At 43.4% G+C, this 576,716-nt stretch overlaps 1 protein-coding gene across 3 annotated transcripts; it reads left to right on the top strand.

Annotated features, from left to right (window-relative positions):
* The first annotated feature begins 173,121 nt into the window (after positions 1–173,121).
* PTPRZ1 (protein tyrosine phosphatase receptor type Z1) lies at positions 173,122–525,873 on the top strand. 3 transcript variants are annotated; one of them, XM_029615442.1, is made up of 31 exons: positions 173,122–173,361; positions 277,993–278,058; positions 348,103–348,282; positions 352,329–352,480; positions 360,742–360,837; positions 361,678–361,744; positions 365,844–366,001; positions 367,029–367,179; positions 372,311–372,495; positions 374,148–374,274; positions 391,376–391,422; positions 392,703–393,702; positions 395,611–396,282; positions 401,895–402,039; positions 438,133–438,224; positions 456,581–456,666; positions 466,827–466,847; positions 467,050–467,146; positions 467,542–467,624; positions 467,789–467,923; positions 471,272–471,406; positions 477,355–477,518; positions 494,072–494,207; positions 496,717–496,863; positions 497,733–497,826; positions 502,977–503,050; positions 506,460–506,588; positions 514,481–514,627; positions 521,021–521,163; positions 521,656–521,791; positions 524,670–525,873. In XM_029615442.1, the coding sequence occupies exons 1-31, from the start codon at positions 173,304–173,306 to the stop codon at positions 524,808–524,810; spliced, it is 5,064 nt and encodes a 1,687-aa protein (XP_029471302.1). In that variant the 5' UTR covers positions 173,122–173,303; the 3' UTR covers positions 524,811–525,873. The 3 variants fall into 3 exon arrangements, with proteins under 3 accessions (XP_029471302.1, XP_029471303.1, XP_029471304.1); XM_029615443.1 differs by lacking the exon at positions 395,611–396,282; XM_029615444.1 differs by lacking the exons at positions 391,376–391,422; positions 392,703–393,702; positions 395,611–396,282 and having other exon boundaries at positions 524,670–525,870.
* The last annotated feature ends 50,843 nt before the right edge of the window (positions 525,874–576,716 follow it).

The raw sequence follows: 576,716 nt of genomic DNA, 5'->3' as shown, positions 1-576,716 counted from the left end.
ACAGCGAAGATGCTGAATATATGTGTACTGTATATATACACACTTAGCCAGATAAGTCTACCCAGCTAAGTTTAGACCTGATCTATGGTGTATACTTATATGGCTAACTCACTCTGCCCCTGATCTGCCCTGCACATGCCTACTTTTTGTGTGTGTAACTTTTAGCCATATAAGGAACTTATATGACTAAGTGGTGGCCGCTGAACATAGGCGCATATTCATCAGCCACTATTTAGCCGAATAATTCCTCTTATCCAGCTAAATAGTGCTGAATATTGCTTTGAATATCTGCAGTTCCTCACAGTCTGCTCGTGTTTAAAAAAACTCATTTTTTTTGTCATCTGAAATTCTGATTACTTCCCTCACAGCTCCCATTTCCAGATCATTTATATAGATATCCAATAACACCAGGGCCCGTGCTTCCACTAGGCAAACCAGGCAGACACCTAGCGAGCCACAAGTTTGGGGGGGGGGCGGCAAAATCCTGCCAGCACGAGGCCCAGAGGGGCGCTGTGCCGGAGAAAAGACCACCAAAAAAAGGGAGCGCTGTTCTGGAGCCACTGCCGTCAGGAGGAGGGCGTGCTCTGCTGGAGCTGCCACCAGTAGCTAAGTTAGGGTTCGCCTAGAGCACCAAATACTCTTGCACTGGCTCTAAGTGGCATTGGTCAAGTATAGGTCCTTGAGGCATTTTTTAGAGTAAAGGTTTCAGTTAGTATGGGGAGACAGTTGTGTTCAGATCCAAGTGTATAACCCTCAATATTCAGCCACTATCAGGCTGAGCAAGTTAGCCAGATAAACATATTCAGCTAACATGGTGGGGCTATTCAGTGGTGCTGCCATGCCGCTGACTATACCCAGCTTTCATATAATGGTTGTCTAGATAAGTTGATCCGGCTATCTTTAGACCTGCTGCATAGCAAGTTCACTCATCTGGATACTGTAGCCAGATAAGGCTGAATAGTGGTGCTCTGCCCTGGAACATTATCTGGCTAATAAGTGCAGCTGAATATTGAAGTGGTGCCACATAGCCAGATATGTTTGGACTTGAATCTCAGCCTCTAATCTAAAGGCTAGAAGACAATTTTCCCCGCTCCTCACTTGCAACAAACCTATACCCAGAGCCCCCCTTCACAGTAAGGACATGGGAGAAGGGTACATACATGTAATGTCTATTCCCAAATATCTATTATTTTAACCACATACAGTTGGAATTCCTATTAATACAATATCAGGCCACAGTCATCGAAAGCAGTGGTTCTCAACCCAGTTGGATAACACCTAGGCAGTTGGGTTTTCAGGATATCCACAATGAATATGCATGAGATAGATTTGCATGCACAGCCTCCACTGTGTGCAAATCTATCTCATGCATATTCATTGTGGATATCCTGAAAACCCAACTGCCTAGGTGTGTCCGGAGGACTGGGTTGAGAGCCACTGATCTAAAATGCTGATCTACAAGGAAAAAAATCATTAAAGACATTAAAAAAAACATTGCCATTTACAAAGGGCTGTTTCAAGAGCACGTCTTTAGTAATTTCCTGCAATTGTGCACTTAACCTTCACCTTCTTCTGTCAGCTCCTGAAGTTAATGGTTATTATGGTGTTCTCTTCCACTGCTTCCTGTTTCTTTTGCTTTAAGCTGTGGTTAATCACAGCTTGTCTCCTCTGCTTGTGTCCCCAGGCATTTCACTTCAGCTCTGTTGTAACTCTGAGGGCAGGCTGACAGCAGGCCTGAACTTTCTAGGTCTTTCCTCACCACACAGGTATGAAGTAAATCGAGCAAGGACCGCACCCGGCCTATGTGTGCCTGCACGATGGAGTAGAGCAGGGCTTCCCAAACTGAGGGTCAGGACCCCAAATGGGGCCACAAAACCTACAGCAGGGGCCACAAGGCAGCACTCGACAGGTGATCAAAAAATACAAAATCCTTCCTTAGATAATGTGCAGAAGAAAAGGATATAAAAATACTCAATAATCCTCCTAATCCTCCAATGCTTTTAAGCCTGTTCCAATGTGGCCATCATATTAGGCATCATCGATAAAATGCTTTCACAGATGTTTGCTCTCTGCCTTACATATAATGATGGGTCACTCAGAGTCCCAGCATAATGTACATTTTTTTAATAATAATTTTTCTTGCAATTAAAATAATTACTTTTCTTTGCTAAATCCTCACGAAAATGTTCGCCCCCATAACCCAACACAGGTCCGTGTTTCGGACATTGATGTCCTTTGTCAGGGTATGATCCCTTCACATTTCTGAAAAAGTTTAAGAAAGAACACATATAAAATCATACGCCATACCTGCTGCTGAAAGAAACTGAAAAACTGTTTTAATTGCAATAAAAATGATAAAAAAAATATGTTGTGCTGGGATTCTAAGTGACTCATGATTATATGTAAGGCAGAGAGCGAACATCTGTGAAAACATTTTATCGATGATGCCTAATATGATGGTCACATTTCAACAGGCTTAGGAATGTTACTGAGCACTCTTTAGGTGCCAGCATCAGCAGCATTAGCAGCGGAAGTCAGCTTAGGGCCTGTGAGCCAGCAAGCACTTACAGGCCCTGCAATGCTCCTGCCCTTTCATGAGTTTCTATGGTAACTGGAAGCCCTGCGTGAGAAAGATCAGGGCTGCTGCAAGGCTATGAGCTTGCCCTGGCTCACGGTCCCTGTGCTGACTTTCATCACTAATGATGCCGCTGCTTGCGGATCATCGTGAAGCTTGGGACGAGCCATGAGGGGAGGGGAGAGCTGAGGGTACATGGGCTAGCAGAGTTTGCCACTGCGCCTCTCTTCTCACCCACCACTAACTCTGCCTAAGAGAAAAATATGGCCCCTCATCATCCTGCCTTCTCTTCCCAACAGTTGTCATCCACTTCCAGCCAGGGGGCCCAAAGGAAAATTATGGGATGTTTGGAGAAGGGGATGCTTGAAGGGAGGGATCAGATGCAGGAGGGGTTTGAGGACTGGTTCAGCTGGGGAAGGATTGACTGTGGTGGGAGAGAGAGGGAGAATGATAGAATATCAATTAGAGGGATGTAAAAGAAGAGCTGAAGGATCAACCAGGTGGGTGTGAGAGAAGGACTGGTGGTGAGACCTGAGTCTGAAGGGTGAGACTGAGAAGGGAATGGGGGAGGAGTAAGAGGCAGGGGATGACAGAAGTTTATTTGGGGGTTATTAGAAGAGCTTGAGGATGAGAGAGGATCAGCTGAAGGAATTGCAAACGACTCGAAGAGATGAGAGAGAGGGGATAGACTGGCAGATGTAAGAGAGGATCAGCTAGAAGTGCAGAGACTGAGACTGGGTCTGCTGGAAGGAAGGTCCTCTGGAGGAGATCTTAGTTGAGAGAAAGGATCTATTGTATAACCCCCCCCCCCTGTTTTTTTTCGGAGGTCACCGTCATATGCTGCAGAGGTGGTGAGTGATCCCTCCATGGATTGCCAGTGGGAACCAGAAAGCTTCTGGAAGGCCTAAGAGAGACTTTCCAAAAAAATCCAATGTCCACACAAGTTGCTTGTTTCTAAAAGAGTAGAAAATCCCCAAACAGTTCCAAATCTTCAAAAATAATTAACTCGAATAATAACTGGATACAGTCCAAGTATTCAAAGAAAGAAAACAGTCATCAAAATTCTTCTTTGGTAGAGACATAAAAATTCAACTTCACCCCAAGGCCTTTGGGGGGCAGCATTTCAGTAGAAAAAAACCCCCCAATCCTCAATGATCTTCACCTTGGGCTACTCCCTGGATTGTAGGGCAAAATATCCTTCTGGTTGGCTTTCAGTGATCTTAAATCTTGCACTAATACACTTAAACTCCTTCTTCTGTCTCTCTCCTCTGATCTCTTTCGAGTGCCTGTACAAGCACCATTTATAACTTCTCCTCAACCCAGGGGTGGATTGCGGGAAAATATCAGCCCAGGGGATTTTTTTCAAAGTCGGCCCACAAGGTATCTGTTTGACTCCCTTGTGCTCTTTCCCTGCAGCATGTGTTTCAATAGTTCCCAAAAGCACCCCAAACTGACTCTTCATGGGTATATCATGTGACCTGGAGCCTGGCAGAACTGAGCCAAATAATCTCCAACATAAATGTCACATTTTTCCTAAATAACTAAGCAGTAGAACACCCCCTAGACCAGAGGTGAGCAAACGGAGCTGTGTGCCCTCTTTCATCCATGCAATCGGTTGCCATCGGCCTGCAAGTCTGGTTACATCTCTCATAATTATATCTTACATTCCTGGTCTGGTATTAAAGTCTCTTGCCAACCAATCAGCTCCTGAAACAGTTGCCAAGTTATGTGACAATCACACTGCCGCCAGTGTTAGACACACACATAATCTCTCAGACACAAAAATGCTCACACACACACTCTTCTTCACAGTGTATGGTAAGTCAGAGAGAAAGTGTAGATATGGGTGTCAGAGAGAAAAACACTTGTTAGGAATTTGGGCAGTAGCAATGTGAGGTGAACACCACCTTCAGGAGTGGCACGAGACAGAAAGACTGGAGCAAGTGGTCTGGTGAGGCTGGGCTGAGTCTTGGGAATAAGGAACAGGCTGGGCTGAATCTTTGGAGTGAGGTGTAGGCTGGGCTGAGACTCTGGAGCGAACTGCAGGCTGGGCTGAGTCTGGAGCAAGGTGCAGGCTGGGCTGAGACTCTGGAACGCATTGAGGTGCATGGAGGTAAGGGTGAACTTCAGGAACACTGGAACAGAGTGTGGGTAAGTGTGGAGCTAGAGCACTGGAACTGGGTGCAGGTATGGGTGTAACCAGAACATAGGAACAGAAAGTCGATAAGCGTGGTACTGGAGAAGGCACAAGAACAAGGAAGACAGACTATGGCAAGATAGGACAAACCAGGACAAGCACTACACTGAACAGGAAGCACAGAATGACTGAGGGCAGCAAGGGAAGAGGGGAACCAGAAGGCCCGCAGGCCACAGAGCAAGGCAAGCTGGAAACCAGAAGGTCCGTAGGCCACAGAGCAAGGCAAGAAACGGGTAGCTAGAGCAGGGAGCCCAAAGGAACTCGATGCCGAAACACCGACACATGGGCTAGGGTTAAATACTGGAGCTGGCGTAAGTAGGCAAGCAAGGAAGGCTGTGCCAGCCAGAGGAGAGTGCTTATGGAGGACCTCTGGTGGTAAGGAGGCTGCACATCAGCCAGAATTGTAACAACACCCACGCACTCACTCTCTGAAACACACATTCTGTCATTGTGCTACTACTGCTCATATGCTCACACAGTGAGTACCCCCACTCCAGTACTGCCACATGACTATCTAAAAAGATTTTGCTTGCTGCCAGCCCTTCCACAGCCTGCAGATGCACTCACCCTCTCCCTTGCCCATTCCCATTCCCACCCTCACTCCAGGAGACTTACTGTTTCCACAGCTAGCTGACCCTTTCAGGAGGAAAGCTCAGCCTTCAGAAGCCTCCCCAACACTGCATAGGGACTTCCGCTTGACTCACCCCATCCCTTTTTGTGACTGTTGCTTGCCTCCACTTCTCCATACCCCCCATCACCATTCCAGTACATTTCCATTGACTAAGTGCTACAGAGTCTGCTGCTTTTATAGTTCCCCAGGCTCTGCACTGCCTACCTATTCTATTACAGCAGGCCCTAAAACATCAATACACCTGATATTAGGATACCAGAACAAGCCAAGCTGTTATAGATCCCTACATGCTAGCAGAATACCTCATCTCAGTCTCACATGCAGAACACCAGACCCTCACCAAATACAGAATAAAGAGAAAATAAAGTTGAACTAGAAACATGCAAACAAAAACTGAATTGGAAACCATAACAAGACAGACTCCGTATGCAGTGCAACGATGGAAAACAGAAACATCACCATTCCTCATTAAACATCAAACAATAAAATCAAGATATATAAACCATCAATCATAATAGTAAAACCATACTCATAAAAAGAATAAATATTTCAAAGTAGCTGATGAATAGAACATCGAAAAATTAAAAATATATAACATTGTTTTTTTGTTTTAATTTTCCAATCAATAAAATATTTCAAAACAGCAGACATATCAAATAACATCCAATAATTAAAACTAAGGCTAAAAAAAATCCCTTGCTCTCCATACCTGGGAACTTTAAATTCCAGTCACCCTCAGATTGTAATGGATTAGTCAGGGATAGGTTGTGTGCACAAACTTTCTCCTCTCTTATATACACACTTTCCAACATATATACTCATTCTCACACAAACTCCCTTATATTTTTTCTCACATACATGCTGATTGGCTCACAAACTCTGGCTTACACTCATGCTTATTGGCGGGCTCGTTCTCTCTCACTCACATACATGTTCACTGGCTCACTCACTCTTGCTCACACATATGCTCTGGAAAGCACAGTAAGCCTGACTATTATGCATTGTAACAATAGAAAAACAGAAACATCATTTCTCATAAAACATTAAGCAAAAAAGTCAAGAGATATAAAACATTCATCATATTAAAACTTGTTACAGGTGGAAGGGAGTGGACAGTGGAGTGCCTCAGGGATCTGTATTGGGACCCTTGCTTTTCAATATATTTATAAATGATCTGGAAAGAAATATGATGAGTGAGATAATCAAATTTACAGATGACACAAAATTGTTCAGAGTAGTTAAATCACAAGCAGATTGTGATAAATTGCAGGAAGACCTCATGAGACTGGAAAATTGGGCATCCAAATGGCAGATGAAATTTAATGTGGATAAGTGCAAGGTGATGCATATAGGGAAAAATAGCCCATGCTATAATTACACAATGTTGGGTTCCATAGTAGGTGCTACAACCCAAGAAAGAGATCTAGGCGTCATAGTGGATAACACATTGAAATCGTCGGTTCAGTGTGCTGCGGCAGTCAAAAAAGCAAACAGAATGTTGGGAATTATTAGAAAGGGAATGGGGAATAAAACGGAAAATATCATAATGCCTCTGTATCGCTCCATGGTGAGACCGCACCTTGAATACTGTGTACAATTCTGGTCGCTGCATCTCAAAAAAGATATAATTGCAATGGAGAAGGTACAGAAAAGGGCTACCAAAATGATAAGGGGAATGGAACAGCTCCCCTATGAGGAAAGACTAAAGAGGTTAGGACTTTTCAGCTTGGAGAAGAGACGGCTGAGGGGGGATATGATAGAGATGTTTAAAATCATGAGAGGTCTAGATCGGGTAGATGTGAATCGGTTATTTACTCTTTCGGATAATAGAAAGACTAGGGGGCACTCCATGAAGTTAGCATGGGGCACATTTAAAACTAATCAGAGAAAGTTTTTTTTTACTCAACGCACAATTAAACTCTGGAATTTGTTGCCAGAGGATGTGGTTAGTGCAGTTAGTATAGCTGTGTTTAAAAAAGGATTGGATAAGTTCTTGGAGGAGAAGTCCATTACCTGCTATTAAGTTCACTTAGAGAATAGCCACTGCCATTAGCAATGGTTACATGGAATAGACTTAGTTTTTGGGTACTTGCCAGGTTCTTATGGCCTGGATTGGGCACTGTTGGAAACAGGATGCTGGGCTTGATGGACCCTTGGTCTAACCCAGTATGGCATTTTCTTATGTTCTTACGCTTTCATACATATGCAAACTCTCTTGCGCACACACACACACACACACACACACACACACACACACACATGTAGGCTGTCTCATACATACATGCAGGCTCTCTCTTATACACACACATGCAGTCTCTCTTTCTCTTACACACAAGAATATACACATATAGCTTTCAGGCCTCCCCCTTTCTTCTGGCCTTCCCTATGTCCGCTCTGGGATGGCAGCGCTGCTCCTTAATGCTGGAAGGGAGGTGGAAGAAGGCCACTTCCACCTGTGACTCCTGCAAGATGGAATGGGGGGCCTCGGCTGCGGCCATTGAGGTCTCTCCTGGGGCCGCAGAATGATGGGCACGCAGGCCTCTCTTCGGACCGTGGCAGGATGGGCTCTGCCGCAACTGTGAAGGCCTCTCTGGTGCATGAAAGGATGGGCTCTGCTACAACCCTACAGTTTTCTCTTTGGGATGCAACAGGATGGGCTCTGCCATGGCTGTGCAGGCCTCTCTTCGGGCCGTGACAGGTTGGCCTCTGCCGCGGCTCCCAGGTTTATCTTCGGGGCAGGAAGCTGTAAAAAACATGTGATCGGCACGACCAGCCCACCGAGGGATGCCCGATCCCCGGATAGGCCAATCTGCCCCTGCCTCAACCCCATCCCCTTTGGGGGAATGTCACCTCCTACTATAACCCGACTTTGCATGTGCACTCTATAATCCTTCCCAACCCCTTCCTCACAAGAAGGGTCTTGCACTCTGCAAAGCCCTGCAATAGCAGAACTCTCTGTCCTCTAGCTGAACTCCGAGAGCAGGAACCATCCAAAAAGCTTCTTGGTGACCCTAGCCAGGTTACAATTGCAAAGAGTGGAGACTGAGAGAAGGGCTCAGCTGGAGTGCAGCGAGGGTGATACTGGAGTGATAGTTGGAAAGGGGCCACACTCTTGGTAATTTGTTTTGGTCATCCTCTGGGGTCAAGTAAATTTTCTCGTGCTAAAATGGGGGTCATATTGGCCAAACGTTTGGGAAGCCGTAGAGTGTAGAGAGACCTCTTCCTCATACGTTGGAGCAGGAAGGAAAATGTTAAGATACTTTTTCTGATTGGTTGCAGAGAAAGGGAGCAGCAATTGGTGGTAGCCCAGGTGAGGCAAGGAAACCAGGGGCAAGCAAGCAGCCTGTGAGAGTTTGTAGACAGACCAGGTTAGATCTCCCTAAGGGTGTAAAAAGGCAGAGAGGTGGTGGGGGAGAGAGAAAGAGAGTTCCTAAGGAAAAAGGATATTTCCTTTTTTTTTTTTCCTGAATTTTCCAGGCTTCAGGTTTGCAGGCTAAGTACAGTAGGGTGTGTCTGCTAAGTTTTGTTAATTCCCTTCCTGATGTCTCAGGAGAGGTGTAGCGTGCTGGGTCTGAGAGAGACGAAGCGCTGCAGTGAAACAAAAGCCTTTGTTTTTTTCAAACTGCTGTCCTGAATTAATAATGTCTTGGCCTACCATGGCCGTGATGCTGGACAAATTGTAAGCCCTGACTCGTCGTAGTCTGCTTGCGAGGAGGACCATGTACTTCGTGCATCAACCTATTTGTGGTTTTTCATGGTGCCGCCACTGGGAGGCAGTGCTGCACAACAGAGCTTTGTGTGCAGGCTAACACTTGCAGATGCATTAGTAGCTCATTAAAAAGAACAGCTGTAAACCTTAAACACATTAATGCTAGCAGAACAGTTAAACTGTTATTTTTTTTTTCAGCTTTAGAGATGTAAATTACACAGCAGATGAGCAACATTTTTTGTTAAGCAAGATGCATTTAGTTAACAATGCTGTGCCCTGTTTTCGTAGGATTACACATACCCAAGGGCAGAAGATTAAAAAAAAAAAACCCAACCCTTTGAAAACTAGAGCTTTTCACCTTTTATATTTGAGAGTCAAATGTTTTAAAGAAAACTCTGTGCTTTCTATTTTGTGCTGTATTTCACCTCATACTTCTGAGAAATGCTAATAGTGCCGCATCTTGTAAGAATATACAGCATTGTACTGTAAAGTCATATTTGTGTCGGATCTGTTCATATCTTTTGACTGAAGTTACATGAATCTTTTAGGGAGAAGTCAAGTAGCCTAGTGGTTAAAGCCATACACTAGGAGACCAGGGATCACCTCCTACTTCTCACGCTGATACACCTTGGGCAAGTCATTTTACCTCTTATTGACTCAAGTGCCCGCTAAGATTGTAAGCTCTTGGGGGCAGGGACTTGTCATACATAAATATCTATCATCATTGTACACCCAGCTGTGTTATAAGAATGCTAAGTATTATTATGATGATGATGATGATTGCAATTTCCATTTAGTGACCATATCATTAACTTATCTGGGAGGATGTTACTACAGTAGAGGGCAATTTTAAAACTGCCCATGATGCTTGCAGGCCCACAGGTACAGCAAGCAAATTTTCAAAGGGAAGCCCCCCCGACACACACACACACACACACACACACACACACACAGGGCCTCTTTTGAAAGTGCGAGCTGGCAGGGCAATGCTGGTGAGTTTTGTACCTGCATACTTGCAGGGGGATGGGAGATTGCAAAATTAAATCCCCATGCATATTCTCCCTCCCCTACCTCACCCAGTCCACTTTCTCCTGCGGGGATCACAGCTCGTGTGTTTTTACTCGCACTGGGGAAGGGGGGAGGGGAGGATTTTTCAAACCACAGTTTGACACTGGCGAGCACACACTTACCCATGTAAACGCTTGAAAACTGCCCCCATGTGGGGCAATATATTTTATCCAGTGACCCAACAGAACAGGTCCCAGTTACATCTACCTGCGATGCATAATGATCTACAGCAGTGGTTCCTGGATGCCCGCCATCCAGTTGGCTTTTCAAGCTATCCACCATGAATATGTATGAGATAAAATTTGCATGCACTGCCTCCATAGCGTGCAAATTTTATTTCATGCATATTCATGGTGGCTGGTCTGAGAGCCCGACTGGCTGGGGGTCCCTCGGGACAGGGTTGGGAACCTCTGATCTACAGGTTTCCAGGTCTCCTGAAATGTTACGTCTTCTATGTTTTTAACTGCAGCTTCTTCAAATTTGTTTGTCAACATACTAAGTATGCATTTCTACATAGGAACTATCCTTCCAGTTATTAAGGATGAGTTTTAAGGTCAAGCCTAGCAAAACATCTATAAATGTCTCATTATAGGCAGAAATGTCTTCCATGATTGCAATCGATTTTCAACTAAATAATTTGAAATGAAAGCTACCATTTCAGCATATTCTTAATCCTTTCCCATCCAAAGTTTTCTTAGATTGTTCTAGAAATATAACAGATGTGAGCATGTCCCTATTTCTGCATGGCAAAACCAACAATTATTATCTTCCTGAGCACTGAGTTTGGAGATTTTACCAGTGCCCAGACTACTCTATAATAAAATACAATGTTTGAGTGAGAGATGTGGACATTGGAACTTGCAAAGACTTGCTCCATTGCAAAGCCTATTGCATAGGTTCCATATTGACCTCTAATTCACATCCTCTCGACCACTGTGGTCACTATCTCAGGCCCACGTAATGGTACCAGCCCCAAAGGAAATGTGATTCGCAGGCACACCAGAGAGAGAACTTTCTCAGGAATATTCCTTGCCCTCCGAACCTCTCCACCACTGGAGGTCTGACTTTCATCTGACCTTGTCACCTTTGGAAAAAAACTGAAGACCTGGCTATTTGTAGCTATCTTTGTCCATAGCCAGAACTGTAAACCCCAGCTGGGACCCCTATATCACAGTCTAGGTCTCCTATGTCCTTGTGAGCCAAATACAGACACTCTCAGTAATCACCATCCTCTTAAATTTGCAAAATTCCATTCACTAATATACACTACACTTACTGCTTAGTCTAAATGTGTTATGATATCTGCATTTTTAATAATTGTAAACTGCAAATTATGCTTATATGTATCCTTAAACTGTACCCTATATGTGTTGAATCTCATTACTCACTGTACCCTATACTCATTGTAATAACCAGTTCTGGCATAATAAGCTTTGATCTCTGTTGTTGGAAAAGCATGATATAAATAAAGATGTTAATGAAACCCCGAAGCCATGTTAGAGGATGCTAGCACTTTACCACAAGTTTTAAACATTTTTTTGGTACATCTTGCAATGAATGGATGTCATTGGTGGATGCGAGCAGAGCTTAATTTGTGTGGGGGGGACAGAGGTGGAATGCTGTTCTGGCACTTATTTCCAGCTTCTGCTCCAGCCTCTCCCCTCCAGGCAGCCTGCATGGGAGAGAAGAGGAGGGAATGAGCCCGAAGCACAAGGAGAAGAGAACTGCCGCTGCGCTCTCTAATCCAGCCCCTCCTCTCTTGTTCCACCTCCCTCCCGCTTCTCCTCCTATATTGCAGACACTGCAGAGTGCAGAACAAACCCCAAAAAAGGTTTGAATTAGCACAAGTTTGAAAGTTGTGAGCACTAATGGCAATTGTTAAAGCTTCAACCCTGGTCTTGATGCAAGGCACCACTGCTCACAACTTTGAAACTTCTGCTAATTCAACCCCTTTTTTGCGTCCATTTCAGAGGTTTGAATTTTTGGCGGAACAACCCAGAACGATGTTCTACCACTTTTTTTCTGGGACCCGAGAAAATGGAGCAGAGTCGGCGTTTTGTATGAGTTCTGGCTCCCCTGAGGAAACAGAACAGACTCAGTATTTGCACAGATCACCTATGCCCCCCCTTGGAGGAAGCAGAGCTGCTTACTCTGAGATAAGGGCAGCCACATGGCGTTGATTCAGGTACGTTTAGTGTGTATAATATGTATGTGAGAGAGAGAAAGAGGTCAAACCTGGCCCCAGCCCTGCACATCTCACCCCTTCCACAGTCCCACTTTGAAGTGCTGAAAAAAGTACGAAAAGCAGAATATAAATCTAAATCCCACTTCCTGGATGTGAGGAATAACTCTTGGAGCAGGCGGTGGAGGTTAAAACAGTAGAGGCCTTTAAGAGGTTGTGGGATAAGCAACGCGGTGAATCCTTATTTGCAAGGACAGTGAAGATATGACAGAAGCCTGACCTAATGATACCCAGAAATGCAGAAAGGAAAGCACTAGTATTTCACAGACGTTCTGAGAATGCCTGTGCCCTCTTTTTGCAAGAGCGCCTGTGCAGAGTTTTACGAGTAATGATCTTATACTTGCCCTGCGTCGCTAGTCATGTTTAGTCTCTGGGTAGGCCAAGTAAGAAAAAGAAAAAAAAAAAAAAAAGCAGACAGGGAGATGGATCGTGTCAACAGGTTTGATCCAGGCCCACTAAAATCTAATTACTATGGGCTTGGCCCATGGTTCAGTTTCAGCCAGTGGCAGTCCAATGGAAAGCCAAGCTGGACGTTTAACTCCTGTGATGACACCCTACTCCTCACTGTTGCATTGGCACTGCCCACTGACTTTTCATGCGATCTTTAAAGTAGAGCTAACCAACAACTACTGCATCACACTCATGCTGTGTGGCCAGTATCCTTAGGAAAGATCCGTCAGATCCCGCTCTGCAGGTTTCCACCCTACGGCTGGCGAAAGTGCAGCAGATGAGTGGGTAAAGTTGAGAGCTGCGTCGTACAGACTCGGCCACAGCAAAGTGCAGCGTGTGTGGTATTTCTCCAAGAAACAGGATTAAAGGTGGGAGAAAGAAAAAGGCCTCTCCTGCTGTGAAGGACAGCTTGCAGGCTGCTTCTCGAGTTTCCACTCCCTCTGCCTAGTGCCTACAGCTAAGAGACTCCATAATATCCAACTGCCTGCTCAGAGAACTGCCTCCTGACTGCTTGCCGGTTGCTCCCTCAAGTTGCAAAGCGTATATTACTTATAATTGCATTGCTTCCTCCTTGGCCCTCCTAGCCGCGGCGAATGTTTGACATCAGATTGCTACAGTAGTTGACATGCTGTACTGCCTCATTAAGAGCATCACTTGCTAATCCTGGGCGCCTTTCAAGTCTGCAGCTTTTAGATATATGATCTCCTTTTAAAGATTTAATGTGGTAAAGGTTTGCCTGATGCATGTAGTCACACCCTAGATGATTGCTCCCTAGCACAGTTAAAGGAATCCCACACCATTAGTACCAGCAGTCACCAGTTAATGAGGACTAGGTCTGAGGGTGTAGGCTGAGTGCTTTAATGGCTGTTGTCCATAACCTGGTCTGGTTTATCCTGAACTAGGAAAAATCTGGACACCTTGAACTAACACAATTGCCTTTAAGTAGGCTGATTTTGTCCTGATAAAGTAGTTATCTTAATACCAGGGAGCCACAAAGCCTGGCATGGAACGGAAGATGGAAAACAAACTAAACACGGTGGAATGAGAGCACAACATCTTCAGAAGAATTATTATTTATTAATGTTATCATGACTTATAAAATGCATACCAGATATGCGCAGGGCTGTACAGAGACATAGAAGAGACGGTCCGTGCTCCCTGGAGTGTGCAATGTTTTGAGGTTAAATTTTAAAGGTATCTTTTTTTCTCCTTTGGGGATGTGAATCCTTTCAAACAAGTTTACTGTGCATATCTGCTGTACAATGAACATTTAACTGTGTTTGTAATATATTAGGTTTACCACATCATCTGCTATCCCTGTTGCTAAAGTCCAAAAAATACAGTCATAGGCTACAGTCTTTTTTTTTTTTTAAAAAAAAGACTTTTGTGCACAGATGTTTCAATCCGCATTCCTTCTTAGATGCACAGGATGATGGCCCCTTTTCACTCGCCAAGGCACACTCCCAGCAGTCCTGCAGGTGCTGCTTGCCGAATGCGGTATAAACCATGGGACGGCTGGAGAGCACCTTGCAGGGGATAAGGTGTTGATGGTCTCCTGCTCGCTTTAGAAGGAAAGTTGCTTTTAATCCTCCTGGTATGGTCAGGGACCCAAAACATTTTCATCATGTCCCCCAGTGAGGTCACCGTATCCCCACATTATACGGTCTCTCATTCTCAGTTCATGATTCAGACCTTGCATTTGATCTTAGCCAAAAAGGCTGAAAATAATTGATCATAACAAATCAGCTGGTTCAGCTATAACAGACCTCTGTGTGCAGTAGGTACACTGGGGTCCAAAGCAAGTCAAGAAGCTGTTTCAACAAAAGCAAGATATTTCTCACTGATTCCCAGCAGAGAGGTAAACAGGTAAGAAGAACTTACAGGAAACCTTTAAGAAAAGATGGATCACACTTTATTCCATGAAAAAAAAGAAGAAGCAGCAAATTTTATAGTTTTATTATTAAGGGACCAATTTCCGTACCACCCCATGGTCTTGGCACTACTCTTCCTAATGAAAGAACCTGCCCTGCGTTCACTGCAAAGATAGCCCAAGAAAAAGGCAGAGATTGGCACCTATTTTTTTCTGCAGGTATTTGCTCCGGCTGAAACAGTGCACATGCTTTTGAAAATCCCAAACGGTGTGCGTTGTCTTCCTCCCCGACCTAACCCTCATGCAAGGTGAGAAATGTTCAAAGGGCCCATTTTCACTGGTAAAACAGAGTGTCGTCTTTGAAAATTGCTTTCTAAAGCTACAATTTTTGAAGTCTGTTTATTTTCTGGAGCATTATCTTTGTATGAATTACTTATGCTAATTAGCAAATGACAATTGTTTTTTCACTCTGTAGCAGCTATGCTTCATATAATTGCTTCCTCCACCCTGCCCTTCCCAAAGATATGACGTGTACATCTTTTCAGTTGCATAAAACAGTATTAAATTATCCATTCTATTTAAAGAAAGCTAACACCTACTCGTTGCTGAAGATTTTAAGCAAGAAGTTGGCCTGCTGGTTGCCTTAACGCACAGTTTATCTCCTTCAAGGCAGCATTAATGTTATAGTGGTAAAGATATGTAGCAAATAAGGGCCAGCACTGCCATGTGGAAGATCCCCAGTTCAATCCTTGAGTTGAATTTCTTCTATCCAAGTGGGCTGGGAATGTTGTAGATGTTGCGTGTGCAGGCCCACGGCCAGGCCCCCTTACCCTCTTCTGCCTGCTCCCCCATCTGGCTCCGCTTCCCTCGAGGCTGTGGGCAGCCATCTCCGTCCTCGGGCCGTCCCCGGTGCTCCTGTCTCCACGGCTGACTCCTGTGCTCTGCGGCGGGCCTCTCCGCGTGATCCGTGGAGAGACGCCGCCATCCCGCACAACGCCCCTCCCTAGGCATGCGCGTCTCTGTTCTTTATAAAGAGACCGCGACGGGATTCCAACCCGCAGCCCTGGATGATGATGTCACTGAGCTCCGGTACTGAAGACCAGGCTCAGCTCCTGTTAGTCGCCTTTGCAACAGGTCTTCATGCTGGACGTGTACTTCGTTGCCTCCTTGGTTATTTCCTTGTGTTCCTGTTCCTGGTTTTGCCTTCTCCTATTCCTGTGCTTCGTCTTACTCATCTACCCTTACGGACTGATCTCCTGGACCCAATCACTGCTTTGCCTGACTACGCCATTAATCTTCTCCTGGACCCGACTACTGCTTTGCCTGACTATGCCATTGATCTTCTCCTGGACCCGACCACTGCTTTGCCCGACTACGCCATTGATCTCCTGGACCTGACAACTGCTTTGCCTGACTACGCCATTGAGCTTCTCCTGGACCTGACCACCGCTTCACCTGACTATGTTACTGATCTTCTCCTAGTCCAGACCACTGCTTCACCTGACCACGCTACTGTTCATTTCCTGGGCTGGACTTCTGCCTTGCCACTGCTCCTGACTTTTTCCAGTTTGTCCTAGGCCCAGTCCATGTCTGTGAGTAGCCGGAGGGTGGGAGCCTGACAGTTTGCTGTAAACCTCATTCTATCCCCTGTGCTCCCTAGCTACGCAGTATGGAAGGACCCACCCTCGGGTAGATGATTACATTTGTACAGGGGTTGCTGTGCTGGCTGTGGAAAATCAAGCGCCCGCAAGTAACGCAGCTGTAAGCAGATTTGACAGCAACCTCCAGTCCAGCCATAACCGATACTTTAGAGTGCACTGCCTTTGCCGGAGTGCTTTGATAGCAAGCCAAGACATTTCTGAGGTTCGTTAATCAGTGCCATCTGTAGTTTCCTGATATACCTTCTGGAGTTCCCCCAATGACAGCATTAAGGCAGAATGGATGATTAGCCTACTTATTGGCGAAGCATTGAACTGGGCCTCTCCTTTGCTGGAATATATAATAGCCCCTTATTGGAGAACTAGGAAGCTTCCCACCAGTCTCTGGCCCAAACGTTTGAGGCCCCCCCCCCCCCCCCCCCACTGTGCCCACACCTCTGAATTAGAGCTCCAGCCCTTGATCTGTGATCAGCTATGTCTCCTGTTTTCGCCAATTGATAGCAGATACAGCATGGAACGAACCTGCTCAGGGGTACCAGTTCCAGGAGAGATTGGGCGAGGAGATTAAGGGTGAGTTGGCCTGACTGGATCCTCCTTAAGAATTGAATGCATTCTTTGATCTCTCTATTAAAATAGACCCTTGTTTAAATGAGTGGCGCAGAGAACAAAGGGAGCAGCAAGGCTATTTGAACCCAAGCCCTGTGATGTAAGCACTCCCCGAAACGCCAACCTCCGCACCTATGCAGATGGCTACAGGTTGACCATGACTGTCCTCTGAGGAAAAGGAGAGTCGGCAACGCCTGAACTTGTGCTTGTACTATGGAGAATTGGGGAATTAGGCTCCAACCTGTCCCCAGAAGCAACCTGCAGGGAGTGACTAAGCCATGGTTCCCAGGGGAAGGGATGTTCAGGTGAATCAAGCTGCAAAGGATTCATGTTCTCCCTTGCTTCTGGGGGTGGATCTACATTTTCACCTCCCCACAGAAGATTTAATCCCCCTAATGAAGGAACCTTTCTGTAACAGAAATCCTTGTCATGATTGTCTTGTGAAGTTTATTTGGAATGTGGGGATCCAATATATTTAACATTGATTATTGTTTTAGAGAAGTATTGTTTTAGTTGCAAATTCATAAAAAAAATGTAAAAAGTTACAACTTTTGTAGACAGAGGATCTATGATTAAGCTATTATGTTTTTGGGCCATACAGAGGGATCTGTTTTACAGATCAAAACATTTTTGATAGGGACCACCCAGTATGATGGTCCTTATTATGTCTTTATAGAAGTAATACACACTAATTTACTTCATTTTTTGACTGGTATAATCCAGTGGATTTTGTTTTCTAATTGGTGGCACCTTTTTTCATTCATTGATTTCAGTATTGAGGTGGATCTCGTTGCATATTGGATTTGCCTTTATTTAATCTTCTTATTTTGGGACTTTGGTTGGATCTGATTTTTCACTTCATTGCCTGTCCAAGCCTTCCTGCTGGAGCCCTTTTTTTAGTGCGTCTTTCCACTCCATGCACTCACCAATTGCATTGAGCCTGCTTCTGGAGGAACTTGACACCTAGATTGAGCTGGGGGAACAAAGGAGCAGGAGGAAACTACTGGATCTTTTTTTTTTTTTTTTTTAAAGGATATTTAGCAATGAAGATGTATTTAAAAAAATGTTGCATTATGCATTTGGGTGCAGAAATCCAGGAGAATGGTACATAATGAAGGGTGACATTGATATACACCAACCGGGGTGACATTGATATACAACAACCGGGGTGAATCCAGAAATCTCGGGGTGAATCCAAGCTAGCAAAATAGTGCAACAAGACAGAGGTAGGAGTTAGAAAAATGCTTTTGTGTATAGGGAGAGGAATTACCAGTAGAAGAAATGGAGGTTGTAACGCTTCTATACGGGCCATTGTTGAGGCTTCATTTGGAGTATCTCCAAAGGAATATGGACAAGAGTAAAGACAGCCCAGAGAAGGGCTCCAAAATGATGCAGATTCTACACTAAAAAATCTTATGAAATGACCTTCGAACCTATATATGAGTATTCTAGAAGAAAGTGTGTGTGTGTGTGGTGGGGGGGTTGATTGTGGGTTAGTTTACATTGGCAAAAAAAATGCGCCTAGTGGGTTCACATCATGGGACAAGAGCATTTAGAACAATAATGCACAAGAAGAAAGCATCTTCCAGTGCAAAGGAAATTCTAGAGCAAGATGTCATGATAGGAGGGTCAAAAAGGGCAGCTTCATAAGTAATATAAGTAATTATATCTTCACAAAAAGGATGGTAAATATATGGAACGGTCTCCCAGTGAGGCCAAGACAATAAGAGAATTCAAGAAGGTGTAGGATAAGCACAGAGGATCCTGATCAGGCAGGCTTTGCAGTATTGCATCAGGAATTAGCAATATAGATGGGCCTTAAACTGGCTTGACCTGCCATCCTATTCTATGTTTCTATTTTTAATATTGGGCCTCCTCAGTGGTTGCCTCCTGTTTCCAATATTGCCAATAATTAAATGCCTGTAAAAAGCAGACCATACTTCCATGAGTGGGCCTTCCTGTCGTGCATGATTAAGCCCACGGAGTGGATGGGAATATTGATTCAGTCAAAAGTTCTCTTAGCCTATCTCCCATGGCTCTTTGCCCTCTTTCTTGTCCCATGGTAGCTCATCATGGACTAAAAGTCTGATTTCAAAGGTCAGGCCATGGCCATTCTCACCTGTAAGAGGGCAATTTTCAAAGCCATTCCCAGGGGTAAAAAGAGCCTTTTATCTCTTGGAAATGAGTCTCTTTGAAAACTGTACAATCCGCATGCTGCTAAAGGTTCATGCAAGGTCGGATGTGGCCCATGGACAGTAGTTTTCTCACGTCTGCATTAAACATGTACAAAAATGCTGTGTATTGCAGCTTTAAAAAAACATGTTTAATGCTATTCTTTGCCCTTATGGTTCAGTTTACATTGGTAAAAGAAAATGCACCTGATAGGACAGTCGCTCAAGGCAAGGGTTGCTTTTGGCACTCCTCTTCCTTTCTGGGCTGGCGTGCTAGCACACTCTCAGACTAATTCAAAAGGGCACCATGGCATGCCATATACACCCCTCCCCCATCCCCACCCTGGTTTGGCATCCAGGGCAGTTGCCTTGTTTGCCTACTCCATATGACGGCCCTGCTGCGGGGGGGGGGGGGGGTACACATCGTGAACACAACTATCAAGACTATTATAGCAGAATAGGTTTGATTTCAGAATATCTCTTTGGAGAACTATTTCATCACATCAAAGAGGAGATACAAATGTGTAGCTCTGGAGCTACGATTTTGGATTTTTTTAACTTGCTTCTGCCCCGCCACCAGGACTTAATGTTGAAATAAATTTTTTAGGGTTTTTTTTTTTTTTTTTTGCATTTTAGAATAAATCAACAAAATAATACCTCTTCACAACAAATAATGCAAGTCCACCATAATGGGAGAGAAAGCAATTCCCAGAAATAACTCTTCAATCCCTGTCATTTATAAATCCAACAAGCCATCCAACACAAAATATTAAAACCTTCAAGGACACAAAATAATATTATACTTTAGCCCGCCTCTTCTGAATAGGAGAAAGCTGATCTGGATCCCAAAAGGTATTTGAAGCATCAGAAAATTTAGCTTTGCAGTTCCAGGGATCGTTTAAAGTAAATTGTGCACCCAGCAATGCAACTTCTTGCTTTAGCTCCAAAAATTCTTTAGGGTGCAAATGAGTACATGTAGAGAAACGAGGGCGGAAGCGAACCTTAAAGTCAAAAAAACGGAGTTCCCAGTTTCTATTTCACAAAAATCCCAAGTAACCCATCTCTGTCTGAATTACTAATAATGTCCATTTGGACAAAACTGGAAATTCAGAAGACGCCAGCTCTTGAGAAAGCTCTAACTCTGACCCTTCCTGTTCTTCACCCAGGCTCTGAGGTTCAGAGATGAAAGAAAGCATCCTTTCTAAATGGTCTCTGGAATACACGAGCATTCACAGGGTTCTGTGCAGGCACAGATGAAAAATGACACAGGTTGGGCACATAAGGGGTTCCACGATATATAGATATATATATATATGGTAAAAAAAAAAATCCTAAATATCAAGCCTCTGCTTGGCTTTCCCGTCCCTTACTCCTTGATAGAGGGAGAGAGCTCACAAGAGCCCTTCTTTTAGGTCTGCAGCTGCCCCCTGCACACAAAAGCTCCTTGGGCTCCCCATGGCTCCTTGGTTACACTCGCTCCTATCCTCCTCTTGCTCTTGCGGTCTCTTTAGGTCCTCACAAGCCCATTCCATTAGGGCAGAGCTCTGAAAGGGGTGCTCTTACAACTGGAACCTACCACCTACTCTTCGGGGAATCTAAAAGGGGGTCACACACCTTCTTCACTCTTCAACGTTCCCACTAAAGAAATCATCAAGCCCTTTCCTTAAACCAGAGCGTTACAGAGTTGCCCATACAGGTTTCAATTTAGTTTCATTTAATATTTCTCTTCTGCTTTTCGCTGCTGGCCAGTCGCTTCAGGGTGGATTGCAGTGCGGTAGATTAGGTCAAGAGTGAGGGAGGGTATTACATGAAGGTGAAGGATTCATTTAATATCCCAGATAGACCACGGTCTGTGGGAACACAGCTGCGTTTTCTGCAGCAGCAGCACCGGACTCACCCCTGGCTTCACTGATGTATCGAACTCTGCTTCACGAACTGGCTGAATGGCAATTACATTAAATTAACTTAAATGAATCACAGGCGCATGGCATTGAAATGCTTCTTCCGTGGATGAAATTAGGGCAAAATGTCCGATCTCTTTTACCTTGTGGCACAGCAATTTTTCATGCTTTTATTCCTGATTATAGTTTTGTAATCTGGGAATGCATTTAGATTGCTTAAGTTGCAAATGTTTTTACTGAATTGAAATCTAGGCGGTTGAAGGCAAAGTTCAGTTCGCCTCTGGCTTTGTTCACAAGTTTCTGGTTACGATTTCACCACGATCCATGGTGGAACAAGCCAGGTATACTCCCTCTGCACTTGCTGACGCTTCCTGGAGGTCGGACACTTGAGTGGCATGTCAACCAATCAAGCAATTTGATTGGCTTTATAATCTTGCCAATAACACCCTTTAGGACCAAATCCTAGGTCTGCAATTTGGGATGGAAAAGGATGTCTCCTCTTAGTTAACCCTTCACTGCCCCCTTCATACCAGTGATAACTGCACATGCAAAGCAGAGCATATCAACCTTTTGTAACATCCAGGCATGCTGGCTTTTCAGTGTCTAAAAGAGAGAATAGAGGGGAACGTTTGATTTGTGGGGGCTGGGAGGAGGAGAGAGCCGTATAGAAATGGATTCCGTTCATTTAGGACAGGGCTCAAGATTTGAACAAGAAACGTTCCCTGGCCTGCGCTGCACTGCAGGCTGATTGGCTTCTGCAGAACAGCAAAGTGCCACAAGCAATGTACTTTCTTCAGCTTATGAAAAATCTTTACGGTGGAAAGGAAAGCGGTATGCAGAGAAAGCGCAGACCGGAAGAGTGAAATGCCTTTCATGCTTGTCAGAGGCAAAACTATTAACACACCTGTAGTTATTCACGCCCAGTTTCTTTACGTTCCACCAGGATCTGCCCTTAAAATCTGACAGGGTTCAAAATAACAGGGTGGAGAGGCCCAGCATAACTTATTTTTAAATCACTATGTTTCAGGTCTCAAACAGAGCAGTGTTAAGTTCATCCCTGTTCTTGAAGAGTTCAATTACTAACTCTAAGAATAGAAAATGAAACCGACAAACAAAAACTTCATCCTGCAGAAAGAACTTGGTCAAATGAGGTGAACGTGGAGGGCCCTGTGTGCTAAGCATTTTCTCCGTAGACACAAAATAGGAGGAATACTTAGAAACATGATGGCAGAGAAAGACCATACTGCCTATCTGGGCCACCCGTCCACACCAACTACTCAGCTCTACAATCCCTACACCACTCCCTCAGAGATCCCCTATGCTTGTCCCAGGCTTTCTTCAATTCAGATACTGTCCTTGTCTCCACCACCTCCACGGGGAGGCTGTTCCATGCATCCACTGCCCTCTCGGCTAGGAAATATTTCCTTAGATTACTCCTGAGTCTACCCCCTTTCACCCTCACCCCATGACCCCTTTTTCCAGAGCCCCCTTTCCTTTGATAAGAGGCCCACCTCCTGTGCATGGAAAGGTTAGAGGAATTTAAATGTCTCTAGCATATCGCTCCCCTAGTGCAGTGGTTCCCAAACTTGTCCCAGAGGACCCCCAGCCTGCCATGTTGTCAGGATATCTGTAACGAATATGCATGAGATAGATTTGCATGCAGTGGAGGCAGCACATGCAAATCTATCTCATGCATATTTATTGCAGGCATCTTGAAAAGGTCTGGGAACCACTGCTTTAGTGCATAGGCCCCGTCTATTCAAAATTCATGTTTGTTCATGTATCTCTGTATTGCAGAGATAGCGTCACTATCAAAGATAAAATAACAAAATATTCTTTATAATAAGATGAATACCGACTGGAAGTGAGTAATGTTAATTATATATCATGTCTATAAACTGATATGAGAGAAAAATAGTTTACATATAATCGGGCGGATTTTAAAAGCCCTGCTTGCGTAAATCCGCCCGGATTTATGCGAGCAGGGCCTTGAGCGCCGGCGCGCCTATTTTCCATAGGCCGCCGGCACGCGCAGAGCCCCGGGATGCGCGTAGGTCCCGGGGTTTTTGGAAGGGGGTGTGTCGGGGGCGGGACCCGATGATGCGGCGTTTCGGGGGCAGGGCGCGGTGTTTCGGGGGCGGGACCGGGGGCGTGGCGCCAGCCCGGGGGCGTGGTCCAGGCCTTCGGACCAGCCCCCGGGTCGGAGCACGGCGCGCCAGCAGTCTGCTGGCGCTCGTAGACTTACGTCTGCTTCTCGCAGGCGTAAATCTACGGACAAAGGTAAGGGGGGGGTTAGATAGGGCCGGGGGGGTGGGTTAGGTAGAGGAAGGGAGGGGAAGGTGAGGGGAGGGCGAAAGAGAGTTCCCTCCGAGGCCGCTCCGATTTCGGAGCGGCCTCGGAGGGAACGGTGACAGGCTGCGCGGCTCAGCGCACAGCCTGTCACCCAAAATCGGCAGCCTTGCGCACGCCGATCCAGCGTACTTTTATTTGCGCCTGGTGCGCAAACAAAAGTACGCGAACGCGCTTTTTTAAAAAATCTACCCCATACAGTACATGCAGACGAGGGCATGAGCTGCAGAAAGCAGGCTCCATCAGTTCTGAGTGGAACTTCTTGCCGATGCAAGCAATATAGCTAATGAATGGTATATGTGTGAGTGCATACAGAAGATAGATATTACTTGGCAGCTCTAATTCCTTATTTATGAATTTAAAACATCCTCAAAACGATGCATGCTCATCTGGGATGCATGCTAGTCATTTCTTTACTAGGACTAATTGTATGTCAGTTCCCTCTACAGAGGAACTACAGCAAACCAGATTATATAGCCAGTGTTGGAATGTAGCCATATTGCTGTAATTAGAATCTCTCCCCTTGGGAAGAGAGCCATGGAACTTTTCATGCCCCTATTGTAAACAGAAACTTTGTGTCATCGACCCTTCAGTTAAGAACGTAAGATAAGCCTTACTGGGTCAGACCAAGGCTCAATCAAGCCCAATATCCTGTCTCCAACAGTGGCTAGTCCAAGTCACAAGTACCTGGCAAGTACCAAAACATTAAAACATTGCTTGTTGCTGGCTAATAATGCCAGCAACAAGCAATGGCTATTCCCTATTGATTAATAGTAGTTTATGGATTTCTTTTCTAGGAACTTATCCAAACCTTTTTTTAAACCCAGCTACACTAACTGCCTTAACCACATCCTCTGGAAATGAATTCCAGAGCTTAATTGTGCATTGAGTGAAAAATATTTTTTTTCAGATTTGTTTTAAATGTGCTACTTGCTAAATTCTTGGTGTGCCCCCTAGTCCTTGTATTATCTGAAAGTGTAAATAACTAATTTGCGTTTACCCGTTCAAGTCCTTTCATGATTTTGTAGACCTCTATCATACCCTCTCTCAGCTGTCTCTTCTCTAAGCTGAACAGTTCTAACCTCTTTAGCCTTTGCTCAAAGGAGAGCCATTCCATCCACTTTCTCATTTTGTTCACCCTTCTCTGTACCTTCTCCAGTGCAACTATATCTTTTTTGAGATGTGGTGAGTGACCACAGTTGCACACAGTATTCAGGGTGTGTTCTATTGAGCGATACAGAGGCATTATGACATTATATTTGCCATTCCCTTCCTAATAATGGCCCACTGGATGGCCCTAGGTCCCTTTCCATCAGGACTAGTAACAGTATAATGGGATTTCCTATTTTTTGTTCAGTCTCTCCAATGAGCTGACTGTATAGGCTATCCCAAGGGCATAAGCTAGAGTTAAAGATAAAGCAGGGTCAGTTTGAGTTGACACTTGACAAGTAAGGATCTATTTTACTTTCACCCCTGCTGAATGTGAGCCTACTAAACCCACTTGCTATATTTTCTTGCGATTGGGGAGATTCCTCATCAGTGCACTCGCTGTATGCTCCACTTTTGAAGAGATAGACTTTGTACATGATTTTTATACATTTTCCTTCTTGTTCTGGGCAACACCCTGTATCTTGTGGCGAGAGAGACAAATCCCCAACCCTGGCTGGAAACCTGCGAGCTAATCCTTCTACTGGATGCACGACCAGTGACAGCACTACCCAGTGTGGGATATTTTTGGACTTAGCAATTTGGATTTTTCTCCTTTTTGGTTAGTGTGGAGGTTTCTTTTTCTCACCCCTCCTCACAACTTGGAGTCAGGAGATAGAGAACTTTGGTCAATACTGGAAACATCAGTCTTTTCTCCCAGAGAAGTCACATAGGGTGGAAAGAGAGTAGAGGAGCAAAGCATCAAGATGTGGAGACCCCCTGACCAGATCTCCACCCCAAAGGGATCAGAACACAGGATGAGGGCAAAAGACAGAACTTTGGACTCAGGTAGGATCTTTTCGTGATTTGGGATTTCCTCCCTAGGATTCCCTGTCTGACCAGGCTGTTTACATCAGTATGAGGAGCCTGTGGCAAGCTCCTTCCCAGGAGCTGGAGAGATGGACACAAGCACCCCAGCAGAGAGACTGTGAAAATAGCTCAGATGTACAGTTTCATTTGTGGAAAGTATGTGGGACAGTGACTGACATTTTGAAAATAATAAGTAAACTTTATTTCAACACCCGATCTGTGTCCAGCATGTCTGTCCCTGAGGAGAAAACTGCGGTTATGAGCCACGCACAGATCAGGAGAGACGCTCCATCACCTGGGCCACAAAGGATTTCCTTCCCCCCAACAGAAAGAGCTCACTCCCCGGGAAGCGCAGAGAGAAGGGGAAGGATGGCGAGAGTAGGCCCGACAAAAAAAATAGGTTTATGGTCCTAGGGGCAACAAAAAAAACCCCTGGCAAAGGGATACATTGGGTTTATCATTCAGAATGAGAGATGTCGTCCTTAGTAGCACGGTGCACCCTAACCACCTGCTGCGGCATTGGTTCAGAGGGAAAGGGTTATAGGCAGTGCTTTTGCTGAGGTCCTGCCATCTACTGCTCTTTCTCTTTCCAAGGTCAAGATTAGGAGGGAGATTAATGCTTTCGTGCAAGATGTCAACAGTCTCCCCAAGCAAATGTCTAGTGTTATCCTCACCATCACATCTGGATTCCCTGCTATCCTTGTACTGGATGGTGGATAGGGACAAAGAAGGAGGCAAAGGGAAGAGAAAGAGATTCTAATATTCAGCGAGTCTGCAGAAGTGATTGGGTGATCCATGCCATTACTCTAAGCTGTTTCTGGTGAATGGATGATGTTTCTCAAAGAGGCATGGCCATCCATCATTTCTTAGATAATCAACTATTTTGGGCTGGATTCATAATTTTGCATTATTTATTTATTTAATGTGTTTTGGATACCGTCATTCGGTTTCGCCATCAGAACGGTTTACAGAAACATACAACAGATTGTAACATACAACAGACTGTAACATCATCATCACATAATCTTATCATGTAGTGTAGGTTAGTTACATCTACTAGTTATTACTTGTGCATCAAGTTATTACATATTGCAAAGTGTTACATACTGCAAGTTATTTCCTACTGCAAAGATATTTCTTACACACTGTTGTTACTTAGCTGGGGATGTATCCTTTTTATGTTGTTGGGTTGCGTGTTTGATTTGTATGCTGGATGATTGAGTGAATTTGAGTAGGCTCTCGTGAACAGCCAGGTTTTTAAGTCTTTTTTGAACATTTTTATGCTTGGTTGAGTTCTTATTCCACTTGGTATAGAGTTCCATAGTTTGGAGCTAGCGATAGATATGGCTCTCTCACGTGTTGTGTTTAGTCGAGTGATTCTTGTGTGAGGGAGTTTGAGGAGGCCTTTATTCCTAGATCGTAAGTTCTGTTTTGGATTGTGTGTTACGATGGATTTGCTTAGCCAGCTGCTTTGTTGTCCTATGTTTATTTTATGTAGGATTGTCAGTACTTTGTATTCTATTCAGTATTTTATTGGGAGCCAGTGTAACGAGATTAGTATTGATGTGATGTGTTCATGTTTTTTTGATCCAGTCAGAATTCTGGCAGCTGTGTTCTGTAGGATTTGGAGAGGACGCATGGTAGTGAGAGGTAGTCCAAGGAGTAGGGCGTTGCAGTAGTCTAGGTTAGAGAAGATCAGTAGTTGAAGAACTGTTCTGAAATCATCTTGCGTGAGGAATGTTTTAAGACGTCTGAGTGTCAGTAATTTGTGGTATCCTTCTTTAATCTTGTTAGTTATGTGGGATTTGAATGAAAGTTCCTTGTCAATGGTGATTCCTAGATTTCGTGTATGGGTGACAGGTGAGATTACAGTTTTTGGGTTATCTGTTATAAGTGGCTTTTTGTCTAGAATGATTAATTCAGTTTTATCAATGTTTAATATTATTTTCAGGTCATTTAATTGCTATTTTATTTCCGAAAGGTAGATAGCAGTTCTGTTATATGTATCTTCCAGAGTATTCTGTATAGGGACCAGTATTTGTATATCGTCAGTGTATAGGAAGTGGGTCAGTCCAAGGCGTTCTAGTGTATGACAGATTGGGAGAAGGTATATGTTGAAGAGTGTAGCTGATAGGGCGGATCCTTGTGGTACTCCTGTGTTGAGGTTTACTTTATTCGAGGAGTTGTTGTTGTACATTACTTTGAAGCTTCTATGTGATAGGTAGGAAGAGAACCATTTTAATGTGTTACCCATGATTCCTATTTCAGATAATCTGTTGATTAGGATGGAATGGTTGACTGTGTCAAATGCAGCTGATAGATCCAGGAGGATTAATAAGTAATTTTGTCCTTTGTCAAATTTAGTGAGAGCAGGAGAGATTCCGTGCTTAAGTTTTTCCTGAACCCGAATTGAGAGGGGTGAAGAATGTTGTTTTTGTCAAGGTAATCGGAGAGTTGTGATTGGACAATTTTTTCTAAGATTTTTGCAATAAATGGTAAGTTTGATATAGGTTGGTAGTTTTGAATGTTCTCGGGATCTAGGTTGTTCTTTTTTATTAATGGTTTAATGATTGCTGATTTTAAGCATTCTGGGTATTTCTCTTCGGTGAGGGAAAGGTTGACTATGTCTGTTATTGTTTTGTTTAATGAGTTAACAATCAGTTTAATTGTCTGAATCGGGATACTGTCGATGGGATGATTTGCTGGATTCCTTTTTTTGATTATGTTTTGGATTTCTAGAGAGGATGCAGAGTCGAAGCTAGTCCATGTTGATGTAGGTTTCTGATGCAATTTTGGAGTTTGGGTGGGTGTGTTGTTGTTTGTGATGGAGTTGTTTATTAGATTTTTTATTTTATCAGTGAAATATTCCGCAAAGTCATTGCTGGTGTTAGTGCTGGAGAGTACTCTTAGATCGTTTGTAGGTTTGGTGATTGTTTGTACTATGTTGAACAGCATTCTTGGGTTATGGTCGTATTTGTTTATTTTGTTCGAATAGAAGTCTTTTTTTGCATTATGTATCAGTTTTTTATAGTTTGCTAGGTTATATTGATCCATGAGTTTGTGGCTGTTTCTGCATTTGTAAAGTCAATGTTCTTGAGTTCATCTTGTTGATTTTGTTGGAGTGTTTCACTGTCAAAGGGGGGTGGTCTGTGAAAGTTCCCATGTTGTTGTTTTCGTTTTTGGTGGTTTTTGTGTTGTAAGTAAGGGAGGTTTGAATGAGGGAGTGGTCTGACCAAGGTATTTCAGTTGTTTTGGTTTGGTGTGCATCCCAGGTGTCCGTGTTGATAAAAATTAGATCAAGGGTGTGCCCTCCTTGTGAGTTGGTCCCTCGATGATTTGTTCTAGACCCATTGTTGCTAGTGCATTCATGATTGTTTAATGTGGCTGTGAGGGGGTGAGTGTCCATATGCAAGTTGAAATCTCCCATGATGATGATTGGCTTATTGAGCGTTAGGTTGGCTATAAAGAATTCTATTACTGGAGAGTAGTTTCGTTCTAATGAGCTAGGAGGACAGTATACTAGACAGATTTGTAAATTAGGTGAGTTAAAAAGTACAATTTCAAAAGTTGTAGATATCTTGGAGGTGATTAGTTTCATCTGCAAGCCTTTTTTGCTGATTAACATGAGACCTCCGCCTTTCTTTTTCGGTCTGGTGATCGAGATGGTTTTGTAGGTTGGGTCTTCTATTTGATTAATTAGTTGCCAGCTGTATCCCACTGAATGGTAAAAGGGAGGCTTCCATATTTTTCAGTACTTTTAAAAACTGAAAGTGCGATGCTGGTCCTATGCCCCATCTTCCATTTTATTTAATACATTAATTAAAGCAATAGATTAATTAAAGCCCTGTATATCTGGTAAGGGATTTCCTCCATCCATTAGACTGGAAAGGTGCTAATGTGATACAGTACTAATCTCTTATGAAGAAAGTCCTAATGAAGCCTATTAAAGAAAGAAGGCCTTATAGTGTTAATTATCAACATGAACCAAATGGCAACACTTTTTCACAGGCATTTAATTTCTTCTAATGCTAGTGAAAAGTCATTTTCTCAAGCCGTCTTCATTACAAGTCTAGTTGATACTCAGACATACTGTGACTCTGAAGGGGAGACCTGCACCTTTCTAAGTACACATTAACTGTGAGCACAATGCATGATGATTATTGAGATTTCTTTTTTTCTGTTCCACAGCAACAAGTGTTTCAGATAAAAAGCACATGCTGTGCTGGAGTAACCAGGGAAATAGGACATCCACTCAGGTCTGTTCACTGGCCAAGTGTTAACTGTTTAACTCCCTCCCACCCTGCCCCTCTACCCACCCTCCCCCGGGGTTCTCTTTCTGATATAGTCTGCCTGAATATATAATTGGTAATTAGATAATTTGAAAATGTGGTCATTCCTCAGTTATCCATCAAATAATATCTACCAAAATGAGGTCTATCCAGTGTAACTATTGTGGAGCCTTTATTTTGAGGGAAATCATATGGAAACTTAGGACTTGTCTCATTTGTTTAGAACTCTCTTCCCTCAAAAAGGAGCTGGCTAAAGCAGAATTAGCTGCAATAAAGAAAGTTTCACCCACTTCAAAGTATTCCAAAATTAATTCCTCATTATCGCAATAAAAACAAAACTCAAGGAAAAAGAGGTTTACTATGGGCACAGGTAGGATAAGACCTGTGACCCACAGATACCCATTCTACACAATTGTGCAGCCACATGTCTTTTCCCCCCCCCCCCCCACACACTTACACAGGGCAACAAGGAACCCAAAAATCAACAAGATTACAGTGAGCTCTGGTAGAGTAAGACCGGTGATGTGGAAATACACACTCTCTCAAGTGACACAAGTACAAAACGCCTTATCTGTATCACATAAGTATAAAGCTCTAGTGAAAGAGATTGACGTGGTATCTGAAAAGAATGAAGAAACCCAATGCATACAGAAATTCCACAATACAATCAATAACCAAAGAGGAAAGCTCACTGTGCTGGGTGACTCTGTCACCAGAGGCACTAATTTGGGAACTCTTCTAGAGGGAAACACTACAGTTAAATGCCTCCCAGGATCATTGGCCGGCAGAAATGCCTTTCAGATAGTCAAAACGATCCAAGAAGAAAGCAAAGACTCTAAAGCTGATATTATCATCCATCTGAGAACCAACGACCTTGCTAGTAACAGCATCCAAGTGGTACAGAGAGATTTCCAGTCTCTAGCGAAGCAGATTAGTCACATGATGACAACCATCACCTTTTCAGAAGTGTTACCTGTTCAGGGAAAGGGGAAGGAGAGACTAAGCCATATTGATAACTTCAATGTATGGCTCAAATCCTGGTGTAAGGAACAAAGTTTTGGATTTATTGGGGGCTGGGGCCATGTATGGAACAACAAAAAGCTTTATGTCAAAAATGGCTTACATCTCTCTGTCCAAGAAAACAAAGAGGTAGGCGATCTATGGTAGCCGTCAGGTAAACAAAAAAGAATAGATGCCTTGATCGTTTTCAATACTTTATTGATGCAACAACCAACAAGGTAGCACTACCTTGGGTTACTACACCAAACCGATTAAGCCTGATACTTCACTTTCAAAGCATATCCAGCATAAATGACTGCTTCAATGGCAGGGGGGAATGAAGATAAGAGGATTTACATTCAGACAACAACCAACAAGGATTGAATTGCACAGTCTGGGTAAACAAATAAGTGTGGGAGTAGCTTGCTTGTTGCGGTGGTTACTACCCCGAACCAATTTAAGCCTGTTACTTCACTTGGAAAGCATATCCAGCGCATCTCACTGCTTCAACGGCAGGGGAATGAAGAACAGAGGATTTATATTCAGACAACAACCAACAAGGATTGAATTGCACAGTCTGGGTAAACAAATAAGCGTGGGAGTAGCTTGCTTGTTGCGGTGGTATCCTAAGAGATAAATTCAAATCCTATGTCATAAGGCATTTAAACTAGAAGCTGGAGGTGGCAGAAAGAAATTAGAATATCACCCCCCAAATACAAATACAAATTCAATGGAAAAGGGTGAAGTGGATAACAAAAACTCAACTAAATAAGTCACAAAAGGAGTCCAAGAAAAGTAGTAACCTGAACGAGAACAGCTGGAAAGCTATGAGCACAAATGCTCGTAGTTTGGGCAATAAAATCCCAGAACTGCAAGCCCTAATGGTGGAGACGGACTTGGATGTTGTTGCTGTCATGGAGACGTGGCTCTCGGAATCTCATGATTGGGATATGGCAATACCGGACTATAATTTATTAAGGAAGGACAAAGAGGACAGGAAAGAGGGAGGAGTGGCTCTTTATGTCAGAAACAATATCCAAGCATCTGAGCTGCAAGGAAGATGGGGCAAAGAAGAAGCTCTATGGGCTGACCTAAAAAAATATGATGGGGCATCCGTTTTTATTGGAGTGGTTTACAGGCCTCCAAAACAAATGGAAGAGCTTGACAAAGATCTGGTTGAAGACATCCAAAAGATGGGAAAGAAGGGAGAAGTTCTGATTGTTGGAGATTTTAATCTGCTGGATGTAGACTGGAGAATCTCTTCTGCAGAATCTAACAGTAGTAGAGAGATAGTGGATGCCCTGCAAGGGGCTCTGTTCAAATAAATGGTAATGGAACCCACGAGGGAGGGAGCTATACTCGATTTAGTTCTCACTAATGGAGATAATGTCTCTAATGTCCAGGTAGGTGCCCACCTCAGCACCAGTGATCATCATAGGGTATGGTTTCATATCACAAATAGGATACAGAGGGAGAAAAGCAAGATGGCCACTGCATGAAAAGGTCGGCAAGACACTCTCTCTTCTCGTTTCTTAGAATTTGTTTCCTTACTGACGAAGAATGCCTCATTCTAAACGAAAAGCTAAGCTAAGAGAAGCTGCTACCTCGTCTCCAGTATTTGATGGGCAACAGACGAGAATTGAGACTTTTTTTGTCGCCGCAACAGGGAATCAGCCAGAGGAAGCAGCCGCTACAACTTCCGAGGCAGAGCGGGCAGTAGTGTAGATGGCTGACGAAATCACCCTGAGCCCCAGCGCACCGGCTACCCCCCTATCTCCTATCCCACCCAACGCAGCATCATTAGAGGTGAATCCCCAAAGATTTGGAATAGTGACTTTACCTGTTACCCAACTTGGATTTGAATTATCGAGGGGTGACTCACCCAGACGCAGTGAGGAGAGGGAAATGGAAGCCATCGAGGAGATAGTGCAGGGGAGCACCTCAGGAAGGGAAGTTATGGCAAAGAAAACTTTCACTGATATACTGACTCCGATGGAGAAACCAAAGGTCATAAATATGGACACCCTTTGGTATGCCATAAAGAGCCTGGAAACAGCAATGTTAAATTTAACAAAAATAACTCGAGTCTAATATGAAATTCCAGAATGTGGAAAAAGAAATGAATCATCAAGTGAATAAGATTCAGCAACTAGATACGAGAGTTGAAAAAGTGGAAAAGATACAGACTGAGATATTAAGAGTCGGTGATGTGAATTTAAAGAGGCTAGAGAACTTGGAAAACCAGACAAAACTCCTGAATTTAAGAGTTCTTAACTTTCCATATCTGAGAGAAATTTCTGCTTATGAAATGTTTAAGGCCTACCTGGTTAAAATACTAAAGTTTCCAGAAGAAGGATTACCTGTTATTTCAAGAATCTACTATTTACCATCAAAAGAGAGGAAAAAGGAAGAAGATCAAGAACTGAACATTGAATTAAATTTAACTCAAATATTAGAAATGTCTGTAGAAACTGAAATTACAAACAGAACAACTTTGTTTGTTTCTTGTACGTTTAATGCAGACAGAGAGCTGATAATGAAAAGATTTCTGCGTAATCGAACAGAACTCTTTCATGGCAGGAAAATCTGGATTTTCCCAGATATATCCAGACCCACACAGGAAAGGCGGAAGAAATTTCTATCTATGTGACAAGAGGTGATAGCCAGAGGAGCCAGCTTTAATCTAAGATATCCTAGTAGATGTATCATAAAACATCAAAATTCTAAATATATATTTTTTGAGCCTAAGCAATTGCAAAAGTTTTTGGAGCCATTAAACCCTATTAGTCCAGAAGTGTGACCAGTGCAAGTTAGATTATAACCTGTTTATTCATTCAGCGTGCTAGATATAAAAGTTGGAAATTATTTGTAATTTAATAACCGCTCAATTATTTCTCTCCCATGGATTACTTAGAAGTTACAGATATGAAAGTGCTGTTAAAGTGACTTGTCTGAGAAATTGATATGGATTTGATTTATGATTTATCTGTTACTGGCAAAATATCTGTAAGATATAATGTTGAAAATGATAAATTAAAAATTAAAAAAAACCAAAAACAAATTGGATACGGAAAAGTAGCACGAAGACCCGAGTTTTGCAGTTCAAATCACGAACTTTGATGAAATGGGGAAGTACCTGGAGGAAGAACTAGAAGACTGGGAGAACAAGAGAGATGTGGAACAACAGTGGACCAAACTAAAAGGAGCAATTACCAAGGCAACTACTCTATATGTTAGAAAAGTAAAGAAAAGCAAGAGAAATATGAAACCTATCTGGTTCTCAAAGGAGGTGGGAAACAAAATAAAAGCTAAAAGAATAGCGTTCAAGAAATATAAAGGATCCCAAAGGGAGGAGCACAAGGAAGAATATCTGGTGGAACTGAGGGAGATGAAGAAAGCAATCAAGAAAGCAAAAATTCAAGCGGAAGAAAGGATTGCCAAAGAGGTAAAGCAAGGTGACAAAACATTTTTCAGATACATCAGTGAAAGGAGAAAAATCCAAAGTGGTATAGTGAAACTGAAAGGTGAAAAGGGTCAATGTGTGGAGAGAGACGAAGAAATGGCAGGAATATTAAATGAATACTTCAGTTCAATATTCACTAAAGAAGACACCGGAGAAGGACCGACGCTAGTTAACAAAAAACTTGAGGGGAGCGGAAAGGATGAAACTCCATTTACGGAAGAGAATGTATGGGAAGAGCTGGGAAAACTGAAGGTAGACAAAACCATGGGGCCTGATGAGGTTCATCCCAGGATAGTGAGGGAGCTCAGAGATGTGCTGGCAGCTCCGTTGTGTGACTTGTTATATAGTTCCCTGGAAACGGGAGTGGTGCCAAGTGATTGGAGAAGAGCGACGGTGGTCCCACTTCACAAGAGCAGGAGCAGAGAAGAGGCTGGAAACTACAGGCTGGTTAGCCTCACCTCGGTGGTGGGAAAAGTATTGGAGTTGCTGCTGAAGGAAAGAATAGTGAACTATCTACAAGCAGCAGAATTGATGGACCAGAGGCAGCATGGTTTCACCAAAGGAAGGTCCTGTCAGACAAATCTGATCGACATTTTGGATTGGGTGACTAAGGAATTGGATCGAGGAAGAGCGTTCGATGTCATTTACTTGGATTTTAGCAAAGCTTTTGATATGGTCCCGCACAGGAGGCTTGTGAATAAAACAAGAAGCTTGCATGTGAGTGCCAAGGTGGTGGCCTGGATAGCAAACTGGTTGAAGGACAGAAGACAATGTTTTATGGTAAATGGAACTTACTCTAAAGAGAGAGCGGTGATGAGCGGAGTGCCACAAGGGTCGGTGTTGGGACCGGTCCTGTTCAATATATTTGTGAGCAACATCGAGGACGGGATAGAAGGTAAGGTTTGTCTATTTGTGGATTATACTAAGATCTGCAACAGAGTGGACACGCCGGAAGGAATGGAGAGAATGAGATGGGATTTAAGGAAGCTCGAAGACTGGTCGAAGTTATGGCAGCTGAGATTCAATGCCAAGAAGTGCAGAGTCATGCATATGGGCTGTGGAAATCCGAAAGAATTGTATTCAAAGGGGGGTGAAGGGCTGCTATGCACGGAGCAGGAGAGAGACCTGGGGGTGATAGTGTCTAACTATCTGAAGTCAGCGAAACAGTGTGACAAGGCGATAGCTAAGAATGCTGGACTGCATAGAGAGAGGAATTTCAAGTAAGAAAAGGGAAGTAACTATCCCCTTGTCCAGGTCCTTGGTGAGGCCTCACTTGGAGTACTGTGCTCAGTTCTGGAGACCGTATGTCCAAAGGGACAGGAACAGGATGGAGGCGGTCCAGAGAAGGATGACCATAAAGGTGGATGGCTTCATCGAATGACTTATGAGGAGAGACTGAAGAATCTAAATATTTATACCCTGGAGGAAAGGAGGAGCAGGGGTGATATGATACAGACGTTCAGATGCTTGAAAGGTATTACTGATCCAAAGTCAATGACAAAACTTTTCCGTTGGAAAAAAATCAGCAGAACCAGGGGTTACAATTTAAAACTCCAGGGAGGAAGACTCAGAATCAATGTCAGGAAGTATTTCTTCACGGAGAGGTGGTAGATGCCTGGAACACCCTTCCGGAGGAAGTGGTGAAGACCAAAACTGTTAAGGATTTCTAAGGGGCGTGGGATAAACACTGTGGATCCATAAAGTCTGGAGGATGGGAATGAAGAGAAGAGGTATGGGGTGGCTTGTAGGAATAAACATTGTGGATCCATAAAGCCTAGAGGATGGGAATGAATAGAAGAGGTATGGGGGTGGCTTGCGGTAATGTTGGCTACTACCTGATGATTAATACCCTTATTCAATAAACATTTGCATGGTTAATGAGACTCTATCGGTAGTACCCCGCTTGGCGGACCATTACCACCACTACAGAGGACTTCATCGGTGTACCCAGTTCTGCAGACCATTACCATCTGTTCTGAGGTACCCTCCTTAGGCATTCCCCATTCCACTGACCAGTGGTACCTCAGTGTCTGAAAGACTTTCTCTGGCACCACCCGCTCTGCGGGTAGTGCTGCTCTTTCTCTTTAATAAAGACTCTAGACTTGTACTGTGTTTGACATCAGCTGAGACCTCGCCTCCCGATGGTGAGGCTCACGGGGCTCCTCCCCGTAGGTGATACAATCTCTCACCTCGGCCCAGGGCCCACACACCCACTAATCCTAACAACAACAATGTATTGTTGTCACTTCTAAGCTCTGACTGCATAGAACATGTTCTGCTGTACAAAATTAGAGGATGTTTCTTTCTGAAATTGGGAAACTAGGTACAGTATTATCGTGTCATTGTATTCTTTTGCAAAATAACATAAGCTTCATTGAAATGGATGGAAACCGAGTACAGGATAGTCATAAAGTACATCAGACGCTGGGTGACCAAATAATGTTAGCAAACATTGGTGGATAGCATTTTCCTTAGAAAGTTAATTAAATGAAATCTTTTTGGGTTTGGCACAATTTCAGATGTTATATAAGATGAGAACCAGTATACCTTTTATACATAGAAACATAGAAATGACGGCAGAAGAAGACCAAATGGCCCATCCAGTCTGCCCAGCAAGCTTTCGCACTTTTTTTTTTCTCTCACATACTTATCTGTTTCTCTTGGCTCTTAGTAACCTTTTTTATTCTATTTCCCTTCCACCCCCGCCATTAATGTAGAGAGCAGTGTTGGAACTGCATCTGCTGGGAGAGTTATAGCCATCTTGTTATTCTTTTTTCATGGATTTTGGTCCTCTGCAGCAGCGCCTTCCTGGAAAATTATTTCTTTCAGAAAAAGATTCCAGATTCAGGGTCAGAAGCTGCTGTTCTCCTTGGACTCTGTGGTATGCAAGTAATATTGATTGAAGCTCTTATCCTCCCATAATAAATTATGTGGCAATAGATACTTATGAGTCATGGTGATATGTCTATATATTTGGTGCAAATAATAATTTAGCATTTAATTTGATAAATGTTATGAAAACATGCTGTATGAAAGCTTTTTTCTCTTTGTGATTGATGCCAAGGCTATTCACCTAGCTGCCACTGTTAGGTGTCCTGCTGATGGAGTTATGCTTTTCTGTTATTAGGGTGTTGCTTTCTCGGTATTAGAACATGAAACAATGAATCTTGCTTACCCAAGGTCAAGTTTCCTCTCCCTCCCTTTTGTTAAACAACATTGAACAGATAACCATCCCCATGCATTCAGTTGCACCATCACAGTTATTGTTGTGGGAGTCTCAGTTTAATGGACACTTGGGCCGACCTGCAGGAGACTGGGAAAGGTGTTCAAAAGTATCTGGTATACCACAGGCCGGGAGGCAGATGTTCAGGCTGGACATAGAGGTGGCTTCACCCTTGGAAGCCGAAGCCCCCCCCGGGAGGAGCCCATAGGGGCCCGGCCGCTGGGACTTAGGCGGTAGTGGACCAGGACAGAGAACTGGAACCAGACTAGGACAGTAGGTCAGTACTGTAACAGGGTTCGGGTTCTGGAACCAGGCAGAAACTGTAGCAAGACTCGGGTACTGGGACCAGGCAGGAACTGTAGCAAGACTCGGGTACTGGAACCAGGCAGAAACTGTAGCAAGACTCGGGTACTGGGACCAGGCAGGGACTGTAGCAAGACTCGGGTACTGATACCAGGCAGGGACTGTAGCAAGACTCGGGTACTGGGACCAAGCAGGGACTGTAGCAAGACTCGGGTACTGATACCAGGCAGGGACTGTAGCAAGACTCGGGTACTGGGACCAAGCAGGGACTGTAGCAAGACTCGGGTACTGATACCAGGCAGGGACTGTAGCAAGACTCGGGTACTGGGACCAGGCAGGGACTGTAGCAAGACTTGGGTACTGATACCAGGCAGGGACTGTAGCAAGACTCGGGTACTGGGACCAAGCAGGGACTGTAGCAAGACTCGGGTACTGATACCAGGCAGGGACTGTAGCAAGACTCGGGTACTGATACCAGGCAGGGACTGTAGCAAGACTCGGATACTGGAACCAGGCAGGAACTGTAGCAAGACTCGGGTACGGGAACCAGGCAGGAACTGTAGTAGGCTCTGTAGCTGGCGAGCAGGAACCAAGCAGGCTCTGTAGCTGGCAAGCAGGAACCAAGCAGGCGCTGTAGCTGGCGAGCAGGAACCAAGCAGGCTCTGTAGCTGGCGAGCAGGAACCAAGCTAGCGCTGTAGCTGGTGAGCAGGAAACAGGCAGGCTCTGTAGCTGGCGAGCAGGAACCAAGCTAGCGCTGTAGCTGGTGAGCAGGAACCAAGCAGGCTCTGTAGCTGGCGAGCAGGAACCAAGCTAGCGCTGTAGCTGGCGATCAGGAAACAGGCAGGCACTGTAGCAGGTAAACAGGAACCACGCAGGTACTGTAGCAGGCAAGCAGGAACGGAGCGAGTAACAAGACAGGTCGCTCCGGGCCACAGCGCAACAGGGATCCGGTAGGTAAGTCCATTGCAAGGCAAAGACTGGATGTCCACGGCCGGCTTATCAAGGCCGCGGCGTCTGACATCAGGAATTGGGCGGAGTCACCACTGGTGGGAAACAGCCTAGAAAAGCGCCCAAGTGGTGCGCACACGTGCCTAGAAGCAGGGCGTCCATGGAGGACCTCCCGGCAGCACGGGCCTTCACGGGATGCCACCGAACAGGAGAGGAACTAGGCCAGTGAAAGTGGGAACAGGTCCAGAAACTCGGAGCTAAGGGTCTGGTCGCGGCGCTCGCGGCCAGAACCGCAACAGTTATATTAGAACATAAGAACATAAGAAATTGCCGTACTGGATCAGACCAAGGGTCCATCAAGCCCAGCATCCTGCTTCCAACAAAATGAAGGAAAACGAACACAATTTCATTCCTTTTTTCTGTCATTTTGCTTTAAAAATGAAATGAAACAACACTGAAAAATGTGTTAAAATTTCCCATTTCACTTCAGATGAATGTACATTCCAACAAATCATCTGTCCCATGGAAGCTCAATAGCATCTCTGCTATATTGGGTATTCCTCAGTCATGCAGCATGTAACTGAGAAAGTAGGTAACCGTGCCATCTGCAAAATGGCACAGAGCAATGCCATTTGTGTCTCCTCTAGCTCTCTCATAGGAGCAAGTAAGAAAGCATTATTGAGCTATTACAATGCAACATTCTCCAACTTAATGAAAGAGATCAGCAAAAGTGAACATGAAATAGGAGACTTTGTTTTAGTTTAGTTTTTATGTCTTGTTGGTCTCAGGCAGGTGATAATTGCCCTTGTGAACCACGTTGAATGTGCATTGGTTCAAGAAGGCAGAAAGTCAACTCTTTTAAATAAACAGCCAGCTGCTTGTCCACACTCGGGTATTTAACGCAGCTCCCCCTTTCATAGGCCAAGGGAAGGGGAAGTCAGATCAAATTTAGTGCCCTTTTTATCCTGCTCGGCCTTTTTTAGAAATACCTTAAGCCATTGTCTCTGTTAGTGCCTCCCTTCTGGTCTTGCACCAGGTTTTCATACTGCGTCCTTCATGTGATTTCCTTATAGCAGCTGTAGGAGGTGCCCAAGTGAATTGTCAGGGATCACCTTGCTCCCCTGACGCAGGGTCCTGAATGAGATACCCCTGCAAGTCCTCCTGCCAGTTGTAACTAATGTTTTTGCTACCAGTTTTGCTGGAGTTGAGCTAAATATGATGTTGCGTTCAGTGGTCCGCAGGCTCCCCCCCCCCCCCCCCCCCCCCGCGACTGCACTCACCTCTGGGGCCAGGCCGGCCACCAGCACACCACGCGGCAGGACACCGCCGGCCTCAAAGCATTGCGCCCCCACTTGGGTGCATGAGCGCATGACGTCTCCCCACTTAAAGGGACTGCAGCTGACGACGTCAACAGCACTTTCCTATATAAGGGCAGCTCCCCAGATGCAACTCGCCTCAGCAACAAATCCAACCACCATGTGCAGTGCGTGTTGCTTCCCAGCTGTTCCAGCTTTCGTCTCAGCCTGTTCCAGCTTTGCCTGACTGCCACTGCCCTATCCATCCCGCTTCCTCTCCCTCGGACAGATACTTGGTTTGACCCTTGCCTGGACACTATAGGGGGGTTAGCGTTGATGTAGTTAGGTGATGTGAGAGATTGACCCCTGGAGGGGAGAATTCTAAATTAATGGACACTGGATACCCCTGACCACCGCCTGACTTGAGCCTTGCTTGTACTTTGGATACGCCTGATCGCTGTCTGCCCTTGACCCTTGCCTGGACCTTCGTAATGCCCAATCTCTGCCAGCCTACTGCCGAAGCTTGGCCTCGGACCACGTCTCCATTCATCAGCGGAGACCCTCGCCTAAGTCCTGCCGGCCCCGGCACCCAAAGGCTCAACCTGAGGGGAATGTGGGCTGGTAAAGGGCTCCTGTCCAGCCTCTGCTTCACCTGGGCCTGCCTGCTGATGGTGAACCTGCAGGGCTCCTCCCTGCACACAGAGCCAATCTAAAATCAGCTCAAGGGTCCATAAACACAACATATGACCATAACAGGCCAGATATCCGGAGCTGTTTGAGTATTTGGCTGCGTTTAGCAGCTGCCACTTAGCTGGATAAGTATTTACCCCGTTAGAAAGTTATCAGGCTAATGGTGGGTGGGATAGGAGCATTCAGGGGTGTGGCTTTTTACCTGCCTAACAGGGCCTGATTTGTTAAGGCTGAACTTCCATGCTGTGTCTATGGGAAAAATGCTTAGCAAATGAGGCCCTTAGCTGGATAAGTGGCGATACTGAGCAGGTCTAAAGCTAGCCTGGTAAACTATCCAACTATATTCAGCGGCCTGGCCATACCGCTGAATATCCCAAGTTAATCAGATATGTTCAGCTGAATATGGACCTCATTGTGTCCTATCTATCCATACATATATTCATAGTTTGTGGCTGAAAGAAACATTTACAAGACATGTAATCAAGTTTTAGAGGTATGTATTTGTTCGCTGACAGTTTACAAAGAACTAAAGCCCCCTTCCTTATGAAGGGTTATGGGCATGACTCCCCGTCCACAGGATATGTTGCTATACCTCATGTGGATGACTGCGGACCTCTATAACTTGTACCAGAGAGACAGCTCCGTATCCTGCACAGTTGACTAATGAATACATATTTTTCCATTCTTTGGAATATTTTCATGGTTGCACATATCTGTCTCTATTTGCAAGTATAATTATTTAACCATTTCTATTCCGCTTATCTGCAATACTAAGCTAATTTCTTGCCTGAATGTCTGACGGACATATTGTACAATCCCACTGAATGTCCATCATCATGCCATCATTGGTATATGCATGTCATAGCAGGCGTTGATTGGTTATTGCATACTAGTTTATGTTACCATTCAGAAAAGCAAGAACTGTCATACAGCTGCTCAGGGATATGTTCTGTATCATGCAACCTGATGTGCAACTAAGCTTTCCTTTCACTGTCCGCAGCGCAATCAAATATGAGTGGTTACACTATAAAAATTCTGTGAAGGCCTGCTTTCTGCTGTCCTTGTATGATTCTTTACCATGTTACTCTTTCTTTTCTTGGTTATTCCCTTTGTCTGCTTTCTCGCTTTTTGTGGAGATGGTACTAAAGGTAGTATCGGTGAGACATAGTAACATAATAGATAATAACAGATAAAGACCAATTTGTCCACCTAGTTTGCCCAGTCATTCTGGTCTATGCTGCTGAGGATATATTCATAAGAACATAAGAAATGTTATTCTGGGTCATAGCAAAGGTCCGTCATACCCAATATACTGTCTCTGACTGTGGCCAATCCAGGTCACAAGTACCCAGCAGGACCCCAAAGAATAGACCCAATCCTTGATCACAACCCTGGAAAAGCAATGGCTTTCCCCAAGTCTACATGGCTAATAATGGTTTTTAGACATTTCCTCCAGGGACTTGTCTAATCCCTTTTTAAATCCAGCTACGCTAGCTGCTTTCACCAAATCCTCTGGCAACAAATTCCATAGTTTAGTTGCATGCTGAGTGAAAATATACTTTTCCCATTTGTTTTAAATGTGCTACCTTTTAGTTTCATGGAGTGTCCCCTCATCCTAGTACTATTTGAAAGATAAATAGCATTCTCTAATAACAGTTTCACCCCACGCAATATTTTATAGACTTCTATCATATTTTCTCGCAGCCATCTCTTTTCCAGGCTGAAAAACCCTAACCTGTTTATCTTTTCCTCATAGATGAACCATTCCATCCCCGTTATCATTTTGTTAGCTCTTCCATGTACCTTTTCTAGTTCTGCTATATCTTTTTTGAGCTTGGGTGACTAGAACTGCACTCAATACTCAAGGTATGGTCACATCATGGATTGATACAAAAGTATTATGATATATCCTTAGTTTTATTTTCAATTCCTTTCCTAATAATACCTAACATTCTATTTTATTGCAAGAGGACCTCACAAGGTCCTCTTGCGCTGGTGTGACCGCGCTGCTAAATATACCCTGCTAGTTAGCCAGATATGTTTATCTGGCAAGCTAGCTGTGCTGCACAGCAGCTGAAAATGGACCTCTTAGTATTTCTTCTATGTTTATTTTCTTTTGCAGCCATAAAACATGCTACTTCTGGAGCATCAGCAAAAAGAGAAGAGGGAAGAGAAGAGACTCCACCTTTAGCAGATTCAAGAAGAAAGGCTGGGTTACAGTCACACCCCACCATCATCAACATTACCTCAGCACTATGGGTAGAGGCTAAGGGTGTATTTTGTTTATTATTTTTCTTGTAAATAAATATTTTGTCTATGGTGTCAACTAGTCTTATAGAATCTGTACTGTGTATGGAATAAAAGATATTAAGTATTGAAATGTAAATTGAAGTTTATATATATATATGAAATATTTATTTATTTTATTTAAAATCATTTATTTCCTGCACCCTCAAAAGTTCGGAGCAGGTAACATAAAAACATTCATAGTAAAAGCAACAAACTATCACAGTTACAGACACAAATAGTTGGACTGGGTACATCAGGTGCCTGGAGGCCATGAAGAGAGGATCTTAAAAGAAGGTGCTAAGTATTTGTACTTTGTTTTTTTAGGTCCTCAAAGGCATTGTTGAAAACGAATGCTTTAAGAACTTTCTGAAATTCTTCAGGGTCGTTAATACTGAGTAGCTGCAAGGGTAATTAGTTCCCCAGAGTGGAGCCTATTATTGAGAAAGTGGCATCTAGGCTGGCCGACCGGGAGGATGGAATCTCAAAGAGCTGGTTGTTCGATGAGTGCAGGGATCTACATGGAGTGTATAGTTTCAGAGTGGCATCTAGCCAGGGGGAGGAAATGTTATGGATCAAATTGTGAATAATGGAGGCAAGCTTGTATTGAATGCACCAGTGCACGGTGTAATGAGAAGAGAACGGGCGTGATATGTATAATAACTTGTGTGATATGGAGTTGGTTATATGCTGTAATCCTATAATTATTACGCATGAATTCTGCTTGATAATGCTCATATGCTGTACACCTTTACTGTGTGTGTCTTTCGATTAACCTACCAGGGATCAAAAGTACCAGGGATGTAAGCAGTATTTAGAAAATATGTATTTTCATGCTTGTGGACAATGTGAAAGTATAAATGTTAGGGCTTTGAGATGTGACTGAAAGTTTATATGAGAGAAGAGGATAAAGTTAAGATTGACAGAAAAAGATGCTTAGAAGAGGATATGCTTGTTCTATAGGCCTGTGGGAACGAGTGGTGATTCCCACAGGCCTGGAAACAAACTAGTCTGATTCCAGCCTTTGTTAAAATAGTATATCTTTATTTCAGCTTCACACATGCACAAGAGTAGACTGTCTTCCCTTCAGAAATGTTCTGCGTCATCTCAGCTCAGTGTCTGGACAGTGTTACATTGCAGGAGGTGCCTTCCTCCTGGAGACCTGGGTCTGGTCTTGCTATCTCCACCTGAATCCCAGCTCTTTTTCCCCAGTTTCTGGTTATGCCCTCTGAGTTCCACCTGCCCCGCAGGATCCCGCCCGGAAAGCATACTCTCCTTAGTGGATTTAAGGTGGACCAGGCATCTAACCTGGTCCTGCACAGGTAAATAGGGAATACTAGGGGCACTGCCTCACAATGCCAATCTAGGAATTAGTGCATGGTAAAGAGGTTTTTAAGAGGTGAGTACCATAATCACTGGTGGGAAAAGTGGCACCGCCTCTTTAACAGTGACTTTTACATGAAAGCATTTAAACAGTGTTTAAAACTATGGTCAGCTTCTTCAAAATTATTTTTGGTGGTGCTAAGTGATAGAGGAAAAGAGTTTCTTGCTGATAGCTTTCTGACTTCAACAAATGTAAAAAAGTTGAAAATGTTTTCCCCTAGGAAGTAATGAAAGCTGTACAGCTGTAGCAACACTTTGTCACAGTCTTATGTCATTTCAAGCAGGAATAAATATATTTCTATTTGAGGGCTGCCAATTGCAAAGAAAGGCACATGTGTGTTTGGGTGAATGGGTATTTTGTACTCTGGTCTGTGAGCAGTGTAGAGGGAGTAAATGGATTATCTGTGGTAGGTCTTCTTACTTGCTTCAAGTATCTTTTTTTTCTATCTTGATGAATATTTACCACTTTTTCTAAGTATCACCCAAATATCCTCTGTTTTGAGGTTTTTCCCTATTCTTGGTCCACCATAGGTCATAAAGAATGTGTACATTGAGCTCATGGTTAGGAAGGAAGACTAAAAGTTCTATGACATGAGACTTAAGGACCTAAAGGTGTAATCACTAGAGCAGTGGTACCTGAATCTGTCCTGGAGGACTCTGAGCCAGTCAGGTTTCCAGAATATCCACAATGAATATACATGAGATAGATTTGCATGCACTGCTTCCATAGCAGGAAATGTCTTTTGGCAAACGCCATGGCAAACAGATGAGTTTTACATTATTTTCTAAAGCGAAGCAGGTCATTTTCAGCTTTCTACGATTTATTTTGAAACAGCTGGTTGTTAGTGACATGGGATGTGTCCTGGTTTTAATTTATTTCAAAGGGTAAACAATCATCGTTTCTTTACCCATTCTACCCACGCTTGATTTTATAAACTTCTGTAATTTCCCCTCTTAGCCATCTCTTTTCCAAGCTGAAGAGCCCTAACTGTGGAGCCTTTCGTCATAGATGTTCCATCCCCTTTATCATTTTTGTCACCCTCCTCTGCACCTTTTCTAGTTCTCTTAGGCTTTTCCTGAGACTGGGCAACCAGAACTGCACACAGTACTCAAGATGCATTTGCGCCATGGCTTGATACCAAGGCAATATGATATTTTCTGTTTTATTCTGCATTCCTTTTTTTTTGGGGGGGGGGGGGCATTAGTAGTGGTGTGCCTCAGGATTCAGTTTTGGGACTGGTTCTTTTCAATGGTTTTTGAGCAATATTGCGGAAGGATTGTTGGGGAAAGGTATGGCTTTTTGCTGATGATACCAAAATCTGCAAAAGGGTAGACAGCCAAGAAGGCGTGGAAAAGAAGCTTAAGGAATGATCTAGAGACTAGCAGCTAAGATGTAATGCTAAAAAATGCCAAGTAATGCATTTGGGCTGCAAAAACCCAAGGGAGAGATAAGAACACAAGACTTGCCATACTGGGACAGACCAAGGTTCATCAAGCCCAGTATCCTGTTTCCAACAATGGTCAGGCCAGGTCACAAGTACCTGGCAGGATCTTAAGGGGTAGATAGATTCCAAGTTGCTTATCCCAAGAATAAGCAGTGGATTTCTGTAACTCTACCGCAATAATTGTTAATGGACTTTTCCTCCACGAACTTGTCCAAACCTTTTTTAAATGAGGCTACACTAATAGCTATCACCAAATTCTCTGAAGGTGAAATTCTAAGGTAAAAAAAGGAGTGGGATCTGGGGGTGATTGTATATGATGATCTTAAGGTGACCAAACAAGTAGATAAATTGACAGCAAAAGCCAGAAAGATGCTTGGCTGCAAAGGAAGAAGAATAGTTAGCAGAAAAAGGGAGGTGATATTGCCTCTATATAGGTCCATGAAACCTTATTTGGAATACTGTGCACAATTCTGGAGATCGCACCTTCAAAAGTCGGTTGGAGTCGGTCCAGATGGTGGTTATTAAAATAATCAGTGAACTTCGTTCTAAAGCATATGGTGAAAAACTCAAAGGTCTTAGAGGAAATGTGAGATAAGGGAGATCTGATAGAGACTTGTAATATTTCAAAGGGCTCCATACACAGAAGGCGAGCCTTTTCAATGGTAAGGAGGCTCTAGAACAAGCAGTCATGGGATGAGGGTGAAAAGAGGTAGAGTCAGGAGTAATCTTAGGAAATATTTCTTTACAGAGAGGGTAATGGATGCATGGAACAGCCTTCTGGTGGAGGTGGAGGACAAAAACGGTATCTGAATTCAAGAAAACATGAGATAAATACAAGGGATCTCTAAGGGAATGATGGGAATGTAAGGGCTGGATAAATTAGAAAGATGGGCAGACTAGATGGACCATATGATCTTTTTTCTGCCATCATATTTCTATGTTTCTATGTATTTGCTTTATTGACCGCTAGTATGCACTGAGCCAAGGATTTCAATGTATTGTCCACAAGGACTCCAAGATTCTTTTTCTAGGTAGTGACTCTCAATACAGAACCTATTGCCTCCACTCTATCTCGTGTATTTTCATTATGGATATCCTGAAAAGCAGGCCTGTTTGTGGCTCTGGATGACTGGAGTTGGCCACTCCTGAAATATGGTTATGGATTTACCCCTACTCAGATAAATTATCTCGTGAAGTAGCATAGAATGTTATGTCCAAAGTTAATGCAAATTGCACCTCATTGTAAAAGGTTTGCACTCGGTTTCCACATAGCAACTGGCTCCGTATATCTGCTGTTATGCCATTTTTACTTACTGCCCACAAGCGTTTGATTATGTTGCAACATTTAGAACATGTTAGGGAGCTGCTTTGGATGCTGCAGCATGCCAGGAACATTAATTGCAGCATCTTTGATGTGATAGAACAGCCAGATGGCACTTGGCATTTATGAGTCTAACATGATAAACTACCTCAGTAATAGTCACTTGATGCAATCTGATCAATGGTAGCAAGTCATCATAGATCATGTCATATCAAGCAGTAAAATAACACAGCAATTTAACAGAGCATAACCAAACCCAGTTTCCATATGGCACATGCTTGCAAAGGCTATGATTTGCTACACCTTGAGGGGACATTCAGATCACAGCGCGCTCAGATTAACTAGATGAGCCTTGCTTTCACAGCACACACAGGCCAACATCTTTATGCATATTGGGAGATATTAGTATTCTGCCATCCTTTTTCTCTGTGTATCCTTCCCACACATTACAGCCAATTTTCTTTTAAACATAGGATTTTATCTATTTTATTTGCCACCATCAATTAACATCTTTTTTGCCAGAAATTGACTTAATGATGTGATTGTGGGGATCTTAAATAATGGCGGGAATGGATCCGTAGACTTCTTCGTTAGTGTCCTTGTGTGTACTAGCTGCAGGGCTGGTGCTTCCATTAGGCAAACTAGGTGGTCGCCTAGAGCGTCAACATTGTGGGGGTGGCAAAATCCTTCCAGCGCAAGGCCCAAAGGGGTGATGTACCAGAGCCAACACTGCTGAAGAAGGAAGTGCTGTGCTGGAGCTGCTACTGCTGCTGGTAGGAGAAAAGACTGTGCTGGGGGGGGGGGGGGGGAAGGAGTGATCGAAGGTTCATCCTAGGGCACCAAATACTCTTGCACAGGCCCTGCACCTGGCTGTTTTTGGAGCTGTGAAGACTCAGGAAAGTCCTCAGCTGTATGGATGATCAAGCTGAGCATTGGACTTTAGGCTTATCTGACGCAGGCTATAATAAAAAAAATAAAACCACTCTGCTGGAGAGGCCTATGGCCTCCTTGTTCTAGGCTTGGTCCTGAGGCAGATGTGAAAGTTCCTCAATCTTCCCTCCCTTCCAGGAGTGACTTCTGGCTAAGCATTATCCGACTCATCCCACCCCCCATCCCCTGCCCCAAAAGCCTTGAGATTATCAACTGATACCTGGTGATCCCATATCTCACACAGATTACTCCTTTGAGTCCTTCATCACAGAGCATGCCATTCCTCCTTCCACTTTGCTCTTTGACTGAAATCCAGGAAATAAGATTTTTTTCCCCATCTGCTTTCTGCTTTTTCTAGACCTTGGGGGTGTGGCTGGTTTGAGGTGGAATTCCTCCAGATGTTTGGTCCAGGAACACCTTTTACTTCTTTTTCTTGTATTTTTTTTATTTGCCCAAATTTATTTGTGTTTGTTGAAGTTCATCCCTGAGCTGCTGTGACATCTTATCACCCCTGCTTATTTTGTAGCCTATGGGCCTTATTCTGTCACAAATGGCTACATTAAGAACATACGAACATAAGAAAATGCCATACTGGGTCAGACCAAGGGTCCATCAAGCCCAGCATCCTGTTTCCAACAGTGGCCAATCCAGACAATAAGAACCTGGCAAGTACCCAAAAACTAAGTCTATTCCATGTTACCATTGCTAGTGGCAGTGGTTATTCTCTAAGTGAACTTAATAGCAGGTAATGGACTTCTCCTCCAAGAACTTATCCAATCCTTTTTTAAACACAGCTATACTAACTGCACTAACTACATCCTCTGGCAACAAATTCCAGAATTTAATTGTGTGTTGAGTAAAAAAGAACTTTCTCCGATTAGTTTTGAATGTGCCCCATGCTAACTTCATGGAGTGCCCCCTAGTCTTTCTATTATCCGAAAGACTAAATAACCGATTCACATCTACCCATTCTAGACCTCTCATAATTTTAAACATCTCTATCATATCCCCCCTCAGCCGTCTCTTCTCCTAGCTGAAAAGTCCTAACCTCTTTAGTCTTTCCTCATAGGGGAGCTGTTCCATTCCCCTTATCATTTTGGTAGCCCTTCTCTGACCTTCTCCATTGCAATTATATCTTTTTTGAGATGCGGCGACCAGAATTGTACACAGTATTCAAGGTGCGGTCTCACCATGGAGCAATACAGAGGCATTATGACATTTTCCGTTTAATTCACCATTCCCTTTCTAATAATTCCCAACATTCTGTTTGCTTTTTTGACTGCCGCAGCACACTGAACCGACGATTTCAATGTGTTATCCACTATGATGCCTAGATCTCTTTCTTGGGTTGTAGCACCTAATATGGAACCCAACATTGTGTAATTATAGCATGGGTTATTTTTCCCTATATGCATTACCTTGCACTTATCCACATTAAATTTCATCTGCCATTTGGATGCCCAATTTTCCAGTCTCATGAGGTCGTCCTGCAATTTATCACAATCTGCTTGTGATTTAACTACTCTGAACAATTTTGTGTCATCTGCAAATTTGATTATCTCACTCATCGTATTTCTTTCCAGATCATTTATAAATATTTATAAACATTTTAGGAATGTTTGCTTTGGGAGTTTTAGTGTGCATTTTAGTGTGCATTTATTTAATTATTTGCGTTCACATCATTCAGAACAGTATGTCTGTGTATGTAAAACTGAAAGGTCTCCCGGCGTCTACTATAAAACCAAGGTCTCCCGGCTTCTACTATAAAACCCCTCCAGTTGCTCCAAAATGCAACGGCGAGAATTTTGACGAATACCAATCGGAGAGCGCATATCTCTCCTATTCTAAAAGATCTTCACTGGCTCCCAGTGCATTTCAGGATTCTCCATAAATCACTCGCAATCATCCACAAATATATTCACCATCAGACCCCTCTTGATCTGCTACACCCCGCTCGACGGCCAGACCTTTAAGGGATGCCTACAAGGGATCCTTACATGTTCCTTCTATCAAAGTCGTGCACCACTCAAACATCAGAGACCGGACATTCTCTATCACAGGTCCCTCCATCTGGAACGACATACCTTTGGACCTCAGGCAGGAAACTTGTCTACTAACTTTTAAAAAGAAACTAAAGACATGGCTTTCTGCCGAGCCTTCCCCGCTACTAGTCCAACAGCCTGACTTAGAATTGTTCCAGCAATTATATAAATAAATAACGTTCCAGAAATTATGTAAATAAATAAACGCTAAATCATGTTACATGTTATCATGAGGACGGCTTCTTGCCTCCCTCACATACTCTTTTGTATATTGTACTCTATCTTCGTTCCCCCTTTCTTATTTCCTACTCCCAGTTAAGGCATCCTTGTTATAATGTAACTTTATACTCCTTCAAATTGTCTCTTGTTGATTATAGTTGGTTATAGTTGATTATAGTTACTGCCTAGATCGATGTAAACCGAGTTGATTTGATTTGTATCAAGAAAGTCGGTATATAAAAGCCTTTAATAAATAAAATAAATAAATAAAATATATTGAAAAGTAAGGGTCCCAATACAGATCCCTGAGGCATTCCACTGTCCACTCCCTTCCACTGAGAAAATTGTCCATTTAATCCTACTCTCTGTTTCCTGTCTTTTAGTCTTTTAGGAATGTTTGCTTTGGGAGTTTTAGTGTCCATTTTAGTGTGCATTTATTTAATTATTTGCGTTCACATCATTCAGAACAGTATGTCTGCGTATGTAAAACTGAAAAATGTGAAATCATATCTTTTTTACGAAGAGAGTAGAACTCTCAATGAAGAAAGGTAAACAGTGGAGTGCCTCAGGGATCTGTTCCAGGACCGGTGCCTTTTAATATGTTTATAAATAATCTGGAAAAAAGGAGTGATGAGGAGATCAGATTCTCAGATGACACAAAATTATTCAAGATTGTTAGAACAAGAGGCGATTGTGAGGATTTGCAAGAGGACCTTGCGGGACCTGGGGATTGTGTGTCTAAATGTCAGATGCAGTTTATTGAGGACAAGTGCAAACTGATGCACATAGGGAAGAATGATCCAAACTAAAGGTACCAAATGCTGGCTTGTATATTAGGTGTCACCACCCAGGAAAAGAATCTTGGAGTCATTATGGACAATATTTTGAAATCCTCAGCCCAGTGACCCCTCTGACTGCACTCCGACTTCTTTCAAGGACTGACAGATGCCTCTCTCAGACCCACATCCTGGGATAAAGGAAGGGGGGAGGGTCATTGAAAAGGTATCTTCAAAGAAAGAAAACCTTTATCTTCTGGGGTCTCCAGCAGTCAGAGACGAATCGTATAAAAATTCACTGATTAAATCAGGTTCCACCAGTTCACAGCATTGATTTAGCAGCAGCAGCAGCAGCAGCATTGAAACAACAAAACGCTCTTCTTCCAAATCTTTAGTAGGATGACAAACGAATCACATTCCTCTTTAGGAGACAATGCTCAGCACTTACCTCCCCCCCCCCCGCCCCCAGAATTCTTCTCAGTCGTAGTCTCATCAGTACCATTCACGCATTTTCCCCAAGGATTTCCACAAGGCTGTTGTGGCCCTTAAACCTCCCAGGCTGCCAAAAGCCCAGAAATGGTTCATTGCCTTCCATGGCTTGGCCTGGCTGGACCGAGTAGAGCAGCTGCCTTTCCAAGGAGCTCCGAGAGCTGCCCGCTCCAAAAGAAGGCAAAGACAGAGACAGCCAAAGACCCCTTTCCCGCTCTGGAACCCTCCCCTTCTGGCTCCCCTTACCACCATCACTTAAAGAAACATTATCAATCCGCTTGAAACCTCTGCCACGTTGACACCTCACCATAACCTCACAGGCTGAAGTGAAATTATATCCTTTAACATTTCCCTAAGGATACATTCTAGTGACTGAGACCTGAGTTGGGGCCCCATCACAAAGCCAAGCAAAGACAAACAGGCCGGCTCTTCCAAAATCCAAAACAGCTTTAGGTTAAAGTTCTTCCTGGGTACTACCAGCCTTGCAAGTGTAAGCTGTTGGCTTAGGGTGTCTTTCCGCTGGGCCTTCGGGCTTGCTGGAGCTGCTGTTAGGGTGCGGCCTTTCTCTCCAGTCCACTCTCCGTCTGCCCAGAGGCCTTTCGCAGGGCATCATCCGTTCCCTTTCCTGACTCTTCCTGTGGGGATTTTATATTTTGGGTTGTTCTGGCCCTCTCAACAATCCCCCCTCTGCTGCGTTGCTTTTCGTGTCGGTATGTTGTTTTTATTTTTCAGTTCATTACACAATACCCTTTTCCCTGAGATTAGGAACGTAGACCCCTTCACATCCATGCAATTCAAGGAAGAGAATGTAAATGTGTTGGTTGGGCCCAAGTGCCCAGGGATACCAGGAGTCTGAATTTGATTTGAGAGAGAATCGGTTTGGAGCAGCTGTTTCATACAGGATTGTATTTTTACTATAGAGTCTGCCCTGTTCAAGCTTAGTCCTAGATGAAAAAAACCAGAATGAAAAAATCGTTGCTTATATCTGTTTTAACAGTAGGTTTATGTTCTGTGATAAAATCTAAACGTTAAACATGTTCCAGGCAATTTTTATTCTACGTAATGGAAGCCAACTTCAAATGGCAGGGCAGGATCCTTTTCACGGTGTCGTCCACTGCAGCACACCAGTCAGAGCTGAACGAATTATACATATATAACAAGTGAAAGAAAATCTAACACGTCTTCAAAAGATCTGAATATCCCTTAATAACTCCCTTCTCTTTATTTTTTTGCCACATTCTTTACTTGGGAGAAGCATGCAGAATACGCGCTAAATTCCAATCTTCCGTAAACAGGTGACCTTCCAACAACAAGTACCCCAGGGGCATCCTCTTCTCTGCAACTAACCCACCCCCCACCTGAAAGAGGAAGCTGCTCTGCTGCTCCACGTTGACCTCACTATGAGCCGGACTCAAGGACTGGGGAGGACTCCTCTTCCCTATCATATTTTCCCACCCAGAGAAATTGTGTGCATTTAGCACGTGCATCAAAGATCGCAGGGATGGCAACTCCGGTCCTCCAGATCCACAAACAGGCCTGGGTCTCAGTTGATGCATAATGAATATTCATGAGAGAGCTTTGCATACAGCGGAGGCAGTGCATGCATAGTCATTGTGGAGATCCTGACAACCAGGCCTGTTTGTGGCTCTGGAGGACCAGAGTTGGCCACCCCTGCAATGTTATATTTGTTGGCAATTTTCAAATTAACCACAAAGTCTGCGGGTTCAAAACTGCCCACTAACTTTGTAGCACCGCGGGCTGCTGAAAATTGCCCCCTTAGCTCATGTGGGTTTTTCTTGCATTTTGATGCCTTGCATTTCGGAAGAGCCTTTCTACAGATGCAGCATAATTACCGATGAACTGTGCAATCTCTGCACAGTGGTAAAAAAGTTGATGTTGCATTAGTTTGGGCAGGTTTGGGAAGCCAGATTCAGCAGTATTTAACTTGTGGCCAGGGCTGGAGGCGTTCGCATCACCATTTCTAGCAATGCAATCATATTGACACTACTACGGATTCCCAAGGGAACTTATAATTATCCTTCTTTAGCATCCTTTACAAGCAAAAAGGATAGTAGTTCAATTCCCTCGGCTTCTTTATGCAATAAAGTAGTTTCTGCATAGCATCAACATTCGATTTCCATCTGGCATGGCGCATGTTTAAATTTAGAATACTCTGAACTCCTGATTTCACAATATCATTTCCATGACTTCACTTTCTGAAATGCAATAAGACGCATATGACATCCCAGCATTTTCATACTTGATGCAGCTTCCTGTTGCTGGCACAGTGCTCAAAGGCTCTATCTGTTCTGGGTCGTGCACTGTCTTACTGCAAAGCGAGTCATTTCTAGAAACTCATTTTCAAGACAAAATGAATTTCTCAAGTTAGAACAAGATGGCATTCAAAACACACTGTGACCCAATTCAAAATGTCCTCCCTAATATACATTGCCCACACAGAGGGGATTATATGAGCTGGAAATAAAACAAAATAAGTCATTCCAGTTGATGGATTAGATTTTTTTTTTTTTTGGCACATAAATGTAAGCAGGAAACAAGAATATGTGCCTGTGAGGGAAGCATGAATCAGTCAACACTGCTTTTATATCCATAAAGGTGGAGTAGAAGCTAAGTATGTATATCCTAAGAGGGATATGTCAAAGTCATTCAAATACTTCAAAGGGATAAATAATTAGGGCTTTTGTGTTTATGCTTTAACTGATAAAATAACTTTGAGGTAAAAAAAATATTGTATTATATTGAATAAACCCCATTAAAACACCACTGCCACTAATACTCTCTCAGCCCTCCCCTTGCCAGCCTTAAATCCTCTACTCTGCTTTTCAGTCTTTTCAGCACTGAGGACTCTCAGTTGATAAAGGCTTAGCAGCTAATGGGCTTCCTCCTCCTGCTGGTGCCACTGCACAGCTGTCCCCCAAGATGAGCACTGGAACTGGTGGTAAGAGGACAGACCAAACAAGGGTGGGGACTTTGAGAACTGTAGGGACAGAGGTAAGGAGAAAGTAACCGGCTCAGGCTGCCAGAAGGAGGGAGCGATAGGGGCCAGGGCTGCAGCTGTGTGAGGGAAGAGGACTGGGGCTGTGTGGAGGAGAGGAGTAGGTAGAGGGGCATGTGCCGGAGGCTGGGGGAATGCGAGTGCTGCTGCTGATTATGGGAGGGGACGTGAATGCTGTTTTGTTAAGGCAGGACATTTGCGTTATGAAAATGCATGTAGTTGATGCAAATGGCAAAGGTACCCAGCAATAGTACCTGACAAACATCAATTTTTTGTAACCTCAAAGAACCCCTAATTAGATGGAAAATAAACACTCAGATTTACAGTTTATAATATGTATGGGTGGCCCAAAAGTGTTCCTTACTAACGAGGCTTGTTTGCACAGATTCATATCTATGAGGTCAGAAAAGAGGTAAGTGTTAGTGGTCACTCCAGTCGCCACTGGAGGCATAGTGGTGTCTGGGATTGTAGTGATTTAATATATTGAACAAGCTCTGCATTTTGTGTGCCCCTTCTCCTCAGGCAGTCCAGGGCTCCAGGGTAGCGTCTCTGGAGCTGCGGGATACAGAGTGTTGCCCGGAGTGATCGCGAGAGACTCCTGATTGGAATCTTAATTGGATTCCCTTCTTGGAGTGGAAACGTACCTTAGGTTCTGGACCCTGCCAGGAAGTCATCAGAAGTAGTTACAGGCATGGAGATTTTACTGAACAGCATGTCACGCTCCAGAGAGTGAGGCGTCCGCTTCTGAAGAGTGCCTGCATCAAAAGGAGTTGGCAGAAAGGTTTTTCAGCTCAAAGCCGTACTTCAGGGACACGTCTGATGGAGAGACCTGGGAGGGTCAGGATCTCAACCCGCTACAGCGAGTGCCAGCTTGTGATGTTAAGAGGATTTCTGTGAGAAAGCAAAAAATATTACCCACTGGATTAAGGTACAAAATTGGGAGTCTCTGAAATTGGTGAGAACTCACAAAGAAAATCCCTGTCTAATGATCTATGGCTGTTTTGAAATTCTGATTTCTGTGAATGTACTGAACCTCATAATATGCATTAGGTACCACACGTTTTTTGACTTAATTATATAAGGCAGCTTCGGCCTTACTATACAATAAAGTGTGTGCTCTGTTTAATACTAAGAACTTTCCAGCAATGAGAGGTCCAAGGAGGCGTGAGTTAGGGGGTGATGTCCCAAAGGGAATGGGACAAAGGGAGGTGATATAAAGATGCATTAGAGGCCATGGGAGGAGTCTAAGGAGATTTGTGGGAGTTTGGCTGGTGTGTGGTGTGCTGGGAGCCAGGAGGAAAAGCAAGGAGCTGCGGCCTAGCCTCAGTTTGAATTTGTGGAAGAGGAAGAAGGTCTTCTGCCAGGGGAAAAGGTTTTCCTGGGAACTTCCAACCACCTAGGCCAAGTGGGAGGGTTTGTCCTGAGCCCAGCCATTGCAGTCTGAGAGGACTTTGAGGAATTTCAAGGACTCTATGGCTGTTTTGTTGGGCTAAACAGAAGCCTTAAAAAGAAAATTACTGAGCACATAGACTTGTTTTGATGGGGCAGAGTCAACATGGCGTTTGCAAAGGGATGGCTTGCCTTACCAATTTACTCGATTTTTTTTTTGAGGGTGGAAATAAATATGTGGACGACAGTAAGCTGGTTAATTTAATTTAGAGTATTTGGATTTTCAGAAGGCATTTGACAAAGTCCCTCATGAGAGACTCCTCAAGAAATTGGGAGGTCATGAGAATAGGAGGCAATGTCTTATTATGGATGGACTGGTAACTGGATAAAAGACAGGGAACAGAGGGTTGGACTAAGGGGTCACTTTTCCAAATGAAGAAAGGTTGTTATGGAGTGCCCCAGGGGTCTGTACTGGGCCCTGTGCTTTTTAACAAATTCATAAATGATCTGAAAAATGAAACAGCGAGCGAGGTGACCAAACTTGCAGATGACACAAAATTGTTTCAAGTCAAAACAGTAGCAGCAGATTGTGGTCTTCCAGCAATGAAATGCTACTGAGTGGTTGTCCTCAGTCCGTGCTTCTCGGGAACCAGCGGCAAAGTTCTTTTTTTTTTTTTCACTTTTGGAACTCACAGACTATTTTTTTTCTTTTCAGCTTGGTTTGTCTTTCCTCCTAAAAGCAGCAACAGTAGGTGATAAGATGAGGCCAGAACCGAGTGGTACCATTGAAGGAGTTTCTGAACTTTTGCTGTGAAGTTCTCCAAAGTGGTTTCAGCTGCATTGAATGACAAATTTCAAAAGTCACAGTCATCACTGGATGAATTAAATGATAAAACTGAGCATAATAACCAGTTATTAGTGCTATTGATCAGAAGCTCATTTTGCAGGAGGAGCGCTTAGACACTCCCATAATGCATTTGCGCCAGGAAACTCGGGCTCCTGAAGACGGGTTAGATGACTTAGAAAATGGTCGCAATAATGTGAAAATCATGGGTCTTCTGGATTATTTGCAGGGCGAATTTCTTCTTCACTAACATGAAATGGGTTTGCAAGAGGTGCTGGGGGTGGAATGGAAAGGCCGTCTGATTCTAGCGGAACGAGCACATTGGTTATGCCCCAGTGCAGGCAGAGAACAAAGACCCGGGCCACTGCTTGTTAAGTATCTGAACTTTACCGACAAAATGAACATTTTAACAGTTTATTGTAAGAAGGAAGAGCTGTGCTATGAATCTGCCAAGATAGTGCTGTTTCCTGAGATCTCGGCGTGAGTTTTGGCTTCGCGCAGGGAGCTTACCCCTTATTGTTCACCAGAAAGGCATTCGTTTTTCTCTTCAGTTCCCGGCTCATGTGAACATTTTTCATAAGGGGGCAGCAAGGATGTTTATTGATAAGGAGGAAATTACATTTTTCCTTGAGACACTTTGAGTTTTGTTTCTATGTTGAACTCTGCCTTGCTCATTCGTAGTATGGCCAGGGTTCTGAAGCTAACAATGCTTTACTATGGTTCAGGAAGTGCTAACATCTCTTATGGGCTCCTTGTCTCCTATTTTTCTTTTTTTCTTTTTATTAACTCATTTGCTGTTTTGGTTGTTGAGGCCTGCTAGAGTCTTCATTTCATTGTCATTTTTGCTCAGTTCATAAGCTATGGTTCCAGCTATGAGCCACTGGTTCCCGGAGCCTCCCTGATCCCATGCGGGAGGCCGAAGTGCGGCAGAAGAAGACCATCAGAGGTTCTTTGGCTTCTGCTTGTTTTTTGGATGAAGAGACTTTGGTATGGGTTTGCAGGGTGGAGGGGAATGGGGGTGCAAATTAGTGAGATTGGATGTGTGTGGTATGATTGTGTGGTTGAGTGGCGTTTTTTCTTATTTATGGATTTCTTGCTTTTGAGTTTTGTCTTTCTAGATGGTGGTCAATGCAGTGTCCATTCTAGAGGAGGGTATTTTGGCTGAGGAATCTCTTCTTCATTTGATATGTTGAGTTCAATATACATTGTTTTTGATTTTTTGGATACTGGCTAGTAGTAGATTATGCTCTTTAAATATAAATGGTCTTCACCCGCTTATTAAGAGAAAAAAATGTGAAACATTTTTCTCAAACATAATGGTATCATTGTTTCCCTCCAGGAGGTACATCTTGATGATTTGGAGCACCAGAAGCTACGCGAGGAGTGGATGGGGCAGTTACTTTTCTTTTTTTTCTTCCAGACAACGTGATATTGCTATTCTTATTCTTAAAAATGTCTCTTTTGAATCTGAGCATTCAATTTCAGATGTAAATGGTTGTTACGTATTTGTACATGGTTTTTATGTACTTGTACTGGGTACGCTCTGTGAAACAAAGGTTTTGCTCGTTAATATTTATGCACCCAACCATTACTCACATAGAGGCTGATGTAATAAGATCCATGCTGATTTTTCTGCTAATTAGGCACGCGCATAAAATCTGTGCACAGAAAACATACGCGCCATAATGCGTGCAGTAATGCGTGCTCATGGCTCTATGTAGTAAACCATGCAAACATCCGTGCAGAAACCCATGGGGACACCCATTGGTGTGTGAACACCTGTGATTGATTTTCGGGGCAAAAGCCCTTCTTTTTTTAAAATAGAATAAATGAATGGTCCAGAAGTTGATGTGAAGGTGGGTAGAGCAATATTTAACCTCTTCATAATCGGACTCTGACCGCTGACGAGAGCATGAAATGCAGATCGGTAATTCTGCCTCATTGAGAAGCTGCATTCTCGCTACCCATTCTGTCCGCTGCTTGGCTGACCCGCAAAAGCATCAAAAAACCAGTCTCCACACTGGTGCTTTCACTTACCTCCTGCCCTGACCCATGCACTAAAATCCCACATTAAAAATCCCGCACTAACCCGATCTCCCTCCCAGCATGACTCACTGCATTGTCCATGATTAGATAATCGCCTCCTTTGCATGCCATTATTATGCACTCGCGCAGAAAAACCATGGGCCTATAAGCGTGCTTGTATGCACTTTTTTCCCATGCTCAAAACCCTTACTACATACCCATATTTGGCTTTGCGCAGGAAAATGTATGTCCAAACGCGCGTAGAGACGAACACAATCCCACGGCAACTTCAGTGCACATTATTGCATTGGCCTCTTAGTTTTTTCACTAGTATCATAGTCAAGTTGTCCACATGGGAGGGGTATGTTTCAGTGGTTGAGGATTATAGATTGTAAACCCCCTATGATTCCTAAAAAGATCCAACTAGGTATTGGATTTTTATGGAAAGAACTGGCTCTGATTGATGTATGCAGTTCCAAGTATCTAGAGTGGAGGTATAGCCTAGTGGTTAGAGCCAGTGTTCAAAATCTGTTGTCGTTTATGTGATCTTGGGCAAGTCACTTCACTTTCCATTACCTCAGGCACAACCTTAGATTGTGAGCTCTCTGGGGACAGAGAAATACTTATGGTATCTGAATGCAACCCGCTTTGAAGTGCCTGAAAAAACAGAATATAAATCAAAGAAATAATAATAGAGGATTTTGATTATACTTTCTATTCTGCAGTCCATGGAGTGTACTCTCATCTAGATTACATTCTTTCTAAATCTTTTTTTTTGACAGGTTAGTATTGCACGGGGGGTGGACCCTTGGGCAGAGGTGGGGTTGACGCTATCTGTAGGGATCTGTAGGGTCCCCACCATCAGCAGGCAGAGAGGGCTGATGGATGGAGGCCAGCTGGTGCTTCACCAATACCAGTCTCATTCCCTGCAGGTTGAGCCTTTGGGGGCTGGGGCCGGCTGGACTTAGGTAGCCTCAGTCAGTGGTCATCGATGGGTGGATCAAGGTCAGCCCAGCCCAGAGGCAGCAACTAATGTAGGTATCAGTCTGTACTGGAAGAGGCGGAGTCCTGGAGACCCAGGCACCAGTAGGAACACAGTCTGACAGAAGGCACCCGAGCAAGAGCAGGCTGAAGCCTGAACAAACCACGTCCAGGACAAAAGCTGAAGAGGCATCTTGAAGCAGGCTGGGATCAGGACTAGCTGCAGTCTGGAAGCAGTGGCAAGCAAGGCTGAGGTCTAGACAAGAAGAGAGTCAAAAGGATGGTCAGACAAAGCAGAAGTCCAGGGCAGGAGAGAAGCAACAGCGTAGTCAAGTGATGCAGAGGTCCGGGGCTGGAGAGAGGCAACGGAGTAGTCAGGCAATGCAGAGGTCCGGGATTGGAGAGAGGCAACAGAGTAGTCAGGCAATGCAGAGGTCCAGGGCAGGAGAGAGCAATGGAGTAGTCAGGCAATGCAGAGGTCCAGGGCTGGAGAGAGGCAATGGAGTAGTCAGGCAAATGCAGAGGTCAATCCAGGTTAGCAATCCAAAGGAGAGATGAAGGAACAGGAACAAGGAAACAGGAACGAAGGCAATCAGGATCGGGAACCAGGAACTGAAGAGGCAACGAGTACTCGACTAGCGAGGGGACCTGTTGCAAAGGCCATTTGAGAGAGCAGAGCCCGGGCTTATATACCTGTTCTGGATTTGCTAGGGAAGTTAGCAATCTGTTCTATATCTGCTGCTCGAGTTAGCAATCTGTTATGGATCTCCGTGAGGAGATAGCAATCTGTTGTGAATCTGCTATGGAGAAGATGCTTGATGGGAGGAGCAATCAGATAGGAGGAGCAATCTGTAGAGAAAGCTCTGTGTAGCGGGCTCCTGGAGAGGGAGGAGTCAGCAATCTTGTAGTGTCTCAGATATCGTCTTGCTAAGGAGTAGCAATCTGTAATGAATCTGATTTAGTTGTGGGTGGATCCCTGGGCCGATGGTAGATGACCATGCTCCCAGGAGGATACCCCGAGAGGGACCACCGGCTAGGCTGGAGTATGGAGACAGACACACATTAGTTCTTTTATTAAACAGGTTATTAGAAACCACCAGAGGTGGCAGTAGTGAGCTGATATGCCCGGGAGGGCTGTAGTCCCTCAGGTACTGGAACAGCGATCCCAGGATGGCTGAGCAGTTGAGAAACTGTAGAAAGTGAGTAGGCAGAGTAGGCAGAGTTCATGAACAGAACTAGATGTCAAAACTCACGTAAGGTCTCAAGTAAGCTGGAAAGGATTAGGCCCTCGAGGAGCGAGTACCTGGTTCCAGGGAGAGCTCTGAGAGAGCGATGGTAACTCACAATTGTTTGTAGCAGTGATAGCTTCTAGGCAGTAGAGAATCTTCAGAGTGTCCAGAAACATGGGCCCTTGAGGAGCGAGTACTGGTTCCTATCTGTAATCTGAAAATAAAGAAAAGAGCGAGGCCCCCGAGGAGCGGGTACCTCTGGTAAGTCCGAGGAGGCAGAGTAGCTTGGATAGCCGAAGCGAGTACGTATCCATACGCTTATCCTTATCCGTATCCTTGCTAACTCAGTTTGTTAGCGTTTTCAAAGACCTTTAAATATTGGAAGCAGATGATGTCATCTCAGAGGGACGCCCCTGAGGTTCGCGCCCTTGCTGGTACAAAAGTCGGGACGTGCACGTGCGCGTCCTACGCATCAGGACAAGATGGCGGAGTTGCAGCGTTGAGCCGGTCCGGGGACGCCGGAAGGAGTCGGCATGGAGACACTGCGGCAGCCAGCCGTCCATCAGACCCGGAGGGAGTCGCCACAGAGGTAAAGAGGGTGGAGTGAGGGCGTCAAGCAGCGACGGTCGCAACAATACCAGAGCTCTGCCGATGTCATCATCCGGGGCCGCGGCCAAACTTCCCACCGCGGGCCCTATTTAAAGACTAGCTGTGTGCGCGCACGCACCTAGGGAGATTCAATTGTGCATTTAGTCTCATTCAGGATGTTTATCCTGTTGGACTCTATGCCATCCCGGACATAAAGTGCCACACCGCCTCCCGGGTGCTCCTCTCTGTCATTGCGATATAATTTGTACTCCGGTATAGCACTTTCCAATGGTTATCCTCCTTTCACCATGTCTCTGAAATGCCAATTAAGTCTATGTCATCATTCACTGCTATACATTCTAATTCTCCCATCTTACTTCCTAGAGTTCTGGTATTAGCATACAAACACTTCAAAGTGTGTTATTTGTTTGTATTAACATTCTACTTTTCAGTTGACAGGGATAAATTGGAATCTTTTAGCGCAGGTGAATTTTTAATTATAGGCACTTGGATTACTTTTCTTATTGGAACCTCTCTGTTGGGATGCCCTAACTCTAATGCTTCATTAGTATTCTTCGAACTCCCTCCAAACCATGCGTTGCTGAGTGACTGTCAGTTTTCCCCTTTGATTTAGTTTAAAAGCTGCTCTTGGGGTTGGTGGGGTAAGACAGTAAATGAAAGAGACTGGTCATGGGGGGAGTTCATAGTGACTGCTGAGAGAGAGACTGCTTTAGGGGAAGAGGTGACAGTGACTGGAGAGAGACCTGTAAGCAAGTTTAGGGGTGCAGGGACCCTCTGCTACAGGACACTTCCAGTTGCCCCTCCCCCCCCATCTCACTTCACGATCATAAGCTCAGAAAAAAGACAATGTGTTCTCCTCAGAAATAGACGTTTATTTATCAGATTTGGCAGGACTTAGCATTTAGAAAAGAACAACAATCCCTGTCTCTAACATCCTGGCCACTAAGCACCAGTTTTCCCTAAAGAAAGTTCTGTACCATGGGTAGTTACAAACATGCTATAAACCTTAGCCTGCTTAATATGTTAATACTTATGGCTAACTTACTTACCCCTGGTTCCATCTTTGGATGATATCCCTTTGCATCTGAAGCAGACACTGGCTGGAGGTCTGAAGAATGTGTGCAGGGAAGGAGACTTGCTTCCTGGGTTTGGTCCTGGCAGAGCTGGCAGCAGTCCGGGAAGGAAACTTGCTTCTGGATCTGGTACTTGCCGAGCTGTCTGGAGCTTGCTCTTGCCACTCACCATCTTAGACTCCATGTCACTCTCCGAACCTAAGCAGGGTGTCTCCTCTCTCTGGTCTCCTGCCCCGGTCTCCTGGCCACACCTAGTCTTCTCCCTCCTCGATTGCAGGGGTGCTGGTCTGCTTCGGACTCCCCTTTCACTCTTCTAGTTTTTCTTTCAGGGGTCCCTTCTCTGGTTTCAGAGTCACTCTCTAGGTTCGCTTCTGGATTCTTTTTCTTCTCCTCATTTGCCCCCCTGTCTTATACTTTCCAGCCAATAAATATGCATAAGCTCATGCATAACCACATGGTGGGGAGGTGCTTTGCTGCATTGTGGGTCTTTTCCCCTTCCCCATTTCTTTAGTGGGGAGTACTACCATGTTGCAGGTCTTTTTACCCCTCCACATTTCGTTGGGGGGAGTACTGCCACATCTGTATGCCAAGCTATATGCCCAAGTCAGTGTTCTTCTCCATCTCAGAATGCCCCCCTTCTTCCAAGGGTGGGGGTCTTTCCAATCTTTGGACTTCCTTGGCTGGGCCTGACTCCTGCTTAGGAGCTTAAGTTGCTTTATTGTCTCTGCCTTGGTTTTTATTTAAATCGAATCAAAAGCAGAAAAACTGCTCTATCACTGTGTGAAGAGTATTTTTTAAAAATAAATTACTCAAGGAATTTTCTTTGTGTAGCTTCAATTGTTACTTAATATACCTACACCCTGTGGATCTGTTGATTTTCAAATTGTTGAAAAAACCTGAAGAAATTTTTTTTTGGGAAGAGTAGAAGGTTTCATATACAGTGTAGGTGTCCCCGCACCAATGTATTGTTGGTTATAATCATCAACCTCCTACCACCTCTGGAAACAATTTTAAAAAAAAAAATTTTTTGTTGCAATATATTAGCATTAAAATCCCAATGATTTCAATGAAATCCGTGGTATAATAGATGTTAACTTATTTGCAGAAAAGGACAAATATGATCTTCAACGGTAATGTTCAATTTAAAGCTGGTGCCTTGCGACTTCCTAATCTGTTGGTTTCTTTGAATGATAAAATGAAATCCCGACACAAACACGTTTGTGTTTCAGACGTGCATCTTTCTTCAGGGGAGTCTCATGTTGGAAATTACCAACCTTACAGGATTCTTGCCTCGCTAGAGAATTTTACTTCGCATCGGATGGCCGTAGTTACTTCCTTTTCACCGCGTCATACCTGCTGTTCTCCGCTTCATACCAACGGATGGATATCATGAAAATCAAACTGATCCCATTTAAATATCCAACTCGGAAGCACCAGGGTGCCAATCCTAAGCCTCAAAAATTTGAAGAACCTATCAGCACTCTAACCATTAGATAAACTCCTCTAGATTCACCTGTGTTGGTAATGTCGCTTTCTTCACATTGAGGGGCGTATCTTTGATAACATCACAGATTGAGTCGGACCTGACAGGAAACTACTTATAACCTCCTCCATCGGATACGCGGACCCGATAGAAACTATGCAACACTAAACATCCTCCGTTGTTATGTGCGGCCACGAAGCTGACTGTAAATCACTGCAGAGGCTTGAAAAGTTTATAACATGTGCTGTGCAAAATCGGCCACATTACTGGGCTACAGTAAAATGTTTAAATTTAGCTCATCATTCATACCCTTATCATCCAAAGAAACCAACAGATTAGGAAATCACAAGGCACCCGCTTTAAATTGAACATTACCTTTGAAGATCATATTTGTCCTTTTCTGCAAATAAGTTAACATCTATTATACCACGGATGTCATTGAAATCATTGGGACTTTAATGCTAATATATTGCAACAAAAATTTTTTTTTTTTAAATTGTTTCCAGAGGTGGTAGGAGGTTGATGATTATAACCAACAATACATTGGTGCGGGGACACCCACACCGTATATGAAACCTAAACATTTTTTTCTTCAGGTTTTTCAACAATTTGAAAATCAACAGATCCACAGGGTGTAGGTATATTAAGTAACAGTTGAAGCTACACAAAGAAAATTCCTTCAGTAATTTATTTTTAAAAAATACTCTTCACACAGCGATAGAGCAGTTTTTCTGCTTTTGATTCGATTTGTATTTCAGTGGATCGCTGTCCCTAGTGGTGGTCACTTTGAGATTTTGCTTGGTTTTTATTTTCACAGACACTTACAAGCAAGTAGATCTAGATAAAGTATCCTTCATTGTAAATCTCATCTGGGCAAGGTGTCTTCTTTTTCAACTGAGACAGAGTTTTGGTCTGTCAGTATTCTCTGCATATTTCTTGGCTATTATGATTCATATTTGTGCTTTCAGTGGTAAAACATGGGATATCTCCCTACAAGACAGAGATTGCTCTGGAGTGAAGTGACTCATGAGAGAGAGACTGGTCTTGGGGGAGGATGACAGTGACAAAAGACATACTGGTCTGAGGGATGGTTGAAAGTGATGAGAGATACTGTTCTGGGGGAGGGTTGATAATGTTGAGAGATATTGTTCTGGGGGAGGGTTGATAATGATGAGAGATACTGTTCTGGGGGAGGGTTGATAGTGATGAGAGAGACTGGTCCAGGAAGGGGTGATATTGACATGAGATTGGTCTGGGGGGAGGGGTGACAGTTGTGAGACAAAAACTGATCTGAGAAGAGAGGTAACAATGACATTTGAGAGAAAATGAAGAGTGTGAAGGGTAGAACGTGCTGGGTGGTGGGTGGTGGGTGGGCACCACCAGCATCACCTATCCTGTCATGACCCAAAGAGAGGCCTGGTGGGACCACAGCAGACCCCACCCCAATGTGGCCTGAAGAGACAAGGATGCCCTGAGAGTGTGTGTGCGAGAGTGTGAGGGTGTGCGAGAGAGTGTGAGTTTTTGTGTGTGTGTGTGTGTGTGTGTGTGTATGCATGCGAGAGAGTGAGCCTGTGTGCTTGTGTGCTGGAAAATGAGATCCTGTGTACCTGTGTATGAGAAAATGAGAGCCTGTGGGTGAGCATGGATGTGTGTGCACAAGACAATCCATCATAATAGGTTTACTATATTATCATTGTTAATCAGTTTATTCATGGATTTCTGAAGGCCAAGCCCACATCAAATGTACTTTACAATAAGCCTAATACCAAATGTCTTTTTTGGAGGGTTTTCTGGTTGGCACCAATGCAGTACATGTAAAAATAATATACATGTAGCTGTGATATTTTTACCTCTGAAGGCTATGAATATCTTTTTTCATGTACAATCTGTTATTTTAAATGCACAGTTTTTAATTGTGTGTGGTGAGGGTTACTATGTAAAGTTTGCCTAGTGCGCCTGATATCCTTGCATCGAGCTGGAGAGAGTGTGTCACACACTGACGCCCTCCCCCCCCACACACACACACTATTCACCCATTTTCCACTTCTCCAGGGTCAAATGCTGCGGAAACGTCGGAGGCAGGTCATAGTGGTTCTGGGAGTGTAGCAGGGCTGCCAGCTTCCAAGAAATATCATCAGTGATACAATGTTTGCCATTTCTTTGGGAATTCTGACCCTTGCTTTCCTCTTCTGTAGCATTTGAAATCACTGGAAGGGCCAGACTCCAAAGGGACCCCTTTGCTCCCTAAGACTTTCTCGATAATTTGACCTGTGCTTTGCCTTGGGGGGGGGGGGGGGCCATCTCATCCCTCGCCTCAGGCATCAGATTGCCTTGAGCCACCCCCCCCCACACACACACACACATACGTGCTCAAACACAGATATACTTACATCATGTGTTTTATTATATGCTCAACAGAAAGCAATGCAGCAAAGTTATTACATACATTCACAGCAAAGGCAATAATTAAATTGGCGCCATTAAGAGCTAATGCTACTAATGGATCATTGAAGAGATGTGATTATCACAATGATGTCACCCCCGATGCAGAAACTATGGTTTCGAAATGCGGACTGTGTTGGGACGAGTACTCTATAAAAAGATAAGTTTAAATGCCCAAAAGCTTAAATGTACAAAAATTTACAAAATTCCAGACAATAAAGGTCTTAAGCCCCAGTAGTGTCTATTATGATGGCATAAACAGATTAACATATATTTTGTGGGAAGGTGTGTTCTTAGAATATACTTTGAAACCTTTGATTTCATGCCATTGCATAGTGGGTATAATAAATTAATGCCATTCTTGAGAGGGAAGTCACAAGAGTCCATAAGAGAAGCATGGCTTTGTTGCTTCTAGTTGTTCAGCATTGCTAAATTTTCTCTGAGTTATAAACCCCCCTCCCCCCTTCATTTGCCCATTTGAAACTGTGTTTCGAGAAACATAGGCAGTTTCCCAAAACAATTGGCTTTCTTTTGATTCTGCACATCTGGTGTTTACCTCTTGTGTTTTCACAGTTGTTACAGTCATATGATGTGTGTTAGTGTGAGAACTCTGAGTTCATGAAGGCCTAGCTGCTGATTAAATCCTTAGTCAGTATAGTCAGACTCAAGTTAAGTAATTCTATTATACTTGTTCAACTGGATAGCAGTTGAATATGGACCTCTAAGAGGAGATATGATTGAAATTTTATAATGAATGGGGTGGAATGGGTACAGTTATTTACCCTTTTAAACAACACTAAGTCTAGGGGACACTCTATAAAAATAGCAACCAGAAGATTTAATGCACATCATTGGAGGTATTTTTTCACTCAGCACAAAGTCACTTTACCCACCATTGCCTAAAGTACAAACTTAGGCCTGGATTCATCATTCATCGCTGAATGATGAATCCAGTGAAAACGGGGGGCGGGGAGCAAAGGGGGGGTGGGCCTGCGAAAGCCCGCAGCCTTCGCACCACCGCAGTGTCTTCGCTGCTGGCTTTCGCACCGAATAGCACCACTGTGAATGGTGGTGCTATTCGGCGCGCTACTGCCGATGATAACGTTGGTAACGTTATCGCCGGCAGCGAAGACACCGCCGACTCCTCCCTCCCCCCACCCTGACTCCTCCCCTCCCCGCCTCTCCTCCTAATTAGCATTATATCGCATGCGTTAGGGTCCTAACGCACGTATTAAAGCTTTAGTGAATGACCCTATTAGATTGTAAGCCCTAGGGGATAAGGAAATACCTACAGTACCTGAATGTAATCCACTTTGATGTGCCGAAAAGCAGAATATAAAAATAAAAAATAAATAAAAATAAATCAAGCTATGGAATCTGTTGCCAGAAGATGTGGCCAAGAGAGCTAATATAAAGGGGTTTAAAAGAGGATTGGGCAAGTTCCTGGAGGAAAAGTCCTTAAACAGTTATTAGCCAGATAAACTGGTAGACTTAGGATACATTTGTTTTTTGGGATCTGCCAGATACTTGTGATCTTGACTGGCCAGTGTTGGAGATAGGATGCTGATCTCGATGGACCTTGGTCTGACCCAACGTGGCACTTCTTACCTTTTTATGTTCTTATATAAAGAAGTGTAGTGTCTTCAGTAAGAACACTTAAGCTGAATAAGGACTATATCTAACTTAAGGGATTTTTAAAATCTGAAAAGAACTGTAAGCTATTTCTGATTTCTGCTTAGTTTGAAATGAATTTTATGCAACTTTACCTGTAAATTCTGGAACCTGGACTATTTTTTGTTCTTCAGTAAACTATCTTTCTGCTTGGAATATAAACTTTCTGCTGCGGACTGTATATATTGTAGGGATGTGAATCGTTTTAGGACGATTAAAATTATCGTCCGATAATTTTAATATCGTCTTAAACCGTTATGGAACACAATACAATACAGATTCTAACGATTTATCGTTATAAATCGTTAGAATCGTGAGCCGGCACACTAAAACCCCCTAAAACCCACCCCCGACTCTTTAAATTAAATCCCCCACCCTCCCGAACCCCCCCCCAAATAACTTAAATAACCTGCGGGTCCAGCGGCGGTCCGGAACGGCAGCGGTCCGGAACGGGCTCCTGCTCCTGCATCTTGTCGTCTTCGGCCGGCGCCATTTTCCAAAATGGCGCCGAAAAATGGCGGCGGCCATAGACGAAAAAGATTGGACGGCAGGAGGTCCTTCCGGACCCCCGCTGGACTTTTGGCAAGTCTCGTGGGGGTCAGGAGGCCCCCCACAAGCTGGCCAAAAGTTCCTGGAGGTCCAGCGGGGGTCAGGGAGCGATTTCCCGCCGCGAATCGTTTTCGTACGGAAAATGGCGCCGGCAGGAGATCGACTGCAGGAGATCGTTCAGCGAGGGTTCCGGCGCCTCGCTGAACGACCTCCTGCAGTCGATCTCCTGCCGGCGCCATTTTCCGTACGAAAACGATTCGCGGCGGGAAATCGCTCCCTGACCCCCGCTGGACCTCCAGGAACTTTTGGCCAGCTTGTGGGGGGCCTCCTGACCCCCACGAGACTTGCCAAAAGTCCAGCGGGGGTCCGGAAGGACCTCCTGCCGTCCAATCTTTTTCGTCTATGGCCGCCGCCATTTTTCGGCGCCATTTTGGAAAATGGCGCCGGCCGAAGACGACAAGATGCAGGAGCCCGTTCCGGACCGCTGCCGTTCCGGACCGCCGCTGGACCCGCAGGTTATTTAAGTTATTTGTGGGGGGGGTTCGGGAGGGTGGGGGATTTAATTTAAAGGGTCGGGGGTGGGTTTTAGGGGGTTTTAATGTGCCGGTTTTTCGATTTTTCGATTTTTCGATTTTTTAACGATTTTTCACGATTTTTCACGATATTTTACCCCCCCAAACGGCAACAATACGATTCCCTCCCCCTCCCAGCCGAAATCGATCGTTAAGACGATCGAGGACACGATTCACATCCCTAATATATTGTTTGGACTCTGAAACGCTCTTAGTGGCCCTGGCTCCCATTCAACAGAACATGTGTTGATTCCCCACCCTGTGTGAGTGACCACTGCTCTCTAGCATTAGGAATTGTGGTCCTCCTCTCCTGAAGAGGGGTTACGGCTACATCTTGCACATCAGTAAATAGTTAATTTTTTGGAACACAGTTTGGTGTGGACGGTAGATTTTTTTCCTGGGTGATGTCTGTGTCCTAACCCCGTGGGCCCACTGAAGAACCTCGGGAACTGCAGCAAGGTGACAGATGTCTTACAGCACCCAAATGTGCCCCTTTGCCCTTGCCAGGGGTGGAACAGGGATTAAATAAACACCCAAAAATAGAAGCCATATAAATAACGCACCTGAACATGTATTTCTCAGTGGAAAGGAAGATGTAGAACAAGAGGTCATGAGGTTCAAAGGGAGGTAGACTCAAGAATAACATAAGGAAATAGTTCTTGACAGAAAGAGTGGTAAATTCATGAAATGGCCTGCCAGTTTACGTAGTGGCAGACCTCCCCCATTCCACCCTGGGCAGCAAAAAGAGACACATTTGGGTGCTGCAGGGGCTAGCTGTAGCCCCTGAGGTACTTCAATGGGAAGACGCAATCATTTCAGGGCCCTCTCCCAACCCCATACAACACATCACCTATCTTCCACAGCTCCCCCCAAATCATCACTCCCCCTCCCCCACCATTCAATCACACATAGCCCTTTCAACAAACCAGTACCCTCCAAATCCATCCCAGACTGCTTAGGGTCCATATGTTCACTTCCTCTCAAGCAACAATCACCTGTGCTTATCCCATGCCTGAATTATTCTCAAACCAGAAATATTAACAAGCATCCTCAAAATATCAACTTGCCTGTATCATACCGCTGCCATTTCTTTTTTTGGATCCTTATTCCTAGGTTTCCTTTCTTTTTTTCTAATATATTGTTTCCTATTTTTTGTTTTACAGTTTCTTGGGAATAAAAAGTTGTGGACCTTTTATTTGCATTCTGAAAGTTGTCTTCCTGGAAGCTCATTCATCGGTTTCCATGAATGGATGTATACTGGGAAACGTTTACATGCCTCATGCTGCAGCAGAACCCCAGGTTACATGCAGACCTGTAATGGTGGGACCAGCTATATAGAAAGAACTTATAAAAAACTTTAATAACTCCCTTCTTGGTAACTAAATATAAATCAGTACAACCTAAAATGAGACATCTTGATTATCTTGTTTATTTTAATTGCATGATTCTTTCTTTTTTTTCTTTTTTTTATTTCTACCTTAATATATTTGCCGCACAACAGTTTCCACCAGGGTCCAGAAATCACATTCTTCATAGATACACAAATATCAGTTGATGTTAATGAGGCTGAGGGCTTTTAATCGCTCAGGACATTAACAAACAAGAAATGGTTGACCTGAGAATCCTTATTATTCTTCTCAAAGCTCATCAAATCATAAAGAAGACCCGAGATCACAGGATTATTTTTCTTTTCCCTTTTTTTACGTCAAAAAATCAGGTTGCTAGGGGCAACAGGCATTTTCTAGTCATGCAAAGCTTTGTTTTGTGACTCACTTGGTTGAACAGTGTGCAGGGTCCCTGCGCTAGCATTATGGTCACGTATCATTAGGCCTATGTTATAGTATAATAGAACTGAACCAATAACTTGTGTCTGACTGTCCATTTCATCTTATTATTGTACTGTTTTAGTGCGAGGGAGGAAAATGGTTGTGGTAATCTAGCACATCTGAAAAGCCTTCCTAAAGACTGTTCTTCATTAATTCTGAAAGAATCGTTCCTATCTCACTCCCCAGGGCTGCTGCCCTTCCAGCCAACCACCCACCTCCCCTACCAATCAGGTTTTCAGGTTATTCACACTGAATATGCATGAAATATATTTGCATACATCAACCTGGTTTTTTTAACCTAGCGTATGCAAATATATCTCAAGCTTCCTCATTACCGTGGGTACAGTGATTGGACTGGGATGCAACTGACTCAAAACCATATTGATCAGGTAAATTAATTCTCATAACTCAAATCCCATAAGAGTCTGTTTGTTTTTTTTTAATGGTACATATGTTTTTTGAAGAACATGCAAAGAGAGAATTAGCAGTGCACCCGATTTTTCATGCTGTGTTATAGATACATTAAAAGTGGCATATAATGAGCTCAGCACCCATGATGTCTGATAGAAAACGTTCCCATTCTGAGCCTATGGAGAAAACCTTTGACAGATCAGACTTCGAATTCTATAACCGGTGTCATCCCACATCCTGTGTTCTTCATTATTACCAAAATAATCCACCGGAAAATGAGATTCCACCATTTCACACACAGTTTTCAATGTCATCTTAGGGCTGTCTCTGGGACTGTGTTTTCTTTCATGTATCAGTAGCATCAGACATTTCCGTACAGGATCAAGGGGAATGGATGAAACCGTGCATCCCCCTGAAGTGCTTTTTCTGCTAGCTGGCGTTCATACAGATGCAGGGCTCGGGAGCTGGTTCATAAATAATCAATGGGCGCACACAAAAGGGAGGAAGAGAGACGGTGGGAAAAAAAAAATAGTACCATTTAAATATCTATCGCACTAAAGAGGCACTGTCTGAAACCGCTGCGCTCCCCTTTCCAGGGCTCCTTCATGTGTTGAGAAGAACACAAGGCTTCTTGAAATGTCGGGCACTGTTGCTGCTAAGGGAAAAAGATGCAATGATGCATACATAACTGATTGCTACAAAAGCTTCTGAAAGACTCCAGAGAAAATGATTAAATGTAGGGAGATGGTACAGTAGAAGAAAATATTCATTTTCTTGCTGTCATTTTTCTCCCATTCTTTACATTGAGGCTGGTGGAGGGAGAGAGGCAACGGGGAGGGGGACATTTATTACTCATAATGTTATCAGATTTATTTAAAAAAAACAAGAAAAACAATCTAAGTGGACTAGCACGGCAGCAGCACTACAGTCTGCTATGTGCAGTACAGGCAGTAGCTGGCAGTTTGCTGTATAGTCTCATGTCTGATCTTTAGTGGAGCAGCTATCCGCCTCTTGGTTAAGCCAGGAGGATAGGGACTGAGTCACCATCCCAGGAACGTTCCAGTCAGGTCGCCATCGTGCCAGAAGCGGAGCAACTTCAGGGCATTGCTCTAGCACAGCGCGTTCCCAAATTCAGTCCGCCAGAACCCCCCAATTGGACCTGGCCTCCAGGACATCCACAAACAATATTCCTAAATTAGATTTGCATACATTTAATCCAACGAGCAGGTTAATTTGTCCTACATTGGTTGCCCTGAACACCAGACCTTGTGGGGTTTCTTAAAGGCTGGAATCTCTGACAGATATAATTTTTTGAAATGTATTTATTTAATCATATTTAGCACACACCCATTTGCCCAAAGACACTTTGGGTGAGGTACATAGTAACATCAACAATATGAGATAAGAACAAAATAAATGAATAAACACAACAATCAAATACATCATGAAACATTAAAAATCACAGGAAGAAGCAGAAAACAATGGCTCAAACCTACATAAAAGCCTTAGGAAAAAAAAATGTAATATTTTATGTATCCAATATAGAGAAGAAGAACTGTGGGGGGTTTTTTTCCTCCGGTACTGCTATAATTGCAACAATTTCTGAAAAATGCAGGCTAGGTGTGAAGTGAAAAACTGTTGCTAGGACCTTAAGCTCCCAAAGGCTTCCTTCCAATTCTGCTGCAAATGTGACTAGAGGGGTGAGCCATGGTGAAGAGGGAGAATGGAACGAAATCAAATTACAACAAGAAATGATTTGCCTGCCTCTTATGAAACTAGGCCTTGGGGCTGCTTTCTTTATCCAAAATATTCAATAACGAGCAGCCGAGTCGTGATGCTTCCTAAAACTCTTCCTGTTCAGGCAATGGATTCCACATGACTCATGTCTTTTACATGTGGGCTCACTCACAGCTTGGAGACATAATTTCCATCAACTGTTGTAAAAAATAAAGGAGAGTTTAGTACATTTCTACTTTTCCATATTTAACCCTAGACAGTTGAGTTTAGAATAATCTCTCAACCATGATGATTAAGCAGGTCCATATTCACCTCCCAGAGTCAATGGAGGGCGGACAAGGAGAGGACTGATAGGGCCAAAAGAAGAGCCAGGAAAGCACTGAAAGCCCCAGCACTCTCTTCCAAATTTTAAAACAAGGGGAGAGAGGGAGCACAGACACACATGAACCCATCACAGTGGACAGTTCTCTCTATATTGTTTATTGTTTAAGGTTACTCTGTTCAATATTATGTTTATTGTTTAATGTAACGCCCCCCTGCGATAGTTGTGTTATTTGGAAACCGACTTGATTTGATATATATATATCAAGAAAGTCGGTATATAAAAACCCTAAATAAATAAAATAAAATAAATATATACAAGGGCAGGAGATGCAGGCAACCAGCTCACTTAGTTACCATGGCTGGCATATGTGGCTCTTGTAAACATGCACCCCAAAAAACAAAAGAGCTATTGACGCCACAAACCAAAAACTTATACTCAATCTTTTTAGTATTTTCATCTAAGCTTTACATTTATTGAAAAGCAAATCATGGAGTGAAAAACCCAGTCATTCCAAAAATTCATTCTGGCTGCAAGGGTCAAACTCATATTGTAATCATTCTGGGTGAAAAAACACTCCAAAATGACCCCCCCAAAAAAAGGTGATCTTCAAAAACCGTGCACATCGTCTGAATGGCTCATTGCATAAAGTCACCAAATACTTATCAAGTCAAACCGATAAAAAAAATAAACGCCAGAAAACCATTAGCAGACTAATCCAACAAAGGGCCTCTGTTTTGCCAGGTTACTGACTTCTTCAAGGTAACAGGTTCTATTATAGCATTACATTTTGCAAAATATTCTCAAGATTCAATATTGGTGATACAAATCATTGCAATATATGAAGCATTCAACTTGTCTGACTAGTCACCATATCAGCATGTTGCTTATATTCACTGGTAAACAGTTTTGACGACTTCACTAATATTTCAATTTCAACAGGTAATCACATGCTCAAGAAACTCCAACAATCTAGACATGATAAAACCTATACATTATTGGCTTCCAGAAAATGTAATATCTAATATAAACAGAAATGCAGCTGAGGTACTTGTGTATTGGATGTGTGCTCTACCAAAATGTTTTGCACTTCCAGGAACTGATATTTATAACAAATGCAATTAGAGGAAGCTCCTCCCCTTTCTTCAATTCCACCAATCAAAAATTACTATGCTGAATACATCATAAAAAACCTGCCATTCAATATCCTGATTCAGTCCTTGGGGAACTAGTGTCCGCCATTGATAAATAAACTGCTGCTCCCAATGCCAGAATAGTTGGGAGGTATTACCACTCCTCACAGGACAGATGTGTAACCCGCTTCTCCTACGGGTCACCTTCAGTAATGCGGAGGAGGTAAGTGACACCTCTGCAGCCTTGGAATAGTTCCAAACTCAGGGAGTTCAACCAGTGGGGACCAGATAAGGGGAGACTTATCTAAACGAATGCTCCACATCTCTGTTATAGTTCCAAAAAAGAAAATGGTTTATTGTAAAGACCACGATAGGGTCCAGATTCAAAAGGCAAAATGATCAGAATACAGTCTGGAAAAAATACTCTGGAAGTAAAACAGGTAGAGTCAAAAAAAGAAACAGTCATTCCCAGGTGCAGAAGAGTTCAAATACCCCTTCAGGGTCTCCACCTTACCCCAGGGTCTTTGGGGATATCTCTAGCCCCATTCCTCTCAAGGACAGAGTCCTTCTGGAAGGGCTCATCATGATCTTTTCTCCCACATCAATTCTTTTATTCACCTGGGAGGGCTTAAGTGGATATACTTTCTCACTAACAAAAGACACACATGTATTTTTCTATGTTCTTGGATGCCTTGGTGAGGACTCCCCTCTCTCTTCTCTACCCTTCACTTCGAACTCCACTCTCAACCCAGCTCAGCTCGGCTCTAGCTTGTGCCTCACTCAAACCACTATTTTTTCCAATAGGATGATTATAAATATAAGGGTTATTATGTAAACACCCTTGGGCACCAAACTATTTCTGGCACTGTCACGTGGGTAGCCAGATGGCAAGGCTATTGGGGTTTTCGCTTTAAAAGATGTTATGGAAATAGTTTTAACGCCCAGCGAATCTTCACCAAAAAATAACTCAGGGTAGAAAAATGATCTCAGAGGCACTTCTAGAATCAAAGAATTTTATTTTACTGGCAACTGGATTATTTTCCAGGTTTTTCACTTCTAGAAACAAGTGTAATTATTGAACAGAAGAAACCTTTCAATAGTGTCAATAATTTCAATGAGAAACGATTCACTTCTGATGCACAAAAGAATTTTGCGTATGTGGCTCTCACTCTAATTCTTAAACATAGCATCTGAACAGAAACTGGTTCCTGTACAAGGATTACTTCTCACCAAGATACTATCAGATACGTATTTTGCTTATTCAGTATTTCTCAATGAAAACAAATGCTGAATTTCAACTTTAATTCAAGAAAGCCGATTCTTTTGTGTTAACTTATTATTACAGGCTCTTTGGGATATTCTGGAATCCTCCAGGTATTAACAGCTGTTGTCTTTAACCTGGTTTAAGTCAATCACTATGACCTCTTGTCTGACCATGTGTGGGTTTTTTTTTCACTAGTGCAATTTACCAAAATTATATCACAGTTCTTTGGTGCACACTTATCTGATTGATTTCGGCGTAATAAATTTTGAGAGCACTGCTCTTGAACGCTGGGTAGCGAGCGCTGACCCAGGGATGATATGAAGCTTTGGTGGCTTGTGTTTGAAGAATAGCTTGCACTGCTTGATGGCACAGACCGAACCTGGACTACCACTCTTGACCATGAAGTCTCAGTGGTTCACCTATTCTGCTAACTCAAACCAAATCAATAATAAAGCCTGATTTCCTTATACCGCAAATCTTCCGCAGTCTATTATGTTGCTAGCATGTGTGCATCCAAATGAGACTGGAGTTCTTGCTAATAGAAATCAAAAGATAATTATTTCAATCCTGTCTAAGGATGCTGGCTTTGAGAGAACTCACAAAGTGTGAAAAATATTTAATCACTCTCTCACATTCCTCTCTTATTTGCCAATGAAGACAGGAACAAAGTGTAGGATTTCTATGTTACAGATTATTTCAAAGATTTTTTTCCTCTAAGAAAACCATACAGAGATACCTTTATCTACAGGTAGATATCTGCAATTTGAAGTCTGTGGGACTTTATGAAATATTTTTCTTCGAGGTAGTATGAATGTCAGTTAAATCAGCTCAGAATCAGCTTCTAGACAGGGAGCGATTACCCAGAAAGTAATTTCCTTTTATCTGTCCCTATTAGCTTATGGGGAGCAGTCCATTGAAACCACTGAAAAGGTGTGACTCATTATTCAGATACGGAAAACGAAAATGAAATCACCAAGAGTCCAGGGTAAGAATTCCTGATTGACAATGAGCTAAAGTGGTTGTCTCCCATTCTTCATTTGGACTCATGTCAAGAGCCCTGTCTCTTATGACAGGGTTCAACAAGGTGGAAGGCTAAAGGTCCTTGTTCTGTTGAGAATTTATTTTCAAAGGTCAGCAGATCTTAATCTCCTAGAGCTTCACTTTGAAGGAGCTGGTGAGAAAGCGAGGAGAAATGTTACTTTGATCAATAAAAATTCAATTATTGACAATGGGGCCAATATTCAGCCACTGTCGACCTGCACAACTTAGCCGGATAAAGTTATCTCACTCACTTAACCAAGATATTCAGAGGTGCTGCTGTGCCACTGAATATACTCCACTAACGGTAACGGGGGGGGGGGGGGCGCGAAGCAGGGGGTGGGCCTGAGAAAGCCAGCAGCGATCGCACCTCCTCGGTGCGATCGCTGCCGGCTTTCACACCCAATAGCGTCATCGTAAAAGGTGGTGCTATTGGGCGCGCTACTGGCAGTGAAAAGGGTTCTTACCTTTTCGCCGCCAGCAAAGTTTCCACTGCGTCCACCCCGACATCGCCCCAACTCCTCCTCTTCCGGGGCCGACTCCACCCCGATCTAGCTATCGCACGCAAAAAGTCCCTTTTTGCATGTGATACGCTACGAAAATGACCCCCTTAGTCATTCAAGTGTCCTCACTCCAGAATGCCCCTGTCTCATCCCTCACTTAGCCCCCTAACGTTTTAGCAGAATAAAAGGTTTACTGGCTAGGTGGCAGCTACTGACCTTGCCCGGATATTCCAAGCTCCTAAAGCCATCTACGTCCAAACTTAACAGGCTAAGTGGTGCTGAAGATCAGGCCCATTGTTCTTCTTAACACTTGAAGGAACCACTCACCCAGTGTGGCAAGAGAGAAGGGACACCAGAGGTGCACAAGGTAATGCCTAATCCCAAAACTTCTCAACTGATACACCCTAGGAAACTGATTGGGGGGGGGGGAGCCATTCTAGCATATACACAGTTAGAAAATAGCCAGAAGGTTCAAGCATCTCTATTACTGAACAATAAGGATCTAAGAGTTGCCATACTGGGTCAGACCAAGGGTCCATCAAACCCAGTATCCTGAGTCCAAAAATGTAATCAAGAAATGATTGACACAAACCAAAAAATGGAAGTCTGTTTCTGTTTTTAACAACTGGAGAACAGAAGCCTGAGGTCCTCTTGCTGATGCTTTTGGTGATCAGAGGTTGCTAGGACCTTGCAAGGCTGGAAGATTGGGCATCCAAATAGCAGATGAAATTTAATGTGGACAAGTGCAAGGTGTTGTACATAGGGAAAAATAACCTGTGCTGTAGTTACACGATGTTAGGTTCCATATTAGGAGCTACCATCCAGGAAAAAGATCTAGGCATCTTAATGGATAATACTTTGAAATCGTCAGCTCAGTGTGCTGCAGCAGTCAAAAAAGCAAACAGAATTTTAGGAATTATTAGGAAGGGAATGGTTAATAAAACGGAAAATGTCATAATGCCTCTATATCGCTCCATGGTGAGACCACACCTTGAATACTGTGTACAATTCTGGTCGCCGCATCTCAAAAAAGATATAGTTGCGATAGGGATAAAGGGGATGGAACAGCTCCCCTATGAGGAAAGGCTGAAGAGGTTAGGGTTATTCAGTTTGGAGAAGTGACAGCTGAGGGGGGATATGCTAGAGGTCTTTAAGATCATGAGAGGTCTTGAACAAGTAGATGTGAATCGGTTATTTACACTTTCAGATAATAGAAGGACTAGGGGCATTCCATGAAGTTAGCAAGTAGCACATTTAAGACTAATCAGAGAAAATTCTTTTTCACTCAATGCACAATTAAGCTCTGGAATTTGTGCCAGATCATGTGGTTAGTGCAGTTAGTGTAGTTGGGTTCAAAAAAGGTTTGGATAGTTCTTGGAGGAGAAGTCCATTAACTGCTATTAATCAAGTTTACTTAGGAATAGCCACTGCTATTAATTGCATCACATAGAAAGTGTTTGCATCATAGGACGCTCATCATGTTATCCAGAAATATTTTCACATTTCTCACAGTCACCAAATGCACTAATGTGGTTGAAGATAGAAATGAATTATGCAACTGCAAATGTGCAGAATATTCTACTCGTTCTGTACAAAAGTACCTATGTAGATTATTCAGCTGGCAGTTTCGAAAATCCCCAAAAAACAATTTTATAAAGCAAACTTATATAAAAGTCCTTGGGATTGATTTTCACTCTTAAGCACTATATTGGAATTCTCACCTAACAAATGCTGATTAAGAGAACCAATCAGAAATTCTTATATAAATGAAAAAGTGTCTTCATACATCCACCCACCACCTCACAGGGACAATAAAACAAGCACACAGGTGCTGGAATTTTAAACCATGCACACAGTTGCGCATGTATGATTTAAAATACACACACCTTGCGTATGTGTGCTCCTAATTTTAAGCCTTTACTATCTCATAATCATCCAGACCCCTCTGGTTCTTCAGCCTGCTCTCCCCCCCCCCCCCCCCCCAGTTGACCTGAACCCCTCACCCAGCCATGTTAGGCCTAAAAAGCAATTTCTGCAGCCTTCCACCTCATCAGGAGCAGCAGTAAATGTACACGGCTAACAAGCCTCTGTGTTCCATGGCCTCCGGTTTTGAAATATGGATTTATGCGTTCAACTGTTGGCCCCGTCCTGGAACTGAATCGAGCACACGCATATACGCATAATTAGTGGCTTTTAAAATCCATGTCACTCACGCATAGCCCACATACTCACGAATATGAGCCTTTTAGCATGAGCAACGCTTTTAAAATTCGCCCCTAAATGTGTTTGTGGGACAACATTCAATCTTTATAATCATAGGGCACAAAAAAAAACAAACAAACCCACTTAGAGGAATATATTTCTTAGATCTGCTCACACAAACAAGCAAAAACATTTCTTAAATAAAATGAATCGCTTCCCATTAGTCACAAAATGCTAAGATGGTATTTTCCTACCCTACATGGGTTGATTTGATTTAATTCTGCTTTTTGCCATTTCAAAGCAGATTACATTCAGGTACTGGGGGTACCTGATTTACTAAGGGTTATCCCAGAGACACAAAATGGGAGAAAAGCTTAATGAATCTGTCCCTAAATTTGTGCCTGAGGCTTTCCTAAGGTGTAGAGTGGGATTTAAACCCTGCTTTACCCGCTAGTTACTCCTCCCTCATGTTTTGTATGGAGCTTCTTCGGGAGGATCCAGGCAGGCAAGGCTGCCACGGTGCCGATCTGAAAACAACAAGCTGCTTTTCATGTCAGGAAAATATTTCCTAAAAACAAAAAAAGCTTGTTCTCAAACATCAGCACATTAACCTTAAATACCTTACAACATATCTCATAGCAGCTACTCACAACAAACACAGTCGGATCCAGTTCTCACACCGTGGGTTTCCACGAGCAAAGAACAGAGCCTGTGGCGTCTAATTTGTACTTCCACACCAGAAGTACCACTGCCATGTTAATAAGACAACTTGAAAGTTTTTTTTAACAGAGGTTACAGAGAAACATACAGGAAGATATAAAAGTCATAATCATATATACCAAACCAGAAAATCTGCCACACCAAACTTTCTACACCAAATGGAATAAATGATCAGAAAAGAGAAAGAAAGATCCAAATGACTTGCAGGATTTGCTATGGCTGCAATTCTCTTTACAGTTTTGGGATCTTTATTTAGTTCCTCCATGTCTGTCGCAAATGCTGTTTCTGTGAATAAGTTGCAGAATAGAGTTCGAGAGTACAAGTTGATATGAATATGTATATAGGTATATAAAAGCTAATACATAAATAAATAAATAAATAAATAAATATGAAAAGTAGCCTAGATCAGACACAAGGTCAACAGAGCCAGTAAATGCTCATGGCGAGGCTTTGAGAGACACTGTAGCTGTGGGTGACCTACACTCTCAAGCCAATGAACAGCTTGGTCCCTAAAAATCTGTTTAATGAAGAACATGGTTTTTTATACAGCCCATTCAGGTTCTCATGAACTACCTGTTTCACGAGTTAGAAAATAGTATGAATAATTTAATGAATGAATACAAGAAGATAGAAATAATCTCTCTCAATTATACATCAAATAAATGCACAATGAGAGAACAATAATATATCAACAGCAAAATAGCCTAATAAATATAAAAAATATTTTAATACATTTCAAAAGTTTGCAAAAGTGTAACACAAACAATTGTAACTATACATAATTGACTACAACTCTCTCAAATGTTTCTATAACAAACACAATATTAATTTCGAATACATCATTTATGATATAGCAGCGAGACACCTCTGTTCACACATACATTCACTCCATACACGAATAGTCATATGACCCACGCATACCTTCCTACTGCAAAACAGGAACTTTCAGGCACAGGTAAGTATAGAAAAGATTCTGCTATTAGAAACTTCTCACTGATCTCTAGAAAAAACTCTCAGGAGAGTGTCAGCAAGGCTGTCAGTGTGCTCAAGCTTTGATGTGCCACTCGGTCTTATCGATCATTCACCCAGCAACAAGAAATGATTTTTTTGTGAAAACAAATTTTTTTGCCAGAAAAATTGAAATGTAAAACAGAATTAAAGGGAGGCCCCAGGCCAGACAATGGCCGTGTTTCACCAACCAGCGCTTCTTCAGGGGTACAGTTAATTGCAGCAGTGAAAATGAAAGCCAAACCCATATAATCTCACCGTAACGCTAGAAAAATTAAATTGAAAAATTCAATCAGCAATGTAAAAATAACTGTAACATAAAATACTTACCTGAAGCGAAGACCAGCAACCTTTCAAAGATGGATGTGTAGGTCTCAAAGTAGCGTTCAAGAATGGGAGCCAAAGGAAGATAACGATCTATAAACGTCCACTGAAATCAGCGGAATAATCACGTTGATGACGTGTGCTGACTTTGATGTTAACCGGCACAATTGCAGTAGTAGCATTTGGTGACCTCTCACAAACTCTGCTATGCTCTCTCCTACCCCCCCAAACTTTCACTCATCCTAGCTCCCTAGCACATTCCTCACAATCCCTGGCTCCTTCTCTCTCGCCCAAACAAACCCGTCTTTCCCCCTGATTCACCCCTCCCCCTCTCTCTCACCCTGTTCACCCCCTCCCCTATAGCAATCCCCACTTCATTTACTCCCCTTCCTCTCATGGTGATCCATGGTTCATACACTTCCTCTCCCCACTGAAACCATTTTTTCACTCTCTTCCCCCTTTCTTGGCGATTACTCACCCACTTCTTCCAAGAAGGGATGCCCCAAAAGCCGGCACTGGAAAAAGAGCCAGTCAAATGCAGCAGCAGCAGCACAAGCAATGAGAGCTAGGCATGCAGAACAGCAGTTTGTATGCCTCTCTCTCTCGCGCGCGCGCGCGCGTTTTCTGTGACTGCACCAGTGCCTAGAAACCACAGGTGCTTGATTCAAGGCCACAGACATAAGGCATGCACACATGGTAAGCTCCCAAAGACTGGCCACATTTGACCAGCACCACCACCACCAAGCCTCTCTTTGCGGCCATGCTACTGCTGGCTCGCTCCAATGCTGGCAATGCCCAGGGCACCCCTTCAGCTCACAGCACCCCAGGCAAGCACCCAGCTGACCTGCTTTGTGGATAGTTTTAGGACTACTCAAGGGGAAGATGAACCAGCTAAGTCTGCCTGGGAACACAGGGTAGACAGGAGGCCAGTCACTTGGTCAGAGGGTCATAATCCTACTTCCCCCCATATTCATAATGAAGAAAGAGGTAAGGCATTGAGTAGCTAAGGGAATTTCAGAAGGTGATTCTCATTCCAGGAAGATAACCCTAGTAATGGAGGCACTCAACCTTGGAAGGTCAAGCTGAGGGGGGTGGTATGTAAAGGAATGTATATTAAGATCCCTTTAAAAGACCAGAGACAGATATTTAGCCTGGTTCACCTTTCCAGGAACCAAGGAAACCTCAGGCAGCAGGGTGTGGCCATAAGGAGGGGAAATAAAGAGCAGGCCTAGGTAGGAGCAAGGAGGTCTGGGGTGGAGAAGAAGGCAGATACTCTGCCGAGATTTTGAACGTTAGAAGTTTTGCTTTAAGCTATTGAGGTAAACAGGCTGGTTCTGCTATTGTATTGTGAATAAAGGATTTTCTGTGGAGATTTCTCTGCTCTCCAGGCCCTTCTAAAACCAAAGACTGCTTGCTTGGCATCAAACTCTCATACATGTTCTCTCTCACATATGCTCAATCACACACAGACATGACCTTTCCCTCTCAAATGCTCACTCATACATGTTCTCTCTCGCAGTCACGCATGCTCAATCACCTTACCAGGGAACTTTTGATTTACAATCACCCTGAGATTTTCATTGATTAACAGGATAGAGGGTCTGAGAGAGCAGATTGAGTGGTATGCGTACCAGTTTTCTCCTCTTTGATATACACACACACACACACACTAACCACTCACATGTTCACATTCACACACATACATGTTATTTTCACACACATGCTCACATTCCTCTCCCGCCCCCATTCATGCCCACTCTCATACACTCCCTTCTCATCCACACATACATGCCCCCTTACATACATTCCCTCCTCCCTCACACAGACACACCCACTCACATATACTCTCTCCCCCACCCTGAACACATCAGTGGCAGCCACTTCCTCCTTAGGGCCCCCATAGCCAATGGGACTCCTCCTTCTTCCAGTCATTCATCTCCATCTTTTGTTTCTACTGTGGGCAGATAGGACCTCCTTCTTCCTACATACTCAGAGGCCTCCTCCCTTCTTCCTGCCTGCAGGGGCCAATCAGAAGCCTCCTCCTTTCTTGTCTGTGGCAAAGAAAAAGGGAAGAGGTATCTGTTATGATTGGTGTGTGTGTGTGGACCCTTGGCCCGAGGTGCGAGTTGATACAGCCCATGGGGAGGAGCCCCACAGGTCCGCACCATCAGGAGGTGAAGTGTTGGAGTAGTGGGAAGCTCTGGGCACAGTAGTGGGGGAGATCCCCAGACCAGGAGGTGACCCCCGTAGGGTAGCAGACTGTAGACAGAACTTGGAGAGTCTGAAGAGAGAAGGCGCTGGCAGGCCACAGAACGGTGGGCGCAGGATTAGCCGTGCAGGAGATTCTCCGGTAGGACAGCCCTGAGGGGCGGAGCTCAGTGTAGAGGGCATAGACAGGAGAGTGTAGGCTAACCCACAAGGCGGGAAAGCCCGAGCCCGATCCCAGCAATTCACGAAGACAGGTACCCGGAGATCGGAGGAGAGCCTGCTGAGCAGTAGAGAACCAGGCCCGTAGAGAGGGACAGCTGGCAGTGGTAGTCTGTCTTGAAGCAGTCCCCGAGGAGCGGGGGAGCTCAAGGTAGTCTCTGAAATGGTGAGCGCAGCCCGAGGAGCGGGAGAGCGCAGACAGTCTTGAATAGCACAGGCGCAACCCCGAGGAGCGGTGAAGGCCAGCCGAGGACTCACTAGTCGCTGCAGTAGTTCCAAGAGAGACCCGAGTGGTAAACTGGTAGCCGGATGAGACCCAAGAGGCGCGGTGCCAGCCCGAGGAGCGGAGTAGGCCAGGGGAGCGAGTCCCCATAGGAGCGCACACTGACCCCCGAGGAGCGGGTGCCAGACAGGGTCCAAGATGCAGGCAGGAAGTGGCGTCTCAGGACCAGCAGGCAAGTGTAGGACTCATACGAAACTTGTTGCCAAGTCGGCTTGCTGAGGGCGAAGATGGAGCTTAAGTACAGGAGTCCAATGACATCAAACGGGAACGCCCCCGAGGTTCCCGCCGAAGCGGCTTCAAAGGTGGGACTTGTGATGCGCGCACCATGGAGGGCCCGACATCAGAGTAGGAAGTAGCTGTGTCCATGCCTCCGCGAGCAGGCCTGAGGAACGCGGCGGTGCAGGCAGGCCCGCGCAGCGAGCAGACCCGGGGAGGGCAGGAGTGTAGAGCAAGCAGTGAGTATTCATGGTCGCAGCCATCTGCGACCGACAGGCATAACAGTATCTGATTGGCCCATAGGAGCAGGAAAAAGAAAGAAGGCAGCCATTTTATTTATTTTATTAATTTATTTGTAAAATATCCCATAGTTCTAGGTAGTTTACAAAGAAACATACCTAATAAACAAGAGATAAAATACAGCAATCAGAAAACAATTAATTCTCCAAAAGCCTCTTTAAAGAAATGTGCTTTAAGATGTTTCCTGAATGTTCCAGCATGTCTCCTGACATAAAATGACTGGTAAATCGGTTCCATAGAATGGGACCTGCAACCGCCAACAAGTCTGATGTCTTATGACTTGGTATTTCCAATAAACATTGAACAACAGAATGTAAGCTTCGTAATGGACAATACATTTTTAGCAGGGAGCTAATACATGCTGACGCTTCTGAACTGACCACTAAGTGTATCATCCGTAAGATTTTAAACTGAACCCTGCATTCGACAGGAAGCCAATGGAGAGAAAACAGATTCAGGTGATATGATCATATTGTAGTCCCAGTAGGGATCCTAGCAGATGAATTTTGTAACACTTGGAAAGCTTTCAGAGTGGATTTTGGTAATCCTAAAAAGACAGAATTACAATAATCGAGGTTAGATATGGCCAAAGATTGCATGACTGTCCAGAAATCACTCGTGTCAAGGTAAGGTTTCAATTTTCGTGAAACTCAGGGATGGTAACTTTCAAATGGGCGTGTGGGTACACATATACATGAGTGTGACGGCACGTACCCAGAGATGTGTACATACGTGTGCATGTTATAAAATAGCCTAGGCATACGTATCTGTGCTCCTAATTTTAAGCTTGTGCGTGCCTAGCAGCATAAGTTGGCTTTCTGCCTGTATTTTATAACAGATGCGCATCCAGCCAAGGAAAGGTTTCACCAGTTTGCCCAGTGTTCCGCTAGGTTCACCCAACCCTCCTGGTTTTTTAGCGTGCACTCCCCCCCAGTTACCCCAGACCTCTCACGGATGCCTGTAAGTTGTTTTTTTTTTAAACGTTCACCTCCTCCATAGCAGAAGTAAAATTACGCAGCATTGGACCTGGGCCTATGCCCAGGCACTTAGGCACTTGCGCGCACATCTCTTGGCCCCGCCCTAGAATGCCCATGCCCCGCCCCCTTTTTGGTCAATGCAAGTTATTCATGCATCGGCACTAAAATCGGGTGGACACGCACGAGTGCCAGATGCATTCCCATTTCTCAATTTTGGCACATCCAGCTTTTAAAACATATGCAGAATTCAAGTTCAGTCTTCTATTTTTCAGTAAGAAACATTTGCATATCCAGCTATGGGACTGCAGATATATATCGGAAAGTCAAATTAATAACAGTATCCTTGTTTTGGACGACAACTACTAGAACTACTACTTGTACCCTATTAATTTTGGACTTTTTTGGAAGCGAGAATCTCAGAATGGATGTTAATCAAATCCTGGGGTAAATGTCTTGCGCATCAATCACAACCGAGGTGACCTTTTCTCTCCTGTTAATTGTAACATGATGCGCTTCATTAAAAACTGTACCGTGTTCTCTAATTACTTAATAGTTCCCAAGCTGCAAGCCTCAGATGTCATCTGGTTGTGAATAATATATGGCATTTTCAATCTACGGCACTTGCCTCCCATTCTAAACAGAAAAGTGTGAACAGTACCCGGCGCTTGATTTGTGGGGAAATGGCCCCAGAATGAAGTTCTGCTCCAGCCCTGTCCATCTCTGGGCGACATGCAGGGAAGAGGGGGAGAAGGAAAACAGCCACTCTGTTCCCAAATCCAGCCCCCTTCCCCCCCCCCCCCCAACAATGTTGTTGCCCTTCTCCTCCTGCTTTGTAAGGGAGGGGATAAGGCGATCCTGAAGAAGACATCGCAGAGCAAAGGACACAAAAAAAAGGGGTTGAATTAACCCAAGTTTCAAACTTGTGAGCAGCAGGGTCGCCTGTCAAAGCTTCAACTTGTGTTAAATCAGTTCAGCTCTCTTTTGTGTCCCTTCCCTAGGGTTTATTTTCTGGTGGAAGATCTCAACACATTTCTTCCTGGGTTCCCAGTTCACCGGTGGGCTGAATCCGGGGTGCTGCACAGTTCCCGGGGCAATTCTTTCTCTCTGCAGGAAAACTGCACAGCCCCTGGGATGCCAGGGTTCATCCGTCGGGGAGAAGGCTTACACCTCCAGAGCCCCTGGAGCGGAAATGGGGAAAACACACTCCGTCCCGGCTCACACATACTAGTCAGTGGGTACTCACAGTGGCTGATCCGAGAATGGAGACCGACTGAAAAAACAAACAAACCTGTAACTTCAACAGAATGATCCAGGATAGTATTGCAAAAGTCAGGAAGAGGAAAAGAAAACTCACCACAAGGAAAGCAGTGGTTTCCTTATCCATGGTGCATCTTCTAGCCGCTCTCCTTCCTCTAACTGACCCGGTCTCAACTATCCCTTCCCCAGAGAGAGTGGAATGATTGTCCTCATGAACAATCATAAACCAAGGGGATAAACAAAAAAAAATCCATGTTGGTCCAAATTATTTTCAACATCACAGAGCCCCAGGGCTTCTCCTTTGCTGTTAACTGGGCACAGACGGAAGAACCCGAGAGCTCGGTTCTTCTAGAGAAGGGGGAGGGGGTCTGCCTTTTTTCAGGAACTGCTCCACACTGGATACAAATACCCCCCCAAAAAAAACCCTCCTCACTTCTCTAAAGTCCTCATATAGTTCCTCTCTCCTCAGTACTTTTAAACCTCTTCAATTCTCCAAAATTCCTGGGTCAGTCCAACAAGGGAGCAGAAAGACCCTGATCAGTCCTGTAAGGTAGGCACAAAGAGGAAAGACCCTTTGCACATGTTTAGGGGGACATTTATATCCCCGAGACACAGCCCACAGAAAGGTGGGGTGAAGGCAAGGAGAGGAGCCCCCAAAAAATGCAATAAAACCCCCCAAAGCTGGAAAGTAGTAGCGAGGACTAAACATTGAAGCATAGTAGAGCTGGCAGAATAAATCCGTTCTGGCTTCCCCACGGGACGGGAGCAGAGCCAATAAGAGCATGGATCACTCCTGGCCCCCAGCCCCTGGAGGCAGCAGAGAGTGCTGGAGCTGCTTATCCTGAGACAGGTAACACACACAGAGAAACCATGTATTTATAACATGCTTTAAATGTATTAAAAAATTGTTACTGTAAACAACTATCTAAACAATTAAAAACTTACTAGCACACACACACCTATACATCCACATTAAAATACAATATTGCACAATTTTCCTTTTTTACATACAAAATATCTATTACAAAATTTCCATTCAATTTTGTAATTTTGTATGTAAAAAAGGAAAATTGTGCAATATTGTATTTTAATGTGGATGTATAGGTGTGTGTGTGCCCTGCTTCAAATACTTTCTTTGGCGTGAACCTCAGGGGCGTCCCTCTGTGATGATGTCATGCATACCGGATACAAAAAGCCTACACTACTGCTAGCTAATCGAGTTAGCAAGGGTCAGGTATTCGTACTGGTGAACTCCTTACGGATGGGCTTCGCTCTCCGTACTTAGCTACTCTGCCGCTCCATTATTGGACTTACTCTATTTGGGGTACCCGCTCCTCGGGGACCTCTCTCTTCTCTTTCAGGTCGCTGTCTAGAACCGGTATTCGCTCCTCGAGGGCCCATGTTCCTGGACTCGCTGCCTGGACTTCACTTCTGCCAGGAAGATACCGCTGCCTACACCATCAGTGAGTTACCATCTACTTCTCTCAGAGCTGTTCCCTGGAACCAGGTACTCGCTCCTCGAGGGCTGCCTTTACTTCAGCTCCTGTGTTCCCTACCGAGAGAAACCGCAGGGAAAATGAAGAAAAGATGATTTATATTCAGCATCAACCAACAAGGAATGAATTACAAAGTCTGGGTAAACAAAGAAGCATGGGTGTAACTTGCTTGTTACGGCGGTTACTACCCCGAATCAATTAAGCATGATACTTCACTTGGAATACATATCCAGCACAGCTCACTGCTTCAACAACAGGGGGTATGAAGTAAAGAGGATTTATATTCAGACAATCAACAAGGACTGAATTGCTTATTATGGCGGTTACTACCCCAAACCAATTAGCTAGATACTTCACTTAGATGCAGCTCCAGCACTGCTGTCTGCATCGATGGTGGGGGTGGAAGAGAATTGGAACCAAAAAGTTACCATTAAGGGCCCTGACCTCAGCGGTCAGAGTAACAGATAAGTATGAAAACAAATAGGTGTGAAAGCTTGCTGGGCAGACTGGATGGGCCGTTTGGTCTTCTTCTGCCGTCACTTCTATGTTTCTATGTCACTTCTATATGTGAGTACTCAACCAATGAGGCTCTATTCCAGAACCCTGCATATACTTAATTGTACTCACTATCTCAGTTTCTCTTCACTACAGCACAGCCATTGTGGGATCGCTGTCCCAGAGCCCTGAGGGACTACAAGCCCAGCCAGGCTTCATCTCTGCTCACTACTGCCACCTCTGGTGGCTCCTTAATACTGTTAATAAAAGATCTACCGTGTTTCCCCGAAAGTAAGACAGCGTCTTACTTTCTTTTTACCCCAAAAAGTCCCACTATGTCTTACTTTCAGGGTATGTCTTATATTGGAAAAAACCTGTAAGACATCCCCCGAAAGTAAGACGTAGTGTTCAAAAAAAAATAAAAATTTTTAAATACCTGTCGGAGGGCCGCGTGGGTCCAGGCGGCCGGCGGCGGGAGCCGGGTGGTCGCGTGTTAAATCTAGGCCGCGGGCGGGTGGGCGCTTGTTCCCGGGGGGGGGGGGTGGGGCGGGTGGACGCGCGTTAGTTCGAGACGGCCGGCGGGCGGTCGCGTGTTACATCTAGGCCGGGTCGCACAGGCGCGCATTCATTCACTGCCGGGGGGGGCTGCCTCGGCAGCCCCCCCCGGCAGCCCCCACCGGCAGTGAATGAATGCGCGCACAGGCCCACAGCGGCATGTGACTGCCTTGAGCGCCGAAAGCAGCCCCCACCGGCAGCCCCCAGCGCCGAATCGCAGGGGTCGCACAGGCGCTGTGGGCCTGTGCGCGCATTCATTCACTGCCGGGGGGGGCTGCCGAGGCAGCCCCCCCCGGCAGTGAATGAATGCGCGCCTGTGCGACCCAGCCTAGATGTAACACGCGACCACCTGCCGCCCGCCGGCCGTCTCGAACTAACGCGCGTCCACCCGCCCCCCCCCCCCCCCCCGGGAACAAGCGCCCACCCGCCCGCGGCCTAGATTTAACACGCGACCACCCGGCTCCCGCCGCCAGCCGCCTGGACCCACACGGCCCTCCGACAGGTATTTAAAAATAATTTTTTTTTGAACACTACGTCTTACTTTCGGGGGATGTCTTACATTAGCCGACCCCCCTAAAATTCCCACTACGTCTTACTATCAGGGGTGTCTTACTATCGGGGAAACACGGTATCTGTGTTGTGTGCCCTAAGCTGAGCCTGACCTGTGGCCCCTCACGGGACTTCCCCCCCATGGGCGTGGTCAGCAGCCACAGTGTCCAAGGGTCCACCCAAAACCTTATAAACAATAACAATAAGATGGCATCCCAAGTTAGATGTACTAACTCAAAGTCCCATTTTTCATATTTTTAGTCCAGTTATTCAGTCATTCTCCTTACTTCCCATGATGGCACCTGGAGGGTACCTCCACACTCCTCTCTTCAACATCCTGATGATGTAGATGTGAGTTACACTGGATGGGTGCCACAGATCCTCTTCACCGCCTCCTTCTTCCCAGGAACAAACCTAGATCCATTCCTCCAACAGGATTTATGATAGTCCACCCATGGTCTCAGGTTGAGACACACCACTCCTCTTAATTGGCATGCCCTAAGCCCCTCAGACATGTTGGAAAAAATAAAACCTTAATAAGGGGTAACCAAAATCAGAGAAAGAAAGGGTAGAACTACTTCCTCTGCCAAAACATTTCCAAAAAGACATGGCAAAGTTAGGCAAAGGCACCCTTTCCACTTTCACATACCCAAGCCTCATCCCTAGAAGCCCAAGATTCCTTTCCTAAGGAAATAAACAAAACACAAGCAAGTATAGTAACAAGGGATAACTAAAAAATCCACACCCTGAAATGGTGGCACAGGTTTCTATAATCTGGGATGCGCTATTCCAGTCTCTCACATGGGGGAGCTACAACCCACAATAATTCTACTCCTATGCCCCTGTGACAAATGGAACCATCCTCTGTAGTAGAAATCCTTCAGACTCTCTATACAAACATGCATAAGAAAAGCAGTAGGACAAAATGGACAGCAGAAATATAACATCTCATACGTGAGCAATCTGAAATCAGCAAAGAGAATCAAAATACTAAATTACTGTTCTTTAAAATATATTTTCTTGTTATTAGTGTTTTACAAAACCACAAAAGAGCATTTGTTTCTCCTGAATACCCAGAGATACAAAATAAATTTCTTTTTTACTTTTGCAACATAATTAATTCACTTTAAAGTGGGTATTTAATGCAACTGGCAGATGTTAAGGGGCTGGCCACCCACCTTGAGATAATGGTGTAGGGTGATTAGAGCAGAGTAAAAACTCCATCAAATAAAGGAACCAAATTCGTTAATCAACAGTAGAAACCCCAGGATCAGGTACTTTCCTGGTTTAAAAAGGACAAAACTGTTATTAGTTTGGAAGGAAAATACCGATCGGAGGCAGGAGAGTCAATCCTGCTATGGCATGGGGTCGCTATGCGTCCATAAAAAAATTCTGCATTTTTAGGAAACCCGCCGGCTGGGAAAAATGACAGTACTATATGAAACAGTGGATCATTTTTATGACCCTCCCTTGCAGCCCCTAAGTTCAGCAAAAGATGATCTCATAGTCTGCTGTGCATGTGTGCCAGAGAGCTGGCATACAGATAGATGCCTTTGTGCTACTGACCATAGAAACCTGCCTAAAATTGGCCTCCTGTCCTTAATGGAGCTGCACGAACAAAGACGAGTTTTGTTGCCGACAAAGAGCTGAAAGGTTTGGGGTGGGGTTTTTTTTTTTGTAAGACTTTTTTTTTGAATGCACTGCAGTTTACCAAAGGAGAAGATCCCCCTCCCCGATGAGAAAAAAAAAATCAACCCCGTAGAAGAATAGCAAACGGAAGCCAGACAACAAATCAAAGTGCAGACCCTTCTGGTGGATGTTCGTGTCCAAAGTGGGCTGAAACGGTTTTTTTGTGAACGCTGGTCACATTTCACAAGCTGAATAAAATTGAAAGAGAAAGGACCTTTAATTAATGAGATACCTTTTGATTGGTAGAGCAAACCCCTTCCCCCAGAGCAGATGTACCAGCAAAGAGGATTAGGACTGCGCCTTTCCACCAGAGTGGCCAGAAATCGGCCCTTTCCTTTCTGCTTTGCCCTGCAGTAGCCTTCCCTGGAAGAAAGGCTGCCTTTCGGGTCTTTAAGATTCAGCACTGCTGAAGGGCCTCTTGTGCTGGCTACAATAGGCAGCTCTCAGAAGACCAGACTGTATGTGAGGGGACAGCAAAGTATTCCTGTGAATCCGAGAAGGAAGGAGCCGACTTCAGCACTGGGGGGGTGGGTGGGGAGAGGTTTAGAGGAAAGAGAGTTTCTTAAGTCTGCATTCATTTGCAGGTTATTAACTGTGCACAGATGTGAACTGCAGACTTCACCCTGCCTAATGCTCCCACCCTTATACATTGCCCTGCAACTTGCACAGGCCAAATAAAAGCGAGCTGCTGATCATGTTAGTCCGCTCAGAATTGCAACAGTTTGACTATATATATATATTTTTTTTCAGGTACATTTTCAAAGACTTAGGGGCCCTACAGGCAGAATAGCTCACAAGATATCCGTCTACCTGGCAAGGGGGTGGCATATTCAGTAGGGGTGTGCATTCGGATTGACCGCATTAGTAAAACGCAACTCATATTTTTTTTTTACTTAAAAAATTGATTCGACATAAACGATCGGATTTCCCACATATCGAACATAGATATGTTCGATATGTGGGAAATCGCGATTGTTGAGCCAAAATAAAAATATAAACCCCCTCACCCTCCTTAATCCCCCCCCCCCCCCCGACTTACCACAACTCCCTGGTGATGGAGCGAGGAGTGAGGACGCCATTTCTGCAATCCTTGGCGAGAAGCATGTGACGTCGGCGGCACGTCGAGTGACGCCGGCGTCACGTGATTCCCGGCTCGTTCGCGCCGGACGGCTCGTTCGGCCCAAAAAGAACTTTTGGCCAGCTTGGGGGGGTCAGGAGGCCCCCCCAAGCTGGCCAAAAGTTCTTTTTGGGCCGAACGAGCCGTCCGGCGCGAACGAGCCGGGAATCACGTGACGCCGCGTCACTCGACGTGCCACCGACGTCACATGCTTCTCGCCAAGGATTGCAGAAATGACGTCCTCACTCCTCGCTCGATCACCAGGGAGTTGTGGTAAGTCTGGGGGGGGGATTAAGGAGGGTGAGGGGGTTTAATTTTTTTTTTTGCACATATGTACATATACCCAACTCATTGGATTTTTTTTATGTCCATATTGGCCGCAAGTGGGACCCCTTTCGGACATAAAAAATATGAACATAAAATTTTGCTCTGCACATCCCTAATATTCAGCCCCTCATCCGGCTATAATTTAGCCAGATAAAAAAGGGGCATGTTAGGGCTTTTTCAAGGAGGGGCCGAGATATCCAGCTAACCTAGCTGAACATCGGATATATCCTGCTTCTGAGCAGGTCCAAAGTTATACAGTCTTGTGTGGCCGGATAAAGTGTTTCTTAACTGGATGTCTTTAAAAGATATGCGGCTAACTAGGGCTGTCATCAGGAAGCAAAAATCCTAATCCCCCTCCTCCCCCAGCAAAGCTAATACTAAGGCCCTGTCCGTGGGACTCTCCTCACACCTTCCTCCACCCTCCAAACCTTTTTAAAACACTTAACACATGCCCGACACTGACCATCGATCCCCCGGTTCTGATTTTCACATAAACACAGGATCTGACTGTCTCGCCCACTTCAGGAAGAATCGGGGCGCTTGTCTCCCCCATTCCCTGGACCCTCCTCCCCCCCAATACCTGTTTCATCCCAGCTGGGAGCCAGGGAACCTCTGCTCTGGCCATCTCCAGCTCTGCACCCTCACTCCCAGTTGGGGTAAAACAAGAATCGGGGGGGGGGGGGAGGGGGCAGGCACCCCAGTTCTTCCTTGTGTGTGTGTGTGTGTGTGTGTGTGTGTGTGTGGAGGGGGGGGGGGGGGGGGGAGGAGCCAGCCAGATCCCATATTTAAGTGAAAATCAGGACCGGGGATAAATGCCGGGCATATCTTAAGTGTTTAGAAAGGTTTGGGAGGTGGGGGAGGGGGAGGCGTTAAGACAGCATGGCTTATATCAGCTTTGCTAGGGGAGGAAGGGATCGGGTTGCTGAAACTTTATTTTGCTTCCGGATGACAACACTGCTTAGCCAGGTATCTTTCACAGCTATCCAGTTAAATAACGCTTTATGCGGCCATACAAGGCTGGATAACAAAAAACATACCTGGCTATATTCAAACATAGCCAATTAGCTTTTCTGTTATCCATCTAAATATAGCCATGTAACTTTAGGCTGGCGAGCATGGAGAGCTAGGCGAGGCAAAGCTGGAGCAAGGACTAAAGAACAAGGTCTGACCCTCAACCGGACCTGCACACCCACGGCAACCAACAACGCAATGTTGATTGATGAACGGTCCTCCGACTGTTCCAAGCCCTTTCGGACCTGCCGCTGGGTAACGGCATTGGGCAGCAGGCTGGACAGAGGACGAGGGCAGACAGAGTCCTTGGAACACAGAAGACATCACAGACGAAGGCTGCAGCAGAGACATCATAGACGAGGGCTGAAGCGGAGACATCACAGACAAGAACTAGGAAGGAAGGCAATGGCACTGTCCCTCAGGGCGCCCTACTCAGCCCACCGACATGGGCAGACCCAATGGGCTGGTCGCGGACCACCCTGTCCCATTACACGCCCTACACAGCCCAGGAAGGTTGATCGCGGACCATGCTGAGAATGGAAGAAGCGGGTTACTGCACTCCTGGCAGTCTGAGGCAAGTAGGAACATCAGGAACTGAATCAGGAACAAACATCTAGGAACATCTGGAACCAACATCAAGGCAACAGGCAGAGACACAGGACAGGGAGCCGTCAAGACAAGCAAGACCACGGCAGGCCTGGCTCAAGGAAGAGGCACAGACAACTGTGAGACTCAATCCAAAGGCCAACAGGAACTGAAGTGAAAGTCCTGTTATACTGCTGTATGCAGGCAACTCCCTGGGAGGAGTTCACCTGGACCGCCCCTCACCGACCCTATAACTGCGGTGGAGTGCTGCGGGCCGGCCCCTAGGGAGAAGGGCATGGCCGAACCAGGGAGTCCAAGCAGAGCCAAGCAAGCCACAGGCAGGCCTCAAGAACAGCGAGGCCTCCCAGGCCCTGGAGCAAATCCTGGATAGTACGCAGGCGAGGCCCCGGCTTTGGAGCGGCCTCCAGAAGAGAAGATAAGATGCCTCCTGTGGCTGCGCCACAGGAGGGATCGCAACAGGTGAATGGTAAAATGAACACACAGAGAATGCTAACGTTTAGTTTAGGGTGTATGCACTTGCTTATGTCATGTCTACACGCTATTTTGTGCTCAGGTGGATACGTGGTGGAGACACTGTAGTTGATGGGACAGCATGCACACTAACAGCATTCATGGATAATCTCGTGCACCACACATATTAAGTGATGTTTCAGGGCGCATATTAGAATTATTTCGTGGATATTACTCGCCTGCATGGAGTTAATCCACAACAATCATATGCGAGTAAGAGGATTTTCCGCCATCTGAAAGTACATGTGCATTTTCATCACACACACAACTTGGTTGTATAAAAAAAAAAAACAGAGATGTGTTCAGGAGGGAGGGGTAGAGAGCATACTTTGGTCTTCTATCTGATGCCTGCATTTACACCTTGGTTTACTTTGCCTAAATGTACTATGCATGTATACTTACCCACATAAGGACCCGATTTTTAAACTGAACATATTATGTGGGACCCTTGTGCTCGAGAATTGTCACCTTCTGTGCAGAATCTCAAGAATATGTGTGTACCTTCCATAGCCAAAGTCTTGAGCTTTTAAATCGTGGTAGTAAAGTGGAGCGCTATATTGCTCATTTCTAGAACACAAATGCAATAAAAAAACAAAAAAAAACAACCCAAGAGATTGAAACCAGGAAGAAAATAATCCGCTATGTCTTCACTGTGTTACTCTGGATTTTAGATAACAAAGAGAAAAAGGTAAGTGTACTCCTTCCCTTTCAAATTCATTCTCAGTTCTGTAATGAGGAAAAGGCAGAAATACAGTGTGTCCAGTGCAAAGAGGATTTGTGCCTGTACTTGTCCCTTAAATTTAAAGAAACACTTGCGAGGAGGAGAAATATTTTTTAGGTTGAAGTGTCTCACAAATGATGACCGGTGCTCACAGGAAGTGAAAAGAGCTTTTACAGTTTGGGACCTTCGGCCAGGTGCTCTTTAACTTCTCCCCTACCATGGTTGCCACATCTGCTGCAGCTGCACATGGCTCCCCGGCAGGTTCAGTAAAGGATAATGGAGCACCACCAACAGAGGGAACAAGAGTTCACTTGAAATGTAAGAAACCACAAATTATGAACAAAATCACCCTTAAAGGGCAAAAGTTATTTTCTCCTCTTGAAGATAGCTTCAAGGAGTCTCTTCAGTTTTTTGTTGTCTTTTTTTTAATCAGCTACAGTGCTGGATCTCACTAACCGTCCCGGCAATCCACAGCATCCCACGGATTTACCAGAGGTTGCCATGGTAACTGGCAATCTGCGCATGAGGTCAATGGAGCTGCACAGGTTGCCATGGCAACCCTCAGCAAATCCGCAGCAATGCTGAATGCCACAGAAGTTAGGTAGAGCTGGGAGTGTTTGCTGATGATGAGCTCCTTTAAAGAAAGCAATAATAAGTTGTGTGAAGTCGTGTCAGTTTTATTGCATAGGCTTTCTGATCTCTGTAGAGAGTCCGTGTCGGGCATGTATTTATTTATTTATTTGGGCGTTTTGTAAATCGTCGTTCCAAACACAGATCGCAACGGTTTACAAGATCCGCATCCATATTCATGATCATCGATTACATACTGTGCGTTAGCATTCACCTTCTAGTTCTACCACTTTCGCTTATATTGGAAATTCATAGAAGATGGCTTCCAAACCAAGATTAAATTACAGCATGCATCACCATCAACAGGACACTCCTCATTCAGTCTTTCCCTAAAATGGGATTTCAGTATGTTCCGTTTGTTCCAATAAATGTTGCCAGTTTCCTTTCTCTACTACCTAACAGTAGCAAAATTTGCACAAAAGGATTTAAACAAAAGTACAAATACACTTAATCCTGGGCTTAAATTGTTATTACTGCATATATTCCCACATGGGACCAACTCATTGTCATGCAGGTATGCATCATCTATTCTCCTGTCATGTCCTTTTGCAATCTATTCAAATTTTGGCTACATGACAGCTTCCTTTAGCATTACTATTGTTGCGATCTCCCCTGTTGCTGCGCTACAGGTGGTCTCTCACCTTCCTCCGGAGGCCGCTCCTAAGCCAGGGCCTCGCCTGTGTTCCATCCGGGACTTGCTCCAGGGCCTGAGAGGCCTAGCTGTGCCTGTGGCTTGCTTGCCAGCGTTTGGACTTCTTGTCTGGCGACGCCCTTCTCCTAGGGGCCGGCCCGCAGCTCTCCTCCTTAGTTATAGGGCCAGCGGTGGGCGGTCCTGGCAAGCTCCTCCCAGGGAGTTGCCTTCTACCTCCAGTATATAAGGACTTCCTTTACTTTTGCAACTGGCCTTCGGATCGGGTTCTACAGTCGTCTGTAACCTTGCCGATCCAGGTCCACTGTGGTCTGCCTTGTGTTGATGGCTCCTTGTCCTGTCTCTGTCCGGATGTTTGCTTCCTGATGTTCCTGATGTCTGCCTTGATGTGTTCCTGATGTCCTGATCCAGTTCTGCTCGCTTCTGCCCTACGTCCTGTCTGGTTCCTGAGCCTTCTGTCCTGTTGGGCCCTGGAGTGGCCAACAGGAGGGATTTGTCCCACGGGCTCTTGAGCTTCCCTGCCTGCCAGCCGAAAGGGCTTCGGATGTCAGTATCCCAGCATCGGAGTTCCTGTTCGCCTGGATCTTCCACTTTGTCTTCCCTGCACCCTCCTTTCCTCAGCGTGGTCCGCGACCAGCCTTCCTGGGCTGTGTAGGGCGCGTCTGGGACGGGGTGGTCCGCGACTCAGTCCCGTGGGTGGGCTGAGTAGGGCGCCCTGATGGACAGTGCCATGTTTCCTTCCAGCCCTCCTCTTCAACGTCTTGCTTCAGCCTGTCTTAGATGTCTGCTTCAGCCCCCGTCTGACGTCTTCAGTGTAAAGGACTCTGTCTGCCCTCGCCTCTGTCCGGCCTGCTGCCCATTGCCGTTCCCTGTGGCAGGTCCGAAAGGGCTGGGAACAGTCGGAGGACCGTTCATCAGTCAACTTCCCCGTGTTGGCTACTATGGGCGTGCAGGTCCGGCTGAGGGTCGGACTCCCTGCTTCTGTACCCGCCTGGCTCACCATGCCTGCCCAGCTCACCTCCCACGGTGTGGCTGGGGCTCCTCCCTAGCTTTCGCCGTGGCCCAAGGGCTCACCACCAGCTCGAGACGACCACGCGCGCTCGTAACAACTATGATCATGCAACCCCTCTCTCAAATCACTGCATTGGGTCCCTGGCTGCTTCTGCACACCGATAAAGCTTCTCACTCGCCTATAAATGCATTCTCTCTGCAGCTCCTCATTACCTATCTTCTGTCTCCGTAAACCTTTCCTTGTGAAGTCTGTCAGTGATGGATTTGTCCTCCTGCTACCTCTAGACACTATTAATGCTGGGAGGGGTAGGCCCCAACTCACCTCTGGTTTTCTAAGGCCCTTATCCTCCCCCCCTCCCCCCACACACACACACAGATTTCTTACCCCCTTGACCCACCCCTTTCCACTGGCTGGCTCTTCATTCTCCTCACCATCCCCCCTCCCCCGCCAACAAACCTCAGGGCTCCAGTTCTGGCACTGCTATCAAAAGGAAGTAAGCAGGGACTGAATAATCCCAAGGCCCCACACTCGCGGGCCCCACCCCTCCCACAGAAATCTGGATGGGGTGGGAACGCTTCACCTCAGTGCCTGTGAGCGCAGGGCTGCAGAATTACTCAGTCCCTCCTTACTTCATTGTGATAGCAGTGTTAGAGCCTGAGGCTGAGCTCCGAGGTGGTTTGGGGGCGGCAGGAATTTGGGAGCGGCAGCCCACACATGGTATGGATGGAATTGGAGGTCCCGCCAGGTTGGCAGTGGTTGGAGGCAGGAATTTTGCTGCCCTAGATATATTCGCTTAAAGATGAATTTTATAAGCTGGGCATGCACCAAAATCGGGAGATATTCGCGCATGTAGGAAATGCACCTGTCTACTCGATATTAAAAGGGGGCCCACATGCACGCACAAGTCCCGAGGTGCGAATATCTCACATTTGACAGAAGAGGCATGGAATGTGGGTGTGGTGTGGGAGGCGCATGGGCGTGCCGGAGCAGGGCCGAGAGATGTGCACGCCTATACCTACACACCCGGGTGCGTGCCGTGTAACTTTACTGCTGTTATGCAGGAGGTGTAAGCCTTAATAAACCTGTTTCCAGGCACAGCTACCTCCCTCCCTCCCTGGGCTTAACTGTATCACAGCATGCTTGGACCTGACTGAGAGGGGATCTGAACCTGGATCCTGTCCGCCACAGCACTAGAGCCCACCTCCACAAACCTAGCTCTTCCTACTCCCTCACCCTTTCACTTCTATCTTAGCCCAACAAAATTATGTATTTCCAATGTTTCTGCAAACTCTCCTCCTGCTCACATTTACTCTAGTGATATGCTGAACAAGACAGTTCAAAATAGGAAAAAAATGCAACATGTACGTGTGAGGCGCTGTGGTTGCCTTTTCTTTTATCAGAGAAAAAGGTTCGGGGGTTTTTGAAGAAGCACTCGCTCTCAGATTCCTGCACTTCAAGGGGCCGATGCAAAACAATCGCGTTGAAAGCGGGCGCTGAGTATTCAGGCACCTCTCCAGGGGGCGCCGTGCAATATTCAAATTAAGGGTCGCGTTGTCAAGGAGGCACTAGGGGGCGCCCATGAGCGGTCGGCTGTCCGCCGGTTTAGAAAACGGACGCCGAATTTATCAGCATCCGTTTTTCTAATCGGCGCACAGCCAGGGGTTCAGGAAAAGGACGCTTGTTTACTCAGCACCTGTTTCCTGAACCTGACCTGAACAATATTAAGTAGGAGGATGTACAGAAAAGCAGCATTTCCTGCTTTTCAGTACAACTTTTGGGAGTGCTCAGCAATTAACACCTGGCTAGGCAGGCGTTAATTTTTGAGCGTACAAATTTGTGTTTTAGATGCACATATTTTTTTCTTGCATTGCGGATGAATCACTGATTGCCTCATCAACATGCATTTGCATGTCATGAGCGCTATTAGTTTCGCCGCACGTTGGACATGCGTTATGGAGGCGATAATTATTGCGTAAGGGGATTAGGTAGCGCCTACACAATCCGCGTCCAACTGCGGATTAAACAGTGTGCGAGGCTGAACGCACTGTATTGCATTAGCCCCTTAATGCATTATTACAGGATGTGAAAAGTCAGAAAGAAAAAAAAAAAGACCATTGCTTTGCATTGGCCAGGGTTTCAGGAAAGCGACCGGGACACTGCTTTGGCCAGCTCAGCAGGCCGACTTCAGAGTCTTTCCTCTGCTAGTAGCAGCTGACTTAATAAATGGGTTGAGATCAATCAGTGTTATCACCAACTGCACAAGTTAACCCTCAGCCTGCTGCACCTAGGTGCTCTGTGGTAGGCCGCCTGGCAGTTGCTAGGCAATATAAGGGCCCCCTCTTGAGCAGAGGTGGCATTTTGTTAATTATAATCTTATATACTAGACTTTTTAAAATAAGAGATAGGAATTTACTCAGAGAAGTCCATAATATTTGGACAGGTCAACTCTTGTAATGGCCTATACATTGACCTTAAAAAAAAAAACAAAACCTCAAAAAAGTACAAGAACGCTGCAATTACTTACAGCATGCAGCAGCAAGGATTGCAATGGGATGAAATATATGAAACACATAACACCAGTATTGTACAGCCTTCATTGCCTCCCTCTGAAATGGTGTGTACAGTTTTAAATTCTTGCAATTACATTTAAACGGTTACACGGTGACTATCAGTATTCGCTTGCAAATTGTTTAGTCAGGTAGGTTTCTAGGCACACATTGAGATCTGCCGATTTGAATTTGTTAGCTATACCATCTGTTCCTAACTACAGGCTACAATCTAAGTAGGACAGGGCCTTCTCTCATTTAGCCCCACTCCTATGGGACAGTCCGCCAGTCAAGCTGTGTGCAGAGAAGGATGTAAAAGCATTCCAGAAGCAGAGAAAGGCTTTATATTTTAAAGATGCATTTCATTGACTTGCACAGTATGTATAGTCATTTTATGATGCTTTATGAATTTTATATGTTTTATCTGGTTAAATTGGCCTCAGAGATTTGATCCTGGTCTGGTTCCGCTCTTACCCACATCACCGTTCTTTTATGGTTGAATGGAACCATCAGTCTTCTGCTGCTAAATCTGTCTTCCAGTGTCCCTCGGGGTTCTAGATTATCCCCTCTCCTCTTTAATATCTTCCCCCCCCCCCCCCCTCATTGTGCTAATTCATGACCTCCAGACTGCTGCCTTCATTGAGACTAGACTTTTTTCTCTCTCAGCCTTCAATAGCTCTTACCAAATAATAAGGTGGCTGAGTGGCTCTCCACCCACGAACTCAAAGTCAACCCCTCTAGATCGGAAACTCTGTAGGTTCACCATCGGGAATCTGTCCAATCTGTTTCCCCATCTATGCTTGGCATTCCTATCCCTCCAAAGAATAGATACTATTTCCACTCTGGGTGTTCAGCTCGATTCTAGCATTGTTCAAAAGTCCTTTTTTCTTCATTATGTTCGCTGTCTAAGGCCAGTCCTTGAGTCTCATGATTTGAAATTGTTGGTCCACACTTTTGTCATTTCCAAAATAGATTATTTATTTATTTATTTATTTATTTATTTAAGGTTTTTCTATACCGGCATTCATGAAAGCATTCACATCATGCCGGTTTACATGAAACAGGGGTGTGAAGAAACAACCAAGAACATAAATAAACGTGAAGAAGAGATGCAGTTTCAATTAACAGGGGCTGATAACTGGGAGGTGAAAATAGAAAGAGAAAGAGGAGGTTAATTATATACAATAGTACAGTATATATACACAATCCGAAATATACAGTTGCTGAGTGGAGTCTTTAATGGTGGGCGTGTTAAGTGGAGTTCGGGAAGGCTTGCCTAAACAGCCATGTCTTGTCTTTTCCTAAAAGTTAGTAGGCATGGCTCATTTCTGAGATCTGGTGGGATGGTGTTCCATAATTGTGGGCCTGCTGTGGAGAAGGCTCGGTGTCTTAAGGTACTGTGGTTAGTGGTTTTGGTAGGTGGAACAATGAGGCATCCTTTGTAAGCTTCTCTGGTCGGTCTTGTGGATATGTGTGAACGTATAGGAATTTGTAGGTCAATTGTGGTGTGTTGGTGAATGATTTTGTATATTAAGGTGATAGATTTGTAAATTACTCTGAAATGAATTGGTAACCAGTGGAGGTCTTTTAGGACTGGGGAGATATGGTCTCTCTTCCTGGTGTTAGTTAGTAGTCTGGCTGCTGCGTTTTGGACCATTTGTAGCGGTTTGGTGTAGGAAGAGGGGAGGCCAAGTAACGTAGAGTTACAATAGTCTAATTTGGAGAATATGAGAGCTTGGAGGATGGTTCTGAAGTCTTTGGTGTGGAAGAGGGGTCTTATCTTTTTTAAAACATGCAGCTTATAGAAGCAGTCTTTGGTTGTTTTGTTTATGTGGGCTTTGAAGTTAAGTTTATTGTCGATTATAACACCTAGATCTCTTACTTGAGTAGTTTGTAGGTTGGTTGGAAGACAAGTTGAAGGATTGTTGTTCTCAGGAGAAATGAGTAATAGTTCTGTTTTATTGGAGTTAAGTACCAGATTTAGGCTGTTGAGGAGGTTTTTGATTTCTTGATGACAGGACTCCCAGAAATCGAGTGTTTTTGAGTATGATTCTTTGATGGGGATCAGTATTTGCATGTCATCTGCATAAAGAAAGTGATTTAAGTTGAGGTTGGTGAGGAGTTGACAAAGAGGCATGAGGTAAATATTAAAGAGTGTAGGGGATAAAGAGGAGCCTTGAGGTACTCCAATGGTCGAGTCGAAACGTGATGACTCTTTGTTTTGGATTTTAACTTTATAACCTCTGTTAGTGAGAAATGATTTGAACCAGGAGAGCGCCAATCCAGAAATTCCTATTGTAGATAATTGGTTTAAGAGTATAGAATGATTGACGGTATCAAAGGCTGCTGAAAGATCTAGAAGGACCAATATGAAGGATTGGCCTTTGTCTATGCCAAGAATAGTGAGGTCTGTGAGGGAGGTGAGGAGGGATTCTGTACCTAGGTTCTTGCGGAATCCATATTGCGAGGCGGATAGCAGTTTGTTATCTTCAATGTAGTCTGATAGTTGGGAATTCACCAGCCTTTCCATAATCTTGGCAATGAAAGGAAGATTGGCTATAGGTCGGTAATTGTTGGGGTCATTTGGTTCCAAGTTTGGTTTTTTTAAGAGTGGTTTGAGTGAGGCCTGTTTGAGGTCTTCAGGGAAGGAACCTTGAGAGAGTGAACAGTTGATGATGTCCGCCAGTGTTTTGGATATGGTGTCTGGGATTGCAAGAAGAAGTTTGGTAGGAATATGGTCCGCTGGGTGCGAAGAAGGTTTCATTCTTCTAAGGATAGTTTGGATTTCGGCAGCTGTGGTAGGTTCAAAGAATTCGAGGTGATTATTTTTGATGGGAGGCAGTAGAGATGATGGAAGGGGGGCGATTTTGGAAGGAAGTTGGGTAAGAAGATTCGTGATTTTATTTTGAAAAAATAGTGCAAGTTCTTCAGCTTTAGATTGAGCTTGGTTACTAGGGCACTCTGGTGAGGGTATTTGGGTGAGGGTGGATACATAGTTGAATAGGGCTTTGGCGTCAAAGACCAAGTTGTGAATTTTGGAAGCATAAAAGTCTCTTTTTGATTTGTAGGTGGAGGCCTTGTACTGATGAAGCGTGAATTTGTAAGTTGAGAGTGTGTTGGCGTTTGGGATTTTTCTCCAGTTGGATTCCTTTTGTCTTAAATTTTGTTTGAGCCTTCTGAGTTCGTTAGTGAACCATGGTTGTTTTTTGGAGGAGTTTGGGTGGGATTTTTTAGTTGTTAGAGGGCAGAGTTTGTTGGCTATGTTTTCTGTGATTGCATTCCAGGAGCGTAGGGCCGTGTTGGGATCTGAGAGGACTATATCGGTGAGGTGATTGGTTAATTGTTTGGTGAGGTCATCAGAGTGGCAAGATTTCCTGTAGAGAAAGGAAGGTGAGGGGGTATTAGGGGCACTAGAATTTTCCAGCTGAAATGATGTGGAGATCATGGAATGATCTGACCAAGGTACCTTCAAATTTTTTGGCGGGGAGGACGATTTTATGCCTTTGTTGATAAAGATCAGGTCCAGCATATGACCTGCTTTATGTGTAGGACTGTTGACCTTTTGGGTGAAGCCCATCGCTGAGAGGGCTAGGAGCAGTGTTTGGCAGCTTGGTGAAGGAGAAGGGTTGTCCATATGGAGATTGAAATCTCCTAATATTATTGCAGGAGTGTCTAGGTTGATGAGTGTAGTAGTTATTTCGATGAAGGGTGAGACATCAGATTCTAATAGGCCTGGGGGGGCATAGATGAGGAGGATTTGAAGTTGGTGTGATGTGAAGAAGCCGATTTCAAGCTTGGTGTCAGAGTGGACCGGATGGTGTGAGAACCTGAGGTCTTTTTTTGTTGCAAGGAGGATTCCTCCTCCTCTCTTTTTCAGTCTGGGAAGAGAGAATATGTCGTAAGTTTGCGTCGGTAGTTGGTTTATTATTGCGGTGTCTGAGGGTTTCAGCCAGGTTTCAGTTATTGCGCAGATGTCCGGCTTAGTGTCATTGAGGTAGTCGTTGAGGATTAGTGATTTTTTGGTTAAGGATTGCGCATTGAATAGCGATAGGGTAAATAGGGTAAGTCCTAAGAGCTGGGTTATCGGAGTGATTAGGATTGGTGTGAGAGATTTTAGGTTACGATGGTATGTTTGACTGGTTGATGTTCTTTTCTGAGTGAGGCAGTGATGTAGGATTGGGATTGGGAAAGTAGGATGCATATTGGAAGCTTGATTTGTATTGAATGTAGGCATCATTTGCGAGGATGGTGTAGTTGTCTGAGGAGTTAGTTTGTCTGAGTCAGGCGTTGTTGCATGGATGCTGGAGTCCTGAAAGGTTGTCTGCGTGTGGAGTTGTCTGAGAAGCTGTCTGAGTCAGGCCTTGTTGAGTGGAAGGTGGAGTCCTGAAGGTTGTCTGTGTGTGGAGTTGTCTGAGAAGCTGTCTGAGTCAGGCCTTGTTGAGTGGAAGCTGGAGTCCTGAAAGGTTGTCTGCGTGTGGAGTTGTCTGAGAAGCTGTCTGAGTCAGGCCTTGTTGAGTGGAAGGTGGAGTCCTGAAGGTTGTCTGTGTGTGGAGTTGTCTGAGAAGCTGTCTGAGTCAGGCCTTGTTGAGTGGAAGCTGGAGTCCTAAAAGGTTGTCTGCGTGAGGAATTGTCTGAGGGGCTGTCTGAGTCAAGTGTTGTTGAGTGGATGAGTCAGTTGTTGAGTCAGGCGTTGTTGAGTGTATGCTGGAGTCCTGAAAGGTTGTCTGCGTGTGGAGTTGTCTGAGAAGCTGTCTGAGTCAGGCCTTGTTGAGTGGAAGCTGGAGTCCTGAAAGGTTGTCTGCGTGTGGAGTTGTCTGAGAAGCTGTCTGAGTCAGGCGTTGTTTAGTGGATGCTGGGTTTGTGATTGTCTGCGTCATCGGTTGTGGAGTGGGTATTTTTTGCGTTGTAGAAGGGGTGACCCACGTGGCCCGTCGGGGTTTGGGTGAGTGTAAAGAATTCTGGAGAGAGTCTTACCCAGTTTCCTAGGGATGGCTGAGGCTCTTTCTCTCGGCAGGTCGTCCTTCGGTGTTATTGTCGCGTGAGAGGCCGGAGGTCAGTCGGGCATAAAGGTCTTATGTCATGACACATGTGAATGCGTAGGCCCTGGGCCTCGGGGCACTCCAAGGGGCGCGCTAAGGGGCAGGCCCCTTAGGTCGCGCTCCTTCGTGCGTGCGACGCCGCCGTGAGGATTTTTGATTTAAAGGGCTTCTAGCTGCCCTCTGATAGGCCTATTGCCGTTCCGGGGGCGCGGCTGCACTCACCGCGTGGCGTCGGGGTTTCTTTGTTCCTGCCCTCTCCTATTCGTTCTAGGAGCTTTTTAATTTTTAGTTTCTTGTTGCCGCTGGTGCCTCCTCTGCACGGCTCACCGATCGGGGTGAGCGGGCTCTTGCCCCGAGTGGGCCGCGCGAGCCCCAGCAGAGGAGGAGGGAGGGAGAGCGGATCGTTGCCGGGCGCAGGAGGTCTTCCACTGTACCAGCTCAAAACACAACAGCCAAGATTATTTGCAGATTTCAAAAAATCTGGTCTCCCCAGTCCTACTAGATGTACATCTTCTACCCATCACATATCAAATCAGGTTTCAAATTCTCTGTTTATCATTCCGTGCACCCCACTCTGGGTTTCTCTTTATCTTTCCAAACTCTTGGTTCCCTATTCCCCATCATGTACTCTTCGCTCTTACCAGAAGAGTCTTTTATGCCTTCCCCCTCCCTCAGTTATTAGATTAGACCATACCACGGAATTTCTTACTAAACACCTCTTCTCCCGAACGCTCTCCCTCTCAACCTCCGTGCAGAATCAAATTTTTTGAAGTTTCAGTAATCAGTTAAATCATGCTTTTTCAGCCTGGCCTGTTATCTTTAAATACCTTTTCATTGATAAACAAGCTGTCTTACTACTATGAAAGGGTTACAAAGCAGCTCAGACATGATATTTTCTGCCAGGCTTTTTGAACAAGAAATTAGACTGCAGATTCAGCTATTTTAATGCTAGGCTTTGTGTTTTTGTATTCTGTTTTATATTGTTAAGATTGTTTATGTGTTGCATATGGATTGGATTTTATGTTTATTTTACTGTAAACTGCTTGGTTAAACCTCTTTTACGAGCAATATATTAAATCGAATAAATGAAATGAATATTTATCTGTTTTACTGTCTGCATTTTATTAAGAATGTATTTTGTGCTCTGCATTGCACATATGTTGGATAATTGCGGAATATAAGAAAAGCTAAGTAAATAAATAAATAATAAATACATAGAAGTATTTGTAATCTAGTGAATGTAGGCTATCAGAAATGATGCTAGCTACACAAACAGACATCACTTTTTAATGAAAAAGCTGCAGATTCTTAAAATTCAATTGAAGTTTGGGCAAAACTGGGGCCAATAAAAGGGCAAAAAATCTGCACATCAGTTTGATAACACTGTGTGTAAACAGTACATCTTTTACCCACAAATGACATTTTCTGTAGTTTCCAGAAGGAACAATATTCCAATCTGAAAGCTGTGTAAAATAAAATGTGTATTGCATTCAGCAGTCCACAGGCTGCCTCCGTGAACCGCTGCCCTTACTGTCATAGCCAGGCCGACCACTCTATCTCCTGATGCGGCAAAACGCCACTGACTCACCGCCAGCCCCAATGAGCTGTGCCTCTCCATAGGTGCACATGCCCGATGTTAACCTACTTAAAGGGCCCATGACAAGAAAAGCCCTGCAGCGCCTCCTGATGACCTCACATGCTTAGTCCTATAAAGAGTCCTCTCTGCCGCTCCCTTACTGCCTCAGCAACAGGTCCAGCTACTTAGTAATATGTATTGCTACCAGCCTTCATCTAAGTTTGTTCTAGTCTTCGTCTGCCCTGCTTGTTCCAGTCTTCATCTCAGCATGTTCCAGTCTTCATCTGCCCAGCCTGCCTCAGCCTTATCTGTCCCTCTTCCTCCTCCTCCTCAGACAGATTCCTGGTTTTGACCCTTGCCTGGACTTTGGATACGCCTGATCGCTGCCTGCCTATGACCCTAGCCTGATCTTGGATATGCCTGATCGCTGCTTGCCTACGACCCTAGCCTGATCTTGGATATGCCTGATCGGTGCTTGCCAACGACCCTAGCCTGATCTTGGATATGCCTGATCGCTGCCTGCCTACAACCCTAGCCTGATCTTGGATATGCCTGATCGCTGCCTGCCTTCGACCCTAGCCTGAACTTGGATATGCCTGATCCCTGCCTGCCTACGACCCTAGCCTAATCTTGGATATGCCTGATCGCTGCCTGCCTACGACCCTAGCCTGAACTTGGATATGCCTGATCACTGTCTGCCTACGACCCTAGCTTGATCTTGGCTATGCCTGATTGCTGCCTGCCTACGACCCTAGCCTGATCTTGGATATACCTGATCGCTGCCTGCCTACGACCCTAGCTTGATCTTGGATATGCCTGATCGCTGCCTGCCTATGACCCTAGCCTGAACTTGGATATGCCTGATCGCTGCCTGCCTATGACCCTAACCTGATCTTGGATATACCTGATCGCTGCCTGCTTACGACCCTAGCCTGAACTTGGATATGCCTGATCACTGTCTGCCTATGACCCTAGCCTGATCTTGGATATGCCTGATCGCTGCTTGACTACAAGCCTAACCTGGCCTCGGACCCCATCTCCAGTCATCAGCAGAGAACTTCACTTAAGACCTGCCAGCCCTGGCATCCAAAGGCTCATCCCAAGGGGAACGTGGGCTGGTAAAGGGGAAGCTGCCGACCGGTCTCTATTTCACTTGGGTCTGCCTGCTGATGGTGAGTACCTGCAAGGCATCTCCCTGCAGGTAGAGCCAATCCACAGACACAACAATGTGTGCACAATTTGCTATTGGAATTTTTCCAAAAACAACAATTAGAGTGGATAACCACACTCAATGTAATATCACAAAGTCAGGAAGAGTGTGGAGAAAATAAGGGTTCTTCTACACTTTAGACATTTCTCTGTTCAGTTTATTATACAGGCAGCTCCTTATGTACAAAAAAATCCAAGTTTACAATTTCTCGCCAAGATCCTCCGACATGGACCCCGTGTTTTGCCCGAAGGCTGCGTCGGGAGGGATGGCACCATTAACATTTAACACTACAAATAAAAAGAGAGATAATACTTAAAAATAAGAACCACAAACCATGGGGAATTACTACTAAAAGGAACTGGCGGGGGACCTTGGCTAGAAATTGTAAACTTGGATTTTTTTGTACATATTGGAATTTTTCCACATCCTTAAATTTAGCATTTTCAAGGACCTATGTGCTCTTGAAATCTCACATATGATATCATCTTTTTATAGTGGCCCATGACACTGGATTACAACCTCCTAAGATCGCATTTTTCTCCAGGACCAATCTGTTAGACCTCTGTACTGAAGATGTAAGCGAAGATCATTCACAAACTAAAAGGAGCCCTACTTGCAGTGTTTGATAAGAGAGAATCAGCAGACTTAAAATGCACAGAAATTAGCCATGCACTAAAATGTGTTCATCCATGGTTCTAGATTTGATTTGTTAGGTGTCTGTCAATTCTAATGTGCATAGCTCCAGATGGAAAAATGTTCACCTCAAACATTTATTATTACTTTTTTTTTTTTCTGTTTTTTCCCCCTCGTTCCATAATGATAGTATTTTTCTGTTGTCAGGGAGAAGAGTTTTGTATCTAGTTTAAAACATTGTTTTTAGTTCTTGTGAGCATTGGAATATGGCCATACCACTCCAAGGGCTATCACATCTTTAAGTGAAATTGATCAGATACGGTATTTTGGATGAATGGATTCCACCTCTCTCTTGCATTCATTCAACCTTCCACCACAAATCATTATGTCGGATGGGCAGGCAATGGGTCACTTAAGAATGTAGGTACAAAGTAGCACAATTTCAAATAAATAGTAGCATAGCTCAAATAATTGCATCCCCATTTATTTTGGTAAGTAGCCTTCTGTATTGAATAATGCATGCAAAGGGCAGGGAATACATTATAACTTCCAGAATGGCATGAAAGTCAGGAGCATGTTGGTTGACAAGCATGTGGCAGGACTATATAGTCAGCACAGTCAGCTAAAAGTGACCATCCTCATGAATTAACTTAAAAAAAAAATAGTCCACCTAATGGTGCTTCCTCATTCTCAATTTTAGAGTTTCATATCTCATAAAACAAGAAATCAATGCCCATTCCCAGGAGACAGAATTGCATGCACAGAATATTCCTAATCATTAGCAGGCTTGCTGCTGTAATGGAATCACAGACGTGATTCCTGACATACTACATCTTTTTCTCCTTACTTAGCTTGGAATAAGTAAGTACATATATACTATTTAAGACTGTATTATTGGGCTCAGAGAGTGGACACACTAAGGGCAATTTTGATTAGCCTGCATTGTTTGCAATGTTCCCTGGAACTTCTAACCCCCATACACTGCAGTCAATTTTCAAACAGAAATAATATGCATTGTTTTCCCTTTGAAAATTAACAAGTGCACGCACTAAAAGCGCCTATGCACTTTGCACCTGGCATTTGTGTGGGTGGCCAAGAGGGGGTAAAAGTGTATGCACTTTAAAAAAATGTCAAGTATGCCTGCTATTTTACTCCCCCAACCTAAATATGGCTCCTAGGAAGCTTCTTTTTAACTCAACTAAGCCTACACATGCTATGGAAGCCCTCATATATTCTTAGCTGGGCAGAGGAGGGCAATTTTCAGCTAAGCCTTTATCCCAGGGTAAATCACTACTTACCCATGAAACGGTTCTGAAGTGGCTCTCCCCGATCCCCCACCTACTCCAAGAATGCCAATTGCATGCACAGAACATGGAAGGTTTTCTAGAATTACACAGAAGTATTGGGGTCCTGTATAGCACAAGATAATTCTATCAATGTACTGGACTTCATAAAAAAAAAATAATAAAATAAATATATATATATATATATAATATATATGTATATGCGACAGGGGCTTTGCCCATCAATAATATTTTTCCCTAAATTTCCTAAGCTGGGGTAATAGAAGGAGTTAGTACGATTGGAATTCCTCCCATTTCCTTAATTTCACCTTTTTGGGGGGAGAGGCAAAATTAAAGGGGTATATGATCTCAGGGAGCATGCCCGGTTGGTTGTTGGAGGTAGAGTGAGAGATTTGCGAGAAGAGATTCATCCAGAGTCTCAACTGGAGAAGAGTTTGACTCTTTGGAGATTTTTGCATTTTACTAGTCTGATGGGATCCCAGAGGATTGGGGATCAGATTTATTTTTGTCCAAGCACCCAGTCAAGTGAGGGTGAAGAGAATTATAGGGATTTTGGACTAGAAGAATCCAGAGCCTCAGCTTCGGATAACTGGATTACAGTTGGAAGTTTTTGAGCGTTTGAAACCCATTTGGGATTTTCTTGGATTTGGGGACATTTTTTCCACTGTTTGCTTGGTTAATGTTGGAGTTACACACTGGCTATCCCGCCCTCACTGGTGAGGATATCTTCTCTCAGGTTGAAGGTGCAAGAGCAGGAGGAGAGGAGAATAGAAAAAGAATGGACAAAGAAACCATTTGCTTTTTGTTGATCATTGGATATATGTTGATTCTTTATTTTGTGATTCTATCTTGGATACTTTTCTTCAAATGACAGTAAAGACTACCTTTAATTTTGAAGATCAATTTTGGACTCCTGCAGTTTTTACTAGCCACCTTTCCTGGATGTGAAAGGATGTAGAATGGATGGACCCTGGTGTGGTTCATGGTTTCTGCCTGTTATGTTGATTTTGGCTTCTCTGCTCTTATTTTTCATTATCTGCCATCTTCTGGAGATATTTGACCTAGAGTGTGATGTGGTCACAGAGATAGTGATCGACCACACCAGGGAGCCCGGAAGATTACTCTTCCTCCTGTCCAGACTTGAGCTTGGACCTGTAGCACCCCTAGTTATGGATAAAGTACCAAACACAAGGGAGCTGTTACATATATATATATATATATATATATATATATATATATATATATATATATATAAAATTTTTAAAAGAGAACTTAGTTGTCATTTCTCCTTATTTTGCGCATTGGTAATGTTTATTTTTCCATATTCAAAAGTGATCATCCAATGTTACTTTCAGATTTAGGCCCTGATTCACTAAGGCTTATCTCTTATTCTATGTCTATAGGGGAAAAAAAGTTTAGTAAATCTGGCACTTAGGACCCAAAACATGATGTACAAAATTTCAAGTTAGTTTTGCTAATCTGATGTCTATTTTGCTTATGAACAATGTCAGCAAAATCAGTTTTCAAATTAATATATAGAAACATAGAAATGGCGGCAGAAGAAGACCAAATGGCCCATCCAGTCTGCCCAGCAAGCTTTCACACTTTCTTTTCTCTCTCTCTCTCATATGCTTATCTTTTACTCTTGGCATTTAGTAACCTTTTGGTTCTATTTTCCATCCACCCCCACCATTAATGTAACCTTTTGGTTCTATTTCCCTTCCACCTCCACCATTAATGTAGAGAGCAGTGCTGGAACTGCTTCTAAGTGAAGTATCTAGTTTAATTGATTAGGGGTAGTAACTGCCGCAATAAGCAAGCTACTCCCACACTTATTTGTTCACCAAGCCTGTGCAATTTAGTCCTTGTTAGTTGTTATCTGACTATAAATCCCCCTTTCTTCATTCCCCTCTGCCGTTGAAGCAGAGAGCTACCCTGGATATGCATTGAAAGAGAAGTACCAAGCTTGTTTGATTTGAGGTAGTAACCGCCATAACAAGCAAGCTATGCCCCGCTTTTTTGTGAACGCAAATCCTTTTATCCACATCTCCTTTTGCCATTGAAGCATAGAGCACCATTATAGTCGCATTAACCGTGTGTATGTCTATTGAATAAGGGTATTATCTCCAGTTATTAGCTGTCATTCCCGCAAGCCACCCTCTCTTCATTCACATCCTCTAGACTTTATGGATCCACAGTGTTTATCCCATGCCCCTTTGAAGTCCTTCACAGTTTTGGTCTTCACCACTTCCTCCGGAAGGGCGTTCCAGGCATCCACCACCCTCTCCATGAAGAAATACTTCCTGACATTGGTTCTGAGTCTTCCTCCTTGGAGCTTCAAATCGTGACCCCTGGTTCTGCTGATTTTTTTCCAACGGAAAAGGTTTGTCGTTGTCTTTGGATCATTAAAACCTTTCAAGTATCTGAAAGTCTGTATCATATCACCTCTGTTCCTCCTTTCCTCCAGGGGTGTACATATTTAGATTCTTCAATCTCTCCTCATAAGTCATTTGATGAAGACCATCCACTTTTCTGGTCGCCCTTCTCTGGACCGCCTCCATCTTTTCTCTGTCTCTTTGGAGATATGGTCTCCAGAACTAAACACAGTACTCCAGGTGAGGCCTCACCAAGGACTGTACAAGGGGATAATTACTTCCCTTTTCTTACTTGATATTCCTCTCTCTATGCAGCCCAGCATTCTTCTGGCTTTAGCTATCGCCTTGTCACATTGTTTCGCCGACTTCAGATCATTAGACACTATCACCCCAAGGTCTCTTTCCTGTTCCGTGCACATCAGCCTCCCCCCCCCCCCCCCCCCATCGAATACAGTTCATTCAGATTTCCACTCCCCATATGCAAGACTCTGCACTTCTTGGCATTGAATCTCAGCTGCCATATCTTCAACCACTCTTCCACCTTCCTTAAATCCCGTCTCATTCTTTCTACTCCTTCCAGCGTGTCCACTCTGTTGAAGATCTTAGTGTCGTCTGCAAAAAGACAAATCTTACCTTCTATCCCGTCTGCAATGTCGCTCACAAAGATATTGAACAGGACCGGTCCCAACACCGATCCTTGTGGTACACCGCTTAAAACCGCTCTCTCTTCAGAGAGTTCCATTTACCATCACACACTGTCTTCTGTCTGTCAACCAGTTTGCAATCCAGGCAACCACCTCGGCACTCACTCCTAAGCTTCTTATTTTATTCACCAGTCTCCTGTGCGGGACCATATCAAAAGCTTTGCTGAAATCCAAGTAGATGACATCGAGTGCTCTTCCTTGATCCAATTCCTTGGTTACCCAGTCAAAAAAGTCAATCAGATTTGTCTGACAGGAACTTCCCCTGGTGAATCCATGTTGCCTGTGGTCCAGCAATTCTCCCGACTGTAGATATTTCATTATTCTCTCTTTCAACAACGACTCCATTACTTTTCCCACCACCGAAGTGAGGCTAACTGGTCTGTAGTTACCAGCCTCTTCTCTGTTCCCAACCTTGTGAAGCGGGACCACCACCGCTCTTCTCCAATCACTCGGCACCACTCCCGTTTCCAGGGATCTATTGAACAGGTCACACAGTGGACCCGACAGCTCATCTCTGAGCTCTCTCAGTATCCTGAGATGAACCTCAACAAGACCCATGGCTTTGTCCACTTTCAGTTTCTCCAGCACTTCCCATACATTTTCTACTGTAAATGGAGTTACATCCACTCCACTCCCCTCCAGTTTCTTGTTAAGTAGCGATGGTCCTTCACCAGGGTCCTCTTTAGTGAACACAGAACTGAAGTATTCATTTAATATTTCTGTCATTTCTTCGTCTCTCTCCACATATTGATCCTTTCCACCTTTCAATTTCACTATACCACTTTGAACTTTTCTCTTTTCACTGATGTATCTGAAAAATGTTTTGTCACCTCTCTTTATCTCCTTGGCAATCTTCTCTTCCGCTTGACTTTTTGCCGTCTTGATTAATTTCTTCGTCTCCCTCAGTTGTACCAGATATTCTTCTTTGTGCTCCTCCCTTTGGGATCTTTTATATTTCTTGAACGCTGTTCTTTTAGCCTTTATTTTGTCAGCCACCTCCATTGAGAACCAGATAGGTTTCACTTTTCTTTTGCTTTTCTTAACTTTTCTAACATATAGATTAGTTGCCTTGGTAATTTCTCCTTTTAGATTGGTCCACTGTTGATCCACATTGTTCTTGTTCTCCGAGCCTTTTAGTTCTTCCTCCAGGTACTTCCCCATTTCATCAAAGTCCGAGTTTTTGAACTGCAAAACTCGGGTCTTTGTGCTTCTTTTCCGTATCCTTTTTGTAATATTAAACCATACCGTTTGATGATCACTGGTGCTGAGGTGGGTGCCCACCTGGACATTATCTCCATTAGTGAGCACTAAGTCGAGTATAGCTCCTTCTCTCATGGGTTCCATTACCATTTGTTTGAACATTTCTACTTGCAGGGCATCCACTTTTTGTCTATTATTATTATTAGATTCTGCAGATGGGATTCTCCAGTCTACATCTGGCATATTAAAGTCTACAATGATTACCACTTCTCCCTTCTTTCCTATCTTTTGGATGTCTTCAATCAGATCTCTGTCCAGCTCTTCCTTTTGGTTTGGAGGCCTGTAAAGCACTCCAATATAAATGGATGCCCCATCATCTTTTTTAAGGTTGGCCCATAGTGCTTCTTCATTGCCCCATCTTCCTTGCAGCTCAGATGCTTGGATATTGTTTCTGACATAAAGAGCCATACCTCCCCCTTTCCTATCCACTCTGTCCTTCCATAACAAGTTATAGCCTGGTATTGCTGTATCCCAATCATGAGATTCTGTGAACCATGTCTCTGTGATAGCAACAACATCCAAGTCTGCCTCCACCATTAGGGCTTGCAGATCTGGGATTTTATTGGCCAAACTATGAGCATTTGTGGTCATAGCTTTCCAGCTTTTCTCGTTAAGGTTACTGCTTTCCTGGACTCCTTTTGAGACTTTAGTTGAGTATTGGAAGCCAATGTAATAATTCAAGGATGGGGGTAACATTGTTATGAACTGGAGTTCAGATTAGGAATCTAACTGTGGTATTCTGTATAATTTGTAATGAATGAATGGTATATGCTGGGAGACCAATGAGGAGAGAATTACAGCAGTCAGTATCAGAGAATAAAAGGGAATATAAAACAAAATGAAAATCGTTATGTTCAAGATGTGGTTTCAGATGATGAGTTAGTCATAGTTTGTGAAACGAGGATTAAGTCATCATTCTGATATGGTCACGCATGGAAAAAGAAGGATCAATGATGACTCCAAGATTGCGAACAGTCTGCGACTGAGTAATGGTCTGATTTTCAAAAAGTCTATCGAAATGTTTGGGATAGGGAAACATGATAAAATGATAATTTCAGTTTTTGAAATATTGAGTACTAGCTTGTTTTGATGAAGCCATTTTTGAATGGTTGTGAAACAGAAAAAGAGATATGATTCAGTTAATGCCCCATGTTTCTTTAAGGAGAAAAAAGAACTGTACATCGTCAGTATAGAGTTTGTAATGTGCCCCAAGGTTGGCTAAACTGTGGCATAGAGGTGTTAAATAGATATTAAAAAAGCTGCCTATAGTGCAGAACGTTGTGGTACACTGGAAATGAGAGAAGTCCAAGAGGAAATATGGGAATCGATATAAGGCAAACCAGGACAGAACAGACCCAGTTAACCCAAGGGAATACAACTTCTATGTTATTTTAATGTGTATTTTCTATTGGGCTCTCCCAAGAATGCAGGATAGAGAGGATTAAATATTCTTAAAAATAAAATATTTCAACATTATTGGGGCACGTTTTAAGTTTGCAAGAATATCTTCTCCTTAATAGGAGCATCTGTGTTTAACCATTTTAAATCTACGAAAGTTAAGAAGGCACTGAAGAAAGTTTCAGTATCCACATTGGAGTGCTTGTTTCTGGTTATACAAGGCTGTATATGAAAGGGTCACGTTAAAAGCGAGACCCTGCTTGCTGCTGCCACCAAAGAATGCCTCACCTTCCCGGCTACTTGAAGTTTCAGTCTTCGTCAGCTAATTTATTCTTAAAACCAATGCAGTGGTTGCAGTAGACAAAATCATTCAAAATGTCAGACATTTCTTTAGCAACATTAGCATGCTCAGGGGACTCTGTCTAGAGCTGTTCAGCACTCAGCATTATCTCCTGTCCTATTAGTAGGTCTAATGGTCTTCGGGGGGGGGGGGGGGGGAATTATTTTTTGGCAAGGCTCCAAATTTGACTGGGGTTCTGAGCTGTCAGCGGCACGATGGTTTCAGCTCAGACTCTGCTCTGCTGCCACAGCTACCAGCAGCTGATGGTAACCTGGTGCTGCTGGCAGTTCAGAGCTCCTACTCCAGCTCCCTGAACATGATTAATCCAATTACTAAAAAAAAAAAAAATGCTGTAGAGCCTCACCTTTAAAGCAATCTGACGGGCCGATACAGTAAGGAGCGGTAGGAAGAGCTGCGTTAGTGCCGGGCGCACCCGCGAGTTATTTAACTAATTGTGTGTAAATCTGTGTGGCTCATTCAGTTATTACTGTCCCAGGGCAGCTCAAGGCAGTCTGCTGTCTGAGGTGAAGGAGGAGAGGGCACCACCCCCTCCCCCCTCTCCACACACACAAGGCACCGAGTAGGTCAACGCGCTGAAGACGCCAATGTGGAGGGTCCCCACTGGGAGCCTGGCCATTTTGGTAATTTGAAATGCTGGGAAGTGTGTATGTGTGTGGGGGGGGAGGGGAATGTAGAGGTCAGGGGTCCCAGAGAAGTCACAGAGCATCAGTGATACAACCCTGCCAAACTCCTGGGAACCCCCACCACCTGCCTCCCACCCTTCCTCAGCATCTGCCCCCGGGATTGAGGGAGATGGGTGGGGGTCTGTGTGAGCTGCAAGGGTCTCAGGTGCCCAAGGCAAATCTTACGGCCTTGAGACAACTCCCAGGCCCTCCCCATACACAATTAAAAATGATGCATTTACTGTACTATTTCATATTAACCACTTCCCTGACCCAGAAAAGGAGAATTTACCTGGGAAAAAAAGACATTTAAAAGATAATCTTCTGAAATAAAACATCACTTACAACATATATATTATATGTACATGCACAGCTGAAGTGCCAACCAGAAATCCCTGCAACAAAGACACCTGAACCATTTGGTATTAGGCCTGTTGTAATGTATATTGGGTGTGGGCTTGGCTCTGAACAAGTTAATGAAAACTGGTTATTTACTCTCTCATATCAAAAGACTAGGGGGCACTCCCTGAAGTTAGCAAGTAGCTCATTTAAAACAAATCGAAGAAAATTCTTTTTCACTCGGCGCATAGTTAAGCTCTGGAATTCATTGCCAGAGGATGTGGTTACAGCAGTTAGTGTAAATGGGTTTTAAAAAGGTTTGGATACGTTCCTAGAGGAAAAATCCATAAACTCCTATTAATAAGCAATAGTAGCTTGAGATGTATTTATTAATGTTTTGGGTACTTGCCAAGTACTTGTGACTTGGATTGGCCACTGTTGGAAACAGGATAAGTTCTCGGCCACTGACATTTTTCTTAGATCACTTTTCATCCTATCTACTTTCTCAGGGGTGTCCATACTGTTAGAGATCTTAGTGTCATTTGCGAACAGGAAAACTTTAACTTAAAAGCCTTCCACAATTGCTCACAAAGATATTGAACAGAATTGTTCTCAGAACTGCTCCGAGGCTCTCCACTAATCACTTTTCTTTCTTCTGAGGGAAATCCATTTACCATTACCCAGTTTCGCATCTCTCTCAGTTTCTAATCCAGCACATGCCCTTGATCTAATCCCTAGTTACCCAATGAAAGAAATTGATCAGATTTGCGTGGCATGATCGCTCTGGTAAACCCCATGCTGCTTCAGATCCTGCAGGATTCCAGACATTTCACTGCCCTTCCCTTCAGTACAGGCTCTATTAAATATCCTAGGATGTGTTCCATCGGGCCCCATTCATTTTTCAGTTCTTCTAGATCTGCATAAACCTTCTCTTCTGTAAATAGTGCAGTATCTCCCCCACTTTCATATGTACCCCTGCTAATAATTAGTGATCCTTCTCCAATCTCTTTCTCAGGGAATTCTGAACAGAAGTATTTCTTTAGAATGTCTGTTTTGTCCTCTTCACCCTCCATACAATCCTTCTTTTCTCCTCTGTTTTAACTTTCCATTTCTATCCTTCCTCCTTTTGCTGACAAATCTGAAAAAAAAAAAGCCTTGGCACCTCACTCTGCTGCCTTAGCTATTTTTTCTTCCTCTCGCTTTGCCATCCTGACTGCCTTCCCTGCTTTTCAGAGGAAAGGAAGGACAGAATTGCCACAAGCGGAAGAGAAGATAGTTAAATGCTAAAAACAGACCTCAAAGGCACTTCTACAGATCAAAAGAACACACCTAGTTTGAAATAATATAACTGTCCCAGAAATGTGTAATGAATTTTACAGTTAGCAGCAATTAAAAAAGTAATGCACATTTAAGTTATGGGCTTTTCTGCTGAATATATATCTAACAGATGTCATCTCACGTTATCTTTAAATGTTCTCTTGATATAATGAAATGCTATGCTACTGTTTCACATACATGTTCTTCTGATTTTGTAATACAGACCTCAAAGGTTTGGGCTTTGAAGATCCTCAATTTGTATTAATGGAATTATTCATTCATTCATTCATTCATTCATTCATTCATTCACTGATCAAGATGTGCACACAATACAGTTCATTTTTTCTTTTATGAATAAATTTCATGAAAATTTACTTTCTGGAAAAACTATTGTTGTGGGGTTTAATGGCCTAAGTGCTGGCAAAAAGATGAGAAGTGGTAAAACCTTCCAGAACTAATTCAAAACCAATGCTCAAATCTCTGATATGCAAAAAGTAAAACATTTGCTTTGTAAATAAATTCACAATGGCAAAAATTCTCAGTTTTCACATATCTGCATTCACTGACTGATACAGGAAGGGTTTGTAACCTTATTATTTATTCTGAAGATATCCTCAAAACACCATAACATTTAATAAAGTATAAATGATCCATAAAGAGAACCATTCAAATCCCATTCAGAGAGATTTACTGGGATAGATCAACAAATTAACTCCTTACAGGCTGTCAATGCAACAACTATTAAAGAGGCCATGATTACCCAAGGTACACTGAGAGCTTTGGAAAAACCTGGCCAAGAGGATGAGTCTAACATTTCTAAACTTCCCTATGCCTGCACTTAGATCTCCATTTGAGGAGTTTAAAAACTATTGTCTAGAAGTCTTGGAGATGCCTCCTGAGTCAATACCACCTATTACTAGGGTTTCTTTTATTCTAGGAAGAAGTGTAGTGGGTAAGGAAAAGCAGAATTCCTACACCTTGAACGAAGACAAACTGAAATCGTCAAAACACCAATAACGCTAGGAAATAACCAGAAAATAGAACTGGCCGAAAAAGTAAGAAATCTGGGAGTAATAATGGATCCAGAAATCAATTAAAACCACACATATCCTTAAAAGTAAGGGAAGGTTACGCAAAACTCATGATCCTTAAAAGTAAGGGAAGGTTACGCAAAACTCATGATCCTTAAAAGATTGAAACCATTACTCACACCTGTCCACTTCAGAACAATCCTACAAACACTTGTTTTCGCCAGTACTGATTACTGCAATGCACTCTTACTAGGACTCCCCAGCTCATCAATCAGACCACTACAAATACTTCAAAATACTGCAGCCAGAATAATAACAGGAAAAAAAAGAAGGGACCACATAACAGAAACTTTAGCAGAACTACATTGGCTACCAATTGAATACAGGATCAAGTACAAAGCCTTATGCACAATACACAAACTAATATATGATAAAGAAGCAGACTGGCTAAATACAGCTCTAAGAGTCCATGTCCCACAAAGGAACCTTCGTTCAGCTAACAAGGCACTACTAACAATCCCTACAGTAAAATCAGCAAAACTAACCCAAGTAAGAGAAAGGGCTTTATCACTGGCTGGACCCTTTCTATGGAACACAATGCCCACTGAACTCAGATTACAGAGTGACATCAAATCCTTTAAAAAAACCTAAGACATGGCTCTTTAAGCAAGCCTTTCCAAAAGAAACAGTGGGGTAGAGAGGGCGAGAAAGAATGAAAAATACAGAAAAACGCAGCTAAGAATAAATGGCATCACAATATTATAAATACATAATACAGTAGAGAAATAGACTGAAATAAAGTATCTCAATAACTTTCCTAGACTAATCCATCACTACCCAAAATTTAACTTTATTAATGATATTGTAACCATTTTTAGTTGGCATTTGTTAGAATGTACGATACCTACCTATATATATACCTATTTGTGCCTATTTGTAAACCGTTGCGATGGTACATAACTTAGCGACGGTATAGAAAAGTTTTTAAATAAATAAAAAAAATAAGTCAGTTGACTATGGGCCGTCTGAATTTAATCCAGAATCTGGAAGAACGTGTGGAGGAAGAAGTAACCAGGGTTACTCTGTTGGTATCCTATGTTTGGAACCTGATTGCAACTGGACTTTTAGAATGGTTTTCCACATGAAGATGATTTTTTTTGAGTCCAAAAATGTGAGGTTTTCCCAGATGTCTGCCATGCAGTTCAGGCTAGAACACATTTTTTAAAATGCTCCAGATCACTTCTCTTGGCACCAAGGTCTTTTTATGCTATCCCTGATCAAATATGAGAGGCTGAGATATATATTTACAGACCCAGAGCAACTTGGACTTTATTAATTGAAATACTTCCTCCATTCAAGATGTGATGTATGTCTAAATGGAGCAGGAATACCCTATTGCATTAATTCAGTTAGGCTAGGCAATGCCACTTTATTATATGTGGCCATTTCTTTTTCCTTAAATACTATTGCTTATGAGGTCTTTCAATATCCCCTTCCCTTTTGTAGACTAAGAGGAGGAATAGCAGGTTGGATGTAAAATGTATTTCATTGAGTCTCTAGTTTTATTCTTTTTTTTAATTTCATGTTCATTTCCAATCTTGTCTAATTCTTAATTTCCAACTCAAGATGTTCTTGATGAAGTTTTGTTAAAAATTACATTAATAATAATACTAATAATAATAAAATAAAAGCAATTTATACTTGCAAATATTACAAACACTCTAGATTGTGCAATGTAATGTGATATCAGCACTTCAGCTGCACTCATACAGTATTGAGGAACATTGATATTAGGGATGTGCATTCATTGATATTTGTGTGTCCATTCATTTCATTCATTTTGGGGCTCAGCATGTGTATAATGTATGGACGAATGTAAGTACAATAAATGATGTATGCTTATGCGAGCACACAATATACATACATGCATATAATTCGTTTTGTGCACACATTCATTCCATTCATTATATATGTGCTTAGTGAAACTAATGGAATGAATGGATGCACAAATATTGACAAATGTGCATCCCAAATTGATTTACCAAAAAATAAAATGTCTACTGTTGTGCCTTATTGCTTACATAAATCATAAAAGATTTTACATATATATTTATATATACACATATATGTAGATACAAACATACACATAACACTGTCATGCCGTGGGTGCCTTAGGGTGTATGCTGGAATACTGTGAGACTTCACCTGCAGGGTAATCCTTGGGAGAAGGCCGACCCTGTGACAGTATGGACAAGTATTTAAGATAAACCATAATGTTGAACATGGACTGGTTGTGCTCAAGATGACCCTGGAGTCACTTCAAATACTCTCAAGAGACGAAGACTCAGCACCTCTAGTGCCTCTTCTTCCTTCAGCATTAGCCAGCAGAACTGCTCCTTTAGTCTTCAATCATCTTATTATAATATAGTGCAAAATATTCTCTCATTCCAATCTCTCTGGGAACTACAGAGATGCCCCAGTACTATAGACTAGTTGCCCTTGCTCTACAAGCCTCTCTCACTTCACCTTATAACAATGCTGGTAGTCATTTAGCCTTCCTTCCACCTTTTCTGATGGATGGAATGCATCTAGTCTGGATTTCGAAGATGGTATTTTTAAACAACATCCATGCCTGATGTAAACTCAACTTTTGCATCTGCTCCTTTCAGTTTTTTCTAACCATTTTTCTCATTTTATCATAGTTACCTTTTTGAAAGTTAAATGCTGTTGCAGTAATTTGATAAAGTTGTGATCACTGTTGCCAAGTGGCTCCAACACTGTTCCATCTCACACCAATTCCTGTATTCCACTAAGGTCTAGGTCTAAAATAGTTTCCCATCTTGTTGGATCTTGGACCAACTGCTTCATGCTTGGAATCTCTCTACCCCTTGGGATCCTGCCAGGTACTTGTTACCTGGATTGGCCACTGTTGGAAACATGATAGCAGGCTTCATGGACCTTTGGTCTGATCCAGTATAAGTCTTAGGAGTAGATTTTAAAAGAAGCGCGTGCACACATGTACGCCAGATTTTATAACATGTGCACGCAGGCACGCACATGTTATAAAATCGGGGGTCGGCGCACGCAAGGGGATGCACAATTATGCATCTTGTGCGCATCAAGCCGTGCTGCCTTCCCTGTTCCCTCCCAGGGAACAGGGGAAGGAGCGGCCAGGAAGGGAACTTCCCTTCCCCCTAAACTTTCCCCCCCCCAGCCCTACTCTAACCCCCACCCTGTCCTTTGTCTTACCTTTTGCACCTGCCTCTGGACAGGCGTAAGTTGTGCACGCTGTCCGGCTGCTGGCACACGATCCTCCTACACAGCGGCAATGGCCGCTCTGTCAGAGGCCTCTGGCCCCACTCCTGCCCCCGGACCGCCCCTTTTGTAAAGCCCCAGGACTTACACGCGTCCCGGGGCTTTACGCACATCGCTGGGCCTTTTTAAAATATGCCCAGCGCGCGTAACCCTTTTAAAATCTGGCCCTTATGTTCTTATGAAGCAGTCATTTATTTCATCTAAGAACTTTACCTCTCTAGCATGTCCTGATGTGACATTTACCCCGTCAATACTGGGGTAATTGAAATCACACATTATTACTGTGCTGCTGATGTTGTTGGCTTCCTTAATTTCTTCTAGCATTTGATTGTCTGTTTGTTCATTTTGGCCAGGTGGATGGTAATACACCCCCACTGCTATTTTATTCCCCTTTTCTATCCATAAAGATTCAACATTAATTTTGTTTCCTGAAGAACGTTTACCCTGTTTGACTCAATGCTCTTTTTAATTTCTTGTCTCAGGCTGAATGAATACAAAAGCAATTACTCATATATGCTTGTGTGAATGCAATGTCTAGTTTTGCCAACATAAGCAAGGAGGCATGGAAACAAGATGGCATAAAGTTCCCCCTTTGTAGAATAGTCAAAAGAAAAGTGGAGAGGAAAGATTTTTCTCAGTAGTGGGATTAATGAAAAGCAGAGATCAATATTCTTGAAATATTCACCTCCTCTTTTCCTTGACAGCTCATGCCTCTCAGATTTCTTTCCTAGACATCTCTATCTGAAAAACCAATACTTGTTTTTCCATAACCATTTACAGAAAATCTACCAACAAAAATACATTGCTTGCATATACCAGCTGTCACCCATGCTCACGTTGGGGATAACATCCCTATCGGTCAATTTTTTAAATTTAAACTGGCTTTGCTCCAAATGTATTGAATTTTGATGCAAGCTCATAATATGTATGACAATTTTTTTATGAGGTTATCTTTCTAAGGTTATTAAACGGACTTTTAAGCATGCATTATATGTCAACTGCGAACTACTGTTCACCAAAACATCCAGGGACAATGACAATGCTATAATTTTTATTCTCCCGTTTTCTACTGTGAGCCAGTTCATATGCTCCATTATTCAATGCCACTGGCTGAATTTGATTCTTCACTTAGTTTTGCACCAACATCTCCAATCTGCTTTTCGCCATGGCTGCAATGTACATGACTTCCTAGTCTTGTCAGCATTCACCCTGCCCGCACTACCTGTACATCTATTGATGGTCACAAGCCCCATGGACACTGCAAAGCCTTTGATTTCTCTTTAACTCTCTCAGTTTTCACTAATCCCACTGCTGGCAAAGCCTATCCTCTCCACTTTTCTTCTGACTGTTCTACAAAAGGGGTAGTTTATACTATTTTATTTCCCAGCTGCCTTGTTTACTTGGCAAAGCTGGAGGTTTCATTCGTATATGCATACACTATCAGGCCAATTCAAAAAGGATCACGAGAGAATGAGTGCTCCGTGTTGAGCGCCTGCTCTCTCAACGCATGCCCAGCCACTCCTCCTGGGGGCACGATCCTATATTTAAATAAGGAGTCGCACTAAAAGGAGTCACTAGGGAGATTACGTGCCCCTAGCACCTCCTTGGCCCAGAAGAGGTGGCTCTGTCAGCGGGTTCAGGAAACCGACGCTCAAATTTATGACAGTTAAGAAAACAGATGCCAGTAAAATTGAGCGTCCGTTCTCCTAACTGGACCAGCCAGCACGTTTTTTAAACATGTTTTTTAAATTTTTGGTTCCTCCAACTTAATATCACTAGGATATTAAGTTGGAGGGTATACAGACAAGCAGTATTTTCTGCTTTTCTGTACAATTTATGAGCATAAAATGTGCGGATTGGCCACCCATTTTACTTTCAGAATCCTGGGTGGCTAACATGCATTTGCATGTGATGAGCACTATTAGTTTTCAGGGGGTTTGGCCGCGCGTTTTTGAGGCGCTAAACCCTTACAGTATAAGGGGTAATAGACGTGCATCGAAAACACGTGGCCAAACGCGTGTTAAACAGTGTGCATGGCCAAGTGCACTTTACAGAATCGCCCGTATATGAGCACTGCTCTTGTATTCGGTCAGCCCGGGACAATGCACCTCGAGTACAACATTGGCAAGACAAGCACCACTCTCACATAATTACGATTCTGTATACTTTAAATCTGCCTGCACTCCTCATGAGGCGGTGACTGTTCTTGTGTTTAATATAACGTGAACAAAAGTGGATACACACTCTCAACACTGCGGTTCCCAACAGGCTTAATATTAATATTGAATGGTCCATGTTCTTCTAAACTTTTTCCATTTTTCTGCTGATGCTCTTACTTCTCTGCTGACTGTGCTGCATTTACCAAACTAACATTTAACATTTTATGTGGCTAATGTATCTGATATTTTTTTTTTTGCTGCTTTTAATTTTGCACATCTATGTTTAATTCCTTTGCCTAATATGCTATAGTCACTTTATTTCCTTTTTTGATTGACAGAGTGTAACACATGACCTTATTTTTGGTGCGTTTTCCTTATTTACAACCTATTTAACCGTATCTCACCGTAAGTTCCATTTGATGTACCATTCAATTGTGTAATACAGAGAACCCTGGTAAGTGTTTTGCCGAACCTACATGTGATCTTGTTACGCTGGTTGTGTTCTTGTTATGCCCTTTTGTCCAACTATTTTTAAATATTTGCACTTGTGTCCTTGAATTGTAGATTGACGTCCCTCCCAACGCAGACGGTCGAAACACGTTCCATGTCGGGGGACCGTGAAAGTGGATTACAAATGTACTTTTAATTTATACATCTCTGAGGCTTCCTAAACCCTTGATTTAATTGGCAAACGTTTTGGGGTATTCTGCTCTTTCACCACTGCTTTCTGCTGATTGCATAGTACCGCCTGCAAGCCACGAGCTCCTCTCCTCGTTTACGAGAAGAGAGGATAAATGTATTATAAATCTGGGCAGGATCCTACAGCCCCTCCGTATGAGAGCAGCGGTACTTTCCTGGATACCCAGCTGAGAATCTATGCAACACTCTCATATTCATTTTCCCAAACTTATTGGGGTAATTTTTCACCAAGATACTTAGCTGCAAAGATAACATATGAGGTTGAAAGCCCACATAGAAGAAGGGGATTTTCAAACACACGGCGCCTTAAAATTGTGGTCGTTACAAGGATATAGGTAACGCGTGTACGCTTAGGCAAAGGAAAAGTGGAATGTAAAGTTATGTAACCCCACCCTGATGTGCAGGTCCAGCATGGGTGAGAGCATACAGTTATTTATGCTCTTTGGGACAAGGACCCTTACTAGCTCTTCTGTCTCCCTCACTTCCCAAGGTGTGGATTCTTTGACTAGGGGCAGAAAGGGGTCCTCTCAGATCCCAGTGCAGGGTGTCTGATTCCCTATGCTGAATTCCCTGGGTTAGGTGAACTTCCCTCAGTATGCCGGATGCTGTGAGTGGAGTGCCAGAGAATACTCAGGGACCACCGAGTTAGTGTCCAAAATAATACTTTAATGTACACAGCTTTGTTTGGTGGCACCAATAAATATGACTTTTTCCCAGCTACACAGTTCTCTTCTTTTCTCTTTATTTTACAATCCTGTATCCTGTATCTGTGCAAGAGTCTTTGGTAAGGCAGGGAATCCAACCACTGTCCTGGGTTAGGCAAAGCAGCGATCTCCTCTGGTTAGGGCCCCTTTTGTGGGCGGAAACTCCTCCCAGGTGGCAACGGAAATCTGTCTTGGCACAGACAGTTAATATCTCTTATCTCCCCAGGATGTGCGAAGACTCCAAGTTGGTGCCCTCCCTTTTGATCTGATGTTTACTCACAGTTACGTTGTCTCTTCTCTGGATGTGGATCCCGGTTGGGAGGGATCCAGGATGCAACTTCAGGTCCAATGATGTGAAGGAAGGAGGGCAGAAAATCACTTCCTCCCCGGTCTTGTAAAATGTAATTTCTTTACTCCCCCAAAAAAGATAACACCGGATGTCCTCTGCAACAGGTCACCACCACTTCAGGGGCAGATCTTCCCTAAACCTGGACATCGTCAACTCAGGGGTCCCCAGTCCCTGAGTCTTGGAAAGGCCCAGGCCTTCAGCAGGGTTCGTACTATTCAAAAGTCCAAAAACCCAAATCAATCCCCGAGCAACCACTCTGCACCTCGTGCGGAGAGAACAGCAGTGGAGCCATGACCTGCCCTGAAAGGGTCTCAGAGGGTTTCTAAGACTCCAGGTAGCCCAAAACTTAACTCAGGATAAACTTCCAACCCTTTGTGAAAGTCTGGGGGATATCTTGCCGAGGATGTCCATTACAGTCCTTCAATGGGAGGAGCTGCCAGTGAATGGATCCTCCCCCTGATTATCTTTCTCTAACTGCACTAACAGATCTTTTCTCAGGGCTTAATGGTAACCCGGAAAGGTGCCGGGGTTACAGTTAGATATGTTAGCGGCATGCTGTCTACATGCACATGTTTTGAAAATGTAAAGTATGCATGTACATCTAATAAAAACCCCTGAAACGCCCTTTTCCACCTGAAAAAACATCTCTTTTTTTATGCAGACACATTTGTGCGTATTATGAATGTACGAACCTAGTTTTAAGAACATGCCATACTGGGTCAGACCAAGGGTCCGTCAAGCCCAGCATCCTGTTTCCAACAGTGGCCAATCCAGGCCATAAGAACCTGGCAAGTACCCAAAAACTAAGTCTATTCCATGTTACCGTTGCTAATGGCAGTGGCTATTATCTAAGTCAACTTAATAGCAGGTAATGGACTTCTCCTCCAAGAACTTATCCAATCCTTTTTTAAACACAGCTATACTAACTGCACTAACCACATCCTCTGGCAACAAATTTCAGAGTTTAATTATGCGTTGAGTGAAGAAGAACTTTCTCCGATTAGTTTTAAATGTGCCACATGCTAACTTCATGGAGTGCCCCCTAGTTTTTCTATTATCCAAAAGAGTAAATAACCGATTCACATTTACCCGTTCTAGACCTCTCATGATTTTAAACACCTCTATCATATCCCCCCTCAGCTGTCTCTTCTCCAAGCTGAAAAGCCCCAACCTCTTTAGTCTTTCCTCATAGGGGAGCTGTTCCATCCCCTTTATCATTTTGGTTGCCCTTCTCTGTACCTTCTCCATCGTAATTATATCTTTTTTGAGATGCGGCGACCAGAATTGTACACAGTATTCAAGGTGCGGTCTCACCATGGAATGATACAGAGGCATTATGACAGTTTCTGTTTTATTAACCATTCCCTTCCTAATAATTCCCAACATTCTGTTTGCTTTTTTGACTGCCGCAGCACACTGAACCGACGATTTCAATGTGTTATCCACTATGACGCCTAGATCTCTTTCTTGGGTGGTAGCACCTAATATGGAACCTAACATTGTGTAACTATAGCATGGGTTATTTTTCCCTATATGCATCACCTTGCACTTATCCACATTAAATTTCATCTGCCATTTTGATGCCCAATTTTCCAGTCTCACAAGGTCTTCCTGCAATTTATCACAATCTGCTTGTGATTTAACTACTCTGAACAATTTTGTATCATCTGCAAATTTGATTACCTCACTCGTCGTATTTCTTTCCAGATCATTTATAAATATATTGAAAAGTACGGGTCCCAATATAGATCCCTGAGGCACTCCACTGCCCACTCCCTTCCACTGAGAAAATTGACCATTTAATCCTACTCTCTGTTTCCTGTCTTTTAGCCAGTTTGTAATCCACGAAAGGACATACCACTTATGCAGGTGAAACCCTTGGACTGAGGTTCTCACTGAGGAGTCCCAGGGCACTCTTTAATTTCATGGGATTAAGATGTCCTCAGCTCCCATAAACCCCACTTTCTTCCTGGATTCCCTGATGGGGGAGATTATTCTCCAAGGCCATGGGCTGGCAAATTATAAAGACCTTTTTCAACACAGTCCATTGCATAATCCATTCCCAATAAATCTGAGATGCTGTAAAGTTCATGTCTAATGATTCTTTCCTTATCCCTTCCCAATTTCAGGGGCCATTATGGAGCTTCCTCCCAAAATGGTGGATATGATACTTGGGCTATACTAGATGAAACTCCAACCTCCTCAGTTCCCTTGATGGATAAAATTTCCTTCAAAACAACTTTACAAAAAGAAAATCATATTCAAAATAATAAGGAAGAATACCTTTTCTACTCTTTCTAAACCCAGCTCTTAAATTATAAGGCTAAAGGTTTTCTTCCTCAAAACCATCCTACTTTCTGAAAAGTTTAACCTAAAATCCAGTCCCTAAAATAGTGTCTCTGCTTTTTATAAAAACAGGACATTACTACTATAGCAACCAACGAGGGAGAGCTGTAAAACAAGGGACATGCCTGATCTCTACCTACCCTGATGGTATAGTCCTTTTAGCAGCTACCCAGTAGGGCTCTACATGGGTAATTCTGAGACTGATATTGAGATGGCTAAGTTAAGGACTTAGATGGATAAACCAGGGATTTGAAAATCTTGCCAGATAAGGTTTTAGCTAGATAAAACTTACCCAGATAAATCGGAGGAGTTCCAGGGCCATACTGGGGGCAGGCCAGACTTAGCCAGATCAATTATGCAGATAAGTCCAATATTCAAAGATATCCGGGTAAATCTGGTTGTGCCGCATGGCGATCCTGAAATTATCTGAATACATTTCTCTGGATGACTTTGATTTAACCCGCTATATTACTCAGTTGTATGGCCATGCTGCTGAGCATCTGGCTTATGTGGCCAAACTTGTCTGGATAACTTACCTGGGATGTGGCTGATTATTGAACGCTCTTTTTACTCATGTAACAGCCGATCTAAGCCTTTGAAATTTTACCCCCTTATGTTTTACAAATCAGGCCAGGCTAATTTCTGATTTTAGATTGGGTAACTCTTTGCTTGCAGAATTTTCAGCTTCAAGATCCTCACTAAAAGTGACTGAAGGACAGACATCTTCTCTCTTTTTTTTTTTTTATAATTATGAGTTGCATCTGTTGTCATGGTACTGAACCCGGTGATGAGTAGCAGGAGGCTCTGCTTTTGACGCTCAGAAAGGCTGGAGGAAAAGCTGCCTGGGTGTTACTAGGCAAGTGTTTATTCACAGGAATAAAATTACGTGGGCTCAGTTCTCATCAACAGCTGATCCATGTCCGATCTGATCAGATAACGTTACGCTACATGCCTCGAGATGAGTCACATGAACTGTTAATGTAAAGATTTGCCTTACAGCATACATAATTTAGAAAATATAGTATTCCCTAATGAACTAAGAGATATTCTGGAAATCATTTGCAAGGTTAAAAAAAAAATAAATATATATATATATATCAGAAATATATTACCAGTAAAAGCTTAAAACAATATAGTAGCTAAAATGCATGTTATAATTTAGTCAGTTACTGACTTTTATAGCAGGAGTGGACAGCTCTGGTCCTCAAGGGTCCCTAACCAGTCAGGTTTTCAGGATAACGCTAATGCGTATGCATGAAAAAGATTTGCCTACAACTGAAGCAGCGTGCATGCAAATCTCTCTCTTGCATATTCATTGGAGTTATCCTGAAAGTCCAACTAGCTGCTTTATAATTTATAGAGCCTTGGTGGCTTTAAGCCATTCGCATAAATGAAGTTTAAGTGGGATTAAAAGTGTGACATTACTGGGCAACAGCCATCCTCTATTTCAGTGCTGTGTCTGCATCCTGCTACCCATTGAAAGCTGTGGGGAAACAGACGCAGAGGACGTGCAGTGAAGTGCGTGGGAGGAACAAACCCATGGCGGCACAAACATTTCAAGATTCAGTAACAGAAATGTACATTACTGTATAGGTGGTAAATTTAAATAGGTAAACTGCCATACATCATCCATGATTTTCATCTTTGTGACAGCAGGCATACCTTGCAGTCTGGATTAGAGCCCAATACATTGATCCAAGAATGTTGCACGAAATTTGGAAGAAACATGCTGGCATTTTGAATATCTCATACAGGACCTGATTCAAAAATAACTTTTTTACCTACGGAAAAAATAGGCCTACAGGCTTATATCATATATTTTGCATTAAAATACAACAGCCAAGTAGGCACCGAAGAGTAGGTGCAGGTTTTTTGTACCCAGCTCATAGTGCATGACCTCAGACAGGGCCGGTGCTACCATTAGGCAAACCAGGCGGTCGCCCAGAGTGTCAAGATTTTGGGGGTGCAAAATCCTGCCGGTGTGAGGTCCAGAAGGAGTGCTGTACCAGAGGCAATACTGATAAAGAACGGAGTGCAGTCCTGGAGCCACTGCTATAGGTAGGAGGGAGTGCTGGGCTGGAGCTGCCACCAATAGATAAATTGAGGGGGGAGAGGGAGGGCTGAATAACCAAAGTTTCTCATAGGGCACCAAATAGGCTTGCACCAGCCCTGCCTTCAGTGAGTCATTTAAGCTAAATGTTCTATGACTTTAAAAAGTAAGTTCTTTGGGAAAGGAGACCTGGAACAATTTTAGATTGCATCTAGCCATCTCTTGCAAACATGATATTCTCTGCTCTCTCTGGTGCAACTTAAAATGAAAAGGTCATGTCAGCATTTGGTGACCCATGATTCTAAGGCAAGCTGTAACCATGTACAGTAATTTATCTGGTACACAACACTGCACCTTGACAGCACTATATAAGGAATGCTTTATTATTAATATACTATTAAAGATAGGGCTAAAGACTTGAAAGTGGCCAACAGTTCTTGTTTTATTCTAAAAAGCTAATATGTTCACAGACCCAGATGAGGTAATAAAAGACTAAGCTGACAGATAAGGAAGGACCCAAGTATGAGCTGAGCCATAAATACTCCATATTTTAAGGAGCCTGTTAACAGGAAGAAATGGTAGGATTTGCATGATTTTACTTCTTGCTGAAAGATTGCATAATTCCTTTCTAATGTCATTCGATGTTGGAGAAGTGTGCGGGACAGAAACGGGAGGCTAATTATGCCTTTGGTTCCTTGCCAGAGAGTATGTTCAAACATCTTTTCATATCCTTATAGCCATGGCAAAGCTCTTTTTGGGATGGAGCTCTAGCTGCACCCCCAAACCCGGTCTAATCGCAAGATTCTCACTGAAAACATATGCTCCATTTTTCGACTTAAAAAGTAAGGCAAATAAAAACAATAGACGGTGAGTTTGCTGTGCAGATTGGGGAGGGATTCATTGCATTTGTTTTGCAGTTAGCTAACCTGTTGTTTTGTTTCACTTTGGGTCCCTGCTTTGTAAAGATGTCCAAGAGCGATTGCCTTGGTTGACGGAAGAGTCCAGTTAGTGTACCTGACGCTGACACAACGTCACTTCCTGCCAAGGGCCGGCGTGTGGTTGTCTTTTCTGTTTCTTGTCATCTATGGACAACTTCTTCTCTCGCTCTTTTGTGCAGACCCGATCCATCCCCCAGGAAATTGTGCAAAGCATTTTTAAGCACTAGGCTACTTTTAAGGCCGCGACTTGTTTTGTTTTGTTTTTCTTTTTGACTTCGGCAGTTTTCTCCTGCTCTTCCAGGCTTCCAACTCAAAGGGAGCCAGGGCTGGGCAAGGGTTTCCATAGCATCTTCAGAAAAGAAGGGATGGATTTTGCTGATGTTATTCGAGGAAGAAATTACATGTTTTAATGTTTCTTTTTAGATGTATGCGGACACGATTAGAGAGGAGTCAAACCCATGATTTCAATGTCGCAAGCTGAGGGGACTGGGAGGATGATGGTGTTATCCAGTGAGACAGAAATGAGGGTGAGGGGGATAGTGGGTTTTGAATAAGAAATAAGAAGCTGTGTCTTGGCCATGTTAAGTTTAAGGTTGGAGTGGGGGGGGGGGGGGTGGACAGAAAGTTAACTCTGTCAGAGTAGTTGAATAAAGAATGATGGGGAACATTTTCCAGCTGCTCACAGAAATGAAAAGTCAGCGGGTACTTTCTTTCTGTGCACTTTGCACTAAGAAAATGGACCCGCACAGCATTGCATTTGCTTTTGGAGGCTAATTTTCAAAGCCAATTTTGCATGTATAAAACCCGCATGTAAATGGCTTTTTAACAATTTTGCACACTGTTAAGAGGTGTTCTGGGTTTACTTTACGCCCATGCTTTCAGTTTTGGCAGTGCGTGCATAAATACACACGCACAGAGGCACACCCGTTCCCATGTGCACTGGCTCCCTGCACACGGTGAAAGCAGATTTCCAGCCATCAAACAGCTTTGAAAATCTGGGCTAAAGTCTGGGGGAGGGGGAATGCCAGCGGATTTGAGCTCATATGGGCAATTTGAATATGACCCTCTTTGTGAGGATACTTTTCTGGGCAAGTTAAAAATATGTGCGTACTGGCAAGCCCCTCCTGCCCCCGCCTCCGTTCGGTAAAGTTGCATCGCCCCTAATTTTACCCACTTTCCTGGGGAAAGCACTGCTTCACCTGCTGAAAATGTTCCGAAAACTGAGTGGCTGTGGTGGTTCCATAAAATTATCAGTGCCCTGGCCAGGGGTCTTTGGAAATGTCGTCTTTCTTCTTAGTTTGTACTGTAAACCTTCAACCGAAAATCCCAGTCGGTTGCCTACGCAGGTGTGGGCCTGGAGCCTACGTCTATACATTTTCCATAATTATCCTGACAGAGGCCCTACACACGGTTGCATCTCGGCTAACCCTGCTCCTTATTTCTCACTTGTCAAACCTTCACATAATTGGTAGCAGGGACCCCCTCAGAAAGATTTGCAGGCTGAAGCAGTAATTTGGGTGCTAAGAAAACCTGCACTGGTTTTCAGTGCTTGTTTTTAAGACCCTGATGATTTTTTTTTTTTAACTCCTGATGCCGTAAGCTAATGCTATGCTAATGCATGGTGAGTTAAAAAATGCCCTAAACTTTAAAATGTGCATTCGGTACAGACTGAAAGACATTTTAATTCGGGAAGGGAGGAGGCATTCCTAACAGGCTACCACCACTGCCACTTAGCCAGATAAATACTGATTTATCCATCTGTCAGTGGGAAGTTTCTGCCAAGTAGGCATATAAGTCAGTTCTTATCCGGTTATCTGGCACATTTCACCACTACTTAGCCGCTTAAGTACTTTATCCGGCTAAGTAGTAGCAAATCATGCCAGATAGCTGGATAAGTGCTGTCTTACATGGCTATCTGGCGGCTGCTTCCCACTACCAGATAGATGGATAAATCATCAGTGTTTATCTGGCTACGTGGCAGTGGTGGCTGCTGCCTGTTACGTTTGGTGGTCAGCGGGCTGTTCCCATAAACCACCGCACTCACCTCCCCAGCTGGGCCACTTCCATTAATGCCCAACACAGCCCAAGCACCTCGAGCTCTTCATGCGGCAGGACACCCGTGCTCCAACATGGCAGGGCACCCCCTTCCGCATCCAGCCTCGCACCTCCTTAGGCGTTCAACCTCACCCTATTTAAAGGGCCCATGGCGGGAAAGCCCTGATGGCGCCTAGTAATGACCTCACAGGCCAAGCCCTATGCAGAGCTCCCTCTGTCCTTCCCTCACTGCCTCAGCAACAGGTCCAGCTGCTTCCTAGTAGTGCGTTTTGCTTCCTTGTATTCCAACCTGTCTTCAGTCTTCACCCAGCTTGTCTTCATTCCAATCTGTCCCCTCCTCGCTGCCCGCTTGTTCTTGTCCTTGCCTCCTCACCCTGCCTATTCGTCCCTCTTTACCCTGCTTGTGACCTCAGCTTAGACCCTAGATTCATCTGACCACTGCCTGCCTCTGACCATTTCCTGGACCTCAGATACGCCTGACCACTACCTGCCCCTGAGCATTGCCTGGACCTTGGATACACCTGACTGCCGCCTGCCTATGATCCCAGCTACTACAGACCTCCTCTTCTGCCATCAGCAGAGACTCAACCTAAGTCCTGCCAGCCCCGGCATCCAAAGGCTCAACCCGAGAGGAATGTGGGCTGGGATAGGTGTAGGTCCCAACTGGCCTCTGCTTCACCTGGATATGTCTGCTGACGGTGGGATCCTACAGGGCTCCTCCCTGCAGGCAGAGTCAGTCCTGCCTTGGCCTAAGGGTCCACAGATACCACACAGCCACTTACCCGAATAAGTCAGTACTTATTCGGATAAGTGCCAGCAGCCGCCAACACTTACCTAGATAAATTAGTAATTAACTGGTTAAGTAGCGGCGGCTACTGGCACTTACCCAAAGAGTTCCTGACTATTTTTTTTAATAGTGCTGGAAACTTAAATTCATCCCTGACGCAGGGGTTAAGTTTCCAGTGCTAAAAAAAGGCACACTGGCCAGATGCAGTCTCTCTGCATTGAAGAGTACTGCTTAATGCCCTCATTTGCATGGGAATTCCATGCGAAGGCACCTAAACACTGCTCTTGTCTAGGAATGCGCATGTTCTGCATGCAAAAAAATCCTTGTTGCATTGGTAGTAAGTTTTGCATCCAGATAATGCGCGTTCAAATGTAGGCAGAAAAGAGTGTTAGACTGAATATATCTTTCTGCATTGGCCTGTTGGTTAGCCAGTCTGGCCAGTAATATCTTCTCTCTTTTGATCTCTGAGCCTGACAGTCTCCTCCTGCAATGCTGGAGTTGCATCCTGTTAAGCAAAGCCATCTGTTCATCTGTATGCTGGTTTGCTTTCCGAATGCACAGTCTGTACATGATAAAATTATCTTTCTCACTCACTTCCCTCCCTCCCTCCCGAGAAAGACATTTTTATATTGCATACGAGGTATCACGACCTGAGCCATGGTAACAACACCACAGTCTCTTGAAATGGCATGCAGAAGATAAAAATGCTGTTGCAAGATAAGAATGTGTGAACAATTCAAAGCTGAATTTCAGCCAGCTGGAGTTCCCCCAGAAGATCCAGGGAAAAATCAGTCTGGGCTCTACAAAACTGTAAATCAGACCTGCGGATCTGAGGACGTCTGTGGTGGATATTCCTGGTCCTGCCCGCAAAAGGAGCTTTTTCTTTCAAAGAGCTTATCGAACCAAGCTGGTGACCCCCTGGCTATTTCACTGGTTCAGTGAACCTCTTCTGAAGGGATTTGTACATCCCTACTTGAGGCCTGGCATTTGCAAATACTTTTCTCATTTCAGTAACAGATGGAGTCAGTTTACTACCATATCTCAGTAAGCTGCCTGTGGAAACGGGATGGGATGAGGGCGATAAGAAGAAAGATCCTGCATTCAGCCCGGTAGTTCACTGTGCACCTTCATGCAGAGGACTTTGGCCCATTTCCCAGCTCAGATTTTCCGCTCCCCAGGTCGGGTGGGGCTTTCACAGCATCTGGGGGAAAGGGAGTCCTAGCCATCGTGCAATGGCAATGCTTAGTGACCAGATGTAGGGTCCATGATGCAGGATGAGAGCCCTGGTGCATGACTCCTGGGCCAGGACGGTCGCTGCAATGACTGGGCTGAAATAATTTGGATGGGGATATACAGGAGGGGAAAAAAAAATCCCTGGGTAGATGCAAATGAAGGCTCATGGTGCCAGGTCCTGCTCCTGGTTCCCATTGAGCCGAAAGCCTGAAGGTGCAAGAGGAAACTGCAAGGTCCAAAATAGAAAGGAGGAAGATTCAGAGGAAAGGAAAAGCAGTAAGACAATGAACCATAAGTCTTTCTTGCATCTGCTTTGCAATATCATTAATCCAAGAAGTCTTTATTGATAAATTACTTTAAAATAAATTTAACAAACATTTTAACAAGTAACTACTGCATCTCGGAGAATATGAAATAGTAGTAAAATAAAGATTTCCTGTAAATCTTACTATAACACATTTTAGCAACCAGGTACATAATATAAGAAACTCTACAGTAAAATATAATAATTGTGATAATACAAATTTTAGCATAAATAAGAATGCAGTAAATACACCAAATCTATATAACTGAAAACATTTGGCATCCCACAGTAATTAAGGGAGAGCTGAGATCACAAAAGTAGTGTCATTTTTACCTTATGCTGCCTCCATTAGCAAATTCCTATGCAGTTCTGGTCATCCCATCTCAAGAAAGACAATAGTGGAACTAGAAAAATGCAGAGGAGGGTGACAACACTGATAAAGGAGATGGAAAGGCTTTCCCGTGGTGAGAGACTACACAGCTTGGAAAAGGGAAGGCTGAGAGAAGACATGATAGACGTTTCTAAAATCATGAGGGCTGGTGGAATAGGTCATAAGAACATAAGAAAATGCCATACTGGGTCAGACCAAGGGTCCATCAAGCCCAGCATCCTGTTTCCAACAGTGGCCAATCCAGGCCACAAGAACCTGGTTATTTACCCTTTCAAATAATACCAAAACAAAGGGTCCCTCTATGAAACTAACAAGCAGCAGATTTAAAACATATCTTAGAAAGTACATTTTCACACAACACACAATCAAGCTGTGGAATCTGTTCCCAAATTATATTTATTTTATTTAAAACACTTATTACCCACGCTTTCATAGCTTAGGGTGGGGTACAAAATATATATTTGCTTAAAATAAATGTCAAACAGAGCAAAAATATCACAGTAATAACAATAAAATAGCATAAAAATTCAGCATCAGTGAAATAACATAGTCACAGTAAAGAAATAAAAAAGCAAGGGCAGGCATGATTGATTATCCCATTGGATATGGTCAAGGTGACTAACAAAGAGGGGTTTAAATGGTTTGGACAAATTCCTACAGGAAAAGTCCATGGTAGTCTGGAGCAGGGGTTAGCAAATGGGGTGGGAGGGGGGAGGAATTGAAATGATCCTGAAGGGCTGGCTGGATGATCAAGGGGGTAATAAAAATGGCTGCACTGTCCAGTGTAAGTGCAGGAGGGAGGGTGCATGGTGATCATGTTGAACGTATGCCATGGCTTCGTCACGTTTCTCTTTCGGCGGGTTCCGGAAGAAGAGCCATTTCCAGTATCGCAAGCCCCGGAGAAGAGCTGCTTGCACTGTGGCAGGCCCAGGAGAGGAGACTTTTCTGCTGCGGCAGGCACAAACCTGCTGCTGGGATAAGTGAGATACTGTGGGCTCAGGGCAGACACGCTACTGACACTGAGCATGCAACATGGCAGACAGACAGCCGTTATGTCCACATGAGACAGACACGTACTCATGTACAAGCTTAGCTAAGTGCTTAAGCAAGCATTAATTGCACCTGATGGACAGGAATTGTGTAAGGATTTACTAACGGAAACACAAGAACCTGCATGTACCGTTGTGGTCATTTGAACACAAGGGTGCATGCATAAGGACTGCTTAAACAGGGTATTAGAGATTTATAGCTAAGGGGGGGGGGGGGGGGAAGCCTATAAGTAACTTTCCATGACAAGTAAGGTCTGATCACATGATTCATTTGTAACTAATGTATGATCAGGTAAATATATAAGAGAATTCTGACCCACACGAGGGCCAGAAAATGCTTTCCTGTAGCCTCTTCTCATTGCTCTGCATGCAATTAAAATAAAACACGTGTTAGCCTGCACCAAGCGGCTCTGTCTTTTCTCTACCAGGGCCCCGCAGGGCTATGGGTTTTGGTGCTGTGACTCAGATCTGGAGGTTTGCAATACACGCACAGGAAATGCCCGGGTATGCAAAAGAAGGTAAAGGCTTTTCCCTTGCATTCGGGCCGATACAGTAAACCAAAAAACCACGCGGGAGAGCGGGTGAGTGCCTGCTCTCCTGTGCGCGCGATTCAGTAACTTAATTTATTTAAATTAGGGCCCGTGGTAAAAAGAGGCGCTAGGGACACTAGCGCGTCCCTAGCGCCTCTTTTTTGACGGAAGCGGCGGCTGTCAGCGGGTTTGACAGCAGGCGCTCAATTTTGCCGGCGTCGGTTCTCAAACCCGCTGACAGCCACGGGTTCGGAAACCGGACGCTGGCAAAATGGAGCGTCCGGTTTTCGACCCGACAGCCGCGGGCCCATGTAAAATTAAAAATTTTTTTTTTTTAACTTTTGGGGCCTCCGACTTAATATCACCATGATATTAAGTCAGAAGGTGCACAGAAAAGCAGTTTTTACTGCTTTTCTGTGCACTTCCCTGGCGCCGGCAGAAATTAACGCCTACCTTTGGGTAGGCGCTAATTTCTTAAAGTAAAATGTGCGGCTTGGCTGCACATTTTACTTACTGTATCGCGCGGGAACGACTAATAGGGCCATCAACATCATTTGCATGTTGCGGGCGCTATTAGTCTCGGGGGGGTTGGACGCGCATTTTTGACATGCTATCACCCCTTACTGAATAAGGGGTAAAGCTAGCGCGTCGAAAACGCGCGTCCAAATGCCGGTTAACAGTGCGCTCCACCAGAGCTCTACTGTACTGTATCGGCCTGATTGTTTGGTCTGAGCGTTGACCTCCAGTCCCAAGAACAAAAAGGCCTCCCAGACTGGAAAGAACAGAGCAGGAATCCTTTTCCTTTTTCAGTGTCACGGCGTGCTATGACTGTTAGAGATACGCCGTTCACCTGGGAGGAGTTGCTGTGATATTCTACAACCCAGGAAGAGCTGCCACCCTCGGACCCCTGCCTGAGAGGAGGTCCTAGGGCCACCGGGTCCCTAGCCAGGGAAAGGAATCCACAGTTGCTGCCCAGCCAGAAGAAAAGAAATGGTGAGTTAGAGGAGGGGAAATGGGCAGGAAGAAGGGGTGAGGGAGAGGGGTGTTAGGGAGGATGAATAAAGGCAAAAAGTGTAAAAATGTATGTAGGCACAACAAAAAATAATAAAATAAAGATGAGCAAACTTTGAATCCAATTAACAAATAAACTCAGGAACAAATAATGAAAAAGGTAAAAATAAATAAATAAATACATTTTGGGAGGGATGGAAGTTTTTCCCAGTTTCTAAACATTTTGGCTGGCACCTAAGTTTCTTGAAAAATGTTCCACCTCACATGTATGTATGATATGTGGGTGTGGTATCTTTCTCTGGCTCTGGATGTGACTGGTGTGCTGTGGTCTATGTGTCTGTGCCTCTCACTGTATCTGAGTGTGGTGCCTCTGTGTTTGGGTGTCTGTGTCTGTCTATGTCTGTCTCCCTGAATATGAAGTTTCTGTGTATGAGGTGGTTATTTCTGTCTGGGCGTGGGGTGTTTGCCTCTCTCTGTGTGTGTGCTTTGCTCCTTTCAGCAACGCAAAGAGAAACAAAATGGGGCTTTGAGTCACTGGTTAGCAGTATGGCTTCCTGGTGGCTTGGCAACTGGTTCAAGAGATTGGTTGGCAAGAGAATTTGATACCAGGCATGCAGGATATCCTTTGCATGTATGGGTAATATAGACAGTATATGTATATATTTATATCCCAAAGAGAAAAGGCAAACACTTTTGTTAAATTAAATCCTTTACATATATACCAAAATCAGTGAATATGCAGACTTTCATATTATAAATATAGAATTTTTTTTATTATATTACACAAAAGATTGTTAAGAAATTATTAAATGACAATGTATAAATGGAAAAGAAAATGAAAAGGCAATCTTTACACAAAACTTAAACAGCATAACATTTGCCAAATAATCCTAAAAAAAAAAGAGTTTCAAATATCTAGCTTGTTCCCAATGTAACAACATTTCCATCTAGGATTCCATTATGAAACACTGATCTTCAAAGCCTCTACATTACTAAGAATGAACAGAATAAGCCCAAAGACACAGTTGCAATTACATAGCTTGTTCACAAATGTAACAATGTTTCCACATAGGATTCACTATGAAAAACTGTAGAGATCAAAAGTAGGACTCTTCCCAAGAAGCCTTGCTCCGCTGCCTCAAAGGACTGCTAGAACAACGATCTTATGCGTTTCAAACGCTAGTTATTCACACTTTTTGTCTTCACTCCTGACAAAAGATCCTCTGTTTCGCCCTAAAATAGGGCTTCATCAGGAGAAGGAGATCCTGACCAATACCAACAGAAAAGAGCACATCATGCCCATACTTCGTAAACTACATTGGCTACCCATCAAATTCAGAATTCTCTACAAAGTCCTTACAATAATCCATAAAGCCACTCACAACCTAACACCTCTTGATCTTAACTTACCTCTTCATCCCCATGAATCTTCCAGACCTGTCAGATCTGCCTACAAAGGCACTCTTTACGCCCCCCCCAGTAAAGACCACCTTAAGGAAACGTGCCCTATCCACCGCTGGTCCTTCGCAATGGAATGCTCTTCCCCCAGATCGTGGGCAAGAACCATGCCATCTAACTTTAAAAAAAAACCCAACTCAAAACCTGGCTATTCAGATAGGTGTTTCCTTAACCGGATGAACCTTTCTCTAAATCAGGAATGCTCTCCTCTCCTGTCTGGATTGGACTCTCTATCTGGTCTAGATGGGACTGTTCTTAATAGTGTACTATCGCACATAAGCTTCTATTATATATTTACTCGCATTTATTGCATCATGTTAGTTTTTGTTCATTTGACAGTTTCTAATATTTATCTTAGTTCTACCCCTGTGTTCTTTGTTCTATGTAACCCCTGTTCTATGTAATGCTTTTTGCAATGTTCTGTTTCACTGTAAACCAATATGATATGTAATTCTCCACATGAAAGTCGGTATATAAAAGTTCAAAATAAATAAATAAATAAATGATAAAAAGCATCCGGATCATTGGTACATTTGAAGTTATGTCTTAGCCCTCACAGTTGTAAACGGAAAGCATATTTATAAATATTCGAGTCATGCAGAGCCTGAGTCGAGCCTTCCTCCCCTGAACATTTTTTTTTTTTTGCGGCGCCTCCTAGTTTCCCCATTGCCCCTGTATTTCAGTTGCTTTCATATTATTTATTTTACCTAGAAAGCTAGGCCTCCCCCTTTTCTGCCACACTTATCCTTTCCAAACAGATTACAGCCCGGTACAACCAAACCCCCATCATGGGACTTATTGAACCACATCTCCATGATAGCAACAATATCCAGATTTGCCTCTAGCAATGAGGGCTTTGATTGTCAGGAATTTAATTGCTTAGGCTATGAACATTTCTGCTCACAACCCCAGCTAAATTCTTCTCGAAAGGGGATAAATACCTACCATACCTGACCTGAATGTAACTCACCTTGAGCTACCAAAGAAATGGTGAGAGCTAAATCCAACAAAATAAATTATGTTGTACAATCAGCGCACGCAAGTTACAAAATCGGCTTGTCCATCTGTGCGTGGCGGGAAGCGCGCGCTTCTTTAAAAATCTACCCCTTTGTGTTTAACATCCTTTCCAAGAAGATCTTATGTTCTTCATGATCAGTGGACACGTTCTTGTTCATTATTTACTGTTTTCTGTGTTGAGACCCCAAAGGTTCTTTACAAGGAGCATTCGATTTCATGAAAGGGTGGGGGAATCGAGTAGGTAATGAGAGAGGGATAGCTCTGTAAGCAGGTTTAGGGGTGCAGGGATCTGTCTGCTACAAGACACTACCTGCTGCCCTCCCACCTTACTTGCGATCCTAAGCCAGGGAAAAGACATTGTGTATTCTCCTCAGAAATAGGCTTTTATTTATCAGATTTGGCAGGGCATAGCATTTATAAAATAACAACAATTCCTATCTCTAACATCCTGGCCACTGAGCACCAGTTTTCCCTAAATAGGGTCGTTTCACACATGATAAACCTTAGCCTGCTTAAGATATTAATACTTATGGCTAACTTACTTACCCCCGATTCAAACTTCAGGCAATACCTCTGTTCACCTCTGAAGCAGGTTCTGGCTGGAGAGTTGGAGAATGTGGCCAGGAGAAAGGCCTGCGTCCTGGGCTGGGTACTGGCAGAGCGGGTAGGCTGTGCAGGAAGGAGGCGAGCTTCTGGCTCTGGTGCTTGCCAGTTCTCCTGACTGGTTCTCACCCATCCTTGTCTATGACTCCGTGTCACTCTCCGCAACTGAGCCGGGGTGTCCTTTCTCCAATCACCTGGCCATACCTGATCTTCTCCCTCATCGATAGCAGGGAGGGCTGGTTTGCCTCTGGCCCCCCTTTCATTTCCAGGGACACCTCAGCACAGGTTCTCGCTCTCTGGGTTTTTGTCCCCAGCTTTACGTTCAGTGTTTGTGCCTCCTCATCCTCTGGGGCTCCATTGTTTGCCTTTTTTTCCTTTTGGATTCAGGGTCACTCTCCCAGGGGGGTCCGCTCTTCCTTGCCCCTGTCTTATACTTCCCAGCTGATAAATATGCATAAGCTCATGTTTAACCTTGTGGTGGGTGGAGGGACTTTTGCCGCATTGCAGGTCCTTTTCCCCTCTCCCATTCCTTCGGGGGGGGGGGGGAACTGCCACATCTGGATGCCAAGCTATGTGTCAGAGTGTTTTTCTTCATCTCAGGCTGCCCCCCCCTAAGGGTGAGGGTCTTTCTGACCTCTGCTTGCTTGCTGTCCCTGACACTTGCTTAGGATCTTAAGTCGCTGCCTCTCTGCTTTATATTTGCACAGCAACTGACAAACAGGCGCATCTGATAAGGTATCCCAATCCTTCAGTGTATCAGGACAAGGCCTCTTCATTTTCCACACTGACATGGTTTTAAAGTACTTGTGCCAAATTCCTTCTCTTGCTGTGTATGACGGTGCCTGGGGCTGTCAGAATTTGGCCTGTACAGGGCTATTATGATTCATATTTACTTCAGTGGTAAACATGAGATATCTCCCTAGAGCTCCCTCATGGGGGAGCCTGGATGGAAGATTCCTACTCAATAAAAAAAAACATTGCCACCATTTTACTATGTGGATACTCTTGTTTGACCATTTTGGGGGCAGTATATTTTTCCTTTTGTTCCATTTTTTGGTTGTGTTTCTAGGAAAGGATTTGGGTTTCAGTGATGGAAAACCCAGGAAAAAAGAGGAGATGAGGTCCTTTTTCTGGAGAGAGTTGTCCACCCTGCCTACCTCTTTTCTTGGTTTCCTTTCTGTTTTATTGAGATTTTCCTTTTGCATTGGCTGAGCTCTTAAGGATCCAGGGACTCAGCATTTTGTCTCATCAAGGGAAGTGGAGTTTTCAGTTTGAAAAGCTAAAGGAAACATTGATGTCCTAAGAGGGGAATGAATTCCTATTCATTCACAGGGAGGAGGAGGAGGAGAAGAAGGAGTTTGGTGATCCATCCAGGGGATCCTGATCATCTCAAGGAGGTAATAATGAGAGGAAAGGCGTCAGATGGTACCATTTTGGTATCAACAGTATGGAGGAGAAGAGCAACATGGGAGGTCTGAAATTTGGACTTTGATTTAAGATCTATTCCCTATAACCTGGGAAGGAGTTAGTTTCATCACATGGCTGGACATGAGACCTGTGAAGGCTAGCAACTGGCAATAAACTGACATCTGACTCTGTTGAGAATAAACTTAGAATCTCAAACTTATTGCAAGCAAACTAAGGAACTTGTACAGCATGAGCTTGGAGGTAACACCCACAGCAAAGACTTTGCCATCAGTTACAAAATTCCCAGTAAAAGTTATGTTGGAAACTTAACAGCTTCCAGTGTAGTTATTATTGCTGTCAGTGCTGTTTACAAGGATTTGAAAATTGGAATTTGATTTAAAACAAATGCACAGGGCCTAGAAGATTGCCCCCACTCAGGGGAACCTTGGACACTCAGATAAAGTGACAGCATGAGAAGAGTTACATTGTAAGAGGCAGTGTTTGAGGTGTGGTTCCTGGAGCCTTTTTCCAGGACTATCAGCCCAGGGGTTACATCTGTTTCTCTGGTCTATTTTTTGTCTCAGGAGAAAACAGCATAAGCCATTCAAAAGACCTTGCATTTCATATATGCAAAACCAGGAACAGAGCAGCTCTTTATACACACGCCTGACTAATTTGTTTTCAACGGACCTTTCCATTCCCTTTATTCATATGAACACAGCACAAGCCATTGCACATGGCTGTTTCTGGAATATTCTTCTCTTCGTATTAGACATGACCTGAGATTTAAAACAACGTTAAAAAAAAAAAAAAATAAAATCCTCCAACCCTGTCCTGCATTCATATAAACAACAAACGCTGTGGCTGGAGCACGTGGCATCGAAGGTGTCACCGCTTTATTTCTTTCTACTTTGCGTTCATTCAAAATGGAGACGCCCTTCTAACTGTGGCCAGAATGGATTCTCTCGACTCAGCACACAAGACAGAATTGTCAGCGTACCTAACGCCATTCCATCTGCTTCCTTCCTCCCTTCTCATTCTTCCACCAGAACAATTGCCAATGAGCACTGCCGCCTCCGTAGAAAGAATGAACAGATGTAGTGCCATAATGCAGCGTCTCAAACCTGATTGAGCTTTTTTGTTGTCTAAGTGATGCTTTTTGGTCACAATAGACAAGGAGCAGCAAGTAGAATAATGCTGGCTTTGTTCAATTCCTTTTCACAAAGATCCATTTATTTCATGCATAGATTTCCACTAACTAATAACCGCTAGCCAATGGCATAGGGGGTCAAATTCACCCAAATTTGTGACTAGAAGATATGACAAGGCAAATACGTACTATTCCAAGCTAGAGCAAAGGCTGCCCAAGAGACCAGATAGGGCAAAAAAATGCACATTTCATTTACTATGTTAATGAAGCATTTGGAGCCATCCTTTTTGGATATGTACAGTTGCTCGAGTGAAATCAGTCCACTGTAAAAAAAAAAAAAAAAAAAGGAGGGAGGAAGCAGGGAACTGTACTGATTATGCTTGAGCTGTGACATGAGCATAATCTAAAAGCAAAAGGCTAAGAATGTCTGTCCATACTTCAGTGACCACACTGTCTCCTTTACATTTCCCTCAGATCCATAGGAATCAATAGGAAGACCCCCAGCACTCACATACATGGGAAGACCTGTGTACTACAATCAGAAAACAAATACCAATGCCTTAGAAAAGTGAGACACATGAGGAATTGCTGGCATGCAAGGCCTGCAGGTACTTAAATTAAAAAAAAAATACCCACTTCCTCCAGTCTACATACCTGGGAACTTTTGATGTGGAGTCACCCTGACATTGTTGTTCATTAACAGTGGGGAGGGCAGAAGGGGTGTTGAATGCACACAAACTTTCTCCTCTCTCATACACGTACACTCTAACACACTCGCATGTTCACTTTCACACACACATATGTTCTCTCTCATTCACAACTTAAATACTCACTCCTCTCATTCGTACACACACACACACACACACACACACACACACACTCCCTCACAAACACATGGCTGCTTGCATTCCCTCCCACAGACACTCACACTTACATGCTCATTCAAACAGCCACAAACAGAGCCACTAACACTTCCTCACATACACTTAGCCATACACACTCCCTCATATATACACATACTCACATGCCCATTCACACTTTCTTTCATACATTCACTTCTTCTCTTCTTAAACACACACACACACACACACACACACACTCATTCTCTATTTTCCATCCTGAGCTCTCCAATATCAGCAGCTTCATTTTAGCATGCACGGTGGTTAGAATTCCTCCTCCTCTTCCTTTTCTTTGGCTGCATGAGCCAACGCTACCACTGCTCCTTCTTCTGGCTGCATAGGCCAAAGGGATTCTTCTTGTTGCATTCCTAACACACGGCAAGCACTGAAATGTTGAATGTTAAGAGAAACTAGTATTAGTGATGACTTGAGCCTAATTAACTCTGCTGCAGACAACTGAAGGAGTAGTGGAAACTATATCTGCCAGGGCCTTGCTAGGGCTATAAGAATTATGGTTGTGCAGTTCTGTTTCAGTTCTCATGTCAAGCTTAATGTTGACACTGATGCTAAAGTCGACACTGTCAGTGCTGATACTGATATCGATGCTAACACAGACATTAGCACTGACACTGAAATTGACACTGATGTTGACTGTAGAGATGAATGTTGACATTGACACTGATGTCTAAATCAGTACCGATGTTGAGGTGGATGCAAAGTCAACACCAAAATCAAGGTGGACACCTGCATGGTGACACTAAATATGAAGCCTAATACTATTAGCATCAGTGTTGACATCGGAATCAACATCAGCATCAATGTCAGCATCTACATTAGCTTCAATTCCATCAGCATCAATAGTGACATGAACATGAGCATTGACATCATTACTATTGTTGTCTATCTGCTCAGAGACAATATCGGTGCTGATTTTGATGTCAACCCTTTTGCCGATGTTGACACCTGCTGATCCTGACACCATCACCTGATGTGAAGTCAACAATGATTTTAAGGTCAAGTTCCATGCCAATGGCGAGGTTGACACCAAAGTTGAAGTCAAAGTTGATGCCAATGTTGGCATCCACACTGATGTCGACATTAACATTCAGGTCCATGTCAAGGTCGATGTTTGCATTGACATGGACATCAAGATCATCATTGACTTCGAAGATGACATTGAAGCAAAGGCTGATGCCAGCGCAACATCAAGATCGACATCTACCTCAATGCCAACATTAACACTGAGATACGCATTGACACTGAGGCCGATGTCAAGATTGACAATGAATTGAACACTGAGGCTGAAACAAATTTCAAGGCTGATGTTTATACTAATGCTTAAGTCGATGTTGTCAATACTGATAGTGACATTGAGACTGATGTTCACTAATGATGTCAATGCTAATGCAGACATTGATGCTGACATGGAGATGGATGCTGACATCGACATTTATTTATTTACTTATTTATTTAGGGGTTTTATATACCATCATTCCAGAATAAGATCACAATGGTTTACAAAATCAGTGTTCATATTCTTGGTCATCAATTACATTCTGTGCTAGCATTCATAATATAGGTCAACATCACATCAGATATATGTTTCAGCTCATATCTGTACATCGAACTCTAGATGTCAGTATCAAGGTGGATGCTAATTTCAACAGTGACATTGAGATGGACACTTGTGTGATAACACTAAATGTGGAACCCACTAGTGTTGGCATCAATGTTATCAGAATCGGCATCAGTGTCAATGTCAGCATCTATAACAGCTTCGATGCCAGTATCAGCATTGACATTAACATGCATATCTGCATTGATATCAGTGCCAATGTTGAGGTGGAAACTGAGGTAAACACCAATATCGAGGTGGGCACTTGCATGCTTACCATCAATGCTGATATCAGAATCTGATGTCGATGGTGACACATGCTGAGCCTGACATCATCAAGACTATTCAACACTAACTCTGAAGCTGATGCAGAGTCCAATTTAGATGACAATGTCAACATCAACATTGATGTTGATGTCCACACCAATGGCAGCTCCAATACCATTGTCAATACCAACATTGATACTGATGACAACCCTGATTCTGATATTAATGTTGATGAGGGCATCGATACAGATTCCAGTTTTCATATTGACACTAATCCCGAAGCCATTGCTGATACCAATTTTGATGCTGGTTGATGTTGATGTCAATGTGGACTTAGTTACTGATGTCAACATCAATGCAGATTTTGACACCGACATTGATGCTGATGCCAATGCTGAAGCTAAAGCTGATATCAACACTGTTGCAGACATAGATGCTAATCCTGACAATGCTGATCCTGTTGTGAATACCAACATAGATACTCATGCTAAAGTCAATGGTGAGTCTGACATCGACGCTGATTCTGATGTCAACAGTGCTCTTGATGTCAGTGCCAATGTTGATGCTGACCTGATGTTGTCACTGATGCCAGTGTCACTGCAGAAAGTCAACATGGATGCTGATACTGATGCTGATGTAACTTAAGAAATTGCCATGCTGGGTCAGACCAAGGGTCCATCAAGCCCAGCATCCTGTTTCCAACAGAGGCCAAACCAGTCCACAAGAACCTGGCAATTACCCAAACACTAAGAAGATCCCATGCTACTGATGCAATTAATAGCAGTGGCTATTCCCTAAGTAAACTTGATTAATAGCCGTTAATGGACTTATCCTCCAAGAACTTATCCAAACCTTTTTTGAACCCAGCTACACTAACTGCACTAACCACATCCTCTGGCAACAAATTCCAGAGCTTTATTGTGCATTGAGTGAAAAAGAATTTTCTCCGATTTGTCTTAAATGTGCTACTTGCTAACTTCCTGGAATGCCCCCTAGTCCTTCTATTATTCGAAAGTGTAAATAACCGATTCACATCTACTTGTTCAAGACCTCTCATGATCTTAAAGACCTCTATCATATCCCCCCTCAGCCGTCTCTTCTCCAAGCTGAACAGCCCTAACCTCTTCAGCCTTTCCTCATAGGGGAGCTGTTCCATCCCCTTTATCATTTTGGTTGTCCTTCTCTGTACTTTCCATTCATAACTATAACTTTTTTGAGATGCGGCGACCAGAATTGTACACAGTATTCAAGGTGCGGTCTCACCATGGAGCAATATAGAAGCATTATGACATTTTACGTTTTATTAACCATTCCCTTCCTAATAATTCCTAACATTGTTTGCTTTTTTGACTGCTGCAGCACTCTGAGCCTATGATTTTAAAGTATTATCCACTATGATGCCTAGATCTTTTTCCTGGGTGGTAGCTCCTAATATGGAACCTAACATCGTGTAACTACAGCAAGGCTTATTTTTCCCTATATGCAACACCTTGCACTTGTCCACAATAAATTTCATCTGCCATTTGGATGCCCAATCTTCCAGTCTTGCAAGGTCCTCCTGTAATGTATCACAATCCGCTTGTGATTAAACTACTCTGAATAATTTTGTATCATCTGAAAATTTGATAACCTCACTCATCGTATTCCTTTCCAAATCAATATATATTGAAAAGCACTGGTCCAAGTATAGATCCCTGAGGCACTCCACTGTTTACCCTATATGGATGTTGATGCTGAATCTGATGTTAATACTAATGTAGACACCAATATCAACGCTTATCCTGATGGATGCTGATCCTGATGGACACTGATCCTAATATAGACATCTATATTGTTGCTGACATCAACAATACTGATGTGTATGCTGATGCCAATGCTGTTTCTGGCTACGCTGATGCTAATGCCAATGCTTAACTTAATGGCAACACCGATCTTGATGCCAATCTCGTTGATGTTAATCTTGACACTGACAGTAAATAACGATGCTGATGTCAACTGACATTGACACTGATATGATGTCAACATGCATTTTGATGTTGATGCAATGCCAGTACTGACATTGATGCTGATCCAGAAGTCCTCAATGCTGATCCTGACTGATGGTGATACTGATCCTAATGTCAACACTGAGCCTGCTGTTGATGACATTGATCCTGAAATCAATGTCAATGGAGTTTCTGATGCAAACACTGATCCTGATGTTGATGACACTAATCCTAATGTTGATGCTGACGTCTACACTAATAATGTAAATGCCAATGTTGAAGCTTACACTGTTGCCAGCACCTATATGGATGCTGACACCAATGTTGACACTCATGTTGATGTCAGTCCTGATGCAAACATCAACATTGCTGACATCAACGCTGATACCGGCATCAATGCTTTTGATAATGCTGATACAAACATCAACACTGCTGATGTCCATGTCGATGTCAACATCGATGCAGACATGAATGCTGAAACTAACGTCAATGGTGATACTGATGCCAATGTCAATGATGAAATGGATGTCACTGCTGATGCTGATTCCATCAATGCTAATAATGAAATGGGTGCTTATTCTGACATTGACAGTGATCCTGATGAGTATCCATAGATGCTGATCCTGATGTTAATGACATCACTGATCCTGATATTGACACTGCAACCATAGATATTGATGTCGATGCTGCATGGCTGATGCTTGTATAAATTATGACAAATAATAATACAAAATTGAAATGGGTCTTAAGTCTAAATTCTTTTTTAAAACAAGTCCTAAAATCTAAAAGTCAGGAATATGATTGCATTTCAACCTGACATACAAAGAATTAACTCATAGGAATGGGTTAGTAATTTGTTTTCAGTACTAGATTACATAAATAGTATCAAATTTGTTTGATACATAAATTTACAGATATAGGCGTAATCTGGGGAAAAATACATCATTTCTTAAAACACATGCTCTCCAAGGTTATTCGTCCAAATGTTCACTTGTTTTTCCAGAAATTTACCTTTCTCTTCCTTTCTCTTTACTTAATTTTTTAACCAAAATTTACTAAATTATTTACCAGTTGACCGAAATGTTAGCAAATTCCAATAGATTGGCCTGATCAGGGTATTGTCAGAGGACTGACCTTTTCTGAATCATGATCTCTGATCTTTTCTTTATGGTCCAGCAAAAATGGGTTAAACATAATTAAAGCCTGATTTACTAAGTCTTGTTTTCCTATGTCTATGGAGGAAAACTTTAATAAATCAATGCTCACATCCTCTATTACAATTCTTTCCACCCCTCACCCCTCCCCACCAAATCAGACCAGCCTTCTGGATCATGATTCCACAAATCATAAATATATCCCATTTCTGGACTCTGTTGACAAATGGGGATTCATTCATACTCATGCCTGCCATGAATATTGATCACACCTTTTAAATGAATGAATCAATCAAAAGATATTCATGAGCCAGGTTTTGACATTTTTTTTAACGTGTTCACTAATTTGTTTCCAGTGTTTGCCCATTCCTAATTACCAGCCTTATACTGAGCCTCTCCCCAAAATGAGCATATTGTTGCCTGCTCATCCATTCATTTCCTCTCTTACTATCTCTGTGATTGTTTATGAAATAATGTGATTGGGGAACTATTTGCAAGCTGATTAGTTGAACCATGAAGAGAGGACATTCTAATTAGAAATGCATAGACATTCTAATTTAAAATGTAAATGATAAAAACTAGGATCCATCGCAGATTTGCTGAAGTTATTATGAAGTGCTGGTACTCTGCAGTTGTCTGACTGCCTTGCATTAGTGAGTGGAAGCAATTCAGTTTTTACAACCTCTTCTGTTCCTAATAACTCTCCTTCATAAGGGAACATACAGGTTGGATCATTTACATTTGATTGATCTCTTTCTGCAGCCCCAGTACTTATGCAGCAAACCTAGAAAGCCACAACATCAGTAACTCCAGGATGCAAACCCCAACCAAAGCAGCATTGCAAATATTAGAATAGACACTACCACACATACACCTCCTATTGAGAGGTGTAAGGGGGAAAATATAACGAGCTATAGATCCCTTAACAGAACCTATACAGTAGCGGAATACCTCATTTCACTCACACACATACACAAAACACAAACCCTCACCAAATAAAGGATAAAGTATAACAAATTAGAAACACAAATGTGCGATAGGGTAGCCAGCTGCCTGCTTTTGGACCAGACAGCCTGGTTTTTCAGCATGCTGAATAGAGTTCAGTCAGAAACACTGACCAGACACTAAAAGTCCAGTTTGAGTAGCAGGCTGGCTGTGTTGGGCAGTTCCTCCACTCCACAGCAATGCTTCCGGGTTAGCGGGAATGAGGAAGGGCCAGCTCTTCTCAGCAGAGAGCCGTGCTCTGTGCCAACCCCCGTTTCCCCCTGCTGTGATTGGATCCCATGAGCAAAGGAGGCGGGACACAGCACAGCACTCCGAGGCAGCTTCCCATTGCAGATCTCCAGGAACAGTGGCCCTCTAGGTCCTGTCACCTCCCTGACTATCGGGCCAATACAGTAAAGCGCGGCCGCGGTTGCCCATTTTTTAACCCGCTTTGGACGCACGTTTTGAGCGCGTAAGACGGACCCGCGATTCAGTATCGGCTTTTATGCGTCCTTAGCGCTTGCTGAAAAAGACGCGTATCCATTACCGCCCGCCATATGTATATGATATGTTAATGATCGGATTAGCTATTCCCCCCGATACAGTAACGTGCACCCAAATTATCGCCTTTTTAACCAGCTTATTTACCACGTCTTTAACCTCAATATTTACTGCCTACCCTGACCCTGGCATTAGTGTGGTATTCAGCCAGCTTTGTACCGGAAAATCAACCAAACAGAAGAGGAGCACATGGAATACAAAGGGAAAATCAACCAGACAGACAGAAGCACAGATGTCCGTACAGCAGCGGGGCATTTCAGTCATGGACGTCTGCAAAGAGGCAGGAACGTCCATGAACGGAAGCCGCGATATTGGACGTCCGGCCGGGCGCTCAAGGCAGCAGCCATGGACGTTGAAAGGCAGCGGGGCCTCCGATCATGGACGCCCAGATACAGGAGGGAAGGTCCATGAACGGAAGCCCCGACCTTGGACGTCCGGCCAGGCGTCCGGACATGGAAGGTTGGGGGTGGCCTCCGAACAAGAGGACGTCTGGATGCTCAGGGCAGATGCTCATGTGGTGTCCATGCGGGGTCTGTAGAAAAGAACCATCTACTTACCTGGTGGAATGACATTTGAAATGACAGGTACCAGCGCACCCTGGATATTGTATAGGCGCTGAATACTGCTCTATACAGTAAAATGGATTGCAAACGCCTACCGCTTCATTGACTCACTTTGGACGCTCATTTGCTGCGGCTTGGATTTGCATCTAATTTGAATACTGAATCGAGCAGCTTGTGAACCAAAATGTGCGCGCATCAAACGAGCGGACGCCCGGCACTGCCGCACTTTTTCTTATGCGTCCGTACTGTATCGGCCCGTATGTGCTGGAGGAAGAGAGCAGCTGAAGCGAGCCACGGAAGAGACATTGAGGCAGGAGGAGAGAGACACAGACAGAGAGGGATAGGGTACAGGGGAGGCACACAGTGGGGAAAGAGGAGGTACAAAGGAGGAAAGGGAGAAATACATGCATATAGGGGAGACAGAAGTGGGTGAGGAAAGGGGGAGAGAAAAAGAAGGCAGTCTGCCTGGTCGGAAGTCGGTGCTCTGTTTGTGAGGTCATAGAGAGGCTTAAATTGAGGCAGCTTCAGACCATTGTTAGTCTGGGATGTGGTCCTGCCCCCGAGGATCCAGATTAGTTCTTAGGGGTTTAAAAAAGGGTTTGCTGAGAAAGGTCCAGTATTCCAGCAACAATGTCAGCTGTACAGAGAGAGTAGGAGAAAGGAGGAAAGTCGCAGAATGGAAAAGTAAAAAGGAATGAAAAACAGGGAAAGGATTCAAGGAAAGTCAGAAGCTGAAAGTACAGGCGTGAGAACGAGAAAGGTAAAGCTAAAAGTGTCTTATTTTGAAATTGTCTGACTTTGGAAAGTTTGCAATGATTTTATATGTGTTTTTTAAATTCTAGCTGTAATGTTCAATATCTGTCATTGGCAGTGGCCTATTTTTTTTTTTTTTTTTTACTTTATGTTCTGTCATTTGGAGTGAGGGATACTGTGCCCACTGTAACCTTTGCTTCTCGTCCATGTCGCCCCACCCAGTGAAATCTATAATCCAACCTTGGGCTATCTTTGGAGGGGAGGTTGAGGAAGGCAAGGAAGAGGGAAAGAAGAGCCTGCGTTTCTATGTGTGTGAGAGAGAAATATGTGTGTAGGAAAAAGAAGACCATGTGCTTGCAAATGTGAGAAGGGGCTGTCCTGGGGCTTTTTTTTTTTTAAGGGTGGCGTATAAATTGAAAATGTAAATATTTTGGACTGTGCGAGGAGGAGACTATATAAGGGAGTGGGTGCATGTATGTAGTAGAGAGGCTTTAGTTGTGATAAGACTGCAAAACTGTGTGTGAGAGAGACTGGAGATGCCGCTGGTTAGAAGTCTGTCCAGATCTAACCCTTTGATAACAGACACTCTCCAAGTCTGGAGGGATGCATGCTAGTATCTAGGTCTCCCGAGGGCTGTGCTCTCTCCTATATCCTCACTGCGTAATAATATTCAGCTAGCTATACATACATTTGATCCAGGTCTGCAGAATTCGTGGGACATGGGATTAAGAGATATTGTGCAATTGTGGGATGAGACGGGATGGATAATGTTTGAAGACCTCTGCACAGATTTTGATCTGGAGTTGGATATGGATTCACTATATGATAATATTAAAGCAGTAATGAAAAGGCAGGAGAAATCTGGATGGGTACGAAGGGACCCATCATCTTTTGAAAAAATATTGATGGATGAAGGTTTATTTAAGAAGTGCATAGCCTTATATATATATATATATATATATATATATATATAGAGAGAGAGAGAGAGAGAGAGAGAGAGAGAGAGAGAGAGAGAGAGAGAGAGAGAGAGAGAGAGAGGACCATTCTTTCAGTAGGGGATGATCCACTAACTTTGATGGATAAGTGGAATAGGGATTTGGGTTTAGAGCTTGAAAGGAAACAATAGCAATTTATATGGAACAAAGTATGGGCACAAACTCATCTGCCCAAAGTTAAACCTACTCCCTGCAGCATGTGACTTGTATGTGTGAATTTATTAAGTGAGGAAATCCTAATTATGCCTCCTGGAATACCTATTTCTTGTGTACATCAAAGTGCATGCATACGTTTGTGTGCTCAAACCCCAGGCAATTTTATAATAAGCCATTAACACACACAAACTGTTTGAAAATGACCAGAAACCATTTGAAACATCACCAGAACCCTGCAATTATCTCTTCTGTGTTATGTCATTTTCTTTCCTTTTTTTCTTGTTTACCACTTAATGTATTACTTTGGCAACACGTACAAATTAGTATTTCAATAAAGTTACTTAAAATCTGAATCTCAGCTTCTAGCTTCATTTTTAAAGCATGGTTGTGAAACCTTGAGTCCTAGGTCTTTTCGCCACTCCTTGATCACACGATGCGAGTGACTAATTCCTGTAGCCTCATGCCTGCCCTAAGGGTGGCTACTAACCTTCTCCCTCACAGCTCCCTCTCTGTTTCTGTCTCTCTTCCTGGGTAATTAATAGTACTTTGGAATAAAATATGCATTAAAAGCACCATCTAAAGTCAAATTATTTATTCTGCATGGTAAGTAAGTAGCTCTAGCTTGGAAACTGAATAAAGACTAACATCAATCAAGTTCCACAGTTGCCTCTCCTCTAGGAAAATGTAATTGATTTGGGTTCTTTTCAATGAGTTTGTCATTAAAACCGCACTACTTTATTCATCACACCCGTGAAAGAACTGTAAGGATGATTACCAGACAAAGATGGAGAAACCACAGAGTCTTCACAGAGTTATTCAGTGTCAGAACATCAGCTTGCAAAGTCTCTTCCTCCGGTTTTATCAGTACAGTGCCACAAATGCTGCATTCAGCAGTCCCTTAACCACAAGGTAGTAAGGCAGCAAAACCACAGTAAGACTCTCAAAGGTACCTTCTAGTCTGTATTTAAACACAGAAATATTATTTTCTTTTCTATCCTCTTATGACTCCATTAATAATTATATGGTCAAATCACCACCATTCTTTATGGGTTCCAGAGTACAAATGCTTCCTGATATTTGGGTTCTGGTGAACAGCAAAGGTCATAAAATGTGCTATTCTGGAGATAAGAAGCCAATATGTCCAAATTCCGATCTTTTATTGAAGACTTAAAATTAAGCAACGCCCGACTCAGGCCGAGTTTCGCCCTATATCAATGGGGCTGCATCAGGGGCTCTGTTAAAAGCAAATCGTATTCGTATCGGTACAGGTGGAGTATCATAAATTGCATCAATTGCATCAAACTGGTCTTCATATAAAATGTAAATTGAACAATGTATTGGAGTCACTGTAATTCTTTCATAAATACATACAGCTGCATGCCATTCATTTGTTAGCAGCGGGTACACATCTCTGCACGGTGCATTCACAAGTGATTCAGACATCAGGCAACATCAGGAACAGACATCAAGGCAGAGACAGGACAAGGAGCCATCAAAGCAAGTAAGACCACAGAGGACCTGGATCAAGGAAGAGGTACAGATGACTGTAGAACTCAATCTGAAGGCAAACTGGAACTGAAGAGGAAGTCCTCCCTGGGAAGAGTTCACCTGGACCGCCCCTCGCTGGCCCTATAAGTGAGGTGGAGAGCTGCGGGCCAGCCCCTAGGGAGAAGGGCGTGGCCGAACAGGAAGTCCAAACGCAGCCAAGCAAGCCACAGGCAGGCCTCAGGAACAGCTAGGCCTCCCAGGCCCTGGAGCACATCCTGGATGGAACACAGACGAGGCCCTGGCTTCGAAGCGGCCTCCAGTGGAAGGTGAGATACCACCTGTAGTGCAGCAACAGGGGGGATCGTAACAGTCCAATACTGTCCTAAGTGAACCTACACTTCTCAGAAACTAAGGCTTAGGCCTGGCTAGTAATTGCATAGGAGACCACCTGAGAAGACTTTGGGGTACATTTTCAAAGGGTTACGCGCGTAACCCCCGAAAACCTACCCCAAACTCCCCCTGCACGTGCCAAGCCTATCTTGCATAGGCTGCCAGCGCGTGCAAAGCCCTGGGAGGCACATAAGTCCCGGGGCTTTCCTGGGGGGCGTGTCGGGGCATGATACAGCTGGCGCATCATCGCGGGCATTCCGGGGGCGTGGCCGCGGCCTCTGGACCAGCCCCTGGACCGGCCATGGCGCACCGGCGGCTGGCCCGGTGCGCGCAAGTTACGCCTGCCTTGGGAAGGGAAGGTGCGGGGGGGGGGGGGGGGGGGTGGAAGGGAACGGAGGTAGGCTGCACGCCGACCCCAGATTTTAACAGATATGTGCGTATCTATTGAAATCCGGTGTACTTTTGTTTGCACCTGGTGCGCAAACAAAAGTACGCACGCGCGTAGTTTTTTAAAATCTGCCCCTTTGTGTTATGAGCTACAAAAAGCAAAGGTAAAACTGCTGCAGTATCTTGCCAAGAAAATCACCCCCAAGCAGGTGGACCATGATCACTGTAGTCTAGGGGAAACAGATAAGATAGGGAGGCATTGAGAAGACCCTGCCGCTGTCCCGACATTGAATCCGAGTGCGGTGGTGATTGGAGGAAGACCCATGGGGAAGGGAGACTGCCACGGGGGTCAGACCTTTAAATCTCAGTGTGCTGCGGTGTGCAGCCATCGGTGCGCAGTCGAAGCCGCGCACCCCCGAGTTAGGAATTTCCAGGGATCCTGACGATGGGTAAGAAGAGCAAGAGGAAGGCTGCAGGTCCTTCGTGTGTCTCCACAGCGGTAAGAGGTCCCTTGGACTTGATGTTACAGCAACCTAGTGTTTCTGATGTTGGTGATTTCTTTTTTCTTTTTAATCTTATTTTTATCATTTTAAACATTACAGCAAGTTACAACTCACTTACAGAAACTAGAAATGCAATAAAACAAATACACTGAAATATCACATTTTAAATCTTAACATAATTAAGCAATATTGCATTCCCCTTAAAAGAAATTTTATCAAGGGGGGCAGAAAATAAAAGGAGTATAAACCCAGAAAAGTATGCACGAATCAGGCTTAACGCAGAATAAAGGCATTCATTTATAATATGATCCTCTCACTAAGGTTACTTAACAGAGGTAATAACTACCCTCCTAGCATTAAGAAAGGATTTTAATTGCTCAGGGTAGAAAAAAATAAAACACTCCTTTGGAGATTTTAAGACACATTTACAGAGATATTTTAGAACATATGAAAAACCCCAAAGCAACTACTTGAGATCTCAATGCAAGAAATTCTCGTCTCCTGTCCTGCGTGACTGGAGAAAAATCTGGAAAGACACGTATCTGTAAACCCCGAAAGGGGAGTTCTATATTTCTAAAGTATCTTTTCATGATTTCAGCAACATCTCTTTCTGAAATAAAGGAAAGCATTAATGTAGCACATTCGTAGAATTCAGCAGCAGAATCCTCCAGAAATTTGGTCAAATTCCCTGTATTTACACTAGCTTGTAACATATCTCTATTCCTTGCAGACACAGGTAGAGAGTATAGCTTGTTCACTGAGGGAGTCACTGAGGGAGTCTCTCCTGCAATTTCAAAACTTCCATAAGGTATTTCTTAAGTGTAATATAAGGGAGTTCACCAACGATCCTAGGGAAATTTAAAAATCTCAAATTTTAAATGTCTCGAGTGATTCTCCAAATGCTCCAACCTACGTGAAACCACATTAATCCTGTAATTAGACTGTGTAGTCTTACGATCTTGGGATCTCCTCAATCCAGCTTCCACTGTTTCCAGTCTTGGCTTAATCTCTTCTAGCTGAGTGTCATAAGTGCTGGAAGTTTCTCTCAGCTCTGGCTGCAGATTCCCCCCCTCTTCAACCACAGTCTAATTTGCATGGGGTAGGATCCCCCAGCATGGTGGAATCCTCTAACATGATGTGGAAGAGGTTAGGTATATTTCTCCATCGGGTGCAGAAAGGGATGTAGTCATCGGTCCAACTCCAACTAACCCCTTAATTCCCTTGGTACATGCCGTGGAACCTCCCCTGTCTCAATCAGTCAGGTCAGTTGGGAATGGAGGGGTGTGAGCGTGCACAGCTGCTGACAAACATCCAGAACAAAGCCTATTTAGATATAGACAACAGATAGAAGATTCAGAAAAGCACTTCAAGCAAGAAAACTCTGGTTAAAAGTGTCACCTGAATTATTATAATCAGAAGGCAGAAATTCATTTCATTTTCAGTTGTTACCTCTTCTTCACCTGGGGCTATATGGCAGTATCCTGCTAGTGATATTAATAGGATCTTGGTACCTGTCACTGTCAAATCTGGGAAGATTTGAATCTGGCAAAGTGTCTGAGCCAGATAACATCACTCTGAGAGACATATGGAGAGTTGTGACACGTACTGAAACATCTTTAGCTCAAACAATTACCAAGGTGTGCATTTTTTTTTTCTCGGGTGCCTCATCTAAATTATCTGAATTGGAATCCAGATTGGAGGAGGCTGGAACTCAGGTTGCTTCAATATCTAATACCATGACTTCATTACAATTGACTGCTGGGTCTGACATCAAGGATAATTTATATCAGTGTGAATTATTGGAGAATATGATAAGAGCTGGGACAAGCTTGTTTTCTGCTAATGAGTTATTCAAAAAATATGTGACTGAAGTGTTGCAGTTCTCACAGGAAAAGGAATTTAGTTTGGTTAAATGTTATTATGTGCCATCAATGAAAAAGAACGCCTGCTGAAGCAGAGGGGTGCCTTAGATGTTCTTATTCCTTTTGATAGCTCTGATTTATCAGGATTCCTCCAGACTCCTCCTAATGATATCATCAAGACCACAGCTACACTTATTGTGACTTTTGCCTTAAAGTCAGATAAAGATCTGATACTCTTGCAGTATGTTAAATATATGAATGAGCAATTCTGGGGGCAAAGATTTCAAATCTTCCTTGATGTTTCTAGAGAGTGCCAAGCAAGAAGGAAATTGTACCTTCTATATAAACAGTGAAGACTGGCTTTGGGGGCCTTTTTTTTTTTTTAATTCCCATGTAAGCGTGTTATAGTTTATCAGGGGAATATATTTGTGTCTCTTGACCTCCCTCCTTTAGAGATGTTTTTTTCAGGATAAATCACCCACAAATTTATTGGTAATTAGTCCTGGGGGATTTAGGATTATAGATTGATTAGCCAGTCAGGTCTAGAATTATTTTTTTTTGTTTTTTCTTCCTTAAAATGGGGGGAATATTTGAGGATGTGGTAATGTTTCATAATTATATTGTTTTTTTAGTATTTGCTTCTTTGATAAATTCATTGTATTACCTTATTTTATTTCATGTTTAATGGTTTAAAAATGCTAAAAAAAACTATAATTGAAAAAAAAAAAAAAGAATATAGATAAGGTACACGCCACCGGACTTCTTTATAAACATGAATGATAATGCCAAAAGTGTCTCCATGACATTAACCCTGCTAACAAGGAGGCCCCCCTCACTCCAGCTGCAGGTCATCGCCATTTAGCGTACAGTAACTACGAGCTGAGAAATGTAGTTGAGCTTCTTTGATCTCTTGCATGCCTTGTTGTTTGGAAGTAAAGTAACCTTGATTTGAAAAGCTATGTGGTGGGGATAGGTCAGGTGCGAATCTGGAACATTTGCAGAAAAGAGCAGCACTGATTTATGAATCACATTCGGAATGGAGCTGGCTGAATCCCTGGGTCCCAGCACAGTAAAAGCTCGCTACAATACCAATCTTCAGTCTGTATTAGAAGTAGGAAAACCAGAGTGGCTACGGCGGGAACTTACAGCTAAGCAGAGCAGAAGGAAAGCCCAGAACTGAATTGTGTGGGTTTTGTTTTTTTAATCCTTCTCTCCTCACTGGAGCAATCAGAAGAACTGTGGGAAGTTATGGCTAAGCGGGACTGAGGAAAATCCCGTAATTAGATTGTGTAGTCTAAAGCCACGCAAACTATTCTTTCAGGTTCTCATAAAGGAGAACAAGCAGCCGAAGTCAGACCTGTGTTGAGTAAAGTAACAGATATCCAGACATCAGACCATGACACTCTCTATTCCTATTTTATCTCCTCCAATCTTAATTGTATCTATTGCATTTTTAATCTCCCTTATCTAATTTTATCTGTAAAATGTTTGACTATTCCAGTTTTTGTATCGACCCCCAGTCTGATGCTAACCATTTATCCATTTGTGTGTATATCTATTCCTTTCTTATCTACCTATTACAATCTTGCTTAGCTCCTCTGCTGTTACTTTATCCAGCCATCTCTCTTAAACTGTTCTAGCAATCTGTTGTAATCAATCTATCTCTGGCCGAAAAGCAACAGCACCACCAAAAGATACTGGGCAGAGCTTGGTGTCAGCAGTGGTGTCGGTTCTAGGGGCGGTGCTGTTTTGGTCAAGAGCCCTCTCCTGCCTTTCTATGGAACATTTTGCACACCTCTCGAATTGCCAGGTCTCAGCTAAACTTAGAGCCCAAAAGTCACTTCAGAACTATCCAATTTTTAAAAAACAATCACATTTTTTCATCAATATTTTGCTTCCCACTCGGCATTGAAAGCTGTGAGCATGAGCCCCTGCGGTAACAGAAAAACAATGGCAGCTTAAAGAACAAATCTTTGGAGTACACGCCAGTGAAATAATTGTAAAATGGCAGGAGGCTGCATGTGTGGCGTTCCTTAGACGTCCATATTTGTCTGAAACTAAGGGTGCCACGCTGCCTGCCTGGCGTTCGGGTACAGCAGGTGGGGGCTGTGACGTCAAGGGTAGCGGTAAAGCACCGTGGAAGGCAGAGTTTGTGGAGCGTGCAAGGTAGAAGGCAGCTTGCGTCTTTACTTCTGAATCCAATGGGCTGCTTGGGCAACACTGATGCCTCAGAAACCGAGGTGAAGATAAGAGGCCCAGCCAGCTGCAAGGACTGAGGTGGGTTCAGGTTTTCAGTATTTTCATTGCAGAAGGAGGCAAGATCAGTGCAGAGTACAATGGCGCCAGTAGTGGTCTGAGGAGGAGGATTGTTTTAGGATGTAACAAAGCTGGGACTTGAGGAGAGGAAAGCGTCCAAGAAGTTTTGTGAATGCCGAGAAACAACCACGTAGATAATTGTCATTTTTTTTCTCTCTCTACTTATAGAGGACTTCAGCACTGTAATTGCATCTCTTTATTCAGGTCAGGTGTAAGATTTCCTTCTTTGATTTTTACTTGAAGACCTGGCAAGTGAGCAGGGGCCTGCATTCAATTCACCCTGTACACAGGGGACTCAGACTGAAAACATACACAGATGTGACATTTTTAACCGTAGCTCAGATGGCAGTGGTGACAGCCTACAAATCAGCCCTTTTGGATAAATTCACAGATTCACTATGGAGAAGATGGATTTCTATTCAGAGGCCACAGACTGCTCAGCATTTGTTCTTTTCCTGCTCACTTTCTGATTCCCCTGTAAGTTCCAGTCACGCGCACACATGCCTTCATTCCACAATGCACTTCAGAATATGCGTCTAAAAATAAATGAAAGCAGGGTCGGAATAATCCAGTAAGAAAAAAAAAAATAGGTAGCCCAATGGCTAATGCTCTGAAGTGTGATTTAGGAACTCAAAAGAGGAGTCCTGGATAAAACTCCCTGAGTGCCCTCACGGCACCTGTGAAAAGGAGAGCCAGCTATTGCACTAATGGTGATGCTGTTGAGCATGCAAGGAGCTTATCAATGTCCTGCAGCTCTAGGGGGAGCAGTGGGATTGCTCTTCAAGCCAGAGGAAGCTGCATTCATATTCAACATGCATGTGAAAGTTGAGTATTGGAGAAACTCGAAAAATGGTTAGAAGCCATGCATTATAGCCTTTTGATGCTCCCAGCAAAGAAAGCATGAGTTGCTTTTAAAATTATCACAGCTGTTTGCTGACAGAAAAAGCCCCACTGAAAACTGTCCTCCCCTCACCTCAGGTAGTGACCCATGCTGATCACAATGTGGGTGCTTTTACCAATGCCCAAAAGGGGTCAGATCGAGGGTGGGAAAGCCCACATGGACTTTCCATGGGCACATTTTGCACCTGCCTCAAAGTGCACCTGCTCAGAGTGCAGCTCTGTTCCCTGATGGTCCACATTTTCAAAGGGAACCCCCCCCCCCCCCCATACAGGGTTTCCTTTTGAAAATTTGTTTGTGAGTCATTTAAAAAATACCCCATCAATCTTATCATTCCAAATGAAGGTAAATTGCCATTTCTGGAAGACTCAAGAGCAAATATATCTGGGCTACCATGTACTTAAAATATACTTGAAAAGGTAGGGGACAGCTTGAGATTGGAAAGAATCATCAAAAGGCTCAGTACTTACAGCACGGTGTTAGAGACCATAACCTAACACTGTTCTAGTTACTTGTGCAACCAAACGAAAAGGCAGAGGGGTGCCGGGTGGGTACATTATTGTAAATCACTTAGGCCTTCATGTGTTAGGTGATTAATAAATTTTAAATAAATACTAAATATCCAGTGTGTACTGTCCAGTTGATCAAAACGTCAAACATTCACACAGTGCAAGCTCATAAACATGTTGCACTGCTTCAATAATTATGGTGAAATTAAACTTACCAGATGCTGGTTAATTTCCTTTCCTTTAGTCCTGCCAGACCAGTGACAAGTGGGTTTTGTGCCTCCAACCATCAGATGGAAGCAGAAGGCAAGTCCTGACATCCTTTATATAGCCAGGTGCAGCAGGAAAGGCGTCAGGAGCCATATTGCTCAAGTGCCATTGCCTCAAGTACAGATTTAAGCCTAGAGCCATCAAGCTATGATATTTTTTCACAGGAGGGGGTCCTACTATTGCAGAGGGGTGTTGCTGCGATAGTAGTGCTCCTCCCCTTAAAAAAGATCGCAGCTCTATGGCACGTTCTTTTATCTCATGGCCAAACACCATACGACAAAAGAACAAGACGAGTAGCCCTTTAGGTGCGATGGCAGTCCTAAACTCAAGGGACCGCCGTCACCTTAAACGGCTACTGCCTAAAAAAAACAGCAGTGTTGCAGCTAAAGAAAAGATTGAGCCAGGCTCAACCTGGAGCTGCCACTCAAGGTGGACCCGAGTCCTTCATGTAAAAAAAAAAAAATGTGTCAGAATCACATACGGCAACAGCCCACCCACCTCCCCATCCCCACCCCTCCAAAGTGATTCAATAAGGAGGTTCCAAGCTGACCTCTTTCTCTATGTTTGTCCTGACCAACCACCACTGCAGGCTCCTCTTCACCTGCCTTGCGATGGGCAAGAGTTTCTCAAAATCCCCACTTTGGAGGGCGACCACCTGGATAGCAAGCTCCTCTGCCCCCGGGACCACTATGATAGCTGCTGCCATTGAGCCCAGCCCTTGTAGATATTTCCTGTTGGTGCAGAGCTTACTTCCCTTAACCAAAAAGTCTTGATACATAAGAACATAAGAACATGCCATACTGGGTCAGACCAAGGGTCCATCAAGTCCAGCATTCTGTTTCCAACAGTGGCCAATCCAAGTCACAAGTACCTGGCAAAACTCTAAACATTAAATAAATCTCAAGCTACTATTGCTTATTGATTAATAGCAGTTTATGGAATTTTCCTCTAGGAACTTATCCAAACCTTTTTTAAACCCAGTAACTCTAACTGTTCTAACCACATCCTCTGGCAATGAATTCCAGAGCTTAACTATGCGCCGAGTGAAAAAGAATTTTCTTCGATTTGTTTTAAATGAGCTACTGGCCTGCTTCAGCAAGTGCCCCCTAGGCCTTCTATTATCTGACAGAGTAAATAACCAATTTCCAATAACTTTATCAAGTCCTTTCCTGATTTTGTAAACCTCTATCATACCGTGGTTGAACTCCATCATTGTTCTCTGCTTCAACGGCAGGGGGAAAAGGGGAAATGGATTCAGACAGCAACCAACAAAGGCCCTCGCTTTTATGGTCTGGGGAACAAATAAGCATGGGAGTAACTTGCTGATGAAACTGTTACTACCCTTAACTAATAAGCCTGACACTTTTGATGCAACTCCAACATTGTTCTCTGCTTCAAAGGCAAAGATTAAAGGGGAATTGGATTCAGACTTCAACCAAGGACCTTGACTTTTACAGTCTGGGAAACTGATAACCATGGGGGATAACCTGCACGGTGTGGCAGATATTACCATAAGTTTGCTGAACAGACTGGATGGACCATTTGGTCCTTTTCTGCGGTTATTTCTATGTTTCTGTGTTTCAAGGAGCTGATGATGCCAACATCTTTCTGACCTGTTGTCATGGCTTGTCTTCTTTGTACCCAACAGGGCTCCCAGATACACTAGCATTTGTGAATGTATTCCGCCCCTGAGGCGACTGTTCAGTTCCTTGTAAACCGGTGCGATATGTATGCTATACCGGAACATCGGTATATAAAAATTTAAAAATAAATAAATAAATAAATAAATAAGGTTGCAAATGACTTCTGCCATGGTTCACTTGTCTGCTTCCTGGAAAGGATAGGTCAAGTCCCAGCTTCATCAGTCTCTCTGCAGTGCAAACACCTTTCTTTTTCTTTTTATCTTCTTAAAGGAGCAGCACTAATGCTTGTTTAGTTGGGGAAATGCAGAAGCACTCCTGACTGCCCCAGGGGGAGGAAGGTCTGCCAGCTCTGGCTGTTATCCTACTGCTTCCCCTTGACTTGGTCATGGACTCTGGCAGGGGAAATCAACCTGAAATTAGGCTGTTATCCCCAGAGCTGCCTATATCTTCCTTTCCAGCTGTACCAGAGCAGTTAAGTACTACTGATACCTTCTCTGCTGCCCCTGGCTATATAGGGAGGGACATCAGGACAAAGAGATTGCCCCCTGTTGCCATCTACTGGTAGAAGGGACAAAACCCAATTGTCTGGACTGGTCTGGATTGGATGACAAAGAAATATCTTGTTAATTGTTCAATTCTTCAGCAGTTCCTTTGTAATTCTGGAGTTTCCTCAGCACTGCCATGTTCAGAACATAGCTGCTCCCTAATACTGTAGAGAACTGCAAGGCAACTGTTTATAGTCATTTAAACAACAATTAGCTGATACCCTCTTGAATTTTCAATGGGTCTTTCAGCTTGGAGACACTCGGTGTTCTGTGTTCCCAGGCCAACTCCAGCTCTTTCTTCCTCACCTTTCCAACCTGATTGTACCAAATTCCAATCCCCTCCCCAGCCTGATCCCAGCACAGCACAGCTTGATTCCAGCACAGCACAGCATGATTCCAGCTGATCACAGCACAGCATGATTCCAGCTGATCCCAGCATAGTACAGCACAGCATGATTCCAGAACAGCACAGCATGATCCCAGCACAGCACAGCATGATTCCAGGACAGCATAGCATGATTCCAGTTGATCCCAGCACAGCATGATCCCAGCTGATCCCAGCACAGTAGAGCATGATTCCAGCTGATCCCAGCACAACACAGCATGATTACAGCACAGCATGATTACAGCTGACCCTAGCACAGCACAGCACAATTCCAGCTGATCCCAGCACAGCACAGCATGATTCCAGCTGATCCCAGCACAGCACGGCATGATTACAGCACAGTTGATCCTAGCACAGCACAGCACGATTCCAGCACAGCACGATTCCAGCTGATCCCAGCACAGAACAGCATGATTCCAGCTGATCCAGCACAGCACAGCATGATTACAGCACAGCTGATCCTAGCACAGCACAGCACGATTCCAGCTGATCCCAGCACAGCACAGCATGATTCCAGCTGATCCCAGCACAGCACAGCATGATTACAGCACAGCTGATCCTAGCACAGCACAGCACAATTCCAGCTGATCCCAGCACAGCACAGCATGATTCCAGCACAGCACAGCACAGCATGATTCCAGCTGATCCCAGCATAGCACAGTACAGCACAGCATGATTCCAGCTGATCCTAGCACAGCATGATTCCAGCAGTCTTTTTTTCTCTCTCTGCCTCCCCCTCCCAGACCCCAGATTGAACCTGTACTCCCTTCCTCCCCAGTCTGTGTCAATGAGTTGGGAGTAAGTGGCCTGTGGGCTCTCTGTGAATGAGTGGGGTGTGGGGTGCAGCCTCAGATTGTGTGAGCGAAGGGGAAGGGAATGGTCCATGTTCCCTGACTCCCCCTCCCTTGCCTCACCTCTCCCTCATCCAAGCCTTTCCTACCTCTCTTTTCTGCCTCCTCCCTCCCCCATTGGCATTCTCACCTGATACAAATGTAGCAGGTCTTCTGCTATCATGTTACACAGAGAGCTCTCTCACTGCTCAGCCGAGCGCACTGTACAAACCCGCAGTTGGATGCGGGTTGTATAGGCGTTAATTGATCCCCTTATGCAATAAGGGGATTAGTGCCTCTACAACGCATGTCCAACGCGGAGTGAATCGAATAGCGCTAATCATATGCAAATGCAGAAAAAACTGCTTTTCTGTACTGCCTCCTACTTAATATTGTTGCGATATTAAGTAGGAGGAAAAAGTAAACAAATTTTAACCAAAAAGTAGAAATAACGCTGGCAGTCGGGTGCAGGAAACGAACACTCAATTGAGAAGTGTCCGCTTCCTGAACCCCCCCTGCCTGTGCGGTGTTTAGGAAAAAACGATGGCGATAAACTCATGGCATGAGCAGCCACCTCAGCAGCTAACCACTCTAGTCCACCATAAACCTGCCGCTATAGCTGGGTGTCAGGGAGTAGACACGAGTGCATGGGCGCTGGCTTGCACACCCCACCAGCCTCCCACTGCTGTCTCCTGGGAGCTGGGAGCCTTCCCCCATAGCCAGGTCAGTTGGGAATGGAGGGGTGTGACCGTACACAGCTGCTGACAAACATCTGGAGTGAAGTCTATTTAGATATAGACAACAGACAGAAGATTCAGAAAAGCACTTCAAGCAAGAAAACTCTGGTTAAAAGTGTCACCTGAATTATTATAATCAGAAGGCAGAAATTCATTTCATTTTCAGTTGTTACCTCATTTGAACTATAATGTGAAGTCTTGTTGCTGGTATAAGGTTCCATAAAAATGATGTATTATGACACATTTTATGTTATTGTTTGCATAGCACTTGTAACCAACCTACCTAAAAAATGTAAGTAACAGTGCAAAGGAGATCCATTCTGTACATTCTGAGTAGAAATAAGGGTCCGCAAACAAATTGTAGGTGATATCTTTTTTTATCTGTTTATTATAATTTTTACAAATTCAAGCCAAATAGCTTAACCAAGAAAAATCATGCAATATTTACAGAAAATAAAAATACAGATTTAAAAAAGGAGAAAAGGAAAACCATTCAGTATATCAGATGCTGCTTATTAAGTCCAAAAAGATAGGGGAAAGGAGCTAAGGAGGGAGGGGTTTTGAAACCCTAAATAGGAAATCATCCTTATTATCAAAAATTACATCAGGATATGCACCACTTTTAAACAACCCCCAACAAACAAACATGGCTGTATTCCCCTAGCCAACTTAAGATGACTTTTCAAGAACCTTCTTGAGTTGAATTGGATAAAAAAAAAAACAAACAACACAAATACCCTGATATTTGACCGTACATTTAACTGGAAAAAAATGTGCCAAAGTCTGTAAACATCCTAATCTTCACATCAAATACAAAATATACTGGATCTTCACCATAGAAATATCAGTCAAGTATTTATGAAATGCTTCTCTCAGGGCAGTCAACACTTTAGGAAAATTAATAAAATGAAGATATCTTCTTGAATTATTTTCTAAGATTCTGATGTTATAAAGTAGGTTAATATTATCCTTAACCAAAGCCAGCTGTCAAGGCTGCAGAGCAGAAATATTCCCTTCACATTAATGGATAGAAATTCAATTTGAGAAGATTCTCTTATCTTGGTTTTGTAGTTTGTGGTCTCAATCACACGGTTGTTTCACTGTTCTTCAGGGAAGCCTCAGTAGAAGAGCGTACAGTCCAAACACTTTGCAAAGATGCACTGGTTGCAACTTGCACATCAGGAAGGGGAGAAAAATGAACGACATCTGGAACAGGGATTGTAACCAAGTATTCCTATTCCCTCCACCTCCATCTAAGAATGAACACTGGACCTCATCCACAAAGAGGCTAACAGGATCCTCAATCTCATGTCCTTCTACCAACTGCTCCAATCCCCTGCTGTTCTGCAGCTCTACCCAATATGAACCAGCCTCAGCGTGTCAAGTTCATTGTAAACCGGTACGATAAGACTTGGTCTTGAGCATCGGTATATCAAAAGAATTTAAATAAAATAAATAAAATAAATAAATAATGTCTGACATCATCAGTCAGCGACAATGCTCAAGGCTCCACCAGCACATTCTCCGTTGTCAGCTGTTGCAAGGGAATCTTTTCTTGAAGCTGAAGGAAACCTCATCAATGAAATGAGCCAGGAGTGACTTGCTCCATCACCTTATCAGATTAAACCCCTTTGCTCTGGCTAGGTGCTACTGGGCAGACCACAAAAATAGTCTATTAGACCTTTCAGTGATGAGGAAACTGGCTGCATGGTATGGATTTTCCTCTTAGCCTTGTGTTTCACCATTGCAGGCAGGTATTTTACTATTGATTAAGGAATGGTGGAGCTCCTGGAGCAAACACCCATGCGTCTACCATCTTGACCAAGCTCCTCTCCTCTCGTGGCAATATATTTTTATTGGACTAACTTAATACATCTGTAACTACCTTTAAGTTAGTCCATTAAAAAGGTGTCACCTACAACTTTGTATGTTGATCCTTATTTCTACATATTCATGTGGATCAATATAACAATCACAATACAGTTCTGTTTAGGTGAATCCTATGTATTTAAAAACTTAGGAAACCATAATCTAAATGTGAATACATTTTTATCAAACTCCCCTATTGTGCTTTAAGTGCTGGTCCTAACTTTTCTAACACAAAGCACCCTACATGAACAAATAAGCAGTTCACTTTGAATCAGTGATGAAAACCCTTTTCAGCAGATGTCACCTTATGCATGAAGCAATCTCTCCATACGCCTAAAAGTCAAGCTATAACTGTCCTCCAAATGCATGGGCACATCATCAAACCTGGAATCCTTTAGACCTTTTTTAATTCTAAAAAAAAAAAAAAAATTCCCTAAAATATTATTGAATTTCAGCATGTCCCTGTTTATTTTAAGAAGGGTTTATCAATTTAAGCCTGATAGTGCCCAAGCTCTGACAGTCTCAGTGCTACTGGACTCACAGAACCATGCTTGCAACTGTAGCTCTTCAACAGCCCATCAGAGATCGGTTCTGGGCTGGAGCCGTCTGTCCAATATCTTTGTGAGCGATATTACAGAGAGATGGGAAGGCAAAGTTTATCTTTGATCTGCAACAGAAGTAGAGTAAAGTGACCCAAGAAAGCTCAAGGAGTGTTCGAAGGTTTGGCAACTGGGATTTAATGCCAAAAAGTGCAGAGTCGTGCATTTGGGGTACGGCAAGTCAAAGGGGCTATATGTAATTGGGGGAGGGGTGCCCAAAAACGAATGCGCACAGCCTGGGAGAGAGACCTTGGGGTGATGGTGTCTGATGATCTGAAGGCAGCAATGTGACAAGGCAGTGGCTAAGGCCAGAGGGATAACCAAAAGGAAAAAGAAGGTGATAATGCCGCTGTACAGGCTGTTGGTGAGGCCTCACCTGGCGAACTGTGCTCAGTTCTGGAAACCGTATCTCAAAAAAGGACAAAAACAGGATGAAAGCGGTCCAGACAAAGGCAATCAAAATAGTGTGAGGTATGCACCAGAAGACTTGTGAAACTGGACAGAGGGACCAAAATATGTGTACCCTGAAGGAGAGAAGACTCAGAGATGTGGTACCGAATTTCAAATACCTGAAAGGAACTGTTCATGAAAATCAATCCTCTTCAGATAGAAAGGAAGTTGCAAAACTAGGAGTCATGATACGAAGCTCCAAGGGACCAATCTCAGGAAATATTTCTTCACGGAAATGGTGGTGGATGCCTGGAACGCCCTCCTCTCCAAACAGGTAGTGGAATTCATCCTGGGCATGGGGTAAACAAAGGATCCCAAGTGGTCGGTGGATGGAAATGAAGAAATGAGGTAACCACAGTTAACTATAGGTGTAGCATTACTGCATGGGGGAAGGGCCACCTTACACAGAGCAGGGGCAGTTATTACCCTGAGCAACTTGCTGGGGAGGCTAGATGGACTATTTGAGCCTCTTTATGGTGTCATTAACTATGTTACCATGTGTTCATTCCTTCATAGTCAGTGCGAGAATTGGGTACCTGTTCACCCCTCCCCCAAACCAGCTCCCTTACCAAAAGAGCACAATCTCTCAGAACTCAAACTGCAATAAACCTGGATGAAAGGACAACACTCAGGAATAGCCTAGGAGATACAGCAGAAGGCAGCGATCCAGGGAAGCTAGGATGCAGATCCCGCTGACGCTACTTGTGACCTTGGGAAAGTCATTGCCTCAGGTCAGGTGCCTTAAGGAGCCCATTTACTAATGGTTTTCTCCCATTTTGTATCCACCGGAAAAATGCTTAGTAAATAGGGGCCTTAGACTGTAAACCCTCTGGGGACAGGGAAATACCTACTGAATCTGAATGTAACTCGCCTTGAGGTAAATTAAAAAAAAAAAAAAAAATTTCACCTGGCCCTAAAACACCTACATACACCCCCTGAGGTGAGAAAACAGAACAAGCTGGACTGCTACAGAGCCTCCATCACACATACAGAACACAAACCCCCACCCACTACAGAATATATATATATTCAGAGGATCACAAATTAGAAATTTGCAGACGTAAACGGCATTCTTTCTTTGTTCTGCTATCCACTCCAGCTTCACAACTCCCCCCCCCCCCCCGATTCCTGTTCCCTGCCGACAGGAGAGGCGAGGCTGGATTAGGGAGCAGCAGGCAGTTTTTTCTTTGCTTTGCACTGCGCTCTGTCTGCTCCAGGCTCACCTCCCCCACCCAACCTGTTCCTTGCATGCTGCCCGGGGAGGGGAGGAGCCGAGCAGAAAGCAAAGGGCTGTTCTCGGCTGCCTGAGAGTCAGGGCACTGGCCAATAGAGGCATCGGGGCAGACCTTTGTGTGTTTATGCCCATAGGTTTCAGCAGCCTGCTGACCACGCCCCTTTGGGCTTGACACCCGGGGCAGCCGCCCACCTGCTCCCCCTCCCCCCCCCCCTTCTCCCCAGTCCCGGCTCTGGCTGCATGCGTGCCCATGGGCTACCGGACGAGTCTGTGCCCAAAACAGTCAGCCACAGCGAAAAAGGGGACAGATTAAGGAAACAAAACAAACAAACAAAGGACGGCAACATACAAACCCTGTGGAGACCTGCTGCCGGAGAACAAAAAGAAGGGGGATCAAGATTTGGAAATGCTAATTCCACACTGCTTCCTTGCTTGCTTTCAGCTCTTCTTTATCTGTCAAGTGGGTAAGTGAAGTCAATTTTGCATATATTAATCTCCGGACAACAAAGAGCACCGCACTTTGCCCAGGCAGGCTCGTGAGCGCTACATGCATGTCTCATATATGTGCTCTGGGTTCGGGACAGCGCTGTGTACACCTGGCATCAGCTATACAAGTAGCAATAATAATAATAATAATAATCTACTTAGAAACCCATGTCAGCAGGCAGTACTGGTGGCTTACAGCCCTGGAAATCTGGCAGGTTCCCTTCTGCCCTGCGCTCCTGCAGCTTCCGGCAGGGCAGGTTGATCTGGAACGCCTCCGTTCACCTTTCTAAAGTGAGCGAAAAGGCAAAAAAATGCGCGTCGGGTCTGCGCGCTCGCCCTGCGCTCCGAACGGGAGACGATGGCGGCAGCGTTCGATGCGGGGAAACCCCCGCACCTTTTCTTTTACCGAAGGCTCGTCGAGAAGGAGCGCTCCTTCAGAGGGAAAATCCGGATCATTCTGCCACCCAGTTTAGTTTTACGCTTTGAAAAAGCGCAAGTGAACTAATGAAAAGATAACCAATAAATGATAATATCCTGCAGTAGTAACTCGCCAAGCCCTTCTCCATGTATCCTCCCTAGCCGTAAAATCGGAGGGATTATGGAAAATGGTGCAAATGAATGCATGGGTCCTCTTTCAGCCGGAATATACATTCTGGCAGAATTTGTGTTCTTATCTCATATTGCTGTATCTAAAAAAACAAAACAAAAAAACAAAATGAAATTCAATGTATTTCCAGGTAGAGAAAGACGTTCTCCGCGCCTTTGTAAGCCCAGTCCATTTCAACATCCACGTTCTGGCCGGTAATTTGGCGACAAATACAGCAAGAACGGCTTAAGGGTGCGTCGGTAAACTTTCTTTCAATTCCAGACACTTTGGTGAGCCAGATGCAAGAATCTGACTTCAGAATATTAACGTGTGCTGGGCACTGCCCTAAGTCCTGAACCTACTTGTGGGATGCACTTCTTGCTGTGGATACTTTTTTCGCCCAAGCCCCGGAAGGAACCGCTGCACCTTTCATCTTAAATGAGAGATTTTCAGTCCCCCCCGATTTGGTTTCAGATCGCTTGACTAAGAAGCAAGTACTGCTTCCTTTTCTATAAAATCCTTGCAGAAGGAGCGTGAGTTTATTACACCCAGAGATGCAGCTGACATTATCCTTGGTTTATCCGATCTAAACGGGTTCCTGTTTTATCACAGGACGGGTTCCTTAAAGACTTAGAACTGCAAAGGGCTATAATCAGTTCAATACATTGGCATGAAACATGATGGCCCCTTTAGGGAGCCAAAATACGATCCTGCTGGTTTATCCTGATTTAACCCTTTGCTTCCCTCCCCCTTTCCCCTTGGGTCTATGATTTAACCCTTTGTATTCACAAGTAGTTTACCTTAGCACAAGTGAGTAGGTAAGGGGCCTGCACTTACCTAATTGTTTTCTGTTAGTAGAGACCAGCTTTATGCTTTTGAATCCTTTATTTTGTCTGAGACTGTTGTGTCCTCTTTCCTTATAATTCTGGCATTTGTACCCTCCTCTTTTTTTTTTTTTTTTGTGATATTTGAAAAGTTATTATTTGTTTTTGGGGGTTTTTTTCCCCCAATACTTTGTGTACATGTGCAAAGCTCTATTAAATGACGTCTTCACGTACAATTATTATTTTTTCTTATAATTTTAGGGTAAAGGCATATGGTCTGCAGAATTTGAAGTTGTGACTTAAAAATCATAGACAGAAGTAAATCTCTACAGGAGGGAATCAATTATACTCCAAGCTAGTCTCAATATTTTTTTTCAGTACGAAAAAAATTCAGGTGTCAAATATCTTCAATTATTTGGCTGCTTAAGGTTGCTTGGGAATTTTGCAGAGCTGAGGTCTAAGTGTATATCACTTTAGTTATTTATGAGAATGATCATTTCATGGTTTAAAGAATGGAACAATAGAATGCAGTAGAATTTATATTCCAAGGTCCTTGCAAGGGATCTGTTTCTAGAGTTTATTCTATATTTTGCATACTCTTTAGAGGTTAGGTTACTATAACCACACATCAAAATCAAACCTATACCAGTCAAAGAACAGAAACAAATAGAATTACGCTTGCCACTTGTGGCAAAAGTTCATTGATAATGGTTGTGCTCCTTTAATTAACTTTAATGATGGTGATTTTTTTTTTTTTAAATATTGGATTCTTATTGATGGCCCTAGTATTAAAGAACCTTTTCCGTCTAAAGAGAATTGGAGAAAACCCTAATTGACAGGCCGATACAGTAAAATGCGCTCCGGTGGAGTGCACTGTTAGCCCGCGTTTGGCCGCACGTTTTCAACGCGCTATTTTTACTCCTTATACAGTAAGGGGTAATAGCGTGTCAAAAACACGCAGCCAACCCCCCTGAAACTAATAGCACCCGCATCATGCAAATGCATGTTGATGGGCCTATTAGTTATTCCCGCACGATACAGAAAGTAAAATGTGCAGCCAAGCTGCACATTTTATTTTCAGAAATTAATGCCTGCCAAAGGCTGGCGTTATTTTCGGCCGGCACCGTGAAAGTGTACAGAAAAGCAGAAAAAAACTGCTTTTCTGTACACCCTCCGACTTAATATCATAGCGATATTAAGTCGGAGGCCCCAAAATTAAAAAAAAATCAAAAATTTAAAAAAAAATTTAAATCTTCCCGCGGGTTGGAAGATGGACGCTCAATTTAGCCGGCGTCCATTTTCCGAACCCGTGGCTGTCAGCGGGTTCGAGAACCGACGCCGGTAAAATTGAGCGTAGGCTGTCAAACCCGCTGACAGCCGCCGCGTCTGTCAAAAAGGAGGAGCTAGGGACGCGCTCGTGTCCCTAGCGCCTCCTTTTACCGCAGGCCCTAATTTACATATCTGGCCTGTGCGCGCGTCGGGAGAGTGGGCGCTCGCCGGCTCTCCCACGCGTTTTTCTGTATCGGCCTGTGAGTTATTTTGATTTTTCAATGCACACCACTCAGTTATGCACTTTAGCCGATACAGAAAAACGCGTGGGAGAGCCGACGAGCGCCCGCTCTCCCGACGCGCGCACAGGCCAGATATGTAAATTAGGGCCTGCGGTAAAAGGAGGCGCTAGGGACACGAGCGCGTCCCTAGCGCCTCCTTTTTGACAGAAGCGGCGGCTGTCAGCGGGTTTGACAGCCGACGCTCAATTTTACCGGCGTCGGTTCTCGAACCCGCTGACAGCCACGGGTTCGGAAAATGGACGCCGGCTAAATTGAGCGTCCGTTTTCCAACCTGCGGGCCGCGGGAAGATTTTTAATTTTTTTTTTTTAAGTTTTGATTTTATTTTTATTTTGGGGCCTCTGACTTAGTATCTGCTTTTCTGCATACTTTCCCAATGCCGGTCGAAATTAACGCCTGCCTTTGGGCAGGCATTACTTTCTGAATCGCGCGGGAATAACTAGTAGGCCCATCAACATGCATTTGCTTGTTGCGGGTGCTATTAGTTTCAGGGGGGGTTGGTCATGCGTTTTTGACGCGCTATTACCCCTTACCGTATAAGGGGTAAAAAAGCGCGTCAAAAACGCGTGGCCAAACGCGGGCTAACAGTGCGCTCCGCCGGAGCGCACTTTATTGTATCAGTCTGGTGAGAGATATATTATTTTCAGAAAGTTCAACTAAGATGTCAGTAGTAGGCCTGGCAGGAAAACACATCCTTACTATAACTGGTTTTTATTTTGGCTGTCAACTAGCAATAATATAGTGAAGAAGGTACTAAAGTCAACACACGTGCCTGCCAGGGTGAGTAAATACTTTTAGCTTTGCTTCGTGTTTTATCTTTCCTAGAGGTAATTTATTGGTTAACATACTACAACCATCTATTATTACTTAAATATATTGCATCATGGCGACTGTCAATCTTTTTAAGAATATAAGACTAGAATCGCCATTCTTTATTGAAAATTCTGGTATAGTACATTCTGTATTGGGATATTTTGGCAAGCTGCATAAACCTTTTGTTTAGATTTGGTCTAGAGGTTCACTCTTTACAAAGAGGAAAGTCAAGTCAATTTTATTTGTAAATGTCTTTAGATCTTCTTGAGCTTGAATGTCAATCATGTGTATTAATGTAATTCCTAGTCCTGAATAAACTTCATCCTACTTACAAGACCTCTGTTTATTGTCACAGTAGTAGGTCTGTCATGGACTACTCTACCTGACTGCTAAATCAACCCCAGAAGAATACTTTTATTTTTTTTCCTCTGAGTACCTGTTACTTGAAACTTGCTCTTCGTCCTGCCAGATCAGGCCAGACAAGTGATATTTATCTCCCTTACCAGCAGATGGAGGCAGAGTGCAAGCATTTTACCCTGACATTCCTCCCTATCAATTCGATACAGTAAAGTGTGCTCCGTTGGAGCGCACTGTCAGCCTGCTCTGGACGCGTGTTTTCCCTTACCCCTTATTCAGTAAGGGGAGGAAAACACGCGGCCCACCCGCGGCACCTAATAGCGCCCTCAACATGCAAATGCATGTTGATGGCCCTATTAGGTATGCGCGCAGGATCCAGTAAGTAAAATGTGCAGCCAAGCCGCACATTTTACTCTAAGAAATTAGCGCCGACCCAAAGGTCGGCGCTAATTTCTTCCGGTGCCAGGAAAGTGCACAGAAAAGCAGTAAAAACTGCTTTTCTGTGCACCCTCCGACTTAATATCATGGCAATATTAAGTCGGAGGTCCCCAAAAGTAAAAAAAAGTAAAAAAAAAAAAAAATTTGAATTCGGCCCGCGGCTGTCGGGCCGAAAACCGGACGCTCAATTTTGCCGGCGTCCGGTTTCCGAGCTCGTGGCTGTCAGCGGGCTCGAGAACCGACGCCGGCAAAATTGAGCGTCGGCTGTCAAACCCGCTGACAGCCGCCGCTCCTGACAAAAAGGAGGCGCTAGGGACGCGCTAGTGTCCCTAGCGCCTCCTTTTCCTCGTTTGCACCGCGTCACCTCATTTGAATACTGGATCGCTCGCACCGGCGAAGGGCCGGTGCGTGCGCCAGGAGAGCGGGCGTTCGTCCGCTCTCCCGCGGTTTTACAGTATCGATCCGTATATAAGCTGGTTCAGCAGGGAAAGTGTCAGTAGTTGTCTGCCTCTAGCAGGTAGTAGGAGTAAGCTAGTCCAGCAGGATAGATGAGAAAGCCAAGGCTCCTGTGGTGATGGCCTTTCTTAAGGTCAGCTTTCCCCAGTGTTAGGACGGGCAGAGGGACTCTCCACAGGATGATAGTCCTAATTCTGGCTGATCTTCATCCTCCAGAGCAATCAGGCTTGTTATTGCCTACATTTTCTGTTAGAGCAAGATAGCATTGTCCCTTTAAGAAATAAAAAGGGCTGTTGCAAATTAGCGCTGTGGAACCACGAGCAGGAAACATGGAAGGCAGACAAGAAAGAGGCCCTAAATGTAGGCTTGGCTCATATCTTTCCCTGGGGCACTTCCAGGAGAAGCAGGAATGGAGAAGGAGTGAAAATGCACTAAATGTGGAGCCCTATGTGTTTCAAGTGTCGCCAGCTTGTTTTGCTGTAATTGTGATGGTGCTGAGTGGGAAACTGCACTGGAGGAGGTAGGTGGGGTGGGCACCTCAGAATAGACAAGAGACCATATCACCCCAATCCTTCGTAATCTACACTGGCTTCCTATTAAACACAGGATCCTCTATAAAGTACTCACAATCGTTCACAAAGCGACATACAAACTAGCTCCTATCATGTTAAGCACTCAACTTCAACCTCATACATCTTCCAGACCAATTAGAAGCGCATACAAAGGCACACTTCACGCCCCACAGGTAAAATCATCATTGAGTAAACGAGCACTATCTTCAGCAGGCCCCCACCAGTAGAACGCGCTCCCCCCAGATCTAAGACTGGAACCAAGTCATCAGGAGTTCAAAAAAAAGCTAAAAACCTGGCTTTTCCACCAAGCCTTCCCAGACCCTTAATGCTGCCTAGACGGGAGGATAAACCCAATTTATGGGATTCCTTACTGAGTCTTACTATTAGGATTTTTAACTGTACAAAGATTTTGAGTTCAAACGTTCTCTTACTTATATTGTATTTATATTGTATCTATAATATATTTTAATATTACTATGTTAAATTGGCATTCTGTTCTATTGTTCCATGTAAAGCCCCTTTCTCTATTTTGGGCATACCATCGTTTTATGTAAACCGGAGTGATTTGTAGTTCTTACAAGAACTTCGGTATATAAAAATTAAAAATAAATAAATAAATAAATTATGGCGTCGACCACATTTCCTGAACTGTTTTGAGCTGGGGAACTCGGCAGAAAGACATTTGAGACACTTTTTTTTTTTTTAGTGATGTTGGAACAAGGGTCTATGGGCCTGAGAGAGGTGCAGGAGCCAAAATCCCAAGAAAAACCAAGAATTCTCCTCTGCGTTTGTATTGCCTTTCATTTGGCCTGGGCAGGAGGGGCACACCAGCAGGGGCCCTCCAAAGGAAGGGAACCTGCTAGAGATGAGGTGCAGGTTGCTTCCAGACCCAGGAAGTTCCCAAGTGGAAAAGGAACCATCACTCAGAGGAGGAAGGAGGTACCTCCTAGGAGAATCGCAGGAAGAAGAGGACCCAGGGTTCACTGAGATAAATTTGCTGTCAGGCTATTTAGAACAGAGATACTAAGGGCTCTTATCTCAAGAGTTGCCTAATCCCTTAGACTGTTGGAGGACCAACCTAAAGAAGCAGGAACTAAAAGGGACCCCATCTTGACAATGATCAAGAAACCAGCTGAATCTTTCCTGATCCACTTGGCGATACAGCACATGACTGGAGCTGAGTGGGATATACCAGGAATCGAGGGTAAGGAGCAGGATGATGGAGAAGCTGTATGGGGTACAGCCGCAGGTGAGAAAAAGGTTGCTATGCTTGCCAAAGGCAGAATGTAGAAGTTAAAGTGGTGGCAACAAGGACTACAATCCTAATAGAATGAGGAGTGACTTTGAAGGATCCCCAAGAAAGGAAAGTAGAATCTCTACTGAAGAGAGCCTTTGAATTATCTAGACTGGCATTGCAGGCAGCGATCTGGGCGGGGGTTACATAGCAAGAGGGCTAATACACTGGGTGTATGAGATCCCACTAGAAGCAGAAAGGGAAGGCATTCAAGCGAGCAGTGCAGATACAGCTCAGGTAGAGTCTCTGCTAAGCAGGTGGTGACAGAGGTCCTGGCCAGGTGCTTGCTATGGATGAGGAACTGGGGGTGGATTCAGCCTCCAAAGTCAGTTTAAATAAAGTCTCATTTAAAGGGAGGCTATTGTTTGGAGAGGAATTAGAGAAGTATTTTAAGGATGTGGGAGAATCAAAACCCCAGAGATTACCAGAAGTTAGGGTTGGGATGTCCATGTGGGCAGGGGTGGTGAGACAGCTGAGGACAGTAAGTTGTACAAGTACGTTGGGAGCTCACCAGGGTCTAGGCTTCTTGGGCAAGTCCAGATTTTTTTGGGGGATCAGACACAGAACAAGATATGAGGAGTGGGTTTACATTATGGGAGACCAGTGGGTCCTGAACATCATCCAAAGAGGATATGCCCTGGAGTTGAAATCCTTAAATAAAGGAGGACTTTCTGCCATCACCAAAGAAAGCAAATAGGAAGGTAGTTCTGGAGACAATAGACAAACCGCTCCAATTACAGGCAACAGTGCTGGTTCTAAAGGAAGAAAGAGGAAAAGGAACCTACTCTGTTTCCTTCTGTGCTTCTAAAGAAGGAAGGAAAGTTTTGGCTAGTGCTAGATTTGAAAGGGGTGAGCCAGGCATTGAGGGCACTGCATGGAGACCCTGGGGAAGGTAAGAGCAGCAGTAAGAAAAGGAGAATTTCTATCTTGGAAGCGTACCTCCATTTCCAAATCAGGAAGGAGCACCCACGCTTTCTGCACTTTTCAATACTAGGAATACATTATCAGTTCAAAGTACTGCCCTTTGGGTTGTCTATTGTGTCTAGAACATTTACAAAGGTAATGGTGGCAATGGTTGCTTTCCTTCACAAATTGGGGGACCGGGATTTCATTCTTGCCTAAACAATGGGCTGATAAGAGCCAACTCCTTCCAGAAAGGTTGCTAAGCAACAGAGGGTGCTGCAGGTCCTGGAAAAGTTAGGTTGGGTAGTCCCCCTTCTCAGACACTGATATACTTCGGAACCCATTTTGATACAAGGAAGAAAAGACTGTTTTAACAGACGAGAGAATAGACAAACTACAGCAGCAAATAAGGATCTTGCCGAATTACCCAGCCCCCCCCCCCCCCCCCAAGCATGGGCATACTTGCAGGTGCTGGGCTCAATGTCTGTGGCAGTCAAAATGGTGCCCTGATCAAGGGTCTATATTAGACCATTGCAGAGGACCTTACTATTCAGGTGGTCCCAAAAGAGCCAGGATTTTGAAAGAGAATTTCTATGAAAGAACAGCCCAAGAAGGGCCTAGAATGGTGGTCAATCAAGGTCAGCCTAGCAAAGAGAACCAGTCTGGAGCCCCTACAGTGGATCATGGTAATGGCGGATATGAGCAGATCGGGGGGGGGGGGGCACAAAGAGAGGCAGATGGCGCAAGGACATTGCTCACATCTGGAGGGATCATACTCTGTGAACTGCTTGGAGATCAGAGTAATGATTTGCCTTAGTGAAATTCCTACCACAGATAGGAGAGAAAGCAGTCAAAGTATTCCCAGACAGTGCCATGGCAATTGCCTATGTGAACAGGCAAGGGGGCACAAGGAGTCCGCAGATGGCGAGATGTCTTCTGAATATCTCAGCTGCCTGCATGCCAGGGATCAACATGCTCAGGCTAATTTCCTGAGTTGCCAGAAATTAGACTCAGGGGAGTGCAAGCTGGCAGAGGAGGCCTTCAAGCAAATAAGAGACAAATGGGAACAACCTCAATGGGATCCGATGGTGACACTCAAGAATATCAAAGCAAAGCAATTCTTCAGCCAGAGAAGAAAATGGGGAGCCAAAGGGATAGATGCCCATGCACATGATGTTGTACATACTTCCTTCATGGCTAATTGTAGGGAAAGTGTTGAGAAGGATAACGGACTATCAAGGTACGACTGGAACCATTCTGCCCTGATTGACCAATATATATGTGGTCTGTGGACTTGGTCAGACTCAAGTTGGGAGAGCTGTTGAGGTTCAACTTAGTAGCAAGCCTACTGAAATAATGGCCAGTTGTCATGGAGGATCCAGCACAGTTCTGTCTTATGGCTTGGCTACTGATAGGAAGAGACTCAGGAGGAGAAGATATTTAGCCCAAGTAATCACAATGTTTTTGAGGGCAAGAAAGAAGTCTACCTCACTAAAATACATCAGAATCTGTGAAAAATGGTACAAAGCAGAAGTAGCCATGATTCTGCAATTCCTCCAGGATGAGCTGGACAGGGGCCTGGCATTAAAGCCCCCAAGGGTCCAAGTGATATAGAGAACAAGTGGATGGGTCTTCTATAGCAGTGCATTGAGATATAATTCCTTTTGTTGAGGGGGCGAAGCACCTACAATCACCAGTAAAGCCACTAGTCCCACCATGGGACCTAAATTTGGTCCTGAAGACTTTAGCAAGGGCACAGTTTAAGCATCTCAGCAAGATCATGGTAAAGAACTTAACACTGAAGATGGTCTTGTTAATGGCAATCTGCGCTCAGCAAGAATAATTTTGGAATTGCAGTCTTACAGAGATCCATATTTGCCCTTTTCAAGGGAGATGGTAAACATTAGGCTAGTACCATCATTTTTGCCAAAGGAAGTCTCAAAATGTCATTTCAATCAGGCATTTTGATTACCTGGATTCAGGAAAGCAGAATGCTTAGGGAAAAATAAGGAGCTACTATTCCTGGATGTTTGTAGGCCTCTCCCACTTGCCTAGACTGGTCTGGCAGGATGAAGTGGAAGGTATAATTATGTTCTTACTTGCTAATTTTCTTTTCTTAAATCTTGGCATACCAGTTTAGAACCACCCCAAGGTGAATCACATAAAAAAAAAGGTAAAAAAGAGGGGATATAGATAGATAGATAGCATAGGAAGAATTACTTGCTTACCAGGAGAGAAATGCAACCTGGCAAAGGAGGAGCAGAGATTATGCTCACTCTGTTGGGTCACTTTTTTAATTTACTGTGTTTAATATATATTAAAATCTTAGTTTTTGTTTGTACTTACATAAAAAAAGGAAAAAAAGAACCAGTTTGGAATTTGAGAATCAGCTTGGTCAAGAGACTACTAACATCTTCCCTGCTGTACAAGATTATATAGGGAGGGATGTGAGGGAGAAATGTTCGCACTTTGTCTCCATCTGCTGATAGGGGGAATGAATTTCACTTGACTGGACTGGTCTGTTAGGGCTCAAGAAAAGAAAATGAACAGGTACCTTTTCTCTTAAAGATGTTGTGATAGAGTAGACAGAAATTTAAAATTAAACTGAAACTTTCCTCTGCTGGTTCCTTAGGTCCACCAAGTTTTACACTGCCTTTCTCTTTTCACCTAGCCCCTCCTCTTGTTCACTACTTGCTCATGACTGTCCTATTGGCTTCTGGTATCAGTATCTGTTTTGCCTCATAAATTACCCAGTGCTGAGAAGTGCAGATGCTGGCATCATTCTCTTGGAAACAGAGCATGCATTTTGCAGTTTCTCAGTAGGTGACATGCTGAATTTCAGAGGGCGCATTCACACTCAGATCATTGCATTTCACATAAGCGCACGCCAGACACTGCACCACTATCCAAATATAAAGTCAAGAGTGCATTGTTTGAGAAAGTTAATGTCTGCTATACAAATTTAATTTTTGCTACTTCTCATAAGCAATAATTAACTGATATTTTTTTTATTGTTGGCAAGCTTGATGGGGAAAAATAAATTGTGCAGTTCAGTTTTAGGACCAGTTCAATGATTCAATGGCAGTGCTGCTCACTGGGGAGATCTGGTTTTGATTTCCAAGTCTGGCTTCTGCTCCTGGGTCTGGCCAGGGCTGGGAATGCCATGGAAGCAGCATGCATTATTGCATAATGACGACAACCAATGGATAGACGTGCACGTGTACATGCACTGGGTTCCGGATAGAGCTGAGGCTGAGTGTTAAAATTGGTTGCAGGGTTTAACACACAAACTAAAAAAAATGAACTCTCAATTAAGTAAACTTATCGTATGCTAATGCATCAGCAGTTAAAAAAAACCAAACACACTTATCCAAAAATGTGCATAAAATAAAATGCTTAGTGCACATAAAAACATGATTTCTGTGCATTAATCCTGAGCATAGGTCCTGGTACCAGAACACAAGCTTCTGCCTATAGACTAACACTAGCCCTGGAAACTTTACTCCACGTCTGACTAGGTGTTAACTTGTGTTTTCTTAGCACTGGAAACTTAAGACAGCCCACCTCTTTGCATTGGGGATAATAGCTAATGCCATCATTAACATGGGATTTGCATGAGAGGATGATAACCTGTACACACACTGTTGTGTGCAAAACTCTGTGCTGCATCAGGAGAAAAGTTTGGCACAATAGTGGGTTAAACTGTATACTTTATCAAGTGCACCTTAATTCCAGATTGTAAATTCCACATAGCAGAGCATTTTGTTTGAACAGGCTTTCAGGAAATAATACATTTTATTGCACCAGATTAGAATTTTCTTTGATAGTCAAACCCTAAAATGTTTCAGCATGGTTGGCCTGTGTTCTTCTTTATTATTTTTTAGGCTGTTTTGTTTTATTTGTTTGTGTGTGTTTATTGTAACCCACCTAGAAAAAAAATTTAAATATCAGGGATGACCAACTCTGGTCCTCGAGTCACAAACAGGTCTGGTTTTCAGGATATCCATAATGAATTTGCATTTGGGATGCATTTGATGGAAGCTGTGCCTGCAAATCTATCTCATGCATTTTCATTGTGGATTTCCTGAAAATTAGACCTGTTTATGGCTCTTGATGACCGGAGTTGGCTACCCCTGTTTTATCTGTATTTTTATAGTGCTATATATGAGCAATAGCATTACAGAAGTGATAATGACTTCCACCTCCCAACAGTTAGCAAAATGCATAGGTTGATGTGATTAACGTTAAATAACTAATTGGCGGTGGTTCATTTCACGTGTCTGATTTCTATTAAAAGAATGGTTGGGCAATGCTTGATTTTCCATTGCATGCAATGTTGTGGGGTTTTTTGTTTTGTTTTTTTTACGAATTAGGCTACATTAGTCTACACAGCTCTCCATGAAATTAGCCCATGCAGTTCACGATAACCACCATTCAGTTACTCCTTAATCATCAAACACATGCTGGATGGCATGGGAATCCAGGCAGAATCAAAATAAATATAAGAATGGATCGTGAAATATGATGAAACTTCCAGGAGCTGACAGCGCTGCACATTTCCCTTGAAATAGTTGTTATCTTTAGCTGAACTGGCTATCCATTACAGAAGAGTAAATCACTTCTCAATGCCTCTCCGCGACCACTGGAGATGAGAAAAAACAAGCTGCGGCGAAATTGAAAATGGCAAAAATTAGGCTTTATGCCTTTGTGTGTGGGGAAAATCTGTTTGTAAAAAAAAAAAAATAATAATAAAAAGAGAGAGAAGGATCTCCCTCGGTAACTGGGGGTGGGAGGGGTGGATTCAGTGCCCAGTCCAGGTTCTCTGTTCCTTGGGTCAACTGAGGCTGGGGAGGCTGAAGAGACAGCATTTTGGGGGAGAGGGGGGGGAGAAGTGGGCAGGGACCCATTTTCATCATGCCGTGGTGACGCCTAATAGATTGAGGGCACATGATTGTGGGCTTCCGGAAAGAGCTCTGATTTATGGCTCCGGCCTGGGACTGTTGTAGCCATGACTGACTGGACTACAGTAAGTTGGGGGCGGAGGCAGGGAATCCCCAGGTAGCTGTAAATATGGTGTCCGATTCCAGCCCTGCTTCCAGCTGAGCTGGAAATCCCCGCCCCCCCCCCCCCAAAAAAAAAAATAAAAAAAACAGGACATGGGAAGATTTTTAACAGGTGAAATGGTCAAAATGTTCCCTTTCCATTGCAGGCGTAGATCTCCCCCCTGCCCTAACGTCTAGATATATATCATATATGCATATATTTTTTTTAAAAGGCGAATTGTATAGAACTGGTGAATTTCACCATTTTCTCTGAATTGTGCTACAATTTTACCAATAAAGGCTCTGGCCAAATAGTTTCACAAACGTGTGAATTCTGCAAAATGTTCATGGAACCGTGCACCAGTGTGACTTCTCGGATAAAATGAATTACAAGTGCAGTCTGTAACGATGAGGGGAAAATGGCAGGAATATGTGAGAGCGCAGATGAAAAGCAGGAGGCCTTTATCTTTCACAGAAAGAAAGGGATAGTGAGGGGGGGTCCATTTACAGAAAGAGTTTGCATGGAATTAGCAGGGTGAACTTGGTGGAGGCAATGAGGCCAAACATAGAGGTTCAGGGAGCTGAGAGCAGTGCCAGCAACACCTTGGACAAACCTTTCAGTTGTTCTCTGGGGATGGGCGGTTCCAGAGGACTAGAGCAGTGTTTTCTAGCCTTCTCATACCCAAGGCACACCTTACATTAACAGAAATGTTGGGTGGCATGCCCGCCTCCACAGAGCCATCGTAATTGACCAACCTCCCTCCATACACAAGTGCGGGAGAAGGGAGAGGTCGGTGTGGTGTGGGCAGCCGGTTCGGTTATGGCTGCCACACGTGCTTGTCAGAGCTTCTTCGCTGCCGCTGCTGCTCCCAGCGCGCAAACGTGAGTCACATCCAGTGCACAGAGCACACACTCCCCTTCTCACGCAGCCTGGGGACAAGACAGAGGCTGGAAGGGCTCAAAGATGGGGAATAGGAGGAGGTGCTGTGTGAAAGGTGTGTGCTGCATAAAATGGGTCCCATCTATCCATACCCTGTTTGCTGCCCATTATTTACCCCACTCCAAGGCTCATGCTGTGGCTTGGAAGAAGAGACATGTGGGACTACTACACATGTGCTCAGAAATTAGTTCTTATACATTTAAGAACCACTGGTGGTGGTGACTCTTGTTGCTGTGAGGAGCTAAGAACGGAGCCCGGCTGCTGACTTGGGGGCCGATGCAATATTATTCGCGGAAAGCGGGCGCTGACTTTTCAGTGCTCGCTTTCTTAACGCATGCATGGCGCCCGCCTTGCGGGCGCCATGCAATACACAAATTAGGAGGTCGTGCTAGTAAGGAGTGCGACCTTAGTGCCTCCTTGCTAACACGATCCCGCGGTTACCGGCGGTCTGCTGGTTATGAACACCAATGCCGATAAACTCGGCGTCGGTTTTCATTACTGCAGCTGGCCGGTTATGAAAACTGATGCCAAGCATATCGGCGTCGGTCTTCAAAGTGGCAGGCAGAGATTTTTTTTTCTTTTTTTTTTACTTTTAAAAAAAGTACAGAAAAGATTTTTTTTTCTGCTTTTCTGCTCTTTTTTTCAGTGCGCTCAGCTATTAGCGTCTGCTCCAGGCAGGTGTTAATAGCTGAGCGATAAATGTGCCTCTGAGACGCACATTTATTTTTTTGCATTTGGTGTGAATGAGTAATAGCCTCATTCACATGCATTTGCATGTGATGAGCGCTAACTCAGTCACTCCGCGTCGGACGCGCATTAAATAGGCGCTGATCTCCCTATTGCATTAGGGGGTGGATTAGCACCTATTTAACCCGCGTCCGACAGCGGGTTAAACAGTGCGCTCGGCTGAGCGCACTGTATTGCATCTGCCCCTCGGATCTGAGCGTCAGGCAGTGGAGACTTTTCCTTGGCACCCCTGATCAGGACTGAAGCTACGCTGGTTGGGAAAAGCTGGACAGCTGTAAGCTCCTCTCTCGCAAAGGAAGCTGGCAGCTGCATGCCAGTCATCCTGTCCTCCAGCAGTGGGGAAACATGTATAACCGTTAATAATGGAAAAGACAGAAACATGTGGACTATGTCTTTGGCTAAAGACCACAGGTCTATCTGGTCTGCCACATTTCACTACCTACGGTCATACTGCAGACCCTGCTTGATCCTCCAGCTTTATTTCTGCTTCCCCGCTATTAAACATCCTGTGCCTGCCCCATCTCGTCTTAAATTCCATTATGATGTTTGCCTCCAATGCCTTCACTAGGAAGCTGTTTCATGCATTTACCTAGAGGTCTTGAGCTTCATTTGCTAAAAGGTCAATTTTCAAAAGGGTTAGGTATATAATTTTGGGATCCTAAATTGGCTCCTAGTTTTCAGTGGGATCCTAAATTTAGGCTTTTTAAAAGTGGGTAGCAATGGAGCTGGTGTTGGGGACAGGGAAAAAGGATATCTGCTTAGCACTGATTTTCAGCCTAAATCTAGATAAATGGATAACACCCCTAAATTTAGATATCTAGGTTTTAGAATTTAGAAGACTACATTTATGTAAATTTTCAGCTGAAAATTTGTATCCCTAAGTTTGGCTGTAAACAGGTGTCTAATATCTGTCCCCAAATTTACTAACTTGGCTTTTTTTTTTTTATATCGGTTTCTGTTTTTATGTCATTGGAAATAAGAATATAAATATAAAAAATACTAAATGTATTTACATTATATTTAATAATACACTTTTTATAATGCAATGTAATATAGAAGTTCTATACATTTGAATGTTTGATTTCTTCTCATTGTTCTGTGAAATAAAAGCCAGTTTGTAAGTTTGTCATGATTCTGGGAGGATGCTCGCAAAATTCTTATGAAAAATATACCTGTAAAAGATATATCTGAGTGGTGAAGAGGCAGGACAAAGGCAAGTCACAGTATGTTATTTCTCTTATGTATTGTATCACATTTTTTCTTAGTATTGAATATATTATTTGCAAGACAAGCAATATGAGAGAGAAATGTTCTGGAAAAGGAAATGTTGGAATGTACCAAAGGTCAGTGCCTGCATCCCATCTTAGCTGTAGGCTCATCTTACGTACTGACAATAATTGCATATTACACTGATTAGACATGTAAAACTTTCCAAAGCTGCTGAAATGCTTAAAAGTATGTAAAAGGTCAAAACGTATGTTAAGGGTTAGCACTGAATTTTGTTTCTGCTTCTGGACTCAGATTACAAAAAAATCACATGACTTACAAGAATTCTATCTTGTTAACATATATAAAATAAATTAAAAGGTCAACCAATTAGGAAAATGTTATGTTAACTAAGTAGCTACCTCATTGATATATGACAATCTTCAAGTTCATTGTCTGTGATTTCTTGTTTTCTTTGAATAAATATTTTTCTCTTTCAGCTGCTGGTGTTAAGCATTTCCAGCCCACAACAATTTCATAAGAGGAATCTGATGTTAAAGTCTCTTGTTTACCAATCTCTTGGTGAACCGGTTGCAAAGCAACCAGGCAACTACAGTCTTAGCCAGCAGTTTAAAGCCCCAATTCTGTTTCCCTTCAAGTTTCTGAAAGGAGCCTCCCTTACAGAAATGAACTCACAAACATGCAAACAGTGGAATTGATGCTGGCAGGGTGGGCACTATTAAGGCTGGCCATGCATTCTGCTGTGAGAAGTGAATGAGCTGCTGAGGAGGGCAGGGCTGGCTTTTGAGCAGAGTGAGCAAGGCGTCCATGCAGCAAGGGTCACAACCAACACTCTTCCTTGTGGTGTGTGCATGTAGAGAAGGGTTTCTTAAGCAGCTGTGAATACTGCACCTCAGATCTACCTGATCCCAGCAGGAGATTAGGAGGAGCAGTGGGAGCTCTTGCTGCTAGTGCCTCTGTTCTTTCCTATCTGTGCTGACCCTTCAAGCATATTCAAAATTTGCGGGCCAGCACTTCCTGTGTACTAGTCTTGGGCATCATGAGATCAGCATACCAAAAGTGCTAGCTCCTGAATTTTGAACATCCTGATAGGGCCACCAGCATAGATGAGGAGAAATAGTGACACTTGCTCTACAATTAAACAAATATAATTCTCAGGGAGGATGCAGGGGGAACAGGCAGACACGGTGGTAGTAGCAGGGATAGGGATCCGAGAGGGAGCTGCTGGGAGGCAAAAAAGTAAAGGCAAGAGATGGATACTGGGGATGGAGGAAAGGTTTAAGCAGGGGGCTAGGATGCTGGGAATGGGGAAAGTAAGAAGCAGGGGAAAGGATGCTGGGAATAGGAGGGTAAGAGGCAAGAAAGAGGATGCTGGGGGAGGGGTAAGATGCTGATATGGATAAGAAGCAGGACATAGGATGTTGGGTGAGGGGAGTATGGGTGGGGAGGGGGCAGATGCTGAGGGAACCTACATTGCTTATATGTACAGAGAGCTTTTGTACATCCCCCTTCCTCGCTAATCCATGAGAAGGACCAGCATGTGGGCTTCAGTTAGGGGTGGGGAGATATCATTGACTTTCACTCAGGGTGCCATTTGTCCTAGAGCTGGCTCTGAAGAGGGGAGACTGAATCGAGGGGTAGGAATGACTGAGGTCGATGGAAGATAGTGGAGGGCACTGAGGGGGATGATTAAGGCTTGGTATTGGTTGGCACTGAAGAAAGGGTGGATTGATTAAGTGAGGGGAGAAAGAAATGAGGATTGAGATTATGTTGGGGGGGGAGGGGTATGAGAGAGAGAATTGAGGGATTGAGCAGATGCACATACACACATGATGTAAAGGACACCTTTTGGAAATTTCGTGTTCTCCATGGAGTAGACCTTTCTAGCCTTGAGTGAGAATGGACTGTGTGTGTCCTAGACCATGACATTTTCAAACTCCAAATTCTTTCACTAATGATGGACCTTTTTTTTTTTTAAATTCATTTTAATTCTGTGCATTGTTTAGCTGCAGGTCTCATAGGAGTAACAAATCACTAAAACCAGTAGATAAAATAAAAATGATTTTTAATTTGGCGTGAGCTATCTCCATTTGTTATGTCATCTTAAAAATCTTCACTATCATCGTTTGCTCTGTGGTAATGGTGGAAGGTTGTTTTAGCTTCCCAGTGGGCGTGTGCTTCACCTCCTAATGTATTGTGCAAACAACATTACTTATTAAATTCATAAATGCTAAACAAAGCTGAGAAGATTTTTTTTTGAAGACAATTTTAAAATAAGCCAACTCATGCTATATTACATAAAATGTCTATATTTTAAAATAAATTAAGACACTTCCAAATTAAGCACAAAGCTGTTAATACATTAAACATAAATGTTATATTAATTCTCAATCAAAATTTCAAACACAAATCTCCAGGACTGACAAATGAGCCAGTTTTCATATGTGGACGCTCGTCCAACCCGGGTTAAATAGTGCGCTCAGCTGAGCGCACTTCACAGAAACTCCCCCAGCAGGCTGATACAGTAAAAGCAGGGTATTGTAGAACGTGAGATGCAGATGTTATACTGGGTTTTCTGCCACTCCTATACAGAAGAAAATTTGATTGATGCTCTTGAATAATTTTGGTGGTAGTTTTACTAGATGGTTGAATCTGGCCAGACATTTCTTTACTTAGAAGGTTCTTCTGTCTGGAGATGCCACCGAGATGCATGCCCAGCACATTGTAATGATGGTGCAAAAGGTTTGGAGCAGTGCCTCTTGCTTTATTGAGTGGGGGTGTGCTGTCTCTGCGTGTATCAAATTTGATAACAAGTGTGGAGAGAGCCATTGGACCCCTGTCAAGATCAAACGAACAGGGTGGTTTCCCTGTCACAGGTGATCTTCTTTAAAAATAGTAATAATAATTTTCAAAAAATATCATGTTGGGGAGTGGGGGCTGGGAAGGAAATATGTGCCCTAAACCTCTCTCCACATCTCCCTTTTAGTGTTGTGGGCCTGTCGCCAACATTCCTCCTTCACCCTTCCCAATCAGTCTCTCTCTCTCTCTCTCTCTCTGTCTTTGATCCACAGTCCATCCCAAACAGATCCCCTCTCTCCCTCCACCAGTCCATCCTAACCAGTCCCTCCCATCTCTCTCTCTCCCTCCACGTCTTATCTCTCTGTCTGCTCTCTCTTTCCCAGCTTTCCAGTCAATCTCTTCCTATCCTCCTCCAGATCCAACTCTGTGGGTATCTGTAGTTAACTACACAAGTTACTGAATATGAGTACATTCTTCCATATTTACTGCTGGTTTTGAAATTATATGTATTGTGTTTATATCAGTAAGCATTATTCAATAAGTTTTATATATTGTGAATGAGTCTGGTATGCATACAGTTATTTCTTCGTTATTATATTAATAGCTTTTCTATATACGGCACATAACTGCAGGCAAAAATAAGAGAAGCATGTGGAGGTCCACGCTTTCAAAAAGGGGTCCACGCTTTCAAAAAGGTTGGAAGCCCTGGTCTATGTGTCTCTTTCTTATGACTTCTGAAGACATTTCATTTACTGTTTTTTTGTTTTACCTCTGGTTCCCAAATTTGAAGTTCATATAGGACAGGTAAATAGATAAAATTGCTGACTATGCAGCTAGCTAGAAAAATATAGATAGATGTAGGTACAGAGCCAACGATTCTTCCTAGCAGTCGTGTTTGATACCTTTATGATATGGGTCAATTCCTTGACCCATAGTAGTGTTTTGCTTTTATTAACGTGAGGACCCTTTGACCCTACTACAGAGTAAATTGCCTTGATAAAGGATAGATATAATTCTTAATGTAGAGAATGTTCTAGTTTTGCTAGTTTACTGCCTTTGGGAATGCAGTAATCTAGTTCTGCCAGTAGAGGGAGTGGAGCCAGACTTAGCCTGAAGTTTTTAGCTGTGCTAAAAACCTATTCTGGAATAGGTTGGTTGGATTCTGCTGTCTGTGAGAGAGTAAACACCCAGAAAGTTTTGGAGAAATGGCAAAATATCAAATTTGAATGAATACGTAAAAAGAAAAATAGAAGTTCCTCTAAAGCAGTAGAGAGAGAGTGTCAAAGAGGAAAGGGAGCCTCAGTTCATTTCTCCCATGGTTTAGAAGAGAAACTAAAGCTTAAGTTAATACCTAGAGTAGGGGAAGTTGCTCTTCCAGAAAGGAGCTGAAACTTATCCTAGCACAGAGAGGTTTAGCCCTTGCAGTTTCCACGGGTAAAGAAGAAGTGGAGAGCCATCCCCAGTTCTGGGATAAATCCAATTTGTCAAACTTTCACTTAAAACCTGAAGGAGGGAAGAGAAGAGCTGAGCTTGTTATAGATGTAGACCCTTGGACCGGCTAGAGTGATGGAAGGATCCGCTGGAGGAGGACCTGCAGCGGGACTCGTAGCCAGCAGGCGGCACAGGACCAGGAGACCGGGCAGGACCTTCAACTATACCAGCCCTCATTCCCCGCAGGTTGAGCCCTTGGGTACCGGGGCCAGCAGGACTTAGGCGAGGGTCTTCTGTCACAGAGAATCCCAAGTACAGTCCAGATCCGAGGCAGGCAGCAGTATGGGAGTAACAGAGTCAGTCCAGAGATCATGGCAGGCGGCAGCGGTGCAAGACGGAGATCCAGGCCAGAGGTCGGGGCAGGCTGAAGACAGGCGGAGTAGAAGGATGAGCCAAGGGTCGGTACAGGCAGCAGACGAAGAGGAACCAGAAGCCAAGCCAAAGTCAAACCAGAGAAGCAAGCCGAAGAGGGAGCAGGACCAGGAACTCTGGAGCGGAGCAGAACAGGAACTGAAGAAGGCAGGAGCAGAAACAACAATTAGACATTCAGCGAGTCGACCTGTTGCAAATGCAGGGAACTGTGATTCAGGCTGAGTTTAAATACCCCTGGGCATCTGATGTCATCTTAAGGACCAGGCCGTGGTTTCCCGCCACAGCCCCTTTAAATCCCGGCCCATTGTGCTCGGGCATGCCTAAGGGGCGGGGTTTTGAGGAGGAAGTTGGTGGCATCTCCCTTGTGGGGACAGCGCTGCGGGAAGGCCCAGCCGCGGCTCGGAGCCGCGCAGAGAACACCGCGACAGACCGGAGAAGAGCAGCAGGTGAGGAGGGGACCCGGCAGTGGACTCCCGCAGCCAGGGTTCACAAAAGTGCTGCAGGGTTTTTTGTAGCAGTAATATCTGGAGAAGTCCCTGCTGTGAGGACTGTCTTTTGGGTAAACTGCATCAAGTATTAGATTTATCCAACTTTGGCTCAGTAAATATCTTACACCTAGAATACAGATGGCCTGAACAACTTGCCAAACTCCAGAGTATTTCAGAGGCGGTTACCAATAGGTTGGTCAAAAGAAGTCTTGTTGGCGGAATGGAAAGGCTTTCGTTTGGAAATCATTTTCTTCCAAGTTGACATCTGGCCTTTTAAGTTTTAGGAATCAGAAGATGAGTAAAGTCTTTTTTTCTATTGTAGATATTTTTCCTTGCTACTTTCATCAAGGAACTTTGTTTTGACTTGTTTGTTGTTTCCCTGTTGAAGAAGGGGCGTAGAGTCTTCTGAAACCAACTGGCAAGCCCAGGAAGGAGAGATTTAAGCTAGGATTATCAGGGATGGGTGGACAAAGCCCTAAGGTAAGTAAAATTCCTCCACTAAGTAAATCATTAAACACTTATAAAGGAATGAAAAAAAAGGACAAAAACATCTGGAAAGCTCTATGCACTGATGTTCATAATATTGGAAATAAAGTCCCAGATCTAGAGGCAGTCATAGAAGAGGCTGACTTGGATATAGTGGCAGGCACAGAGAACCATGGCTGGCATATAGGTGTACCAATCTATATTCTATTTAGGAAGGATGGGGGAGGAGGAAGTGCCTTGCAGTGCAATAGCACTGCAAGGATTGTGAGCTAACGCGAAGGCACTGTGGGTTGGTCTGGAAAGAGGGAATGGAACAGGCATTTATATCGGTTTGATATCTGGACCTCCTTCGCAGGCAGAAGAAATGGATAGAGATTTAATTGAAGACATTCCCAAAATAGCCTTGAAAGGGAAGGTGCTATTGCTAGGTGATTTCAGTATGCTGGAGGCTGATTTGGACATGCCAGCTACGGTGTTATCTAAAAGCAGGGAGATCCTGGAATGTCTACAGGAACAGCTGTTCCAGCAAAGGATAACAGAACCAACATAAGATGGGGAGATACAAATGGGGAAAGTGTTTCTAGTTGTCGTTGGATGGTATGGTTCAGTATTACAGCAGAGGCAGTGCTGGCTCATTCTAAGGCAAGAGCCTTGGAATTCAGGAAACCTAACTTTAAGATGAGGGAGTACCTCAAGGAGTAATTAACTGGATAGGGTATGCTTGGGAAAACAGAAGAGCAGTAGGCAAATTGGAAAGTAGATATCAATCGTAAGGGCAAGAAAACGTTTTGTTAAGAAACTAAATAAAAGTAAGATTTAAAATTAGGCCACTGTGATTTTCAAAAGAAGTGACTGAAAAGGTAAGGGAAAAAAGATTATCATTCATAAACTATAAGATACCACAGAGAGGAAGATGGGCAACAATATTTGGAAAAGCGAAGACAAACTGGGAAAGTAATCAGGAAAGCAAAGATGCAAATGGAAGAAAACATATCTAATACAATACAACAGGAGGCAAGACTGTTTTTTAAAGATGTGAAGGAAGGATGTGAAGAAGTGAAGGAGGAAGTGCAAATGTAAGATTCAAAGGTGAAGGGAGAGGGTATGAAGAGACTGACCAGGAAAAAGCGGAATTGCGCAATATGTATTTCTGTTCAGTTTTCATTGACGGAGTGCTTGCCATAGGACCACAGAAACCTGCCACAAATAGGAATGGTAGATTGTAAACAAATTTCAGAAGGCCATGTTCAAGAGGAGGTAGCGAAACCAAAAGTAATGAGGCAGGATGGCCTACATCCAAGAGTATTAAGGGAAATTAGGGAGGTTCTGGCAGTTCCACTGTCTGGTCTTTTCAATATTTCTTTAAAGTCAGATGAGCTTCCAAAGGACTGGAGTCAAGCAGATTTGGTTTGCAAAAGTAAGAGGAGGAGGCTGGGAACTATAGGCCGATTAGTCTGACCTTGGTGATGAGTACATTGATAGAACCGGTGCTAAACAGAAGAAATTGCAGTTTTTAGAATCCGTTCTGACGTATGTGATGCTATGGCTAACATTACCAACTTATTTATTGAGGGAATGGTGCCTATATTTCTAATGCACAGGGGGCAGTTCTATAATGAGGCAGGGTGAGGTGGCCACCTCAAGCGACAAAATTTTGGTGCAGCAAAATGTGCCCCCTAAACGCCCAGTAGCCGCCTCACCTTGCTTCCAAGAGGGCGCTAAAATCGATCTGGTGGAAGAAGAGGCCGCAGGGCCACCAGTGGCTGAAGACTGAATGAGGCCCATAGGGTGGCCGGCGGATTCCAATATGCCAGCATCCAAAATGCAGCAACACAGTATGTTACGATAGCTCAGGTGGCCAGACTGGAGCAGAAGGCTGCGTGGCCTGAGCAGCAGTAGGCTGCAATTGCAGGGCCCTGCAGCTATCAAGAGCTGGGGCAAGAGGCCAGCGCACTCACCCGAGAGAGTCCTGTCCGGACTGAAGAAGGAACCTGTTTCTACTACTATTTGTGCTTGGGGGAGGGCTGCAGTGAGTGAGACTGTGAGCAAAGGAGCATGTGAGTCAGAGAGGGAGTGTGCAAGCATTGTGTGAGGGAAGGAGAGTGTGTGTGTGTGTGTGTGTGTGTGTGTGTGTGTGTGTGTGTGTGTGTGTGTGTAATAGATCAGTGGTTCTCAACCTTTTTTTTTGGCCGGGACACACCTGACAGATGGTTCTTACATGCGTGACACACTGAACATGTGACCATCACGGGGCTAAATGTAAACATATACTCTGCACCCTCAACAATGGGTGCAGAGCAGAACTAGGGCATTACCCTGTACAACTCACCATACAAAAAAGATATTCTGGTTCTGATGACATCTCAGTAAAGCAAAACAAATTCCCTTTACTACCAGGCACAATAGCCTTCCCTATGAAAAGACAGTAATTTACTACTAATGCATATCCTATTGAGAAAACACAACAAATAAGATTGATACAAATGCCTACATGCTAGTAAAATACCTCACCTCAGTCACACACAAAGCCGACCTTCACCAAGGACAGAAAGAACACAAATTATAAATATGGCGACAGAAACTGGAATGGAATCCCAAAAAAGCATCTAACATAGTCCCAGGATCTGCAATAATGCACACAAACTAATCTGCACAAAGTTATACCTGCATTATGGAACACACTCAAACAGTAACAACCCTATCTACAAAAAGGCAACACTACAAATATTAAACCAGGCCCTAAACACTAATACACCTCCTATTAAGAAAACAGAATAAGCCAAGCTGCTATACATCCCCACACAGAAATAGTTGTGAAGCTATACTAATACATGTTACAAAACAGCTGATGAACAGAATAACATCCAACAATTAAAAACTCATAAAAATTATTAAAACATGTCCAGATATCAATAAAATATTTCAAAACAGCAGACATCGCATAATACTCAATAATTAAAATGGCAGTCAATCAAGAAAAATAAACTTAAAAAGCCACCTTTACTTACCCTCTCCAGCAGCTCTCCTACTCCTTTCCCTTCCAGGCCAATAGCACTCACCAGAAGCAGCAAGGGCTGCTGAACCCTGTCCTCACAGTCCTCTTCCTTAGAGCTCACAACCAGTCACTCACACACACATCAATTAGACCCCCATGACCAGTCTCTGTCTCTCTTGCAATCACATACACACACCAGTCATCTTCCTGACCAGTCTCTCTCAATCACACCCACAAATTTTCACCCAGGCACACACACCCAGGCTACCATTCTCACATGCATGCTCTGGACCTCACGGCCAAACCTCTTCTTCCGATGGGCTCCAGTTCCGCCGTGGCTTTACTCCGACGGGCCTTCTTTTTCGCCACCACGGGGATGGGTTCCCATGGCGCCATTGCTTGATTGAGGTTGGGTTTCCTCTTCACCACCATGGGGATTAGCTCCCGTGGTAGCTTTGCTTGGTCGGGGTCGGTTTTCCTCTTTGCCGCCACAGGAATGAGCTCCCGTGGTGGCCTTGCTTCGTTGGGGTCGGGATTTTTCCCCATCACGGGGATGAGCTCCCATGGTGGCCTTGCTTCGTCAGGGTTGGGCTTCTTCACCGCCATGGGGATGAGCTCCCGTGGTGGCCTTCCTTTGTCGGAGTCGGGCTTTGACACTGCCATTCCTCCCAGCCTCCCTCAAATCACCCCACCCCCGAGCTATGCGATGTCCCTTCTTCCTGCCTCACCGGCCAATCAGAGGCTTCCTCCTTTCTTCCTACTCCCACTGGCAGGAAGAAGGGATGAGGCTTCCCATTAATTGGGCAGTGAGGGCAGGAAAAAAGGAGGCTTCCCATTGGCCTGCGGGTGTTGGAAAAAGGGAGAAATGAAGCTCAACCGGGGCAGTGGGACCCCAGTAGCCACAACACACCTGCTGGTGCTTGTCGACACAATGGTTGAGAATCGCTGTAATAGATTATATATGAGAGAGGGGAGAATGTTTGTGCATTCCACTGCCTGTAATCCACGACAAACTCAGGGTGACTGGAAATTAAAAAAATTCCCAGGTATGGAGAGAGTGAATTTTTAAAATCCTTATTAGTTTTATTTTTTGGCTGTTTGATGTATCTGCTTTTTTTGAAATATTTTATTGTTTCGGTAAATTTTTAGAAAATTATTTGAGAGATTTTAATTATTGGATCTTCTATTTGTCAGCTGTTTTTTGAATATTCTTTTTATTCATATATTTTACTATTATGATTATGTATTTTTATATTTCTTGATTTTATTGTTTAAGGAATGGTGAAGATTCTGTTTTTCCATTGTTGCACTGCATAGAGAGAGCAAGCCTGTGTGTTTGTGAAAGCCTGCATGTGTATATGAGAGAGCGCCTGCATTTGTATGAGAGAGCATCTGATTGTGAAGGAGAAAGTGGAAGTGTGTGACTTCTTTTTTTTTTACTGTTTTTATGTCTTGATTTTATTGCTTAATTTTTGAGAGGAATGATGTTTCTGTTTTTCCGTTGTTGCACTGCATAATACAGTTGGGCTTGTTGTGGTTTCCATTCATTTTTTGTTGGCACATTTTTCTATTTATATTTTATGGCCTCTCTATTCAGTGTTTGGTATGGAACTGTCTCTGTTATGCATATGTAAGGGTATTCTGCTATCGCAGATGTGGCCAACCAGAATCTTGTGAGCTGCATCTTTGTCTGTGGTGTCAGTGAGTCTCCTGGAGAGTGTGGGTGCCGAGAAGGTATGGGAAAGGGAGGGGGCTGCTGCAGGCTGTAGAAGGACTGATAGGAAAAATTTTACATAGTGCGGCAGTACTGTGGCTGGGGCGGGGGGAGCACTCACTGACTTAGCACATGAGCAGCAGAAGCGCAACAGCAGAATATATGTGTGTGTGTGTGTGCCTGACTTTGTGTATTGAGAGAGAGTGACTCTGTGTATATGTGTGTGTGTGTGTGTGTGTGTGTGTGTAAGAGGAGAAAGCTCCCCTTCCCCTGCACAAATCCACGGAAATCTGACTGGAAAAAAGTTCCCAGGTATGGAAGGCAGGGATTTTTAAAACCTTTATTAGTTTTAATTATTAGCTGTTGTTTGATGTCTGCTATTTTGAAATAATATCGATGTTTGGGAAATGTTATTTTTATGAGTTGTTGATAATTGGCTGCTATTCTATTCATCAGCTGTTTTGAAATATTCTTTTTATTAATGTTTTTACTAACATGATTGATGTTTTATATTCCTTAATTTTATTATTTTGAAGCAAGGCATTTCTATTTTTCCATTATGGTTCTGCATACAATCTGTCTTATTGAAGTTTCCAGTTCATTTCTGTTTATACCTTTGGTCTCTTTATTTAGTGATAGTCTGTGTTCTACATGTGTGACTGAGGTGAGATATTCTGTGGCATGTAGTTTCTGTGTAGGGATCTATAGCAACCTGACTTGCTCTGTTTCCTAATAGGAGGTGTATTGGTGTTTAGGGCCTGGTGTAATATTTGTAGTGTTGCCTTTTCATATTTAGGGTTTTTGATGTTTAAGGGCTCTTTTAGTATGGGGGGTTTACTATATTGTATTTGTAATTCAGTTTATTCTGAGCTTTTTTAGGGCAAAACTGTACCCAACATGCATTACTATAGGCCTTATACCATATGCATTCAGAGTGTTTTCTTGCAGGGTTGTGAAGATTTGTGATATTTTTATCTCAGAAGATTGTACACTCGCTGTCCTTTTTTCATGTAAAATTGATTATTATAAATGCAGAATTTTTAATTGTGAGGGGTGAGTGTAGGGGGGTACAAGACTGTAAATTGTGCCTAATGTCCTTGCCTGGCCCAGAGAGAGTGTGCTACACAAAGACCCCACCATTCAGCCATCTCCCACTCCTCTGGGGGGAAAAGGCTGGGAGGCAGGTCTTGAGGGTTCTTTGAAGTTTGGCAAGATTGCCAGCCTCCTAGAAACATCGCTGGCGCTCTAACTGCCATTCCTCTACGAACTCTGGCTTCTGCTTTCCCCCTTCTGCAGCATTTCATATCAACAAGGGGGCCCCCTTTGCCCCTCTTCATGATTTTATCTGTACCGTGCCTTAAAAGAGAGTAGGAGAGTTGTGGGGGAGGTGCCATCTCATCCCTCGCCTCAGGCAGCAGATTGCCTTGAGCTGCCCCTGCTAAAGCAAGCGATTCTTAGGCCTTCTCTAAAGAAACCTTCACTGGATCCCCTATGCTTTTAATAGTTGTTGACTTATCTCATTATTTCGTTTTTGGTTTTTTTTGTCCAAGATCATTGAAAGTGCAGTGCTTAAGCAGTTGACCAATTTTGTTGAAGAAAACAACATCCTGGACCAACACCAATTTGATTTCCAAAAGTCATTTAATATGGGAGCATTGTTATTATCCAGTTTTGATGTCTTCAGACATGGTTTTGACAGTGGGACAAAATTTATTCTAGTCTTGCTTGATGTTTCAAAAGTTTTAGACACCATCAACCACCAGATAATGCAGACTTATCTGGCTGATATCGGTCTAGCTTATACGGTTCTTAAATGGTAGCATCTTATCTTTCAGATCGGTTCTATCAGGTCCGAACTGGACTTCCTGTATCATCCCGGCATTCCTTGAGGGTCAGCTTTATCGGCATTATTATTTAACATCTATAGGACTCCTATAGTAAATTACTATCTGTTTGGGTGCTGGTTATCAGTTATATACTGATGACAGTTGAGTGTTTTTCACCTACTCGCATCTATAGGGTCACTTTGCTTCTTTGCTGTAACACAATGGCTGTTCTGTAATGGATGTTGAAAAAACTAAAATATTAATTTTAAATTGATTTCCATCAAGTGCTGACCCCCTCAGTTTTTCACTTTGAAATTGTCAATCTGAAAATAATGACTTGAGTTCTAAATCTAGGTGTGATTCTTGACCCTGAGCTTTCTCTGAGTTCAGTGGCAAAAACAGCCTTTTCTAAATGCTGGATGTTACGCAACCATAAGCCTTTGCTCATTCCTCATGATTTTCAGTTTATAATACAAGCTTTAGTCCTTACTAGACTTGATTACTGGAATTTGTTGTTCATGGGTCTCTTCTTCAATGTATTGAGACTCTTGCAGATAGCTCAGAATGCGGCAGCTTGTATTATTTCTGGAGTTAGAATGCTTGATCACAATATAGTGGTGCTATACGCACTTCGTTAGCTTTCCATACAATGGAGGATTAGGTATAAAATAGCCATATTGATGCATTAAGCATCTTGGCAATATTTCCTCCCCATGGATTTCTGCTACTTTACCTATATGCAATCCTCAATGGGCATTGAGACTGGCCCACCGTGCTCTACTGGATGTTCCCTTGTTCTGTCAAGTGGTGCACTTGAGAGAAAGCATCTTCTATTGCAGGCCCTTTGTTGTGGAATTCTCTCCCTGATGAATTAAGGCTTACAACATGCACTAAGACATTTTAAAAAATGTTAAGAACAGTCCTGTTTAGATAGTCTTACTGAGCTGACACATCAAAATCCTATCTACTTTAGTTCACTGCTATATGTGCAGATTGGTTTAGGGGTCTACTATTTGGGTACTGTCAGGTTTATTGCTTTGTTTTGTTTTCACTGTGGTAGTTTATTTCTGTTTTTATGAATGGAATGTTGTACCTTGCTTTGAACTTCAGATTTATATAGGCTATAAAATATTTTAAATAAATCAAATGGATTACAGGATATGAGGGAGCATAATTTCACCAGAGGTAGGTCTTGAAAGACAAAGCTAATCAACTTCATTAACTGTGTGACCAGAACATTAACTTTATAACCTTAAATATGACAAACTGAAGAGTAGTAAATCACCTGACCCGGATGGTATAACCCCAGGGTTCTGAAGGAACTAAAAAATGAAATTTCAGATCTGTTAATAAAAATTTGTAACCTATCATTAAAATCATCCATTGTACCTGAAGACTGGAGGGCAGCTAATGTAACCCCAATATTTAAAAAGGGCTCCAGGGGCGATCCAGGAAACTACAGACCAGTTAGCCTGACTTCAGTGCCAGGAAAAATAGTGGAAAGTGTTCTAAAGATCAAACTCACAGAACATATAGAAAGACATGGTTTAATAGAACCGTGCTCTACTGGATGTTCCCTTGTTCTGTCAAGTGGTGCACTTGAGAAAAAGCATCATGCGAGTCTGAATGCGGACCGCGGGTAGAAAATATTTGCACAAGAACAGCCGATTTGAGATGCTGATGGAATGGTACATTCATTTGGTCTTTCAAGAGATGTCAAGAAGTCATTCCCCTGAAGCAGGACCTTTGGTCCGAAACATGGCCGTGTCGGGACTTTGACGCTTTCTTTGACGATAAGTATCATGTAATATAAGGTTATTGGGATTGTGACCGGAAAGTGTTTTGCTTTATCTCAGCATTACCTAGAATGACAATTTGTTTGGAGGACCTGAAATTCATCAGCATACCCGAGATATTGGTTTTTATGGAAAATATATATAAAAATAGGAACAAAATATAAATGTTATTTAAATAAAAGCAAAGTGACCCGATATCATAAACGAGTCTGTTGTAAATTCTGACTCGGGATTTAAGGGTCCAACAAACTTTCAGGCCGATACAGTAAGGACGCGGTAGTAAGAATGAGGCAGTGCCGGGCGCACCCGCATTTGCCGCACGCACAGTTCGGATGACATACCGCTCGATACAGTATTTAAATGGCATGCAAATGCAAGCCGCGTCCAAGAAGCGTCCATGAAGCGCAATCCATTTTACTGTATAGGCGCTATACAGCGCCTATACAGTATCCTGGGTGCACTGGTACCTGTCATTTCAAATGACATTTGAAATGACAGGTACCAGGAAGTGGATACAGGAGAAGGGCTGCCTGACCCCCTCACTCCCCGAGACAAGACCAAAGTGAATCTGGCAAACTTGCCCCCGCTCACCTGCCCTGGCCGCGTCCATGGATGCCGATCTCCCGCGCTGACAGCTCCGGAGCAGCCCCAGTCCTCTCTCCCCTCCTCCCGGGGACAGCCGGCGGCGAGAGCGGCTTCAGCAGCCTGGGGCAGATCAGGCGCTCCCCATGGCTCCCAGGATTCCTATTCTCTAAAAGGTAATGAGCGCACGCCGTGACCTGAGCGCCCGGCTGGACGTCCGAGGTCACGGCGTGCGCTCATTACCTTTTAGAGAATAGGAATCCTGGGAGCCATGGGGAGCGCTTGATCCGCCCCAGGCTGCTGAAGCCTCTCTTGCCGCCGGCTGTCCCCGGGAGGAGGGGAGAGAGGACAGGTGCTGCTCTGGAGCTATCAGCACGGGAGATCGGCATCCATGGACGTGGCCAAGGCAGGTGAGCGGGGGCTGGGGGAAAGTTTACCCGATTCACTTTGGTCTTGTCCCAGGGAGTGAGGGGGTCAGGCAGTGAAGCGGGGCTGACTGGGGCTGCTCCGGAGCTATCAACGTGGGAGATTGGCACCAATGGACGCGGCCAGGACAGGTGAGCGGGGGCCGGGGGAAAGTTTGCCCGTGAAATCCACACTAATGCACGGGTAAGGGTAGGCGGTAAATTAGCAGGTTAAACATGCGGCAAAACTGCAGGTTAAAAAAGCGATAATCGGGGCGCACATTACTGTATGGGAGGGAATAGCTAATCCGATCGTTTACATATCATATACATGCCGCAGGCGGAAAGGGTTGCCCGTTGATTTAAAGAAGCGGTAAGGATGAGTTAAAAGGGATAGTGAATCGCGGGTTGGACTTACGCGGCCATTGCGGGTACAAAGAGGGTTAGAAATGGGGTAATAGCGGCCGCGCTTTACTGTATCGGCCTGTTTGTTGGCAGTGAGGTGCGTTATAAAGAATACCAGTTTACTGTCGTTTTGATTTTGTTTACAAATTAGTGTACTGGAATAGACAATTGGTGTGTTGGTGGGGTTTTTTGTGATTAATAGAACAAAGTCAGCATGTTACCCAAGCCAGGTCTTGCCTAACAAATCTGCTTCACTTTTTTGAAGGGGTTAATAAACCTGTAGATAAAGATGAACCAATAGATGTAGTGTATTTGGATTTTCAGAAGGCATTTGACAGAGTTCCTCATGAGAGACTTCTAGGAAAAGTAAAAAGTTATGGAATAGGTGGCGATGTCCTTTCATGGATTACAAACTGGTTAAAAGACAGGAAACAGAGAGTAGGATTAACTGGACAATTTTCTCAGTGGAGGGGGGTGGGCAGTGGAGTGCCTCAGGGATCTGTACTGGGACCCATGCTTTTCAATATATTTATAAATGATCTGGAAAGGAATACGATGAGTGAAGTAATCAAATTTGCAGATGATACAAAATTATTCAGAGTAGTTAAATCACAAGCAGATTGTGATAAATTGCAGGAGGGCCTTATGAGACTGGAAAATTGGGCATCCAAATGGCAGATGAAATTTAATGTGGATAAGTGCAAGGTGATGCATATAGGGAAAAATAACCCATGCTATAGTTACACAATGTTGGGTTCCATATTAGGAGCTACCACCCAGGAAAGAGATCTAGGTGTCATAGTGGATAATACATTGAAATTGTGGGCTCGGTGTGCTGCGGCAGTCGAAAAATCAAACAGAATGTTAGGAATTATTAGGAAGGGAATGGTGAATAAAATAGAAAATGCCATAATGCCTCTATATTGTTCCATGGTGAGACTGCACTTTGAATACTGTGTACAATTCTGGCTGTTGCATCTAAAAAAAATATATAGTTGCGATGGAGAAGGTACAGAGAAGGGCGACCAAATTGATAAAGGGAATGGAACAGCTCCCCTATGAGGAAAGACTAAAGAGGTTAGGACTGATCAGCTTGAAAAAGAGACGGCTGAGGGGGGATATGATAAAGGCGTTTAATAAAATCATGAGAGGTCTAGAACGGGTAAATGTGAATCGGTTATTTACTCTTTCGGATAATAGGAGGACTAAGGGGCACTCCATGAAGTTAGCATGTAGTACATTTAAAACTAATCGGAGAAAGTTCTTTTTCACTCGATGCACAATTAAACTCTGGAATTTGTTGCCAGGGGATGTGGTTAATGCAGTGAGTATAGCTGGGTTTAAAAAAGGTTTGGATAAGTTCTTGGAGGAGAAGTCCATTACCTGCTATTAATCAAGTTGACTTAGAAAATAGCCACTGCTATTATTAGCATCAGTAGCATGGGATATACTTAGTTTTTGGGTACTTGCCAGGTAGTTGTAGCCTGGATTGGCCACTGTTGGAAACAGGATGCTGGGCTTGATGGACACTTGGTCTGACCCCCAGTATGGCATGTTCTTTTGATCTTATGATAAGGCAACATCATGTCACTTGACTAGAAGTTCTAATGTTAATGCTGGTATGACTTTTTAAGGTGGTAAGGCAATGCCTCTGACCATAGTTGCTGGTGTTAGTGTTGCTACCATTTAATGACAACTGCTCCAGCTCATACCAGCTGTTGATAGTTGAGGATCTGTGTCTTCAACATCTGCAATGCAATGCTCATGAGTCTCAGCAACTCCTTGGCGTTGTCCTCTGTTCCTTTTGATATGCAGTTTTACCAGTCAAATCTCTGCTTTCACCTCCTATGAATTGAAGGGTCAGCATGCTGCTTAAACAGTGCAATGCAGATGTAAAGTCGTGTATGTGAGTGTGCAATTATATAATTAGTGTTAGTCTTATATCGATTTTTGGTATTCAGTTTTTTGGAAAACTTTTTTTCATTGTTACAGCTCATTGGAAAGCTTTTGAGTTGCAGATGTGTAACTTATGAAATCAGATAAGAAATGTAGTTCACTGGTTAAAAAGGAGAGAATGGCATGGATTATTATGCAGATAGTGTGGGTGTGCCTGGAATTGGGAGGATGCATATCTCCTATGAGTGTGAATAATAATCTAAGCCTCATTATATTGTCAATGAAAACAGAAGCAATCTTAAGCTCATCACTACTTGAATTTGGATTTTAGATGTAATTACTTGCCTTTCCAAATCTGAGGTTGGGGAGCATTAGGTACAGTAGGTACATCCTGCCCTAGAGTACTTACAATTCAAGTTTGTACCAGAAGCCATGAAGGGTCAATGGGAGTCAGCGGGCGAAGTGAATCCACTTTTCCTAGTAAACTCTCTGAAGTGCCCCAAAGTAACCAAAGAAGGTGGAATAATTGACTTCAGTCAAAACATCTTTTATACATTAATGTGTAATTAGGCACTTCTCGCAGTCACTAATGACACTGCAATGCTAAATATTCTGTCTGAGTAGACAGAGGCCTGAGTGCAGGTTAAATAGCATATAGTCACCTCTTGTAATGGCTAGATAGTGTGCTGCCCCTGAGGCTGTCCTGAATGATCATTTTCCAGCATTCCTTGAAATATTTCTCAGCCATGGTAGAAGAAGCAGCATATGCTTCTCTGGCTGAAATATAGTTGTTTCTTTTTAAGGTTTTATAACCCGGTACAGATGTGTTCATCATAGCCAAAATTATAACAAAGCAGTGTTTTGTTTTGTTTTGTTGCTCTAAATCTACAATCAGACTATGTTATTGGGGTATGAGTTAGACTTCTTTGCAGCAAGCAGAGTAGGAAAGGATTTTGGATACCTCGTAGTTGCTATTTCAATGCTTAAGGGGAGGAAGAATGAGGAGCACACACCCATCTTAAACCTGAATTTCACTATTGCTGCCTAGATAAAATATTCTTAGCTTAACAAACTTGAAATCCTTGGCTCCTGGTTTAATGCATTATAGAATCTGTGGCAAGGCACGTATAGCTATAAAGTTCAGATTGAAACCTTTCCTCCTGAGTTTCAGGTTTGCCATTTAGCAGAATTATGAGAGGGATGGTCAGGACGCCTGAGCTGCCTGGGAAGGGGCTATGGGCAGGGAGAAGAGAGGCTGAAGGGCTGGATAGCAGGGAGAAGGGGTAGGAAGAAGATGACTCAGGAAGATGCCAGTGTTTGGGGAACAGAAGGGAGATTGGAGGACTGAGATTGGCAGGGGTAGGAGGGAGAGAAGGTGGGAAGAGGTCAGAGAGGATCTGGGAAGGGGCTCCGGGGAGAGGGAGGAGGAAAGAGAGAACTTGGGAAGGGTGGGAAGGGGGGGGCAGTGGCAGCAGTGGAGAGAGAGGGTGACTGGGAAAAGAGGAAGAGGAATTGGCAGAGAGCAAAGGCCTAGGATTGCAAGTAGTGATAGGATAAGACCCAGGAGATGAGGGAGGAGAGGACACAAGATCAGCGCACACCCCCCCCCCCCCCCCCAAAGTTTCTGCCCTGGGCACCAGCCCTGCAGATAGGACAGGTCAGCCAGTGCTTTTCTTCTTCCAGAAGTCTCTGTAGCGTATATAAGAGAGAATTTTGCCTGGTGACAGCTTTCTGCTTCAGTTGATGCTATGGCATCTGCAGTTTTGGGCAGACTTTAGCAAAATATCTAAAATGCTGACAGATTTTTAAGTACAGCACTTAAAAGTCTATCAGCATTTTAGAGAGTTTGCTATCTGTTAGTTTCATGGAGTGTCCCCTAGTCTTAGCACTATTGGAAAGGTAAAAAACTGCTCTCTATTTCCCTGTTCTACTCCCCTCCTGATGTGTAAAACTCTGATATCCCCTCTCTTCTCTCTTCTCCAATCTGAAGATCCTTAATCAGCTCAACATTTCTTCATAAGGGAGCCATTCCATCTATTCTTGTTTCCCTTCTCTATCCCTTTTCTAGATCCAGATGGGGTGACCAGAACTGCGCAATACACTCGGGGACGGTAATTTTAAAATGAGCGTGCGTGTACACTTTGGGGCGGATTTTAAATGCCCTGCGCGTGTAAATCAGGCCGGATTTACGCGCGCAGGGCCCTTGCGCGCCGGCGCGCCTATTTTGCATAGGCCGCCGGTGCGCGCAGAGCCCCAGGACGTGCGTAACTCCCGGGGCTTTGTAAAAGAAGCGGGGAGGGGGCGTGTCGGGGGCGTTCCCAAAACGACACAGCGTTTTGGGGGCGTGCCGCGACGTTTCAGGGGCGTGGTCGAGGCCTCTGGACCAGCCCCCGGGTCGGGTGATGGCGCGCCAGCAGCATATAATGGTCGCATATGGTCCTGCCTAAGTCCAAGAGGTCCGGGTTCCTACGGGCTCCTCCTAGGGGATCTCGGACTTCCAGTGGTGAAGTCTTCTCAGAAGTCTCTTCAGTGCCACCTCCCGGCTGTGACGCTCCCTGTGGGTTCCCACAGTATAACATCTGCAGTCTCAGCCAGCCCAAGGGTCCACGACCATAACAGTCTGTGCAAACTAGAACTGTATATGATCTGATCTGCATGTATGACTCATGGAATGAATTTGTAGCAATCTGGATAATGTTTGGCTTAAAATTGTTTGCCAGAAATACAACCAATCACAAAGTGAAAAACGCTGGAAACAGATGCCTTAAGCATTTTTTTCACTTTGTGGTTGGTTGTATTTCTATTGTGCCAGTTACTTTACCACAACTGGTTTAATATTAGGAGTGTTATGATGGTTTGATGCACCCCCGATTGAAGGAGGTTGAAACCTTGCATAAATACATTTTCCAAGGGATTCTTATTAAAATAGCATACCTTTCCTGTAGGAAGCCTGGGAATTATGACTGCCCTAATAGCGGTAGACTGATCACTCAAGTCGCTATCAAAAAGAGATGCATGTCCCTTATTTTTCATGTCTATGTCATGCAAGTTGGTGAATCTTCTGAAACATGTGCAAAAAATAGCATATTCACTTGTGAGGAACGGTATTCCAAATGGTGGAGGAAAAGAATGATAAATGATTAAGACTGCTCATCGGAAAAAGCAGGTGTTTATTTTTTTTCTTTTTTATTGCAGTATTCTAGTGTATATCAAATCTCTTTACTTTGCATTGGCCCAGTTCCATTGTGGTTCATAGGTATAAGATGGGGAAAGCTCTTATTACAGTGAACTCTTGTTGAGCAAGGATCTGAATTATCCCTGCTCCATGTAATTGAATTTTACATAAAAGGGTTAACTCATTAAGAATCTGTTGGCAAATCACGTTAACCATGTAACATACCTAATTTTCTTTGAACTTGATACCCAGCATGCATGATAAATCTTGCAAAAACAGACCCTTGAGAAAAATCAGGCAACATGCCACATTATTTCATTATTGCTCATGAAGAGGGCTGCAATGCCTTTGGGTCATCCATGTTAGGTCTTGTAGGATAGATTGTAGAAAGTCCTTACTCAAGGGTAGGGCAGATATTTCAAAAAATGTTATTCCAGCAAATAAAAAGCTGGAATAAGATTGACCTGTTTAAGCTGCCTCTGTTCACTTATAGCAAATAACATGTAGTAGTATTTTTGTTTGTTTCCAGAAGGATCTAAAAATACCTTCTGTTGTTGATGACCCATTGAGTTACTATATTTTATTGACATAAGATTTCTGGTTATATAAAAAGCATTTCATTGAGCCAGTTATTTACCAGACCATAACCTAACTCTTCTGTTTAGATGAATTAATCATGCACATTCATTCACTCTCTCTTTCTCTCTCGCTCTCTCAATGGATCAATCTGTTGCTGTTTATGGACATTCTAAGTTTGAAGTCTTTGTATAATATATATTGGCAGAATACAATTTGTATAGCAACAAAAAGGGATCTTTTTAAAGTGTTTTCTTTTTTTTTTGTTTAGGGTAATTGCTGTATAAATAGACTTCAAGTTTCCTTGAATACATATTTTCCTTAGGGAATTTTTTGCAGCCTTTAATTCATAAGGGGAATAAAAATTGTGATACATTGTTATATCAAACTGTTGTATTATAACAACTCATTGTTTCATTCTCTCTTTAGTCAGATTTTGTCTGAGATGTCAAGAAAATAGGATTTTGCCAAAAAAAATAATAATTAACTGGATAGGTTTTTCTACATTTTAGCAGACATTTATTTATTTAACAGCTTTTTTATACCGACATTAAAATACACATCATATTGGTTTACATATTAACAAAAAGGAGGAAATTGCATTAAACGGGGGGGGGGGAGAGGGGGGGGGGTAACAGGATAACTGATAGAATAATAAGTAGAAAATAGGGAGGAAGCGAACTTAACAGAAAGGAACCAGTAACTAGTGAAAAATTAAATATGGGAGGCAAGATTGCAATTCTCCAGAATTGTTACAATAATTAGGTGATTCAGTGGGTTACTGTGGAGAAAGGGGGAAGACAGAAGATTTGATAATAGGTATAAAAAAAAAAAAAAGGTGGGGGAAAGTTGCAAAGAAGCAACCAGGGATTAATCCGGGAAGGCCTGGTGACACTCTGATCCATGTCAGTAGGCCAAATTTTAGAAAAAGGTACTCCACATGCATGGGCAAAAAATATTTCCATTTAAAGATTTTTTTTCAGGTTTTCTCATTATGTGGTGCAAAAGTGCTTTATAATTGAAAAACTAAATGTTACTGGGGGGGGGGGGGGGGGCAGGGGGGTGACAGCTTCAGAATTCACATTATCCATATAAATGAAGCAAATGATCTCCTTTCTGGAAGCATCAACAGGTCCCAAAGGTGATTTGTGCTCATTCTACGAGGGCTCAGGCTTCCTCTTATACAGAGTCTACAGCACCTACTCCAGGGGACATCTTGTAAGCCAGCCACTTGGTCTTTATATTCTCTCATAGATGGATTAGATATGCAAGCCAAGAGAGAGAGATACTGCCTTTGGATAGGCATTCTTGGAGCAGCACTGTTTTCCATGCTGGAATTGGCTTTGGTATCTTCCACTAGTCTAAACTGCTAAGCCAGTCTAGGGCCCCACTGTAATCCTTGGCAGCAGACCGTGGGTTTGTCAGAAACTTTGTATTTTGTCTTATTTATTTAAAATATTTTGAGGTGTGCCCGAGGTTGCTGCTTCTGTGGCACTGCTTGGCCACGGAAGAGAGATCCCTGCTGAGCAGAGTTTGTTTTCAAAACAGGACAAATAGACAAGAGTTTTCTCTGTCCCTCTTGTTTATAAAGGATCTCTTTATTCTTCCCAAAGTTAATTGTGTTTTAGGGTACGTTGTTGTTTTTCATTGCTTTGACATAAGAATACTAACTATTGCCAGTGCAGCACCGGCCTCTATATCAAGTGATGATGACAGTGAAAAAGGTGTGTCCTCTCTCTGCTAGTAGGCAGAGATAACCTACTAGCCTGGACTGGTGTAGCAGGACTCAAGAAAAGGAAATTAACAGGTAAGGCTACATTTCACCATTTGAGGTGACCTCTGTCAAACATACATAGGTGGGTTCTATTTGTTACTATAGCTATTGGCTTTTTATTTATGAATTGATATGATTAAAATATTTCAGGGGCAAAAGTGGGCTATTCCTGAAAGAGCACTTTAACATAGAGTTGGAAGCTCCATTGTAGAAGGGATAAAAGAAATAGATACAATGTCAAAATCCAACAATATAGAAACACTTGTCTCTGAAAATCCAGCATCTGGCATCTGCAGAGTCCTGAGAATGAATTAAGCTGGATTGTCATCAGAAAGAGGTATTATAGAGTTACCGCTGGTTTATGTTACCTTGGTTGGTCTGCAGGGACAGAATAAGAGTGAGTTCATTCTTCTTGGCTTTTCAGTATTGTTCCCAGCCTTGCATGCTCATAAATTAAAAGTTCAGGTAGATAAACAACAGAGCTCAGATGGAATTACTATGGTACCTTTTTGTAATAAGTTCCATTATAATCCTGGTTTGTTGCAACTATGGCTTCTGTAGTACCTTTTACCTCAACTAACTCATGGGTAGGCACCTAAGCTTGTGTTCAGAGCTGGGCATTGTTCTGGTACTATTTAGCAAGGTTTATTTTTTACTAGTTTACCTGTTATATAAAATTTAAAACTCAGCAATCTACAGTAAGAAGAAAAGTTGCAGTTAATAGTGTCCATTCAAATGATTGCTCTTTTGTACAGCTTAAAAGAACCACAATTTTTAAAAATATAATCAGTAGGGATGTGCATTCATTTTAAATGAAATAGACAATGACAATGAAATTGTCTATTTCGGGAGCACCTCAAAATGAAAGAAAAATGACAAAATTTCGTGTTAGCATGCACTAAGTCCCATTAGTGTACACTAACATCCAGTTATTGCATATTAACTATAGTTAATACACACTAACTGAAAAAGTTACCAATAAGTTAAAAAGTGTAAATTGGGGGAGCAGCTCATTATCATTAGCTAGAAGTATGATTCTGTATTCCTATTGGCTGTCTTCTTAGTTACTTGTTTGTATTGCCAACTTTGCAAGGTGATAATTGTAGGGGGAATGGCTAGTGCTAGTAACAAATTTAAAAAAGCAAGTGATATAATTCCATCAAGATCTTTTCAGCAAAGGCATGTAATGCAAATACATATTTTGAATTTGCCAATCCCTTTGTATTTTAGGAAACGGGCCCTGGCATTTTGGGATATCCATACTTTTAATTCCCTTGGTGGGTGTGGGGGAGACTAGTGAGAGGGTGAGTGCCTGGGGTGATCTTGTGGGGTGACAGGTGGGAGAGAGACTGGGGTGGTGACTGGTGACAGAGGCAGCCTGGTGTGTGTGAGGGTGTGTGACTGGGATGACAGGTGAGAGAGAGAGGCAGCCTGGTAAATATGGAGGGGGTGACTGGGGTAACTGTATGGGGTGACAAGTAGGAGAGAGCCTCAAGTGGTGAGTATGGTGACTGGTAAGAGAGAGGTATCCTCGTATCTGGGGGTGACTGGTGAGAGGGTGAGTGACTGGGGTTACTGTATGGGGTGACAGGTGGGAAAGAGACTGGTTGGGGTGGTGACTAGTGAGAGAGAGAGGCAGCCTGGTGTATGTGTTTGGGGGGTGACAGGTGAGAGGGGAGTGATTGAGGTGACTGTATGGGGTGACAAGCTAGAGAGAGTGTCAGCCTGGTGTGGGGGGGGGGGGGGTGACTGGGGTAATTGTATGCTATGGCAGATCACCCCACACAGACACTAGGTTGCATCTCTCTCACCAGTCACCACTCTAACCAGTCTCTCTCCCACCTGTCACCCCTGTCACTTCCCCTCTTACCAGTCACTTCCCCCCCCCCCCAAACATATAGACACACACCAGGGGAATTAAAAGTATGGATATCACCAAATGCCAGGGCCCCTTTCCTAAAATACAAAGGGATTGGAAAATTCAAAATATGCATTTTCATTACCTGCTTTTGCTGACTAGAATTTGATGCTTTTATTACATCACTTGTTTGTTTTCACTTGTTAATAGGCACTGGCCATCCTCCTACAAACACCACCTTGCAACCTTAGCAACACAAATAAGTAACTAAGGAGACAGACTATAGGAATACAGAACCATACCTCTAGCTAATGAACTGCTCCCCCAATTAACACTTTTTAACATATAACATTTTAGCAGGCCGATTCAATAAAGTGCGCTCAGCTGAGCACACTGTTTAACCCGAGTTGGATGCACGTTTTGGAAGCACGTCCACAACCCCTTATACAATAAGGGGTTTAGTGCCTCCAAAACGCGTGTCCAAACCCTCTGAAACTAATAGCACTCATCATATGCAAATGCATGTTGATGAGGCTATTATCTATTTGCCTGGGATACAGTAAAAAAAAAAAATGCACCCATCCATACAGTTTATGCTCAGACATTAGCGCCTGACCAAGAGCATTTTAAAAATAAAAAATGGATAACGACTCAAAATGAAAACGTCACACAAAAAAAGTAGAGTCCTTTTTCTTCTGTGCTCTGAAATTATCTGTTGCTTTTGGAATACAACAGGCAAAGAAACATTGTCTCATTTGGATACATTGGAGGCTGGGGTCCTGTATGGAGCTGTAAAAGGCTACATAGTAAGGGTGGCCCACATTTGTCTGTAGCAGGAAGGAGGATGCTATGTGAGAAATTCAGAGCATATATTATCAGACATTTAAACTAAAGAATGGGGGTGGCAGGAGATGGCCAATGAAATGGACATGTCATCCCCAAGCAATACAGGACGTGGGAGGAGAAAATAACAAAATCAATCAACACAAAAAAGCAGAAAAGGTGCATACAAAGTACAACAAATCAAGGGAAAAAGTTTGAAAAAGCTATGACTACAAATGCTCGTAGTTTGGGCAATAAAATCCCAAACCTGCAGGCCCTAATAGTGGAGGCAGACTTGGACATTGTTGCTATCACAGACATGATTCATGGATTCTCATGATTGGGATATGACCATACCGGGCTATAACTTGTTAAGGAAGGACAGAGAGGACAAAAAAGGGGGAGGAGTAGCTCTTTATGTCGAACAATATCCAAGCAACTGAACTGCAAGGAAAATGGGGTAGAGAATAAGCATTATGGGTTGTTCTAAATAAAAGATGATGGTTCATCCATTTTTACTGGTGTGGTTTACTGACCTCAGACTCAAATGGAAGAACTGGACAGAGATCTGGATGAAGACAACCAAAAGGTGGGAAAGAAAAGAGAAGTGCTGATTGTTGGAGACTTTAATATGCCAGATGAAGACTGGAGAATCCCTTCTGTGGAATCTACCAGTAGTAGAGAGAGAGTGGATGCACTGCAAGGAGCTCTCTTCAAACAAATGGTGATGGGACTCATGAGAGAGGGTGTTATACACAACCTAGTGTCTAACCTCAGCACCAGTGATCAACAAATGTTCTGGGTTGACATCACAAATAAGACACGGAGAAGTCACACTAAGACCCAAATTTTGCATTTCAAAAATACTGGCTTAGTCGAAATGGGGATGTAACTGGATGTAGAACTAGAAGACTGGGAGAAAATGAGAGAGGTGGAACAACAGTGAGCCAAACTAAAAGGAGCAATTGCAAAAGCAGCAAATTTGTATGTTAGAAAAGTAAACAAAAATAAGAGAAACAAGAAACCAGTCTGGTTCTCAAAGCAGGTGGCTGACATAATAAAAGCAAAAAAAGCAGCATTGAAGAATTATAGAGGATCCCAAAAAGAAGAACACAGGGAAGAATATCTAGTAAAACTTATGGAGACAAAAACAGTAATCAAGAAAGCAAAAAGACTGGCAGAAGAAAGAATTGCCAAAGAGGTAAAGCGAGATGACAAAACATTCTTCAGATACATCAGAGAAAGGTCCAAAGAGGTATAGTGAAATTTGAAAGGTGATCAGGATCAATGTGTGGAAATATTAAACAAATACTTCACTTTGGTGTTCACTAAAGAAGACCCTGGAGAAGGACCATCTCTAGTTAACAAGACTGTGGAAGGGGGTGCAGTAGACGAAACTCCATTTACAGAAAGGAATGTATTGGAAGAGCTAAGAAAGCTGAAAGTGGACAAAGCCATGGGGCCTGATGAGGGTCGACCCAGGATATTGAGAGAGCTCAGAGATGTGCTGGCAGGTCATCTGTGTGACCTGTTCAGTAGATCCTTGGAAACGGGAGTGATGCCGAGTGATTGGAGAAGAGTGATGGTGGTCCCGCTTTACAAGAAAGAGAGCAGAGAGGAGGCTGGAAACTACAGGCCAGTTAGCCTCACCTCAGTGGTGGGAAAATTAATGGAGATAGCTGAAGGAAAGGATCGTGAACTATCTACAATCAAGTGGATTGCTCAATCTGAGACAGCATGGATTCACGAGGGGAAGGTCCTATCAGACAAATCTGATTTGATTTTATTTTTTGTTTGGGTGATTAGAGAATTGGATCAGGGAAGAGCAATTTGACAGGTGATGGATCTTCCATGTTCCAATGTTTCAGAATACCTGCTCCAGTTGGTAACAGAGCAATCTGAATAAATTTCAGGCCTCCTTCAGATAGGCCCTTTGCCTGATTCCTACATCCCTGGAAAGGGGGGGGGGGTTTAAAATTAGCCATTTGTTCAAAAATATTGATCACCTTTTCCTAATCATACAACTTCACACACAATAAAAAAAAAACTGAGTATATCTGCTTGTCATAAAGTAACATTTTGGACAATTCTTAGAGTTTCATACTCCCATATGGAATAATTTAGGAACATGAAAATAACTTCAGTGAAGTATTTTAAATTGCATTTCCTTAATTGTATCTTATATTACAGTCCTCAAATTAGTAAACTATCTTTCCAGTTACAGTACAGAGACATCCATGCCAAATTCATAGGGTCATTTAGATGCCAGCAGTGACAAAGGTATTGAACTAGATTTTTCAAATCTCAGTTTATACCATAAAGCCAATTTGTTGTTCCTAGCACCAGTTATGAATACTAAATTCTCTAGGAATTCAGGGTAAAACAGTATTTTTTTTTTTTTAGAATTCTCTTTTTTATTGTTTTCATTCAAAGAGTTAACAATACATATTAAATGCATCTTAGTAATATAATCAAATGGATAAACATTTAACATAATAAACTAACATACAGGAAAAATTATTTATCCTTTTCATAAGATTATATATAAAAAAGGAAAATAGAAGTGCTTCTTCTTGAATCGAACGGTCAAATGGAAATAAAATAAAAAATATACATATAGTAATTATGCATCATTGATCCCTTTTTATACATTACCGGACATTATAATGCAAGAAGATCCTTCAACCCTTCAGGATCCGTAAAAGAATAGTTTTTACCATTCAGTTTTACTACACATCTACACGGATATTTCAAATTAAAATATCCACCCTTTTCCAAGACTTTCCCCCTATACTGTAAAAAATTCTTCCTACGTATTTGCGTTATTTTCATTAAATCTGGAAATATCCATATTTTATCACCATAAAAGGTGGTTGTCCTATTCTGAAAGAAAGATCTCATTACTAGGTCTTTATCTGTAGAGAAAGCTAATTGGACTAATAATGTCCCCCTAGACTTAACTATTATCTCATCCTGAGATTTTTGCAAGAGTTCTGACAGTTCTATGGAATTACTAATAACTTCTTGTTCATTTTGTTCTTTTTTCTCTTCTACTTTCCTATCCTGATCTACTTTAACCTTTTTTCCTCCTAAGTAGAATGCCTTTACAATAACAGGAAGACTTTTTTCAGACATTTTTAATATTTGCATCAGATAGTAGGGATGTGAATCGTGTCCTCGATCGTCTTAACGATCGATTTCGGCTGGGAGGGGGAGGGAATCGTATTGTTGCCGTTTGGGGGGGTAAAATATCGTGAAAAATCGTTAAAAATCATGAAAAATCGAAAAATCGAAAAATCGAAAAACCGGCACATTAAAACCCCCTAAAACCCACCCCCGACCCTTTAAATTAAATCCCCCACCCTCCCGAACCCCCCCCCAAATAACTTAAATAACCTGCGGGTCCAGCAGCGGTCCGGAACGGCAGCGGTCCGGAACGGGCTCCTGCTCCTGAATCTTGTCGTCTTCAGCCGGCGCCATTTTCCAAAATGGCGCCGAAAAATGGCGGCGGCCATAGACGAAAAAGATTGGACGGCAGGAGGTCCTTCCGGACCCCCGCTGGACTTTTGGCAAGTCTCGTGGGGGTCAGGAGGCCCCCCACAAGCTGGCCAAAAGTTCCTGGAGGTCCAGCGGGGGTCAGGGAGCGATTTCCCGCCGCGAATCGTTTTCGTACGGAAAATGGCGCCGGCAGGAGATCGACTGCAGGAGGTCGTTCAGCGAGGCGCCGGAACCCTCGCTGAACGACCTCCTGCAGTCGATCTCCTGCCGGCGCCATTTTCCGTACGAAAACGATTCGCGGCGGGAAATCGCTCCCTGACCCCCGCTGGACCTCCAGGAACTTTTGGCCAGCTTGTGGGGGGCCTCCTGACCCCCACGAGACTTGCCAAAAGTCCAGCGGGGGTCCGGAAGGACCTCCTGCCGTCCAATCTTTTTCGTCTATGGCCGCCGCCATTTTTCGGCGCCATTTTGGAAAATGGCGCCGGCTGAAGACGACAAGATTCAGGAGCAGGAGCCCGTTCCGGACCGCTGCCGTTCCGGACCGCCGCTGGACCCGCAGGTTATTTAAGTTATTTGGGGGGGGGTTCGGGAGGGTGGGGGATTTAATTTAAAGGGTCGGGGGTGGGTTTTAGGGGGTTTTAGTGTGCCGGCTCACGATTCTAACGATTTATAACGATAAATCGTTAGAATCTGTATTGTATTGTGTTCCATAACGGTTTAAGACGATATTAAAATTATCGGACGATAATTTTAATCGTCCTAAAACGATTCACATCCCTATCAGATAGTTCCTGAATAATTCAATTGGATTAATCTTTCTTATTATAGGAAAATTATTGGCTCTAATGTTCAAAGATCTCACAGTATTTTCTAATATTTCCAATCTTCTACTCACAACTTCTTCTGATGTAACTTGTTGGCTTTGTATCTTTTCTATTTGTAATACTCTTTTCTCTAATATATTCACTTCCTTTTTCTGTTTTTCTAATTCTGCAGTATTTGATACAGATGACGAGGACGTCTGCATTACTACTTCGGTTAACTTATTAATTGATGTATCTAGCTTAACCATGTAATTCCATAGTGTTTCTAAGGTGATACATGCCGGCTTTGAGATATTTTCTACATCACTAACTACCTTAATATTCCCATTCTTTTCTTTATCCATTTTGTTTATTTTTGGTGTACTAAACTCTTTAGGGGAACTCTGTAAAATACTTAATTGGGCTTTCTCGTGATGTTTCTGATTCAGTTCTACTACTTCCTTTTGCTGAATGGAGCTATCTTCTACTTCCGATGGGTTTAATGTATCTTCCTGCCTTTCCCCTGTCTGTATTTGGGATATCTCACCCACTCCACCAGGGGGTGATGGTGGTACCGGTGTCCCCGGGCTTAATGATACCTCTATGACCTGAGGAGGATCACACCGTCCTTGTATCCTACCTTCAGCGGTCAGCCCACTAGGGGGTGATTGGGGTTCAAGCCATTCCAAAACAGTTGTTTGTCCTGCATCTACTGTTGCCTTATCACTAGAAGGCTGCAACTTGGCTTTCCTTTTAGTGTGTGGCATATTTACGGTAATATTCAAACCTTAAACACTCAAAGAAACAAAAAAAAAAAATTTTTTTGGAAGTTGCATACAACAGTCAATTTTCAAGAGAAACACTTCTTGGAGTTAGGAGGTGAACAACAATTCCAATACTTATCAAGTAATAGTAAGAGAGGGTCCCAAATACCAGCAATTCCAGCAATCCCGGCTAAGCCCGGCAAAGCCCTGCTTAACCGCGCGCCCCTTTAGCGCGCGCGGCTTCAGCAGCGCGCCGGCTCTGCGGCACGCCGCAGAGTGTTAAAATTTATAGAAGGTAATCCAAGTCCCGCCTCCTAGCGGAAGCAGGAAGTGCCCCTCGTCCGGCAACAGCAGCGAGATGTTAAACAAAATTCCGTCGGGGCAAGCCACCGCTTACCCCCGGACTTCGCTGCCTTTCTCAGGTAATGCTTGCTTTCGCCTCCCTCCTCGTCTGAATCGGACTGAGCGTTAAAATTTATAGAAGGTAGTCCAAGTCCCGCCTCCTAGCGGAAGCAGGAAGTGCCCCTCGTCCGGCAACAGCAGCGAGATGTTAAACAAAATTCCGTCGGGGCAAGCCACCTCTTACCCCCGGACTTCGCTGCCTTTCTCAGGTAATGCTTGCTTTCGCCTCCCTCCTCCGTAAAACAGTATTTTATTTATTTATTTATTTATTTATTTATTTATTTATTTAGTTAGTTAGTATTCCGATATTCTGTAATCAATCATGTTGGTTCACAATTTCAATAAACTACATCAGAAAACATACAATATAAAATAATAAAGCAAATAAAATCAATAAGTAAAATCATATACAATGTACAATAAAATCTAATATTAAATCAAAACATACAATAAAATTAAAAGAAATGACAGTAAAAAATATTGGCCACTCCCTATGTTAATAGCACAGCCTTAGATTAAAATTTAAAACACTCACTTAAGTACTACGATATTGATGATATAGATCCATAATATAGTGTCATGCTTGCAAGAAAGCAAAAAATGTTGGTTGGGTAGATTAAATTCATACTTTAGTTGATTGAAAGAGTATAATGTTTTTAAGGCCATACAGAATAAGTGAGAAATCCTAGTAAATCCTTGCCTTTGCCAGAAATGAAATGTTATTTTGAATTCCCAGAGGGAAGCCAGGATTACCCACCAGAGGTAGAGGCACCAAAACGTGCCACGGAACTTTCCAGGAGAAAGTCACTTCCATGCATGTCACACTGATGTTTTCAATACAATAGGTAATTGATGATCAGGCACAAGTAATGTCTCCCATGGAGACAAAGGCTGAACTGTTAACTGTTCCCATGCAAATCGAATCTCATCTACCACATTATAAAATCTAAAATCGATATGCCACCTATAGAATAATCTCCCATCAAAGAAACATAACTAATACGACGTGATTTAGTTTGCTAAATAAAGCCAGATACTAACGATTTTAGAAGTACAATACCTTTGTGAGTCAACCAACATGAAAGCATCTGAAAGCAATATATAGTACTGTAGTTTAGGAAGTAAAACCATCTTAAACAACGCACTACAGAGAGAGAAAAAAGTTGCATCCAGAGCTGCAATTGCTTTTGAAATTAATCCAAGAGGAGAGTTATAGTTAAAACATACAGCTCTTTCTATCTGAGAAGAAAACAAGAGTCCTAAATATTTAAGATAAGTCAATTTAAAAGGAAACTCACTCTGCCAGGCCTTTTGAATAGCTGAATCTAGGGGAAGTGCTTCTGATTTAGTAAAATTGATAGTCAATCCCACGAAGCTCCCAAAGAATTCAAAAGGAAGAAGCTGAATTGGCTACATATAAACAGCATATCATTAGCAAACAAGCAGATTTTTTATTCCAAAGCATCCAATTGGAAACCTTGCAAAGTCTGGTTGCAAACACAATTTCATGGCTAAAGGCTCAACAGTCAAAACATATAAGAGTGGAGAGAGAGAGCAGCCTTGCTTAGTACCTGCTGCTAATTCAGATGGGGATGAGACCTGTCCATGAATGATAAGTCTCACTTGTGGATCTCTATATAAGTGAAGAATAAAAGAAAAATCCATCTCACGGGGATGTAACACTTTCCATATATCCATCAACTATAATTCTTTCAGTGAAAATGGTAAGCCCATACCAGACTGAGTGCTCTTTAACGTCCTAGGTTGTTTTGCATCCAAATTAGGGTCATGAACCAAATTAGTCACCTTCCAAAATTATAATGTGATCTAGAAACTGACTAACAAGAGCAATCAGCAGGTAAGATCAAAGAATGTATGGGGGAACGAAGCATGGGGTAACCTGCATGGAGCAGCAATTATCACCCTTAACAGAAGGCATGGGATTACTACTCTTAACCAGTAAGCCTTGATGCTTTTGACAAATCTACATCACTCTCCGCTTTGATAGGGGTTGTGGGTGGTGATGAATTGGATTCAAATGACAACCAATATGGGCCCTGACTTTCACGGTCTGGGGTACTGATATGTAGACCTACGTTAAAAAGCACAGGACGGCTTCTAAGGCCAAGTCCATAAGCAAAACATGTCAGCACTGTCTGAATGTTCAAGAAGGCTCATCACCCAGTGAAAGTGTTGCTAGCAGTGTAATTTTTATGGGTTATCATAAGGCTAGGGGATAACTGCCCAGAGCAGCAGTTGCTACCCTTTAGAGAAACATGGGGGTAACCTGCATGGCGTGGCAGATACTACCATAAGAAGCTTGCTGTGCAGACTGGATGGACCATTTGGTCCTTTTCTGCTGATGTTACTATGGTATCCAAGTTAAGGGCAAATTTAGAGTAAATTAAGAGTAAATTTTGGACATAAATATTTAAGCAGAGCAGACTGAAATGATTTAAGCAGATTGGTGACTGCAGTCACTTTCCTTTAAGCAGATTTGAATTGCCTAATATTAGCCGATATTTTTATTTAGTGTTATAAGTATGTTGTATACTAGTGAGAAAAATGCTCCAATTAGAGTAAACAAGGTGAAAATATTTGGTCCTCGCCTATTTAACTAAGCACTTAAAAGGTTCAACGTCTCCCAAATATGTTCCGTAGCCTCAGAGCAATTCCATATGAAGTGCGATATCATCAAGTGAATGCATGGTCACGTACCACAACATTTTGCAGATATGAATGCCTATCTATGTAACTTATTTGAGTGAAATGTTATTGACATTGTGCTGTTTGGCACACGTATAAATGTAGGCATTCTCCATTAGTCTATTAATGTCTTAAACATTAGAAGCAAGACAATAAATAATTTTCTGTTTGTTGCAGCAAGATTCTACACATTAAATGCTCATTAATATACAAATGTTTAAAAAAAAAAAAAGTTACTCATGCATGAAAATTTTAATAAAAAAATATAAAAGATGTATGCAAATTTGGTAACTCTTGTAGTGCCTCTGGTGCACTCTCCCTCCTCCCTGCCAGGCCCCGAGCGTCATGGAGAGCTTTAAATGACGACACTCAGGCCCCAGCAGGGGAGGAGGAAGGACCCGCTGGAAGCGCTACAAGGCCGCTTTCCCTCTCCTCCTGTTTCACTGTCATCAGAGTCGATGAGTGAGGGAATAAGGATGGGGGGCAGGGAGGGAATTAATTTGGGATCGTGGGAGGGGGGAGGGGAAGGTAGCTTGTGTCATCGACTGCCACCAATGCTCAGTCTTCTGTGGCAATACTGTCTGATGGAAAACCCTTTGGTCAGTTACTACATACACAATAAAAAGATAAATTCACTTAGACATCTGTAGAAAATATCTATTGTAACAGAGATATTATATGATCGTAATATGTAGACGTTAAGTCTACTCATTTATGGAGTCCAAACAGGTCTGTTTCAGAGCACATCTGTGTTATAATCATTGGTCAAATTTGTTTGAAACTTGTTTTTTCTAGAATTATTTTCTGCAAGTAAAGACTTAACTTGTATGATGGAAAGGACCGTAGTAGTTCAGTCTCTTCTTCAAATCGCCGTCCGACACTGCCAACAGCACTGTATTCACTGTATTCACATGTGAGTCGTTTTTACGTGTCCCGTTTGTGTCACGGTGACTATGACTGCATTTTGAATTTATCTTGTTGTGAATTTATTTTTATTTATAGCCTTCTGTGTTGGTCAGTCGGGGGTCCCAGACTTATATATCTAAAAATGTATTTAATTGTTTATTGCCACATGCATGACCCGATGAAAAATAGTTCATAAAACCTGTCAGACGCAACGTTTCAGAAAACGGAAAAAAAAACGAACCCTCTAGAGAATCGCTCCGTCTAATATTCACTAAAATGTTATCGCCGTGTGCGCATTCTCCATTTAGCAATTCTTCTGGACAGGTTCAATAACAACTTTCTCATTGTTTATTTCATATTTTGATAATTATTCAACGAGAAATAGGAGTCTTGGTAGCATAACAAAAATACCCCAGCTTTAGCATTACAGTTGACAAAAAAAACCTCCATCGTTCTACATTGCCTGGTTATTGCTACGGGCCAGAAAACCAAGCCCCAAATATATTACAGGCAGTGCTCCCGGCATGGACTATGATTGGCATTTTTTAAATTGACTTCTGCAAGGTCGATAAGATTAGGGTGCATCATATAATTATGAAGGTCTGTGCTATCACTTTCTGTGGGAAGAAGCGGTGCAAAAGTTAACTTCCACGAGCAAACAAACTCATTAGTGAAAATCAAAGGTTAATGATCTATTTAATGAATCTGATGGTTATTGTTGAAGCAATTTAAAGTAAAATAGAAAGACCTAAGCGCTTTGTATACAAATGTACTGGAAAGTTTTTTTCTGAAAATTAGCCGAAACTTGCCCAGCTATGATTTAACAGGCTTAAGTTTTTACACTGGCTCTCTCTTCTCCCTCCCCAAACCCTGATCATCGATCTAAAGATTCTTTTCCCCATACCCAGCGTCAGGTTGGGGACCCTGCAAGTATAATCCACATTCAGGTAACATTATACTGGGCTTCCAAGAAAGGCATAAGAGTAATCTCATGGAGCAGCAATTACAACCCGAAAAACCTGCTGGGCAGACTGGATGGGCCATTTGGTCTTTTTCTGCCATCATTTACTATGTTTACAGCCAAGGATTTATTTATATGTGTAGTGCCTCCATGCCCAATTACCTTGGGCGTTCCTGGGTCCAGGACCAACCTGGCAGAAGCTCCCCTTGGGCAGACTCCATCAGTCCTTGTGTTTCTGGAACCGAGTGCCTCCACCTGGGGAGGAAGGCGTTAGTGGGTGGGATTTTCCTCCCTTTACCCCAGGAAAACAGATAGGACCTGTGAACAGGGCTGATGGCATTTACAAATATGTACAAGTTTATTAGACTATAGGTTTACACTGTATATGTTTCAGTATAAGTGATACGTTTTCTATACCTTACTATCATGGCGTTCACCATGGACATTTTCCTAGTATAAAATCTTACCTTACAAAGGTTCACATTAATGGCGTTTTGACTATAAATATTTTATACAAAGCAAATAAGCTAAAAGCCAGTACTGGCGTCATATAGAGAATAATTTCATTATTTATTCACACATTGATTAAAATAAAGAAGAAACATAAATAACAAAAGGATTGGAAGGTTGGTAAGCTTATGATTACACTACAAAATTGAAGCAAGGCCGAGGAGGCATGCATTCATATGTATGAAACTTACCTTTTTCCATTCCATATTATTATTTTTTACTTAAAACAAAAAAATTGATATATAAAAAATTGTTGGGTACAGGAGGGTGAGATTAACATTCGAGATACATCAGTATGATTATATACATTCCAACAGGATATCAAACAGCACATTCTTCTCACAGATAGTCTCAAACTATGCAATTATATACATTTTCTACAAGATGATAAACACATTTGGATATTAGGGGATGTTAGTCCCCACAGAATACCGCCATATAGAATAGGAGGGACCTCTTGCATTCCCATTTGATCAAGTACTATGATCTCCCCCCTCCCCAAGTGAAATGCAACTGGGCCGGTGGGTACTGTTGGTGATAGGGGTGGGGTAATCTGTTGTGTACAATCTGCTGCTGCTGTCTCCTCTACTCCCTTATGCTCTGTGCCACTGACAGGGACCTGCTCTTCTGTCTCCTGATCGGCCACCCAGGTCTGCATTGTCCTGGGGGGGACCCAATTCCACCTCTGAATCTGCTGCTGAGGTCTCTGTCCTCCTGGGGGACCCTAGACTACCTCTTGGTTTGCTGTTGGGGTCCTTGTCCTCCTGGGGGACCAAGTGCCATTTCTTAATCAGATACTTGGTAAGAGGAGCTTCTTTTGCTTGGGTTTAAACTTATGGCTCTCAGCGATTCCAAGTCAGCTAAGCCCACTCACTTTTGCTCAGCCTAGAAGGCCCATTTTCTCTCAAACACAAAAGCTGAAACTCAGACAGAATTATGGAAGGTTAATAGACACAAGCTGTTCTACTCTGGCTGTCTTTCTTTCTCTTTTATGAGAGCCGTGTACCCAAGGACCCAAGGCTTCTTACCCCCCTTTTCAGTCAGGGTGAGAATCTGTTTGTTGCTAGGACCGTTTTTAGAGGGTTTCCCCACACAAATACCTCTTTCAGTCAGAGTTCTACAGTTTAGGATTTTTACCATTATTCATTTGTGAAGTGATATTTCACAGTAAATCAGTAGCAGTAATAAGGGGGATGTCACATGCAAATCCCCTAACCTGAAACTCTGACTCATCTGCTTAATAGTCATTTAATTACCTTCACAGTAGGGGGTCACATAACCTTTTCAGTCTTTCTCTGACTTCCAGGCTGGTGGCTCATGTTACATCGCTGCATTACCTTTTCCCCCGCTGTAGTTCCTTTCAATGATAGCATGCTCTCTCTTCCCCTCCCGGGAAGGGGGATTTCACTGATAACTAGAAGAAAGGCAAAACCTGCCTTAGACAATTCTGGTCGCCGCATCTCGAGAAAGATATAGTTGAGTTGGAGAAGGTACAGAGAAGGGCGACCAAAATGATAAAGGGGATGGAAAAGACTAAAGTGGTTAATTTATTTTTTATATACTGACATTTGATCTGAGATATCACATTGGTTTACATTCAGGTACTGTAGATATTTCCCTATCCCCAGAGGGCTTACAATCTAACAGGCCGATACAGTACAGTGCGCTCCGGCGGAGCGCACTGTTAACCCGCGATTGGACGCGCGTTTGACGTGCTAGCTTTACCCCTTATTCAGTAAGGGGTAATAGCGCGTTGAAAACGCGCGTCCAACCCCCCCCCCCCCCCGAACCTAATAGCGCCCGCAACATGCAAATGCATGTTGATGGCCCTATTAGTTATTCCCGCGCGATTCAGTAAGTAAAATGTGCAGCCAAGCCGCACATTTTACTTTAAGAAATTAGCGCCTACCCAATGGTAGGCATTAATTTCTGCAGGCGCCGGGGAAGTGCTTTTCTGTGCACCCTCCGACTTAATATCATGGCGATATTAAGTCGGAGGTCCCGAAAGTTAAAAAAAAAAAGTAAAAAAAGAAAAAAATTTGAAATAGGCCCGTGGCTTGAAAACCGAACGCTCAATTTTGCCAGCGTCCGGTTTCCGAACCCATGGCTGTCAGCGGGCTCGAGAACTGACGCCGGCAAAATTGAGCGTCGGCTGTCAAACCCGCTGACAGCCGCTGCTCCTGTCCGAAAAGAGGCGCTAGGGACACTACCGCCGGCCCTAATTTAAATAAGTTAAATTACTGAATCACGCTCTCCTGCGATTTTTACTGTATTGGCCCGTAAGTTTTGAACCTGAGGCAATGGAGGGTAAAGTGACTTGCCCAAGGTCACAAGGAGTGACAGTGGGACTCAAATGCTGGTCTTCTGGTTCTTAGCCCACTCCTATAACCACTAGGCTATTCCTCCTCCCTCCCTCCAGCTTAGGACTGTTCAGCTTGGAGAAGAGACGGCTGAGGGGGGATATGATAGAGGTGTTTAAAATCATAAGAGGTCTAGAACGGGTAGATGTGAATCGGTTATTTACTCTTTCGGATAATAGAAAGACTAGGGGGTACTCCATGAAGTTAGCGTGTGGCACATTTAAAACGAATCGGAGAAAGTTCTTTTTCACTCAACGCACAATTAAACTCTGGAATTTGTTGCCAGAGGATGTGGTTAGTGCACTTAGTGTAGCTGGGTTTAAAAAAGGTTTGGATGAGTTCTTGGAGGAGAAGTCCATTACCTGCTATTAATCAAGTTGACTTAGAAAATAGCCACTGCTATTACTAGCATCAGTAGCGTGGGATAGACTTAGTTTTTGGATACTTGCCGGGTGCTTGTGGCCTGACTTGGCCACTGATGGCGACAGGATGCTGGGCTTGATGGGACCCTTGATCTGACCCAGTATGGCATGTTCTTATGTTATGTTCTTATGTTATACACTATAGGCTATTCAGGAACAGAAATTGGGTTTCACTTATCTCAATCACTTTTAGGTGCTAGGCTTTACTTTCTATAATCTGGTCCAGCTTGACCTCTGAGCCCACTAACTGATGGGTACAGCGTTCCCAGAATTCCTTCTTAAAGCCCTGAGGACCAGTCAGGTCCCTTAGGGGTGGGACCACTGGGTTTTACATCAGTCTCTGTGCAGAAGCTGCTTGAACCCACATTTACCTGAGCCACTCTGTGGCTCCAAAGGCAGAACACCAGCCTTCAACTGAGCAAATCCTGGTTCAAGGTTGGCTGGAGCACTTTTTGCTGGAAATGCTGCCACATTGCCCATTGGAGGAAACGTTTCAGTGCAGGTTCCGAATGATGATTTCATTCAGCCCTCTGTACTGAAGCAGGGTCTGCCACTGGAGGGTGGGGGTGGGGAGGTGGAGGTGGAGGTGGAGGTGGAGGTGGAAGGGGTAGATGGACTGGGTGAACTTGCCATGTAAGATCAGAGTCAGGGGAGGGGGGGGGGTTTTGGATAGATGATTGGGGTCCAGGCCCTAGAGGAGGAAGGGTTCAAGTTGATGATTGGTATCTGCACCTGGGTGCTGATCAGGCTTGAGATAGAGTTGAAGCACAGATTTACACTTCCTCAAACAATGGTGCATATCTAGGCATATCCACTATGCACATATAGTTTTTCTTCCCTGACCTAACCACACCCAGTTTTTTGATTGGCTAAATATAAATGCCTGAAACTAGGTGGCTATATTTAGCTGCTCAGCAAGACACAGTTTTTCAGCCCTGTGATCTACATATATTTTAATAAGAAACATAATAAGATAATAAAAAGAACATAATATAAGATATGCCTTACTGGGTCAAAACACGTGTCCATCAAGGCCACTATCTTGTTTCCAACAGTGGCCAATACAAGTCACAAGTACCTGGCTAGTACCCAAACATTAAAAAGATCCCAAGCTACTAATGCTGGTAGCAAGCAGTAGCTATTCCTTATTGATAGCAGTTTATGGACTTCTCTAGGAACATATCCAAACCTTTTTTAAACCAGCTACACTAAGGGGCAGATTTTCAAAGGCTATGCGTGTAACCTGAGAAAATCTGCCCCTGCGCGCGCCGAGCCTATTTTGCATATGCTCAGTGGCGCGCGCAAGCCCTGGGACGCGCGTATGTCCTGGGGCTTCGAAAAAGGGGTGGTCCGGGGGCGTGGTGGTGGTTCGGGGGCGGTCCGGGGGCGGGGCTGAGTGCTCCTGCACAGCGGCCTGTGCCACAGGGTATGGCGCGCCGGCAACTGGCCAGCGCACGCAAGTTACACCTGCCTCAGGCAGGCGTAACTAATGCAACAAAGGTAGGGGGGTTTTAGGTAGGGCTGGGGGGTGGGTTAGATAGGGGAAGGGAGGGGGAGGTGGGAGCGGAAGGAAAGTTCCCTCCGAGGCTGCTCCGATTTCGCTCCGATTTTAAAACTTATGTGCGGGCGTAGATTTGTTCGCACAACCCGGCGCAAACAAATCTACACCCAATTTTATAACATGCGCGCGCAGCTGTGCGCATGTTATAAAATACGGGGTCAGTGCGGGCAAGGGGGTGCACACTTGTGTACCTTGTGTGCGCTGAGCCCTAGGGGAGCCCCGATGGCCTTCCCCGTTCCCTTCAAGGCCGCTCCAAAATTGGAGGGAACGGGGAGGTTGTGGTTAAAACAGTTATCTACTAAGACTCCTAAATCTCTTTCCTGGGTGGTAACTCCTAAGATAGAACATACCATTGTGTAACTATAGCATGGGTTATTTTTCCCTATATGCAACATCTTGCACTTGTCCACATTAAATTTCATCTGCCATTTGGATGCCCAATCTTCCAGTCGTGCAAGTTTCTCCTGCAATTTATCACAATCTGCTTGTGATTTAACTATTCTGAATAATTTTGTGTCATCTGCAAATTTGATCACCTCACTCGTTGAACCCCTTTTCCAGATCATTTATAAATATATTGAAAAGCACTGATCCAAGTACAGATCCCTGAGGCACTCCACTGTTTACCTTTATCCACTGTGAAAACTGACCATTTAATCCTATTCTCTATTTAACCAGTTTGCAATCCACAAAAGGACATCGCCTCCTATCCCATGTCTTTTTTTTAGTTTTCTTAGAAGTCTCTCAAGAGGGACTTTGTCAAATGCCTTATGAAAATCCAAATACACTACATCTACTGATTCACCTTTATCCACATGTTTATTCACTCCTTCAAAAAATGTAGCAGATTTGTGAGGCAAGACTTCCCTTGGGTAAAGCCATGCTGGCTGTGTTCCATTAAATCACATTTATCTAAAAGTTCTGCGATTTTATTCTTTATAACAGTTTCCACGATTTTTCCCAGCACTGAAGTCAAGCTCACTAGTTTATAGTTTTCCGCATCACCTCTGGAGCCCTTCTTAAATATCAAGGATACGTTGTCTACCTTCCAGTCTTCAGGTATAATGGATGTCTTTAATGATAAGTTACTAATTACTTGTAATAGGTCTGAAATTTCACTTTTGAGTTCTTTCATATCCTTGGGGTGTATACCATCTGCTCCAGGATATTTATTGCTCTTCAGTTTGTCAATCTGGCCTACTACATCTTTCAGGTACACCGTGATTTGGTTCAGTTCATCTGTATCATCACCCCTGAAAACTGTCTCCAGAACGGATATCTCCCCAACATCCTCATCCGTAAACACCTGAAGCAAAGAATTCATTTAGGCTTTCCATGATGGCCTTATCTTCCCTATGTGCCCCTTTTAACCCCTCGATCGTCCAACAACACATCTGACTCCACCGCAGACTTCCTGCTTCACATATATTTTAAAAGGTTTTTATTATGAGTTTTTGCCTCTATGGCCAACTTATTTTCAAATTTTGTCTTGGCCTGTCTTATCATTGTTTTACATTTAACTTGCCAGTACTTATGGTTTTTCCTATTTTCTTCAGATGGATCCTTGTTCCAGTTTTTGAAGGAATATTTTTTGGCTAAAATAGCCTCTTTCACCTCACCTTTTAACCATGCTGTCAATCGTTTGGCCTTCCATCTTTCTTAAAGTGTTAGGCAGCTAACTTCTTAGTTGACTAGCTAAATCCCTTTAAAAATTGCCCTCATAGTTACCTACTCAGTTCAAGTCTACATTTAATTACATAGAAAATAGAGTGGAATCAGTAGCCATGGTAGGGACTCAGACTTCATATCCTCCAAAAATTATTTCCTCCTATTTCTGTTTAGCTATTTTTTTGGAGATAGGGTCTTAACAATTATGAACCAGGTATGCTTGAAGAATGCAACTTCTTACTGCTGGCAACTGGTAGGGAACAGAGAAAGGGTTTCTCCATTAGAATTTGTTGGGTAATTCTTCCCTTCATCTCAGATTGACCACATTTGGAGACAGTATTCTTGACTTGATTGGCCATTGGCCTGCCCCAGTATGGCATTTCTTATGTTCTTGTTTTGTGATTTGTTTAGTTCTATCACTCTGTTTATATTTTCACAATTTAAAAACAGAACGATGTATCCTAGGATCTCGGTATTTGGTTCACTGCTGGGCACCATAGGGATGTAAGAGTCCTAGGTGGCAAGTGAATAAGGGAGATGAACTCAAAACAGAAGCAACATGGACAAGAAAAAAAGCAGCAAAAGTCTTAACTACAGGCATTCAGTGCACACAAAGGGGCAAGCTCCTCTGTCACATTCCTTCTTTTGAGCGATGAAGGATGTGCTGGCAACTGATGCGTGGCACCTTCAGCATCCTCACCAACCCTATGACCCCATACCTTTATCTTAAAAAGAATGTACATAAGTTAACCTGAGCAAGTTACATCTTTAATTGAATAGGTGTATCTTTGTGTGAAATATTTTGTGTGTTAAAAGCTTTTTTTTTTTTGTGGACTCTTGTTTGATTAAAGATCTTAAAAATCAAAAATGGATCTCTAAAATTAAACAGTCTTTCAGAGCACTGACCTTAAATGGATGAATGGAACTGAGTTCAGATGAAGTTCAGAAGAAATATTTATTCAAAAACAATTGTAGAAATAATAGTTTTCAAACAGGAACATCAGGAACAAGTAAATATTTCATAAATCCTCAAAAAATATATTAATTCAAGGCAACAAGCAAAAATACAGAAAAACTTAAGCAGAGACAAACTGAGAAGCTGCATTCAGGGTTGCTGTTAAGTTGCCAAGGCAACCAGAACGCCTCTTCCCAGTACAGTTCATCAGACAAACTTGTGACGTACCTTTACAACAGCATTAGAATCCTCTCGAGCCCCAGCACCCCACGAGGACCCACCAGCCCGCGCCCCAGCTCACGAGACGCCCACATCCTGGCAGAAACCACATGCAGTTCCCACCAGCACCCGCACACGCTATAACTAAACTTTACCCCATGCGCGCGTGTGCGTGCAAGCCGATGTCAAGCACGCAAACGTGCATGTGCTTGAGACGTCGGCTGCAAAGAATCACGCGAAACAGCACAACTCTCGCCGACCACCCCTGACCGCCGCACGGGCCGGCAAAGCCGACGAAAACTCCAACCCCCACATTAGCTCCACAAAAGGTAATTTTACAACATTGTGTGCATACTAGTCCTTGAAAATTTGGAGTAGAAGGTATTGCAGACTTTATCTCTATGTGCATAGTTATTAAATTTCACTCTTGAAGAATTTAGCATGTGATAAAGTCAGCATCTTAGGTACTAAAATGTTATTGTACATTTAGCGTGTCTAAAACTAGCATAATAAATGTGTGATAAACACTATTTCCCATTGCATAAAAATTCTTTAAATGTTATTTTTTCATTTTGTTTTATATTCTGTCCTGAAAATGCCCATGGAAGGTCACAATAAATCAAAGAACATTCCCAGTTTGATATTAAACAATTTCTGAATAGACAAGTCATAAAAACACAATGAATTACAAACAAAACAACAAAGCAACATTGTAGTGACAATTAGAAGTAGAAGTAAGGATGGTCTGTGATGTCTGTGATGTTAATGCAAATGTGATGTTTTTTTCTTCAAAAAATTAAGCATACCATGAGAATGCTTTACCCGATGACATCTTTGACCTGTAGACTGCATGGATTTCAACTTTCAGACCTATCTTGCTGATTTTAATTTTCCGAAGTTTTAAAGTTAATCTAATAGTGACAACTGATGCCTCTTTTGAGTTGACCTTGCAGCTGTTTGACATTAGAAACATCAAGTCTACACAGTTGTTACAAGCAGAGACTTGCTATAATTTCTTGCAGTTCAAACAATATTAGACTAGCAGCAGGGAAACCCGGCATAACAACATTCCAGTTTGTGCGTCATAAAGCATTTTTCACATAACATTCTTACCTAACCATACTTATTGGTTTATTTTAGTGCCGTGCTGGATGTGTAGATTATGTGATGGTGATCAGCCTATCAAATACACTTTCCTGGGATAGAGAAAGTTGGTATGAGACTGCTGTCATTCAACAGACTACAGGCAGCACGTGCCTGTGATCAAGCAAAGCAAAGTCAAGTTAATAGAAACAGTCAAAATTCCTACTACCAGGTTTCGACAAGAGACACTAAAGTTGATTTATTAATGGTTTGGGCTGCTTTTGCTCTGTTGCAAAATTGCACCAAATTTATTAATAGAAATATCCCATTTTTATTTCAATTCAATGGGGGGGGGGGGGGGTAACACTTGTACAAAACTAATACAAACCTATAATTAGCCCCACACAGGTCCGTAGAGCATCATCATTAGACTTCTATAATGTGAAATTTTCATATGTGCTTCCTCACAGTACTTGATGTCAGAGGCATGCCTAGAGTATTTGGCACCAGGGGCAGATACTTCTTTGGCACCTCTCTCCCAAATATATAATTTTAAAATTTCCTAAACATCTCTCTTTCTCTCTCATACACACCCACATCCCTCTCATACACTGGCACTTATTCTCACAGGGCCAGTCTCTCCCTTCTTCGGCCGCTGACAGCACCTCAAGGCTGATGCTGCTGACCTCTACCATTGAAGCTCCTTGCTTTTGCTGGCAGGGCTTCCCCCACCACAGGACCTTCCTGCTGGCGACGGTGGCACTCTTCCCCATGTTGCCACCCGGGGCGGACTGCCCCCTCGCCCCCCCCCTTTAGCACGCCTCTGAAATCACTGCAATGAGAGAACTTCGGGCAACCTACAACACCACTGGTTACCCCATTCATCAAATCCTCTCCCATCCATTCTTCCTAATCCACTCCATCCATGCCATGCAGAAAAGGACTTGTTAAAGGGCCTGTCATGAATCTGACTGTTAGACACCTCCCCACCCCACCCCCTGCCAGCAGGGGCCCTCACTGAGCCATGCTCAGACCTATTCTGGCAGTACCTTTGAAGGCTGCATGACACAGCAAGGCCAGCCCTATAAGAACCTCTCTCACAGTATACTCCCAGCCTCCTCTCTGCCTTTGACCACTTGTTCTTGTGCTCTTGCCTGTATAACCTTGCCCTTGCTCTGTGTATAATTCCTGCCCTGTTTAGGCTTCTAGCCTCTCTGCCCTGCCTTATGTTTCTTGCTTGTGTTCCTTGTCTTCTTTGGGCCTGTCCTAACCTGTCCAGGCCCTCCAGTGACTTTCTTTGCTTGTGTTTCCCAATTGTGCTTCTGTTCCCTGTGGGCCTCCCAGTGATCCTTCTGTTCCCCATAGGTCTCCCAGTGGCCCTTCTTCTTCCTGTGGGCCTCCCAGTTGTCCTTCTGCTCTCCATGGGTCTCCCAGTGGTCCTGTTCTCTGTGGGCATCAATGGCCCTCTTATGTCCTGTCTAGGTCTTCCAGTGGCCTAGCTCACCTGTGCATTCTTTGCCCTGCACTCTGTTTCAATCTTGCCCTGTCTTTCTTCTTTCCTTGTCCACCCTGTCTTGCCAGTGCACTCCTTGTTCCTAAGTACTCTGTTCCTGTTACGCTCTCCTCCTCCAGAGGGGAGGAGTTAGCAATCTCTTATCGCTCACCCCACCAGGAGGGCTGAGTTAGCAATCTGTTAGTGAACTGCTGTTAGCTGCTCCTGTTAAGGGAAGGAGGTAGCAATCTGTTATGGATCAACTCCCCAAGGAAGAGGAGTTGGTAATTTGTTCAATGATACTCTTCTGAGGAGAGGAGCTAACAATAGATATATTGTACTTAACTACAGAGATAGCAATCTATCATGCCTCCGCTACGGAGTAGCAATCTGTTATATATAGGCTGCTGGCAAGTCCCATAGAAAGAGAAGGTAGCTATCTATATAATACTTCTGTAAGCGGTGTTAGTGGTCGATAGTGGTTGGCTCCCACAGAGTGATAGTAGTGTAAGGAATGACCACTTAGAGGAAATGGTGAATCCCTGGGCCGATGGCAGATGACAGCGCCCCCAGGAGGAGATCCTGAGAGGAACCACCGGCTAGGCTAGAATATGAAATAAACACAAATAGTTCTTTATTAGGCTGGAAGCTGGACCACCAGTAGTGGCAGTAGTGAGTTGATGTGTCTGGCAAGACTGAAGTCCTTCTGATACTGGAATATAATCTCTGGGTCACTGAGCTGTAGAGAGATACTAGAAGTAGTGAGTAAATAGGGTATACTGGATACAAGATGGTACACTCACAATAGTAGATGTCTGCAATGGTCTCTATGCCACAGAGAGTCCTCAGTATATTCAGGAACAGGAGCTGTAGGTGAGCACTGGTTCCCACAAACATTCTGTAATAAGAACCTGCAATAGCTGTATATGAAATGGCTTCTAGAGTAGAAGAGAGTCTGTAAAGGATTCTTGGAACATGGGCCCTCATGGAGCAAGTACCGGTTCCTATCTGCAATCTTGCCAATAGAACTCTCGATCTCTGTATCTGCGATAACGTCTTGGACGGAAGAGAGTCTTCAGAGCTATAGGAATGTAGGCCCTCGTGGAGCGAGTACCGATTCCTATCTACAATAGAACTCACTGTGCTCACGTCTGCGATCGCTTCCAGGCAATGAGGAGTCTTCTGAGTATTCAGGGACGTAGGCCCTCGAGGAGCGAGTACCGGATCCCGTCTTGCCAATCTGAAATCAAGAAGAGAGAGCGGAGCCCCCGTGGAGCGGGTACTCCTGGTAAGTTTGAAAAGGCTGAGCAGTGGAGAAGGATTCCCCTAGCTGACTCGGATCGTTGTTGCAAGTATAGTGGACTGCTGAAGCAAGTCCTGTTGGAGTTCCTTGCTAACTCGTTAGAGGTTAGCAAACAAAGACCTTTTAAAGTGGAAATGGATGATGTCACTATGGGGGGACACCCCCGAGGTTTGCGCCCTTGCTGGTACAAAGTCTGGAGCGCGCGCGCCCTTACGCCATCAGCAACATGGTGGATCTGTAGCATCAAGCCAGCCTAGGGACACTGGGACCAAGAGGCAGGGAGAAGCCGTGGCTGCATCTGTCCATCAGAGCCGAAGGGAGAGGGTGGAGCGAAGGGCAAGAAGAGGCACGAATGCAACAGTTCCTGACCCAATGTACTGCCCTCCAGAAGACCTGCCAGCCACCAGCACTGGAGCACCCAACCTGAAGGGATTTATGCCAGTCCTGCCTGCTTCTGATGCCTGCATTCTTCCCTGCTCGGGGGTATCCCCAAATTGTCCCCTGCGGCTGTGACAGGACCATATACCAGAAGTGGCAAATTTGGACTGGGCTATCAAAGTTCTGATGGCAAAAGTCTGTCTTCTCATAATCTAATGTAAACAGGCATTTATGTTCTGCTTTTACCCAGATTATGCTGGTTCAACTCTGTCCCCTCAGTAAGGAGCTTCCTGCTCAATGATTGTAGCATTTTCAGAGAATACAGTGCAACTGCCTGACCTCTCCACCATAAACACCTGTCTTGTGGATTGTTTGTTCCATAAAAGCAGAGCCTGCTGGATGCTGTCAGCACTGTATGGATAATTATGCCATTCCGTATAAACTTGTATGATTCTTTATTTGAGAGTTCAAACCTTGTTCCTTTGATATTGTAAAGTATTATGAGAACAGGCATAATTTGCAAATGGTTGGAAAATAAATTTTAGTTGTGTAAATGTTTTTCTGCCTGTAAATAAATGTTTTTTGTTTGCCAGGTTTAAAATTGATTATTTATCTTTTTTTTTTTTTCCCAAAGAGAAGTAAGGGAAAATGGGATGAAGCTCAAGAGCAGGTGTGGACATGAGTCTCTGATACCCCATAGGAAGGGGTTCCCCAAGAACCCAGCTACCTGGTGTTATGGGAACGCTTGAGGCGGTCCCATTTCTGGGATTTTGTGTACCCTTTGGCCACGACGTAACCATAGAGGAGCTCCGGGAAGCACCGAGACAGGCAAGGCGTGTCCAAGCACAGGCTGAAGATGCAGGATCCTGGCCTCTGCCAAACCTGATCGCATCAAAGAGACCCAGCAACGCATTGTTGGTCTCTCGGGTAGCCCTCCGGCCACTCGATAGCCCTTTTGGACCTGCCGTACGGAACAGCAAATGCGACAGGATGAACAGAGGCTGAAGGGCAAAGACTTCAAACTCAGACAAAGACTCAGGATACGTGAGGGATGCACAGGAAGAGTCAGGATACGTGAAGGTTGATACGAAGACTTGAAGGTTAAGACGAAGACTCAGGATACTTAAAGAATTGATACAAAGACTTGAAGAAATGAGACTGACTCAGGTTGCTTGAAGAGCTGAGATCGACTCGGGTTGCTTGAAGAGAAGGACTCCGAATGAGTCATAAAGATACTTGAAGAACTCTGAATAGGTACTGCCACACCACACGCCCTACACAGCCAATCAATGCTGGTCGCGGACCGTGCTGATGGCTCTCCACTCAGGTTGCTTGAAGAATTGAGATGGTATTCCAAGGTACTTGAAGGACTCCAACCGAGTCACAAGTCAAGAGTACTGAATAGGTATTGCCACACCATGCACCCTACACAGCCAGTCAAGGCAGGTCGCGGACCATGCTGATGGTTCCCCACTCAGGTTACTTGGAAGATCCCAATGAAGACTCCGAGGCCTACACTGAGGCACGCCCTCCACAGCCAGTTAAGGCAAGGCACGGACCACGCTATTACGATACAGGTTAAGCAGAGTTCAATTCATGTGGACAAGGCAAATGCAAGAGGCTCCCAAAACCCAGACAAGATACAGGAATGGAGGAGAACTTCAGGATCCCAGGGACTCTGAGTTCGCTCGAGCTCCTCGCCGAGTCTTCCACTCCGAGTATGGAACCTGAAGCTAAGGGTTAAAAGCCGGAATCCTCTGGAGGCTTTCGCTGCCGAAGCAAAGGACATCTAGATAAAGGAAGCTGAGGATGAGAAGACATCCAAAGAAGAGGACATCAGGACTTCAGGGACTCTGAAGGATGACACATCAGGAACATCAGGATCTGGATGAAGAAGACACAGGATCCTATGAGAGACCAAGACGAAGACATGGAATTCCAACATGGAACAGAGTGCCAACGAGAAGTCCAAAGAGGACTGGCTCCTTAAGAAGGCAATGAAGCAGTGAAGACAGGCCTTCTTTATAGGGCTAAAGAGGAGACTTCCATGATGACATCACAGAAGCACCACTCCCTCGCTGGTCCTTTAAGATGTGAAAAGAGGCGCGGCCTCGCCCCTAAGGAAGAAATGGGCAGGACCTTGGAGGGCGGCGTCCCTGCCGTTGAAGATGGAGCAGGAGCAGGACTAGGCCTTGAAGTATGCCTGACGTTGGAAGGCGGCTTCCTGCCATGAAAGAGCAGCCGAGCACGGCTCCCTGCAGCAAGTGAGACTGGGGATTAAGGCCCCTCCCCACAGAGGAGACAAGGTAACTTCGGTGTCCTCTGGGCTGCATAAGAAAGCTGTCAACGGCCTCCCTGCCATCCGGGTGCATCTCTATGCGGCTGGAGGCTGCCGACAGCTGGCAGTCGTCGGAACGCATCCCCATGCTGGCAGTCGCCAGAACGAGTGGGGATACCGTCGGCGGCCCCCTGACCGCAGGGCAGCACCGGCATGGCCCCAGCCACGTGAATAGAATGTTGGCAGCCTCCAAGCCACATAGATTGCGCGGGGATGGATCCAGCCATGCTAGGAAGACGTCAGCGGCCTCTGGGCCACGGAAAAAGAAGAAAGGAGAGGTGGAGAGGTGGAGAAGCTGCCTGTGGCACTAGTCAGGGCAAGTTCGTAGCACCTAGCATGCACTGTCAGACCATGTAAGATGTTTCTTATATAGGCCTGTATGTTAGGAACTAGTGTTTCCTTTTCTTCCTGCTAGACCATGCCTTATTTATGGGATATCTCCTCCCCTCAGCTATCGGAGACAGAGGACACATTTGTTTTATGTTCTCACTTTGGGCTATAAGGGAGTTGTGGTCCTAAGCAGTTTCCAGTAGTCTCTGTCTCCAGCAATTGAAGACAAGTGAGGATGGTCACAGAGCTGCCAGAGCCTAGGTGTGGTCCCAGCCTGGCCGACCATTCTTTGCTTCCAAAGCAACAGTCCCTAGAGACTAATTTATCTGGTTTTAGCCTACCTCTCAGGAGTAGCCCTGGTTGAGTTCCCCCAACACTTGATCCCATCACTCTTAGTGGTCTGTGGATGCCTTAAGAAAGGGGAGGGGGTCTCTGAAAGGCCCTAAACAGGTCTTTGGGGTCTCTCTCTCTCGCTTGCTGTTCCCAACCCCATGCTACAGTCCAGGGCACTGATTAAAAAAAAAAATAAACAGAAAGGACTCCAAGATAGCAGCAGTCACCTCAGGAGAGGTAAATAGAATCAGGGCGGGGAGGGCTTGGAAGAGGTGATCAAGCTGTAGTTTCCCACTATGTTCAGATCAGTTCAGGCAGCATACAGGGAGAGAGCAACTCTGATGCCCGCAGGCAAGGTCCAGTGGTGTTACACTGAGTGGTTAACAATCCCTTGGACTGCTGTTAGGTTGCATCAGTTTAAATAGGCCTTAATAGGCAATAGTTGACTCACCAGCTACCTCCCCCTTAGGTTGAGCTCACAGGTTCTGGAAGCTGGCAGGACTTACAAGGTTGAGCAAAGACTGAGGTAGGCTGAAGTTGGAATGGTTTTGAGATCCAAAGCGAAGTCAGAGCTGACTGAAAGTGAGGCAGAGTTAAGGTCCAATCAGAGCAGCAAGGAGACAAAACTAAGACCAAGGCAAGATAGGATGGTCCAGGGAGCAGACACCAGATAAGACAAGGACTCACAGAAAGGAGGCAGGAACAAGTGAAGACAAAGAAGAATCAGGAGAACCACCGGGACAAGCAAGAATGCAGGAACATAGGAACACTGAGCAACTCGCACTGCAGAATGCAGGAGACGTGTTGCAAGGCAAGAGAGCAGTGCAATAGGAGTTTAAATCCTCCAGTAGGCTGATGTTATCACTCTGCACCCCAAGTGAGGTTCCCACTGTGGGGCCTAGAAATGGAGGCCACAGTGAAGAAATGGCATTTGGCGGTGTTCCTAGGGATGCGTGCAGCTGAGCAACGTCTGGATACCATGACTTGCCAAACATAAATGTGGTGAGTAACCTTGTCTCTGTGGCAGTTGGGAAGGTAGATCCACCATGGGAACTGAAGCTATCGCTACAAGGGCAGGCAGGAAAAGGGCCCAGGCCAGCACCAATGTTCAGGGTCAGGAGGTTTGCAGGCTGTGAGACTAAGTAAGTCCCCAGACGTTTGGCATCTGTTTGCCCCATGTGTGATGCTGCACCAGAATTGGAGGCTCAGGAGGCGGAGGACATTTCTCTCCCCCCCCCCCCCCCCCCCCAAGGCAGGGAAGAACAGCAGAAAACAGATGCAGTAATTGAAGCAACCCAGTTTCCATCAGATGAAGGAAAACTTTTGCCCCCAGTTGGGCAGATGCCCTTACCTCCTCCCACTGATGCCCTCACTAGGGGGAGAATAAGTGTAAGTTTCCCCCTAGCACATCAAGATTTTCAGCCCATGGGGAAAACCAAGGTGGTTTTCCCCAGAGTTTGTGCTAATGATGTATCAAGCATTTTCTTTTTTTTTCTAATTAAAGTTTTATTTAGCATTTCAGATTTTCAACTCCCCAGAATCCAGAAGGGCCAACATTAGCTGGGGCCCCTCTGGATAGTCACTTCCTTAAAAACATTCAGCCAAGTGAGAAAAGGAGGCTGTGCAATCAGGTGGCAGATTCAGCCTCTGACTCACCCTTGCAAGTTGCCCTTTACGGAAGGCTTGTTGTTTGGAGACAAGCTTGAAAAGCTAGTTAAAGATTTGGGAGAATCAAAACCCCAAAGATTTCCTGAAGATAGTCCCTGCTTAAGAGCAAAAGGTTCTAGGACCAAGAGGCTCTGAGACCCGCGCAGATATATGCCAGGCAGGAGATCTCCTACAGACATGACACGAAATAGGGCCCGGCTCTTTCGGGGAGCTAGATGAGCTAAGGTGGAGCCACCCCCTCCAGTGATGCACAGCGAGTCCTTCTAAAAATAGTGCTGGTGGTCGCCTCTTGTGGTACTATGCAGAGTGGACCCGAATTATGACAGATCATTGTATTCTGGATATCATACAAAGGGTGTATGGTTGAAAATGTGTCTTTATGATCTCATCATATTCTTCCTGCCTTAAAAGATAGGCAATAAGAGACACACTATTACAGCTACAGGGCCTGCAAGTTCTAGTGCCATTGCCCGCCCCCCGCCCCCCCTTGCAGGAAAGAGGGCATAGTAACTATTACAAGTATTTTCTGGTGCAAAGAAGGATGGGTTTAAAGGTAGTCAACAAATGTCTTTTGTATTCCCCATTTTTGCATGGAGATAATATGCATAGTTATTCCTGCAGTAAGAAGGGGAGAGTACTTGGCATCTTTGAACCTAGCGGATGCATATTTGCATATCTCTTTTTGGGTCTCCCATTAGTCTGTTAAATTTCTGTGTGCTGGGCCAACACTTTCAATTCCAGGAACTTCTCTTTGGGCTAGCAACATTGCCCAGGACTTTTGCCAAGTCATGGTAGGGCATAATGGTTCACCTCTGTTTAGATGATTAGCTTTTAAGAGCCAAACCAGCTCAGAAGAGCCATCGGGCCTTGAAGGCAGTGGTAAACCTCTTGCAGCGGTTAGGATGGGTGTTAAATTATGCAAAGAGCAACTTGCAGCCACTCAGACCCTGGCGTTCTTGGGTTCCCTGTTCGAGACAGGAGAGGGAAGAGTGTCTCTATCCCCCAAAGGGTCTCCAGATAGGTAGCGCCTTCCTTTCTCAGAGGGCACCCAAAGTGTCAAAGTACCTATAGGTGTTAGGGCTCATGTCGGCCTCCTTGGATTTAGTCCCATGGGTCTGAGCATACATGAGCCTGTGACAGCAAGACTATCAACTCAGGCTCCACCTACCTGCGGGAGCAAGATGGTGGCTAATGCCTTCCAACATGTGGAGGGGGCGTAAATATACATATGGATAAAGGTAAGCCAGTTGATATGGTGTATCTGGATTTCCAGAAAGCATTTGACAAAGTTCCTCAAGAGAGATTTCTTAGGAAATTAAAAAAAAAAAATCATGGGATAGGGCCAATTGTGGATTGCAAACTGGTTAAAAGACAGAAAACAGAGTAGGTCTAAATGGCCAATTTTTTCAATGAAGAAAGATGAATAGCTAAGTGCCCCTGGGATCCATTCTGGGACCACTGATTTTTAATATATTTAAAAACAACCTGGAAATGGAAATAAGTGAGGTGATCAAATTTGCCAATGACACAAAATTATTCAAAGTTGTTAAATCACAAGAGGATTGTGAGAAATTGCATGAGGCCACTGCAAAACTGGAAGACTGGGCATGCAAATGGCAAATGAAATTTAATGTGGACAAGTGCAAAGTGATGCATTTAGGGAAGAATAACCCAAATTATAGCTGCACAATGCAAGATTCCACATTAGGAGTCACCTCTCAGGAAAAGGATCTAGGTGTCATCCTTGAAAATACATTGAAATCTTCTGCTCAGGGTATAGCAGCAGCCAAGAAAGCAAATAGAATGCTAGGGCTTATCAGGAAAAGAATGGAGAATAAAAGCAAGAATATCATAATACCTCTGTATCACTACATGGTGTGACATCATTTTGAATATTATGTGCAGTTCTGATCACTATGTTTCAAAAAAGATATAGCAGAATTAGAAAAGGTACAGAGAAGGGCAACCAAAATGATAAAGGAGATGGAATGATTCCCCTATGAGAAAAGGCTAAAGAGGTTAGGACTCTTCAGCTTGTAGAAGTTACAGCTGAGGGGAGATATATCATAAAGGTTTATAAAATAATGGGTGGAATGGAACAAGTAAATGCTAATTGTACCTTCAAAAAAATATGAAGACTGGGGGACACAAAATGGAAGTTACTAGGTGATACATTTAAAACTAATAAGAGAAAATATTTGTTTATTCCACACATGATTAAGCTCTGGAATTCATTGACAGAGGATGTGGTGAAAGCAGTGTAGCTGTATCTAAAAAAGGTTCATACAAGTTTCTGGCAGAAAATAAACCATTATTGAAGTGGAGTTGCAGAAATCCACTTCTTATCGCTGGGATAAGCAGCTTGGAACCTATCTACCCCTTGGGATCCTGCCAGGTACTTGTGACTTGGATTGGCCACTGTTGGAAACAGGATACCAGGCTTGATGGAGCCAGGCAAGTCTTATGTTCTTATATCTCCCAGCTTTATTGTGACCATGAATACCGGCTTGAAGAGATGAGGAGCCCATTGCCAGAGAGACTAGTCAGGAGAAGCCCTCTGGTCAATAGCCTAGAAACAAAGGCCATCAGACTTGCCCTATGTCACTTTCTCCCATCAAAGACTGTCAGAGTTCTGTTGGATAATGTCACAGCATTGACATATATGTAAACAAGCAGAAGGGCACCCGTAGTCGGCACAAGAAGCGACCCTCTTGTTCGAATGGGCAGAGGAAAACTTATTCCTTCTATCAGTCATATATTTACCTGGGAAGGACATTTATAGCCAGGCAGACTTCCACAGCGAGAACAGTCTGGTCCCAAAGGGATGGGAATTTAACCCAGAGACCTTCCAAATATTTTTGGGTCCATGGGGGCACCCAGAAGTAGATAAATGCCCTTCTCTGTCTCTTGGAGTCATACAGCCTACTATATGTCTTTCCATCCTGATATCTTATAGACAAAATAATAAGGAAGATGGTGGACCATTTCTCCATAGTCATCCTGGAGGCTCCAGACTTGCCAAGGAGACCTCGTGAGATTACTGAGCGGAGCTGGTCTGCCACCTACCCAGGAAGCGAAGACTGCTTTGGCAAGGGTCAGTACCAATGTTGGACCCATCTCCATTCTGTCTTACTCCCTGGCCCTTTAAAGGGCATGCTTGCAGGGCATAGGGCAGGCCCCAGCAATAATATCAACTGTGCTAAAGGTATATAAAACCTCTATCTCGCTAGCATATGTTAGGATTTGGCAAGTATTTAAAGGATTCTCTCAGGACCATGGTCTCTGTCCTTGGTTATCAGACATTCCTCTTATGCTGAATTTTCTACAAAGCAGTCTGGGCAAGGGGTTAGTGCCAAAATCCCTAAAATTGCAGGTTGCAGCCATATTGTGCTATAGAGGTTGAGTTAAGGCTTTCAGGTGGTAGTGCATTCAGATATAATACAGCTTCTAAGAGGTGTAAAATGCATCCAACTGCCCCATAGGACAGTAGTCCTTCAATAGGACCTTAAGTTATTTTTTATTTTATTTTTTTTTATTCTTTATTAAATTTTTCAAATTATAATAACAAATCCTTCTTTGTCATACAGAAATTTAAGTGCTTTTACAATGAAATACAAAGGAAAACACAATTTCCATTAAAGGTAACATTTTAACTCTTAGTTTTGCACTATCACATTATAGAGGAAAATATTTTGGGGGGCGTGCAGTAATCAGAGGAGTAATCTATATGGAAACTCTAATTCAAACAATAGCCAACCAAGAGTAGACATTCATAATTACTAACCCTCCATAGATGTTTCGACTGTCATTGGACATTTAGAACTCAGGAATTCTCTCAACTGTGGTATATCAAAGAAAATGTAAGTAGACCCACGCCAGCCTATAACACACTTACACGGGTATTTCACAATGAAACTCGCTCCCAAAGATAATACATTGGGTTTCATTTGAAGAAATGCTTTACGCCTCACCTGGGTGGCTTTGGCAAGGTCAGGAAATATCCTTACCAAGTCCCCACAGAAAGGTACCCGTAAGTTTTTATAGTAATTACGCATAATCAAGTTTATATCTTCTTCTGAAATGAAAGTCACTAAAAGAGTCTCTCTTCTGGCGATCTCTATTTCTGATGCCTCTAAATACTGCGTCAGATTGTCCATATTATCCAAAACACTTATTCTGGGTGTACTTTGCCTCTGAGAAAGATGTAATATCTTTTTTATCACAGGAATTTTCTCCTGGGGGATTTTTAAAAATTCTCCCAGGTATTTCTTAATTGTTACTAGGCATTGTTCATCCTTTATCACAGGAAAAATTTTACGTAATGTAGCAAGCCTTTCCCTAGAGAATGCTGCTGAAACTTCTTTTAAATCTTTAACCTCCGACTCAATCCTTTGTTTAGTGGATCCTTGTTCCTGTAATATTTGCTGGTGGTCGTGGGCTACAATGTCCAGTTTGGCAGAGACTCCTTGTAATTTATGAGATTGCTCCTGTATCTTAATGTCCATTCCAGCCATAAGCTCCCATAGGGAGTCTAAAGTCACAATCGCAGGTTTTTCAATCCGATAAGCGGTCTGACTCACCCCATTAGCTCTAGAAGTCGAATCCACTCTCTCAATTATATCCACCATTCTTCCACCTTCCCCAACTGCTCCGTTCAGCTTTATGGGGGTTGATGTCGTCGCTGCCCCAGAACCAACTCCTTCGGCTCCCACCGACTGGTCTCCTCCAACCGAGTTTCCTCGGGGTTCACCAGTAGCTTCAGGAGGTTCTGGGGAGGAAGCTTGCTGCGCGTGTTTCGGGTTCGGCAGGCTTAAAGATATCTCTCCCGGTGAAATGGGCTCTCCTCTAGCCCCTCCACCCGCGGGAGCCGCCGCCTGCGCCACGGATGTCGCATACTCCCGGATTAGCCTCTGGTCAGAAGGTAGGGAGGGTTCGGATGGGTATACCCTCACCTTACCTTTTCTTTTGTGGGGCATTTTCAAAGCAAAAGCGGAAATAATAACCAAGTAATTCAGAAATGATCGGAGCGTCCGGGAGCTGCTACCTCTTAGTCGACCTTAAGTTATTTTTGAGGGCCTTGATGAAGCCTTCCTTCAAACCACTAAGGCAAGCATCCCTAGAGAATCTGACCTTAAAAACTACCTTTCTGTAAACTGTTCTGCTAGGCATGTCTCAGAATTACAAACCTTATCATGCAGGGACCCTTACCTGGTTTTCTCCCCAGACTCTGTCACCTTTCGTCTGGTATCTCCTTCATACCAAATGTGGTATCTTCATTCCCTGCAAATTAGTCTGTCTCACTTCTGGCGTTCAAAGCAATTACAAAGAGAATGGCAAGAGTCTACATCTGCTAGACATATAGGGCCTGATATTCAGATGCCAGATAGCTGGATAAGTAGGACTTATCCAACTATCTATCCTAGTGGCCGCTGAATAACCTGTTATGTTCAGCGGCCACTTGATAGCCGCTGTTCCTAGGTAGCCGGCATTCCTCCTTGTTTGCTCCTCATCTCCTGAACTGGCCTCTTGGCTTCTTCACCTTGCTGCATTCTGGGTCTATGCTATCCTCTGCTTTCCCTCCCGGGAGGATCTGTTGTAGATTCTGAAGATACCCTGCACACCTCGCTTTGCTCATTTGTTTGGTGGCCTGACCAGAACCTGGCTAATGTCCTAGCAAAGGCTTTCAGGGATTCCAATTGCTTTTTAAGCAGATATTTATCTTAAGGAATGTCTGATTCAGTGGGAGTTTCTGGTTAGTTTCTCTAGTGTAGTCTTGCATTATGGCTGGCAATACTGAGGCTATGCAGAAGAGCTTAATATCCCTTCATAAATATGTGTCAGTGATGACTTAAGGAAGTACATCACAAAGTAGACTAAAGGGCAAAGCATAGATAAGTTATAAATGTAAATTAGATAAAACCACTCAAACAGTAGTTGTTTACTTCTGAAAAGACTGTTAGATTGCATAAATAAAGCTCAGTTTGTGACTAATTATTAATTAACCCCAATGAATATTTTTGGTGCAGTTCCTGTTTTTGAACCAAAGAGGCTCATTTCTGTGTTCTTGGGGAAATAAGCATATCTGGGGAATGGTATGAATAGTCATAAAGAGTATAATACCTGACGTTTGATTTATGTGTTCTCTGTATCTATCCTTGTTTAGTATAAAGCAGAAATAAGAAAAAAGTCTAAATGTATGAATTGTCACTGCGTATACTAAGATTGCTTCTGCATTCTTGGTTGAGCACTCTTCCCGTCCGAACAGATAATAAAATGATACTTAAACTGTAGGAATTTCTGGCTGCGTCATTTATATTTTTCAGTCTAATTATGGGGCAAAAAGGGACCAAGGGAATAAAAATTCCATAGGACTCAGCAAAAGAAGGTCGGTGGAGACAGCCATACTCTGTGAAATTTTAAAACCTGAATATTTGAGCAGGCATTTCCAGGATGACATTTAGTTAACTCAGGGTGCTGCTATTTTTTTTAAAGTTTGTTTATTTCTGTGTATTTTATATTATTTTTGTATGTTTATATTGTAATATACTTTGGGATGTTTATTTAAAACAAAATGTCAAGTTTGAGATTAAACTAAAATATAAGGAAATGAAAAAAGGAAAACTGAATTTGCTAAGATATGGTCTAGTAAAATAGAACTCTTTTTCCCCACTGGCACCAGTTACATGAGAAGTAATCCCTCCTGTCTGGTATGGAGTCAGCCCAGATCTAATGGAAAGTAAGGATTCATTTCCACTTTAATTCAGTACCTTCCTGCAAAATTGTAAAGAATGAAGCAGGTGAGCACAAACATAGCCACTGTCTCTGGAGAGTATAGTAAGGTGCCACCTGAGTGAGTCAAACAACTGAAGTAGCTTTTTAACATTACAAATGTTTGCTCTGTCTCAGAATGAGTGGATGCATGAGTCTCATACTTCCTGTCTGTTGGAGTCCTTGGAGACAGTCACCGGATTCAGGAGCCATAGTCAACACCCATATCCTGCATTACGGGAAACTACAGAGAAACAGAGCTGCACTGAGATTCCTAGGTGTCGATGGTCATATCGCTATAAGAACATAAGAAGTTGCCATACTGGGTCAGACTGAGGGTCCAACAAGCCCAGCATCCTGTTTCCAATTGTGGCCAATCCAGGTTACAAGTACCTGGAAAGTACCCAAACCTAATGTCAGTAATAGCAGTGGCTATTCCCTAAGTCAACTTGATTAATAGCAGTTTATAAACTTCTTCTAACATGCAAATTAACATTGTATAACTACAGCATGGGTTGAATTTCCCTATATGCATCACCTTGCACTTGTTCACATTAAATTTCATGTGCCATTTGGATGCCCAATCTTCCAGTCTCGTAAGGCCCTCCTGCAATTTAGCACAATCCACAATTAATTTAACTACTCTGAATAATTTTGTCATTTGCAAATTTGATCACCTCAGTCATTGTAACCCTTCCCAGATCATTTATAAATGTATAGAAAAGCAACGGTCCAAGTACAGATTCCTGAGGCACTCCACTGTTTACTTTTTCCACTGAGAAAACTGCCCATTTAATCGTTCTCTTTGGAGTAAATATTCAGCCGCTGAGTGGCTAGTTAAGTTAGCCGGATACACATAACTGGCTAATTTAACCAGGATATTCAGCGGTGCTCCTCCGCTCCTCCCTGGAACGCCTACCTCCCATCTCAGGAACGTCCCCTGAGATGGGAGGTAGGTGTTATCCAGCTAGAATCTAGCCAGATAAGCCTTAAGCAGCTAAGCCATTTAGATGGATAATTTTCCTGTTATCTGTCTAAATAGCTTTTGAAAATGCACCCCTCTGTTTCCTGTCTTTTAATCAATTTACAATCCACAAAAGGCTATTGCTTCCTATCCCATGACTTTAGTTTTCTTAGAAGCCTCTCATAAGGGACTTTGTCAAATGCCTTTTGAAAATACAAATACGCTACATCTACCGGTTCAACTTTATCAAAATATTTATTAACCTCTTCAAAATAAATGTAGCAGATTTGTGGGGCAAGAGTTCCCAAGGGTAAAGCTATGCTGGCTATGTCCCATTAAACCATGTCTATCTATATGTTCTGTGATTTTGTCCTTTAGAATAGTTTCCACTATTTTTCTTGGCACTGAAGTCAAGCTCACTGGTCTATAGCTTCCTGCACAACCCCTGGAGCCTTTTTTAAATATCGGGGTTACATTGGCCACCCTCCAGTCTTCAGTTCAAGTACAATGGATGATTTTAATGATAGGTTACAAATTTTTACTAATAGGTCTGAAATTTCATTTTTTAGTTCTTTCAGAACCCTGGGATGTATACCATCTGGTCCAAGTGATTTACTATTCTTCAGTTTGTCAATCTGGCCTACTACTTCTTCCAGGTTCACCATGATTTGGTTCAGTTCATCTGAATCATCTCCCTTGAAAACTGTCTCCGGAACCAGTATCTCCGCAACATCCTCATTAGTAAACACAGAAGGAAAGAATTCATTTAGTCTTTCTGTAATGGTCTTATCTTCCCTCACTGCTCTTTTAACTCCTCGATCATCTAACAGTCCAACAGACTCCCTCACATATTTCCTGCTTCAGATATATTTTTTAAAGATTTTATTATGAATTTTTGCCTCTATGGCCAACTTAGTTTCAAATTCTCTCTTAGCTTGTTGTATCAATGTTTTACCTTTAACTTGACAATGCTTATGCTTTTTCCTATTTTCTTCAGATGGATCCTGCAATTTTCCAGTAGTTGTGCCTGGGAAGAATCTAAGTTGTGCATGGCTGCACATGCATGCAGCTTAGAGGAAACATTGTTAGCAGGCCCAATGGAGTGGTTCTGTGTCTGAATATACTTGGTTGTGACTGCCTCTTTGTTCTTCTTTGCTGGTTCTGACATATTTCTGGGCCAGTGCCTTTCTGTCCACCTCTTCTCCTTGGCCCTGTCAACTCTTCCCCCTTCTTCCTCATCTTCTTCCTCTGTCTTTCTCTCATCTTCCACTTCACATTATACAAAGCTCCTTTTTCTCCAATCCTCAAAGCTGTTAGAACTTGAAGCTCCAATAAAAGTGTGCATGCTAAAAGTTAACACCTGGTCCAAAGCAGGTGTTAAAGTTTGGGCCTTAGTGAGCATGCATTAAATAGTGGGTGAAGGAGAGTATTCCATGCTATTTCTATTATTTTATTTATTTTAAAAAATTTCTATTTCACTCATTCTATGGTTCAAGGCAGATTACAAAAACATGCATAAAAAAACATTAAATAAAAATATGAAATAAAAAGATCTAAAACAACTGAACATAAAAAATCCCTCATAAACTAAACATCAAGAACAAAATTAAGCAAAATAAACAATCAAAATAAAACTCTGAAAATAAAAGAACAAAACAGCTAGTTCCAAAATCTCTGCCAAAGAACTGATAAGGCATGATGAGATAATGATCATGCCATTTCTTCACCATATGCTTTCTTAAACAGAGGTTTTTACAATTGAAACCTAATCAGTATTAGTTCTTTCATTAGTAAATGCACCAAGTCTTCTTGGACATGTTTAATGTGCACACTACTGCCTTAGGGGATAATTCTCAAAAAATGCTCAGTGCTTTAATTAGGAATTTTTAAGCAATTAAATTTAGAAGAATTTTCAGTCAAATTTAGGAACCTAAGTTTTCAGCTGAACGTTTCCTAACATTAGAGACCTCAATTTAGGCCTGCAATGCATTTGTCTAGGAACATTAGCTAGGTGCCCAGTACTGAAAATCAGAGCTAGGCATCTAAATTTTTCCGCATCCTAACTCTACCCATATAGCTGTCCACTTTTTAGGTCTGTAAATTAAGGTGTTTATTCATGATTGCCTCCTAAATATAGGAATGCATCCCTAGCAATTTTCAAAGGCTATGATTTAGGTCCCTTTTAAGTTTTATTTCATTTCTTTCTTTTTTTATTTTTTCGAACTTGATTTCCTGCCTTGAGTTGTAACCTGCCTTGGTATGTATAGTAGCTGATCTGCATGTACGCTAAGCTTTAGAGTGTAGGCCTCACAATGTCCCATACTCTTGCAAAACTATTTTTAACTTACAATTTCAGATTACATAATACATGAGAAGGGAAAGGAGTTAAAAGTAATTTTAACCTTAGGTGAAGAAAAAAGGAAATAAATCAAATTTAGCAGAGTTACGGTCCTTTGTTCAGGCACATCAATATATCACTCGTCTTAGCTGCAGAGAGTTACAATAAACATATTTTTTAGATTGGATGTGTGGCAGCACCAACCCATGCTGGTTTTGCTGTAGCTTATATCTGGATAATGGCGAGGAATGAACCCAGAACTCATAACTTTTATTGGGCATTCTTATTGCTATCTAAATAATAAAGGGCAATAAAATGAATAATCCAAGGCGACATAAATGAATCCAATACTAATACATTTCAAGGAATCTGCTGTTTTTCATACCATGTTAAAAAAACATGTTCAATAACAGGATTCAGAATGTTATCATTACCTCTTAACAGTTAAGTGTTTTAATCGTATATCTGACTCTCATGATGGTACTAGAGAGCCACAGCTACCATTTCTAATCATATACAAAAACACTTGAGAATGCAAGAATGTGGAAAAATCAATGACCGTAGATTAAACTTGAAAAAGATATTAACCTCTTCTTAATAGGGTGAACCCCCTTAAATGCCTAGTGCTCTATTCTTTATAAATTCTCAAACGACAACTGTAAATTATCACAGACGAAACCCTGGTGAATTTTCCTAATTCACCTCCCAAATTTCTTCCCAGTTTGGTTTAAGGCTGACCCTAGTGTCCACCCCCTTTTAAACCAAATACAACAAAAAATAAACCACACTAATAGGCACTAATAGATAAGAAATCACCCAGGTTTATAAACAAAGCTGCCTGGCAATAAACTTAAGAGGGTCCACATTCAGCTGTGGAGTGGCTAGTTAAGTTAATTGGATTTACCTATCTGACTAACTTAACAGGAATATTCAGCAATGCAGCCATACCACTGAATATACCCGGCTATCTTAAAGTTAGCCGGATAAGTATATCCGGATAACTTTAGGACAGCCCTACGGTGCAACCATAGCTTAAGCAGGTAACTCTGAATATCAGAGTTAGTTGCATAACTTATGCGGCTAATTATGGCCCTCCCCAACATGCCTCCTATCTGTGACCCAGACCGCCCCTGAATTATACAACTAAACTCATTGAGGTAGATCTTAAAAAGTATGCGCAACCGGTGCATACAAAAATCCGAGGTTGGCGCGAGCAAGGCTGCGCAAAATTGGCAGCCTGCCCGCGCCGAGCCACGCAGCCTGCCTCCGTTCCCTCCGAGGCCGCTCCGATTTTGGAGCGGCCTCGGAGGGAACTTTCCTTTCGCGTCCCCCCACCTTCCCCCACCTTCCCTTCCCCTATCTAACCCACCCCCCAGCCCTACCTAAATCCCCTCCCCTACCTTTGTTGTGCAAGTTACGCCTGCTTGAGGCAGGCGTAACTTGCGCACGCCGCCTCGGCATCCCCTGGCACAGGCCGCAGTGCCAGGGGACTTGGGACTGCCCTCCTGTCCCGCCCCCGAACTGTTGCCATGCCCCCAGGCCCGCCCCTGACCTCCGGACACGCCCCCAGACACACCCCTGACCTGCCAACACACACCCCCGGATACGCCCCCCCTGCCCCTTTTACGAACCCCCGGGACTTATGCGCGTCCCAGGGCTTTGCGCACCCCGGCGGCCTATGCAAAATAGGCACACCGGCGCGTGAGTGCCCTGCCCGCGTAAATCCGGCAGGATTTACGTGCGCAGGGCTTTTTAAAATCTACCCCATTATGTGGCTACAATTAGCCACATATGGCTTCAAATATCTCTGCTTTGCCATTTAGATGGGTAACTTTTCAGTTATCCATCTAAATGGCTTCTGAATATCTTTGTCAATATATTCCATAATAGCAAACAAGATATATTATCACACATCATTATGACAATCTGTTACCCCAGTTTGACTCAACCCTATCATTGAGCCACAAGGTTAGTTTTTTTGTTAGTTTGCTACCTTAAAACTCCTTGTGTCTCCCTTTTAATGTGTGGTCAGCTCTGTTTTAAAATATGAAAACAACATATACAAATCCCACCCTTCATGGAAATCTCTCACTCATAAGCTGGAACTGGGAGTTGCCTGCTATCTGTCTTTTCCCAAATGTCCTGAAGTTCTCTCTTGGGGGTCGCTTTTCGATGATGCTGTTGGTATTCCAGATACTGCAGCAGTTTTGTGTATATAACTGTTAGTCTTTTCACTAGTGTTGTGAATCTATCTTACAGCCGGTTATTATTGCACTGTTATTACTGCAGTTATGCACAGCTGAGTGTATGTATGTGTGTGTGTGTGTGTGTGTGTGTGTGTGTGTGAGCTGGTTAGTAAGTTCTTTTGGCAACTGTCCCTTAGCTGTTTATACTTTTTCCCAGCTCAATCAGTGGAAATCTTTCCATGACATTAAACCCAGCACTATTTATGCAAGATATACTGGAACTTTTCCAGTTCAGCAGAATTTACTTGCAGATAGCAAGTAAATTCTGCTGGTCCTTCCGATGTCCAGGATTTGGACACATTTCACTTACAAGTCAACATATTCAGCACTTTGAACGATCAACAGCTTTTTTTTTGCAGTCTTTGCAATTTCTTAGGTCCACCTTTGATGAGTTGATGACCACTGATGTATACTTCTGACATTCCCACAACCTTTGGCTAATTAACAGTTCAGCTTGTGATTATCGAACCCACCGACTGCCTTAATAAAACTTGATTTTCCTACTTTCCTTATCACACAAAGCAGGAAACTAAAGATAATAGACAATAAAAATGGTCAGCTTTCAGAGGAAATCAGGATTTCTGCTAGAAGTCAGGAAAATTTAAAGAAAGGAATAGAAAAAATAAGATAAATTGCCTGATTCTCCAAGGCTTTTCTCCCATTCTGTGTGTATGGAAAAAAATCTTGATGAATCAGGCCCTAAATGATCCACCTTTAAAAAAAAAACCCCAAAAATAACCTTACTAATGTTTATATATAAAAAAGAAATCTATGTAAAAGTTAAGCCAAAAAAGAAATATATGGGTCTTGAACTAACTTACACAACCACGTGTTCAAAAAGTTCAAAAGTAGAAGTGAGATATTCAATGTTATAATCCCTTCAATGAAATACTTATCTCAAGAACAAAGGTTATTCTCAAAATGGCACTCAAGATGAATACATGACTCGTATCATCTAGCTCTCCACCCCCAGGCTGGTGGTTTTTTTTAACAAGTTCATTACTCATGATGTTCAGTTGTCCAACATAGCCATGTTTCACCACTTAGACTTTTTCACAGAGGTTCAATACTGTCAAAAAGGAGTAAACATATGTCAACTATAATTAGTATCACAAAGAGATACTCTGTTCCAAAGAAAACAGTAGTTCTCAAATTGTTCTTGTATGAGCCAGATGCACTTCTAAAATAAATTAAAAATAGTGCCAAGTAATTTTGTATAGCAAGTTCACGAGTTTATAAATCTGTGTAACGCCAATGAACAATCTTGTCATAACACTCAGGACGGTACCTGTCTTCCAAGTTACACTTGTTTCCATTCCAGGTAAAGAGTATCAACTGCATGGCAATCTCATTTGATGAAGTGTGGCGTTAATATCCATCTTCTGTTGAGACACTTCTGAACAGTGTGGCATTTCCTGAAGGGTACATCTTGTTCGATCATTGTTTTAAACGCAACTGGAAACTCTTTCACTCCAGTCTCTATGCACGCTTTGTAGCATGTTACAGGATGACGTACTCCTAGGCATTACATACTACCATGTTATGCAATATAGAAACTATTCAGAAAACGCTCTGCCACTCTACCTCATGATTCAAATCCTGAGGTATCACGGTGCACCACTTGTAGATCTACCATTGCTCACGCCACAGTAGAGATCTGTCAGGCTAAGAATTCTAGGGTGCAATTGAGCTTACTCTGACCATATTCATTAAAGTATGTTATATATAGCTATCTCTATTTTCCTTTATCAGTATGAGCCTTCTAGATAAAATCTTTGAACTGTTGGAAGTATAGTGATACTTGTGATATTAGTAGGTTACCTGAGACCCAGGTCCAGACATTTTAGGGGTCTTTTGAATTTATGGATTTTGTCTTTTTTTTTCTCACTTGCTTCCTCCTGCTTTTTTGGGCTTCTAGCATAGCTGGAACTTGTCCTAACTGAGCTGTAGCACTATAAGGCTTCATTCATAGCTACCCTGAGCATGGATTCCTCATTTATTCCCTTCATTTCCTCTCATGTAATCCTCCCATCACAGTAAAGGTCTTCTGGGAGAGTGGTATAGACCTTTATTCCTTCTGGAACCAGTAGAATTATGCTGTCAAACTGCTAGCAGATGTCAGTGTTGCACTATGGATGAGGCTCTCTTCCTTTCAAGGCATGCGAATGCTGCCTCTCCCAAAACTTGGCTAGCTCAAGCAGCAGGAAACACACCTCAGATTTCCCCCATTACAGTGCCATATCTAAGTTTAAACCAAAATACCGTGCACCATAAATTTATTGATAGGATATTACCACTCAATTATTCTCAACTCCAAAAATATCCCTGTCCACTGAATGTTTTTTTTTTTAATTGTTTATATTTGTTACTTAATGTCAGGAAAAGATAATCCCTTTTTATATTGAATTTTTAATCAATTCAAATAAACTTCCTATAAAACCCCCAAAAAAATTTTTTAAGGAAAGGGTGGAAAGTTTCATATATTTTTCATCGTCATTACCTCCATGGAAGGAGGTGGATCATTAATGATTAAAAGTAGTACATTACATGGAGGTAATGACGATGAAAAATATATGAAACTTTCCACCCTTTGCTTAAAAAAAATGTTTGGGGCTTTTATAGGGAGTTTATTTGAATTGATTAAAAATTCAATATAAAAAGGACTATCTTTTCCTGACATTAAGTAACAAATATAAACAATTAAAAAAAAACAAAAAACATTCAGTGGACAGGGATATTTTTGGAGTTGAGAATATCTAAGTTTAAGGCATCAGAGAGCATGTTCTCTGATCTCACTGTCCCAAGTGAAAAGGGATTGTTCATTAAATGAAACATTCTTTCAGGAAACAAATTGATGTATTTCTGTCAAATAGGCATGCATTTGAATGAATTAATGTTAATATGTTTTTTCAATATAATAATTCTTTTTGTTCAGCTGAAAATACAAACATGAAGATGTTCTCTATTCCTTCTGATCTTTGTTTTATTCCTTAAGAGATACTGATACGGCGCTGAAAATGTGAAGCTCCTCTCGCTTTGAGCATTGCTAAGGCCTAGCTGTCATAACAACCTTACTGCATAGGCCTCACGCTGACAGAAGCATTGGAAAAGGGGAGAAATGGGAGGAACCGTTAGAGGTCATTTAGTCCATCCCACTGCCTTCAGGGAGGATCCGTTGAGTCTAAACTATCCTAGATAGATATCTTTTTATCTGGCCTTATCTGAGAAATTTCCATTGATAAAAGGTGCTACTGCAGGGCTTCCCAATCCAGTCCCGATGACCCAAGTAGGGTTTTCAGGACAGGTGAAGAGAAACTGATTATCATTTTCCTTATAACCTGCTCAGGCTGCTTTCCTCTGGACCAAATAAAGTCAACTCCCTCATTCTCTCCTCATTTATTTATTTATTTATTTATTTGTAGAGTTTTATATACCGTTATTCGGTAGAGCCATCATAACGGTTTACAAAATATGCAATTATCATCATACAAAATATGCAATTATCATACAATCAAATGGAGTTAACATAGTAGTTGGGAACAGTAGAGTTTTGGGAACAGTAAACATTTTTCTTAGTAGTTGAATAACAGAATAGTGAGGAGAACATTTTCAATGAACTTAACGAATCAAGTGAGAGAGCAGGGAGGGGTGAAAAGAGGAGGGTACATCAGCAGAGCATGAAGAAGGAGGATTATGCTTGCGAGTTCTGTTGAGGGCTGGGATGATCAGGTGTCAGATAGTTAGAATAGAGTTTGCGGAATAAAAATGTTTTTAGGTCTTTTTTAAATGTTTTCAGGATGTGTTGGGTCCTCAGTTCTTTGGGTAGGGTGTTCCAAATTTTGGGGGAAGCAATGGAAAATGCTCTTTCTCGTGTAGTTGAAAGATGAGCGTCTCTTAAGGTGGGGATGTTTAAGAATCCTGCGTTGTTAGAGCGTAGGTTTCTTTGTGGGTTTTGGGGGGTTATGTTTAAGCCTTTTAGTCCATGAAGATCATCATTTAGGATTTTATGAATGATGGTCATAAGTCAAATTATAGAGATCCCGCGTCCCCCTCAGTTTTGGTGCTCTTCTCTGATCTGTTCACCCTAGTTTGGGACTTATAAAAAAAATTACAGCCAAAAGATGTTTGTCGAGTTTAGTGAATAAAAATAATTGCATTGTATATTAAAGCAACATGATTCAAAGAAACTGAATCAGCATGGGGGCTGGGTTTGTAGTTCAGCCCCCACTCTGATTCATGTAATACATCATCAGCTTGCATTACAATGTGCATAAATCCCATTAGCTCTTTTGTGCAATACCTCGTCGATCGTATTGTGAGTGGAAAGCTACAGTTCATATTTATTTCAAATCCTGATCTGTATTCCTTTTTCATTCTCTTTTCTTAAATATATGTATGTGTCTTTGCTGTGAAAACACTGGTTCAGTTGTCTTGTTTTAGAGCCCTCCTGCAGCCCTGATTACTCTGCTTTATACTTGCACTTGGTGAGAGGCCTGAACGAGTATGAACAGGCTTTTCTTTTCTTTTAAGGGTTATATGAGCACTTCTGAAGGTAAACAGGCACTATATATATATATATATTTTTTTTTTTTTTTTAATTGCTCAGCAACTTTTGTGGCCTTTGTGCACCTACAAAAGTAAAAACACAAGCCATGAACATTTTAATGCAGCACAATTTCTTATGCACTATAAAACTGCTAGATTAAGTTTTGTGACCTGTAAAATTGAAAGTACAAAAGGACTACTTTCCCTGGAGCCGTTAACCTTTTTGTCTACACTAATGGGAAGGGATGCATAAGCATAGTGCTAAAGAGGAATACTGGAAATGTGTATCTTAGGTTCTGCAGTGCTGCTTCCGTCTATGAGTGCTTTATCAGCATGGTTAAAAAGACAAAACAGAAACGGTGACTGCAGATGATATTCACAAACTAATAGATGATATCACTGTCAGCTTCCTGTATGTTTAGTCTGAACCATATCTTGGTTTATTCATTTCAGAAGGAGGAATTTTTTTTTTAATTTTGTCTTGAGAGTTTTCTCTTGCTCCTTTTGGGCTTCCAGCTCAGTTGGAATTGGCCTCCGTTGGGCTACAATGCCATGAGCTCTCATTCACAACTACCACAGGGATTTATCCCCCCTTATTTTATCTCCTGTCCTGACTCACTTAGCCCCGTCGTTGCCACTGTGAGAGGAGGGAAAGAGAGAGGATCACAGTAAGGATGGGGAAGAAAGACTGTGGTTTAGGAATGTCCTTCCCTGCTCGTCCCCCGGGTTTCTCCTGTGGCTTTGAGGCTACCCAAGATGACGCTGAATGAATCCAAGATGAAGGGGGAGTAAAGTGGCCTTAACGCATGGGAAAGGTCTTTCAGAGGCTGACGCAGATAATTCTGAAATCCATCACTCGGGAAGGGGAGCAAGTCTCATTCTTTCTTGTGCTTCACTTATGTTCTGCTGCTGTACTGTCTGGGGCTCGCATAAGCTGTGTCTCAAACCTCATCACAGCTTTCACATGTACAAAGCCAATGAAATAATGCAGAGATGTATATAGTAAATGATAGCAGATAAAGACCAAAATGGGCCATCCACTCTGCCCAGCAAAAGTTTCAGGGTTGTAACTGCCACTACAAGCAGGCAGCCCACAAGCAGAAATGTTACCCCAAAGTCACTCCAGGTGACCCTGTCTGTTCATTTCCATCCTCTAGCCACCAAAGCAGGGCTTCCCAAATGTATCCTGGGGTAGTCAGGTTTTCAGGATATCCACAATGAATCTGCAAGAGATAAATGTGCATATCTTGGAGGCTCGGTGTATGCAAATGTATCTCGTGCATATTCATTGTGAATCTTCTAGAAAACTCGACTTGCTGTGAGGCCCTCAAGACAGGTTTGGGAAGCCCTGCTCTAAGGATCCTCCGGGTTTGTCTCATTCCCTTTTGAACTTCCTTACTGTTCTTGTCTTCGTCACTTCTTCTGGGAGGGCATTCCATGCATCATCACCTTTTCCTTGAAGAAATACTTCCTGAGTCTACGTCCTTGTAGTTTCATCTCATTCTACAGCTTCTTTTCCATCTGAAGAGATTTGATTCCTGTGCGTTTTTAATGCCGTTCAGATATTTAAAAGTTTGTATAATATGTCCTTTTTCTCCTCTCGGTATACATTACTTAGGTCCTCCAGTCTCATCTCCTAACTCTTTTTGGTGCAGACCCACATCATTTTGGTTGCCTTCCTCTAGATTGCTTCTGTTCTGTTTGAGATGCAATCTCCAGAAATGAACACAGTACTCCAGATGAGGCCTCACCAAAGACCTGTACAGGAGTATTATCACCAGATTTTTCCTTCCGGTTATGCTTCTCTCTGCTGACTGTCAGAGTGTCGCAACTAGTTGTCAGAGCGTTTTTTCGCCCGACCCTGATTACAGATGAAACTCTTAGCCCACTTGATGAAGGGAGGACATTGACAGATGAAAACAGATACCCTGAAGTTGAGAGCAGTGCTCTCGAAACGTTGCAGTGTCGTATGTTCAGCTGCATTACACTCCATTCTTCTAATTTATTGAACAGTCAACTTGGGAATATCAATGAGTTGCTCGCAGATAAGTGTGGCATTCAGTTCTCAAATATATTTTTCATTTGCATATAAAAAAACCCAAAACTTTTCAGGCACAACTTTGGCCGATGATTATATTGCTGGCCCTTCCTTTGAACGTTAGCCATTTAATTAAATTGATGCAGTTCTAAGGTGTCACTATGATGGTTAATGAAACTTTATTATAACTTGTTTTCTTAAAATATTGAATATGTCTCCATAGATTCACAAGTGAATTTTTTTACTATATTGGTTCTCTCTGCTGCTCAGCATCCTTCTCGCCTTAGTCACTGCTTTGTCCCATTGCTTTGCTACCTTCAGCTCATCGGACACTATCACCCTGAGGTCTCTCCCCTGGTTCATTCACTTCAGCCTCTTGCTCCTGACCCCATCATGTACAGCTCCTTTAGATTAGTATGTCCCAAATGCATGACTCTGCACTTCTCCGCATTGAATTCTAGCTGCCAAAACTTCTATCACTTCTCAAGCTTTCTTATATCGCTTCTCATTCTTTCTACTCCTTCAGGTGTGTCCACTCTGTTGCAGATCTTAGTGTCATCAGCAAAAGAAAAACCTTTCCTTCTAATTCTTCCATAATATTTCTCACAAAGATATTGGACTGAACCATCCCCAGAGCTGGTCTTTGAAGCATTCCACATCACCTTTCTCTCCTCAGTGTAGGTTCCATTTACTTACCTGCTGACTTCTGTCAGTCAACCATTTTGTAACTCATTCTGCCACTCCCAGGCTTCTCATTTTATTCTAATCATGAGCCACCTATGTGGGACTGTAACAAAAGCTTTGCTGAATTCCAAGTAAACCATATTGAATGTTCATCCTTTTTCTAATTCTCATCGCCCAATCGGAAAGATCAATCAGATTTGTTTGACATGATCTTCCTCTGATCCTGCAATCCAGTGGGTTGTAGATAGTTATCTATCCTTTCCTGATGGCTTTGGACTGGCCAAAGAGGCCATGGTATGATGACATTACTGAGGGAACCCCTCTGTATTTGCCCAGGGAGTGTTGCTAGCTCTGACAAGGACCAGTGCCATAGAAGACTCATCTCCATTCTCTCTTATGGCTTGGCCATTGAAAGAGCTCACCTGCATGGGGAGAGTATATTCTCCAGCCATAATTTCAACTATGCTGTAAGCACGCAAGTCCTCTACTTTATTAGCCTATATTAGGATCTGGTAAGTATTTGAAGGATTCTGCCAGGACCATGTAAGCTCCTCATGGAAGGCAGACATTTCACAGATATTGAACTTCCTCCAAAACAGCCTGGACAAGGGATTAGCTCTCAATTCCCTAAAGGGGCCGGTAGTTGTATATCATGCTATAGGGACCTAATTAAAGACACTCAAGTAGCAAATCACCTGGATATAATATGGTTTCTAAAAGGGGTAAATCCCATCTCGCTGCCCTTCCGACCAGTAGTCCCACAGTGGGATCCTAATGTGATCTTAAGGACCTGGACCTGACCTCTTGCCTGGACATGACCAGGACATGACCACCCTTGTCTGCCCCCTGCCTTGACCTTGGCCTCTTTCCAACTCCATTAGCCTGCTGCTTGCCCTGACCTCAGCGTGCCATTGGACTCTTGCTCTAGCTACCACCCTAGGGACCCACCTAAGTCCTGCTGGCCACCAGAACCCAAGGGTTCAACATGTGGGGGTGGTGGCTGGTATAGGTGAAGCTCCAGTCTGTCCCAGCTGCTGGTGTAGGCCTTGTAGGTTCACCTATAAGGCTGCATTAACTACACTGCAGCACACAGGGCTCACACCTACTCCACCCTTCACACATAGTTATCCTTATATTCCTTTGTAAAGTATTATAAGCTGGATGTGCAGGCCAAGACAACTCTGCCTTTGGGGCAAGAATCCTTAAAGCAGCCCTGTCTTCCTCCCTTCCCAGTATGTAGGAGCTTATGTAACTCCCATACATAAGGACTGATCTAACAGGTACAAAAGAAGGTGAAATTTATTCTTACCTGATAATTTTATTTCCTTGATTCATGCTAGACCAGTCCAGAACCGGCACAGGAACAGAGCTGATAGGGACAATGTAATCTTCTAAAGAACGTCCTCACTTCCTTACTCTTCTGTCACTTCTCGTTTCATTCAGGGAATGGTCTTGTGAACCCTGTTATTATTGCTCATTTAATCAAATGTATTCTTTAGGGAGAACAAGGAAAGAAAATGCAGGTAAGAATTAATTTCACTATATGCTATCAATGCAAAAAAATAATTTACATCTCTATCCAATAAATATAATATCTGTGGTGGAATCTGAGTTCCTTAGTGTCTTTCTCTGTCGCAAGCTTCTCTGCTATATTGTTTCTTGGAATGAACTTTTGCTCATCATAATGCCTCTTAAATACTGGTAAAATAAAAAATCCACTGCTAAATATTTGTGTTTAATTTGCAAAAACCCATGGCTATTTGTTTAATTGTTAAATAAACATCATATCCACAAGCTGAAAATCATTTCATGCCAGGTAGTCTATTGGGTGAATGTGGAAACCTCATACATCAAGTGAGCTTCTTTGTATTTTAAGAAGAATACTCACAAATAGGTATTGTAGCGTTTTGAGTGCTACTTGCCAGTCTATTGTGTTGTTCTAAGACTGGATAACCTTATTTTAATCATTGGTGACCACACTCATTGTTTTACATTTTTTCATTTTTTTTAAAAACATTTTTGAAAGAGTTTTTTAGGAGATGAGACACTTATCATTGCATTGCGTTGTTTGGACAGCGTTTGACAACACCGGCCCAACCCGACACGATACGTGTTTCGTGGGCTTCATCAGGGGTGGTAAGATTGTGCGGTGTATTCTTTAGGTCTGTCCCGCTGTTTTTAAAAAAAAATGAAAAAATGTAAAATAATGAGTGTGGTCACCAATGATTAAAATAAGGTTATCCAGTCTTAGAGCAACACAATAGACTGGCAAGTAGCACTCAAAACGCTACAATACCTATTTGTGAGTATTCTTCTTAAAATACAAAGAAGCTCACTTGATGTATGAGGTTTCCACATTCACCCAATAGACTACCTGGCATGAAATGATTTTCAGCTTGTGGATATGATGTTTATTTAACAATTGTTCGTTGATACATCATATATATACAGTTTCTTAGTGCAAATATTTGTTTGTTTAGTCATTTCTGTTTTTAAATTGTACCCTTTCTTTTTTTCGTTGAGCCAGAATGAATTTGAAAATGATTAATGCTCTGTTTCTGAAGTAAAATAACTGGACTCCCTTTTCTTTCTGACAGTTAGGGGGTCCCTATATACTAGAGATGTGCTTCGGGTAAACTTTTCATGTCTGGCTTCGTTTCGGGGCCCCCCCTCGGGAATTTCATTTTTCCTGTGGTTCGGGGTTTTTTTTTTCGGGGGCCCTGATTTTCTGGTTAGTGCACACTGACTCCCGATAGTGCACACTAACCTGGCAGAGTTAGCACACACTATCGGGAGTAAGCGCGCACTAACTCAAAAATGAATTTTTTCCGACATTTCGGAAAAAATTCAATCGTTTTTCGGTTCTCCCGAACCATTCTGAATTAGGCAATTTCATTGACATTGCCTAATTCGGGAAAAACGATTGCACATCCCTACTATATACTAACAATATTTTTTACCATAGAGACAAATTGGTAAAAAATGTGCATAGATTTCTTAGGGCCTGAAAGCCTAGGGCTCTCCCCATTTTGTTCCCTTTAGTGGTATTTGAAACTAAAGCATTATCCCCATATACTGCACTTACCCTCGTATACACAGTAAGTACATGCGGTAACCACAGAAGTACTGTACAACCCACAAAATGTATTTTTATTTGTATTCTGCAGATCACTAATAATCTAAGCGGATTTCAAGTTACATTCATAATTATTCATAAAAAATATAATATGCACCAAATGCAACATACAAAATCATATTGTTGTGTTAAGCAAATGCAATCAATCAGCATAGACTTGATTAACTAGAAATGCCTTAAGTTTCTTCCTAAACTTACAAGCATCAAGTTCCCATCTTCCTTCTCAGGGGATATATTGCAAAGCTGAGGGCCTGGCACAGTAAAAGCTCTGTTTCTGAATCTATCTAATCAACATTCTGTTGGAATCGCCAACAAGGACAATGAGGAAGACGGTAAACTACCCGTTGGTTGATACCCTGCCAATTGGACAGCTAAACAGTGATTTTCCATTTGAAATGCTTTAATTATGAAAATTAACAGCTTAAATTCAAACCTTTTTTGTACTGGTCACCAGTGTAATTGCTTTAGGTAAGGTGTTAAACTGACACCCCAGAGTAATTTAAAAATTAATCTTCCAGAAGCATTTTGCACTGGCTGCATGACCTGTACCAAATACCTAGGCAAACCTATATATACAAAATTAAATAGTGTATTAACAGTCTGATTCTGTCTTTTACTCATTGCTCAGGTCTCCCTACCACAAATCTTCAATCTTTTAATGCTGCTGGCCAGGCAATTATGTTTTTCTGGGGTATTTTTTTGTTCCTGTGTGTGTGTAAATTTTGGATCAAAGTATGTTCTGCTGAATTAAAACATTTGACAAGCCAGCAGCAGCAGCAGTGCTATTACATATGGGCAGCAGTTTTGAGACCTGGCTGGCTCAGACGGTTTAGGCCAGGGCTTCCCAAACTGTGGGTTGGGACCTCAAATGGGGTCACAAAACCTCTAGCTGGGCTCACAAGTGTGTCAAAAGGAGTTAACACCAAAAGTAGCAGTAATAGTGGAAGTCAGCATGGGGCCTGAGAGCCAGAACGCAAGTACAGGTCCAGCAGTGGTCCCACCCTCACATGCGTTTCCATGGTAACAAAAAGCCATGTGTGAGGAGGGATTGGGGCCATTGCAGGGCCTGCGAGCTTGCACCGGCTTTCATTACTAATGCTGCTGCTGCTTGCAGATCACCATCTGGCTTTGGACCAGCCATTGGGGAAGACTGGGCCTAGTGTACACAGGCCTGTGGAGATTGCCACTGCTCCTCTGTCTTCACCCACCACTGATCCTACCCAAGAAAAATGTTCTGCCTCTGTCATCAGCCTGCTGTCTCTTCCTACCAGTTGTCATCCACCTTTCGCTTGGGGCCCACAGGAAAATGTTGCCACTGACCCTAGCCAAGGGGATGTTTAGAGGAGGGGCTCTTTAAAGAGAGGGTAGATGCAGAAAGGGTTTAAAGGTTGGATTAATGGGAGAGGGATTGGCTATGGAGGCTGAGAACGGGGAACGACAGAAGATCCTAGGGGGATACAAGAGAGGAGCTGGTGGTGATAGGGTATCAACTGGGGGAAGTGAGCTGGAGAGAATAGAGAGGGCATGAGAAAAGGGGATGACAGAGGATCAATTGGGGTTATAAAAATGGCTTACGAGGTGAGAGAAGTTCAGATGGGAAGATGTGAAAAGGGCTGGAGGAGGTGTGAGAGAGGGTAGGCTGGGACGGTGGGAGGAGCTGTGGGTGTAAGAGGGGATCAACTGGAGGGGCGGAGAATGAAAGAGGAGATCCTATGGAGGCTAAGAGAGGGAGCAGTTGGAGTAAGGGGCGGTGAGAGTGGAGTGGTTGAAGACGAACCACACCCCCACTGATTAGGTTTGGTTGTTCTCTGGGGCCATGCGAATATTCAAGTGCTAAAATGGGGTTACATTGGCTAAAGGTTTGGGCAGCTCTGGTTTAGACTAAAGTGTACAGTTTATAGCGGACCTAGTACAGAAGAAGGCTACGGTCTCTCTCCGCACCAGAGCACCAAGACAACTCGGTGTAATACACATACACATCATCCACTGAGTCAACAACTACTCTTATTTTCTCTTAAACGCAATGTTTTACTAAAGACTTTTTTTTTTTTTTTTTTTAAATAGACATTTGTACATTTTTAAATTTCATATAAAAGAAGAATGGAAAACGAGTCAGGCAAGATTAAGATCTTAGTACTAAAAAAACAAACCCCTGAATTTGCTAGCCATGCGTTTTCTGGACAGCGCTCTACGGCCTAGGGGAAGTGAGAAACTGTGCACGGAGAGGGCCAGAATGTCCTTTGCTGTTCACCCAGGCTTAAGGAAGGCTTCCCAGGTTCAGCAGGCATGCAGTGGCTCCCCCGGGAAGGCCTTCGGCCTCCTGTTTTTCTTATCCAGTGAACCTATCCTCCCCTGGCCATTTGATTTCCAAATGGCATTTAGATCGCGCTGGTATTCTCTCACGCCCAGATCCATGGGTGCTTTGCATTTGAATGCTTGGTTGATTGTTTGAAGTAACAATTAGGAGAACAATGTATGAAAGAGAGAAAACTGCAGTTACCAACTGACACCTGGGAACCAGGATTTTAAAGGGTTTTGTTCTTTTCAGAAAAAGCTTTTTTTTTTTTTTGGGGGGGGGGGGGGGGGGGGGGGGGCGGTGTTGGTTTTGTTGAAAGAATGGTGGAAGAACGCCGGACGTATTGGCAGGAACCCGGGCACAGGAACAGGGCACTGCACGAGCGGCTCATTCCCAACCATTGAATGATTGCAGGTACTGGAGCAGGTGAGTCGCCAAATCTTCCTGAACTGCCCCCATTTCAGTACCGGTGAGGGAGACCTTTTCATATCTAATGCCCGAAAGGAGCAAACAACTGCTATTCAGAAACAGATAACTACGAATGTGCAGGGAAACTAAGCGTGTATTAACTTAACTTTAAGCTGCAAAATGCACGGATGTTCTTTTTAAGCCCCTTGGGCAATAAAAATTATAGATAGCTTTTTAAAAAATGTATGATTTTCTTGACGGCGCTGCAGCAGTTTGTTTTCATTTTTTAGATAAATCACAGTTTTGCATTAGCCTTGCGCTGTTCCTGCTTTACAGTGCTGAAAAGGGGCGCCCGGTGCCTCTGGTTGCTGTATTTAGCGTTGCACATCTAGTGCTGGCACCAGTTTTGTTCTGAGCACGAACAAATCTATATTACTGCTCTTTAAAAAAAAGTGAAAAAAAATCCCTCAGGAGGCCAAGCAGGAAGGGTGTGAAAAGAGGAATTTTGGTCTCTGGGGTTCTCTGCCTTGGATCAATTGAAATCTCCATTTCACTTGCTTCCTTCTGCTCGCATGGCTGGTCTAGAATTGCCCGTCCAGGTGAATCGCGCCAGCGGGGTGTGGCCAGGTATGCATGGTTCCTTTTCTCAGTGTTGAAAACTCCAAGAAAGTGTCCTTTCTCATTGTGGAGTGCATTTAAGAATGGTATTAAAGAGTCTGAAGGCCCTCATTCTCGGTCTTGCTACCTCTGTACCATTTCCCTCTGATTTTATGTATGTTATGTATCTATTTGGGTTCAGCTTGCAGCTTTTCATTGCTAGCGCAAGGCGAGTTACTTTCTGCTAACTTCCCAGGGGGCTCACGAACTAACGGCCGGATTTTAAATCTGCCGCGCATGTAAAAAAATTGCCACTTATTCGCAGGGCCGGGCCCTGCTCGCACTGCTTGCATTTTAAAAAGGTCCCGGCCACACATGTAAGTGATGATACACGCATAAGTGCCGGGCCCTGACAAATGAACGAGCTGAGGAGGGCGGAGCGGAGCGCATGTTATAAAATCAGCGCACTTCCATGTGCGCGCACCTTTTAAAATCTACCCCTAAATTTGTACCTGAGGCAACGAAGGGTTAAGTGACTTGCCCAAGGTGACAAAGCTACTGGGGGGGGGGGGGGGGGCTGAGGTCAGGATTTGAACCCTGAATTCCACAGTTCCCGACCTGCTGCTGCTCCTATAGAAACATAGAACAGCAGAAGAAGACCAAATGGCCCATCCAGTCTGCCCAGCAAGTTTCACACTTTTTTTTTTCTCATACTTTTCAGTTATTCTTGGCTCTTAGTAACCTTTTGGTTCTATTTCCCTTCCACCCCCACCATTAATGTAGAGAGCAGTGTTGCAACTGCATCTAAGTGAAATATCTAGCTTAATTAGTTAGGGTTAGTATCCGCCGCAATAAGTAGCTACACCCATGCTTATTTGTTTACCCAGACTATGTAATTCAGTCCTTGTTGGTTGTTGTCTGTATATAGATCCACTTTTCTTCATTCCCCCTGCCGTTGAAGCAGAGAGCTATGTTGGATTTGCGTGAAGTATCAGACTTTCTCCCCTGCCGTTGAAGCAGAGAGCTATGCTGGATATGCATTGAAAGTGAAGTATCAGGCTTATTTGGTTTGGAGTAGTATCTGCCGTAACAAGCAAGCTACTCCCCACTTTTTTGTGAATGCAAATCCTTTTTTTCCACATTTCCTCTTGCCGTTGAAGCTTAGAGCAATGTTGGAATCTAAGAGCAATGTTGGAGTCGCATTAACCGTGTGTATGTTTATTGAATAAGGGTATTATCTCCAGATAGTAGCCGTCATTCCCGCGAGCCACCCACTCTTCATTCACGTCCTCTAGACTTTATGGATCCACAGTGTTTATCCTACGTCCTGCCGATATTCTGTTGAATGCAGATGCGTGCCTGCCTAAATGACTTCATAGCTCTGTGACGAATAGAGACGCTCCAGATTTGTATTAATTGTTGCTAATAGATTCTGAAAATATTCTGAATCTCTCTTTCTCTCCTTTTTTTTTTTTTTTTATTATTATAGCAGTTTCCTCTTGCTCCTTTCCTCTTGACTCTGTCTTTGGCACCATGAATCTTCATTCACAGTTAGCCAGGGTTTTCTCCCACTTTTAATCCATCTCCCGTCTAGCCCATTCATCACATCCAGTCCTTGGCGAGGGGCCTCCGACTGCAGCCCCCTCCAAAACCTGGTCCAGTATTCGTACCCCCTGAGTCCGTGCATTGGGTATCGCTGGAGTGCCATGGCTAAGGCTCCTCCCCCTCCAGAAGCTCTGAATGCTGCCTCTGCAGAATCCCCAGCGCTGGGCAGTTGAGGAACAACAGGGCCCAGGAATTCAACCTAGGGCTCCTACGTGGAAAGAGGCAGCATTACCAGTGAGGCCCTTGGGCCAGTCCATCTTCTGTCTTGTTTTTTGCTTTTTCCCTCTCTCTCTTTCTCTCTGTCTTGTGTAGAATATGTAAGAAAGTGTCATGATATAACAGCAGTAAAATTCGTATGCATGTATTTATTTACTTAGTCCTTTCAGCTCTATGAACAAACAGAGGTAAGCATTATTACCAGTGGTGTAAGCTCAAATTTTGGTCCCCCAAGCAAAACATTTTCCGAGAACCCCCATAACTCCTTTACTGGGGTGGGTCCTTCAAATTAAGAAATCGTGGGAGGGAGTCCCCCCTCTGAAGATCTGGCTGTTCTCTCAACATTGCGAGCCAGCCTGCCTGCGAGCCCTGGCTCATGCCAATATGTAGACAGTGACATTCAGGGGACTGGCATTATTACCAGTGGTAGTACAGTGCCTATCGAGTCCGCTGCTCCTACCTGGCTCTTTGCTGGCTTCTCTCACTCCTACCCTTAGTCTCATTGGACCTGTTCCTGGGTTACCCCTCCACCTCCATGGCTTCTTCCCAGGTTCCTCTTACCCCCAAAGCCACTTCCTGGGTCACCCTGCCAAAAGGCCCTTTTCTAGGTCATCCCCCCCCCCCCCCCCCAATTTCCAACACTCGCCCCACTTCACCTCACCTCATTTCACTGGTCCTGTTCCCAGGCCCGCAGACACCTTCAGGGGACAGCAGCAGCAATAACAGGAAAATCAGCATGGGGTAAGTGAGCTGGTACGGGGCAGTAGTACATAAGAACATGCCATACTGGGTCAAACCAAGGGTCCATCAAGCCCAGCATCCTGTTTCCAACAGTGGCCAATCCAGGTCATAAGAACCTGGCAAGTACCCAAAAACTAAGTCTATTCCATGTTACTGTTGCTAGTAATAACAGTGGCTATTTTTTAAGTCAACTTGATTAATAGCAGGTAATGGACTTCTCCTCCAAGAACTTATCCAAACCTTTTTTAAACCCAGCTACACTAACTGCACTAACCACATCCTCTGGCAACAAATTACAGAGTTTAACTGTACGTTGAGTGAAAAAGAACTTTCTCTGATTAGTCTTAAATGTGCTGCTTGCTAACTTCATGGAGTGACCCCTGGTCCTTCTATTATCCGAAAGCGTAAATAACCGATTCACATTTACCCATTCTAGACTTTTCATGACTTTAAACACCTCTATCATATCTCCCCTCAGCCGTCTCTTCTCCAAGCTGAACAGCCCTAACCTCTTCAGCCTTTCCTCATAGGGGAGCTGTTCCATTCCCTTTATCATTTTGGTTGCCCTTCTCTGTACCTTCTCCAACGCAACTATATCTTTTTTGAGCTTCAGCGACCAGAATTGCACACAGTATTCAAGGTGCGGTCTCACCATGGAGCGATATAGAGGCATTATGACATTTTCCATTTTATTCACCATTCCCTTTCTAATAATTCCTAATATTCTGTTTGCTTTTTTGACTGCTGCAGCACGCTGAGCTGACGATTTCCATGTATTATCCACTGACACCTAGATCTCTTTCCTGGGCAGTAGCACCTAATATGGAACCTAACATCATGTAACTATAACATGGGTTATTTTTGCTATAAGCAACACCTTGCACTTATCCACATTAAATTTCATCTGCCATTTGGACGCCCAATTTTCCAGTCTCACAAGCAGGCCGATACAGTACAGTGCGCTCTGGTGGAGCGCACGGTTAACCGGCATTTGCACACGCGTTTTTGACACACTAGCTTTACCCCTTATTCAGTAAGGGGCAATAGGGAGTCAAAAACGCGCGTCCAACCCCCCCGAGACTAATAGGGCCTTCAACATGCAAATGCATGTTGAAGGCCCTATTAGGTATTCCCGCGCGATTCAGAAAGCAAAATGTGCAGCCAAGCTGCACATTTTACTTTAAGAAATTAGCGCCTACCCAAAGGTAGGCGTTAATTTCTGCCGGCACCGGGGAAGTGCACAGAAAAGCAGTAAAAACTGCTTTTCTGTGCACCCTCCGACTTAATATCATGGCGATATTAAGTCGGAGGCCCCAAAAGTTAAAAAAAAAAAATTTAAAATGGGCCTGCGGCTCGTGGGTTGAAAACTGGATGCTCAATTTTGCCGGTGCTGGTTTCCGAACCTGTGGCTGTCAGCGGGTTTGAGAACAGACGCCGGCAAAATTGAGCGTCGGCTGTCAAACTTGCTGACAGCCGCCGCTTCCGTCAAAAAAGAGGCGCTAGGGACGCACTAGTGCCCCTAGCGCCTCTTTTTACCACTGGCCCTAATTTAAATAAATTAAGTTACTGAATCACGCGCACAGGAGAGCGGGCGCTCTCCCACTCTCCCGCATGGTTTACTGTATTGGCCTGATTGTCTTCCTGCAATTTATCACAATCCGCTTGTGATTTAACTACTCTGAATAATTTTGTATCATCCGCAAATTTGATAACCTCACTCATATTCCTTTCCAGATCATTGATAAATATATTGAAAAGCACCGGTCCAAGTACAGATCCCTGAGGCACTCCACTGCCCACTCCCTTCCACTGAGAAAATTGACCATTTAATCCTACTCTCTGTTTCCTGTCTTTTAACCAGCTTGTAATCCACGAAAGGACATCACCACCTCTATAGTACAACCCCATTTGGTCTACTCTTATGTTGGTAAATTTATTTTTAAGGTTTTGCCAGTAGAGGGAGGTCAGAGATCCCAATCAGAATGGTCCAGGGGTTACTTTTTTGGATCCCGCTCTGGAAGATACAGATTCTCAAATTAGCCCTGAAAAAGTTGGGAAACAGTTTGGATCATGTCCTGTAAGAGAGAAGTTTTTTTTTTAAATCTGAGTCTTCCAAAAAAAAAAAAAAAAAAAAGAAGAGATTTAGTTGAAAGCTCCCTAAAGGAAAGAGAAGTGTTAGCTATTTCCCTTGTTGCAATTTAATCCTTTTTCCTGGAATAGATAAGAGGGAAGAGGAAGCTAAATCTTTAAAGGAGTTCTTGTAATTTATTTTCAACACATAGTAAAAGGAAGAGTGAGCAGTGTTTCTGTCAGAGACATATTTGAAGGGTTCGCTGGAACAAGAAATTACAGTCAGAGTTAATCCAACCTATCCTCAGATATACGTAAGCTGCAGGTGGGACCGCATGTTCCTTGGCAGCCAGTTCTCATTCTAATTTGGGAGCAAAGTAACCCGCCCAGAGTATTTCAGTGGTGGGTGGAAGATAGTGATACTGCCATTATGGAGCTAACGCAATGGGCGAGAAGTAGTTGAAGATTGTGCAGACTCTCCCATGGCAATGTTTGGTCCTGCAACATGTATGAGCCATACAGATTGTAAATAATTGTGTTCTTTTTCTGGCCGCAGATATTCAATCTATCAGTTACTTCAACTAAATAACAATTCTAAGGCTTCTTTGGGAGCCACAACTCAATGTGCCGTGTCTCGTTCATGGTAGAATCTACAGTAAACGTGCAGGCTATTACTTTCACCATGGGTCTGGAAGATCATACTCTGCTTCCCTCACCACCACCAGCAGACAAGTACTCCCACATCTATTTTATATAACAAATGGAGCAGGGGTTTCACTATACATGTTAAATTAATTAGTATCCTCACTTGGATGCTTTGTAGTGTAGACTTTTTTTTTATTCCTATAAGACTCATCATGCCAAAACTGAGTGGAAAAAGTTGTTCCTATAACATCGTTCTCCATCTTAAACTAAAGTTTAAGTCTTTTTTTTATTATTATTATATTTTAGGTTGCAAATTTAAAACTTATCTGCTGCGATGGTCTAATTTGAAGTTTTTTCTATTAAACACAGCAAAACCTGATGTTGACTGCGTTTTGAAGGAAATCTTCATCAGGGCGCGTCTTCATTCTGAATACTCTCAACGAGTCTTTGTGATCATACAATGGCACCGCTTCTTAAACACCAAGATGGTCTTAGAAAATATCAGCTATATTTAATGGAACCAATAATGGTACATCTGTTCCATTAGTATCTGTCATTTGACATCTATTCACCAAATATGTTATAACTTATTATTCATAATTGCAATGCATGCAAATCTAATTTCTTGTTGGGGCCCAAAGGGATGACAATTTGGGCGTAGTTTGTCCATGTTGAACAACAATCTATCTCCTCCTCTAGGGTTAGGTGGAACTTATTCTATTAGGGGCAGATTTTAAAAGCCTTACGTGCACTGAGCCTGTTTTGCATAGGCACGGCGATGCGTGCAAACCCCGGGACGCACGTATGTCCTGGGGCTTGAAAAAAGGGGGAGGGCGGGGCGGGTGGGGGTGTGGCCAGAGGCCTCCATAGGGCCTCTAGGCCGGGGGATTGCACAACCTATGCCTGCCCAGAGGCAGGCGCAACTTGGAAAACAAAGGTATGGGGGGGGGTTAGGTAAGGCTGGGGGACAGTTTAGGTAGGGGAAAGTGGGCGGGGGAGGCGGAGGGAACAAGGAAAGCCATCGGGGCTCCCTTAAGACTCGGCACACGCAAGGTGCACAAGTGTGCAACCCCCTTAAACACGCCAACCCTGGATTTTATAACATGCGCGCGCAATCGCGCGCATGTTATAAAATCGGGCATAGATATTAAAATCTGCCGCTAGGTAAATTGAAGTTGCCAGGCTTCAGGCAGCTATAATATTCTTTCAGACATAAATATATAACCCTCTTAGTCCATCCTGTGTACACCTTAGGATATGGATATATGACAGCATACACAGCAAAATCTTATTTATAATCTGTCATGGTTTTTCTGACCACCTTAAAATGAGTAACAGGATGAAAGCATTCGCTTTCCGCAATTGTATTTGTGCAACAATCACACCTTTTATAAGATGGATATTTATATTAAAAACTGTTTCTCCTTTTTGCCTCAGTGAAGAATTAGATTGGCACATGTTGATTTGAATAAATATTTTTATTCATAATAAGTTGTATTATAATGTTTTTGGTGACTAGATTTCAAATGACAGATATTGTACCATCATTGGTTCTTTTCAATATGCAGTAGCTGATGCTTTCCAGGGGTTATTTATAGACCATCTTGGCGTTTAAGAAATGGTGTATTATGGGTGCTGTGTGATCACTAAGACTTGTCGAAAGTATTCAGAATGGAGGCACATGTCTGAAGATTTCCTTAGAAACAAGGCCAGCGTCTGGATTTGATGTGCTTGATAGAAAAGACTGGACAATACGCCATCTCAGAGGATGTTTAATTTGCAATCTGAAATATAATTTTAAAAAAATGACTGATATTTTAGTTTAGGTGGAGAATGATGATTATATAGGAATACCATTTGATAAAGTTGAGTATCTCCAGGTTTTTTTGCTCACTTTTTTAGTATGATGAGTCTGTTCTAGAAATAAAAAGTCTACACTGCAAATCATTTAAGTGAGGCTTGTTAGTTTAGCTTTGTTTCATGGTATTTATAGTTAATATTGTTACAAATTAATTAGTAGACCTTTCCTGCCTTTGGTGTCTATAAATCGCCGGTAATCACTTGATTTTAGTTCCAGAACTCCTTTGTCAGCTCATCCATTTTGACTATTGTCTTACCAAAGTTCAATTACCTCATCCTGAAATATTAATATCCACTTATCTTTCTTGTATAATTTGGTTTTTCTTTAGTCTTGGTATATGAAAATTACATACCAGCAGAAATTAATCACAGTATAACTAGCTTCATGTTAAGTAAAATACTTTGGCTTTTATGAAACATTAAACTGTAAATATGATTTTTTTTTTTCGTAAGAAAGCCATTTTGTTAAACTGTTGTTCTTACCACAGATTTTCAGCCAAATGCCTAGAAAGAAGGCATCACTTGACTGCTGTTAAATAACAAATGTGATGAAGGTTTCAGGGCCTGATTTACTAAGGCATTTCTCCCGTTCTGTGTCCATGGGAAAAATGCTTGGTAAATGAAACCCCTAGAAGTAAACTTTAAGACCCGCACGCATGCGCATATGTGCATGTGTTTGCTGGCACGCTTACATTGATGTGCGCGTGATTTTATATTGATGCGCTCATCTGTGCGCGAATGCCGTCTCAAGCGCGTAAGTGGGGGGTAATTTTAGTAGGTACACGTGGCGATGCAATAGGCCTTTTTCCCAGTTCGACACAGTAAAGGAGAGGACTTCCTACACCCCCTAGCTAATTTGCCTCCCTTTCACCCTAATAGCCTGACCCTTAAACACTCGCTAGCTAGCAAATTTTTTGTTGTTGCATGACTTGCACACCATCCATAGCAGAAGTACAGTCACATGGTAGGGGACCCCGATGCATGCTTGTGTGGGTAAATAATTATGCGCCCGCCCAGATCACACCCCACCCCTTTTTCAGAAAACCTTTTTATGCACGTACCGGAAGATGTGCGTGTGGCCGCGAGCGTTTTAAAATCTGCACAGCGCGCACGGGTCTGTGTCACGTGCTGATCTCACGATTTTTGTGCATGCAGGCCTTTGAAAAGCGGCCAGTTAGTGGGGCTATTTTTAGAGAATAAAAATACATCTTTCCCCAGCGTTTTGCTTGCACATTTTGAGACGGAATATTTACCGTAACTCTTTCTCTCAAATTATTCGTGAGAGCATAAAACATTTTCATGCCAGCTGTTTAGTTTGCTGGAACCTAGGGAAGGAAAATGTATGCCCTCAAAAACTACCGGCATATGATTATACCCTGCTGCTTTGTGCGCAGAATGTTTTTTTGAGAAAAAGTATGCGCATATTTTTGAAAATGCAAAAATATGCGCGTAACTGAAAATCCCTCCCCCCAACGCCACTCCCAGGAATGCTTCTGTTCAGCAAGGGTAAATATATGCACATACAGACTATATGCACATACGTTTATGCACATAGCAGGTGGACAGTCTTTTATAACCGTTTTATAGCACTGCTTTACCTGCTGAAATGCCTCTGAAAATTACCCTCCAAAAAAATAAATGCTCTCAAAAGACAAACACCGCAGTGATAAAACACTACCAGCATTTAATTTAAAGTTGTATGCTTACTTTCCCTTTGACTATTGGTGTCATTTATACTTGTATTTGATTTGAAAATGTATGTGGGCTATTATAAAATACTCCCTGTATGCTTACTGCAGAGAAATGACCTTCTAACTTTTATTTCTCTGAACATTAGCATGTTTGACGCACAATAAAAAAACATGAAAAATGTACAATAATGTCTCCACAACTTTGCTGCCACACAGATCTAGAAATGCAATACGGGGCCATGCGGTAAAGCTTAGCATGCATGCTAAGGTGGTTTAACACCTGCTAGAAATAGTGTGCCATGCAATAGCGGCTTAGCATGCATGCTGCTGGGGGCTCCAAAGACATTAGCATGAATGTGTAAAATTAGTTTGACCATGCATGTAAATGAGGGAGTGTCCTATGCAAATGAAGCTTTAGTGGGCCCATAGTAAATATATGTTCTGCTCCACCTGCTATTCGGTGTCTGCCCACCAAAGCCACAAATGTAACACCTGCCTCGGACCAGGTGTTAAATTTTGAAAGTTCCCACTAACCGGAGAAATCCCCCGTGGTAATCGTGCTAATTCATTCCCCTGGAGCACATCAACATCCTCCACCCGGCTATGGCAATACACACGCACACTCCTGGCACCATCAAGCATCCGTTCCCCTGCCTTAAGATAGCCCTCTCAGTGGTCACTGGTCAGAGGCCCCAGCTCCCCTGCCTCCACTCCAGAGGGCCATCTTACCATTCCAGAGAGTCGCCAGCGCAGATCTCGTCCAAGAGAAAAGTCCGAGCCCTCCTGCAGGCACTGCTGCGGATTTCTGGGTGGCACCACTAGGTGGTGCTTTATGAAGGGGGAAGGGGAGTCAACCTCTTAGAGGCCAATCAAGTTGGAGTAAGGGTGTCCTGCTGGTGCCAGGGTGAGAGGGATTGTTGATGTTTTTTGCAAGGGATTTTATTGATGTGCGATGGAAGATTTTGATGGTATGGGGAGGCGCTCTCCAGTGGTTACCAGCCCTTTCATTGTGGCATGGTTAGTAACGGTAGTTACTGTGGATGTTTTTCTTTCTTGAGCTGGCGTCCACACTGATTACTGTACACATGCTATTAAGGTTGACTTTTAGCATGCTCTTGGTAAAACTTATTGCATACCCTGTTAAGTCCTGTTTAAATGTGCATGTTACATTTTAAACATTTTTTAGCACAAGTTATTTTTACATTGGCCTCAATGATATGAAGATAAATTTTCAAAGGCACTGCATCACCCATCTAACTGGTGCTTTTGAAAATTGATGTGCAGGTGTGTGCGTGCATTTGCACGTGTGCATCGCTACTGTGCGTAAATGTACACGCAACAGCGAGAGAGGCTTTCCAGGGGTAACATTGGCATTGGCGCTTATGCTTTTTAACTTTCAAAGGGTGCGCATAAATTCCACCAGAAAAAGGACCCACGCGAACGGCAGGCGCACATCTCTGCAGGCGCTTTTTGCAAATCCGTTGTCAAATGGAAAAAAATTTTCCTTTGAAAACTGACACAAAAGTCTATGGGTAAAAAGTACCCACGGACCTTACATCTCCCTGCCTCCGTCAGGTGTAACAAAATGTGAAAATGAATTGCTTTTCAGCCTACTTTCTGAAGGAAAAGAAGGCTTATGGCTTTGTGTCTTGTCCCTAATAAGTCTGAAATGCACCAGGTTTTCAGGACCTGTTAGGGGGCACATTAAAGACTCTGACGGGGTGGGATTGCTTTGGATGCACGCATATCTCACATGCATGCATCCTGGAAAGAGGGCTCCTGGGAGCTCCTTGTTCTATTTGTTTTGTGTCTTGCTGTCTGAGTCTCTTTTTATTTATTTATTTTTTTAACCTATTACCCATTTTGTTTTTCAGATCTGGCATATGGATACTATGCACAACAGCGGAAATCCATTGACGAGATTGATTGGTCCTACACAGGTAAGTACTCCTTTATCTAGAAGTTTTTTGTTTTCTTTTTCACACGGGCTATCAGATTGCATCATAATGGCGTGGTGATATGAATCTGCTGCTTTACAAGGCCACCCTAGAGTTTAAGAATCTTACTGTAAATAAACACTTCTGCCACCATCTGATTTTGGAAACAGCGTCTCTGAAAGATTGCTCCTCCTTTTCTGTATTGTTCAGTAGGATCCTGGACTCCTGTGCATGCACAAAATTCCTTGCCCCGCACAAGAGTTTCTGGAGGATGCTGGAGGCTTCCTTTTCTTTGCCTCAGTTTTTGCTTGTCGCTCTTTGCCATCTGTCTCTCTTTTCCTTTCCTTTCAGCCTACAAAGAGGTAGATAATTAAACTCTGGCAAGCCCTGCCAATAGTTTTTGCTTTGATTAAGGTCCTCATCAGAATTACCTGCAGGTACTTTTTAAAGGCAAAACAATGCGTGTCATTTTGAACATTCAAAATTCGGTGTGTCCTTGCTTTCCTTGACCTAACCCTGCACCCAGGAGCGCTTACAAAATATGTGGGTTAAAAGAACACGTACGGTTGACATATGCCCTTGTTAATTGCCCTCCCCATGGAGCGAATGATGACATAGTCTTAGTTGGCATCTCAGAGACAAGGTGGAAAGAGGATAACCAATGGGACAGTGCTATACCGGGGTACAAATTATATCGCAATGACAGAGAGGAGCACTCGGGAGGAGGTGTGGCGCTTTATGTCTGGGATGGCATAGAGTCCAACAGGATAAACATCCTGCATGAGACTAAATACAAAATTGAATCTTTATGGGTAGAAATCCCTTGTGTGTCAGGGAAGACTATAGTGATAGGGGTATACTACCATCCACCTGGTCAAGATGGTGAGACTGATAGTGAAATGCTAAGAGAAATTAGGGAAGCTAACGAAATTGGTAGTGCAGTAATAATGGTCACGGCGTTGCACATGCGCCTTTGCTGCCTTGAGCACCCATATTGGACCTACAGGGGTGCACGTATTCATCTTCGCCGGCGGGGCTGCTGAAGCCGCTCTCTCTCGCCGCCCTTCTACTTCTACTGCTGCTGCTGGGGGCTTGCGTGGCCGTGGCCAGGGCAGGTGAGCGGGGGCTGGGGGAAAGTTTGGTACTGTGAAATTTCGTTTTTCTCTGCTGGGGCTTGGATTGGGTTGGTTTGGTTTGGGACTGTGCGGCTAAGTGCGAGAACCTTTTTTTTTCTGTGGATTGGGTTGGTTTGGGACTGGGCAGCTTTTGGTGGTAGAATCAGATAATTACATTCTTGTGAATACAGACAGTGCAATGGAATGTATGGGATCATGCTGAGCCTTAAATACCAAGGTTAAAGCTTTAAATTGAATATGCTGAGCAACCAGTAAACCACACTAACGTAAGGGTCAGGGTAGGCGGTAAATTAGTAGCTTAAAGACGCGGCAAGATAGCAGGTTAAAAAGGCAATAGTCAGGGTGCACTTTACTGTATGGGAGGGAGTAGCTAATCCGATCGTTTACATACATATACATGCCGCGGGCGGAAAGGGATACGCATCGGGTTAAAGAAGCGGTAAGGATCGGTAAAAACAGATAGTGAATCGCGGCTTACACTTACGTGGCGAAATTGTGAGTAAACAGCGGGTTAGAAACGGGGTAACTGCGGCCGCACTTTACTGTATCGGCCTATTTATTTGTTGTGTTTTCTCGATTGGACATGCATTGGTGTGAACTGCTGTCTTTTTATAAGTAGAGCTATTGCGCCTGGTGGTAGAGGGAGTTTGTGTTGCTGTTATTGAGATAACAACAGAATATCTTTTTTTGTATGGGGATTCAAAAAAAGATACATTTGCATTTAGCTTTGTGACAGTCTTGTGTTCAGTGTGTCACACATGTGAGAACCATCTATCAGGTGCGTCCCGACGGGAAAAAAGGTTGAGAACCACTGCTGTAGACAGAGAGGACAAGTTTCAAAGGCATTTACTCGGATAATTAGATATTTACCCAGGTATACTGGCCTGGCTGAATGTTGTCCTTTTCAGAATGGCTAAAAATATGGACCTGCATTCACAGCGTGTGTACCTTTTCAGCCGGGTTAAGAGGAGGTGTTCCCAGGGCCTTGTTTTAGGTCAGGAGAGTAAGCAGCAGCATGAAAATAAAATTTTTTTAAAAAAAAGGAGAGTAAGCAGCTTGCCTACGTCGACATTTTCAATTGCACATATGCTGTTCTACTCCCATTCAGCTGCCTGCCGAAATTTAGAAACATACGCACCACAATTTGTATACTGATTTTCAAAGGGAAACTGCCCAGGTAGTTCCCGTATGAAAATTAGCTTCCAGGTACACAAGTACAAAAGCACGTGCGTACTTTGCAAGTAGGCAAGCTATTCAGAATCTCCCCCTTCCCCCCATGACTCATGCACTCTGTCTTGCACTTATTCTGCACATGCCTTGACCATCAGCTCCATTTTTATTAATTTATATACTCTGAGAATGCAATTTGTGCATTTACAATGATTTAAGATAACACTAGATTCTTAGTGGCTGTCAGTGGTATATGGATTTGGATTTAGTTACTCCCCTTTTCAAACTGAGATCAAGGTGAGTTACACTTCAGGTAAAGTAGGTATTTCTCTGCCACAAAGGGCTTACAATCAAGCAGCTGATGTATTAGACAGTGAAGCTTTTTGTCAGAATGAGTTGGCACCATGGAAAGCTTTTTTTTTGGGGGGGGGGTGTTAATTTTTTTTTTCTCGTGATAGTGGCTCCTTAAAATAATACGGAAATGTGACGCGCTCCATTTTTCTTGCAAAAAAAAGTCCGCAATGTCATGCAAACTTTTTTTTTTTGCAAAGTAACTAAACTAAGCTTCTCAGGAATGGGTCAGTCATGTCATTTTTTGTACATATAAATTAGCTCATACAAAACAGCTCACGAGCTGATTTGAAGATTTTACAGCCCGTTAATGATTTTGCATATTTTCCATGAACCACTTTGCAATGCAAAAACAGTACACGCAAAAAAACGCTAAATAGCACACACTAAATTTTGCAAATGCAATTCCTCTTGCTATTTACCATTTTTGCATGTCCCCTTTGAGAAGCCATTAGCACAGGGGCTTCCCAGACTGGGTCAGGACCTGAAATGGGGTCATAAATCCTTCAGCTGGGGCCAGAAATGCCTCAAATGGCTTTGCTGTTCAGGTGCCAGCGGCAGCAGTGTCAGTAGAGGAGGTCAGCACGAGGCCTGTGAGCCAGCAGGTACTCACAGGCCCCTACGGTGCTCCTGCCCTCACAAGAGTTTCTTTGATAACAGGAAGCCCTACATAACGAGAGATCAGGCCCGCCGCAGCTCACAGGCCCCGGGCTTATTTTCATTACTAATGCCGTTGCTGCTTGCAGGTCACCATCAGGCTATGGACTAGCCCTGAGCAGAGAGGAGGGATGAGTTGTCCTAGGCCGGTGGAGCTTGCCATGGTTTCTCTCGCCTCACCCACTGTGAAACTTGCCCAAGAGAGAAATATTGTCCCTGTCATCAGCCCAACAGGGGCAACCTTCTAACCCCCCACCAGTTGCCATCTATGTTTGACCTGAGGCCCAAAGAAAATATTTCCACTGACCTTGGCCAGGGGATGCTTGGAGGAGTTGCTGTTTGAAGGGAGGGATCAGAGGCAAGGAGGAGTTTGAAGAATGGATCAGGTAGAGATAAAATGACTTGTGGAGAATGAGAAGAGGAATGACAGAAAGTTGACTGGGGGCTGTAATAGAGGGGCAGAGGGGATCAGCTGGGGTATGTGAAAGAAGGTTTGGAAGGGAGGCGATGAGAGGGGGGATGGGTATGAGAGTTATAAGGGCTTGGGAGTGTGTTGTTAGGGATCAGCTGGGGGGATGCAAAGAGGGCTGGAGAGGTGAGAGGAGCTTGGGGAAAGTAAGATGGGATCAGCTTGAGGCGTGGAGGTTGAGAAAGGGGGATCCCCTGGACGGGAAGAGGTTGAGAGATGGGGTCCCCTGGAGGGCATGGAGGTTGAGAGAAAGGATTGACTGGAGAAGGTAGAGGTAAAAAGAGGTAATCAGCCGGAGTGTGGAGAGGGTGAGAGTGGTTTGATCTTTAGAGGGGGACCCCACCCCTCCTAATTTGTTTTGGTCGTCATCTGGGGTCATGTGAATTTCCAAGTCCTACTATGGAGTCGCATCGACTAACATCTTTGGAAGCCCTGAATTAGCAGCTTCGTCCATCGGCCTGAGGCAACGGAGGGTGATGTGATTTGCCCAAGGTCAGAAGGAGCGTCAGCTGCAGAAGCAGACTTGGAATCCCGGCTTCCCTGCTGCTCTAACCACTAGGCTAATCTTCCACTTTCCAAAATGTATAAATAAACTAAGCTCTTTTCATAAAAGCATCAGTTTATACTGTTGCATTTTATTGTGGATCTCATCCTCAGCAATTTTCACTTGAAAGGTGAGCTCCCTGCAAGAACAGTTAAGGTGATTGAGGTTGGTGTTTGCAGTAGTGCGTAGGAAGGCAGGAGTTAACCTGTCAAGATCGGTTCTCTGAATGGATGCTGTGAGCATTTTAACTGGGCTCCGCACAAGCAGAATAATCCCCCCCTCCTTATTCCCTTTCAAGCGCCATGCCCAGTAAAGAGAAGAGAACATAACTTAGGGAAGGCTTGCTGTGGCTGTCAGGTTAGTGCTGCTTGAGAAAGAAAATACTAATTGCATTTTGGAGAATTTAACTCTCTCTCTCTCCCTTAAGCTCTTTAGGGTGCATAAGCTGAAACTTTTTAAATTGCTGTAGTTTTCAGCAACTCTTTGCACTAAGCCTTATGTGTCCTTACCTGTTTCTTAGCAGCAGCATGGAGTTGCCTATGTGTATTTATATTTGCATCTTAAAATTATAGAAACCTTTTTTTTTTGCAAGAACTATGCCAATACAAGTTACTAGATAACATTGTATTGAATTAATTTCATGCCTGTACACAAGTCTCTAGTAAAGTAGGTAAAATATTTAAATGTCAAAAGCTTTCAGCCAGAACTGTAATACAATTCTCCAGCTGTTGCAGTTTAAAGTTCTATTGAACTTGTTGCAGATCAGCAGTACTATTATTTTTATTTATTATTATTATTTTTTATTAGCCAAAGAAGCATTTTTGAATTGGGATTACTATAGATTCTTTTTTTGCAGAACCAAATAAAGTTTAAAATATATAAAAGTCATTAAATCTAAACTATATATATATGGGTCTGCTTAGACTGTGTTGCTTGATTTGATAGTTTGCAACACTGCCAAAGTTTTAACTACATGCTATCCAAATCTACCATATGAAAGAGAAATTTTGGCTGGCATCAGAATCTGGTGGCTCAACGCTAGTGCTATGCTCTGCCATGTGGAGGGTCAGCAGGTTTTCTTACCTGTTAACAGGGTTCTCTGTAGACAGCAGGATAAATTAGCCTTGACCAGTGGGTGCCAATGCGAATGAGGCTTTCAGAGCTCAGAAGTCCTTCTGAGCATGTGCAGGAGTTCCCACCCGTGAACGCTGTCTCATCCAGCGTTTAAGCAGTAGCAATGTAGTCCACTCTCAAGGGAGGTGGGTGGGTATTAAGAATGGATGACTTATCCTGCTGCCTACGGAGAATCCTTACAGGTAAGCAAACTGGTTTCTCTGTCGACATACAGAATCAAATCACCCATAATCACAACCTTCAGCTTGGAGTCCCAAGCTGAAGGCTGTCTTGTGGAGCAACTACATAAGATAACCTGGACCCTACTAGTGGAGACATGGACTGCTGGTTGAACAAGCTGAACAGAGCTGTGTGTCCGGATTTACTGTCTCTTCAGGACATGCTGTCCAGTTAGTGGGATGTGAAGTTATGTGTAGACGACCAAGTAGCAGCTTTGCATGTGTCTTCAGTGGAAGTCGCCCTAAGATGAGACACTAAAGTCATGTTGCTCTCACTTGAGGAGCCATGATAGTTTGTAATCTTTAAGCCAGCTAACGAGTAACAGTGTGCTATACAGTCCACTAGCCAATAGTTTGGCAACTGTTCTTCCCAATCGGTTGGGATCAAAGAACACAAACCGCTGAGAAACTTGATAGTGAGGCCGAATCTTCTGCAAGTATTAGGCTAAGGCTCTTTTGCAGACAAAGGAGTGAGGAACTGTTCTTCATTTGCATGTGGTTTCAGAAAAACATTTGGTTTCATGGAAAGTTGATACCACATTTGGAAGGAATTTAGGATGAGTATGAAAAACAATTCTGGTATGAAAAACTGCAGGTATGGCGAATATGAGGCCAGTGCCTGCAATTCACTTATTCTCTGAAGTAGCTGAAGTAACAGCCACTATAAAAACACCTTCCAGGTAAGAAACATCAAGGCCACCAACTCAAACAGTTCAAAAGGAGGTTTCGTGATGAGTCAAGACCATTTTGAGATCTCACAACCACTGGTGGTTTGCTGACTGAAGGCTTGGTATGCTACAGTTCCTTGATAAACATAGACACCAAAGGGTGGAGAGAGAGAACAGAGCTCCATCCACCAGCCTGTGATACACTACAATGGCACTGAGATGAACTCTCATTGAAAAGATGTATGCATATGCATGTTTCAGATCCACTGCACACATACAATCATTTGCCTGAATGAAGGGCAGAATTGTTTGGCGAGAATTCATCTTGAACTTCTCCTGGACCAAGAATCTGTTCAGTTTCCATAGATCCAGGATGGGCTATAGGCCCCCTCAACTTGGGGAGTAAGAGGTAACAAGAGTAGAATCCCATGTCATGCTCCAGAGGAGAGACAAGCTCTATGGCCTTCTGTTCTAGCAGGGAGGTTACTTCCAGCTGTAGCTGAGCTAGATGGAAGAAGTCGGAACTGAAGACTGATCTCTGCTAAATCGCAGAAGGGCATGAGAAATGCAAGCAGTACCACAAGCTACTGTTCTCAGGACCCACTTAGTCCTTTGTAATATGGACCCATTCCAGCAGAAAGAATTGGATTCTTCCCTTCCACCCCCACCAGAGGAAGTGGAGAGGTAGTCTGGGGGACATCAAAAATTCACCTCAGGCAAAAACATCCATTCTCAGATCCTGCTCCTTTCTGAAGTTGATACACAACATTTTTTTCCAACTTTTCCATAAGGCATGAATAACTGATATTCTGGAGGTCACATATTGTATGCTAGGGCAAATATGGTAAGACGAGATCTAGTGGATTCTTCCTCACCAGACCATGGTGGAACACTTAGCCAAGACCCGAGGAAGCAAGGGCAACAAGGAGGCGAGAGGACCGTTAAGAACTTAGAATGAGCAAAATCTCCTTCCTTTTTGTCTGAAACATGTGGGGGCTCCTTAATGGGAGGCAAATCAGCTCTGCCAGGCAATGTACACATTCCCACTAGCAACATTTTCTGAGGGGGTCCCACATAGTCCCACATAGCAGGAGACCAGGGGTCCCACATAGTCCCTGGTCTCCTGGTCTCCTGCTATGTGGGACACATTCCTCTATCCTGGTCTAGAGGGACACACTCTGGTTAAAGAGACAATTTCCTCAACATTTATGACAGCTGGGCTCCGGTTTGGGGGGGGGGGGGGGATCCTCTGGCACATTCTCCTCCATCACCTAAATGGGCTCATCCTGATTAACACCGCTGTAGAATATGAGCTGGGGGAGCAGAGAATGTGACCTTGCTGGTTTCTGATGCACACTGCAGTGATGTATCTTGTTGGTTGGTGCCAGGCTTCATTCTGGGCACCATTGGGGACCCTTTGCACCAAATCTCTACCCTTCAGAGGAGACATGTGCTTGCTTCTCAGCACCAAAATGTGCTGTGGTGAAGAGAGCGAAAGTGCCTTGTTTGAAGTACTCCATGCCAAGCAGGCTGTATGCTTCTTAGTCTCTGCTAGTTTAGTGGAGTCCCCATTTGGATCATTAGCTGCATCTGGGGAGCTATATTTGCTGGGGTTCATCCAGCGGGGGGGGGGGGGGGGGGGTGCAGAGTGGGGCAGATAAACTTTCAGGACCCTATGCATATTTGAGGAAAACTCCACTGCTCCAAGGCTCTGTACTGCCAATTAAGTGCAGGGATTGAAGGCAGTATGAAGGTTTTCTGTAACCTGTCTGATACTGTGCACTTCTTTTCCCGCTGATTTCACACCTATCAAGACCGGCAGTGCTACAGACAGTCCTCTCTGTTACCCTATACAATCTGAATAGCTCTGAAAAGACTATGGGGTTTATCCACGGAATCACTTTTATTTGTCAGACTTTTCAGGTTTAGCAGTTAGAAGAAAATAAACAATACCTATCTCCAAAATCCTTACAGCTTAGCATCGGTTTATACTAAATAAAGCTATCACTGGTGGACATAACAGAGACTTCAACTTGCTTTGGATATTTTAATAAATGTATCTAACTGGCCTCCCCAACTTATTTCACTCTGGTGCCGTCTCTGCCTGGAAGCCTTGGAGCCAGTCTCTGGTGAAGAGAGCGTATGTTCTTGATCTCTGTCACAGGCTGGGCCGAGAAGGCCTGTCTCAGCCCAGGAGAATGGAAGCCAGCTTTGGCACAGGCAGCCAGGTAACAGCAGGAATCTCCCGGAGCTCTCCCTTCATGACTGGGAGGGAGAGGAGTGATGGCTTGGGCATCGTCTTCAAATGTAAATGGTCTTTCTTTCGGTCACCCCCTTAGCCCTCTCTCCCTTGCAGCTTTTAACACCCCAGACATGCATATGTAAACAACTCATGCATAGTCAAGCTGTGGGACCCACAGGGTCGTTTCTTTATTTCAGAGTGCTGGCCTTCCCCGTCTCCATTGGGATGAAGGGGGGGGGGGTCACTGCTCTTGCCTCATAACAACTCTGGACAAGGTCTTGACCAGTGCTGCTTTGCCATAATCAGCAAGTTTCTTCATTTAAGTTGCTGATCCCTCTCTCCCATCAGGGGGATCACTGTTCCTGTCTGATGAACTGTCCGTGAATAGGCTGTTTTTCTGCTCTGGGTAGATTAGGTTGTTTTATGGAGTTAACCTGTGATCCTGGTAGACTTGAGTTGTTTATGCCTCTCTGACCCGTGGTTGTCCTGGGGATGCTTCATTATTTGTGGAGAAAACCTTAAATCAGACAAGCAGATCAGATAACCTGGGTAGTATTGTTGCCCTAGCCAAAAATTCCTCATCTTGGTTTTTTTTGGTTGAAACAGGCATGTCAGTGTCTTATGACATTTGCGTCCCTCTTGTGGAATCTGTATTCAAATTTTCAGTGAAACCACTGGTATCTCCCTACATTTCGACCACAAAACACACAGCAAAAAAATATCAATCACAACAAGTGCCAGCATCCAAAGGCCCTCCATTCATCACTGGTAGCCAGAAGCAAAAATAAAACAGCGGGGTCCAATTTGGTATTCAAATTAAGTTTACTTGTAGAAAAATAAAGTCCCATTCAGTATGGAAACATCAATAGTATTAAAATCATAAGAGTCAAAAACAGTGGTTTCTGCACCCTTGTTCCTCTTTTTGGTCTGTACACTGCTGTACCTGGCAAGATCCCAAACAATAGATAGATCTTAAGCTAATTCCCAAGGATAAGTAGTGGCTTTCCCCAAGTCTATCTGGTTAATAACAGTTTACGAACTTCTTCAGAATCTTGTCCAAACCTTTTTTAAACCCTGCTATGCTATCTGCCTTTTACCACATCCACTGGCAATGAATTTCAGAGTTTACTCCAATTTGTTTTAAATGTGCAAATTACTAATTACATGTAGTGTCCCCTAGCCTTTGCATTCTGTGAAAGACTAAATAATGCATTCCCGTTTACCTATTCTATTACACTCATGATTTTATAGATCTCTATCATATCCCCCCTCAGCTGTCTCTTCTCCAAGTTGAACATAAACCATCAATTATAATAGAATCATACTAATAAAATAATAAATATTTCAAAACTACTGACAAATAGAACATCTATTAAAGTCATATTATTTTTTTTAATTTCCCAAGCACCAATAAAATATTTCAAAACAGCACACATATCAAACAACACCCAATAATTAAAACTAATTAGGATAAAAAAGCCCTTAGTGTCCATATCTGGGAACTTGATTTCCATACATCCTGAGATTATAGAGGATTAGGGGTCTAGAGGGACACCCAAACTTTTATCCTTTCTTGCTCACACACACACTTGCATGTTCATTCTCTCACACATACATACATACATGCTCTCATACATACCCACATACTCTCATACTCAGGCTCTAAGTCCTTCTCCCACCCAGTGCACACAAAAGCTTTTACTCCCCCAGATTCCCTCATATACACACACAGACCCCCAGGCAGGCACCCATTCCTTCTCATGCATACACACAGAAACCGCCCCCCAGGCAGGCACCCATTCTCTCACACACGTACATAAACCAAACCCCCCCCTCCCCCAGGCTGGCACCCATTCTCTCTCTCTCTCATGCCCACAACACACACACATGCGTGCACTCATTCTCTCTCACACACACATATACACACAAACAAACGCCTAAGCAGACACTCATATATTCTCTCTCGAGTATATGAGAGCGAGCGAATGTGCGTGTGAATGTGTGTCTACATGACTGAGCATGTGAGAGAGAGCGGAGCATGTGTGAGTATGATTGAGCATGTGAGAGAGCAAACAAGCATGTGTGTGTTCATAATTGTATATATAAAAGAGAAAACAAGCATGTGTGTGTGATTGTGTATGTGAGAGAAAGCGAATGTGTGTGTGGGTGTGTGTATAATTGAGCATATGAGAGACAGAGCAAAGAGTTTGTGTGTATGAGCATGTGTACATGTGTATGACTGAGCATGTCAGAGGGCGAACAAGCATGTGTGTGTGTATGAGCATATAAGAGAGTGAACAAACTTGGGTGTGTGTGTGACTGAGTATGTGAGTGAGAGAGTGAATGAGCATGTGTGTGTTAGAGAGAGGGGAGAATGTTTATGTGCTCCCTCCACCACTCTGCATCCATGACAATCTTAAAGCATATGGAAATCAAAAGTTCCCAGGTATGGAAAGTGGGGGATTTATTAATCCCTATTAGTTATAATTATTGGGTATTATTTAATCTATCTGCTGTTTTAAATTATTTTATTGCCATATGGAAACGTTTTATGAGTTTTTAATTATTGTATGCTGTTCTATTTGTCAGCTGTTTTGAAATATTTTTTTTATTAGTATGGTTTTACTATTATGATTGTTTTATATTTCCTTGTTTTATTGTTAGATATTTTATGAGGAATGAAATGTTTCTGTTTTTCCTTTGTTGCACAGCATATAGGGCCTGGCTTTTTGTGGTTTCCAGTTCAGTATTGGTCTGTACATTTCTATCTATAATTTATGGTCTCTTTATTTTGTATTTAGTGAGGGTCTGTCTATGTTGTATACATGTGACAGACGTGAGGTATTCTGCTAGCGTGTATTTTCTGTGCAGGGATCTATAGCAGCCCGGCTTGTTTTGTTTTCCTAATAGGAGGAATATTGGTGTTTTAGGACATGGTGTAATATTTAGAGTGTTGCCTTTTCATAAGTAGGACATTTAGGGGTAGATTTTCAAAGGGTTGCGCACGTAAGATACATGCGCAACCCCCGAAAACCTCCCCCTGCGCGCGCCGAACCTATCTTGCATAGGCTCAGCGGTGAGCGCAAGCCCCGGGACGCGCATAAGTCCCGGGGCTTGAAAAATTGGGCGTTCCAGGGGCAGGGCGCCGGCCCAGGGGCGTTCTGGGGGCGGGACCGAGGCATCCGGAACAGCCACCGGGCCCGGGGGATGGAGAGCCGGTGGCGTAACTTCTTCAATAAAGGTCAGGGGTTTTTTTTACTTAGGGCTGGGGGCGGGTTAGATAGGGGAAGAGAGGGGAAGGTGCGGAAGGAAAGTTCCCTCTGAGGCCGCTCCGATTTCGGAGCGGCCTCAGAGGGACCAGAGGCAGGCGGCTCGGCTCGGCGCGCACCGGTTGCACAATTGTGCACCCCCCTGCGCGAGCCGACCCTGGATTTTATAACATGCACGCAGCAGCGCGCGCATGTTATAAAATCGGGCGTAGATTTGTTCGCGTCGGGTTGCGCGAACAAATCTACGCCCGCACGCATTTTATAAAATCTGGCCCTTACTGTTTGAGTGCTGGCAGTTAGGGCTGTTTTCATGTGGGAGATTTACCAATATTGTAATTGCAATTCAATACATGGCTTTCCCAGGGCCAAACCCACACCCAACATGCATTACCAAAGGCCTAATACCATATGAGTTCCAGGTGTCTAATTTTTTTGCAGGGTTCCTGCTTGGCACCTCAGCAGTACATGTAGATATAGAGGTAGATTTTCAAAGGATTACGCGCGTAGGTTATGCGTGTAACCCCCGAAAATCTACCCCAAACCCCCCCCCCTGCGCACGCCGAGCCTATCTTGCATAGGCTGCCAGCACGCGCAAAGCCCCGGGATGCGCGTAAGTCCCGGGGCTTTCCTGGGGGGGGGGCGTGTCGGGGGGTGTGTCGCGGCCGGCGCGTCATCAGGGGCATGTTGGGGGGCGTGTCGCGGCCGGCGCGTCATTGGGGCGTTCCGGGGTGGGGCCGTGGACATGGTTCTGGCCCAGGGGCGTGCCGCGGCCTTCGGACCAGCCCCTGGACTGGAACATGGCGCGCGGGCAGCCGGCCCGGCGTGCGCAAGTTACGCCTGCCTTGGGCAAGCGTAACTTTTGGATTAAAGGTGGGGGGGGGGGTTTAGATAGGGCCGGGGGAGTGGGTTAGGTAGGGGAAGGGAGGGGAAGGTGCGGGGGGGTGGAAGGAAAGCGGCCTTGGAGGGAACGGAGGCAGGCTGCACGGCTCGATGCGCGCAGGCTGCCGATTTTGGGCAGCCTTGCGCACGCCGACACCAGATTTTAACAGATACGCACGTATCTATTGAAATCCGGCGTACTTTTGTTCGCGCCTGGTGCGCGAACAAAAGTACGTGCGCACGTAGTTTTATAAAATCTGCGCCTCAATATCCAAGCTGTAAGTGATTTTTTTTTTCCTCAGAAAGTCCTTACTCATGTAAAATCTGTTATAAATGCATAATTTTGAATTGTGCATGGGGAGGAGATGGGTGTAAGACTGTAAGGTTCACCTAGGGTGCTTAATACCTACCCACCAGCCTTAGGGAAGAGTGGAAGGTAGGATTGGTTGGAAGATGAGTATGGAAGGTGAGCAAGTGGGGAGGGGAAGAGGAGGATTTGGAGATGAGGGGGTTTCAAGAGCACAAGAAAGGATGCAGCCACTGAGGGGAAGGACAAGGGGAGCTGGAGATGGTAAAAGGACCAACTCCTACAGCACCTGAATGTAATCCACTTTGAAGTGCTGAAAAAAGTGTCAAAAGTGGAATATAAAAATCTAAATAAAATTAAAAACTCAGTGAGGGGAAGATGGAGGACAGAGGGGGGCAATAGAGGGGAGAGTTGGGGAGGTGTAGGACTGGCACAAGAACTGGAGGGAAAGAAGGGGGAATGAAAGCTAGATGAGTGAATAGAGAGGCAGAGATAAAGAAGAATAAAAGGGAAAGATCGATATTAGACAGAGGCGTGGGGAGGTACTGAAGAGACAGGAGAGAGACAAAACAGAAAATGAACAAGAGACCCTGTAAAGGAGTTAGGAGACCAAGAAGAGGAAAGCAGGATAAAGAGATGAGGACCAAAGTGATTAGAAAAACAAGTCCAGACAGCCAGAGTAGAATAAAGCATTTCATATTCAGTTTAGTGGATGGACTCTGTCAACTTTGGGAATGTGTAGCTCAGGATATCTTATTTTGCGCAGTACAGGAGCAAATGTATTTCTGTTTCTCTTTCTCTGGGGTTGCATGTCATGCAGAATCTGGTTTCTTGGGGTTTCCAGTTCAGGTTTTCAATGTAGGATTACGGAGCCAGGATCCCTGTATTGATTCCGATTTGAGCTGGAAGCCCATAGCGACAGGAGGAGAACTGCTGGATCAAAGTGAAAATGAAAGCCCCCTTTAACAGTGTGTCCCGGCTCACGGGGTCATGTATCAGGTTGAGGGCATCCTTTTTTACTTAGCCATAGGTGCCAAATAGCTACAGCTCTGCATTTACCAAGTGTTTTTACTCATCTTCTTCCCTGGAACAACAGAAAAAAATATGCAAACTGTGCTCACATTACAGCCATTCCAGGGAAAGGAACTGGGCTGTTTTTTGTAATTTACATGCATGCATTTTTATTTTAAAAAGTATGTACGTACGTTCATCTGCACGCTCTCAGTAGTAGCAGGTGAGTGTGGGTGCATAAGAGCATAAGACTTGCCATACTGGGTCAAGCCCAGCATCCTGTTTCCAGCAGTGGCCAATCCAAATTACAGGTACCTGCCAAGATCCCAAAGGATCCATGTTGCTTATCACAGAGATACTCATACACTTATGCACAAATTGCACGTATGTTTTTTGGAAATCTGAGGTAAATTATAATGCATGTTAAAAACACGTTACTGTGTGTGTTTAATACATTTTAGTAAATAGGCCTCAAAGTAAAAATCTTTGTCAGCTATTGCTGGAAGCAGCTCAAGGCAATCTGCTGCCTGATGGTGCATCCGCCCCCCCACCCAAGGTGCAGCACAGGTCATATCGAGAGGACCAAGTTGGGGGGGGGGGAGGGGCCTGGAGCTTGGCCCTTTTGGTGATTTGAAATGCTGCAGAAAAGGGAAAGCAGGTGCCAGTGATGATATTTCGAGGAAGCCGGCAACCCTGCCACACTCCCAGTAACCCTACCACCTGGCTGCCATGTTTGGCTAGCATTTGCCCCCTGGAGAAGTGGGAGATGAGTGAATGGTGGGGGATCCGTGTGTGGCGTTCGTTCTCCAGATTGGTGCCAAGGTATTATGCACCCTAGGCGAATCTTATAGCCTCACGCTTTCTCCCTCAGCCCTCTCTACACACAATTAAAAATTATGCATTTAAAAAAGGTTTTATATGAAAAAAACAGTTCACAGTCTTCTGAGGTAAAAAAGCGTCTCAACATGTATATTATTTTTACATGCACTGCTGTGGTGACTTTAGGAAAACAGAACAAGTCAGGCTGCTTTAAATCTCTATACAGAAACTGCATGTCAGCAGAATTATCTCACCTCAGTCACAGGTGGAGGACACAGAGGGACCTCACCAAATATAGAATAAAGATACCATGAAATGTAAATAGAAATGGAACTGGAAACCACATGAATCCAGTCTCTGTATGCAATGCAACAATGGAACAAACAGAAATACTATCATTCCTCATAAAATAGTAATAATAAAATCAAGAAATAAAGCACATCAATCATAATATTAAAACTATATTAATAGAAAGAAAAAATATTTCAGAACCACTGATGAACAGAACCTCATTCAATTATTAAACTCAAAAATGTTTTAAAAGTTCTGAAATACCAATAAAATATTTCTAAACAATAGACAAATAACTCCCGACAATTAAAAACTAATAAGAATAAAAAAAATTTCCAGCTCTCCATCCCTGGAACCTTTTGATTTTCAGTCACCATGAGATGTTGTGGATTAGGGGAGGGGGGCCGCCCAAACTTTATCCTCTCTCTCACACACTCACTCTCACACATGCATACAAGCTCTTTTACACGCCTTCTCTCTTGAACGTGCAAACTGGAATGCACAAAGGCTCTTACTCTCACCCTCTCTCACACACACACACATGCACACGGGCTCTCTCACACACAGACATTCTTACTCTCACAGAACCCAAAGGCTTGCTCACACATGCATGCACTCAGGGCTTCCCATCTCTCTCGAGTCATGGCCACACTGCTTTTCAGGCCCCACTGGTCCTCTTTTCCAGGCACAGTGCAATGGGCTCTGCCATGGGCCCGTTGCTCTTTGGGCCCCACTGCAGCACCACTGCTCTTTAGGCCGTACTGGGCCTCTCTTCTGGCCATGATGGAATGGGCTCCTCTGCAGCTACGCTGCTCTTTGGGTCTCAGGCATTTAGGCATAACGTCTGGGACAAGTGCTGAAAATTCTAACAGGAGGAGTTGATTTATACACTGCAGTGTCTGCTGGCCGCATTGTACAAATCAACTTTTTTTCATCACTTATAAGGTCTAAAATTCTTTAATGATGACAATTTTACAATGGATACCTCTGAATGTTTCTGTAACACCACCCCCAAACCCCAACCCACCTCCCGAAAACTCACCCCGAATAAAAGTGCCCCCTTACAATGGTCCATATATTGAGTATGAGACTGATCTTTATAAAGAGTCTCTTTTCTCTCTCTCTCTCTTGACTCCTGTGCCTAATGAGGAGCTGCAGCAAAGTGGTGTGCGTAACATACGCCGGTGCTGGCCCCGTCTCTGGAACACCCATGCCCTGCTTCTTTTCCGCCTACTTTTTTCTGGGCACACGTACTTCAATGTACCGGCGCCCTTCCCAGCTATTTAAAATTCTTGTAGCTCCCACTCAGCCCACTTACGCGTGCACGTGGCTGTTTTTGTGCGCGTGAGGCTTTTAAAATCTACCTCTTAATGTTTATATAATAGAAAAATAATTTAAAAACTAATATTGGAGTGGATTTGACAACTGGGGGATGTTCATGGAATCAGTCTGTCCCATAAAGAATTTAAAATTTTGCTTTTTGCAGATGATGTCCTCCTTCCAATAACTTGAGCCCCTTTTCACTTTACTAGCTTTTGATGCGGGAATTAAAACTATGTGAGAGAGCTTCTGGGATCCCCTGTAATATGGGGAAATTGTAATTGTTTAATGCCAGTCACCCCGAAGGTAAACTAAATAGATTGAAAGATGCTTTCTCCTTTGTGTAAGCTTGTACTAGTCTGAGATATCTGGGGATTCAATTGACGGGAAAAGTCTGTTTCAGCTGAATTATGTTCCTCTGCTGACTAAGACACCGCAAGATTTAATGACCTGGGATCGTTTTGAATTTTCTTGGCTAGGGAGTATTGCAACAGTCAGAATGACAGTTTTGCTCAGATGGTGTTATCTATTTCAGACCCTACCCGTGTCTCTCTCTCATGCATTTTTTAAATTACTTCAGCAGCGGATATTCAGTTTTATATGGAGCAGGAGGGACCCCGAGGGTATCTAGGAGGGCTGTGTATCAGCAGAAGCCTGCAGGGGGTCTGGCTGTCCCTAATTTTAGGCGTTATTATGTAGCGATATGTACGTGGCACTATCTGGGCTTTGGAGAGAAGTGGTGTGGAAGAGAGAGCAGGCTGTTTATGGCAAGACACCCATATGGGGAGTGATGTGGGGACTTGGAATGAGGGGAGAGATGGCGCCTTAGAAATCCCTTCACTCCCGTTGTGGAGAAATTATAGAGCAGTGCTTAAGGGTCATGATGACTACTCCCCGTTAACTTTTAATTTTAATAAGGCCTTTGAGCCTGGGCTTACATATCCGGTTTTTCAAAGGTGGAACAGGGACTATGGTATTCGGGTCAATTTTTTTTTTCTCCAGAATAAAAAGGTTCTTAGTTTTGTGGACCTGAAGTTATAGTTTGGGATAGTGGAGCGGAGATTGGCCAGCCAGCCTTTTGGGAATGGACTGGTACCGCCACTCAGAAAACAAAACACGCAAAATGGCGGCGCAAAATGGCGCCGGCCATAGAAAACACGATTCGACTGCAGGAGGTCGTTCCGGACCCCCGCTGGACTTTTGGCAAGTCTTGTGGGGGTCAGGAGGCCCCCCCAAGCTGGCCAAAAGTCCCTGGGGGTCCAGCGGGGGTCCGGGAGCGATCTCCTGCCGTGAATTGTTTTTCCGTATGGAAAAACGATTCGCATGCAGGAAGTCATTCCCGGACCCCCGCTGGACTTTTGGCAAGTCTTGTGGGGGTCAGGAGGCCCCCCAAGCTGGCCAAAAGTCCCTGGGGGTCCAGCGGGGGTCCGGGAGCGACCTCCTACGCTCCTGACCTCGGGGGACAAAAAACAAAATGGCGCCGGCGCTACCTTTGACCTGTCATATGACAAGGCAAAGGTAGCGCCGGCGCCATTTCTACAAGCACCGGAGGTCCGAGAGTAAAAGATCACACCAGGACCCTTCCTCTGGACCCCAGGTAATTTAAGGCATTTTGGGGGGGTTCGGGAGGGTGGGGGATTTATTTTAAAGGGTCGGGGTGGGTTTTAGGGTTGTTTAGTGTGCCGGTTTTCGATTTACACGATTTTCACGATTTTCACGATATTTAAAAAACCCAAATGGCGACGATCCGATTCCCTCCCCCTCCCAGCCGAAATCGATCGTTAAGACAATCGATCATACGATTCACATCTCTAGCCTCTGGAGGGTGTCCATGTTAGGGGAAGGAGAGTGGAATTATTTCTGATGGACTGCAGCAATTACAGGCACCCAAAAGCATCTGGGAATGTAGCAGCAGAGCCAACTTGTTAAAGGCTTGGAAGCAAAGGGAAGTCAGAAGGGACTTCTACGATCTACTTTTACTGCTCAGCGTTAGGTATTTTTCTTCTTTGGACTGTGGACTGTATTGTTTTCTGGATAATTATGTTAACGGATTCCTTTGTTTTTTTCATCATTAATATTTTTTTCAGTAAACTTCTTCCTGTTCTGGAACAGCACTCCTATGTGGAGATTTTTTTTTTTTTTAATTGAGAAATTGTGTGAAGTGATCCCCTTAAGTCTTACAGTTTATACTTCCCCACAGGATAATCCAGAGAGTTGCAGCCAGTTTTTCTGTGCTATGCAGCATATGAAGGTGGACCTTTCAGGGTTGTCCTGAGAAAAGGGGTTACAGTAGTGACAAGTAGTAGAAACATAGAAACATGATGGAGGAAAAAGACCATCAATCTGATAATCAAAAGCAGCACTTATCCAGCTAAGTGGTGCCGCTGAATATCCAGCTAGGGTCAGCGGGCCCCAGTTTCGGCTCGATCCAGTAAGGCCGCGGTAAAAACAGTGAGGTAGTGTCAGGCGCACCCTTCCTCCCCGCACGCACAGTTCTCTTCACTAACTCCCCGATACTCTCCTCTAATCGCATGCAAATGCATGCCGCGGCTGTGAAGCGTTAGGGAAGGGTTATGCCCGCGCAACCCATTTTACTGTATAGGCGCTGTAACAGCGCCTATACAGTAACCTGGGTGCGCTGGTACCTGTCATTTCAAATGACATTTGAAATGACAGGCACCAGGAAGTGTAAAAAAGTTTAAAAAGTGTAAAAAACAAAAAACCTGTGTGTTATATAAAAAAATAAAACAATTTTAAATACCTGTCGGAGGGCCGTGGGTCCAGGCGGCCTGTGGGCGGCGGGCAGCCATCAGCGGCATCCGGTAGTCCCTTCTCCCTTCCTCCCTCCCTCCCCTGCCTGGATGAGCGCCAAAATCGCACGGGCGGGTCGGCAGCGGGGGGGGGGGGGGGGGGCGGCAGCAGGATCCGGGAGCGGCGGGTAGGCAGCAGCGGGGTCCAGGGGGGCAGGGGCAGCGGCAGCGGGGGGGGGGGGGGCAGCAGCAGGGGGGCGGCAGCAGGATCGGGGAGCGGCGGGTAGGCAGCAGCGGGGTCCGGGGGTGGCAGCGAGATCCGGGCCGCCAGCACGGGAAAATCGTGCAATTGGCCGCTGAAGACGTGACGTCACACCCCGTGACGCCAAACGTCGTGACGTCACGTCTTCAGCGGCCAATTGCACGATTTTCCCGTGCAGGCGGCCATCTTTACTTTGCCACCTACCTGCCTGCGCGATCGAACATGCTGCCGCTGCTGGCTCCCCGGATCTCGCTGCCACCCCCGGACCCCGCTGCTGCCTACCCGCCGCTCCCGGATCCTGCTGCCGCCCCGGACCCCGCTGCTGCCTACCCGCCGCTCCCGGATCCTGCTGCCGCCCCCCCCCCCCCCCCCCGCTGCCGACCCGCCCGTGCGATTTTGGCGCTCATCCAGGCAGGGGAGGGAGGGAGGAAGGGAGAAGGGACTACCGGATGCCGCTGATGGCTGCCCGCCGCCCACCGGCCGCCTGGACCCACGGCCCTCCGACAGGTATTTAAAATTGTTTTATTTTTTTATATAACACACAGGTTTTTTGTTTTTTACACTTTTTACACTTACCATAGCAGGCCCGAGCCTTGCTACTTTTTCGTTTGTTTTTTTTTGCCCTGGTCCCGTCCGGTCTCCTGCAGCCCCGTCCGGTCCGGACGGGGCTGCAGGAGACCGGACGGGACCAGGGCGGGTAAGCAATGTTTTTACCCTACACTACACTAACTCCTACTAGGGGGAGGCGGTAAACTAGCAGGTTAAGGCCGCGGCAGAACAGCGGGTTACGGAGGAGATAATATCAGCGCCCGTTACAGTATCGCAGGGGAATAGCTAATTCCTTCATTATACAGCTTTTTCGTTCATTTACATGCCGGGTGCGGAAAGGGTTATGCGTCTGTTTTCAGAAGCGATACGGACGCGTGAAACTGGACACTGTATCGCCGAACTGCCTTGTGCGCCCGAATTGTGCGCTACGAGCACGTTACAGACGGGCAATCCTCGAGCGGACGATACTGGATAAGTCATTCATCTGCCTACGTATTTAGCCGGACAAGTTAGGGGCAGGGAATGGGCATAATGGGGAGTAGCTAAGTTAGCCAGATAAATTATCCAGCTAACTCCAATATTTAGAGTTAGCTGGTTAATTTATCTGGCTAACTCTGGTCAGGTCACAGGGCTGCCCTAATTTAAGATAGCCATGTATAAACAAATGTATTGAAAATTCAAACTCTGGGATATATATTGGTGGTGTGCATTCGTTTGCAATGAAATAGGAAATAAAGACGATATTTTCTATTTTGGGAAGCAAAAAAAACAACAAAAGGAAAACCCACAATTTTATGTGGTTTTCCTATCGTCGTTTTTGGGGGGGAGGAAGGGCACATCTACTAAAAAAAAACCAACAAAAAAAACCCGCAAACCCACCCCAACCCTTCAAATTTAATTAAATACAAAACCCCCACCCTCCCGACCCCCCCCCCCCAAGACTTGCCAAAAGTCCCTGGTGGTCCAGCAGGGGTCCTGGTAGCGGTAGCCCCTGTCACAGGGTAAGGGCAAAGGGCCGCCTGTTCCATTTTGATTACTGACAGCCGACGGCCCCGGAGCAGGAGATCACTCTCAGGACCCCCGCTGGACCACCAGGGACTTTCAGCAAGTCTTGGGGGGGGGGGGTCGGGAGTGGGGGGGGGGGTTGTATTTAATTAAATTTGAAGGGTTGGGGTGGGGTTTTTTTTTTGTTTTAACACGAAATTGGGACAAAAATGTTTTCCGATCCGGGGAGTGGACCAAAATGGCCCACCCCTGACCCAAAAACAAAACAGCAACAAAAAAAATGTATGCACACCACTAGTATATATTTATCTTCAATTCAGCAATTACTTGCACGCATGAAACTAGTATTACACTATTTCAGTTTTTTGATTATTTAAGTAACAGACTCGTGACTAATGTAATTTCTTCTTACAATATTGACTCCTCAATTTTGAGTTTAGTGGAGTCAGCCCGGGACTTAGGAGTGATTTTGAATTCTGAATTAAATATGAAACTAAATATTAGTAATATGATCAAGGATGGTTTTAATAAGCTACATATTTTAAAAAGACTGAAACCTCTTTTATATTTTAATGATTTTAGAACTCTTCTACAAGTTCTATTTTCAAAAATTGATTATTGTAATGCTCTTCTTCTAGGTCTCCCAGATAATTCACTGAGACCACTGCAGTTATTACAAAATGCTGCTGCTAGAGTTTTAACCCGCGCAAAAAAATTTGATCATATTACACCTATTTAAAAAGTTACATTGGTTACCCATAAAATACAGGATTGATTATAAAGTTCTTTGCCTAATACTCAAATCAATTAATAATGTGAAACAAGAATGGTTAAATGCTTCCTTACAGATTCATACCCCGCAGCAAAATTTCCGATCAGCAAATAAAGGTCTATTAGCAATTCCATCGGTTATATCAGCTCATTTGACTAAAGTCAGAGAGAGAGCAGTGCCTCTAACTGGGCCTAGATTATGGAACTCTCTTCCTAGTGAACTGAGATTACAATCAAATTATCAGACTTTCAAAAAAGACTTAAAGACATGGTTGTTTATAAAAGCCTTTGGAGAGGATACTAGTTGAGTGTTTTAATTTTTTATCAAAGGCTCTATTTTTGACATGTTGAGAGGCTAATGTTTTACTGATGCTTACTGATCTTACTGTTTGTGTGTTTTTTTTTTCATCATTAGATTTTTATTGTTCATTGTGTGTGATTTTATTTTCTATTGATTTTATTTGTTTTATCAATTTTATATTGTATAGTTTCTGATTTATTTTACTGAAATTGTGAACTGGTATGATTGATTATAGAATATCGGTAAACAAAATAATATTGATAAATAAACATTATCTGGCTAAATTTAAGAAAGCTGCTGTACTGTTGAATTTTTATAGCATTAGTTAGCCAGATAAATTTATCCAACTAACTAGCAGAGCCACACAGAAGCTGAATATGCCCCCTCCCCCCATATGACCTTTCTAGTCTGTCTAGCCACACCAACTACTCCTCTCTAAAATTCCTACCACTCCCTCAGAGGTCCCCTGTGCTTATCCCATGCTTTCTTCAATTCAGATACTGTCCTTGTCTCCACCACCTCCACTAGAAAGCTGTTCCATGCAAGCACCATCCTCTCTGTAAAGAAATAATTCTTTAGGTTACTTATGAGTTTATCCCCTTTCAGCCTCATCCCATGACCCCTCCTTCCAGAGCCTTCTTTCTATTGTGCATAGAGATATTTAATTACCTCAGAGGTATCAATCATATCTCCCGTATCCCACATTTCCTCTAGGGTAGGGCTTCCAAAACCTGTCCTGTGGATACCATAACATAAGTACATAAGAAACATAACATAACATAAGAAATTGCCATTCTGGGTCAGACCAAGGGTCCATCAAGCCCAACATCCTGATTCCAACAATGGCCAATTCAAGTCACAAGTTCCTGGCAAGAACCCAAACATTAAATAGATCCCAGTTGGGTTTTAAGGATATCCACCATGAATATGCATGAGTTAAATTTACATCTATTGAATCTCCATGACATGCAAATTTATCTCATACATATTCATTGTGTAGATACTGAAAAGCTGACTGGCTGTGGTGTCCCCAGGACAGGTTTGGGAAGCCCTGCTCTAGGGTATGCATGTTTAGATCTTTGATCCCATATGCTTTACAATGAAGGCGACTAATCATTTTAGTAGACGCCCTCTGGACTGCCTCTATATCTTTATGAAGGTGCAGTCTCCTCACAGTATTGTATTCCAAGTGAGGTCTCACCAGGACCAATATTTCCTCCCTTTCTCTGCTGACCATTCCTCTCCCTATGCAGCCAAGCATTTTTCTGGCTTTTGCTGTTGCCTTCTCCACCTGTTGGGCCACCTTAAGCTCATCAGACTCGATCATCCCCAGATCACATTCTTATTTCATGCTTAGAAGAATTTTACCCCCAATGCTGTACCACATTATTAGATTTTTGCAGCCCAGATGCATTAAATCTTAGTTGCCAGACTGTAGCCCATTCCTTGAGCTTAGCTAGATCCAGCCTCATGGTTTCCATATCTTCCTGGATGTCTACTCTGTTGCAGATTTGGATGTAGAGGGAACCCTGTGTCCCCTTTGCAGCCTCATGGTTTCCATATCTTCCTGGATGTCTACTCTGTTGCAGATTTGGATGTAGAGGGAACCCTGTGTCCCCTTTGCAGCCTGCTGCTGATGTAAGCTTGTGATGGAAACAAAGGTAGAGGGAAAAGAAGGTACAGTGAAAGGCCTGTACTGCCATTCTGTCTACTCTGTTATTCTCCTTTGATTTGGTGCTTAAGAGAGCATTTATCTAAATAAAGAATTGGAAAAAAAAAAAAGAGAGCATTTATCTGTAATCTTCTTTTCACAGGACACTCCCTGTGGAAGGAAAGGGCAGGTGCTGCAGAGTCCAGGCAAACTTGCTACAGCCGTGGAGCAAGGTTCTCCAACGGGGGTCGCACTTGCTCCTAGGCCCAAGGGGATCTCTCACAGTCTTGCAATACAACTCGTGAACAGACTTCACTGAATTTAAAAAAAAATCACTGGAAGTAACAGTGCAGATGTACAAATAAAAACAAAATATAAATATTTATGGTACATAGCTCGGATTCAGGAAACTGGGAGTTGCCTTTGTTTCTAATAGTCTGTTCCTCCCTTGGAAATCAGGTCAGAACAATTGAAAATCCTCTTCTCCTAGGTTCGGTACTTGGTTGGTGAGCAGAGTCTCTTGAATGCGCCTCTTTATCCCTAAGACTTGGGAATAGCAACCCCCCTGAACACGTTCAACAGGGTCCTTCCTGGAACTCACTCCAGCCTTTACTCAGAGAGATACTACAGGCTCTCCAGGAGAGAGAAGGCAAATCTCGGAAGAAAGGCGGGCACAGGAAGACGTTGTGTCTACTTGCCATAGACACACTGAGCACTTATAGTTTTTGGAAAAGGGACCACCCTATGGGAGATGGACCAGTGACAAACACCCACTCCTGTGGACACTCCCACTGCTAGTAGTCTGCTCATTTATATCCTATAGAGAAGGCCTAATAAGTGTTTTATACGTATGGGATAAGCAGTGTGTAAGAACTGTGCGAGATGGACAGGGAAGCAGGGTTATTCAAAAGTTTTATGGGAAGAATCACCTGGTCAGTTGGACAAAATGCAGCCCTTTGTGGTTCTAAATTGTGGTCACCTTGCCATGTTGATTTACATTGAATGTGCTGGTGAAATTATTGCATATAGTATTTCAACAGTGCGCAAGTTATGTACCTTATGTTTTGAATCGGGAAGGAACTTTCTGTCAGTCAAGATAAAAATAAATTCTGTCCAGTAGACACGCACATCTCACAAAGTTCTGTGAAACGTGTGTAGTGCGGGTTATCCGAGTCAGAGAGAATGAGGAACGCAAACCTTGGCCTTGCTGCTTGACCTTTCACCCCCTCCCTGGTTTTCTCACCTTGCTGTATGCCAGAACAGAAGAAATGAATTCTCTTAGCTTGGATCTGCTTTCATCTCTACAAAGATGAATTCACTTAACCAGATAGATCTACTACTACCGTGTATCATTTCTAAAGTGCCGCTAGATATACACAGCACTGTGCAAGATAAACTTAAGGGGCATAATTCACTGCAAAGTATAAACCAACTAATCACACCAACAAGGTGAAAAAAATTCCTCCCAGGAAAAGGCATTGGACCCTATTGATATTCTCTCATTTTTTTTTATTTTACTGTAAATAGAAATGTAGCCAATTCCTCATTTTGGTGCTATCGTCATTTAGAGGTGCTACAGGCTTGGGTTCAAGTCCAGAAGGGGAGAAAAAGTCTTTCGGGGGCCCCTAGTGCTTTCACTCAGTGGCCTGCTTCACACTCTGGATAGAAAATCTCCAGCAGGGGCCAAATTGTCCAGAAAAGGAGCAAGGAAGCCATAATTGAGGGGTAGTTACCAAGGCTCAAACCAGTATCCAACCGTTCAGTTCTTGCACTGGGATTAGCAGGGAAAACATCAAGCAGGAGTCCAACTTAAAGAAAAGGATCCAAGCCAATATCCCAGAAACGAAAATCAGCGCACAACAGATCTCCAAAATAAAGCCGATGGTTTCCTTGTCCATTCTCGATGTTCTCACAGCTCTCCTACCCCTTGCACCTTCGTCCACAGAGAATATATCCTCACCAGTGAGGGTGGGATAACTAGAGCGCAGCTCCAGCATAAACTGGTCAGATGGGGAAAAATGCCCCCAAGCAAAAAAAAACAAAAAACAATCCACTGGGCTCCAGAAAGTCGTTCAACTGTAATCCAAACTCTCAAAAATACAAGGCTGTTGAGTGTTTGGCTCAAAAGGCTCAATCCTTTTCACCCACACTGTTAACTGGTTGAATAGGCAGCGTGATCTTTGATCCAGCCCGCTGGGATGCTGGGGATATGCCCCTCCCTCTGGCACTGGTCAATCAATCCGAAACTCTTCTCAAACACGTCTTCCTCGATATCTCTTGCTTAAATGCTTTGATTTGCCTCGGAGATCCTGGGGGAATCTCAGGCCCCTCCAGTCCATTTGCTTGAGATCCAAGGATGATCTTTTGCTGCTCTCCTGCCCCTCTCTCCAACCCAATGAAACATCCTGAAATCTTACCCCCCCCCCCCCCCAAAAAAAAAAGGGCAAGGGGTTATAGCAATAGGGAAGGCTCCTCAAACCAAAAACTGCTCCTCCTGCCCCTAACTAGAAAATAGCATGGGGGTAATATTAGTGACTGGCATAGCCCTGTCACATGAAAAAGAAACAAAAATTAAATGGGAACAATTATGAGCCCACGATTGTGCAGCATTTACCAAAATCATCTCAAAAAATGGTCTTTTTCCATTTTTGCATTCTTTTTTTCTTTTGTTTTTTCAAAATGCTGATCTACTGCTGCTTTTATCTCATCTGAAAGGAAGAAAGGGACTTTGTAGATGATTCACGGCTGAGCATTTCAGCCACCTTCCGAACTCAAACATTATTTTGGGGGATGGCGGGGGTTTGCCATCTTCCCCTGAACGTAGAATACGAGGGTAGTTCGGAACAAACCCGTTCATTGGCGGGACTTGTCTTAACTTCCCAGGTTGCTTACATCTACGGGCAGGGGCGGCTCAAGGCATTCTGCTGCCTGGGGTGAAGAATGAAATGGCGCCCCCCCCCCCCCCTCCATGGCTCGCTGCAGGTGAAATCACCGAGGGCCAGGGCAGGGGGAAGGCAAGGGAGGGTGAAGTGACTTGCCCAAGGTCACAAGGAATGGCAATAGGATTTGAACCTTGGCTTCCCTTGTTTGTAGCCCACTGCTCTAACCTTCGGCATCTGCACTAGGGGGCGCTAGAGAAATGTTTAATGGGGCAGGGCGGCCTTTGGCCTCCCCACCTCCTGGGTCTAGATATAGGACTCCTCCATTCCCTATTGCCTGCCTCCCACCCTTCTCCAGGATCTGCCCCCTGGGGGTGGGACAGGTTGGTGAATGGTGGGAGTCTGTGTGTGTGACGCACTCTCTCTTAGGGCTGATATAAGGGTATTAGATGCCCTAGACAAACCTTACAGCCTTTCATTCCCCCTTCCCTCCCCACATAATTAAAACTTATGCATTCTTTTCCATTTTAAAATGTATTAACTTCCCCAACCTAAAAAGGCCGATTGCATATGGAAAATAGACATTCAAAGTACAATCTTCTGAAGTAAAAATATCACTTACAACAACATATATAATATATAGGCATACACTGCAAAAAAGCACACTTTCAATAATAATAGTCTAATAGGCTTAATAAACTACCTTTCTCATAGTAATCAAGGTGGTTTGCTGGATTCCATATGGTATTAGGCCTATTGTAAAGTGCACTGGGTGTGGACTTGGCCCACAGAAAGCCAGGAATAAACTGAACTACAATTCCAATATAGTAAGCCTTCCATGTCATAATTGCCAGCACTCAACCTGTGAAAAAGCCCTACTGCAAATATTACATCAGGCCCTAAACACCAATACACCTCCTATTGGGAAAACAGATTAAAGCCAGGTTGTTGTAAATCCCTACAGAGAAACTACATGCTAGCAGAATAACTAAAGCTTCAGTCACACAAGCAGAACACAGATAGACTCTCATCAAATACAGAATAAAGAGATCACAAAATATAAATTGAAACGTGCAGACAAAAACTGAACTGGAAATCACAAGAAACCAAACTCTGTAAGGAATGCAAACACAATTGAAAAATATAAAACATTAAACATACCAATAAAAAGAATGTCAAATCTGCTGATAAATTCAGCCAATTAAAAACACATATAAAAATGTTTAAAATATTACCAAACACTAATAAAATATTTCAAAACAGCAGATACATCACATTCAATTATTAAAACTAACAAGGATAAAAAAAAAATCTCCCACTCTCCATACCTGGGAACTTTAGATTTCCAGTCCTCCTGAGATTGTCGTAGATTGGAGGAGGGTGCACAAACTTTAACCTCTCTCACGCACATATATACAGGCTCTCTCATAGATACACACACACGCATACATATATACACACACACAAAACCCTCTCATATATACACACACATATATAAACACCCTCTCATACACCCTTACATACACACACCCTCTCATATATATACACACAGGCTCCTTCTCTGTCTGGCATACAGACATGCTGGCTCCCACTCACTCCTGCAGACACACACACACACACTGGCTCCCTTTCTGTCAAGCACCCATATATGCATGTTTCCTCTTTCTCAAGCACACGCTCACGCTTCCTCTCTCTCAGCACACATGCTTAAATGTACACACACGTGCTTCCTCTCTCTGACACACACATGCTCACACATACATATACTCTGTCTAGCAGGCATGCAGGACTGATCCCTTGCTGGATAGGACGCAATCCCCCTGCAGCCCTGGTGCCTCCTTTATTGGCATTTGGGCAGGATGCGATCCCCCGGTGGCCATGGGCCTTTTCTCCCTTTCCACAGCCCTGCTGGTCTTATTGCGCCCGGGGGCACAGGGAGGGGGACGAACTGTGCACTGCAGCACACGAGCGCAGATTGGGGAACATAGCCGGCGGACATGTACCACCTTCAGTTCGGCCGCCAGGTGGGATGGGAAAAGGAAGCCCTCCCCCCTCACTAAGCCGGTGCCTGGAGTGTTCCGCTGCTGGCCCGGAGACCCGGCAATTCCTTCAGGAGTCTCCGGGCCAAATCCGGAGAGCTCCCAGTTACGCTGGCCAAGCTGTGGATTTGCCAGCTCCTAACAGGCTTTCAACAAATCCTTCAAACGCCGTGGGACTTTTTCTTTTGCTGGCGGGGAGTGGAAACCCCGCCAGTATGTCGCTGCTCCATGCCACCAGCATTGCAGGTTGTCCTGCCGCCAAAGTTTGCCTAAACGAAGAGTGAAGCAGCTGTGGTAGGAAGGTTTCAGGGGCAATTTTGCCGCCTCACCCTACCTCATCTGCCCCTATCTGCGAGTTTCCATAGTGCCACAGACTGAGGCTTTCCCTTTTGTTTCGTATTTAAATATGTAGTACAAGAATGGCAGATGTAAAGTAAAATTTGCTGAGCTTGCAACCGAAAGACAACAAAAGCTGCACAATACACACGTTCTCCTGGGTAAGCAGAATTATTTTTAAAGCCTGGAAAATATTAAAATTACCTGAATAAAAATAGAGATGCTGCAGCTTATGTGCACATTTGGGCTACCCCAAGTACCACCTTCTTGGGACTACTTTTTCTAGCTCAAGTATACACAATATATTTTTAGGTACTGGGGAAAATTCTGGGGAAAGGGGAGCCTATTCCAATGGGATGTTGGTGCTAACATTTAAAAAGAGAGAACAGCTTTTAAAGTAGACCATGGAGGAAAGCTGACTGCCACTCAGAAGCGCATAGTTTGGAGGGAGATATTTTCCAAGGATATTTGGAAAACAGAGATGTTAGAATATCCCAGAAGAGAGGTTGTGGTTAACAGGGGCGGTTCTAGCATGAGGCAGGGTGAGGCGGCAGCCTCAGGAGGCAGAATTTTGGAGTGGCAAAAACTGCCTTCCAAAACACCTGTACCGCAGCTGCCACCTCACCCTGCCTCCAAAGTCAAACATTGGATCAGGCAGGGAAAAACCAAACTCCTGCCCGATCCGCTCAGAGGCAACCCCGGGTAGCAGGAGTCTCGTTTTTTTTTTCTTGATGTCATTTCCTGCTGCTGCGGATCTTGCAGCAGCAGCAGGAGATGACGAGTCTGGAGAAACGCGACTGGAAAAAAGGTCTAGGCCCTATATGCGTGTGTGAGTTACTGCCTGGGTGTGTGTGGGGGGGGGGGGGTAGGTGACTGCCTGCCTGGATAGATTGGTGACTGCTTGTGTGTGTGTTGGGGGAGTGAGAGCCTCTGTGTGTAGGTGAGAGGCTGTGTGGGTGTGGGAGACCTTGTGTGTGTGTTGGTGGGAAGGTGAGAACCTGTGTGTGTGGGTGTGTATGAGTAACTGGGTGTGGGTGAGTGAATGAATGGGTGCCTGCCTGGGTGCGTGTATGTGAAAATCAATTGGTGCCTGCCTGGGGGTGTGTGTGTGTGTGTGTGTATTAATTAGTGCCTGCCTGAGGTCTGTGTGTGTGTGTGAGAGAGAGAATGAATGTGTGCATGCCTGGAGAGTGGAGGGGGAGCAGTGTGAGAATGAATGGGAGTTTGCCTGGGTGTGTGTGTGTGTGTGTATATGTGAGGGAGCCAGTGAGAGTGAGAGCATGTGTGTGTATATGAGAGAATTCGGGGGAGTAAGAGCTTGTGTGCGGGGGGTGGGGGAGAGAGAGGGTCTTAGAGCCTTACAGTGTGTCAGTGCCTGCGAGAGAGGTTGTGGGTGTGTATAAGAGTATGTATGTTTGTGTATGTAACAGTGTATCTGTGGGGGAGGTGGGGAATGGGGCAGGGCGAGGGGGTTGGGGGGGGGGGTGAGGGTGCCATCTCATCCCTCACCTCAGGCAGTAGATTACCTTGAGCCGCCCCTGGTGGTTAAGGCTGAAGTAGCCCAGATGGATGAAATACCAAGCACACAGATGTGAATAACTCTAAACTGTCTTTATCCTCTGCAGATAAGCAAGTTGTAAATTTAAGTAAAAATAGAAATGCAAATAAAAATTAGACTTTAAAATGTCTGTATGCGAATCCTGAATAGCAAGATTGGAGAATTAGTCTGCACGATGTCATGCAAGGATAGAGACATAGACATCGCCAAGACATGGTGGAAGGAGGATAACCAATGAAAAACCAGGGTCTAAATTATATCAGTGTGACAGAGCCAGTCAAATTGGTGGAGTGGGGGCACTATATTTATACAGTAAGAATGGCAGAGTCCAGCAGGGTAAATGTCCAGCAGGAAACCAAATGCACTGTGGAATACTTATGGATAGAAATTGCATGCATGATGGTGAAGAGTATAGTAACAGATGGTATATCAGTGTTTCCCAACCTTTTCAAGTCCAAGGCATACCCTACTGTGCATTAACAAAAATATTGCATGGCAGGCAGTGCAGACATGAAAATGACTCGAATGGCCAAAAGAAGATCTAGGGAAGGACAGAAAACCTCGCCAGTCTCTTACAAACTTTAAAACAAAGTGGGAGAGGATTCGGAGACACCCATGACCCCATCAATGGACCAGCTCCCTCTGTATGCAAGTACAGTAGAAGGGAGGTGTCTATGTGGGGCGGACAGGCAGCTCAGTTAGTTATTTTGGCTGCTGCTTGCAACTACCAGAGCTCTTCCACCGCCGCTGTTCCCGGCACTCGGAGTGAGTGGCGTCCTGCACTCCGTGCACGCTGTCCCCATCTCACGCAGCTTGGGGATAGGACAGACGCTGGACGGACTCCAAGGAGGGGAGGCACTGTGTGCAGCGTGTGCACTGCCGTGGCTGTCTGTGACCTGCATGCTGTCCGTTCATACCCAGCCTCCAGCCCTCGTGCTGTGGCTAGGAAGAAGAGGCCAGCCTGACTATACACGAAAGGAGCTTCTGCATGTTTAAGAGCATCAGGCCATGGAGACCTTTTCCGTGGCACACCTGATCAGGGCTGATGGCACAGTGGCTGGGAAAGAGTGGTATATACTGCCGTCATCTGGCCAAGCTGAGGAAACACAGTGCAATGCTAGCAGAAATTAGAAAGGCAATTAAATTTGGCAACACAATAATGATGGGAGATTTCAATTAGCTGAGTATTGATTGGGTCAGGGTCTCGGCTTTGAAATCACATTCCTTCACAATTGCTCTCTCTTTAACACTGTCCTAAACTTCCCCTCAATCAGGCAGTCGCTTTACACAATTATAAGATCTCACTTCTCTCCTATTCTCTACAGATAAGGCTAGAATTCAAGCAGTGAAATACCTACAGTTGTGGCGTCTGGCTTACTAATCAGATGGCAGCATCATAACACCATTGTCTTACTAAGTCTTGATGTCATTGGTTTTGGATAGGTTCTGTATGTGAATACTTGCTTTTATAATAGTGATGCTGTAACCCACCCTGAGCATTGGAGGGTGTGGGCTAAAAATAATTTTAAATAAATCAGTGCTAGAGAGGCTAAGTTTCTAATGTAAGTTTAATCTAAATATGTTTTTTAAAATTTGTGTTGTAGCAATTATTTATGTGTCTATGTATATCGCTTTGGGCCTTGGTATAAGTAATTTAATACAGCTGATCTTAGTACAAAAATAGGAGGGGCAGCTCCTTTAGATCTAATCCTCGGTGGTGGAAGAAGTTACTGTGATGGGGCCGCTCAGCGATGGCAGTCATAATGCAATCAAACTTGATCTAACCACCGGAGGGGGGAGATGAAGTAAACTAGTGCCGTAGCCTGTAACTATAAAAGGAGAAGCTATGATAGCATGAGGAAGTTAGAAGGAAGCATGGTTAGCCTGTCAGACTACAGAAAGCCACTGATATGCCTGGGAGCGATCAAGAAGAAATAGGTCTATGTTTTGGGATCTGCCAGGTTCTTCTGATCTGGACTGATCGCGATCAGAGTCAGGATGCTGGGCTCGATGAACCTTGGTCTGACCCAGCATGGCACCTCTTAGGTTCACATTTTTTGATTAAACAAATTATTATTTTTTTCCTAACACCTAGGAATTCATCCACTTCACGTCCATCCTGTAAGTGCAATTACACGCTGCAGGGTGTGCATTAAAAGATTTTGACGCGAGATCCAGGTGGGCTATCAGCACTTGGGAAGTGCATCAGAAGTCTTTAATGCACACACTGGGGTGTCTCTTACATTAACTGGTGTTTGATGGTGTCCACCTCTAGCAAAAACAAGAGAGAGAATTAACTGCAGCAGCATGGATTTATCGATAAAGATAAGGGATTTTAAAAACTAAAAAGTAGCATACATCCAGCTGCTTCTCACTCTTACCCTAATAGTAGGAAACCCCACCTAGCCCCAGATCATCTGCCCTGTACTGCGCTGAATGGAATGTATGCTGCTGGTCAAGCACTGCCTAACCTCTGACCCCCATCTCATCAGTGAATGCGGAAAATTGAATAAATAAATGGAGCACAGACACAGTCCTGCATAATAAAGAAGCGCCATACCTCTCAAAACAAACGAAACTGTAAACCTGCTATGATGAACTCTGAAATATTGAATTTATGAGACAGCAAACTGTTCATGAAGTCCCATGCCCTTCTAGAATGTTCTGTTGAAATAAAGCAAATCTCCTCTTCTAAACAATGATTATTGTTCTTACTATTGTATTTATAGGGGGCAATTGCTGAGCACTGCATTATATTTCGATGGACACATGAATGTAATCATATAATTGCAAAAAAAATATGATTCATGGCGGCAGCAGAAGGTGGGGCAGAAGTCATGTAGCTTCACATGCCCTGACCTCATGGTTTGTTTTTTTTATTTTATTTTTACACAGATTAACAAGGGAAGCTTTTCTTTTTTAAATACATTGAATCCCCCATGGGGATATGGGAAATAGATGAATGGTGGGGAGTCTGTGTGTGGCACACTCTTTCAGGGCCGGTGTACCTGAAGACTGGAAGGGCAGCCAATGTAACCCCGATAATTAACAAGGACTCCAGAGGAGATCCGGGAAATTATAGACCGGTGAGCCAGACGTCAATGCCAGGAAAAATCATGGAAACTGTTATAAAGAATAAAATCACACAACATATCGATAGACATGATTTAATGGGACACACCCAGCATGGGAAGTCTTGCTGCACAAATCTGCTACTTTTTTTTTGAAAGGTTGAATAAGCATTTGTCTAAAGGTTAACTGGTAGATGTAGTGTATTTGGATTTTCAGAAGGCGTTTGACAAAGTTTTAGACCTTTTAGAAAAAGGCTCAAGACTTGGCTATTTAAACAAGCCTTTCCCGAGTCTAATAGCCAGGGAGAGAACCTACGGCAGGGAGAGAACCTACGGTAATACCCATGGAGAGACCTTACTGCACAACTGAGAGACACTTCTGCACAATGTAAATAATTTCCATTAAGGGACATTATGGCACAATGTAAATAATCTACCTCTGTAAAGATTATATAATTCTTGTCTATCCCTGTCTCCTTCCTTCCCAGTTTCAACAACCTTGTTATATTGTAACTTTTTACTTCCTCGACACTGGTTAAAAGAACAAAGTTATTGCACCCCTTGTTATCTGTAAACCGGCATGATATGATTGTATCATGAATGCCGGTATAGAAAAGCTTTAAATAAATAAATAAATAAAAGTTGCTCATGAGAGGCTTCTTAAAAAACTAAAAAGTCATGGGATAGGAGGCGGTGTTCTTTTGGTTAAAAGACAGGAGGCAGAGAGTAGGATTAAATGGTCTGTTTTCACAGTGGAAAAAGGTAAGCAGTAGAGTGCCTCAGGGATCTGTACTTGGACCGGTGCTTTTCAATATATTTATAAATGATCTGGAAAGGGGTACGACAAGTGAGATGATCAAATTTGCAGATGATACAAAATTATTCAGAATAGTTAAATCTCATGCGGATTGTGATAAACTGGAGAAACTTGCGAGACTGAAAGATTAGGCGTCCAAATGGCAGATTAAATTTTATGTGGATAGATGCAAGGGGATGCATATAGGGAAAAATAACCCATGCTGTAGATACACCACCTAGGAAAAAGTTCTAGGCATCATAATGGATAATACATTGAAATCCTTGGCTCAGTGTGTTGTGGCAGTAAAAAAAAAAAGCAAACTCAGTGTTAGGAATTATTAGGAAGGGAATGGCAAATAAAATGATGGATGTCATAATGCCTCTGTATTGCTCCATGGTGAAACTGCATCTTGAATACTGTGTGCAATTCTGGTCACCACATCTCAAAAAAAGATATAGTTGCACTGGAGAAAGTACAGAAAATAGCAACCAAAATGATAAAGGGCATGGAACTGCTTTCCTATGAGGAAAGGCTAAAGAGGTTAGGGCTGTTCAGCTTGCAGAAGAGAAGGCTGAGAGAGAATATGATAGAGGTCTATAAAATCATGAAAGGACTTGAATGGGTAAATGTGAATTGGTTATTTACTCTTTTGTCCATCAAGCTAGGTAGAGAGAACATTTCCCAAATCCCATCTTGGAGTGAGTTTCCTCACTCCGAAGGCCATCAAATCTTCACAAGAGACCACTGTTCTGTTCATACATCTCATGTTGAATGTGAAAGTGGCCCCCAACCCCCTACACTCATACCTAATCCCCACCTCGAGTTACTAGGTGGGCCTCCCATAGGGATACAAATACCTGTCTAGGGAGGAGACATTATAGCAAGTCTCTCTCTCTCTCTCTCTCTCTCTCTCTCTCTCTCTCTCTCTCTCTCTCTCTCTCTCTCTCTCTCCATACTGACACAGGCTGTCCAGAAACATCATGAACCGCAATATTGCACAACTTGTGCTAAGAGTGTGTTGCAATTTGCAATACACATGCTTATTAGCATAAAGTAACACCCCTTTTTTGTATTGCATGCGATATTGAAAAATGAGGCCCTAAATCTATTGAAAAGTATGTTGGATGTAGGTTTGGCTTTCAGAAAGCTAATAGAGATGTGTATCTTTTTTTGTGTTCGTGTCATTCTTTGTTTTTCGTCCGTGGCGAGAAATGTCGTTTTTTTTTTTTTTTGCGGTTCGGGCCTTTTTTTTCATGAAAAATCATTTTTTGAGTTAGTGCGCGCTAACTCCTCGTTAGCACGCACTAACAAAAACCGTTAGATTTTGTTATTTTTTGTTACTTTTTGTTAGTGCGTGCTATCGGGAGTTAGCGCGCACTAACCCCTACCTATGAAAAGGCAACACTGCATCAATTACAGCAGGCTCTAAAACACCAATATCATTAGGAAAATAGGCAAGCCAGGTGGCTCCGGATCCCTACACAGAAACAGCTCTGTGAAATTTGTGGTCGTGAGCTTTCTCCAGATCACTACTATTGGTTTGTAATTACATCTGTTATGTTGGGTTTCCACCTACTTTGCTCTGCTTTATTTATAGAATCCCACATTGTGGGCTGAGGATTGCAGTGTTTTTGTTATTTTGTTTGCTTAATTTTGTTTTTCCTTTTTTATTATATTGTGAATCACTATTTTGTTGCATTTCAAGTTTTTGCTTGATGTATTATAAATTATAAATAAAAAGTTTAAAAAAATGAATAAATATTTCAAAATATTATTAAAGTGAACTTGGGTACATATACTGCTTATTCCTGGGATAAGCAGCTTGGAATCTCTCTATCCCTTGGGATCCTGCCAGGTGCTTGTGACCTGGATTGACCACTGTTGGAAACAGGATACTGGGCTTGATGGACCTTTGTCTAACTCAAATCTTATCTTCATATGTTCTTAAAACAGCTGACATGTAGAATAACATCCAATAATTAAAACTAATAAGGATAAACATTTTTAATTAAACTTTAAAAATTTCTCAAAAACCAATAAAATATTTCAAAGCAGCAGACATATCAAATACCCAATAATTAAAATAAATAATTTCCTGCTCTCCATATCTGGAAACTTTTGATTTCCAAGTCACCCTGAGATTGTCCTAGATTTCTGAGGGGGGGAGGAGGGGTACACAAACTTTTCTCTCTCTCTCTCTCACACACCCACACTCTCACTCTCTCACACACACACGCTCATTTGTGAAGTCATTCACTATCTCACACACATGCTCATGCATATATATGCACCATTTCCCCCTTTCTTCTTCTCACTCACTCCCATCCCTTTCCCCACCTTTCCTTCCCTTCTCTCTCACTCACATTCCCTTTCTCTTTCAGTCACTCACCCTCTTCCCACTGAACTCACTTTCCCTCACCTCCACTTCCTTTCCTCCCCACTCACTCACACCCCCTTTCTTCCCTTCCCACTCACCTCTTTCCTCACTCACAACTTTTCCCTCTCCCCGCTCACCCTTCTCTGTCCCTCCCCCTTCCCACTTACCTCATTTTTCTCTTATATTCTCCTTCCCTCACTTTCCATCTCACTCACACCCCCTTTCATCTGTCACTACTTCCTGCTCACTTCATTTTCCTCTTACTCCCCCCTTCCATCCCCTCTCACTTCTACCCCCTTTCCCTTCAGTCTCTCATGTCTTTCCCTCTCTCTCACTCCCTTTCCTTCCTTCACTCTCACCCCCTTCCATTACCTTCCATCTGACTCACCCACCCCACTTGCCATTGGTTTGTCGTCTTCCAGCCAACCAGCTGGGTGCAGGTCATCATCAGGTCCACCATGCAGTCTTCTTTGGCAAGTCATCATTGAGTGCTCTTGTGTAGGTCCTCTTCTTGCAGGTGGGGAGTGGGAACTCTGCCAGCACATCTTTGAGTGGTACCATGGCACAGATCCTCCTGCTGGTGGGGGGTGGTAACCCTGGCAGCACCTCTTTGAGTGGTACCATGGCACAGAACTTCCTGCTGGTGGGGGGTGGTAACCCTGGCAGCACCTCTTTGAGTGGTACCATGGCACATAACTTTCTGCTGGTGGGGGGTGGTAACCCTGGCAGCACCTCTTTGAGTGGTACCATGGCACATAACTTTCTGCTGGTGGGGGGTGGTAACCCTGGCAGCACATCTTTGAGTGGTACCATGGCACATAACTTTCTGCTGGTGGGGGGTGGTAACCCTGGCAGCACATCTTTGAGTGGTACCATGGCACAGAACTTCCTGCTGGTGAGGGGAGGTAACCCTGGCAGCACCTCTTTGAGTGGTACCATGGCACAGAACTTCCTGCTGGTGGGGGGTGGTTACCCTGGCAGCTTTTCATTTAATTCCTGCTGCTGGTGTTTGGACGCAGGTCCAAAGAGCAGTGAGATGGCCAGCATAGGGGTGTGTTGTTGTTTTTTTTTTTTGGGGGGGGGGGGGCGGTATTTGCTGCTGTCCCAAAATCATGCCACCTGAAGCAGCTGCCTCACCCTGCCTAATTTTAGAAATGCCCCTGACCAGATTTATGACCAACCACTATTTATTTATTTGATTTATGTTCCGCTTTAAAGAGGATTACATTCAGATACTGTAAGTAGTTCTCTGTCCCCAGAGGACTTACAATCTAAGGGCCTGATTTAATAAAAGTTCTCTCCCATTCTGCGTCTATGGGGAAAAATGCTTAGTAAACCACTCCCTAAGTTTGAACCTGAGACAATGGAGGGTGAATTGACTTGTCTAAGGTCACAAGAAGTATCAGTGGGATTTGAGCCCTGGTTTCCCTAGTTTGCAGTCTGCTCCTCTGCTCTGACAGTACCGCTCCAAATAAGGGAGCTGGAGGAGCTGCCAGACTGCTGTATCTTATATGCAAGGCAGGCTTGTGCTGAACTTTGCTGTGTCCTGCTGCCTGCTTCATTCGGCCTGCAGAGCCAAAAAAAAAAAGAGCCTTTTTTCGCCAGATGGGCACTTTAGTCTTCAAAAGTAGCTTTTTCCCCATCCTCACCCCTTGCAAATCTGAAACAAAAATCCAGAATGACAGACGTTAAGGTTCTCAAGCACTTTGTATGCATTGCATGGACTAAAACTGCAAATGTTTGAATTGAAATCAGGTCCTTCTTTTACCCTTTGTCATCCTGGATTTTGAAAAAGCAGCACATTTGAGTGAAAGGGAGAATAACTAATTTAGGTGTGGGAGGCTGGGAGATTTGAAAGGACATATGGAGTGTGAATGATTTGTCGATCTCGGGGTTGTGTGTGTGTGTGTGTATGTGTGTGTGTGTGTGTGGTGCCGTTCCGTTGCTGCCATAGGAACGCAGGAGCACAGTGCCCGCTGCTGCTTCACTGAATAGAGCTGTGTAAATTCCAGCTGTGCTTTTGCATTCAGTCCTTGCTGGGCCCAAATAAGATATTTTCAGTTTGGCTGTGCTGCTGTCCTCATATTTTAAAAGGGTTACAAATATAAGCTGTAAATTCGAATACTTCAAACTTTAAATGACATTGCCACATACAAGTTGTTTATCTTCTTCTAGATGATGCGTCATGGAGCTTATAGCAAAGGGTCGTGACCTTGTTCCTTGTTACGCTTTCAAGCTTTTTCTTCCCTGCATAGACCCTAGTTTTTACACATTTGCAAGCAGCTGTTTTGAAACGTCTCTATCCATTTTGGCTCTGCGCTTTCGTGGCTTTGAACTGTAAATCCGTGGGCATTCTGTGGCATGAAATGAGAGAGGCTCAGGGACTGCGGCCGAAGTAGGTTTTATGTTCACCGAGCAGGGTAGGTTTGAGGTGGGGGCCGGGTCAGCGATAAGTGCATCGTTGCAGGGTCTGCAGTCGGTTACGGGGGGGGGCAGGGGAGAGGGGACTGCGCGTGTCGGGGGTGCAGAGGCTTCTCAAACAGGGGTTCACCCTCGTCCCTTTGGCACGTACCCTGCTAGCCCCTTCTGTGTGTGCGTGCAGCTCATAGCACGCTGGTCCTGCTTTTCTTTTTTTTTTTTTTTTCATCTGAAGTGGCAAGCGTGGGGGCCCCTTTAGAGCAGCGGCGTTTCCCAGCCACTGTGCCAGGGGAAAAGTCACCATGGCCTGATGCTCAATTCCAGACCAGCACCTGGGGCCTTCCCTCAGCACCTTGCAGCAACAAGAGACACCAACGGTGGCTCTTAAATGTGCAGGAGCTCCTTTGATGCCTCCGCTTTCTAGCTCCGCATGAGCCCCCTGGAGCATGGCATTATCGGGCAGCGTGCAGAGCCAGGTACAGCCGTGCCCAGCTTTGTGCAGCAGACACCTTGCCTCCTGAACCACCTCCTTTGAGTAATTCCACACTCTGTCTTATCCCCAGGCTGATGGGGATAAGTGCACGCTCTCCAAGATGGGGAGAGCGTGCACTGAGCGTGCAGAGCGGCAGCAGTGGAGGAGCTCTGGCAGGCAGCCAATGTAAATAAGCAATCCAGCTGCCCACGTCGCACCCACGGTTACTTTCCACTGCACTCGCATATAAAGGCAGCGGCTGTATTGCGAGGGGCTCGGGTGTGTGTCTGCCACTCTCTCCCTTTGTTTTAAAATTGGGAAGAGAGACTGGTGAGGCTTTCAGTGCTTCCCTAGCTCTTCTTTTGCTATACGCGTCCTCTCCAGGCCTGCACCGCTGGCTTCGCAGAGGTTGGGGTGCCACTCAAACAACGCTGCTAATGGTGGTGGTCTTTAAAATGTTGGGAAACACCGCCTTAGTGAAGGGGGCTGGGGTAGCTGCCCACTTGCACCCCCTGAGGATTCTCCTGGCCTTGAGCATTTTGGTGTCAGAAACCTCTCTAGCTAGGACCTAGGATTGCTATTGTAAGTCTAATATTTAAATTGCACATTTACAAAATATGGATGGATATATGTATTGCTTTCTTGGAACATCTTGCTCATGATCTCAGGATTGTCGATCACCTGAAAGAAAAGATGCCTCCTTTGCATAATTTCACATGATGCTAATTAAAACAAAATATCATCATTTCAATAATTGATCTGCATGTGGGTAGAAGGCAGGGGGTGAACTCCTCTGACACTGTTGCCTGTAACTGGAATTGATCTGAGGGAAGCAGTAGGGAAGGGTCTGCGTTAGAGCGAGTATCCTAATATCCTCTTTCTGTGTGAATCTGAAAGGAAGAAACTTTACACGTTTTCAAGATAACTTTCTTCAAAGCTGTTTATGCAGGCAAATTATTTATTTATTTAGCGCTTTTATATACCGACATTAGTGGGGAAACATCATCCCGGTTTACATCCGAACTAAAAGGTGGAAAGTACAAAAAAACAGGTGCTGGGGAGGGGCAATGAACCGAGAGAGGCCGAGAAGTAGCCGGAGACAGAGCAAAGAGAAATATAATGCAAATAACAAGGAAACCAAATGATGATTTAACCAGGTGAAGTGCATATCTGAATATTGCCCTCTCTCAGCACCACTAAACACGTGTGCAGCATGGCATGGCATGTGTACTTTTCAGGGGAGGCTTTTTCCTGGAGGGGGGCCGGGGATGCACGCATAGATGGTATTTTCAAGTCTATGCATGCTGCTCTCTGAAGAGAGCCTTGGATACTTCATACCCATGGCAGGGTGGAAGAGCACGACTACTTTCTCTTTGAAAATTGATGCAAAGTAGAGATGTGAATCTGAACCGGAATCTGTTCGGATTCCGGTTCCGATTCACATGTGGTTTTTTTTTCATCGGGCCCGATCGCGGTTTTGTTTATCGGCTGCGCCCGAGCCGATAAACAAAAAACCCACCCCCGACCCTTTAAAACTAATTCCTTAGCTTCCCCCACCCTCCCGACCCCCCCCCAAAAAACTTTTTACAGGTACCTGGTGGTCCAGTGGGGGTCCCAAAAATGGCACTGGCCATCCAGTGCTCCTACCATGTGACAGGGTCTGGCCAACGGCACGGATACCCTATCACATGGTAAGGGCAAAGGGCCATCGGCGCCATTTTGATTAGTGGCAGCCGACGGCCCGGGAGCGGGAGATCGCTCCAGGGACCCCCACTGGACCACCAGGTACCTGTAAAAAGTTTTTTTGGGGGGGGGTCGGGAGGGTGGGGGAAGCTAAGGTATTAGTTTTAAAGGGTCGGGTGGGTTTAGGGGTTATTTTTGTGTGCCGTTTTTCCTGCCCTCCCCCAAAACGATAAGAGAACCCCCACGATCAATATCGTGGGGGTTTTCCTATTGTTTTGGGGGAGCCCCCGATTTCTGACGATTTTGAAAATATCGTTCGATATTTTCAATCGTCTGAAGCCCGATTCACATCCCTAATGGAAAGTACCAGTGCAGACAGTTTGAAAATGTCCCCTTTTAAGGATGTGTTAGTGAAATGTCAGTAGCTTTACAGTAATTTAAAATGTTATATTTTTATGACATTTTCATCTGTGGCCTGTGTGCCACAGAAAGGATGGGAGAGTGTAAAGTATGGAGAGAGTGATTTTCCCTCATGGGAAGTACAGTGGACCCTTGACTTACGAACTCAATTCGTCCCAGAGGGCTGGTTGTAACTCAAGTTGGTTGTAAGTCAAGACTATTTTTTCCAGAAGAAATAATGGAAATACCCATAATGCATTCCGAACCTCCCAAAGCACCCCTTACCTAACATTTTCATAATAAAAAAGGGTTGTATAATGTGCAGAATTACCAGAAACACCTATAATGTTCCTGGTGTACTCACCAAAAAGTTATAGAATGTGCCGAGCCTACCAGAAACAACAATTTCATACTGCACTCACCATTCAAGTTGACATCTTTGGCTTGCAGGAAGGGAGGAGGGGGAGGATTCCCCCCCCCCCCTCCCCACCCCCTCAGAGCACACTCATTTCTCCCTCCCAGCATACTCATTCCTCCCTTCCTGATACCTTGCTGTAGCCAGCTGAGTGCTACGCTCCCTTTCTGCTGCTGCACAGAAGCTTCCTTGGTCACCAGTGATGCTGTTGCTTGCTGCAATGCCGTGCTGGGTCTACCTACGTGCTCCTGTGAACATTTGCAGCTCTGGGTGCGCCTGAGATGGACAGGCCTCTTTGGCAGCAGCAGCAGCCAATCACTGCAACAGCAGAGCAGAAGTCCCACCCACCAAGCCCCCAAAAAATGCGATTGACAGGAAAAAACGCCCAATTAGAAGCAACCGCACGCACGCACGGATACACATGGCCTTGGCCGGCATTCAGGCTGTAACTCAAGACTTTGATTGTTAACTCAAAACTAAAATTGTGGTTGTAACCCAAGTTGTTTGTAAGTCAAGCCGGTTGTAACTCGAGGGTCCACTGTACTAGAGAGGACGAAACAGCGGGGAAGGTTCCAGCTAGTAAAAAGGTTACCTGTTGATCAAGGGGTGGTCCCGAATTCTTTGATAGACAGTCCCCCAGGGGTTGGGTTTAGAGAAGGAAATATAACCCTGCTTAGAGCAAGGGCGGAGGCTCCCCCAGAGTCACCAAGCAAAGAGAAGGCAGCAGCCGGGACCCTCTCCAGGGGTTTCAGGGGAAAAGAGGAGAGAGTTGGCAGCGATAACCCAATGGTGTCTCAGGGAGCCTGTGAGAAGTGATTGGAATTTGGATCTAAGAGTAAAAAGTACATGAGAGAGAGGTAACTGTGAAGGGGCCAGTTGGGACCAGAAAAGAAAACCCTGTGTCCGGTTGGATCCTGGAAACAGGGTTGAAAGCCTCCCGTTTCCTCCTGCAACAAGGGGAAGTGAGTGGCTTGAAGCCATTCGAGATCTAAAGTGAGTACATTGAGATTTATTGGGTTTAAGGAGAGATTTTAAACAGCGTGGCCTAGTACAGGCTGAAGAATGGTGTATATAGACTGTAACATAAGTTGTCTGGGAGGCTGAGAGGAAAACGTCTTACTGGATTCGCTGTGAAGTTGAAAATTATACTCCCATAAAGTAAGTGAAGATACTTCTAATAAACCATCTCCTCATTTGGAGCAACACATTCAGATGTGGTCAGTGGCTTTGTGGAAGTGCATGTGTGAGTGTGTCCTGCACTCAGTTTGGCCTTGCCCATGACCCAACTGAGATTTAATTCCTCACTTTGGGAGAGTTAATCCAGGCTCTCCAAGGCAGAGAAGGTGACCCTCAATGGACAGGGGGGGTTACACATCTAAAATAGGGGTTCCCCCCCCTCCCTTTGAATCGGGTTGTTCCAGTCCTGTAAATCCCGCTGCGTGTCGTAGTGTAAGACCAGGACTGGGTCAACCCATCCTGGAAAAAAAAAAATGGAGCCAGATGGTAACCCCTTCTCTTAAAGCAGCGGTTTTCAAACTTTAGGGGCTGTGATCCAAGGCTTGAGTCGCACGCACCTGCTGTCCCCGTTCCTGGCGCTGCTTCTCTAATCTGGCCGCCCATGACCTCAGTAAGCTTGAACCAAGGGATACGCACACTCTCTTGCGCCATTGTCATGGTTAGGGTTGCCAACTTTTAACTGTCAGATTTCTGAACATTTGGAGACGCTGTTCAATATCTTCAGTAGGGCCGGTTTTGGGGGGTGGGTGAGCCGGGCGGCTGCTGAGGGGGGTGCCCTGAACGCCATGGGGACAGAGGAGGAGGAGAGGCCCAGCGTGGTCAAAGCGGATCCCATCCCACTGCAGTCAGAGGAATTACATGGCCATGGTGGATCCCATCCCGCCATGGCCGAAGACACACCCAGCCTGGCTGTGGCGTATTCCACCTTGCCACAGCTGAAGAGAAGTCTGGGGGGAGGGGAGGGGCATGTCATCAGTTGAGGGGGGGGGGGTGCTTTTCACCCATGGTGCCATGCACCTTAAATCCGACTCTGATCTTCACTGAAGGGGGTTTATGCACATGCGAATTTTATTACCACTCTTATCCATTACAAAACCACAGAAACCTATAATTTGATAGCAGATAAGGACCAGTCTAGTTTGCTCAGTTACTTTTTGCTGCAGTGTCTTAGATCCCAGTTGATCTCTGGCTTTTCCCTCACTTATTGACCCCAGAGCTTTCTTTATTGTTTTTGCCTCTGTCACCTCCACTGGGAGGTTATTCCGTGCATCCACCATCCTTTCTGTGAAAACAATATTTCCCTATGTGATTTCTGAGTCTGCCTCTTCAGAACCTCATATCCTGACCGCTGGTTCTCAAAGTTCTTTATTCTGGAAAAGGTTTGCTTTTACCAGCCCAGGGCTCAAATTACTGGTTTGTAATATTCTTTAGGCCCCTGATTAAATCATGGACTGAAGTCTATGTAAGTGACACAAAATAAATATGTCCAACACATTGAATATACAGTAGTTACCAAAGCACACAGTCTGTTTATTGATTTTCAGTTTTTATTATATTTTTCATGGAAATTTATCAGTGTTTATTACAACAAACAAAAAAGGGAGAAAATCAGCGGAAAAAAATTAGCCTGTTTTTTTACACTGATTTTCTCAATTTTTGTTTGTTGTAATAAACACTGATAAATTTCCAGGAAAAATAAAATGAAAATTGAAAATGAAGGTTCCTAACTATTGAAGGGGTGGATCAGACGCTAACCTGCAGCGTGAGGGCTAAACGTCAGGACATTTCTGAACATTTTAGCCCTCCTCCTTTTTTCAGGACAGTACCCCAAAAACCCTGTACAATCCAGAGAAATTCTGGACAGTTGGCAAGCCTAGTCATGGTGCCAGCAAGGTTCCCTGAGACCATTCTGGGAGTACAGGATCTGTATGGCTCAAACTTTCCAAAAAGCCATGCAGAGCCAGATCAGAGCAGCAGCAGCGAGAGAGAGAGAGAGAGAGAGATGGTGAGGGAAGCAAATGGGGTGCTCCAGAGCACACAGGAATGGTCAGCAGAAAAAAAAGGGAGTTGATATTGCCTCTGTATAAGACCCTGGTAAGACTTTGTTTGGAATACTGCATGCAGTTCTGAAGATCACATCTTCAAAAGGATATAAATAGGATGAAATCGGTCCAGAGAGTGGCTACTCCAAGGTTTCTATGAACAAGAGGTGGATCTCTATTAAAGGAAAGGAGACTTTAGAACGAGGGGTAATGGAATTGGGGTAGACTCGGGAGTAATCTAAGGAAATATTCCTTTACAGAGAAGGTGGTGGAGGCACGGAACAGCCTTTCTGTGGAGGTAGTGAAAACGAGGATGACATCTGAATTCAAGAAAGCATGGGATAAACACAAGGGATCTCTGAGGGAATAGTAGGTTTCATAAAGCTGAAGGATTAGTGTGGATGGGCAGACTAGTGGAGCTGTGTGATCTTTGTCTGCTGTCATAGAAACATAGAAATGATGGCAGAAGAAGACCAAACGGCCCATCTAGTCTGCCCAGCAAGCTACATACTTTATCCTTTTTTTTTTCTTCCTTTTTCTCTCTCCCAGCTGTTACTCTTGGCTTCCAGTACCCTCCAGCCCTATTTCCCCTCCACCCAACCACCAATGTAGAGAGCATCGCCGGATCTGCATCCAAGTGAATATCCAGATCAATTAGGGGTAGCAACCTTTGCAACAAGCAGGCCACGCCCCTGCCCCTGTCCACCCAGACTATACGATCCAGACTCCGTTGGTTGCCGTCCACACTCACATCCTCCCTTTCACACACCCCCTGCCGTTGAAGCAGAGAGCCATGCGTTGAAAGAGAAGTATCAGACTCTCTCCCTCGCCGAAGCAGAGAGCTACACTGGTCATGCATTGAAAGTAAAGTATCGGCCCAACTACACCTCGCTTCCCTGTGAATACAAATATATATATTTTTTTATTTATCTTCCACATTTCCTCTTGCCATTGAAGCCCAGAGCTATGATGGAGTCTCATCAACATTGTGTATGTTCACTGAACAAGGGTATTATCTCCAGGTAGTAGCCCCATTTCTGCGAGAGCCACATTAACTATCAACAAATATTGAACAAGCCTAATAATTGGCAATACCTATAGCCTATGACTTCACCATTAATTTTACATACTCTTACCCACCCCTGGTTTTTTTTGGGGTTTTTTTTTGGAGATGGCAGCCCTCCATCCTTCCGCTCCGTGAAGGTGGAACACCAACCACTGGCATCCCGCGCCGTGAATGCCTCTGTGGCTACTGCCACTCAGTGCAGTGTTTTGCTGCCTCCTCTTTTTACACGTCCTCTAGACTTGATGGATCCACAGTGTTTATCCCACGCCCCTTTGAAGTCCTTCACAGTTTTGGACTTCACCACTTCCTCCGGAAGGGTATTCCAGGCATCCACCACTCTCTCCGTGAAGAAATACTTCCTGACATTGGTTCTTAGTCTTCCTCCCTGGAGCCTCAGCTCGTGACCTCTGGTTCTGCTGATTTTTTTCCGTCTGAAAAGGTTTGTCGTTGTCTTTGGATTGTTAAAGTTTTTCAAGTATCTGAAAGTCTGAATCATATCTCCCCTGCTCCTCCTTTCCTCCAGGGTGTACATATTTAGATTCTTCAATCTCTCCTCGTATGACATCCGATGAAGACCCTCCACCTTTCTGGTCGCCCTTCTCTGTACCGCTTCAATCTTGTCTCTGTCTCTTTGTAGATACGGTCTCCAGAACTGAACACAGTACTCCAGGTGAGACCTCACCAAGGACCTGTACAAGGGGATAATCACTTCCCTTTTCTTACTCGATATTCCTCTCTCTATGCAGCCCAGCATTCTTCTGACTTTTGCTATCGACATGTCGCATTGTTTCGCAGACTTCAGATCATTAGACACTATAACCCCAAAGTCTCTCTCCTGCTCCGTGCACATCAGCCTTCCCCCCCCCCCCCCCATCGAATACAGTCATGTTTCTATGTTTGCATGAGTAAGCAGGGGGTGGAGACAGTGGTGGTGTCAGGTGAAGGTGAGGAAATTGAAAGAGTGGAAGGATAAGCTAGAGCAAAATGAAGAGAAGCTGGAGGGAAAGCATGGTGGGGAATGGAGATAGGGGAGTTGGGGGTGAGGAGGAGGATGTGCACAGGCTATGGGAGAGAGAGAGAGTGGTGAGAATGGGGGAAAGGAGATCACAAGTGTTTTTCCTCCACAGGATTATAAGAAAAAAAAAGTTTGAAAATCAGTGAAGAATATAAGCAGGTATTCTCATGTTTAATACTAACATTTTTTTAGGACTAGTTTATTTTTTATATATAGCTTTGTTATATTTTAATACAGCTAGAGCTACAGATGAAAATTGTAATATGAAAGTTTTCTCTCATTTGGTGTTAGTGGAGAAAGCTAATATTTCTTTAGTAAATGAGGCTGTATTTTATTTATGTTCCACCTTTTAGAGCAGATTATAGTCAGGTATTTCCCTGTCCCCAGAGGGCTCACAACCCAAGTTTATACCTGAGGTGATGGAGGGTAAAGGAACTTGCCTAGGGTCACAAGGAGCAGTGGTGGGATTTGAACCCTGGTTTCTGTGGTTTGCAGCCTGCAGCTCTAACAAGGCTTGAGAAGTCTGGAAAGTCATTTTTCTGGTAAGTTGTTAAACATGTTCTGAACCGGGGGGGGGGTTTACAGATGCACTGTGGAGGAGACAAACTCGTGATCAAGAGAGAGAGCAAAGACTTCCGTTAATGCGTTGGGCCCTGTCAGCCGAAGGAACAAGGAGGCAAATCACGGAGACGTCCTCCGGCCCTCCTGCCTGTCAAGGGCACGTGTTATCACTTGGGTATGTCGCCTTAGGTGGAAAGAGCTGAAAGTGAGCGGAAAGCTGGAGGATTAATAAAAGCATCCCGAACCATTTTTTTTTTCAGACCAAACCTAATTTTCAGCAAACAAACCTTGAATGAATTTAGGGACTTTAACCAAATAGGCTCGTTTCAGGTTCAGACCTGTGTGCCTGCATTCCGCAATGCTGACTCCCCTGGTGTGTGTTTGTGTAGTGTAAGCACTTTTAAAGGAGTGTTGCTTAAATATGCAGTAGTACTTTTGACAGCCATGACCCTTGGAATAAAAATGTGATGTACACTGGCCCTGTTTTAAGATCTATGCACTCGTAAGCGCAGCGGAGGGGGATCTCCTGAGAGATCGGACAGCCCATGCTGGAGGGAGGTTCTCCCCACAGTGCTGCTGCCCGGCTCTTCCCCCTTCCCCGTGCCCTCCCTCACCTGAAGATCTTGATTCAGTGTTTACAACAAAAGGAAAAATAAAAGCTCAGGCCCCTGCAGCGGTCCCGCCCACTCCTTCCGGTTACTAAGGAAACCAGTGCAAGGGGCGGGGCCCTCGCAGTACCCGCGAGCGTGTACAGGCCCACGGGCCCTGCGCATTCTTTTTTGTTGTTGTTGTTCTTGGTGCGGTTGCAGGCGCCGGCTTAAGAGCACATTCTGCTGTTCTTTGTCTCTTCCTTGTCGGCAGCAGACCCAAAGGATAAAACTTGGGCTGGTCACAGTGTTCATCCACACTTAATAAATCCGATTTGTGAGGGGGGGAAATGGAAGGGCTGGAAGACAAAGGCTTTACTGGCTATAACGTGAGCGCGTCGAGTTTTAGTGGTTGGCAGTTCAGATGTGGTGCAGACAAAAACAGTAACAGAAGTCAAGAAAGGCCTGCGATAAGGGAAAGCAGAGATCAGCCGGAGCAGCAAGTAGGAAGTTGGGCGGGCTAGATGGGCCTTACTTCCTTAGCCGCGGTCATAGTCCGTTTCTATTTAATTACAGAGCTGTCCGCTAAAATAGTGCAATTGTATGTGGTCAGCCGAAATCAACTACTGGAGACCCATGAAGAGTTCAGTGGCTGCTTTTAAGATTTTTGTTTGTGATTATAGTGGAGCCATCGATCAGCTGAGGGAATGAGCATTGTTTTTAGGGGATGGTGCTGTAGCTTGCAATAGAGCCTGATGCATCAAGGGACAGTTTGCTTGATGAATTCCTTGAAAACTCCATCTAGGCCAGGATTATACTCTGTTCAAGCCTCGAACTATGAAACTGGGGGCCGGGGATTGGGGGATTCTCTTGAGGCCTGGTGATATAATACAAAATGCAAGAATTAAAACAAGTCTTGTAAAATAAGATGAAAAGCTGGGGCATTGCCCTACAGATTTGCTCGCTCACTTTTAGGCAAATCTGCATGCTTTGTACATAGGACACTTATTTAGCTATTTATCTACTTATTTAAAAGCTATTTTCTATATTATATAGCTCTAACCAGTGGGCAGTACATTGTAATACAGCGCACACGTTATTAAGCAACCATTTCTGACTGCCTTTATTTTCTTCCTTCTCACATTACCAGTTTGTTTGTTTAGACATTTTCATGGCATCCTAGACCAGGATAAAAGGGCCATAAATTAGCAGTTGAATGAATGAAACCGGAATGAATAGAGGAAGAGAAACAGAAGAGGAGGGAGACTTGATATCTGGCACTTCAGAATGTATCTCACCCAGCCCTCCCTTCCCTGAAACAGACGGGGCTCTGGGCCAGGAGTGCAAAGCAGGAGCTGAGGGGGATATCTGATGGGAAACTATTCCGGCGATAGGACGCTAGCAAAGAGACCACACGCTAACCCAGGGATGGCTCGAGTCAGCTTCTCCAGAGTCCCGAGAGGTCTTGAAGTGATGTAGCGTCCAAGAGGCTCCAAAAAACATAGGGAGGAGCTCACCTATGGATGGCTTTAAATATGACGAATTAAAAAAACAGCAACAATACCCAAATAGTCCTGTATTTAATGGGAAGCCAGTGCATGTTTAGTAATGGTGGAGTAGAGTGCGCCACCTAAGGAAGGTGAAAAAGATGAGCTGGGAGATTCTCTTAGGACACCATTTGAATAGCCGAGTTTAGACAGGATGAATGAATTAGTATTTTACGGCAGGCAGGAGAGAGAGGAGGGGTAGGAATCTCGTAGCAAGCTAAAGGTTGCAAAGTCGTCAGTGGAGCGAAGTGTGTGTGGCACGTTTTGCACATCTTAATGCCACTTATTTTGCAGTTTAATAATAATGGTGCGCTGCTGCTGTCAATCATTGCCATTAGAATCTATGCCTAGGTGTAGCCCCTCCCCTCCCCCGCCCCCTGCAGCTACTTTCCATGGAGAGGAGGGGGCCTCGCACCATCGGACCCTGGTGGGCGGAGGGGTAGGGACGATGATCGTTCGGTGACCTCTGTCCCTCAAATCAAGGGTAATCGAGGGATTGGGGAAGAGGAGAGGAAAGGATACAGGGTTGCCAACTGTTGGTTTTTTTGTTTTTTTTTACTGAATCTTCCAGATCTTTCCTAACAACCTAACTTTTATTACCGATGCACATTCTACCATCGTGGTGCTGGAAGTACTGTGCTACCCCCCCGAATGTGACGAGCAAAGTGGTGGAAGGTATTCATAAAAATAAAAATTATCCCCTTTGTGCACCCCTTCCTGCAACCCTTTGTGCTTCATTTAAAATTCTTTCATTTATTTTTTCTGTTAATTAACTTTTTTCCAAGTTCTTACCTTATGGCTTGTTAACAATTTTTTATAAATGTTCATTGTATTTGACTTTGGAAATATATTTCCTGCTTTTTCTGTTTTATGTAAACCGGTATGATTTGCATTTGATGTAAGAATGTCGGTATATAAAAATTAAAAATAAATAAATAAATAAATCTAGACAGACATGGTTTAAAGGGAGAGAGTCAACCTGGTTTTTGCAAAGAGAAGGTCCTGCCTTAACAATTTACTAGATTTTTTCTATTTTTTTTTGATGGTGTAAATAAGCATGCGGATAAAAGGGAGCCAGTGATATAGTATATCTGGAGTTTCAGAAGGCATTTGACCAAGTTCCTCATGAAAGATTCCAGGAAATTGGGAGGTCATAGGATTGGAGGCGATGGGGCCTATTGTGGACTGGTAAGTGGATAAAAGACAGCGAACAGAGGGTAGAACTAAATGGTCAGGTTTCCAAATGGAGAGAGGACATTAGTGGAGTCCCCCATGGGTATGTATTGGCCCACTTGCTATTTAGCATATTCATAAATGATCTGGAGAAAGGAAAGACGAGTGAGGTGACCACATTTTCAGATGACCACAAAATTGTTGTGATTCGTTAAAATGGCAGCGGATTGTGAAGTCCTGCAGAAGGACCTTGTGAGACTAGGAGCCTGGGCTTCTAAATGGCAGATGCAATTTAATGTGGACAAGTGCAGAGTAATCCACACAGGCACAAATAATCCCATCTACAGTACACGATGCTGGGTTCTGTTTTAGCAGTCATCACCCAGGAAAAGGACCTCAGAGTCATTATCAATAAGGCCTTGAAATCTTCAGCTCAGTGTGTGGTGGCAGTCAGAAAGGCAAATAGAATGCTACGAATTACCGGTATTTGAAAAGGAACAGAGAACAAAACTGAGGATGTCAAATGCCTTTGTATGGTGCAACTGCATTTTGAGTATTATGTGCAGTTCTGGTCGCCCCATCTAAAAAAAAAAAAAACCAAAACAAAAACAGAGAGGACATAGAGATGGTAGAGAGAAAGGTGACAAACGTGATAAAGGAGATGGAAAAGCTCCCTTGTGGAGAAAGCCTAAACAGATTAGGGTTCTTTAGCTTGGAAAAGATGAGCGAAAGGGGATGTGATTGAGATTTACAAAATCATGAGGGAATGGAATGTGTAAATAGGGAACGGTTATTTACCCTTTCAAATAACACTAGGACTAGGGGACACTCCATGAACCCAGAAATCAGCAGGAAGTATTTGTTTTCACTCTGCGCACGATCAAGCTGTGGAATCTGTTGCCAGAGGATGCGATCAAGGGAATTAACATAAAGCAAGATGCACTAAGCCATGATGTTTTTTTTGCAGGAGGGGTCACGCTATCATAGGGGATTGTCATCACGATAGTGGGGCCCCTCCCCAAAATACCATTACAGAAGTATCACCACATTGTTTTGTTTCGCTGTGAAACTCTGCTGGGCAAAATAATGCAGCATTGGCCCTAAAGCATAGAGCATACAGCCGCTATCGCCTTAGAGGGTAATGTAAAAAAAAAAAAAAAAAAAATCCCGCTCAAAATCGCAAAAAGATGTGCGGAGGTCAAAACTGACACACACACACACACACACACCCTGGGGTTGCTTTCAGTGGTTCAATACCCAGACCTTGCCCCAGTCAGGCTTTAACTACTGCACACCTTTTTCACAATTTTGAGTGGTCATTTTTTTTTTTTTGCAAAATGTATGCAACCAAATCCCATGAAAAACAGGTCATTGTAATAGGAAAGGGAATCTGGGCAGGCTATGCAAAATATCGCATATGCTGAAGGATCTAAATATGTACACCCTGGATGAGAGGAGGTGCAGTGGAGATATGATTCAGACCTTCAGATGCCTGAAAAGTTTTAATGACGCATGAACTTCGAACCTTTTCCATTGGAAAGGAAACGGTAGAACTAGGGGTCACAAAATGAAACTCCATGGGGGGTGGGCGACTCAGAACCAACATCAGGAAATATTTCTTCATGGAAAGGGTGGTGGATGCCTGGAACGCCCTTCCAGAAGAGGTAGTGAAGACAAAAACATCAAATAATTCAAAGGGGCATGGGATAAACACTGGATCCCTAAAGGCTAGAGGCCTGAAATGAAGAAAAGCTTGCATGGGGGTAACTTGCTAGTGCAGCAGTTACTACCCTAAGTAGAAGGCATGGAGATTTCAATCCTTAACCAATAAGCCTTGATGCTTTTAATGCAACTACAGCCTTGCTCTTCACTTTGACGGCAGCGGGAAAAGGGAAATTGGATTCAGATAACAATCAACGAGGGCCCTGACTTTTATGGTCTTGGGTACTGATAAACATGGTGTTACGATTTTGCTTGCGGCTAGGGCCGCGAGCAGCCTCTCACCTCCACTGCCTGCCTGCTCTCGATGCCGACATCCTGCTTTGCGGCGGGTTAGCCATCGCTGCCGTGCTCCATGCGGCCTGGAGGCCGCCTTTGATCCGGTGTCCTTGCAGCTGGTGGTCACCGCCGCCATCCCTCTCTTGCAGCAGGAAGCCGCCCCGATGCCTCTGGCCTGCCTTGCGGCCTAGTGCCGCTCCTGCTCTCTCTTCACGGCATGGCCGCCGCTGTCTGTGATCCTGCCCACTTCCTAGGCGCGTGGCCGCACTTCTCCAGCTGATTTAAAGGGCCCGCGGTGGGAGTAGTCCCGTGGCCCCTCCTGATGATGTCATCCTGGGTGATCCTCTTTAGCCCTATAAAGAGGGCCCTTCATCAGTTCTTCATTACTTTTGCAAGGAGCCAGTCTGCTCCTGGACTTCTCCTCATCTCAGCTTCTCCTAGGCACTCTGTTCTTCGTAGGAATTCCTTGTCTCCGTCTATGGTTCCATGTCCTGGTCTCTCGTCAGATCTTTTGACTCCGTCTCGTCAGTTCCTGATGTCGTTACCTTGATGTTCCAGATGTCCTGTTCTCCAGATGTTCCATCTCTCAGCGCCTCCTTGATGCTCCTGACTGAGTGTCCTGGGGGTCCGAAGTCCTGATGTCCTTTTCCTCTGCAGCGCAAGCCTCCGGAGGACCCTTGCTTTTAATGTTCCGAGTTCCGAGTCTTGAATCCTGAGTCTGGTATCCTGTTCCCAGTCTTCGGAGTAAACTTGTGCCTGCTTCTGTCCTTGACCTAGATCCTGAGCCTTTGTCTTCGTCTGAGCATCCTGCATCCGAGTTCCAAGTGTCCACGTCTCATCTGAGTTTCAAGTTTCAAGTTTCCTTGTCTCGTCTGAGTTCCAAATTCCAGTACCATCGCCTGTCCTTGACCTCTGTCTGTCCTGTCGCATCTGCCATACCCAGCGGCAGGTCCGAAAGGGCTATCGAGTGGCCGGAGGGCTACCTCAGAGACCAACATTGCGTTGTTGGGTCTCTTTGATGTGTTTTTAAGATGGCACCAGCTATCCATTGCTCCTACCATGTGACAGGGGCCGGCCAATGGCACCGATAGCTCCTGTCACATGGTAAGGGAAAGGACCATCGGCGCCATTTTGTTTACTGGCAGCCGATGGCCCGAGAGCGGGAGATCGCTCCCGGGACCCCTGCTGAACCACCGGGTACTTTAGAAAAGTTTTGGGGGGGTCGGAAGGGTGGGGGATTCTAAATAATTAAATTTAAAGGGTTGGGGTGGGGTTTTTTTTCTTTGGCTTGGGACAGCCGAACAAAAGCGCTCAGAATCGCAGGCAATGAAGGTTTCCCGCAGTGGTTCTATGAACACGATACCGGAAATGAGTCCGGTACCGATTCACATCCCTAATAAGAAGCAAGCTGGGAAGACTGAATGGACCATTTGATCCTTTTCTGCTGCCATTGCTATGTTACTATATGCTATATATTGCGCAATATATGCTGTTTAACGTGCGTTAGAGCCCTAGCGTGCTTAATGCATCTGCCAGATGAGTTCAAAAGAGGATTGGACAAGTTATTAGACGAGTAGACTTGGAAAAGCCATCACTTGTTCTTGGGGGTTGAGATACAAAAACTAGAACAACTTTTGGTGATCTGCTGGGTACTTGCAACCGCACTGTCAAGAGACAGGATGCTGGGCTCGATGGACCTTGATCCTGACCTAGCAAGGCATTTCTTGTGTTCTTATTCCCTTTTTTATGCACCGAGACATGGTCCCCAACTCCCAAGGCCTGCAGCTTCACAGAGCTTGAGCCCATGGCACTGGAGACAGGCCTCGCATCTTATCACATTTTTACAGACATGAATTTATTTTATGAATATGCAATTTTATATATATATATATATATATATATAATTTTTTTAAACTTGTTTTCAGTAAATGTACTGACAGTTGGCAAACCCATGGGAAGCAGTATCATAATAGAAGGAATGGAAAAATTCAACAAACATGGGAAGGACAATTTTTCAAAGCAACTTATCCAGGAAAAATGTTCTTAGCTGAAACCTGCCCTCCTGAACTCCGCGTGGGCTTCCACGGTGCACGTATTTTGTAGCTGGGTTAAAAATGAGGCTCATGTTAGGTCAGGAAGGAAAACGGCAGGAATACATTCGAAGACTCACATGTACTCATTGCTCTTTTATCCCCGTCTCCCCCACCACCACCCCAGCCAGTTACACAAATAGCGGGTCACGGGTGCAAATCATGTCATCATTTTTTAGCGCTGATGTGTTGTGGCTGCTAATTTCCAAAGGTGGGTGGGGAGGGACATGCTGCCGATTTCCCTTTAAACGTTAGCAGCAATGTGCACGGGCTAAAAAGCGGCTGCACAGATTGCAAACAGCGCCCCCTAAAGGCATAGTGAAAGCACACACATAGAAACATAGAAATGACGGCAGAAGAAGACCAAACGGCCCATCTAGTCTGCCCAGCAAGCTACGCACTTTATCCATTTTTTTCCCCTTTTTTTCTCTCCCACCTGTTACTATTGGCTTCCAGTACCCTCCAGCCCTAATTCCCCTCCACCCCACCACCAATTTAGAGAGCAGCGCCATATCTGCATCCAAGTGAACGTCCAGCTCAATTAGGGGTAGCAACCGCTGTAACAAGCAGGCCACGCTCTTACCCCATACTCTTACCCACCCCTGTTTTTATTTTTTTGTTTGTTTTTTTGTTTTTTGTTTTTGTTTTTTTTGAGATAGCAGCCCTCCATCCTTCTGCTCCGTGAAGGTGGAACACCAACTACTGGCCACTGGCATCCCGCGCCGTGAATGCCTCTGTGGCTACTGCCGCTCCGTGCAGTGTTTTGCTGCCTCCTCTTTATTCACGCCCTCTAGACTTGATGGATCCACAGTGGTTATCCCACGCCCCTTTGAAGTCGTTCACAGTTTTAGACTTCACCACTTCCTCCGGAAGGGCATTCCAGGCATCCACCACCCTTTCCGTGAAGAAATACTTCCTGACATTGGTTCTTAGTCTTCCTCCCTGGAGCCTCAGCTCGTGACCTCTGGTTCTGCAGATTTTTTTCTGATGGAAAAGGTTTGTCGTTGTCTTTGGATCATTAAAGTTTTTCAAGTATCTGAAAGTCTGAATCATATCACCCCTGCTCCTCCTTTCCTCCAGGGAGTACATATTTAGATTGTTCAATCTCTCCTCGTATGTCATCCGATGAAAACCCTCCACCTTCCTGGTCGCCCTTCTCTGTACCGCCTCCATCTTGTCTTTGTCTCTTTGTAGATACGGTCTCCAGAACTGAACACAGTACTCCAGGTGAGGCCTCACCAAGGACCTGTACAAGGGGATAATCACTTCCCTTTTCTTACTCGATATTCCTCTCTCTATGGAGCCCAGCATTCTGGCTTTTGCTATCGCCTTGTCGCATTGTTTCGCAGACTTCATATCATTAGACACTATCACCCCAAGGTCTCTCTCCTGCTCCGTGCACATCAGCCTTTCTCCCCCCATCGAATACAGTTCATTCGGATTTCCACTCCCCATATGCATGATTCTGCACTTCTTGGCATTAGGAAAAGAGGTTTTTCACTTTTTATATTCCAAATCCCAGTCTCCTGGTTTGTAAAGGGATTCAGAGACTCTAGCGGTAACCAGCTACCAGTCATTATGGCATGACTGGTGATTTTTGTTCACCTTTTCCAGACATAACGTCCGCTATGGATGCGCATGTGTTAGAAATGGGAAATTTGTAACAAAATTTCCTGTTTCATTTTGTTTATAAAATGAAAGAGAAACAAAAGAAACTTTGTTTATTTCATGTTAAAAAGAGGGTATCCAATGGCAAAATAAAAAGCCCTCTCTTCCGCACAGCAGACTTGGGCACCACTGGGATTTCAGAGGTTAGGAGCCAAGTTTCCTGGCAAGGCTTCGATGCGGAGGTTACCCAGGACAGGATTTAGGTATAGATAACAGAGACAACTCTTCTCGGGTGCCAACATTTTCATGGTAAACAGAGCGTGGCCGCTATTGCCGTGCCGTCGAGCCATGCTGCTGGCACCAGCTCAACAAGAGCAGCAACCTTGGGGATGGAAATTCAGCACGAGGCCTGCTAGTCCTGGGGCCCCCAGAGGCCCTGTCCTTCCTGCTGCATGGGTTTTCTGTTACCATGGAAACACATGCAAGGGGGTGGAGCTCCATGCGGCCTTGGAGCATGCGAGGGCTGGCAGTCTCCATGCTGGGTTTCCTTTCCCTAAATTGCTGGGGGGCAGTCAGAAGAGGTACTCACTTTCCCCCATTGCCTGTGGGTGCCCACAAGTTAAAGCCGGTCCTGAAAGTATCAAGCCTGAGAGTTCCTGCAGACAGGAGGGGTTAGCAGCTTTTTCTCTCTTTGCAAGTGTAACTCCCCACTTTTTTTTTTTTTGTCCCCCAGTCCTAGGTCCCTCCCCCTTTCTGCCTCCTGATTTGCTGATGAACCGCCCCATTCCTAAATGGCTCAGAAATAAGTCATTCTCAGTCTTTTGGTAGCTGCAATAATCGAGTTCCCCAGGTCTGCAGAAAAACTCTCTACATTCTGGCGCAACCTTATTAAGGCTATTGTCTGCTTTCTAACATCTTGTCTCATTTTGAAGCTGAGAGAAAACAGCAACCTGCCACCCTCCAACTGAGAAAAGGAAAATGGGCACAATAAACTGAACCCCGCGAGGGGAGCTACCTATACATGATTCAGTACACTGGAGGGAGGGCTTATGTATGAGAGAGAAAATCAGCGTTGCACCTGCACTGAGCCTTATGAGTGACTCAGTTTAACACCCCTAGCCTCGGGTAAGTCCCTCTTTACTTTTCTGAGCAACTGCTTTGAATACTAATGCTGTGTTCTTGGAAGAACTCCCAAAGGTTTCAGTGTATCCTCTTAACAGGCTGTGATTAAGTTAGTCAAAAGTTTTAACTAAATCAGCTTAAATAGAAGCGACATTCTGCCCACTAGCCAGACCAGCCCGGCGCGACAGGGTGTGCATACCGTGCATTTGCATGGGCGGCACACCCGGGGGGGGGGGGTGGAGGCAGGCTGGTGACATCAGGAGAGGCCGTGGGGCCACCGACAGAGTTCATCCCGTTGACCTCTAAAGAAGGAGATCAGCTGCCGACAGGATGAGTTCTGCCGGCAGCCTCTCTCCTCCTTTAGCCACCGGCTTGGTCTCCGGCAGGGGCCAAAGAAATTAAAATCGAGGCCGGCGGGGGCCGAAGAAAAGAAGATAGGCGCTACCCAGCCAGCCCCCGCTTGAGGCTGGCTGGGAGGCGCCCATCTTCTTTTCTTCGGCCGCGCCGTCGGCCTCAATTTTAATTTAGTCGGCCCTCTGCCGACTTGGTCTCTGGCGGGGGCTGGCTGGGAGGCGCCCATCTTCTTTTCTTCGGCCCCTGCTGGCTTGGTCTTCTGCGGGGGCTGGCTGATCTTTTCTTCGGCTTCCGCCGGCCTCGATTTTCATTTCTTCGGCCCACGCTGGCTTGGTCTAATGGCGGGGGCTGGCTGGGAGGCGCTGAGGCTGGGCTGAGGAAGTGCCACGCGGTCGAGACCACGTGACCAGTTAGACCGGCCCACCGGGGGATGCCCGATCCCCCGATAGGTCAATCCACCCCTGAATACATGTTATAACTACATAATCTAGTCATGCAGTTGAGAAATGATGCTGAGATCTAAAATCATGGAAACTCCCCCCAAACAAGCCTCATGTATCAGTCTTGCTATATGGTGAAGTTTTTCTCAAGCCAGTCCTATCTGCTGGAGGGGAGGCAAAACCCAGGAGTCTGGACTAATCCGTGGTACTACAGGAACGAAAATGATCAGGTAAGACCCAATTTTCAGGATTTTCAAAATGAATATGCATGAAATAGGGATTTACATGCACTGCATCCAATGACTACAGAACTATCTCCTGCATATATTTGTAGGTTTTTCCTATGAAAATTAGCCGCACCTATACTTGCTACACTGCAGGCAAATTGTATGCAAATCTCCTCGTGCATATTCATTCTGGATATCCTGAGAACCTAGCCTGTTTGTGGCCCTCTAGGGCAGTGGTTCTCAACCCTGTCCTGGGGACCCCCCCAGCCAGTCGGGTTTTCAGGATATCCACAATGAATATGCATGAGAGAAAATTTGCATGTTATGGAGGCAGTGTATGCAAATTTTCTCTCATGCATATTCATTGTGCATATCCTGAAAACCCGACTGGCTGGGGGGGTCCCCAGGACAGGGTTGAGAACCACTGCTCTAGAGGGATGCGGTGACAAAACAGGCTCCTCCGAGGTCATACAGCAAGTGCGACTGAGCAGTTCCAACACAACTTTCAATCAGCTGCATTAGTCACAAATGGAGGTGTTTACAGTAGAGAATGCCAGTTGGAGGAATCAATCCCTTCCTTGCAAATATTTCTCAAGTGTTTTTAGTCACCATTGCACATATTTAACATGGGAATATTTGTTGTAGTCTTTAGTCGCTGTCGAGTCTGTTAACGGCAATACACTGCCATCTGCCGAAATGTACCGGGCAGCGGCTCTGAGCTGCACTGGTTATTCCCAGCAGGCCTCCTGGCCGCCCTGGGACCCCTCACTGCAGGGCATCTGAGCAGTGAGGGGCCACAGGGAGGCAAGGACACAGCGCCTGTCAGCACTGGGAGGGTCAGATTGTAGAAGAAAGATGATCTCCTGTTTGACACAGTAACATGATTTTATATTAAAATCTACTGAGGGCATGTAGCAAAGAATAAGGATGTGTATGGAAAAGATTTTCTTTTTTTTTTTCTGTATATTTTTTCGAGGGGGTGGGGTTTATTTCATTTTTTTTTTTTAATTTTTAGTATTTCTAAAATGAATAAAACCGACATTTTTTTTTTAAATTGAAAATGACAGAAAACAAAACAAATTTCATTGCTGTTTCCATGTCACGCACAAACTGCTGTCGCCTCCAGAAGCCACCCACCACCCCTCCCCCCTGCCAAGAAACCACCCTTGGAAATTTCCAGCGAAAGCGCAGGCAAAAAACCTAGAAACCCGATGACGGGTCCCATGGATCTTTTTCTCTCTTGTCTGCCCACGATCGCAACTTCTTCCTCTCCCCACGTCCGATGCATTGCGCGGGGGCAGTTTCTTGCAGGTAGCTCTGGCCCTCTTCAGACGCTTGTGCACTGCCCTGCCGTGATGCTTTGTGGGGAAAGCCATCCTTCTGGAGCAAATGCCAACTCTGGCAGCCTCGAGGAGCAATTACAGCCGCGCACAAAAAGGTCCTCAAGTCATTTGCAAGGTAACACCTCTTAATTCCCTGATATTAGCAGCCTACGATTTCACTGGGTTACTCGATAACTGAGTACATTTTGCAATTGCTGTATGAGTTTGCCACCAGGATTGAGTGATTTTTTTTTTTCTTCTAATTGCTGCCCTGCTCGCAGTTCTAATTCAGTTCTTTAAAGCCTGCCGGCTGGGATTAACCAATCGAAATGGAGAGCCGCTGTGGTAAAAAGCAGCTGCAGTTCTATTAGTCCCACGGGATCTGCGATGGTGATCGACGCATTCATTTAGTCTGCTAACGGGAGTTGCGCAAGTCAGCTTTCCAGTTTCAAGCAAGTGTCTGAATGGAGAGAAGAAGGTCGGGACAAGGAGAGGCATAAAGAAGGGGGAACTAGGAAGAAATGGGATGGGGGTAAGGTGTCAGTGCGGTGGAGAAGAGGAGAGAGGGAAGAGAACAGGAGGGAAGAGTCTCACTTAGCCTCTCTTTGTATCCCTCGCTTTCTGACTTCATGTTCAGTCCTGTTATCTTCGTGGAGTTTTAAAATCCTGTTAATACTGAAAGGATGCATTTCCAGCCAGGAAAAGAGCGCCAGCTAAAATGTAGCCAACGATCATAGGCTCATTTCCGGCCATGCTGGATTGTGGTTGAAAATGTTATCCTTCATTAAAAATAGCCACGTAAAATCGAACTTGCTATCTGGTAGCTGAGCGGCTTACTGAACATTTGAACCCAGAAGATTTACCATTTTAACTTAAGGAGTCAGGCTGGTCAATCCTCTGGACCCATCCTGGCATATGAGCAAAAGAGCATCCTTCTCCTCACCCCCCCCCTCTGCCCCCCCCCCCACTCCATCCATGGCTCTTCCCTTCCACCTGTCTCATCTCCCAAAATATCAAGCTCCCCCAACAATCCTGTGATCCCCCTCCTTACCCGCTCAATGTGACAAATCATCCTGCCCCCTCCACTCCTTGCCCCATCAGGCTTTTTCTCCCCCTTGTCCACCATCCTCGTCCACCCCCTCGTCCCCTCGTCCACCTCCCCCTCATCCACCATCCTCTCTCCCCCCTTCCCCATCACCCAGGAGCGCCCACCAACTACCAAAGTATTTCTGAAGCCAAGCCCAAAGGAAGACCCGGTCTTGCCTCCTACCCGTCATCCAGTGCGGGCAGTAGGACGTAAGGCTATGTGCTTCTCCTGGCGGCTTTGCGTTTGAAACTGTAAGAGGGGAGTAGGAGTGAGACCGTGGTGCTGTCAGGGAAGACTGGATGCTTTTTCAGATGGGGCAGCTGGGAGCATGGAGCTGTTGGAGGGAGAGGGTATTTAGTCAAATTTTGGCAGGAGGGAAGGGGCTTGTTGGTTGCCAGTGCATAGGAATAACTGCCTACCCGCCTAGTGGAACTCCGTCCTGAAATGGGCGACATGTACCCATTTTGAGGGTGCTAACTGAATTTATGGGCATTATGGTAGGTGTAATGATAAGGGGGTGGGGGTGAGCCCTTAGGGCTGCGGCGTAGATGATGCATCCTCGAGGACAGCCTGAAGCTTCACCTTTACCAGCCGCCTCCTCTGCAGGTTGAGTCCTTGGATTCGGGCGGCTGGCAGGACTTAGGTGGGTCCCCAGGGCGCAGGCGATACTTGATCACACCAGAGACAGAGGAGACAGCAGGCTTAAGAGGGTCAGAGGAGAGCCAAGGTCAGGGCAGGCAGCGGGCGAGAACAGTCTGAACCAGGCAAAGGGGTCAGTCCAGGCGGCAGTGAAAGGTAGTCAGGTCCAAGCAAGAGGGTCAGGATCCAGGTGGCAGAGAACCATGGTCAGGTCCAAGCAAAAGATCAAGATCCAGAGTGACAAGCCGAGGGTGGACATGGACACACAGAAGACAGTGGAAGAAACGAGGAAGACAAGCTGGATAGGGCTGGACTAGAAGGCAAGGCTGGAAGTGCAGGAGTGCTGTAGCAGTGCACTCTGCTGGGGAGGAGTCCTGTAGCTGAGGCGAGGAGAAGTCATCCAGGGAACTCTTTTATATAGGGCTGAAGTGGTGATATCATCGGTGAGCACTGCGGGCCCTTTAGCTAGGCACGGTCGGGCATGCGCACGCCTAAGGCAGACTGGAGGAACGGTGATCATAGCGGCGTCCCGTGCCGCGTGAGGGGAGACTGGCGGTGTCCTGCCATGACACAAGGCCTGGCTGTTGGCAGCATCGGGGGTAAGTCCAGTGGTTCACAAGGCCTTCCCGTGAGCCATGAATCCTAGCAGTAGGATTCAGGAATCTTGACCACCATATCCATTGCCAGGTGTTGTGTTCATGGTTTGAAGAAGGGCTATGAATTACATGCTTACATTAACTTATGTGATTGAGAAATGAGGGTATATATTAGTGCTAATTAGTACTATAAGTAGTCAGTATGAATGAGTCTGGTTTGCCAGTCCAGCTGTGTAGTATACTTATTGGAGAAATTTTCATTAGCCCAGGTAGCTGCAAAGTCTGTAGTTAGTTTTTATTGATGGACCTTGTAATTCAATTTCAAAAGGAAACTGGAAGTGTGGTTTCCCTTGAAAACTGTGTACAGGAGTCACAGGTACAACACACTAGAGATGTGAATCGTGTGCCCGATTGTCTTAACGATCGGGTTCAGCTAGAGGGGGGAAAAAATCTGATCGTGGGTGATGTGAATCGGAATTGGTTCTGATTCACATCGTTGTTTTTTTATTTTTAGTGAGGCCCGACCCTTTAAAATTAACCCCTTACCTTCCCCCCCCCCCCCCCCCCAAAGCTTTTTACGAGTACCTGGTGGTCCAGTGGAGGCGCGGGGACCGATCTCCCGCTCTTGGTCCATCGGCGCCATTTTGGCTGCCACCCAAAAATGGCGCCGATGGCCCGATAAAAAAACCCCCCACCTGACCCTTAGCTTCCCCCACCCTCCCGAGCCCCCCAAAACATTTTAAAATTACCTGGTGGTCTAGTGGTGGTCCCGGGAGCGATCCCCCGTTCTCAGGCCGTCAGCTGCCACTCATAAAGATTGCGCCGATGGCCCTTTGCCCTTACCATGTGACAGGGTATCCGTGCCATTGGCCGGCTCCTGTCACATGGTAGGAGCACTGGATGGCCGGCACCATCTTTAAAGGGTTTGAAAAAGTGCAAAGTAATCCCATATAAAATTAGAAAGTCGTACTAAAAAAAAAAAAGGGGGGGGGGATACCAGATATTTATCATGTTTTATCATCGATTCATGTGTGTAAGGCTGGGTAGCCTCTTCTCTTGAAGCTTATGCCATTTATTTATTTATTTATTTTTAGATTTTTATATACCGGTGTTCCTATATGAAATAAAGATCACATCGGTTTACATTGAAACAGAACATGAAAATTGCCAAAAGGCATTACATAGAACATAGAGATTTTGGTGACTTCCTCCTTAGCAGGCGATTTTCAACATTGGTGAAACGTTAATATCAGGACCATTACATCTTCACCGAATTTTCATTAAGTTTAACTTAGAAATTATTTTAATGGCTATTTGAAAAGGACTCTCTTGAATCATTTTTGATGGATTTTGTGAATCTATTTTGAAGATTTTTCAAATTAAGATCCTATTAAAAATCATAAAATCTGTGCGACCTTAGGTGGATGCTTATATTAAATGTGCGGAAGCACTGCCTCTCTCTATATAGTTCTGACACCTTACTTTATAAAGATCTTTTGATAAATATTTGGTATCCCCCCCCCCCCCCCCTTTTTACTTCTCAGTTGTTTTTAAACAGAGCTCCAAATATTTGTTTCATTTCGTGCCATTTCCCATCTGAAATGACCCAGACAACTGTTACTGATGTTAACTTATCGATTGTTGCCACCTAGTGGCTGATTTGTTATATTTCACTGTTTTCTGCTATCTCTGTTATCTTAACCTTGTATGTTGCTTGCTTGCTAACCTGGCACGCGCTCACTAGCAGCTTTTAGCTGTCTGTATTTCTGCATATGAAACCAGTATCTGGCCCTGCATGTGAAGCAGAGAATTTCCTGAGGGCAGTGAGTTCAGGAACTGTGCGCAGGCTTGCATCGCTATTGATTGGCTTAGGATTGCAAGTGCCCTCCTATGGACAGTGCAGCACGAGAGCATTTCGGCGCTGTTAGCAGCGTAATGGCAGCTGCTAACAGCATTCCAACACCCCCCTCCCCCGCCCCCGAAGGCATGAAGGTTAGTGGTGACTTAATTAGCAAGTGGGGTAGGATTTGAAAACTACTCTCTGGCCACAGGTTTAAATGAGAAGTCAGCTGCAGTGCATTGAGGAGGATAATGGATAAAGAATGCTGCCATTTTTTTTTAAAGTAAAATTTGAGCCTTACAGGTACAAAAGCTATCCTTGATGCACTGGATTTCAGGCCTGTAATAAATGTAATATATGAAAATGCATATTTGGTAGACGAATCCACTGACAACTTTATCACACATTTGAGAGAGAAAGGCATGGCGTGAGTATGGCCCATTGCATGATGAACTGATTCTGGATAAACTAATCCTTGGCATAGCCAATGAGTGCACGTTGCTACCATCTGAGAGAACAAGACTTACATTTGAATACGGCTATTGAAATAAGTTGCACCACGGAGTTTGCTGATTTACAGATGAAAAACTAAGGAACTGGATCAGCAGGCTGGCAGCGTTAATTCAAAATATAAGCATCAGTGAAACATAGATAGCTACCAGAATAAGTGACAGTAGGATATCCCACCTGCAATCAAATCGCATGTGGTATTATGGCAATATACATACAGTGTCCCGCATATGGAAAACATGGAGGCCATGCAGTAGCTTGAATAATTTTACAAGAGTGTGTCTATCAAGTAAAAGGCGAAACATCGAGTAAGCTGCCTAAGCTGGAGGAAGTATCAGTCAGATGGTGCAGACTTGTTCAGTACTGATGTGATCTTCTCAAAGGGATGCTCAAGCACTAGGAAGGCAATATTCCACTTAAGCCAAAACAGTTCAGACTTATGCAGCTAAGTGGCAGTGTTTGAATATTTGGCTGTGTTTAGCAGTCACTACTTAGCCGATTAACTATTTATCCACTTAAATTTATCCACTTAAATGTTCCTTGTATCGCTCCTATGCGACGGTTATGTTGTACTGTAAACCGGTGTGATCTGTATACTTTACAGGAATGTCGGTATATAAGAATTTAAAATAAACAAATAAATAAATAAATAGTTAATCATCTAAATAGTGGGTAGAATGGGGGCATTCCAGGGTGACTTATCCAGATAAGTGGTAATATTCAGATGTAGCCAGCTAACCCCTAGACTTATCAAAATGCTATAAATAAAGCGGAAATAGTGCTTGTGATTAAACAAAAAAAAAAAAAAGGGGGGGGGCATGGTTAGGCTAATTTCCCTATTCCTGCATCACATAGGTAATTTCCGCAAGGTGCATACATTTATCGCACCTGTGCTATTTTTCACATCATGCGCTCAGTGCACTGCAGAGTGCATTACCGGGAAAAGGTTTTTATCGCACATACCATTGAGAGAGAGAGTTCGGTTTTCATTGCTACAAAAGGTGCGCTGGCCAGATGCAGTCTCTCTGCATCAGGTAATACTGCCTAATGCCCTCATTTGCATGGGATTTCTATGCAAGGGTGCTAAGCAGTACGCCCATTTAGAAACACGCATTTTCTGCACACAGAACTCCTTGTTGCATTGGCAGTAAGCACTGCGCACGGTAAATTCGCGTTCAAGTGTAGGCAGGAAGGTGCGCCTTTCTGCATCAGCCTTTTGTCAGTAATTGTTTGCCTGTATTGAATATACACACAAGCCTCAGAAGGAAATTGTGATGTTGTATGATATACTAAGGCCGCCTTGGCAGATTGTCGACATGGACATATTTAACTTTGCTGGGAAAGAGTTCCTGTTGATAATTGATCTTCATTCAGACTTCTGGGAAACTGAACTGCTCCAAGACATGTCTGCAGAAACCGCAATCAAGTATGCACGTTATGATCAATCAGATCGAGCGAGTGATTTTGGATAATGAGCCTCAGTTTGCTTGCACACATGCAGTTTAAACAGTTTGCTACTGATTGGGAGTGTGAGCATGTCACTGCATCACCACGGCACTCACAAGCTAATGGAAAAAATCAGCAGTGAAGACAGTTAAAAAGAAAATCTATGCAAGAAGGAACAAGGGATGGCAAAGACCTGTGTGAAGCTATACACCATTGGAGAAACCAACTCATGGAAGGCATTGGATAGTAGTCAAACACGATCCCTTATGTCAAGGAGACCGAAGACATCATTGCAAATAGCCAGTAAATGCTTGAGCCCTGTGTGATAAAAGGTGCATTGGAAAGGCTGTGACCCAAGTGACAAATCTTTTTAGATCAAGCTATGATACATCGGCTAGGGATTTGCCTAAGCTGAATAGGGGTGAGCCAGTCTGCATGAAACCATTACTGGGAGACTGAATGAGCTGTTAGAGCCTGGGTACCAGCATGCAAAAGGTTGTATCCTGCCCATACCTGGTGGATGTTGGACAGCTCCTTCGCTATAGTCGTGTGGATCTGCGAGTGGCTGAGCAGCCATCTTCTCAAGGCTCAACTGAAGGGCCAGGCAATCCCTCCTGCACAAGGACATGTGGGGAGCTGTATTGATGTGAACCTTGAGCATGTGAGCACACTTGTTGGGAGTTTGGGTCAAAGCATGATGGCCAGGAGAGATAACAGCCCAATGATGCCAGAGATAAACAGCTGCAGGTACAGTAAAGCCTTGTCTGTACTCCCAATGGTCAACATTCAAAGTCTCCCAAGAAATCTGAATGACATTTTACAGTGGAAAGTTGTGCATTAAGTGAACAAAGACAAAGATGTTAACATCACTCTGTAAGTTATCTTAAGGTTGCTTGTTACAGTTCACTGTGTTCTATTTCCTCTTTCTGTTGCTTGCTGGGTAATACTGTACATCAATGGCACCTGGAAGCTTTCCGTTCTCTTTATTTCTACATATGACGCAGAAGGGCCTGTCTCTTATCTGTATTAGCAAATCACTGCATACATCTAGTGGTGCGATACAAATAAGTAGAAGCAGTAGTATCAAGGGATTCTGATTTGTTTTCTGTTTTTGCAAAAGTATAAAGGCGGGTTAGCATTACATTGCACTTACCATACAAACATTTTACAAATTTATCTCATTCTCCAACCTCTTCATTTTTCTAAACAATTAAATGGCAACATTAAGTGTACAGACCAAGGGAACAAGAAGAAAAATGCCCATAATCCTATTATAGCTATTAGAACACAGTATTATTTAACTCTTGGTGAAAAACCATTAATTATATAATGAGGTTTCTCTTCCAGCATCCCCATCCTCTCTGTACATAAACAATTGCTTTAAAAGAACCTCTTCCCACTCAAATTCCAAGTGTTGCAAATGGCATGAAGGTGAGAGAACTTCTGCATCAGAGATTAAGAGGGATTTAAAAAGCTAACAGGGTCATTTTAAAAGGAATGCACTTGCACTCATAATCAGCTGAATCTGCGCGCAAGTAGAGAGACACTGCAATTTTAAATTGTACACTCAAGAACGCGTGTATTATTTAAAGTACCCTTTCTGCGCATATTTTGGCTAGGGCTTTAGCGGCTTTTTATACACATATGCAGGTGATTTTAAAATATGCTTGCGCGAGGGGAAAAAATTTTTTTTTCCCAGGTAGTCCACCAGTTTGTCCAGTTCATATTGAGGTAGGGTCTTCATCCTGCAAGCCTCCCACTTGACCACAAACCATCACACTGTACTAAATGCCCTAAAACTCAAGATCGCCAGACCTGCTCCTCATCAGGACCAGCAGTAAGGATATGCAGATAACACGCAGACATGCGCCAGCGTCATCTTTTTTTTAAAATGCAGATTTATGCATATAGTTCTTGGCCACGCCCCCCGACACCAGTGCCCCGCCTCTTTTCCGCTCCTTTTTCTTGTTGCATGCATAGGTATGTACGCTCATATTTTGCAGCTTCTTACAACGAGGCTTGCACACATGCGTGCATATGTGGGCGTTTCTGCGTGAGCTACACTTTTAAAATTGACCTGTTAATGAAGAGAGGATGGGCATTTGCTAGACAGCTGAGCGGACTCCACGCTAGTACTGAGCTGGATGTCCATGGCGCATGTCCGCATGTTATCTGCATATCCTTACTGCTGATCCCTGATGAGGAGCAAGTTTGGAGATCTCGGGTTTTAGGGCATTTAGCACAGTGTGATGGGTTGTGGTCAAGTGGGAGGCTTGCAGGGTGAAGACCCTACCTCAATATGAACTGGGCAAACTGGTGGACTACCTGGAAAAAAACATTTTTTCCCCTCACGTAAAAGCATATTTTAAAATCACCTGCATACGTGTGTAAAAAGCCGCTAAAGCCCTAGCCAAAATATGCGCAGAAAGGGTACTTTAAATAATACAAGCGTTCTTGTGTACAATTTAAAATTGCAGTGTCTCTCTACTTGCGCGCCGATTCACCTGATTATGAGCGCAAGTGCATTCCTTTTAAAATGACCCTGTTGATGGCAGATCTAATAAACTGTTGAAAGCATGCAGTAGAAAGTTTGACTAAAACCAGTTTTCAATATATTATGACAATACAATGTAAAAACATCGTAAGTATATAGAAGTACTGTAATTCAGCATCATATTTTCATGAAGAAAGGATAACAGTTGGTAGTGGGTTACAAACAGTAATGAATTCATTCCTTCCATTCATTAAGTACACGCACACGTTCAGTCATGTTAAGTTCTGCCTCCTCTTTGGAAAGCATTACTTGCACGTGTACCCTTGAGTGCACACTTTTTAATGTAAAAAAGTACGCATGTGAGTGCCAATTCCGTCCCCTGGGACGTCTTTGCTCAGTCTGTAGACTTTTATATGCCTTCAGCCCCAGACTACCTTAATACAGCCATTTGCATATAAAAAAAACCCGGTTTCATATGCGGAAATGGTTTAAAAATTTCTTTTTAAAAATGTGGAGCAACGAATCCCGAGGGCATTTCAGAGGGCAGTATTCAATACTGCCTGTCTAGATAGAGTCCACAGGTACAAGACATGCGGAAGTTTTCCCTTTAAAGTTTGCCACATATAGAAGAGAACCACAAACTTTGTACCTGTAATTTATTTTTTTTTGTGCAGGCAAAATTTCTATGGAAAATAATGTGCATAGATTTGAAAATACAATCTACTTGCAGTATTTTTCCGATCCCACCCAAAACCACACCCTTGGAATGCCTCCCTTGAATGCGGCTAAAACAATGCACTTTGGGAAATGGCGCATACGGTTTTAATCTCTTAGAGGGGAGGCAATTTTCAAAACTGGTCTTCGGGTAATTAGAGAAATTCAACTAGAAGAATTTCGTTGCCTAAAGCTTCAAATGCCAAACGTGTCATGGCACGCAGATAAAACTCCCTGTTTGCGTGTGTATAACCTTTTTTTAAAAAAAAATTTCATTTCCAGTAAGCATTTTATTCAAACCCGACACATTTATGATGTTCTTACTGTTACAGGAACTTTGAACCAAAAGAACTGGGGGAAGAAGTACCCAGCATGCAATGGTGCCAAGCAGTCCCCTATCAACATTGACGAGGGTCTCACCCAGGTGAACGTCAATCTAAAGAAACTGAACTTTCAGGGCTGGCAAAAGGAATCGGCGGAAGAAACTTTAATTTATAACACCGGCAAAACAGGTACCTGCGATGCGCGAAGTTTATTAATGCGTGTGTTTGAATTTGCCAAGTCGTGCTGCTCTTTCCAGTCCCCAAATATATTGATCTAGCAAGAGTACACCTGGCGTTTACAAATGGGCCAACCGAAACTACAAGTGGGAAAAATCTACCATATTGAATTTACTTATCCAGCCATGCGCGGTGGAAAGTAAATCATCTGTACAACGATGGCCGTGCTGGAAACTGAACAGCTTGGACATAGGGAGGGTAAGATTGTGGGTAACTGTTACATGTAAAGCCTGTTGCTAATTTTTTGTTTCACTGTAAACCGAGGTGATGTATGTCTATACGTACCGCGGTATAAAAGAATCTATAAATAAATAAATAAAATGTGGCAAAAGCGAGTGTTTAAATCCCACGGATTTTCAATGGGGATGTATATTGCATACGTTGGCTTTACAAATGATCCTGCCGAAAGAAGCTGCATAAGTTACGCCTCTGTCCGGAGCAAGTACATTTCCTATGTCAACTTACGGGGGTGCTCTTTAACATCAAAACGTATGCGTGGAGGTGAACTCCCCAACTGAGCCCTGCCCCCAGGAGCCCCTCCGCCGTCTGGGTAAACCTGCACACGAGCATGACTTGTGCATGTGAGTTTACACTGGGTGCTCCGTGTGGAAAGGCATTTGAAAATTACCCCTCCCCGATGATCCTTTTATTTATTATAAAAACAAATTGAATTTCACGGTTGTCTCTACTTTTTACATCTGTTTCAAGCAGAGAGGTGTTCTGTCTGTGCTGTGGAATGGCTCTTTCTGGTTCATGGCCGGATAATATCTGAAGGGAAGACTCAGGTCTCGTAAGGAATTCACAGAAAGAAGGATCTTTACGCTGTTTGCACAACCGGCCCAGTTTATGGAACAGGAGAAATGCTTAGGCAAATACCAGCTCAGGTCCCAGCAGTACTGGACTGAGAAAAGCTGAACTTATTAGATCTCGGAAGCTAAGCAGGATGAGGTGAGGGGAAACCGCCAAAGAAGACTAGAATGCAATGAAAAAGACTCCAAAATATTCTAGCGGGCAGTGTGGTGGGTGGGGCTTTGGTCACCTGTAAAAACAACCACCTGCTCGGTGCCTGTTTTTGTCCACAGCTTCAGGGATGTCTGCAAGGTTCCTGCCCAGGTGCTCTGTCTGTCCCACCGCTATCACTTCACAGGAGAAGAAAGCGCCCCTAATTGGATCAAGCTTGTGGGTGTTCACTTCCACTGCTGCACTAACAGATGTGTCATTGAGGAGGGGGACTAGCTAGCTGGTGGTTTTGGAGTGGCCCAGACCGCCTTCGTAATCCCCTCACCCGGACCAGCTGTGACATCCGAGGAAGCGTTCCCTTCCCCACAGGATTGCCTGGGGCACTGTTCAGCCTGAAAGTGGTCCTGAATAGGGATGGGCATTCAGGAGGAAGAAAATAAGACAACATTTCCTATTTTCTTGTGGGTTGTTTTCAAAACAATGATTTAAATTCCGATGAAGTTTTGTCAGAATATCCTTTCGTTTTGAAAATCAATTAAAAAAAAAAAAAAAAAGAAAAGTCGTTGGTCAGACCTAGGCCAAATCGGGACCTTGCCTATAGATGAGATCCAAAGGAGGTCCGACGCTGGAGCCCGGTCCAGATGCCTGGGCATCAGCCTAGGCCACAGCCTGGGCCCAGGCCCAACAACAGGGCCCCGCGCAGAGACAGAGCCCCAGTGCCTGAGCCTTGCTCTAAGCCAAAGCCCGGGCTCAGGTTCAGTGCCAGGGCCTGGTCTGGAGCATGGGTCAAGATGCCTGGGCCTCAGCCTAGGCCAGAGCCCGGGCCCCAGCCCAGTGCCAGAGGCAGGTGCTTGAGTCTGGGCCTCTGCCCAGAGGTCAGGACCCAATGCTGGGGTCTCAGCCAAGGGTCAGGCCCCGGCCCTGAGGCTAGAGTGCTGGCCTGTAGGTCCTTTTCTTTTCTTCTTTCATCGCAAATGATGGTGCCCACTAGAGACGCACCAGAGTAAATGAACCCCAGTGCATCCTCCTCAGTGGAGGACACCTTTTTGCTGGACAGCAATGCCATACAGTGCCATATGCAAAACCTTTCTAATCTACATCACAAACTGATTAGTTCAAAATTCCAAAAAAAATTTTTATTTTTATTTTGTTTTCAAGGAGGAAAAGACTTCAGATGCCAGACTGACTATTTTAAAAAGTCATTCTGGTAAAGGGCAAAATCATTAGTCTAAAAAACCTCCTCTTTTTATTTTGGTTTTAACAATTTTATCTTTATTATTTTACATTTTCTCTCTTTTTTGTTAATTAAAAAGGAACACTGAACTTGTTATTATTCCCATGTGCAATTGTCTAATTGTATTTATAATTTTGCAAAGTCCATTTCCTTTTCCCATTCATACTTGATTCTCAAAAATGGAAACTGTTTTGTGAAACCGCATTTTAAAACACTCCACTTTATATGAATAACACACAGTACTTACGGTATCTTAGCTCATTCAAAATTGGTGGAGGTAGATTCTGATCACCGTTAAGCTTCGTATAGGTTTTTGAAGAAAACACATAGTTTTGGAAGGAACCGTTCAGAAAAGTCTCCCTGACGCAGCCGTTAAGGCGAAACACTGGCCAGCTCATTGGAGTTTTCTGGAAAGAGGACAATAATGGAGTTTTTGCTCATTTGAATTATCAGGTCCGAAGCAAGAGTACTCCACCAATTTTGAATGAGCTAAATAAGTACGCGAGTGGGGGTAGATGCAACCCTGTTCACAGAAGAGAATGTTTGGGAAGAGCTAGGAAGACAAAGTGGACCACGCCATGGGCCAGATGAGGTACATCCCAGGATACTGTACTGAGGGAGCTCAAGAGATGTGCTAGCGGGTCCGCTGAAAGACCTGTTCAATAGATCCCTGGAAATGGGAGTGGGGCTGCAGGACTGGAGAAGAGTGGTTGGGCTCCCGCTTCTCAAGAGCAGAAAGGAGGCTGGAAACTGCAGGCCGAGTAGCTTCACCTCGGTGGTTGGAAAATTGATGTAGACTGCTGAAGGAAAGGATAGTGAACTATCTACAGTCCAGCGGGTTGCTGGAACCGAGGCAGCATGGATTCACCAGGGGAAGATCCTGTCAGACACATCCGATTGATTTTTGATTGGGTAACTAGAGATCTTGATCAAAGAAGGGTGCTTGATGTGACCTGGATTTCAGCAAATCTTTTGATACAGTCCCCCATAGAAAGCTCATAAATAAAATGAGAAGCTTGGGAGTGGGCACCAAGGTGGTGAAGTAGATTACAAACTGATTGACAGATAGGAGAAGCTGGTAATCGTAAATGGAACCTAAGTATGATACCCTGGAGGAGAGAAGATGCAGTGGAGATATGTTACAGACCTTCAGATACCTGAAATGTATTAATGATGTACGAATTTGAACCTTTTCTGTAGGAAAGGAAACTGTAGAACTTGGGGTCATGAAATGAAACTCGGGGAGGGGGATCACTCAGAACCAAATTCCGGAAATATTTCTTAACAGAAGAGCTGGGGGAGGATGAAAACAGTAAATTAATTCAAAAGGACATGAGATAAACACTGCAGATCCCTAGAAGTTGGATGATAGAAATGAAGGGGTGCATGGGAATACCCTGCATGGAGTAGCAGTGAACACCCTTAACAGACGGCATGGGAGTAACCTACACAGAGCGTCAGTTACCACGATGGACAACTTGGATGGACCATTTGGTCTTTATCTGCTGTCATCACTATGTTACTATGTTAATAACACCTCCAAACCTATTTTCTTAGGTGGACTGTAGAAGCCTACGATACTAGCATCTTTTTAATGCATCTGGTGTTCAGTAGATATATCTTTTAGTAGAAGACTGCACATGGATGGTTTTATGTTTTTGTTAACTATTGTAAGTGAATTGAAAATTAAACCTATTGTGCCTTGGAAAAACTTCTGACTTTCCACCTCATTCTTTCCTTTATGAAAATGTTCTGTTAATGGAATATGATGACCGAAACTATTTTACATTTCCTTGCGTTTCAGTGGAAATTAATCTACTAGATGACTACTATCTCAGTGGAGGTGCCTTAGACTCTGTGTACAAAGCAAGCAAGATAACGTTTCATTGGGGGAAATGTAACGCTTCATCTGATGGATCGGAACATAGCTTAGAGGGCCAGAAGTTTCCCTTGGAGGTACTACTTTACTTGTTACTTGTTCAATATATCATCATTTTAGAATTTATGAAGTGTTTATTTTTTCATCTTTTCTTTTTAACATGCATTATACATTTTCCTGGTTTGAATTCATAAGTTTCTTTTTGGACTAACAGCCAGATGTACTAAACGAGTTTTCTAGGGTTATGTTTTTGTCTCATTTCATTTGGAAAGAAAAACAAACACAATTTTATTGTTTCCAAAGCAGCCAACAGCCCTGGTTTTCCCTCCTCCCCTCTGACTGAAAAAGAACATGGACGCGCGCATAATGTGTTAAAATCTACCCCTTAGGGTTTCCCCCTTTATTTTTTATTTTTTAAAATTTTTATTTATGAATATTCAGATACATCTTTAGGCCCGGATTTTAAAAGCTTTACGCGCGCCGGGCCAATTTTCAAAGGCCCGGTCATGCGCGTAAATCCCTGGGATGCCCGTAAGTCCCGGGGCTGAAGAAAAGGGGTGGGGCAGTGGCGGTCCGGGGGGCATGTTGGGGCTAGAGGCCCCCGGCACAGCGGCCATTTGCCGCTGTGCCAGGAGATCGCATGCCTGCAGGGTGCCGGTGCGCGCTACTTGCACCTGCCCCGAGGAAGGTCAGGCTAGAAGGTAGGGAACTGGGGAAGGTCGCGGGCGTCAGCGCACGCAAGTTGCACTAATGTGCACCCCATTGCGTGAGCCAACCCCTGATTTTATAATATGCGCGCACCGGCGCACACATGATTTTAAAAGGATGCGCGCGCACATGGACGCGCGCACATCCTTTTAAAATCTTCCTCTTAAAGTACAGACTTGAATAAAGAAAAACAGATCAAAGCAGCATCATAATATTTAAAGCATAAGAAGAAAAAGGAAACATTTTATGGTTATGAGCATATTTGGTCTGAAAAAGAGGGGGACGCACAAAGCAAATAAAAAGCTGATTTTATATTTCTATAAATTCCCAAACACAAGAGAAAAAAAACCCCATTTCTAGGTATTGAAGACTTAATCCAGATATCGAAGATAGTATTTTCCATTTGTGTCTACGAGAAGAATATTGCAATTGGCCTTACGTTAGAACTGTATCATTCAAACTAAAATAATATAATTATAAAACAACTGCATTGTACGATGCATATATTGATGTAGTGTAAAACTGCTAATAATATGTCTTGGGTGCATGAACATGTTTTTCTAAGTTTGTTATTCCTGTACAAACATGACCAAACATTTTACAAGGTAGCATATTGACCACCCATTGAGATTTTATTGACTAGAAAAGCCATAAATGACCAATCAAATTGGTCAGTGTGGCCTTTCAGAGAATAAAATTCTGACAAGATAGGATGTTTCAAGAGAACCCATCAGAGGAGTTCATTTCTCTGAATGTGAAAAGTAGATTTTCTTTAAATATGCCATAAACATACTCATTTATTCTATATTTTCCCTTCATCATTTCAGCCTGCTGTTTTGTTGTATTGTGAAATACTGGAATTTAAAAAAAAAAAAAAAGATTTAGTGACGAAAGAGAGAAATTATTTACATGTGGGTGCTAATTTACATGAGCTTTTGCCTGCTCTTAGCTTCTTTCTTCAGTTGTCACAGGTCGCCATCTGCAATGGTAGCTCTGTAAAACGATGTCAGAAGCAGGGACCGATAGAATTCCAAAAATGTGTGCACAATAACGTCAACATATATTGTTACTGGACCAAGAAAATACTTTCCAAGTTGTGATGCATTTTATATCCAATATCTTTGTCTGGGATCTATATAGCAATAAATGTTTTAATCCATTTAGGTTTAATGTCTACCAATTGGATCTTATAACACAGTTATTTGCCTAACACAGTTATTTGCCTAACAAATCTGCTTCATTTTTTGAAGGGGTTAATAAACATGTGGATAAAGGTGAACCGGTAGATGTAGTGTATTTGGATTTTCAGAAGGCATTTGACAAAGTCCCTCATGAGAGGCTTCTACGTAAAGTAAAAAGTCATGGGATAGGAGGCGATATCCTTTCGTGGATTACAAGCTGGTTAAAAGACAGGAAACAGAGAGTAGGATTAAATGGTCAATTTTCTCAGTGGAAAAGGGTAAACAGTGGAGTGCCTCAGGGATCTGTACTTGGACCGGTGCTTTTCAATATATATATAAATGATCTGGAAAGGAATACGACGAGTGAGGTTATCAAATTTGCGGATGATACAAAATTATTCAGAGTAGTTAAATCACAAGCAGACTGTGATACATTGCAGGAGGACCTTGCAAGACTGGAAGATTGGGCATCCAAATGGCAGATGAAATTTAATGTGGACAAGTGCAAGGTGTTGCATATAGGGAAAAATAACCGTTGCTGTAGTTACACGATGTTAGGTTCCATATTAGGAGCTACCACCCAGGAAAAGGTTCTAGGCATCATAGTGGATAATACTTTAAAATTGTCAGCTCAGTGTGCTGCAGCAGTCAAAAAAGCAAATAGAATGTTAGGAATTATTATGAAGGGAATGGTTAATAGAACGGAAAATGTCATAATGCCTCTTATCACTCCATGGTGAGACCACACCTTGAATACTGTGTACAATTCTGGTCGCCGCATCTCAAAAAAGATATAGTTGCGATGGAGAAGGTACAGAGAAGGGCAACCAAAATGATAAAGGGGATGGAACAGCTTCCCTATGAGGAAAGGCTGAAGAGGTTAGGGCTGTTCAGCTTGGAGAAGAGACGGCTGAGGGGGGATATGATAGAGGTCTTTAAGATCATGAGAGGTCTTGAACGAGTAGATGTGACTCGGTTATTTTCACTTTATAATAATATAAGGACTAGGGGGCATTCCATGAAGTTAGCAAGTAGCACATTTAAGACTAATCGGAGAAAATTCTTTTTCACTCAACGCACAATAAAGCTCTGGAATTTGTTGCCAGAGGATGTGGTTAGTGCAGTTAGTGTAGCTGGGTTCAAAAAAGGTTTGGATAAGTTCTTGGAAGAGAAGTCCATTAATGGCTATTAATCAATTTTACTTAGGGAATAGCCACTGCTATTAATTGCATCAGTAGCATGGGATCTTCTTAGTGTTTGGGTAATTGCCAGGTTCTTGTGGCCTGGTTTTGGCCTCTGTTGGAAACAGGATGCTGGGCTTGATGGACCCTTGGTCTGACCCAGCATGGCAATTTCTTATGTTCTTATGTTCCGAGGAAGGCCTGTTCTGGGACCGATGCTTTTTAATATATTTATAAATTACCTGGAAATGAGAACAAGTGAAGTGATCAAATTTGTTGATGACACAAAATTATTCAAAGTTGTCAATTCACAAGAGGATTGTGAGAAATTGCAAGAGAACATTACAAATCTGGGAGACTGGACATGCAAATGGATTTTAATGTAGAGAAGTGCAAAGTGATGCACTTAGGGAAGAGTAACCCAAATTATAGCTTCAAAATGCAAGGTTCCACATTAGGAGTCACCACTCAGGAAAAAGATCTAGGCATCATCGTTGATAATACATTGAGATCTTCTGCCCAGTGTGCAGCAGCAGCCAAGAAAGCAAATAGAATGCTAGGGATTATTAAGAAAAGAATGGAGAATAAAACAGAGAATATCATAATGCCTCTGTATCGCTTCATGGTGTGACCTCATCTTGCGTATTATGTTCAGTTCTGGTCACCACATCTCAAGAAAGATATAGCAGAATTAGAAAAGGTACAGAGAAGAGTGACCAACATGACAGAGGGGATGGAGCAATTCCCCTATGAAGAAAAGCTAAAGAGGTTAGGACTCTTGAGACGGCTGAGGGGAGATATGATTGAGGTCTATAAAATAATGAGTGGAGAGGAATGCGTAAACAATTAAATAGTTATTTACTCTTTCAAAGAGTACAAATGTAAGGTTTCAAATACAGATGGTTCAGTTAAAGGGGACACGATAGACTCTTGAGGTTCCCCAAATTCTAGTTGGCATGACAATGATCAAAAATCTCCCAAGACTGTTATTTGAACCCGAGACGTGAGAACTGACTTAGACCTTTCGGTTTAGTTCTTCCCAAATCCAGCACATTCAATATAATCCGTAAACTAGAGGGATCAGTTACATTAAAAGCAGCACTGAGGTCAAGTAAAATTAATAGTGAAGAAGCTCCTTTATTCAGTATTCTCAGGATAACATCCATTAACGATGCTGTAAATGTCTGTGCCATGTGACTGCCTAAAACCGTCTGATGATTATCCAGGTATCCTACTGAACCTATGTGCTTCATCAACTGAAGCCCTCTCAATAAGCTTAGACAAAAAAGGAAGACTGGAAACTAGCCGAAAATGTATCTAAATCGGGCAGATTTGCAGAGGCCTTTTTCAGTAATGGCTGAACAGCTGCTACTTTCTGTGCTATAAGATCCAGTTGGTACTAAATTCAGCCACACAGTTGATGGAGGGGAACTGCCAATATTTTGCCAGTGTTAAAATCTCTCATGGCTGCCTGTATAATTCAGGATTCACTTTAGGATCCTGAACTATACAGACATTTAGATGAGTTAACACTGAGTTATCTCAGTATGAATGTGGCCGCCGGCAAGGTACATTCTCCCTCGCTTCCTAAGATCAGGACTGGAGGTACCATCTGTGAAGTTGGAATAGTTAATGAGGATGAGACAGCGTGCTTTTTCATGTTGTGCTTCTGTGCTCTGGAATGTACTTCCTAGGGAGCAATTGATGCATTTCTAACCTACAGCAGCTTTCAACCTCATTATTTACACATGTTTTTGCAAAGTGTGTGCAAGCCCTGTGCTGATGTCCTCATAAGGAGTCCAAAGGCACACAGTAAATCCTGGGGCTCTAACAGTCTTCACTTCCCATACAGTCCAGTAGCCCCAGATTCTCCAGGATTCCCCTTAGGTGGGGAGAATACTCTCCTAAACTCTGGGCATTGTCTTTTCACAGTCTGGGTAGCACACAGCAATAATCACACTGGGCTCGAGAATAAGGTTCTAACATAACTTTACTGATAGGTTTTTGCCAGATGAAAAATAGTACAAGTTAAGTTACATATAAGTCCTTGCCTTCCCACAGCCCATAACACATACATTACTGAGGGGGAAACCTGTGACTCTGCAGTTCCTTCCATAATGTTCTTCCCAATCAGATTCCCTCCTAACTTTTGGGGCACTTTTACTCCTCAGGGATCTCTACACTGGTGAGATTATAGCTCATATTAAGTTCCCAGTTTACAATCCCTTTGATCAGATGTCTTGGTAGTCAAGTTTCATACTCCTCTGGTTCTTTTCCCTTCTTCTTGTTGTACCTGAAGGGTACCATTTCAGCTCCTTTCCTGAATCTACGCGCTATTCTCTTCTCCTGGTGGGCATTGGGTAGCAGTCTAAGCTTCCTTCCAGACCTCAGGTGGGTAATTGAATCTCTTAGAGGGAGAGGTTCAGAACAGTCCAATAATACAAGACCAGTCAACTATATGCAAAATAGAAGGAAGAGTGGGTTCAATTGAGAACTTCCTTCACCAAATCCAAAAATAGAAAATAAATTCTTTAAAACAAAAGCAGAAGTAAAAGAAAAGGAACTGAAAAATGCTCCTGCTTCCTCCGAAACCAAACTAAGAATCCACACACTCAGAAGATCTCGGCCTTTTATAGAGGCTGGCAGCAACCATTGCAGCAGCCCACATGGGTGAGCTGAAGGATAGGGGGTTATGCTTCCTTCTATCTATACTGATAGAACAGTCTTCTTAATAGAGACCCAGTAGGGCTTGACATAGAGGTCGTATTCTGACTTATCCAGCTAAGTGGCACTGTATAAATATTTGGCTACACTGATCGGCCGCCATTATTCAAAATGACACCAACCAGACCTTACCCCAGTCATGTGACTGGGCAGGGTCTGAGGATCAGACATAGATCAAGTGGCCAACCCCCTACTCAATCTTTTTTTTTAGCAGCGGTACTTTTTATCGGCAAGCCCTTTAAGGTAATGGCAGTCCCTTAAGGTTGGGGTCATCAATGCATTAAAAGGCCACTAGCCACGTTCTTTTGTCTGCAGTGTTTGACTACAAGACAAAGAGCCACAATATGTTTTTGGGGAGGGGTTCCACTATCACGGTGCCACTCCCCCACAATAGTGGGACCCCTCCCACAAAAAAGCATTGGAGCTTGATTCAGCCAGGCCTGACAGTCGGATAGTGGCTGAATATCTACCTTATAAGGTTTAGCTTTAGGTTAGCTAGACTGGGTTACTGATACTTTATAGAAGAGGTTTCTTTTTTTAAAAAGATTAAGGGTTGGGATTATTTTGATAAGATGGATATATGTTCTTGTTTAAGGTCTATATGTTGTTTTATTTTGATGTTTTTTCTTTTAGAATTTGCTGCTATTGATACATTGTAAAGCATCTTGGGTCTACGTATGGGAAGGCGTCAGATAAATAAGATATTGATGATGATGATAACATGGAAACATGATGGCAGAAAAAGACCATATGGCCTATTTAGTCTACCTATCCACGCCAACTATTCAGCTTTGTTATTTTTTGTAGAGAGGGAGAGAGAGGGCTATATCCACCCATGTATAAACTGGTTTGATGTATTCTGTCAGGAGACTTACTTTTTTTTTTAGCAGCAATGACACAAGGCGGGTTGCATCTTATAGACTCACCGATTTATCGAAGCATGAGCTTTCGAGGACAGACTCCACTTCGTCAGTTCCATCTGATCCGACCTCGATAAATTGGTTATTCTATAAGGTACTACCCACCTCTTGCCATTTCAGCTACACCAGATTAACACAGCTATCCTCTGATAGCCGTGTTTTTAGCAGTTGTTCCCAAATATTTCCGCACTATAAAGGCCATAACTCTAGGAATGGAAGGCCAGCAGATTCTTCCCCTGATTTTCTATCAAATAACATGAAATTCTTTGGCTGGCCCAGTTCTGATGGAGGACTTGATTCCACCCTTGCCCCACTCTCGCAGAACCGTTCACCTTCCCATCATGCATGCCTGCAAAATATTTTTCCAGGGTGGATTGAAGGGGAACAATAACAAAAAGAAATAGGAATACACAGAAAAAGAAATCATGGAAACAGTTACAAAAGCAATTAAATTCTGAGGGGGAGGTGGGAGAGGAGACAAATGACCCCGATGTCCTCCTGCAGGCATTCGTGCTTCCCACCCTTCCTGGCTGCCTCTGAACATAAGAACATAAGAAATTGCTATGCTGGGTCAGACCAAGGGTCCATCAAGCCCAGCATCCTGTTTCCAACAGAGGCCAAACCAGACCACAAGAACCTGGCAATTACCCAAACACAAAAAAGATCCCATGCTACTGATGCCAGTAATAGCAGAGGCCATTCCCTAAGTCAACTTGATTAATAGCAGTTAATGGACTTCTCCTCCAAGAACTTATCCAAACCTTTTTTGTACCCAGCTTCACCAACTGCACTAACCACCTCCTCTGGCAACAAATTCCAGAGCTTAATAGTGCGTTGAGTGAAAGTAAAGTAGCTCCTGTGACTTCAGAGCAAATGATGGAAACTAGTTCAATCTAGCCAGGTGATGGGCTTGTCAAGTGAATTAAAAAAAAAAAAAAAGGGCAGATTTGTTCTTATAAAGGTATTGAACCTGAGAGGGGAATTCTCTAACATAGGACCATTTTTTTAAATCACGCCTCACCCTTATCCTCCTATTTATTTCATGCTTTTCCAGCTAAAGAGTCCAAAGCATGTTTCAGCAGGCTAATGTTTACATTCACAGTCCTGTAAAATATCAATATATGCAGGATAGAGGGACAATACCGTGCCCTCCTGGAGCTTTCTCTTTGTAAGTTTAGACAATGGCTGGATTACCTCTCTGCTGATGGTGATATGTGACTTGAAAGAAGTGAATACTTTTAGGAAACTGCATGGTAAATGTTCAAATCTAATCCTTTTCAAAGTGGACAATAAAAAAAAAAAAAAATCAAAACTTGTGTGCGAGGCGTATCCAGTGCAGTTCGGCTTTTTATCTTCTCTACTTGGTATAAGGCGCCAAGGAGCTGTCCAGTAATCTATAACTTTTTTCTTTTAGCTCATGATCCATGCCAGTCATGAAATCAAAAAGCAAACTAAGAGTTAGCCGGATGGAAAAAAATATAATCTTATGTGAGCTTGCCGCTCCTGAGGCTTTATGATTCTGGAATGCAGATATGTGACAGGCGCTTCTGTAAAATATTCCATCTCGGCAGTGCTGGGCGTGAATTATGTCTGAAAACAAAATGTCTCCTTATTCTATTTGCAGATGCAAATCTTTTGCTATGAAGCAGAGCAATTTAAAAGTTTCGATGATGCAGTACAAGGACACGGAAAGTTAAAAGCCTTATCCATTTTGTTTGAGGTATCTAATTTTGTCCATTTTTGCTAGTCTAATGAAAACATAACTACCGTGAAATGACATTCCACTCACCCTAAAGCATAAATGCTTTCTTTTCCCCTTTTTTGCCATTTACACAGCGTGCTTTGTTTTACAATGAACAGCAATTCCTAAATTGTTTGCCTCTGAAACCGTTCCAGCTAATTACTGTTGATGTCTCAGCTTTGAGAAAATTGGTATATTTTGTTTAAAAGGCCTTAGTCTTCATTAAAATATCAATAAGAATAGTACAGAATCTTGGTGTCTCATTTAGAGGGGGATGTACTAAGGGGGAGCAGACTTTCATGCAATATTTGCAAACCAGAATTCTGTGTGTGTGTATGTGTGTGTGTGTGTGTGTATGTATATATATATTTTTTTTTACTGGAACTTTGTATGCAAATAAACTCCTAGAAAAAATAGTGCTTTGCTACAGGGAAATTTTGCAAAATAATATAATCCCATCTCTCTTTGTGAAATCTGGTATGCAACCCAATTTCATGTGTGGTTGTGCTGAGCACCAATAGTTAAGAGCTGCTCTGCAGGGTTTTGCTTTCTAGCAACTCATTAGCTATTAAAGTAAATAACATTTTGCATGCGCAAAACTATGCACCAAATTTAGCTTTTTGGGAAGACATAAAATGTTTTTTTTTTAAGTCCACTACATAAACTAAAAAGAAAAATAGTGCATGCTATTGACCATTTTTGCATGTAAAGCAGACTTTGCAAAATGGAGCTCTCCTTAGTACATTGGCCTTATCATAATTCGTACTTGTGGTAAAATTCCTTGCCTTCTGAAATGTACCTTTTCATTTTCTTTAACAGATTGATACGGAAGATAACTTGAATTATGAAGCAATTATGGATGGAATAAACAGCGTTAGCCGTTTTGGTAAGTTCAAGTTCAGGTATGCTATTTGTCCTAAAATAATTGCCATTGCCAATCCAATGAACATGTGCATAAGTAAATGCTTCCCTATCTGTAAAAAAAAAATAAAGAACACAGAGACATAAAACATTTTATTCTCACCCAGAAAATACATTGACTTCTATTTCATGTCACCAGATATTTCCAGTTTATGCATTGCAGTTCCTCAAACAAGAAGGTTGGCATTGCAATGAGACCAAGAAGTCGCTCGTTGAAACATGAATGATCCTATAACCAGTAGGGATGTGCAGAGCAAAATTTTATGTTCATATTTTTTATGTCCGAAAGGGGGTCCCACTTGCGGCCAATATGGACATAAAAAAAATCCAATGAGTTGGGTATATGTACATATGTGCAAAAAAAAAATTTAAACCCCCTCACCCTCCTTAATCCCCCCCCCAGACTTACCACAACTCCCTGGTGATCGAGCGAGGAGTGAGGACGTCATTTCTGCAATCCTTGGCGAGAAGCATGTGACGTCGGCGGCACGTCGAGTGACGCCGGCGTCACGTGATTCCCGGCTCGTTCGCGCCGGACGGCTCGTTCGGCCCAAAAAGAACTTTTGGCCAGCTTGGGGGGGTCAGGAGGCCCCCCCAAGCTGGCCAAAAGTTCTTTTTGGGCCGAACGAGCCGTCCGGCGCGAACGAGCCGGGAATCACGTGACGCCGCGTCTGAGTGACGCGGCGCCACGTGATTCCCGGCTCGTTCGCGCCGGACGGCTCGTTCGGCCCAAAAAGAACTTTTGGCCAGCTTGGGGGGGCCTCCTGACCCCCCCAAGCTGGCCAAAAGTTCTTTTTGGGCCGAACGAGCCGTCCGGCGCGAACGAGCCGGGAATCACGTGACGCCGGCGTCACTCGACGTGCCGCCGACGTCACATGCTTCTCGCCAAGGATTGCAGAAATGGCGTCCTCACTCCTCGCTCCATCACCAGGGAGTTGTGGTAAGTCGGGGGGGGGGGGGATTAAGGAGGGTGAGGGGGTTTATATTTTTATTTTGGCTCAACAATCGCGATTTCCCACATATCGAACATATCTATGTTCGATATGTGGGAAATCCGATCGTTTATGTCGAATCAATTTTTTAAGTAAAAAAAAAATATGAGTTGCGTTTTACTAATGCGGTCAATCCGAATGCACACCCCTAATAACCAGAGCCCCTGCTTTCCTGCAGCAGACTTTTCAAGATTCTGTGACAACTGTGTGGCAAATTGCAGGATTTTGTATTAAAGAGTCACTTCTCTGTCTATGCAAAAAGTCCAATTTTTTTTTATTAAAAACGTTTCCCATTTTTAAACAATTTAAACTATATACAAATACAAAGTTTACCAAGTACAACAATCAAATATTTATTAAACAGAGATATAACTTACAAACCATAAAATGTCACCTTTGTTTTGAATTGAAATTCAGTGCAATCACCCTTTCTTTATTTCCTTGAGAAAGTTTTTGTCGTCTTTCTGCACATGTGAGCTTATGCATGCTGAAAATGCCCTCAGCATCACCAGTTCATTGTGCTGTTAATTGCACAGAAAGGTGTGTGCACATATATCGGACACATGGTAGCAGACACACAAAAAAGGGGGCTGAATTAGCACAAGTTTGAAACTTGTCAGCAGTAGTGCCGGTCATCAAGGTTTCCATGAATTGAAATGAATGCAGTCTCTGCCAGCTGTGAGACACCAGCAGTTGCAGCCTCCCAAAACATATCCAGGGCTTTGTAGCTAGGTTAAGGTTGCCACATACGCAGATGCAAGAACCTTTGTGTAAAGATGAAATTCTAAAGGGACATCACTTCATTCGGGAAATATATCAAAATCATCTTTGGTTTGATTTAAGAAATATCTGAGGGATCAAACATTCTGACTGCTTGCTCTGTCCACTACAATCCCACCCCTCCTCCTAGTTCCCTTCAGTACAGAAAGTGGGGGGAACAACAGGAAGGGTAGGGGCAGGGCTGGTTTAGAGAGCAGAGCACCTCTTCTCTCCTCTGCTCTGTCTGCCTCAGCTTCACACCCCTCTCCTCTTGCTTTCTTCAGGCTGCTTGTGAAGGGAGGGGCTGGAGCAGGAAGCAGAGAATGAAAGAGCTGAGACTGAAGATAGGCACCCTGTGTCTTTCTTCAGATGATTAAATTAGGTGGGGGGAGCTTCAGGTTTGTTGATTGTGTGGCAGGTCTTACATTTTGTGGCAACTGGCTAATTATGCAGTTTCTCAGCCCCCCCCTGCAGAATCAAAGGAGCCTAGGGGGCATGGTCTAAATCACATTTACATAAAGAGCATTGAGAAAAGCTAGGGAACACAGTATTCCGTGGTCATAGTCTGCTCTCTTTTTTCTTAACCATTGTATATTAAGAATGTATGTCTTTCTTCGGTGTAGACTGCCACATGTGACAGTTTGTTTGGGGAAGGCGTTCGCCGCGTAAATGGGCTTTTTGGAAAATTGCCTTCTTTCTCCTGCAGCCGAGGGAGGCGTTCCTGGGGGTGGAGTTGGGGAGGGGTTTGCACTTACACATCCCCACACAAATTCACAGGTGTAAAATGTGTGTGGGTACTTTTTCTGGGATAATCTTCAAGGGGAGAATACGTGCGGGCTTTCCATTTGAAACTCTGTGGACTTCACCTGACTGCAGGCAGTTACAAAATTACCTTGTTAATGGATATCTAGACAGGGTCTCATTTCGATTCACGAGCCTTGTGCACCCCAAAAGCTTTCCTTATGCAACAGGAGCGCTGGTTACAGGTTCTTGTGATTAATGATCCTTATTTATTTATTTCAATTTTTTTTTTTATATTCCACTTTTCACACTTTTTTCAGCACATCAAAGCAGATTACATTCAGGTATTGTAGGTATTTCCCTATCCCCAGAGGGCTTACAATCTTACAGGCTGATTCAGTACGGTGCGCTCAGCCGAGCACACCATTTAGCACCCGTTTGGCTGCGAGTTTTCGACGCGCGTCTATTACCCCTTGTACTGTAAAGGGTAATAGCGCCTTGAAAACCCGCATCCAAACTCGTGAAAACTAATAGCACTTATCACATGCAAATGCATGTTGTTGAGCCTATTAGTTAGTCACCCGGGATACTGAAAGTAACATGTGTGGCCAAGCCACACATTTTACTCTCAGAAATTAACGCCTGACCAAAGGCAGGCGTTAATCATAGATAGCACTGGGAAAGTGTACAGGAAAGCAGATGATATTAAGCAGGAGGTCCCAAAAATTTAAAAAAAGCCTTCAAAAAAAAAAATCTGCCCGCCAGTCCATGGGTTCGAAAATGGATGCTGGCAAAATTAAGTGTCGGTTGTCAGACCTGCTGACAGCCGCTGCTTCCGCTAATAAGGAGGCCCTAATTTAAATAGAGAATTGTGTGCCCAGGAGAGGTGCCTGGAGTGCGGGCGCTCAACACCCGCAAGTTTTATTGCATCGACTTGTACATTTGTACCTGAGGCAATGGAGGGTAAAGTGACTTGCATGAGGACAGTGGGGCTTTTGAACCCTGATCTCCTGGTTCTTAGCGCACCACTCTAACCACTAAGCTACTCCTCCACTCTGAGCTTGATTTCTAAAGCAGTATGATTCACTTTATAGTAACCCTAGCCCTTTGCCCTGGGACAGGAAGCTATGCTGACAATTATATCCTAGCACCAGTCACAAGCCTCAGAGTCCTGCCCCACTACACACCTGTTTCCCCCTCTGCTCCTCCTCCCCCTCTCCCCCCCTAAAAGCCTTTCACTCTCTCTCCCCCCCCCCCCCCCCCCCTCACTCCCCCCACTACTCCTCCCCACCCCTTGCCACCTTGTGCCCTTTGATTGAAGCTGCCTCTGACATTTGTCCCATCTCTGGTTCAGGGCATGACACAGTTGGGTCTGTTCCTTATGAAAAAAAACCAAACATTAGTCAAACCTAACAATATTAGCTGCAAGGATTGTTTTAAAGAGAATTACATGAAAGTGAAAGTCTTGAAAATTGTCTGTTATGGTTCTCTGAATCTATTTCAGGTCTGTGTCTAGACTAGGGTTGAATTACTTATAACTTTTCGATTATAAATAATCATGTTTTTTTACAGGGAAAAAAGCTACTTTACAACCATTTGTACTGTTGAATCTTCTGCCAAACTACACAGACAAATATTTTGTCTACAATGGATCTCTGTCGACTCCTCCCTGCACAGAAACAGTTGAATGGATTATTTTTCAGGACACAGTTACTATTTCTGAAAGCCAGGTAATAGATTTCATGCATCTAAAGTGGGGATACTAATCCGAGAGAATTCCAGGGGAAAGTAATTCCTAAGCATGGGAAAGTAACACAACAATCTCCTATCCTTATTGCTTAAAAAAAGTGCAACACTTCTTTGCAAATGCAGAAGCCATGTGCAAGCCATGGCGGGCGAGGGGGAGAAAAGGGGGATTGGATTCAGATGACAGCCAACGCTGGGCCCTGGCTTTTAGGGTCCAGGTTACTGATATATCGAAATTAGGGAAGAAACACAGGACTGCTTCTACGGCCAAGTGCCAATGCAAAGCACATTCAAGAGGCAGCATTGTATGATTTATCAGGAAGGCTGCTCATTCTGTAAAAATGTTGCTAACAGTAATTTTGTTATGGGATTGGACAGTTGTTTGGTTTTGATTTCTAATATTACTATCCTTAACATACAGCTTGGGGGTAACCTGCACGGAGCAGCAGTTACTACCATAAGACGCTTGCTGGGAAGACTGAATGGGTCATTTGGTCTTTTTCTGCCATCATTACTATGCTACTATTGGCCTCATTTTCTAAAGTATCGCAGGCCTGCGATACTTTAGAAGATGAGGGGCGGGGGGCCGAAATGGGGGCAGGGCCTGCGCTAGTTGGCAGCGATCGCACCGTCGTGGTGCGATCGCTGCTGGTTTCGCACCCAATAGTGCCACCATAGAAGGTGTAGCTATTGGGAGCGAAAGCTGCCACAAAAAGGCACTTACCTTTTCGCTGTCCGGCATCGGCGCAGAGTCGGCCCCGGTGACGCCCCGACTCCTCCTCTTCCGGGGCCGACTCCGCCCCGACTCCGCCCCCATCCTGGTATCGCACGTGATAAGGGACTTTTCGCGTGCGAAAGGTCCCTTATCGCGTGCGAGCAGCGTGGAAAATGAGGCCCTATGTTTCCTGATTAAGATTGTGGCGTGTTATGTTTCAAGCATATTTTGGAAAGCTTTCCGTAGAAAGAAGAAAAAGACTTCTTACTGTTTGTGTTTGGTGTTTTGTATTTCAGCTGGAATTATTTTGCGAAGTGCTCACGATGCAGAAGTCTCGCTACGTCATGGTGATGGACTACTTGCAGAACACCTTCAGAGAGCAGCAATACAAGTTCTTTGGACAAGTGTTCTCGTCTTACACCGGGAAGGAAGAAATTCACGAACCAGGTGCTTAGAAAGCGAGAATTGTGATGGCAAAAAAAAAAAAGACACAGCCTAACTTGTCGGCCCATCTCTACAATCCATTCCGCTTCCAGGCTTTTATTGAATTCCGATACTGTCCTGGTCTCTATCACCTCCACTGGGAGGCTGTTCCATGCAATCACCATCCTCTCTGAAAAGTATTTCCTTAGATTACTCCGGAATCCACCCCCTTTCACTCTCATCTCATTACCCTGCATTCCAAAGCCCCCTTTCTGTTGAAAAATATCCCCCTTCCTTGATAATATAAAAATATCTCTATCATATCTCCACTTTTTTCCAAGGTGTATATATTTAGATTTTTCGTCTGCGACCAAATGCTTTATGATAAAGACTGTTGACCATTTTAGTAACTACCTTCTGGACTGACTCTGTTTGTTTTGTATCTTTTTTTACAGTTCGGTCTCCAGAATTGTACACAGTGCTCAAAATGAGGTCTCACATAGAAGCATTATCCCTTCCTTTCCTGCTGTCTATTCCTCTTCCTATGCAATCAAGCATCATTTTGGCTTTTGCCATCGCCTTATCCTCCACCTATTTGGCCACCTTCATACGATATGATCCTCCCCCCCCCAGATCCTGCTTTTGTTTTATGCACAGAAAAACTTCACCTCTGTACTGAACTGCTCTCTTGGGTTTTTGCAACCCAAATGCAGAACCATGCATTTTTTAACATTACATTTTAGCTGCTGAACTCCAGACAAGTCCTCAAGCTTTACGAGATCCCTCTTCATGATTTCCACACCTTCCAGGGATTCTATCCTGTTGCAGATTGTTGTATCATGCGGAAAAAGACAAAGCTTTCCCAATAACCCTTTTATGATATCACTGATATGAAAATGTTGAAGAGAACCACTAATCTTTGTTGCCTCCCATTCAACCAGTTTCCAACCCAATCAGTCATTTTAGGGCCTATTCTCAGGGAGCTTAGTTTGCTTGTAAGTTGTCTATGCGGAATCAAAAGCCTTGCTGAAACCGAAGTGCACTACATCTAGTGCTCTTCCATGATGTAACTCTCTGGCCAACCAGTCAAAGAAGTTGCTTAGACTTGTTCGACAAGATCTAGATCTGGTGAAACTGTACTCCCTTATATCCTGCACTATCCTCTGTTTTAGCAGCAATTCCAGTAATTTACTGGCCACCGAGGTCCGATTAATTGGCCTGTAGTTATCAAACTCCTCCTTCAACCTTTGGGAAGAGGAACTACGTTTGCCTTTCTGCAGTCTTTTAGAATCATTTCTGACGCTAAAGAAACATTAAAAAGCTTGTGCTCCAGAACTGCCCAAAGTCCTTTAATATATCCCGTCCAACCCCATTGCTTTGTCTACTTTTACTGGCGCCTGATAAACGCAGGATTCTGTAATCGGAGGTCTGCCTCCCTTCCATTGCTGTTTGTGGCCCTTTCCTGGGGTCCCATTCCAAGCCCTTCCTCAGTGAACACTGAACAGAAATATTTCTTAAACAATTCTGCGTTCTTCTCATCAGCCTCTACATATTCCCCTCCTTCATCCTTTGAGTCTTACAATCCCATTTTTACACTTCATCCTGTCACTAATATATCTGGAAAAAAAAAGTCGTCTTGCCCTCTTTTACTGTATTGGCTAATGGCTATTTTTAATTCCATTTGCGCCTTCACTTTCCTGTTTTCCCAGCCTTTCTTAGCTTCTCCAGATCATTTTTTCTGGCTTCCTCTTGCGATCTCATGTAGTTTATGAATGCTAACCCTTTCTTACTTAGCTTTTCAACCACTTTTTTAGATAACCACAATGGCCTCTTTTTTTTCCTGTTACCTTTATTTACCTTCCTAGCAAAAAGGTTGGCTTGACCTTACAATATTCTTTGTTTTAGCTACTGCTTTTCTTCTTCCCCTCTCTTATCCCATCCCATAAAGGACTCCTTGAGTTATTCCCTCATCTTAGCAAAGTTAGTTTTCCTGATGTCCCGGATCCTTAAGGCTGGACCACTGCAGCCTGTGCCATCTGGTGATCACCGGATCCCAGACAATTCCCTAATATGACCTCAAACGTTCTGCCCATTCGCCCCCTCCTGTGTCAATCAGCAGTTACCAGCTGCCGGAACAGGTCATCTGCAGCCAATCCAGCATCTCGCTGCTTCTAGATAGCGCTGCAACCGGGGTGCCCTAATCAACATCCAACAGATTGAAAACACCTAGTAAGAGCATATTGTTAGCTCATAACAATTTGGTGAATGTCTTCAAGTAAATCTCTATCCATTTTTTCCACCTGTGACGGAAGTCTGCATATCACTCCCATATAAATGGATTGCCAGGTTAATCCTGGTGTTGCCTCCTTACTTCATAAGCCTTGCAGTTCTGTTGCTTTAAAGATATATATATATATATATATATATATATATAGTGCTATGCCTCCTCAATTTCTTCATAACCTGTCTTTCCTGAATAGATAATAGCCTGGTCTAGATATATCCCCATAGTGAAAAAATAGAATACCATAGGTGTGGAGAATTTCACCCTGCTATTTAGCAAAACATCTGTTTCATATGACCTTCATACATATGACATGGACTGCATCAAGCAGCAGGGCGAAATTCTAGGTGCAGCCCAGTCCTGGCTCTCTGTGACCACGATTATATCCAAGTCAGCCTCTTCCATGACTTCCACTGGATCTGGGTCTTTATTTCCCATACTGTGGACATTAGCGCACATAGCCTTCCAGATACTGCCCTTTCTCCCAATCTTCTGTAGGTGCTTAAAGAGCGATCACAATATATATATATATATAGTGCTACGCCTCCTCAATTTCTTCATAACCTGTCTTTCCTGAATAGATAATAGCCTGGTCTAGATATATCCCCATAGTGAAAAAATAGAATACCATAGGTGTGGAGAATTTCACCCTGCTATTTAGCAAAACATCTGTTTCATATGACCTTCATACTTATGACATGGACTGCATCAAGCAGCAGGGCGAAATTCTAGGTGCAGCCCAGTCCTGGCTCTCTGTGACCACGATTATATCCAAGTCAGCCTCTTCCATGACTTCCACTGGATCTGGGTCTTTATTTCCCATACTGTGGACATTAGCGCACATAGCCTTCCAGATACTGCCCTTTCTCCCAATCTTCTGTAGGTGCTTAAAGAGCGATCACAATATATATATATATAGTGCTACGCCTCCTCAATTTCTTCATAACCTGTCTTTCCTGAATAGATAATAGCCTGGTCTAGATATATCCCCATAGTGAAAAAATAGAATACCATAGGTGTGGAGAATTTCACCCTGCTATTTAGCAAAACATCTGTTTCATATGACCTTCATACTTATGACATGGACTGCATCAAGCAGCAGGGCGAAATTCTAGGTGCAGCCCAGTCCTGGCTCTCTGTGACCACGATTATATCCAAGTCAGCCTCTTCCATGACTTCCACTGGATCTGGGTCTTTATTTCCCATACTGTGGACATTAGCGCACATAGCCTTCCAGATACTGCCCTTTCTCCCAATCTTCTGTAGGTGCTTAAAGAGCGATCACAATATCTCACAGTCACTGAAAGGAGGACATTAAGGACCATTACTGCAGTAGCACTTAACATTAACAAGGAGACTAGGATAAAATGAGGAAATTGGTTAGAAAAGAACTTGGAAGGCATTAGAAAAGGTACAAATCTTGGAAGGCATTAGAAGAGGTAAAAATGACTACAAGTATAATTAAATGATGGGGTAAAGAGGCTCTGCTAGCCCAAAGGACTGCATCCAAAAACTGGAAAGTGGATCCAAATGAAGAAAATAGGAAAGTGGAAAATCCCTGGCAAATTAGGTGTAAAGCATCAATAAGACAGGCCAAACGGGAATCGGAAAAGACGTTTTCCAGAAAGGCAAAAACCCCAAACAAAATCTTTCCCAAGTATATTGAAAGCAGGAAGCTTGTGAGGCAGTCAGTTAACTGAATTACTTTCTGTTCTGCCTTCCATTACCCTTCAGAGTGGATTGCATTCAGGTGCTGGTAGGTATTTTCCTCTCCCCCAGAGGGTTTATAATCTAAGAACCTATCTGAGGTAATGGAGGGGGACGTGGCTTGCTCCAGGTTACAAGGAGCAGCACTGCCTTCCCTGGTCCTCAGTCTGTTGCTGTAAGCAGTCGGCCGCACCTCCACGCTGCTAGATGAGCAATGGGTGAAAAGGACGTTCAGGGAAGACAAGGCCGTAGCAGAAAATCTATCATCACTCCTATCCACATTCTTTGCCATATCACTCACTTGATTTGAATTAATTGATTGATTGATTGTATTTACACCTCAGTTTCGTCATGCTTCTTTGGGCTTTCGATGAATGTGTTTGTGAGCCTCGTCCAATGAACCTTGCAAATACATATGGAAACTTCTTGGTTTGGGGTGCCCTCTTGTGGTTGAAAACTAAACTGAACAAACAATAGGAAAGTATTGTGCAGCTGTTCTGCTTCCTCTTTTGCAGATGCATATTTGTTATACTTATACAAACCACAATTGAATTTTATTTTTCTTTTTAATCTGAAAAGAATACAAAGTGACTCTTTGGGAGCTTAATTTTCTTATTTCCCTAGCTTGTATAGCTTAGCCTAATATTGAGTTATGTTATGTAGTGCAAACACTAGTGTCACCCCATCAAGCTATGAAGGGATGGCACTAGTGTCTGCACTATATAACATCATTCAGTACTGACGGAATTTTATTTTTGTTGGTGTTTATCAGTTAACACCTAATAAACAGAAGTCCTATAACTAACTATACCCTAGTGTAGAGGAGCCAATACCTTGCCATCTTGTTTTGTGCTGCCAAATAACATTTAGCAAGCTGTGAATTCCCACAGACCAATATGGGACCACTTAACCATATTTGACACAGGGTGTGCAGAGTTTACCTGAATTGGGTTTTAGGTACTCACCCTTAGCACGTTATTTCATAACTTTGGAGAATGCTGTCATCTACTTTGTTCTGTTTTGTAAGTAAAAAAGATTCTGCAGATTAATTCTGACTTGTGTAACGTCCTCAGAAAGGAAAGACCTGCCCAGCTTAAATTTCGGATGTTCCCTCTTTCAGGAAAATCTCCAACCATTTGTAACCATGCCATGTGTTCTTTTAAGTCTGCAGCACAGAACCAGAAAACATCCAAGCTGATCCAAAGAATTACACGAGCTTACTTGTCACGTGGGACAGACCACGAGTTGTATACGATGCAACGATTGAAAAATATGCTGTTTTTTATCAGCAGCTGGAAGGAGAGGACCAGACCAAGCATGAATTTCTAACAGATGGGTATCAGGACTTGGTAACTGCGTGCTCATTATTTCCTATATAAGAGTTTACTAGTGTCATAGCATGGTGCAGTCCTAAAGTGTCAGTGTTTCACAGCTATTGAAATACCCCAGTGTGGGAAATTGTGTGCACTTTCAGTTAGGGTTCGCGATATAACACATTTGTGATATTAGCAATAATATAGTAAAGGACAGAGGAGGATAAATTACTAATTTGGTGTATCGGAACCTGCGCCAGTTCAGATTTTTTGGACATGAAATCTTTTAGTGAGAACTAAAGAGCCTAATGGTGAATTGTCAAAGAGCTTTTATTACCCACCATACCATCATATGCAATGCGTGCACAATTCCTAACATGCAGAATGTCTGCTTTATTCTTCTGCTCACTTCTTTGCCTTGCAAGGCGTAGTAGGTTTTAGCAGTGCATGCATGATCCTTGGGTTGCTCAGGGCTAGGGATCCTGCAGAAGCAATGCACAAAGCCCTCAAGAAGGAAGAGGTGCCAAGCTGTAGCACTAGAGCGACACACACTGGCTGGTACAGAGTGCACTTGTACCTGGACTCCAAAAGGAGCCTCGGTCTGAAGCTTCCAGCTGAGGAGCAGTGCTGCAAAAGCCAGACTGAGAAGTGGAGGCGGGGAGGGACACGAAAAAGTCAGAAAATCCCCATGGCCTGCAAGTGAAAGCCCCCAGTGCCTGAGGGAGGGACACCACTGTACAACAGGAAGCGGCTGGGCAATAAAAAGAAACCTAGATCTCCATTCAAGTTCCTCTGAAAAATCTTTTCAACTTCCCTTTAAAACATCCTTCATGGATGTGGAGGCCTTTGGGACCCCCCTGTCTCGCCCTTCTGCTCATCCCTTCTCCAAATACACATGAAAAAAGCTTGTACAACTTCTTATTTGCTATGGACAATCGATAGTTCAAATACTATCACACGTTTTGAATTCTTTTGCTGAAAATGCATGAAACAAATGATGATGGTGGCCTTGCATTACAGTATGTTGAGGTCCACATTTGTGCATGATTTACTATTTTTAAAGGATTGGATTTTAAGAGTTAGAAAATGACTCCACTGTCACTGTAGACATGACACTTACATTTCTTATGCTTTTGGGATATTTTGCTAACATTCCTCTCTAGGCTTATAACTGGTATTCTTAGTGCAAATGAGGTTGCTGGATCTCACAGTTGTAGTAGTCAAATGCTTCTGTCAAGAGTCCTGTATCTAAGAATTTGCTTTCAATTGTCAAACAAGGCCTATGGTCTCAGCAATTGTGCCTTTAGGGAAATTCTCTTATCTCATCAAATATTTTCACATAAAATTCTATAGTAAAAAAAAACAAACAACAGTTGTATAATTGAGGAATTCCTTAACAGGATCACTAAAGAATAGTTCCCAATCTGAGAGTTGATTGCTGACACTTACAGATAAACTCAACAGTTCATAAACTTGTTGCTCGAGGACACAGAAAATACATGCTAAAATATATTACAGGTTTGAACAATTTATCAAAGCTCTCCAGTCCCCAATGAGAGTTTCCTTGTGTCTACACATTCCTTTGGTGCAAAAAGTATTCCAAAATATAGAAAGTTAGCACATATTAAATTACATAGCACTTATATTCTGCCATCATGCTTGTGTAAAATTGCTAATTTTTCTTTTAGGGAGCTATTCTAAATAATTTGCTGCCCAACACAAGCTATGTTCTTCAGATTATAGCTTTGTGCACTAATGGTCTTTATGGGAAGCACAGCGACCAAGTGATTGTTGACATGCCCCCGGATGACCCAGGTAAGTGTCGATTTGAGAAGAGAAGTAGTTTTGAGCAGAGAGAAGACTGTCCTGCAAAGTTGTTTGTTTGCAAACCAGTTAAGCATTCTTAACTTTTTAAGATTGAACTGGAGTTTTAAAATCTTTGTAGTCACATTTTATTTTGGTTGCAGGGGGACTGGGTTGTTTGGGTTTTTTTTGTATGATATAGGCCATAATTATTTGCCATACTTTCAACAGAAAAGCACTTAGAGTGGACTAGAAAAGCTATAAACGAAGATCTAATTAATGAATTAACTGGGGCACAAAAAAAAATCTCAGGTGGGAGGCTCGGTCACTTTCTGTTCCATTGTCAGCTCTCCTTCAGTTATTATGCAAGAAAGAAATGCTATGCTGAGTCAGACCAAGGCCTATTGAACTCACCTTCCTTTCTCTGACAGTGGCCACTCTGGGCCCCAGGACGCGGCAGATCTGTACGTGTGCCTGATGTACCAGAGCGATAGTCCTAATCGGTTTTTGCTTTATCAGATGGTGTAGTGGGCCACAGGTGGAACTCACTAAAGCACCAATGCAGATTCTTATCCGTACCTTACAAATAAATGTAATGCCCTACCTATGGGAGGGATCACACAAAAAACTTCAATTCTCACTGGGTGATTTGGAAAGGGAGTGTGTAACACACTGCACACAACGAAAGGTTCTCCCAGGGGTGGGGAAGAGAAGCTGGAGCCAAAAAAAAATAATAACACCCCCCCCCCCCACAAATTAAATAAACACAAGTTATTACTATTGCAAGTACTGTAAGTAGGGCTTCTGATTTTAGGAGTTTATAAATTGTAAATTCAGGTGTTTATTTTCTAATTAGAGGTTCTATGTGAATACCAAAAATTGGTGTACGTTTGGTGTTTTCACAGTGCAGGTACTATTGCTGGTTACCTTTTCCAGTTGAATCAAATACATGCATACATTTATGCAGCTGAGGTGTCATTAGTATGGAAAAGGCAAAAAAAAACAAAGCAGAGGATCCAGCGTAGTCAAAAAAGGGGTAAAAGTGTACAAGGAGAAGCTGTGTTTTCTGATGTTTATCCAATGAACACCTTTTTTATTTATTTTAGCACTGAGGTTGTTTTATCGGGGTTTATCGATTAAAACCTAAACTCGGAAGCTCTAATTATAAGCAAAATTAGTGCATGCACATATAAATAATACATTTAGATTTTTATACACCATGGGCCGGATTTTCAAAAGGTTATGCGCGCCGGGCCTGGCGACGCACGTAAAGCCCCGGGACGTGTGTAAGTCCCGGGGCTTACAAAAAGGGGTGGGGGAGGGGGCGGGGCATGGGCGGTCCGGGGGCAGGGCGGGGTTAGGCTCCCGGTACAGCGACCGTATTTGCTGCTGTGCCGGGGATCACGCGTCGGCAGTCGGCCGGCGCACACAACTTACTTCAGCCCCAGGGCTGAAGTAGGTTTGGAGATAAAAACAGAAAAAAAGAAAAGCTAGGGGGAAAGGGCGGGGGAGGGAAGAGAAGGGAAGGTGGAGTTGGGTGGGTAGGGAAGTTCCCTCCGAGGCCGATTTTGGAGTTCTCAAAATTCTCATCTAAATTTCGGCCAGATTATTCACATATTGTTTCAGTTCAACCTCACATGATTGCTGAATACTTTAGGTGAACCACTCAGCAGTCCAGATGATTGACGAATGAAGTTACAGATGCTTGGGAATCTGTCTAGTGCTCCACATGCATCCAGAATCAGCTTGCCTCACAGAGATATCAGCAAAATCTCATCACATTACATAAGTAATCCCTCTCTATTTTGAATAAAATGGTGACAAATCTTACAAAACTAAATTTTCCTAACTCTAAATGGATGTAAGAACTATGTTAATATTGTTAGTTTGAAAATAAACAAACGAAAGTTTATCTAAAAAAAAAAAAAATCACCTTTAATTACTCTTGCTAGGAAAACAACAAAAAGGATATGTTGGTTGCATCTGACCAAATGAGAGAGAGAACCTATTAGCAAACTCCCTGAAGCAAATGAAAAAAACTACTTTTCTCTTTTTCTGTTTCCACACAACCAAAGGCTGATATACCAGATTCACGTCATGTTGTCCTTTTTTCCTTTCTCTCTCTCTCTAAGACAAACTTCTCTTTTTATATGTAATTAATTTTGTCTCATTAGTATTCAATCCCTGGTCTCTCGGTGGCTCCAGAAGGATAGATCCCACTCAAACCTGGGTGCAAAAGCCTACAATTGACCAGTTTAGAAATTAAAATAGCATCCCATAGGCTGAACAAGAAAAGTTCATTCTCATAAATTCTTATATCTTCCCTTTCCAATAACATCCATATGGTGTCAGTGTAGTCCAGCAAATAATACAGCCCTGGATTCCGGCCAAAAGAAGTCCCCGGCTATGACTAAAGCCAGGAATTTGAAAGATGTGTACGGGCCTCATAATCTGTTGTTAATGGCCCTTCTGTTGCCTTTCAAAAAAACATTTGCTGTCCTATCATTTGACATTTGTATTTCCTCTGTAACTCACAAAAGGATGCAAAGAATTGTCTTCATGTCACCATTCATTCTTTGAACTTGGGCATTGCTGGCATAAGGAAGAACATTTAGAATAATAAATGCGTCTACAAGCTACTAACTTACATAAATGCAAATGTACTCAGCTGGCGTGGGTCCCAAACAGGTCTGACTTTTATTTACAAGAGAAACTGGTTGGACAGACTGCTCATTTACAGGAAGCAGTGAATTCAACCGTTCTCACTTTCTGTTTGGGGGCCTTGAGCTGTACTATCTTCCCCGTTACTCCGTATAACAGTACACACACACACAGTCTCCTTTACTGATTCAATACAGTTCTTTATTCATAAACCACAGGCTTAGCAAGCTGTATTAGCATTCTTTTTACTTTGAAAAGGCTTAAACGTAGCCCTCAATTTGCTGCCAACTTTTTTTTTTTTTTTTTAACCTTACACCATGGCTCTAAAAGCAAATTCGGGGAAAATTTTGTGACAAACTGCTAACGCCTTCTATTTCTGGACCTTTGTACTAATGTGCCACACACTTTGCTCAAGGGAATCCACTGGTACTCGCGTTTTCTGAGCCTAGGATTCAACGCTTTAGCTGCTTGTACCTTCCAAGAGCTTTCGTTGACCAAGCCTGGCAGCTTGACTGTTCTTATGCCCTGTCCTTAAGACAGCTCCTTCTCCATTGCCCTCTGGAGTTGTTTTTTCTGACCATTCCCCACCCACAGAGTCTACCCCTAGGGGTCTTCAAAACCATACTGCAAGGGCCTCTTATGGAGGGCCTACATTTAGGATGTCTGGAGAGTAAAATGTTCAGTTCCCGAATAATTCAGAAAATGTGTACAACTGCAAAATTATTTGCCATAAACTTTAATAAGAGAAATACCTGGGGTAAAAAAAAAAAGGAAATTGTAAAGTTGTGTGTATATTTACAAACAATGTAAAAAAAAAGAATATGAAAGGGATTTGCAGATGTAGTAAAAATGGGCAAATTCTTTCACTTGTTTCATCAAATATTTTCACACAAAATTCTATAGAAAAAAAATGGTATAACTGGGGAATTTCTTGCCTTTTTCCATTTGCTGTAAATATTTGTGCACGTCTCTCCTCAATTACTCTCAAATTCAAATCACCTAAGGACCAGATGAGCAAAAAGAATTTTGTCTATGGGAAAAAATGCTCAGTACACAAGGCCCCAAGAGGGTGCTTCTCAGAGAGCTCCAAATTTGTGGTTTAACCCCTGAGAGTAATAGGAGGAAGTGACTATAGAAGGGGGATTCCCTGGCTGGCCATGTGGCATTTTCTAGAAATGTGCAGTCTTTACCTCTATCGGTTCGGGCTTCGTTTTCAGGCCCCCGCAGAAAATTTCGTTTTTCCTGCGGTTCTTTTTTTTTAAATTTTTGTGGGTCCCGATTTTCATGTTAGTGCGCGCTAGCCATATTTAGCGCGCACTAACATTTTAAAGTTAGCGCGCACTAACACGAACTACGAATTTTTCCGAAATTTCAGAAAAATTCCGTTCATTTTCCGGTGCCCACGAACCATGACGAATTAGACAATTGTCGTTGAAATTGTCTAATTTGTGAAAAACGAATGCACATCTCTAGCATTTTGTCCGTACCCATTTAATTTAACTCATGATTTGTTTTTAATTTGATGGGAAAAAAAAGGGGACTGGGTGACATCTAAGGCTCTGCTCAGCCCTTCCTTATCCCCAGCAGAATTAGATTTTCACCAAAAATGTCTGATAACAGAAAGAAAGAGTTTCAAATGTGAGCTAAAAACATGGCTCTTTAGAATTGCTTACGACTTAACATAAAACAACAATATGCCGATAACTTCTCTATGAGTACCGGAGACATACTTAGTAGAATGAGCAATAAGAATGGAAAAAAGTGAAGTGTAGTGCTAGGAAAATTAGAATTTGTAAACAGTGTTACATTAGCCTAGAAAATGCATAAATACGTCCTTGATTTCCTTCCCGATATTATGTTGACCTAAAACATGTTCGTTGGCCCAGTAAGTAAATTGTCTAAGAATATGTATTGTAAACTTTTGGAACAACAGTATATAAATAGAACAGTTCTGTCCAAAATACGTGACCTAGTTTTCGAAATACATTCATAGTCAGAGGAAAAGCTGTGTTGACATGAATTTCATTTTATATTCTCATGAAATGTGACTACACTGAATTTTAAAAGATCTCAGCTAAAAAAAAACATCATGATTGCTCATCCTAAATGGTGATGGGATTTTCTGGCTGCTGCTTCTTTGGTCAACAGAATTACCAAGTGTTCCATCTAAAGCTTAAAATATTTCTTTTCTGTTCTCATAATTGAGCATGGGGCCTGCACCTTAGTTGGTTTGCGCCGTTGCATTGGTCAGGGCCTGTACTGCTTTGCTGGATTATCTTATTCCTTGTGTGGCAGAAGACCAGCATTATTTCCGGTCTGTTAAGGATGGTGCACACGATGCCAGAGTACAGGGGTCCCCAAACCTTTCAAGGGAAACTTCAAACCACTGAGAGCTGGGCTGGGCTGGGCAGAGGAGCGCATATCTGGCTTTTTGGATATTTTGAAATACTGGAGAAGGTTCCCATCCCACTAATTATAATTCTAGATTTCTCAGAAGCTGGCAACCCCCCGAGAGCCCTGCTTCCCTGGCTTCTCGTTCCCCTGCATCTGCCTCCCCTGTGGTCTCCTATCTCTTCTGTCCCCTCCCACTCGGGCTGGTTAACAAGCATTGGGTCTTGGTCATTTTTTTCTTCAGTAAGTGTTTCCCATTTGCATAATTGTTTTTAACAGACAAGGGTTACCACTAGTTTACCATGGGTGGCAAATTTTGGAAGGCTAACCTTACAGATTGTAATGCTAGCTAATACATGGTCCTCTAAGAGCACATCCTGAAGGTTTCTAATTAATGTGCCCTTCGTAATGTCACCCAGCTTTGAAGCTTTGGTTCATATACTCATATGTTTGCCAGGGATGCTAAGACCGGGCTCACTTGTAGAAAGACTTTTGCCATAAGGTTTAAACAGGAGAAACCCTTTTCAAAACAGTCTCTAGTATGCGTGCTGATTTCAAATATTAAAAATCTGGTGGCACTGTAATTGTATGTATTTATTTTGCCCGTCTGTTATTTTAAAGAACAATCAGCTTTTCATGCCGTCTGTGTGTATTTACAAAGCAGAGTGCCGTGCCCTGCTGAGTAGGTGCAAGGAGGAAATCTTACTCGACGCAGCCTGAAAAATAAGCACCTCGTGCATTTCTTTGGTCAAATTGTAGCTGTTCTAGTCCCTTTCCCCCACACTCATGCGCATAGAAGACATCAGTACTAGCTGATCTCATGTGGGCAGGAAGGGGCTGGATTGTCAGGTCTCCGGGCACACACCCACTCTTGAACCTCCTCACCTCCTGTTCACTTTTGCTTCAAGCCTGTGTTGTTATGTGTTTTACATCTGTTCCATGAATGAGCGTTTCAATGGTCCATAAGCACAAAAATACAGAACCTCAGGCTGCTTGAGCAACCTTGCAGGAAAGGTGGAGCTCCCCTTCAATCCCAAAAGCTTTCTGTCTCCTTTAGAAATGCAGCTGGAAACCGTGAAGTCCTTTTCTCCCACTCGCAAAGCAGAAATACCTAGCTGACCGGTCTCCTATGTCCAGCGACTGGGGGTAGCAGTCTGGAGTCATCTTTATAGCTTTAGACAAATAACTCACCCTGCAGGGATGGGACCCTGACTACCACTCAAAAATTGGTTACAAGCCCCGGGAGCTTCTGGAAGTTTCCCCATTTTAAGAACAGTGAGGTCTGGGCAGCCTTCCCACACAGGTTCTCTTCCTTCAGGGACAAACGATGGTCCAGGGGGGCAACAACTTAAGGAGGTTCATTCCGTTCAGTCTGGTCCAGGGTCCAATTATCAAGTTAAACAGGATTCTTTGTGCTCAGGCCATGCCCTCTTCCGATTTGGGATAAGCACAGAGAAATCCTTAGTTGGGGGAAAAAAAAAAGTGTACCGGGAGAATTAGCAGCTGAGCTTGACTGGCGGGCTGCACTTGAATGACTGTCCCTGATAGTTTTGGGGTTTTTTTTAATGGAAGGCTCTCCCCACTCACTGGCTAGTAACAAGAAGAGGGGAGGGGGTCTCTTAGGGGCAAGTGACACTGGGCTTCCCCCTTGTCCTTCTCCTCCCTCCCCCCATGCACACAAAATACAAAAAAAAAAAAACAACAACTTTGACAGACCTCCAGCAGGACAGGGAAGATAAGAGGACGATGGGGGTGGTAGGTGACATTAACATGCACTTTTGGAGCACTTCAAACTATGTTTTAATTGGATTAGGATTTTGTTTTTGTTGATATGATTGTAACTGCTTTGAGCTGATGTTGGAAAAGCAGAACAAAAGCCCAATAAATAAATAAAGGGAAAACATCTTTGCTGTAATTGATATTGTTAGTGTAGTCAAAGACCACTGTAGTCATTCAGAGGCCTGAGCTAAAGAGCAGTCTGAGCCTCAAAAGCTTTTTGGGACTGACCAGTTCTTCTGGTTTGAGTGCAGAAATCATTTCGGTGAGCTTTAAGGCAGTAACAGACTGTGCGGTGCTGCCACTGTGTTGCCTGTACTATAGGGTGGTCAGAAAGGGGGGGGGGGGGATGATCAGATGTCAGTGCCCTGCTGAGTCAGAGCAGCCAGTCTCCTCCCTGTATCACCCCCCCATGAACACTCTTTTCTGTCCCCAACCACAACTGCTCTCCTAGATCGCTCTGCTCTCCTTTGACGACCTCGCCTGAGGTGGAGTAGGTTTCCCATTTCTCTCTGCAGTGACAAGAGCGCCCCATGTACCAGGCTTACTTGTCTACTCCTTGGAAGCCAGCAGGAGGAACGAAGATGAAAAGAGAACTAAGCTTGCTGGGTTTAGCATCCTCATGCTATTTTTCGCCCTTGATAAATAACAGACTCATGCTAAAATGACATGAGATGGGTGGCAACTTATAGACTAACCAATATACGCTGTCCTCGAAAACTCATGCCTCAATAAATTGGTTAGTCTATAAGGTGCCACCCGCCTCATGGTCATTATTGCTACAGCAGACTAACACGGCTATCCCTCTGAATAGCTGAGGCTTAACACCAGTCAAAAGTAGGGTATTAAAAAGCAAGCAGGTATCAAGCGCTTGCAAAATTGTGTGAAGAGGGAGCATGCCATGCTACTTAACGTGAACTCCGTCAAACCATCTCTGCCTCTCTCCATTTGCACATGATGGTCCTTCATTTTCAGGTAGGGCATGCAAATTTCAGCACGCTCGTGCTAACATCTTTTCAGGCACCCTGAACGTGCATATTAAGACCTTCCTGCATAGAATGCTAATAGCGTGCACATGTGGGTCTGCCTGTGAACAATAAAGTTTATTGCGTAGGCCCCCAAGACTTTTCACTGCTTAATTATAAATACATAATTACGTGATAAAGGGGGAGAGAGGTGATCTTTTGTCTGTGCAACATGTTTGTAATATGTTTTTCTCAGGTTTCTAACATAAAACGTTGTATGTAGCTTAGCTCCTGATAAAGTAAAAGCATTTGAGGAAATGCAGGATTTTATTTAAGCCAATTCAGCTGGATATCTTATTCCAAATACATGCAAGTATATCATCCGTATTGTAATATTCAGTATCGTTCTCCATTGGTTGAACAAAATTAGTGCCCTGAATGGCGTTTCCAAGTCGGCTTATTATTTTGACTTGTTAAACCTCAGTATCTGTGCATTATGATTTTTACAGAAATATAAAATTAAAAAATATCAGACCACAGTGCTTGGTTTAAAAAGCACTCAGTGTTTTAGAATTTTGAGACAGCATGAATTAATTAAATCAACTTTCTTCTGTTGCTGATGAAAGAATCCTTTCTGGAAAATTAATATTACATGTGAACCATTTTGTAAGTCAAGTTGTGGTGATCATTGTCCATCTGTATAAAACAAATGTGAGCCTGAATCATTGAGAAGCCAGGCAGTGTCGTCAGCAGTTTTCCTTGTCTTCTGACCATAGAGAGACAGGTAAGATAACTTGTCTATGTTTTGTCGCCGTGACATATCACAACAGTTTCTTCTATAGCGTCCACTTTATAAAAAGTATTTTTAATAAAGAATTGGAACTGCTTATCACAGTCATTGGTAGACACTTACAAAAGTCCATGTTTTGTATGACTTATTGGGTCGTCCCAAGCATATCTAAATACTGTCCTGGTTCTGATTCCTCCAGCAATTCCAGGCATCCACCATCCTCTCAGTAAGAAAATATTTCCTCATGTTCACTCGGAGTCTTGCTCCTCTAACTTTTAATATTGGGCCCTTTGTCTTGGGAGTTTCTTTTTCTTAGGACACCGGCATCTTTTTGAACTTTTATGGAAGCCTGTTACCTATTTTGAATGGTTCTCATCTTTCTCTCATCTCCTCCTCTTCCCCCCCCCCCCTTGTCTCTCTTTCAACCCAGCCTGTCTCTCCTGCCCAGTCCAGCCCTCTCCCCCCCAATTGCCTCTCTCCCTAAAGGTGACTCCTCCTCCCTCAACTCCTGCAATCCCTGTGGACCATGCCTCTTTCTCTCCCTACCTTTCTCTCTTCCTCCTCCCCACCCTGGTAGCCTCTCTCTACTCTTGGCACAAGGTGCTAAGAACAATGATCGTGCCCCTACCCCTGGAAATTTCAGCTGCTGTCAGCCCATTTCTTATAGATTAACACAGCAGCCTGGATTTCTTTAACACTCAGTGGTTAAGCAGATTTCTCTAGTTTTTCAAGCAATCTTATCATACAGTTTAAAGGATCAGTGTCTCTTACTCACAGCAGAAATTATTTGTGAAACGAAAATGAAATATATTTTCTGAAGCAGTCATCCTGTAGGAAAAAAAAGCGGTTAGGTCAATTAACCATGGTTGGAAGACTGACTTTCAAATCTTCATAACATATTAGAAGTGACAGATAAAGACCATTTAACCCATCCAGCCTGCCTGTTTATTCCAGTCTCCAGCCTGCCTGTTTATTCCAGTCTCCGCTGCTAAGGATAAATCCCAGGTGCCAGCCATAGAAAGTTTGACAGCTTGTAAGACTTTGCTTCTTATTCAGATTGGGTTTTCTTAGGGTTTTTTCCCTTAGGTTCTCTGCTGTTCTGAGCACATGAGCATACAGGTTCCTGTATTTTAAGCAATACCCAGCTCCCTACCCTCAATATCCTGCCACCAAGCTTTGTAACAATCTAAACAGCTGCCAAAATGAGATCTTTTTCTCTTCCTCCTCATTGGGCTCAATTTGCCCAGAATCAGCAGTTAGGAAATATTTATCTCCAAAAGTTATTCAGCTGCTTTGGTGAATAAAAATAGTCAAAACCCATGAGGGCCTGTATGGCCTAATCTGACTCATACATGTTTAGCTTCCATAAGATAAGCGTGAGCCTCATTGTCCCCTTTTTGGATATGTGAATTTACTTTATGGACACCAGGACTGGTGGGAGAATTAGGTAGAGTAGGTGACACCCTAGGGCACCAGAGCTGGGAGGGGTGCTGTAGTTGGATGTGAGGGTGGTATTTTTGAAAGCAGTGAATGAGAGTAGAGAGGCATGGAGCTTGGAAAGGTCGTGGTGTGTGAACAGAGCTTTGGAGATTCACGGTGTGCGATGAGAGGGATCACGTGATACTGTTAAGTCTTTGCTGCCTAGGGCGGCTGCAGACCCTTATACCGCCACTGCTTGACACCATAAATGTGGAGGAAGCCATCCGAGCATGCTCCTGCCATCTCAGCCAAAGAGCAGGATGCTAAAATCATTTGCCTGCACTGGTTATCACACTGCTTCCTAGAAATATAAGCAAAAGTATTTAAATGCCAGTACTCCATAGAAAGCAATGATAAAATTGATAAATATAAAGGAAAAAAAGAAAATGTGTAATTTGTGATGGAAAAAAAAATCCCACCATTGTAAATGGAAAAAAACATACAAAGAGAATTCTGTATAAGAGTTAGGGAAGGCTGAAATGCGTGCAGAGTTTTAAAGACATAACAATATGTCTCATCACTTTTCTATGCTTTGTCTTGCCCTCTTTTTCCCTATCAAGAGCCCTGCACATCAAGGAGAAATATTCTTTTCATAAACACACAATTCTTTTAAATAACTCTGAAATGTCATTTTCCACTCCACCTTTCATAAGATAGGCAGCCCTTACAGCTCAGAACTGTACTGTAGAGAGTAATATAGTGCAAGAGGGATATTGGCTTGGGGGAAAAGATGTGTATCTGCCTCCTACAATTCAGGCATCCTGAGTCTCATAAAGTTTGTGACCTGAAACATACATACAACAATAGAGAAGAGGCACATTATCAACAGCATACGTACAACACACATCCATAGTAGGGATATGCTTTCATTGAAACAAAGCACATTTTAATGAAATTTCTTGTTAGAAAAACAAATGGGTTTGGTGTTTTTTTTTTTACTTTTTTAATTATCCAGACCCTGCCCTTCTGGAAAAAAAAAACAACATTTCCTGTGGCCTTTCTCAATGTGCCTAGCTTCATGTGGCCCCTCTAACCCCAGTCACTCTTACCCCACCGATAATTCTGTTTCATATGGCGCTGGCAGACTGAGTCTGGCACCATTATTATTTTCCTCTGTACAAAATGGCACCAGTCTGAGTCTGGCGTTGACAAAGGTCTTTCTGTTATCTTCACTGCTGCAGTCACAATGCTCTCACTGTGAGAGAAAGAAAAAGGTACTGCTGGATTCTGTTTGTTTACTATAGCAGGACAAAGGGATGCTTCAGATAAAAACTTAGGGGCCTGTTTACTAAAGGTTTTCTTCCATTTTGTGTGTCTGGGGAAAAATGCTTCATTAATTGGGTCCTTAGATTGCAAGCCCTTTAGGGCAGAGACCTACCAACTGAACCTGAATTTGTAACTTGCTTTGAGCTTGGATTAGAAAGGCAAGTAAAATCCATGGTCCTGCCTTCAAAGATGCTATTCACCCTCACACTCAAACTGCTTTTATTCATCTCCTTGAGCCCTTAACCCCAGATATATTTGGGAGGAAGTAATTATGGATTATGCCTGCTGCAGTTGAGGAGGAATTCTTTTCTTCTCCTCTCATGGGCAAACAACCAAACTTAGAGAAAAATGGCATGTCTTGATTTATTTATCACAACCTTTGAGAGGGAAAGGCAACAAACCTGCTTTTGTCTAAAAGCCACTGGCTGCAGATAGATTGCAGTCATGAAAAAATATTTGTTGTGGGGAGTGTTGGATGCGTGTTAGGTGCTGCTGTTCATGCTTTTACCTTCCTACCATGGTACAGGGCAAGAGTGAAGGAGTAGCCTGGTGTTTTAGAGCAGCGTGCTGCAGGCAAGGCATGCCAGACTTCAAAGTACACAGTAGTGAGACGGGTACCAAACTCTACTCAGGTGGGCAATTTGGGTCAGGTGGATTAGGTGGGTCACACTGGGGAGCCCTTGCTCCCTTTCCGAGCATGCCAACCCCTCTCACCTTAAAAAAAAATAAAAAAGGGTCGGATCAGTCCTCCCTACCCCCAGCCCCTTTCCTCTCACCTTAAAAAATAAATCAGGTCAGTATCCAAACTCCAGCACGAGGAGCAGAAGAGTTTACTTCCTCCCACTAGGTTAGCCTGCTGCAGTTCTGACATGTAGCAGAATTGCTATTAATTTATTCACTTCACTTCTACTGACCGATTTGGTTCTTTCACTGGCAGTGAAATGATCAATCCCCACTCAGTTCACAGAGATTGGTTCTTTCATTGTCACTTGTCACTGAAAGAACCAATGGAGGCCGGGCAGTGACATGGATTAAATTAATAGTAGTTCTGCTGTAGTGGACCGCTGGGCAGGAAGAGGTAAGAGCTTCTCCTTGTCCTTATACTGGAGTTTGGGTGTTATAGTGGTCATGGCACAGGTACCCTCCTTGTTGAAGTGGTAAGCTCTTTCAACTCCTTATGCTAGGATTTGGGTGCCAAGAGGGTTTGTGCACTGGCCACTCCTCCGCGGCCTGGAGTTTGGTGTATCAGGGCTCCTGATTCTCTCGCGTACACTGAGGCACATATTTTCCCCAAAAGGTTCCAGCCTGGCATAGCAATCACGATCTTAAAGTCCCACCCCTCCTTAGGACAACTCTTAAAATGGCGTTCCTAACCAGCAAATCCTGGCAAAAAACCCCCAAAAAGATTGTTCCATCTCTGCAAGGAAACTCGTGCCCTGGCTACTACTGGGTGGGGCTACTACTGGGTGGGGCTACTACTGGGTGGGCTGGTAGGAGGGCAGTTCACTGCTCAGCTGGGCTGCCTGCTCTTTCTCTTGGCTGTCATTTCTCTATTGCTTTTCATGCACATTTGCAGATCTATGGGCATGCAAACAGCCTCTGATTAAAAAGCTTGCTTTTTATTACTCATGGGGCATTTGCATGCCCATAGCACTAAGGAAAACCTGCACTAAAATTTAACTCCAGTTTTAGCGCAGGTTTTATTACATTGGTCCCTTAAAGCCTAACTTTCAAATTTATCCGCAGTACAACATTTGTGTGTGTGTGTGTGTGTGGACGCAGAGAGATTAATGCTAGTATTTTATAAAGTCTCTGGCGGGAGCTGCACATTTACAGACTACTGTGTATCTCTCTGTTCCAAGAGTATGCACAAATATTTGCAACACAAGAAAACATGCACTTTCACTATTTAATGAACATGTATGAGAATATTTTACGTGCAAAATCATCGTGACACTGCACGAATAAACAGCCAGAATTACACACGGAGGCCACTATTTCATAAAGTATGTATGTGCATATATCGTGTTGAAAATGCAAACCTGCCCACATACTTGGACTTACCAGTTTGCTGATACCTCTGACAGTTCACCCAGGCCTTCTCCATTTCACCTCGATCCTCTAACACTTCACCCTGATCCTCCCCCACTCCTCCCACAGAAAAACTGCAGACAACAGACAAGTCACTTGCACAAGTCAATTAGCAGGTATGAAAGTGTAAAACTACGTTTGGTAATGTGTATACTGTATATCTCTTGCAAAATAGCAACTAGCACATGTACTTCTAAGCCCCACCCCAGAACACCCCTTGACCTCTCTTTTTCTCCCCCCACAATAAAAAACATGCACAAAACTGAAAACACACACGTACTCTCGAGGGCTATGAAATAACATTTACGGGCGTACATGCTATTTTTCCGCAAGGAGCTTCATCATTTAGATTGTCAGTCTTAGGGGGGGCAGTGAAATATCTACAGTACCAGAATGTAATCCGCTTTGAAGCGGCCACAAAAGGCTTAATACAAATTAAAAAAATAAAATAAAATAAAGATAAACGCTTTCCACACTTCACTTGGGTCACTGCCTCATTTTATTATGCTCTCAATCACGTTCCTGGGGCTGGATCCACACAAAAAAAAAATTATCAGCTGCACATATGGAAAACCATTTAGAGCCAAAAAAAAAAAAGTTATAGGTCTTGTTTTGGCTCTTAAGAAGAGGTTTTCTTGCCCTTATACCATTCTGACGTCATGCCATGAGCATGCTCCATGTGCTTTCTCCACTCATTCTGCTAATAGCATTAGAGTAACTTTGCATGTTTAAACAGGAATAATGAACCTCATGAATAGTACAATGAAGCCAATTATAAAGTTTGTACCAGAGAACAGGAGCAGGCCTTAAACCCACAAGAAAAGAGCTTAATCAGGGTTGACGAGATGCTGGGTGCCTTGTCAGTATTTTTGAACTCAAGATTATTTTTATTCACCCCTGGTGACAAATTTATTGTCTGCAATGTTTCTAAGACAAAATTGGAGGTAAATTGACCTTCTCCCCCCACCTATTATTTTCCCCTATTCACTCTCCAGAAGCCAAAAAGAAATTGGGTGAGTTGAGCCCATTGTGCCTTATCATGATGAGAAGGAAAGGTGGAAGAAGAGAGGGGTGGAAAACTCCTTCAACATTTTTCATCTATTCTAAATGTATATTTTCCCCCAAATCAAGACTCTGATAAATACAGGCAGGCCAGTTCTTCCTTATCTAAGAAAGACCTAGAGCACTTGTGGAAAATGTAAATTTTGCTGTACACTGGAGAAACTGCTGCTTTAATATAGCTGTAATAATGAGAACTTTTGTGTATGTTTGCTTATCGTCTACTGACTAATGCAACCCATACAGTTCAGCCTGGTGGAAACGACTAAAGTTGCAGGTTCTTCTCTTTGCCACCGCCTTCTTATCCGTGCTCCCCTCTTATCCGTGCTCCCCTCCAAAATCAATCCTTATGATTCTGGCGAGTGCCTATGTAACACGTTTTTGGTAGATGGCACGTTTCCCCTAGGGCCATAAATGTATCTATTATCTGGGGCTGTCCTCTCAGGCCCATTTCCCCTCACTGCAGATCCCAAGGGGTGGATTCTTTCTATGGGGGTGAAAGCAGTCCTACTTTGCCCAGACAGTGGAGTGAGTGCATCTCTATCCTTTCTCTTTCAGTAGTTACAGTTGGGACAGACAGGCTGGACACAGATTGGGTGTTGAAATAAAATGTACTGATTATCTCAAAATCTTGCATCAATGGCCATTAGAGCTTCCACAAATGAAACTGTACAATGGAAATATTTACTCCATATTTTTCTTGGTTCAAGGCTTATGTCCTTATCTCAACTTCTTGGATGGAGCTTATCACTTTTCTTCTCAGTGAATAAGCTCTTCCAGTGGGTTGGTGAAATCCCCTGAATCCCGGGAAAATCCATCTTAGTCCAAACCTTTGTCTCCTGCCCACAGCCTATGTCCTGGTTTCTTAGGGTGGAGATCCTGTTGAGGGTCTCCTGATCATCTTCCTGCTTCCTGGATTTGAACTCTCTGCAGGAAAAGTCTGATAACCACAGGAAACCAGCTATACCAGCCCAGCTTCCCTGTGGGTAGGGGTGGATCAAAATCTTCCTCACAACAAAAAGGGGAAACCTACTGCAGTTCCAAAAAATCTTTCTCTGGCTGGGGTAATGTTGTCACTAATCTTGCCTCTTCTCTGACTTAGAAGGAGGGCTCACAGGTCTTCAACCCCTATCCTTCAAATCTGGGAAAATGGCCTTCACCAAAAGGTCCAAGGTTTCACACAAGTCTTCTTCAAAATTAGTAAAACTCTTAAAATAATCTCTCTGAAATAGGATATACACCTTTACAGGCAGGGAATGCACTGTAAGGGTTTGCCTTATAGTGTACAAAGGGTGTCCCTCAGCAAGCAAAAAGGGTTGCGTGAGATAAGTAGACCTCACTCAATATTGAGAAAACCAAAAAGATCAGCTCTTACTCCTCGAAAGCTAACTCAAAATGACCATACTGCTCCTACTCCTAGACCCACCCAACTAGACTGAGACTACCAATCGCAGCCAGCCTCAAAAGGAGAGGCTGCATAAGAATGCTGTCCCCATTAAGCTGGAAAATAAATGGACAGGGATCTAGGGCCATCTAGTGGCTGACCAGGGAGTCACCACACCTGTCTTCACCAATAGGATTGATGCTAGAGCCCTTCTGCCAGCATTAACTCCCACCATGCAGGAGTGAGATGACAAATAACCTCTGGAGCCACAAGTACTGATTCCAGAGGGTTGATGGGTGAGGGAAGGAGTCCAGGGGAAGCTTCTTGAGGATGTTTAGGACTGGCAGAGGAGTCTGGTGGCGGTGAAACCTGTTGAGCAGGAATTGGGAAGAAGGCCCAAGAGTAGCCTCTTGAGCACTTTGGGGGATCAGGAGGGGGCCCAGAGGGAGATATGGGAGATCATGGGAGCTTGGTTTTCTGCTGGGAGCCGCAGTCTGGGGAGCAATTTTTTTTTAATGAAGATTGGGTGGGAGGGAGGTTTTTTCCATATTTACCTAGCAACTAGATTGTGGACTACATTTTACACAGCTGAGATTACTTAGGTTAATTTTCAGCCACAATTTAGCTGGCAAGCTTGTGGTTCAAAAATTATCTTAAAGCTAGTTAGCTAAAAATCACTGAGCAGCTAAAATATCCAGCTACTTTTTTAAAATTGTGCCCTTATGTGAACTGTATAGAAAAATATAGAACCAAAGGACAACCAGGCCAATGATTTTACGGGCATGAAATTATATTTGCTCTTTTTTTTTTTTTTACTGTCTGTCCTTAAATTTATGGATGGTTAGTAACTCTAAGGCCAGCCCAAGGGATCCCCAGTTCTCTCCCAAGTGCGATTTTTCTGTAGTGCATTTTTGCATCCCTCTAGATTTCACAGAATGAAGTCCTATGTCAGTGTTTCCAACCTTCTCCTGGAGGCACACCTATCCTGGTCGGGTTTTCAAGACAGCCACAATGAATATGCATGAGATCGATTTGTATGCATTGGACACAAAATATATGCAAATCTCTCTCTTCATGGGTGTCCTGAAAACCCAACTGGTTACCCATGAGAGGATAGGAAAGCCCTGCTTATTAGGATTGTCCTGCTGGCTAAATTTACAATATAATTATAAAGTTGTGGCTTACATTACTTGTATATAGTGCCTCAAAGGACCACTTCATAATACACTGGTTCTTTTTTTTTTTCCCTAGAAATTGATCTCTTTCCTGATTTAACTGAAACTGAAGAATCATTAGAGGTACAAATAAATGTGCTCAAGCATGTTTAAAAGAAAATACAAAAAACAATACAATGAAATGTAAAATATTTGCAGCTCAAATTTAGGGACTTCAGGAACCTGTGGAAATAATTTATTTGCATGGGATGACATCACATAAACATTGTGAGAACATATACTGTGAATGTATTCATAAAGAAATTCACCTTTCAAGCCAGAAAATCATTTTTCCCAATTTCTTTTGCAATATCTTTAACTATGCTACAGCCTTTAAAATATTTCAGCGATCAAAATCCCATATTATTCTCCCTTTCCTTCCCCAGACAGAATGCCCAGGTGACAGGAAATGCTTGCTGACCCCAGGGCTGGAGGATGCCTCCTCTGAGGTGCACCTTCACTGTTGCTGCTTAGCTGGCAGATGGCAAGGGAAAATCAAAGTAGTTTTATTACAGAAAGAATAATTTTTCTGCTTTCTTGAATATCTATTTAACAGCACTGCTGTGGCTTTGATATACTAAATAAAATACAGCCTTATTAGATTATTAATTTATAATGTGAGCCAGGGTAACAGAAAGAAAAATGCATATCTATTTGGCTTTTTATGATTATGTTTCAAAATCATATACCGTAACTTCCTTAAAACATCTGTTTACTTCATTATGGTGTTATCATTCTTGTTCTTCCATTGGAAAAGGTAAATATGATTTATATGCCCATGACCTAATAGTATCGCAGCCATTTTATAACCTTGTGAGTTCTGAGGGAAACTCGAATCAAAATATCGGGAAACACCCTAACTCAATTCAAGGGCGGGAAAATAAAAGGTTGGCTCATTTTTAACGATGTACAGAAAATAAATTCCTCTCTTTGCAATTATTTTCATAAGAATTAGTAATTGTTCTTTTTCTTATGACAGTTTTTCCCACATAATCTAACGAAACATCTTTCATCTGAAGAGAGTCGAAATATGGCAGACCTTTTCAGGAAAAGATGAAATGTCATTAGCATGATATTTAGGAGAAATTGGGAAACTGCGAAGTCTGGAGAATTTTGAGGAAAAATAATGGAAAATCATTTGGTCATTTCTAATATGTTTCCATGAATTTGGAGCAAACTATGATGTTGGGAAAGAGGGATATTTAATGAAAAATTCCCAAGAAAGCAAATACTTTACTTCAATTTTCACATTCGTTTTACTTTGCAAAATCTTCTGTATTTTAATTGCCAGTTAAAACATTTTCCCAGTTGTGTTTATTGACCATTATTATAAACTTTGAATATGGTGTTTCTATTTCCCAAAGGTGGACGAGCAGGAGGAAGAGAATCAAGGCATTGAAATCCTTCACAGCACTGATAGTGTCATAAACCAAATAAGGAAACAAGACGTGGAGCTTACCACATCTAATTATGCCCAGGGAACACTGGGGACAAATGTGAATAATGCTGCTGCTAATAAATATACAAGAAGGGACAAAGAGTCACATGGACAGGATAATGCTTTTAAGGCATTTTTTCATCCTACTTCACAGTCTCCAACTGCTATGTCAGTTCAAGGAAAAATGACGTCCTTGAATTCTGAATCACATTCTATCAGACCACCTCAAATCTTGGAATTCCCGTCTCTTTCGACAACTAAGGATTTTAAAATAGCTGTTGAATTTCAGCAGGTAAATATTGCTGACCCAACCAAAGATTCATATTCTTCTTCTGTAACTGAACCACAGCTAACCATGATGAGCAGTCAACGAAAAACATCATCCACATTGTTTTTGCCAGATCAGAATTATGATAGCTTGTCGGTTTCTATATCTTCCACTATTTCAACACAGTTTGATCATGAGAAGACATCCATAGGAGATACCCTATCTTCAAAAAATCCAGAATCAAGTGTGAATGATGAGGTGTACCAGGGTCATGCTAAAAATAGATCTGAAGATTTAGCAACATCTAGAGTTGAAGAGTCATGGATGGGGACGCATTCTTTTGGAAAGCCAGTGCCTCATAATACTACAGATTCTGCAACCAGATATTTCATTCCATCAGATAGTAAGCAGCTACAACAGACTAGGAATGCTGATATTCATATTACAGGATCAGTGTCAGCCACAAGTTCTTATTCCCATGATCCACTGGGGTCAGAAGATTCTTCAGGGGCTGATGTAGATACACAACATTATTCTACTTCAGATTTTTCTTCTACTGAGCTATCGACTCACTCTACCTCTCCAAGCTCTGGACAAAATGGCTCTGCTTCTGCTGCCAGTGAGGTACTATCTCAGACAACTCAACCAGTATTTAATGGTGAGATACCTCTTCAACCTTCCTACACTAGTGAAGTGTTTCCTCTAGCCACCCCTTTATTGTCTGACACTCAGATCCTCAAAACTACCCCTGATACTTCAGGTATTGATATGATCCTGCATGCCACACCTGTATTTCCCAGTGTTGATGTGTCATTTGAACCCATCCTGTCTTCCTATGATGACGTACCTTTGCTTCCATTTTCCTCTGCTTCCTCCAGTAGTAAAATGTTCCCTCATCTGTATACAGTTTCAGAAGTGTTTGCACAAGTTACTTCAACAGTTACAAGTGACCAGGTGTCCCTGCATGCTTCTTTGGCATTGGCTGAACAAGATACATTAATTCAGCCAAGTCAAGCACAATACCCTGATGTTATATCACATCAAACTACTCATGCTGCTTCTGAGACATTGGTATTTGGTCATGATTCTGACACCTTTAATAAAACTCACATGATTACTCAAGCTGAACCACCCAGCATTGATTTAAAGATGCATGCAATTTCTCCAGTATCTGAACCTTCCTATGCTTTGTCTAGTAATGTGGCATCCCTTCAAACCTTTACGTTTCCTTCTGACTCTGCAGTATTTGTGCATGATTCCGCTGGCAAATTTCACAAGAGCGCCTTGTTTAGCAGTTATAACACTGAACTGGTGCATAAGTCTTCTGTAATATCACAAGCTGATACTTTGCTTCAGCCTACACGTGCTGTATCTAATGATGAGGATATGTCTGAAGTGTACTCTGGTAGTGGGTTCCTTTTGTCTGATGCAGATGGCCTTAGACTTAAAACACAAAAAGTTTCTTCATCTGTTTCTGTAGATGAAGATACATATCAAGCATCAATATATAGAAATGTTAATAAGCCATTTCATAGAAATATTTTACATGAAGATGAGACAGAACTGCAAATTGACTCCTTATTTAGAGAGGTGAATTATGTTGGAAATGAAGTGCTGGCTCAATATCCTACGTCTGTTTCTAAAAACAATGTAATTAAGCACAGTGCATCCTTGCAAGAAATCCCTGTTACTAAAGCAAAGGGAACCCTTCCACTGCCTCTTGTTTCTCCTACTGTACTTGGTCATGATATTATCTCAATTTCAGAAAAACGGTTCTCAGCTCAGCCTTTGCATGCTGTGTCGCTAACCTTTGATGTATTGCTTAAACCTATGCTTACTGCAATTTCAAACCAAGCTGTTTCTGCCTCTGCTTCTAGCAAAATGTTATCTCCTTCAACTACACAATTCTTTTATGAGACCTCAGCTGCACTAAGTAATGACGCCTTGCTGCAAACTTCCTTGCAATCTTCCAGTGTCGGCACCCTGCTTAGAACTATTCCAACTGTGTTGAGTGATCCATTGTTGAATAGGACATTTGAGGTTTCTAAAGATAATGCTGATCAAATAATACTTCCAATGGCTCTAGAATCCACTGCAAATCAAACCATGTTAAATTCTCCATCTGCTCAATCAGTTGTTGATATCTTGTCCCATATTTCTGAAAATCCCACTGTTGCACGTCAGGGTTTGACTGTTTTACATGCAAACGGTGAATACATTTCACCTCATTCCTCTAGTGATGAAGATTTAGAGCAGGCTGCTCCTTCATTGTTCATTAATGATGTGATCACCCAAGCCACCAGTTTTGAAATTGCACCCTCTTTTCTTCCTAAAACAAAGCATGCCATCGCTTCAGTTTTGCCTGGTGACATACTACCAAATGCAGCTACTTCTGTTAATAGATATATTTCATCCAATGTTCTTTACAAAAGCGATGTTCCCTTTCTTTTATCGAGTTCCACTACTGAGGAAATTTTTGTGCCTGTGCCTACAGATGTGTCTGAGAGTAGTAGTGAGGCTGTTCATGATGCTCTTCCTTTACCAAATATGTATGTTTCTGTTGCAGCTGTTTCTCCAAGCAGTGAGGGCACTAGTATGTCGCCAATTCCTTCCAAAGCAATCTCTGGTGCATCAGCCAGTGTGAATTCTAATGCACATTTGTTACATTCCATAGTTGTTAATGATTTCTCTGTAATAAGTGGTGCCACCTCCACATCACATACAGAATCAAAGGAAAATTCTGTAGCTGTACTTAACACGCAGGTATACACCAGAAAAGATGAGAATACCCTAAGCTTAAATACACATGTTGAGAAATCAGAAGAACGAGAGACACTAACAACTACTGCTTCAAACAGTCAGTTATCCTCAGAAATGGGCAGAAGTAACCATGCAACTGCACCACCATTAACCTCAAGTGTCTCACCTAAGAAGCACGTCAATCCAACTGTTCTGGAAAACCATATTCAGACTGTTAGTGTCCCATGGCCAAACAGATCTGAAGCCAGTTCCTGGGCTGTTTTCTCGAGTGATGAAGAGAGTGGGTCTGGTCAAGGCACCTCAGATAACCTTAATGATAATGAAACATCAACAGATTTCAATTTTTCTGACATTAATGAAAGAGACTCTGAGGTTGCCATTGCAGCAGGTAAAGCAGAATTAACTCCTGGATCAGCACGGTCTTCATCAGCGTCTGTCACTAGTGGTCACTCATCAATATTCAACGTATCCGAGGCAGGTTAGTTATGGATCAGTTTAAGGGTATGAGTATGTTTCTGTTACTTATCAATTAAAAACCCAATTTGCAAGTTTAAGAGATACTGTGTAAGATAATACAAAAGAAAGTATGATCTAATTCATTAGAGTGAAAATGCAATAGAGCTGTGGAAATAATGTAGCAGAGTTCCAAAACAGAGTTAAATCAGCTTTAGAACTCCTTATAGCTGATGCATCGTGTATGACTCAAACCTACAGTTCCTACTGTGTGCTGTGAAACTTAGAATGTGAAAAAATATGCCTATTCCAGTTTTTATTTTGGTTTTTGGCATGTCAAAGCATTGTCTTCCTCAGTGGTTCTCAATCACAGCCCTCCGGACACACCCAACCAGTGGAACTTTCAGGATATTCCCAGTGAGTATGCATGCACTGCCTCCACTGTATGCAAATCTTCCTCAAGCATATTCATTGTGGATAGTTAGATTGGCAGGGTATGTCCTGAGAACTGGACTGAGAAGCATTGGTCTAAATGATTTCAAGAGTTACATAAGTGTTGGTTTATTTTGCATTATTTCTAGTAGTACTTATTTGCTTCCTATTATTGATCATCTCTCTACATGACCTTGACACCATGCAACATCTTTTAACATGCTTTTGGTTTATTCTACTTTAGCTTGCTTAGAGTTTGTTTTTAAGGTCCTTTTTTTCTTGGCAACATTTGAGTTGCCCGTACATATACGCTAAGGGCTTGTATGTAAAAGCTTTGCAGCATGCAAAAATCTAAATTCTGCATTTCAAAAGCTTTTTGTTTTGTTTATCTTTCATTGCAAGAGGTTTGAACAAAAAGAGAAACTAACAAGTTTAATTTGCATGTATTGTACGGCATTGGAGGAGGTGGTTTTTAAGAACAAATCTGTCTTCGAGCAGATTTATATTTTCTTAGCTAAGGCTTCCCATAGAGGGCAGCCGTAGCTAAGAAAATGTATTTGGAAGCTTGAAGGCTGATACATAATAGTTAACAAAGAGTCTAATACAGTAAAGGGGATTTTTTTTATTCCCATATTGGGCCTGATTTACTAAAGCTTTTCCCTTATTCCCTATTTATTTATTTATTTATTTAAATACTTTTCTATACCGAAGATATTTATGGGGAGAAAAAAAGCATAGTGAACCAGGTCCTTTGCATCTATGGGAAAACTGCTTAGTATAAGGCCCAAAGCATACCTACACTCAAAATGGTTCAGTACGATATCCTATAGAACACCAGTTAACCAAATAGCTAGAATGCTGCAAAGGGCAAGATAGAAGGAAAACCATTTTGTATACATTTGGTTGCTTAAAATACATCTGAGATATTTATGCTCGTTGTAGTGAAGATGATAAAGGGAAATGTGAAATTTCGTTGAACAAACTGTGAGCTAATTCATTTTACCTACGTTTATTGTGAGTTGCTTATGGTTTTTGGCAAATAACTTGTTTTATTTGTTAATAATGTTGAACAACAACATCTTGACAGGATGGCAAAATGAATAAATGCATAACATACTGCTTGACTAATTACCATAATAGCATCAAATTACAATTCAGCATCCCAACATTTGCCTCATTAGAAAGCCTTCCTAATTATCATTGGCGTACAAAAAATGATTTTGTGGTTGCTGTTTTTTTTTTCCTACCAGGAAGATCTATTCCAGTGGAAAAAAAAATTTGTTCATATTTCCATTTGCATTCTAATTAAGAGAGAAGATATTATGATTTCTGAAACTGTCTGATACATTTGTGCTATGGAAGGGCAGCTCTCGGCCTGGAGTGAAACCATCTACTATAACTCTGCACTGAAACTGCATTTGCTAATTAAAAGATTTGAACTCTGTCTCCCTAAGATACAGAATCAGTGCTGATTAATTGAAATATTTTGAGTCTGTTACCATCTTATTTAGCTGACCAGATTGTCAGTCTTTATTGACATACTGTTTTGTGCTACTGGCAGTGTTATAGATTATGCAGCAACGTAATGTACTCGCCAGTCTAAAACTAACCAAGTATACCAATTTCTAATTTTTAATGCATGGAGAAGAGGTAAAACAAAAGTACATTTCAAGAGGCAGTTTCTTGGTTTAAAACAAATGATTTATATTGTGCAATGTGTGTTGAAAGTTGGCCGTATTCTGCCTTATTATATGTACACAAATGGAGTAGGTGTTTTGTTTAAATAAGCAGCAACTACTATTTCCAGGGGATCGTTTTTTGTTACTTTATTCAACAGGAAGTTGAATCCTTCCACATTGGCTAAGTTTGTAATGTTGTCATGTCCTCATGAGGATCAGGTGGCAGAGTGTTAAGTACCCCCCTTCCTCCCTGCCATGTTGTACAGGGTTCTGAGTCTCAGTTCTTGGCACCAACCTTACACGTAACCTTTAGAGAAAAAGAGGCCAAGAGCGAAAGGCGCTTCATTCTTTCCGTGAAGAGTAACTTTGAGTATCTGCTGCGCCAGCATAGTTAGTGTTATGGAAAGTATATTGTGCTCGGACATTAGCTTCTGATTTCAGAGCTGCTCATCAAATCAAGTGTAGTTTAGGATTTATTGCCACATTGATTTACTGCTCTAGTGGATACTCCCAAATACCCTGAAACTCTATTTAGAAGGGGTTGGTGGAGGCTGCAGTTTCTGCTGCCTCCTGCTATGGGCCGTCAGCTTGGTCTGAATCTTGGCTGGGATCCAGTATCCATGAGTCTTTGTTTGCAATGACCCAGGAATATATTTTTATTTTCTTCTATTTTATATTTCCTTCTAACTCACTTAAAAGAATTATTGCAGTGACTGTTTCTCGCTTGGGGCCATGCAGCTGGGGTTGCCTTCCCGAAAGCTGCAATCACGGGCCCTGAATCCGCTACTAGGTGTCGCTGTTGCATGACAATTGGGATTCCTCCTCCCCGGGAGCTCCGGATGCTTCCTCCACTGCAACCCCAGGCCGGGGGAGCAAAAGACCCTACCCAAGAACTGAACCCTGTATTTTTAGCTGCTCTGCATGGCGGTGCACTGGGCCATCTCAAAATGATTATTTATAAGTGAAGAATATGGTCAGGTGCTAAGCTCATTTAATGTTTTTCAGTATTTATACTTTCTTGTAGATGATATTGCATCAGAGGCCTAACAGAATTGCCATTTGTATTCATAATATAAAGTAGATCATGTTTTGTACTTTTTATTTAAACTTGATCTTAAGGAAAGTATAAAATGTACTTCCACTTTTCTAGTGCCTAGTTAGTTATTCCTTTTTTGCTTTGAATGGGCTTTCAATGTGTATATAAATCACCCAGGCGATCAGTGCCATGTTGAATAGTGGGTAGGGGATACATGTTTTAGGCATCATGAGCCTTTAATATAGATGTAGCTGTGCATGCCTTCCATATGTGCACACATACTCCTGCTTTCAGCCCAGCAGCAGCCCTCCCGCTGAATGAAGGTGATGTATCAGAGTTCCCTTGAAAGCCCAGGTCAAGGTGATGCAGGTATGGCGAGGGTCTCCCTGTGTATTCCTCCTGAGTAGTGCATTCAGGTCTCCTAAACATGCGGCAGAGAAGCTGAAATGGAGAATTGAACTTAAGTCATCTACATGTCAACATATAGCTCCGCTGCTGGACCATCAGACTGGCCTTTCATCCATTCATTTTTTTCATGCAGTTTGCATTCTTCACCTGATGCTCTGCAGGTACTGGAAGCACAGTTAAGTATTACCTAGTGATCATTTTCAAACCAAATTGCTGATAGCCACTTTGGGATCAAGTTAGATTCTCCTTTGTATTTTTATCCACCAACTCAGCAGTGCAGAACGAACAGATAACTATAAATATTAATAGAATAAACATGGATTGTAATTTGGTTTGGCAGTATATTAAGGACAGCAGTGGGCCAAAGACTGTACTAACTTTGCTTATTAACTCAAGAATGATTTATAATATTAATCATGCAAGTAATTTGCCAAACTAACCCTAATGACCTTGCAAAAATCTCTTGTAAACCAAATATAGTCATGTAAACTTGTGTCAAATAGATTTGCATTTTTATTTTTATTAGAATGGATACATGCTGGCATGCTCATAGAATTTCATACATTTTGTTCAATGAAGCTGTAAGATTGTACATTTTTATTAGGAAATTAGTTCAGCATCTTAGTCTCAAAAGATTTTCCCAAAAGAGATAAAAGAAGACTCTCTGAGACGTTACATATTTTACCAGATAGAAAGAAATTCAAATGTGAGCTAAAAACATGGCTACTCAAAAACGCATAAGAACTAACCTAAAAACAGCAGAATAAACTGAAATCACTAAGACATTAAGGATAAATGATTATAATCGACTCAGGAAGAATAAACAAAATGAGAGTATACAAGGCTCTCAAAACCCTCTGACTAAGATGTGAAAACTATCATGTTTTAATTTTCCATACTCTTTATCTTAAACTTATTAATAAGCACTAGATATTCCAATTTGATAACTATTAATGTATGTCCATAAACACCACCCCTGTAACAAATCATTGTTTTGTTTGTAGAATGATAACTATGAATGTCACTTTGTAAACCGTTGTGATCTATACATGGAATGACGGTATATAAAATGTCTAAATAAATAAATAAATGACAAGTTATTTTTAACCGTAGGTTAATAGCTAGCCTGACAGCAACATTTATTTTTCTCTTTTGGCCAGTAAGAGCTTTTCCTAAGAGCTTCCAGTTCTGTTGGAAGTAGTCTGTACTGGGAATATGTCACCATGAACCTTCATTCACACACCTTTTCCCCTTCCCCTAGGTCAGGATTCAAAGACTACAACCCTGTAATCCCGTGTGACCACTAGATGTCGCCGTTGGGGTGATCCCTGAAACTCCACCCTCACCCCCCAGGGGAGTTGTTAATGTAGCCTGCTTAGGGGCCCCATTCCTGGCTGGCTCACAGAGCAGAAGATAGACTAATTGTATCCAGATCTGCATGGCAGCCACCAGACCAAACCTTATCAGTACTTTTTAACCAATTTGCAGTATTAAAGTAAGAAAGGTGATGAAGTAGATTCCATCCATTTTCTGTCAAAGTTAGAAATTCAGCCTAGGATGTACTGTATCTGATTGTCCAAATAAGAACTGTACTAGTCAGCTCATTTGAAGTTACTGTTTGTGCAACTAGAGAACACCCTTCACCTAGAGGAATAATAATAAACTGAAATTCTAGGCAAGAATTGACACTTTTCCTTCTCTGTTCAAAGTGAAAATGTATAGCTGTTTCACTAAACAGATGCATTCCTTATTTCATACAAAAAATGTTTGTATAATTCAGTGCATAGTATATCTAGTTCATGTTTAGCAAATGTATTGTAATGATATTCTAATTAGTAAATATTTGAAACTCAATTATTTAACAACATGTGTGCTGATGGGATTCTCTACTGCATATCCCTTAACATTTGGCTTTACTTCCTTTCTTTAAACTGGTTTGCAAATGAATATATATATTTTCTGCAGTATACAGTAAACATTAGAAAGGTAAGTCGTGCCCCTAAGTGTCATTACTAAAGCTCAGTTATGTAGCGTGTTTGGTTAAAGTTGAATACAGATGATTTCCGTTTTCTCTGACTACAGAGGCAAGTAATAGTAGCCATGAGTCTCGTATTGGTCTAGCAGAAGGTCTGGAATCAGAGAAGAAGACATTTATACCACTCGTGGTCGTGTCTGCCTTGACCTTTATCTGTCTAGTGGTCCTAGTTGGTATTCTCATCTATTGGAGGTAAGTGATCATTTGTGGTTGTACAAGCACCAGACTTTGGGCCAGATGTACTAACTGTTTTCTTCCCTTTTGTGTTTATGGGGAAAATGCCTAGTACGTTAGGTTCAAATTGTCTTGATTAGAAGCTAAGCTGTGATTGGCATTGCTGAGCTGCAGAGCAAATGTGGACTTGTGAACTAGAGGTGAATCATAACACTGTAGCAAGTCATAGTGTGACTATCAATCAGATTTTCAGGAAAAAAAATTAAAAAACCAAAAACAGATAAGCTAGTGCAGCTTTAATATCTCTACCAGTGATTAAGTGGTACTACTCAAATATCTCAAATGTGTAGCAAGTCACCTGTAGGTCACTGGTGTGTAAGTTTGAGAACAATGTGCATTTCATTCAAGAACACATCAAGGCTAATATTCAAATGCTATTTAGCCGGATAAATAGGACGGATCCTGCTGAGTGGTGGCCACTGAATATTCGGCTATGTTAAGTAGTTGCCACTTAGCCAGATGAGTCCTTATCCGGCTATATACTGTAGTTGGTTGTATAGTCAATGGCTAGGCAACAGGTGTAACTGGGCGGCACTACTTATCTAGCTAACTTAGCTTTCCAAAGCTAACAACTATGCAAAGCTAGGTACGTGTGTTGTATGCAGAAGTCATTAACAAAAAAAAAATAGAAAAGTGTCCACGAAACCACTTCACTTGTTTCTTAGAGTATTGTGATTAAGTTCATCAATCCTGGTGTAATCTTCTGTCTACTCCATTTCTTGCTATCAGATCCACTAAGTTACGATAACCTCACTGTACATACTGATTGGGTCTAGTACTTCTGGATTATTCTCCATTAGGTGTGTGTGTGGGGGGGGGGGGGGGTCTTTATAATAATGAAAGAGACAAGTCATTAGAATTTTGTTTTGTCTGTATCCCTAGCAATTTCATCACACTGTTTATCCACTAAAGGACCTATAGTAGGGGTGTCCAACTCCAGTCCTCAAGAGCCACAAACAGACCTGGTTTTCAGGATATATACAATGATTATGCATGAGATAGATTTGTGTACAATGGAGGAAGTGCATGCAAAACATCTCATACATATTCATTAAGGATCTCCTGAAAACCAGGTCTATTTGTGGCTCTTGAGCACAGGAGTTGGCTGCCGTTGTCTTATTGTATACCCATGCTGTAGTTACACGATGTTAGTTTCCATATTAGGAGCTACTGCCCAGGAAAGAGATCTAGGCGTCATCATGGATAATACTTTGAAATCGTCGGCTGAGTGTGCTGTGGCAGTCAAAAAAGTGAACAATGTTAGGAATTATTAGGAAGGGAATGGTGAATAAAACGTAGGATGTCATAATGCCTCTGTATCGCACTTTGAATATTGTGTACAATTCTGGTTGCCGCATCTCAAGAAAGATATAGTTGTGATGGAGAAGGTACAGAGAAGGGCAACCAAAATGATAAAGGGGATGGAACTGCTCCCCTATGAGGAAAGACTAAAGAGGTTAGGGCTGTTCAGCTTGGAGAAGAGACGGCTGATGGGGGGGATACAATAGAGGTCTTTAAATCATGAGAGGTCTAGAACAGGTAAATATGAATTAGTTATTTACTCTTTCAGATAATAGAAGGACTAGGGGGCACTCCATGAAGTTAGCATGTAGCACGTTTAAAACTAATTGAAGAAAATTCTTTTTCATTCAACGCACAATTAAACTCTGGAATTTGTTGCCAGGGGATGTGGTTAGTGCAGTTAGTGTAGCAGGGTTTAATAAAGGTTTGGATAGGTTCTTGGAGGAGAAGTCCATTACCTGCTAAAAATCAAGTTGACTTAGAAAATAGCCACTGCTATTACTAGCATCAGTAGCGTGGGATAGACTTAGTTTTTGGGTACTTGCCAGGTACTTGTAGCCTAGATTGGCCACTGTTGGAAACAGGATGCTGGGCTTGATGGACCCTTGGTCTGACCCATTATGGCGCTTTCTTATATTCTTATGTTCTTACCTCCTCATCCTTTACAGTAATATATTTAAATACTTTGTGGAGGTACCTTTCGCATATTTTAGTATTAGTTCTTTGTTAATTTGAGCCAGACTGATATCATATTGTGGATTACTGTTCCCCTACATTTTCTGTGATCTGTAGATCGCCTACAATCCTCTGTTTATCAAGATCACATCTTGCCAGATTCTTAAGGCCTGGATTGGCCACTGTTGGAAACAGGATGCTGGACTTGATGGACCCTTAGTCTGACCCAGTATGGCAACTTCTTATGTTCTTAGCAATTAAAACATACAAAATCCCCAGCATCTGCTGACACAAAGGCTACATTATTGGCTGTCATGGGAGATTGGGGCCGAAGAGGGAGGGAAAAGGAAGCAGCAGGGGCAGATTGGGGCCTGGGAAGGAGGATGCAGTCACAGCAGCAGATCAGGGCATTGGAGGGATGGATGAAAACGTGGTAACCGCTGTGACAGCAGCTCAGGGCCTGGGAGGCAGGGGCATCATTAGATACAATGCCCCGAATCAGGCAATATGAGCCAGTCAGCACTGCAGGGACGGTAGAGATCCTCCTCCTTTCTGCACCCCATGGAACAATTTGCCAATGATTTGCCAATTTCAGCAGAGGAGGAGGAGGATCTGTGGCCTATTCCCTCCCTCCCTTCTCTGCTTCCCAGGAAATCCTGGTGCCTCCCGTAGATGGTAGGCAGGTCCTGGTCCATTTCATCCTGCTCTGTTAGCTCCAGATAGCAATCTTCCTTCCGTCATCAGGCGACCTTCTCCTCTCTTCTTGCTGCCTTGAACGGTCAATCCTCTGCTTCATTCCTCCCTCCCTCCATTATCACTGGAGGGAGGGAGGGTCAGCCAACAATCCATTTGCCACTCCCCATCCCCTAAAGAGCTGCTACATTTACCGCACAAGGGCCAGCCAGCAGTCCTGCCTCCCTCTCCTCAAGTGTCCCTGCTGGCACCACAGGAGAAGGGAGGGCTGGCCCTCCTCCTTCCCCAGGAGAGCCACATGCAGTGGGAAAAAGAGAGCTGGCCACTGATCTCTGTCTCTCTCTTCCCTCCCTGAACAGCTATCATCATTGCCGGGAGAGGGGACATGGAGAGATGGGGATAGGATTTTGGAGGGGGACTGAGGGATGAGTCCAAGAGTGACCAGGGGACCGAAGAGAGTAGGGATGTGAATTGTTTATCTGATGATTGAAAATATTTTTAAAGATGGCCCGCACCATTTTTAAAGATGGCGCTGGCTGTCCATTGCTCCTACCATGTGACAGGGGCCGGCCAATGGCATGGATACCCTGTCACATGCAAAGGGCCATCGGCGCCATTTTGTTTACTGGCAGCCAACGGCCCAAGCGCGGGAGAATGCTCCCGGGACCTCCACTGGGACCACCAGGTACTTAAAGATTTATGGGGGGGTTGGGGGGGTCCGGAGGGTGGGGGGATACTAACGAACTAATGTTAACGGGTCGGCTGTATTTTTGGGTTATTGGCTCGGCGCAGCCGATTAAAAAAAAAACCAAAAATAAAACGATTGGACCACAGGAAAAATAATTTCATGATGGTCCACGAATCCGATACCGGAACCTATTCTGGTTCCAATTCACATCTCTAGAAGAGAGTACTAGAGGAAGATGTAGAAGTGGCAATACCCAGGAGAAAAGGAGAATAAGGAGCATAAGGCTTAATGGTTAAGGGTAGTAACCGCCACATCAAGCAAGTTACCCCGATGCTTGGTTACCCAGACTGCACAGATCATTGCCTTGTTGGATGTTGTCTGAATGTAAAACCTGTTTTCCACATTTCCCCCTACCATTGAAGCAAAGAACAGTGCTGTATATGTATTCAAAGTGATGTATCAGGCTTAATTGGTTTAGGGTAGTAACCGCCATAGTAAGCAAGCTACCCCCACGCTTCTTTGTTTACCCAGATTGTGAAGTTCAGTCTTTGATAGTTGTTATCTGAATGCAAATCCTCTTTTCCACATTTCCCCTTGCCGTTGAAGCAGAGAGCAATGTTGGCGTTGCGAAGGCTTATGAGTAAGGGTAGTAATCATCAGGTAGAAGCCTCCACTCCAGTACTCCACCCTCATGGCTCTTCTCTTCATTCCCATCCTCTAGCCTTTATGGATTCACAGTGTTTATCCCAGGAAGATTATGTTTAATAGTCCGAGGGTGGAAACTAGAGAAGTGTAACAATGTATTTTTCTCGGACGGTTTTCGAAATAAAGTAGTATTGAGTTTTTGACCTTCTTTGTAAATGTATATATCTAGGAAGGATATACTCTGCCGGTCATATTCACATGAAAATTGTAGATTCTTATCTTGTACATTCAACCAAAATATAAACTACAATAAATGTGCTTCAGTAGATGGCCATAAAAGAAATATGACATCAGTGTATCATCTCTATGTAATAACTTTGTCAATATGTTCAGAGTGGTATAAAAAATTCTCTTCAAAATGATCCACTTACAGATTGGCAATACTAAGAGCCATGGTAGAGCCCATTGAAGTGCAGTGAGATTGTAGATAAAATTGATTAGATACTGAAAAATAATTTTGACATAATGCCAGTTCAGCCAGACAGACAACGAAACTTGACGGGATGCAATGTGGATATGGGCAACTCTCAACTGTATCTGCTACAATTTTCAAAGCTTCTGATTGTGGAATATTAATGTAGAGTGATTTTATGTCAAGAATTACTAGCAGAATCGGAGAAACAGGTAAAGTAATGCTCCCCAGGATGTTGAGCATATGTTTCATATCTTTTATAAAAGAGCGAGACTTCAGTACCTCATTTTTAAAAAGGTATCAACAAATTGTGATAAAGGTTCTAAGATGGATCCTATAGCAGCACAATCGGTCTTTCTGGGGGCTTCTCCAAACTTTTACGTATTTTTGGTAATGTATACAAAAGTGGAATAATTGGATCCTTTTGAATTAAAAACTGTTTTTCTTTTTTAGTAAGGAAACCTTCTTTTGCAGCAGATTCCAACTCCTGTATGATGGTTTTGTGGAGCCAAGGAGTGGGGTTAATATCTAATTTTGTGTAATATGTAGAATCAGACAGCTGTGAATATATTTCTTCTAAGTACCATATGCGTTTTGAACCACAATTGCTCCGCCTTTGTCAGCCGGTTTAAAAACCAAGTTTGTATTTTGTTGTAACTGGGGCAGAGCATAAATTACTGCTCTGCTCAAATTGTAATGAACCTGAGGGGCATTAGATTCTGCTTGTTCAATTTCTCGTAGAACCAAATCCATGTATGTTTTTATGTGAGTGTCGACTGGCCCCGGGAGTATCCATTGGGATTTTTGCTGGATCAATGAGATGTCTTGAGTGAAAGATGGGAAATAGGGAACAGTTATTTACTCTTTCACATAATACTAGGACTAGGGGACAATTCATGAAACTAACAGGTTGTACATTTAAAACAAATTGAGTAAAACAATGTACAATCAAACTGTGAAATTTGTTGCCAGAGGATGTGGTTAAGGCATCTAGCAGAGCAAGGTTTAAAATAGCTTTGGACAAGTTCCAGGAGAAAAAGTCCATGAACCATTATTAGCCAGAGTAGGCTTGGGAAAGCCACTGCTTGTCTATGGGAGTGAGCAACAAGGAATAGATCTAGTTTTTGGCATCTACCACGTACTTGTGATCTGGATTGGATGCTGTCTGAGCTAGTATGCTAAGCTCTGTGGACCTTTTGTCTGACTCAGCATGTCATTTCTTTTGATTTATATTATCCCACTCCTGTATATAGTACTTCTCTTTTCTAACTGTAACCCTCTCCCAGGAAATGTGTCCAATTCCAAAGGGACATAAAAGAATGTATTAACCATGGCTAGCTCCTCAGCCCCACATTATTTTCTCAAGGGGTGGGTCCCTTCTGAGGGGTGAAGGAAAACTTTCTTGGCCCAGGCAGGATTGCACGGTATCCCATAGTTGTGTGTTGCCCTTGCTCTGTGGGACAGGTTCGCTTACAAACCAGGCCGCACTCTCTGGATGGGTGATCAAATTAAAGATTACTTGGATTGAATTCAAAATAATCATGAGGTGCAACAAATGAAATATCCAGTTGCATCCAGAGTCCTTAGATATACATGAGCGAGGAAACTGATCTCTAACTCTGTGGATGTGTTCCTCCAGGCAGGGGATTGAAACCGGTTTATCCTCCATGACCAGGAATGATACATGTCCCAGGTGGGACTGTGATGGATACCCTTCCCAGTACCCGAGGTCCACAAAGAATCCCGTACTCCAACCTGGTGGTGTCCTGTGGTGGAAACTCCGTTGGGGGGGGGGTCTCCAGATGTCCTTCTCCTCTTCAAAAGAACAGATGCAGCCTTCCAGGAGGACAGGCCAGCCACTGAAAGCAGTCCTTCCAGCTTCCAGCTCAGGGCAAGGAAGGGTGGCAGAAAACAGCTTCCTTCCCTCTTGGTGGTTAAAAAACGGAATCTCTGACCAAGGCACTTCTCTCCTCTCCAAGCAGTCACTGCGGCCTCCTCTTGCACTGGGTGAAGAGGCACACGGCTCCCTGCCAGAAGGCTCAGGTCAAAACAGCAAAACCACAAAAATCCTGCTGCTTCTCTCTCTTCCCTCCAGTCCCCAGAAGGGGACCTAGCAGAGCAGTCTCTCTCCCTCTCTGTGCCAAGCTGGAGGCCTAATTTGCAGAGCGCATTGAAACTCCTTCTCCCTTGAAATCAAAGCCTAACTAAAGCGAACATCCATCCCCCTTGTGGACTAGGAAATCATCACTGGCAAGCAAGCCTCTGAGGGAGGGCCTATGCTGTCTCCGCCTTATCTGATATAAATCCTAAGGGCTGGGAGCTAGGGCCAATTAGTGGCTGACTAGTGGCTCTGCCAGTTCCTCTTAAATTCTGCCAAACTGCTCAGATTTGATCTCGCACTCCAGCAATCAATATAAACATTTGCAGAAGCTGCTGCAAACCTTGAACTGGGTTGAGTCCAGATGGGCACTGGTAAAACCTGAAGCAAACTTTCTACAAGCCATGTGCATAGAAACAAAATGTCATTCTGTCAGATCTGTGACTTTCCTATCATTTTGTTTACAACACGTGTACTTTACTAGCAGGATGAACCAAAATGCTTTAACGCATGCTAAAACAAAACATGAGCCTAACAAAATTTTGTCCGGTTTTTTTTCCCTTGTCATTTCGGATGGCAGATGGCATAAAATGACAGCACATCTTTATATTTTGCTCTCCTTCAAGAAATGTCCCGATTCAGACCCAAGATTTGTCCTATTCCCCCATTACAAATGAAGTAGCCTGATGTTTGGTCATTGCCATGTTTAACTATGGTTTCGGATTTTCAGTTCAGATTACATAATTGCTGCTGTAGTCAGAGGTGTAAATTAAATAATAATTTTTATATTGTTGATTGATAGGACTTCCAGCTGTGAGTTTAAAACAGTCATCACTCTTTCATTTTAATTGAGTGATAATTAGCAAGAGACATAGTTATCAACACTTAGCACATAGTCAGGGAAGTGTTCACCTCATCTACAGAACAGATGGAGCACCTATGAGGAGTCTTGTTATAGATAGAAAGTAATATGCTTTGAATGTTACTTCCAGATGTTTTGGGTTGCAATTTTCTTGAGGTTATAACTCTGTTTGTGAAAAGATACAAAATCCAGTAAGGGTAACAGACTGAGTCTCCTTAAAAGTTTTGCAGTGCGTTAATTCAAAGAAGTTTATGAAAAGTTCCAATGGTAGAGTAAAATTGGCATAAAAGAGAAAAACACAACAGACATTTCCATTCATTTAACACTTTTCCTGCCAGCTCTGTGCATGTCATAGGTGAAGGGAAGTGGCCACACTTACTTAGCCAGACATTGTGTGTATGTGTGTGGTTCATTGTGTGTGACTTAATGTGATATTTTCTGCCAACTGAAGTAGCAGCTACACTTCATGGCTCAGTGTTGCTTTTCCACAGCTGGGTCTCGTGGTTATGCCCAAGGTAATATTCTTGCATTGAGATTCACCAGCAGGTCCTTGAAGGCTTTATATGCATAACTGTAAACAAGACTAACCAGGTCTACAGCACTGTATCTAGAAACAGATGGCAAACTGAACATACAAATAGGACTTTAATTATAATACTGAGAGTCTGTTTAATTCTAAAAAAAAAAAAAAAAAGACAAAAAGAACTTCATAATTTGTGTCCAAGTTGATTATAACAATTCTGAGCAATAATCAACAGATGAAGCCTGTTTTTATTTTTTATTTACCCCTTATGCCACCCCACCTCCATGCTAGATGGTCTTACCTGGATGGCACAGGAACCCCTCATCAGTCAGGGGTCACATCCTCCAAGGAGTGCCCTCAGCCCTGCTGGTTGGCTAGTAGGAGCCGTCACTGTATTTTCTCGCTCCCCATACTTGAACAAGCTGTATGGCTTTTCTGTATGGCTTTTCAGGCAAGCCTTCCCGAACTCCACCTAACAAGATCAATCAATAATTCCTATGCTAAGTAGCTGTATGTAGTGGACTCCATATTTATTTTGCTCTCTTGTATATATAGAGGACTCCTTATTTACATTGTACACTTGTATATAATTATCCTCCTCTATCTCTTTTATTTCTTACAATCCCAGTTCATTAGCCCTTGTTAATTGTAACTGCTTCTCTTCTCCACGTTTATTTATGTTTTTGGTGATATTTTTGCACCCCTGTTTTCTGTAAACCGACATGATGAGAACGAGTTCTTGGATGCCGGTATAAAAAAACCTTAAATAAATAAAAATAAAAATAAACAAGCCATCTGGCTCAGCTGGCCACCTTGGATTGGGGAACTGAACCAGGATTTCTATGCCACAGGGTAGAGCCAAGGAGCCTGAATAATAAAGCATCTTTTTATTATGATGTTGGCAGATGCCCAGGGTTTTCTGCATTATTTTTTAACATGGCAGGAATCAATCGCGAGGGACTGGAGGGTTATTGATCCTTGGGACTACTTAATCTGGCAGGCTGCCACTGAGCCCCAAAAAGATAGAGAAAAGGTGAAGGGGGGGAGGAGGAAGATAGCAATGGCTGGGTGAGATGAGGGGGAGTTGACGTTCTAGTGAGTAAAGGGGATGGGGAGGTAAGGGTTGAGAAAAGAGGGAAAGGAAACAGGATGATATTTTAGAGGGAAAGGAACATCAGTTTTCTATTGGGTTGGATCAAAGGGAAGACTAAGTACTTCTCCACCAGCAGGTCTATCCAAGCAAGATTAGAGTCACCTGCATGTCTGAATTTTTTTTTTTTAAATATGGCCTGTGCAAATAATGACTTTGGGGTGTCTGGCTGTTGGGCATGAAAATGGAAAGCTTTGAGGGGATTATCTGTGTTGGGTGCCTGGAGCAACTGGAAGTCCTTCCGAAACAGGCTACTCAGGGAGTTACACTGCGCAAGGTGATCAGTTTGTGTGGATAATATCTGGGGGTCCCCTTGAGCAGCGGAAAACATTAGTGCAAAGGGATGACACAGATGCAGTGATGAGGTGTAATTTAAGAATTTAATTTTTTTTGTATTTTCAATTGTATGGTTTTTTTGTAATTTTAAGAGATTTTTATTTTTGAACATATTTTTTGTACATCGTTTTGACTAAACTTTGTTTGTAAAGGCAGTATAAAAACATTTTTAAATTAACAAATAAATAGTGTGTTGAAGTGTTATATTGTTACAATGCTTTATTAATAAAGCTGCATCTTCTTTGCTTATTTTGAAGCCTGTGTACAAAGAGTGAGCTCAGATAAGAAGTGAATGCTAAAAATCTAGCACAGCTTTCTTAGTGTGTGCATTGAAAAACAGGTTTAGAGTAACCTAATAATACACATAGTGCTAATACGCTTTGGAAACTGTATTTTCTGCGGGAAGAACTTGTATTAATCTTTGGTTTTTCCTTTACTTCTTTGTAACAAGGAATCCTCTGTGCTTATCCCATACTCAGGGGCAGTTCTATCATAAGGCAGGGTGAGGCGGTGGCCACAGGTGGTGTGGCGGTGGCCACAGGTGGCAGAACTTTAGAGCGGCAAAAAGTGCCCCTGCAAAACACCTCTACAGCAGCTCACACTGCCTCCAAAGTCAAATATCAGATCAGACAGGGATAAATCAAGCCCCTGCCAATCTGCTCAGTGGGAGTCGCATTTATCCCAACATCTTCTCCTGCTGCTGCCCACCCCACAACTGGCGACCTAAGAGAGGAGGAGGGCGCTGTGGCTGACAGCAGACCCCATCCTACTGGTAGCTTGAAAAACAAAATAAGACCTAGGCCCTATGGGGGTGTGTGGGTGACTGCCCATGTGGGTGTGGGTATATGTATGCCTGTGTGTGTGCGTGGATGGGTGACTGCCTATCTGGGTACATAGGCAAATGCTTGTGTGTGTGTGTTGGAGGGGGATGAGAGCCTGTGTCTGTATGTGAGAGGCTATGTGGGTGTGGGAGACCGTGCGTGTGTGGGTGGGTGACTACCTAAGTGTGGATGACTACCTGGGTGGGTGAGATCCTGTGTATGTGTGAGTGAGAGGCTCGTTGGTGGTGGGTTTGAGAAGCTCTGTGTATGGGGATTGGTGGGTAGAAGCCAGTGTGTGTATATGGGTGGCTGGGTCAGAGCCTGAGTGTGTGTGTGTGTATGTATGTGTGTATGTCTTTGTGGATGGGTGGGTGAGATCATGTGTATGTGTCTGTGTATGTGTGAGAGGCTCTGTGGGGGTGGGGGGGAGAGGCTGTTTGCATGGTGGAGAGGGAGTTGAGTCTTTGTGTGCACGGGTGGGTAGGTAAGAGCCCGTCTGTGAGGATGTCTGTGTATGTGTGACTGCTAGTGTGTGTGTGTGGGGGGGGGGGGGGAGTGAAGGCCAGTGTGGATGGGTGGGTGAGAGCCAGTGAGTGGTGTGGAGGAGAACCAGTGTGTTAGGTGCATGTGTGTGAGGGAATGAGAGCCTTGTGAGTGTGTGAGAGAGAGAGAGAGGATATAGTTTTTACAGCTCCCCCCTACCCCAATCAACAACAATCTGAGTGGCTGTAAATTGAAACATCCCAGGTATGAAGATCGGGAGATTTTTAAAATCCTTATTAGCTTTATTATTGGATATGTCTGCTATTTTGAAATATATTTTGGGAAATTTTATAAACTTTTTAAGGTTTTAATTATTGGGTTTTCTACTCAGTTTTTAAATATTCTATTTATTAGTATGGGTTTACTTTTATGATTGCTGTATTACATTTCTTTTTTTGGTGTTTGTTGGTCTCTTATTTTGCCTTTGGTAAGGCTCTGTGTCCTGTATGTGTGATCAAGGTGAGGAACTTTGCAGTGTATAGTTTGGTAGGTCTATAGCATTCCATCTTGTTCTGTTTCAATAGGAGGTGTACTGGTCTTCTAAGGCCTGATGTAATATTTGCAGTACTGCTCTTTCCTGAGTGGGGGTGTTGCTGTTTCAGTTCTGGGAGTTAGTGTTTTGATATGGCAGATTTGTCTTTTGGGGTAAACTGATTGCTTGACAGGCTTTTATTGGCTATGTAAGTATTATCCAAAACTACTGTACATGAGTTATTGAGACAGTATAGGATCCATCTTTAAGAACATAAGAACATGCCATACTGGGTCAGACCAAGGGTCCATCAAGCCCAGCATCTTGTTTCCAACAGTGGCCAATCCAGGCCATAAGAACCTGGCAAGTACCCAAAAACTATGTCTATTCCATGTTACCGTTGCTAGTAATAGCAGTGGCTATTTTCTAAGTCAACTCAATTAATAGTAGGTAATGGACTTCTCCTCCAAGAACTTATCCAATCCTTTTTTAAGGATTGGATAAGTTATACTAACTGCACTAACCACATCCTCTGGCAACAAATTCCAGAGTTTAATTGTGTGTTGAGTGAAAAAGAATTTCTCCGATTAGTCTTAAATGTGCCACATGCTAAATTCATGGAGTGCCCCCTAGTCTTTCTATTATCTGAAAGAGTAAATAACCGATTCACATCTGCCTGTTCAAGACCTCTTATGATTTTAAACACTTCTATCATATCCCCCCTCAGCCGTTTCTTCTCCAAGCTGAAAGGTCCTAACCTCTTTAGTCTTTCCTCATAGGGGAGCTGTTCGATTCTCCTTATCATTTTGGTCGCCCTTCTCTGTACCTTCTCCATCGCAATTATATCTTTTTTGAGATGCGGCAACCAGAATTGTACACAGTATTCAAGGTGCGGTCTCACCATGGAGCGATAGAGGCATTATGACATTTTCCATTTTATTCACCATTCCCTTTCTAATAATTCCCAACATTCTGATTGCTTTTTTGACTGCCGCAGCATAGTGTTATCCACTATGACGCCTAGATCTCTTTCTTGGGTTGTAGCACCTAATATGGAACCTAACATTGTGTAACTATAGCATGGTTTATTTTTCCCTATATGCATCACCTTGCACTTATCCACATTAAGGCCTGGATTTATCAAAATGTGGTAAATATTGCATGTGATAGCAAAAGGGGCATGGTTTATGCAAATATTCATTTTATCACAATGGGCCGGATTTTAAAAGCCCTGTGCGCGTAAATCCGGCCGGATTTACACGCGCAGGGCACTCGCGCACCGGCGCGCCTATTTTGCATAGGCCACCGGCGCATGCACCGCCCTGGGACGCGCATAAGTCCCGGGGCTTCGTAAAAGGGGTGGGGGAGGGGGCATGTCCGGGGGCGTGTCCGGGGTCAGGGGCGGTTCGGGGCGGGACCGGGGGCATGGCGCCGGCCCGGAGGTGTGGTCGAGGCCTCCAGACCAATCCCTGGGTCTGGTGATGGTGCGCCAGCAGCCTGCTGGTGCGCGCAGATTTACGCGGTTTAGATAGGGCCAGGGGGGTGGGTTAGGTAGGGGAAGGGAGGGGAAGGTGCAGGGGGTGAAAAGAAAGTCCCCTCCGAGGCTGCTCCGATTTCGAAGCGGCCTTGGTGGGAACTAGTAACTCGAGGTGAGGGTTAGGTATCAGTGTATGGGGTTAGGGGCCCCTTTGACATTCAATGTTAGATGTACGAATAGAACAGTGGTCTCTTGTGAACATTTGATGACCTTCGGAGTGAGGAAATTCACTCCAAGATGAGATTTGTACAATGTCTCCTCATCTAGCTTGATGTTACCCAGGTAGAGAGTCCATCAAGCTAGGTTGAGAGAACATTGTACAAATCTCATCTTGGAGTGAGTTTCCTCACTCCGAGGGTCATCAAATGTTCACAAGAGAGCACTGTTCTGTTCGTACATTTAACATTGAATGTCAAAGGGGCCCCTAACCCCCTACACTGATACCTAACCCTCACCTCCATTTACTAGGTGGGCCTACCATAGGGATACAAATACCTCTCTAGGGAGATGACATTACAGGCAGTCTCTCTCTCTCTCTCTCTCTCTCCTTCAATTCATCTAAATAGGCTGCATTGCACCATACAATATGGTGCTATCACATGCATTAACAGGGCTTTTCGCATGCGCTAAGCCCTTAACACATGCAAAAAAGCCTTAGTGCATTTTGATAAATCACCCCCTAAGTTTCATATGCCATTTTGATGCCCAATTTTCCAGTCTCACAAGGTCTTCCTGCAATTTATCACAATCTGCTTGTGATTTAACTACTCTGAACAATTTTGTATTATCTGCAAATTTGATTACCAGATCATTTATAAATATATTGAAAAGTAAGGGTCCCAATACAGATCCCTGAGGCACTCCACTGCCCACTCCCTTTCACTGAGAAAATTGTCCATTTAATCCTACTCTGTTTCCTGTCTTTTAGCCAATTTGTAATCCACAAAAGGATATCGCCACCTATCCCATGACATTTTACTTTTCCTAGAAGCCTCTCATGAGAAACTTTGTCAAACGCCTTCTGAAAATCCAAGTACACTACATCTACCGGTTCACCTTTATCCACATGTTTATTAACTCCTTCAAAAAAGTGAAGCAGATTTGTGAGGCAAGACTTGCCTTGGGTAAAGCCATGCTGACTTTGTTCCATTAAACCATGTCTTTCTATATATTCTGTGATTTTTATGTTTAGAACACTTTCCACTATTTTTCCTGGCACTGAAGTCAGGCTAACTGGTCTGTAGTTTCCTGGATCGCCCCTGGAGCCCTTTTTAAATATTAGGGGTTACATTAGCTATCCTCCAGTCTTCAGGTGCAAAGGATGATTTTAATGATAGGTTACAAATTTTTTACTAATAGGTCTGACATTTCATTTTTTAGTTCCTTCAGAACCCTGGGGTGTATCCATCTGGTCCAGGTGATTTACTACTCTTCAGTTTGTCAATCAGGCCTACCACATCTTCTGGTTTCACCGTGATTTGGTTCAGTCCATCTGAATCATTACCCATGAAAACCTTCTTCAGTATGGGTACCTCCCCAACACCCTCTTCAGTAAACACCGAAGCAAAGAAATCAATTAATCTTTTCGCAATTGCCTTATCTTCTCTAAGTGCCCCTTTAACCCCTCGATCATCTAATGGTCCAACTGACTCCCTCACAGGCTTTCTGCTTTGGATATATTTTAGAAAGTTTTTACTGTAAGTTTTTGCTTCTAGGGCCAACTTCTTTTCAAATTCTCTCTTAGCCTGACTTATCAATGTCTTACATTTAACTTGCTAACGCTTATGCATTATCCTATTTTCTTCTGTTGGATCCTTCTTCCAGTTTTTGAATGAAGATCTTTTGGCTAAAATATTTTCTTTCACCTCCCCTTTTAACCATGCCGGTAATCATTTAACCTTCTTTCCACCTTTTTTAATGTGTGGAATACATCTGGACTGTGCTTCTAGGATGGTATTTTTTTTAACAATGACTACGCCTCTTGTACACTTTTTACCTTTGTAGTTGCTCCTTTCAGTTTTTTTCCTAACAATTTTTCCCATTTTATCAAAGTTTCCCTTTTGAAAGTTTAGCACGAGAGCCGTGGATTTGCTTACTGTCCCCCTTCCAGTCATTAATTCAAATTTGATCATATTATTTTATGTATTTAAAATAATTTATATACCGCAAATTAAACAGGATCTGTCTGGCTAAGCGGTTTACAAAAATAAACATACATACATGTATAGCAGTGAATGATGACATAGACTTAGGGGCAGATTTTTAAAGGGGTACGCGCGTAAGATCCACGCATAACCCCCGAAAAGCTGCCCCTTCCATCCCCCAAGTCTATGTCATCATTCACTGCTATACATTCTAATTCTTATTTCTTAGACTTCTGGCATTAGCATACAAACATTTCAAGGTTTGTTTTTTGTTTGTATTTTCATTCTGCTTTTTAATTGATAGGGAGAAGTTAGAATTTTTTAGCTCAGGTGAGTTTTTAGTTACAGACACTTGGACTACTTTTCTTATTGTTGGAACCTCACTGTCGGGATGCCCTAATTCTAATGCATCATTAGTATCCTTTGAAGGTACCTCTCTCCGAACCATGCGCTGCTGAGCGATTGTCGGCTTTCCCCTTTGTTAGATGTGAATGTCTCTGATCTGACATCTGAAGAAGGGACTTTTGTAGTTTTATGTAGTTTTGTACAATATTTTTAGGTATATGTATTTTTTTATTTTACAGGTATTTTAGGCAGCCCGGCTTGTTCTGTTTTCTAAATAGGAGGTATGTTGATGTTTTAAAGCGTGATGTAATATTTTCAGTGTTGGGGGCAACAAAGTAGATTAGAAGCCAAGAAATGTCTGATTAGAAACTTTTATTTATGGAGACATATTCCTTTTTAGGCAAGCCTGACTCAAGCCGAGTTTCGCCCCCACATTGTGGCTGCCTCAGGGGCTAAAATACACAAACGACATACATAACTGTACTATAAAGGACATATAAAAACACAACTGAAATCACAAAAACTCGCTGATACATATATAATGGTAACTTATAAAACAGAATTTTCTCTTTATGGATGTTGAAAAGTTGAATGAAGTTAGCTAATTTTACCTGTATGCAGTCAATCATGCTGGCGTAGATTTTATAAATTTGCGCGAGGGCATACTTTTGTTTGTGCACCAGGCGCGTATCTTATAAAATCCGGGGTCGGCGCGCGCAAGGGGGTACACATTTGTGCAACCTGTGCGTGCCGAGCCCGGTGCGCGTTGCCTGTTCCCTCCGAGGCCGCTCCGAAATCGGAGCGGCCTCGGAGGGAACTTTCCTTCACCCTCCCCCCACCTTCCCCTCCCTTCCCCTACCTAACCCACCCCCCCCCCCGGCCCTATCTAAACCCCCCCCCCACCTTTGTTGCCAGATTTACGCCTGCTGAAAGCAGGCGTAAATCTGCGCGCGCCAGCAGGCTGCTGGCGTGCCATCACCCGACCCGGGGGCTGGTCCGGAGGCCTCAACCACACCCCCGGGCTGGTGCCACGCCCCTGGTCCCGCCCCAAACCGCCCCTGACCCCGGTCCCGCCCCGGACACGCCCCCTTCCCGCCCCTTTTACAAAGCCCCAGGACTTATGCGCGTCCCGGGGCTGTGCGCGCGCCGGCGGCCTATGCAAAATAGGCACGCCGGCGCGCGAGGGCCCTGCGCGCGTAAATACGGCCGGATTTACGCGCGCAGGGCATTTAAAATCCGGCCCACAATGTATGTAGGTTCAGTCTCATACAACAGATTGTTTCTAATGGTCTGAAAAAGGTGTGCATGAGAGTTGAAAAATAAAAAGTATATAACTAGATAATTAAAATAAAAAATAAAAAATGAGATGTAAACTTTAAAATACAGTAAAGCTAAATTAGACGCGGGACTACATAAAGGATATTGTGGCAGTAGTAAAATTGTGTTGACCGCGAAGGGCAAACACATAAACTGATGCGCTATTGTTCTGCCACTTTTAAAAGGCTAGGCAATCATTCCAAGTAATTTTAATTTAAAAAAATTCAAATTAAATGCTGCCTGCCGTGGTTCATACTGTATACATTTTAATTAAAAAGTAAAAACTGGGTATATCGACTTAAATATTGCATAAATGAAAAAAAAAAAACTAAGTACTCAACTGCAGGTGTATTTTTAAAACATATATTAACAAATGAACCTGGTCTTTAAAGTACAGCGAGTCTGCATCTCGCGGCAAAACAGGAACAGACTAGACAAACATTCCAAGTGATTTTTTGAAAAAAATGCTCGAATTAAATGCTGTGCTGCCGTGGTTAATCCTGTATATGTTTTGATTCAAGAGTTAGGGCTGGGTATGTGGACTTAAAAATTGCAAAAATTAATATGCTCAATTGCAGATGGGTTTTTTTTTTAAACGAATATTGTAAAAAGAACTGGGTTCTTGAAATGCAGCGAGTCTGCATCTCGTGGCAAAGCAGGAATCAAACCAAGCATGTCAATTAAAAGAAGAATGAACAAGGAGAGCTTTCCAAAATGGCGCCGTGAGCGGACGCAGCGGTAGGAGCTCCTGTTCCTGTTGGAACATTGCAAGCATGCCGCATACCAAACGTAAAGCCCGGGTAAAGACCGGAGAAAATATCTCTACACCGCTGGAGCCATCACAGCCGACTATCGGGAGTTTCTTTGCTGCAGCTCCTCCATTAACGCCGGGTGTGAAGGTCGCTGGGGAAAGTGCTCAGGAGCGTGAGCCAACGTCCCCGACCGAAATATCTCTCAGCCCCGGTTCACCGGAGAGACCAACGCAACCAGGCCACGAGGAAGAAAACAGCCAGCGGAGTGAAGGGAGCCCAACGGAGGTGATCCGAGGAGAGGCTGCACTACCTCGGCAGGCTGGGGAAAGAAAAGGTTTTAACATGCAGGAGCACGGAGACAAGGTAAAACCCGGAGGAGGGGAGGAAAGCACGGGTCTTGGTCTCGAAGCCAGGTTAAGAACAGTGGAGCCTGGTAATGGCGTTGGCCTAGCAGCCTGCATGGGTGAAGTTGGGGCTCAGGATAATTTATTACAAATAAATACAACAGCAGAACCTGAGATATCATTAAACATTATCTGGAAAGCTCTCCAATCTTTGGAAAAAGCAATTTTGGGACTCACCAAAGAAGTAATTGAGACCAAACAGCAAGTTAAGGACAATGCAATAGAAATAAAAACACAGAAAGATAAAATTGTAAAGCTGGAAGAGAAAATCGTGTCAGTGGAGCAAGTGAATTCAGTGATAATTCAAAAGGAACTGGAATTTGATAAAAGAATAGAAAAAGTTGAGAACATTTTGAGAGCTCATAACTTAAGATTTCTAAATTTCCCTGTTCTGAAAAATATTTCTCCAGTAGATCTTTTTAAGCTCTATGTCTCTCAAATATTGAAAATCCCGGAGGAACTGAAGCCTATGATATCCAAAGCTTACTATCTTTATTCAAATAAAAATGAAGAAAATGAACAACAAGATATACCAGAGTTGTCAAATCTTTTGAATTCATCCCAAGAAATGACTGTTTCGTGTAGAAGACCTTTATTAGTCACGTTTACTTTCCTAATGGACAAAAATAATGTCTTTAAAAATTACTTTAGAAACAGCCAGACGTTATTTTTTGGCCAAAAAGTTTGGTGTTACCAAGACCTGGTAAAACAAACCCAAATGAGGAGGAAAAGTTTCCTCGAGATGAGAGGAGAGGCTCTACAGAAGGGAATATCTTTTAGACTTCAATTCCCATGTAAATGTTGTTTGGTTTTTCAGGGAAAGCGATATGTATTTCAAGATCCTATACATTTGAGGACTTTTCTTGATTCTCATCCTAACCCGACGTAGACAGGTTGTTTTGGTGTATGTATAAAATATAAACGGAGAAACCTCTCACATCACCCTCTTTAATTATATATAATTATATTTCTGGTTAAATAACGCTCAATTGTTAAGCTCTCCTGTTTTACTTTTATTATCCTACAGATACAATATATTTAATTTCTTTTGACTATATCTTTGTGAGATATTTACCTATATACTGGATGTAGGACATTCTTGTACAAGTGGATTCTTGTAATAATTATATAAATCAATAAATAAAGAATTAAAAAAAAAAAAAAAAGAAGAATGAACAATCCCGTTGTAATAAAAAAATGAATAAACAACCTCAACACTTAAAAAATATAAAAACTACATGAAAACCAACTTACTAGCCTTTTGTGCTGCAACAGTATATGCCGTCTCCACTCTAATCGTAGTAATAACAGAAGAAATTAGACAGAGGTTTTAAAACGCTGAAAACCGCACCAAGACATGTGTCAATCAAAAAGGGGTGTGACTGGAAAAATGCCCGAATGTGACAGCACCAAAACTAAAATGACTGTGTAATAATAGCTAAATTTGACAACAATAAGAACATGTATTGAAATATTAAATAAACAACTAAAAAACAGTAAAATGAAATGTAATTAAAATGTAATTAAATCAATGTAAAAATAAGAATCTTTAGTAAAAACTATAAAATGCTAAGATAAATAAAACAAAATTTGAAATACTCATCTACAAATGTGTATCTAAAACAAAACAGATCTATGAAACTCAGCGAGTCTACACCTCACGGTTAAAAATAAAAAAGGAAATAACCAACTAAAAAAATGTGTTTAAAATGATATAAAATTAAAAATCCTAGTGCAAAAACTGTAAATATCAAAGCTAAAAATCAATAACTAATAAAATAATAGTGAGAAGAATGTGTGGTGAAAATACTATAAAAAGTGTAAATTACAATGGTGTTAAAAGCATGGAAAAACAACAATGTGAAATAAAAATTGTTATCTCAAAAATATAAAAGGGGTTAAAAACAAAATATTAAAATACTTGAACAATTGATGCACACAGACCATTAATTTTCTGTCCCGGGCCCACCAAAAAAACTCCCAGCTCCCTTCAGTAGTACAAACTTTAAAAACTGACACCTTTCACCCTCCCCCCCCCCCAACCCATGGCTGTGCAAGGGTATTAGGGGCCCTAAGCGAACCTTATAGCCTTGCACAATGCCCCTTCCCCATTACACACACACACAGTTAAGTTATGCATTTATATTTTACATGAAGACCATATATCTTGAATATCTTGAAGACCATAAAATCCTCTACCCAACGCAATACGGATTCCACAAATCGCTAAGCACCGAAACCCTCCTCATCTCTCTGACAGACCACCTCATTATGGGCCTAGACAAAGGACACTCTTTCCTGCTAGTACTTCTCGACATCTCGGCGGCGTTCGACATGGTGAACCACTCCATCCTCCTAAAGCGACTATCTGACATTGGGATAACAGGAATGGCCTTCAGATGGTTCGATTCTTTTCTCAGTAATAGAGGCTATAAAGTTAAAATCAACAATAAAGAGTCCCCACGCATCAATTCTTCACTAGGAGTACCTCAGGCCTCTTCTCTGTCCCCCACCCTCTTCAATATCTACCTCCTTCCCCTCTGCCAGCTGCTAACAAGCCTAAAACTAAAACACTATCTGTACGCCGATGACGTACAAATCCTGATCCCTATAAATGAATCCCTAACGAAAACACTGGGACAACTGCCTCCAAGCTATCAACCTCCTCCTCACAAGCCTAAACCTGGTACTTAACTCAGCCAAGACAGAACTCATCCTCATATCTCCTGACTACAGTGATATCCCTCAGCTGACCCACCACAACACCTTGGTCACCCAAGCTAGAGATCTTGGAGTGATAATTGACAACCATCTGAATCTAAAGAAGTTCATCAACCACACAACCAAGGACTGCTTCTATAAACTACAGATGCTAAAAAGACTTAAACCTCTTCTACATTTTCATGACTTCAGAACCGTCCTCCAAGCCATTCTATTTTCAAGATAGACTACTGTAACTCCCTTCTGCTGGGTCTCCCCGCCTCCTCCACTAAACCTCTTCAGATGCTCCAAAACGCAGCCGCTAGAATCCTGACAAATACCAACAGAAGAGACCATATCACGCCCATCCTCAGAAATCTGCACTGGCTACCAATAAGCTTTAGAATCCTACACAAGTCCCTCACCATCATTCATAAAACCATTCACAACCAGGTCCCCATCAACCTTCAATTCCCACTCAGACTCCACACCTCTTCAAGATCTATCAGAGAAGCCTACAAAGGATCTCTGCAAACCCCTTCAACCAAATCCACCCATCATTCAGCCACTAGAGAATGGGCCCTCTCGACAGCGGGACCAGCCATCTGGAATGCTATTCCCCCAGATCTCAGACAGGAACCCTGTCTGTTGACTTTCAGGAAAAAACTCAAGACCTGGCTGTTCCAACAAGCCTTCCCCTAACTCAGGCCTGTTTCAGCTATTCCACAGTTCATATACTAATGCCATTTATTCAGTGCACTCCATTTCGGACATGGTACATGATTCGTTTTAGTTACCAAGTTTATATTCTGCTTCTGGCTTCTTCATCTCCCTAGTTCTATTGCCCTTGTTTATTGTAACTTTGCCTCCTCTTCTATGTTAATGTTACAACCCCCTGTTCCATGTAAACCGATATGATATGATCTGTATCATGAATGTCGGTATAAAAAAGTATTAAATAAAATAAATGAAAAATATCAAAGCACAGTATTCTGAAGTAAAAATATCACTTGCATCATATTTACATACACTGCTGTGATGCCAACCAGAAATCCCTGCAATAAAGACACTTGGAACCCTCATAGTATTAGGCCTATTGTGATGTGTGGGTGCGGGCTTGACCCTCTGAAAGTCCTAAGACACTAATACACTTCCTATTAAGAGAATGCCTCACCTTAGTCACACATGCAGAACAGAAACAGACCCTCGCCAAATACAGAATAGAACAACCATAAAGTACAAATACAAACACATAGACATAACCATAATATTACAAACATACTAATAATATTTTTTAAAAAGCTGATGAATAAAAGATCAAATAATTAAAAACTTACATACAATTTTATTTAAATCTCCCAAACACTAATAAAATATTTCAAAACAGCAGACATAGCAAATAACATCTGAAAAATAAAACTAAAAAGGATTTTCTAAATTCACACTCTCCATACCTGGGAACTTTGATTTCCAGTCATCCCAAGATCGTCATGGTTTAGTGGAAGAGGGATGCACAAACTTTCTTCTCTCTTTCTCATACACACATACGCTCCCTCTTAGACAAATCCGCAGGCATCTCCAGCTCTTCTTTGGTTGGGATCTATCAGCAGCGTCAGGCCCTCATCTTCATTTCAGCTGCTGCCAGGTTGGAATCTATCTACAGCACCCCCACCCCACACCCCCCCCCCCCCCCCCACACACACACACACAAGACAGACTCCCATTCATACACATGCACACACTGAAGGCAGACCCCCTCTCTTTCTTTTGTCAGCAGCCTCGGAGCCTCTCTCGTTCCTTTGCTGCTGCTGTCATTGCTGCCGCGTGGCTATTGGGGAGGCTCCAATCACCGCTACTGGCACAGAAGTCCATTCTGCTGCCTCCTCTGTGCACGCCTCGCGGTATTAAAATTTTGCGGGGCTTCCATTTCCTCCATGCCGATCTCGTACATTGCGAGATCGGCATAGAGAAAGTGCAACTCTTGCACATTCCCAAAGATAACATATGCCAATCGCTAAAAATTCAAAAATGATTTTAAGGTTTTTTTTTACCTTTGCTATCTGATCTTAGTTTTCTAATCAGTTGAACACAGGCTTTTTTTTCCACCTTCCCTTTCTTGGTCTTTTGCCAATTCCTTTTACAGGGTTTTTTTGTTTGTTTCTTTCTTTCTTCTGTATCCACCTGTCATCTTTCCTTTTTCCCCTCCTTACCTCAAACACTCATTCAGGTTCTCATTCTCATATGCTGTCTGTCTCTCTTTCACAGGCACAGGCTCTCACACCCACATGCAGTCTCATATATACATACACAAAAAAAAAGAAGGGAAAAGAAAAGAAACTAAAGGAAAAGAAAGAAATTGAGAAGGGAAGCAGCACCAACAATCACCCGACCCGGAGCCCCGCTCCCACCAACATCATCAACACCGGCAAACTCCTACCAGCAGGAGTCGTTCTCCTAATGGTGACTCCACCGCGGAGAACCCAGCTGCAGGCACCCGAACACTTCAAATACAAAAAAGAAGGGAAAAGAAAAGAAACTAAAAGAAAAGAAAGAAATTGAGAAGGGAAGCAGCACCAACAATCACCCGACACGGAGCCCCACCCCCCACCGACGTCATCAACACCACCCCACTCCCTCACCTGAAACTAACAATTCAAACGAAGTGCAATACCTAGGCGTCACACTCCGTGTGTCGCATGCCTAAGGAGCGCGACAAAGGGGCATTCCCCTTTGTGCACCCCTTAGTGCACCCCTTAGGATTTCACAAACCAGAAACCCCTACTATCAATACACCTCTTCTCAACCTTCCACCTAACCAAAATGGAAACCACCAAGCTACCTCCTAAAAATACTTCGAATAAAGGAAACAGGATCCACAGGAAAACAGGTATGTCTAATCTATCAAATTCAACATACAGAAATGTAAAGACATACTCTAAATCCATATTCCTATCATTCATCCTTATTAATGCACAATCAATAGTTTAAAAAATGCTTATCATCTCAGACTTACTCTCTGATAACAAACCAGATTTCATAGCTATCACTGAAACCTGGATAAAAGACTCTGACAATGTCCTAATTAACCAAATAGAAGACTCAGCATACAATTTATTCACAATCCCCAGACCAAGAAACAAAGGCGGTGGTCTAATGCTAATCATCAAAGAAAGCTTTAAAATGAAACTTACCACAGTTAAGTCATGCTCCCCTTTTGAAATAGCCCTATTTGACTCTCCAAAACTACAAATCTGTCTAGTATACTGTCCTCCCGCAACCTTGGAACGGAATTGCTCTCCATTTATTGAATTCATGATTGCCAACCTAACACTCAGTAAACCAATTATTATCCTTGGCGATTTGAACTTACACATGGACACATACCCCCCATCAAACACATGCAAAACAATTACAGATGCTCTTGCAATAATGGGATTAGAACAATTAGTCAACGGATCAACACATAAAGCAGGTCACACTCTTGACCTAATTTTCATTAACAACAACAGCTGGAACTCACATCACATTAAAAACTCTGAAATCCCATGGTCTGACCACTACCTCATCCATACAACCCTTACTCAGAACAGCATACCCAACACAACAGAAAACTACAAAAAAATCCATTTCATATCGCCCTCCCTTTGACAGCAAAACACTACAACAAAATCTCCAAGATGAACTCAAGAATATTGATCTTACAAACACTGAATCAGCAACATATCATGGATAAACATTACCAAATCTATAGCTGATAGAACAAACCCAATCATCACAAAAACTTTAAAGACTCCTAAATATAATAATCAATGGTACAACGACACCATAAAATCAACCAAATGAGAACTCAGGAAAAAAGAAAGATTCTGGCAAAAGAATAAGACCTCTCCATCACTCAATGCATACCGATCCCATCTAGCAAATTATAAAAAACTCATCCATAATACAAAGAGAGAATTCTACTCAACCAAAATAATCAAATACCAATAGAACCCTAGAATGCTTTTCAACATAGTAAAAAACCTTATCAAATCACCTAACGAAACAAGAACACCTCCAAACACAAGAAAAAGCAACAATTTTGCTGAATACTTTACTGAAAAAATCAGAAAACTATTAAACAACTTTAACACACCCAATCTCCTATTCCACCTCAGGAAATAACAACAACCTGGAATGAATTCGACTTTGCCTCAACACTTGAAATCCAAAAAATAATTAGAAAAATGAACCCAGCAAACCACCCCATTGACAGCATCCCCATACAGACAATTAAACTACTCGATATCCCAATAATAAAATCATTAACGTACATAGTCAACCTCTCCCTCACTGAAGGAATATATCCTGAATGCCTAAAATCTGCAATCATCAAACCACTAATAAAAAAGATCAACCTAGATCCGGAAAACATCCAAAACTACAGACCCATATCCAATCTACCTTTCATTGCAAAAATTATAGAAAAAATCGTTCACTCCCAACTATCAGAATACTTGGAAATGAACAACATACTTCAACCACACAATTTGGTTTCAGAAAAAATTTAAGCACGGAAACATTACTCCTTGCACTTAATAACACAGTTCTTTGAGGATTCAACAAAGGACAAAGTTACATTTTAATACTCCTGGATTTGTCAGCCGCCTTTGACACAGTTAACCATGCCATTTTACTCGACAGAATTTCTGAAATTGGAATATCAGGTACCATTCTAAAATGGTTCACCTCATATTTATCCCAAAGAAGTTTCCAAGTAATATTCAACAACAATCTATCAAAGTGAACCTAAATACAGGAGTCCCACAAGGATCTGTACTATCGGCAACACTTTTTAACATCTATCTCCTACCTATTTGTCACACACTCAGTCATCTGGGTCTGTCACATTTCCTTTACGCTGACGACATTCAAATATTAGTCCCAATTCAAAATTCGCTTGAAGACACCTATAAGAAAATAACCTCTTATCTCTCAAAAATTAAGCAATGTCTCTCCAACTTAAAACTCATAATTAACATCGAGAAAACCGAATTAATCATCCTTGACAAAAAAATCAATGACTTACCCAATCACTCAAAACAGAAAACCCAGAATCAATAATCTCTCCTGTTGACCACGCCATAAACCTTGGAATTACAATTGACAAAGAATTATCCTTCAAAACTCACATCTATATAAATAAAATTGTTAAATAGTTTGGACAAAATCGCTAATCTCAGAAACCACTGAACCGATTGCTTTCAAATTTGGACACAACCTTCACTTCGCATACAGGAAGGTTCTTCTGTCACACCTATGACAGGTAAAATAGGTTTAAAAGATTTTTCGAGAAAACAGCGACATCTGCTGGACGTAAGCGCCATCTGTTACACCTTACACTAACACACGCTACACTAATCATTTCGCCAGTCCAGGTCCACGTTTCACTTCCATTTTAATACATTCGCGCACTTCTTTCGCCAGAAGATAACTATTTTCTTTACAGATAAAATACACCCACCACCCTCCTCACACCCCCCACACACATGCCAAATTGATTTACTTCCCACAGCCTCCCAACACACACAAAACCACCCTCCTCACATCCCCCACACACATGCCAAATTTATTTACTTCCCAGGCCCTCACAACACACACAAAACCTGACAGAAGTCCGGGAAGCTCCAGCGGGGGGCCAGGACTGGTCCGGGACACATCTCCTGCACTACGGCCGTCGGCTGCCAGCACTCAACATGGCGCCGACGGCCCTTTCCCTTACTATTCCACTCGGGGACACCAATGGCGGCAGTAGCCCATGTGACATAGTAAGGGCGAGGGCCCCTCGGTGCCATTTTCAGGACTGGCAGCCGGCGGACCTTTGCCCTTACTATGTCAGAGGACCTACCGCTGCCATTGCTCCACCCCACTGACATAGTAAGGGCAAAGGGCCGTCGGAACCCGTTTCAGTGCTCGCAGCCGACGGACCAACGCCAATACATCGCTCCCGGACTGCTCCTAACGCCTGCTCCACCGACTGACATTTTTATCAGGTCTTGGGGGGTCTGGAGGGTGGGGGGTGGTAATGAATTTATTGTGAACATCTTGGGGAGGGGTCACGAGGGGGGAGCAGGTTTCATTCATTCAGCAACTCGGGGGGGGCAGGGGGGGGCTACTGTTTTTCGCAGGGCTAGGGGAGGGGGGGCAGGAGAGTGTGGGGTGGTTAGTTTAAGAGAACGTTTCTCATAGGGTTGTTTTTTGGGGGAAGGGGGAGGTTCACACACAAATACATACACTAAACTTGCACAATCTCGGGAACGCACCAAAAGAGCCCTCCCCAGACCCCAAAACAAATTTGGAAGTGCACATTTGGTTAGGCACTCCCCTGTTTGGCTATATAACGCGCACAGACGCCCAGGGACAGACCACAAGTAGCACCAACAATTTTAATTCCCCAGGTCTTGGGAGGGGGCAGGGAGGTGGGGGGTTATTATTTGATTTAAAGGGTTGGGATTGGGGGTTGTTTTTTTTGGGGGTGGGGGGTTCCCACAGAAATAGAAAGACACAGGTTTTCTGATCTGAAGGGTAGGCAGTAAGCAGGGAGAGGTGACAGTGAGGGGAGGGAGAATGAGGGGGGAGGTGAGTGTCAGGGGAGGGAGAATGAGGGGAGAGGTGAGTGTGAGGGGAGAGAGTTGGAGTGGGGACAGGGGAGGGAAGGGGGGGTGAGTGACCAAGGGGGAGGAGGATGAGTGACTGAGGTAAATGAGCAAGGGGAAGGGGAGGGAGGGTAAAGAACCTGACTCTGCCACTGCAACGCGTGGCCGGGTACCGCTAGTTTCAAATAAAATCAAAGAAGGTTATCACAAATTACTGACAGACGTCTCAAACCCTTCTTTTTCAAAATGATTTTAGAACAGTTCTCCAACTACTTCTATTTACAAACCTAGACTGCTGCAATGACCTACTCCTTGGCCTCCCGTTTACCACCATACGTCCACTACAAATACTGCAAAATGCAGCCGCCAGGATTCTTTCTGGAACCAAAAAACAAGATCACATTACACCTACTCTTATTTCCTTGCATTGGCTACCAATTAAATACCGAATAGAATATAAAGTTTTATCAATCTTCCACAAATTAATCACAGGACAACATAAACATTGGCTATCTGAACACATTGAAATACACGCTTCAAAAAGGAACCTTGGTTCAGTGAATAAAGGCCTCCTCAAAATTCCTCACGCAAAAATCACGAATCTAGTATCAACCCAAGAAAGAGCTATATCCTTCGCCAACCCATCTCTATGGAACTCCTTACCTCTCAATCTAAGTTCTCAATTTGACACCAAAACTTTCAAAAAAGTCTTAAAAACCTGGCTTTTTACCAGAGCCTTCTCAGATGATCTTAACCACCAACACCATCAAATTCCCAACCAGACAACTCAAAAGAAAATAGAAACACCGCCCATTCAACCCACGATGGATCAATAAATCCTCTAACTCTACAACAGACATCTAAGAACTTTTTTTATCTATATAAACTTACCCCCCATCAATCCCCCAATGTTACTCAACTTTATCTTTGAAATTCTTTGTTAAAACTCTATTGTTACTCTCCTAATTTTCCTGCCCTGTAAACTGTTATGATGGCAAAACCGAATATACAGTATACAAAACATGTTAAATAAAATAAATAAATAAACATAGGCTTTTTTTTTCCACCTTCCCTTTCTTGGTCTTTTGCCAATTCCTTTTACAGGGTTTTTTGTTTGTTTCTTTCTTTCTTCTCTATCCACCTGTCATCTTTCCTTTTTCCCTTTTTCCCTTCTTACCTCAAACACTCACTCAGGTTCTCATTCTCATATGCTGTCTATCTGTCTGTCTCTTTTTCACATACACAGGCACAGGCCCTCACACCCACATGCAGTGTCATATATATACACACACAAACACACACCTCTCACTCTAAAATGATCTCTCTTTCAAATGCTGTCTCACTCTCTCACACACACAGGCTCTTACTGTCACATGCTGTCTCACATAAACATACAGAATCTATCATTCACATGCTGTCTCGCACACACACAGTCTCTCGCATGCTGTCTCTCCGATCATACAGGCTCTCACTCCCATACACATTCTCTCAACTCACTCTCTCTCTCATGCACACTGTCTCTCAACTCACTCTCATAAACACACATACACATTCTAAAGGCCCTCAGCCTCTCTCTTATCTCTGGGCCTACACTTTGCGGGTCGCTGCAAGGTGGGATATGTGGCAGCTCTGATGCCGGGTTCTGCTTTTCTTGGGCAGCAGCAAGATGGGATCCATGACGGCCCTGTTGCCGTGCCTCCTCTTCTTGGGCCACTGCTGCTCCTCTTCTGCAGCAGCTGATGCTCCGCCTCCTTCCTCCCTGCTCGGCTCTGGCAACATTTTTATTCTGGAGCCACGCAGGCAGGAAAGAGGAGGAGCACCTGGATATGATGTTTCCTTTTGCCGCCGGTAGACTGATCCCTCATGCAGTGGAAGTGGAGGCCGGGGTAACTATAGACCAGTGAGCCTGACTTCAGTGCCGGGAAAAATAGTGGAAACTATTCTCAAGATCAAAATCGTAGAGCATTTAGAAAGACATGGTTTAATGGGACACAGTCAACATGGATTTACCCAAGGGAAGTCTTGCCTAACAAATCTGCTTCATTTTTTTGAAGGGGTTAATAAATATGTGGATAAAGGTGAACCGGTAGAGGTAGTGTATTTGGCTTTTCAGAAGGCGTTTGACAAATTCCGTCATGAGAGGCTTCTAAGAAAACTAAAAAGTCATGGGATAGGAGGTGATATCCTTTCATGGGTTACAAACTGGTTAAAAGACAGGAAACAGAGTAGGATTAAATGGTCAATTTTCTCAGTGGAAAAGGGTAAACAGTGGAGTGCCTCAGGGATCTGTACTTGGACCGGTGCTTTTCAATATATATATATAAATGATCTGGAAAGGAATACGACGAGTGAGGTTATCAAATTTGTGGACGATACAAAATTATTCAGAGTCGTTAAATCACAAGCGGATGGTGATATATTACAGGAGGACCTTGCAAGGCTGGAAGATTGGGCATCCAAATGGCAGATGAAATTTAATGTGGACAAGTGCAAGGTGTTGCATATAGGGAAAAATAACTCTTGCTGTAGTTACATGATGTTAGGTTCTATATTAGGAGCTACCACCTTGGAAAAAGATCTAGGTGTCATAGTGGATAATACTTTAAAATCGTCAGCTCAGTGTGCTGCAGCAGTCAAAAAAGCAAACAGAATGTTAGGAATTATTAGGAAGGGAATGGTTAATAAAATGGAAAATGTCATAATGCCTCTATATCGCTCCATGGTGAGACCGCACCTTGAATACTGTGTTCAATTCTGGTCGCCGCATCTCAAAAAAGACATAGTTGCGATGGAGAAGGTACAGAGAAGGGCAACCAAAATGATAAAGGGGATGGAACAACTCCCCTATGAGGAAAAGCTGAAGAGGTTAGGGCTGTTCAGCTTGGAGAAGAGACGGCTGAGGGGGGATATGATAGAGGTCTTTAAGATCATGAGAGGTCTTGAATGAGTAGATGTGAATCGGTTATTTACACTTTATAATAATAGAAGGACTAGGGGCATTCCATGAAGTTAGCAAGTAGCACATTTAAGACTAATCGGAGAAAATTTTTTTTCACTCAACGCACATTAAAGCTCTGGAATTTGTTGCCAGAGGATGTGGTTAGTGCAGTTAGTGTAGCTTGGTTCAAAAAAGGTTTGGATAAGTTCTTGGAGGAGAAGTCCATTACCTGCTATTAATCAAGTTGACTTAGGGAATAGCCACTGCTATTAATTGCATCAGAAGCATGGGATCTTCTCAGTGTTTGGGTAATTGCCAGGTTCTTGTGGCCTGGTTTGGCCTCTGTTGGAAACAGGATGCTGGGCTTGATGGACCCTTGGTCTGACCCAGCATGGCAATTTCTTATGTTCTTATGTGTAGGAGTCTATAGCAGCCTGGCTTATTCTTTTTTCCACAAAAGATTGCTTTTACAAACTGCAAGTCTTAAAAAAGCTAAAACCCCTCCTTTACTTCAATGACTACCGCCTAGTTCTACAATCCATTATCCTTACAAAGATCGACTATTGCAACTCACTTTTACTCGGACTCCCCTTCAACTCGATCAAACCCTTACAGATGGTCCAAAATGCCGCAGCCAGAATCCTTACTAGCTCTAACAAAAGAGAACATATCACACCCATCCTCCACAACTTACCCTGGCTTCCCATAAAATACAGGATCCTTTTCAAAGTCCTCACCATCATTCATAAAACAATTCACAACATCTCTCCCATCAAGTTAAAGACACAACTTCGACTGCACACCTCCACCAGACCTATCAGAAGCGCATACAAAGGCACACTTTATGCCCCTCCTGCTAAATCATCTTTAAGGAAGAGAGCTCTAGCTACAGCTGGACCCCACCATTGGAATGCGCTCCCCCCAGACCTACGTCTTGAACCTAGCCATCCTGTCTTCAAAAAAAAGCTAAAAACCTGGCTCTTTAGCCTAGCTTTCCCAGAAACATAAGGAGGCTCTTCAGCTAAGCTCTTTAGCTAGGCTCTTTACCTAGCTTTCCCAGACACATAATGTTCCCTCTCTATGCAGGTTTTCTCTCCAACGCCAACTATTACTTCACTTTACTTCATTTTGATATCATGTTTACTCCCCTGCCTCACGCGTTTCTCTCCATACTTTGTTCATTTGTCAAACTTTATTCAGCCTCCTTCTCCGTATATTTGTATATTTAAATACTGTATAATTTAAATATTTAATCTGTAACTATTCTGTTTTATATTTGCAACAGCTTCCTTCGATGTATAATAGTTACAACTGTAGTTGTACTCATTCTATTCTATTTATTATTTGGATTAATTTTAATTTTAATTTAATTTAATTATTTTGTATTGTATATGTCTTAATTGTTTTAAGTCAATTTATTCATAGCCATGGGTCTGTTCTATATTACCCAAAGAGAGTTACCTCCTCATTGTTCTATGGAAGCGTTCTGTTTAAACTGTTTCATGTAAACCTTGGCTTTCCTTAAGCCCGTTGGCATCCTAGTTTTATGTAAACCGGATTGATTTGTATCGTTACAAGAATTTCGGTATATAAAAAATAAAAATAAATAATAAATAATATTGATGTATGGGTGTTTAGGGCCTGGTGTAATATTTGCAGTATTGCTTTTTCATAGGCAGGGTTGTTACTGTTTTGAGTGCTGGCAGTTAGAGCTGTTTTGATATGGGAGGTTTACTATACTGTAACTTGTAATTCAGTTTACTTGTGACGTTTTGAGGGCCAAGCTCGCACCTAACGCATTTCACAATAGGCCTAGTACCACATGGGTTCCAAGTGTCTTTTTTTTTGCCGGGTTTTCTGATTGACACCACAACAGTGCATGTAAATATAATGTATATGTTATGAGTGATGTTTTTAACCTCAGGGATTGTATTTTGTCCTGTTTCAAGTAAAATCTATTATTATAAATGCGTAACTTGTAATTGTGTATGGGGAGGGCCGAGGGCTGGGGGCAGGAGTTGTGCGCAAGGCTGTAAGCTTCACCTAGGGCACCTAATAGTACCCTTGCACCGGCCCTGAGAGTCGAGCATACAGCCACATCATTCAGGCATCTCCAACGTGCCTAGGGGGCAAATCCCGGGGAAGGTTGGGAGGCAGGTGGTAGGGTTTCCTGCCAGCTTCCTAGAAATATCATTAGCCCTCTATCTACCAGTCCTCTGGGAATCCCCACCCCGCATCCCCCCTTTCTTTGCTTTCTCGCTGGTTTGACCTGTGCCGGGGCCACGCTGGGGGGGAGGGCGCACTCTTTCCTTGCCTCAGGCAGCAGTTCGTCTTGAGCTGCCCCTGCCCATCAGTTTCCAAATTTTGTTGTTGCTTTTGCCTGCAGTCTCACCCGGAAGGCTGTTCCATTCATCCTCCATTCTTTTCTCAAGAAATATTTCCCAGCGTTGCTCCTGAGTCTGCCCTCTTGAAGTGTCATCCCGCACACCATGGGGGTCTTGTTCTAGAGCATTCTGTCCTCTGAAAAAGGCTTGATTCTTGTGCATTACCTGTCCAGGCAATGCTGGAAGCCCCCGGGAGTGGTGCGAGAATATCCCAATTGTGGCGGTGAGAAGGAGTTTGGGAAGGTGCCAGGTGGGGGGGGATAGGGTTGGTCTGGAAATACATCTGATTAATATTCAATGTAGATGCTGACACCCAGACCAGTCTGCAATCCTCAAGGACTAGAAACCAAAGCCACTGGTATAGATGTTTCATATAGGCTCATTCAATCATATAGAGCATTCAAACATTTAGGATATTTTTTCTTTTTAATTTTATAAGCAGTGGAATGAAAAAAAACCAATTAATTCCAATTACTTTCTTAACTAATTGAGCATCCTTTGTATGTGACTCATCTTACCATCAACTAATTGCATAAATATCAATGCATTAATGCACTATGATTAGTTAGTATGGAAATAGAATATGCTAGCTGATACCCTCAGAAAATTCAAGAAAGATGATGCGAGAGTGAGCGTGCTTGGCAAAGTCTCTTCCCAGGTCGACTCAAGCGCTCATCCCCTAGCTCCCCAGTCCGTTCCCAACACTCCCTTGCCCCCCCTGCCCAATATAAACCCAGCATTCATCTGCCCCTCCCCCATCCTAAGCCTGATCCCTAAAACTCTGTTCCACACAGCACCTTTCCCCTTGCTCTCCTCCTCTGTTTTAAGCTGCATAAGGTCTTTTGTGTCCAGGCCAGCCATCCCATTGCCTCCTTCCACCCAGTGGTGATAGTTTCTGCCATCTTGAGCTGCAGAAGTCCCTTTACATCCATTCTGCCTCCTAGAGGCCGTGGTTTCCAGTGCTGAGCAGCTTCGCAAAGTACATGCAATGTATAGCACACAGCAGTCTCTTGAGGCCATGGCCACAACAGAGCAAACAGCGTGGTTCCTGACAGACAGACAGACACACCACCTCAAGATGGCAATTTTGTAATATTGCTCATACGTTACCCAGCAAATATGCACATAGATTAGTCCAAATTTCAAGCTGGATTTGCCTGCATAAATCCACTTTGAAAATTAGCATGGCAAAATTACATGCATATAAATACGTCTGCTATGTGAGGCCCCTAGTTTTAATGAGAATGTATGTGCATACTTTTAAAAATAAAGTGTGTCCAAATTCTGCCCAGGCTCCATTCCCTGGCATACGTCTCCCCGTATGCTTAAAAGTACACACATGCGGTGTTTGGGCATCATTTGACATGCATGCTGGCTTCACGATTTTTGTAAAGGGTCGTTCTTTGCGGCTACAGCACCTGCAGAAGTCCCTTTGAAAAATACCCTCCAATAGATCGAGATTCGGTGGGTTCATTCAGGACTTGGCTAGCGAGACCTGAGATTGTGGATTTCCTGCCCCTTGCAGTGGATCATTTGTAGCTGGGTGAGTGATTACCCTCCTAACACCCAGATTTATAAAAAAAAAAACAAAACGTGGCGAAGAGGGATTTTAGGGCTGGGGCTTCAGAGTAGTGGGGAGGGGAAGGTATTCAGCATTATCTGGGTAGATGTAGCCAGGTAAGTCTGGTCATGGTGGTCAGCTGGCCTAACTGTGTCCAGGAATTCTAATTTGGATAACTTTAAACTGCAGCCGCGTTTTAGCAAAAAGTTCTTTCAAGAATTTTTCAATTCATTACCTTATGCTTCATTTGGAATTTACATTTATGAGCTTACCTTAAATTTGGTTGTTTCCAGCAATTTCAGATTTTTGTTTCTCCTATACTTGGACATGAGCTGTCTTTAGTTTACACATCTGCTTACCTGTTTGGAATAATCTGGTGTACATGGCTTTATAGCAGATCCCTTCCAGTTTGGAATCTAAATCTATACACTTTGTGAATACAATGTAAACATTTCTTCGTATGTAAGCTGTCCCTCCATGCAAAACATGGTTCCATGTCGGAAGACCGATTGTTAAATAAATAGTGCTATGTACACATCTTTAAGGCAAGATTGCTTCTTTATTGTGTTTACCTACGTTCCCAAGTTTATAGACCGTATGCAAACCTTTTCCACAGCCCACGTGCTCTGTTGATAACTTGAAACTTAACCATACATATTCAGCGGAATTTGTTTCCAGCTATCTCTGCTAAAGCTACCCTGGTAGGTTTATCCAGATAACTTGATGCTTGCTGCCTTGCTCAATATTGACCTCCAAGTGTCTATGCATATTATATATATAGAGAGAGATGTAACCATATGTAGGGACTCAAATCTTGATTTTATGAAAATAAAAATCCTTGCTTTTGATTTCATGCAGTAAAATTCATAATTGATGTGGTAGCGTGGAACTAATTACAGAATATATTGCAGGATATGGAACTCAGCCTAAGCATCCTATAGCTGTTCTAGCCAATGCCTCTAATTGAATGGCACCGCATGCAAAGAGAATTAGTTGACTATTTTCATATATCTCTATTTAAAGTTAGTCAGGTGTAAATAATATTGCAAATAAATGAAATGACCCACACCAGAGAGTTTTATCTGCATGATCAGCTACCTGATATTTTTTAATTTGGAAAGGTTTGATTGTTCAAAGCAGCAGTTGGTTATTTAGTTTTTCAATACTGTATGGAGAGCCAGATCCAGATGCTACACTTGCTTTCTTGACATCTGCAGGATGGAAAGAGATACACGGTGATGCTGAAAGCAACAATTGAGGTTGCTTTGATTAATATTCCTTCTTAAGATTCTGAACTCCAGGGGCTAGCATCTTTTGCAAGCAAAAAAAAAACCAACAAAACACCGAGCTTTCGGTTGCCTGTATGCCGATGGCGTTTTGGTGAAAGTGCATCGCAATGTTGTCGATTTACCATGGGGGGACCCCTTCCCCTCCCACCCTTCTCCACCCCTTTCACAAATGGTACCAGTGTGAGCCTTTCATTTCCTGCCGGCCACGGTATGCTGGCTTTTACAGCAGTTAAGGCCCCCTCCCCCAGCCGTAGGGGAGGTGTCTCAGACAGGGCAAGTGCTTCCAAATATCATTCTTCTTCTGAAAGAGCACCTAGAAAGAGAGTCAAAGGGAGGCTGTCACACGGACCGGGATACAAGTAACTGGTAGGGGGAGGGGAAAAAACAAAACTGCATTAGGCTTAAAAGTGCAGTGGCTTGAGGTGTAGGTGTGGGACATTGCCTTTCAGGATGTCTCAGAGCTGCTCTTTCTTCTGCATCGTGTACAGGTAAAAACAGCACGAACTGCTGCCATAGGAAAATGATAAAATAGAGGCTTGAGGATCATTAGACTATTTCTTTCTGTGTTTACGGTTGTAAATATTTTAGTGTGCGCAGTAACTCAGTTTTATCATAATGTGCTAGAATGTGCCATGTGTGTCACCAAATATAAAATGGATAGATTTTTAAAACATTTCCTTCTCTAGAGCATAGCTGTGAGAGCATATCTGAACACTTAATAATTGCTGACTGTTGGATTTATTATTATTTTTTTTTTCCCCCCAGGAAATGCTTTCAAACTGCTCATTTCTATTTGGAAGACAATACATCACCAAGAGTCATTTCTGCTCCTCCGGCACCAATCTTTCCAGTTTCAGGTAATGCGTTACCAAACCTTTCTCCTCCCGCTGTTGGATGCTTTGCTGGGAGCTTGACTGTGGCAGCCAATGAAAAGAGAGCGTCTCTGAGGGGGTTGAGATTTTAGCAAATGCCTTGTAGGTCCAAGCCAATGCTGTGATCCCAGAACGGTCGTGGTTGGTGCATGCCAAAGAAAGGCAGATGACCCATGGCAGCTGCTTCCGCCACTGCTATTGATTCTTTATATAAGCATTACTTTTCAGACACATAGACTACAGAGTTCCTGCTCCTTGGAGCTTACAATCTAGAGAAGACACATACGAGAAACTTGGGGTTTTTTGGTTTGGTTTTTTTTTTTTTTTATGGAAATGGTTAAATCAAGAATGCCATGATCAGTGAGAACCCGGGTTTTAAGTTGTAAAAGCAGCCTCCAAAAATGTGCAATCATGGCTTCTAAATCTCGCATAATTCCTCTATTCAGTGTAAGAGCTAAAATTAAAAATCTCAGATGAAAACTCTCCCTTCTTTCCTAAGTCACTGGGCTTGGTTTTAACTGGCTGCTCTCCTTATTTCAGGTTATTTATCCATCCTTTCTACTATCTTTCTGCAAAGGAGTTTGGTCTGCCCCATGTTTGCATGGTTCTGATCAGGAAACTAAAAAGAAGATTATTATCCTTATTGCTTATGTATTTGCATTTATGTAATTCTTGAATTTTTTTTGTCAGCAGAATAGTATAGTTCTTTAATGACTGAAAATAATATAATATGGAAGATTAAATATTAGAAACGGAGAGTGAAATCTATTAGCAGTGAAATACCTCTCCACCTGCTTCCATCTGGATGATATAATAATAATATAGCCTGAGTTTTATTTGGTAAGCAATATATACTGTGTGTATGTATGTATGTATGTAATATATTTATATACTGTATAGAGAGAGGGCAATTTTTAGAAGCCATTCATCCTGGTAAATACCATTTTTCTCATTACTTGGATGTCTGAAACTGCCCAGGCTTTACTGGCTAAAAATACTCATGGGGTTATATATATATATATATATATATATATAATATTTTGGTGGCTGTAAATTTTTTTTTAAACTAAACTTGGGAAAAAGACATGGATGAAGACCTGAGTGTTAGATTAAGTATTGATCTTGTACGAGTCAAAGATGAGGATGATAAGGCCTGAAATGGCCTTTCAGCAGAGGTGGTGAAGATGAGCCATTTTAATAGATTTTGATCTTGCTTGTTGCAGATATGGAGGTCAGCGATGAGAGATGGGTGATGGGCATGGGAAAATCATTTGGGGGTTTGTTTGTTTTTTTCGAGTTTTTGGTTTCTGTGTTTTAGTTGTACCTGTGGGATAACCGAGCAAACTTCAGGCTGGAGCCAGACTTCACACTGACTTCAGCCTCTTTCATAAAAGATTCCACTTTATTATAGCATTAATCAGAATACATAACATGCACAGCCTTACTTTAGGTCAGGGATATTACAGGAAATGTCTTCTCCTGAAGATGCTGGGACCTCCTGTTCCCGTCTGGGCTCTGCCTCTTACCCTGCCCAGCAGGGTCATGCCCACAGAGCACCCTCTCTGTATGGGTTTTAAGGTGGATGGTAGATGCCTGATCCAATACACTTTAAAGGAGGGTGTGGGCCCACTCCTTCACGGTACCCTAAAATCATTTAGCATGGGAAATGACACAAAATGAAACAAATCATTGAATTTCCCTGCTTAAAAGCAACAACTTATCCCTAATGTGTGAAGGGTTAAGAGAATTGGGTACAAGATAAGATGGGAAGCTGATCTGGGTTACATATGGAGATTTATATGCTCATCTTCCCAAAGTGGAATGATCTCAAATGGGTAGACTGGATGGGTCAGTTTGTTCTTTCTCCGTGGATAAGCAGTAGCAAATTCAGCCACACTAATAGGTGACAAAATTGTCTGGCGCTAACACAGAACATGCTCTCTTGGAGCCCAGAAAGACCTAAAACGTTTTCTGAGCATGCTCGAGGGTTCCTGCACAGCCACCACTTTATTTGTTATCTCTTTCACTTCTGCATGAGTCTCCAAGTGTTTTTCTTCCTGATGAAATTAAATCACTATTTTGTTGTCTTGACTCCTTGCTATCATTTTTCCGAGGGTTTTTTCACCAGATTGTTTTTTTTCAAATTCTTGTTTCTTTTCTTCAGTATTTTTCCACTTTTTTCTCTATGTCCCTTAAAAAAATTATCTTTAGTTTTCTTTACTTTACCGTTATGTCAGAAAAAAACATCTAAATCAGGTTAGAATCCTTTAAAATTATGTACCGAATGTTGCTAACTAGATGGTGGACCCTTGGGCCGGCCTGGTGGAATGGAGAGCTCCGCCGAGGAAGGTAGGCCGGGAGGCGGAACCACAGCGGATGGACAGATGGAGTCTTCACCCTGGAGATCCGAGATCCCCCCCAGGAGGAGCCCGTAGGGATCCGGACCGCTAGGACTTAAGTGACGGCAGCGAGAATAGCGGAGAATGATGGAACTTCACCCTGGAAGGCCAAGATCCCGGAGACGGCAGTGAGACGAGTGGAAAGACGATCTGAAGGTCAAGGCAGGCAGCAGGCACGGAGAGTCGGAAGCAAGCCGGGGTCAGAGGCCAGAGAAACAAACCAGAGGCCTGGATCAAGATCCGGAGAAGTCGGTACAGGAACAGCAGGAGTGGAATCAGGATCAGCAGGAAGGCAACTGGAACGCAACTAGACACTCAGCAGAGAGACCTCGTTGCAAGGCAGCTCCATGCAGTCAGACACCGGCTTAAATACTCTGCTGGCGTCTGACGTCAGCTTGGGGGCTGTCCAGCACTTCCAGGTGCTGGACCTTTAAATTGATGTTCTTCGCGCCCATGTCTCCGAGGGGGCGGAGTCAGCAGTGGGCCTCGGCGGCATCTCCCTCGTGGAGACGCCGCTGCCATGCGGCCTAGAAGGCTCAAAACGCGGCGGTTCCCAGAGCCTGGAGCGGGGAGAAGCAGATAAGGACCCGGTCACTAGTCTAGCGACCGGGACCGCAACAGTACCCCCTCCCTTATGCCCCCTCTTCAAGGGGCCCGGTCCCAGGTGTTGTCTTCAGCACCACAACCTTCCCAAGCCAGCAAGTACTCCCATCGATGGTTGAAGAAACGAACGTCGAGGACCTCCCGAACCTGGTATGTGGGATCCTCAGTAGTAGAGGAGACTGGTTCATCCGGAGGACGTCGATGAAATCGGGAGAGGACTACCGGTTTAAGGAGGGAGACATGGAATACGTTGTGGATGCGTAGTGTGGTAGGCAAGCGTAAGCGATAGGATACCATCCCAATACGTTCTGCCACTCGGAATGGTCCACAATATTTAGGCGCTAGTCTCCTAGAAGGCAGCCGGAGGTGGATATTCTTTGTGCTGAGCCAGACTCGATCTCCCGGGAGAAAAACAGGTGCTGGCCAACGATGTCGGTCGGCATGTCTTTTGGTTGTCATAGCCGCAGCAGTGAGCTTATCTTGGATGGAATTCCAGAGTCCATATAACTGCTGAGCCGACACTTGGGCTGCTGGTGACGGTACAGATACAGGCAGGGGTAAAGGTGGCTTTAAAAGGGGATTTCCCAGTAGCAGAGTGAATCTGGTTGTTATAGGAAAACTCAGCCCAGGGTAACAATTCGACCCAGTTGTCTTGTTTGTCGTTAACAAAAGAGCGAAGGAACGTCTTTAGGGAGCAGTTCATCCGTTCCGTTTGACCGTTGCTTTGCGGATGAAATCTGTAGAGAATCTGAGTTGTACTTCAAATTTTTTGCATAATGCCTTCCAATATCGAGCCGTAAACTGCGGGCCTCAATCCGAGACAATGTCTTGTGGGAGACCATGAATGCATAAGATATGTTGGGCAAACAGTAGTGCCAGCTCTGGTGCAGATGGTAATTTGGCTAATGGCACGAAATGAGCCATTTTAGAAAAGCGGTCTACTGTGACCCAGATGACTGTCTTGCCATTGGAAGAGGGTAAATCAACCGCAAAGTCTGTAGCTATATGAGTCCAAGGTTCAGTGGGGACTGGCCGTGGCTGCAATAACCCCCATGGCTGACCAATTCGTGGTTTCTGTCTGGCACATGTGGGACAGGAACTCACATAGGAAAAGACGTCTCATCGTACATTTGGCCACCAGTAGTAGCGATTTAATAACTCCGGCGTCCTGTCCCAACCGGCATGACCCCCAGACAAGGAATCGTGAGCCCAGCCGAGAACCCTCTTCCGGAGACGCTTGGGCACTACTGTTCTCTCTTGTGAACTTACGGTTACTGCTGCCAGGCTAATCTTGGCTGGGTCTAGGAAGTATTGAGGACGCTCCTCCTCCTCCTCTATCTCTGAAGTTCAAGACAGAGCATCAGCACATACATTTTTTGCTGCTGGGCGATAGCGAAGAGTAAAGTCAAATCGATTAAAAAAGAGAGACCACCTGGCTTGTCTGGGGTTTAGTCGTGCTTGGCACAGGAACTCTAGGTTCTTGTGGTCGGTGTATATGGTGACTGGCTGAATCGCACCCTCAAGCCATTGTTTCCATTCTTCAAAGGCTAACTTGATCGCCAGGAGTTCCTTGTCCCCAATGCTGTAATTGCATTCGGCCGGGGAAAATTTTCTGGAAAAGTAGGAGCATGGGAGCAACTGGCCCGAGTCGGAGTGCTGGCTAAGTATCGCTCCCACAGCAATGTGGACGCATCCACTTCTACGACAAAAGGGCGTTGCGAGTCTGGGTGGTACAAACAAGTGTCCATCAAAAAGGCCTGTTTTAACTCCTCAAAGGCTCGACAAGCCGCTTCCAGCCATTCTTTAGCATCTGCCCCTTTTCGAGTCAAAGCGGTAAGCGGTGCTACCTTCAGAGAATAGTGAGGAATAAAATGTCTCTAAAAGTTTGCAAATCCAAGGAACCGTTGCAAGGCCTTCACTCCCGTGGGACGTGGCCAGTTGGTGATTGCAGATACCTTCTCTGGATCCATTTGAAACCCAGTGGACGACACAATATAACCCAGGAAGGGAAGTGATTCGCTCTCAAACATATACTTCTTGAGACTGGCGTACAATTGATTGTCCTTCAAGACCTGCAACACTTGTCTGTAATGTTGACGGTGAGACTGTAGATCTCGGGAAGAGTTTAGAACGTCATCCAGGTATACTATGACATATGAGTGCAGCATCTCTCTTAATACTTCGTTTATAAGATTTTGGAAGACTGCCGGCGCGTTACACAACCCAAATGGCATTACTAGCTATTCGTAATGCCCGTCTCTCATATTAAAGGCAGTCTTCCATTCATCTCCCGGACGGATGTGGACTAAATTGTAAGCCCCTCACAAATTGAGCTTGGTAAAAAACTTAGCTCCTTGCAATCTGTCTAGGAGCTCTGGAATTAAAGGTAGCAGGTAGCGGTCCCGTTTAGTAATGGCATTCAAGCCTCTGTAGTCGATATATGGTCTGAGTGTACCATCCTTCTTTCCCACGAAGAAAAACCCCACCCTGGCAGGAGAACGAGAAGGACAGATGAATCCTTTAGCGAGATTTTCAGTAATGTAGTCAAACATGGCACGAGTCTCGGGCAGGGATAATGGATACACTCGGCCACGTGGCGGCGTAGTACCAGGCAGTAAGTCTATCGCGCAGTCAAAGGGCCGATGACGAGGCAGGATCTCCGCTTTTTTCTTTGAGAAGACCTCTGCGAAATCCTGGTAAGGTGCGGGCAGCAATACGGAAGTGTTTAGCAGAGATACTGTGGGAGGACCCGGAACCTTAAGACAGTTGGTAAAGCAAGAGGAACTCCATTGTGCTATTTGTAGCGTATCCCAATGGATTATAGGAGAGTGTTGCTGAAGCCACAGCAACCCCAACACCACTGGATGTACTGCCTTTTTCAAAACTAGAAAAGATATTTCCTTCGAATGCAGAGCTCCCGTCCGGAGAGTCAGAGGCATAGTGGAAATGGAGATGCTTCCGGGCAAAACTGTCTCACGGATAGACGTAATACGTAGCGGAGGACTCCGCGGGACTGTAGGCAGCTGCAGTTGTTGCACCAGATCGGATAGAATGAAGTTCCCGCCTGCTCCATAATCCATAAAGGCCAAAGTGTGGAAAGACCCTCCCGGGTATTCCAACGTCACAGGAACTGTACATTAAGGAGCAGAATTAACACAGCCTAGGAGTAGCCCCTCCATACTGCCTAGGCTTGAGCGTTTTCCGGACGCTCCTTGCACTGGGCTAGAAAATGTCCCTTCCCGCTGCAGTACAAACATAGCCTCAGCGTACGGCGCCTCCGCCTCTCTTCCGCCGTCAGAGGCGTGCAGCCTATCTGCATAGGTTCTTCAGGTGACAAATCTGCGTGTGTTCCTCTTTGACCCGAGGATGTCGTCATGGGTCTAGAGAAGGCCAGAGCTAGTGGAATGGAATGGCGTAGTGAATGTCCTTCCTTGGCCCTTTGCTGGAGACGTCGGTCAATTCGACCAGCCAAATCAATCACTCCATTGAGGTTATCTGGAATGTCTCTGGCGGCCAATTCATCCTTAATGCGCCCCGATAGGCCTTCCAAAAAGACCCCCCGCAGGCTGTCATTGCACCAGCCCACTTCCATAGCGAGTGTGCGAAATTCAATGGCATAGTCTGCCAGGGGCCGAGATCCCTGTCTCAGCTGTAGCAGCTCTGACGTTGCTGTAGGTAGGCGTGTGGGTTCCTCAAATGCTTGTTTGAAACTAAGGACAAACTGCTACAAGTCGTGCAACATGGGATCCTGATGTTCCCACATAGGTGAGGCCCAATTCAACGCCTTTCCCTCGAGCAGTGACCAAATGTAGGCTACTTTCACCGAGTTGGACGAGAATTGTCTTGGAAGCAGAGAGAACCTGATGTAGCATTGGTTTAAGAATCCTTGACAACCTGGATGGGGCTGGAAGCTGAGTGGGTGTGGTAATGTTCAACGTAGGAGCTGGAGGAGGTGCCGGTGGCGTCTCCGGTGGAGAGGCATCTAACCGGTTTGCCAATCGCTCGACAATGGCTGCCAAAACATCAAGGCAATGTTGTTGCTGCTGAAGCCGTTGGGCCATCCCAGGAATGGCTTGCAGTCTGGGCATTTCCGCCGGGTCCATGGCCTTGCAAACTGTTGCTAACTGGATGGTGGGCCGGCCTAGCGGAATGGAGAGCTCCGCCGAGGAAGGTAGGCTGGGAGGCGGAACCACAGTGGATGGACAGATGGAGTCTTCACCCTGGAGATCCGAGATCCCCCCAGGAGGAGCCCGTAAGGATCCGGACTGCTGGGACTTAAGTGACGGCAGCGAGACTAGCGGAGAATGATGGAACTTCACCCTGGAAGTCCAATATCCCCCCAGGAAGAGCCCGTAGGGACCAGGACCACTGGGACTTAGGAGACGGCAGTGAGACGAGTGAAAAGACGATCCGAAGGTCGAGGCAGGCAGCAGGCATGGAGAGTCGGAAGCAAGCCGGGGTCAGAGGCCAGAGAAACAAACCAGAGGCTGGATCAAGATCCGGAGAAGTCGGTACAGGATCAGCAGGAGCGGAGTCAGGATCAGCAGGAAGGCAACTGGAATGCAACTAGACACTCAGCAGAGAGACCTCGTTGCAAGGCAGCTCCATTCAGTCAGACGCCGGCTTAAATACTCTGCCAGCGTCTGACGTCAGCTTGGGGGCTGTCCAGCACTTCCAGGTGCTGGACCTTTAAATTGACGTTCCTCGCGCACGCATGCGTGTCTCCGAGGGGGCGGAGTCAGCAGCGGGCCTCAGCGGCGTCTCCCTCGTGGAGACGCCGCTGCCATGCGGCCTAGAAGGCTCGAAACGCAGCGGTTCCCAGAGCCTGGAGCCTGGAGCGGGGAGAGGCAGGTAAGGACCCGGTCGCAAGTCTAGCGACCGGGACCGCAACACCGAATATAGATACACAATATCTAGCTTTGATCTCCATGACATCTGCCTGTGCTACTTGGGGCCCTCAGATAATATGTCTAATTGCTCAGCATCTAGGAAAATAACCCCCAGGACACATTCATGCGGAGAGTTTAAACTTAAATATGAATTCTCCTCCCCATTACACAAGGAAAGGAGTTTAGAGAGAGCAGTACCAAAACAAAAAAGATCAGAGACCCTGAAGCATTTTCCTCTTCAACCCTATCAAATATAAAAGAGAGATGTAGCGGTCTCCTTCCGTGCCATTATATTTTAAAAAGCATTGCACTGACACTTGATTGGCACAGAAGGAATTGGCCATCCACCTCCAGTGCCTGGAAATTGCACTGGGAGCATTTGCACCAGCCACATTGACCGCTTCTGTGCCGAACGGTACAGCATTGTCCGTTTTCAATGCCAGCAGAACTTCACAGTGCGGTGAGTCCATTTCAAAGCCCACTACTGAAAGACAAACACCATTGATCTTGGTACCGGATTCCAACCCTTCAGCCTGCTGCTATTGAATACCATCCTTTCATGCAGAAATTACAGTTGGAATTTGTTCACAGTTATGTGAAAGGTTGAGTCCACTACTCTACCTCCAAAAAACATGCATCTAGTCTTAGAAAGACTTTCAGCTGAGCTACAGTCACAGTCTACTATCCCACCATATCAAAAGATTACACAGTCACAATAGGATATATCTTAAAATCTTCCAAAGCTAAACTATTATCTAAAGAGCCTCCAGTTCTAATTTCTGATTCTGAAGATGATTCCCTTTCATCTTTTGAATTTCAGTCATTCCAGTTTTTTTGAGGCATTCACAGACTTACCCTCGGACCCTTTACTACAGTCACCTAGGGAAACTACTGCGTTGAAGGATATGTCTTACCCTGCCTTCCTCCAGAAAATGCATAGAAACTGGCAAAATGTGGAATTGGACAATCTTCTGAAAGATACATCCAAGCGCCATTCAGATTCCAGGAAAACACAATGACTTGGCAGAGTTTGAATTATTTCTTTCAAACTCACAAATGGTTTCTTCCCTAGAACATTAGCTTCTCTTTCAAATCTGGGGAATGCTGCAGCTAAAACGTTTTGCAGCTCTTTTCAACCACAAACTTCCTGTCTACTGTTCGAAAAGACCAGCACCCGACTCCATAGCTTCAGATGCTTTCACGATTCCCTGGAACCAAGGCTTAAATGTATGCTTTTCCACCAGTTCCTCTCATATTGAAGAAAATACTCAAGAAATGACAAAAGAGAAAAATTCTCATAGCCCCTTTCTGGTCACATCAAATTTGGTTTCCATGGTTTTGAAGACTAGCTGTCACTCCACCAGTATGTCTACAAATATTCCCAACTCTCTTAACCTAGTACAATAGAGTATATTTCAACTCCAACCTCATGGCATGAATACTGAAAGTGAAATAGTATAGGCAATGACCTTATCTAGCGAAGTAAGAGGTGAGCAGTTTCTCCTCATCCTCATGCTATGCTTCCTGATTACAAAGGAAATGCATTCCATGGAGGAAGAGAACATAAGAACATAAAATATGCCATACTGGGTGAGTCCAAGGGTCCATCAAGCACAGCATCCTGTTTCCAACAGTGGCCAATCCAAGCCACAAGTACCTGGCAAGTACCCAAACATTAAATAAATCTCAAGCTACTATTGCTTATTAATTAATGGCAATTTATGGATTTTTCCTCTAGGAACTTATCCAAACCTTTTTAAACCCAGTTACACTAACTGCCGTAACCACATCCTCTGGCAATGAATTCCAGAGCTTAATTATGCGCTAAGTGAAATAATTGTCTTCATTTTGTTTTAAATGAGCTTCTTGCTAACTTCATAGAGTGCCCCCTAGTCCTTCTATTATCTGAGAGAGTAAATAACTGACTTACATTAACCTGTTCAAGTCCTTTCATGATTCTGTAGACCTCTATCAAATCCCCCCTTCAGTCGTCTCTTCTCCAAAACTGAACAGCCCTAACTTCCTTAGCCTTTCCTCATTGGGCAGCCATTCCAGGCCCCTTATCATTTTGGTCACCCTTCTCTGCACTTTCTCCAGTGCGACTATATCTTTTTTTGAGATGCAGCAACCAGAATTGCACACAATATTCAAGATGCAGTCTCACCATGGAGTGATACAGAGGCATTATGACATCCATCATTTTATTTGCCATTCCCTTCTAAATAATTCCTAACATTGTTTGCTTTTTTGATCACCACAGTGCACTGAGCTGATGGTTTCCTTGTATTATCCACTGACACCTAGATCTAGTTCCTTGGTGGTAGCTCCTAAGATAGAACCTAAAATTGTGTAACTACAGCAAAAGTTATATTTCCCTATATGCATCCCTTTTCACTTGTTCATTTGCCATTTGGAAGCCCAGTCTTCCAGTTTTGCAAGGTCCTCCTGCAATTTATCCCAATCCGCTTGAGATTTAACAACTCTGCATAATTTTGTGTCATCTTCAAATTTGATCACCTCACACGTACCCCTTTCCATATCATTTATAAATATATTAAAAAGCACTGGTCTAAGTATAGATCCTTGAGGCACTCCACTGTTTACCTTTTTCCACTGTGAAATCAGACCATTGTAATCCACAAAAGGACATCACCGCTTATCCCATGACTTTTTAGTTTTCTTAGAAGCCTTTCATGTGGAACTTTGTCAAACGCCTTCTGAAAATCCAAATACACTACATCTACCAGTTCACCTTTGTCCACGTGTTTATTTACCCCTTCAAAAAAATGTCGACTTCCCTTGGGTAAATTCATGCTGGCTGTGTCCCATTAAACCATGTCTATCTAACTGTTTTTTATTTTATTAGTTATAACAGTTTCCACAATTTTTCCAGGCACTGAAGTCAGGCTCACCAGTCTGCAGTTTCCCGGAGCCCTTTTTAAATATTGGGGTTACATTGGCCATCTTCCAGATGATTTTAATGATAGGTTGCACATTAATTGAAATAAGTCTGAAATAGTTCTTTCAGAACTCTGGGGTGGATACCATCCGGTCCGGGTGATAACAAGAATTATGCACTTACCTTGTCTCTACCCTGCTAGATTGCCACTACTGTGCTTATAGCACTTTGGCAAAAGAAACTTAGAACCTGAAGGAGAGGAGTGGGAGGTGGAGAGGAGCCTAGAGGCATAGGGGAAGGGGAGAGATGGAGAAAGATCTAAGAAAGATGGGGAGGGAGAGAGGAATTTAAAGACAAGGAAGAGGACTTTGGTGGTGGAGGATTTGATGGAGAGGAACCTTGGTGGGGAGGGGGAGGAGATAAATTTTAAGAGGGCATGTAAGCTGGCGAGGAAGGGGAATAGAGAAGAACCTTAGGGGAATAAGAGAGAAATGGGAAGTAGTTGGTAGAAAGGAAACCAGTGGGGGTGGTGAGGGGAATAGAGGAACCTGATGGTAGGGGTTTCATCTGAGATGAGCTTGGAAGTGCTAGAAGACAGGGGGAGAAAGAAAAGCATGGAAGATGAAGGTGGAGGGAGCAGTAGGGGATATTGATTCATCACATCATTTGTACTCCCCTCTTTTAAACTCCTAGATCTCTCTGAGTGTGTCATTTATAAAATTAAGACTGAAAAACAGGACAATTGAGACTCCTGGTTTTTTGTTTAAGTAAGACACAGGACAAGTTCTTAAAAGCAAAAAAACTGCCCTCTATAAAGCAAGTCATTTGGCTACCCTATTCTTTACCGGGGAAGATAGGAATTCAGTTGATTTCTTTGAGCATTATTGCTTAGAACTGTACACTAAACTAATTATAAAATATACCTACTGCCTCAGTCTGTCTGTCCTCAGGGTGTGAAGGTGGCGTTACACATATGTGCAGCTTTCCTAAGCTTGACTAACTAATTCAATTTTAGTATTCAGGCCCACTCATCTATGAGGCAGAACAGATGGATCCTAATAAAATATCAACAAATTCTTGTTAACTGAAGCCTAAAAATATTAGATGGCCTAAATGGTGAACATCTGTTCATGTAAATAACTCTTCCTGCTGAAATGCATTTGATGTTTCCTTGTCAAAGAAATCACATATGAAATTGCGCACTGTGAAACCGGAATTTATTTAGTCGGAAGAAACCTATCCAAAAAACAAAAAAAAAAATCTCTGTTCTTCAAAGCCAGATCTGTTTTAATACTTTTGCCCTTTAGCAAATGATTAACAGATCAGATGACTTTGTTTACACAGCCTATTTTCAGTTGGAATCGTGGGGATTTTATAGAAGTAAAACTTCCAGTTGGGATGCGAGCTGTTCCCGTGAATGAATATTCTGCACCTCGCTTGCTATTACAGTCCCATCAACCAAAAATACAATCATTGAGCCGGGTTATCTCTGGGAAGATAATTCAGAGGTGGGAGGGGGGGGAGGGGTTTGTGTTTTCCTAAGGGACGTGTTACCTCAAAGCTGGTCCTGAACAGGACTGATTTTGCAGTGAGTTTTGCTTTGTGTTTTAGTTGTGGAGCTGCAGTTAAATTGAAGGTTCTAAAAAAAAAAAAATTTTGGCTGTTGTCAGGTTTATCTTTTGTTGGAAGAGTAAAGATCATGCACAGTGTGAGAACCCTTTCCTTTACCTGCTAGAGATCTTGGATCACTATTGTCTTGATTAGTGAAAACGTGAGAGAAAACGGAATAAAAGCTGCGCTCTTCCCTTGCCAGTCACTAAACTGTATTGCACTCGATAAAATACCTCTAGACATGTTTTGTCAGCTAATCTAAGGGGTAATTTTGAAACAGCCTGCATAAATGGCAGATCCGTGCATAAATTGTTCCAGTGTTCAAAGGAAAGAATACATATACGTGTCTGCCAACCCTTATTAAACTTAATCCCACTGAAACTACTCTCACACAATTATACCTGCTAAACTGCGAGCGGGAAATTTTGCATGCACACTTTTGAAAATTGCAAAAGCATGTACATAAGTGCAAGCTCTTCCCTAACCCCATCCCCAGTAACTTTTCCTTTTGGTCCGGGTAAACTTGCACGTGAAGATGACACATGCACATACGTTTACTCACTGGGTGAGCAATTTTGTAGAAAGCAATTTCTGCACTTAAAATACTGTTTCACTTGCAGAAGTTCCTTTGAAAATTACCCTGTCACAATCTTCTGGCTTAAGCTGCGAGCCACTTGAAAAACTGCTCGCACTGTTAACACGTGGCATGGGATAGGCAGCCTACTAAGAAAGCAGTGGGTGGCCTGATGCAGGGGAAGAGAGGGTACAGGAAGGTTGCAGCGAGTCACCTGAGAGAGTGTATGGCAAGGAGGCAAAGACAGGGATGGATTTCAGGTTTTGGTGCCCATGGGCTGGAGTGGAGGGCAAGGCTTGGGACTGGGGAGGGCAGAGTGCCACGGTGGTGTCTTTGAAGCAGCTGCAGGGTACAGCCCAGTGCTGGCTCCTCTTCAGACTGGGTGTTTGGCACCTTCCAATTTTGGTGCCCAGGGCAGTTGCCAATACCTAAATCTGGGCCAGAGCAACCAGTTACCTGATGCAGGGGGCGGGGTGAGGTTGAAGGCATGGGAAGGCTTAGTTTCAGACAGAGGCAGCAGGCAGCCTGATGCCTGGGCTGGGGTCAGAAGGAATGGGGTCCAGTCAGGCTGGTGGGAGGCCATTGGTTTTCATGATCCCACAGGGAGATCCAAATCCTGTCACACTGTAGAATTGTGCAAAATCAGGGCCCCCAGTAATACCTCCACAGCAGACTGTTTACAGTTTGAATTTATTGTACACTAACCCCTATCCCAGCAGTTAACAGAACTCGGGAAAAGGTAAAATCTTTTCATGCCCTTAGGCTTCTTGTAGAGATCTTCTGCTTCTTCTAGTAAAGGAGCTAGACTGCCCAAGTCCACTGTCATTCAAAAACAAATCCCTTTATTGAATGCTTGATTGCATGAAAAATCACAAAGGATACGCTTTTGGACAGTGCGTGTTACTTAAGGAAATCAGACACAGTGACTGGCAAGTTTTAGTGAACCACTTGGCCTCCATTGTGGATCACGGACAATCGCTGACAAATCTGCAGCCTGTGGCAGCAGATTTCCTTCACAAGGGGACCCTCCCCAAACGCATTCCCCGGCAGCACCTGCCAACTGGATGCAGACTTCTTCCCAGTAGGAAACTGGAGATGAGTCCTGGTGCACTTGAGAAACTCCTGTGCTGATGCTTTCCTTTAAGCTCTGTAGGGCCTTCTCCCTGCAAGGCAGTCTTCTCTCTCTTACTCCCCAACACAGGAAATCCACTTTCTCCAAAACACTGAAGAAATCTCTCACACACAGGTGAAGAGCTTGGGACTAAGTCCCCCCTTACTTGAGATCACTTCTCTCTGGTTCCCTGGGACATCTCAGAAGTCCACTGTTGGACCCCAAGACCAATCTCCCTGATCCTAAGGCCTGTGAGCCCCCGACCCATGGGTCTGCCAGCCACCTTCTCAGGACAGGAGACAGAAAGGAAGGAACTGAACTGAAAATGAACCTCAAACTACACAAGCCCATAAGCGTTTTGTTAAACCACTGACGTCAGATAGATAGCTTCCATGGGGAAATGCTCCGCTCTCTCACCTCGGCTGCCAGTGCCAGTGGAGACACTGAAGTCAATAGGAAGGACACTTTGTTGGCACCTTTACATTTACAAGTAACATCCTGCTTCCTCTTAATTTTTCACTCCGCGTCTATCAAAGCTCACTGTGAGTGAATCATTGGCTTCACATTATTCATGCATTTTGGGCTATTAAAAGTGTTGCTAGATGTGATAGATAAATACATTCTGGGGAAGTATTTGCAGTTTCTTCCCTTCTCCTAGAGATCGCTGTAGTAATGGCTATTTTTAATGCCTTTTCACAGAACCTTTTACTGGATTTTAATGTTTCACACCCACGACGTTGCATTAAATCCTGTAGCAGCTTTTCGGATTATTTGAGAAGTGAAACATTCATTTTTCACACATCTTTCTTCCTGGACTTCACAAAGACTTGTTACGTTTTTCCACACAGCTTGATCTGCAGCAGTACAAAATGATGCTTCAGACTTGTTTTGGATGTCCATTGACTCAAGATGTCTGTGAACACTCTTAAAAAAAAAATCTGCTGCTTTTACCTTTCTTTCATGTACTGACGACAAACCTTTATGAAACACTCTGGGCCAAGTGCAATATTAAATATTTTGCAATCCTCATAATAAAAGGGTTCAACCAATTTTATCTCTGTGGTCTATCCCATGTTTGTCATCAGGGGACCCTCAAGTTATTTCTTTCTTACTTTTTTTTTTTAAGTATTTTTCCTTTTTGCCTATAAAATAACCACTCAACACGTCCACTCAAAATGGAGGAGCCACCATAATTCAAGCAAAATTAAGGCCGGTACTTATCTTCCAACAGGGCCATGTTTTGAATTAGATCTTAATCCGGGAAGCCTCTTTGCATCTAATGTTCAGCTCATGGTAACGTCTCGTGTCACCCTGGTGAACGTTCCTGCACCTACTCCAGAGTATTTATTCACTATACTCTGCAGAATGGACCGTTCTTTTGTTGTTGGTGTTCAGTAGACGTAGCATCTTTGCTTAATGTGCTAGAGAAGCCGTGTGAGCTCTCTGACTCATGAGAATCAGCAGTGCTGCCAAAAAGTGTTCAGTCAGAGCAACATACAATCTCAAAAGAAAAAAAAGTTACTTTAAGTCAGTTCTCCCTGGCTTTAAGTCTATAAAACTCAGAGGGATGCAATAAAAGCCCCATCACTCACAGGGATAGCTGGGCTTTTTCCCATCTTGTTGCATTTGCTCTTCGGAGTTGTCTTTGCGATCCGTGCTGCCTAGACAGCACAGACCTGACGTACTGTACCATTGCCTCCCTTTCAGCATATCTGGGCTTTTCCATGTCTTTACATTTGCTCTTTGGAGCCCCTCGAAGTCCGTGCTGCCTAGATGCCAATGGAGCCCGCCAACCAATTCCTGACATCAGCAACTCGGCTGTGCTCCTTTACATTTTCGCCTCGCATGACTGCTAGCCTTATCTGGGGTAATTTGTTTTAGGGGATCGTTGGTTTATTATGTTTAACAGGTGGATCGAAATATTATGAGTGGTGCTGCTTATGCTTCATTGGTTCCTGTGTTATGGGGTCAGGGGAAGTACAGTTTCAGATCTCAGTTTAGGTCCTCTTATGCTGAATTTTGGCATCAGAGGCTCGACCTAGTTTTGGTGTTTCCTACATGTAGTAGGATTAGCTATTACATGCCTCCTAACAATGTTCAGTCAAAATCCATTTGTTTTGTTAGCGAGTTTGTTGGATGAAAAACCTGATATGTTTTGCCTTACAGAATCAAGGTATTTGGAGGCTGATTATGCAGGAGATGGATCATTTTAGTTCACTGGGTTAAAGTTGCTTGTATCAGTGTAGGAAGGAGAGACGTGGTGGTGGGATTGAGGTCACTTTTAAATCTACACTGACAGTCAGTTGTCCCATGACTTTGGTCATGGGTGCAATAGTTTAATGCTTGGGTTGATTCCTGGGCATTGTCTTTGATGTATTGCTTCTGGCTGTTGTATGTCAGAGCTATGGAATTTATGATTTATTTAATGGTAACATATGATAGGTTAATGTTTTTAGGGAATTTTAACCTTCATCCTCATGGCTCATCAAAAACTTATGCTGAGTCTTTGGAGTTTCTGATTGCCTTTAAATTATCTCAAGTTACTCAGAGTCCTACACATAAGACTGGAAGTGTTTTGGATATTTTGATTGTGCATGAATGTTGGATTGAGGAGTCCTGTATTATGCCATTGTACTTTGGTCAGTTTATCTTTTAATAAAACTTGTTTTTAGGGTGATTGGTTGATTAGGCAGTCTATTTTAAATTTCATTTCTTTGACATCTGTGCTTGACAGATGTCTGACAGCCTTGCTTCTATAAGTCAGTCTGTTGCGCTATTGTAGAAGAAGAATATTGCAGAGCGCTTACACACTGTGCCTTGGCTTTCTCAAGATCTGTGGCACATGAAAAGTATGTTACACTGCACAGGTGGTGCAAGTCATGTTCATTAGGACATAAGTAGGCCGATACAGTAAAGTGCGCTCAGCTACGCCCACTGTTTAACCTGCAGTTGGATGCGCGTCCGCTACCTCTTATACAATAGGGGTTTAGCTCATCCAGACACCCCCCCTCCCCCCGAAACTAATAGTGCTCATCACATGCAAATGCATGTTGATGAGACTAATAGCTATTCACCCAGATACGAAAAAAAATGTGCGCCCAATCTGCACATTTTACGCTTGGAAATTAATGCCTCCCAAGAGCAGGCGTTAATTTCTGAGCAGCCCAAAAAAAATGTACAGAAATACTGCTTTTCTGTACATCCTCTGACTTAATATTGTGGCAATATTAAGTTGGAGGAACCAAAAGGTTAAAAAAATAAAAAATAGTGTGCTGACAGTCAGGTTAGGAAAACGGATGCTCAATTTTACAAGTGTCCATTTTCTTAACTCATAGCTGTGCACAGGTTAGGGAAACATGTTCGTAAAACTGAGCATCCGTTTTCCTAACCTGACCATCAGCACAGTTTTGGGGTTTTTTTTGTGATTGGTGGTTTGATGGGCTTCTGCTGCTAAGGAGGCGCTAGGGGCGTGCTATTGTCCCTAGTGCCTCCTTTTTAACGTGACCCCTCATTTAAATACTGCATCACACGCCCAGGAGAGGCAGCTGGGTGCCCGTTAGGAAAGCCGGCGCTCAACACTGAGTGCCCATTTTCTGCGCGACCTTATTGTATCGGACTGAATGAGTCAAAGTAGCACATAATGTTAATCATATGCAAATGAGTTTGGAAGTAAATAGCAGTTGCTAAATCTTGCACAATAATATGGCCGTTGTCACAGAAAACATTAACCCCTCTGAGGAATAAAGTTTCTCATGAGAATGGCTATGCATTGGTATTTGTGCACTTTTACCAGTGCTGTTAAGCTATTTGAACATAGATATTGAGCTGATTTACATTCTTATGCATCTCACTGGCTATATTTGCATAGACTTTGCGGCGATTTTCACAATAACTGAATAATGGATAGTCCAACAAATAATGCACGCAATATTGTGCAAATGGAATCGTCTGCATTTTTTGCCAACTTAAGCTCGCAGTAACACATTTGTGAACATCACAGCACCTTGGTACAATTGGCCTCGCTGTCATTTAAGATATACATATTTGCAATTTCAGAATTTCTGCTAGCATGTTTCTGCCAATAAGAGTAGGAAAAATAACAGCTGTTTGGGTTAAAAAGAAAAGAAACAGTGCTTTAAAATTTGAATATTGATCAAAAGACAATACATTGCTGCTGGATGGATAAAGTCCATCATGATTTGCGTCTGTCCTGGTTTTGCACAAATAGAACCCTTTTTTTTCTTTCTCCTTTAAGATGATATTGGAGCCATTCCTCTGAAGTATTTTCCAAAGCACGTTGCAGATTTGCATGCAAGGAATGGGTTCACTGAAGAGTTTGAGGTATGACTTAACAATGTTGGGTTTTTTTTAGATAATGATAGCTAGACAATAAATGATAAAATTGTGATTCAGTACACTAGATAAAACTTTCATTCCCATTTATGAACAAATATCTCAAAATATTATTTTTCTCTGCTCAAGTGGCTGTGCCCGATTTATGCTAGAAAAACTGCTTTCTCTCTTAATAATTGTCACTGTCAAGCTATGGTTCTGTTTCATTCAAAGAAGCCATAAATAAATAATAAATAAAGCTCTAGGTTAAATCTGAATTTAGCTCCAAAAACTGTCGAGCCAATCAATTGTGGTTAGTTAGGTTTGGCTCTCTCTAATTGAAAAATGGTTGAATTAGCACAGGTTTGAAACTTTCAAGCAGTAGCACCAGTTTACAAGATTTCAGCCTTAGCTACTGTATCATTCACTTATCTTTCATAGGCATGCATAATTCAATCACCTTGGACTCATGCCCAGATTTCGGCAGAGGCAACACTGGCAATTGTCTAGGGAACCACTTTTTTTAAAACTCTTTATTTACAATGTTTTGTCATTATACAAAGATACAAAGAACAAAAGACACAGGAAGCAAAGAAACATTACAGTGAAAAGAAAAGCAAATTACATATTAACATCATATGCCCACATCAATAATAAGTCACCAACCCCAAGATCCACTAATGTGGGAAATTCTACCAATCCCAACAAACCAACCCACATCCAAAAATATTTTTTTTTAATATATTTTTGGATGTGGGGAACTAACAAGAAATATTACAAAGGAAAAATTAATTGCAGATGAAGTCCTGGTGGTACCACCTAACGTAATTCTCAGCTAACCTGCTCTTTATCCACTAAGAATGTTAACCAGTGGGAAGGGGCCACAAAAATGAATTTCTTCCCATTGTGGACCATTTCACACTTGCAGGGGAAACGCAGGAAGAAGGCAGTCCTGATCCCTAAAATACGAGGTTTGAGATGAAGAAAGGATTTTCTTCTTTCCTGGGTATCCTTAGAAATGTCCGGATAATCCTGGATTTTCTGCTCACAAAAGGAAATATTTTTAAATTTGAAATACTGATGAAATACTGATTCCTTATCTGACTCAAAAACAAAGGAAATGATTAAAGGCCCTTTGGTTTCGATCAGATCTTGTGAGTCCTAAAGAAACTGTGTAAGATCATGACTATCAGAAGAAGGAGCCATAAGATGGGGAACTTCTACAGCATTGGTAGCTTGATTACATTTTTCCTATCAAGAATATAGTAACAATTGGAAATCAGGAAAATGATCTTAGTTGAAAATTGCAATAGTTCTACAGCAAAGCTCAAAACCATACAACCAGTGAGTTTTAGGAAAATTAATGTCTAAGATTCTTAGACCTTGACTTATTTTCCATCAACTCAACTTTATAATGTAAACTCAAGTTATCTTTAATTCTGGCCATTTCAAACGCCCTAACTCTGAAATGTCAGAAGTTTGTGATGTGGTTATAGGCTCGATGTTTTCAACTCGATGATCTAATTCAGTCATTTTTGAGGTGGCATCTACTGTAAATTTTGAAAGCTGTATTATAAGCTGAGTCAATGAAAGCTCCATTTGTGAGATCTGCCTCCAAATGTCTCTTAATGAAATATCTTTTGGGTCCGAAACATCTGGAGAGGGAACTGCCAAAAAGGAAGCTTGGGTCAGAGAAACTGGTGCAGAAATTGCAACTTTCGGTTCCTTAGAAATTCCATTGGAAACAGAAGCAGGGTCTTGAGAGCCAACAATATTCAACATGGAAGAACACTGGGTAGGAACCCAAATATTAACAGATTCCTCTAAGGATCCAATTGGTGAATTCCCAGTACCAACTCCACCTTAGAGCCCAACACACCAAGTTCTAAATTTGAGCATTGAGGCACAGAAGGTGGTGGACGATCCTCTGGATCCGAGGAGTCATGAGAGACATTTGAGTTGGGTTAAAGTGAATCAAATGGGAGTCCATCGGACCCCCTCATCCAGGTCAAAGTCATCTCGGGAAAGCAAATCTTCCCCTTTCTTTTACTGCCCATGGCGTTTCAGAGATAAATTTGGAGAGAAGGAGGTGCACTCCTTTGGCACGCTGGCGCATTGATCTTGTAGGGGAACTTGGCACCTTCCTGATGACATCAGCGCTATTCTCCAGTCTTTCATTGCCACAAACCTCCAGTGCAGCTGGAAATCCCCCTAGGATGCCAAATTTTGAAGGCACCAAATACCAGGCGAAAGGAAAGTACAACTGTGCTAAGGAGGAGCCTGCTCTACCCATCCACTTCAAACTGGCACTGCTATGGCACTATGGGGGTGAGTTTTTTTGCTGCCCTGTGCGAAAAATTACTGTGGTGTCCCTCCCCCCCCCCACCCCCCCCCCCCCCCCCCCCCCTCCCGATTCATTCACTGTCTGTCCCGGACCCATCAAATAATCCCAGCAGCGTCCTGCAATCTATATTTTTTTAACTGACACGCCCCCTCCCCCACCCCAGAACCCATGGATAGGGAAGGGTATTAGGTTCCCTAGGCAAACCTTACAGCCTTGCACACACTCCACCCCCCCTGAACACACACATTCTCACACCCTTTACAGACATACACAATTAAATTATGCATTTATAACACATTTTACATGAAAAAGAACATTCAAAAGGACAGTCTGCTGAGGGGAAAAAATATCACTTACAACATGCATATTATATTTACATGCACTCCTGTGGTGCCAACCAGAAAACTCTGCAAAAAAGACACTTGGAGCTCCTGGGGCATTAGACTTTTTGTAATGTGAGCTTGGCCCTCAGAAAGCCATGAACAACAGAATTACCATTACAATATAGTAAACCTTCCATACCAAAACAACCCTAACAACCTTATCTATGAAAACACAACACTGCACATATTAATCAGGCCCTAGAAAACCAATAAAAGCTCTTATTAGGAAACGAGGCTGCTATAGATCCCTACACAGAAATTACATGCTAGCAAAATACCTCACCTCCGTCACATATGCACAACACCAGAGAGATCGTCACCAAATACAGAATAAAGAGATCAGAAAGTATCAACAGAAATGTGCTGAGAAGAACTGAACTGGAACCCACAACAAGCCAGCCTCTGTATGCAGAGCAACAATGGAAAAATAGAAACATTACCATTCTTCATAAAACATTAAATAATAAAATCGAGAAATATAAAACATCAATCATAATAGTAAAGTCATATTCCTAAAAATAAAAATTTCAGTTAATGAATAGAACATACAAAATTTCCCAAACACCAATAAAATATTTCAAAACATCTGATGAATAAAAAATCCAATAATTAAAAAATGTTCTATCCCCCCCAAAAAAAATTTAAATATTTCAAAAGAGCAGAATTATCAAATTACACCCAATAATTAAAACTAATAAGGATTAAAAAAAAATGTCCTGCTCTCCATACCTGGGATCTTCTGATTTCCAGTCACCCTGAGATAGTCGTGGATTGGGGGAGGTAGGAACGCCCAAATTTTATCTTCTCTCTCACACACATGTACAATAACACATTCATTCTCTCACATACTCCCTCTTTCTAACATACATGGGCTCCTGCTCCCTTACCCTCACAGATACATTGTGTGTGTGTGTTTCTGTGAGAGTCTATATGTGGCGCATGGGCTCTCACAGGCAGGCACACAAACATACATGCAGGCTCGCACATAGACACCTTCACAGGCACACAGACACACACATATGCACAAACACACAGGTTCCCAGTCATTCACACATACACACACGGTCTCCTGTTATCTTTGGGCCGTGGTGGGATGAGCTCCATCACCAGGACCGGTGCAAGGGCATTAGGTGCCCTAGGCAAAACTTCAGCCATGCGCCCTCCTGCCAACTCAATCCGAGTCTTTGCTTTTTCCTCCACAGGCACCCTCACCCCATCTCATCATCCAGTCCTCGCTCTTCCCCCTTCTCCATTCCCTGCATCACTGCTCTCCCACTCAATTCCCCACCCCCACCCCCAATCCAAATACCTGCTCTCCCATACCCAGGCTTCTCTCCCACCTGGGGCCACTCTCTCTCACTTCTGCTCTCTCCCTCAATCCCCCATCCCCCCACCCAATCTGAGTCCCTGCTCTCCCATCAATCTCCATAAGAACATAAGAAAATGCCATACTGGGTCAGACCAAGGGTCCATCAAGCCCAGCATCCTGTTTCCAACAGTGGCCAATCCAGGCCATAAGAACCTGGCAAGTACCCAAAAACTAAGTCTATTCCATGTAACCATTGCTAATGGCAGTGGCTATTCTCTAAGTGAACTTAATAGCAGGTAATGGACTTCTCCTCCAAGAACTTATCCAATCCTTTTTTAAACACAGCTATATTAACTGCACTAACCACATCCTCCGGCAACAAATTCCAGAGTCTAATTGTGCGTTGAGTAAAAAAGAACTTTCTCCGATTAGTTTTAAATGTGCCCCATGCTAACTTCATGGAGTGCTTCCCTAGTCTTTCTACTATCCGAAAGAGTAAATAACCGATTCACATCTACCCGTTCTAGACCTCTCATGATTTTAAACACCTCTATCATATCCCCCCTCAGTCGTCTCTTCTCCAAGCTGAAAAGTCCTAACCTCTTTAGTCTTTCCTCATAGGAGAGTTGTTCCATTCCCCTTATCATTTTGGTAGCCCTTCTCTGTACCTTCTCCATTGCAATTATATCTTTTTTGAGATGCGGCGACCAGAATTGTACACAGTATTCAAGGTGCGGTCTCACCATGGAGCGATACAGAGGCATTATGACATTTTCCGTTTTATTCATCATTCCTTTTCTAATAATTCCCAACATTCTGTTTGCTTTTTTGACTGCCGCAGCACACTGTACCGACGATTTCAATGTGTTATCCACTATGACACCTAGATCTCTTTCTTGGGTTGTAGCACCTAATATGGAACCCAACATTGTGTAATTATAGCATGGGTTATTTTTCCCTATATGCATCACCTTGCACTTATCCACATTAAATTTCATCTGCCATTTGGATGCCCAATTTTCCAGTCTCACAAGGTCTTCCTGCAATTTATCACAATCTGCTTGTGATTTAACTACTCTGAACAATTTTGTGTCATCTGCAAATTTGATTATCTCACTCGTTGTATTTCTTTCCAGATCATTTATAAATATTGAAAAGTAAGGGTCCCAATACAGATCCCTGAGGCACTCCACTGTCCACTCCCTTCCACTGAGAAAATTGCCCATTTAATCCTACTCTCTGTTTCCTGTCTTTTAGCCAGTTTGCAATCCACGAAAGGACATCACCACCTATCCCATGACTTTTTACTTTTCCTAGAAGCCTCTCATGAGGAACTTTGTCAAACGCCTTCTGAAAATCCAAGTATACTATATCTACCGGTTCACCTTTATCCACATGTTTATTAACTCCTTCAAAAAAGTGAAGCAGATTTGTGAGGCAAGACTTGCCCTGGGTAAAGCCATGCTAACTTTGTTCCATTAAACCATGTCTTTCTATATGTTCTGTGATTTTGATGTTTAGAACACTTTCCACTATTTTTCCTGGCACTGAAGTCAGGCTAACCGGTCTGTAGTTTCCCGGATCACCCCTGGAGCCCTTTTTAAATATTGGGGTTACATTAGCTATCCTCCAGTCTTCAGGTACAATGGATGATTTTAATGATAGGTTACAAATTTTTACTAATAGGTCTGAAATTTCATTTTTTAGTTCCTTCAGAACTCTGGGGTGTATACCATCCGGTCCAGGTGATTTACTACTCTTCAGTTTGTCAATCAGGCCTACCACATCTTCTAGGTTCACCGTGATTTGATTCAGTCCATCTGAATCATTACCCATGAAAACCTTCTCCATTACGGGTACCTCCCCAACATCCTCTTCAGTAAACACTCTCCCACTTAAACCCTCAGTCCCTCCTTACTCTCTCCTCTCCAGCTATCGTTTGTTCCCTCCATGCCATTTCTTCAGGTCCTGCTATCGGAGACCCTGTTCTCCCCTTAGGGTTGCTCTCTTTCCCTTCCCACCCCCTGATGTTTTATTTCCAGGCAGAAAATGACCTCTGGCTGGCTTACCTGCAGCAGGGCTTGCTTGCAGTTATCCCCCATGACTCAGATTTGCAGTATTGTTGCCTCTGACGGCTCAGTGCACTGCTTCTGCCCTGTCCCAGACTTCCCTCTGGCTGGGTCTGCTGCATTATTCACCTCCACGAAACTACAAATATGCCTGGTCTACTGCCCCCCCCCCCCCCCCCGATCACTAGACCACAACTGCTCACCATTAATTGAATTTTTCATGACCAACATCACACAAAACAAACCAACTATCATCCTAGGTGACTTCAACATTCACATGGACACTTACCCCCGCACTGCAACATGCCAAACTATCATCAACGCACTATCAATGCTGCAACTGAAACAAATCTCACTATGTCATACGGGCGACCGTATGACATAGTGAGGGCAAAGGTAGCACCGGCGCCATTTTGAAGATTGGCAATACGGCCCGCATTCAGGAGGTCGCTCCCGGACCCCCGCTGGACTTTTGGCAAGTCATGTGGGGGTCAGGAGGCCCCCCCCAAGCTGGCCAAAAGTCCCTGGGGGTCCAGTGAGGGTCCGGGGGCGATCTCCTGCACGCGTGACGTCGGGAGCCAGGAACCAAAATGGCGCCGGCGCTACCTTTGCCCTGTCACATGATAAGGGCAAAGGGCCACCGGCGCCATTTCTCAACGCAGCCGTGGCCAGAGAGAGAGGGAGATGGCGTCGGGACCCCCCACTGGACCCCAGGTAATTTAAAACATTTTGGGGGGATTCGGGAGGGTGGGGGATTTGTTTTAAAGGTTCGGGGTGGGTTTTAGGGTTTTTTTGGTGTGCCGGTTTTCTCGCGCCCTATTTAGCGATACAATACAAATGCCCCTGACGATAAATCGGGGGCATTTGTATTGTATTGTGCACTCTAACGATTTTGGACAATTTTAAAATTATCTGGTGATAATTTTAATCGTTCAAAAATGATTCACATCCCTACGAAAAAGCCCCAATCTCCCCAGTCACTCAGACATGCAACCTAGGAGTAATCTTCGACAACAAACTATCCTTTAAGAACCACATCACAACCAAAATTAAGGAGGGATATCACAAACTACTAACCCTAAGACGTCTAAAACCCTTTCTAACCCCAGAAAATTTCAGAACCATACTTCAACTGCTCATTTTCTCAAACATTGACTACTGCAACTCTCTACTACTCAGTCTACCTTTTTCCAACATCAGACCACTCCAAATCCTACAAAACACTGCAGCCAGAATCCTAACGGACACAAAAAAACGAGAACATATAACACCCATCCTTATATCCCTACACTGGCTTCCAATAAAATACCATATAGAATTCAAAACCCTGACCATCACACACAAGCTAATACACAAAGATCAAACAAACTGGTCAGCAACAAACATCATGCCTCACACACCTCATCAAAATCTTTGAACTAACAACAAGGGCCTCCTGAAAATTCCCTCCGCCAGAACAGCCCAACTCACAACAACCCGAGAAAGAGCTTTCTCCCTCGCCAGTCCCAAATTATGGAACATTCTCCCGACTACTCTAAGAATGCAACACAACCTAAAAACATTCAAAAAGGATTTAAAAACATGGTTGTTCATCAAAGCCTACAAAGACATCCATGGTCAACCAACAACCTCCTCACAACAGACCTCCCATCCAGAACTAAACACGCTCAGTTCCCCAAAGACAACATAACAACATGAACACCTAACAGCAACAACTAAGAACTTAACTATTCCCCACAGCTTGTTAACTGCCTCCTTTTTGTAACCTTACTATATGGTCCCTTACCATACTGTACTTTGCCCAGACTTCTCCTTTACCTGTTACCACATGTACTTATGCATGACTATATTGCTGTTCTTTGTACCTCCCTTCTATTTCACCCCTCCCTTCGAAATTTGTAAACCATTGTGATGGCAAAACCCGAACGACGGTATATAAAACTCAATAAAAAAATAAATACATAAAATATGGGATAGTATTCCCCTCTTATCCAAAATCCTATGAGATTTGGTTTCCCTCAGATTCATGATATAGAAATATTTATGGCCCAAAATTATTTGCTGAATTTGGTGAATAAAAATAATCACCTCCTATATTGAAAAAAAAAAATCCCAGTTCTAAAGACCTGTTTATCTCGGGAAAGTTGTGAGCATGCACTCCTTTTACATGCCTTTTTAGAATACCTCCACACTGCAATACTCAAAACTCATTATCCCTTTTCCTGTAATGAATCATCTCCTGATGTCACCAACACCTAGAATTTGGAAGAAGAAACAAAATCAACACAATGCACTCATGATGTCTGCTCTTACTAAGGGCAGGAAGCCAACAATGCTTATCCACACTTTAATCAATTATATTCTGCTTTACAGGCACTTCAAAGCAGATTACAAAGCAGATTACATTCAGGTACTCTGAGGGGTCAAAATCTAAGTTTATACCTAAGACAAGGGAGGATAAAGACTAGAGGCTTTCCCAAAGTCTCAAGCAGCAACGGTGGGATTTGAGCCCAGGCTTCCCTGGTTCATGGCCCGTTGCGCTAACCACTAAGCTAGTGCTCTGCTGCCTCATTTAAATATTGGCAGCACCACTTGTGCATCACCCTACTCCATAGCAGGCAGCGGAGAAAACCGAGAATTATTTATTTATTTATAGGCCACCTATGCCTATGCTCTGAATGGTGTGCACAAAAACATCCATCATAAAATCAAACACACCGAAGAGAAAACTAAACAGCAGACAGTCTGATGTTCAAATCACGGCACTACAAACACCAGCCTGAAGGCAAACGAAAAGTGCCGGCCTGAACAAGCAGGATTTTAACAACCCCTTAAATGTCTTAGGGCAAGTTGTCAGGTACCAGCGCCTGAGGCAATGTGTTCCAAAAAAACTGGAGCAGCCACAGAGAGAGCACACTGCCTCGTTTCTGCCGAATGAGCGTGATGCACTGCAGGGACATCCAAAAGGCCCCCCCTAGAGGATCGCAATTAGGGGTGGTAGCTCCAAAACATTTCATTGTGGGTTTAGTGTCATTTTGGGAGCCATTTCGGGTCCACCCCAGATCGGTATTTTTTATTTCATTTTTGTTTTTATTGGTAAAAAACACAAACAAACCTGAATGTGCCCCAACCCTTACCTTTTAGTAAAATTTTGAAGCTCCCTCCACCAGTTTAACACCCTCCCGACCCTCCAGGACTGACCAGTAATGCCCTGATAGTCTAGCAGGGGTCCCAGGACAAGATAAGAGCAAAAGGAGGTGGGCGCCATTTTGATTAAGGGCAGCCACCAGCCCAGGAGTGGGAGGAATGTTCCCGGGTTCCCCGCTAGACTACCAGGGCATTACTGGTGACTCCCTGGTGGATCGTGAGGGTGTTAAGCTGGTGGAGGGGTTCAAAGGGAATGGCTGGGAAAGGCTTTTTTTTTTTTTTAATAAGATTTTGCTTTTTTGGGCCCCTACGATAAAAAAAGATAGGAAAAAAAACCCCATGAAATTTCATTGTTTTTTTCTGTCATTTTTTTACACCACAAAATGAAACAAGTATCTCTGAACTTCTTGTTCTAACCAGGAATATATTTTGTTTTGGAAAATGATCGCAAATCCCAAATTTACATTGTTTTAAATAGTTTGCTTTATTTAGAGAATGTCTGTCTTAAATTTATGCAGCAATAGAAAAGAGAAGTATCCTGTATTTCAGTAATATAGTAGATAATATCTCTCTATATATGTGGAATGATATCTCAAGTGCAATATTAAGTGAATTAACTTTTCTTCTATAAATCAGTGGCAGGAACTTCCATTGTTTTTCATCTCATTATGTCAATAACGAGCAGCTTCATAGCATGATTCCTATTGAAAGAATAACTTTTGAAACTGTGTGTTCCTTTCTTGTGCATGACATTTAACCAGAGTATTTAACATCCCTGTCTTTGTTTTTAGATCATATTGATTGCATGACCTCAAATGATTTGGTTTTCATATCCGCTTAAACTAAACACATTTTCCATTGGTTGTGTGCTGTGGAATTTGATTTCTCTGCTTTCTTTGTATTCATTCCCTCATTAGACACTGAAAAGGTTTTACCAGGTAAGGCAATATTTCACTGCATTTATAGTATAGAAGTAGTCTTTAGGAATTGTTTTATAGAATATATTTTTATATTTATATATAAATATATATATACAGTATATAGTATTTGTTATGTTGCATATAATGTATGTTAAGAAGCAGACAATTATATCACTTTGCTAGGCACATTCAAAGTATAAAAATGCCTATTAATTTTCAGGAAATTCAGACTTGCACGGTTGATCTAGGCATTACATCAGACATCTCTAACCATCCAGACAACAAGAATAAAAATCGTTATATAAATATCGTTGCTTGTAAGTACTGAAGTAACCTTGTTTTACATCAGTAGATAAGATAGTTAAATGTGTCCTGTGTATTTTAAATAATGCTGTAATACATTCTGAATGACAGTTTTTGTTCTGTAGTCTGCCCAGTGACAAATATGGGTGTGTTCTTATTGTGCAACCTTATCCCTCCTTGTTAGATCATGCAATATGGGTTGGCCTGCCCAGCTTGAATCATCTTACTCCATGCTGACTTGTTTGTAGACTGGAAGGGTGTATTTGATTTAATTTGGGTCTTCCCCAGTAGATCAGCATTTCAGTACCCTCCATTGCTCTCATTTTTGTTCATTTTATAAGTATCAGTAATGCTGTAGGTAGATTCTTCAAAATATCCCAATGACTTTGTATCCCTTGGTCCATTGTAGATGATCACAGCAGGGTTAAGCTTTCACAACTTGCAGAAAAGGATGGAAAACTGACAGACTACATTAATGCCAACTACATTGATGTAAGTTAATATCTTATATTTCAGCTAACATTCATGTAGCTCACATTATTGTTTTTTTTGGCCTACTTGAATAGCAATCTTCAGTGTGTCTTTGTTAAAAAAAATAAAATAATAATAATAATGTATTTCAGTTTTATATATGTGATTCTTATTATTTCATTCAGGGCTACAACAGACCTAAAGCTTACATTGCAGCTCAGGGCCCGCTGAAGTCCACAGCAGAAGATTTCTGGAGAATGATATGGGAACACAATGTGGAGGTTATTGTAATGATAACCAATCTCGTCGAAAAAGGAAGGGTAAGAATCTCTCTGTTTGACAACATGCTGCTGATACATTCATGATACTTGCAAAGTAGTATTAATACTAGTAAACACCAGTCTGGCAAGAATCTCACTCTATTACATAACATATCTGGAGAAGTGCTGTCAGTTATCCAAAAAAAGCAATCTGTTAAAGATCCTTAATTCCTATTGCAAAACATAATCAACTTTGGACAGGACCGCTGAGGAATTATGGACAGAGTTTTTTTTTCTCTCATTAAAATTGCAGGAAAGTTGTATGGAATTATTTTGCTCCAGTTCTTTCAGAAGTTCGCTAGAAACTTTTTGCTTTAAATTTGAATTGAACTTCACTGAGTGCAGGTAGCCTTGAGCCTGATCCAAATACTATGAAAGAGAACATCCATCATAAAATAAACAAAAATAACAAAAAAAAAATGTAAGCCCATGCTGGGAGAAAATTGCAAGAACAGTCGGAGTAGCCTGATTTTGCAGAATTTACAGTTTTACTGTGCTCCCATGAAGCTGCTTGTCGGGTTTTCTTCAGTATTTGTGGTAACCTGGAGGTCGATATTTAAAAGCCATTGAGACAGATAACTCGCATGTTATCCCTCTAAATGGGTTATATAGCACATTGAGCATCTTGCCGGCTAAATTATAGCCAGATGAAATTTGCATACTTTTCGGTGGAGTTCCAAGATGGCACTCTAGGGGAAGGACGTGTGTATGCCTCTGTCCCTGGTTACCTAAATATTTCCTGATGCCGCACTCTGGTCGTAAGCAGAGGGCCCGAGAAAGGCTCACTATGGATGTCCCATCACAGGGCTTGACACGGGAGCCGATGGATGACCACATTCTGCGAGGAATTGGGACACCGCGGGAAGAGTCGCTGGAGGGCGGCTGTCGAGACGTGGTAACAACCGGCATCCTCCTAGACTCAACACTATCTTTGTCCTCCGGTGGAAAGAACAGCTCCTGACAACCCAGCAGAAAGTTGGACAACTACTCTGATTCACCCAGAGGTACTTCCTGGTCACACCAGGGAGGAAGCTTCGTGTGGAACGGAGGAAAGTTCCTCAAGCGCGGGGCGACCTGGAACTGCAGGTCTCGATGGAGAAATACCTCGAGGAGGAGAAACACTGCTAGGAGGACGGGCGGGTTCTCTGCAAAACGAATTGAAGTCAGACAAAGACACATTGCAGGACTATGAATTAGAACTGGCCCCGATGGTAAGACCAGAAACTTTTTCATTAGAAGCGATATGGTCCACGATTGAGACTTTAAATACAAATGTATCCTTGCAAATAAGACCGTTGGTAAGTAAAGTGAAGCAATTAGAACCTTTATTACAAAAAATGGAAAAAGGAATTGAAAAAAATACATGGGATGTGGAAACTTTAAAACTAGAAATGGGGGAGGTAAGAAAGCAACAACTGAGTTTGATGAAAGATAATTTATGTTTTCTGAGAAAATTTGAAAATGTTGAGAACCAACAAAGAGGCAAAAACTTGAGGTTAATTAATTTTCCTAGGAAACTCACTGTTACCCCAGTTGAAATGTGGACTAAGTATGCACTGGAGAATTTAAAGTTACCACAAGCCACCCTACCCCCACTATCGAAGATTTATTATCTACCTGGGAGGAAAAAAGTACCTACTGAAGCTGGTGATATGCAAATATTGTCTCCATTAAATTTATCTGAGATATTGGAAACATCTGCAGAAGAAGAAGCCCAACCAGCAACTTTGTTAATAACTTTTTTGTTGGACTCTGATAGGGATTGGGTTTTAAGAGTTTACTTTCATAATAAAATTGAGGAATTCTTAGATATGAGGGTGCAAATTTTTCCTGATCTCACAAGAGAGAGACAGTTTAGGAGGAAACAATTCCTAGATTTGAGAATAAAAGTAACACAATTAGGTGCTCAGTTTTTCCTTAGATTCCCCTGCAAGTGTCTCATTAAATTTAAAGATGTAAGTTATACATTTTTTCAACCGTCTCAGCTGGAAAAGTTTATAAATTATAAGTTGAGAGTTAAGCCTGAGAATAGCCCCACTCCTGAGCATGTGTAACCCCATAAGGATTAAGGGTTCTGTTTTTGAATTTACAATTCCTCCCTAGAGCTTTCAGTAATAAATTTGCTATTGTAATAATGTTTTCTTCTTGATTATAAAGTCGTCTCTTGTGAGGAACTCCCTCGCTGTATCGGGGGCTATGGGATGTATTGATAATAGTTAATGTATTATTATTGATGGATATATTGGGGTTGAATATGCATACTTTATCACTACATTGTCTTTCTATTCAATAGTATACTATGTATCATTGAAAAAAACCAATAAACAATTAATTGAAAAAAAAATGATAGCCAGATATGTTATCCGGCTATAATCTAGCCAGATATAAAAGAGGCATTTTGGGGGCGTTGGGGGAGGGGGCTTGTTATCCGGCTAACTTAGCCGAATATCGGGTATATCCGCTTCCGAGCAGGTCTAACTACCGCGATCCAGGAGAACGACTAAAATAAAGGTAAGGGTGGTGGGACATAGAAGGGAAAGGATTGGGGGGGGGGAGAGCTGGGGGGGGGAGGGATCTGGAGCCCACGAGATGTGCTTCAAAAAATAAAAGGGGAAGAAAGAGCAGGGGAGGGGGAACTCTCGGCCCTAAATGATTATTTTTAAACATGAAATGGACCATTTTGGAGAGGGGGATTGGCAGCTTCGGGCCCCATAGGGCCTTTGCAATTTAGGTGCGGGGGAGGTGGTGGGGACAGGTGAGGACCTGTAGGCCCGCACTCTGAGGGTTTTTTTTTGTTTTTTAAACTGGAACATAACTTAACGGTCTATACTCTTTTGAATGTAGCTGGTTAAGTCCAAAGTTATATGGCTAACCATAGCCAAATAACTTTATACGTTGCCGGCAATATTCGAAATGAACATCCGGTTTTGTTTAAAGTTATCCGGCTAGGGTTAGTCGGATAACTTAATCATGGATATTCAGTGGGACGCTTCTGCCACTGAATATCCAGGACAAGTTAGCCGGATAACTTGTCCACTAAACGGCCAACTGAATAGTGGCCTCCTGGTGTCTGCAGGTCAGAACGTCCAGTCATCACTGGAAGCATCCTGCAGATTTGCAAGGATGGGTTATGATGCCGCGATTGCGTCCGTTTGGCACCACGAAAAGGTGCCCTCTGCATTCTCGCCCGCAGGCCAGCAGTGCGTCATTGAAAGCCTGAGGCTAATGGCACTGGGCCTGAGGCAGAACGGCCCTGCAGGCTGAGCCGACACTCAATTGCGGGAGATGAGGGTTATGCGTCGTGCTTTTATTTATTTATTTATTTATTTATTTTTATCTGCATCACAGAGAAAGTGTGACCAGTACTGGCCCACGGACAGCAGCGAAGAATATGGTGCATTTCTGGTCACTCAGAAGAGCGCTCGTGTGCTTGCCTATTATACTGTACGGACTTTTACCATCAGAAACACAAAGATCAAAAAGGTTGGTAATGTTCTAATAATGCACTTTGAAGTACATTTTTCTGTTCTTCAGTTTGACTTGACTGGACATGTTTGGAAACCTGATTGAGGATGTAAGGGAAATTGTTTCCAGTGTCAGGCTGCTACTGCACAAATCGCATGCACAGATTTTATTTCCTGATATTTCAGGGATCAAGAATAAAAAAAAAAAAAAAATTGCAAGCAAATGAGGATTGTGGGCCTTTCTCCCAATTCTTAAATTTAGTACCTGGGTTAAAAGTCCCACGGGGTTTTTCCCATAATCTTTTGCTTGCACACTTTTCTTTGCTGGAATATTTTCCCTTCCTGGAGTTGGAGAAATTAGACTTTAGGGAAAACGGTGAGCTATTTTAGAGTTCTGGAAGCAGGCAGATCTACAGACGCCTGGCACCTTTTTCCTCCTACTTTTGCCCAAAATGTAATTGTAGTCCTTGATTTGCTATTTATCAATTCATAAAATTAAACACATACAATTTTATATTGCATAGAAGTCATGTTGGATATGATTAGCATAGACGAATCCATTAACTATAGTGCTAAAAATCTTTTTTTTTTTGTTTGTTTGTTTACTGAGTTTCGTGACATGGAAAATCTGAATCCACTTAGCAGCTGACAAAAATAAAAAATGACAGTACTTTTATACAGAAAAACTCTAAATGATCCTAAAGACAAAAAATTGGAAGCTGGAAGCTTTGAGGTACATATTTAAAAGCAATTAGGTGGCCTTACTCACATGACGCGGTGATTTTATAACATACGCAGGGGTTATAAAATCTGCCCTATGCACATACATGGGTGCAGAATTTTATACTAACGTGCGCATGTGGCGACTCGCGTGCATAAGTGGGGAGAACTGTACTATCTAAGCACGCCCGCACAATTACTTCTCCCCCAGTTTGTTCCCAGTTGGGCCCAGTAAAGGAAAGGACTTCCTAAATCCCCTAGATAACTTGCCTCCCTTTTACCCTATTAGCCCCGAGTCGTAAAACCCTGCTGACTGGCCTAGATTTTTTTTGTTACAAGACTTACACACCGTCCATAGCGGAAGTAAAGTTACACAGTAAGGGACCCCGGCGCGCACCTGTGTGCGTAAACATTTACGTGCAGACTTCATGGTGCAGTTCCAGCCTGCCCGTGTCCCACACAGGCCACGCCCATGCCCCGCCCCTTTTGGTGAAAAAACTTTGGGCCGGATTTTAAAAGGGTTACGCGCATAAGGTACGCGCGTAACCCTTTTAAATCATCCCAGCGTGCGCCGAGCCTATATTGCTTAGGCTTCCGGCACGCGCAAAGCCCTGGGACGCGTGTAAGTTCCGGGGCTTTCTTGGGATGGGCGTGTTGGGGGCGTGACGCGGTCGGCGCATCATCGGGGGGCGTGTTGGCATGATGCAGTTGGCGCGTCATCCGGGGGTGGTGCCGCGGGCGTGGTTTCGGCCTAGGGGCGTTCCGGGGGCATGGCTGCGGCCTCCGGACCAGCCCCCAGACCGGAACATGGCGCGCGGCAGCCGGCCCGGCACGCGCAAAGTTACACCTGCCTCGAGCAGCGGGGGTGGGGAAGGGAGGGGAAGGTGGAAGGAAAGTTCCTTCCGAGGCTGCTCAGATGTCGGCGCGGCCTTAGAGGGAACGGGCATCGCATGCAGGGCTCGGCACGCGCAAGTTGCACAAATGTGCACCCCCTTGCATGCGCCGACCCCGGATTTTACAAGATACGCGCGGCTACTCACGTATCTTATAAAATCCGGCGTACTTTTGTTTGCGCCTGGTGCGCGAACAAAAGTACGCGCGCGCTGTCTTTTAAAATGTACCCCTTTATGCTCATACTGGGAGATAAGTGCATCCCCGCGCAGGTTTTAAAATCCACATGGCTAGCACCATGCCAAGTCGCACACGTATCTCCCAGCTTCGGCACACGTAGGAGTTTTAAAATCTACCAGTTAGGCGGCTAGAGTTTAGGCAGCTAAATTAGAGGCGTTCCGAGGGGGTAACTGGGAGGAGTTGAGTTAGCTGGTGAAATCTAGTCGGGCCAAAGAGGCGGCTGTAGTTAGCTGGCTAAGTTTTAGATAGCCGGCTATATTCAGTAGTGCAGTTTCACTGTTGAATATACCTCCAAAGTTAACCGGATAAGTTTATCTGGCTGACTTTGCTATCCAGACTGTGAATATGGACCTCTTCATATTTAACTAGGACATTAACAATGTTCCTCTAAACCAAGGATGGTCCTCTCCGGTCCACGAGAGCCACAAACAGGCCAGGTTTTTAGGATATCCACAATGAATATGCATGAGATAAATCTGCATGCATTGCTTCCATTTTATGCAAATCTATCTCATGCATATTCATTGTGGATATTCTGGAAACCATGCCCGCTTGTGGCTCTCGAGGACTGGAGTTGGCTGCTCCTGCTCTAAGCGCTGTTTGTATGTCAGATTTCACGTGTGATGTTTAGTCATTTTGCATGTGCCTGAAAGTTGTGAAAGCAACATTTTCTTGAAAGCAAACATGATGAAAAAAAAAAGGAAACAATCAAAACGGGAGCCCAACCATTATTCAAAAAGATTTGCAAATAAGACATCTCTGTTCTAAATGTGAATTGAGGGATACCCTCATACCAGGGCTAGTGCACACTTCCGCCTACCGGCGTCTTTTACTTTTATGTACTACTGCCAATTTGGCTGCCCAATTTTAATTGCAATCATAGGGTAACCTCTATTTTGTTTTGAACCATGATATACTGCCGCACATTTTTTAGCAGTTTAATTCATTCCTCATATTTTTCTTTTCATTTCTCATTATTTTCTTTTGGATTTTTGAAAAAAAAATTTTTGAATATATTTTTTTTTTTTTTATAAATTTTTTTTATAACGTATTTGCTTTTTAACAACACTTCAAGTCCAGAAAACTCTTTTACTCTCTTTCGTTTTTCATTTCATTTCAAATTGAAAAGTGCTAAAGGACGTTTTATCTAGCACTTATCTTATTCGTGAGAGTCGGAGTTCCGGTATTCTGCCTGCTGAAAAGAGCCGAGGTATCAAATGCTCCACAAGAAAGCCCGACACCGCTGGTGTTTCGAAGTTACTTCTTCGTCAGGGGCTTAAACAGGCGTTTCCTGAATGAAATTTGCCGCATGAATTTCATTCAGGAAACGCCTGTTTAAGCCCCTGACGAAGAAGTAACTTCGAAACACCAGCGGTGTCGGGCTTTCTTGTGGAGCATTTGATACCTCGGCTCTTTTGAGCAGGCAGAATACCGGAACTCCGACTCTCACGAATAAGATAAGTGCTAGATAAAACGTCCTTTAGCACTTTTCAATTTGAAATGAAATGAAAAACGAAAGAGAGTAAAAGAGTTTTCTGGACTTGAAGTGTTGTTAAAAAGCAAATACGTTATAAAAAAAATTTATAAAAAGAAAAAAATATATTCAAAAATTTTTTTTTCAAAAATCCAAAAGAAAATAATGAGAAATGAAAAGAAAAATATGAGGAATGAATTAAACTGCTAAAAAATGTGCGGCAGTATATCATGGTTCAAAACAAAATAGAGGTTACCCTATGATTGCAATTAAAATTGGGCAGCCAAATTGGCAGTAGTACATAAAAGTAAAAGATGCCGGTAGGCGGAAGTGTGCACTAGCCCTGGTATGAGGGTATCCCTCAATTTCAAAACCATGAATGTAATGTGACTTTTTATTTTCAATGTTATCATTTAGTCGCATTGTTGCCAGTTTTTTCTAATTCTAAATGTGAATTGGGCACCAGATCAACGTCGTCATTACTCAGCATTATCAGTTAAAGAGCCTGTTCAAAGAGGTCTATCGAACACGTTATTCTGCTGGAGTTAGCTGGGTAAATTGTCATGGATTATTCAGGGGGATAATCGAAACGTCCCACTGAATATACTCGCCGAAGGTTCTCTGGCTATGAATACAATTGGTTACATAATTTACCCTGACTATGATCAGTTGTATAATCTGCCTTGAATATAACCTATTAGGTTTAAATTTACCAATTAAGTGGCTGCAAAATAAAAATTAAAAATGTTTGTGGGCCTTCAGACCCAATCCCTCCTTGCAAACCCACCAAATTAAAAAAAAAAAAAAAACCCAGAAGAAAAAGCAGCTGTGCACCCTTGGGGAAGAGACCCCCTTCCTTCCTCAATATTTTTGGAACAGTATTTAAGTCCTCCTCCTCCCCCCACCCATCCCCTCTATTCCCCCTCCCCCATCCCCTGGTTTTCCTGAAACTCCAGCCGGAAACATGATTACCCGCTCCTAGCCGCTTCCGTTATTTACAGCAACACTGGAAGTGTGCAAGAATAATGTTGCCGTCAGAGCAGATTCTGAAACCAATGCTATTATCATGGGCTTTTCAGACCCTCAGCTGGGATTTCAGGGGCTCTGAAGGCTGGGGATAGAGTTTGCAGGTAGGTGGCAGAAGGAGTCTCGGGGACCTTTCCTCGCAGGAAGGTGTGGCCGGCCTCGGGGTGCTACAGCTGCTGCTTTTTTTTGTTGTTGTTGTTTAACGTTGGGAGTTATATGGGGGGATCGGGTGCTAGTCCACCCTAATTTCAAAGTGTTTTGTGGGGGTGGGAGGCTGCAGGATCGGGCCTGAATTTAAAAAAAAAATTTTTATTATTATGCGGCCCCTTAACTGGCTATATGTTGAATATAAACAATTAAGTCTAAAGTTATCCAAGTGCACGTCACCCAATACCTGGGTAACGTGAGGCCTGCTTTTACCACGACTAGATTTTCTCAGCTAGGTTTAAGTCCCATCATTAGAATGCCTCCTTTATCTGAATAAGTTTTAGCCAGATAATTTTTAACTGGATGAGCATTATCTGGAATGTGGGGGAGAAATATTTAAATCACAGATTTGCCTAGCTAAGTCCCAAACTCAGCCAGACCAATGACTTCATCATCATCAACTCGCTCAGTCTAGTTCCTTTTATTTCAGAACTCTTATATTTTAAAAATAGAGTTTCAAAACACTGCCATTTTTTAATTTACATTTTTATTGAAAGAATAAGTAACAAGTTCATTTCAAGCAATCCATCTACCTGCTGCAGTTTGCATAAGTATAACCTAAGGCAGATGGAGAAAAATAGAATAACCATGAAAGCCCTAAATATTCTATCATGAGAAGCCTCAGCCCAACCCTGGGTGCTGACGAGAGAAAAAGAGAGAAAATAAGTAAGGCCTACATCAGCAGCCAACCCTGAAACTGAATTGAAGAAAAATAAATGGCTTGCTGACACCATCAAAGCACTACTATTGTCAATTGTCAAACCCCAGACTTCAGGTGCTTTCATGACTCTCTATCACATTTGTCCCTGCAGCGTTCGTGCCACTCATCCCTCTAGGTTAAGGGCTGCTAGTCTCCAACATCCATCCATAGTGTTGGGTAATAATCTTTACATGATGCCCAATTCATATTTAGAACAGGGGGTGCGTAATTTGTGGCTCTTTTTGAAAATGTTTGATCTCACATTTTGAATTTTTGTTTTTCATTGGGTGTGAGGAGTCTATTTTTGTTTTGTTTTCTCTAAAAAAAACAAAAGCACCCATTTAAAATTCAAAGATTAGTATCTCTAATTATTTTTCACAAACTCCATTTTCATTCTGTTTTATTCTTGGAATTTTAGGACTGACTGTTAAGACAGGTAACTGTTCTTTAAGGCCACTCTCGTTGTCCTGGTATCAGCTGCATGACAAAGAAAAAACATCAACACAACTTTCTTTTTCTTCATTATTTTTTATATGATCAGACATTTTAGAATTAAGAAAATTGTGACTGTTATTTTTATTTGTATCAAATAGGTTGACCTATAATCCAGTTGTGATGGTTCGTGTTATATGCGTGTTATATGTCATGCCCATGTAAGTTTAGTTGGCATATAAGGGTACTAATTAATGTTCCAATTCTCATATTACAGGGCTCCCAGAAAGGAAGGCTTAGTGAACACTTAGTTACGCAGTACCACTACACCCAGTGGCCTGACATGGGCGTTCCAGAATACACTCTTCCAGTGCTCACCTTTGTGCGAAAAGCATCTTCTGCTAAACGCAGCTCCATGGGTCCTGTTGTGGTACATTGCAGGTGAATTGTCTGATTATTCATTTAATAGAGTCTGCAGCATAAACTTTAGTTGGATGAAGTTTTGTTGTTTTTTTTTTTCCTTCGTTTTTTTTTTTTATTTCTTTGCAGTTCGTTTCATTTCTTTTTGAACGAAAAGGAAAAAAAATTTAAAAAATGTCAGGTCTGCAGCCAAATCTATTCCCCCGACCTCCCAGGCCAACTTCAGATCCTCCCCAGCCAACACCACTAGACTCTTTTATTCTCTGATTGAAAATTTCTTCATGGAGCAGGCTGACTCACAGTCGCCACTATGGCCAGTACCATTGACAGATTTTTGCCAAACAAAATGACACTGGCCTAGGCAGCACAATTTTGTATAGCAAAAATGTACAATTGTGCTGAACTGGCTATGTCAGCGCTATTTGCAATACCTGCAGCTGTGGGGCAGCAGTGCTCAGTAATCACTCTTGCCCCATGAAGAAATTTCTAACGAGGATAAGAGGGTCCCGGGGCAGAGAGGGGTGAGGTGGGGAAGTTCTGGAGAAAGCATGATAGTGAGGGGAGGGGGATGGGTTTGGCGGCAGGGATGGGCTTTTTTTTTTTTAAACAAAATGAATGATTTTTTTTTTAATTCTTTTTATTTCATTTTAAAAACAAAATTAAATGAGACAGGACATTTTGTTAAAATATCCTGTTTTGTTTCCAAAGAACAAATATCCCTAGCGGGAAGGGAATCTTTATATTAAGGGGATCATATATAGAGACATTTAGCAGGATATCTCAGGTTATCCGGCTAAATGCAGACACTTCAATATTTTGGGCATTTATCTGGCTAAACTTTAACTGAATATCTCATTATCCAGCTAAAATTTCTGAGAGGAGTTAATTCAGACGAAATCCAGCACTGGGCCATGACTTTTACAGTCCAGGGTATAGATATGTAAACATTAGGGAAAAAGTACAGGATTGCTTCTATGGCCAAGTCCAAAAGCAAAGCACGTTCAATCAGCAGTATTGTATAAATTATCAGGAAGGCTGCTCACCCTCTTAAAATGTTGCTAGCAGTAATTTTGTTATGGGTTTGACAGTTGCTTGGTTTTGATTTTTAATATTACTACTCTTAACATAAGGCTTAGGAATAATCTGCACAGAGTTGCATTTACTACCATAAGAAGTTTGGGTAGGCTAGATGGACTACTTAATCTTTTTCTTCTGTTGTTACAATGTTACTATGTAAATTTTCCATCCAACTCTGATATTGGCAGGGCTCTGCCCAGGAAAAGAGTAGCTTTGGTACATCCCATTTGTCTGGAATGGTCTGGCTTTATCAAGATGAAGGAGAAATTTATACATACCTGATAATTTCCTTTCCTTGAGTCCTGTCAGGCTAATCCAGAACCCTCCTTACTCTGCCAAACCACTGGGATTGCAGTGATATTTTAGAATAAGTTAAGATATAGGAGATTAAATATACTAATTTTAATGAACAGAGTTCAATGTTATTTATATCAGTTAGTTCAACCTTTTTACCACTGGTTTGTATCTTCTTTACCTTGTTTTTTGGATAAACCTCTGGTTTAAAAAATGATGAAAGAAGGAGATGGCTTGAATTATGTCTAAGCTTCATACAGGATACTGGTAGGATGAGGTCAGCACAGCAACCTATAAAGGGTGATATCAGCAAGTCTGGTTTTCTCTGTCTCCATCTGCTGGTTGATGAGCATAACTCATTCATCTGGTTGGATTCAAGGAAAAGAAATTTACCAAGTAGGTATAAATTTCTCCATAGATAAAACATTCAAAAATCATAAGTACATAAAATTTGCCATACTGAGTCAAACCAAAGGTCTATCAAGCCCAGTATTTGTTTCCAACAGTGGCCAATCCAGGTCACAAGTACCTGGCAGGATTCCAAGGGGTAGCTAGATTCCATGCTGCTTATCCCAGAGATAAGATGTGGATTTCACCGAGACCCGTTTTACTAACCACTGAGTGTTCTGATCACCCAGAACACTTAGGGGTAGATTTTCAAATAGCGCGAATTGGCCTACTTTTGCTGGCGCATCAGGCGCAAGCAAATGTAAACTGGATTTTAGTAGATACGCGCGGAGCCGCGCGTATCTGCTAAAAACCTGGATCGGCGCGCGCAAGGCTATTGATTTTGTATAGCCAGCGCGCGCCGAGCCGCGCAGCCTACCCCCATTCCCTCCGAGGCCGCTCCGAAATCGGAGCGGCCTCGGAGGGAACTTCCTTTTGCCCTCCCCTCACCTTCCCCTCCCTTCCCCTACCTAACCCACCCACCCGGCCCTGTTTAAACCCCCCCCTTACCTTTGTCGGGGGATTTACGCCTCCCAGAGGGAGGCGTAAATCCCCGCGCGCCAGCGGGCCTCTTGCGTGCCGGGACGCGACCTGGGGGCGGGTCCGGAGGGCGCGGCCACGCCCCCGGACCGTCCCGGGCCGTAGCCACGCCCCGTACCCGCCCCCAAAACGCTGCCGACACGCCCCGAAAACGCCGCTGCGCTCGGTCCCGCCCCCAACACGCCCCCGACATGCCCCCCTCCGAAAACCCCGGGACTTACGCGAGTCCCGGGGCTCTGCGCGCGCCGGGAGGCCTATGTAAAATAGGCTCACCGGCGCGCAGGGCCCTGCTCGCCTAAATCCGCCCGGATTTGGGCGGATTTAGGCGAGCAGGGCTCTGAAAATCCGCCCCTGAGTGTGGGTCAGAAAATTGACCTCTTCGCTTCCCTCACTGAGAAGTGGAATATAAATCGAATAAAATAAAACAAATAAAGCACAAAAATCAGCTCAATCTCCTGCAAATTCTAAGACAACCCTCCACACCTACCCTCTTGCCTTTCATCCTTTTCCAGTATCTGTGCGGTGGTGAAGTAGGAGATGGGTAAATGTTGAGGTGGTGTGTGGTGCACTTTCTCAGGGCTGGTTCAAGGGTATTAGGTGCCCAAGGCAAACCTTTCAGCTTTGTTCCCATGCTTTCAGCCTTTCACACACACATTTAAAATTATGCAGTAAAAATAGTAGAGTTTACATGAAAATTGACATTCAAAGAACATTCTTATGAAGTAAAAATATCACTTACAACATTTATATGCACTTGCCTGGTCCGGCTGGGTCTTCTTTCCATGATGTGGCCTTGCTCCCCTCTGGTGGCTGTGCTTCTGCAGTGCCCCATGGTGGTTCTTCTGCAGGTGGGGCCTGGTCTCCCTATTGCACACTGAGTAGCACTCTGCCTGATCATATCTTCCCTTCCTCTTCCTTCTCTCATTCACCCAAAGCTGCTTCCCCTTTCCTCTTACCTACATCCCCTTCTCTTTTCCTTCTATCCCCTCTCACGAAACCCCCTTCCCTTCCAGTTCTCCTCATCCACAACCCCTTCCCTTCCCCTCCCCTCTCCCTCAGCCCTCCACCACTCATTCTTCTTCCTGGCAAGCTGTTCTGCTGGTAGCATGGCCGGCAGAAGCACTAGGTGAGCTAGGCCTGGGCCTAAGCGCCAACCATTAGGGGTCGCGAGCAATGGTGGCAAAGAGGAGTGGGAATTCAAATCTCCACTCCTCTTTGCTGCCACTACTTGCAAAAGGTAGGAGTAGAGGCTGCAATGGGGGGGGGGGGGGTGGCACAAGGCAGAAGGTGCCTAGGGTACCAAATCCCCTTGCACCGGCCCTGTGACTGGCAGAGGATAGGAACTGCTTTAGTGCGCTATTTTTCTTTTTCCCAATGGGGCCTGGGAATCCCCACTGGTATGATATTAAATGGCAGTGCGGCACCCTTGTGGAACTCTGCCTGCCTGGCTCATATGAGTCATCAGGCCCGTATCTGTCCAGCAAAGAAGAGGTGGCATCATTAGCTAGCGTATCACCATCTAGCACCACACCCTGGCTACATTCGCACCACCACCCACCCCAAGGTTGTGTTGGCATGATGAGCAGCAGAGGATGAAGGGATGGTATGATCGACCCGCGCAGGCCAAAAGGGTGCCTAGGTAGTTTTAGAGGTGGAGAGAGGATAGAAAAGGGTGAGGAGTGCTTGCTGGATTCTTTTGGAGCTATGGCAGGGGAAGACTGCTGGCTGGGGTTTGCGGGAGAGTGCTGGCTAGGGGAAGGTGGCAAGTCTGGGAAGGGGGAGAATATTAAATCGGAGGAACAGAAAAAGGAGAAAGGTAAAAAAATATATTTTTTTTAAATGGTCTGACCACCCCCAAGATTCGGCCTGATGGGCCAAGCAGAGCGGGTCGTACTTGAAATCGGGAATCCAAGGTCCATATGATAAAACCGCCCTTGTCAGTAAGTGAAGAAGTAAATAAATGAATATTACATGTTGGGCCCTTAATATTAATTTATTTACTCCTTCACTTGTTGCCAATTGGTCCATTCACTGTTATATGTCAGTGAAAGGACCAATCACCTTTCAGAAAGCTGTCCTGAAAGGGGATTGGTCCTTTTCACTGACAAATATCAATGAAAAGGACCAATCGGAAACAGCCCAGCTGGAGGAGGGTCTCTGGCAGGGGTTCCTGGCCAGGAGGGAGGAGATTTCCAGTCTGGCAAGGGCGATTTTATCAATCGGACCTTGGATTCCCAATTTCAGGTACAGGACCTCCTGGGTCCGGGCCAGACCTTGGGGTAGGGAGCTTGAGTCAGGTCAGCAGCTGGGCACCCAGCCATGTCTCCTGTGCGCCCGATGCCAAGGACGCACTAGGCACGCACAATTTTCCTGAGCACATCCTTTTTAGCATGGTAGGTCATTTAAATGTTAGATCAAGCGCCCAGGAGAGGTGGTTGAGCACGCAGTAGGAAAGCGAGTACTCAGCTCTGAGCGGCCTGAATGTATGTACCCTACTAATCTAATCTTGCAGGGATAGTGAGAGAAGGGAATGCTGCTGGGCGGGGGAGAGAAAAGGATGAAAGAGAGAGAAGGGTTTTCTGGTTATCAGATGGTTAGGACAATTCCTTGCTCTTCAGTTGAAAGAGAGCCCTGAATCATTTTGGGCCAGCTCTGGTAAAAATGAAACAGTTTTAAACACAGTAAACATTCTGGTTTCCAGCATCAGTTTTAAGAGCAAAAATCTACAAAACCAGTGTGGAACCAGGCTGCTGACACTAACCTTTAGAAAGAGCAGCTTTTAAACTAGATGATGGGGGAAAGCAGACAGTCGCTTAAGTGCCTGGTTCAGAATGATGCATCTTTGAAGGATACTAATAAAATAGGAACGTTAGGGAATCCTGATAGAGAGGTTGCAATAAATGCTAAAGTAGCCCAGGTGCCTTTAAGTAAAGAACAGAGAAAAAATATTCCAAAATTATCCCTGTCAGTTGATAAAGCAGGTTATTAATTCAAACAAAAAACATACTTTGAAATGTCTGTATACAAATAGAAGTCTAAAAAATAAACTGGGAGCGTTAGAATGCATAGCACTGAATGAAGAAGTAGATTATAATTTGATCCATTCTATCATTGCAATATAATTTGTACCCTGGTACCACAATGTCCCATTGGTTATCCTCCTTCCATCCCAATGGGACATTGTGGTACCAGGGTACAAATTATATTGCAATGATAGAATGGATCAAATTGGTGGAGGGCTGGCACTATATGCTAAAGAGAGCATTGAGTCAAGCAGGATAAAAAGTTCTGCAGGAAACAAAATGCAATGTTGCATATTTATAGTTAGAAATTACAGGTGAAAAGGAAAATAAAATAGCAGTGGAGATGTATTATCGTCCACCTGGACAGAATGAACAGATGACAAAATGCTCAAAAGAAATTAGGGAAGCTAACAAAATCAGCAGCACAGTAATAAGGGGTGATTTCTATTACTCTAGTATTGACTGGGTAAATGTCATATAAGGACATGCTTAGTAGGTAAAGTTTCTAGATGAAATAAATGACTGCTTCGTGGAGCAGCTGCTGCAGGAACTGCAAGAGGGGAAGCTATTTTACACCTAATCCTTAGTGGAACACATGAAGTGTTGGAGCCACTTGATAATAGTGATCACAACTTTTATGAAATTTAGCTTGATAACTGGAGGAAGGACATTAAGAAAGTCTTCTACAATAGCATTTAACTTTTGAAATAGAAACTAGGAGAAAACTGGCTAGGAAAAAAATGAAAGGAACAACTGCAAAAGTTAAGAGTTTATACCAGGCATGAACAATGCTTAAAAGTACCGCCTCGGAATTCCAAACCTGGTGTATCCCATGCGTTAAAAAGATGGATGCAGGGACGGATCTACCATGAGGCAGGGTGAGGTGGTCACCTCAGATGGCAAAATTTTGGAGTGGCAAATCCCTCTCCCCAAACAGCCCTGTGGTGACTGCCTCATTTCCCATACTAAAAGCAACTAAAAGTCCCACACAGCAATCAACTTGGTAGGGGTGTGGTGCTTTATGTCCAGGAAGGCATAGAGTCCAACAGGACAAAGTTCATACAAGAGACTAAATGCACAGTAGAATCTATATGGCTAGAAATCCTGTGTGTGTTGGGTAAGCGTGTAGTGATAGGAGTAAACTACTATCTACTTGGCCAAAATGATGAGACAGACAATTAAATGCTAAGAGAAATCAGGGAAGCTAACCACTTTGGCAATGCAGTAATAATGGGAAATTTCAATTACTCCAATATTGACTGAGTAAATGTAACATCAGGTATTACTAGAGGCGTAAAGTACCTGGATGGAATAAATGATTGGTTCAGGAACAGATGAGAGAGGGAGCTATTTTAGATGAAATTCTTAGAGGAATGCAGGATTTGGAGAGAGAGGTAACTGTGGTGGGGCCACTTGGCAATAGTGATCATAACATGATTACATTTCAACTAATGACTGGAAGGGGGACAATAAGTAAATCTACAGCTCTAACACTAAATTTTCAAAAGGGAAACTTTGATAAAATGAGGAAAAATAGAAAAAAACTGAAAGGTGCAGCTGCAAAGGTTAAAAGTATACAACAGGCATTGACATTGTTTAAAAATACCATCCTAGAAGCACAGTCCAGATGTATTCCACGCATTAAGAAAGGTGGAAGGAAGGCCAAACAATTACTGGCATGGTTAAAAGGGAAGAAGGATCCATCTGAAGAAAATAGGAAAAAACATAAGCATTGTCAAGTTAAGTGTAAAACATTGATAAGGCAGGCTAAGAGAGAATTTGAAATGAAGTTGGCCTTAGAGGCAAAAACTCATAATAAAAACTTTTTAAAATATATATGAAGCAGGAGACCTGCGAGGGAGTCAGTTGGACCATTAGATGACCGAGGGGTTAAAGGGTTCTTAGGGAAGATAAGGCCATTGCAGAAAGACTAAATGAATTCTTTGCTTCTGTATTTACTAATGAGAATGTTGGGGGAGATATCGGTTCTGGAGATACTTTTCAAGGGTGATAAGTCAGATGAACTGAACCAAATCACGATGAACCTAGAAGATGTAGTAGGCCAGATTGACAAACTAAAGAGTAGCAAATCACCTGGACCGGATAGAATACACCCCAGGGTTCTGAAGGAACTCAAAAGTGAAATTTCGGATCTATTAGTTTAAATTTGTAACATCATTAAAATCATCCATTGTACCTGAAGATTGGAGGGTGGCCATGTAACCCCAATATTGAGAAAGGGCTCAGGGGTGAAACGGTAAAGTATAGACCAGTGAACCTGACTGCAATACCGGGAAAAATAGTGGAAACTATTCTTAAGCTCAAAATCACAGAGCATATAGAAAGACATGGTTTAATGGAACACAGCATGAATTTACCCAAGGGAAGTCTTGCCTCACAAATCTGCTTCATTTTTGTGAAGGGTTTAATAAACATGTGGATAAAGGTGAACCGGTAAATGTAATGTATTTGGATTTTCAGAAGGCATTTGACAAAGTCCCTCATGAGAGGCTTCTAAGAAAACTAAAAAAGTAATGGGATAGGAGATGATATCCCATGGATTACAAACTGGCTAAAAGACAGGAAACAGAGAGTAGGATTAAATGGTCTTATTTCTCAGTGGAAAAAGGTAAACAGTGGAGAGCCTCAGGGATCTATACTTGGACTGGTACTTTTCAATATATTTATAAATGATCTGGAAAGGATTACGTTGAGTGAGGTATTCAAATTTACTGATGATATAAAATTATTCAGAGTAGTTTAATCACAAGTGGATCGTGATACATTGTAGGAGGACCTTGTGAGACTGGAAGATTGGGTATTCAAATGGCAGATGAAATTTAATGTGGACAAGTGCAAGGTGATGCATATAGGGAAAAATAACCCGTTCTATAGTTGCACAATGGTTCCATATTAAAGTTACCATCCAGGAAAAAGATCTAGGCGTTATGGTGGATAATATATTGAAAGTGTGCTGTAGCAGTCAAAAAAGCAAATAGAATGTTAGGAATTATTAGGAAGGGAATGGTGAATAATAGAGGCAGATTTTCAAAGGCTACGCGCGTAACCCGAGAAAATTTTTCCCTGCACGTGCCGAGCCTATTTTGCATAGGCTCGGCGGTACACGCAAGCCCCGAGATGCGCGTATGTCCCGGGGCTTGCAAAAAAAGGGGGGGGGTCCGGGGCATGGCCGGGGGCATGGGGGCAGTTTGGGGGCGGTCCTCAGGCAGGCGTAACTTTTGGAGGAAAGGTGGGGGGTTTAGTTAGGGATGGGGTGGGTTAGATAGGGGAAGGGAGGGGAAAGGGGGGGGGGGCCGAAAAAAAAGTTCCCTCCAAGGCCGCTCCGATTTCGGAGCGGCCTTGGAGGGAACGGGGAAAGCCATCGGGGCTACCCTTGGGCTCGGCATGCACAAGGTGTGGGGTTTTTTCTGTGTGCCGTTTTTCCCACCCTCCCCCAAAACGATAAGAGAACCCTATGAACAATTTTGTGGGGTTTTCCTATCGCTTTCGGGGAGCCCCCGATTTCTGACGACTTTGAAAATACTAAGCTAAGGGATCTGTCTTAAAGGGTCGGGGTGGGTTTTTTGTTTATCAGTTCGGGCGCAGCCGAGAAAAAAAAAACAAAAAACGATCGGACCACACGAAAAAAATTTCACGATGTGAATCGGAACCAATTCCGGTTCCGATTCACATCTCTAGTACTCAATGTTATTTTAATGCAAAATTGCTATTATAGATGCATAATTTGTAATTGTGTGTTTGTAGAGGGCCAGAGTGGGAGAGGGGGATGCTAGGGCATCTAATACTCTTTCATTGGCCATGAGTTCCAGAGGAGAGGAGGTGGACCTGGGTAAGGAGGAATGTCAGATTTTAAAGTTTAGTTTATTTATTTATCTATTTATTTATTTATTTATTTATTTAGAGACTTTTTTTTATACCGAAGTATAGTATAATGCCTTCAGTCCGGTTTACATTTTAAACAACTTAATACATGTAACACTTACGAATGCTAAATTTACAAGTATACAATAAAACTAGAAAACTAAAACTAGTTACATTTTGGTCTCTGTTAATAGATTATGGATAGGTATATAAGAATATAATATAAGTCGGTTACTGGAGGGAGCTGAATGAATCATAGGGGGGGGGGGGGGGCAGCACACTACTTGTTCGCACAGGGCAGCAAAAAAACTAGCACCGGCCCTGCACCGTGCAGGAAGCATGAATCTGGAAATTCACCCCAAAGGTATATCAAAAAGGACAGAGGATGGATAGAGAAAAGATAGACAGGATAGAGGCATTCCAGAGAAGTCTGTAACAGAAGACTTAAGAGGAGAGACTGAAGGATCTGAATATGTGTACCCTGGAAGAGAGGAGATGTAGGAGAGATGTGATACAGACCTTTAGATGCCTGACAGGTATTAATGATGCACAAACTTCAAACTTTTTCTATTGGAAAGGAATCAGTAGAACTAGGAGTTAGGAAATGAAACTGCAAGGGTGTTATCGATTAGCTCCTCCCAAGGGGAGGAGCTAGCAATCTGTTATCGATTAACTCATCCCAAGGGGAGGAGTAGCAATCTGTTATGGATCTGCTTCCCCAGAGGGGAGGAGTTAGCAGACTGTTAGGAATCAGCTCCTCCAGAGGAGAGGAGTTAGCAACCTGATGTAGATCTGTTCCTCCAGAGAGGAGGAGTAGCAATCTGTTATGGAATTTGCCCCCCTGAGGAGAGTAGCCAGCAGTCCGTTGTACTCCGTAGATGGAGTTAGTGATCTGTTGTGGGTTGGCTCCCCACAGAGTGGCAGTCTGTAATGATACCACTCTAGTAGTGTTAGGAATGAACACTTTAATGTAAATTAGTGAATCCTTGGGCCGTTGGCAGATGACAGCGCCCCCAGGAGGATATCCTGAGAGGGACCACCGGCTAGGCTGGAGTATGGAGACAAACACAGATAGTTCTTTATTAGACAGGAAGTAGAACCACCAGAGGTAGCAGTAGTGAGCTGATGTGCACGGCAGGGCTGAAGTCCCTCAGATACTGGAATTGCGATCTCTGGGTTGCTGAGCTGTAGAGAGAGACTATAGGTAGTGAGTAGACAGGGTATGCTGGATACATAACCAGTAGTAGATGATATACCCACAATTGTAGAGATCTGTAATGGCTTCTGTGCGACAGAGAGTGTTCAGTATATTCAGAAACAGGAGCCATAGGCGAGTACTGGTTCCTATATGCAGTCTGGGATAAGAACTCACAATTCCGATTCACATCTTGAATTATTTTTCGTGCAGCCCGATCTGGTTTTTTTTTATCGGCTGCGCCCGAGCCGATAAACAAAAAACCCACCCCTACACAGCTCCCTTAACTTCCCCCACCCCAAAACATTTTAAATTACCTGGTTGTCCAGTGGAGGTCCCGGGAGCGATCTCCCACTCTCGGGCCGTCGGCTGCCACTAATAAAAATGGCACTAATGGCCCTTTGCCCTTACTATGTGACAGGGTATCCATGCCATTGGCTGGCCCCTGTCACATGGTAGGAGCACTGGATGTCCCGCGCCATTTTTAAAGATGGTGCCGGCCGTCCATTACTCCTACCATGTGACAGGGGCCGGCCAATGGCACAGATACCCTGTCACATGGTAAGGGCAAAGGGCCATCGGCGCCATTTTTATTAGTGGCAGCCGACAGCTCGAGAGCGGGAGATCGCTCCCGGGACCACCACTGGGGGGGGGGGGAGTCGGGCGGGTAGAGGAAGCTAAGAGAGATGTTTTAAAGGGTTGGGGTGGGTTTAGGGGTTATTTTTGTGTGCCGTTTTTCCCGCCCTCCCCCAAAACGATAAGAGAATCCCACGAACAATTTCGTCGGGTTTTCCTATCGGTTTTGGGGAGCCCCCAATTTCTGGCGACTTTGAAAATATCGTACGATATTTTCAATCGTCAGAAATACGATTCCGATCCCTACTCACAATATCTGTGTATGAGATGGCTTCTGGAATAGAAGAGAGTCTTTGGAGGGTTGTAGGAACATAGGCCCTCGTGGAGCGAGTACCGGTTCCTAACTGCAATCTGTAATAGTAATTCACAAGATATAGGTATGCGATAGCTTCTGAGATAGAAGAGAGTCTGTGAAGGGTTTTAGGAACATGGGCCCTCGTGGAGCGAGTACCGGTTCCTATCTGCAGTCTGCAATAATAACTCACGATCTCTGTACCTGCGATAACGTCTTAGACAGAAGGGAGTCTTCAGAGATTAGGAACATAGGCCCTCGTGGAGCGAGTACCGGTTCCTATCTGTAATAGAACTCACAGTGTTCACGTCTGCGATCACTTCCAGGCAGTAAGGAATCTTCTGAGCATTCAGGGATGTAGGCCCTCGAGGAGTGAGTACCGGATCCCGTCTTAGCAATCTGAAATCAAGAAGCGAGAGCAGGGCCCCCGAGGAGTGGGTACCCCTAGGTAAGTTTGTGGAGGCAGAGCAGCAGAGAGAAGAATTCCCCCTTGCTAACTCGATTCGTAGTTGCAAGCAAAGACCTTTTAAGGTAGAAGCGGAAGACATCACTATGGGGGACACCCCTGAGGTTCGCGCCCTTGCCAGTACAAACTCTGGAGCTCGCGCTCTTACATTATCAGGAACATAGCGGATCCGCAGTATCAGGCCAGCCCGGGGAGAAGCGGCGAGGAGAAGCCACAGCAGCATATGTCCATCAGACCCAAAGGGAGATGCCACTAAGGTAGAGAGAGTAGAGCGAGGGCAAGAACAGGCACAAACGCAACAAAGAGGGATGACTCAGAACCAGCATCAGGAAATATTTCTTCACGGAGAGGGTGGTGGATGATTGGGATGCTTTCCCGAAATAAGTGGTGAAGACAAAAACAGTCAAAGAATGCAAAGGGGCATGGGATAAACACTGTGGAACCCTAAAGGTTGGAAATGAAGGAAAGGGTGCTGGTGTAGCAGTTACTACTCTTAAGAGAAATATGGGGCAACCTGCATGGAGCGGCAGTTATTACCCTTAACAGAAACATGGAGGTAACCTGTATGAAGCGGCAATTGCTTCCATAAGAAGCTTGCTGGGTAGACTAAATGGACAATTTGATCCTTTTCTGCCGTCCTTTCTATGTTACTATGTTCCTATATGTATGTTCACATATGCAGGGGAGGCACCTCTTACCTTCCCCTTTTATTTCTTCACCATTATAAGGCAAAATGAAACAAGGAAAAAGAAATACATCTCAGATAGCTGGAACCAGAATCAGCATGGCACAATCAAGCAGCCATCTTGAATTACAAAGCAGAGTTTAAAAATGTATCCTGCTTTTGACTAGAAGCCAGTGCAGTTGCTGTAGAGCAAGTCTGATGTGATTGGTTGCTTTGACATCAGATGATCAATCAAACATTGCCCCTATTCCATTATTCTCACCTGTTCTTTAATCTTCTCAGTTATGTCCTTGCTGCCTTAACTCTAAATCTGTAATTTGTTTGTTGTATGTGTATCTTGACTAGATTGTAATCTCCAAGGAGTAGGGAAGGGGTGGTCCATTATGTGTCTCTCATAAATACTCTACCAGGGGTGGCCAACTCCGGTTCTTGAGAGCCACAACAGGCCAAGTTGTTAGGTTATCCACAATTAATATGTATGAGATAGATTTGCATGCTCTGCTTCCACTGTATGCAAATCTATCTCATGCATGTTCAGTGGATATCCTGAAAACCTGGCCTTTTTGTAGCACTCAAAGACCCGGAGTTGGCAATCCTGCATTATAAAAATCATTAATTATTATTATGGCTATACAACCTGTCCATAATATCTCTCCTGATTCCAATCTTCAATTATTTATGGTGTGATCACTCTTTACAGAAATTGGTGTATGATGCTTGTATGAGGTTCAAATGAGGATCTGCCCCAAAGCTCCCTGATTTACATAGAATTATGATGCTAGATGTGATTAAGTGGAAGACGCTTCAAAAGCATTAAGCAGTCAAGTTTCATTAGAAATTAAATCGGAACCCAGAACACAAAGGAGAGAGATTAATAATTTTTAATTTCCAAGTGAATTATTGCATTTTTTTCCAGTTCTGTTACATTTAAAGTAAACCTGCATCTAATTTTGGTCATGGTAAATTAAATATTAATAATGATCCTGATAAAGTATCTAAAGAAATTTAATTTTTTAAAGAGTTCACTATTTTATCTAGTTAGTAAGAATTTGCTTAGTTTATCTGTTTTAATAGAGAGTATTGTTGTACTGAATTAAAATTTTGGGGTGTTGGTTTCATGTCTTGTTACAGTGCAGTAGGAGATGATCTTAATTATTATATTTTATATAGTGAACTGGTTCTAATTGTATTTATTGTTGATTCATATGTTGCCGAAAACTCATCTGTTGTCAACAGTGGGAAACTCCATCATCAAATCAGTTTGAGCTTTTTGGAGAAGCAATTAATAAATTTAAACAGAAAAAAAAATATGCATTTACGTACTGTGTAATATAGAAAATTGTATGTATACTGTGTTTGGTATTTCTTGGTTCTGCTGATATCAGGTAACCCTTTCTAGCTTTGCTGTCACAGTGCACTAATATTATAAGAATCCAATGCTATAAACACCAGCCAGCTATAGATATTGGGTCATATACCATCCTTTGTATTTTATATTCTTTGTTGGCTCAGATCATTGACCTTATTTTTTTTTTTTTTTTTTTTAATTTATAGTTTATTAAATTTCTATAACATTTACGATGAAAAGAAATCAAGAAATCATGGGATACATATCCAAAATTAAAAAACAGAGGAAAATACATTACAGGAAATAAATTTCGCATATTATCCCAACTAAATAGTCCACTTTATCTGGGAAGCCTCTATAAGAAATATTTAAAAGAAAATATGTCTAAATCTAGACCAAAAGATAGATCCTCGTTTTGACCAAATTAATAAACCGTCATGTAGGCTGCTCATGAACCCCTGGTCCCCCTTTATCTAAAAGAAATACCTCCAGGTGTTCAGGTTGAAGAAAAACAAATTTGTTTTTTTGATAGGTAATAATACATTTGCATGGGAATTTGAGGAAGAATGTAGCCCCAATGGCTACAACTCTTCCTCGCATTGCCAAAAACTGCTTCCTTCTCACCTGGGTCGATCTTGAGACGTCTGGAAATACTTGAACAGTTTTACCACAGAATAAGAAATTTTTATTCTTAAAATATTTCTGTAGAACAAGATTCTTTTCAATCTCTAATCCGAAAACCACTATTAACGTTGCTCTAGTTGTTATATCATCCCCAGAAGCTTCTAGGAAAGATGTCAAATTGGGACTTCTGTCAATTATTTCCTCCATCCCACTCTCATTTACTTTCCCGTCCCTCTTATAATTGGAGATATAGTAAATATTTGATATTAATAATTCACTACTTATACCCAGCACCTCTTTAACGTATTTTTTAAACAGCTCTTGCGCAGACAACAGTCTAGTATATGGAAAATTTAAGAATCTTAAATTTCTACTACGAAAATTATTTTCCAACATTTCTATGTTTCTATAAATCATTAAAGAGTCCTTAATAAATGCAGTCCCACTAGTTTGTAAAGAGGTAATTTGATTACTCATCATCTTGTCTACAGATTCCAATTGTTCTATTCTTTTCCCATGGTCTTCAATCTTTCCTTTAATCTCAGCAGCAAAAACAGTGGACTGGGTCATGGATTGAGAAAGTCTCTGTTCCATTTTCATTACAGCCTTCCATATATCTGCCAGTGAGATGTTATCAGGGTCTGCCAATTCAGCTTCCCCTTCCACTATTCCAGCAGACGGAACAGGTTCCAGTACACTGGTTCCTCCCTCTGCTGACTTTGGCACTTCAGTAACATTGGTGGTATTTAAAACACTTACCACCATATTACTGTGATCTTTGACGGCTTTTTGGTCCTGGACGGGACTTGCGCTCATCCCAGAAGAGAAGGATAAATCCTGAGCGATCTCTCCAGTTAGTTGACTCCCCCTTCGGATCAAATGAGTATCCATAGGGCCTTTCATCTCCTTAGAGGCTGGGGTAGATGTTATAGGTTTTATCTTTCTTTTCTTCCCCATTAGGAGCTCTCCACAAATTTCCTACCAGGGGCGCGCCCCTTTGGCGCGCGGCTTCGGCGCGCCGGCGGCTGCGCGCCGCTGTGCCGGTCTTAAATAGCACAGCCCCGTCAGCTGGAAATGACGTCAGGGTTTGGGAGGCGGGTTCAGCGACTCACCGGGGCAGTCCCCCTCGTCCTCTCACGATCTCTCTCGTACCCGGCAGGCTTCCAATTCACCTCAGCTGTGCCGGTCTTAAATAGCACAGCCCCGTCAGCTGGAAATGACGTCAGGGTTTGGGAGGCGGGTTCAGCAACTCACCGGGGCAGTCCCCCTCGTCCTCTCACGATCTCTCTCGTACCCGGCAGGCTTCCAATTCACCTCAGCTGTGCCGGTCTTAAATAGCACAGCCCCGTCAGCTGGAAATGACGTCAGGGTTTGGGAGGCGGGTTCAGCGACTCACCGGGGCAGTCCCCCTCGTCCTCTCACGATCTCTCTCGTACCCGGCAGGCTTCCAATTCACCTCAGCTGTGCCGGTCTTAAATAGCACAGCCCCGTCAGCTGGAAATGACGTCAGGGTTTGGGAGGCGGGTTCAGCGACTCACCGGGGCAGTCCCCCTCGTCCTCTCACGATCTCTCTCGTACCCGGCAGGCTTCCAATTCACCTCAGCTGTGCCGGTCTTAAATAGCACAGCCCCGTCAGCTGGAAATGACGTCAGGGTTTGGGAGGCGGGTTCAGCGACTCACCGGGGCAGTCCCCCTCGTCCTCTCACGATCTCTCTCGTACCCGGCAGGCTTCCCATCATTGACCTTATTTGCCTTGTTCCATACAATGAAATCTGCCCATTTTATGTGTTTATTTAATTAATTTATTTAGAATGCTTCCATTCTGCCAAATGCAACACAGGTTGCTCTGTATAGTTTTATAGTTACACATGTGGTAAATTAATCCTTGTGTATATTCAGTATTTTTTACCTGTGACTACTTATTGTCCTATCTACTAAGAAACATGGGGCAGAGTGGGTCTCGTCTGAACCTCCAGCAGTTCGGAATCCATGTGATAAGTCTCCTTGCTGTAAAGTACAGGAAGTCAGTATAGCCAAAGATTTTTGTGCCTTTTCCCTCTGACAGCGCTGGTGTTGGAAGAACGGGTACTTACATTGTACTGGACAGCATGTTGCAACAAATTCGGCATGAAGGGACCGTCAACATATTTGGCTTCTTAAAACACATTCGTACACAAAGAAACTACTTGGTGCAGACGGAGGTAAGAATGCAAGCATTGCAATAGATGATGCATGCTACTAATAACATTTAAATGAGTGCATGCTGGCTGCTTTTCTCTGTTTCCTTAAAGTTAAAACGAGGAAGAAAAATTAGTGACCAAGGTAAAAATGAAGTAGTGAGGTTACCATTAGGCCGCTTGGATATGTAGAAACTAAAAAATAAATAAATAAATAAATTGGGGGTGTAACAGGGCCGGTGCTTCCATTACGCAAACTAAGCGGTCACCCAGAGCGCCAAGATTTTGGGGGTGGCAAAATCCTGCCAGTGGGAGGTCTAGAGGGGGGTTGTATCAGAGAAGGGAGCACATGTGCTGGAGCCACTGTCACTTGTAGTTAAACTGGGGGAGGGGGGTGAATGGTCAAAGGCTCCAAATCTGCTTGCAGTGGCCCTAGGGTGTAACGTAATATGTTTGTGATGAGCTGTAGCAGATCAGTGCAAAATGAGTTGAGGAGGATGAAATATACAGGTAAATAGTAGCTTGGATGACACCAGCAGTGTTTGTCTTCAGATCTCTAAAGTGAAAGAAGGGCGGCAGGAGAAAAAAGGACGTTGGGCCTGAGGGTCTTTCTCAGCATGGGGGGAGGGTGATTTTCAAAGCCACATCTTGCCAGTAGAAATTGGTTCCTCGGCAGTTGCCCTCCCTGTGTGCAGTTAAAAGTTCGAACGTTGCACTACAACCCGCATAGTTTTACCCGCATGGCTTGCAGGCAAGATTAGCTCACTGGAGGCAAAAGCGTGCATAGGTTTGGCTGAAAAAGTAACCACGGGAAAAGCAGGCACAGTTCTCTGTGGGCACTTTTTTTTTTCTCCAGGGGCAATCATCAAAACAAAAACTATCTGCATAATTTTGCATTGATTATTGGTGCAAATCCTGTGAGGAAAATCTGCCCACCAGGCATGCATCGGCATGGGCAGTTTGATTATTGCCCCTGCTATATGTTAATCTGTCTGTTCATGTAGATATGTAAAGGGCCTGATGGACGAAAGGGTTTTTCCTGGTTTGTGTCTATGGGAATAATGCACAAATAAATCAACAGCATATTGCAGCTATAGGTAGACCATAGGACCAGAGACTCAAACGCTAGCTTCTCTTTTCAAGTATTTAGAATTGCTTATCATTTTCTCCCTGTTTTGGAGGTTTATTTCACTTTCTTCATGTGATATCTTTTTTAAGCGTATGTGTTTATTTTATTTTCACATCCCCTTTTGCCTATGCCAGGGTGAACAGCTCCCGTACAAATATCTTCCATTGTTTCGGTGACCTTTTCTAAGTCATCATTTGATTTTTAGTTAATAAGTGTGCAAGGCTGCTCTGATCTGTGTGTGAAAGCCACATGCTGCACCTTTCTCTGCACATCAGGACTGAAATTCACTGCTCATATAGCGGGGGGGGGCAAAGCTTGCACTATTGGCTTCATCGAGTATGGAAACAGCCAAAGTGTTAGTTCGGTTTTGCTTTTTACATAAGGTCCACTGACTGCTATGTTTGAATTTGGGTTTTTTTTTACTGAATTGGTATTATATTATATGTAGAGTCTTGAGTGATTGCTCTGTTTTTCGAGTCTTGGCAATGTACATAACAATATGCAAGGTAAATCAAACTATTAAAGTGCCTTCCCCAAAGAACTTGCATTTCTCAATACGAGCCTGAAAAGGGTAAAGTGAATTATTCATGGTCACACTGTAGATGCTACGTACTATAGCACAATCTGACTTGGTGTCCAGATTTAACAGTTCTATCTTCTGAACAATAGGTAAGGTTTTATATGAAAAGAGGACATGCTATATATACACATACACATCATATATGTTATATGTGTATGTGTGTGTGTGCATAGCTATATATATATATATACACACACACACACAAAATCTGTAACAAAAAACTACTGTCTTAAGTGTTTCTAGAAAATATACATATATATGGATGTCATGTAGAAGTATAAACAAATGAACTTTAGAGAGAGCACTTTAAAGATAAAGGGGTAGATTTTAAAAGGTGCGCACGTGCGTCCATGTGCACGTGGTTCCCGCCATGCGCACATGGATGCACGGATTTTATAGCATGCATGCGCCAGCGTGTAACAGGGGGGGAAAGCCAGATAACCAACTACCCAGACATAGCAAGCAAACTTGTAGGAATGTTACACAGGATGTGCCAACAGGCCTCAAACAAATACAATCGGCTGGCAAAAAAAACCTTGATCAAACTGAAATAGTCACTTGAATTTGCTAGCAAGTCTTATATATAAGGAGCGTTTGTTTAAAGGAAGTATGTATAAACGGTTATGTATATATGTAGTATATATATACAAGCTAGATATAAACAGAAGATATGGTACAGATGCTGTATATAACAGGAAGGTGTAGTATGCATGCTTTATATATAAAAGGAAGCCATATGTGCAATATAAAAAGGCAAGGGAAGCATGCTGAAAAGCGTCTGCAGATTATCAGCACTAAATTGTTTATTATTAACACATTGTCAGGAACAATATGTCTTTATTCATGACGCACTGGTTGAGGCAATACTTGGCAAAGAAACAGAGGTGCCTGACAGCCACATCCACGCCTATGTTAATGCACTTCTAACACCTGGACCTTCAGGAAGGACAAGGTTGGAGAAGCAGTTCAAGGTAAGCTGCCACTCGTAGCAAAATGAGCTGTGTCTGCTTGCAAGTAGCGGTTCAATTTGTAAAACATTTTTGTGAGCATTAATCTTATGCACAGATGAAAGATATTGTACTACAGTTCATCATCCTTATTCAGAATCATTCAGACTATCACTAAAGCACTGTACGGCAGGGCTATTTTGGCCTTGACCTTGGACAAAAGACATAAGCGGAACCCTATTCTTTTGCTCTCTGATATATTCTTTGGTATTTTTTTTTTTTTTTTTATAAAGAGTGAGAATTTAGTGAAAAAGAACACACAGCCTACACAATAAGGAAGAGACGTTTCTTTCAAGATGAATTGCCATATCACAGAAGCATGTTCCCACTTATTGGCTGGCAGCGTGTGCCCCACGAGAGGACCTATAATTTAGTAGATGGAGCCTCGTTCGCTTCGCCCACCCCCCCTCCCCTCCCCATGTAGACACGGAGTCATTCCAGAAGAGGTGTGAAGAAAGATCAGATGGAATGAAAGCAGACGACTTTGAATGGCTCTGTGAATACCTTTTGTGCCTCTCTGAATTTGTGGCTCCGAGTCTGAGTTCGCAGGAGATCATTAGGCAGAAGTGCTTGGGTCATGGCCATTAGTGCGCCTGCTGAAGAGCTAGGCCACACGCTGCACCCTAATAGTAAGGGGCTTCAAGGGTGGAGGGACGGGGGGGGGGGGGGGGGGAAAGCTCTGTTATTTTCAGAGCAGCGATACGAAACGCATAAAGCAAAATAAAATCTTATTACATTTAACACCAGGTAAGGTTTATTCTACAAGAAACGCAGTGGCTTATTGCCATTGTCCTTTCATGCAATCTCTATTTGCTCTTGTCTTGCTGTTTCAGCTGCTAAGCCAGGCTAACATACTGCAGTGCGATTATTCTACGGCTCTAAAGCAGCATAACAGAGAGAAGAACAGAACCTCGGCCATCATTCCCGGTAAGACGACAGGCTGGCTTGCTGCAGTGTTCAGCTCTCGCTCTACTTTTTTCTTTTTCTACACCTCATGCATTGCATGCTTGAAATATATCATTATTTTTTTGATGTACCGTAAGTTTGCCAGTTTTTTTTGGGGGGTGGGGAAGGGGTAAATTGGCTTTTTAAAAATTGCCATGGAGGGGGATGGGTATGTGTAAAAGTAACCATAGAAAGTGATCCCGTGCGTGTTTTTACAAGTACTTAAAAGAGGCCTTCCCGAAGCCGGAGTTTGCAGGCAGGGAAACCACTTAACATGCTTGCATTCGATTTTCAAAAAGATGAGCGTACCACCTACGTGTTTGCACCTGCACCCAAACAGGCATAAATGTGTACGCCCATGCCGCGTAAGGTTCCGTGTACACCCGCTAATTTTCGAAGCAGACTTGCGCGTAGGAATCCATTTATTCAGAACTGAAGTCAGCGTGTACTTCACAGAGGTGGACTTCATCGGTTTTAAAACTGCCCTCTTAAGGAGCAACAACAGTTGGAAAAGAAATAACAAAAAAATATAGTTTTATACATGATTTTAATCCTTAGCAGGGACTATTTTGTATCCATGGAAAAGAATCTGTGGAAAAATAGTATTGATGCTTTGCTCTGCAATAAAGTTTAAAGTACACATTGTGGGCCAGATTTTAAGAATTATGCGCGGGTGTAGATTTGTGCGCTCAACCTGGCACGCACAAAACTATGCCCGATTTTATAACATGCGCACACAGCCGCGCGCATGTTATAAAATTCAGGGTCGGCGCACGCAAGGGAGGTGCACAATTGTGCAACTTGCACGCGGCAGGCCGCGCAGCCTTCCTCCGTTCCCTCCAAGGCCACTCTGAAATTGGAGCGGCCTCGGAGGGACCTTTCCTTCTGCCCACCCTCCCTTCCCCTACCTAAAACCCCCCCTTACCTTTAACTTATAAGTTATGCCTGCTTCCGGGCAGGTGTAGGTTGCGTGCACCGACGGCCAGCCCGCAATCCCGGGCACAGCGGCAAATGGCTGCTGTGCCTGGAGGCTCCGGCCCATGCCCCACCCCCTTTTTCAAGCCCCGGGACATTCAGGAAAAATCTCAAGACTTGGCTGTTTCAACAAGCATTCCCTTAACTCAGTCACCCCCCCCTTCTAACCTCTCCCTCCCCTCCTCCCTTCCCCGTTCCCATCCCTGCCCCTCCTTCCCTTTCCTACCCCCATCCCCTGCCATCAGGCTGTCTCATTTCAGCTAATTTATTGATAAACGCCAATAAGACAAGACAGAACTCAGCATACATGGCTCAAGGCTTCTTCAATACACCTTTGTTAAATTTTTGACAATTTCTCTTCCTCTAGCCCGTAGCCTCTAGCTATGTCAGCTCCCAAGTTCACATGACCCTGTTTATTGTAACTTTGGTTTTTCTTTTATTGTTTACGTTAATGCTCCTACCCCGTGTAGATCTCGTGATATGATCGAGATCATGAAAGTCAGTATAGAAAAGAGTCAAATAAATAAATAATTAAATAAAATACGTGCATCCCGGGGCTTGCGCGTGTCACCGGGCCTATGCAAAATAGGCTCGGCGCGCGCAGGAGGGTTTTAAAAGGATTACGTGTGTAACCCTTTTAAAATCCGCCCCTAAGGCTTTTCTGTGCACGCTAAAAATAGTGCACTATGGAACAAGGACTTAACATACACATTAAGACACGCCCTCATCACATCAGTGCGTAAGCGCTAAAGCATCATATGCAACAGAGACTTTACCAATCCCATGTAAATTGGCATGGTGTACTCTCTGCATTCACTATTTACCCTGGGCTAAGTAAAGGCCAAAAACTTCATATCAGCCTTGGAACCAGTATATAATATTTACCAGGCCTACTGCAGCCATAAATCTCCCAAGCTAACTGACCCTTTCACTGTGGGCCAATTAATTTGGAGGATTCGTCTGCTCTCCTCTCTCTCCCCCCATCAAAAGAAAGTGCCCTCCCCCCTGGTGTGTAGCAGTCATTTCTTCGACTACCCCCACCCCTGCAAGGAATCCTCCAGAGCGGTAGCAGCAAATTCCACCCTCACCCCAATTGGAATCCTCCTTCCCCTCCCCCCCACCTACCTCTCTAGCAGCGGCAGATTGGCCTATCGGGGGATCGGGCTTCCCCTGGTGGGCCGGTCGCTCCCATCACATGATTTTATTTTTTTTTAAACTTCCCGGCCAAAGACAAGAAGAGGGTCTGCTCTCGCTGCGCCCCGAAGAGAAACCTGCGGGCAGGGCCGGTGGAAGCACTAGGCCTGGGGCGCCGCGAGCAGTGGTATCCCGAGAGGAGCCAATGCACCCAGGCACAGGGATGCTCATGCGGCGCTGCGACAGGCAGATCGGCAAGGCCATGGTGAGGCTCACGTCACCACGGCCCGAAGAAAAACATCGCGTTTAAACGCGCTGATGCTCCTCCTCCTTCCTGCCCGTGTGGCCCCGGAAGTAAACGTTCTGGAGCTGCATGGGCAGGAAGGAGAAGGAGCATCAGCGCGTGCAGTAGAGGAGCAGCGCTTACGGGCCGCCTTGAATCCCAAGTCGCAATGGCCCAAGAAGAGGAAGAGTCCCGGTAGCAGGGCCGCCGCGGCCCGAGAAGATCAGGGCCGCTGCAGAGCCCATCCTGCGGCGACCCGCAAAGAGGAGGCCCAGAGGTGAAAGAGAGGCTGAGAGTCTGTAGAGTGTGTGTGTGTATGAGATGAGTTGAGAGATTGTGTGTGAGAGTGAGAATCTGAATATTTGCAGAGACAGCATGTGAGAGCCTCTGAGTGTGAAAGAGAGACAGCATGTGCCAGTGAGAGACTGTGTGTATGAATGATTTTATATGAGAGAGCATGTGACAGTGAGAGCGTGTGTGTGTGAGAGAGAGAGAGAGAGAGAAATGCATGTGAGAATGAGAACCTGACTGTGTGTTTGAGGGAAGAAGATGGAGAGAAAATAAACAGAAAAAAGACAATATAAAAGGAATTGGAAAAAAAAATAAGAAAGGGAAGGTGTGGAAAAAAAAGCCTGTGACCAACCAATTAGAAAACTAAGATCAGACAGCAAAAGTAAAAAAAAAAAAAATTACTTTTTAGTGATTGGCACATGTAATCTTTGGGAATGTGCAAGAATAGCACTTTCTCTATGCGGATCTCACAATGTACGAGATCAGCATGGAGAAAGTGGAAGCCCACGGGGCCTGCACAGAGGAGGCAGCAGAATGGGCTTCAGTGTCAGTAGCAGCAATCGGCACCTCCCCAATAGCCATGCGGCATCAGTGGCAGCAGAGGAATGAGAGAGGCTCTGAGGTTGCTGGCAAAAGAAAAAGAGGGGGGTCTGCCTTTAGTGTGTACATGTGTATGAATGGGACTCTGCCTGGGGGGTGTATATGTGTGAATGCATGGGTGCCTGCCTGGGGGTCTGTGTGTGTGAGAATGAATGTGTGCATGCCTGGGGGATGGGGAGGGAGTGGTGTGAAAATGAATGGGAGCCTGCCTGGGGGTCAGTGTGTGTGTGTGTGAGAATGACTGGGAGCTTGCCTAGGTGTGTGTGTTTGTTTGTATGTGAGGGAGCCAGTGAGTGTGAGAGCATGAGTGTGTATGAGAAAATCCAAGGGAGTAAGAGTTTGTGTGTGGAGGGGGAGAGAGTGTCTTAGAGCCTGAGAGTGTGTCAGTGTCAGTGAGAGTGAGAGGTTATGGTGGGTATAAGAGCATGAATGTGTATGTATGTGACAGTGTATGTGTGAGAGAGAATGGACATGTGAGTATGTGTGAGAGAGAGAGGATAACCTCCTAATCCTCGACAATATCAGGGTGACTGGAAATCAAGAGCTCCCACAGAAGGAGACAGCAGGGGCTTTTTAAAATCCTTATTAGTTTTAATTATTGAATATTATTTGATGTCTGCTCTTTTTGAAATATTTTATTGATATTATACAAATTTTTGAAAATTTCCCTGGGTTAAATTACTGGAGGTTCTATTCATCAGCAATTTTGAAATATATATTTTTAGTATGATTTTCCTATTGTGATGTTTTATAGTTCTTGATTTTATTGTTTGATGTTTTATGAGGAATGATGGTATTTTCTGTTTTTCCATTGCTGCATTACATACAGTCTAACTTGTTGTGATTTCCAGTTCAGTTTGTCTGTGCATTTCTGTGTATATTTTATGGTCCCTTTATTCTGTATTTGGTGACTCACCAAATTGTATGTGTAATTGGGTACCCATGGGCCAGTATGGAGAAAACTCCCCAGGACCACTATTTTCCCACAATCCACCCCTGCTCTCTAGAACCAGGTTCTTACCATTACAGAGGGGCCGGATCTTCATGGGTAGGAGGGATGTCAGTGCTGTTCTGCCTGTCCTACGACAGCCACTTAATGATGCAGCTAGGAGGTGAAGGTTTCTTAGTGGCATCATCTGGAGGTGGCTGCAAAGCTGGCAGGAGGGGGCCCCGAAGTTCCTGCCCTTCCAGAACAGTAAGGGTGGGTGGCAAGTGGGCTTTTCTGGGGAGGAGGGATTGATTCTAAATGTAATGGGGGGTCACTCTCATTGGGAATTCTGCTGAGGGGGAAAGGTGTTTCTTAGCACAGGAGATGAGGTGGGGGAGGGGAACATTTTTTTGGGGGGGTTTTTTAATGGGAACCCCCGAACTGCCTGTCCCAAAGTGAAAGGCTTGGCTAGTTCAGGAGATTTCAGTAGGTAGCTAGTAGACATTTTTTATTTATGTGCACACTACTTCTGTGGCCAGAATATAATTTGCACACAATAAAACTCTTTGCATAGCCAATTAAGGGGAGTTTTTTCATGAATATAAAATTTTTATTGACTTGAATGATAAACATTTTTTTTTACTGTGAGTTCTACTGCATAAACCCCTATAATTCATGTTGTTTTTGGACATAAGATGATTACAAGCATGAAGTACTTGTTTCGAGGGCTCTAGCCAGCTACAATATGATCCCTCTTTCATCTTTTTTTTAAATGCTTTTTCCATTGCTTTGTTGTAATTTGGTAGAAATTGAGCACCATGCTCAAGTCACGCAATTGATACATTAACATTTTTCAAATAAGAATAAAGCGCAGTATCACACTGGCTGTGTTAATCCACAACTGAATGTTCTTTGTTACAGTGGAAAGGTCCCGGGTTGGGCTTTCTTCACTGGCCGGTGAAGGCACCGACTATATCAATGCTTCCTACATTATGGTAAGTTGAGTAACTAGTTGCTGAAATTCATTGACTAGTCATACCATATTACTCTGTAGCTCTGAAAAGGAAGCGATGGGAATTTTAAAAGCTTCCAGATACAGAAGCCAATGTGCTAAAGTGTGCTGGAAGGTGCTTGCTATTTTTGCTGTTGGGCACTATATGAAAATTAATACCAGTAGCAAAACAGTGCACATTGGTTTTCTATGGACTTCATCATAAAAGGTTTAATTAGGTGTCTATGAGATGTAGCTAAATATTTTGCAAAATTGCATTTGCAAAGTGTTCTTCACACATAGTTTAATTATGTGTTCACAGCTAGCGAGCTGTTTTTCATCACTATCCTCATTGCCTATTTGTTTGCAAATTCGATGCTGAATGAAAAAGTTTTCATGCTAAAATGGCTATATGTGAAAATAAATTAGCCATTGCGCACTAAATAAACTGATAGTGCCTGTTGTCACATTTAACATGCACTAACAGCAATTTTTAGAGCACTAAGTTGCCTTTGCAGGTTTAGGTATGCATTAGTATGCTGGCCTCACAAATTCAACCAAAACAGTGACAGAACTCAAGCATGCTTGAGACAGTTGCAGAGGAACGTAGGGAAGGGGTTATGAAAGGCAATGACCAGAAAGCAAGCAGAGTTTGTGGAAACACTGTGGGCAGGTGCAATGGGGCAGTAGGGATGTGCATTCGCTTTTTACGAATTAGACAATGTCAATGACATGACAATGACATTGTCTAAATCGTAATGGATTGGATGTGCCAAACCTTTTGCCAAAATGTCGTATTCATGATAGTGCGCACTAACGGAGTTACTGAGCACTAAATATCTGTTAGTGCGCAGTAATACCAATTAGTGCACACTGTGTTCTAGCTAACGAACTCCTCTGAATAAAGAAAAGAGGATTTATATTCAGACAACAACCAACAAGGACTGAATTGCATAGGCTAGGTAAACAAATAAGCATGGGAGTAGCTTGCTTATTGCGGCAGTTACTACCCCTAACCAATTAAGCTAGATACTTCACTTAGATGCAGCTCCAGCACTGCTCTCTACATCAGTGGTGGGGGTAACTAGAACCAAAAAGTTACTAATAAGGGCCAAGAGTAATAGATAAGTATGAGAAAAAAAAATAAGTGTGAAAGCTTGCTGGGCTGACTGGATGGGCTGTTTGGTCTTCTTCTGCCGTCATTTCTATGTTTCTATGAATTGATACTTTTTAAGTTGCATTTTTTTAGTGCGCACTAACAGTTATAGTGCACTAACACATATTTACGGGCGGATTTTAAAAGCCCTGCTCGTGTAAAACCGCCCGGATTTACGCAAGCAGGGCCCTCGCGCGCCGGCTCACCTATTTTGCATAGGCCGCCGGCGCGTGCAGAGCCCCGGGACGCGCGTAAGTCCCGGGGTTTTTTGAAGGGGGCGTGTCGGGGGCGGGGCCGAATGACGCAGCGTTTCGGGGGCATGCCGGGGGCGTGGTCGAGGCCTCCGGACAAGCCCCCGGGTCGGATGACGGCGCGCCAGTCCGCTGGCGCGCGTAGATTTACGTCTGCTTCTAGCAGGCGTAAATCTAGGGACAAAGGTAAGGGGGGGGTTTAGATAGGGCCGGGGGGTGGGTTAGGTAGGGGAAGGGAGGGGAAGGTGAGGGGAGGGCGAAAGAAAGTTCCCTCTGAGGCCGCTCCGATTTCGGAGCGGCCTCGGAGGGAATGGAGGCAGGCTGCGCGGCTCGGCGCACGCAGGCTGCCCAAAATCAGCAGCCTTGCGCACGCCGATCCAGGATTTTATAAGATACGCGCAGCTATGCGCGTATCTTATAAAATCCAGCGTACTTTTGTTTGCGCCTGCTGCGCAAACAAAAGTACGCGATCGCGCTTTTTAAAAAAATCTACCCCTTAGTGCGTTGTAAATTCTATTAGGACACACTAACTAACCTGTTAGTGCGCACTAATTAACCTGTTAGCGTGCACTAATGAGCCTTATTGCACATTAACATCTAGCTAGTGTGAACTATCTCGGTCGCTGTACTGCGCACTAATGCTGAGATAGTGTGCACTAACTGGTTGTTAATGCACATTAAGGCTAGTTAGTGCGCACTAACGCACTTCGCTGAAAATTGCGCAACAAAACAAAATTTTTTGTGGAGTTGCTGATCCGAAGCCTGACCCGATATCTTTGAATGAAGCACATCCCTATGGGGCAGACTCTGCAGCCTGGTTGAGCCAAGAGGCCTTTAAATATTGTATTTTCCTGTCTCAGTATATTCAACTTTCTGTGGAAAAGTTGGATCTTGATGTGGGCAGATTTTTTAAGGAGCTGTCTTTGCCGTTTCTTGCATGGGTCTCAATTTCAGCTCCACCACAGCTGGAAACTGTTGCTGGGATCAAAGCAGATTTGGGAAGGACAGTTTTCAAAGGGATTTCTGCGGGTAGAGAAGTGCTTTACCCGCAGAAATGACCCCAAACAAAATTTACGCAATGATATGAACGTAAAATTGCACGCAAATACTTCTGCACATAGGGAAAATGTGTTCCAGGGAGTGACGTCTGGGGGAGGTTGGGACGATGCGCATACTTGTGTACTTTAAAAAGTATGTGCTTAAATTCTCTTGGCAAAACTATCAACTCCAAATAGTAGGTGAAACTGTGTGCGTACCTTTTGCCAGGATAACTTTCAAAGTGAATTTACCCATGTAAGCTCACTTTGAAAACTGCTGTAACTTGGGTGCATAACAGCCCCACAGTATGTAGGCGGTTATAAAGCTTTTTAATAAATAAATATGTGGCCCTGTTATAAAATTATCCCCTTTAAGGGGTTTTTATTTTTTTCAAATGTAAAGTGTTAAGCATCAAAAGCAGAATATGTCTGCCTTATATTCTGCTGTTCGAGCACTGCCTGGTCTAATCTAAGTACTCCTACAAGGAAACCTATTACCACTGAAATTTCCATGCCTATGAAGATCATGCATTCTGTCTGAAGTCCCTGTTTGTTTTTACGAACATATATCCTATATGTATTCTTTTATATATATTTTATTTATGTAGATTTTTATATTTGATACCTACAGTACCTGAATGTAATCCACTTTGAAGTTCTGAAAAAAGTGTGAAAAGTGGAATATAAATCTAAATAAATAAATATTCTTCTTTTAGGCACATCAAGGAGGATTACATTCAGGTACTATAGGATATCCCTGTCCCCAGAGCATTTACAACCTAATTTTGTACCTGAGGCAACGGAGGGACAATGGATTTGAACCATGGATTTCCTCATTCATAGCCCACTGCTTTAACCACTAGGCTACTCTTCCACCTGAACATAAGCCACCTGTTTGGAAGACATAAGTTTCCCAAGTGACTTACTACTGAAAAAAGTCATTCTTTACCTGTTGCTTTTCTTTTGTAGGGGTATTATCAAAGTAGTGAATACATTATTACTCAGCATCCTTTGCTGCATACGATCAAAGATTTCTGGAGAATGATATGGGACCACAACGCTCAGCTCATAGTTATGCTCCCTGATGACCAGAACATGGTGAGATCTTGGTGAAATGGTTGAAGTTTATGTTCATTGAGAGGAAGTATATGTTACAGTGCAAAACAAGATTAGAAAAGTGTGCATGGTATTCTACAAAAATAAATGTGTAAAAGATACAAACTATAGAAAGAATCAATAAACAAATATCCAGTCTAGAGCAGTGGTTCCCAAATCCAGTCCTGGATGTTTCATGACATCCACAAAGACTATATCAGCAAGTACCTGATCTAAGAAACGGTTAATTTGCATATTTTAGTAATCCTGAAAATTAAACCTGTTGAAGGTTCTCGCCAGATTTGGGAACCATTGGACTAGGCTAAATAGATTTACCATATTTTAAGCTTGTATGTTGGGCAAGCTGGCTTTAGTTTAAATAGTTTGATACAAGACAAACTCATAAAGAGCCTTATCAGAAGAATGTGTGTCTATTGGTAATATATCTTAGAATAATGCATACTCAATTAATCCAACAATTAAATCCTGCTGAATGTGTGCAGGTCAACACATGATTGTTTCAAAGTGACCTCATATAGGGGTAGATTTTTAAAAAGTGCGCCTTCGCGTACTTTTGTTGGCGCACCAGGCGCCAACAAAAGTACGCTGGATTTTAGTAGATACGCACGTAGCCGCGCGTATCTGCTAAAATCCAGGATCGGCGCGCGCAAGGCTGCCGATTTCGTGTAGCCGGCGCGCGCCGAGCCGCGCAGCCTTCCGCCATTCCCTCCAAGGCCGCTCCGAAATCGGAGCGGCCTCGGAGGGAACTCGCTTTCGCCCTCCCCTCACCTTCCCCTCCCTTCCTCTATCTAACCCACCCCCCTGGCCCTATCTAAACCCCCCCCTACCTTTGTCGGGGGATTTACGCCTCCCGGAGGGAGAAGTAAATCCCCGCGCGCCAGCGGGCCGCTAGCGCGCCGAGACGCGACCTGGGGGTGGTTCCGGAGGGCGCGGCCACGCCCCCGGACCGCCCCGGGCCGAAACCATGCCCCCGGGCCCGCCCCCTAAATGCCATGTCCCGCCCCAAAATGCCACGCCGATCGGCCCCGCCCCCGACAAGCCCCCCTCGAAAAACCCCGAGACTTACGCGAGTCCCGGGGCTCTGCGCGTGCCGGCAGGCCTATGGAACATAGGCGCACCGGCACGCAAGGCCCTGCTCGCGTAAATCCGGGCGGATTTACGCGAGCAGGGCTTTTAAAATCCGCCCCATAATGTGCCCAGATGGCTACAGGTTCATGAAGCTCTGGGGAGCGTTAGGCCTTTTTAATCATCGGTCACTGTGAATATTTTGAGTGAATGCTTCCACTAGAAGCTAAATGTTTTTTGAAAGATACTTCAACCAATGAAGTTATCTCAAAGATGACAGCCTATAAGGGCTGTCATCGAATTCATTCAAAATGGCGCCTTGATGACGCACATATCCATATTTGGATAGTCCACGTTCGTCACTTCCGTCTGTCAATTTCAACAATTGGCGGGCTTTGGATATTTAAATGTCAGCGTCTTTTTTTGCACCACCGTCACTGATAGACTTCTCACGGCGGGACAGCAGACAGCTTCGCAGCATTCACTCAAAATATTCACAGTGACCGATGATTAAAAAGGCCTAACGCTCCCCAGAGCTTCATGAGCCTGTAGCCATCTGGGCACGTTATATGAGGTCACTTTGAAACAATCATATGTTGACCCACACACATTCAGCAGGATTTAATTGTTGTGTTATTCATGGTTTCCTGGCTGGTTTGGATTCATTTATTTATAGTATTTACTCAATTAATCCTACATGTAATCATGACTATCTAATAAGGCATGAACTTTTGTTGTTTCTTTAAAACAAAAAGTGGGCAATGCATGAACATTTTAAAAAGAAATAATAAATAATGTCAAATATTTATTGACAGTTTAACTAGAGTGATAGAAGCAGAAGGGAGAAAGATCATTATTATTGGAAGACAAAAAATTCTATTTAGTTAACTGCAGATATCAAGTAACATTGTGTAAAGAAAATAAAAGAAATTAACTGCAGTTTCTCTTCTTCCAGTCAGACCAGTCCAGGCACATGGATTCTGCCTCCCAACCAACAGATGAAGACAGACACTAACCGGCTTGCTGATATCACCCTTTATAGGCTCTCATGCTGACCTCAGCCTGTATTCTCTGTCTCCAGCAGATGGCAGGCAATCATCCCATGCTGTGAGCTGAGGTCTGGTTAGGCCCGATGAAGACTTGTTCTCTCTCACTCGGTTGAGCATATCCAGTGAACTAGGGGGCTTCCAGTTGTTGGGTTTTCCCCAACTACAGTCACTGGAATTATCCCTGTCCCCCCCCCCCCCCCCCCACCAACCTTCTTCCCCATGTTTTTTCTCTCCTCTTTCATGGTCTATCCTCCCCTTTAAAAAAAAAAGACTAAACAAAGCTCTCTCTTTTTTTTCCTCCCTTTTCCTGAGTCCTGTGGCTATGCATGGTTCCTGCTTGTTACTGCTGTAAACAAAACAAAAGTGGAAGGCAGAAGAATGGTTTGCTGACAGAGACTGAGAGCTAAGGCATGAGTGTTAAGGGAGGAAATGATAGTGTCTCTTCAGGAACACAGGAAGCACTCATTCATTTGCAGTGCTTGTGGATCATGCCGTCAAGAACTGGGAAGGGAGAAGCCTCTGTAAATCTTGCGGAGAGGAGAGGGCAGCATATGGAGTCATCTGCCCTGGGAGGGCTGCGTTGGTGGAGTTGTCTGCAGGTCATTCCCACCAGTGTGTCTGCCCTCATGGCAGGAACAGTAGCCATATTGGAACCACAAGAAGGAAGTAGCTCAGAGCAGGGGCCTCCTACACTATTTCCGACTGTCTCGGACATTGCAGGGGTCTGATCCATGGCTCCCCCAAGTAGAGTTACAAGAGGAGCAACTTCCATTTCTTCATGTAGATATGGGATTTCTTCCTGTTCCAAGACCTCTGTTCCCATGCCACAGAGTTTATGAAGTGTTTTCATCAGGTCCTTTCCTATAGGGCAGAGTGCAACTCCAGCTTTCTCTCCTGTGAGACCCTCTCCCCTAGAGCTCCTTCGGGAAATCCAGAGCAAAAACAAAATGAGAAAAGAAGTAGAAGAGGATTGGGAGGGGAAAAAATCCTGCATTTTCAGATCTGTCACTTGTCGACTTTAAGTTTTAAGGGAACGTGGCAGTGAGAGAGGGTCAGAGGAGAAGGGGGAAGAGAATAATTCAGCTATGGTTCAGTTGTTCCACAAAGAGTAGCTTTCCCCATAGTTTCAGTCCCTAAGAACACTGAATCAAGCAAACAAATAAAATAAAATAAAGAGGATAAGAGTCTGTTAACTCAAAAGAAGACCCTATAATGTCAGATTTAAAGAGAACATTCAAAGTGTTTCTAAGGCATAGACAAGGATTTGATTTCTGTGTAATGGAATGTGCCAGAGTTAAATTTTAAAAGGGATAAGACTGTGGCAAGGCTGTATCCCCTCCAGAATCAGGAAAGGGGAAAGCTGGAATTTCCTCAAGTGGATGCATTCATTTGTGCTTTCACTAAGAGGACCGCTATTCCTGTGGAAGGGGATCATGCCCTCAAGGATGCTCAGGAAAGGAAGATTAGAGGCTCTGCTTAAATGAGCTTTTGAGGCTGCTGTGTGCAGCAATATTGTTGCTATGGCAGGACTTTATTTGTCTCAATACATAGGATGCAGCTCAGATGGTACCAAGGGTGACCTTTTTGATGGATGTCTTATATGAATTGATCTGGGCTTCTATTGTAGCTGCCCATCGTTTGCTGTGGCTGCATAATTGGTTAGCGGTTTCGATTTTCCAGGCAAGGTGGACAAATCTTCCTTCTAGGGAAATCTTTTTGGAGAAGATTTAGAAAAGCTGCTGAAAACATGGAGGGAATCAAAAGTTCCCAGATTGCTGGAGACAAGCCTAAGAAGATATCGCAACCAGCTCTGGTTTGGAGCCGCTTTAGAAATTCCAAGTGTACGAAGCCAGGGAGGTTGGCACTTGGCCAGTGGTTTAGGTCCTTTGGTAGATTCCAGTCCTTTTGGAACTCCAAGAAGAGGTAAAGATGGAGTCTCGGGACAGTCCAGAAGTTCTCATACTTTTCAATGAAGGTGTGGGCGACCACAAAAGAAAGGTGGATAATTACCAGCCCTTTACCAGAAGAGAATCCACATTACTTCAGATCAGTGAGTCTTAGGAATTATCAGGGACAGCTACACTCTGGAGTTTTCCCATCTTTTTTTCATATGCCCCCTTGTCAGTCCATTCATAAGGAAACTATATAGACAAAGATTTTGTGGCTGCTTCATATACGGGCAGTGGTTCCAGTCCCAGTACCAAAGAAGAGGCGTAACCTTTGCCCTATTCTGTACCTAGAACAGTTTAACAAGGCTCTGAAGGTTTTCCATTTCATGATGGAAACTTTGAATAGCAGCATGACAAAGAGAACTCTTCATGTTAGATCTGATGGAGGCATCTCTGCATATTCTGATAAAAGAAAGTCATCAGAAATATCTTCACCTTGTAGTGATGGGGGATAGGACACCTTCAGTGCCAGGCTTCATTTTGGGTTGTTCATGGCTCCAAGATCTTTTTCAAAGATAATAGTTGTAGTGGCATCCCTGCACAGAAGGTATTTTGGTGCATCCATATCTGGACAATTGGTGGATCTGGACCGAAGATGGCCCAGGAAAGTGACTTGGCAACAGCCAGAGTGATGCAAGTTTTGCAATATTTGGGCTGAGTTTCCAGTTTTGACAATAGCATCTTGCTTCCCTCTTGATCCCTGGAGTACCTGGGAGCTTGGTTTGACACTAGGTAAAGCTCGGTCTGGTTGATAAAGATCTGGGAGTTGCAGAACCAAGTGCATGATTTATTGAGTATTCAGAGATCCACGGTGCAGATTTATCACCAGGTATTGGGTTTCATGGCAACTGCCTTGGATTTAATGTCTTGGGCAAGGAAACACATGAAATCCTTGTAGAGGGATTTGATCTCAAAGTGATTTTCTCAGTCCCAGGTATATTCCATGATACTCTCTCGGATGATGTAAGCCAAAGAGAATTTTGCTTTGGTATCTAGTATGAAGACAGTGGGAGTAGATTTTGAATCTTGAATCTCCCATATGGATAAAGGTGAGCTCGCACTGTAAGGTGGCTCAAAGCACTTGGAATCTGGAAGAAACCAAGTGATCCATCAATCAGTTGGAAAAAAGAGCGATAGGGAAGGCACTCCTTTTAGTTTGCTTCTATTCTTCAGGGTCTGGTAGTCAGGATCTTGCCATCCAATGATAGGCTGGTGACATACGTGTTTCCCCAATGTGGAATCAGGAGTCTGCATGTGGCAGAAGAGGTAGGTCTGTGGTTAGTCTGAGCATAGAAGCATCATAGTGTGAGTAAAGAATGTACAAGTGGACTTCCTGAGTTGCAACAGGCTGAACCTCGAAAGATGAAAGCTGTCCCAGTCTGCATTCTTCCATATAGTGTCCAAATGGGGAGAAATGTTGATGAACTTGTTGGCAGCAAGCAGAATCGCAAAAGTGTGAAGATTTTTCATCTGAAGAAGGGTAAGAGATTCATATGGTTTGGATGCCCTGATTCAGGACTGGCCAGCTGGGGTTCTCTCTGTGGCCTCTTATGGGCAGAGTCTTGCAAAAGATTTCTCGGTATCAGGGTCTAATGATATTGAAAGGTCCTAGTTGGCCAAGGTGTCATTAGTATGCAAATTTAGTGAGGATGCTGGACGGCATACGCTATTGTTTCTTTAGGATAAGGGCCTACTCTTCAGGGGTTGGTGGTTCATGAGGATCCATTTTGGTTTTGTCTTTCAGCTTTGCACTTGAGAGAAAGAAATATTCTCAGAATGTTGTAAATATCCTTTTGTGGTCCAAGAAAGTTTTCACATCTTTTGGCATATGTGAAAATCTGGAAGTTGTTAGAGGATTGGTGCTCAATTAGGAAGACCTCAGCTAGAGGAGCTTCGGTGTTGGTTATCTTAGAATTCTTGCAGGAGGGATTGGATAAGGGTTGTTCCTTAACTCCCTAAGGTGCAGATAACAACTATTACCTGTTTCAGAGGCCATCTGAATGTGTCTAGTTTCCTTCAGGAAGTGAAGCATGTTCGATCTTCAGTAAGAGTATCAGTGCCTCCCTGAATCAGAGTTTGGTGTTGCCATTCCTGCTTGGCATCGCTTAAGTTGCTTACTCTTAAGTAGCAAACTGTCCAGCCAGATTAATTTCAGAGCTACAGGATGTATTGTGCAGAAATCCCTTTTTGGGTTCTTTGGATGAAGCTGTGTAGATTCTCACGGTTCCTTCATTCCTTCTTTAGATGGTGTCACAGTTCTTCATCTTAACCAGATGGTATGTCTCCCTTCCTTTCAAAAGGACTTGAGTGGAGAAGAGTGTGCTCAATTTTGTCATTTAGAAGTTATTCTTCTGCTATATTTAAAGGACATTAATAGTTTCATAATCTCATAGTATCATTCCTTCTTTTTAGAATTCTTGATGAGTCTTAACAGCTTCAAAGGCATCAATAGCTCATTTGAATAAGAAATGAATAGGGGAGACTTACATATCCAATGGATTGCTGCTTCCCAAGAAATTGAGGATGTAGTCTACCAGGGCGCAGGCAGCTTCATGGGCAGAACTTCACTTGGTTTCACCTTTGAAGATTTGCAGAGTGGTGATCTGATGTCCTTGCATATTTATTCAAAGCTCTATAATCTCAACTTTTGAGCCAGGGACAGTACAGTACAGGAAAAGCTTGGGTACATCCCAAGTATCTGGACCAGTCTGGCTAGATGAAGAGGAAGGAGAAATTACTTCTTACCCAATAATTTCTTTTCCTTGAGTCCAGCCAGACCAGTCCATGTCCCTCCCTGTTCTGCCAAATGTATTATTCTCCTGATTCATTTTCAGAATAACTACTTGTGTTGCTAACCAGCATCCTGGATGTTAAGATAATAACATGTATTCCTTTATAAGGTTTATGTCTGTCCCGTTTCTTGTTTCTGTTAGTTTTTCCCTCGGAAGCCCACTAGTTTTTACTTGGGGGGGGGGGGGGGGGAATGAAGGAAAGTTTAATGTATTAAAAATGTTGATCTTAGCTTGTTACATAGAATACTGGCAGACTGAGGTCAGCACTGGAGCCTGTAAAGGGTGATGACAGCAAACATGTTAGTCTCTGTTGCCATCTCCTGGTTAAGAGGCATAACCTATGCATCTGGAATGGTTTGGCTGGACTCAAGAAAAATAAATTATTAGGTAAGAACTCATTTCTCCATTTTGTAAATAAAAATTTTTGATTGAGGTAAATTCAAGGAATTAATAGGAACTAGTTTGTTAAATATATTGAAGGTTAATCAGCTATAGCAATAAAGTTTGTTTTTGATTAGATAGTTAATCACGCACAGTAGGACAATAGGCAAAACTAATAAATCCAGTAAAACCATTAACCTTCCATAATTCCAATACAGACACCTTGTACTTGGACCTTATTCTGTGAAATTCAAAAATGTGCAAAACAGTTATGCACAGGAGTAAATTTCCAGAGGGCAGAGACTAATATCCCCAAAACTAAACTTTTTTTTTTCAGCATAAGACAAAAAATGCCACAAGCAATTCAGCCATTTTCATGGCTCTCCATTTTGCAGAATGAGGACTCGAAAGAATAAACAGAAACGATTTTAGTTGAAAAACATATAAACCTTTTAAGAAAAAAGTGTTCTTAGCTATCAGAAGAACAGCCAAGGATAGGAGCTGAGTTTTGTTTGCATTGTTCAACTTACTTACATCGTATAGTTATTTAGAATAGAGCGTATTTCGTCAGAAAGCAAAGCATCATGGATGCTTGATGGATTGCTGCACAGAAAGTTAATGACCACTCTTTCTTTTAGGCGGAAGATGAATTTGTTTACTGGCCAAACAAAGATGAACCAATAAACTGTGAGACCTTTACAGTCACTATGATAGGTGAAGACCACATGTGTCTGTCGAATGAGGAAAAGCTTATAATCCAAGATTTCATTTTAGAAGCCACCCAGGTAATAAACTCCCATTGTTCCATGCATTGAAGTTAGTCTAATGCCTGCAGCATGAAAGGATAATACTCCACAACTGCTAAAGAGCCAAATACAAAATGAATAGATTAGATGCATGTCATGTTTATTAAACAGAGCTTTAACATTTTATGTTACATCGTATCAAATGGGTGGGAGGGGAGATCCCTCCCTCCCATTGGGCATTTTTTTTGGCAACAGCAAAGAAGAAGAGGCGTACCCCCCTCTAGGCCACCCGACACTTTTATTTTTGGGGTGGCAAGAGGTGGAGGGGGGAACTGGAGCAGTGGCATTTTTTTATTTTTTTATTACAGGCCTTTGAAAGTTAGGTAAATTTAGGTCTGCTTTTGCAGCTAGCTAAAGTGAGGTGGGTAGAGCTGAAAATCGGCACTGGCTGCTTTAACTTTCTCCCCACCCCTGTCGGGCCTGCTCAGAATTTGGTCAGCTGAACTTAGCTACTTAATGAAATTGAGGTGGCTAAATTGAGACTGTTATCCCAGCCATTTTTTTTAAAGGCTTTGATCTAGCCAGCTAAGTCCTTACCTATCCAGTGAGATACTTTGAAAATGGACCCCATAGTAAATGACAGCAGATAAAGACCAAAATGGCCCATCCAGTCTAGCAGATAAAATTGCAACTGACCTGTAACCTACAGTAATTCAAATATTGCTCTTTCCAAGGCAATGATTGCTTAAAAGATTTCAGAAAAATATTAAATTCTGATGCAGAACATGTGCATGTTATTTATTTATTTATAAATTTATTTATAAATAACATGCCATGTTATTTATTGATTTATTTAACTGCATGTTTATTAACGGTCTAATTTTATACACTATTTGCTTACTTTGATTAGTTTTTGTTATATGTTAAAACTTGTTCACTTCGTTTGTTCAATGGAAAACTTGCTTACTTCATTTGTTCAATTGTAAAAACGTTTTTCCTAATTCTGTTCTATGTAAACCGCTAAATGTTAGGGATGTGAATCATGTCCTCGATCGTCTTAACGATCGATTTCGGCTGGGAGGGGGAGGGAATCGTATTGTTGCCGTTTGGGGGGGTAAAATATCGTGAAAAATCGTTAAAAATCGTTAAAAATCGAAAAAAATCGAAAAAACCGGCACATTAAAACCCCCTAAAACCCACCCCCGACCCTTTAAATTAAATCCCCCACCAAATAACTTAAATAACCTGCGGGTCCAGCGGCGGTCCGGAACGGCAGCGGTCCGGAACGGGCTCCTGCTCTGAATCTTGTCGTCTTCAGCCGGCGCCATTTTCCAAAATGGCGCCGAAAAATGGCGGCGGCCATAGACGAAAAAGATTGGACGGCAGGAGGTCCTTCCGGACCCCCGCTGGACTTTTGGCAAGTCTCGTGGGGGTCAGGAGGCCCCCCACAAGCTGGCCAAAAGTTCCTGGAGGTCCAGCGGGGGTCAGGGAGCGATTTCCCGCCGCGAATCGTTTTCGTACGGAAAATGGCGCCGGCCATACGCGTATGGCCGGCGCCATTTTCCGTACGGAAAATGGCGCCGGCAGGAGATCGACTGCAGGAGGTCGTTCAGCGAGGCGAGGACCTCCTGCCGTCCAATCTTTTTCGTCTATGGCCGCCGCCATTTTCGGCGCCATTTTGGAAAATGGCGCCGGCTGAAGACGACAAGATTCAGAGCAGAGCCCGTTCCGGACCGCTGCCGTTCCGGACCGCCGCTGGACCCGCAGGTTATTTAAGTTATTTGGGGGGGGGGTTCGGGAGGGTGGGGGATTTAATTTAAAGGGTCGGGGGTGGGTTTTATGGGGTTTTAGTGTGCCGGCTCACGATTCTAACGATTTATAACGATAAATCGTTAGAATCTGTATTGTATTGTGTTCCATAACGGTTTAAGACGATATTAAAATTATCGGATGATAATTTTAATCGTCCTAAAACGATTCACATCCCTACTAAATGTAGCGATAGTTACTGTTCCTTGTAAACCGGGGTGATATGTATATTATACAGGAACCTCCGGTATATAAATTATATAAATAAAAATAAATAAATGTGTGACAGCAACAGAACTTGAACATAATCTACAGTAAAATGTGCCGTTCCACAGTAGCAAAAGCTATAGGGGCAACAATAAATTCAACTTCCGACACACCTGCAGTTAATTAGAGTAAGACTAGGCTTGAGCTTGTCAGGGGTTCCCCGATTGCCATTTAGCAGCGTAAGGGGTCGCCCTTTACTAGGGGAGTTGCCTTTATCAGTAATGATCACAGTGGACTCCCCCAGACCCTGCCGTACTGCTGAGGTCAGCGTGAGGTGGGAGTGTGTAAGGAAGTTTGATGCTTCCCAGTGGGAGGGGTCTTACTGTTAATTAATCTCCCACACCCTTTAGTACGATAGGAGATGGTTAGGGTTTCCTGAGGAGCTGGTAAAAGCCAGTCTGGCAACCACAGTCTGAGGGTGCCAGCTCCCCACCGAGTAAGGACTTTCCTTTCACAGGGAAAGTACCTGGCGTGGACCTTCTCACAACTGAGGAGAATTATTCCTGTCCAGGGGAGGGAACTGGGGCCCAGGCAAGAGTTCCTAGTGCTTCCGGGAAGGATAAGTGCTTGGGGTGCAGTGGGGAGAGCGCTGAGAAGTCTAAAGAGGAGGAGGAGGAGGAGGAGTAGTCAGGAGGGAGCGGTGTTTAAAAGTCCCTATCTTAGGAGGAGAGCCACCTTCAGAATAGGCACCTAGGATGACCTCAGGGAGGATGGCTCCTATCCGAAAAGCTGCCTGTTTGGGATGAAAGTTGTTATGCTGCTGAAAATGCCTGAGATTTCTTTTTTGTGACTTTTGGACTTTGTATTGCTGTTTTTGGTGTTTTTTTTCTTTTTTGGACTTTGTGTTTTGCTGGCTGTCGGAACCAGTAAAGAACTTTTACTGTGATCAACAGTTGTTTTGGAGACCGTGTGGTGTTTTTGTACCTGGACTGGGCTGATAAGCAGAAGAGCCCCAGTGAGAAAAACCCTTAAGGGCTTTGAAAGATATTTCTGTTCCCCCCCCCCCCCCCTCCTCCCCATATGGGAGGCCATGGGGCTTGTCCTAGGCCATGAGCTTCCCACTGAGCCACTGTGCCCAGGACCAGATCGGGGCAGGGCTACACCAGCCTTTATTATTTAACTTGAATTAAAATTCTACATAATTCGCTGTAAGCATGCTTCTTGTTAAAACAGAAGTAAGAAATTGTACATTGCCACAATATTTTATCAAAGTTTCCTGTGTGTGCTTAGTAGGCTCAGGGGCCGGTGCTAGCAGTTTTGCTGCCCTGTGCGAACAATTACTGTGCTGCCCAATCCCCCCTCATTTTTTTTTTAATACATAATCCCCCACCTCAATTAAACATGCAGAACACAGACTCACCCTCACCAAATTCAGAGATCATAAACTATAAATTCGGAGACTATAAACAGAAACTGAACCGGAAACCGCAACAAGCCAGACTCTGTTTGCAATGCAGCAGTGGAGAAACAGAAACATCATCAGTCTTCATAAATCATTCATCAAACAATAAAAGCAAGGAATATAAATCAGTAATATTAGTAAAACCATACTTATAAAAGGAATATTTCCAGTGATCTAAGGAACAGAATACATCCAATAATTAAAGTTCACACAAAATTTTAAAAACTTCCCAAACAACAACAAATTATTTCAAAATGGCAGACAAAGACATCCAATAAGTAAAACTAATAAGGATGGAAAATTCACCGTTCTCCATACCTGAAAATTTTTTATTTCATCATCCTGAGTAAGGCTGGATTAGTGAGGCAGCACAAATTTTCTTACACACACACACCCACCCAGACAGGCTCTGATTCACACACACACACACACACACACATATATATATATATATGTGCGTGTGTGTGTGTGTGTGAATATATTATATATATATATATATATATATATATTAGCAGGAGTCATTCTGTTCCTTCTTGTCTGCCGGCTTCTGTGCTAATCTAACCCGTGAGACTAGCACTTCCTCTATGCAGAGCTCATGCATCGTGGGATCAACATGGAAAACATGCTAGCTGCACGTGTTTTAAACAGCGTGCGCCAGCACTGAGAAGGAGCTCCTTCTTTTTTCGGCCACCAGTGGGATGGGGTCCACCGGCGGCCTCATGGCCTTTTCTTCTTCTGGGCCTCTGGTGAGATGGGGGTCCACCAGCGGCCTCACGAGCCTCTTCCAGGCCACCGGGGGAATAGAGTCCACCGGCGGCCTCGCAGGCCTCCTCTTCTTCCAGGCTGCCTGTGAGATGGGGGTCTACCAGTGACCTCATTGGGCTGCTTCCTTTTCTGGGCTGCCGGTGCCATAGAATCCACCGGCAGCTTCACGGGCCTTCTGTACTTCCGGGTCACCGGTAGGATGTGCAATCTACTGGCGGTTTCCACAGGCCTCTTCCTCTTCTTGGCTGTTGGTGGGACAGGTGCACCAGGTAGGGATGTGAATCGTGTCCTCGATCGTCTTAACGATCGATTTCGGCTGGGAGGGGGAGGGAATCGTATTGTTGCCGTTTGGGGGGGTAAAATATCGTGAAAAATCGAAAAATCGAAAAACCGGCACATTAAAACCCCCTAAAACCCACCCCCGACCCTTTAAATTAAATCCCCCACCCTCCCGAACCCCCCCCCAAATAACTTAAATAACCTGCGGGTCCAGCGGCGGTCCGGAACGGCAGCGGTCCGGAACGGGCTCCTGCTCTGAATCTTGTCGTCTTCAGCCGGCGCCATTTTCCAAAATGGCGCCGAAAAATGGCGGCGGCCATAGACGAAAAAGATTGGACGGCAGGAGGTCCTTCCGGACCCCCGCTGGACTTTTGGCAAGTCTCGTGGGGGTCAGGAGGCCCCCCACAAGCTGGCCAAAAGTTCCTGGAGGTCCAGCGGGGGTCAGGGAGCGATTTCCCGCCGCGAATCGTTTTCGTACGGAAAATGGCGCCGGCAGGAGATCGACTGCAGGAGGTCGTTCAGCGAGGCGCCGGAACCCTCGCTGAACGACCTCCTGCAGTCGATCTCCTGCCGGCGCCATTTTCCGTACGGAAAATGGCACCGGCCATACGCGTATGGCCGGCGCCATTTTCCGTACGAAAACGATTCGCGGCGGGAAATCGCTCCCTGACCCCCGCTGGACCTCCAGGAACTTTTGGCCAGCTTGTGGGGGGCCTCCTGACCCCCACGAGACTTGCCAAAAGTCCAGCGGGGGTCCGGAAGGACCTCCTGCCGTCCAATCTTTTTCGTCTATGGCCGCCGCCATTTTTCGGCGCCATTTTGGAAAATGGCGCCGGCTGAAGACGACAAGATTCAGAGCAGGAGCCCGTTCCGGACCGCTGCCGTTCCGGACCGCCGCTGGACCCGCAGGTTATTTAAGTTATTTGGGGGGGGGGTTCGGGAGGGTGGGGGATTTAATTTAAAGGGTCGGGGGTGGGTTTTAGGGGGTTTTAGTGTGCCGGCTCACGATTCTAACGATTTATAACGATAAATCGTTAGAATCTGTATTGTATTGTGTTCCATAACGGTTTAAGACGATATTAAAATTATCGGACGATAATTTTAATCGTCCTAAAACGATTCACATCCCTAGCACCAGGTGGCCTCGTGGGCTGCTGCTTCCGCTGCCCCTCCGGGTGTGCCACCCTATGCATTTGCAAGGTATGCACACCCAGTAGCGCCAGGCCTGAGTAGCCTATGTTATAGGAACTTACAGGTTTCTGATATATTCTTCCTAGATGTAAATATCTGACCTTAAAGAACTTATTTCTGCATTTTTGATATTTATTTTTGTATTTCTAGACCACCTTTTCAATTTTAACTCAAGGCAATTTACAACATTTTTTTCAGGTACAATTATCCCTTTCCCAAAAGAGCTTATTATCTATATGGCTACCTGAGGCAGTGGGAGGGTAGTGACTTGCTGAATTTGAACCTTGGTTTCCCTGGTTCACTGGGCCACTCCTTCCCCACTCTAAAGTCATAGCTAATTTTCCCAATCCATCTATCACATGCATCTGTGGCTAACATATATGTTAAATTTCATCTAGATCTGGAAATACAGTCCATACCAGGAGAAGTAGTAATTGTGTAACCACTGCAATATACAGCATAGCATACACATCATATATGGACCAGACATACTAAGTATTTTCCATAGACACAAATGTTATTGACCTTTTAGTACATCTGGCCCATAACAAGCATTCATGACAAATACAATTTCTCGTTATACTGGTAATAAAAGCCAAGGGCCTGATTTACTAAGGCTTTTGTTTCCCCATTCTGTGCCTATGGGATAAAAGCGTAATAACTCTAGACCTGTAATGATTCGTTTAAAGCTATCTTATGTCATTTTTTTATTCCTACAGGATGATTATGTGCTTGAAGTAAGGCATTTTCAGTGTCCCAAATGGCCAAATCCAGATAGCCCTATCAGTAAAACATTTGAACTTTTAAGTGTCATCCAAGAAGAAACAATCAACAGAGATGGGCCAACGATTGTTCATGACGAGTATGTATTTTCACCCTTTTCTTCTGTGGTGGTGGTTGTCGTCTTTTTATGTGTTGTGCAACTAGAGTTTTAATGGTTGCCTCTTTCCTGGCGAATCCCCCCCTTGCTAGTGCCAGGGAAGCCAGCATGAATATGTTCCTTCTCCCCTCTCCAGCTTTCAGTGGTAAAACATGGTGCTGGTAGGACCGGACATCATGCCACGTGCAAGCAGCACACCACCTCTTTGAGAGCTGGCAGATCCTTTCCTGCCCCATCCCGGAGGTTAAAAGTCTCTCTTTTTTGAACCCTCAGTAGAATGTCCCCCAGTTATTATTTAAAGCAATAACTGGGAAGAATTGCAGATCTTTGCGAAAGTGCAGGAACGTATATCCCCACGTCCTTCCCTCCCCTCACAGTCCTGTTGTTGCCCTGCAGGTTCTGTGGGGCTTTTTCAGTGTTCTAGTTTTGAGCCAGCTCAGGTGGATCTGAATCTGGGTTTTCTGTTCCTCAAAGGCATGGAGGGGTGACCGCAGGGACCTTCTGTGCCCTGTCTTCACTCATGCAGCAGCTGGAAAATGAAGGCTCCATGGATGTTTACCAGGTGGCCAAGATGATCAACCTAATGAGGCCGGGGGTGTTTACGGACATCGTAAGTTATTGTAACCAAAATGAGAACGATGATTTGTTAACCAATGACATGTGTTCTACTTTAAATGTATATTTAAATATTTTTTTAGAGGCGAGTGGGGTACACACACACAAAAGAAGACCAAAGGCCCTACAACTTATAACTCAAAATGGAGAAAAGCTGTGGGTAAAAAATATAACCCAACTAGTGTATCTTCACCAGCTGTAGTATAGACCTTATATAGCCTGGGTATGAGCCTTACTCTACGAACATCTTTGTTACTTTCCATCCGCAGGATTGCTGTAGACATTGCTATGAGCACAAACTGCCTCTCTCCCATGGAATGTAAATCTATGGCAGATTGACCACTTCGGTCTTTTCTACAATGCATCCACTCTTTGTTGTGTCGTATGAGACAGATATGTTTTCATGCCAAAGATCTGAGTCAAGACCCACTTACAAAGAAGCTCACGCTGAGAAAGCATATTTATTGTTCTCTGTAATTCAGTTCTGGACACAGTACTGGTCATAGAAAAAAACTGGAATTCTGAAGGCGATACACGTTTTATTGGACCAACGTAAGATTTACCCACCAGTGAGGCTATGAGACACCTCTGAAGAAGAGATTGATATAGTTTCAGAATTTCACGTACAACATGAAGATGGGATACTGCTTCTGTTGGTCCAAAAAATATTGCCACTTACAAAGAATCAATTTATTGTACCCAACGTTTGTCCATTCATCTTTCATTTTGGTGTGTTAATGTCCTGGACACTTTTACCACTTGAGAGATGTTTAAGCAATCATTATCTTCCACACAGTTCAACTTCTCCTTTTTCTTGAGTTTGCATTGAAATCATGATGTTTGTGGCACCACAAATGGTGTCCACTTCCAAAACCTCAGTCATTACAGAACACAGTCTGAAGGCTTCAGTGAAGAGTCAAGATTATATTAAAAGCAGACGGGTCCTCCCAGGGAAATTGCTGCTATTTGTTTGATAACACAATTAATCCATAAAAAACTAAACTAGATGTACCCGCCACTCTGTTCTCCTTAGTGGAGAGGAGGATTCTGAGGGTCTCATTCTCATCAGAGAACAAAATATACTTCTAGGGCCTCCTGGTGTTGGTAATTCAGGAACCGAATTCTCAAGCACACAGAAGTTGTTATTCTAAATAAATAAACGTTTCTTCATCGGTCAGAGTAGCACAGAGTGTACATTTAGCAGCTGATGAATCAGTACATTTCATTTCTGAGATTCAACACCTTCCACACAGCTCCAGCACTTTACTTCTTACAAAGACTTCTATTAGGACTTGACCCTCAAAGATCATATCTGCTATGGTGCTTTTAGTCCAGTTGTGGGGGTCATTACAGAGACTTTTTAAATGACTCTATCTCTCCCATACACTGTGCAGTGTGCATGGATTACTCTGTGAATTAATCTGCCACTCGCCTTCTACTCCGGACTGGTGAGCCTTGTGCCAGTTTGCCTCTTAAACACTTAGCTGCAGGCAAGACTCCTTTCTCCTCATACTGCTTCTTCCAGATGAGTACTTTTGGGAGTATGACATAGCACATACTGTAGGTTAGTCACACTCTGCGGGCTGCTGCATGGTTTCCAGAACATTTCTAGGAGCTCCACTGAGGCCACAAACCATGGCGACATCTGGTCACCAGGTGTCACTGTTGAGCAACGGCTGAGACTGTCCCCCTCTGAGGGCTGTGAGTGTTGCCTCCGCAGCATCCCCATCCCGGCCTCCGAGGGGAGCCAAGTTCCTAACCTGGGAATCAAACCCAGCACTGCCACCGAATCGTCGGCCAGGTCCAGTTGCTCTTTTCCAAAGAGACCCATGAGTCTGCTAACTCACTGATGCAGATGGTAAGCAAAGTGAAGACCTTTAATAAAGGGAAATGCCATTGCAGTGCCAGGCTTGCAAGTCAATAATGCAACTGCTTGTACAGCTCCTGGACAGGAACTCCTGCTGCAGATCCCGTTTCTGTTTCCTCTCCCGGTTCTCAATCACCGCACTGTGCTCTCCCAGCTCTAAGTGCATCACTGAGAGAGTGCTGCCCCCTTTTTGTCTTTTCATCCCCCCATGTCCCCCAATTTATTTCGTTCCCTCCACCTCCTTTTTTATGTTTACTTTGTCTGCCTTGTTTAAACCCATTAATTATTAGAGCGCCCCCCTCCCCAGAAAAAGAAAACTCATTCCCGTCATCTCCCGTCCTCTCTGGTCATCCATCATCTGATTTTACTCCCGTCCCCCTATCCCCCAAGTTCCCCATGACCTCGCATACTTGCATTCACATTTGTACAACTGCTGCCATCCCACTCTCCCCCTCCCCTCACTTGTCCTCTTCTGTAATCGTTGCCTTTGGTCTCCTCCTATCACCTGTATTCCTTTGCCTCTCCTAGCACATTCCTCCCTTCCTCACTCATTCCCTTCTCACCCATATCTTTTCTGCTCTCTTATCCAAAGCACACTACTGCCTTCCCACTACCTCCCCCAAGAGCTCCTCCTCACACTGGAACATCATTCAGCCTGTCCTGACCTCGTTATCTATTTCCCCCATGGCGCATGGAACAGAATACTCCATGGCGGAGAGCATGGTCTGGGCCTACAAGCCAGATCAACCCCGGTTACATGGCTGCTGAGATGGACAGCACCTCTCCAGCCCTATATTTCAGCTCAGAATGCAAATTGTACTGTTCGCTGCTGACACTGACCATCCCTAAAGAGTGTGACAGAAACAAACCCGTTCCGTGCACTGTGTAACCATTTTTTTTTATGCCCGTAAAGTAGGCAAAAAAGATTTAGAGCATAATTTACTCTTGTATTGAACTAACTCAGCCAGTAGACTGGAAGTGACTCCATCATGCCCTTTCCTTCCAGGACCAGTACCAGTTCCTGTACAAGTCGATGCTGAGCCTGGTCAGCACGAGGCAAGAAGAAAACCCTTCTGCCTCCATTGAGATCAATGGCACAACTCTTCCGGATGGGAACCCAGCAGAAAGCTTAGAATCTTTGGTTTAACAAAAAGAAACGGATTCCTGAAGCTTAGTATGGTTTGGGTTTGGTTTTTTTGGTTTTTTTTTAATTATGAGGGAACAATCATGTCCAATCGATGTATAATCTGTTGGCGTTCCTCCAGACGGTCCTTCTGTTGCACATGAATTTTACCGCTGAACTTACGTCATTAACAACATGTGCCTTTTCAGAGACGTCTCGTAACTCATTCATTCGGCCTGGACTAATCTGATTTGAACTTTACACCATAGACTTTCACACTGTTTTCTATGAATGACAACTGTAGTGTGTGTTCAGTATTAGCTTCATATTTTGACAGGTTTCTAACCCCAAATTAATAGATGTCAGGGGATTGCTGAAATACAGCTAAGCCTGTTAACGTTTCTAGTGTCAAGATTTTTAATTGTGATATTTGTAGGAAACCTTTAGTTTGCTAGAAGTGTAACTGTTAATATGGCAGAATGTAAATAAAACACTGTTTTCTGTCCCATTACACATTTCAGGACTGCGGTAGATACCTAGGGTAGGAATGATATAACACTTATTGTAAATACTGTTATAGTGATTTCACATGGACCAAATTTATATTTATAATTGTAGAGTTTTATATTTTACTATGAAGTCCGTTTTCTAGTTACGTGTAACTGCATTGCTATGATGACCCAATGTCTGCTTTTATGTTAACAAGTCCTCCCTGTCTATTACCTGCATCTTACAGTGATTAACCATCATGTTTCAGCATGGAATTTTAACATTTTATGGAAAATAAAACTATGCTCGTTTTAAAATGAGGGTTATTATTTGTTTGCAGGAGTGTAACAGCTGCACATAGCATTGATTATTACGGGGAGAAGGGTTTTATCACTATATATCTAAGACATGACAAAAATACATTTAAATATTCTAGCTTCTGCCCAACGCTTACTGACTCTGGAGCATAAAAGGGGAATATTGCTTCCGCTTTTCTTGTTAAGCACAGAAAAATAATTTTGTTCTAGATGTACTTGTTGGAAGGTCGTTTCTTTTCATCATCTTTCGGCACTCGGGTGATTTTCACCAACAGAAGAGAAACATCCGGCAAAGCCCTCAAGAGTGCCTTGGTCGTGCGTAGTCTTTTGGCATTTCTTGCGTGGCATTGTCCATTTCCTTCAGGTGCATTTTGCTTACATTTTGTTTTTCAGGTCACTGGAATAAAAATCTGCAATGGAAATAAAAGGTGGCAAGAGCTTAACAATGTTTGCACTCGTACGTTCCTTCCCGTGAATTGCCTTCTCTTCTGTACTCCCATTTGTAAAGTCATTTATTTATGGAACATGCTTATGGGCAAGGCTTCTCATTGTTGGGTTTTTATTTTATTATTCCCCAGGGATTTAACAGTATTTATTATTACATCATCAACAGCGGGAGAACAAAAATCAATGCAAAAGGTGACTCCTCCTTTTTCTGGGTAAATACTGGGGTTTATTCAGGGGTACAGAAGGGGGGAGCAGGAGCACCATGCAGCTTCTTCTGTGCCATTGCAGCATGGGAGAGGCAACCCTCGAAACAAGGGCAAAGGATTAAGATGACTCGGTACCAGGTTTGGGGGAGAGGAAGGCCAACCAGAAAATCTGCAGTACTAAAACAAATTCTGCACAGAGAGTTTTACAAAACTGGGGTTAACAATCGGTGAAAGCTGAAGATTTTATAAAACCTGGGGTATTTTCAGTTAAAAAAAAAAAAAATCTGTTGAAACTGAAAAAGAAGTCTGCTTTTGGAGGAGTCTGGCAGCTGCAGGCGCCCATTCCAAAGACAAGTTTCCAAGCGAGTAAATAGCAGTTTACCTGCATATATCTGAAAATATCCTCCCCCCAGTCAATGCGGCTAAAGCTAGGCACTCTCTTCCACAAAGTACAGGATGTATTTTTAGCTATATTTATAGGAGGGGTCTCTGGGGGCATGCCTAGACTGTGTTTCTAAATCCATGCAAGTTACTTTCCATGAAAAATTGTCCCCGCAGAAAGAAGCAGGTTGCAGTGATCTGTGGTTAAAAAGTTTCAAAGCGAAATAATGAGTTCGGGAGAGGGGTTTGCACTTATGTGCCTAACTTTTGCATTTTCAAAAGTGTTCACATAAATTCTGCCCCTCCCCCCAAAAAGAAAAATCTGCATACAAATTAGCAGATGTAATTGCGTACGGGTGGATTTAGTGGGATAGTTTAAGGCAGTGGTTCTCACCCTTTTTCATATCAGGACACACCTGAGAAATTACGCTCACACGCGTGACGCACTGAACACATGACCATCATGGGACTAAATAATATAAGCATATGCTCTGCATCCACAGGAGTCCCCTGCTTCCTAACAATCAGGCCGATACAGTAAAGTGGGGCCGCGGTTACCCCGCTCCTAACCCACTTTCTACTCACTTTCCGGCCGCGTTAGCCCTTCCTGCGATACACTATCCCCTTTAACCCATCCTTACCGCCTCTTTAAATCCCCGGGTAACCCCTTCTGCACGCGGCATGTATATTACATGTAAACGATCGAATTAGCTATTCCCTCCCATACAGTAACGCGCGCCCCGACTATCGCTATTTTACCCTGCCATTTTGCCGCACGTTTAACCTGCTAACTTACCGCCTACCCTTACCCCTGCGTTAGAGGCAGGGGTAATGGTAGACGGCAAACTTTCCCCCAAAAGGAAACCTCTAAAAACCTAAAATCCCCTCCTCCCGAAGCGACTCGACATTACTTTTTGTTGTTTTCTTACGTTTTGTTGCTTTTAGCTCCTTCCCTTCTCTGCCGCCCTCCGGAGGGGGCAGCCAGCGGCGAAAGCGGCTTGCAGCATTCCCTCGCGACCGTGTGCAGCGTCTTTTGGGAGGAACCGGAGTCCTAGTGCCTCCAGTGCCCTGGAGGAAAAATCCCCCCCCCCTGGAGAACCCAGCTGGGGTTGAGAGGCGCGAGTACTGAGTGAACCCTCTTCCCCAGGGCAGTGCCCCCGACAGGGGCTGCAAGGTATGTGAGGGAAGCGAAGCGTACTTTCATTGGCTGAGCGCCCGTCAATTTGGGCACTCCAGCCAATGAAAGCACATAGATGGGCGCGCGTGACGTCACGGCGTGCGTCACGCCCGTCTATGTGCTTTCATTGGCTGGAGCGCCCAAATTAACGGGCGCTCAGCCAATGAAAGCACATAGACGGGCGTGCGTGATGCACGCTGTGACGTCACGCGCGCCCGTCTATGTGCTTTCATTGGCTGGAGTGCCCAAATTGACAGGCGCTCAGCCAATGAAAGTACGCTTCGCTTCCCTCACATACCTTGCAGCCCCTGTCGGGGGCACTACCCTGGGGAAGGGGATTCACTCAGTACTCGCGCCTCTCAACCCCAGCTGGGTTCTCCGAGGGGGGGGGGAGGATTTTTCCTCCAGGAGAACCAAGACCTGCGCGGGGGGGACCGCTGCGAGCCGTTATCGCCGCCGACTGCCCCTCCGGAGGGCGACAGAGAAGGGAAGGGGCTGAAAAGCAACAAAAGGTAAGTTGGCACATGTCGAGCCGCTTCGGGAGGAGGGGATTTTAGGTTTTTAGGTTTTCATGGGTTAAAGTTGGGATCCACTTCCTGGTGCCTGTCATTTCAAATGTCATTTGAAATGACATTTGAAATGACAGATACCAGCGCACCCAGGATACTGTATAGGCGCTGTATTAAGCGCCTATACAGTAAAATGGGTTGCGTGGGCCTAATGCTTCGCCTAACGCTTTGCAGACGCAGCTTGCATTTGCAAGCAATTTAAATAGAGTATCGAGCGGTATGTGATCAGAACAGTGTGTGGGGCAAACGAGGGTGCGCCCGGCACTGCCGCACTCTTTCTAACGCGGCCTTACTGTATCGACCCGAATGGGTGCAGAGCAGAACTAAGACATTTTCCCAGTACAACTCACCGTACAAAAAAGATATTGTGATTCTGGTGTAATCTTAGTAACAGCATCACAGACTCCCTCTACTACCAGGTGCATTGTAAAATAATACAAACAAACCTCACTCTGTACACGTCTAACAAACCTGCCATACCTCAGCAGCACTAACTCCAAGAAATGAAACAGCAATAGCTCTACCCATGAAAAGGCAGCAGTTCAGCACCAGTGCAAAATCATATTGAGAAAATACAACAAATAAGGCTGATACAAACCTCTAGTAAAGTACCTCATCTCAGTCACATACACACAGAACAGAGACAGACCCGCCTTCACCAAATATTGAATAAAAGACCACAAATTACAAATGTGGAAACAAAACCTGGAATGGAAACTCCAAGACTATGTTCTACATGCAGTGCAAAACTGGAGACTAGAAACAAAAATATATTTCCTCCTACACTAAGCAAAGTTCAAAGAGATAAATACAGATTCTCAAAACTGACATAATATGGCAGGCGTAACTTGTCAGATAAAGGTAGGGGGGGTTTCGGGCTGGGGTGCGGGACAGGTAGGGGAGGGGAAGGTGGGGGGGGAAAGGAAAATTCCCTCCGAGGCCGCTCCGATTTCGGAGCGGCCTCGGAGGGAACAGGGAAAGCCAGCTGGTCTCCCCGAGGACTCGGCGCACACAAGGTGCACTAGTGTGCACCCCCTTGCACGCGCCAACCCCTGATTTTATAACATGTGTGCGGCTGCGCGCGCAAGTTATAAATTCGGGCGTACATTTGTGCGCGCCGGGTAGCACGCACAAATATACGCCACGCTCGTACATTTTAAAATCTGCCCCTATGTGAGCTGCTAAACAATTACCATCCATGTGATGCTAGAATCTAGTTAGAACTGAGGCCTGCTCCACTGAATACTGGATGTGCTACACTAAAAGGACTTCTCCTCTTAGGGCTGCTAGGCTGAGCCATCTGCATCTATAGTGGGTGCCATAACAACCAGTCACACAACCAAGGCAAGTTAGTAAGGAAACTGCAGCAGCAGGAGAGAAGCAGGAAGGTGATCAAAATCAGGAGGCAAGCAACAACGAGGGAAAAAGAGGAGTAAACTACCACTATTACTTATCTTTTCTATAGAACTACTAAACATACAGTGCTGTATATGTGCACATAAGAGAGAGTCCCTGCTCTCTAGAGCTGATGGTCTATTCAAGACAGACAAATAGGATAAAGAATAGAATTAGGGCATTTCATTTTATTATGGAAAATGGTTAAATCAACAAGGGTATGATCAGGAGAACTAGCCTATGAGTAACTTTCATAGGCTGGAGGCAGAAACCACACTGACTCAGCCTTTCAAAGCATCAGAAAGTTGGGTTTGTAGGCTGGATTTGAATAAGGTCAGAAAGCGTACATGACGCACCAACTCAGGAATTCTGTTCCAGGCGTATGGCACAGTAAGGTGGGAAAGCACAGAAACTAGAGTTGGCGATGGAGGAGAAGGCCACAGATAAGAGTGACTTGCTTGATGAATGGCATTCATGAGGAGAAGCGTAGGGAGAGATAAGAGGAAAAGTAATGAGGAGCTGCAAATGAATGCAGCTGTAGGGTAAGTATGAGAAGCATGAATTGTATGCAGGATGCAGATGGGGAGCCAAAGTAGTGACTTGGGTGTAGCAACATTGACGGAAGATAAATTGTGCAGCTGCATTAGAAATAGATTGCAGTGGAGAGAAATGGTTCAGTGGTAGATCTGAGGGGAGCACAGTTGTATCTGTCATACCTATGATATTTATTTATTTACGCTTTTTTTTTTTATACCGAGGTATAGCAAGTTGCCTTCACTCCGGTTTACATCCTCAACAACTATTACATAAAACAGTGTGTGAACTCGAAAAACGTGAAAAAAACATGCATATTCATTGTTACAGATAAACACCAACATAACATCTAACTGAATCTGATCTGGTGAATGAGAACAATAATACAAAAAGAGGAGGGGATTTTTTTTTTTTTTTTTGGTAAGGCTTCCTAGTCCTCGGCTCTAGCAAGCTGCAAGAGGTTGAAGGTCAGAAAAGAGGAAGCAGAGCAGAGGTGGAAGTTATGCTTTTGTAACGGTTCATGACTGTGCAAGATAAGTTATAAATCAAGGACATTCCATTATAGAAAAGTCTGCTGTGGCGATCTAAAGTTGACAGCAAAACATTTGGTAATGAGGCGTAAAATATCTTATAAACATAGCAGAGCTTATTGCTTCTATTCCAACAGTTGACAGTGTGGATTCTTCCAATTCTGCTGAACCGTAGAAGAAATAGACTGGATGCTTAATTCAGCTGAAGATGGAATAGATTTTAATGCCTAGAGATGGTTCAGTGGGATACCTGAGAGGAGACGTAAAGAAATTTAAACATTGGAATGAGAAAAAAAATTACAGATTCAGAAACGTTTCGAAGTCTGAAAAAAGATAGCAGCGCAAGGAAGAAATGGTTAGTTTACTCTCTCCAGAATGATGTTCTACTATTTGAATGATCAAGAATTGACCATACCAGTAGCATAAGTTCAAATGGAGAGCCCCCAAATGACAGTTTCTGCAAGGGCTCCCAGAGCAGCGAGCGGGAGGGTCCACCTCAGTGGGGGCCCCTTCCTCCTTGGACCCTTGTGCATGCAGAGGCTGCCTGGGTGGAACTTGCATCACTGGACCATGCGTCTCCACTCTGCCTTCACTGGCAATGACAAAATCAAAGTGATTGAATTGGCCCGTCTAATCCTACGATTAGGATGAGACGCAGCTGCAGAGGTCTCCTTATACTCCAAAGAGGCGACATAAAATGCTCGTGCAGCAGAGCTCCCTAAACCCATAACTTCCTCCCAACTTGGGTTATACTTCAGCGACGCCTTTTGGCAGCCACTTTCCCTCTCCTAATTGTGGTCCTTCTCCCTAATTATTCTGTAGTTAGAAAATACTGAGCGCCGGCTCCCTTACATTTTCTTTTTGAAAGAAATGCAATTGGGTGTGGAGGGGGGGAGGCAGCTGTTTCCTCCTCCTCCATTGGACTTCCATCTCGATCGGAACCAGTGCTGGGGGTCATGTGAGGACCTGCTAAGGGAGCAGATGCCTATCCTGGCTGCTGGTTTGTTTGTTTTTTTTTGTTTTTTTTTATTGATTTTATTTCTCAGTTTACTTATTTGGGTGCTTATTATTCTGTTGGTGTTTAGCTGGAGTGATTATATGGACAAATATATGGACAAATTTGTTAGATGGGAAGCACCTGATATGTCTGCCAAACCATGGAAAACCATGGCCAACGAGCAAATCTACACAGGAGGTTTCTGCTACCGAAGTCCACTTTCTGGCAGAAGTTATTCAAGAAATGTCTGTGGAAATTTCAAAAACCTTTACTAAATCAGTAACTGATGTAGTGGAGGATCGATTTTCCAAAATGCAAACCTTTCTTGAGGGTCTTACTGAATGGGTGGACTCACATGAGGCACAGATCCCGGACCTCACGACAGGAAGATCGATTTTACAGATCTACAGGCTGAGGTCCGCCAGTTCCTGCAGTCTCATGAGCAACTTTCCAGTAAACTGGAAGACCTTGATGTTACGCTTGGGCTCCGGTCAGGAGTCGTGAACACCACCCAGCAGGGTGGCTCCAGGTGGAGAGAGACAGGAAGCTAGAAACAGTGTCAGGTTCCAGGCTGGGTCAGGGCAGGCAGCAAGTATCAGAGTCTGGGTTCAGGCTGGGTTAGGGCAGGCGGCAAGTCAGCAGTGTCTGGGTCCAGGCTGGGTCAGGGCACAGTAAGCAGGGCAAGGCAGGTCAGAAGGCCCGTAGGCCACACACACACACACAGAAGGCCCGTAGGCCACACACCAATAGCGGGGCAAGGCAGGTCAGAAGGCCCATAGGCCACACACACACACAGAAGGCCCGTAGGCCACACACCATAAGCGGGGCAAGGCAGGTCAGAAGGCCCGTAGGCCACACACATACACACAGAAGGCCCGTAGGCCACACACCATAAGCGGGGCAAGGCAGGTCAGAAGGCCCGTAGGCCACACACATACACACAGAAGGCCCGTAGGCCACACACCATAAGTGGGGCAAGGCAGGTCAGAAGGCCCGTAGGCCACACACACACAGACAGAAAGCCCGTAGGCCACACACCGTAAGCAGAGCAGGCAGGTCAGAAGGCCCGTAGGCCAGGTAAGAAAAGCGAGGAAGAAGGCCCGAAGGCCACGCAGGGCAAGGCAAGGAAAGGCCCGAAGGCCGCGCAGGGCAAGGCAAGGAAAGGCCCGAAGGCCGCGCAGGGCTAGAGCAGGGAGCCCAGGTAAGCTCGATGCCGAAGCACCGAGGGAACTGTCAGGCAGGGTTATAAGGGCCAACCCAGAACATAGAGTGGACAGGGGAGATGGCCTGGGCCTGTCAGGAGAGCCAGCACTAGAGGGACCCCTGGTGGTGAGGCGGTTGCACTGCAGCCAAAACTGTAACACTTGAGAATGGCTCTCGCAGGAGCAATATTCGGCTAATTGGCCTTCCAGAATCAGTACAAGACCCTGAACTTAGCCGTTTGTGTGAGTGTTGGCTGCCTGAGCAACTAGGTCTTTTGGGTGAACAGAAGCCGATTCCTGTGGACAGAGCATACGGCTTGGGGTAACGAGGAAGTGGACCCAATCTTAAAAGTGGTCGACCTCAGCTGACAGATGGCGGACCTGAGAAGGCAGGGTGAGTGTTAGGTTTCATTGTTTAATAATGCAGGGGATTTTTGTTACCTTTTTGGAGTTCTCTTTTTATTTTTATTTTCTGCTATTTTCACTAGCATGTATACTCTTCGTTTAACCAATTACCCGGTTTTCATGTGGTAAACTCTTGGCACGTGTATGTTTTCTTCTTGCTGTTCCAGCGCTCATCTGTATCTTCTCTTGCTGTCTTATATGAAACTATAATTAGATTCAGACTTTAAAACTTTTTTTATTCTCAGAGGGGAGATGTTGTTGTTTACTTTCCTTTTTAAATTTTTTGAGGATGGCATTTCCTTATCATATCTACATGGAACTTTATCCTTCTCTTTTTTACTTAACTGTTTATAAGGCAGCCATTTTTGAGGAGGCTGTGGAGGTTTATTTGTATGTTTTGGGATGGGTAAAATGGAAATTGGTGTATTGGGGATTTTTCTGTTATGACTGCTATGATTTTGGGGGTGGGAGGAAGTATGCAAAACTGGGTCAATGCATGGATGTCTGCGATGTATGGAATAAAAGTAAGTGTGTTTGTAAGCAGGTTTTGGAAGTCCGTGGTGCGTGTGCATTAGTTCATCATAGGACGATCTTTATTTCTGGGGATCTCTTGGAAATTGGTGGTTTTCTTTCTCTCTGTATGCACCATCTACTTTGGATGAATGGCTAATTATAAATTCTCTTTAAATGTTGATGGCATCCACTCTCCCATTAAGAGGAAAAAGATTTGGAGTGCCTTTAAGAGACATAAAGCAGATGTTTTTCTGCAAGAAACCCTTTTGGATAAAAAATGAACATTCTAAACAGGGGCACTGCTATGCAGCTTCTTTTTCATCCAGACGATGTGGCGTTGCTATTTTACTTCACAGGAATTTTCCTTTCCAGGTAGAAAAAAAGCACGGAAGATACTCGGGAGAGATATGTGATATTAGTTGGTTCAACACTGGGTAAGAAATACATGCTATGTAATGTTTATGCACCTAACGTGTATAATCATTCCTTCTTTTCTATATTCTGGCTAAATTATCTAAATACCATGGCTACCATATCATCTTGGCAGAAGATTTAAACATAACTGCTGACAGTAGGGTGGATTGTAAATCTTCCAAACCTTTGGTTAAGAATTGGGAGCAGATCAGTGTGCATTTTCTCTCATCTGAACTGCAATTACTGGATGTTTGCAATATTCTGAATCCAGATAAGTGAGATTTTACATTTTTTTCTATATCTCATGGTGTCTATTCCAGACTAGATGCCATTCTTATTTCTAATTTACTGCCATACTTGATAATGTCCTATCTGATCATTCTGTCATTTCTCTGACTCTGTTGTGGAGAAAAGGGAACACCTCGTCCATGGAGAATGAATGCTGCTCTGTACTATGCTGATGACTTTAAGGAATGTGTGTCCCAAGCTTGGTCAAATTATTATTCAGAAAACAAATTCTGGGGTCAATAACATCACTTTTTTTTTTTTTTTTGGGAGGCTGGTAAAGCTTAAGGGGGATCAAACTGCAGATAAAGGACAGCTAGTTTCAATTATAACATGGAGCATTAACTAGCTGTAATTGTAGAATATAATGTTGTCTGGATTTGTAATTAAATGTTAAAAATTCAAATCTTTATTGTTACTTCAACAAACTCAATTGTTTAAACTTTTTTAAATTTTTTAATTTGAATTTTGAATTTTTTGTAGATGAGAGAAAAGACCTCAGAACTGGCAAAGTGTCTGTTCAAACCAGATGCTTATGGGCCAGTAAGTTCAGTCACTGGTCTCATTCATCTCTCTTTTTTCATTTTTTTAAAAACACTGTTATTTTTCTTTGTGTTGAAAAGGGTATTGCACTCTTGTCTGTATGACATAATTTAGTCCAATTTTCAACAGTATTTGTAAACGGCTTGAAATTGATTCAAACAATTTATATTCAGCAAAAGCCCGACTTTATCTTGAAATCGGTATATTGCATGTGTAGAAGTTTCAGAACTGAATTATCTCATATATTTGAAAATCCTGAAACATTCCCGAACGGGCTCGAACATCAAGACAAAAGGAGGAGAGAGCCTTATTCCGCCCTGATGCAGCGTTTTTTCGCAAAACATTAATGTTGGCAGCGTTTGACAGAGACCGATAGATTCCACGCTGGCACACTCTTGTTTTGCAAAGGATAAACTCAAAACAAGTAGTTAGATAAGTGCCATTTTCCTTCCCTTGAGATGTCGGGAATGAGACCAGTGACTGAACTTACTGGCCCATAAGCATCTGATTTGAACAAACACTTTGCCAGTTCTGAGGTCTTTTCTCTCATTTACAAAAAAATTCAAAATCAAAAATTTAAAAAAGTTTAAACAATTGAGTTTGTTGAAGTAACAATAAAGATTTGAATTTTTAACATTTAATGACAAACCCAGACAACATTATATTCTACAATTACAGCTAGTTAAAGCTGTAAGGGGATTACTGCCTATTGTGCAAGGAAGAGGCATAAGGTAGATGCCAATATTTTACAATTGACTCACAATTATTAAAGCAGCAGCATATGTGGACTCTGCAGGAAGCAGAGGGTTAAATTAAGATTTTAACACTTGTGTTTAAAGCTATACATGGAACCGCCCCTGTATTTTTATCTGACTTGTTTAAACCTTATATTCCTAACAGGGCCCTTCGGTTGGAAGGTGATTAAACTTTTAGAACTACCAACATTAAAAGCTGTACGTTTTTCAAGATATTACACAGAGGTTCTTTTCTATTAGGAGAGCAATACTCTGGAATGATCTGCCTGATGATATTCTTGGGCTAACTGATTTTAAATTGTTTTGGAAGGCTGTAAAAACATTTTTATTTACTGAAACATTTTCCTAATTTGTAATCCAGATTGTGGTGTGTGTTGTTTTTCTATATTATGTATTTTTTTGTGTTGATGTATTGTACTTTGGATTGTTTGTAATCCGCTTAGCATGATAGTTATCAAAATAGGCAGAATATAACATTTTTAAATAAATAAGCAGATAAAATTTATTAGAAGCTTGCAAACAATTGTATACGCTTCTAGAGAATCAGGCTAACTTGCGGTCCATCCATTATAAATTTCATCTACTTAGATATGGTAATAAACCCAGACGATTGCTAGCATGACTGGTCCATAATGACAAGAGATCACAGTTTATCTCATCTCCTAAAATGACTGATGAATCTATAATTCCTAAAATGTCTGAGATCTCTAGAATTTTGTTAATTGTTTTAAAAAATTATATGCTTCTCAGTCTGGAACAGATTCCTCTCTTGAATCTCTTTTCCATGATTTGCCTCTTCCCCGTTTAAGTAAAGCTCACATCTCCCTTTTAAATAAGCCAATTACTGAGCTGGAAATAGTGGCTCAAATAAAGAAACTGACATTGTCAAAGGCTGCTGGGCCTGACAGTCTGGGGAATGAAATTCTATACAGTTTTGGGGCAAACTGTGATACCCACCGTACAAGCAATGTTTCAGTGATATGAATAGAGCCCTGATTACCCTCTTACGCAAAAAGAGAATGATCCTGCTTTGCCTGAATCATGCAAACCCATCTCCCACCTAAATGCAATGTGAAATTATTTCCTTCTAGTTTGGCTGCAAGACTGGCTGGGGTAACTTTGTATCTAAAGTTGGTCCAGATCAAGTGGGATTTGTTTGTGACAGGTTCTCATTAGTAAATTTGATGAAGATCTTGTTACTTTTGGAAGTTAGACCCTCAGATGCTCTTTTTCTTAGCCTAGGTGCTGAAAAAGCATTTGACGAGGTTAACTGGTCTTTTCTGGATACTTGCAAAATACGGTTTCTGCAAGGTATTCAGGCATTATATAACTGCCCCCAGTGCTCAATTTTAGTGAATGGCCATCCATCTGACTCTTTTCCTCTCTGTAGAGGCAATCGTTGAGTTGTCCATTATCCCCATTACTGTTTTTGCTATTTTTTTGGAGTCTCTGGCAATTAAGCTAAGAGAACTGGATGGATTTCAAGGCATGTCCTATATAAGGGTCATGAGTTTAAAATTAGCCTCTTTGCAGATGATATGCTGCTTTTTATCAATAATCCTAGCAGCTATTTCGAGTGTTGTCAATATCATTTCACATTTTGGGTTATTTTTAGGCCTGATTATCAACTATTCTAAATCTATAGCTTTTCCGTTGGATAAAACCTTACCAGACAGATGGTCCGGCACCTTTCCTTTTCCATGGGAGTTAGACAATTTTGCTTATCTGGGCATACAGTTGTCTCAAACTTTCTCGACCATTTATAGTCTCAATATTAGAAATGCCATAGATAAAGTAAAAAAGCTCTTGGCTTGTTGGCATAAGTTGCCACTATCATTGTATGGTAGATGTGCCTTGGTGAAAATGATAGCATTACCAAAGGTGTTATATCTTATGTAGATGGTTCCCTGTTGGGTTAAACAAAAGGATATTAACACCTTTAAGTCTGCGATCATACATTTCCTATGGGAAGGTAGACTTGCAAGAATCAGCTATGCTAAATTATTAAATGATAGACAGCAGGTTGGCCTGCGTTTACCTGATTTGCGGTGGTATAATGCAGTATGTCATATCAGCAATCAGCCTCATTTATCGATGGAGTAGAATAAGTACGCTGTTGTACCTCTATTGCTTCGGCCAGTGATATTTCATTAAGTAATATTCTGCATGTCAGCAAATTGCCTGCCATTTTTTTTTTTAAGAGAGGCTCTCATTTGCTGTACTCCCTGCGTAAGTGTGGAGTTGGTTGCATAATCACCTTAAACTATCCCCTCATGTGTTGCCTTTTGTGCAATTCATTCACCATGAATTATTTCCCTTGGACCAAGTATTTGGTATTTTCCATCTCTGGAAGGAAAAGGGATTGACTATTTATTTATTTATTTATTTATTTAACATTTTTATATACCGAAATTCATGTAGCAAAAGTTACATATCAATTCGGTTTACATTATAACATTAAACAAGCAAGACAGAGTGCAATTACATCGAACAGGAGGATAAACTTGGATCAAGTAACTGGGGATTAAAGAAACAAGAAGTTACAATAAATAATGTAGTACTCGAAAGGATCTGGCTAAATATACAGTAGACACGTAACACAGACACGTTACAAGGTGCGCATATTTGGGAAGATTTAGAGTAAAATTATTGGTATGGATAGAAGGCTTGTTCAAATAGCCAAGTTTTGAGTCTCTTTTTAAAGACGATAGGGCAAGGTTCTATGATCCCACTATGATGTGGGATTTCTTATGTACTGAAATGGCTGAACTGGATTCTTTTAAAATTTTGTAGGATTGGTGGAATAACCCAAATACTCACTTCTAAGGAGTATTTGGCAAGACATTTTCTCAATTCACTCTCAGGCCAATGCAGTACCATGTGCTCAGCTGAGCACATTGGGTAACCCATAGTTGGACGCGCGTCCACAACCCCTTATGCAATAAGGGGGTTAGCGATTCCAAAACGCGTGTCTTTGAAAATGCCCTCTAAACGTAAGGGGAAAGTTCGTGTTTTCCCCACGGACACCTCCCTCCCCACTGGACAGCGGCTTATTACATCCTTCGCTTCTGGACCGGTATTGAATGAGAGGGTACCTGTCCTCGCTGCGACGACCAGTGAGGGAGCATCGGAATCGCCTGGGGAAGTTACGCTGAGTCCTCCAGATCTTTGGCCACCACAGGCTCCAGTAACTGCCAATTCTCCACTCAGAATAGCATCTCAGTTTGATACCGTCGCAGATATGATGTCAACAGGGGGTCAGAGTGAAGCCATGTCATCGTTCCCTCAACTTTCTTTGAGTTTGTCGGAAGCAGCAATGCCTCTGGACTTTACCACTCCGGCGGTTTCCTTTTCTCCCATTGGGACTGAGGAAGAAAGGGAAAAGATAGCTGCAGTATTGGCGAAGGGCATTCCAGGAGTTGTCTCTCCTGGTTTTGTGGGTGAGTTTTTTCATCCCCCACCCAAGCCTAACTGTCACTCTTGATGTGCTTTGGGACCTAATTGTAGGATTTGGAGGCTCTGTGAAAGACTGCCAAACTAAGATTGAGATTCTAACTACCAAGGTTGATTCCATAAATGTTAAATTTGAGGGTCAAATTTGTGATCTCAAAACTCAAATAGTGTCTCGGAGTCGGTTACATCTCAAACCCAGGCTTGCAATTTTAAACTGATTAAGGATTTTGGAAATTGCTCCCGCAGATTGGAAATCCTTGAAAATCATATTAGGCAATTAAATCTCCGATTTTTTAATTTCCTCAGAGTGTGGGGAGAAGACCCATATCACACTCTGAGAAAATTGTTTCTTGAGATTTTGAAGTTTGAAGTGGAGAAAATTCCTTCAATTTATAAAGTAATTTTCCTGTCGGGTGCTAGTAAAGAGAGATCATCTAAAGATGGACATACTGAAGTTATTGCAAACCTAACAATTTCTTGAGGACTCTACAGCTGAAATCATGGAGCGATCAACTCTGCTTGTTTCCTTTATTTTGGAACAAGATTTGAGTGAGATCATGAAGAGATATTTTAAGAATATCTCTCTTTCCTTTTATGGTCAGCCAGTACGTATTTTTCCAGACTTCTCTAGAGTCACCCAAGAAAGGATATGTGATTTCCTTCTTTTGAGATCGCAGATTATTGTATTGGGATTTACATTTGTCCTAAGGTATTCATGTAAATGTGTAATACGTTCCCAAAATGAATGTTTTGTATTCTTTCTTCTCGTGGGGAATATAGGCCCAATGATCCAAAAAATGTGAACTGTCGTGCATGTTAAGCCTGTTTCGATTATAGATTTTCTTTATAACTCCCTTTTTTGCATAGGCCCCCTGGACCTCTCATTTTATTTTATTAATTTATTAATTCATTTTTATATACTGATATTTCATGAGAACATATCAAATTGGTTTACATTCGTTAACAAATATCCATTTAAAAATATTTGTATTTCAAAAATGAAGAGGAAAATACAAAGTTTCATAATAGACTCATTTCTTTATTGGAAAAATGATGTATCTACGATTGATGTTTTCCTAATTGTATATTTCATTTTTTTTATTTTTTGAGATATTTTGTTTTCTGTAGTACGGTATTATATTGCTTATTTTTGATGAAATTAATAAAATAAAATAAAAAGTACATCTGTTAGATACAAGATAGCCTGGAGATATAAAATATTCAGAAATCATGTCGAAGCTCCATTTTTGGTGATGTTGGCTGCAAGGTGGTCTGAGGTTGGAGCTTACAGATGATGATTTAACTGATTATTTTTCATCCATTTATCAATTAACATCTGACATTTATACCAGAGAAAAGCAGTTTAAGTTGCTCCACAGGGCTTTTCTTGATAGAAACAGAGGACCCAGATTTGGTCTTTATGATACAGATCTTTGTCTTAAATGCCATGTTGAGCCTGGCACGTATTTACATATGTTTGTCTGTTGTACGAAGCTGCAACTTTTTTGGCAAGAAATTCAAAATAGATTGGAAAGGACGGAGGAGAAATCTATACAGCTAATAATAGTACTTATTTTAGGATTCGAGTTAGAAGGTGATAATTATACTGCTGAAGGAAGGCATTTTTTAAAAATAATTTAAAGTTTATTGATAACACAAAATAACATAAGCAAATAGTATTAACGTAATACGTCTTTCATGTAAACCTGGCTGGCAACATGTATAACCAAAGAATAACATTGATTTCAAAATGTACAATAACGTACAGTACATTTCAACAATGTGGAGGTTTATTACTAAAATGAATGCAATAAAGTTGCATGTGTTCAAAAAGGAATCTTGTGTCAATTTTTTCATTTTTTATATCTATTCTACTGTGGAAAAAAAAGCTGTACTGTCGCACTGGGTGAGTGAATCTTCCCCTAGTATTTCATCTTGGGAATAGTCAATGGTACATTCATTTTACAATGACTTCCTAAGGGCTGGTGCAAGGGTATTAGGCGCCCTAGGCGAACCTTCTGCCTTGTGTCTGCCCCACCTGGTCCAGGCCCCGGCCTCATTCACTCACTAAGACAGCCCCCCCCCCCTCTCTTACACACTCATTCACACATGCACCCTTACACAGGCTCCCTCCTACTCTCTCACTAATACCATTGCACTTTCATACAAACACAATCCCTCTCACTCACTCACACACACACACACACACAGACACACACACACACAGAGGTGCCGCTCATGACCCGCTGAGACTCTGCTTCTGTCGGCCGCGAGCAGGATGGGCGCTGCTCATGGCCCGCCAATTCTCTACTCCTCTTGACTGCGAGCGGGATAGGCTCCACTCGCAGCCTGCCGAGTCTCTACTCCTCTGGGCCGTGAATGGGATGGGCTCCGCTCGCGGCATATATGACTGCTCTTTGCTGCCCCTTAATGGCTGGCACCCTAGGCGACCGTCTAGTTCGCCTATTGGGATGCACCAGCCCTGGACTTCCTACATTTGAAGAAATCAAAGTCTGCAAAAGTGAAAAGATCTTTACATTTATGGTTTAAGTTCTGTAATTATTTGCCTGCAGAAGTTAAACTCTCTAATAAATCATTTCGGAATATATTTAATTGTCCTCGATACATATTTTGCAAGGGAATGAATGCTGTGTGATTGGGCACTGACCAGTGTGGGTTAGTACATGGGGTGCTGGTGGGGGGAGGGGGGTTATTTTATTTATTGTATTGTTATAGGTGACTATGTAAAAGCCATGAGACATGAACATTATTGTTTTGTTTTACTCTGCTGTATTTGTTATTGTTGCTGTTTAATTATTGCTGTGGATTGTTTATATTGCAGTCTCTGGAATAAAAATATTATTAAAAAAACAAACAAACCGTGCTGGGATCTGATACCATGAGCCTTCCTTCACAACTCACTGGGGATCTTTTCCCTATTTTATATCCCCACTTGCCAGCTAACCCGAGGCTGACCAAACAGAATGATCTGGAGTTTGTCCCCCTTGGATCAGGTACTTGTAATTCTGATTTTCTTAAGGAAATCAATGGGATAATCAGAACTACAAATCCATGCTGGGGCGAAGCCAGGACTAAATCGGTCTGCGATCAGTTGGCAACCCTACTTCAGTCTGGTCAGAGTAACTGGGGACCGTTTACCAGGGCTCCTGCTGGAACCCTACAATGAGTGGCCTTGCATTTGGCTGCTAGATGTCGCCATTGCACAATGACTTGGGACTCCCTCCTTCTCCCAGTGACAGTGCATCCTGATTCCACAACCGCCCACTGCCCATCCGGGAAGCAGAGGACCTGATCCAGGAATTGGCCTAGTCCTCTGCATAGCAGTGCTCAGCACTCACACTGGCCTGGACCAAATTATTATTTAAAGGAAAAAACAAAAACAGAGGTGGAAGTGCATGGGTGGAAGAGCTTGTTATGATTGCAGAAATTAGTTTTGAGCATCAAAGAATCTGCTAATTACAGGCTCTATTAGAAAAGCAAATGGTAGTGTTACCTATCTGGATGGGTAGTGGTGGCAGAAGAGGATGAAAAATATAGCACAACCTTGATCAGATTCAGTTGCACAAAGAACACCAATTAAACATTTACAGTAGATACTAAAGGAGAAGTTACAATTATAAAGCTAATGTTATACTCAAAACTGATATAGAGTGACCCGGACATGATTTATCACATTTATCAATTAACATTGATTACAAACTATGTTACCGAACCTTATGGCACCTGTGTAAACTGAAAGATTTTAGTATTACTTTTATGTGCCTTACTGTAAACCGTTGTGACGGTACCCACCTTAACGACAGTATAGAAAAAGCTTTAAATAAAAAGCTTTAAATAAACATGTAACCCCCTTTTTCAGGCACTCAAATAGGCAAGGGGACACCTTTGCGAACTACAGTGTAGGTACTTTAAAAAAACAAAAACCTGGCTGCAGACCCAGATTAGGTTACTTGCAGGGGAGTGGGAGAGTGAATAGCTTCTGCTTTAAGACTCAAGCAATCACACACGGTCCATATAAGAAAATTCTTCACCAGAATGCGGTATTCCAACATCAAAATGCTTATTGAAAATTAATAAAGTAGCAAAAACACAATAATCCAATCCAAACTCTTGGAATAGATCCCCAAGGTCCATTCTGGCCTCCCTGGCATATAAAATCCTCAAAGACTAACTTCCAACTCTGTTATCCAAATTACAGATTCCTTGGGTGCTGTAATAAAGGCTCCCTTCTCTTCTCCTGGAGATGGACACCCTCCAGAGGTTGCACCCACAGAGATCTCACCAACTTGTCTTGCACAAAGAAAGAATCAGCTGTGGCTTTCTAGCAAATCACTAGAGATCCTCGCATACACAAGGTTTTGCAGAGGGTTGAGCTTTCCTCCTATGGTAGATAAGCAAGGGGAGGCTCTTCCACACCCACAAAATGGTAACAAAACTGGGAAACAGGCCCACTATGTCTCTGGGAAAAGACAAGTGACCTTCCCACGAGAGAAAGTTGACAAGGCCAGCATTCTTGTAGCCTCTCTCCACTCCTGCAGGATGTTGGCACCCTCCAGTGTCTCATGAAGACACTTCTAAAGATCTCCCTTTTTGAGATGGACTAAGAACATCAATAGCCATTTTACACCCCTGAAAACTCCCATTCCTGGAAGAGCCTTAACTTTGCTCTAGAGTGAACCCTGGTGAGCTTCACATGTAGCAAAGATTAAAAAATAGAAATAACTGGATTAGTTGGTTTCAACATCTTTAGCTTGGCAACTTCCCCAGTTCTGCCACTATACGAGCCTATTAAAAAATGTAAAACAAGTATTTGTGAGCAAACCTCCCTCTGTCTTCCGTGCTGCAGAGGGACTCTGCAATCTGCTAGACAGGAGAGAGCATAATATTTTTACACGCCATTGCCTTATGAATAATTCAGTACTGTATCCCTGCAAAAGCCCATATGCGAGCCCGTTAGCAAAGTATGGCTCATCTTTTTCTATAAGAAAAGGCACATTGCTCCCTAGTATATTGCAGGTAAGCTTCACTTCATTCTAGGCATTTCCATCCCACTCAGGAGGTACCCAGTACTTGCCACATTAACACTCATAGGATTGCCTTACTAGTCTCAATTCTCGGCTGCCGGGGGAAGGAGGTGCAATCAAGTAGTCAGGACCAGAGTTTTGAATAGGCAGAACAGGCCTGTGCCTAGGGTGGCAGAAATCTGGAGGCAGCAAATTATTTGCCTCCTTTAAGTCTCACTGCTCTCTCAGTGGCCCCAGGGCTGAAGAAGAAAAAGCACAAGTGCTCCCTGGCCCTCCCCCAATATGGCCCAGAGCAAAACCAAGGAAATGTCACCTCCCTCTCACCCCCAAAAGCAGCCCATGAGCGAGCAGGAGCGAAGAAGAAAAAACAATGCAGTGAAAACTCCCAGATGGAGAAACAGCAAACCTGGTGTGCAGTTTCAGCTTGTGATCCAGACCAGGAGACCATGCCTATCAGGTATCTTAAATGCAAGTGGATCTCATCCTGATCCTTTTCTTATCATATTTATTTTACCTTCTGTTTAAAATGGTTTACAAATAACATCTGTCAAGATAGCACAGCATTGGCTTTCAAATTAACGGTGTAGCAGAGGGTCCTCGGTGACCAGCAGCTAATCCTGGAGGAACAACTTCTTTTGTACCACTCTGATACCTTCCTCTCTTGTTGCAGCATTTCCCAACCGGTGTGCCGCAACTGTACCTCTGATGTGCCGTAACAGGCCTCAGTTTCTCTTTCCCCTACAACAGGTGGCCTGCAGGATAGCCTCCTGCCAGCAGGGGGAGTCAGGGAGCAGCACTTATCTGGAAAAATTTCACTTTTTAACAGAGGCTACATTTACTCTAAGCAATTTCCAATATCTATATGCCATCTAGTACACAGAATGCCACACTGTAACAGACAGCTCCACTTACCACCACAAGCATTTTTTTTTTGTAATTAAATGTTCATTGGTCAACAGATATGAACCATAACACATAATCAGTGTATACATCTTAATGCAATAATTCTATGTAACATTATCAATAAAGTACAGCAATAAAATAAAGTGTAACACAACTGGTGATGACTTTTCATTTTATGCCCCAACCCTAACCCTTCCCCCCACCCCTCTTTAATCCCTGCACATGGAGTAAAATTAAGGGACAGATAAAGATAAACCTAAACAGGTACCTAAGACGTGTATGCATGATCACAGCAATACACGAGGAGGATACGTACTCCTCAATGAGTAATTAAATTTGATGTGTATATATATATATATATATATATATATATATATATATATATATATACACATCAAACCACAAAAATTGTATATTGCAGAAATTCCAATGTTGAGACCCTGAAGCTACACCTCAGAATCACTTAAGACCTGGGATGCATCGCTTAATAACTACCCCAATTCAAAAACTTCACCCAGAGTGCGCATTCACACGTGTGACCTAAATTTCCATCGTATGTAGGGTTGCAAATTTTCTTGAAGCTGGCTACCCTGTCATTATGTATGGTAGTTAATTTCCCCAAGTAATAAGGTCTATCCAATCGAGATTGCACATCAGTTAAAGACGGAACAGTGGGTCTGCGCCACTAAAAGGCAATTTCGCATCTGAAGGCTGTGACAACTTGCAGTAGCAGGTGCTGAAAGGACAGGGACCTACAACTGTTGGGATACACAAAAGGCAAACTTTGGGATTGTTGGGTACCCAAGTATCATCTAATGAATAAATAAAATCCAGCACAGTCTCCCATAAATTCCCAATGGATGGGCACTCCCACCATATGTGCAGGAAAGTACCCTTAGTGCCACAGCCCTTCCAACATTGATCACCTGATCCCTTATACATCATGCTGAGTCTAGCAGGGATTACGTACCACCTATAAAGGACCTTATACCCATTTTCTTTTGTTGTAGAGGATACTGAGCACCTGTTAACTACAAAAAAGCATTGGTCCCATTCTTTATCCACAAGAAGATCCCTCCAAGTCCCGCTTCACGTGATCTATTGTGCCATCTTCCCCTGGGGTTCCTTACTTAACAGGGTAAGAATCTTGGAAATAGGTTTAGTAAGCTTGTCGGCCTGAGTACAATAATTTTCAAAGAGAAATCTGCCCTTTTCAAGCTCTTGCCCAACTTTTGAGGAGGAGGAGAAGAAATGAAGGATCTGATTATAAGCAAAAAGATCTGATTCAGGGACCTGATACAGTTGTCATAATTCGTTAAAGGAGAAAAGTTTCTGGCCATCTCACAACTGTTCCCCCCTGTTCTGTCCCTGGAGGGAAAAATCTGTCATACAGGAAGGTGGTCAGATGATAAGGTCTGTTTATCACCCACCAATCTGGACCTCACGTCCCCCAAATCTTAAATATTAATCTAGAGAAAGGCGACAGACCAGAGAGATTTGACTCCACCCGGTTGCCAAGCTCTAATATGTAACAGGGGGATCTCCAGTGCCCTGCGCAGCCATGCGAGCCCAGGATTTCAGTTCCCCCTCTTTATGCCACTGTATAAACGCACTCAGATGGGACATGGCAAAAGACCATGTCAAATGAGGAACCTGCAGACCCCTCATTTTATCTTGATGAAGAACTGCTTTAGCAACTCTAAAGGTGGCTTGCGTTTCCAGATGAATCTGAGGAGCTGCCACAGAGTCAACAATGAGTCTGGCACATGCACCGACAAAGCCTGAAAAAAGTAGCAAAACTGGGGCAACACATTCATTTTGAGAATAGCTATTCTCCCAAACCATGAAAAGCCCTCTTTGTCCCATCTATCTAAATCTTTTTTTATGCTAGAAAATAAAGGCGTATGGCTAAGCCCAAACAAATCCTTTACCTCAGGGCCGATTTTTACCCCTAAGTATTTCACCCTCCCCTTTATTAGACGAAATGGGAGATCAGCCCTAATGCGGCCAAATGGGTCACTTGGTACTGAAATATTTAACAGTGCTGATTTATCTTCATTAACTTTAAAACCACAGAGTTTACCAAACACTCTCCTATCCTTCAGCAAAGCCTGTAATGAGGATTCCGGATTAGCCACCGTAATTAAGAGATCATCCACAAACATAGAAAGCTTTATCATGATGCGAGTCCACCCGCATCCCCTGGATTTGAAAATTATGTCTCACCCTTTCCACAAATGGTTCTAAGGACAGGGCAAATAGCAAAAGCAAAAGAGGGCAGCCCTGTCTGGTAACATTCTTTACCTCGAATGGTGATGTGTATTCCCCATTAATTTTTAGCAACCCCTAGGGTTCTCAAAAAAGATGCTGAATCCACCCAATAAAGTCAGGACCTAGGTTCATTGTCTCAAGTACTTTAAACAGGTATGGCCAGTAAACTTGTGAAAGCCTTCTCGGCATCCACCGCCAGAAGTACTAAAGGGATATTACCATGCTGTGCCCACCAGATCAATTCAGAACTCTCCTCAAATTATCAGCAGCCGTCTATCTGGAAAAAATCTGGACTGATCCTCATGGATAATGAGGAGCTACCTTCTCTAATCTGGTCGCCAAAATCTTGGCAAGGATCTTTAAATCAATATTTAGCAAGGAAATTGATTGGTATGACCCACAAAGCATGGGGTCTCTCAGAAGAAATTGAGTCCTCTGACCTTAGGGTATTAAACATTTCCACCAAAAGCGGAATCAGCACTGGATGAAAATCTTTATAAAATTTGGCCATGAACCCATCTAGGCCTGGAGATTTCCACAGCTTCAGACCCTGAATTGTTTGGTAAACCTTACTCTGTGTGATCTCGGCGTTTAAGAAATTGCAGTCTCCATCTGGTAAGGAGGGTAATTCTACCTCCTGCAAATAATGGTCTATATCCTATTCTCCCACTGTAATATCAGATGCTCCTCATAAAAGCTAATGAAATGGACTTCCGGCGATGACGTGAGCGAGCCAGCAGCAGGAAAAAATAGCTCCGTGTCCCCCTCTCCTCCCTGTCTCGTTGGCCCACTTTAACCTGCGGTGATTCTCTAATTTAAGCGGTGCCGCGGGACACCCTTAGTGTCGGGATGCTGTGGAGGCAAAACTGGCGGTGGTCGCGTTGGAGAGCAGCAATACAGCTCTGCTGAAGAAACAGCTCGGAGCAGCAGTGCAGTTAAGATAGTGGCCATGCACGCTCTAGCCCTTCTTTTTGCTACCTGGCACCCTTAAAATGCGGCAACTCTTTTTACCTTTACCACTGGGAACGTCCCTCAGCTCTAGGGCGTTGAAAAACCTTTAAATAAGCAGCCGGTACAGTGGGCTGGGAGGAAGTCACAGCTGCCTCGTGGAAATCTGCAGCAGATAAAAATTAAAGATGGCAATTCCCCGTGGTCTTCGCCCCAGCTTATCTCATCGGGCAGGTTAGCTCACAAACCAAAGCTGATCTATGGGCACACTGCCTCAGCACAACTCCAGCGGCTGGACAATATTATTTTAGCGCCTATCCCTTCTTGTTAACAGAGAGATTTTGAACAAATTAGCTTTTTTCCACTGCAAGTGTTTCTTTGGGAACTGTGTTAACGCTAATACATCCTCAATGGCCCTCTGAGGTACTCACTACTATTATCACCATACGAGCGCCGGTTTAATGGAACAAAGTCAGCATGGCTTTACCCAAGGCAAGTCTTGCCTCACAAATCTGCTTCACTTTTTTGAAGGAATTAATAAACATGTGGATAAAGGTGAACCTGTAGATGTAGTGTACTTGGATTTTCAGAAGGCATTTGACAAAGTTTATTTATTTTTATTTATTTATTTAACATTTTCTATACTGACCTTCATGAAAAGATTCATATCAAACCGGTTTACATGGAACTTAGGGACTAACTAAATAACCATATAACAAGAAGGCCAAAGCACAGTTACATATAACAAGGAGATTGAACTTGGGGGCTAGAGTAGCCAGGAAGTAGAAGGACAGCAAAAACTTGAGGTTAAATACATATGTATATACTGGGACTGGTCCGAGAGTCTAGTCAATTGGGCTGAGTCTGGTTGAGAAGTATGTTGACATTTTAGAAATTAAGGGAAGGCTTGGAGGAAAAGCCAAGTCTTAAGTTTTTTTCGGAAGGTTAGAAGGCAGGGTTCCAATCTTAGGTCAGTCGGCAAGTTGTTCCAAATGACGGGGCCCGCTGTGGAGAATGCACGTTCTTTGGTGGAAGTTAGACGCGTGGATTTCATTGGTGGGACTTGTAGGGTTCCTTTATATGCTTCTCTGATGGGTCTTGCGGATGAGTATAGTTTGAATGGGATCTGAAGGTCTAGTGGTAGTTGATTGTGGATGGTTTTGTGGATTATGGTGAGTGCCTTGTGCAAGATTCTGTATTTTATTGGCAGCCAGTGCAGGTTTCTGAGTATGGGAGTGATATGAGCTCCCCGGTTAGTGATGGTTAAGATTCTAGCTGCTGCATTCTGGAGCATCTGTAGTGGTTTGGTAGTGGAGATGGGGAGCCCCAAGAGGAGAGTGTTGCAATAGTCAGTTTTAGAGAACAGCGTTGACTGGAGGACAGTTCTGAAGTCCTGGAAATGAAGAAGGGGTTTGAGTCTTTTCAGAACTTGAAGCTTATAGAAACAGTCCTTGGTGATATTGTTGATTGATTTCTTTAAATTCAGATGGTTATCAAGGATTACTCCTAAGTTCCTTATGAGAGGCTTCTAGGAAAAATAAAAAGTCATGGGATAGGTGGCGATGTCCTTTCATGGATTACAAACTGGCTAAAAGACAGGAAACAGAGAGTAGGATTAAATGGACAATTTTCTCAGTGGAAGGGTGTGGGCAGTGGAGTGCCTCAGGGATCTGTATTGGGACCCTTACTTGTCAATATATTTATAAATGATCTGGAAAGAAATACGACAAGTGAGGTAATCAAATTTGCAGATGATACAAAATTGTTCAGAGTAGTTAAATCACAAGCAGATTGTGATAAATTGCAGGAAGACCTTGTAAGTCTGGAAAATTGGGCATCAAAATGGCAGATGAAATTTAATGTGGACAAGTGCAAGGTGATGAATATAGGGAAAAATAAACCCATGCTATAGTTACACACTGTTAAGTTTCATATTAGGTGCTATTACCCAAGAAAGAGATATAGGCATCATAGTGGATAACACATTGAAATCGTCGGTTCAGTGTGCTGCGGCAGTCAAAAAAGCAAACAGAATGTTGGGAATTATTAGAAAGGGGATGGTGAACAAAACGGAAAATGTCATAATGCCTCTGTATCGCTCCATGGTGAGACCGCACCTTGAATACTGTGTACAATTCTGGTCGCCGCATCTCAAAAAAGATATAATTGCGATGGAGAAGGTACAGAGAAGGGCAACCAAAATGATAAAGGAATGGAACAGCTCCCCTATGAGGAAAGACTAAAGAGGTTAGGACTTTTCAGCTTGGATAAGAGAAGGCTGAGGGGGGATATGATAGAGGTGAGAGGTCTAGAATGGGTAGATGTGAATCGGTTTTTTACTCTTTCGGATAGTAGAAAGACTAGGGGGCACTCCATGAAGTTAGCATGTGGCACATTTAAAACTAATTGGAGAAAGTTCTTTTTTACTCAACAATTAAACTCTGGAATTTGTTGCCAGAATATGTGGTTAGTGCAGTTAGTATAGCTGTGTTTAAAAAAGGATTGGATAAGTTCTTGGAGGAGAAGTCCATTACCTGCTATTAATTAAGTTGACTTAGATAATAACCACCGCTATTACTAGCAACGGTAACATGGAATAGACTTAGTTTTTGGGTACTTGCCAGGTTCTTATGGCCTGGATTGGCCACTGTTGGAAACAGGATGCTGGGCTTGATGGACCCTTGGTCTGATCCAGTATGGCATGTTCTTATGTTCTTAACTCTGCGGCCTTGCTCTTCCATATTTTCCCTGTCTGGTCACTGCTGTTTTCTCTCACTGATTTTATCCGACCCGTGGTCAGGCGCCTGAGTCATAGACACTCTGAAGGGAATGCACCATAGGAGCTCCCAAAATACCTCCGATCGACATTCTCAACCCCCGCGTGCAGCCAAGATGGCGGCGGCCCCGGCAGGGGAGCCCGTGATGGCCTCCTTTATGGAGGAGGCCTTGCAGCAGCTATCACAGAGGGTCACCGCTGCTTTGGATGGGCGCTTAATCAAACTACAGTCCTCAATGAAAGACATTAAAACTGCACTCGAGGGACATTCAAAGCGGCTGGACACAGCTGAAGGCACACTCTCGGACTTAGGTCATAGTCTCTCAGAATCTGAACGCCATGTGGCAGACCTGCAGACCCGACAGTGCGAGCTGCTAGCAAAACTGGAGGAACAGGAGGATCATGGCAGATGAAACAACTTAAAATTTATTGGTTTGCCGGAAACAGTAAAGGAAGGCGAACTAAAAGAGTTGGTAGAACAATGGCTGCCACAACAGGTTGGGCTAACCCTGGCTCATGAACGTTTACAATGTGAAAGAGTACATCGGGTCAGTCCTCAAAGGGAAGGAAATAACCGGCCATGGCCTGTAATGGCACGAATCCTGAATTGGGCCCACAAGACGCAACTGCTCAGAGCCTATCGGTAGACAGCCACAGTTGAATATCATGGACACCGCCTGCTGCTGTTTAATGATTTCTCTGCTTGCACTGCAGCCCAGCAGAAGGTACTTGCCCCGGCCTGTACTGAGCTGCACAAATGGGGCATCAACTTTGCGTTACTATACCCGGCAAAGCTGTGGGTCTATCATGACAACAAAGTTTTATTCTTTCACTCTAAGGAAGAAGCAGATGGTTTTCTTAAGTCCTTGCCGCCATCCGGCGGGGAATGAGAAGTGGGTCTGTATTCTTGGTTCTCAGTTATCCAGTTCACCTAAGTTCTGAGTTAAGGAGCTGAAGTTTGTGTGTTTGGACTGTTTCACCAGTGATCGAGCCAGATATCTAACCGGTTAGAAAGCCGGTCTGGATGTGGCCTCTGGAATTCCATTGCAAGATGCAGTGCCCTGCACCTCAGTGGATTTCTCCTATTCCTTTATATTCCAGACCGTAGAAGACCGGCGATGATTTATACACCCGGGACTGTGTCCACTCCTGGGGTCAGTTTGGACCTATTGCACTTTCGGAGCTGGAGCAGCAAGGAACTGACAAACTTATCTTGGAGTCCGTGGGGTGCACCTTTTACCTGATCATACTGGATGCTGGTGAGTCGCTATCCTGATGGTTGCTAACTCATCGGGATACATGGGAGGGGAGGGGGGTTGGAGGAGGGAAGCCTTAAAATCCAGAGCACAAACACGGGATGGGGCGGGCCCTGAGCCTCTTGGAGCGCTGGTATGCATGGTCTCTATGGGTGTATGGTGTGCGAATGGTATGGCTATTGGGGGAAGTGGATGATATGTGTGGGAAAGGGGTTGGGTGGGGGGAAGGTGGGGAAGGGAGGGAAGGGAGGGCTGTTTGTAGATCAAGACAAAAAGTTAGGACCAAGCGAATTTGGATAAGGCTCTTTATATCTCCGGGGTATAGGATGGGAGGCCTCAGAGATGTTTATTACATTTTCCGGGAGTCCCTGGGTGGGATTCCTCACCACGTTAGCTTAGACACCAAGGGTAATGACACAAGTTAAGATTGTCTCGCTGAATGTGGATTGCATTCACTCTCCGATTGAATGGCAAAAGCTCTTTACAATGATTAAAAGGATGAGCACTCAGGTGGCATTTCAGCAGGAGACTCACCTGGATAATAAGGAACATTCTAAATTGAAGCGGGATTGGGTGTTACTATTCGTCATACACATCGCGTAGGAGAGGGGTTGCCATCCTCATACATAAAAATTTACCGTTTCAGTAATTGCGCACATATCAGGATGTGGAGGGAAGATACCTCATCGTAGTGGGAACCTTATACCAACAAAAGGTGGCGTTTTGTAATCTGTATGCCCTGAATGTGTATTCCTAGGTTTTTTTTACTACGTTGGTGAGCTTACTGGCAGCTTATTCTGACTGCATGCCAGTTGTGGGTGGGGACTTTAACGCCGTTGCCAATAAACAAATGGATGCCAATCCCCTTAAACCTGTCTCTGAAATGGACTAGGATGTAGGAGTAAATCTTTTATGTCAGGAACTGTGGTTATTGGACGTTTAGTTTTGCATCCGGACGACCAGGACTATACATTTTTCTCTAATCTGCACCACATATACTTTCGACTTGACTATTTACTAGTTTCGGACCAATGTTTTCCTAAGGTGGTTGATGCCAGTATTGGCACCATCTCTCTCTCTGATCATGCCCTGGTGACCATAGCACTACGCTGTGGTCTAGAAACTAGACCTCTGTTTTCATGGTGCCTGCGGCCAGACCTATATTTAGATCAGCAATTCCACTTATATCTTCAGAGCTGTTGGAAAGATTATGTGGATACAAATAATAGTGCTGATGTCACCCCTACGACGGTATGGGAAGTGGGAAAGGCAGTCATGAGAAAGCCAAGTGAAACAGGCACTGTAATGCCGAAATCTTGCGGTTAACGGCAGTCCTTAAGGCTGCCCAGCAGCACCACATGTTAATGATGACGCTGGAGGCTAAGTCTCAGGTAGATAAGGCCCGGGAAGCTTTAAATTATTTACTCCATCAGCAAGCATCTAAATCTGCTAGGTATTATCAATACCAGCTTTATAAGCACGGTAATAGGGTGAGCCGCCTCCTGACTCACTTGGTGAGACCGAGAGACCAGAGGACGTCAGTGGTGGGTATCCAAGATAGTCGAGGGGTCCATCAAACCTCCCCTGAAGCCATTGCAGAGTGATTTTTGAACTATTATAAGTCACTGTATAGGGATAAGTCTATGGACTGGGGCCCTCGGATGCCCTCTTTAATACGATTCAGTGGCCGCGCCTGACAGCCGCCCATATTGCTGCTTTGAATGGTCCTTTAACCACTCAGGAAACTTTTGCTGTGATACACCACTTAAAGTTAGGTAAATCAGTAGGACAGGATGGATTGGGCTCTGAATTTTACAAAATATTGAAATTTACTGTTCTGTCCCCCTTGCAAAATTATTATTATGCGTTGTTGACCTCCAATCACATATCTGAGCTTTCCAATCGTTCTGTTATTGTGGTACTTCCCAAACCGGGGAAAGACCCTTTGGAGGTGGGTTCATATCGCCCCCATCTCATTGTTAAACACTGATGTCAAACTCTTAGCGGCTGTTTTAGCGTCCCGGCTAAATAATTTATTGCCATCACTTATTCATGAGGATCAGACAGGCTTTGTCAAGGGCAGGCAGGGGGTTTGCAATGTGCAGAACCTATTGGCAGCGCTTAGCTATCAGCCAGAACAGAAGCCCTGATCCTTAGCCTGAATACCAAAAAGGCTTTTGAGTCATTATCCTGGGACTACATGTTTTAGGCACTGCAACGATTTGGCTTTACGGGTGAATTTCTGCAATGGTTACGAGTCCTGTATAGCAATGCTAGTGCCACGATCTTATTGAATGGGGCCCCCATGGATTCCCTTGCCTTGCATTGTGGAGTCCGTGAAGGCTGCCCGCTGTCCCCCTTATTGTTTGTGCTGGCATTGGAACCTTTTGTTATTCGTCTTCGAGGCAAGAAACAGTTCAGTGGGATTAGCGTGGGAGGACACCCTTTAAAAACTGCTTTATTTGCCGATGACATTTTGTTGTTCGTTGAAAAGCCCCACACCAGTGTGCCTGTTATTGTTAATTTCTTTGACCAATTTCAGAAGGTCGCTGGCCTCACTATAAATTATTCTAAATCAGAAGCCTTAGCTTTAAATGGCCAGCTACCTGATACCTGGGAGAGGCCTTTTCTTTTTCAATGGGCCCCGAGTAAATTTAAATACTTAGGCGTATGGATCCCACGGCACTTGGATTGTCTATATAATCTAAATATCACTGCCTGTATTGCTCGCCTCCAGGCATATCTACAAATGTGGATGCCCCTCCCACTGTTCCTTTTTGGTAGATGTGCTCTGGTTAAAATGGTGCTCATGCCAAAGCTCTTGTTTCTTCTGCATGATACCATGCTGCGTGACAGTTGCAGACCTCCGTCGCTTGCGCTCTAGCATACAGCGCTTATTTTATGGAAGGGGACGCCTAGCTTACACCGTATTGGAACGTCCCCAGGAACAGGGAGGCCTAAATATGCCAGACTTTCGACTATATAATGCGGCATGTCAGTTGCGGTTCATGGGGGAATGGCTTACTGGGACCTATAAGTATTGTGAACCAGGCTTATTAGCTAGCATAGTTGCCCCTGGGTCTCCCCTGAGCATTATTCAACAACACCCGGGTGCGCGATGCCCTGTTAATTATCTTAAAGCACTGTTGTATCCCTGCATCCAAGCTTGGAGGTGGCTCCGCAAACTTGGGGGCAGATGGGCGTCGCTTCCCTTTTGACACCCTTGCTAGGTAATGTGGACTTCTTGCCGGGGAGGGATAGTGGCGCTGTTTTCCAGACATGGGCGGACACTGGGTGGTTTTTCTGTTTCATATGTATGATCCAGAATCTCATGTGTTACTGGACTTTGCCACACTTGCCCGCACTTTTCAACTGCCAATGCATCATTTTTATGCTTATCTGCAAGCGCGTCATTATGCGAGGTCCTTTTCGTGGTCACAGGCGGAGCTGGTGGTTGAAATGGATTTCGCCACTAAAGTGTTTGATGTAGCTTGCCTTGCTAATACTATTACTGGCTGGAAAAAGCTGGGGCTCAAGATGCGGCCAGCTAGAAATATGGATTGTCTAGCCGCCTGAAGGTCCTCTACTTTGGATTCTCCGATTTCTGCTAAACAGATTTCAGCGTACTTCATGGCTTTATATAAACTAGAGATGTGAATCGGAACTGGAATTGGTTCGGATTCCGGTTCCGATTCACATGTGGGGGTTTTTTCAGCGGGCCCGATCGCGGTTTTGTTTATCAGCTGCGCCCGAGCCGATAAACAAAAAACCCACCCCGACCCTTTAAAACTAATCCCTTTGCTTCCCCCACCCTCCCGACCCCCCCAAAAACATTTTACAGGTACCTGGTGGTCCAGTGGGGGTCCTGGGAGCGATCTCCCGCTCCCAGGCCGTCGGCTGCCACTAATCAAAATGGCACCGCTGGCCTTTGCCCTTACCATGTGACAGGGTATCCGTGCCATTGGCCGGCCCCTGTCACATGGAGGGAACACTGGATGGCTGGCGCCATCTTTAAAAATGGCACGGGCCATCCAGTGCTCCTACCATGTGACAGGAGCTGGCCAATGGCACGGATACCCTGTCACATGGTAAGGGCAAAGGCCATGGGCGCCATTTTGATTAGTGGCAGCCGACGGCCTGGGAGCTCGCTCCCGGGACCCCCACTGGACCACCAGGTACCTGTAAAATGTTTTTGAGGGGGTGGGGAGAGTGGGGGAAGCAAAGGGATTAGTTTTAAAGGGTCGGGGTGGGTTTAGGGGTTATTTTTGTGTGCCGTTTTTCCCGCCCTCCCCCAAAACGATAAGAGAACCCCCACGATCAATATCGTGGAGTTTTCCTATCGTTTCGGGGGAACACCCGATTTCTGACAATTATGAAAATATTGACGATATTTTCAATCGTCCGAAGCCCGATTCACATCCCTAATATAAACTGCCTGATCTGAGTCTAAGGGAGGTACAATTTACAAGTCTGCATGGCATATATTGTGATGATGTTCGCTGGTTCCAGATGAAGCTCATTCATTCACCTTTATGTCTTAAGTGTGGCAGGGCAGAAGGCATGCTATTTCATCGCCTATTTGATTTTGTGCTATTTAAGTCCTTTATAATATCCGTCCTGGATATTATTACTAAAAGTATGGCTACTGTTATGCACAACATGGGGCGGGTGCTCTTGGCAAACTTGTTGCCTCGATCACTTCCAGGGAACAGCTCAAAAGTGAAATTTGAGAGAATGGCTGTCTTGCTAGCGTGCAGAACTATATTGGCGGATTGGACAGACTCAAAAGTGTTGCCCTCACTTGCAGCTTGGTTGGGTAGAATGGCATCCCTTCTCCAGATGGAGAGAATGGACTTCCTAGCCGGCAAACGGAAGAAATATAAAATCTACAGAGATGTGAATCGGAACCGGAATCGGTTCGGATTCCGGTTCCGATTCACATGTGGGTTTTTTTTGCTCGGGCTCGATCGCGGTTTTGTTTATCGGCTGCGCCTGAGCCGATAAACAAAAAACCCACCCCGACCCTTTAAAACTAACCCCTTAGCTTCCCCCACCCTCCTGACCCCCCCAAAAAAACTTTTTACAGGTACCTGGTGGTCCAGTGGGGGTCCCGGGAGCGATCTCCCGCTCCGGGCCGTCCTCCTGCTCCCGGGCCGTCGGCTGCCACTAATCACAATGGCGCTGATGGCCCTTTGCCCTTACCATGTGACAGGGTATCCGTGCCATTGGCCGGACCCTGTCACATGGTAGGAGTACTGGATGGCCGGTGCGATCTTGTGCTCCTACCATGTGACAGGGGCTGACCAATGGCACTGGTAGCCCCTGTGACCATAGTAAGGGCAAAGGCTATCGGCACCATTTTGATTACTGGCAGCCGATGGCCCCAATGCAGGAGATTGCTCCCGGACCCCCGCTGGCCCACCAGGGGCTTTTGGCAAGTCATAGGGGACCCTCCTGACCCCCACAAGACTTGCCAAAAGTCCAGCGGGGGTCCGGGAGCGACCTCCTGCACGCGGAGGATCCTTAATTCTGGCAAGTAACCTGTCAGTAGGGGTGTGCATTAGTTTGCAATGTATTGGCAATCCACAATGTATAGGGCCATATTCGCTGTGTCGCAACTTCCCACGAATACAACAAATCTTCACCGAATTATTTGGCCGTCTAAAGGAGTGAATTTAAACAAAACTCCCACCCTCCTGACCCCCCAAGACTTGCCAAAACTCCCTGGTGGTCCAGCAGGGGTCCGGGAGCCATCTACTGCACTCACGCCGTCGGCTGTCAGTATTCAAAATGGCGCTGATAGCCTTTGCCCTTTCTATTTCACAGGGGCTATCGGTGCCATTGGTCGGCCTTAGATATGGCTACCCCATGTCACATGGTAGGAGCAATCCATCGCTCCTACTATGTGACAGGGGCCGACCAATGGCACTAGTAGCCCCTGTGACATAGTAAGGGGCAAAGGCTCCTACCATGTGACAGGGGCCCATGTCACATGGTGGGAGCAATGGATTGCTTACAAATTACAGGTAATGTACAGGTAAAGCAATGGATTGCTTACAAATTAGCTCCAAGGCCTGGTCTTCTAGCCGGACCTGTTTCTTCGACCCGCCTCCCCAGATCTACCACATCCCCTCTCAATTCAGCCAGAAAAACATGAATCTCCTGTTTTAAGCAAGCTCGGCTCGGTGCACCATCCTCCGCTCAGGCACTATTATCCCTCTCACTTCTGGGGATGCATGGTTGGCCTGCACGCCCCCGTCCACACCCAAGTGCAATAGCGCAGCAGCATTTATAAAGGAGAATTTAAGTCTACTTTTTTCTTTTGCACCATCTCACCACTTTTGTGTACTGGCGGGATGCCAAAATAGCTAGTCTCCGCTCTGTAAGAGCCCGATGCAGGGAGATTTAGCAAAAAGGTTGAGGCGGGAGCTCAGGGATTATGTGGCCATCGCTGATGATGATGTCACATCCTCCACCTACAACACAAGCATTTTATATATATATATATATAGATAGTCATTCCTCCACTTAGCCTTCAGATTGTGTAGCTAAAATCAGATTTTTTTTCATGAGATCATAATTGTAAACATACCAATTTCAGTTGAACCTTTGAGGCAATTCTAGATTTAAATGCTTTAACAGGATAAAAATCCATCTGTGGGACTTAAGAAATCTAAATGGGGCAGGAGCAATCCCCAGGTTCTCCTTCCCCCCCCAGGTCAGTATTTAAAAATGGTGCCAGCTAGCCCTAAGTCCACTGGGATTTTGAATAGGATCCGGCAGGGCAGGAGTGCCTGGGGATCCTCCTGCTGTGAGCTCCAAGCTCTCTTCATCTTTCCCTCCTTCAAACAACCCTGCCGTGTAGTGTATCGCAGCAGGTGATGTGAGCTTTGCTCTAACTGCTTCTTCCCGCTGCATGCTCATTGCTAGCCTCAGCACCACCAGCACCTCAAGCCACATCATGCAACCTACATCAAAAGTCTAGAGGGGGTGCACGAAGAACTTCCTGTACTTAATGGTAATCTCTAAACATTGTATTGATTGGCATACTAGAGTAAATATTGATCTTCATATTTATCTTTAATACAAGCAAAAATCCTCATCCTATTCTGATTCTTAAATCAGGGAGGCATTTAGACTGGTTAGTTCTGAATCTACATAATTTATTCTTAAAACAGGCTGTAGATGGCTGGACCTCTTATAACAGTAATATATTGAGTTCTTTTTAGGTTACTGCCATTTCTTTTGTGACTTTAGCACAGGGGTTTGTTATTACTTTATTTCAGGGTATCTTTAATTACTTATCCAGCATCAAGAATTTTCTAATTTTAATCTTTTTTATGTTTTCTGAAGTTAGCTATAATTGCCTTGCTAATTACAGCTTTTGCTGTCTCCTACATGAGCAAAAGGTTAACTACATGGATATTATTAATTAGGTGGCACTGTTAATAGGGAATTAAATATACTTGGAAATTAGTATCCCATTGCAACTAGTAAGGAAAGCTCTATTGTAGAACAATCTTTTATGTAATTAAGAACAGCTAAATCCAGCCAAATCAGAGCATAATCAGATACGGCTAAAGAGCTTTTTCCAGTTACTGAATTTTTGAAAAAAGGTTTTCAGATCTAGATTTTGATAGTGAGCTCTAGCTATGTGCACGTAATTTCTTTGCTAATTAATAACACAAAACAGGAAAACAAGTAATCAACATCATGGACTCCAAATATACTCACTAATAAACTAACACCTGAAATGATTAGACTTTGTGAATCACATTTTATATATATATATATAATTTTATATATATATATAATTCGCCTAGCACAGCTGGCCTGGTAATAGCAGACTGTTACTGTAAATACTTATAAAGGGATGAAAGAACTTCAGAACAGAAGCAAAAACATGTCACAGCAAGATTTGCCAATATTCAATCGTTGCTCAAAAATTGTGTATAGAATCTTTTTTTTTCTCTCCATGTTATACTATGCAAAACTTGAAAACTCTATTTAAACCATATCCAATTTTTTCTCTACAGTAATTGGGAAAGGAATCAATTCCATTTGCATAAAATTTAATTCACCAAAAGGCATGCATTTAGTGCTAAGGAAAATTGTTGGAATAGAGAAGGCACAAAAATGTTGCAGACGAAAGCTTATCAATGCATAAAATTACAAGACTATGTGGCCCACATTTCGCATAGTGAGCTGCTTCAAGGTTGCATCTGTATTAATTAAAAAATAAATAAATAAAAGTGGGTGATGTGTTTAAACTTTTAATTAATAATCAAAATTTAGGTGAAAATTTACTTGAAGGCTGCCCCTCAAAAGTTTTCATAGTGACAATCTGTCTACAAAATATTAAATGGTTGTTATAGCAGCATTTACATGGGCTGAAAAATCAGCTGACTTGACGACAGGCCAATGAGATTAACCCACAGGATTTCAAATCAATGACCAATCACTGATGGTTTCAATATATTTCTGGTGTATATTTCAGTTTACAGTTTTCAAAATAATTGTAACAATGGCTTATTTATTAAAAATAAACCTCACTTGGCCATAGCATTCAATCCTTAGGGTTCTGTTATTTTTAACAAAAAAAAAATCTATTTCTGCTCAAGAGTAATAGCATATTCTAATCACCCCTTTTGAAATCTACATTCACTTGGGCAATGGCAAAACAGGAAAGTTTTTCAAAAGAGTGCTCCTTCTGTTTACAGTGCAATACTAATGGAGTTGTCATCTTACCCAATCACAAACTCTTATGTTCTATGAAGACTAGTTTTTAAAGGTCTGCAGATTTTTTCCACATACAAAAGTTGACAGTGGCATGAAATTTCATAAACTGCGAATGTCAAGAAACAAATGGTGAAAAAACAGAGGGGATATTCTCACTCCACAGGATTAACAAAAATGTTTAACTGTACATTACACACAGAACAATGCCCATACTTTAAATGACCAATTTTTTCCCCAATGTTATCCATCTAATCTGCAAGTTTTGGCTAATCAGTCACTTATCTCCAGAGTGAGTGAGAGAGACTAGACTAGCCATAATGCCCTCACCCTAGATAGGTATTTATATCTCTATAGGAGGCCCACCTAGTAACTCAAGGTGAGGTTTAGGTATTAGGGTAGGGTGTTAGGGGCCACTTTGACCTTCAAAGTGAGACGTACAAACAGAACAGTGCTCTCTTGTGAAGATTTGATGACCTTCGGAGTGAGGAAACTCACTCAAAGATGAGATTTGTGCAATGTTCTCTCAACCTAGCTTGATTTACCCAGGTTGAGAGTCCATCAAGCTAGGTTGAGAAAACATTGCACAATTCTCATCTTTGAGTTTCCTCAATCCTCCTCCCCCTACCCTAATACCTAAACCTCACCTCACCTCGAGTTACTAGGTGGGCCTCCCATAGCGATATAAATACCTATCTAGGGTGAGGGCATTATGGCTAGTCTCTCTCTCTCTCTAAAAGCAGGTCTAAAGTTAGCCAGCCTTGTGTGGCTAGATAACTTTAGACTTAAACCAGTTATATTCAAAAGAATATAGTTGGTTAAATGGTGATCATATTTAAAAAAAACCTCACAGGCCTACAGACCCTAAGCCGTCCTTCCTCCCTTTCATCCCAAGTAGCAAAGGCTTGGCTCTGCCAGGCAGAGTTCTACCACCCCTTCCCCAAAGCACTCCCATTTCAATTTTAAACAAACAATAGGGCTGGGGATTGGTGCCTGTGTCTCTCCCACCCCCACTCCTAGTACTAGTCTATTGAATGAATTTTTATGTGCTCCAGGGCCCCCTACCCCTTTTTCCCTCCCATACCTTAAATTTAAGTTTTTCTTCAGCTTTTTTTTTTTTTTTTAAATAGGATCACCACTTAATTGGCTATTTTTTTTAAATATAGCCAGTTAAGTCTAAAATTATCTGGCTAACCATGGCTGAATAGCTTTATATATATTCCTCATCTTGAGGAACCATGTTTTGTTATCCTATCCTTTCTCAGCTATCTTTCACTATCCCCACTATCCCCTCTCCCAGTTTGACTTCCCTGTTACAATGTAATTTCCAAGCTTAACCTGTTTATTGTAAACCGACATGATGTCCACAACTAATGCCGGTATATAAAAATGTTTAAATAAAATAAATAAATATAACCGGCGATACGCAAAGCAAGATCTGGTTATGTTTAAAGTTATTTGGCTAAGGTTAGCCAAATAACTTGACCTGGATATTCAGTGGGATAAAGATCCCACTGAATATCTCCATTTATAGTTATCTGGCTAATCAAAGACAGCTGACTGTAAACATATCAGGATATTGCTTTGAATATTGCCGGTTATATATAAACTTATTCAGCTACGGTTAGCCAGATAACTTTAGACTTAACTGGCTATATTAAAAAAAAATAGCCAATTAAGTGGTGATCCTATTTTAAAAAAAAAACCCAAAACAAAACAAAAACAGCTTGCAGGCCTACAGGCCCTAAATAGTCACCTTTCTCCCTACTATCCGAGCATCAAAGCCTTGACCCTACCGTGACTAAACAACTAGATCAAGTAAGAGTGCGCGATGTGATCTACTTGGATTTCAGCAAAGCATTTAATATGGTCCTGCATTGGAGGCTTGTGAATAAAATGAGAAGCTTGGGAGTGAGCGCCAAGTTGGTGGCATGGATTACAAACTGGTTGACAGACAGAAGACAGCATCTAATGGTAAATGGAACCTACTCTGAAGAGAGAACAGTGTTAAGTGGATCTTAATATCATCCACCATTAGACAATCTTTACCTACTATCCCTTCCATAATATCGCTGACAAAGATATTGAACCGAACCAGTCCTAACACAGATTCTAGTGGAACTCCACTTAACGCATTTCTCTCTTTGGTATAGGTTCCATTTACCATCACATGCTGACTTCTATCCATCAACCAGTTTGTAATCCATGCCACCACCTTGGTGCTCATTCCCAAGCTTCTCATTTTATTCACAAGCCTCCTATGCAGGACCATATCAAAAGCTTTGCTGAAATCCACGTAGATCACATTGAGTACTCTTCCTCAATCCAATTCTTTTGTCGCCCAATCAAAAAATCAATAAGATTTGTCTGTCAGGACCTTTCCCTGGTGAATCCATGCTGCCTCAGGTCCAGCAATCCTCTTGAATGTACATAGTTCACTATCCTTTCCTTTACCAAAGTCTCCATTAATTTTCCCACCACCATGATGAGACTATCCGGCCTGTAGTTTCCAGCCTCCTCTCTGCTACCACTCTTCTCCAATCACTCAGCACCACTCCCGTTTCCAGGGATCTAATGAACAGGTCATGCAGTGGACCCGCCAATACATCTCTGAGCTCCCTCAGTAGCCTGGGATGAACCTCATCTGGCCCCATCACCTTGTCCTCTTACAGTTTTCCCAGCTCTTCCCATACATCTACCCCATTCCTTCTACAGTCTTGGCAACAAGCAACAGTTCTTCTCCAGGATCTTCCTTAGTAAACATCGAACTGAAGTATTTGTTTTAATAATTCGCCATTTCTTCATCTCTATCTACACATTGCTCCTTGTCACCTTTCAATTTCACTATACCATGTTGGGCCTCCCCTTCTTTCTCTGATATATCTGAAAAATGTTTTGTCGCCTCTCTTTACCTCTTGTGCAATTCTTTCTTCCTCTTGACTTTTTGCTTTCCTGATTTCTTTCTTATGTTCCTTTTTTCAAATCCTTTTTACTTCTCAAATGCTTTTCTTCTTCCCTTAATTTTTTCAGCCACATCCTTAGAGGACCAGATTGGTTTCTTTTTCCTCTTACTCTGCTTTTCTTTCCTAAAATATAATTGGTTGCCTTTTGAAATAGCTCCTTTTAATTTGGCCCACTGTTGTTCCACCTCATCCATTTTCACCCAGTCTTCCAGTTCTTCCTCATTTTGACAAAGTTCAATTCAAAGCAGTTTGCACAATACATAAACTGATCCACGACGAAAAAGCAGAATGGCTGAGCACAGCACTTCGAGTACATGTACCACCTAGAAATTTAAGATCAGCAAACAAAGCTCGCTTAACCATTCCATCAGTAAAAACAGCTAGACTAACCCAGGTCAGAGAGCATGCACTATCACTGGCTGGTCCCATATTATGGAACACTATGCCCCTAGAACTAAGACTACAGAGAAATTTCAAAATGTTTAAAACAAATCTCAAAACTTGGCTTTTCAAACAGGCTTTTTACAAAGAGAACGGTGAAATTATGTAAGGATAAGATGGCAGAGAGCACCCAGTACATAATCTCCAAGTGACTACCTGGAAATTATCTTTATCCCAATGAATACATAAATAACAATTAAATACTGAGAATGAACTGCATGTAATCACCCAAGAGACATGTATAAAAGGACAATTTAAGTCCGAAATCAAATAGTCTATAATGAATTATTTGTTACCGGTTATTAATGCAACCTTGGTAAAGTTTAAGCTATTTATTACTATATGTGCCTTTTTGTAAACTGTTATGATGGTAAATAACAATGACGGCATAGAAAAACCTTTAAATAAATAAATACATAAATATTTGTGAAATTCAAAACTCGGGTCTTTGTGTGACTTCTCTGTATCCTATTATGCGATATCGAACCATATCATCTGATGATGACTACTGCTCAGGTGAGCCCCTACCTGAACAGAGACATAATCCCCATTAGTGAGCACTAGATCAAGGATCACACCCTTGTGGGTTCCATTATCATTTGTTTGAGCAGAGCACCCTGAAGGGCATCCACTATTTCTCTACTTTTTATAAACTCTGCAGAAGGTATGCTCCAATCCACATGATTAAAAACTCTGAGTAACACTTCTCCTTTCTTTCCCAACCTTTCGATGTTCCCGATCAGGTCTCTGTCCAATTCATCTGTTTGTGTTGGAGGCCTATAGGTCACACCAGTAAAAATGGAAACACTATCTTCTCTTTTTAGGATGGTCCATAATGTTTCTTCTTTACCCCATGTCCCTTGCAATTCAGTTGCTTGGATATTGTTTTTGACATAAAGAGCTACTCCTCCCCCTTTTCTGTTCTCGCTGCCCTTCCTTAACAAGTTATAGCCTGGAATGGTTGCATCCCAATCATGACACTCAGTGAATCAGGTCTCCGTAATAGCAACAATGTCCAACTCCACCTCTACCATTAGGGCCTGCAGGTCTGGGATTTTAATGCTCAAACTGTAACCATTTGTGATCATAGCTTTCCAGCTGCTCTTTTTAGTTGCCTTTAATGTTTTTTTTTAACTGATTGATTTTGTTACTTTGTCTTCCCACTTCCTGTATTGCTTGGGACTGACATTCCAATTTCACTGGCCACTTCCTGCCATCCCAACTCCCTACTTTAAATGCCTGATAATGTATGATCTGATGAGCTCTTATGTTCTTAAAAAAAATCTGATGAGTTGTTCTTTAACAAAAAAAAAAATGGGAAGTAGAAGATGAAATGTTCAGATCTTCATCACTTGATGAGCTATCATTGGAGCAATCAAAAGTAGTTTTTTTAGATGGAATCTTTTGCTTAGGAGACATACATGGATAAACAGGACCTTTCTTATAGTCAGCTTGATCTCTATTAAATCTGAGCTTGAATTTTTTTAATTCACTTTTTAAAAGGTATCCATTGTTAATGTTTTCACAATTCTTGGTATTCAAAATAAAAATATCACTTGCTCATTTAGATTTTAAAGAAAATTAAAATTGTCGGCTCAGTGTGCTGTGGCAGTCAAAAAAAGCAAACAGAATGTTAGGAATTATTAGGAAGGGAATGGTGAATAAAACAGAGGATGTCATAATGCCTCTGTATCGCTCCATGGTGAGACTGCACCTTGAATACTGTGTACAATCCTGGTCGCTGCATCTCAAGAAAGATATAGCTGTAATGGAGAAGGTACAGAGAAGGGCAACCAAAATGATAAAGGGAATGGAACTTCTCCCCTATGAGGGAAGACTAAAGAGGTTAGGACTTTTCAGCTTGGAGAAGAGACGGCTGAGGGGGGATATGATAAAGGTCTTTAAAATCATGAGAGGTCTAGAATGGTTAAATGTGAATCGGTTATTTATTCTTTCGGATAATAGAAGGACTAAGGGGGCACTCCATGAAGTTAACATGTATCACATTTAAAACTAATCAGAGAAAATTCTTTTTCACTCAACGCACAATTAAACTCTGGAATTTGTTGCCAGGGGATGTAGTTAGTGCAGTTAGTGTAGCTGGGTTTAAAAAAGGTTTGGATAAGTTCTTGGAGGAGAAGTCCATTACCTGCTATTAATCAAGTTGATGAAGGCAATAGCCAGTACCACTGCTATTACTAGCATGGGATATATTTAGTTTTTGGGTACTTGCCAGGTACTTATAGCCTGGATTGGCCACTGTTGGAAACAGGATGCTGGGCTTGATGGACCCTTGGTCTGACCCAGTATGGCAATTTCTTATGTTCTTAATCTCACTGGCCGATCGACAAGTGAGCTGATCTTTTAAACCCATATAAAAACAGTGCTGTGTGCAGAAATTTGTGTCATAAAAACCATTTAGTATTTCGTAGCCAGATTGTGCTAATACTGGATTTAATGACAGACACAAAATAAATAAATAAGTGCATGTATCACATAATACTACTTTAACACCCACTCAGGCTTGCCTCCTCGGTCATGTAGAAGGTCCCACCAAGCACTGCTCAGGTCTTGTCTGCAATTGTACATGTGCTCCTACATGCTCTGTACATGCAAGCTGCCGCTTGCATGTACAGTTGCCTCCTGGTCTATCCTTGTAGTTTCTGGGGACCCTGTGACCACCACAAAAGCCAGTGGTCACAAAATTCCCAGAAACACCACCTAGAGGCCAAACAAAAAACACATTTGCTTACTGAAAATAGGGTTCTCCATTTACAGCAGAATGAATTAGCCATGACACATAGATGATGTGATCAAACACTGAACATACCCTTCTGTCCTAGCTCATAGAGCATTTGCTCTAAACTGCATGGACAGGAGTTCCCCCATGGACACTGCCTCCTGAGCCCCTCAGCTGACTGTAAAGCTTAGCTTTAGCTAGGCAGACAACTTTCTAGGAAAGTGGGTGGGTATTAAGCATGGCTAGTTCATCTTGCTGTCCACAGAGAACTCCATTTATGGTCAGCAAGCTTGCTTTTTCTCTCGACAATCAGTACTGAATTAGCCATGACAAGTGAGGTCTCCCAAGCTGAGGGCTACAACAGAACACTTATTGAAAGCAACCCAGCCTCCTTGCCCCTCCCATGGAAAGTAGAATTACTGTCATTCCTGAGAGATTGTCTAGACAGTAATGGGACACGAAGGTGTGAACTGACAAAGTTGCAGCTTTACAAATGTCTTCAATAGGCAGATGAGCCTTAACAGATTCTGTAATCTGGATGCTAAACAGAGCATAGCAATGTGAGATACAGTCTACTAGTCAGACAATATGAACTTGGCAACCGCTATTCCTAGTCTATTAGGATCATAAGAGACAAAAAGTTGGGAAGCCTGATGTAGTTTATTTCTCTTCATATAATAAGCCAATGCCCATTTGCAGTTTAATGAGTACTGGACATTCTCTCCTTCATGTGCATGAGGTCTTGGAAAGAACATGGGCAACACAATGGCTGATTTAGATGAAAAGTCCACCCTACTTTTGGCAGAAACTTGGGGTGAGTGCAGAATATCATGCTGTTGTGGAAAAACTGCATGTACAGTGAGTAATGAACCTACACCTGAAGCTCACTAGACTTTTCTAGATGATAATCTCAACTAGGAAATTTAATTTCCAGGTATGAAACTTCAAGGATGTTGACTAATGGTTCATAAGTGAGTTGTGCCAATATAACATTCAGATCCCATGGCATCGGTGGATTGGCAACTGGAGGTCTCATAATGCCATAAACCTTTCATGAATTTTGACACTAAAGAATGTATGAATATCTGTGTGCCATCTCTTGAACACGGTAAGCCACAATGACACTGAGATGCTCTTTGACAGATGATGTATTGAGACCTGAGAAGGAGCATAAGTACTGAAGAAACTCCTTTGGCTCACAGGAAGCTTGCTCGACACCAAGCTGAAAATATTTTCCATTTAAAACTGTAAACTCTTCTGGTTGAAGGCTTCCTGGTGGAGACTACAATATTTTCAGCTTCCTTGGATGACAGTAGTGATGAGATTAGCAAGCACTCAACATCTATATTATTGAGAGAGAAAAGATTTGGACGGCGTAGATGACCCTGAGTTACTCAGATCAGATGCCAGATGGATCAGAAGGTTGACTGACATCCAGATTCAGTATGAGAACTGCACTTCTCTGGCCCATGCTGGAGCAATGAGGATCAAGTGTGCCTCATCCTTGAGAGCTTTCTGCACTATTCTGACTACCAATGGAAGAAGTGGAAAAGTATGCAGTAGTTCTGCATCCCATTTGAGCAGAAAAGCATCCAAAACAGATCTGAACTTGCTTTGAATAATGGTGCAGAATTTTTCTACTTTGCTGTTGTCTTCTGATCGTGAACAAATAGGTTGTCGAGCGACCTCCAAGATAGAACCACCTGCCTGCTACTGTTTGATCTAGAGATTACTTACAAGAACATGTGGCTGTGGCAATCTTTTAATGTGTTGCAGATTCTGGGAAGGTAGGAAGTCTTTGTGGCTGTAAGCCCACTCCCAAATTCTCAGGGATTCCTGGCAGGAGATTCCACTACTCTGTGCTCCCTTGATTGTTTATGTAGGACATTGTTACTTAATTGGAAGTTTGGTTTAGAATTATCTTTCCCCAGGAGATGTGAAAAAGCCCCTAATAAGTTCTAATTGGTCATAGTTCCAGAAGACTGATCTGAAACATGTTTTGTTGATGACCAAATTCCCTGGGTTCAAAAAGGAACCATGTGTGCACCCCATCCCTGGTGGACACATCCATTGTCAGCATTGCTTGATAAAATAGAAGCTGAAGGGGAGCTCCCATCTTCAAGACATCTGGACTTAGCCTTCACTGGAGCCACCCTTTTCATCTTTGCTTTGACCCTCATTAGGGACAAGGGCTGAAGCAACTGGGCCCATTAAGTGTGGAAGGCTCACTGTAGAATCCTCAAGTTGAGGCAGGTCATAGGGACCACATGTACCACTACCACCAAGTGACCCAGGACATCCAATACTTCCCTGGCCAGGATTTCATCCCACTGTAGTAGGTTCTGACTCAAGGTTCAAAGAGACAATGCTCACACTGATGGAAGGAATACTTTCTCCTCCACAGAGTTTATCCATGCCCTTATGAACTTGATTCTTTGGGTGGGAACATGGATCGACTTGAAGTTAACAATAAACCCAGTGACAGAAGAAGCTGGATCGTCTTCCACAAGGAATCCAACAATTCTATTTGGGAAGACTTCATCACTAACTACTTGTCTAGGTGGGGAACGTCAAGACCCCTGACAATAAAGGTGTGCTGTTACTGTGGCTAGGCATTTTGTGAAGAGTCTCAGGGCTGCCAAGAGCCGAAATGAGGAACCTGGTAGGGGCAGAGATAGGAATCCACTATGAAACAAAAGTATTTGCAATGGAAGCCCTGTATGGGTACATAAGTATATCTATCTTTCAGACTGAGGGCTCACAACCAGTTTCCCATATGAATGTTGGGCAGGATGGTGAAGAGGGAGTTCATTTTGAATTTCTCCCACAACAGGCACCTGTTGAGACTTTATAAATCCAGGATGTGTCTCAATGCTTCAGACTTGTTGGTGATAAGGAAATAACAGGAGTAGAACCCCTTTCCGTGGCCTTTGGGAGGGACAGGTTCTATTGTTTGGTGGCTGAGGAGTGATTCCACCTTGAGCTGGGGCAAGTGAGACAGATCCCGATTGATGGAACTTTACCAACCACTGCAACGTTCTACTTCTTGTTAAACTTCTATCATCCTCTTCTTCTAATCCCAGTTAGAATCATCCCTGTTTTATTGTAACTTCTTTTTCTGCGCACTTGTTATAATTTGTTATAATTTGTAATGTATACTCTCATGTTATAGTTTTATACGTTATAATATATTGCTCACCCTTGTTCTATGTAAACCGACATGATTTATTTTATTTATTTATTTAAGTTTTTTTATATACCAACATTCAGGACGATAGTCCCATCATGCTGGTTCACAAGAAACAGGGGTGTAATAATAATAAAACTTTACAATTTGAACAATAGTGCAGAAAAAGCAGTTACATATAACAAGGAAATCAATAACTTGGAGTGAGAAGGAAAATGACGATCAGATAATTATATATAAGTATAGATAGCATTGAATAAATAACATTTATTAACGTTATTACTAGCGAAACGTGTTGATTGATGGGAGATTAAATAATGTTGGAGTTAGGAAATGCCTGCGTGAACAGCCACGTCTTGAGTTTTTTCTTGAATGTTGAGATGCTGATACGAACTTCCGTGAATGCAGGTATAGAAAAACTCAAATAAATAAATAAAATAAATAAATAATGCTGGAGGGTGGGGAAAAAGTGCATATGGTAACCAGATTCCACAATTTTAAGTGATCTTCTGCCACTCCTCTAGCTAAAGGTGAATCCTCCTCCCTACCTGAGGTGGTTGAGGCTTGAGGATTGAATCCATTTAAAAACTAGGCCAAGGGTTGGGCTGGATTCATTGCAGCATTTTCAGCTGATATCTCTCACACTGACATCCATGAGCCAGAAGCTCCTGTCGAGGAAGCATGTGATACCACTGAAATTGGAAGGAGCATTTCTGGAAGAGGATTTAAAAGTGAAGAAGGAAACCTAGAAGAAGACAATTGCTCAGATCCCACCAAAAGAGATAGGATGGCAGCAAACTGATCTTTAATTTGGGCACTGTCTCTGAAAAGACAGTCTCCAACCAGGGCTTATCAACCAACTTATCATGCATGTCATCCCGCAGACTCTCAGATAATCTAATCCAGCATGCCCCTATGGCTGTGCAGAAGATCTTGCTCTGGTATCAAAATGATTCATACGCATAGCGGAGAAGATGGCATTCGTACACCTCTGCATTCAAGAGACTGCTGATAGTCTATCCATTCTCCATCCAGTGACTAACGTGTTTCAGCTTCTTGGTGCAATTGTGTAAGTATTGCACTATGTAGAATTGGTGGGATGTGATACAGGCATTGATTTCTGAAAGTTCTTCTCCCCACCATTATCCAACAATCTAAGGCTCTTGCCCAGTGGGGTACTGGAGAATATCCTGGGCTTTGCCCATTTCAGTGCCCATTCCACTACTACTGACTTGTGTTGAAGCTAGACTACCCCAAAACCTGGGGTTTGTTGAACTTTATATTTAGTATTTTGGCTACTGGAGAACCGGATGCCAGGTTCTCCCACATTCTTGTTGTAAATCCTGCAGGCTCAATTGCACCATGATTGATGCAGGTTTAAATGGAGTTTCCAGAATCTGGAGAAGGCCGAAAATGTCAGCAGGGGCCTTGTCCTTGCAGATGTTGACTCCCATTGCCTTTCTCAATGTATCCAAGAATCTGGAGTAAGTGGTCTTCTGGTGGAAAATAGTGATCCAGCATATCAGGTAGGGGGTCAGAGGGAATCCTGTAGACCTTTCCTAAGAACACTAACCTAGGATCCCAATGATCCTGAATGCAATAGGGGCGAGTTCCTTGGTCATCTCGGAGGGCAATATTCCTGGGGCATGCTCCACACAGGGTGGTTCAAGCTCCCTTCTCAAACTAGTTAGATTCCTCTGCAGTGAAGGATGGTCAGGGGCTAGATCCTGCCCCTGGGAATTCTGATGGGTATCCCAAGGTATTAAGGATTCCCTTTGAGGGAACAAATCTAGTGCTGGAGAGGAGAGATTGAAGGTGCCCTCCTTTGCTTCACTGACAGCTAGGGCCCAGAAAGTCTTCACAAACTATACTACCTGTTCAACAGGCTATGTCCTCTGGTCGGTATAGGTTTATCTTCTTCTCAATGGATTCCAGGAGGGGGCACCTTCCTGGATCAACTGTATTGGTGGATGCATGGAGACCAGACACACCATGGTCCATATCAGATTTGATATCTCCAGCCTTGCTCAAGGAGATGAGATGAAGGGAGGTAAGTGCAGTGAATCTTATTCAGGGCCTCTTACTGATGGCTCCTGCCTGTAATTTGTTGATGGAGCCAGGGACTGGTTCTCTGATTGTGCCAAGAAGAAGAGCAATCGATCGGAAGTTGAATGTATCAACAGAGCAAACAGCTGCACCAACTGAATATAGGCCCAATCCATGGATGGCACTGAAGGTTTTGCTGAGGGCCAACATTATGATGGCACCTGTGGCAATAATGCCTGATGTGATGATACCAGGGCTTGATTTGTCAACAGTACAGATCCTGACCTCAGCTTTTATGTCACTGATTGTGCTGCTGGCTCCAATGCATGATGCTGTTTCTTTTTATGTATCAAGCTTTGTGGGGCTGCAAAGAGCTTACTTGTTCACGGCACTTCTGTGCTCTGCTTGACCTAGCAAATCCGGGAACTGGCACCACAGTAGGGAAAGCTTTGGTCGAGGAGCTCAACTTGGCTCAGAGGAAGCTTGAGAAGTCCCTGCTCTGAAAGAGGAATGACTGGCTTATCATCAACCTGTAAAATTCCTTCATGTTTCAGGCCTTGTTCCTATGGGACCTCAATGACATCTGCCTGCAATTGTAGCAGTTAACTGCATCATGGTCTGGGCCTAGACATTTATAACATTGGTTATGGACATCTTCCATCTACATACACAGTCTTGAAGCTGCTGGGTGTGGACCCTTGAGGCTAGACATAACTTTTGTTATGTGTTTGTTTTTTTGTTGTTGAAAGCATTGAAAAGTGCTTTTGAGGGGTTGCCAAGGAACTGAGGCATCTCAAAGAGAGCTGAGATAAAAAATGTAAGTACAAGAAAACTTAAGAGGGGGGTTACATGACCGTACAAGGAGCTTGGATGAAAAAAAAATTAAGGGTCTCACAAGGGAAACTAGGAGAGAAGAGTCCATTTGATCCCATTGAATGACATTACCCATATGTCATGGCTAATTCAGCCCTGCTTCTAGACTGGGAAATACTGGGACCATCTAAGATCTCACTTCTGCAGGTCACTGATCAACCATAGAGCTAACAACCTAAAAAAGATGCAATTTGCCATCAAGCAGAGAGTAGGAAAAAGGAATATACAATTAGCACTATATAATTACATTTTACTATAATTCGTCCATGTCCAGGGAAGTTCAGTAGTAGTCTGGCCACAGGATGATGCACAAGGCTTTGACACAGTCTTGACTACAGTCTGATTGGCTGCATTTTCCAGTGAAGACTAAAGATTTCTGGCAAATTCTCAGCCTGCTCCCACTAGAGGCTGCGCTGTAGAGCCAATCACAGCCCAGAGAACTAGCTTCCTAACCCTGCACAGAATGTTACAACTTTTTCAGGAAACTAGAGAACAGGTAGTACAAGTTTCTGTTTGATTTAATACAGCAAGGTTAACCTGGCTAACACAAAGGGAAGCCCTTCACGCTGCCAGGGACTGTAGAACATTCAGAATCTTTCACAAGTCAGGCTAAAGCTTGCAAGGCAATAGGGGTTTTGAAAGGGAATGGCATCCTTACTAGAAAATATAAAAGCTCCCAGTGACATAACTGTGAATCTCAACAGGCACATAAAACCTCAATTTGACTCAGTGTGTTTTATTACATAGGCCCCTTAAATATAGTTTCAATACAAAATTGTTCTGCCACATAGTAGATGAGATGATACAATATATACGTGACAATGTATCAGACACATATTGGGGCTTACTTGGTGGGAAAGTATGAACTGGTTCAGACCAGCCATTCAGGCTTTTTACTTGAGATATATGAATGATATGAGGCTGCAAACTATTTTCCTGAATTGAGCCCAAAAGTACTTTATACAAGAAATACACTTTCTTGCTTCAAAATACTTTTGCTTTAGACAAGTGACAAGAGTCACCACAAGTCACTAGGACTAGGGGACACACCAACAAAATAGCAACCAGCAAATTTAAAACAAATCATAGGAAGTATTTTTTCACTCAGCTCACAATCAAGCTATGTAATCTGTTGCCAGAGGATATGGTCAAGACAACTTATGTAGTAGCAGGGTTCAAGAAAGAGTTGGACAGGTTCCTGAAGGAAAAGTCCATAACAGTTATTAGTTAGGTAGACTTGTGAAAGCCAGCATTTATCCCTGGCGGTGAGATACATGAAATAGATCAATTACTGGGGATCTGCTGGATACTTGTCACCCAGAGTGGCCACTGTTGGATACAGAATGCTGGAGGCGTCCACTTTAGGGACCTTGAGCTCTCTAGGCATAGGTCTGGGAGGGGATAGAGCTTGTCCATTGCTCTGCCTACCCGTAGGCCGGATTCGGGAGAGTCCCATTTTCGGAGTAGTAACTGCATTAGCATAGGATGAAATGGGAACGTACGTGAGGGGGCTCTCAGTCCAGCCAGGACAGGGTCCACGTTACTGGAAGCCGGGATACTTGCGATTTCCTCCAGAGGGGCATCTATCCCTAGTTTGGCTAGGACAAGGAATGAGCGGTTCTAGCTCCTCCTGCTGGAACAAGCGTAAAACCCATGGGGTGTCTCCCTCGACCAGTGGATTCTGATTTAAAGTACCTGCATCTGGGTCGGGGTCTGGAAGCTGGGGTGGGAGGTTAGAAGGATCTGGAGGGTCCGGGACTCCTGGTACGGTCCTGACCCGATTTGTCCCCTGAGAATCAGGAGTTTGGGTCCCTGTTCTGTAGACACCCTAGGAATCTTTGCAAGTGGGGGTTCCAGGGAGGGGTCATCTTGCTGCTGTAAGCTAGCGATATAAGCCTTATGCAATAAAAGTACAAAATCTGTAGAAAAATGCTGAGGAGTTCTGCCTGGCATTAGGGGAGGGAGGACATTGTGGTGGGGGTCAGGGACCGAATCAAAAAGATCCACGGGGCTTAAATCCAGGGGAAGTGCTGAGAAACAGAATCCCCTTCCCCCCCTCAGGCAACGAATCAGTCGCGAGATCTGGGGACAAAATGGCCACTGTTCCCGTGGGGGATGGAGCAGGCCTGGCAGCGCATTTGCTGGCACGAACCCGGGTCGCTGACTTCACCGACGCTGAAGAGGGCCCCTCCTCGTCGGGCAAACAATGAGAACAAAGACTTTCACCGGAGAGCCGCGAAGCAGGCTCCCTGCATGCCACACAGAAGGAAGATTGTGGCATAACAACAGAGGTGGGGAGAATTAAGGAACTGCCGCTGAAAACGGCAAACCCCTGCTGTGCCTGGCTGCGAGCGGGAGAAGAAGAAAATAGCCCTGCACCCCGCTCCTTCCCCCGAAGACTGCTAGCTTTCTGCTATATTTAGTCATATGTTTTTTGATTTTTTTTTAAAGATACAGAGGAATATTGGCTTCTCTGTCAGCAATGGACCCGAGGCATGTGACATCTCAGGGGTCTCAACAGGGGAGGGACTGGACCACAAGTATCACTCTGGAGCCAGGCAATGGGTCACTGGAAAGGGGTCCTACGCTGAAGAAATCAAGGGAAAAGCCCCCCTAGGACCAGATAAGAGCGAGGAGACAGGCTTCTGTTTTTCCTGATAATTAAACTTTTTTTTTCTTTTTTAAACTGCTTGAAATCTTATTTGTCAAATATTTGCTTGATCCTGAAGAAATATAGAAAGAGGAAAGGAAGAACTTTCGCAAAGAATGAAATTGGCTAAAAAATTGGGAACCGCAGGTTCTGCCACCTTCATCTGCTGGAGACAGAGAAATACTGAAAGGATGCAGGGGGAGCACTGTCCTGATATAGGATACCCTTCAAGTTTTTCTCTGTCTCCTTCTGCTGGAAAGGAGGCTCAGCCCACTGTCTGGACTGATCTGGGTACGTACAGGGAACAGCAGATTTAAAACAAATCGTAGGAAGTATTTTTTCACTCAGCTCACAATCAAGCTACAGAATCTGTTGCCAGAGGATATGGTCAAGACAACTTATGTAGCAGGGTTCAAGAAAGAGTTGGACAGGTTCCTGAAGGAAAAGTCCAAAAACAGTTATTAGTTAGGTAGACCTGTGAAA

The sequence above is a fragment of the Rhinatrema bivittatum genome, chromosome 9, assembly GCF_901001135.1.
Source record: "Rhinatrema bivittatum chromosome 9, aRhiBiv1.1, whole genome shotgun sequence".
Classification (NCBI taxonomy): Eukaryota; Metazoa; Chordata; class Amphibia; order Gymnophiona; family Rhinatrematidae; genus Rhinatrema; species Rhinatrema bivittatum.
The sequence above is the reverse complement of the archived record's forward strand: the minus strand, read 5'-3'. Positions and strand labels throughout refer to the sequence as shown.

Bases quoted from the DNA above. Each gene is read 5' to 3' on its own strand.
- PTPRZ1 (XM_029615442.1), top strand. From the start codon at position 173,304: ATGCTAATTCCACACTGCTTCCTTGCTTGCTTTCAGCTCTTCTTTATC. The intron at 391,423-392,702 runs GTACAAATAAAT...TATTTCCCAAAG, and splicing joins AAACTGAAGAATCATTAGAG to GTGGACGAGCAGGAGGAAGA. The intron at 514,628-521,020 runs GTAATAAACTCC...TTATTCCTACAG, and splicing joins TCATTTTAGAAGCCACCCAG to GATGATTATGTGCTTGAAGT.